At 38.3% G+C, this 500,490-nt stretch overlaps 3 protein-coding genes across 11 annotated transcripts; 1 reads left to right on the forward strand and 2 right to left on the reverse strand.

Moving 5' to 3' along the window:
• Window positions 1-44,066: 44,066 nt before the first annotated feature.
• On the reverse strand, window positions 44,067-120,313 carry RPGRIP1L (RPGRIP1 like). 5 transcript variants are annotated; one of them, XM_074583146.1, is made up of 26 exons: window positions 120,225-120,313; window positions 115,822-115,913; window positions 114,900-115,044; window positions 112,199-112,497; window positions 109,193-109,301; window positions 106,883-107,026; window positions 100,549-100,654; window positions 96,679-96,825; window positions 95,405-95,478; window positions 91,243-91,382; window positions 86,047-86,153; window positions 85,765-85,815; window positions 84,406-84,579; window positions 83,638-83,755; window positions 82,223-82,675; window positions 81,058-81,209; window positions 78,361-78,724; window positions 76,490-76,704; window positions 75,246-75,329; window positions 74,388-74,459; window positions 72,638-72,815; window positions 71,396-71,493; window positions 61,661-61,844; window positions 55,805-55,889; window positions 48,711-48,844; window positions 44,067-45,374 (listed from the first exon to the last, which is right to left on the reverse strand). In XM_074583146.1, the coding sequence occupies exons 2-26, from the start codon at window positions 115,904-115,906 to the stop codon at window positions 45,271-45,273; spliced, it is 3,822 nt and encodes a 1,273-aa protein (XP_074439247.1). In that variant the 5' UTR covers window positions 115,907-115,913; window positions 120,225-120,313; the 3' UTR covers window positions 44,067-45,270. The 5 variants fall into 5 exon arrangements, 4 of the variants coding, with proteins under 4 accessions (XP_074439247.1, XP_074439245.1, XP_074439246.1 ...); XM_074583144.1 differs by having other exon boundaries at window positions 78,361-78,727; XM_074583145.1 differs by lacking the exon at window positions 120,225-120,313 and adding an exon at window positions 117,173-117,219 and having other exon boundaries at window positions 78,361-78,727.
• On the forward strand, window positions 119,921-371,519 carry FTO (FTO alpha-ketoglutarate dependent dioxygenase). Of its 5 annotated transcripts, none has more exons than XM_074583149.1 (10): window positions 120,383-120,563; window positions 166,578-166,655; window positions 172,046-172,706; window positions 181,062-181,205; window positions 191,256-191,335; window positions 193,168-193,311; window positions 200,603-200,722; window positions 235,229-235,353; window positions 276,847-276,928; window positions 278,459-278,587. In XM_074583149.1, exons 1-10 carry the CDS (start codon window positions 120,525-120,527, stop codon window positions 278,573-278,575), a joined length of 1,590 nt encoding a protein of 529 aa, XP_074439250.1. In that variant the 5' UTR covers window positions 120,383-120,524; the 3' UTR covers window positions 278,576-278,587. The 5 variants fall into 5 exon arrangements, with proteins under 5 accessions (XP_074439254.1, XP_074439250.1, XP_074439251.1 ...); XM_074583151.1 differs by lacking the exons at window positions 276,847-276,928; window positions 278,459-278,587 and adding exons at window positions 162,502-162,530; window positions 370,450-371,519 and having other exon boundaries at window positions 120,423-120,563; XM_074583153.1 differs by lacking the exons at window positions 120,383-120,563; window positions 276,847-276,928; window positions 278,459-278,587 and adding exons at window positions 119,921-119,996; window positions 370,450-371,519.
• A 117,274-nt stretch (window positions 371,520-488,793) lies between these two features.
• On the reverse strand, window positions 488,794-492,507 carry IRX3 (iroquois homeobox 3). The gene is made up of 4 exons (XM_074583154.1): window positions 491,984-492,507; window positions 490,458-491,574; window positions 489,834-489,900; window positions 488,794-489,154 (listed from the first exon to the last, which is right to left on the reverse strand). The coding sequence occupies exons 1-4, from the start codon at window positions 492,203-492,205 to the stop codon at window positions 489,100-489,102; spliced, it is 1,461 nt and encodes a 486-aa protein (XP_074439255.1). The 5' UTR covers window positions 492,206-492,507; the 3' UTR covers window positions 488,794-489,099.
• Window positions 492,508-500,490: the final 7,983 nt, after the last annotated feature.

Raw genomic sequence — 500,490 nt, forward strand, 5'->3', positions numbered from 1 at the left:
TCATCGCCTTCCTCCTATACATATATTCCTTTCTTCTGCTCTAAGTCTTTCCCCCACCATCTCTCCTTTGAAGGTTACGTTTCCAGAAATCTTTTTTTTTTTTTTAGGTGGTTACCTTCCTCAGGCCTGACCATTCCTCACAGTGTATCGCCTGTACTACGTCCTGATCTTGCTAAAGATTAGAGAACGCTCATTAAATGCTCATTTACATGTTACGCAGATGTTGGATACTATACTGCAAAATTCTGTGGCTTGAACAATGTTTTAGTGTTAATTCAGTGAACATGTTCAGGATGTTGCGAAACTGTATCACAATCATAACATGAATAACAATTTCGCTTTGGTACCAGGGATTGAGAGGACTACTTTGTCAAGCCATCGAACACTACACTGTTAATCCTCCAAACCCCGCTATAGTCCAAAGTTTCCTGTTTTGCCAACCACAGAAATAATACTCTGACAAGACAGAAATTAATTTTTGTCTAATAGATTTTTCTTAAATACTTTTTCCAGAACCATTGGTAAGGAAAACACTTTTTCTGGAACCATTGGTAAGGAAAACACTTTTCCTATCATTTTTTACTAGAATCGCCTGTAATTCACATACAGATCTACAACATCATCATTTGTGTGAATCCAGAAACAGTATCTGTTTGCAATCTGGATGCAAGGTCACCACTAAAAATAGTGTCTCTGCGCTCAAATGATGACAAATTTATTCCTAAAATTCCAGAGCACTCTGGTTTAGGTCCCTGGATTTGTGGCATCCTTTTTTCCTGTGTATGATCAAATGAGGAAATCTGAAAACGTGGCTTTCACTAAAGTGCGATAGTGAATCTTTGGTGTATGCCTAACCCTCCCTTAGCAGTGCTGATTGTACAACTGCAGCGTAATAAAGTGTATTCCCTCTTTTGCTTCTGAAACCCAAAGCCCATCCAAATAGACGTCCTCAGGTGAGCTTTACACATCAGGAAAGTTAAATGAATACATAGCTTACGGGCTGGTAAATCAATAATACCAGAATAGCTAAACTTAAATATAACTACTTTGAAGAGGAATGCAGAAAGTTGACCTGCAAGATAAACTAAAATACAGAAGCATCAAAAAATTACATGGCAGACTAGATCATCTTCTCAGTCATACCAGATCTGAGTGAATGCTATTTAAAAAAATTTTTGTATTTTAACCAATATAAGAGAATAATCTGGCCTACAATGTTTTTTGTATATTGCTTACCTTATGAAAGGTTTCTTTCCGTATGGCTTGGTACCTGTAGAAAGGTAAGGTTAGTACAAGTCTAAACAACTTTTAGATACTTTTTTTCCTGCCTTTAGGTACTTTGCATCTGCTTCACCCAGAAGTCTAAACCATAGACTCACAGAATTATTTAGGTTGGAAAAGACCCTTAGGATCATTGAGTCCAGCCATTAACCTAACACTGCCAAGTTACCACTGAACCATGTCCCTCAGCACCATGTCTACCTGTTTTTTAAATACCTCCAGGCATGGTGACCCAGCCACTTCCCTGAGCAGCCTGTTCCAATGCTTGACAACCCTTTCGGGGAAGAAATTTTCCATAATACCCATCCTAAACCTCCCCTGGGGCAACTTGAGGCCATTTCTTCTTGTCCTATAGCCTATAGTTACTTGAGAGAACAGACCGACCCCCACCTCGCTACACCCTCCTTTCAGGTAGCTGTAGAGAGCGAGGTCTCCCCTCAGCCTCCTTTTCTCCAGGCTGAACACCCCCAGCTCCCTCAGCCGCTCCTCACAAGACTTGTGCTCCAGACCCCTCACCAGCTCCGTTGCCCTTCTCTGGGCCCACTCCAGCCCCTCAGTGTCTGTTTTGGAGTGAAGGGCCCAAAACTGGACACAGCACTCGAGGTGGGGCCTCACCAGTGCCGAGTATGGGGGTACAGTACTGCCCTAGTCCTGCTGGCCACACTATTTCTCATACAGGCCAGGATGCTGTTGGCCGCCTTGGCTACCTGGCATTTCACTTAAAACAATGTTTTTAGGTTAGCATAGGAAAAAAGCGTTGGCCAAGATTTTTCACAACATGTACATTCACACCCCAAAACCACAAATACTCATAATCCAAAACCTAAAATTGCCAAAGACCTACCTGTATCTCTGTGGAAGAAGGAAGAGTGCGATGGCTGTATCGTTTAAGGCATATTCAATATTACGTTTAATTGCTTAGCTTGCAAAGAGGCTGGACAGTTCTGACTGACTTAATCTGGGCCAGAATTCCACTTTGTGGTGGCAGCAGTTTTGAGAAGTAATCTGAACTAAAAAGACAGGAGGAAAGTTGAACTGTTTTTGAAGTGTTTGAGGGAATGCTTGGCACCACTAGGTGGTGTTCTGCAGCTGTTCTATGCGCATATTGGCATCCAGATGACAAACCCACTTTATTGACTCAAACATGATGTATGCTGTATGACAAAAAGAAATGATCAGGCCTAGTGCTCCTAGCTGCAAACAAATATGTATGATTATCTCCCGCTGAAGTCTCCAGTAGTTCTATAGGGAGACTAATAAAAGGATTTTGAAAAATAACCTACATAACTACACGAAACATTACCTTACTTGATAACTACTGATATTAACATGACTTTTTCTCTCTAAAAATGCAAAGGTGGAAGATGATATTTTCTCTTTTTTAAGGCTGAAAAGCAAAATTACAAACGTGGTTAAGAACCTGAGGCCTTGAACATCTTGTTTATACTTTCAAGTGCAATTCCTTTGTGATTTGTATACTAGAAGAACATACTATCAACACCTTATAGAACAATCTAAGTAAAAATAAAAGCAGTCAAGTAGTCAACTTAGATTCATTTAGGGATTGTTTTTTTACCTTTGTGTAAATGGTGTACTCTCTGAGGCAGGGATTATTTTAAATTTCTCCATGCTGGTGCCCATTTGCATAATTACCGAATGGTGAATGTGGAATTGCTGATAACAGGACATACCCTTTCAGTAAACCAAGGGAGAGAAATTATCAAATCCCTAAAATACATTGATAAACATATCAGAATATTTTAAAATGGGTGTTTTCATTTTAAATACATCTACGAAGCAGTGAATGGAAGGAGGTTATTTCACAGTGCACGACAATAGAAGTTGTCTGTAAGGAGGAATACATCATGTCACAGTTCTCTCATCGTTCTGAAGGACAGTCGTACAAACGATACCTGAGTAAGCTGCTTGGAATGGTTATTTTCTGCTAAGGCTAGAGCTATTGAATGTCTCTGGCCCTTCTTGCTTGCTAATGCCAGGTATGTGCCAGAAAGGTATTTCATTTGGGAAGGTCTCCCCGAAACTGCTCACCCAAAATGCCAGTTCCCATAGAGGTCCTCACAGCTTGACAGAGAGCACTGCCTGGACCTGTGGTTCCCGTAACACGTGCTGGGGTGTGGGTCTCTTGAGCTGCCTTGGCACCCTGCTCCCACTGGGTTTGAAAGCCAGCACCGTTTTTCTCAGTTTCACACAGATTTACCTTAGCACACGACAAGCCTGTTAACAAAGTACAAGAAAGATAAGATAAAAATTAGTAATGATTAATTAGAAGTTCAGTTTTTTTAGAAACAACATTGGAAACAAGTAGCAAATCAAATAAAACACCCACCCACCCCCCACCCTTCTATTTTCCATAAACTTGAAAGCATAAGCGGGAAACTTTTTTCTATAGTACTGTCAGTTAAAGAGGTTGTACTTATTTTTCCTAATATTTTTATTACAATGAAATTGCTAGAGTGGATGTAGCTATAGATGCACCAGCACAAAAATGCTTTTGAATGCGTTATTTCTTTTCACCTCAGAAAAGATAAAATGAAACAGGGCTAACTGCATCACCAGAATTTGTTATTTGGTTCTTCGGGTAGAATCGCAGGGTTTACTGTTGTTCTGCTCAGTCAGCAGCAAAAGGATGAATCTTCAACTGCAAATGCACTATTATAACAGAGGGTCAGAAATATTAAATTTATTTATTCCCCGTAGAAAGCCTCCTATCTTTCTAGACTCACCTATAAGAAAGAATACATATGTATATAATATTTGGACACTTTTATATTAGCACGGCTGTCAATGTATTTAACAACATGAGGGCTTGGCTGCATTAATGGTTCCTGAATAGCAGAAGCTATCAATGACTAATTAAAGATCACATCATAGCCTCCGAACTGTGCTTTCTTCAATATGTCTCACATTGTGGAAAAACTACATTGACCATTTAAATCTGAATGTATTTTCAGATTCTTTAATTTATAAGCTAGAAGCCTTAATTTTTGTGAGTCCAACTGTGCAGAATTCAAAACCATGAAACTTCTACAACTGATTTAAACTAAATTTTTTTTATTCCTTTCTTATTTGCTTACCTAGTAGCTCTTATTTGAATAGTGAGAATTACTGGTCTAAGATGAATTTTAATTCTGCACAGTATGATTTTGGAAGTAATTCCCCATTTTGAGGAGAAGGAGGACTATTTTATCAATAAGTCTTTTTTAAAAAGTTGGATACTTTGACTAGAAGCTTATACTGTCATAAGAAATCCTATGAAAGAAGCCTTAGATCCCAGCGGTACCGTTTTTCAACCTGTGGGCATACTTGCTTAAAGGGTAAAATATCCCAGAAAAGGTAAGTGGTTGAGAGGCACTCAATTTGTTTGTCACACGTTTTGGAAATATGTTCCGTGGGTATTGAAAGCATATGAATCCTCTGCCTTGTAAATGCTAACACATAAAATTAATCTAAAAACTACAAATCCATACAACATTTATATAGAGACATTTTCAGGATACAAGCTTATATTTAATTCTTATCTATGTATGTCTACTGATTAATTAAAATTCCCCAATTTAGGTTTTTTTACAGCCATTCTTTGATGATTTTTCATAAGGTGTTAATTAGACTTACATCTGTAATTACTATTTCCTTATGAATAAGATTTTTTTTCCGCCAATGCCTTCTTTTCAGGGAACATTTTTGAATCATAATCATGTAAAACATACTTTCAAACAAATATGTATGTAATCTCACATTCTCTAAGAATAACTAAGAATACAGAGTAATCAGATTAAAGAATCTTTTTGAAAAATCAGTTTTGCAGAGAATAGTCATTAAAGTGCATCAGTATGAGACAACTTTGGCAAATCAGTGAACACAGTCCGTGTAAACAACCTTTGATCAGCAGTTTCCACAATATCATTATGAACTCCAGTTTTTGCTGTAAAGGTACAATATGATGAGTGAAAGACAGACCAAAACCAATTCATAAGTGTGATTTTCCATCTGAAAATTAATTTGTTGACTGAAAAATACCTACATAATTTCAGAGATGATAAGACATAATAAAGTAGGACTATTTTTTTTTCCACTCACGCCTTGAGCCAGATTTCTACACAAAAGTCACTTTCCTCCTTTCATCATCTTATTACTTTCCTGGTAAAGTGACATATTAAGCAGGTATGTAAGTGGTTGGTAATTTTAAAAAGCTGCATATTTAAAAAACTTAGTGTGTGACTGATCAAAGAACGGAATATGAAGAGTAAAGACTGCAGAGAGCGGGTGAATATGCAAAGGAAGCTATCACATTCAATGGGAAACAGCTCCGAAAAGCTACCAAAGATTCTGTCTGCCTTGCTCAACTAATGCAGTTCCAAACAGAGGTGATTTAGGGCTCTCTACTCCAGAACACATCAGTAAGAATTAGCAAGATCTGATACTTAGAGAAATAATGCAGAGTCCCCTATCTATGTGAGAAAGAGTATCACATCAGACCAGTTAAACCTCACAGCTCAAATACGAGACTGTAAAAGTTTATGCCCTCTATCTCTCTTCAGCTAAAAACCCCAAATCTCAACCATATGCAACAGTGCCAGGCTCCTTGCTTCAAAGGCAGAAAGAAAAAGCAACACATCATCTAGTAAACCCCCATGCAGAAAGAAACGTTCTTAAATAAATGGCGTGCCACTGAGCAGCACCTTATAGCCCATGCTTCCAATCCGTGCCATAAAGTCCTGTCTTCTTCAGGGCTCATCCCACCCCTGGGTGAGCCAGTCTCCGTTACTGGCTGCCCTGTCATGCAGTCTAACATGCCAGGTTGGTGACCTCAGTATTCCAATAAATGAAAAGTTTGTGAGAAAGATTGTTTCTCTTCCCTCCAAAGATAAACTATAGCCAGTGCTACCTACTCGGAGTTTATAACTCGGGACAGACAAGCTACTTTTGCTACTCAGAAACACCCCTCTCACCTCCCCAGTTGTTTTTTTTTCTGTTCTATATTCTGTCTATATATTTCTAGCTTAAACTAAACAGAAATACTATAGACAGTATATAAAGAAAACAATTACTACATTTAGCTCTTTCTAAAGCTAGACTGAACACAAAGAGAAATAGAAGACTAACGGCCCAGCACCTTCCCACAGCCTGCGCATCCTGGCACTTGGGGTAGAAGTAGATGTGGCCCAGTAAATCTTCCACTGGAAGCAGGCGTGTAGGAGCTGGTTACGTCTCAGATTTGTTCTCAAATTTTTAGCCAACACGAGCCGAGCTGATGGGTGATTGGGAAAATAGATTAACATTTCAGTTCCACTGCAGATGGATCCCTTGCAATGAGCAAGAGAGAAGCAAGGAGAACACTGACTCAGATGATCGTCTATTTTGGGAGTGCAGTTGGATTCAGGATCTGGCTATCTTCAGCTACAGCTGAAGAGCTCACAAAAACGTAGATGGAAAATCAAATATCTGCTCAGCAGGAAGCGATTTAAAGTCAAATAAGGTTATTGTTAGCTTTTACTGCATTGTGACTAGGATACAGAAGCTTCAGTCTGCCTCCCAGTTCTGACTATTCACAACCAATTTGATCAGTCACAAATTAATGTTTTAGGGACAGTACCGACCAATTAAAAGTACTGACAAAAATCCTGATAACTTCAACAAGATTTCAGTTGAGATACTTCACCTATGAATAAGGACTTCTGTTGGCAAAAAAAAAAAATTAAAAAAAAATCAATAGAACATCTCTGTCTACATCTGTTTCAAATGTTTTATTTTTTAGCTGAATTTTGGTAGCTTTTCTATGCTACCTGCAACCTTTTCTCTGTAGGTTAGTGTAAGCTTGTACCTCCCATTCAGTTCTTTCTGTTTCCTCAAGGTACTGTGATTCTCATTTCATTCAGTCCTATCTTCTATCCATTTGACAGTTACCAAAACCACAAGATGTTGGGAAGTTTAATTTTTCTTCTTTTTTTAAGGGACACAAGTACTGCCTCTGCAGTTTCAAAAGGTGGCTTGGCTGTTTGTGGGTTCCCGTTATTACACAGCATTTCATTCTTAAAAGCAAGAGTGTGAATTGAGATTAGATTTAAACTGAGTATTTCCAAACATCATAAGAAATCCCCTATCAAATAAAACTTTCATCTTAATTATCCTTAATAATTTCCACTTTGCAAATATAAGGTCCCTTAATGCCATTGGAAAATGAAGATTATGAGCAAGAGACTGTACAAAGATAATCATGTCTCATTTTGCAGAATTTTAAACACCTTCTTTCAGATAGTAAATCTAATGTTAATTAATAGCAGGGTATAATATTAGATTTCTCTCTCTTATGAAAATCCTGGATAGAATGTTCCCCAATGCAGTATTTTCTGTGTTATTTTATATATTGGTTCCAATTTATAGCAGAGCATGTTGCTGAAAAATGTCAAATAACTTATTCAATAGCCAAGCAAAGAGCTACTGTCACAATTGAATTACTTTTCATTATTTCAGTACAGACTATGTAATTATAAATTAATTTTTATTTTCAGTACCTCTGAAAATCCTGCCCCCCCAAAGTTTTGAACAGAGGCAGGTGCTTTGGGTGTTTGGGCTGGAGGGAAATTCCATGTTGTCTTTAATTTATGACAGCCTCAGTCTGTGTGTATGTGTATGTTTATGCACAAGTCTGTATACAAATGCACAGGGAGCTAATCCAAATAACTTATTTAAGTAATTGTGGCAACCGCACACCAAACTAAGCACTATTTTTAGAAAAACTCATACTATTTTCATTTTCTGTAATACACCATTCAATAATGTATCAACTTCTAAGAGCAATTTGTCTGAAAATAAGACATCTCTACAAAAATATATAGGCAACAATTTCTTTTTCAGACTGTTGCTAGTTCCCACTGTACATTGCATAAGCATGCTCCTAAAAAGGAACATGCAATGGATTTTATACAGAAAGGAGAAAGTGAGCCAACAAGAAAATGATAGTAACACAACAGCTGCACTTCCATGTGAGAAAACCATTAAGCGTACAATAGTTAACATTTCTTTCAAACACTCATTACGTTTCATAAAGCCAAATCAGCCACCATGACAAAATAAGCGTATTTAGAATTAAGATCTTTTTAATATTAGAGATTAGAAAGGATCAACAACCACCATAAGGACAAGAAAATGAAACTCTCCTTCCTTCCTCTCTGAGTGTTTTTGTGATTAATCTGAAGTAAAGATTTTGTTTCAAAACAATCTTTAGGGCTTGGGTGTTGATGTTTTCTGTGGCTGCTGTCTTCAGAAATCTGATTTAAAACCTACCTACCATTTAATTAGCAGAAAATACTTTGAATCTGCTCCTGTTGACTAAAATGGCATGGAATTGGACAGGCCCAGAATTAGTTAAGTAGATCTGTATTTTTTTTAAACACACACACCCCCCTCAAAAAAAAACCAATAAAAACAACAAAAAAAAGCACAACAACACAAAACAAAGACCCTCAAACCCAGAAAAAAAACAACCAAACAAAAAACCAAGCAATCAGGCAAAATAAAGTTCTGTGCAACTGGTAATGCAGATTAATAGTTTCATCTCACTATAAAATTATTCCTTACCAAACTATGACAATAAATAATACTATATCTTTATGTCCTTTATGCCAAGAGCTTTTACAAGTCATATGGCACTTCTGCATCCTTGAATTACAGCAAGGATGAGGTGGGAAGAGTCCCTCTGGAGATTGTCTGGTCCAACACCCCTGCTCAGAGCCGGGTCAGCTGGAGCAGATTGCTCAGGACCACATCCAGCTGGGTTTTGAATATCTCCAAAGACGGAGAGACACCGCAACCTCTCTGACCAACTGGTTCCACTACTTGATCACCCTCACAAGATCTTCAGTTTCAGGATCTATATAGGCTACTGTGTAGTAGTAGCAACAGCTGGTCTGTAGCGAACAGCTCTTTGGGTCAGAACACAATATGAAAGCAAATGTACATTATGGAAGAGGACAGGATGAGGAACTGTATTCTACAGGAAAAAGAAATGCCATGTAAACTGCAACAGCCATGCAGACTGGCAAAAAGATCTTTAGTAGTCTCAAGAAAAAAACCTCTCATCTCCCTTTCCTACTCACTGTATCTCCAATTGTGGGTGTTTAATTACCTGAAGGAAGCATTACCAGTTTCCTTTGATGAACGTTTTATTATTCAGGAAGGATAATGAGAGTTCTGGGTTAGAATAAATCTGCACTGCTACGTGGAGAAGAGGAGTACCCGTGATCATTCATAAAGTAGAAGCAGCCTAAGGCAAGTAACGTTGTGGCATCTAGCTAGAGTGTGCTTCTGAGGCCTACGCCCCACGTTTCATGGTTGGGTATCTCTATCCCACACTGCAGCATATAGTTCAGTTGAACACCATTGCAGAGACGATCAGATTGAGAACGCTTTATATCATAGGTATCTTAGTACAAGAGATTCCAGTGCTGGGTTGATAGCAGACCTAATGCATTTTTCCCTAGGAAATAAAAGTTCCAGGCATACTCGGATAATACAAATGTTCAATCTGTTCCACAGTGATAAATAATGATCAAGATACAACTGCTTCATAGGTGTGCTCATTCAAACAAAAATGCGAACTAAATACTAAATGATACAGAGAAAAAAAAACAACCAAAAAGCAGTCCTTTCTTACATTTCCCAAACAATATGGAACTGAAAAAGCTCAATATTAGCAACCTATTACAACTGCTATGCAACCCTGCCCCCCCCCCCAATAAATATTAATGTTATACAAACACTGCTTAGCTACCTGATGTCATTACTTACTTGTGATAAAAACAAAGAGCCGTGTACGCATAAAAAGCTGGTGAAATGCCATGTTAAGGGATATGTTAATTTTGCTAAAAACTACTGAGAAAGAACTCAATTACAAGACAAAAGAAAACAGGGAGAAAAAGCTGAGAGATAAATATCTTTTTAATCTAGTGTGGAGAGCCATAACAAGAACCAATTTCAAACAAGACATTCAGTAAATATTTTAATAGTGAGAATGATTAACCACTTAATCTAACTACTGAAAGGAGTTATTTTATCTCTCTTGATTTCTTCAAAGTGAGCTTGAAAATCTCACGGTATAAATTTGTTTTATCTAGCCACTGGGTTCAATATCACATTGACTGGATTAAACATAATGGCCTACCACAAAAGCTGGAGGTGACAACCTAGTCCTTTTTTGGACTTCTGTGAGTTCATGGGCTCTTCTATTTAAATGCAGACTTTCTGAATTCAGGCAGCTAAAGAAGCTATCCCCATCTTAATATTATGACTAATCACTCTCTCTTTCTATACCTGAATACTATTAGATCGAGTTTATACCAATGGAAGAGATGTCCTCAAGTTCAACTGTCTTAAAATACTAGTACTGCCTCTGACCTACCAATAGAGTCCTAGTTAAGCCCAACGCAGGACTTTGACTGAAAAGAGGGAAGCTGAACATCGACGTATTCTCTCATAGGCAATTTTAGTCTGGTTTTTCATTTTCTTTAAAATAAACTCTAAGTACTGACTGTTTGGAATACATTTAAAAATGTAAGTATTTTAGGCCACCATTGAGATGGAATCACCCCCAAAATACAGGATCATGATTGTTATCACATGGCAGTTACTGCTATACTAACTGTGCAGTGAAGGAACTAAGGTTTGTGTTTCACAGATAGATTCCTCATTTTTACTTCCACCGTCCGTCATAGTAGAATCTACTGGAAAACGGAGTACAAATCATTCAGGAATTTACAACAGTAAGTTGAGCTAGTTCTGTGCTATATCATTTCTGGAAGTGGATGCCTTTGTTTTGTGCCCTAAGGGCTGCTCATATGCATAAATAGCCTCCTTTTTTCTTTTTCTGAATCACAGTGTCCAGCCAATACAAAAAAGATTATGAGGTATGAAAACTGCACGTATCTCCACCGCAGAACAATAACAAGATCTATACTTTGATTTCCTGGGAAATAAAAATTGTAGCTATACTTCCTGTCAGCCCATTCCTTTGAACATGTTCGCTTCATAATTTGGATTTTGAATCGAGTTTAAATGGCAGTTAAAAATCGTATGTGGCAGTACACAATGAAATTTAGCTTGACAGCTTGGACATCAAAACTAAAAATAAATGACTTCACATCCAAATAATAAGTAATAACAATGTTAGCCTGCATAAGAATAGCAGGACTGGATTCAAATACAATATTAATTTTAGGGATATGAGTGACTAGGGAGAGACAGAGGCAAAGAAACAAATCCTTCATATAGCAATAGTCTCTTCTTATCCCCCAGGCAACTGGCTGCCTTTCACCTCAGCGGCAGAGCAATTATGTGGCATAATGACTGCAGTGCAAATAAGCAGAGAGATTTTATTAAACCAAATGAGCAAATCATCTGCGTATTATTGCGATTTGATTGACAGTGACAAGTGTCGAGCAGACACGGATGTGAATATGATAAAGAAGCTTGCAGGAAAGCTCTTGATAATGTTACTCTTGATAAAGTTGCTCGGCAAACCTCTCTAAGTAAATAAAGGGGAAAGAATATGATGCATATTAATTCGCATAGTTTGCAACCTGCCACAGGACTAGAGGAAAAGTTGCAATAGGTTCAGCACATGGCATTTCATATGAATTCTGAAATTGCATTTATGAGTCTCATAGACTTTACAATAATATATTAATATTAAAAGTAAAGGTCATTCCACATAACAGTTAAGCTGCCTGAGCTTCAGCCTTTATATCAATAACAGACTCGGGCTGGGGGCACGAGGAGGAGGAAAACAAACGGAGTGATCTGAATAATGTAAAATGTTACTTTGAAAGATTGCTGCCTTTTGCTGGGATGTCCGTTTACACATTTGTACTCCCAGTACATTTCTGACAGGCCTGCCATCAGAATGATTAAGCCGATGCCTTTCATACGGGAACGTGATTAATTGGCACGGGCCTTCAAGCCTCCACAGAAGCCACTCTTACATTAATGACTCCCTTATGACATCATAGCTGCACGGATTCCAAAGTTTCACATTGTTGCAGTCAGCATGGAACTTAGGATAATTACTTGTGGCACATGGAACGAATTAGACAAGGTGACTGGGAAGCTTTGACAGCAATGCCCATGGAAGAAAAGCAGCGGGGATAAGATCACCTGTGCTGTAATGGCACTAACATCATGAATAAATTTGGGCTTACAGGTTGAAATTGTTTTAGTGGATGAAACATGTGATAATAGCTCTCTTTCCTCCGGTCCTTCTTTTTTTTTTTTTATTATTTTAAATTTGAATGTGAACAAGCGGCAGCATTATGCCACACTTCAGTTAACATTCTTTTGCTATCAAGTACCATCAAGTTGAAGATTTTCACCCTTTGAAAAAGAATTCTATCTGAGAGGAAATATTCTTGTCATATGAAGTACACTGTAAAATGCGGAAAGCATTTCGGATTTGTGTTGTAATACTGATTTGAATATCTATTTGGACATATTTCAGAGACCAGCTTTGCAAGGTTGTGCATACTCTGAGCTGATTCCTACAAATTTTGTGTTTAACTTTAACTACTCAAGTAAACTTCAGCAGAGGCATTTGAGAGCTGACATGCTCAGAGTAACCGAGGCTTGATTAAAAAATACTTAATCCCTTTATAACTTACTTACATGAAAGATATCACGGATAGATTTTCTACAACATGAGTCCTCTAAACCCTAATGAGCACTTCGAGGCTAAGAACTAAATAAAAAAAAAGGATAGAGTATTTAGTACAAAATCCATTTGTAATTTGTTTTTTAATTAATTTGTTACAATAAAAATTGTACTTACACAAATATCATAATTTATAATTTAAAAGTATGAGACGACATTAAGTCCAAAAAAAGGAAATAGATTATTCAGTAAAATAACTTACTGTAGTAACCTAGTCCAGTTGTCAGAAATTAATTAGTAATTTGTTGTTTATATGAAAATCAGAATGAAATTTCATACAAATGCAGGTTTTTCACTGTTTTGGAGTAAAATGTAGCAAAAATGTAGACAACACTAGCTACACATCAGGAAAAAACTGTCCGCATAAGAATTTCCTGTGCTTTAAAATTTGCTGTTTGTGGGTTTTTAATACTTTGAATAAAATTTTTAACTTTTTTTTCCTTTTTGGTAAACAGGTTTAAGAAATAGTACAACCTAGACAATTTTAGAGTGCCTAATGTTCTCCAAGGTGTATCCAAATCAACACCCTTGTTAAATAATCATTAAATATAAAAGTAAATACTCTCATTACCAGATTTTGATCATCTTCAAAACCTAATTACTGATATGCAGCATTTTTTACCACAAATCAGCTACACAAATATCTAAATAAGTCAATTGAAGTCCAAACCATCTTATTCTAAAAAAAAAATTAATTTTCCTCTAGGAGAAAGTCTGAAATTTTACAATGAAATAAATTTTTAGATTTCAAGATTTAAATATGAAGTAAACTATTTGATATTTAAACTAAATATTAACTACTTTAAACAGTTTTACGAGTTTTCTTAAAGTCCTTGTGAGCCTTCTGGTGTGAATTATAATCACATAATTACTGTCACTTCAAAAATAGTGCATATTGTAATCTAAAATAGATGTGTGTGTATTCTGTGCAAAATGAGTATGGATAAGCAAGTGTGTAAGTTGAGCAAAACCAGACGTTAACCTAGTTGTGATTACTGGGCAAATTAAAAGGTTGACTCACTTTGTAACCCTGCTTTTCAGGGTGTGCAAATATTAGTTAGTCCTTTAGGAATAGTGTTTTCATTCCTTGCTTTTGTGGAATCTGAACTGATTCTAACGCATAGTAAGGCTGGCCTTCCTGGAAGGAAAGAAAAAGAAATTCAATCAAACAAACAACCAGAAGACAGATTTTAGACCCTAATCCAAGAAACTCAAGTTCTTGAAATGAAGCGTGCAGCAAGTAGCATTCACTACCCCTGGTTTTTTTGCATCGTTATAATCTTACCTATTTTACTATTTTAACACAATATTTACGTGGAACAAAAATTTGCTAGTATTTTGAAATGTATATGAAAATATTTCCAGAGCTAAAGGAATAAGGAAAACATTTTACATTTATTTTCTAAAATATGACTTCGTAATTATTTTCAGGGATCCTTTGAGGGACATAACCAGATGTTATGATAACCACTATCATAAGTTTCTCTAAAATAATACTTTGAAGTGGAATTGCAACTGCTTGAAAAGCAATGTTTAAACAATCATGCTAAGCTTAATTAATATTTTATTAAATGTCAAACAGCATCTTCAGATGCTCCATTTCTTTTCTGAGAATTTAAACTGATTTGCTTAAGTAGTAGTAACAGTTAGGGACTTACCTTAAGAAAACACTAACATTGGTGTTAATTTTCACATTCAGTATTCCCACATTCATTCAGTGAAACATTTAAGCACATATTGAAGAGTAAGCAGATGCTGAGTGTTATTTCAAACTTTTCTAGGAAATACTGTTCTAGGAAACCTGGAGCAGATGAGCTATTGAAGGCTAAATGAAAATATGTTACGGGCTATATATTTCTATAAACTAATTGATGATTATAGAAATAAAAAGCAAGTATCACTGCACATCTCTGTAAACATGCAGCAAAAAACAGCCACAACTTGCCAAGGCATCTAGCCCTAGATTCTTAATCGTTTAATTAGGCAAAAGCTTTCATTGTTCTGGCATTCTTACAAAGCTTCTTGAGAATCCCTAGCAATTGATGCACTATTATCGGCCTTTGTTATTGCAGTGACTATAACTGACTAGGCTAGATATGGGTCTCACCACACTTCTCTATTCCCATGTTATCTTTCAAAAATGGAAAATGATAATTGGACATGAACTAAAGTCAACAAGTTTACTCTTAAAACCAAAAATATGAAAGATAACTGTCAAGAGGGTTTTGGTATACCACAAAATTTATATTGATGTTAGCTATTCAACTTAGGATGAACATGTTATGAGAAGCAGTCTACCTTTAAGATTAAACAATACCTCTTCTTCCAGCCTAAACATATCACTGCATCAGATAACTTATTTTGCTACAACACGCCAGATTTTCTTTCATAGCATTTGTTAAGCGAGGCAACATTTTAGAATTAAGAAAAAAAACAACAAACCAAAACAGTTAAATTACAGGACACCTTAGGCAAATATTGTTCATCTATTCTGTGGACTGTATCTCCGCCTTCGCTCCAGATAGTCCAATAACATATCTAATGTTGAGAAGTCGGGATTAGTTTCTGTTTTACATGAAAAACTGAAAATCTAAAAGCAAAGCGCTAGGCCAGGGGTTCCCTGCTAGCTCAGAGGGTGAAGTGATGCCACCTTACGGGTATCCCGTTCATAACTCATCTTGTGTGACCTCTGATCAGACCTTCTCGCTGATGAACTCTGACAAGATCACTGCCCGAGGTAAGGTGGTATGGCTGGAGGCCATAACAAAGTGTGCGAGCAGTACAGGCATTCCAGCCTGCAAAATTCTCAGTCATGTCCGTAAGAAAGAGCACCTTTCTGAAACAGCTCATGCAGAGATCACAGACAATTTGTAAAGTTAATCAAATTGGAATACATCCTGCACAACACAGAACGGTTTGTAAACACTAAAGGCAATCATAAAACATACCATCACATTTTGTCTCAAACCTTTCATCCTTTCCAATTAAAAGCACCTTTAATGTAGGAATCAACATATTAAAAAAAAATGCGAACCATACCCAAATACATTAGTCGCTCTACTAGAACCTACCAGTTATTTTGGTACTTTCTGTGCTGTTGACACTAACGAACTTTAATAGACATAAGAATTGTTATTTCTTTATTTATTAATTTTAGAAAAGAAAATACAAAGTCATTACACAGAACTTTACAGAAAGTAAGAAAGCTAAGAACTTATACTGCACAAAATATAACACACAACTGCCTCGTTTTTTTAAATTAAGTTTTAAACATTTGGGGAAAAGCTGGAGAAGCAAAGGAATGAATATGTCACTCAAAGTGGCATAAAAAAAGTACATAGCGTCATAGAATGGACATTCATTATCAATATTGTACCTCCAACAAAAAACGGGTGAATATTCTGAGATAGGAAAGCAAAATAGGTAAAATGATTGTGTCTAAATCTCAGCATTGCCCTTGTATCCAACTGGGACAAGGCAGGGTCCACGCTACATCTCTCAGTCCCCGTCATACTCCCTGCCGCCCCTGATACGCTCCTTCCTATCCAGATTGTGGGATGACGACTTAAACAGGTTAATCCTATTTAGATAATTTCATGTCAACACGTTAAACTTGTGTTCTATACCCAAACCCCTAACTATTACCAGTAAATCTCAAAAGAACTGAAGTAGGTGGTTGACAATAACAGAAAAAGGGATTTTTTTTTTTCTTCCTTTAATTCCAACGCTCAGAGGGAGAAAAACATGCCTCCAAACCAATGAACATGCAATTCTACTACAGCCAGCATATGCTTAGCCAGTGGATGCATTTCTGCTGCTCAGGGTGGCATCGGAAGTTACATGTTATATTTTTCATTCTCTCCAGTGGTAATTTCTTGGTCATTTACCTCCTCAATAATAATCTTTAGCTGAGTAAAATAATGCTTTAGGCTTTAAGTCTTAAAGGTTCTTCCCCCTTTGCCCCCCTCAGTAGGATGACTGATTTCAGCCCTTTAGAAAAATAAGCTTACTTATGAGACATTAGTGGCATTATTGCCTCCTTTAATATTCGTGACAGTCTCCAGCAAATGTATCACAAGTTGGCATTTATTAGTGCTAGGCACAAGTAAGGGGCATGTTATTTGATTTGAATAACAGCTTGGAGCTACAGTTTGAGTCCAGAAATATATTAGTCAGAAACAATCTCATTTAATAACACAGAAACTAATAAAAGAAAAGTATTCCAACTGATTCAAAATTGAATTTATGAATATTGCTTAGCAGGATTAATGATCAAAAACTGAACCTGTTTGTCATGTTATAACAGACTTTTCGATTTAAATGCAAAACTAGAAGTCAATGAGTCCAATGGATTGTATATTGCTTAGAAGAAAACCAGTTCATTTTACACATAAGCTTTGAAATTGGCAATAAACTTTAATTACAGGGTCAGATAATCAAATTATAATCAAATAGCCTCACATAAAATCTATGTTTGAAATTAATGAGATACAATTCTACTAGTCTGTAATATTGTACCTCTGAAACTTACTAAAAGACATTTCATTTTCATTTAAAAGTCACCTTAAGGACTTTTCCCTCAATTTCTTCCACATAGCTCAATTTTATTTGGAAATGTCTCATTTTTAGACCACACAGTTCTAAAGATTTTTGCATGTGGAAAAATCATTTGTTATTCCACAGATATTTTTTTTTTATTGATAATAAGAATTTTAATAGAGCAATATTAGAAATCTTTCAAGTAGATGCATATTTATGCATTTTTAGAGAAAGCCACAGTTCAGATAATAAAGCTGTATAGTTGTTCAAATGCACATACTTATTAAAATTTTCATTTAAGATGAAATTTTTGATGACTGATCTAAACTTGCAAGTGCAAACATATATGCTAATGTACACTACTGCATAATCTATTTCTTTTCTGGGGTATACAACTATGATAATTTCTCCCTACGTGTCTTACCTTATTTGGAAGAAGAAATATATCTTATATTTAAAACAAAAGATAGAAAGAATAAATTCAAACCCGCTCTGGCTTTCTGAAAGATTTGCTGTGTGGCTTCAGGCAAGTCACATTACATTTTATAGCTAAGCTTTCTCAAGTCAAATGGCAGTTATAGCTTAGTACAACTTCACTACAACTTCATTGGCTTTATCATGGGACCTCATTTATTGTACTACGATTATCAAAATGAAGATGCAACATTTTTGGATAGATAATATCAGACCTCATTAAACATGCAACTGTAAAAGTACAGAAAAAGTCAAATACTTATAAAACTATCCTTCTACTTAATGGCAATATAGGTGCTTGATAGCACACTATGTAATTTTCAAAAACCTGTGCCAAAACTAACAAACCTTACACCAGAAGTACAATTGGAAGATTTTACTACTAAGCAAAATATTTGTACTTTTAAAAAATCAAGTTATTCCAAGTTAAAAAATAACAATTGACAAAAATAACTATTTAACACAACTAATCATCTACTTAGATGGACTACAAGAAGGAAAATTAGATCTGTTGCACAAGAAAATCACTACTCGGTAAACTTGGGTGTGAACTTACAAAAGAGTAACTTACCACTTGGGCACTGCAGTCTCCCTAAGCTAGAAAATCCATGGAGAGAGTGGCTTCTCCAGATCTCCGGTAAACTAGGTCTGGACCTGGCTCCCTATGCAAAGACTTGTACTACACACCAAAGACAACACACTGAGTGTCGTTAATGTTAATCAGCAACTGCGATGCACATGTTTGTGAAGGACTCCTCTGAACAGGCACCTTGCTGAGTGATGCTCTGGTAGCCCAGGGCCTCACGACGAGAGCTCTCCCTTATTAGAGGAGGGCAAATGGCCTTTTACATCTCGCACACGGAGTTTAAGCAGAAATTTTAAGCGCTGCTGCTATGAAATAACGTGAGCTGCAAAGGAACCTGACTGACAGATCTATAGGTGTGGGGTAGCTTAAATGTCCTTTGATAAGTAGTAAATCCCTTCCATTTCCCAAGAACTAAGACCATACGTGTAGTGTAGAGCAGCACCTATTCACATGGCCACAACCTAAAGCAACTCTCTCAATACTGACATTTTTTCAGAGAACACAACTGAACCTTCAGAAAGTTAAGGGAATATTACAACAATTCCTGTTGATTCTTCCAGTGTAAGAAGCAAAAAAGTCGTATCGTTTGAATCACAACAGAGACTTTTGAGAAGTAATTGTCCCTGGTATAATTGCTCAGAATTGTTAATATCCCTGATTATTATTGTGAAGTGTTAAGTACTGAGATGAGGTAGGGGCCTTTGTCATTCATAGCTCAGCCTTTTTGTTTGTCCCAGATTATGCTTAAGAGCGTGCATCACATTTGGGATAGTTTTAAAAACTCTCAAGCAGTGGGGATTCACTAATCTCATTTATGAAATCAATTTATAACTTTACACATCTCACCATTTTAAAGTTTCTTGTCTTTTATAAGCATGATCTACTTTCTGTCAGTCTCATCACTTCTTTGATGTTTCCGTGATTCAAATATTAGCTCCTTTCTACAGCTATCATTTCGGCAATTTATGCTGGCTAATATGCTCAACCTAAAACCAACCACAAAACAAACCAGATAGATAGAATACGTATTGTTAAAAGCAGAACTTTTTTCTTGTCCTGGTTTGAGGACACGGCACCTGTTTGCTGATAAGCGGGGTTGAAAACGTTCACATTTTACATAGAATTTCTGCCTGCCACGGATACAAATGTCTCATGGTTTCGGTCCTAATAAACCTGTGTTTTGTCCTCTGTAGTTTCTGTATACATATTTAACCAGAAAATATAAATTACAATTAAACTTCTGTCTGTAATACACTTGACTGGGAAAGAGCGATAAGCACATACACATGCTAAAATTATACTTCCACTATGGTATCAATATAAATTCAAAGTAAAAATATCAAGCCCAAACGTGCAACTGCTTTCATTCTGATTGAAGTCTGTACATCATAACGCTTTCCCCCCGGCCCTCTCCCCTGTAATATTTTAAAGCTACATATGTTCCCCCCATCTCTGTCAGTTTCTGAGTGTTTTATATCCTTGCAGAGGACAAAAGCGAATAAGGGCAAATACGGCTCACCTAGTAAACATCTAGAAAGCTGCAAACAACTGTAATTGAGCTTGACATGTTAGCACTTCAAGGCAGTGGGTCATGAGAACAGATGAAAGAAGAGACAAAGTGAAGGACTGACCTTGCTCATGAGACTTGTATGAATCCATTTGCACAGCAGCAGTTGGCTGGATGCTTTGTAGAGTGAAGGTCCAGTCAAACACCTTACATCTCAAGGCCATAAGCATTCTCTTCAGATGGATGCTTTGTGCTCTGATGGTGACAAGGTAGATTGATTTGAATTATGGTAGTTAAAAATGTGACTTTTGATGGTGATTAAAATCAGCGGGATACCTCAAGGAACAGAAGTTTTCCTACTTTTTCAGCTCCTACCTCTCAGTTTTCAGTGAGCATTAAAAGTCAACTTATGCGGCAGTATAGTTTAGCATGAAAATCAGAGTTACCACAAGCAGAATATTAACAACAGTTTAGGGCATGTAGAATTTTCACAGAAACGAAGCCGGAGGAGGAGGGAATTGTGAAGATCTCATCTGTATCATAGTGGTCAGGTGAAATCGCAGCTCTATGCAGTGCTTGTCACGCAGCGTAAGAACAGCCTGGAGGTTACAGGCAGCTCACTGTTTACCAGGGGAAGCATACTGACATGTTCATTTTGTACAAAATTTCTTTAGCTTCAAAGTTTTGAGGGTTTTTTTTTTTCACCCTTTCTGACTTTTACAGAAAAACATATGTTTTCAATAGGAATCCAAATTCTTTCTCTATGAATGTAACACCACGTTGTTACTATTGGGTGGATTATTACCCCATTTTTTTACCTGTGTTTTGAAGAAACAAACAAGCAAAAAAATCCACCAAAACCACTCCCAACAGCCAAAAGCTTATAACCTTCATTTGTTTCCATTTGAAAAGAAACAGATGCTGAAATCAGGTGGGTTTTTTTTTTTCCTTTAATCCTGCGTATTTATAAAGAATGCACAACATTTTTGAACAGATGGAAATTGTTTCTTTGCTTCTTGCTTCAAAGTCTTTGTTAGTCAGCACATCGTACAATCATTATATTGAGGAAATTTTACTGAAATCCTTGTTATCACATCATCTATTCCTTATTAACAACTCTGAATAAAGTCTTGGGACCCAATGTATCCCATTCATTAGTTCTTATATATGTATCAGTATTTTATTGGGTCCCTCAAAGGAGTCCTGCTTTTCTTTCTCCTAGGATTGTAAAATTGCTTGGAGACATTATAAAAAGTACAGCTAAGTGTCCTTACCTGCTAGAGTGTTTTAACTTTTGTAGAAATAAACATGACTTATCTACAGGTTTTCTACATCACCCAAATTAATTTTTTTTTCCTTTTTAGGAACTTCATCCATGAGAATAGTATTTTCTTCAGTTCACTACCAAACACTGTACAAAATCCTTTGACGGTCTTTATGAAGGTTATGCTTAACCTTCTCTTGATTTCTTCTCTCTGGCAAGAAATAATTCCACCCAAAATGTGGTCCATCAAGGTTCGGTTAAATTCCTGGTCTGAGTCACTCTGCAAACACCTTGTCTTTCTATACCAACTAGAGAACTTGACAAACTTCCTAAAAAAATTTAATTCTTTAACCTCAACCCAAGTGCAACCAGCTTCTCCTTGGTTTCTTACCCTTTGTGAAAATGTCTATTGAGTTGCTAGACTGTGAGAACCTCACTCAGGTCTAAGGACAATGTTCAAAATGCCAAGGTTCCTGCAGTCCAGCAGTTTAAAAATAATGATGTTATCTCTCCCTTTTCCCAAAAAATTAAGTACAGTCTGATGTTACAGGTACTCATCACTGCAGAGGCCCAACCAGCATAATTAAAATGAGCCCACAGAGGGGCCAGATTCCGTTCATCTTTCCATATGTCCTGTGATCTGACATACCAACCACATTTACCAGTGCACCATCAATGCCCCATCCTTGCCATCATCAACTGTTTTTCATCTCCTGTAGCATTCTCCTTATTGTGAACAAGCTTTTATTATGATAGCTGAAAAATATACTTTCTCAAGTAAGCAGTTTATCAGCTGCTTGTTCATATATAGCACAAATTTCAGGATTCTGCTTTCAGTGTCAGCAGCTCACGGGTGTAGAATAGAAAAGGCTTTTTGTTTTTTTATGAAGTTCACTCAATTCTTGTTTATGGAAGTACTTGCAAGTAGCAATCAAAGCGCCATATGAATGCAACAGTAGCATTGCCATGATTGTGTTCAAGCCTGCAGCACAGTGTGGTAGATCTGTAACCGCTTGGTAGGTTTCCCTCAGAATACCTGAACGTACAGCATCATTGAATGAGATGCATGGTCTATCCTGATCATAAATTTCCAACCAAGAAAACAGTTTTTAACCATAGTCATGAGTTACTTTTGCAATAATTTGTCTTTGGAAAACCCCTACCCTCACATGTCCTCCCACTGACCTCCCACCCTGGTAATAAGCTAGCAATATCTCAAACCCTTTGTGTTCCTGTGTCAACACTATCCCCAAACTGTAAGTGTTAGCAGCTGTGCACAATATGAAAGGGTTTTTGAAACACAGGGAGACTAAAACAGGAGCAATCACAAGAGCCTCTTTGACTCTCAAAATGCTAAATCACACACTGCTGATCACTGAAATGGTTTCCTTTCTTTACCCAACTTATGTAGTGGTTTCACTGTTCTGGCCAACCTACAAATGAACTTTTTGTAATAAGAGGCCTAAAAACTCTGAACATATGTAAGCATCCAAAACGTTGGCAAGTTTTGGACAGCCTCAGCTTTCTTTTCATTGTGAAAATTTCTCCTCACTGATTGTATACTCAAAATAATTTACTTGTTTTAAAAACTATTCACATTTCTTTGGATTAAATTTTAAATTCATACTGTAAGGTTACTGTGTTTATAATGTATCGGTTCCTGCTCATCAAAATTTTGCATGAATCAAAATATAAATTATGTAGGCTGAAAAAAAAGTGCAACAATGTTCTAGAAGCCTGTAGAACATGGTGACACTTACAACAACACAAGACAAAAAGCCTTCGCTTTAAATGACCACAGACCTCATCCCTCTCTGTAAGCAGGCTCTTTCCTGTCTTCCACATTTTCGAATACTTGCTGACGTCTTTTTTACAATCTACTATAGAAGAACAGCAGAAACCTGCCACAGTGTTAAGGGTATTATCTACTCATGATTTAAAACCAAACCAAAACACAATGCACAATCCCTTCAAAAATTATTTTAGTGAATTTCCTACAGTTCACAAAATATCTAGTATGGCAAGCTTTTTCTTTAGTTGAGTTGCAAGCACTTTTTATGCCTAAGAACTGTGAAGAAATTTCCCTTCCCCCTTCTGGCAAATGGTGAGATAACCGCACTAAACCCCATTTCTCCCACCTTTTCAAACTTGCATTAGCTCAGTCTCAGGATTTGGAGCAGTACTGCTGATTTTGAACTGGATAGTTTCTTTAATAATTTTGCTGTTTCTCATTTAAGTGGCGAACACTGAAACAAAATTAGTCGAGAGAGGTACTTCTTGCGCCCACATGCACCTCCCTTTTCTTTACAATATTTTCCTATAGCAGCCTCTGCTAGAGCTGCTCATTCTCATTTTGCAGGTCTTGTTTTCTTCCTTAATATTTCTTACTCATCACAAACATTCAGGAAACAGACACACATCCATTCCAGTTTCAGATTCACAAGAACTTTAGCAAATAATAGTTTTGACACACAGGTTACCAGAGGGCACCGCCAGCTGCTCAGCAGGAATCACGTGTGCATTCTCTTACTGTCCCCTGTAAGTAGGAAGGCAGCATACCTCGCTGCTCCTGACGTACTGGCAGGGAGCAACTTTAATTCAGCCTCAGTGGACAGCTGTTGCTAACACTTTTGCATCTGCATGAGGGACTGCTGCAAATGAACACAGAGAAAGCATTCACTTGGTGTGAGCTTTATTTTAGAAGAAAACTTATCAAAAAGTTGTTAACTACTAACCCCCCCAAATAATTAATTGTTTATCCATTATTTCAATTACTCATTCTTCTTTTTCTAATTCAAAAGTCCAATGCTCAACCTTAGTTACTAGACAGTTGTCACATTCTTTAGCATCACTTTTTTCAGATTCTTGCAACTTTTTAACATGCTTGGTCATGCTTAAGCAAATGCCCGCTATTCCATGCATTTCTTGGCTACTATTACGCAGTGGGTAGGTAAACTCTCATCAGTACAGATTAATTGTTCATATATAAAACCGTGAGACTGATCTTTGTACCTCTAAGCTTTGTCCTATCAACTTCCTGTGTCCATTTGCTTAAGCGTGAGATTTTCAGTAAACCACGTCAATGCTTTGTATCATCCAATGTTTAGCACTTTTTATTGCCATTTTTGATATTTAAATATTTCCCCTAATTTGCTACCTACTTCTACTTGTTATATAAGCGAAGGACAAGACTTGGGGATTTGTTGTTTGCTTGTTTTTCCTTACATAAGATTAATTATTCAATAGATTAACATACAGAGAGTAGCAGAGAAATAAAACATACTCACACTCGCATATTGCACAGCTTCCCTTTTCCTCACACGCAGCTGTTTTCTCTTCTGGTTGACTGTTTCAAAGAAATGGAAGACCTAAGTCAAATTCCAATTCATATGTGGATGGCCAAAAGTACTGAACAAAAGAGCACTATTTCAGTTAATTTAGTTACATTAAGTACTATAACTGTTTCTAAATGTTATCTTAAATTGAGGGTTAGGATTACATCGAATCTATTTTAACTCCAGTTCAATAGTGGCTTAAAATGCAGAGGATACAAGAAGCCCATCAATACATTTAGATTTAGAAAGTACTGGAATGGTGCTCATCATCTGAGGAACAATGTTCTTGAAGAGCCTCTCAAACTGAAATAGTGAGGGGGCACAAATCCTAACAATTTTAAAAATGGAACTTGATCAGTGTGTGAGTGAGATTATATGAAAAATTTTCTGTGCCTGTTAGCATTTTGATAATAAAACTACTTGAAATGTAAGCCAACCCTACCAGAATACTGGCATATAAAGGAACACTCAATTTAGCCTTATTTTTTACTTTACTGGAAATAATTAGAGATCAGATACTTTAACTGTGGCTGCAGATCAGCTTGAAGTATGCTGACCCAAATAAAAGGAAAGAGTTCATTATCTTAAACATGGTGAATCCTTGAAGCCCCAGAAGCAGAGATAGCTGCCATCAATGGTAAGATTTTCTTCCTCATGACTGTAGATGGAGCCCTAACATAAGTAAATACCCTCTTGGCAATACAAGTTTGGAATTTTGTAGAATGTATTTAGAGGCTTTTCAGCGTTTTTACATTATTGAGGTTTTAATTTTCAGGACAAACAATGTGAGAAGCCCACTGTTTTCCTGGAAGAACTGATTCAGTTCTCCTCAAAAATTCAAAAGGACATAAAAACAGTCGTTCAACTTTTATTCTGTCCTGCAATTATCACCTAATCTAACCTACTCTAACAATTTCTGTGTTTAAGGGCACCTCTAGGGCTGTCAGTCCAGCTGAATTCATTTAGAAAATGAAATCCAAACCTGACTATTCTTATTCATCCCCTACACCCATTATTCCTTTCATAATTTTATGCTACTGTACTAAAAGGCAAGGCAACAGCACTTTTTGTGGATTTTATTGTTATTACTTATAAAACATACTGCTGAAATATGGATTGTAGGAATCTTAGTGAGGAAGGGGAGACCTTAGCACCATCTGACTGAAAGATGTTAGATAAAAGAGGAGCTATTTATAGGAGTAAAATATGTCTACAGTTACCACTGTGGCTAACAATACAGGGTTCACGAATATAATTAATCCTTTCCTTCCTATAACTCACTTGTTCAAAAAGCAAAGTATTTCTTGATTCCTTGCAGCAAAACGAACAGAAGCCTCCACAAAACAAATAAGCAGAAATAGCAAAATAGTACATTCTTTCGTATTTTTTAAGTTATTCTGTCTGTTTCAAACTCTAAGAAACAACTGGTATCACTAACGTTCTGGAAGTCAAAATACATATGCAGGGACTATTGGTATCAGATTGGTATTTGGAATCAGCGCTTGAATATGGAGAGCTGTAACAACCAGAAACGCTTTTAGAATACTACTACTTATTATTATTATTATTTTACAAAGTTAATGAAAACCCTAATTCTATATTATGGTTGGCAAATCTCCGGTTCTAAAGGCTGCAAACCAAGAAGACCACATGGCCAAAGGTCACTTGAGAGAGACAGAGAGATAAAAGGGAAGGAACAGCAGGGCTTACAGGTAGAGAGTAGAAATAGAGACCTGTACTGCACTGTGGGATGGGATTGGGTCACTTCACTCCCTCGTAAAGTCCACAGTTTAAGGTAATTACAAGCCCACGTATTGCCTTCTATATTCACATGAGACAGACTCTTGATCAACACTCAAATACATATGAGCCACAGGTGATTTAAAAGATAGCAATCGACCGCAAATGCTTTACATCCCTTAATTTATGTGAAACGAACAGGTAACATGAGTTTATTTTGAGATCGAGGTTAACTTCTGGTAAACATCTGTGAAGCTCAGTTTTACATGCACTAATTGTCCAAAAATACTAATTCTTAGTACATGTTCATAAAGGTAAATTTCTGATTGTACAGTGAAGCTGTACCATTATCAGTTCATGTCACATTACTTAATGATGGGACAGGTATCTCCGTTTCAACTAGCCAGTACCTCCAGGTTCAATATGCTTCCATTGAATATAGACACAGAAGTTGAAAATAAAACAGAATTCAAATTGCTGTTTAGTTGGGTCAATTACACGCCGTATGCATTTCATATAAATTGTATATTTAATATCAGTAATTACCATGAAGATGATTTTCAGACTGAAAATTGTTTGCTGATTCAATTAACATGTTACGTTAATAATAACAGCACTTGAGAATATCTAGGTTTATTGCATGGTAATGGATTCTTAGAAGAGAAATATGTTTATCATAAATTGATTCTTTCGGTTGGACTTGGACTATAAAGGTACTTCAGGTTAAGAATATACTATACTGATTTACAGCTTGATTTTGTTAATTTACCTCATTTTGGAATAAATTATTTTGTAGTCATTAATAAAATACAAAATTGTCTATAGGGAGATAATTTTTTTAAACCAATGAAATAATAGTTATCTTCTCATCACTCAGAAAATTTCCCTAAACGACTGATAATAACCGTCTTCAGCTACTTTAATTTATTTCTTCAGGCATAAGACAGAGATATCTGGTAGTTTTTACCTATGATTTTTTTTTAACTCAAGGAAAAGCAGTCTGTACAGATGAATGACATTAAATGTAGTCTATCCAGATGCTGAAATGTGCTCCAAGTTATACTGTATGAAATATCATAGATGTCTGTGTGTTCTATTTAAATACAATTTTTCAGATTCTACCTAATTAAAATAAAATTAAGTTGCTTTTAAAAGCTAACCTGTCAAAAGATGCCTGATAAATTCCTATGTAAGCTATTTATTGTTTAAATTTGTAATCACTTATACAGTACTGTCGAATAGATGTAGATATTGTATAACATCAAGAGATCTATTTAACTCTCTCTCTTTATAAAGATAAATAAAGAAATGAGCAGAGAGAAAAAGAAGAAAATAGGTCAGTTCTGTCCTGTGGTAATAGAATCAACGTGTTCAAGCCAGCACAATGTAGTTCCGAGAACCCCTCTTAGAGCTCCAGTGTTTGCAAGCACTTATTTGAGCTTCTGCTGCATGACTTGGATCACATCTGAAGAGTAAGGAAACTGGATTTACCTGCAGCATCTTTAGGTACCTGTTGATCCACAGACTGAATCACGTATCTGCAGCTTCTCAATCCTGGGGCAAGCACATTAAATAATTAGGTGTAACAAGATAATCTGACGTTTCAAGAAATTCTGTAGCCAAATAAAAGAATCCTTTAGCTAAAACAGTTATAGCAATTCGTATTATTAAGATCAATGTGTTACATTATTTATTTCATAACTCTGTTAAGGTCTTTTTAAATATATGACAGTAGAATTTGTTTTCTGATGTTCTGGCTTACATTAGATAACCATTTTTGGATTTTCTGCCAGACATATGGAAAAAATCATCACTGATTTACTGCACATTTCCACACACAGTCAAACTAATATCTGATCACTATTGAAGAAGCAAAACCCTGCTTGGCAGTGAATACATAAGCAAATTTCCAAACACATGGGTGTGTGCTGCCCTGTGCAAGAAAGCCTCTGGCAGTCAAAATACAAACCAATACACTGCTGCATTTCCTGGGAAAAGGTAATGGAGAATTTAAATCGGGATTTATTTCCACTTCAGAAATTACTGCAACTGAAACAATTGCAATAAAATTAAATAAAAATATTGCAATATTTCTTTCCAATACTTTGCATAATAGGTTTTGAGTTCTATAATTTGTCTATATCATAACAAATGGGAATTTCTTCTTATTTTTAATAACTCTAGAAGATGTCAGTTTTGAATGTTAGTCATGAAGATGAATCTTTGGTTATCAACTAAATGCTTTTAATTCCATTCATTCGTTTGGGTGACAATTTGCAGTTATCCGTCATGCTGCTTTGGTGAATACTCTACCTCAGTATTGTTTTCAACTTTCTGTCCTAAACTACTTTTTTGTGAATTTCAGTTAGGCCAACAAGGCTAGTTTTAGTATTGCTGCAGCAGGTGGAATGACTTCTACCCCCTTCCTATTTTATCATGTGTTTCGTGAGACTCTCGTCAAGTTATTTTAGAACCTATTAGGAACAACACAACGCAGAAGTTACCGTCTTCTAAAAGTAAGATTTAGTTATTTTCACATTTTATTACAGACAAAACTAATGATTAGAAGGTGTCATTTCAGTTAATCAGAAATCCATCCTCTGTTTAAGGACTCATGCATTTTGTTTCCTTGGGAAAAAAGCCCAACAAAACAAAACAGTGACCGCTAATCCTGATTTGGGAAGTATTTAACTGCAGGGCATGGTTCACAGATGTTTTTGCATCCTCAATAGCTTTATGGGCAAGATAGTTAACTTTGATGATATGAAAACGTCAAGAAGAATTATCAGGGAGAAAAAACGCAAAGTTTTATGAGGTTAAATGGCAACAAGGAGCCATCTCTCTTCAAGAAGTAGAAGCAAGTATAACCCATTTTTGATCAGCAGATGGTTCCCTTGAACAACAGGAGAAGGAGTCCACTGGAAGAAAACAGAGTATTTGAAAAGCAAAATCATGCCTCTTGCTAGATACTCTGTCACAAGTACATAGTAGTTAATCCATTTTTTAGCAAGATTAGCTGTCAGATTGACACGTTATCCATGTGAGTCACAGTTAGTCTAAACCAAGGATGTGCCTGAAGAATGATGTGCATCCACATGACGGAAGGTTTACAGAGGCTGACTTACACCACCACTGTGGAATGCAAGCCCTGCATTTTTTTTTTTTTTTTTTTTGGCTAATGCTGGCCAGAGCTCTACAGACAGCCATTCTCAATTGCTGTATCATGCTGAGTTGATACAAGCGCCTTGATGTGGATTTGAACATCCATATGCAGGCCTTGCATCTGCCACACACATCCATGTATTAACTCCAGGGCATATATGCCTCTGTTGTTCTGGACAATATATATTAAGACATTAAAGAATTTACGTACTCAAAATACTTTTGAAATACAGTGGTTTTATCCATTCAAGGGCATTTGTCATCTTCCGGAAAGCCAAGTTTAAGTAAATTCAATTTCATAATAGAACAACAGGATACGATCTGTGAACAGCATATTTTCTTATCAACCAAGGGAGCACAGATGGAAGTTTTCACAAGCAGCCGATAGGTGTCAATATCCCATTTAAAAAACACACCCTGAGTATACGTAGCTATTGTTATATCTCTCAAACACCAGGTAAAGAAATATAACGGGAGTAACTTCATCTCAGTTCATTTCCCATTTGGAATAATTCGCTTCTGGAGACGTCATCTTATCAAAGATTATCACTCTAACACGTGACCGCAACTCAGATTTAAAGACCTTTCCCCCACCAACATTTAATTTCACAGCATTATTTTACTCTCCACTCTTATTCAATCCGTGGCTTTATTTTTTCACCCTTCAGCAGGCCAACAAAGACCCTTTTTTGCACAGCCTGTATCTTTTTATAATCTTCCAAAGTTAATAACCAAGCTAAATGAAGGCAAAGCCTACTCTGAAACAAGCTTTGTTCCAATACACGAAGATTTGGCAAGAAAGGGAAGCCTTCCTATGGAAGCTTCTTAGAAGACAAGTCACAGTCAAACATTCCAAGTGGTGTCTGAAGGATCTGAGGCTTTTGTGCATAGTCAATGTTTGCCAGCTATAGGAGCAGCTAAAAGTAAAGAAATAACCTTTCATTTTCTTGCCTTTGGCTCTCTGTATTTGGTCATGAACTATCTAAACAGTCCTGGCTTATCTTGCAGGCATATGGGCCAGCTGGTCTCTACGGGCCACCCCACATATGCAACAGAGCACAGATCAGAATATGAACATTATATGTTTATAATCTAAGGACACTCAACTGCCATTTGAGTATAGTTCACAGCTACTTGAAAGCATAAAATCTGTAAAAGTCATCAGATTTAACTCTAAAAAAACAAACACACAAACCCAAACCAAAACAACCCAAAACTTCATATGTACAACTGTGTTAAGGAACTGAATTCACGCAGAAATGAGCAAGCATCAGATTTTAGACCAAAGACATTAGACACAGAACAGAACAGATGATTTTGTGCAGTCTTTTGTATCAAAACGAGCTTGTTTAAGACAATTTACCAGTTCAGGTCAGAAAACGTTCTAAATTAGATTTTAAAAATTTTCTGGCAAAGACCATCTTGAATAGCGATTTCGAGAAGACAAAAGGTATTTTCAAGTGGTGCATCTAGTCTTGCTTTTAAAGCCAAGTACACAATATGAACGCAACATGAAATATTCTTTGTCAAAGCAATGCAATTTCTGATTGCATGAGAGTCAGCTTCAAGTCTTAGGTCTCTTCAAGGTCATTAAAAAACATTATAGGAAGAAGCATGGGAAATTCCAATCAAGTATTATTCCAATTATCCACATCCAGTGCACTGTAATAAGCAAACAGTGAGGTAACTGCCAGAGGCTGAGTACTTACAATCTTACTAATAAACAGGTCATTCAACATATTCAGCTAATTAATACTAATGTCCCACCTATTTCACATTCTCTACAGCTCTAAGTAACAACATCCCAGAGTCAATAAATTCAAAAGTAATAACAGAAGCAGCAAACAGGGACAGAACTGATGTTTGAAAATTTCCTGAATTCACCAGGAAACTAGAATCCATGTTAAGATCAAGCTGAGATTCAGTATTGCCCTGGAACTTAAGATGTTCAACTGACTAGTAGCTTCTGCGTCAAGCATTTATCTCCACAGAGAGAAACAATAACTACTAATTCTTTTCATTCTTTGTTCAAAAAATGAATTATTGACATAAATGCTATGCCAGTACAAATGCTGATGTTATTTCATGTTGATAAATTAAGGTAGTTCCTGTGCCTTTATTTTATCTCCAAATCACCAGTGTAGAGGGGGGGAATCATCTGATTTAATGTAGATGATAATGCAATAGTAGAACAACAGATGAGTAATGAAAACCGACAGGCTTTGTATGTGTCTGAGGTAAGGGATTATTTTTTTTGTGTGTCCAGTAGAAACGTTGTTTGAATTGTTTCCCCTTATTTCATTTCACATTTCAAAACAACATTCTTTTCTAAGTAGACAATAGGAACCAAGGCAAGAAACTGCATTAAATAAATCTCTAAAAATCTTTCTAACAGGCTTCAGGCTATGCTGTACTTTTTCTTTCAAATATTTCCATGTAAAATCAGATGTTAACTCCCTGAGTGAACCCATGTGCAAACTCTTTATTCATCAGATTAATGGCTGTGGTGCAACAGGCAACTGAACACATTTCCCCTCACATAAGGTATTCATGACTTTCCAGAAAACTTCACATTATTGCAACTACTTTTCAGTCAAATATGTTGCATCTAGTGAAGAAGGAAATAAATTGCAAAAAGGTTTAATGGGAAACTACAGTAAATGTATTGACACAAGTAGGAATTTGTTTCTTTAAATGGCACCTTGCTATTAATTTGACAGATGGATTTTGCCTTGCTACACATCTGAAAACAAAACAAAAACCAGCTTTTGCCCTGGGATACTTTAGATTGCCCAGTGCAATATCTCTCTTTGGTGCTGCTTTTATGCTGATCCAAGGCACAATCAATAGAAGAATTTAGTCAGCTGCTGTGCTATATCAGCTAAGGAATATGTTAAGATTGATAATCTACAGGGTGAAAATATAGAGGAAAATACAAAAAGTCAATATTCTGTATCATGTTTGCATTTATACTGCATATTAGTACATGCTTTTAAATTTAGACAACATATAGTCTCAAATATACACAGCTGTATACATGACTAATGGTAGGGTTTCACTTCTGGTCACTTTGATCATCAGAAACACTGTAGGTGTAGAAAGATAAAACACGCTGGTAATGATGCTTGTGCCGCAAGAGCAGCAATGAACTCAATAACATTTGATGTAAAGGTGACAATATAAAAGTGAAATTAAGGAGTGACTCAACATTCATACATATGATAAAATCTGAACTACAATTGTAAATGTCAAAAAGCAAACCCCTGGAACTTTGGAAAAATCTCCTCTTCAAATATCTGGTCAATGTTTCTCTAAGTTTCTAGGATTAAAATACTACTCTTTTTTTTTTTTTTCCCTTCTTTTTCTGTGAAAGACATCTATAATATAACCAGATGACTGCTTTTTAGGTTGATCATTCTACATCCTTTCAGAAATACTGAATCAGATCTGTTACTTGGTCTGACCCTGTTTGTGAATGCTTACAAATATAACTGTTATGTAGTTCTTTTAATTTAATGCAGATAAATTTACAGTGTACGTTTGGGTTACAGTGAAACCTTGTTAAACTGAACATTTCAGGACCACATCACAGTTCAGAGGAGAGGAAGTTCAAACTTGTGCAACACAGTGGTTGCTTGTTCAAGTATGTATTTTCACATATACTAATGACTTCAAAGCATATGCACTAAACCCTAAATTCTTGAAATGATAACAGTGGCTGGAAGAACAGAGATAGTGGCAAGTCAGCAAACCGCAGAGTGATAATTTGATTACTGGGTTACAGAATAGTTAAGTTCCACTGTGACCCCAAATTTAAAACTCTGTACAGTTTAGGACCTCTGGCATGCAAGGAATTCAAGAAAAAAGAACCTAAGCAATTAGAATAACATGACCTATACTGTGCTTCAGCTTTCATAACGTCAGTTCCCGATTGCTTTTTGTTCTTTTTCCAGTTTAAAAGCATCTGCTATTCTGTTGTCCCAAGCGGGACTATGCTGAATGCAGTACACTGTTGAAGAGCTCTTTTGAGCAACAAAGTAGAAAGCCTAACAACCAAGGAGCTAACATATAAGGCTTAATTTCATGTTCCGAGATAAATGACATAGAGTTTATGTTGTGGAGTGAGACCAAAGGTCCATCTAGCAGATTATCCTGATTGTTGCAATGTCTAAGAGTGCCTAAATAACAATAACAACAGGAAAAGACTACATACGGCATCCTCCTAACATTCTCTCTCTTTCTACCTATTTTCAGTACAGGCGATTTCTGAGCCACAAGAGCTTTCTACATATTTAGTAAACCTCCATGGATTTCTGATCCTTAAATTTGTCCTGTTGTCCCCTGTAGGCATGCAAAGCTTAACAGTTAGAGCAACATCCGAGGAGAAGCTGCCACTCCTGGTTGGTATCTCCCCACTATGCCAATGAATCCTCAAAAAGGGAAACGGATCCTCTACAGAAATGATGTAGTACAGACAGGAGCAACAGGTACTAGGACTGAGAGGAAAAGAATGTGTGTTGCCCTTAAAAACACACCATTATTCCTGCAATCTCAGTCCTTGTACAGTTATGTGCCATTGACATATCCTCAACTCTCACCAACTGCCTCCAGGCACTTTTTTCCTACTTTTTCTCTTTTCAAAATAATTTGTGTGCCCCACAGTTATTAAAATGCTTTAAGGATTGCTTGTTGGAAACTGAAAATCAAAGATTGGATTTGAAAATACTGTTATTTCATAAAAATATCCAACAAAAATGGTACCTAAATCTTAATATCAACATGTAATAAATCTTAATAACATCAATGTGATAGCAGTTGTCATCTGCTACAATGTTGTTTGGCATTTATTACTGAATCATTTAAGATCTTTACATGCAAATTGTTCTGACAGACATAATTTGAAAGCATAAACATTGGCAATTGTTTTGTTACCACTGTAGCTGTTTTCAAGTACCATTTGTGCAGTATAAATAAGAACACATACTCACATTGTGAGTAGGACAATGCTTTACAAGCTTCCCAGAGGTTTGGCATTTGTGATTAATTTCTCCTCAGTCTTTAAATTATTTATGCATGTAATGATTTTGAACTGCTAACTCGCGTTGCTGACAAATTGTCAGTAAGCATCCATAGGTAGTTAAGCTGAACTAACGACTACTATTTAAGGGATAAACAGGGTTAATTTACAGTATTCTGAAAAGGTGTGTTTTAAAAAGTTAACAGCTTGTATATTTGTTTCTATCTTAATGTCAACAATGATTTGAACAAACAAACAAAGATTCAGATTAACCATATGGGGTTGGTATATCATAGGAGAGTTCTCTATGATTATTGTATAATTGAAATAAGAGGTCAGAAAGGTGTAATCCACAGCAACTAACTAGACACTGAAAATTAATATTTTAAACTAATATCTTTAAAGGTTCGTACCACTCAGCACAGATACAGATTCCCTCAAAATTACATTTTTTGTAACTCCAAGTCTTATGTATAGGGAGTGAAATACCAATCAGTATCTTAACAATATTTTTGTTAGTTACATATTTATTTCCTTGTGTAATCTCTGTTTTCCCTGGCATTTCACCTTTTATCTAACATTGTATGCATTGAATGGTAGAGTCACACTGTGTAGAAACCCAAGAACTGTCCATTGCAATAAACAAGTAGGAAAAACAATAAGGTAATTTCAATTTAAATAAAATACATATATATATATATAAAAAATTATATATATATAAAAAATAAAAAAATATTATTTTTTATATATGTATGTGTGTGTGTATATATATATATGTAGCTTCACACTCATGTATGGGCCTAAATAAAACTAAACAGATCACTTAATTTTAGTATTTCGTCTGTTCAGCACTACCTGTTAACTTTCACTGGTGCACTCTTCGAGCTCATTTTCTTCCTGTAACATCTGATCTTGTATGTAAGGTATGTCCATATGAAATTCTAAAATTTAGAATTAAATATGTTCTTTAAAGAAACAGCAGACAAATTAATCTCAAATTTTGTGAATTACTATTCTGTATGCAAATGTCTCATCAGACAGCAGGGGGCAACTTTCATCCACAAGTCGTACTTCATGCGTTTTGATATGTAATATAATGACATGAAGTGGGTGCTTTCAGTACTTACCTAAGTTTATTGTGTGGTCTATATCAATTTTGTAAAATGGAAGGTTTCATTTTTAAACTCCCATTTTGTTCTTCAGGCAGTGTGCTGAGGAAATATCTGGTTCATATACTAGAAAAATGCTGCAAGATAAAATAACAAACTACAATCTCAAAACTGTTGAGAGATGAGAGAAGGACAATTATATTCCTCTAGTTTGCTGTCATACAATTTGTGAGAAACCAATCTCAAAAAGATTATTTTTCTATACTTATGTTTTGATAAACAATTTTTCCTTGAATAAGCAATTCATAAAAGCAGTAATTTATCACCTTAAAAACCAGAGCAGGGACTGATATAAAAGTTAACATTAATAGCAAAATATTCACTAATGATATTAACATCCATAATTACCTTATGTTTAACAATAAGTCCATATTTAAGAATAAACTGATGTTCTGTAATGTGTGTCAAATTTTGTATCACTTGAAAAATGAAAGTTTTGCCATGAATTTTCCCGGACAGCAAATGCTAAAAACAGGCGTGGCATCAAAGGATAAAGACTCAGACACAAAGTAGCATTTTTTCCAAGTGTACTTAACTATATTATACAACTGTAATTTGTGGATTAAAAGATTATATAATTTATGGAATTTAATAGGCAACTGATTTCCCTTTAAAATTTATATGTCATTTTTTAAATGAACAGATTGCTGTAAGTAAAGTAGTAGGGTAGCCCTGAAAGTATTTTCACACCAAACCTAGTCAAGTAGAACAATAATACTTGTAATAAACCCACAAAACTAGGGCTAGTCTTGCTCTAGGGCTCACAGAATGAAGTGGTTAGGCTTAGGGTGAGTTTTTAGCAAATTTAGGCAGAACCATGATTTCATGTGAAGGATGTCAAATACTGGGAACCAAATCATATAAAAAATTCATGCTCCATTTCAGCTTCAAACTTGAGAGTGAAATACACTGGATGTCAAACTGCAGTAAAGTGAGAAACTGACTGCAGACCTTTCTTCTAAAGTGTCCTGAGATCCTTCAATAATTCAAGTAGGTAAACGCAACAGCCTTTGGTAGGAGGTCTGAATAGCTTGTTATTAATGTCTCATCTGGCTTTAAACCCAAAGAAAATTCACTATGTTTTTGTTTTTCTTGGTGATGAAGCTAATAACTATTTCTCTCAGGATAACCCCACCTTAAAACATAAATCTCCCATTTCAGATAGTGCACTTAAGCTGTATTTTACTTAGTAGAAAGAGCATAACATAAACAAGGGTTACAAGATGTGAAAAACATCCACCCTCCAGCAGTTCCTGAAACGAACTTGTATTTTCGTGTTAATACTCAAAGAGCATGTGTGTAACTGGTATCAACCGTACTACTTTACAAGCAAAACTAATCATAAAAAGCATAGTAAAAAAGGCAGAGCAGACATTTTACCACAAGACATTACTTGAGATTACCTCATGATCCCATAATTTGTGCTGGTTTAAAAATTACTGGGTGGGGGTTTTTTTGTTGTTTGGTTGTTCTTTCAACCTATGTCCGAGGAGCATCATGCTGTTTTATTACTGTGTTTTGACAGGACTGAACTCCAGGTGAAACCAAACAGTTGATTTCCACTCCGTTTTTCTGCCTCCGATGATTTTCTCCCAGTGCCCTTTCATGAGTTGGCGTGCCAGGACTCAACTTCCAGTTCATTTGCCTCCTCACTTGCATCTGGCATTCAATTTCAAATGGACAGTAAATGTGGTTCCTCAGGCTGAGGAAGGTCATCCTGGAGGAATGGCCAAATGGACTGTGAAGTTTAGTTGTGTCCTTTCTCTTCCCTTGGTACAAAATAACCTATATGTGACAGACTTTTTTCTGTTAAAACCCTGTTAAGTGTGCCCCAAAGTCAAAAAAGCCGCAGAGTTTTATGGAAACCTGCTTTTTCCTCATGTAAGATTCAAGAAAACAGGCTCAATACCAAAGCAGGCAAATGAACAAAGACAGAAGCAGCCCTGCTGCCCCTCCAGTGTAAGCACCTGCGGCCTCCCCTCTCCTGGCATCTGAGACCAGCCCTGATTACATGTCCTGAGGAGAAGCTCAGTATGAAATCTCGCTTTGTACAGGACAATGACTTCTTTACAATGTTTACTTCTCTCTCCATTTTCTCTTTAATCTCCTCATCCTACTTTTTCTCCTTCCTTGTCTCCCAGGATATCCCCTGTGTGACTTGCCCTCCCTCAGACCCACTTTTTCCCTCCATTTCCTCACTGACATACAGCAAGCCCAAGAAGGAGCCCACGTTCCTCAGGCATTCAAAAATTACCACATCCTTTGCAGCCACTTCACTTACTCTAAGTAGACATAACTTAAATCTCACAGGCCCTACCTCTGCTTCCTTCTTGTCCACCTGCCACCGCAGCAGCTGGGCTGCTGTCTCCTGGCCCGGGCAGGGCAGGAATGGGAGACCGCGGCAGCTCCTCTGCTCGAGGAGGACCACGCTTACAGGCCTTCTCCCCAAACAGCCCGAGCAGAACCTGGAAAGATTACGAAAGATCACTAGTCCTTTCTGTTCCCTCACAGATGATGGGCACCGATATGTAGAATTAGCTTAAATACAACAGAACAGTCACAAGTAGTTATGTTTCTTCTCTCACTAATTGTAAAGCCTCGTTTCTTCACATGGTAAGCATAAAGATAGCAAGGGAAGCTTCCAGAAAATGGCTAATTGATTTCATCTTTCTTTTGAGTAAAAGCAATAAATTGTTTCACCAATATCCTAAATGCTGTTGTTTGGCACCTTTTCAAGGATTGTTTCTGTTGGGAGGAAAGGAAACTTTAGGGGAAATAGTGGGGTTGCACAAGGTAACCTCCAGAGGTCCTCTCCAGCCTCAACCTTTCTGTCATCCTGTGATTTTTGAGGCAGTGCTCTCTGGTTACAAAACAAGATACCTGAAGTCTGCTGAGAGTGCAGCAGGAAAGAAATTCTAACATTAGACAATATCCACAGTTACAATATGGAAGTCTCCAAATCTGTTGCCCTCTTAACCATAAACTAATTCTACACCCCAAAGAGCCTAATCTCTTTGCTCTACACCTTTCTGTGCTCTATTTCTTTTTTTTTTTTTTTTTTTACATCACCATTGCAACTTCCTGAAAGTTCATCAAAATTTACAACCAACCAAGTGCAGCATTAAAGTTATGGGCCTGATAGGATGTGGATTTTCCACTTACTGAAGCACAAGTCAACAGAAAAAGTATTTTAATTTATAGTGTGTAAGGAGTTCTTGTCAATTTTCCCCAAAGCCTTTCTATACATTGATTTAAAAAAACAAAACAAACCTCACCTTTAGTAGAAAAGTTATCCTGCTGGCTTACCTGCTGTAGGGAGACTGGCCCCCAGAGAATTATGAAGATGGAGAAAAACAGCATGTCTCACACCCTACAGACTTCACAACAATCAATTTCTGTGCTCTCCCTAAACAGGCCAACTCAAGAAGAGAAGATACTGAAGAGATTTAACAAAGCTACAGTAATCAGTGCTTTTAGGATCCAGCTGTACAGGGGCTGCTACAGACCCTTATCCTATTTGTCTCACGTTGTGGGTGGAAATGGAATCCCTCATTACTCTCACAAACTCCTGTGAAAAGCTCTGTTACCAAAGACTTTGGGTAGATAACTATAAATTCCATTCTGAAATGAATTACAAGTTACACTGACTTGTTTGACTTAAATATACATAGACTACAAGAAACCCACATATACTCTTGCTCAGGTTATATTTACTGTATGCTGATACACAGCTGATACTCCTTTATAAATAGTTTTGTTTTTGTGTATTTCATCTAAGATGTAAATAATACCATTGACATAACCAACCTATTGGAAAGTTTTCAAATGGGTGTGGTTTTGGTATACTGCAATAACCGCTTGTTACAGAGGAAAGAAGGTTAAAGTATGTTTTCAAAATGTAGAAAAATTTTCTGTATGTTCTCTTCTTAAGTTTGCTGTGTTTTATTTACTATTCATGCACTGCGTGTTTGGAGTCAGATGCTGATTGGTGTTTCCTCCTTTCATTTCTCTGGGAAAACTGAACTATATATGGCAACCTATACAGGGTTTTCATTATCATTGAAGTCAAAGGCTATCAGCTATCGTAGCTATTTTTACTTATGAGTAGGTAATCAGAGTAATCACTGGTTGCATGATAGTTCTTTAAGCAAAAGAAACTTCACTATTGATTTTTTTTTAGTTTCTTTTTTTATTATTTTGGTAGTAGTAGGACCACATTTTTCCAATTTTTTTTTTTCAAGGAAAGTTCAGTTCTTGCAGCTTTAATACATAAGGAAATAATTTTGCATTCAACAAGAATGACAGTCTGTCTAAATAGAAAATAGATTATTTTCCAAATCCACAAAAATGTTAAACAAATCATTGCTAGATCATGCGCAAGACCTGTCTTGCACTGTTGCAGCTATTGATGTTGGACTACAGAAGTAAGATATATGTTGATACGGAGAACGGGTGTGGAGAGAGATTCCGGGTTTATACCCCTGTTTCTCAAAGCTCAGGGAGCTGTTTATTTGTAAATCTAAAATGTGTTAAGAATTCATGAATGAAGGTCACTAAGAGTATAACTTCAATGTGAGCCTGGTCTTGCTTGATTTATCTGTTTGTTTTCTTACTCTTACAATAATCTAAGCCTAATATAACAAAACCAGGAATAAACCACAGTAAATTGGAAAACACTTTACTACTGAAATCTACAGAAAAATTATCTGAGCAAACCACGTTGTTAACAATAACATACCTATTTTTTGTCAATTGCTTCACAAAACTGGATGGAAATTTGATGGCATACTGCAAGGCAGTAGGCATGAAAGTCAATACTAAAATACCTAGTTATTTGTATTTCTGTGTAAAACGTTAAATGGCTGAAACAAATGACAAACCAGGTCATGCGTATGCCATCCGTATAATTAAAAAAGATAAAAATTAGGTATCAGATGGTATATTAAGTGCAAAAACTGTTTTTGCATGCTTAGATCTAGATTTGGCTTCAATTTGGATTGAAGTAATGTTTAGAAATGTATCTCCTTTGTCACCATGAGGTCAGTCAGACATTTGAACAGGTTGCTCAGAGAAGTTATGCAGTCTCCATCCTTGGAGGTTTTGAAGACCAGACCGGATACAGCCCTGAGTAACGTGGTCCAACATTATAGCTATTCCTGCAGTAGGTTGGACTAGAGGTCCCTTCTAACCTGAAGGATCCTATCCTGATATAGTGTCATAGTAGAGCTACTACTATTAATAACCTATAAGCATTTCTGTTTGAAGGTTTGTAGGTGCTTATTTTCTTAGGCAAAATGTCCTCAACTGGTATCTGATAATTTACAAGCAGCTTTTGTTTGAAATGAAACTTTGCTACGACTAAATTAGACCTTGATCCCATGAAGTGTTGAGAGCCTGAAGACGGATTCAGCAAGGACCTTGGAAATAAGAAAAGCTTTTAAATACCTCTAAAGCCCACAGATGCACGATACAGCAGGAGTTTGGTGCTTACGAATTAAGAACAAAGTCTCTATGTTATACGTGACTTGCAAGGTCATGTCCTGCGGGTGCCAAGATTATACTATAATAAGAAATGAAACATAGGTCAAATTCTTCCCTTGAGAAATTATTCTGATGAAATCACGTTCTTCAAAAGTTACCTCGCCCCACTCATTTTAAAAGATGCAATGAGAATTAAAATTTGTCAGCAATACCAAAAAGGAACTAAAAAAAAAGCAGAGCGCTGTATACCTGTAGCATACTGTGCCAAAAGCAAATTTTTATCACATGCATACAAAAGTATCAACTTGAACTTATATTCTGCAATCAGTTTCATCCAGGCAACATAATGCATTCAATTCAGTATCAGTTGCAGGATTGGGATCTACTCCAATTACTAAGTCCTATTATCATAAACAGCAATGTTAAGGAAGTCTTATAAAAAAAATATTTATTCACCTGTGGAATATCTGGAAAAACTGATGGATAAATCATTATAATCACCTGCAAAAATACCTATCTAACTGCAATACAAAATATTTGCTTGGCTCTGACACGTGCAAAGTTCGTTGTACAATTTTAAGTCTATATTTGAATTTATTTCTCAGTTCTAATACAAAACAAGAAAATGTAATTTAATCGCTAATATTTAGTCTTGATACCTTTGGTGACTTCTTGAGTTATGATAATGCCTTACTATGCCTTGAAATAATAAAAAGCATTTAAAAATAATGTTACTATTAAGATAAATACTGATCTTCAGTTGAAGTTCTATGAGGCAAGTTATTATAATTTTTTGTCATGTTGTATCTACTCTTACAAGCGTATAACGAGATAAGCTGAGACCTACTGCACAAGCAAAAGTGATCAAGTTCACACAGATATTACCTTGGTTCATGATATATTTGCTCTTATAACTTCCATCCCTAGGTTAGGGTTATAACAGGTTAAAAGCAACATTAAAAAAAAAAAAAAAAAGTATTTTGAGCTAAACTTAAGTTTCCATCTTGATAAACATACCTGGGACACTTGGAGAATAGGAGCTCTTATATCACATAAGATATCACAACAAAGCTATAAGCTGTAAAAATTAATGGGAAAAGGTATAAAATAACAAAACTGATCATTTGACCCTGCACAATTCATCTCACACAGGACCACTGTGGCATCCAAGTTACACCACAGAAAAAAGATTACCTATTCCACAAAAATAAACTTCAATTAAGTAACATTTCAAAGTACGGTAGTTTCCAGCATTAATAAGGCTCCTTTTTTAAAATGCAAAAAGGAATGTGCTCACCAACATATTGCACACAAAAAAAAGGATACTTTTTTGCCTTAGGCTAGAGAGTACATAGATGTAAGTTTTCAAGCCATTCATAGCTAAAATCTGGACAAAAATAGTACTAGATTACATTTTCCACTTTCCCTGCACAGTGCAGTATTTAGACTTAAGATTTAAGAGCATGTTGGAAATACAGACTACTTAATGCAAGAACAAAACTTTCTAGTATGTTCATATGTTTATGTTGCATAAGATAATACAATCCATCTGTTGGAAAAATCCTCACTGAATATTTTATCTGTCCTAGTAATAAACATGAATAGAAATCAAGATGATTTTTTTTTTTAAATCCAAAACTGAGTAATAGCAAGCCTTCCAAAGAAATCTGTTTAGGGACTTGAGGCAAATTATACATGTTAATGACGGAGTCACTGAGGACAGTTAACACAATGTAACCAAATGTCAACTGGAGTATTTTGCAGTAACTTACTGAACAGGTCTGTGTTTAATTAATATATGAATGTTGGTTTCTAAGTTTTCAACTTCAGATGGCGAAGATTAAGTGCTAAGGGTGTTACTGTAAATGTTTAAGTGAGATGAACATCACTGATTTTCTAATTTTACCACATGGTTTATTTCAGAAGAAAACAAGCCCCAGTTAGATAGCTCTCCTGCAAGTCAGTAAACAGTCACACACGAAAACTCAATACAATTTGCTTCTTTGTTTATATGCAGGATATTTAGTTTGGTTTGCAAAGTATTAGAAGAATAATAAGAACCTCCTGACAGAATACCGCAACTCAATTTCTAAAAAGCCACTCAGTTAATCTCACTGTTGAATCTAGCTGTTTCAAATTATTGTAATGTATAATAACAGTCTTATTGACAATATAGACGCAGAGAGCCAAAAAAAGCAAGAAAGAGGGGCCAAAATGATGAACTAAGCACCAGCCCAAATGACAACAAACATATGGCCATTAACTGAAGAATGGAGGAGTTTAGGAATGCAGCTGTCTGTGGTCTCCTAAAAGTTCCAGTGGAATGAAATGCTGTGAGGATTGGCAAAGGCTGGATGAGAAGTACTACTGAAGATGGTAGGACCTAAAATGGAGTCAGCCATCGGTTCATGTTGGAATTCAGAGATTTCTGTGGTCAGAATATATTCATTCCATTGGCCTCATAATGTACATCAACAAATTAATATTGTATGGATGTCATTTCAAAGCCTACTGAAGACGAAGAGCCATTATTGAAGCCATTAGAGCACAGATGGTTCAAACTATATGCAGATATTCATACTTGCATTTCTGCATTATAGCTGGGGTTTTTTTCCTGTTGAACTGTAATGAATTGTCTCATAATCTATTCCATCTTCTTGCCATTAGCAGGCTTTGAATGTTCACAAATAGGAGCAAAGAACTCATTTTCCAGAGCTTTAATCACACAAAGAGGGAATGCCTAATTCTCTAAATGAAATGGTCTGTGATCACTGAAGCAGAGATTTAATATATCACGGCAAATTAGGTAGATTTTAATAAATTACTTATCTCTCTGAATACTTTACATATGCTTATGAAGAAACATAGCCTGTTTGCAAACAGTGGAAACCCACAGCCTATAAAATGCTTTGAAGAAAATGACAAATAAAAAAGTAAATTAAAAAATGAAATGTATTATATCCCCGTTCTCAAGAGACAATCCTTTTGCAGCATTGATTCACAGCTCCATTAAAAATATCAATTAAATCCTTCACTGAGATTGGTTAAAAGCTGGAAAATTAACTTTCCAAGCTCGACACTGGTTATTCAGATACGACCATTCATTGTGTATGTTTGATGCAAGTTCTAAAAGTGACAAAAAACAAATGAAAACACAGTTGCCTGTCCCTACGGCTCAAACTAGGTGAAGAAAAATCTGATACTGGATGGCTTCTTCTTGTGCTTTGACAGATGTTGGCTGAAAGTAAATCTTTTACTGTACAGAAAAATGATTGTGCCTGCCCTCCCCCCTACTTCCAATCATGATAATCATAAACAGCTGATTATAATGTTAGTAGAAGGGTAAAAGTTATTTAAAAAAAGGTTGCAGTAATTTAATAAGTCCTGCAACTAGCCTCATTTTTTATATTTAATTGATAGGAACTGCATGCATCAAAGAAAACACATACTGAGATTTAATGTGCATAAAATGGATATTAGCATTTTAAAGAGGCAGATTAACACATTAATCCAAGTAATTTTCATATATTGCTTTTAATAAAATCTTCACAGTATAAAATTCTTAATGAGGCTAATCACAGGCATTCCATTTAGTGGGGTGATTAGGGATAACATAAAAGTATTTTTAATCAGTTTTCTAAGGCTTATGGTTTTTTTATTAAAAATTAAAAATTTTACTTGCATTTTTATTACTGTTTTATATAGGAAGAAATCTTGAAAATGCAAATAAAGCACATCATTCAATCATGTAGGTATTAATTATTTACAAGACGTTGTCCATTGTGGGGAGATTCTTAGCCTTAGGGGGGAAATATAAAAACAAACAGACTGAAAAGTATACAAAACTTTACAACTACAAATCAAGCGTCCTTTTCATATAAATTATACATTAAATATACTGTAAGAATTACAAAGATCTCATCTTTGAAGCACTATCAAGCATGTATTTACACTGGGAGAAGGAACTTCTGTAGGCAAACTTCCCTTTCATGCCTCCTAGTCATCTTTGCATTCCTCATAGACTGAACGCAGCGCATTGAGGGCTTCCACTGATACTTTGAGCTTTCCAATTACTGCGCTATCATCTTGCGAATCGAAAACTAGAAAGGAAACATCAGAAAACAGCATTAGCAGTTTCATTTAAGGTTTGGCTTTTGTTCTGATAATTTTCCTTAACATTTGGACAGATTAAAAGGCACCTAGCATATGCTTAAAAACAAAGAGAGAAAATGGAAAAAAAAAGAAAAAAGAAAGAAATCTTCCAGTTCAGGCACACAGCCTACTGGAAAATGAGCACTCCAAGAACTAGAATGTACATCAATAAAACTATTAGTGTTGGAATTAACTTTGAAATAAAGAAGACTACCTGTGTGACAATTGCCTATATACATTATTTTTCACAATATGTAAATGTAGATGTTCCAAACTCTATTAAAGACGTATATGCATACTTATAAAGAGTTTTAAGTAAAAAATATACTGAATAAAGCATTTTCTACACTGTTTGTATTACTGCTCCAAATCAGCCCGGACAGTTATTCATATTTAAATAGTAAATTGGTTTTTTACAGTTGGTGCAATGCAAAATTCTTTGTATATGAGAAATAATTCCAAGCTTCTATGTGTTGTAAAGTAATGTAGTGTAGACAAAGATGGTCTTTCCCCTAGACTAAACTATTTAATTACCTTCATGTTTCTGTATGTGGGTTTTAAAGTAGTATTTAAAATCTCTATTTTACAGAAATTACCTAACATGATTTAAAATTGCACTCTTTACCAGTACCTAAGTAAGCCCAGAGGGCCACAGTCTCTGCTGCTGTGATTAAAAACATGCTGCTAACAGTCAAAAATGAGGCTCCTTCCCAGTCCTGAATAAAAAGCAATGAGGTTGCCTAACATGACTCCAGAAGGAATCTGAATAAAAACAAATAATCTTGACAGCACATCTTTTCCAAGCAAATTATAGAGCAGACAAATGGCAAGGTTTTGTATTTACTATATAAACTGGGATAAGTAATCTGGGACATGCAATGATGCTGCACGCTACAACTTCTAGGCTGCTGGGACAGCTCAGAAGAGGTTTGGAGAAGGAAAAGCACGGGATAAACCTTCCATCATTTACTTTGTTGATAGAGCTATTATAGGACACATTGGATGCTATTCTTAGAGTTCCAAACCATTTTGTATATCCTTGAACAAATCACTCGGTGAGCTGTCAACTTAAAGAGGAAACTTCAGGGGACGTTATTCTTTCTACTTAGAAAAGCGATAGATAACTGTAACTAATGTTAGCAGAAGCTAACATTAATTCTATTTTCTCACAGTTTTAACGTTGTCATATTATCTCTGAGACACATTATGTGTCTTGTCTGTACTCTTTTTCCATCCAGCCTCTTGCTTAGCCATTCACTTAATTGCTTCAAATTTCACATAGGCCACTTTCACACATCACCGATGAAAGGAATAAGATATGAAAGAGATATACACTTGCAGTCCTCAAAAAGAATGAAGTTTATGGTATCTAACTTAAGAATTATTATATCTTAATGTGGCAGCATCCTATGAACTTCCCTGTGTCTAGTTTTATGCCTTTTCCGCTCAAACCAATATCCATCTCGGAGAAGGTGTACAATATTATTTAGGAATTCTCTTTATTGTGCCATTGTATTTAATTGAAGTCTGTGTCCAGATCTTAAGAACAGATCCTTTTACAATGACTTAATCCAAGAAAATATACTGATGTATTCTACTTTTGCCATGATCTGGCATGTATTAACATAAAATTCATTTCAATTCTCTGAAAGTTCTAAATTTTCAGAAAACATGGTTATGGATGCAATAAAAAAATAAATCTAAACTGTACAGCATCTGCAGGGAAGGGGAGAAGTGTGGATAGGAATAAAAGTATTTCTATCTATTACTACAACTTTCATAAATTTAATGTACATAAAGTAAAAAACAGCTCAAATGCCTTATGGTCAGGGAAAGAAATGCTCCTCAAAATATTGAAGTAGTTGTCGTTACATAGAAATGATTACAGTTGACAGAACAACAACTAGTAACAAAAACCAGTCCTTCCTGTCATAATTATTATCTCAGATGACGGTTAGGAGTTTTAAGAGTTTTGTGAAAGGTAACTTTCAAGGGTACAAAATTATAGTCATATCACTAATCAATCTTATCAAATGGGAATTATGACAATAGGAATTATGGCCATAAAATCCAGAACAAAAAAATTTTCCAGTGAGAGACTATGAAATACCTTTTTGGATATGTGCTTTCATACAACTACTTGGAAAAAAAAAAAATCATTGGTGGAGAAAAGAAGAAGTGGTTCAGCTACAATACAAAGTGCATCAAATCTGTGTATTATTTTTCCAGGCTATGGAAATTTGATTCTTAGAATTCTCCTTATCGTTTTCCTGGAACTTTGATGCATACTTTGAGTATTTTAGCTACAGCATGGATGCAAATCATGCATGATAATGGAAATGGGTAAGAAAGCCTTTTTCTTTCCCTTACTACTCAGCTCCCCATCACTCGAGGTATGAAAATTAGACACAGCAGTAGAAGTAGCAAAGTCCCATCAGCCTGGCATTCTACTAGAGCTAACTGGAATTCTTGCTATTGCAGAGAGTACCTTGTGAACACGGGGGCACTGTGGCTAGTAATCAAGCTGCTTCACTTACCATTACAGGAGAGAAACACAACACTGATAACCATGTCCCTGCTACACTGGGGAACAGGAAAGTCTAAGCAAGGAGAATATTTTCCTTCACTGTCTGAAAGGATCGAGTATCCTTCTCGAGTCTTATCAGCTTTATAAAAATGCTGTCGTAAGACCCAGGAAACAGAAGATTCCACACCTCCTACTCAGCCCACCTTGCTTTAATGGGCCACAGTGAAAATGTGGTCACAGTCTGTTACAGGAGGATGCTTACTCTAAACTGATACCTAACTAAAGACACCAGTATTTCATATTGTCTCAGATACAGGTCTCATATGGAGGACACAAGCTTGAGGTACTCTGGGGGTTATAACGTAACTTCAAATAAGATCTAGACGTTAGCAATCCAGAATTATTTTAGACATGAATTTTAATAACAAAATATATATTTATAGTCTTACTAGCATGAAGTATGCTGAATAAACACAGTAAGTGGAGAGTTCTTAGGTTTTGTAAATTCATTACTATGAGCTGGGAATGCTATTTGGTTTGGGGTTTTTTAAAATAGATTTTAAGGAATAACAACAGTACACAGCTTTTGCAGACTTTTGCAAACAAATGTGGAAGCCGTGAGTTAATATTCAAGAATTTCTTATTAAAACAATGTCAAACAATTACTTGCACAGTAAAGCTTGCATAGAAAAGCAGAAATTCAACAAATAATTTTTAGGTTACAACAGGTTACAAGAAAGTAATCTCTAGAACTTACCATCAATATCTTGCTCAATGATATCTCTTTGCTTCTGGAATATCTCTCTCAAACTGACATAAGCGAAACCGATGTCTTCACATTCAAGATCCTGTTCATCTTCTGGGGGATCACTGACCACTGTAAATCGTAGGCTAAGCATAAAAAAAAAAAAAAGAAAAGAAAAGATATTTTACCTTCAAAAAGGGTTGAAAATTAACTTGAACCCCCTCCCCCCTCTCTATTTTACAAGTTAAGCATAAAACAGGGCACTTTATCAATTATATTCAACATTTTCCATGACAAGAATAGTCCAAGACCTCTTTCTTTGAAGTCCTCCCTCCTTCTTCAGCATTATCTAGCAGTACTGGAAGGACAGAGAGGTTGTAACCACAGATCTGCAGGCTTATAGAATTGTTCCATTTTTCTCCCCCCTCACCACCACCCTGTGGCACAATTCTTGTTAATACGGCAGTGACAGACAGAATAGTCTAGAGGATTAAAGAATTTTTCACATTTGAAACTTGCAAGTTTGTTTAGCTCAGCTGCTGAATCAACTGTTCAAGTCACTACATTTCTTTATATTTACCCTCCATAAGTAAAAATCAAGATTGTATTTATGTACTTTGAGGCTTTTATAGCAAAAGTCTTTTATATAAAATATCTAAAAACACAGTTGGGGGTTTATGGTAGGCTTTTTGTTTGTTGTTTTTATTAATTTATTTAAATTTTTACTGTGTTGACCATACCATGCAAACTCTTTGCACTCCATTGCAACAGCCATTCAGTCAGTAGGATCAACTAGTATTCTGAACTCTCAAAATCATCCTAAAAATCTATGTACTGTGAAAACCAAATGATTAGCAACAACTGCATTGTACTAGAGATTCTCTGATCTGCACCACTTGATAATGTAGATGTAGCTTAGTAGATTTTAAGCCAATGCATTTTCTTGGCTTTACACTGAGTGGTGTCAGAGACATGAGAGAAATAATTGAGAAAGAAAAACCATATCAAACGTTTTCCTGATATCAGAAATACCAGCCATATTCAATGAATCAAGTATTTCCAAACACCAAGTGTAAAATATTTAGCTGAAAGTTATTGAGAATTTTCACACCTCATTTAGATACTTGGAGAGCACATTCTAGCCAAGAACACATTCCACAAAAATAACAGGAACCTAAAGGCAGTTCTCTCAAAATAGTATCTTTCTAATGTTGTCTTGTGTATTCATTATTTAAAGTTGGACCTTACACAGCCATTTGTCCTGTTCTTGTTCCCTCTGACCAATTCCTCTCATATTTTATCTTCATTATTCCATTCCTGTTTTACACATAAAAAGCTACCCGTGAGTAGAGCCTGGATACAAAGGCCTTTGGGAATTTACCGTGCTTTCTAAACACAGCCTGCTTGTCCATCCCAAACATCTAAGCCCAACAACTATACCAAATATTTGCATTTCTTCTGTGAACTTAAATTACACTCATTGCATCCAAGTATGGCTTTTCTTTTAAACACATAATTCCAGTATTGTGCTGGAGCTGACTTGAGTTAGTGGCTTGTGTTGGGGCCAAAAACACCGAGACTGACAAAATGACAGGAATTCAGAGCTAACTACTTTTTTGGTATGTCTTGGCAATGTTGTTTAAACTGTGAATGCTTGCGAGCTTTACAGCCTAAAAATGTTACAATAAGCACAATTCCAAGTGAGTAACAATCAAGTTGGGTAAAAGCCAAGTCTACACGAAAGGATATCCTAGACAAAATATAATCAAATCTTCCTAAAAGACTTTAAACATAACAACAACTGCAATATGCTTTTATACTATTTTATTTTTGTGCCTGGCTCTTCCTAACAAATATTAATTATAGAAAACATATACATAAATATTTGTTTGTCACTAGAACCAGACAGGCATTGAGAATACATGTTCTTAAAAAAAGTTTCTGGAGGCAAAACCAGGAAAGATATCACAGCTATTAGAAACAGCAGGTGGCTCGATTGAGTATAATGGATCTAACTTAAGATTTTGGCACAGAGCTAAGCAGCAGCAAAACTGCCAAAACTCAATCAAAAAGAAAGAAATAATTAGATGTGTAAGATAAAGATTAAATGAAATGAAAACAAATTAAAAATTGTAAGAATAACTAATAAAACTGTTGGGTATCGGGGACAGATCTGTTTTGTTATGATTCAGTGTCAACGTTAAATCAAATCAATTGCAGAGTCCAGCTTAGCAGTTAAGACAGTGACAGAAGAGGAGGCGATTAGTACTGGATTAATTTTTATCCCTTAAGGGTACCAACTACTACTAACATTTTCACTAAAGCACAACCTAAAAGCAGACCTAGGAACATCTGGGACAGTACTTTAAAGCCAAAGTGGAGACTTGTTCATACTGGTCCACTTTCTGGTTCAGATCATACTCAAGTATTTTTTATGAATAGAGCAAGCTTCAACACAACAGATCAAAAGAACTGCACCTCTAACACCTTATAGTTCCAATATGCTCAAAAGATCATAATATTGGATCAAATCTTTGCTGCCAATCAGGAAGGAGGACATTTGAACTCTGGATCGCATGGGAATACTCCAACTAGTAGGCTGCAAGAACTGTACCACGATCGCTTTGACATCTGTACTTTTAAAACATATTAGATGCTTTGATTTTAGAGAATATTTAAATATGATATTCAGTATGCTTTAACTCATGTTCTTCATTTACCAAAAATTGCAAGACTTGTTTTCAGGTTGAACTGGCTACAAACCCACTGTTTACATTGCCTCGGAACATAGACATGAACAGACTCCTCACTCCGCTTCCGCATAGAATGCACAAACGTGCAGCCAGTGTCCCATCTTACCTTAACGCTGCCTCACTTACGTAAGGAACTTTGACGGCAGTTGGAATATCAAATTCATACTAGGATTTCTTACATAAATAAAGCTACATATAGCGTCCCTCTCCAGTACTTCTCTCTAGGATCTTAGACTTCCTCTCTAGCTCATTTCCACATTTCTCTATCAGTACTCACTTCCTTGCAGGAATCCCATGCCTACTGACAGAATAAGAAGAAATCTTGACATCCTGTTAAAAATACTGTGTGGGGAGATATTTGCTAGCTACTGTAAGAACCACTAGAGAACTAAATGCAACTTGACTGCTAATAAAGGGCTAAAAGAAAAGTAAAAATTAATAATTACCTTAAGGTTAAAACATGCTTTACAATGAAGCAGAAAAATCTGGACAAATATTTACTGTTGTTTTATGATAACACGTAAAGGTTTTATCACCAACAGGGAATTTAGAGTGCGTGTACAAGAGCTATGATGTAGGCAAATTTGATTCTAATTCTTTATTCCAGAGATCAGTCATTTTTAAGCAGCGTGGGGAAAATCTTGTGTGTTAATATAATTAACGTGGAGCTAACACTGTACACATGCTCTATATTCCTATAACATGGATGCACAGATTTTGTTCCTTTGGAGAACAATGACTTCATATAGTCAGTTTCTCGGAGTAACAATCATTTCCTACCAAGAACTGATGCACTTGTCAGGATCAGGCTGGAAACCTCTTGCATAAACCTGTTCACTCTTGTTATCACAGCAGGGTGACTGGTAGAAGAATGGATTCCTCCATTCCTCACATATGTCTCTCTTGACACTTGTCAGACGAGCACAGACTCTGCCGCCAGGTCTGCAAGTACAATCTGGCATGAGGAATCCGCTAAGTTTCTCTATATGAGCCAAATTTCTACACTCTTAAAATGCTGCAAGGCAACAGTGGAATACAAACAGGATGAAGAATAAAAGAACTATGACAGAGTTACAGTAAGGTAAATGGGCTGCCGGAAATGCCTCCTGTTATTAACAGATTTAAAGACTTGAACATGTAAGTAAATAGATCTGTGGTTCAAATGATAAAATAAAATAATAATTACTTTTTTTTTTTTTCAAGTTTTACAAATATTAGTAAGAATAGCTTCCTCACATAAATAAGGAATGTAATTTGAATCCCTATTATACAGAAGAAACAAAACAAAAAGGCTACCCATGTCACACAATACAGCTATAAGAAAAAGCGAGTGTTTTGACAAAACTTACATATTAATGATAGAGACATTGTCTGTCTGAAAACGTAAAGACAAAAGATGCTTGTCAAAAGAGAACCACCACCTTTGTGGTATGCAACAATTACTAACCTAAATAGGATTTCAAACAGTCTTCCTAGTCTCCTACTACTTCATGCTCATGTATTTTAGAATTTATATCATTCTATTTAGCTGCATATTTTCTTGATTTTCTTGAATACTGAATGTTCTTTCATTTTCTGCAACTAAAGCCATTTCAAATGTGGAACCAAAATCAACATTTCTAATAAATACTTACAATGATTTTTTTATCAAGAAATGAAATTGAAAGAAGAGAAAAATCAACTTTGTTTTGAAATCTTATCCTTTCATGAACAGTAAACCCCACTCCTTACAAATTTTAGATTGGATATTAGGAAAAAGTTATTCACCAAAAGGTTTGTCAAGCATTGGAACAGGCTGCCCAGGGAGGCAGCTGGGTCACCACTGCTGAAGGTATTTAAAAGATGGGTAGACATGGTGCTGAGGGACATGGTTAGTGGTGGACTTCCCAGTGTTATGTTTACAGTTGGACTCGATGATCTTAAGGGTCTTTTCCAACCTAAATGATTCCATGATTCTATGAAATAAACATACTTTCCCCTATAAATGCCATGTCAATCTACATTTACTTAATTGTAAATATAAACTAAAAGAGTATAAAGCTGTGAAATGCATTATTTTCAGGGCCAAGTTGGCTCCTGTTTCAACTATAGGATTAGGCTATAGTTGCAACTTTGGCTTATCAGTAATTTTATATATTATATTAGTATCTCTTTTAACATCTGAGAATATTTATTTTTTTCAATGGACATTCATTAAAGTGACTCTCCTTTTGGAAGACAAAAATAGCATGTGATGTATCTATTTATGTTCTAATATGGATCCAATCATTATGAGTATCATTCCTAACAACATTTGTTGTAACAAGGAGAAAGTTCACCTGAAAACTAAAAACGCCACTTAATATACATAATATACTATCAACGTTCCTATAATCTGGCATAGCACAAACACCAATACAGTGTCAGGCTAAACCATGTGCAGGCAATTTTCAATGATATTTATATCCTTGATAATTTGGTTTCCTGAGCTTTAAAGCATTAGTTTAGTTCAGTTCCTGTTTCAGCTGAAAAAGCTCTGATATTAGTTTGTAAGGCTTGTGATAGAAAACACGTGTTGAAGATATAACTAGGCCAGGTTTAAAATGCATAGAGTTGAAAACATTTGGTGTATAGGCAGAATCTTTTCATAAATTTTGTTTCCCGGTGGTCCTCTTGCTGGGATAAAGTGGGGAACTGGACTACTGATGAACTTTTCCTGCTTTGCTATTTAGTCAGCACAGAACTGAAATTTCACCACAGACCAAACTAGATGCACCGATAAATGCAGAAAACAACTGACCTAGTAACCCAGAGGACAGTACCATGATTGCACACATAGAAGATGAATGCTCCTGTTGGGGGGGAAAAAGCTCACTGCTGTTATTTTACCTTATTTTTACTTTAGCTTTGTTAAATATTTAGTATACATTTCTAAGTATTTATAGGTGAAATTGCAGCCCACAAACTAGCTATTTTCCTTTGCTGAATTATCACTCAGGAAAGAAAGAAATTTTTGTCCTCAGTATTAAATTCTTAGTAGAACATGTTACCCACTTCCCTAATCTATATGGAAAAAGAAGTCTTCTCTTCTTTAAATGAAGGCTTTTAATTATTTTTTTTTTCTCCAAAATCTCCAAACCTAAGAACGCTTTGCTATAACATTTCCATCCCAAAAAGTAATTGTTTCATGGTGTTCCCCACTCCATTCCAGTAAAACCTGTTTTCTGGCCAAGACATGAAACTTAGCTTTAGAAGGGAAATAAAATGGAGATCAATGTCTCTTACTGGAGAGTGAATCTGTGATTTGTGAATAAATACGTATTTAAAATATTTACTAGTAACTCCTACACTTCAAATACAATCATCAGGTATTCAACACCTGTGCAAATTAAACAAATCTTTAAATTAATAATTGTTCCATTTTAATGAAGATGGACCTTCAGGAGGAAACAGAATCAAAGGATGTATAGCAGCCTCCCAGTACCTAAAGGGGCCCTACAGGAAAGCTGGAGAGGGTGATAGGACAAGGTGCAATGGAAGAGGGGCGATTTAGATTAGATATTAGGAAGAAGTTCTTTCCTGTGAGGGTGGTGAGCCCCTGGCCCAGGTTGCCCATAGAAGTTGTGGTTGCCCCATCCCTGGAGGTGTTCCAGGCCAGGTTGGACGGGGCTTGGAGCAACCTGGTCTGGTGGGAGGTGGCCCTGCCCAGGGCAGGGGGGTTGGAACTAGATGGTCTCTAAGGTTCCTTACAACCCAAACCATTCTGTGATTCTATGATGTCATTCATTCTCTCAAAGTAACGTGCATGCTATCTCAAGCAAAAAAATTGGAATAAGAACAAATTTATTATTATGGGCTTGGACAAGACTATTTATACTCTTTCTCATATGTATACCCATAATAGCTGCCTGCTACATATATATACACATATATATGTTTTGGGAAATTCTAGCGCCAAGGAACACATTCTGAAGATTTTACACTCCTTTTAGTACTCTGGATTCAGAAGCAACAGATGTATTACTCTACCATCAGGCAGATATGTGCTTTTCAAATTCATTATTGATAGAATGGTGATGATAGATTCTATCTTTTGCAAAACAAGGTTGTTACCAAAACCAAAGGACAGCACTAAAACAACATTAAGAGAGGCTGCAATATTCCATGCCACATGAATGTACTCAGGAAAGAAATGTAGATCAATCACTACATCAGAACGTAGGTATCATTCCTAGCTGAAACAAAATTATCTCTACTTAGTTAGTTATGTATTAACTTCTCAGGGATACCTCCTCAATAAAGTCAAACAACAAGCCAAACCACAAGCATTATTTACAAAGACCCTTCATAGACTTTTTCAGCACTAAAGCGTACCTGTCAGTATGTAGATCTGGCTTTAGAAGCATCAACTTGAGATACTCTCTCCTTGCACGATTATTTGCTTTATCCACATATATCACTGCAAAGCAAATCGGAATTAATATAATTAGTTATCAATTGTTTTTCGTCTTTTAGAAGAAAGGGCATGACATAAAGAACAAAGAAAAAGAAACATTTCTTTCCCTTGTCTTTCCTAAGGAAAAGCAACAATGTTAGAATCAAATTTGAAAGGTCATGTGATCTGATGGCGTGTCACTGGCAGGTTTATGTGCACACTGTCAAAAAAGATACAAGCAGCATCTAAGCATGCCACATAGCTGTCATTTTCTGTTAATGGCAATAGCAGTCATGATTTTAAAAGCCAGCAGTCTTTATTGCTTTGTATTTGAAGTGATTTACTGCATTTTCTTCCACTGAGGAAGCTAGTGATAATGATAATGTATGGCAGAGTGCTTGTCCTTTTTGACAGCCTCAGTAATTTAATCCTCCTTTCCTGCCACAATATTTCAATAAGAGAAACATCTAGACCAATGGACTGGAGAAAATCCACAGCCTGGGGAGTGTGTGTGAGTGCTCGGAAAGCCTTTTATTGTTTTAATTTAAAATACAAACACAAGGACCAGCTTTTAATTTTTCTACCATTAATATGACCTACAGTGAAAAATAGCCTTGGTTTGGAAAAAACAATAAAAGAATGAGAAACAGGGTTTTCGGAAATTCTTTAAGAAGTTTTTGGGCATCTTATATTAAGAAAGTAGCTTCTTTCTTGCAAATGGTATCAGTAAATCACTGTGAAAGATTATAAAAATTCAGGATGCAAAAACTGAGAAACAGTGTTAAAGGAATTGCCTTTTTTTTTTTTTAAAGAAATGCATCTGAAAAAATTTTGCTAGGACAGAACTGGAATGAATATAACCCTCTGAGAAACAAACATAGCTCTAAGAAACATTTTTCATTTGTTTTTGAGGGCAGGAGGAGGAGCTAGAAACTCGTCTGTCTTAAAACTCCAACACCTTCAATATTCACATGCCTCACTCCCTTCTAGTTACTCTGCCACTTTACTTAAAAACACTGTTTTTCACTCTCCACATCACATTAAGGTTTCCTTTTCCTATGTGCTGACAGAAATCTTGAATATATTTCATACTCTCGTCTACTATCCAAAATAAACTTATTTGTATAAACAGAAATTACCATTTCTACCAAGGAGCAGAGAGTATTGGAATACAGGAGTATGAAAGAGGGGTAAGAAGGCTCCAATTAATTCCTTGCAGAGGAATTTATTGATATATCTCTATAAAAGTTCTTCTAGGAAGCACACTTTCCAGAACTACTAGTTCTTTCGCTTTCTCCAAAGCTGCTCTTCAGCTCTTACCTGGCTAGCAGAATCGCTCTTAGAAATTAGTTACTTTCAGAAAACAGCCAGTACAATTGGTATCTGAATCATTCAATCAAAGGAAACTGCAATTTAACAACTTTTTTCTCTATTAGCAGAAATCAAAGCATTGATGCTCTATCTTGGAATCCTTGGTTTCCATCCACAATATTCTTACTTTCTTAGACAGGTTAAAAGAAGCTGATACTGCCATCTGCTATTCTTTTGGGCATGTGGATGACTTTCCACATGTGCTACTCTCATGGCCAAGTGCTCCTGGGGCCACCACAGGAAGTGATGGGGAGGCAGCAGGGAGACAGATGGACAGCCAGACAACTTCAAAGGAGCTGCCACATCAACAGATTCTTCCCTTCCCCATAAGCATCCCAAATGGAATTTCCTAAGTTTACTAATTCTGTATCTAAACCAATTTTAAATGGAAATTATTTACAAATCTAAAGAGTTTGAATTCATTGCGCTCAACGGAAAAATTCAGGCTAGCAAAACAGTCATCACAAGAACTCCATTCAAGTCTGGGGAAAATTATTAACCATAGTGAAAATATATTTTTAGTTCCTGATGAATAACATGCTTTCATATCACCCCTTAGTACTGCTTGAACTTAGAATTACAACACTGCTCCGACTCAGCACGGAACATGTCATACTTCTATCCAATTAATTGGAAAAATAATTCAAAAATAACTTGTGACAGGTTGCATTTAAAATTATAATTTTAAAGCTTGTCCTAAAGAAGCATTAAAACCTGAAGATTACAATGACCCTGATCATTTTACCAAAAATCACTGCAATTCCAAATATTAACATAGCTGATTCTGTTACAGAATATTTTTTTCATAGTTCACTTTCTAACAAAACTAAGTGACTATGTGATGAAGCAGAGTTTCATCACAAGGATGAAGAAAAAGTGTCTCATACAGCGTTGAGCCTTAATGAAGAAAAGGAATAAACATGAAGAAGTATAACAATGTTTTCTGATGCCTTAACCGAGGAATCCACCTTTTAGCATATGGATTTTCAGAAGTTTATTTTCAATAAAAGAAATAAACCCTATCATCTTTTCCCCACCTCCACTTTCTTTGGTCTACTTATATTTGTACTTCAAGTTGTTCAAGTAACTACCTGTTCACTCAAGAGAGAAAGCTTTCCGATGAAATGTCATATAAAATCTTTACAGAATTTCATAAATCTTTCTTCCTCTGCTGCCTATTCTCTAGAATCATTGTATACAGTGATAAGGACACATTTCAAACCTTCTATCAATCTTATTTTCTAGTAACCCTCTTTCCATCTCAGCATTTTCACAGTTAAGTCTTCATATTTAATAAAATACGAATGCTTTTTGTTGACAACATTTATGAACTAACCTTACCTTTGTATTTTAAGTAATTGTGGCCTTGACAAGAAAAATGTTTATTTTACTGAAATTAAGAGCCAAGGATCAATAGATTTAATTTAAAATTGGCACACGATTTTAAACTGCATTAAGAAGATAAAATATGAATTCATTGCTTACTATGATTTGTAACACACCCTAACATCAAAGCCAAACCACACCATCAAAAAAATCAGAATCCTTCCTTTTTACCAAATTACAGGACAGAGTCATGGTGTAAGCACAATTTGGCAAGTTCCACTTTTCTTTGAATTTATGGGACTGTAGTGTTTGGCAACATTCTTGCATATTCTAATAACTCTTTCCACCACTAATGAACACAACAGCTCCTCTCCTCAGTCAGTATGGCCATCAGCAGATACAGCAGTTAATGTCATGGGAATTATACATTATAACCCTAGAGTATATACAAGTTTCTGTTCCAAGAACTCAGAAGAAAGAAAATGATCTTCTAACCATTCCTAGTCAAAAAGTCATAGTCAAAATAAACAACTAGTGTCGCATTACATGCTCTAACCACTTGTGAAAAGGGAAATTCGTAGGATCTTGTATGTCCAGACCAACGGAGTTCTACTATATTGTTTTTCAACAAGATTCCATTAATCTTCTGGTATCTTACGTGTCAAGCAATGTCAGCAAAGGATGTGCAAAAGGTATGGAAAAACTTCAAATGTTTTTTAAGCAGCGAATCTCATGGAGCCTTCTGTATCAGTTAAGACGATTTTAAAATAGTCAAGCTGTTGCCATTATAAATGTTATAAAATGTTTTATTTATAAGAATTAATGATTTTTAGATTACTTAAGGACTTACCCTGATTTTCTCCATGCAAAAATCTAGAAGACTATTAGTTTCCTTCTAAGCTCAAAGTAATTTTCTTTCTACCCATGCAAATCTCATTTTTATTAAAGAAAATATTCAATTAACCTCAAATATTCAACATACTCAAATCTAATTAGACACGAATAAGAGATGCAGTAAAGCTACAGCAAACACACATGCAGATTTCATTACTATTATCTCACTGGCTTTCCAACTGACATTATCACAGCAGACTCATCAGGTTTTCCCCCCCCCATATGCAAAGCTAATCTTGAGTAGAAATTAGATGACCAATTATCTAAGCAAAACTCTGCAAATAAAAATGACTATTATGCTGCAGAATACAATCCTGAAGCAATTAAGACCACCTTTTGATATTGATTCATTAGTTTAAACAGTTCTATATTTGATACTTAAGCAGCAAATAGAAAAATCAAAGTTACGAAGCCAGGTTTTGACTAGCAGAAATAATATGATACAGCACTACCAGAGTGGTAACCTTATGAATTACAGTCTTTACAAAGCATGACAATATTTTCAAATATCACAGCTTGAAATATATTTAAGTTTCATAATTGTCTTAAGAGCCTGAAATTTCACTCTGTATTCAACATAACTTTGCTGTCTTTTGCTAGTTTAATTTTGCAGACTAATACTTAAAAAAACACTAGTATTATGCTTAGACCATACCCAATATACACAGGAATCAGAACATTGTGTAAGAATTTTTATAACTTCTGAATGCTTCTTATATTCAAAGCAATGAGAATTCAAGAAGCATGAGAAATTAAAAGTGTTAAATAGCTGTTATTGGCTTATGGTGTTATTTCAAAGAGGTTTTAAAAAATTTATTTCAATTATGTCTGCTGCCTATCTAGAACACGTGGAAAAGTGATTACAGCAGCTAGCAAGACGAATACTGTTCGGCTCATAAAAAGAGTTCTTATCTGACGCCTCATTTAGTACACGTTGCCAGAATTCCCATTTGGTTGAATGGAAGTAAGCCTCAGTGAATGAGAGTTTGCAGTACTATTAGTTTTTGTGGGTTTGTTTTTTATTTTCCTAAAGCCTTACAAAGATTACTGTCTTTCTCAGAGTCACAGAAGTTAACACATTGTGCCCTGCCCTCTATATTTTCTGTCAAATGGGCAGTCCCACTATAGTGATGGTTGATGTGACATCTACAAGGGATTTCAGTCTTCAACTATGGGGTAATCCAATAGTTTATGAGTATTAGGAGGATATAAATGAATAAAATCTTTGGCAAGTGTCCCAAAATCAGGCTTCTAGATGGTAGCAATTTTAAAGATATGACTGTGACACTGCTTTTGCAGACACTTTTACAAAATTATTTTTAAAAGAATGCTAACTTGAATGTCTGTATTAGTGGTGCGTCACAAAGAGCAAACTGATTCACCTGCTTCAGGATACTCTCAGCTAAAAATGCAATACTTGAAGTCCAAGACAACATGAAGCACTCAGACTGAATCTTAAATGAAGTAGACTTTAACAGGAAAAAAAAAGTTAATGAATAATTGAAATACTATGAAAAGCTGGAAAAATAATTAACATGTGAATTATCAATTATTACAATAGCTCTGTGTATGCTATTAGTGTAAATTACATTGTGTATTGACATAAAGTATTTTCAAATGTTCATTTATTAGAGAACAGCATATGGAACATGCAGGATTAAGCATTCTGAAGTAAAGAGCAATGTATTAGTATTAAACACAGCCGAACAATTTCCTATTTCAAAAAGTTCTTACTAAAGGAACACCAAGTATTCCCAAGTGATGATCAAGTCCAATTACAGATTTCCTCTTTTCAACTGTATTTTAGTTGTACAAGGTTACATGGAATGTTTTTCTTTTGCTATATCATCATGTACCAATAGAGAAATCAGTTCATCATGTTCTTTTAAAAAGAATACATAAATTTCAGTCATGTATAACCTAATTTTAAAATTTATGCGCTAGCAGCTTATTTAAATATATTGCAATGTTACCTTTTTATACAGAAGCCTACCTCAACAAGTACTTGCTAATTGCATCCTTACCTCATTTCTTAAAAATCACCTTTAATATTTCCCAACATATTTGGGAAATAGACAAATACAGTTGGTACACGAATAAATGGAACTATAATATATAGAGAAAGTAGGCTTTCTTGGCAGGCATTTTCATTAGACAAAATTTAAGAGAAGAAACAAGCCTGCGCAGGAATACATCATATTTACCATTGCTGTAGTTATAGTGAATCCTCTGCCCACTTGTTGGTTTTGGAAGTGACAGTGGGGTCTCCTCTGCAAGGAAATTGTATAATCTGCATTCTACAAACAGCTGCTGTATTGTTGCATCTGATGCAATTCGTGACTCAGTAAGACCGAATGATATAATTTCAATCCGGATTTTTTCAGTTGCCTATTGAAAAACAAAGCAGAAACATAATACAAATTATGTTATGTTTTTTGAAGCGTTAACAAAAATATCCCAAACATACATGTAAATCGTTGGCTATTTTGTATGATTAACACTGATTGATTGATTTTCACATAGACACAATGAGATTCTAAAGCCCCAGGGTTTGTAGTTAAGAATATTGTTGCAACAGATACTGATTTACATTCAGTGTTGAAAATATTTTTACAATAGTCATACTCTGCTGGAGAAGATTAGGTTAAGGTTATCTTCATGTACAAATGATATCTGAACCACAAAATTTCATTTGTATCTTGATCCTGTAACTGCTTGAAATAGTCTCAGCAATAATTAGGTACCAAAGTTTTCCAAATGAAAGAGAATCGTTAGACTGAGTGTCTACTGCAGACTGTACTACAAATAGTTCACTAAAAATCCATCAAGTCACAAAGTAGTTAGGCATGTAAAGTAATGCTGTATTTATATGCAATTCAATACTGAACTTTTCTAGTTAAATCAAATATACATTTAAAAGTCAAAATTAACAATATGATCATAAAAGTAAACTCCCAATTGTTCTTCACCATAAGCCTTTTCTTATTATCTTTAATGAAAATGACATTTTTTTGTTGCTTATATGAAATTGTTTCATACTGCTCAGCAAAGTCTGCATTATTTGTGTACGGATAAATTTTAATAAGTTTTATATATTTAACTGTGAATGTCAGACTTGAGAGAAAGAGTCACAAATATTTCCCCAGGTAACTCTGTAATTCAAAGAAAGAAAAGCCACTATGGTTTAAAATTGGAGTACACAGGTGAGCATTCAAAGATGAGATTCTTCAAAGAGCAAACAGAACACACTGGAGTTCAGAAACATAAAACAAATAATATCTTTTTTTCTTCTTTCTTTTCAAGTTCGCAACTTCATTAAAAATATTTCCCCTATATGGAAATATTTTGACAATTTTTGATTGTAAACATAAATCACTTGAAGTAATAAATTTTATTCAAAATATTAGCTTTCTAGATTCAATGTTAGAACTGCAATTCTAATTTATTATGGAGATAGTTTATATTTTTCCAAGCAAATTATATAATTAATCAAACTGAAAAGCAGGTGTATCCTATTGTAAAAATATCCATCATATAGAACAATTTCCATTGCTGTCAAGCCCTTTCAATATTTGATGAAGCAATTTTACCCCCTCCCTTCAAAAGACATTTCCTTTTATTATGTATCCTAAGACACTTTAACTAAAAACCCAAATCTGAATATTTCAATAAGGCTGTTTTATTATTCAGTAGATTCATGGAAATTTTACTAGGATGACAGAGAAAATTCCACACCATTCTGTCTCCGCTAATACAGGTACATGGCTTCAGCTGGCAATATTACTGGGATTAGCATAGAATGATGAAATATTTAAAGGAAAATTTTTTTTTCTAAAATCTAATAAATCAAATGACTGCCAAATGTCATTAAAGTGATGGTCTTTGACTTGAATATGCTTTTCATATTCAAATTTGAAAAGAAAGAGATGAAAGCCTGGAAAGGTTACTCAGTTTCAACTAATAACCTCAAGCACTCTACATTCACATGCATAAAAAATGAAATTGGCTCTATTGTCTAATTTTACTTCAGAAACAACTCTTTTCTTCTTGCACTGAACAGATGTATTAGCATCCGTATTTCAAGTGATATGCTGAGTGGTTTTGTTCGCCCCAAAGTATTTAGCAGCTATGTCAAACTAGTTTGTACACAGACAGTAGTTTATGAATCAAGTCCAAATACAATATCCCGTATTAGAAAGTGTTTCTTTTACATAACTTAAAATTTGTTTGACATATTTAGCACTTGTAATGGCATACTGTAGGCAAGGAATATTACAGTTTTTCAAGGATAGCAGGGTAAATCCAGGTATTCTGCTTTCTAACCTATAAGGAAGCATGTAACTGCGTCATACTATTAGAAAATTGTAAGAAAAAAAAAAGAAATTACTTAAGGGCTTAACAGTCTAGAATATCTTAAGGCCTGGTTTTAATACCATTAAAAATGAACATAGCATATGCAAAAGAGAACACAAACTGATTAAAAAGAGATATTTAAAAATTAAAAAAAAAATATAGAACTACTTAAGAACAGCATAGCTAGCATGACATATTTCACTGCTAATACAAAACCACTCCTATTGTGTAGCCGTGCTGAAAACATACGTAGCATCCCATCTATGATAGGAATTAATTCTTAAAGAAACATCTTCATTTCTGTGATGCAGAGCAAGGTACGTTATTTAAATCTTTTCCTAAGTTGGCGGGGTTTTTTTAAGCCTTGGTCTCAATTTTTAGGTACCATTCAAGTGAAAAACTGATAGTTTCTCATGACCAATACTTCCCAGAAATCATTCTGCTTTGATGGGAATAAAATTAGTCTTTAAATTTAGTATTTAAAACAAAATATAATATGAAATTTTCTCTAATAGAGACTAGAGACACATATTAAAATAAAGAATAATAAATGCTTTCAAAGACTGTCTCTGAGAAACTGGCTCAGTGCTTTAATTTCAAGTGAGGAAAAAAAAACGTGGGCAAGATACTTAGTCTCTGGCAATATTCCTTCTTTACCATTTAATATTGACTCTTTTTAATTAATACTACCCAGAGATTTGGAAGAATCACTGAACTTCTTCAACAAGCTTTAGGATTAGGTTAAGTACTAAAAGCATTGGATACTACATCAGAATTTGAAGTCCCAGTATAACTTTTCTCATCTTTCTGACGTCTGAGATTAAAAGAAGCTTTTTAAAATTCCATAAAATGTCTTGACCGCCATCTTCGAGAAGCTGTATATTCCACATTCCGATTTCCTTTTTGTCACAATAAAATGCTGACTGTGATGTGAATAATAAAATTCCAGTTGACTCAAATGGTCCACAGTTGTATCCCACAGAATTAAGTTGTTTTTTTTTAAAAAAAGTTTGTTCTTTCTGCACAAAACAGTGGCATTGAAAACATCTTGCTTATAGGAACAATGTAAACAACGTTCCTATTTTTTGCATCCACAGTTTTAACTAACACATTGCCCTTTAAAAACTCAAAATAAGAAACTTCTTAACTGTAAGATCAACTTCATTCCTATCTTTACCGATGATCAAAAATATTTATGCTTTACTCCTTAATATTTTATGCATTAATTTCCACAGTCCACTTATTCACTTGTTCCCTTCTATTTCAAGCAGAGAGCGTATCAGAGGAACTATAAGCTATTGTCCAATAATCACAAGTAATCATCCATTTGCTACCAATGCTTCAATCACTATCAATATTACTTGATTGACAAATATATTTATTGAATGAGAAATTATCCTCTTGCTCTATCAAGTGCCAAATTCCTGTGATCATCCTATAACAATGTCAGAGCAGAGCTGCAAAGGAATGCTATCACAGCAACGTCAATCTGATTGAACTGTTCAGACACACAAACATTACTCGCTAAGGAATTATGATTAACAGGTCAACATGGTACATATATACTTAAAAATACATATTAGAAAAAATGATTCTAGTCCTTAGCTGTATGCAGTGACTTCTCATGTTAGGAACAACATCTTCTATTTTTAGATTTTCCCCATAACGGTGTAGATGTGAGAACAGAAAGAGCAAATCAGAAATGCTCCCTGTTCCTTCTCCAATAGATGGGACTTACAAAAGTGCATGCACGTTAGCCTCTCCTTAAGACCTGGAGCAAAGAGATCTCTCCTTGTTCAATAGCGCTTTTGGGGTCAGATTTACTGTGAAGGAGGGAAAGGCACAATCTTCCCTGAGCATCCCTGATTTTTTGCCACGTGCTAGGAGGAGAATGCAATGGTACAATATTAACACCGTAATAAGCTTTGATGCAATCCCTTCAGCTCTGTCTAGAATTACTAACACATTAAACAAAAAAATCTCTTTGTGACAATAAGTACGTCCCTGGTTGCTGCCATTTTCTCTAGTGCAGAGTCCAAATTCATATTTTCAGAGCGTGCATTCATCTTTAATACCTTCAAAGGCATGAATGACTTGCTACAGCTTGAGACAATTCAATGATTAGATACCGCCTCTTCTATGCAAATCTGTAATGCACCCATCAACACATTGATTTTTTCAGAAAAGACAATTTCTAATTCAATTTCAGTATAAAACACCAAACGTTTTAGAAAATACCAAGTCCCTGAGGGATCTGAAGCTTTCCCACCATGACCATGACAACTATACATCTGAACTTAAAGTCGCATATGCAGTTTACTAACAATAACACTTCTGATCACCTGAATAATATACTTTCTTCCCTTCAAATGGCTTGCCTGCCCATAAACATAAAATTGTTCCATGTTTCTCCTGAAGTTGAATTGGTTTTTTTAAGATTTAGTTTTGCAACTTGCCTGTGGCTTTGCCTCAACTAACAGCTTTTAAAGATAAACCTTTTCTATGCGTGAATAAATAGAAAAAAGCATATATACCTGGAGCTCTTTGACTGGAGAAGTACAAACTTCCTTAACTCTGAGTTTTATTTTCTCCCCCAAAAGTGGGGAAGACAGCATAAGCAGTCCTGAACCAAGCTACACCCCTCTCTACTGGAGACTATCTCAAAGAGGAGACTTCATTTTTTAGTGCGTAAACCCCCACCATTGATTATACCACCAGATAAAATAAAAAACAATTACCAACTTTATCAAACCTCAAAGGTAGTTAGCTAAATCAGTACCAAGTAAAGTGTTCTGCAAACTTATAATTACCTTTAATTTCAAAAGGAAGCAGGCAAATAAACATGAAAGACAGAAAATTTCTGGATAAAAAGAGGTCTTACTCTGTACATTTTTGCTATGCTAATACATATCAACATTTAAGTTACAGAAATAAGACGAAATAAGTAGCAGTATTACATAAAAAACTAAACAAAGACTACTATAATAGAATTTCTGCTTTTTTTTGTGTATCTACGCATGTATTTTTCTATATGTAGATCACAGACCTCTGGTTTGATTTCAAAAATACATTAAAACTTAAAAATCCATAGTTGAAATTTAATCCATTCAGAAAAAAAGCCCCTTAGTATGGGATGAAAGCAGAAGTACCAGTATAGCATTTCTATTTGTTAAGAATACATCTGTGGTGAAAAAAAAAAATAAATCAAATTGCACATTTTTAATACAGCTGTTCTTTTTATTTAGAGCTTTACTACTTAAGATTTGATACTGTTCCCCCCACCATTATAGTACTGTATGGGGACAATATAGACATGCAAAAATGAATGCAATTTGATTCTCTTTCATATTACCCACAGTGTGAAAAGAGTTCTGCTTGGTGATATATCTTGCAGCTAATCAAAATTCAAATCTAGTTTCAAATCTTCAAATCAATTTTAGACCTTCAGTTAGAAAAATACTCCTTTCTGCTTGTAAAGTCACCATAACTTACATCTATGCCAATAAGCCCTGATAAATATAGACTCTAAAGTAAGCAACTGAGGAGCATTCATATTCATAAGCACAAAAAAAAATATTACCAGCTAAGTTATAAGTGGCTCCTGTTGACGCTTCTCCTGTGGGCTTGTGCACTAAGCCTTAAATCTGACTTTCTACTGAATATTCTGACTAATTGGTAATGGGTTACACCTAATGAGTGAAGATTCTGTTGGTTTGAATCATTTTGAAAGCTGGTGTTTGGGTTTTTTTTGGTATTATTTCTCCCTCTTCTTTCAGTTCTTCCATCAAGAAGAATAACTTGTAGTAGATGCTTCTAATTATTACTTCAAAGTATATTTGACAAGTGCTGGAAGTTGTAAATCCATCATTTCAGTGTACTGCCTATTCAAACTACTGTCATCTCAAAATTTATCAGTTGCAAAAGACAACTTAAATTCTTCCTGGATTCTTCAAACTTTCTCTTTTACTTTAGTTACTGTCTAATAGTGACCAGAACAGCAAATAATCACCTTAAAGATGGAGAATGGCAAATGCCTTCTTAATCTTAGACCCATCAGTAGTCTTTGAAAATACTGACTATAAAGCTTTAATAAATTACTTTTATCTTACTCTGATAAGATAGTTCTGTTTCATGAATTTTATTTCTTGTTTTATTAAATATGCTGGTGCAGCACTTTTACTTCACCAGTTTCTTATGGAAGAACGTACAGAAGAATGTACAAAGTGAGTAAGGTGAGATCTAGACAACACCAAGAGAACACAAAGGATTAGTATTTCTGGCACAGTAGAATCAAGCCAACTCAGCAACACAGAGTAATACTAAAACCCTAAAATTTTAGTTCTCGAAATTCAGATTAGATATTCACAGAACAAGCCAGTTTAAGAAAAACATTGAGCACTTCAGAGTCTCCCTGAAGTATACCAAAGGTACTAGAGTCCCACAGAAAATAAATGTAAAGAGAAGTCAAGACAGCCACAATTTAAAAGGGCAATACAATGTCCAAATTGTTTTCTTTTTTTCAATGAATGCAGATGTCTCATAGGAGGAAATGCACTATTCAAGTAATTGTACTAAAATGGCATAATAAAGGGAAAAGTATTTATTGCTTTGCTATACATAACCTGTATGGTTTGCATCTTCCCACCTTTGCACAAAACATATTTCATTGACCAGCAGAACCACAAGCAATTGGTATTGCTTTTTAATGGTGTTCAAGACAGATTTTCATGTCAAAATGAATTAGACCTCAAGATCTTAATTTAAAGGAACTGATAATGTCAGTTTTCAAGAAACCGCTATTAGTACAAGATAATATACTCACAGTATCCGCAACAAAAGAGAGACACCTACACACACCTACAGAAAAAAACAGGACGATCACCAAATAAAATGGTTTTGCCAGTAGTTGCCTTATGGGCAAATTTTAAGACAACTCGGAAGCTGAGAGCAGTAAATTTTATTGTGATAATTGAATGTTATATTATCTTCTGTAAAGATAAAGTGTAGACACAGGGGTGAAAGGGAGGAGGGGACGGAAGAGAAAAGATTATTTTTTTTTTAAATATAAAGACCATGCCAAAGAAAATGCAAATTTCCAGTTTTGATGTCTATTTTGAGGATATGAAACAAGGCTTTTAATCAATGTATTATACATCAAATTGATAATGTTAACTTCTGATTATTCCAATGTATGAAATATTCATAGAGAACTGTCCAAACTTTTACATTTCTCAGACTTCTTTTCTCTATTAATTATCATGCCTGGAAGCTTTTTAGTAAAAGCAGCAGCCATCAGCCTGACTGAACCTGACAAGCTAGCAAGGCCCAATTACACTGGCACTCTGTGGCACTTTGATGTACTGGAAACGAAAAGAGATAGGGGCAAATTGTATAGCACATTATGTTAATGACTTGATTTAATCCAGCCACTAAACTTTATGTAGCCTGTTAAAAAAGATGCTAACACTAATTACGCCACTTTGGAAAGGAAAGAAGGGGACAAGCATTTCATACCGACAAAGTGAAGCTCATAAATGTTGTAAATGAAATGAAACAAAATGAAGTAATCTATGATTAATTATACATCATAGACAAGAAGAAAAGAGAAAGAAGCAAGTGGTACAGCTAAGTACTGGAAAATCTGTTAGATACCCTTTATGATCAACATATCTAAGAAATAACCATGAACTGTCTAATTTGCAACATGCAAAAAAGAAACAGTATGATCTTAAATGGCTTAAACAGTTTGGCATACAATTCAGATTTCTAGGATAATTAGCATAACGATCTCTAAAAATCACAAGACTTATTTACAGTGTTTGATTACCAGCAGGATATTTATCTCAAAAGATAAAAGGCAGTGACTTTTAATGTTAAAAAAAAAAAATACAAATTCAATCACAATTTTCACATGCTGTATTCTGTAATTAAACCAAGATTTCAAATATACCAATGCCTATTTTTAAAATCCAATATTTATCAAACACGTTGCCTTAATAGTTTATATAGCTTTTGTTGCCTTATCTACCCTTCTTGAACATGCACTTTTTTACCAGAGGAACAGATCAATGGGCAGAGGTAGAAATTAACGAACCTGAAATGAATCCACACTCAAAATCGTCTCAGATGTGTTCTTAAATAATTTTGATAAAATAAAACACAGAAATGTATAGATAAACCATATTATAGTTTGACTTAACAGTGATGAGTAGCAGTCATTTTAGTTCTCAAAATTACAGGTGAAACAATTTTTTGACATCTTACATATAAACAATGCAATTCTGTCTTCAAAAGTACCTTCTGTATCTTTCTGCAGCATATATAATTGATAGCATTTCTAAATCCCTTCTACGACTTAGAAAAAAAAAAAAAAGGAGCAATACTTCTCATATGAAGCATTGCTTCTTGTTGCTAGTTACTTTGTAAGATGTCACACACGGCCTTGAAAAAAGGATTTAAAAAAAATAAAATCATCAAACTACCTCTACGTTATCACATTGCAGAACATTAAAGAAGTTAAGACTGATAGGATATAACAGTACACAACTGGTACTTTAAAAGAAGGCTAACACAGACCAGAGAAGTATTAACTGTTGGAAGTATTATAATCAGTTTTAAGTGCTAGTTTTATATTTTTAAAGATTGTTCAGTCAATGTTAGATCTAAAAGTATGAAATATTCTTTTTTTTTTTAAGAGAACTACAGAATTTAAATACTGTTCAAAGTAAACATTCCAAATTTCTGTTATGCTCTATTATTTTATATATATTTTTATATATACTTCATGTTAATGAATTCCTAGTTTTAAGAACAAGTCAAGAGAGTATGTGCATGCCCAAAACTAATAATAGAAAATGTAACACACTGAAGTTATTGGATACTGTACATGTACAAACTTTATTAAAAACTGATGTTCAGTTCTAAAACTGTTGGGAAGTCAGGAACAAAAAGAAATCTATGTGGATGAACTAGAAAAATACATGCAAGGTTTGCGTTATTATTATTAACAACCTCAAGCTTATGCAATTGCCATTTCAGCAACATTTGATCAAGTCAACATACTGGGATGAAACACAGTGGGTAGCTAAGCATTGTAGATTTACTACAGGCCTTGACAAGAGAAATATCCTCCCCTTCCTCAGAAAGTACTAGAAGAAGCAGAAAAGCACATTTTCCCCACATAAAGGCAACAGGTAGGAGTGAAGAACAAGACTAAGTTCTTTGGTCATTCAAATTACAACAGTTATCTTTCATTAGGGAGATTGTGTGCAGGACTAAAATCTGAATTCAGATTGAAACTAATTAGAAATGTCTACTTCTAAGTGTGTATGACAATGATGGAAAAGATGACAACAAATTTCCCCATTAAAAACACACCTATAAATCACATGTACAATATGGTCAGGTTAACTTTGCTTTTTTTCTGTGAAAAAGTGTCTATTTGAACTGGAAACAGGAAAATATACATTCTTTGAAAATGGCTTAAAATCTGACCTTAGATACAGCAAAGCTACTCTTAGAGGACATTAGGCTTAAAATATTTTTCTTACTTACCAAATAATTTCCATAAATACTCTGAGACTCACCTGTTTAATATTCTTGGATACTGGACTTGAAACAATACAGTCATCGCTGTCAGTTATTATTGATTCAATGGCATCATTTTCTTGTCTATAATCTTGATCTGCAAAAAACAAAATCAGTGTAGTTAAACCCGCCTGTATTTGTAGTCCATCTGAGACTTGCTGAGAAACCTGATAGCAATATATGTGCTTTGCTAATAAATAACATATAAGTGCTAGGTAAATCTTCTGTTCCTTGCAGAAGATTAACACTGGCAAATCAATGACCTTTAAAGATGACTAAACTGTATTTTTTTCTGATTTGAAAAAAAAAAAAAAAAGTAATGTTTCCCAGATGAAAGTTGATGAGTGGAATGATATAAGTCCTGTGATGAACTGAACTATGAACAGAAGTTAGCTTCATATAAGAATATGGCCTGAATTTGTGGATTTCCTCTGACTACGTTTAAAACCATGCACATGTAAAGAAGAACGTGTTGGTTTTTTTTAAAAAAACAAAAAACAAAAAAACAAAAAACAAGAGTTCTGTATGCAGGTGGATTGTTTTCTAAAGCATTCAGGTCTTTCTTCGCTGGAGAAATTACTTATAAGCACAACAGGGATTCGACATCATGTTTTTCCAATTTTTCTAATGAATTCTTATACAGAAGCTGCAAACAACTAAACATAAAATTTAACATCCTGCTTGTACTTTTACTTTTACTTTAAACTTGGTATCGTGGACTTGGTTTATTTCAATGATAAACAGTTTAAGCTCAGAGGTGGAACAGGATGACCCGGCTTTTATAATCTTTAAATAAATCTGCCTCTAACAACTTTATGTCACAGATGTGATAAGACAGACTACCCCTTTCACTGTCTGAAAGGATTTCCGATATCAGCATTGGCTGTTATCTGCAGACAAAAGGAGCATATTCATTAAAATAGTCTTTAGAACAGCATAGTTCTAAGGGAGAATATAAAGACATTTAAATAGAAGCCAGGTTTCCTTTAATATTTTATGAATCTAGGTCAGATACCAGATTTTTGCATTCAATTACAATACAGTTTCCATTTGGGAAGAAAATAACACCACCGTATCCACCGCCCAGCTTCAGCTATAAAGTACACCAGAATATCATTTCTGTCATGAAGCTTCTCATAATGAGGCAGCTCCCACTGCTAGTAAGAAATGCTTAAGAAAATGGAACGAGACACAGATTTATTAAGAAAATACAGTTACTTATTCATAAAAATAAGTTCTACCTTCTGGTTCCAATTCTTCAGCTACTTCTGTCTCGTCTCCAGAGGTAAGTGAGCTTTGGTCAGCCAACTGGCCCTCTGACAGATGTGAGAGGTCTTCTTTTTCTGGTTGAATTTCTTCAGCCATCTCCTCCACCTTACCATCTGCTAGCCTTTCTTGTTTAACCTCATATGCCACATGCTATATAAAAATAGATAAACTTACAGTCTTTATAACACTCCTTGAATAGTAAAAGTTACTAAAGTTCAAAACTCAAAGAGTTATGGCTCATTCATTATACATAGCCTTTAAACAATTATATTGCTTCTGCAGCGCAGGAAACAATGAGAAGTTGTCAACTGCAGTAACAAATAATTGATACAGTAGAAAGACAATTCTCTAACAACGTATATTTGTGAAAACATAACTATTATAATCATTTGGTACCTGTCAAGATATATACAGCCTGTTAGATTTTCAGATTCATTTATATTTCAGCTCTTTCAGTTCTAACAAGACTCAGTTAAAAAAACAAAACCAAAACCAAACACCATCACCACACTGACTCAGTTGGCAATTTTATAACTTAAATTATACAACATCTTCAGTCTCAAAAGCAAACTAAAATCATATAAAAAAGAATTGGCTTTGCTACAAAATACAAACATGTTATCTAAGGTAAAACATCTTTAGTGCGTAACTTACTCTGAAGTATTCTTATTCCCTTCTTTCTCTTTGAGTACAATTACCTAGAATAATACCTCATCAATGAATATAACATTACAGAAATGGCATCTTCCAGGGAAATTTGCTGGAGATGTATACATTATTTATTATCCAGCAGTTCTCTCCTCTAGGACTGAATTTTACACAGAAACATCGATGCCTCACCTCCCACCCTCAGAATCCATGAGATAACTTTCAGCTGTCCACAGAACAACCAGGTTTTCCAAAAGTGGACCTGAAGAGTTATTTCTGTTCTAACACATTCGGAGCCACACAAAGCAAAGCAACGCTATGAAACGCTGAAAAGCCTTATTCTATAAATAAAGGTTATCCTTGAAGTTTTCAAGTTGTAGAAAACTGACTTTATATCTCTTATGCTCCTCTTTGGCATAGATGATATGTCATAACCACTGTGTTTTACAATGTTTGGCCATTCTTTTTAATTCCTTCAGTGACAGAGTTGCATTTTGTGGATAAACTTTTCAGAGAGAGAATACTTTTTGATTATTCTAGTTGACCAATACCGCCTGAAGTGGGGGGAGACTTAACTTCTCAATCAAAGCCCCAGATGAGCTTTAAAGCAGAAAAGCGAAAGCAAGGTAAGACCTAGTAATTCAATGTTGTTACACCACTAGAAACTACAGTTTGCCAATCTGCCACAACTTACTTTCACAATCAATTAGACTGTTACAAATTACAATATTTAATACTTTTCTCCTTGGAATGCTACATATTTAGCAATATTCCAGAGTTATTCCATTTCATCTTCATTTCCTTCAGCTATATAATGGTAATTTTTAGAGGGAAGACAAAATAAACTTCATCCAAACGGAAGAAAGTAAGTAGAGATATTCCTTCCTTTTTAATGGCCAAAAACCAGAAGACTGTCATCACAAGGAGTAACTTTTTTCATATTTCAAGTGAAGTTTTCGAGATCTTACTTTACGCTAGTTTGAATTCCGTTGCATGACTCTGAAGAAATAACATATACGTGAAATTCAAATGCAATATATTATACAAAACAGCAAAACTTGAATAACCTCATACCTCTGAAACACTTGGAACTCTTGAAACCTTCATGTTCTGTGCAAGTTCCATGTTATTTTCAACAACAGAGCCCTAAGTTATGGGTAAAATAAGAGGAAGACTTTAATATATAGTAGACAAATAACACATAGTAATAATAATGCTCATAACTTTCTATAATTAGCTGTTAAAGAACCTACTTTAACTTACTAGATTTAATTAAAAGAGTAAATACAGCCTATTCTCAGGTCTCTGAAAGCAGATTATTTAAAATCAAATGAAAATTTACACCATACACCAGATGTGTTTGAGTTAGTTCCATGCAGACTCTCCCAGAGTCTGGCAGGCTGTACACATGATAGTGCGTTCTAAGTTCACAAGTGTAATTGTTTTTACAGTATGTGGAATCTCAGCTGATAAACCTTGTTTAAGAGGTGACTCAATTGTGTCAAATTGTGTATCTCATTAGCACAACACTTAGGACCTGTTTGGATCAAGCTGGTTTCTGTAGAGCCATTTGTACGTCTGTGCAAGTGGTACACTGTACAAAGACATTTTCATTAATAAACCAGAAAGCTGAGAAACACAATGTGGAGACAGCTGATTGCACCTGTTAGAATCTGCCCTAAGTCTATGAAAGTTGGAACTTGCAAACTGTGGAGGACAGCAAGCAATTCTGAGGGAGTCACACAAATACCCCTGTATTGTGTCCCCCACCTATATGTGGCACTGTGCTATCATTCACTGTCTGGGACATTGCAGTCATCTCTTACTAAAACAATTGAGTGTTCTCGATTATTAGTTCTACAAATTGTCCATACTGAGACATAAATAGTCTTTCTTACTTCAACATGCACAAGTTAAATACTTAAAACTTACTGCCATCTGTATTGTACTAAGATCTGGAAAAGATACTTTCTTCTCTGCTTGAGCTACATGCTTCCTTGGTTTGGGTGTTGGTTTCTGTAATATAACAAATACAGTTGAAGACAATTTACTGCCATATTCTAACCATCTTATTTTACAGTAAATTTTGAGGGACTCTGATTTTCCTCGAAGACAAATCCAACTGCACTAAATTAAACAGGCAAGACTATGTAGATGTTGCTTGAATAAGCCCCCCCAATTGGAGACACCTTTCAGAATTCAGCCACAAATGGGTACAAAACTCTACAGAACATCTACAGAATGCAATGTGAATTCCAGGTGAGAAATAATTGTAGGACTGAAGTCAGTGGTATCATATATGTGGCAGAAAGATTTATTATTATCATTTATGGAGTGCTTGATTCCTTTTCTTGTTCTGTAGGCTTAATGTATCTTTGACACCTTTCCTCATCCCACTCCCTTTGAAGAATTTTAATGCAGAAACAGAAAACAGACTGGTAATAGTTGCAAAATTAACAAAACTATACAGAAATATTTCTGTTACGTTGTTATAATAGAAAAGACAAAAAATAATAGAGAAAAAGTGGTTTATTATTCTTCATGTTTTACTATTTTGATGGAGGTAGAAATTATCCTCCATTTCCAGTGATTTTTATATAGAAAAAAAATCCTTACAATACTTTTAATTTATGAGTGATTTTTAAGAAGCAATTGGGTATCTTAGCACCATGCTCCAGGCACCAGAATAAGGAAGAGTGCGCCGCAGATACACCTACATATCTGTACGTATGGCTTGGGTCTGGCTGCTTGAGAATTCTGACAGCTGACTGAGTTCTAAGAGACCACAGAAAAAACAGGTGATTTCATAAGTGTCATAAATTTCAACCATAGCCCTGAAATCGCAGAAGCATGTGACTACATTTTATGTAGGACATCTACATTGGAAAGAGAATTAATAAGCACCAAATTTATAGGGAAGACATTTAATATTTGTCATTTCTCCTCCCTTTTCTCCCCACCCTTTTGCTAACCAGTTATCTACCATTATAAATATTTTGGACACAAGAAAAATTTCACATCCCAAAAGAAGTCAGAGATGGTGGTTATATGAAGTATTTGCACTACGCATTATTTTACAGCAAGGACAAATCCTGGTCATGAGGGAAGAACTAAACAACCTACTGTAATAGGTCTTTTATATCTCTTAACTTCTGGGAGTTTGTTAAATTACTTACTGTCACTGATGAAGTAAAAGAAGGAGACAGGGCTGAAGTCTGCGTTTTTTCCTCTGCTAGTAATTTAGTTGCCATTGATTTCTCATTTTGAATGTAATTTCCTAAGTCTTCAGCCACCGTTGCTCCACTTAGTGGCAGGTAGACAAACTTCCATTTTAATTCAACTGTGATGGTACCAGTAGCACGTCTTTCAGGATCTGTCAGTTCAAAAGTACCTGAAAGCAAAATGCAAATCTTGTCTCATTTATCTTATTCTATACACATACATGAAAACGCAATGCAAAACTGAATGGGATTAAGGAATTATATAACTTAATAGTCTTCATTTTAGAAGCTAAATAGCGTCAAAATATTGCATTTCATAGATCCAAATATATCCAATATAACGCTATGTACATTTAAAAATACACGATTTAGAAGGGACTGGATTACTGCGTTCATTCAACATCTCTTGTGGGTTTCTCAGATAATCCAATAACAGATAACTCATTCTTACTGACATCTTTCAAAAGATCCAACTGAAACATTTCCGTGTTTTACTAATACTTACTTTTATTAAAGAAAATAAAAGTTTTAAAAACCCGCGAGTTGCTAAATCTTTATCACAGAAGAAACACCCTAAATTCACTTGCAAATTTTCTCCTATTATCCATTTATATGGGATAATTACAGAATCATAGTTTAAAATTGTCATGATAGTCTTCTAGTTGACAATGTTCTAGCAAACAAAAGAGATATTTGAAACTTTTTTTCACCTTTGGCTTTTTCTTTCTTTAATGTTTGAAGTTTAATGTTTATATCAAAAATCATTCATCAGTTTCAAAGCTCTGACACTAGACTTATCACTAGCCATGACTTAAGTGACATTGAGATGAAAAATTTTTTTTCAGGACTTTCACTGGAGTTTAAACTTCTGTCAGACAAGACCAGCAGATTAATGAGATGGGTTTTTAGAATCATAGAACCATTTAGGTTTGAAAAGACCTTTAAGATCACCAAGTCCAACCGTAACCTAGCCACTGCCAAGCCCATCACTAAACCATGTCCCTAAGTGCCACATCTACATGTCTTTTAAATACCTCCAGGATGGTGACCCAGCCACTTCCCTGAGCAGCCTGTTCCAATGCTTGACAACCCTTTTGGGGAAGAAATTTTTCCTAATATCCATCCCAAACCTCCCCTGGGGCAACTTGAGACCATTTCTTCTTGTCCTATAGCCTATAGTTACTTGAGAGAACAGACCGACCCCCACCTCGCTACACCCTCCTTTCAGGTAGCTGTAGAGAGCGAGAAGGTCTCTCCTCCTTTTCTCCAGGCTGAACACCTCCAGCTCCCTCAGCCGCTCCTCCTAAAACTTGTGCTCCAGACCCCTCACCAGCTCCGTTGCCCTTCCCTGGACCCGCTCCAGCACCTCAATGTCTTTCCTGTAGTGAGGGGCCCAAAACTGAACACAGTACTCGAGGTGGGGCCTCACCAGTGCCGAGTACAGGGGGACGATCACTTCCCTAGTCCTGCTGGCCACACTATTCCTGATACAGGCCAGGATACTGTTGGCCTTCTTCACCACCTGGGCACACTGCTGGCTCATATTTAGCCAGCTGTCGACCAACACACCCAGGTCCTTTTCCGCTGGGCAGCTCACCAGCCACTCTGCCCCAAGCCTGTAGCGTTGCATGGGGTTGTTGTGACCCAAGTGCAGGATCCGGCACTTGGCCTTGTTGAATCTCATACCATCAGGCTTGGCCCATCAACCCAGCCTGTCCAGATATCTCTCTGAAAGGCTTTTCTTTAGTTAGGTTCTTAGAGAGATTTAAAGATACACAAAACAGGAAGTGAAGATTTTGTTAAGTTTAAAGAGTTCTAATTCTTACCTGAGATAGATCTGTCATGTGCTAGAGAAATAAGAGGCACATTGGCTTTCCCTACGTAAGCACCTTCTTCTGTTTCACCATCATCAAATACATAAAAGGTTAAGGATTCTGATTTTAGGTATCGGTCTAAATCTGCATTCATTGGCACTTGGAAACACATATGGTCATCTACTTGTGGGTTGTTGCTGCTAGGAATGATGGGAGTATCATGGTCTGCAAAATCAAAGAACTTGTAGACAACATAAGGATTTGGCTGAAGATGTTTTTTTCGGGATTGTAGATTGTTACAACATTTTATTGTAATGTGGAGCTCATTTAAATTACCATCTGTTGAAGTGCTGACTTGGGCAGTTCTGAGTATCTGCTGCTTGAAATGAAAAAGAAGTTAAATTAAAAACATTAGAATTCTTAAGTTGACGAACTCTAAGAACTATATAAATAGAACAAATAACTGAGTATTCCAGTGACACTGCAACTACTGTTTAATTTTATATGTCAAAATATTACTTGTTCTATAAATTCAACAACATCTCTCTTGGGTTGTTGATATAAGGAAATAAGAGGTTAATCCTTTCAGGCCTGTGATTGTTTGCTTTATTCTTCTAAAGTTTTATGATCTACTTGTAATTTGATTATCTACAAAGCAGTGAAGATCACGGTTTTAAGAGTGATTCGTATCTAATGCCACTTTAAAGTTAAGGATTCTGATTCTTGACAGCTATTCTGTGTCAAGAAATTTTTACAGCTGTAGTCCTTTTAAAATATATGTACTTTTCAATAATTAAAATTGCACTGCAGATTCCTCTGTTTTTTTCTTCATCCAAACCCTTTACCTACATAAACAATTTACAAAATATTAGAAATCAGCATCTGAAGAGTAATAATAGATTTGTAAAGTAAATTAAAAAAACTCAATGCTATCACAAATTTTTTGAATTGACTGATTGAACACCTATCAGCATGGCTTGTACATGCTGTGGAATGCATAGTTGGCAAACTGGGAAATTCATTTCAGTAAAAATTAAAGAGTAAGAGAAAAAAGTAACATTACTCATCTTAAATGTGTAATCCCCATCTATACTGATCTCAAAACGCTCCCCTTCTTTACTGTAATGTCACAGCTCTTTTCATTAATTGTACATAATTATCTTGCTTGCAGAAGCCAGAGTTCTGTCTTCTGGTTCATGGGGGAACGAGTATGAATTTGATTTTGTGTGACAAAATGTTAAATATTTTGATTACATAATTCACACTGAAATAATTAATGAGAAAACCAAGCATGACAGTTTAAGTCCTTAACATGCAACCTTAAGACTACTATTTCTGGCTACATACACAACTGGAAAAAAAAAAAAATTATAGCAGTTTATGTACAGTTCAAGTTTCCATGATTTCTGCCGGCTATACAGGACAGAAAACTTTATATATATGTTTAACTAGTGAAAGCTTAAATTTTGGAATGCACAACTGAAGCTACCTAACAAAATGTAACCGTCTGCTATAGCTGTATGACTTTTAGTTTCTGCCATGAAACACTTCTGAAAACTACAGTGTTTCAAACAGCTCTGTAGAAGCTGTTCTGAATTTCTGCCATTTTTCCTATTTTATTTGCTCCCATGTAATCAGTGTATTTCAGTTGCCATGTTTGAATTTGTAATTTTACAATAATTACAACAAAACGTTCTGTTCCACAGGCCTTACCTTTCAGCTGTGTTTGGATTGGTAACACAACTAGAAATAACATTATCAAAAATAGAGAAAACTAAATAACAGATTTTGGCATTTAACAATGGCCAGATTTTGTGAGTTAGTTAAAAAAACCCTTTGATTCTTTTAAAAATCAGATTTAAAGCAAATGTTACAATGTTATCAGATACAAAGTTATTCTAAAGCCTACATGGACTTTTAATAGAATTCATACACTAAACATACTTCTCAGATTACATCATGGAATCCATTGATATTCTCGTACAATCTAAATTTACATTATGGAAAAATACAAAACATTAAAGTTACTCCAGACTTACAGTAATTTAAACAGCAATAGACAAAAGAAATTGGCCGTTAGAAACTCTAAAGTGGTTTAATTTATACATTTCAACCTGATCATTTTTATTTCTTAAAAAAAACTGTTAAAGATGCCTGAAAGTCCTTTTTCTGTCTTTCTGTTCTGTGACCCTTAAACATGATTATACGGTGCATTATATTATCAAAATTCTCTCCATTACCCATCTTAAAAAAAAGAAAAAAGAAAACATGAAATAATTTCAATCTCATAATACTGAAACATTAAGAACTTGGAGACTTTTTAAACAACTGCTTCACCTGTTACACTGATCTGACACTCAGTTGGTTTAACATTCCTGAATATTGTACTAGAACAAAACGTTAACAAAATCTGGCACTTACAGGTTAATAAAATTAAATATAATAATTTCAAATAATCTAGTGATAATTTTAGTAAATAACTGATATTCAAGACTTTGTCTGTTCAGGAAAGCTATAATTCAACTGGTTCTTTATCTCTTTATATGAAAAACATTTTCATTTCATTCAACTGCTAAAGATATTTTCCAGTTCAAGAGCCTTTACCTTTGTTAACCTTGAACATATCAAGACTTGAAATAAACTATTTGAAGTGAAAAAAGTTAATTTTGAACAGTTTATCAAGACTATGAAGTACAAACCCAAACATACCTGGGATGATTGTTCACGTTCCCTAAAATTGGATGTTAGGTACCCCAGAGCCTTTGACCTCTCTTTGTAGAGATTAATAGCTTGATCCATAGGAACTCGTAACCTGATCCAGTATTCTACTGTACCATAATTTTGAATGTTTTCTTTGATTCCTAAAGGAATAAAATGTACAGGACTGCATTCATTTTCTTTTCAAAATTGAAGTACTTATGTCAAAAGCTAGGAAACACCACAAATTATAGTTATCTTGTGCCTATGCATTATGACAGTGTTTGTGACATAAGATGTGCATTTCATGTTAGAAACAGAAACAACAACTCCTCTGGCTTTATATGTTGATCCAAAACCAAATCATGACCATTTCTTCATATTGTAATCTGCAATATTTACTGTTCAAGCTATATAGTCAAGTTCATTATTTTAACCCCTGTAAGGTAAATGAAGCTTAGGACAGTTTTGTATGTCAACAACTGGAAAAGTCCCATGAAGTGGTATGCAGTTTAAATTACTGGCAAAAATATCAGTTTATAATGGCTTATTAAACCTGATTTTTGACAAAAGCAGGCAGTTAGAGGTCTCTGAATGTACTGATCTGACAAAATACTTCTACAATATAATAAAGCAAAAGGAAAAAGAATATCAATCTTATTTTAAAATATCTTCTCTACAGTATTCATAAAGAAATTCTAACGTATGAATAGCACCACAATGCAATCAAGTACGCTGCTCTACTAACTACTTTCTCCACGGGTTTTTTTGTATAATTCTGTTGAGTAAGGTGATACTATCTTTTGTTAAATTCTTTGCATATGTTGTAGTAACACTTTGCAAGTAACCTTTATACAGGGTAAAGAATCACTTGCTATTTTCAGACAAGGTTTTCTAATGCCATTTCCATCACGTCACATACTTCAAGATCACTACACTAATACCATCTTTGTCCTCAGTCATTATGGGCAAAATTACACCTGTCAGATTTCCTACAACTGTTGGTAGAATCACCAGAACATGCTGCACAGCCAACAGGAAACATCATGTTGTTTAAAACGTTTTTTTTTTTCTTTTGAAATAGTAATACATTAATTCATTGTTGGCCAAATACGCATTACTTAATTGTCACTTACAATACCGCATCAAACAGAATACTTTTTGATATGTTAATTACCAACTAAATTTGCTGTGCTGTGGATCTTCCCATTGTTTTCCAGGATTTCATGGAACTTCAGTTGACACGCAGCAACTGTTTCATAATCTGTGCCATACGCATGATGAACCTCAAGTGTGATACTGTTTTGCTGTATATAGTGCAAGAAGCAGTCATCAGCCTGCACAAGATACTGGGAAGTGAAGTCGTATGATGCGGTACGCCCATAAACTACTGGGGTTATCTGTAGTTCAAAGTCATAGAATGCATAAGTACAAAAAGTTGCAGGTTCATGGTCACCAAAGGCATGCATAGCTCCAGAAGAGAAGATCACTCTGCTGATATGAATTTCAAAAAGGTTCTCTCCTCTTTCTAAATGTAATGTTTCATCAAATTCATCCCCTGGATCACCTGGCAGTATTTCCGGTCTGGTTTTATGTGGTTTTGTACCATAGACAATATCTCTTAGTTGTGCTGCAACAAATAAAATAGAATAGAGCTGCAGTATGACCATCTTGTTTAAAAATCAAATATAGTTAACAGCTGAGTAGAGAGGGAAAAAACATAATCCAATTATATTAACAATGTTACTTTCTTAAAGGCATTATCAAAAAAGAAATCACACATTTAAAATCATATATCTACCGCTCATTTAGCACACTGACAACAATCAAGAATCAACACACCTCCACAATGGAGCTGCTTCAATATACATAAAAATAGACACAGGTCCCTAACAATTAATAACAGATTACAAGGGAGTTAACAAGCAAAAATTCAGAAGTCTTATGCAATGATCAAAATAAGTATCACTATGCAAATGCAGCAGAGACTTAAGATACATATATCAGCAAAGACCTTTACGTGTTGCCTGGCCTCACAGGTGGTAAACAGTGAACAAATCACAACACATGCTTATAGAATTAGAACATAAATCATGATGCAGTTCTTCAGTACAGGGGATACAACTTGGACACAAAACATGAAAATTGTTAAGACACTGGGTTTATAAGGTATCCTATTTCGGGCTTCCTATGCACCTTTTCTACACTGAAGCCATTAAAACAGCCTTTTAAATTCATCATACTGAAATATTCTGCAAGTATATTACACCATGACTGTGGGATTTTTAGCAACAGATAAAATGATTACGTAATTATAGGACAGCAAAATAAAAGGTTGACCGTAAATGTACGATTTATTTTTAAAACAATAAAAAACTAAGTTTGGTAGTTTTATTCAACAATAGCTGCAGCATAAACTGCTTTGTTGAATTTTGTTTGATTAATAACTTCATCATTTAAGTCAATGAAACAGATAATTTTCCGTGAAAGAACTGACCTTCGCACCAGTTTTAGTTTCGACTAAAGAACAAATTTACAACAATTTGCAAGAGATAGAACATTAAAAAAAATTAACAAAGAATATAAAGATACCTTCTAGTTTTCTGATGCGTGCAGCTCTAATATCAAGAAGATGGACATACTGTTCCAGTTTTAACTCATAGTCTTTCTGTAGATGCTCCATCTTTTGGGTCACTGCTTCTACTTCAGTCTGAAAAAAAATATGTATGTAAAAAGGACTTTTGAGGCTTGTCTGCACTGAAGCTGCACATGCTTTTGGCTACAAATTAAAATACAGTTAGATTTGAGGAAAGAACACTTAGAGTACACAAAAAGAGCAGCAATTTTTAACTCTGCAATACAGCAATCAGCTCAAATTTCAGCAAAAAAATCTAAAATACATTATTAAGAAAAACAGACTAGCTATTCTTTCAAGACAATGTTCTTAATTTTTCTTTAATTATTTTCTTATTTTAAACTTATATTAATTGAATGAAAATTCAAAATATGATCTGCAATAATCCATCACATGAGCGTAAAAGTAGGGTGTTGTGGAAAAGGAAGCTTATTTGATAAGTACACTTACTATTTTTCCTGTAAGGACCTGATAAGAGCTCAGAGAGAATCCCAAGAAGGCATGGTTTGAGTGCTCTGATCAAGGTGAGTTAAAAGGCTGAAGTTATAGTCATTTGGATCTCACGTTTTTTAAACAATACTTTCAACAACAGCAAATCTTAGGTTAGGTTACCTATAAGCAGACTGTCTTTGTTGATAAGTTTGCAAATCTTAATTATTTCAGGTTCTGGTGCTTGTTAATATGTTATTATCAGGTTATTTTCCACTATAAGTAGAGTTTAGTACCTGGTAATCTTTGTTAATTTTGTGCTGCACAATTAACATATTCCTTGTCTTTTCAAGTTCTTGCACTGTTTCTGCATGTGTTAATTGCAGCTCCCACATGGAGTGTTCTAAGTCTTTATGGATATCATCTTCTACTTTTTCCAAAAACATAAGGTTCTTCTTCTGCTTTTGAACCTGGAACGCATTTGAAAAAATTACTAGAACAAACTTCTGCAAAATATTTGGATGTCTTTGTGCCTGGTTAAATGTAACACTGGGATATAATTTTGGACCAATAAGACAGGAAGCACAACTTTGTAAGTTTTGAGCATGTGGTAACACAAAAAATAGGAATGAGGTAGACTGGTAAGTGTCAGGATTGTATTCAGGAATATAATCTTGTAATTATCAGGAACCAATTAAAATGTATGAGATACTCAGAAGCAATCACTCCTGTCTATCCAATGAAAACACAAACCCCTTAATATATTTGCCTTTTATACAATTAATAATCCTCCTTCAGTGAATGTACAAAACCTGAATTGCTATTCTCAAGTCTACATTGCTTCTGTTATTAATACCGGGGTTTTAATTTTCATCTAGGGGTTTGTTGGTTGATTTTTTTTGCTTTCTTTTTTTCATTATCATTATAGAATTATCATTTGCATTTCAGTGGCAGAAAAAGATTCTGTTGACAGTAAACACTTCCTCAAGAAAATAAAACAAAGGCACCAGAACAGTGGAAACTGAATTCAAACTTATTTTTTCACTGATTTCTTCCCCCCATCCCCACTTCATTTTCAGTTTTGCTGTAAACAATAAAATTACAACTTATGTGTGAGAGAAAAAAATAGAACATTGTCTGGTATAACCAAAGAGAGGTTGCTAAGCATCGCTATATCACATTTTAGAACTTCCATGCTTATAGTATACTACCACAAATTACAGACTTAATAAACAAAAATTATTTTAAAATTAACATTATAGGAAGAACAAGATATCGTGATAAGTCATTTAACTGAGAATAAGTTTTTTTAAGAAAATGCTCGTGAATCTGGTTTAATTCACTTTTGATGTTACAATGAATTATCTACATAAGTCTAGATTTCATCTTGGGAATTTTTTCATTTTCCCTTCTGCTTCACTGTAACTGACAAAAGCACACATATGAGCTTGAAGCACTAACTACTAAAAGATGCACAAATAAATCAGCCCTTGAAAATCCCTGGCATTATGTATAAAACTTGTAACGGTCAACCAAGGGTTTAAGAAAAAAAAGAATAAATGCAAAATATATAGAATCATACAATGGTTTTGGTTGGAAGGGACCTTGAAGACCATCTAGCTCCAATCCCTATATGATCATTCTTTGCGAGTTACCTTTATATGCAAGAGGGCTTCACTGAGTTCTGCCACATCAGTATCATTTTCCTGAAACAGAAATACTTAATGAAAAGGTGTTATCAGATGTGAATGAATATCGAAGAAATGCATTCAGAATAACAAGATGCATTCTCACTAGACATGACATTTTGCTTGATATCATGAATAAATAAACACTGTTACATTTCTGTATTCCTTTACTTTCAAGAAGTATTTGCACTATACATAAAACATAGAATGGTTTTTTTTGCTCATATTCAAAACAGAAATAGAGTTCACCTTGGTCAAAAACTTCATGTGATTTTTCAGTTCATCTAGTTGTTGCTTATTTTCCAGGTAGCATAACTGCAGGTCTTTGTTCTCTTGCATCAGCTTTTCCTTTTCGTCTAACATAGAAAAAGAACAAAATATTCTACTTAATATAATAATAAAAATTATAAACTTGCTTTTCATATTAACTTATGCATGACAATTTCATTTTAAAATGCAGAAACTAATTTATTTTGTACAGTGAAATCTCTGGTATTAACAAAACAGAAAACTACTCCTCTTTGATCTGGTATAGGTGTGTGGATTGAAAAAAAGTGAAATATTCTTACTTTCATTAAAAGAGAACCTACAGCATCAAAAAATCTACACTTTGTGTGTTTCTAAATAGAAAGATATGCCCAGCTAAGTACAGCTTTCTGTTTTCAGAGAGGGAGAGAAAAGGGGAGTAGAGAGGATATAAAACTCTCTGTCAACCTGAATGACTAAACACCATTAAACTTATCAGTAGAAGGTTACACAGATTTCACATAAATATCCATTAATGCATAGCTATATCCACAATGATTTTTCAGTAAGATGCGAGAAAAAACTTAAGGATTAGGTGAAATGCTGTAGTTATAACAACATGCCTTCTTTTACATGGAAAAGTTTTAAAAGCAAGCTTTTCTCAAAATCATTGAGGTTTCTAAGGAACAAAAATACTCTCTCTCTCTCTCTGCTCCCCGGCCAAACTCCTCATTCTCTTGATAATAGTGTTTTTTCTCCTTCCATTTTTTTGTGTGTTTTTTGAAAGTCCCAAAGTTATATTCTCATACCATGTACTTAAATATTATGAATTCATATTTTAGATCAGAATGATATAAATGTTAACTGTCAACCTGATGTGCAAGTATTAGCCTTTGTAATTCCCACCTGCACTCGTGGGAGTTGGTTGGTAAAACATTACATACTTAATAGAGAATATATTCTACTGCTTTCAACAAAACAGTTCACAATATCTTTTTAATGCTGGAATCTTTTCTGTTGACCCTCAGGGCATGATGCACAGCTTAGCTATTTCTACAGAATAGCTTTTCAGCTTAGAGGCTCGAACTCAGCAGGAAACAGGTGGCTGAGATGCTAGTCTCAAAGGTTTAGAAATGTTTCAAAAATTGACATCCGGTTAGTTTTAATTTTACAGGGTTTACATATCAAATGACATCTTCACTAAAAATGAATCATCTGATGCCATCGTTCCTATACACAGTAGCCTGACTCATACATGTGTTGGGACTCCACAAGAGTCGCTTTCAATTCAAACACATAATCACCAGTAAGGTTTTAATTCTCTTCAGTTATGAGAAAAGTGTAATGCGTGTGTGCAATTGAGAAGAAAATATAGTTAGAAACACTAAGGGCTAAAAATTAAAAAGTAAATAAGAAAACAATTAAAATATGTCTTGTGAATGGGCAGGGAAGGCAGGCCTTCACAAAAGATGGTGAAACGCTTATCAGCAATTGGTTCTTCTGGACTCTCCCAAATAATCGACGTGAAAGACCCGTATCTGTTGGGAGCTCTCTCACAGAGAAAAAGGGCCCCTCATTCTGATGTTGTTTCTTTTCCCTATAATATAAACTGAGATCTGAACTGGTGTTTTTTCCAGGGATCAGGAGGCAAGATATCCCTTCTCAAGCACTCCTATTTCATTGCCATGATTTTCTGGCAAGAGCAGCAAGCTCAGTCCAGTCTTTTTCTAACATGAACCCCAGTGAAGTTTTTGTGCACATTGTTAATATTCATTCACACTTGCTGCTTAGAAAGTTAACTTCAAAATTGTAAATGCTATGTAGAAAGAAAACCAGATTTTGTTCAAATTGAGGCAATTTCAACAGCTTGTTGAACTAAAATGGGCCAATCTGTCAATAGCACAGCTCAGTCTACCTTAGCACTATCCATGTTGCCTGTCCAGATTCTCAACAGGCTGTTTCTCCGCGATCCCAACCAAAGAGAAAAATGCAAGGCATGCAGGGAAAGAGGCAGGAGGAAAGGGAATACTTCCGCAACAGCCTTTAGGGAACAGAAGTGACAGGAGGGTCCTGCCAGTCAGTTTTCCCATATAACTACACTGTTTTTCATCAGGAACCACTCAAACTCTCTGTTGTTTGTTTCCACTTATAATACTATCAGCACTGACTGGAGCGCACTTGGATCAGGGTTGGTGCTGCTGCTTAGCTTGCTTCCCCTAATTTAACCCAAACCCTGCAACTGAAGGGGAAGGAGAGGGGGGAGAGAAGAGGCGATTCTCACACCATTGGTGACCAGATCCCACAAGAACACATCATCACAATAACATCAGGGTTTTCAGTGGCAAGGCTATGACAGTAACAGCACAAGAAAGAGAGAAAAAAGCTTCCCCAAAGGACTGGGAAAACACTGCCACAGCAGCTCGTGTGAAAGACTACAGAGCCACGAGTGGAAGCAGATGACAGATTTGCAGATGGCTCTCTGTGTTTGTAAGGGCTTTATAAAACACCTAAGGGACTGTACAATAATTCCCTCTCTTGGCTGTAACCAAGATACATATTGTGCCAATATATGCCATATTCAAAATCAGAATTTAAATAAACTTACACAGGTGTCTTCCACATTATTCACAAAACACGAAAATAATTAGACTCTTAATCAGCAAAAGCCTCCACATTTGTTCACCTCCTACATAAATTCACAGAAAGTTCTTACAGACCAACTAGTACTAGCCAGGTACAACTGCAGGGGAGAAGAAAAGAAAACCATCACTATCTTTCCCTGTAAAGAAAAAGTACATACTTCGAAGCCAACTGAGACCTATTTTGCTTACTATCCCATAATCTACCCACCATCGTGTACAAGAGCATCTATCCTCCCCCTCGTCCTTGCCAAACGCTCTATTTGCCTAGGTCCAATCTAGGGCAACAGCATTGCCTTCTTTGTTAGCTCATGGGATAAAACTGGACTGTATTTATGCTGATGTTTTGGGGTAGTTTTATAGACAGAAAAACTATTTAGGGAGGAAAATATAACTTTTACTTGTATATTTCACATGTCAATTTTTACTGACATGGAATATTTGTCCATTAAGACAACTGTAAAAAAACTTCAGTTAGTAAACAGTGTACCTGTGGAAACAGTACTATAACTATGAGCAACAAATGCTGCAAGGCATGAGACTGAGATTATATTAATGAAAAATGAAATTATTTAGGCATAAGTATCACCAAGTAAAGACATACACTATGAATTTATGAGATAAATCACACCAATCCTTGCTACAGTAATTGTTTCAAGTTAGATTTTGTATTAGTTAATCTCAGCCTTCTGAGACTCGCATGAAACAACACTGTCAGGAAGATAAAATCAACATGAACCAAACTGCTATTGTAATTTATGACTGAGAATCTGGGAGATATCAAAGACAGAAGAGACACAAGAATAAACTATATTCTTAAAAAAAGGAGGGGGGACGACAAACATAGTCAAAATGTGAAACAAGTTACTCTGTTTTCTGCCTAAATGTGTTTATTCGAAGTATTACAGAACACACTATGAAGTTACGGACAGAAAAATAATACTAAAAAATTCAAATCCAAATTATGTGATCACTCTAAAAGAGAAATACTGAAGAAGGACATGGAAAAAGGCAAGATGATGTTAGTCTTATGTAGCATCAAGAATTTTCAAGACTTCATTTATTTTAACATCTTTCTTAGCCCTGGAAAAGAAGTTTTGAAAAGAGATTCATACGCCAGTCTACAAAGGGTAGACAAGACACTTTTCCTACACCAGTTCCAGGCAGTAGGTTAAGACAAACCGTACTTCAGTTCTTCTGCTGAACTTAAAAAAGGGATGTGCAGCAAAGGCATGTACTCTGAAGCATGTGATTGAAAAAACGTATACTGCCTAAGTTTTATCAAAGACAAGAAGCTGTCATCAAATCCTAGATACACAGACAGGCCTTGAAGGGTATTACAACATCTACTCAAGCTGCAGAAAGTTCAATTCAGTAGAAACAAAGTGTAGTAACCCGTTGATCCAGGTTACTTTTAAGTAAGTTACTTTAAGGACAACAAGCTTTTAAGTGCCAATCTGGGGAAGGGGTGGTAAAGAATTGCCACTTAAACATAATGCCCAGAGGAAGGATAGATGACGGAAGGTGTTGCCTGATTTTCCACATTCAACTTAACCAAGTAATAGTATGGCCTATAACATTTTCATGCTCTTAATATCACTTGAAATTTTGCATTGCATAATCAAATTGTCATTAACTGTCTCTGACTGTCAATATGTCATAACTTCATATTATTGTAGCTTAAGGTATCTTATTTATTTTAGTATCACTTAAGGCTGATTTTGCAAGCGCTGTGGTCAAATAAAGTGTTTCATCTGGTATTTGAAGTAAGCAGAGCTACTCAGCATCTTAATGGTAAGCATATGCTGAACTCGAGCCATAGTCATAAGAAGAATTAATCACAAGTTGGCCCTCTTCATTCCATTATATTGTTCACAGAAATACACCTTTTAAAAATACAGACTTGAGGAATCAATTCTAAAAATATTTAGTTTACTTCCTCCCAGTGCTCTTGCTTTGTAAACTTTATGTTGCCACAGTATACTACAGTATTGAGATAAAAAAATAAAAGGTTGCAAGGTCTTAAAGATTCACTGAGAAGTTGTCCTACAGCATGAGAGAAACACGTATGAAAGAATCTGTTCAGCAGATTGGAAGAAAACTGTATTATTGTAAATTATTTGTACTGTAAATAAAAATTAGAGTATAATGAAAATATTAAAAAAATCTGAATTCATAAAGTCGAAAGACAATCAACCATCTTCAAAGGCCTACGTAGCTTCAGGTAACTTCGTACAGTAAATAAAATTAGAATAGCAGTTTATAATTCCAGAGAGTGTCTGACGGTCCTCTTTTCCATCAGAATTTTCAATGTAAAGGAGAAGAGACATACAGAATAAACAGTAAATACTAATGCAACAGATGAAGAATGAATGCAGCTGGAGTTATGGGATCTTCATTCAGCACATAACCTGTATTGGGTCAATTTTTGTACTTAATAGCTAGTCCTAACTTAAGCGTATTGTTCAAACGTACGTTTAAAAGTCTGGGCAATATACCTGAACTCCAACACAAGAGAATCTCACATCAGAAGAAAATGATAGTTATTTCAGAAATATACCTCTTTCTGCTTTGATCTTCTCAAGGATTTCATTTTTGTCTGCTAAATCAGACTTGATAGCAGTCTCTAGTTCAGCAATTTGCAGTTTCAGTTGCTGTTCCTTTAACATCCATTGCTGTTCATGGGTCACACTGAAGACACTGCAATAAAACATGTGGCATGTGAAAAACTTTTAGAAATCAGCTTGAACAGAAAATAATAAAGAAAAAAGCTTTTAGTGGCACAGAGACCACTGTCATCATGTCTTAGGAATTAAGTAAACATATGCTGGTCTGCTGCTGTTGAAACCGAGGCGCCTTTCTCAGGCTGCGGTTAAAAAACATGAAAGAGTTTGTGGGATGAGCAAAGGAACTGGCCTTAATTTAGAGCTCCAAAGTCAGAAAAGTTGGCAGCATGCAACATTTGTGGGAGTAGAAAAGGAATTCAGATGCATATCCCAGAGTAATCCACAACTCCAAACCTCAGTAACTGACAACTGACAAAACCATTCTTTCCGCATACAAAACCTCTCAATGTAGAGAGCTGGGATCACCCACCTGATTTCTTTTAAATCTGTGAAACACGCAGAGCCTAAAGTCAGTTGCCCATTCAAAGAAATGTTGACCGCAAAGTGACAACAGTTTTGTCATACTGTAAAACAACAATTCTGATACTGATTAAGAAGCACATATAATATAATATAATCTTTCTCCTACTTTAAGAAATCAAAAACAGAGGTGGGCAAAGAAATTAGAATAACTATTTTGCCTGTAACAGATTATTTACTTGTAAACTACCAATCTACGTGCAATAAGGATTGCATGGACACAGAACCAGAACTGCTGAAACCACAAGAAAATGTGTAACTCAGATTGAAACAAAATCAAGTACGTTATATAATTTACAGTATAATTCCTAGTAGGCAAAAAGACAAAGCAATGCAATGTGCTTTCATCTCATTTAGACTTGAGTACTACGGTCTTCATATTATTATTATTATTCAATACTTGCATTCTCATTGACTGGAAAAAACATCCTTCATCTTAACCAATCATAAACCAGTTTATTCACTTTTGTATTCTGTGAAAAATCAGAAATAGTAGGTGTGGTGGTTTTTTTAAACAAAAGAGTCAGTTCCTGAACTCTTCACCTTAGCGAAGCTCACCAGTTAAAAAAGTTATTTTTTACATCTATAAACGTATTTAAAAATCTTCTGATATCTATTCATCAATCTGTCTCTCCCAGATATGTATGTAACAAAAGCCTCAACCAAAGAAACATAGTGGAGAAGTATCACAGAAGGGACAGCCCTCATAGCTTTGAAGACTGTATATGCCAACTGAAAGAGAACTGCCTGTTTTGATGGCTACGACTAAACAAAGTGGTTCTGAGTACATATCTATATCTAATATATTTGAAGAACGACCTTAAGATTAAAGACAAAAAAATATAGCAAGAAGCGTAGACTCTGAAGTACACGGCAAGAGTTTATATTCTTGATTTCTGACCTTGATAGAAACAGTTCTCTCTCTCTCGTCTTTTTTTATACTATATCTATCTCACCTATTTATACAGTTCTCTAGGCATATACCATCTTACAGTGTGATAGAGGGTCTTTTATAGCATGCATGAACTTAAGCAATGTTTCTAAATCCTACAGCAACATATACTTAACTCTGCTGTAATTTTGAAGATAATATGCAGGAATCTAATGCATGGAACCCACAATAATTTCCATAATACTGCATAGGTACAGAAGAGACACAATGTGTTCTATAACTGCTTAGATTTACCACTCTTCAAAGTTTGATTGGCTCCCATAAGGAAAGAATACATCTTAGCAAGAGAAGACATCAAATACTCTTAGTTTTCACCTTTCTGAAAACATTTTCAAGTTTAAATGAGCATGATATCTAGTTATATGTGCATTCGTTATTTTTAGGTACAATTACTTCACATAAAGATTGTAGCTACACATTATTTCCGTTTCTCAAAAGACTGTGCTGGTAGAAAAATCATTAACAGTTACTATGATAGTAATTCAGAATTTAGATGTTCAAACAAAGAACAATTTAGAAGACAGGTTTTATCCAAGCCTATATAATGCTAATGTTTATGTCAGTTTGAATTGAGTCCACTTCTGTCAGTTCCTTCCTTTGAATTTTAAGATTACTTTTACTTGAATTCATGTGGACTTTCTTTCACATTTACTGTACTTCACTGGAGTTGGAGCCATCTGGGTAACTATAAATGGTCAACCACATCTGGCACCGTTTCCTTTGGAGGGAGTTTAAGCATTGCTAGATTTGCATTACAAGGTCATATGAAAACAATTCCTCCAAACCTTTTTTCCAAACGAATTGTTTTCTTGGCTACTGACTAAATAATAAGAGTCAACTGACAAATTCATACTTGTTCTTTATAAACTTTTCAGATCCAGTTCTGCAGTCTTGGCTTTGGCAAAATTCCCATCAACTTCAAATGAATTCATAAAAAAATAACATTAGCAAAGAATGTGTTTTTGTTTCTCATCCTCATTAAAAAAAGAAAAAATATTTATTAATTACCTAGCACTTGTGGGCACTGGCCTACCCACTCCTAGCAAGAGATAAACTGTAGTAAGCTTGCATTGTTCAAGTGAGCAACAAGAGAAGTTTGCCATTAAACAGTAGTTAAAACGAAATGATCCATTTATCTTTCTAATTTCTTGTTACTTATATAGTAACATGGAATGAATGAAATATTAATCAAAGTTTAAATGGGAGCGTATGGAAAGAAAGTTCATTTTAGGGAAAAGCATATTGCAGATTCCTGGGATATGAGAGAACCATATTTACATTTATATTGTTAAACATCTTTTTAAGTTAACCCACTATGATTTAAATAGAACAGAAAACTTCAAGCCAAGGTTGTAAGTTGATTTGTTAGTAAGAGCTATTTCTCTCCATAGAGTAGAAAAAATAATCATACTCAGAAATATTTATAACATGATCAGGCTTTGGAGGAATCTCCAATGAACTTAAGTAAGAGACAACTGACCAACTACCCCTGTACAAACTCTAAATATTGTGATTATAAAACTGTTAAATCTCATACATAAAAAAAATAACGTTTTAAGCTATTGGTACTCACAGTTTTTTTGCTACTATATTTTTTAATTTCACCGTAGAAAGTACAAAAAGTATAACACATTTTGTACTAATACTATAAACAACATTTGACATCACTTACATTGTGTTTACTCAGTGGTATTTTTTTTGACAGACATCACACTGACAAACCAAACAAAATTTAAAAGGATAAATAATTTTGATATGAGAAAAAACTTCATGCATTTTACCTACTTTCTGAGGCAACTATTAGCTCTGGGAAATTTATTTTCTAACCCTCTTCAGTGTAAAAGACCACATGGTTTCACAGTAAAAAGAAAAGTTCATTTGAAGGTAATTTTTTCCTTTAATATGCTTGTGTTGATTGACTATAATTATTTCTTTCCTGTACCAGAGAATTTCTGAATCATATCTGGCGATGTATTTTCATTTCCATTCTAAGCACTGCTGATACAATTTATACAACTTATTATGCATAGGAACCTTTGTAAAAACTTACATGAGCATATACAAAAACTTCAAGCAGAATCAGTACAAGTGAAATGGTAGCTGTTACCAAAATAAACAAACCACCCCTCAAAAATAAACACTGGAGAAGCTGTCAAATACGAGGTGTTATATAGGTCCACTAAGAAGTATAAAAAGTACAAATGCCATTTTTCCACAAATAAAATAAAATAAACCCAAAGGAATATAAGTCTACCTAGGTGTATTCTTCTTTCAACGAACCCCCTAAAAAATTATTAAAAATTCAAATAAGAACTTTTTGTGTTGATGTTCAAAATAAAGTGACTTCTACTTATTTTTTAATTAGATTTTTTAAAAAAGTAATCTACTATTTCATGAGTATTAGAACAAGTATGGAAGCTACTCTGTTTCAACAGAACAGATGAAATACCAGTAGGAGACAATAAATGTTTCCATACACACTTACTGATATGATGAACAGTAGCCCAAATATATTTACATGTGTGCACCCACAATATGTATATGCACATTCAAGCACACAGTATATGAACACCTATTAAACGGGACAGGACTCAAGTTTTATATATATGGAAACCATAACTTACCTGTTATACAGTTTATCATAGTTTTCCTTCAAGAGTTCCTTCTCTTTTTCTAGATCATTTATTCTTTCCTGTAACTAAAATGAAGAAGGAAGTTTCAAGCAATGCACAGCACAAAAGGAAATTACAATGAATGCATAAAGACAATTAGATAACGATTTGTAGGCGCTGTCAGGCTTTTCTTTGTTCTTTTTATGCAACGGTCCATTAGAAGTTTCAAAATAACACTTTTTTTCACCACATGGATTTACGTTTGGCCCAGAGAGTCTTTTTCATGTTGTTTATATGAAGCTGAGACTAGCATGTCACAGTTGAACTACAGTATCTAATCACATTCTGCCTTATGCAAAAAAACCCAAACAAAACAAACCAAAACCCACCTAACCAAAAAAATCTATAGCATTAAAAGTTTTTATTTCCATTTTTGTGAGTATTAGTATTAGCTAGTTAATGGCTCCTGTAAATATTTTTTTAATTGACCTTAAAGAAACAACAAGTCCTTGCTTTCAAAATACTCCTTAAAGCAGGATATGGTTTCAAAGATAAGAAATGCTTTAACCCAGAAGATATATCCTACATGCATTATAATAGTTCAAAGGTTTGGGAGAAATATCAGTGAGGTAATCTTGATAAACTTGGTTCACACAAAATACTTTCAAAACAGGTAAGCCAGGCAGTAAAACTAAAGTTGCTACAAAATGAAAGAAAAAACAAGTAAGTTTGTAGACTCTTACTCATATATTGAAGAGAATGAGGGATAAAACACTTGATTTTTAACCCTATATGTGGGTGACTGTTGTGATGAGACTTGTCTTTAAGAGTCACTAGAAAAAGATATAGACGCAACTGATTTGAACGGCTGAGTAAGATGTAATACTGCACTGTACTGTAATCAAATCAGGTTGAAATAATACTGAAAAACTAGCAATACGTGATCAATAAATCAAATAGTATGATTTTTTTCTGGTTAACAAACTACTTGTTTAGTATCAGACTTGACGTGAAATCCTATGCTTTAACCTTAAATATTATCCAAACACTGATGCAGTGACTCCGTGGCACGGAGACCAGGTATGGTTTATGATTCTATGAAATACAAGCTGCAGCCACAGGATTTTCTTTTTAATGGGATAAAAGTATATATTATCAGGTCAGTCTTCTAAATGTGTTTGAAAGGTCTATTAACATCTCCACAATTAAAAGGTATATCATTAACTTTTCCCTTATCTATGTGTACTACCTAAAGCAGATTCTAGCTTTCTTCAACACAATCTCACCTCCTCTGTCCTTTGGTTTGAAATAGTCACTGATTGCAATTCTTTTTCAAGATGGAGGCACTTTAACCGCTCCTCTTTAAGCTGTAGGTTCAGTTCGTCACCTTTTGCTATTAAAGCATCATGGCTCATCTTCAAGTTCTTTTGGTTCTATGAAAAGGAAGGTAGGAAGGAAGAAAAAATCCAGAAAAAAATTTTAAATAAATCACACTTAGTAGAATGTTATGGCTCTCTGCATTTTCAACCAGTGGTCTCTTATGGCAGTATTGAATGTATATTCTCAATGTGGTCAACAGGAGACACTCTTGAACTAAGTAACTGAAAGCAACTTTCATTACAGACGGCCAGGAAAAGGTGGCATTCTTCTTGCTCTCATGAACATCAAACCCTCAGTTCAGTCATGAAAACAACCAAGAAATACATCTGTTAAGCAATTAAAAGATTTTGCTGTGGTTACAGTGGTTAGACATGCTGACCAAAAACACTGCAGTAGCAAGCAAAAATGGATGTTGACCACAGTTATGTTAATCACAGAATTTGCCACAGATCTGTTAACCCTTAATTGTAGATATATAATTGTTTCATAATCCTAATGCATTCAGTTCTATTTCCCCGCTAGCAGTAATTTAACGAGGGACTTATGATTTCTTTTACATTTTAATTTACTTCAATGGATTATATTAAGGCACATTTAACCAATTTTAATATTAAATGGATGATGCTGATAGAACCTCTATTTCCAGAATATTAGTTAATATTACACTCTCTAAATTCCACAATGCTTTAATAAAGCCTCAATCATTAAGAATTTCCATGTACATCACATTCAAAGTATGACTTGAAACAAAACAGCCCAAAAGCCAGTCTCCTGTTTAATAAAATGAGTATATGAAAATTTATGTCAAATACAAGTATGAGTATAGATAATGTTTAATGATTGTAGACAAAGAAAAGTTAGCTTCATGTATTCCATATAATAATCCTACAAAGTAGTTAAATGGAGAAGCTGAACATGAACCCTCTACAATTTGTTTAGGTTCACATGCAGTCTGAATATCCGAGAAAAACAAAAAACCCACAGAAAACTCAATCACCAACCTGATTTTCAGTCTCTTATATCTCATTTCTCCATAAGGAAAAATAACACAGAGAATAAACAATATTAGGAGTCAGTCTTATTTCAAAGAGATAATGAAGTATATTGCTCATCAATTTTTAACAATCTTTCTTCAGTGCTCCTCTTCCTCTGTCCTATATCTGTGAACTGTATTTCAATAACTTCAAAAAATGACACCTTACAAATAACTTTTACAGTTTTCATTTCTCTCCAAATTTCGTTCCTTTCTCCTCAAAATCAGAATCCTTACAGTCTCTAACCTTTCCAACTGTCCAGGTGAACTCATCTTCTCTTCTCCATCTCCCAGCCTCGGTTTCTTCCTGCAGTTCTTTTCCATTTCAGTAACTTATGTCACTTCAACCCACTACACATGAAGAAACCCCGACAACCACCTTGGCAAAGCTGCCATTCATAGACCATTTCGTCCTTATCTTTCCTTAATTTCCAAAACCATTGAAAACAAATTCAACAATCATTTATTCTACTGAACCATCTCATTAAAAGCACTAAAAATATCCTCTTCAAAAATCTGCTTGCTTCAACTTCATTCTAATCCTTCAGTGTCTCTGCTACTCTCCTGACCATTTGGGATAAACTTTCGTCATTAACTTTAAGGGGACTGTGACTTCACCCTCATTATTATTATTTTTTTTCTCCAAAATGCTACCTTTAACTGGATTTTCTTCTACATCTGGGTGTTCTGTCAGCACTTTTTTTCCCATTATGCCCAAACTGTTTTCTATCCTGCTCTCCCTGGAGCATCCCAAGACTCAGGTGATGGCAACAATTGGGATGATGATTTTATAGTTTAACATTTTGAGTCGGGAATTTTCTTTCTTTGGGAAACATGCGTTGATATTGTTGTCAATTAGAAATAACTCACTTAAAGAAAAGGGATCTATACCTCCCAGAAATATTGTACAAATGAACATATACAGCTCTCAATTATAGATGTGAAATTGTTGTACCGATTGTTCAAGAGAAGAACTCTCTACAGTATTTTAAATTGTAGTTGCACAGGTTAGCACATTTCATGTTACTAATCATGAACTCCTGAATGTTAAGTCTGTAACTGAAGGCAATAAATATACCAATGGGATCAAATACATAATCCAAACAGTTTCAGGGTCCTTTGTTCTCCTAAGCAGATTACACAATTCCTTCATTTAACTGGCTACATTAAAATTCTTTATCAACAAAACTGTCCTGCAAATGTTTGCTAGCAAACTTCAATATCATTAGATGGAGCAGGATTATAGGCTTTTATCATTCTGTGGTTTCACATTTTGGGCTGACTCAAGTTCAAAAATTAAGATGGAGGAATTATATGGGTTTCAATTGGTAGAAGCTGAAAGTAAGTGATAATGAACTCAATAGTCATAAAAATCATCAAGGTAAACAAAAAAATATTAAAAACTGCTCTGTTGATAAGTACTTTATGTGCCATCTAAACTAGAAATTTTGGATTTTACAGTTATTCACATTTAGTAGACATGTTTCAAACATTCAAATGACTGGAAATGGGAAAAACGTTGTATCCATTAACTTGTCCAAAAAAAAAAAAAAGAATGAGACAGAAAACACACTCATCCTTTTCAAAAATACAGCTTTCACTGTGAATATCAGAAACAATGTCTTCAAATACCAGTTTGAATCCTAGGCATGTGTTTCCATTCAGCTGCTGCCAAGACACAGGCATAAGCACTTGACGTTTGCTGTAAATTACCAAAAAGTCTCATATGATTTAAAATGGAACAGTTTACTTATCGCCATGTGAAACCTGTCTCCCCGGGAATTTACATTCTACATAGTTCACCCTATGAAAAATTAGATTTGAGCTACTAACACAAGACCTGCTTTGGTAGAGGAGATATAGGTAATACAGCAAGGCGGGCGGAGGAAAGCAAAGCAAAGCAAAACGTAGAAGCAGAAAAACACAGGAAAAAAGGAATGGAACATAAATCTAATGGCACAAGTGTTATTTAGCATGCTCATGTAACAAGAAGCAGGCAGCAGTAAGAGTTTACCAGGATATCTAGTGCTTCCACCTCATAAAGCTAGGCTACTTCATAAAGCTCTATTGCAGGTAGAATTCCTACTCACAGGAACTCTCCCACTTCTAAGCTGTTCTCATGCTACCACTGTCTGTATACACATACAGTTCTCCAAATAGATGTGGGAAGAAGCAGAAAACCGTATAACTAAAACCTATGCAGAATCTGCCATACAGTTCCATGTTCTGGACATATTTTCATAAAACTGCTCTTTTTATAAAGAAAATCTATTACTTACAGTAGCCCTCTAAAATAAATTTCCATGAATTTATGAACAGAAGTTAAGTCCTAATGTCAGAACTCTGAACAGACAAACCTCCCCAGCTTTATCAAAGACTGATGAAGTGAGGGGGATCTGGTACCTCTTCTTTAGTAAGTCAGCACATTTAAGTCAAAGCCCTCTTTTTAAATGATCAGAAATCTCTTTAGACAGCCAGACAACTCAGTTCATTCTCCACAATCTGTCTGGGATGGCTTTGCAGACAAAAATCTTTAAGACCTGCTAGACCCATCTGAAAAAAAAATTAATTTTAAGACTAAAAAACCCTACAAATTTGGAGTACCTTGGGTGGAACCTATTATGCGGTTCATTTTCACGTACTCAGCATTGACTCAGAATCAAGAACTGTGTATATTTATTTTCCATTTATGCATGCTTATGTGACGAGAGTAAAGGAACGTTACTGACCAAATTGCAATTACCTCTTGAAGGTGGAGAAGTTTTCCTTCCATTGCCGAAAGAGCATTGCTTTTTTCAACTAGCTGTTTCCGGACCTTGATCATTTCCACGTTGTCTCGAATGTTTAGCCTTCAAAATTTTAATAAAAAGAAATGCATCAGGAGCTTAAATATACAAAATGAATTATTATTTTTATCTTGAAAAGTTGAAATCCTTTGCAAATCAGCTTTCTACAACACGTTTGGGAGAGATTTAGTGTGACATACCCAAAATAATTTCTTCTTCTATAATCCACATTACACCATTTCGGTAAATAAACATTCTACCGCATGATGACATAGCAGCTTCAATCAATACATAGATATCTTTGTTTATTGTACCAAACCATATATGACAGGAAGAGAAAACAATCCCATACCTAAAGAGATGATTTGTTTCCCATTTATTCATTTTCCACCCTCCAAAGTATTTGGTGCCAGCAGATTACCATTTTATGCAATTTCCTCTTAGAGTTTAAACGTATGCAGCACTGCTAAGAAACACCTTAAGCACTGCTTAAGTAACACCTTAAGTCTGGCTGGTGTTCAAACAAGCTGGGGGTGTGTCTTAACTACATGAAAATCACTTAATATCCATCTAGCTTTTCTATATTGTTATAATTCTAAGATTAATTTGAGAACGTATTGTTTAACAGAAAGGATGTTTAAAATAATTCAAAATTTAAATAAATATTTATTTCTGATGCTTTCCCTTACTTCAAGCAGTGAAACTAAACCCCTTGATTTTCGTAGCTTCTTTAAGTACAGAAAAAGAAACCAATTCTGATTTTTATTAATATAAAATATGATAAAATCAAAATAAACCTTTAGCATTTGAAAAGGTAATTTTTCTTCCAATATTTATCTATTTTAGACATATTGGAGGAATTGTCACAATGCCATACTGGAGCAAGAAAATGGACTACAAAGCTTACACATCTGTAAACCAGCTGAGTACGTGAAATACTTTCCTTTTATTCTGTAAAATATCAAAGCCTATTGTGTTTTGGCATTGCCCAGTTAATTGTCCTTACACAGAAGATAAACACACTCACAAACCTGAGATCTTCTGCAAGAAACAGCCGTAACGCAATGCTAAAACTATCATGTGTCTAAAACATGTTATCTACATAAATTAAAGTTGTGGTGAGTATAGACAGCAGCACTGTCTGGTGCTAGCTATTTAAAAGCTAATGTAGTGGCACGTTTTTATTAATCTTGTTCCACACATCAAACAAAAGGCTCTGATGCCTTCAAAGGCTTTTTCTTTTTTTTCCCCTTCTTTTTTAAGCAGGGGGCTTTTTTTTTTTAAGCAGGGGGCTTTTTTTTTTTTTTTTTTAAGCAGGGGGCTTTTTCTTTTTCCCCTTTTTTTCTTTTTAAGTAGAAAAAGGAGCAGATGATAGTGAAATTTATGATGTACAGATGTAAACCCCATGGCTCCTGACAATCAACATTAACTATTTTTTCAACAGCAAATGAAACAGCATTTGATTTAAACAGGTTTGGGGTACTGATATCATGAAGTAAATTATTCAAGTTCGCAAGTGAAAATTACTTTTTATTGGGATCATTTCAATTCTTACAATTTTAAGAGTATTTATCTCATGAAGTTACTAGCTACAGAAAGCATGTGTCATTAATTTCGTATTAGTGCATTACATTGATCACTATCTCAGCTCTCATCATAGGCTACAACAACAACAAAACTATTTCTCTACAGTACTTCTGCAATATTTTATTTATTTATTTAAATAAAATATGTCTAAGAAACATCCAATACACAACAAGAAGCTTGCTGTTGAAGAACAAAATTATTTCAGATTTTGTGGGTAAGGCAAAGTTAATTGAGGATGATTCTGTTGGGAAGATTCATTTTTCTATAAATGAAGTCACAAAACAGTAGAATAGAAATTAATTATCTACACAGCTTTCTCCCTCCCACGTAGTTGATGTATTCTGCTCCCAGAACATCTGCTCAGGTATTCTGATATAATAGGGGTTATATACAGACTTGATATAAAAGTCAATGCTACCTTTCACTTATATAGATAATATTTTGCTCAAAGAATAACAAAATAATGTATAAGAATAAAGCTGTACTAAGACAGCTCATTCAATATTTCTCTATTGCCAAAAAAGCCCAAAATTCTGCCACAGAAACTGAAGACAAGGAGGTAAGCCTGGAGCAGAAGTTAGAAAAAGAAAAGGAACTGATATCCCTTTAGAGGCAGTAACATGAATTAACGGGCATACTGATTTAGCTCTAGCACGCCTTCTGCCACAAGTGCAAAAATAAGGAACATGAACTCTTATTCTTCCACTCTAAACCTCATCTTAAAGCTGGATTAAAAAGTCTGAAATTGGAAATGAAGTTAGGAGAAAGTGACTCTTTAAAAAACTAAGAATTATGTTTGGGGTTAATGTCTGAAGTACACCAAAGAGACAATCTCTTCTCCAGACCTCTTATCATTTGGATTAAAAGCATATAGAATGGGGTCCCAATAACAGGCTGGGGACCATCTGTGTGGGAATGGGGGACTGATAGCAACCTACACCAGAAGGAAATGATTAAAGAAAGGATCTTGACCTGCACTGTACAAATTTATGCCAGTAAATCCCAGATGGCTAAGCTAATAAAATTGAGGTCTAATTAAACCACATCCCTTGCATCTTGTCTTTACTTCCATATGAGCAGGACATGAACACAATATTGAGACTACTCTTAGAGAGTCCTGACTATTCTATCAACTGAACCCGTGGCTCACAAACTTTCCCTATTCACATTCAGAACAAGAAAAACAAGCAAGTAAAAAAAATATCACCATATTTCTCAGGATCACTTACACTCTGTGTGGCAAAAGAAACAAGAGGTTTCTAGGCTAAGGGTTTTCAATCCCAAATGCATCAATGGCCAAGATATATGCACAGACTCCCAAGCAGGGAAGTACAGAATAAAATATCAATATGCAGTACTCCTCTCATTTTACAATGCTTAGTAACTAACAGGATTATATGTTGATATACATTATGTTGTTTCCTTTACCTCTTATTCCTTATAGGTAGTCAAATATAAAGGCAGAAAAAAACCCCTCAACTATGTTTGCCTTCTAGTAGCACCTTTATGTTGTAATCGATAGTATATCAGCAATAAGCAAAACATTAACATTGCATCAATAGCTCTAGCATCTAAGTTATTAAGGTTATTTAAATATGAATATAAAATTCTAAATTTGTTTGCCTGGCTAAAAACCTATCTATAAATGAAAAAAGTCATGATCTTTAAGGAAACTGGTTAAAAATGAAAATTCTTTTTATACTAGAGATGGTGTATATATATATATGATAGACATGATTTAGCGCATTCTTATATATGCTGTAGTCTATCAAAATCCTTTAGATAATGCATTGTGACTAACATGTTCCACATTTTAATCTAGGTCTGCAATGCTACAACGCAAACACAGAGGTTATATGTGCATCAGATATGATACTCCTGTTCAAAAATTCACACATTTAATAGGTCTAATTCCAAAGTCAAGTTGCAGCAAAAAATGCTGAAGGAATTAAAAACTAACTAGCAAATAAGCTTTTGCATTAAAAGACCAACCAACCAAAACACAAAAAAACCCACAAACGTGCAAAACCCAGGTACCTGTTTCACAAATGCATTTTGGGGTGGCTTTAAAAATGTTTTTGGAAAGTATGATGAGCAATTAAGTTATTTGAAGCTAGCTGCTTGCAAAATGTGATTGTTTAGACTTACTGTTTTAACGTGAGTACTGTGTATCATAGACACCAAACCACACGTTGTTATGGTTTTGGCCATCTTTAAATTAAAAACAGCGAAGCTAAATGCAGTCAAATTAAGTACATAAGAAAATGTGTTTAGTCTAAAAACCCGCAGGCCAAGTTTCTCCCTTAAATTAAAATTAGGTCAGACATATATTCCTGAAACAATCCCCAAAAAACTTCTAATGAAATATTGAAAAAAAAAACATTGATTGCAGCAATGTTACAATAGTCATGTCACAGAGTACACTGCATATGACATCAGCTCTGTTACGTATCTTGTGTTGCTATATAGAACCTGTATTGAAGCTGCAAAAGCAGCTTTAAAATATAACAGGATGTCTTGTGGGTATAGGACTCAGGATAACTAGAATCTCCCTCCCTTAGCGCTGATGGATCAATGATTAGTAACTGTGGCTACACCACTACTTGGAAACTACAGTTATTTCAATCACGAGAATTTCTTAATCATGTAGCAGAATGTTTTCCTTAAGGTTGAAAGTAACCTAATGTTGTTAACACCAGGCTGAGATCAAATGGTACTACAACACAAACATTGGTGGAAGCACATTTATTATGTCCTTTTGGCACCATACAGTTTTTAAATTATTTCAACAGATTAACTGTCTTTGGGTAGTATCATAACTAGATGACAGCCACGTGTATTCTTACAAAACACAATAAAAAGCTGCCAATTGTACCAAAATTCAAAACACACAAGCTTCAAAGATGAAATAAGATGACCTTATCAGTCACCCAAATTCCCAATTTTTCCTCCAGTATTCCAGTATTGACAGTTTTTTCCATGCAAAGAATATTAAAAATAAGAATTATATAGAACCTATAACTCTATTTATGTAATTAAACAACTAATAGAGACTGTTCTAGATAGCAGTTTTAAGACTTCCAAGAAGGAAAGCTAATGAAAAACTCCTAGAGATAATAGGTATAGGTACCTATGGTTACAGTTAAAACTGGAGAGAACAGTATCCCTCTAAGTTCTGGCTCTGGTTCATTCAGCATTAAAAAAAAATATATATATAAAATGGGGATTAACAGCCTTCCACAAAGTAGTGGCAAAATTATAGAACTCGCACTGTTCTGGATATGCACTAGTGGACATTTTTCAATTTCTTTCCCTTGTGTCTTCAGCCAAACACAGTAACTCTTAAACGCTTCATGTATCTTTTATCCAGTTTCAAACAAGAAATAAAGGAAATAATTCCAGAACTTCAAACATGAATTCATAGATTGTAATTTAGGTCAAGTATCATGGATTCTATACAAGTAATTTGATAAACATGAATTAATATCGATCTGCACTACTTTTTATACCCTGATTTTATTTAAGGATTTTTAGCTGAATTTGAAGTGTATCTTTACTTTAAAGCTCCTGAAAATTTCACAGAAACATGGTAGCTGACATGAAATTCAGAAATTACGTTCAGTTTCTGACTGCTGTACTTAAAGAATAGTGTTTATCTATAGAAAAATGAAGCAGAGGAGTTCTTTGAGATTTCTGTCAGATTATTTTCAAATAATGAAAGAATATTTTAAATATTTTCTGAATTCACTGTAGGCACAGACTGAGAAATTATTTATTATAACAACTTCTTTAACCTATTTAAACTATATAAAGGAGCTTCTGAATAGGGGAGACTTACGACTTTGTGAATAATTTAATAGCAAACATTATGATGTATTATTTACGTAGCGACACTGATGCACAAAAGAATGCTCACACATAATAACGGGATCCCTCTCTTGAAAGGCAGTTAAAGAACTGACCACTTATTTCTCATTCAAGTAGAACTTGCATTGAAATCAAATGAGTAAGAAATGCAGGATCATGCCGTCTTAGATTCTTAATACAATACAGGCTGAAAGTGCAACAGTCAAAAGAGGGAAAATATATGCAAAGTTATATAATTTTGCACATATTTTTGCAAAAGTGAAAAAGAAAGAGAAAGAAAGAAAAGATATTAAACTAATAGAGGCTTTACTGTGAAACCGTTCCACGAGCATGTTTGTCTGGCTTTGTTTCACTACACAGATATACCCCATTCCTTTAAAAATTTCCTAATCTACCCTTACAGGGCCATTATTTTTATACTGTTTGTAGACTCCAAAATATCAATGAGTATTAATGAACATTAAATTATCCACTTTGGACCTGTATCTAACATTTTCCAAGAATTATATTGAAGAAATAATAGATGATTAAAATTTAATGAGTTGAACTTCAATTGAATCTGAATCAGCTGGAAATGAATTCTCTAAAATAGTAATTATGAACCTCTTTGTTTATTTGTGTAAAAAACATAATAACCTATTATCGTAACAATCTCCTTCGTTAGAATTATCCATGGCTAATCGGTAAAACATTTTATGACTTAGTTTCACCAAAGGGAAAACAATGAATAAAGCAAATATTTCTTACCAGAACAAGTAATTTTCACAGCCATATATAAATATTATGAAATAGCTCTTCTAATGCTTCTACCATGGAGATTTCTGTTTTTCACAATACCTTTGGCTTGTTGTTTCTTGCTTTTTCAGCCGTAGGGCAGATTCTTCAATTTCCTTTCCTTTCTTTCTCAGCCGACTCACAAGTATCTCTTTGGCGTGTTCTAGTTCCTCAATGTGTTCCCTTTGGGACTCAATCACAGTCTCCCTGTAAGTACAAGCATTTTACGCTACAAAACCAGGTAAGTATTTAATAAAAGAAAAAAATCAAAGGAATACTCCAGAGAGCAAAAATTTTAAAAGTGTTGAGCAAAATTTGTGCTTCTTAATGACATATATCACAACAGAGGTTTAAGAGTTCAACTTACTATGACAATAATTAGAGGTCACCGCATGAAAAGATGTGAATGGTACAATAAATAGATACATAATTCACACACATTATCAAACATAACACAAACAACGTAATACTCTTAAAAATAAATGTTTATGTGGACTGAATAATATTTAGCAGAACCTAGCTGAAAATACTGTTTATGGTTTCTTACACTCTATATTAAATGTACCCTTCTCCTAATCCATTAGTACCAAGTGTTTTCTGAAAAGGAAACAACCATTACTAGCTATCAAAAGAATATGAGATCTTCAACGGATAAAGCAGTGAGAGCACATTTTAAGCTTTTATCCTGAGTTAGGTAACTTTATGCAAAAAAATCAGATGTGTCTTTAGCAGTGGAATTTATCCAGTAAATACAATAAAAAAAGAAAGGCAGAAAGCAATAGAGATCAGAGTATGAATGTTTTTAGTGGCCACAACTTTGTGATTTTTATTTTCTTGACAAGTTAATCTCAGATATCATTTCCAATGACATTTTTTCTAATAAGAATAAGCAACAATTTATCTATGATGTTTTCCACTCTAAAGCTTTTGATGCACAACCTACAGTTCCTCATTACTTCAAACACCTACTGTAGACCTGAAAGTACCTTGAGTTTTTTGGCCATGTGTTTGCTTTTGTGCTTGAGTGCACCACTTTGAGCAACTGTGCTTATTTTTTCCACCTTTGTGAGGACTGAAATCTCTCAAAAAAAAAATGCTATTTGAATGTTATCTGCATTATAATACAATGTTTTTGACCAGAGTTAGGAGAAAAACTATTGTGATCACCAAGATTCATGGCAGTCTTAATGGATAGCTCTTATTTCCCTAGTCTTCAAAAGTGATAGTTATAGAACAAATAGCCCTTTCTAGGCCAATTGCTATAAAATTACTAAAGATTTTTTTTTCAGTAACAACATTCTATTATGATGCAAATTTTTTTTTTTTTTAAATTTCAACTGTTTAGCAAGGGTTAAACTCAGACAGGATGCTAGCAGGAGTGCAATTTAAACGTTGTTAAATAACTGAAATATCTTTATTAAGATAATTTATAAGAATATTTTTGTAAAATTATTTCCTATAATCCCACTATATCTTTGTGTTTACAAAACTTCAAGCACAAAATACGTAATTACACATTAATTCATATATTTGTACACTAAGCTTGCCCATTTATTGAAAATTTAGCATTTATGGATATTGCAGCAAATCTGATTTAGGTAAATCATTATGGAAACAAACACTTTTAAATACCTTTTAAAGAACCAGGTGTCTAAAAAGTATAATAGGTTCCTATATACTTTGGAGAAGAAAAATGTTCTAATCAGACCTCAATATCTTTAAATTAGATGTTACCTACCTTTTTTTCTAGAGCCTATATAACACATCTCTCTTCTCAGGCAGTCTCTACATTAAGGATGTTATTAAGAGTTTCCTGAGCTTCAATTTCAGTTAAAACCTGCAACTGGACTACAACCAACTTTCAAAATGCATAAGTGATCAAAATCATTTAACATTAGTATTCTACACTGCATTTTTTGCAACTTATCCATAAAATCTGACCACCTTTAGAAATGAGGCTTAAATGCACCAGCATAACACATTCAATACAGTCACAGCCTGCATGGGTTATCCTACACATTTCAGGAGTTATGTTGGCAATAATTTTGCAAAGATTCTGGTTTTGTCAGTTTTGTCGAATAGTAAGCGAGGGAGCATTGCATCCTAGCAAAACGAGAGCCTCACAACTGAATATCAATTTTAACTTCCAGCCACATTCTTATGTAGCTATATTTTGCATTCTAAATTCCTGATCCTATCTTTTCCTTATCATAAAACACTTCTGCATTGTTACCAGTGTTAACGTTGTCAGATCCAACAACTTCAATTTATTTTCTGAAGTAAAAACTTCTGAAAAATGTATTTTTTTCCTTCAAGAAAACCACAAGTTTTAACAATTACAATAACAAAAATTAAGGAATATGAAAATCATACAAATTTCTTATTTCAGCTCGTGGATCCTCAAGCAGAATCTGTCCATATCTTGGGAGCGCAAGGTTAGGTGATCTCACTTCTAAATCCTGAAATTCATGAATTCTAATTCCTGAAAACAAAGAAAAGATACATTTTTGTCATACTAAATGAAAAAGCATTTCGCAAAACAAAAATCTCTATACAGTACAAACCCTTACAACTCCTATGTAGGTGCCATAAAAAGTATTTTTACATCAAATTCACATGGAAAGAGATAATCAGAGTATCTACAATATATCTGCCATAAAATTTGAACTATTGGCAATACAGCACGTGCTGTTAAAGAGAAGTACTAAAAACATGTCTTGAAATGTTTTCCTTAGAAGATTTTACTTTTAAGACAGAGAACAGAGATGGCGTCTTCAAAGAAGAACAATATCAATCTTATTAAACAGGAAAATGGACTTGTAGTCACTTTTTCTCTGATAGCACTTTCTTCACAAAATCACAAGTGTCGTTTACCTAGACAAGCAACTACAGGACCATTTTTAGCAGCAGTGCAAATAATTTCCTTATGTTCTTTAGAAGCACGCTAAGTCCCTGGTGAAGAAGAAAAGTGAGAAATTACTTAAGGACGAATTGTAAGTTCAGGAGTAAAAGTAATGGTTTCTACAAATCTTTCTCCTTCTCTTTCTTCAGCAAGAAGAAATTCATGAAGTTTTGAGGTGGGACCAAACTATGCCTTAAATTTCAACTACAGCATTACAGAAAATTTCAACTACAGTAATACAGCTGCTATCCCTTACTCCCCAAAATTGAGTCATTTAGGTTCAAGGTACAACGATACCAGCAGGTTCACAAAATGACTGAAAAAAATTATACCTACTTTGCATTTGTGCTGTCTTAACTTGATTCATTTATATATTTTGAATTTTGATCTTTAAGTATTATTTTAAGGTATTGGTAATTGCGCTATATACGTATGTTTATATATATGCCTATTTTTTATTTATCTTTGTTCAAATCATTATATATCTTAGATGGTTGTACTTAATACAGAAAGTAAGGAGAGAAACCAGTGAGTATTTAGTGAACATTCATATTTGACCACATCTTTTGGATCGTCTTGCTATGGTATTTGTAAACCAGCCAAACAAAAAGCAAATACAATAAGGTGTATTTATTATTTGTGAATTCTTCTTGCTTCTTCATACCCTGGAGACAGCTAAGCTGTCCTGAATTTTTCTAGGCACTCATTTTATTTTTGGAGATTGCTCTGAATATTTTCTGATCTGACTAAAAATGTTTTGAGATTCAGCCTCATGGTTGTACAGAGCAATTTAAGAGCCTAGCAGTCTTTAAAGATAAGAGGTACGTAGCCAACACCAGACTGCTAGGTTTATCATCATTAATCAAAAGGGCAGGATGAGGAAACATGCAAGAGAAAAACATGAAACATCCTGTGCTAATGAATACTGTAGAAAATATTCTCTGACCTTCTGGAAGACAACTCTACTGAGTTCTGAGTATTGGTTACTAGATTCTTAATAAAAGTCTTCACCTTAGAAATTTGTGTTCAAGAAACTGCATATTCATAGCACTCAAATTATCAGAACGCTCCTAGTTTGCATAAGGTCTCAGAAGTGAGATAAGCACACTAGAACTTCTGTGAAATTTCTGAACTTTATTACCTGAACCAGATGTTCTGTGGACAGCTTGTCTTTTTTTTTTTTTTTTCCTTCCTCATGTTCTCTTCAGTATAACAACCACTGCCTCAATCAACATGGCCCCAATCCTAGTTCTGCACAGAACATCTTTGATCTGGATCTGTTCTTATGCCAAGAGAAGTCCTCACAGCGTGCCATATCAACATTTGATCTTGAATGCTCGAACCAAGTTGCCCTTTGCTCTCTGCTACCACTGGGCCTGAAAAAATTTCTTATATTTCTACCCTATTTTTGCATTACTAAAATGAACAAACAAAAAAATGATTTGGGGAATAAAATTGCCTAATGCGTGACATAAAGTGTGAAAATGTAGGTGTATTTAAAATGTCAAAACTTGCGCTATATTCAAATTAAAGAGGCAGAGTGGTACAGCCAATTGCTTTTTATTGCCTGTCTAAAACCATGAGAATTGTTTCTGTTTTCATGCACCTGAATAGTTAACGTAACCAAAAAAATAAAAAAGATCGGTAGGAAGGCGAGATGGAGAAAAAACTCAACATAACTGGCCATCAGCCTGATCCATAGCTCAAAGAAGTTAAGGAGAAAGTTCTGCTGACTCAGTTTTGTATCAGGGCCAACATAGCTGCATTTATTTTTTTAAAAAACATTATCTGTACTGTGTATGTTAACAGAGTACAAATACTTCTACAAATGTTGATATGAAAATAGAAAGGTTTTAAAGTGTAATTTCCAAATGTAGCTACCATAAATAAAGGACTGAGAGTAAGACTGCCTTAAGCAGTAAGTCTTGACAGTAAAAAGCATCATTAAAGATGGCTGCATTGTGGTATTTGCTTTCGAAAGTCCACACATGTAACAGATTTTTCAAGTCTGCAGTGTTGTGCACACATGTATCAAGAGACTAGAACAAACCTTGAAATTAAAAAAGGAAAAACATGTGCAAACAAACTACAGATGTAAAACTTTGTTATAACATGACAACACTAAATTTTTTCATATACTTTTTTTATAACCCTTTAACATGTAGGGAAGTTAATACTAGGAAAGTCCCATGATTTGAACTATTAGAAAACCTGCTTAATAACTACTTTATTTTCAAATCTGTACTTTTGTTTTACCCCTACCACTGTGGATTCTCAAAATAAGGACTTCAAAGGCAAACAAGTTATCATCACTTGTTATAAGCAAATACAAAAAAAAAAAAAGGGGAAGAATTATCTTTCTGCCTACAGGTACTATTGCCCACTGATGAACAGAAAAAGAGTACGTACTTGCTACAGTGAAGCAATAATTAGTGGTACCTGTATAAATGACTGGTTTTAATAAAGGTGAACTATACCTTTCTTTGCGTGCTCCGGCATGCCAGCAGCCTCACTCACTTTTTTGAGACCAGTGTCAATACGAGATTGAACATAGCTGTACGGACAAGGCCTATGGCCTTGAATCTGGAGCTGCTGTTTAGTTGAAATGAGTTTGCTGCGGAGGCTCTCGTTTTGTTTCTCAAGCTCACGAACTCTCTCTTGCAAATGCTCAATCATTTCTTCCAGCTCCACAGCCTGACCCAGCCGCTTGGGGCCGCCACCAACCTGTTCAGACCTTTTTTTATCATTAACAAGCCGTATTAACTTGGTGGCCATTCTGGGGAAAATAATAAAAAAAGATGAAAAAGAATGTGAAAAGTCAGCATAAAAAGCATTCTGTTGAAAGGAACATAATCACTGTGAAGACTTCAGCGTAGAACCTGAATAATAAATTTCAGGTTTTGATATAACTATTACTGCCTGTGAAGAACTCTTTGAAGATAATTGAAACCACTGTGCAGCAATCTGCTTTATAGCACTGACAAATAACAGTTTCCTAAGGCTTATCATTTAAGGTTAGTAAAGGGAGGACACATATTTACTCCATATGCTGCTTAAATGTAATTTTTAACGCATGACCTTATATAGGAACCTCTGCACGCTGTTAAGTAAAGTTACAGATTTGGGATGTGGTGGGGCAAACTATAAAAGCTACAGTTCCACAAAACATTCAACTATTGAAAGAATGCTAATAATATGCAACATTCCAATGATATATAATTTCCAGTATTTTAGGATTTAAATGTATATTTCAGTTCTAAAGTGGCTAAAATATGTAGGTGGAGATATTTAAGAAGGTACTCTGAAAAAAGAGACTTAATAGTTCTCATTACCATACTCAATTTTTATACTTCGTAAATATTACCAGTACGCTTCAGAGAAGGAACGGTTAGCTGAAGAATATAATTAGATACAGAGGGTATGGTTTTCATCTATCTTTAAAAGGATACAAATTTTGCTTTTGGCATCTCAAGAGTTGTACCTTTGATTTCCTTTAGTTTTGATAAACATTGGTAAGCTAGAACAAAAGGCAGAGAGGGCACATGGAGGTGATGTAATATACAAGAACAGAAAACATACCCAGCAGTGAATGGAAAAAACTTGGCATATAAAGAAAGAAAAGGTGGCTTTGATGAGAGAGACAAGTTCAAGACTTTACAAAATTAGTCGCACATCTTCAAGACCTGTATCTAGTTTACAGGGAATCTATTTTTGCAGGCCCAGAAAGCAAACTGAAAATAAGGACACACTTCATTTGTTTAAAGGGGCTTGTTTTATTTTTGTATACTTGTGGACAGAAGCTTCTACTTAAAAGAACAAAAGTGAAACAAAAGAAATCTGTAATAACTTTAGGATGTCACAGAATGTTACTTGCCTGTAAGCAGGTTTTTTGTTTATTTGGTGTTTGGTTTTGTTTTTTTTTTTTTCTTTTTTTTCCCCAATGTACTTCTACTGCAAATTCATTCCAAACTTTTAGTTGCAGGGGGTTTGGCATGAGGGATGCTGGGAAAGAAATTTAGCTTGGGGAGTTGATTTTTCTCTTACAATCTAGACAAACACTGTATTTTATTGTTTCTGTGCCTCAAAATATTAATTCCAGTATTCCAATTTGGGCATTCTGCGTAATTTTACCTAAGTGGACGATGAGTGCATTTGATAAGTCATCTAACAGAAACACAGGAAATGCCATTTGGAATAAGCAAACAATTCATTTGTTCCACCATCTTGTATTTTGACGGTAACCTGATAGAAAATATGGAAGTTATGTCATGCTGGTCAATTTGATCCTGGCTCACTGAATACTGAGTCAAAGGAAAGAATGTTTGGGACTTAGAAAGGTATGAAATAGTCCCATCTACATAGACAGTAACTTCATATGCCCTTTCATGAGGCGGTTAGCCTCTGACCAGAAGCTAGCTTAAGATGCAGCAAGATTTTATTAGCTTAAGTAAAGGGCAATGGGAACACAGAGTCACAGTGCTTTTGGATTAATTAGTCCTCCTGGAATATAGTAATACCATGAACTGCTGAATCCAGATTGGCTTGCCAAGCACAGCACTAAGTTTAATAAAAAGCCTGAAGTTCCTTCCATATGTTTGGGTACACTGGGAACTGTGCTCCCCATGCTACTTGGGACTTCTTCAATGAACTTATCTATTACCCTGAATAAAAAAGAACTGATCATAATTATAAAGGTGTTTTGGGGTTAACTAGATGATAAAAGGCTAGATGCTAGTCAGCTTCCTGGAAGACAGAGAAGGACAAAAAAAGGGACAGAATCTCTCTGCATAAGCCATTCTGATGCTATGATGAAATTCCTGATGAATAATTAGGCTTCTATAACCTCTTATTCAGTTCCCAGAACTGAATGTATACATGTTTGTTATATATATATGCTATATTTGTACAGAGACAGCATAGCTATGAACCCAAGGTACCACCTCTGTAGTGGTGGATAGCGATGTACACGGAGATCTAATACTGCACGCTGCAAAAAAATATCCCACATGCCACAGACACAACCATAAATCAATCCAAAAATGAATTCCAATGAGTGATTTTTGATACTGCTTTAAAAAGTGCTGTGAGAGAAATCAGCACAATTCTTAATTTGCTGATAATGCTCTAAAGGGCAAAAAATGTTATTGTGAAATAAAACAAAAACATTGAAACCCATACCTTTTAATTTTCTCCTCTTGCTTATTTGCATGCTGTTTGAGTAAGATGTTCTCATCACGTAAACGAAGAAATCTGTCTTCCAGTTCCCCTCGACTGATTCGTGATACAGATTGTCGAGCTCTAACATTCTGTGGAGTTGATGATTCTACCCAAACCAAGACAATTTTAAATTACCTTCAGTACATCCAACATGTAATCCAAAGTCTAATAATTTTGAAATACTGAAAAAAAATATGAAAGTCAAGTAATTTGATATTTTACACTTGTATGAGACTGTTGATTAATTTTTTCAGATTTAGTGACATATTAATCTCTTTTTTCCTCCCTCTTAGAGATAAAAAAAGTAATTCAAATGGTACTGCAAACTGATTATTCACTAGACAACACAAAGGAAATAGTTTAGCAAGTAACAAGGTACTGTCAAACATCCTACTTAAACAAATAAGGTGATCATTACTACAGAGGGCTTTCTAATCTGCTTCAAAGTTAACATACTCTCTTGAAGCTTGAATAGACTAACTCATAATTCTGTAAATTTACTCAGATACAAGACTAAGACCAGTAGTTCCATTCTAATAGCAGCTGAGTAACATATCTGAATTGCACAGTACTTTTGGTTCCCATTTTGTTAAATGGGTCTGGCCTTGTCCCCAATTCAGGAAAAAGGCCTCTTTTCTTCTGAAAGGACAAACGTTGCAGCTCAATGAGATTTCCAGTTTTTAGCATCTCACATCAAGTCCCCTCTTATAACAAGCAACACAAACACAGAATGGGTCATAGTATCTTTCAGAATTTAACCCAGATTTTGAATGGTATTTGAACTTAATTTTGTGAGTGGGAATGTCAGAAACATTTTTAGAAAGAAACTAAAGAAGCCACTGATCAAAGTCTGTAACTGTAATAAATAGCAGCTGGTACAAACCTTGCAATCCTCCAGTTCCAGCTAGAGTTAGACCTACATCTCTCACAGGCAGGTCCCCCACAGTTTCATCAGCTGGGACAGACATGGCTTATCTACGGATAACAAAATTCAAATGAAATTCTTCTCCATCTGTAACTTAAACTGCGAGACAAGAACGAACTACAATATATCATATAAAATGAAAGAAAAAGTAATGACAGATTCAGTGAAATGACACACTTTGTCATTTTGTTTGTCATTTCATGACAGACAGCATTACCATAATTGCTCCTTTCTCAATTGTATCGCTCAGAGGACAATCTAAACTTTCAAGTTTAATGTTATGCCAGTTTTAATCTGTGCACAAAATATGGCTTCTTCGCTATGCAATAGCTATGATTTTATTGAATGCATGCAGAATTAGCTTTTTAAAGTTCTAGTTCTGTTGTCTTCAGCAATCTTTGGACTAAGGCCATATTTCTAAGTGCACGTGGGAGGGGGATCTACGCAGTGTTTTTTGTTGTTTTTTTTAATTGTTTGTTCGTTCATTTTAAGACAGGTCAAAGCTTAAGGCCCCAACTGGTAGATGAGTAAATGTCATCTTCCACATTTTGAATGGGACTTTCTGAAACAGAGGTGCTGGGGGTTATGAAGTCATTTCAGTACTGCCTACCATTCTCTTAGTCTTCTTTCAATCACTGTCATCAGAGAAATGACTTTCTAAGACAGAGACTCTTCTATGAATGATTCTCATAAATCTGAACACATTTCTTTCTTGAGGCAACAGAAAGCTTAGCTACATGACAAACTGAGATCAGGAAAGGATTAATGTGAGAAAGTAGTACATTTGTTTCAGTGTAATATATGAAGATACTTGTTAACAACTACTGTTTCTTTCTTCTCTTCCAGTGCAAAAAATTAGATGTTGGCCATAGAGGCAAGTAAGGCTGAAACAGCATGAAGAGAGACATTAAGTGCTTTGGACAGTATTTTTTTGCCCCCTGTTGTTACACTCTTCAGGTGATATAAATCCTTAGTGAATCCAAAAACATTTAGCAAAGCACTGGGAAATTAACAATGATGTTACTGAAGACCTGTATCAGAGGACAAAAGCGACACAGTATAACCCACAGGCATTCCATGAAGTATCTGTTAATTCTCTCATAACCAAAACTGCTGCTAAAGATAGGCCTTTCTTCTACCAGTAAAGTCTTCTTTCATTCGTTCTTTCAAAAGGAATGAAAAGGATTAATGGAAGTTTAGTTTCCAAAAAGTCAATCTTGCTTTCAGTCTCTTGTTTTTTCATCATTAAAATTTAGGATAAAGTATTATTTCCAGTTTTCACTGTTTGTAACAACCTGAACGCATTTACCTTTTTCTTGGAACAAAAGTTTCCTTGTCGTGACTGTTGAAATTCCCAAACTGATCGACAGTTGTACATTTGCAATAACATTGCGGTTTCAATGCTGTCAGTCACAAAAATGGAGAATAATACTTCGTGATGTTGAGGCCCACAGCATGCAGCTGTTGTCATCAATGGCACAATTCTAATGACAGATACATATCAACTGGAATCCAGCTCCTCAGTGTTCTCATCTCTTTTTGTGTTATTCACACAAATGCCTCAAAACTTTTTTTGTAATTTGTTAAATTAGCGCTACCTGCAGTCATTGACTTCACTCAGGTCTAGGTTCATTACTGCAATTATTATTATATGTCACTGTATCAATATCACTACAGCAACTGAGATTAAAGGTAAACAGAAACCTTTACCTCTAGATGATCGACCCAAATTTGGTTCATGATAGTAGCAGGAAGAAGATGCTGCCATTATGTGTCTTTCTAGAACACAGTTGTCTTAGTCTTCACAAATCAAAAAAGAGAGATTTTTTTGGCAAATTTCAAGAGCTAAACAAATATTTTATCAGCAAAACTCTGCAATGTTTGTGATCTAGCAAAATCAAGCTTCAAAAACTCTAGCACAATAACAGGCACGGGAAAATGTTACTGTTTTTCACTATTTGCCACTTGCTAAAGAAACTTTGCTATGGATATCTACCTGTTATTTTCAGCGTGAAAGAAATCCATTCATTTAAAAAACAAAGACAAAACAACATATGCTTGTCCCTCAAATAAACAAACAACCCCCCCCTTGCCAGTAGTAATCCATTACTGGCTGCAGCAAAACCACAGAAATATTTAAGTTGTAAGCAAACAAACATAGCAGGGCTGTACATGAAAGCCAGCTTTAACTGGCAACAAGACATGACTTGAAGACAAGTGACAAAATAAAGCTGCTATAAATCTAAAGTCCCAAAAACTTAGAAAGGTGAAATTTTCAAAAGTAAAAGGAAGAATCGGTTGTTTCATTTTCATTACAAAGTGATGGAAATTAAGTATTCAGCTTTTTTGTTCTGGGCCACAGGAAAAGAAAAAAAAAATAACTGTTTTTATGAAAAAGAATGTTTTTAAATAGAAATAGTACAAACCTGCCTCTGTGTTTTAAGGAGACAAAATATAATTACAGATTTAGAATTTGGCCTGGCAATTTATTTGCCTCATTAGTAACAGAAGAGCCACCTAAGTCTTTAATAAACACTAACAACCATTATTTATGCTTCTTCTCCAAGAAAGGACACTTCAAACAGCAAATCATGTGCTCCATGTGTTACAGTTACTTTTTGAACATTACCTGAGTGTCAATCACAAACACTTAAACAAAATTACTTTCCTTGCAGTCAACAGTTCCAGCATTATTTCTAAAAAGCATATGAGATTTCTCCACACAGTTCCATATTACTTCTTTGGAAAGTATTTCCGAAGCAATTAAATCTGACAAAATTGTACAGCAACACTGCTACAAAAGTGATTGTAGTTAAAGAGTCCAGCATTTCCTATAATAAGCATAATAGAACAAAAGAGATATAAATTTGTATTCGCATCTAGACAGATCCACATGCCATGCTGAAGGCCAACAACTTAAAACTGATTTTATTTCCAAGGAAAGTAACATTACAGTCACTTCAGCACTTCTTGCTCCTAAAAAATAAGAAAAAAGAACTTACAAAGAGAGAAAAAAGTTTTCCTTATCTCTGGGACTAACCTATACGAATTTCAAGTTTAGTATAAGCAAGAATTTTAGATATAGTTACTGAAGTTAAAGAAAATGTAACTTCCTTATACACTGAACTACTTACAAAACTGTTGCTATCGCCACCTGTATCTGACAAGTTACTACAAAAAAACAGCATAGAAGTTTGCAGCATTATGTGAGACCAGTCAGTAATGAGCATGAATACTTAAGTATCAAAGCTCATGCTTTAGGTCCAAATTCTTATATAACTCACAGAAGTGTACTGTTATCCCAACATCATACAAACGTAACGAAACCAAGGAGGGAATACTTAAATTTCCAAAAAGTTCTCAGTCAGTGGGGCTAGAAGGGACAGTTTCTAGTGAAATCTTAAAAACTACAACACTACTTAATTCTTTCAACATGGAATTAGAATTTCATGAGTCTTGGCTGTGGCCAAGATGATCTTTTCTTACAAAATACTACCCCATTCTCTGGTAGAGAGAAGAAGAAAAAAAAAAAAAAAGGGAGGGGGGAGAAAAAAGAAAGGAGGGGAAACAGACAACCCACATATCTTAGCCTGTCACAAAGTATTTCCAGCCTACGTTCTTCCTCTATTGATTCCTTAAAGATAAACGTTTGCACTCTATTGGGCTTGTCATCTAAAATAATCTCGTTCATTATTTGGTAGGAGTATACACACATATAATCTTTCAAACATCATCTATTGCAATGTTGTGCGTTTTAGGAGGTAGAAAGGAAAAAAAGGAGAGAAGATATGGAAGATACTAGAAAACGATATCACCGCATCCTGCTGTAGTCTGAGGGGAAAAAAAGTCTCTCAGACCCGTAAGTCCTACTACAACACAGGAAAAAAAAAAATCAAGACAACCGCGTCTTGCCTTCAAAATATTTTAGAAGTGCTTTCCAAGTTTTTTCTCCAGCTCCGTCAGTGCTGACGACAATTGTCGCGGCTGAGGGGGCCGGGGGAAAGGCAGCGTTCGCCTCAGGAGGGAACGCCCACACCCCCCGCTTCTTCCCGCCCTCAGGCACAGGAACAGCCGCTTCAGCCCAGCCAACTTTTTGCGTTCACAGCTGAGGAGGGCTGCTTTTATAACAAACGGTGAGCACCCTGCCTCTTCCCAGGAGCTGCTAGGGAGAGAGGGAAGGAGGGAACCTCACAGATGTGAAGCAACCGCTTCTAGGTGGGAGAGCACCAAACCCCGCCAGCCCTGCTCCTCAGCGATACCCCCACTGCGGGACACGGCACCGCGTCCCCCTGAGCGGCTCCGGTACGGCCGCCCTCCCCGCACCGTACCCCCAGAGGGGGAAAAGCTCTCCCCATACTCACAGCTCCCCGCCAGCCCTATGGCTCCTCTCAGCGCTCGGGTAGCAACTGCCCCCGTTGCTAACAGAGCCCTTCCACTTCCGGTGGCCGCCGGGCCCCGCTGCCTGCTGGGAGATGTAGTTCGAGGAGGAGCTGAACACCCGCCTCCGCCTCGTCCCGGCGCCTGCGCCGCGGTGCATGCCGGGAGTTGTAGTCGCCCCGCGAGCGGCGTTACGGGCCAGTGTGGTCGGCGGGAGCTGCGCGCGGAGGAGGGCGCCTTTCGCCGCGTGCCGCTTAAGGCGGGTGCGCGGCTGAGGCGGCGCCATGAAGAGGAGAGCGGGGGAGCGGGAGAAAGAACGGAAGGTACCGGCGCTTTTCTTCCTGCTCCTCCGCCCGCCTTCAGCAGCGCTCGCCCGTGGCTAGCATTCCTTCCCGTGGCTGCTCTGCGAGGGGCAGAGCGAGCCCACCTGGGCTGGGGCGGGAGTCCCGTATGAGGGGGGGCTCCGAGGGTGCCATGAAGGTTACGGTGGGGGGGAGGCAGCCCCGGCACTGAGGTACCTGCTGCCGGGGGCTGCTGCCCTGCGCCGCCGGGCAGGACCGCGGCCGCCTCGCCCGCCGGTCCCTGCAGCGGCTTCGAGAGGCCAGCGGTAGCAGCTCCCCGGGCCGGAGCCCCCGCAGGGTACGGCTCTTCCCTCCCGGCTCGGAAGGGGCTGCGGTGCAGCGTGCCCCGTGTGTGCAGTGATCCCGGGGCCGCAGGGAGGGAGGGGGGAGCTGCGGGGCGGGCGCCGAGCAGAGCCCCTCTCCTTAAGTTGGGAATCTTGGGGTTCCCCTCTCCATTTAAAGACAGCAACCTAGTACAGCTTTAGCAGTGGCTAATAATAAAGGTTTTTTTACCATCTGGGCTTGCATATTTTAATTTAAAAGAGAGTTCTGCGGAGTTATATGAGAAAATCGTAGGATTAAACATCTTTGGTTTTGTCAGTACGTTCTCAGTGAGATGATGCGTAACTGCACTTTTATCTTCAAAGTACTCTTGCTCTACTCCAAGCCTAATCTAAAGAAACATTTTTAATAATGTTTTTTCTTGATAATGTGTTTAGATGCAGCCCTGTTACTCGCTTCCATTGAAGATGTAATTACATTGCTTGTATAAGCAGGCAGCATTGCTGAATGTTTTGCTGTTCCAGGTGCCTTTGAAGGGCTTGTTTCTACCACGTTGTGCAACATTTGACTGCAACTCTTGGTGGCTGTTGTACCTCGGATGATTTTGTTTACAAAATAGTGGTACAGAGAAGCAGTAACTTATTTGTTTGAAACCATAATGCTGATTTTAGTGATATTGATGAAGGGAAGGCTAATTCCATTATAAACTTCGAAAAAGCTTTCTAAAATGGTAATCTGGTTCACCTATCTTTGCATATAGTACGTACTGGGTTTGGTGTTGCTATTAATTTACTATTTAACATTAAAAGTTATTTTGCTGCAGGGGCAGGGAAAAGGTCTGATCTAAGTTTGCAACTAAATATTTTAATAGAAAAGTAACTTTAAGTCTGATGACAGTAGTAAGACTTAAAAACTCTTCAAGGCCAACCTGGTCACTTTGTAATTACTCTTTCTGCCATTTCTTGTCGCTGAAGGACAGTAACTTCAGTGTCGCATTTGTGTTCTGTTCTTTCTGTTTATGTGAAAACACATGCAGGTGTAAGCCGTCACATCTAATCCAGTGTAATTATGTTGCAGGAAAAAACCCAAAACAACCTGTGCTTCTTTCAGCCTGTACATTTATACTATCCATCCAAGGCTGGGTTAAGCTTTTGTCTTTGCAGTATGTCCCAAACATACTTGGGAATCATTTGCATTAGGAGAATAATTGCTATTGATAAGATGATCATTCAGGGATACACATGAGGGAGTAAGAGGTGTAACTGTGAACTACACTGACAAAGGTTGTAGGAGGACAAGGCACTTGTGAAGAGGTATCAGAGGAGCACTGTGTAAGAAAAAAAACCCTCAAGGAAGCTCGTGTGAAAGAGTACAGCCTTAGACACACCTCTATGTTATAAGAAGAGATCATTATAGAGGATTTAAAGGTGTGAATACTTACAGGATGCCTTAGGGGCATGTTGTAAGTTGGGTACTACTTGAGAGAAGCTTTCAGTATATTGAAAGTGAAACAAAAGCAGCCTGTAGAAGGTCTAAAAATAAAGGATACCAAAGGGCAAGGCAGCAATGGGAAGAGAAGGGGTTATACAAGAAGAACTGTATGCACCCTCATAGTGGCATTATTTTATAAAACTTAATTAAAAGTGTAATCTTTGGGCTTTTGATGCTATGCCAGTTCACCCTTCAGAACTAAGTTTAAATATCGGTTGATTATGTTGCTCGCCTAAGAAATGATGAGGCAAAGGAAGTGTGTACTTACTGTAGTAGTTCTGCCAAGACTTCCATTTAGGTTCTGATCAAAATATTTCGTAGTAAACCAAATACTAGTGAGGTTAACCCGACCTCTTCTGGAGAGTAAGATTTATGGGGCCTACTAATGAGAGGGAAGTGGTTGGATAGAGAAGCTGGTTTGGATTATGTATCTTCTGACAATGTTCTGGAGAATTAAATCCTGAATAAAAGTTCTTATTTTGCTATAATTGTGTGCACTTAAATGCTGTCTATCAGAAGCCCAGTGATTGGCTTTTGCTTTGTAATTATGCAGTATGTTTCTTATATGTGATAAGCTCTCAAATTTTCATGTGTGTAGCAAGTTTTGATTTATGCTGTTATAGAAGAACATTTCTGTTCCAAGTACATGTGGTAGAAATTCTTCAGAGTACAGTGCTGTCATCCAGCAATTTCCACTTTGCAGATCACTCAAATGGATTGAGTAAGATTGAGTGTGTAGCAGAAATGAAATTGTTTATGCTAGTATTTGGTGTTCCAAGCCCTAGAAGAGGTGGATGCAAGTTCATTCCTGGGAAGAGGGTCTGAAAAAAGTTGAGAAACAGTAGCCAGATGTTAATAAGTTAGCTGTCTTAAACCCCATGTTGGGGATGCTAGTTTCCTGTGGAATATTTCTGAGTCTTAAGTGGACAGCAAAACATGATTATTCTTAAGTTTCATCTTAAAGATATCTTTGGATAAGTTGCATGCCATCAGCTTCTCTGGTCATCCCTATAGCAAATATTACTTCTGTGCATAAAACCAGAGCTGTTAGAGTAGATGTTGCTCATTAGTTGGGGAGGCATTTTAATGAAACAGTCCAGTGGGGGCGTGTTTTGTTTATTTGTGTTTGTTAGTTTTATCTTAGAATTCAGTTTTAACTAGTACAGTTTCTAGTTATTTTGATTCTTCTTTACACTGTTGGTCAGAGTTTTGGTCAGCTTGCAGTAAAGTTTCTTTTGCTGTGTGAAGAAAAAGTGCTACATAAAGTAAAACCAAACATAAACTTCTTATTTGGTAGTCTACTTAGACTATTTTCTCCTTTTAAATTTGTGAAGAAAGCTGTTTTGCCTTTGGAATGTTTATTATCTTGATTAATATGCACAGGTTACTTAAAAAAGTTCATCTTTAATATAACACTGTTCTCAAGAGTTACTCAGTCAAAGTTTATTTTAAGTAAGTTTCAGTGTGACAGATGCCAGGTTCTAGTAACTACCTTTATATGCTTCCTCTTGCCACTCTTTGCATATTAAGACCCTATGTCATTACTGTGTGAAAGATAAGATGCTCAGCTAGTCTGGAGTATTATTTTCTTTTACTTTAAAAGGATTACATTGACGGGTCTTTGGAATAGACAGCTAAGCCCAGTTCACAATTACCTTATGTAGCTGTTTATGCTAATTCACATTATTGTGAAACCAGAACTGACTACAGAGAATGTATTCCACAGACATTACTGTTATGTTTGTACAGCTCCCAGTACAGCTGGGACCTCAATCCAATAAAGTTATTGCTATACAAATAATAAATGCATCAATATGCACATATCTGAATATTCACAAGGGCTTTTACAAAGATATTCATGTGCAATTTCACATTTGTGAGACATGTTAGACAAAGTGGCAAGGAAATATAAAGCTTTAAATAACACAAAGCTTTGCATGTATTTTATTTACAAGGAAGAAAAGGGAATATACAGTGTTTTGCCTGAGACTTCAATGAGAAGTCTTATTTCCTGCATCTTCCTTATTTTTGCTGGCTGGAAAATAATATATATATGAGGTAAAATAGGTTGCTTCAACATACTAATACTCAGGGAAAAATAGGCCAGTATTCTCAGAGCACTTAAGAGCAGGGAAATAATTTTAAGATTAATGCTGAAAAATGTAACCCATACAATGCAATGAAGTATATAAACTTTAACATTGTCTTATTGTAGTTTGTTCAAATATTACATTAATTTCTTGCTTCCTGTTATTGTTCTGCCTCCTAAGATATAAAACCATAAAATTTTCTAATTGACACATTAAATAGATTCTTTTAGAAGTTGTGTTTAGGAAAATTAAAGTTACTGAAACAGCTTAGATGCAGTTAAATAAGCTTCTTGTCATGTCATATTTCTGCTTAGGTAAATGGTGTGCAGGTTTTAGCAGAATCAGCAGCCAATATGCCAGTAGCAATTTTTGTGGTAATCACATTATTGGCCCTTCCCATTATTAATGAGACAATAATTAAGAAATAGTGTTGACAGTCACATAACACATGATTTGTATATTGGAAATGGTCAGGTAGAAGCCTTGCATATGCAGAATAAAATACAAGAAAGAATGAGTGGCAAATGTTCCTTGCTTTTAAATTCATCACATTCTTTCTGCTTAAATTGCCTCAGCTGCTAATGCTGGAACCATTACAGTAATGGACTCAGCAAATGAAGGAGAACCAAGACATACACACTTTATTACTGGAGGGGTAATTTTCTCTTCATCTGTAATAGCAGCAGTGCCTAGTATTGATCAGACCATCAAGATACTAATCCTCTGTAAAATTACTTGTTATAACTGAAAATGTGTTAATCCAAATCAGTCTGTGTCCTGACTTTCTACTTACTATTGAATACAGACTATTAGATGGTTTATTTTTTGTGATTTAAAGCCTTTATATTGATAATTGTAGGAGCTTCCTTTGCAAGAGTGCGTGCTTAATCTTAGCTATGGCCCTGGGTTGTCTTTTTGTTTTAACTAGAACATCACCCACTTAATTAAGAAGTGCGTGTCTATCTTGCTGCTCTGAATTATATTGGTACTTTAGGCTCTGCAGATTTATTAAACATGTTGTTTTACATTCAGTCTCTTGTTTTTGCTGTAAATAAGAACAGATCTGTGATTCGCATGTTAGAATCTTCTAAGATCTTGGAGCTAAGAATGTGAGGAGCATGGATACTGAAAACAGTAATTCATGTTTTGTTGATTGTTGCCTGTAAAGGGTACTGTGTGTGAGAGTAACATAAAAGAAGTTAAATGACAGGGGTCTAAAGGTCTTCAGGTTACTTTGATCCTAGCAATCCACTACGTGAGACAGTGGTATGGAGCTGTGTATATTCCATATCCGAATGCGCACTCTTGGGAAGGCTTCTCCTTTTCCCACCTCCCCCCGCCCTTTGCCCCATCTATTTTTTTATATTCTTGTATGTTAAGATTGTAAGCTTGTGTCTGTTACTTGTATAGCCTCTAGCCAACTGAAATTCTGGCTTGGTTGCATGCCACAAGTATAATAGCTGTTACAGGTACAATACCTCGTAGGACATGGGTGCATGAAATGGTTCCATTAACCCTGACCTTTCATTAGACTTATTAATACAGGCTTCTACCACATGACAGCCATTGGTATTTTGCCAGTTTATGGGGGGCAAGAAGTGTCCTAGAAGTGGGTCAAGATGCGGAACTGGTTGCTTATTTTAAAGAATCTGGTAGTGTTCCATGCATTTCAGGAAATTTTTGTTGTTATTGTTGCAGTGTCAATTAGATTTTTTGCTCTGGCAGAATGAACAGCATGTTTATTTACCTAATTACCCCTCTGCTTTCTTTTTTGCCATAATTTAATGGATTCAGCTTGTGTCACTTGGAGAGACTTTGCATTTCCTAAAATGTATTGGAATACCAATACCTTTACAGGGATTTTGATTCCTTGTCTGCCTCAGAATACTAAATTTTTTTTCCCTTTCCAATAAAGAGTAAGAACAGAGTATATGTTGCTTGCTTAATTCCAGTCTCCCTATTGAGCAGCCTCTTTACTATAATTTTGAAGACAGCACACTAGAAATGCATACAGCGAAGCATCTTGTGTGATGATGATGTGATTTAAAGGAGTTCACTTACTCAATTGAAAGCTACTCTGCCAAATTTAAGATGAACTCAAGTGTGTTCTGTTGTCTCAGTAAATTTGCAACTAGACTGTTATTAAACATAAGTATGTTCTCAAACAGGAACACTGAGCCAAAGAAAACGATTGTATACAAATCCAGTGTTAGACCTACCGTGGCTAAAAACATGATGATAGTTGTTTATATTCTTTTTCAAATATTTCTATAAATTGTCTCATTCAGGAAAATTAAATTTACCCAAAAAAACAAGGGAAAGCATGTTGTGGGCATTATTCCTGTTTTCTGTAGAAAATAAAACTTTGTATGGATTGAATTTTTGGTGGATTGAATCATTTGGACGTTGTTAGCAGATGATTCTATTTCAGAAAGCTAGATAGTCTCAGATGTAGGTCACCCAGACCCTCTTGTCTTCTGATTCTGAATTTAGTTTATAATCTCAAAAGTTTCGGATGGAAATTGGCGTTTTTGAGATGAAGCTGTAGTGAAATGTCCTTGCTGGAGCTGCAGTACTGGCTGTTTTTTCACTTTTATTTGTAGATTTGGAAAACATTTAGTGAATAATTATTATACTTCTCCCTTTTACAGCAGGTAGGATTCAGTTCCTTCTGTCCCAGGTTAGTGAGAGCTAGACAGGCCAAATAGTGAATGCCTAAAACTTGTTTCTGTTACCAGTGCAATTGGTGATGAAACTTGTGTGGCCTCATGCTTTTAATAGTTCATTCATTTCTTAAATTATTTGATTAACCTGTAATGACCAAGAGCATTCAAAATATCAGATGATCCTCATCTCTTCAGTTGAGACTAAAAAGCACTATAGTGTATTACTGTATTCTATTAGGTTCACTAGTGAACTGCAAAACGTGGTTATGAATATTTATCAGCATTTAAAGTACGGGACAGATTAAACATATCTTTGAAGACTTCTGGATAGAAAATGATCATGCTGAAATTTCAAAACACTTTTTTTTTAGTTAATTGACTTTTACTATGTGAGGAAACTCTGCTCTACCATATTTAGCTTAGCATTTTTTTTGACTTTATCTCCTAGAACTTGTTCCGTTTCATTTTGCCCTTTTATCTGCTGCTTATCCCACCATTTTTACTTAAGACTGTAAAGTTACTTTAGTGTAACTGCTGTTGTCACCTTTGCCCTCAGCTAATCAAATAGTTTACCTTGAGGGAAGCATTTATCTCCCACTTTCATTATTATTATTTTCGTAGCTGTAAAGATATATATTTTATGTCTCCAGAAGGCTGTAACAGTGAAACGAGGTATTGATCTGCTGTATTTGGCAATTTCTTTCCACCTTGCCATCGATATCATGTCAGCCTCTGTCTGTACTGTGGTTGACCTCACAAATAGCTCTTTATGTTCCCATTGGATTCAAATGATATACTATGCTCAAAACTAAATCAATGAATGATTATAAAGTTTTTAGTATTATTTCATAACCCCCAGGCAATTGGTACTTCATGCAGTGAATACTTGAAAAGGTAGCTCATTAAAATATGTTGCTGATTCTGTTCTAAGGTTTAAAATTGTATTGAAATCAAACATCCTATAATATTAAAATTGGGGTCTGATTTGCATGTTTCTGTACAGATACTAAAATTACTGAAACTTCTGCCGGTAATTCACCAGAGAAAGTCCAGTCTATAATGGCAAAAGATTTTACTTAAAGCAAAACCTCCAACTTCTGATGCATGCTGTGTCCTCTGTTTTGAGTGCAAAAATTTCATGCACTGGACCTTGCTAGTGAAAAATCATGAATGCTACATTACATGTGCTTTTAGGGTTAAAGAATAGAGGTAAAGATTAGATAATGTTTTCATCTCCAAAAAGTGAACAGTAAGTTTAAGCAACATTGGGATTAGAATACATTGCTACTACTGCTCTGTAGAATCATATACCTTATGTATACTTCTAACACTTTAATCGGTAAAATTCATGTTCAAATATACATCTAATAGATTTTTCTATTTTTTTTAACTCTGAATGGAAATAGGTAGGATTTTCACAAGCATTTAAAGGGCTTTAGAAGCCCAATATTGAATTTGCGCTTGAGTTGGGCAAGAAGCTTTTAAAAATCTGACTGTTGTCACAAAGAAGTAGGCCTCTTGAAATGTACATCTGTATTTGGAAAGGACTGACTGGAGATTGCGTACAAAAGGATAGGTTTATGCAAATTAATTAAACAGCAGCTTGTAAATGTGGAAACAATTTGTATTTGACTGTATTCTCTTCTGATTTTCTTCTACGTTTACTTCTAACGTAAATTATGTCATTGCAGAAGGTAATGATGCTCTTGTGTTCAAAGGAAATACTTCATTGTCTGGTATCTAAATCCTATGATGGCAAACAACTGCAGATGGTAAAATATTGAACAGTATGCTGTGGTGCATATGTTTGTACCTAATCACAGGATGAAAACAGAACAAATCATTTCATCCAGAGAAACTACGTAGGAGAAAGTTATTTGAGGCCTTCTTCATGAACAGTGCATATAAACAACAGTGACATGACCCTCTCTCTGGGTTGGAAAGCTTGTTTAGAGTCAGTTTAGATAGAAATTTCTAATGAACTTTTTAAAAGAAAATGAGCATTTGTCAAATGTAACACTTCTGCAAGACCTTTAGGTAGAAAAAATATGTAAAGGTGTTCCAAAGAGATAGATTTAGAGTAGAATATTTAGATTTTTTATTCTGAGACGATGTAAGCGGCGTATTTTAGTATGCAATGTAAAAACAATCAAAATTATACCAAAGTTCTGATAAGTTTGAAGCTGTTTTTTTAAGCCTGGAGTTTTACTAAAATGTAGAAGAATTTTTTTTAATGTACTGCAGCTATTATGAAATTAAAAAAATCCACTTCTGTCTTCTCTCCAGGTAGAAACCAAAAGGTCATTTATTTCAGATTTTGTATTTGCTGAGTATAGTGGAACTGATCTGATAGGAGGTAAGATCAAAAGGCAATTCCACTCCTCACTTTCCAACCATTCCCTTGTAAATTCTTTAGAACAGGATGGGTTGAATCAGTTGTGTGGCTCCTTACATCTTTGGTAACAGGGAAGAGAAACTGGTTTGGTTTGGGTTTTTTACTGTGACTAGGTCAGTAGGCAGTTACTTTTTATAGGTGTTTGGTGCTCCGGTTTTTGCCTCTGGCATGTGAAATATAGTAAGTGTACCATATTGGTGGTTTTCTTTCTATTTGAACTTCATGATGATGGCAGTAGTAGGTGAACTTTTTAGGAGGAAAAGTACCAGGACAAATGTTAGTTTGCACAGACTTCTCCCGTTCCTTAAAACAGAAGCTACTAAGCTTCTGCATTGTCAAGTTTGGGAGCCTTCTGCTATGTGTTGTCTTTCATTTCTTGAACTTCTGTCACTGCTGTCTGAAAAATAGTCCTGTGATATAGTCGTATGGACACTTATCAATCTTGGTTCCGTAGAACATGTTTATGGAAAGCATTTGTACATAGACAAAAATGAGATAAAAGCAGATTATGCGTACTGCCTATGTTTTGATTTGCTAGCCTTGTATTTCACTTTAAAAGACTTCAAAAGTCTTTTACTTGTATTAGTAAAAACTTGTATTCCTGAGTACCTTCCTCTTTAACCAATTTTGCTTGAATGTGTTGTGAGGAACTTATGTATATTTGGGAATAGAGCTATTTTCTATTGTATATTATATCTATCTATATGATATATTGTGCACTGTTTATGTAACAGTAACCAACAGGTAATGTTGCAGGAGGTCTAACACACAGTTTGGTTCTCTCTCTTATTTTTGTTTTGTCTTTCCTCTGGCTGGTATTGTCTTCTCCCAGTGTTAAAAAAAAAAAAAATTGATTATTTTTTAAATAAAAGCTTTGTTGTTTTTTTTGTGTTTCTTCGCATTATTAGTATTCATATTTTCAAGTTACATTCCATGAGGTTTTCTCCAGTATTGTTGCAAATAAGAGTTGAAACTCATATGAAAATTTACTGACTCTAGGAACTGATACTTCAGAAAACTTCTCATAATCACTTGACTGTTGCAAGTTGTGGTGCTTGGTAACAGGGTATAACAGAGTTCTTGGTGATGTTCTAGCCTAAACTCTTAATAATAAACTGTAGATATTGGTCGGCCTTCTCTGAACTGTTTTAAAAATGTATTATGTTACTGAAGTATTTTTATTATACAGTGTACTTACCTGTAGCTCCTTAGTGTACCTTCTCTTCTCATATTACTTCATAAGTTTATCCTCACAAAACCTCTCTGTAGTAGGGGACCTATTTGTCCTTCTTCGCAAATGGAAATCAAAATGGAGAGAAACTTCAACTTTCTCATTATCACAAGTGAATTGGTAGTATATGATAGGCATCAGATACACTGCTTCTGTTCCTTGTGACTGAATGGTGTGTGTGTGCAGCAAGCCCGATTCATTTGGACAGGGTTTGAGTACCTGAAATAGCTTGTGTGTGTGCGTGCGCTCCGTGCAGCTCATGATGAAAGGGTCAGGAAGCACAGTATGTGCGCGGTAGTGTTATGCGCTTCAACAATGTAGAATGAAGTCAGGACATCCAGAACTTAAGACTTGGAAATCTCAGACAACTACAGAAGTGCTTCTGAATCGATTTGAACCTCATTATAAGACAGAAAGAGAAGGAGCAACTGGGGAAAACGGATGTGTAACCAAGCAAGTCCTCTAACAATTAATGTATGCTTTTTTTTTTCTTCCACCCTCACAGAGTGTAAAAGATGTTGATGAGCTTTCCCCAAATTTATAATTTCTGCTATAGATAGGACCGTCTTGGCTACATAGAAAAGCCTTGACATTTGTCCTTCATTCCAAAATAAGTTGAATTTTGATTTTATGCTTTTGGCTTCGTGAAAGCCATTTGTGGTGATCAAGACATAGATTGGTCATTATCTATGATTTTAAAAGTGTTGATATTATTTGACTTGTGCAATAGAACATATGAATATGGTTCCTGCCTTATAGAGCTTGTGCTCTGTGTGTGTTTCTGTGTACGTGACAGACAAGTGTTTTTATGCTTCATGATTCAAATGTATTCCTCATAACTAATGACAATTCATTTATTTTTCTCTTTAGTTTGCAAAGTGCAGTTTGTGAATAGTGTCTTTAATGTGTTGGTATCAGGACAGAAATCGGTACAAAGCAGTAATGTCATGAGCAGGATGATACCAGTGACCCAGCAAAACGAAACAAGCACTTTGCATGTCGATCTGTTCTGTTAAAGGGCAGTATTTGGCCCTGTAAGTGCAGGAGAGATGGTCTGTTCATGGAAAGGGCATAAAGAGCTAACTCATATGATCCTTTGTCAGCCTGATTAAATTTAGTGTCAAGCATTCATTCATATGAAAGATGAGCGGCATCACTGTTTATCTAATAAAAAAAAGTATTTCTATTTTTCCTGAAGTCTTTTATATGTTAATAGAGGCAAACGTGAATATGATCACATAATTTAAATGTGTAAGTAAAAAATATTCATCTTTACTGGCAATGGGTTAAAAGTAAGATGTATATGTTTTATGCAAAATAATGCAATTTTCTTGTTAATCATGCTGTTCAAGCCATAAGTCCACACAAAACAATGCTTTTAAACAAATAGAAAATACTGTTATTGTACCATTTATAACAGAAATGCTTAGGATATTTAGAGATTGATGCAAAGTATTTATTTGAATGCTCTAATGTATGTGCCTAATACAATATTAATATACAAACGCAGCATTAAGATTCCAGGTGATTGTATTATCCCTAATAATAAGGTGTTAGGCTCTGCTTTTTAATACTGAAAGAAACCCCAGTATTTAGAAAAAGTGGTAGAACAGATGTAATTTTGGAAATAAATGCATGCCATTACAAGAAAATGGAAGAATTTCTTGTGAAATAATTGAACTTTTAAATATTAAAAGAAAGAGAAAGGAAAAAGTTTAGATATCTTTCCCCTCACCCTTCCTACCCTGCGAAATGTGGCTTGCTTAGAACAGCTGCTGGGAGTTCTGTTTAACGTTGTACTTTGCATGCATTTGTGATTTGAAATAAAAAAAAAAAAGTCAAATTTGAGAGAGACAGTTTGAATGGCATGCTGTCAGTTTGGCTCTTCATGAATTGGCAGTGGTCTCATTTAGGACCTTCAAATATGTGTCTGCCTGGACAGAACGAGAACATTTTGCATGTTCTTCAGAAGACAACCACTCCTTGCTGCCTCACAGTATTCAGTGGTGCATGACAGTTGCCCTTCATTGCTGTCTTCTTCGAACTTAACCTTTGACCGTCCACTTAGTCGCTGCGCAACGGTTGGAGCAGGCCAAGATGTTCATGAATGACGGGCATCGGCCTGCAACGTGCTTGTCATTATTTGACTGTCAAAAGTAGCCTGCCATTGGGCTCCATCAAGGTTTGAAACCTATGTGCAGCAGTCCATATTACTTAACTTCCAAGACTGTCAACAGAACTATCAAATGTGCATAAAAAATGTGTGTTGAATATGTCTTTGATCATAATATAGGGAGATATTTTTTGTGTGTGCTAAATGTATTCATATGACTTTCACAGGGCCAAGAGGTTGAATCTGCTGCCATGGTAAAAAGTGAACTGTTGTCTCCTGTGGTCTAAGTTTCAAATACCACAATTTAGATTTGAACAGCTCTGCCAGTTAAACTCTCAGCTTGTCTTGCGTATCCTATCAGCTTTTCAGCCAGCAGTATAAGCAGCGAGATACTAGACCAGTGGTGCCTGAGGTTAGCTGTCAAACCGGAATGTTATTTTGGATCTTGCTGTAATGTAATATTATAGAAGGAGGTCAGGCTGTGTGATTTGTAAAGCAGTTGTGTGAACTTAAAATGACTGAAATGTTGTTTATTTCAGGTACTTTTTTTTTTTCCTCTTGAAAGAGTTGAAGAGAAGATAGAATTTATCATTAAAAAAGTAAGAAACCTAAGGCAATGTAAAATGGTCATTTTTCTGTCAAGTACAGAATACAATGCATAAAAGAGCATCAAAATTCAATATGAAGAGTCAGTAAGGCTGAAATTCACTAAGTAAGAAATGCTTGACATTGAAAATACTTAACAGGCAGATGTATCTTTTGATAACGAATGCTGAAGACCTTTGGGGCTTGAACCTCATGCTTAATTTAACGAATGGGAATTGTACCCCTGGGTTAATTAGGAACATAGGCTTGGTGTGTAGGTAAATCACTTATGCAAACTCCTATAGTAACAAATACTTTGAATTGCTTCGTGCTTGGAAGAGCCATATCCTGCTGTATGTAATATTTGCTATTCACTCAGGCAGAAACCATGTGTAACTGCAATTTTTTTTATTGAATTTCAAGCATGTCTGTTTTCTTTTCTCAAAATATCCCAGTTCCTTTGCATTTGAAATGGTATATCAAAATAACATCACAAAATATAAACATCAGCTTGAAAAAACAGAGATTCTCTAGAGCTTCTTCATAATGACTTCTTTCCAAAGCAAAAAAAATAGCATTATCTTGCTAACTGGCTGTAAAATTATTTTTTTCTTCGTATTTTAAAACATCTTCATGCTAATTGAGTAAAAATCAGAACGGTGGTAAAAACAATAAAATAGAAAGTGGTTAGTGGTTAGATAGCTTAGAAACAAAGATTATTATTTTCATAATATTTTGGCCCTCTGTATATTTTCTGAACCAGGTTTTAGTTATTTTCTGCTTACGATGTCATTTGCAAGAGGCCTCAGTTCAGCAGCACTGATCTAAAATATTAGATTGTGTCATGGAGATCTTCTAGTCTTTGGTCGTCTTTCTCTTAATTTTAAATGCCGTTGCTGTTTAATATTGGTCCAACTCTTTGATTTCAGTCTTTGCTAATGCATTAATATGTGCCTAGTCTGAAATGGAGTATAAAATGCATGCATTCCAATGTGTGTTTGTGTACATGTATATATGCCATATATGTGCATGCCATAAATGTGCAAAATTCTTTGTCAAATAAAGGGGTCTGTTATTAGATGTTAAAATCATGTTCTTCTAAACACTTCACTCTGGTCATGAAGTTCCTGTTACTAGTTTTTTGTTTGTTTCCATTTTTTTGGGTAATATATGCTTATGCACTATGTTTAGGTGAAGAAGGATGGAATTTTGAAAGTGCAAATATGCAAACAAAGTGCATTTAGGTATACAAATAGATAATGAGCACTTAAATAATGAGCCATTGTGTTTGTTGATATTGTCTCTGAACTCAGAACTACTTTCTTGGCCTCCACAGCTTAAAAAAAGTTATAAAAATTAACAGAAAAATTGAAGAGACTGTTTTCAGAATAGAGAAATGTTATTTTACATTTCAGAAAGAAGTTGCTCATTCTCTTACTGTACGAATGAAGGTTTAATTTCTAGTGGGAGTTAATGCTGTTTGTGCTTGTGTTCCTGGGGGGGAGGGGGGCGGGGAGAACTTAGACTCTTCAAACACAAATCTATTATTTTACTTAAAGTATGGAATTCCTGTTCTTCTAACCAGAGGCTGCTCTCTTGCCCATTTTGAAGTAACATTCACTTATGTGCAGAAGAATGAGCATCATTATGCAGTTTATTGTAAGTGTGTTCATATCTTATATTTTTCCAAGTTGAAAAAGTCCTTTTGTGAATGCTGTCCAGTCTGTGTAATAACTAAGCAGTTTGTGTTGTCTTGCTCTTGCCCTGCAGATCTTTTTCACTTACCAATATTTTAAAAAGATGTGGAGAAACCAGTTTATGAATATAAAATGCAAAAGGAAAAAATGTTCTCATGTACAAATGGTTACGTATTAGTAATTAGGAGGTGGTGTCTTTTCCCATTGTCTTAAGATAGAAGGAACATTGCCATAAAAGTGTTTTCCAACTTTCTTTAGACATCAGAATCAAAGTTTGAAAGTGAAAACACAGTGAGTAAAGACAACAGCAGTTAAGTGTCATTATTTTGTTTCATGTTCTGACTGAAAGCAAAATGTTTTAATTAAGCGAAGAAACTTCTGAAGTTGTTTTGAGGATGGCAGGAGGTGTACAGGTGCTTTTTATTTCAACTTAGAAAAGTGTTAAAAGATTGCATACATGTACTTGGGAGGTTAAACATCTGTGATCCTCTGTGGTATTATAGAAGAAAAATAAATCCTGTTACCCAAAGTAAGAGAGGCAGATACTTTAAGGGAAGTGGTTTTTTGTCACCTATACTCTCTGCAGTACAAATAGCAGGTTGTCACAAAGGTTGAGACCTTTGTAGTGCATTCTTTCCGGGTACAAATCTGTCTCTTCTGGTTTTAACGCAATAGCTGTGAAATATCTATATTGCGTAAAACAGAGGATAAGGCACCTTAAGGGCACTGAATTCTTATCTCTCTTTACTAGCAGTGGTGTCAACATGTACTAAAATGTGATGACCTACTCTCCTCTTTGATAAAAAGGAAAATGACCTGTCTACTGTGGATGGTGATAGAGTTGCCTGGGGCAGATTATATTGTCACCTTCTTTAGTATTGGAGTGTAGAAAAATAAAAAAGGCCAGGATATTTCTGTTTACCATGGAAGTATTTGACATTTCTAGCTACTGATAAAATATACTCATGGGTAAAAAGAAGGAACTGGTTTATGCTGCTAAACAAGGTTGTGAAGAAATGCAGAGATTCTTTATTGTGTGAGCCCTTGGTATCGTAGGACACACGATACGTATCAAGAGATTCCTTCTGATGACTTCAGGCACTCAAGGTTCAAGTTCTGTGTTTAACCCTGCTTTCTACTTGTCTGTGGCCTTTTGGTACACAAAAAGCTGACATCTGGAGTCATGTCTTGAAATTCTGGTGTACTGTGCAACTTAGAGTTTAATCATGCACTTAGGTAATACAAATAATATTTCTTATATTCTGAAAATAATTGGTGTCCTATTCAAGACTCTTTCTCTGTAGCATGCCAAAGCATTTATAGTTTTGGAACAATTAATTTAGCGGTCACTATGGTTTGTCATTTACTGTAACTGTGAGTGCTGAAATATGTAAATAACTTTGAGAGTTGATTTAAACTGTAGAGATGCAAAAACTTCTCAAACTGTGAAATGTACTTTAAGCTATCAGTAATATTTCTACGGCATTCCATAAACTAAATGAAGGTGCTCTTCATGCTAATCAGAAACTGGACTTAAGGATGAAGGAAATATTTCTGTTATGTTCTTTATTAATATTTAAGAATAGGGTGTATTTCAGCATTTGTTCACACTTTGCAAGATTGTGATGAAATGCAGAAGATGCTTCTTGTGTGAGTTGCTTGCATGATCATTTTGTCTTTGGTTTGAAAACTCAAAAGACTTCGTACTGAGATACGATGAAACATGCCCATAAATTAGGTTTGTTTACAGCATCCTCTTAGTAGATAAATGCAGTATCTTTTACCAGTGCTTTACTGGGAGTTTTATGGGCCCTATGCCTGAATCAGTCACTTCTATTATTTACTCTGTATCAGTTAAAAAAGCCTGAGAATGAATCTGTAGTTTGTCGAAGTAATAAAAATGCGTAAAGCTACCTTTATGTAGTGTAACTTTTGAAAATTGAAAAATAAATGATGAGTTTATAATCTGGTCCCTTCAATGGGCTAATTTGGAATTTGGTGCTTGCTGACTACTGTTCAAAAAAGAGTGGGGGGGGGGGAAAGTTGTGACAAGAATGAGTCTCTGGGGATAGGAAATTGACTTCCTATTGCCAAACTGATACTTTTTTTTTGTTACACTCAAAATGTGCATTTTATTTTTTGATGAGTGAAGTGAAGCTATGATACCCATAAGAGGAACTGAGAAAGTCTGTTTAAAAGGCATAAAGGCCTTTTAAAGAAAGCATAAAAATCATAAACTTTGGTCTAGTTTCTGCTGTTTGCAAATGAAACTCATTAAAGTATTTTTGTCCTAAAGCTCTAAGTATTCATAAAGAAGGTAGAAATCTTTTGGCATTTGGTTGAATTACAGTAGAATAAAATGAAACTTGAAAGTCAATTCTTACTCATCTAAATCAGATCAATGAAGAATGTCTAGTTACATACTGAAAATTCTGGCATTCTATTCTTCTGAAGCCTAAACAATTTAGATTTCATTTTCCGTAATTGTTTAGAAACTTTTTTTAAAGCATGGAAAAGAGGAGATAGCTGTCAGATCGTCCTGAAAAAGGACATCAAGCAGACAGTTCTTTTCTACTTATTTAAATGGTTTTTATGCTGGGACAATGTTGCCTCAAAAATACGTGGTTTCCTTAAAGTTGGTGCTATGCCATGGTATCAAGTACCATAAAGCTGACTTCTGGTTTGAAAGAATTTTGAGCGTGACGAGCTGATGAATTAAATCAAGTTTGTTTTAAACTATTTAAAGTATAGCAATATCTGTGGAAGTATCAACGTAATCCTTATAAATTTTGATATGGTTGTAAACTGATATATGGATTTAAAAAGTGAAAGAACAGTTAAGTCCCAAGAATTTGGATTTATCAACTGTTGTAGAATGTTTCTAATGATATCCTAGAAAGGTAGTAGCAAGATAAAGTAAAAGCTTATTGCTTTACAGAACGTTTCTCTTCCAGTTTCTAAGTGTATGTAGAATTCAATATTACATTGGCTTATACTTGACTGGTTCTCATTTTATATGAGATTACCATTTAAAGAGTGTTTAGAAATTTGCATTACCAAGCCCACTTATTTATCATCTTTTTTGTTTGTTTTATAATCTATGGGGGTTTTAATTTTTAATTCCAAATACTTTTATTCCAAGGAATTTATGTCAAGAACTGGAGATAATCCAGTTCTTAAGAAAAATAAATCAGAGAATGAAGTCAGTGGTGGAGGCAGGCAATGAGCAATGAAGGAACAAATTAAGAACTCAGCAAATAGGGACTTGTTGGAAGATGGTAAAATATTAAGGCAATGTGATATTTATTTTGTGGGGAAGATTAAATAAGCAGGAAAGTGACACAAAATTGAGTGATGGAGAATCAATAAAATGTGAATTAAAAAGCCAGACACCTAGTGGATTCCAATGTAATATCCTAGCATTTATTTGACTGGAATGTAATCAGTGACTGTTATGTAAACTATATATAAATGAATTTACATCTGTGTTTTGCTGTTTAAAAGATTTACTGTCATTTTCTGAAAAGGAGCTATTACTGTAAGGGCGTGTGAAGGGCTAACACTATCCAACCCTTGTACTGAAGTGACAGAAGAGAGTAGGTTGTGACTGCTGTGCCAAACAGGGTAGGAGGAACAAGTCTTTTGCAAACCAGCAGCCTGATCACTTTTGCTTCTCACCTCCTTGTTTCCCTCACCTTAGGTGATATTGGAGCTGAATTTTAGAAAAGGAAGGTTGTGGTTATGCTATTTTTTTTTATATTCAGATGAATTCAAGTGAAGCTGTTTGGCAATGTAAATGCATGAAATTTTGTTAAAAAGAAGTAATTTTATCACTTGGGCATTTGCTAATTCTTGTTTTGTGAAAAGCAGTAAGCAAAAGTGATTAATTGACACTGAGGAAAAAAATGGAAGGTTTTTTTAAGCATGGAATGTTAACATAGCTACACGAGTAGCTGGGGAGAAATGTGGCCTGCTCATGCCTAAGTACCTGCTGAGGCTTGGCCGTTGAGTTCTTTGAGAGGTACCTGACTGAAAAAGTCTGGACTACTCTGACAGAGGAGAGAATGTTTAGTCCCTCTTCACTTATTTTTAGAAAAATTTTGCATGTGGCATCTTCTCTACTCTCATGACCCTAGGCCTAATCTTCTCTCCTTTCTAATTTAGTTTTGGAATTCTTTGCTTGAGAATTCCAAATTTCATGTGCGTGTGCAAAATGGCAGAACTTTGCATGCATAATAAAAGCTCAGTGACTTCTTGACAGTGCCAGTGGCATGATTAATTCCCATGCATAATATATTCAATCATCCTGTGCATGTGCAGTGACAATATAAGCAAAAGGGAATGAAGGATCCCCATGGATGATGTCTGGGAGAGAGCTCTTGTCTTGCTGTCAAATGTGTTTGCCTCTTCCTAACTCCCCATAGATCTCTTTCTCCTTGGGCTCTATGCCAATTGCAGCATCTTCCCCATCTGGTCAGTATCGTGAAGCTGGACCACACCTCAGCCTCTTTCATCTCTAGCTGGCGAGTTTGTCTGAATCTTGGTAGAGAGAGAAAATGCAAGATAGATGGCATTTTCTGAAGGAGCCTTTATATAATAATCCCTGGTGTTTGCCACATTGAGTCTTTTCCTGTTAATAAATTAACATTGTTTACAGAAAATCATTCCTGGTGTTTTGACTGTGGCCGTTTTGTATCAGACGACTTAGTGCCTCATATCCAAAATATTAGGGCTTTTATTATGGTCGTTATTAGAAATAAGCCAGACTTTTCTTGGCTAACCTTACAGTGTTACCAAATTGTGTTTGCAGCATGCCATAGTGGTTTTTGTGCTTCTACAGATAATTTCTAGGCATTATTACATGTACAGTAGTAAAAATGTTAAGATATTGGAGGTAATTAAAAGATTTTTTAACTAAGACGACCAAAGCTCTCAAACTAGAAAATTACCTTAATCTCTCTTTTGACGTGAGCACTTGCTCTTGTAGGCTCCAAACTGGGATCACGTGGTGCCTGTAAATGTTAACAAGAAGCCTTAGAGAACTTCTACTGACAAGCCAGTATAGCTTTATGACATTATGCTGGCAAAACTGTGTATGTCATATTTGTAGCTACATATGTGGAAAGGTATAGTGCATTTTGCTAACTGTAGTTTTTAGGCAGGTATAGTGATTTGATGTCATGCTGCACATATTCCTGTATTGCAGTAAACAAAATATTTATTTTATCTATCTCGTTAAATTAATAAATCAAGTAGCTTTTGCAGCTGTGTTTTAGACAGTAACTGCATAAAGTATAATCTGAATTCTGGATGGTTACCAATGTTTATCAGTGATGAAAAATTACAGATTAATCTGCATTTCTATAATCATAACATTTACACAATGGATATATTGTTACAGTTGTCGTTTTAGTTCTGATTATTACTCAGTATGTCTATTCCAATTTTCTCATTTACAGCTATTATTGAGCTCCAAGTGTAATAGATGGAATTACTTTATCCACCATTTATTTTATGAATAGCCTACAGAAACATTAGTGTTAATAATATTATCCACTTAATGTACACAACAGTTTAAAATATGGATAGATGAATAATGTGTTGCACTAAAATTTTATTGGAGTGAGATAAGTAGATCTAGTGCATTTTTGTTGGTAAATGCAGTGTTAAAGTCACCTGGTGGATCTTAAAAAGTCACTTCTAAGCAAAGTGATTGCAACTACTCTGTTATCTAATATATGAGGAAAATAATTTAGACTTAGAACTGGTTTGGGTTTTGGTGGGTTTTGGTTTTTTTTTGAACCAAGAGGAAAATTTCCTTTTTAAAAGAAATGTCAGTGTATCAGCTGTTCAAGTTCTTTTTTAAAGGAGTGTATTCTGCTAATAAAGGGAACTAGGTGGGGAAACTTCAGCGGTTTGGTTTCTTTGCACATTAGCATGAAAGTGTACGTAAGATGCATCTCTTATATTAAACATAGCTAAACTAAATTTACTGATTTGGTAAATAGACAGCTCTGCTTAAATAGGAAAAATAACAGCTGGTATAGAAAGCAAAATTAAGGCCTTGTCCAATGTACTGTCCCATCTCAATTTAGGAATTTTGGCAGTTTCTTACTTTTGTCTCATTTTGCACTTCATATGCGTACAGATTTGAGAAGCTTGCACAGCAGTGCTGATTCTTTTTTGCAGTTGTTGTGTTAACATGGTATTGTGTTAATTCATGGTATTAGGATTGTGTATTTCAAGATGAGAGGGAGACTGGACTTCCCCACTAAAGCAGCAACTGAAGATTTCCATAGGGAAATACATCAGATGGTAAAATTCTGTTTTATGCTTGGATTGTCTAGTTGCCGTTATTACTAAAGGAAGGTGGTAAATAAGCAGCTTTGGGACTTCCCCTGTTTATGTATAGGATTTGTCCATTTGCCTCTAGCCTCTGATTCACCTTTTGTTTTGGTTTCTAAAAGTAAAAATATTTGTGTGTTATTGACGCACAGTTACTTGTGCTACTGATGAATCCCTTACATCAGAGGGTGGGCATTAATCAAATTTTGCCTAAGTGGAAATGACTTATAGGCAGTCAGCTTTCTAGCCGCTCTTGTTCTTTATCTGCTCTTGCAGCTTAGGTCAGAAAGGCTTGGAGGAAGATTATCCTTTTCTTTTTTCTTTTCTAGTTTTGGGTAATTCTGATTGTTTGAAGGAGAAACTTCTCTGCCTGTTTTGTCTGATTAAGTAGGGCTTCTCTAAGTTGATTCTTTAAGGTAGTGTTTTTGAAAATATCATTGTATTACAGGTAGTAAGGATATGCGTTGCTTTCATGAAAATACATCAGAAGATTAATTCAGTACATAGAGGAACCATAATAAATAACCACAATTGAGGTTTTTCCCCCCACTTATTTTTTCAGAATAGATAGGCACTTAAACAGAAAATCTCCAAGTAATGTTATATAGAAGTTACACTGTTTGAGTCAGAGGAAATGAAGTTCAAGTTTCTGACAGTGGTATTTAAGTATGTAATGTAAGAATAGCAGTTCTGATATTTTCCTTGCTGTGTTAAGACAAGTTTGATAGGCAGGGGTAATATGTATTAGACCAACTTGTAAGGGTATAAAAGTTAGACAAGGCTGAAGAAGGGCTTGTGTGCCCTAAAGCTGGTCTGACTTTGCCTAGTGATTCTGGGTGATCTTGTAAAAGACAGACCTACAGTTATTACCTTGCCTTCAACTACATGGGTATGGTAGCATGATATATTTTGGGTTATTTCCCCCCTTCCCCCAGCCGTGTTCTGTATAACAGACAAGCTGTGCTATGCAGACCAGTTAGTCTTTGTTGCTGAAGTTGCACAATTCATCTGTTGTTTAACTCCACAGATTTCAAAAGGACTCTGAGAGAAGTCTGGCATATTCAGTTGTGAATTTTTAATGAATTTTTAAACTATACTTTTAACTATGTGGTAGATGCTTTACCAACTGAGTATGTACAGGAAACTGGCTGTACACTTATGTACAAGTAGTGGATTCTTCTGCTAAAAAAAATACCCAGTCTTCCTTTCAAAAGAGGTATGTCTTCATAGTTGTGTATTCAAAAATTTCTTAACATTACGGATACCTTGTCATTTAAACTCTGTCCGTTCTGAGCCACATTGTAGTGCAGGGATTCATAATGAGCAGGGATCTAGTAGAATTTTAGGACCACCTGAAGACTGCAGAAAGCTGTCTGGTATTTTGCCTCTAGTCCTAAAAAGTATCTGGTGTTTCAATGAAAGGTGAAACGTACACACCACATATATATATGCTTTGCTTCCAGCCAGTTGTACAATATTGTCACTTTCTTGTGTAAGAGAACATGTTACCTGGTATCTGTGGCCATCTATAATTCTGTTGCAAGGTAACGTTAATTTACTGCCAGCTTTTACGTGATTGTTTTCTCAAAAATGTAGAGCTTTTTAGAAGTTATGTAACATGTAACACAGTGAATAGAGGAATAGCACAAAACTGGTATTTCAGCAGAATAATTTTGGTATCTTCAATGTTTTCTCTGGTTACTCTATCAATTCTTTTCACAGATTTTTTTAAAAAATTTTTTTGTGTGTGCTTACTACAGAAAAATTACATCAAATGCAGGATAACAGAACACTGTCAAACTAAGAAGGTTTTATATGGACAGCATTAGACAGGAGCAGAAAGATCCAGTGCACTAATAGGCACGCTCACATGAGCTACCTAGTCCATTGACAGTTTTTTCCTTTGTTCTCCCTCTCGACCCACTTTCTGCCAGTGATTTGTGACATATTTTGTAAGAGATCAAATAAGCCCTTGACACCTGATTGCAATGTAGTGCTTGTTTACAGTTGCATTTGTGAAGGACCTCTAGACAAGATGGAAGGTTTAACTTAAAGTAATTAAATTTGCATCTGCTTTGTGACAGGAATTTTCTTATGTGTGCATCCTGTTGAGCAACTTTTACCGTAATTGGCCATGAAGTACCAAAAGAAAGATGCAGGTAGACAAAACCATTGTTGCCTACTACTAAAATCTGTCATTGTATTTCGTAAGGACTGGCTTGTACCTGGGTTTGAGCCTGGTTCTTTGAAATATAGGAATGCCTACTTTTGTTTGGGAGGGGGAAGGGAGAGATTTCCAAAGCATTGGACCTTTCTCTGGGTCCTTTCACACTCCTTGAGAGAGGCTAGACATCTAAAATGCCTGTAGTTACATTAATGTCTTTCAGAATTACTTTTGTTTTCTTGAACATTAGGTACTATTTGTTTTGCGGTTATCTGCCTTTTTTTTTTTTTGGCATGTCTACCTGGGCAGATTCCTGAGCTGTTTGATAGTTGTATTGCTAGGCACTGAACCTGCTTTCTTTCATCATCGTGATTTTCTTGATCATTAAAGGTAGGTCTGATGTGGGGTGATGCAGCTGTGCTGAAGTCACTGGTGTTGTACTCCCTTCCGTGGATCCAAATTTAACCCGATGTTTGCGACAGACTTTTTGTTTATATGCTAGGTTAGGGAAAAAATGAATATTTGATTGAAATAGAGTTTCTTGAATTGTGAGAGTTTCTTGATGTTTTTTAGGTCTTGAAACAATCTTGGATGAAGATAAAGGACTTGGGAAATAAGCCTTAGGAAAACAGACTGATTTGGTCATATTCAAAGCAAAATGTAAACTAGCACTGGATATTGAATAAAGGGTTCTTCTGACTCCATGTCTGTTCTAACAGTGTATCCTACTGGTTAGTATTTTATAATACTAATAGCAATGACACCTCTTCCCAAAAAAAAGCTTTAGGAAGATATCACTACAGAAATACAATGGAAAGTGGTGTTGCTTTTGTGGTTTTGTTTGGTTTTTTTTTCCCCCTCCTCTTTCCAGCCATCTGTTACCAGTACATTAAATGTTTAGTTGTCTTTTCAGAGATGTCAGTAGAAGATTTGTAATGGGCTTTGATAAGAATTAGCTGTAACTTTTAAGTGTGTAATTGGCTTACGACTTGAGCAGTGGATTAAAAAAAAAAGCAGCACTAAGGTTTCAGTTAGTGTCCCACAGTATTCTTCATCTTACAGTAGCTCTTAGAGGCATGGCGTGGGATATGAATCTCTGTTGTTCTACATCGTATGCACGTGTAAAAAACCCAGTTACATGTAAAATGCTGATGTGATTAAATGTGGCATAGAATTTTTGTTCATGTTGCACAACCCAAAATTTCTGTGTTTTTTTTTCCCCTCCTTGTTATCACTTAGCTGTTTTGTTCAGATGAATGAGCACTAGGTTGCTGTTAGTTGGCAGAACTCGCAGGCAGTATTTAAATTCACTTTATTCTAGAACTGTCAGCATGTGACTTATGCTCAGCAGAATGTTTTTTTTAAGCAAACGTTAATTGGGGGAAATACTACTCTTTGTGTATCCAGTTCACCACAAATTTGTTAGTAGCCTGATCATTGTCAGCAAGCTTTTCTTAACATGTAATTTTGAAGTAACTATCTATTTTATAGACAGTACTTAAAACTATCCTATCATTGAGTTATCCAGTTTAATTTTTTTACTGAGCTGCTGTCTAGTAATGTGTGATTCCCAAGATCCTCATGTTCCCTGCCAACATGAGAATCTTTTTTTTCTTTTACTGGGATAAAGGTCAGTATTAATTCTTTTAAGTCAGAAGGCAACCAAGATACACTGAAGATAAGTAAGGTTCTTTTCTTCTGAGACTGTTTTAGATGTGGACCCTGATTTGAAAGACGAATTAAGTGGAACTTGATGAATAGCATTTTCTAGTAGCGTTTTAAAAGCTAAAGAACTATTTTATAGTTGCTTTGAATTTGTCATGATTAATTCTTATCCATTCTTTGTGGTATATTATGGCCCAATGTAGCTGATATGACATAGCATAATGTACAATTGATATTGTTGAGATTCCTCCTGTCAGTGAGATTTGAAGTAACATGCCATGATGTTCACCTAATACCGTTTGAAGTGGTTTTATGAGGACCAAGAATTATTTGCGTCTTGCATGACCTGTCCTTATTGCTACTTTTGAGTACAACATAGGTTAGAAGAAGTAATTATTTTCAGCCTACTGACTACAAGCGAGATTAATAGCTTTTGAAAGGGCTGTAATGAAAGGCTGACCCAACTGGCTTTTGTATTATACCTTGTTTATCCTACTGTCATCTCTATCACCTTTGGGCTACAACAAAATGTAATTTATGTTAGCAGTCCTTCATAGAAGGTGAAAGGTCATATTTTAATGAGGGTAGCCCTGATTGGAATTCAGGTTTTAAAATTTTGTTTGGTAGAGTACAGTCAAAAAAGTCCATGTAAACAAAGTGATTGCAGAAAGGGGCATGAAAACCTATTATTTGACAGGAAATAAGAACGCTTACTTTTACTAAGCATTAGTAAAGTTCAATTAGCAGAAGTTAAATAACTAGAAAAAGGCATTTAACAAAATACCAGCATTGTGATGGTCAAGTCTAATAAACCTTCATAGTTTCAGTGGAGTGTTTGGTTCTTTGTACCAAAAAAAAAATAAATATTTTGCAGATAATCAGTTTCCTCTTTCTTATTTTGATGTTGTTTGCTAAAAACAACTCTATCAAGCCATCCTGTCTTAACTTTGACTTGAGCAGGGCAGAAATGAAATGACTACCTGTGCTTGTTCCAGGGAGAAACATGTTGTACAGTGCAACTGAGTTTCTCCATGTTTGGAAATGTTAACCATAATACTTAACTGGTTTTGAATTTTCCTTTTGGAAGGAAAAGTAGCATTATGTTCAAGTACAGCTTCTGAGACTGAGCAATGGCATGTGTTAGTGGTGTGTTCACTTCAGTAAAGCAGAACTTTTGAGAGTGGTATGCTTCAGTCATAAACAATGCTGCTGGATTTATTTGTTGAATGATGGCAATATTGGAATTCACTACATTACATATAGTGAATTAGAATTCATTAGATGCTGCCTCCTCATAGAAGCCAAAATTTTTTGAAGTAGGTTATAACTTCAAGAGAATTCTAGTCAAAAGAAGTTTAGCAGGTGCAGGGGGAACTTTTAGGGTGTAAGATAAGAAGGTAAAGATTTCAACTCGGAGTAGTCAAAACCTGATTTGAAAGAAGATCCTGGATTTCCGTTTTCAGCATTCAAATGCATACCCTGTGGGACTGCTGTTTCCCATCAAAGCTCACTCTTGTCTTTCATTTATGTACGTTTTTTGCAAGTGACAAATTGCTTCAGTTACATACCAGAAAGGAACGGGAAAAACTTCAGATATGTTGAATTTCATTACTGTTTGTGGAAACAACTTCTTACCTGGGTTTAGTTCAAAGTTTCCATAGAGAAGAATGGTGGAATGAGCCCCTTCAGTTATTTACAGCCAAATTGCTGTGTGGAGGTACAAATTATCAAAATTTGAGCTTTTATATGGTGTTTTTTTACCATGTATAAAGTTCTGTGTTAGAATAGAGAATAGCTGTTAGCTTTCCCATATGACAGCATGGTGACTGCTGGTAAATGTAGAATGCCTAACAGTAACCGCTATGTGCCATAACACAAATAGGATTCATGTTGTGTGGTGTTTCATAACGTAAGTTTGGGAGGGCAGCAGTTTGGATTACAAAGGAGCCACAAGACTTTGGAGAAGTATTTTGTGCTGATGACAGATGCTTTTCTTTTTCCTAATTTTGCACTATTTTCTTTGTATCGTGCTGCATCATGATTAGATATTGGATGAACTATTTATTTCGTGGTGATGTGAGAAGCAATGTACTGAGACCCTGTTCTAGCAGTTTGAACACTGGGTTTCTTCTCCCCAACACTCGCCCCTCCTGCAGTCATACTTGGCTGCCTTTTTAACCTGGGTGAGCCTTGCTGTGCTGTCTTCCTGCAATGCCATTCCATCCTGCGCTCTCCCTTCCCTACCGCAGCACTCCCCTGTGTCTGTTGGCAAGGAATAGAATCACACGTTACTTTAAAGCAACATAATGTTGGGATTCCCCTTCTTTTCTTCAGTGTCAATAGGTCTTGAACTATTAATGCAAATCTTCAAAATGATTCTTTTAAATTTACACTTGTTTTACATTATTTTATAATTAAGTTTTAGTGTTTAAAGAGAAGAAAGGAATGGAAGTTTTTCAAGTGATTAAATATTAATTTTATTCACATTTAACCCTGATTTACATTAAGGATGTTAACTGAAAGGCAGATCTTTTGAATTCAACATTTTCATTTCTTTCTAATCTCATTGATGAATAGCTGGATCTTGTCATATGTTCATAAAGGGTGATGGTCCACTGGGATAGAAGGAATAATTGTGCTGTCTTGCACTTTCTAGGATGGTCTGTTTGTGATGCTTACTGTTTCCTAAAAATAAAAAAAAAAATCCCTTTTGTCTAAACTAAAACTGAGATTTGAAACAAAAATTTATTTCGGACCATTAGAGAGACCATCCTGCTTCTCATATAACTAATTATGTTTTTCTTTTATTTCAAGAACAACATTCTCCTTAAAAATTATGACAGTGTTACATTTCAAATATCTTCTTGTCAAAGGCTTTTCTTTTGAATGAGACTTTTATAAGCTCTCCCTGCTTAGGTGCTTAAGTCTTAAAAGATTGAACAGGCAGACCAGCCTTAAGCACCTTGAAAACCTAGTTGCTCCTGTGTTGTCCTCATTTGACGTTTTCTATGCAGGTGAAATTAAGGCTATAGATTATGAAATAATATGCTTCATTTTATATATTTCATATCCAGATTTCTGTGTTACATACGAACAGAGAGATTGATTTGAAGAGACCTTTTTAATCCTAGGCAAGCCTTTTGAGGACTCTGGCAATTTGTCTTGTCTGTCTTAACAGGACTTCAGTGTTTTGGAAATCTGATTTCTAAGGTATTTTATTGGAGGGTGCATCAAGTGATAATATTCATGATAAAATCTTGTGTTACACATATGATGTATCTGTTATATACAGAACTATGAATTTAGGTAAATAGAAAAATGTTGTTACGCATGCAACTACAACTAGGTGTAAAACCGACTGCTGATGTTTATTTTGATTTGTTTTCACAGAATTATGTTAACTAAAAATGCACTCAGTATGCTCCTGTTAAAATCCGTATTTCTTACCTGGGAGTTGGGGTAACATAAAATTTATTTCTGTAGTTTAAGTGACTTACAGAACCCTGAGTAAAAGTACGGTCTTGGTATTGTATAAACTGCTATGACCTATTCCATTCATTCGGTGCATACACTAGCACAAGTAAAATCCTTGCATACTCTACAGTTAGGCGTTTTTGCAAATGATACAGACCTTTGTGCGCAGTGTTTAATAAATTATTGAACTTTGAAGAATCTTTGAGAAATAGGGCCTGCATGTGACTGAGCAGTAGACATGAATAAATGTTATCCTCAAGTGTATCTAGCAGACAGTAATAGATGCTTGAACAGACAATATGAGCACTGAGTGAATGATGGTAATAACATTAAATATTTACATGCAGCAAAAGCATCTTGACAGCAGAAAAGAGACTGTCTCTGCAGTAAGGTGGATAAAACCCAGTGTAATACAGTATACCTTTCTACAGGACAACTTTCAGTTAATAACTAGCAGCATTTCTCTTTAAGACGCATGTTATAGAAGTAGTTGTTTGGGACTGACAACTACTGTGTTTGTCTACCTATTTTATATGACATTCTAAAATCTGCAAATCTTTACTGTCATACAAGAGAATTTTCAAGAATTCATCGGTATAATCTCCTGGCATTGATATCACTCCATAGCTACTATAATGTAAGAAAGATTACTAAATTCAGAAATTCAGGAATAAGAATCAGTAACTGGATAATAATCAAATGTGTAATATTAGCCAAAAGTACATTTTGACCTGTATGTTACTAGAAGCTCTGAATCACTCTGCTTTGCTTTACCTTAGTTTTACATTGGATTTTCTAACATAGAAGCTGTCTTGAGAATTGTGTCCAAAAGAAAGCTGCACCGTGGCTATACTCAACAGAATTCATGAAAGCAAGAAGCAATATCCTTCTCCCTCATGCCCTCTCCACTGCTGAGCAGTTTCATGGTAGCAAATCCATTTTGTTGATGTCCAGAGTCCTTGCAGTGCATGATGTTTATGTGCCCTTGTTTTGGTTTTTTTGGGGGAACCTGCACTTGTAGAACAGTTGATATTGCTTGCACTGCACTTTTTAAAATAGGTCATGCTTGACTTTCCACATAATTTTAAAAGGAAATTACTGTATCAGAAGCATAGGATAACAACTTAATTTTTACACTGAAGAGTAGATGAATTTTTTTAGAGGTTCTTATCCTTTTTAATGCATTCCAAGTAGCTTTCAGTTATAAGAAACAAATAAAAAAGGTGACAGTAAATGGAATTTTTTAAAAATACTTCATGATGCTTGTATTGCTATGATGAATCTGTTTGCATTTAACGATCTGTCATGTCATGTAATTAAAACAAATTAATATTGAAAATTATGTAAAACGGAGCCCTATCAAGCCACTTTTTCATATATTAATTTCCTTGTAATTGCAAAAGAAAACGTACACCACAATTTTAGATTTTGTTGCTTTAAGTCATCACTGAGGTGGTTTTTGTTTTAATATTTTGTGGCAAAGATAATTCTTGGAAGTGGGTACTGGGAACTTTGTTTTACTTTTGTGCTTAAAATTCTTCCCCTGCTTACTGCTTTTGTGGAAAGATGCTTAGCAATTGATTTCTTAGAGATGGCTTCAGCATGGCTAGCCATTCAGTGTAAGTAATTGGCATCCTTGAGAATATGAATGAATCTGAATGTGGAATATCAAAGGTATATGACCAGTTGAGCATTGGTCGGTCAAGCGTCTCTTGAGGTATAAGAGCAAATACATTTTTCCAGCTTTTAAGGAAAGAATCTTAATCCTGTGGAGGAAAGAGTTGATATACTGCAAGGGGGGAAAATGTTTTATTCCTGCAAATATGTGAATGATATGTTTTACAAAAGGAATGTAACAAAAATGTAGTGTGACACGTTCTCTTCTTGGATGACTTTTACTTTGAGGTAAGAAGTTTTTCAGGTGATAGCTGTTCTGAGAAGCATTCCTCTGTGGCTGTAAAATTGATGTGGGCTGCAGAGCTAGAATGTTGATAACTTGATGCTAGTGGATGTGTGCAGAGATGTTTTGAATGGAGACTGAACTGAAGAAAAGCCCAAGCGGGTTCATTCCACTGTCTAAAACTTGCCCCATATTCCTTGTTTGCTTCTTGGATGTCAAGAATTGGAAATTATGCACCATTTAACTTTCAGATTGCATCTGGAATCTAGTGCAGTAGCATACCCCTGGCTTTCAGAAAGCTGCACGTCTTGGGATTCTTAAGAAAAGATACCTGTTTTGGATTAGAAGATCTACATGTATTGGGATCTTTCTGGATAAAAACTGGCAACGTGCTGATCAGGAGTTGCTATAGTTTGAACCCTCTTTTTCTAACACACCTGCTGTCAGATAAAGTGAAGTGTTCTTGTAAAAGCAATAAAATATGACAAATTCTTAAAAGCTTGGACAATAATAATATAATTCAGTGATCATCAAACTTTGGACTTTTTTTTATCGCAATGGTAAACAGGGAGTTACAGTTAGTTTTTGCTGTTAATACTGTCTTTTGTGGACTCTACAGTTCTTTAACTGTTATACCATTGTTCATTGTTTTGTATCAGCGCATCTTTCTTCATCTCCTCATTGAAGCCTTCCAACATGTTATAGCAGTGAAAGTACTCCAGGAAGTACAAATACTTTATTTGAAGCTGGAAGTGTAATCTGAGAAGCCATGAGTAAAGTTCTATATGATGTAAAGAACAAGATTATCTTCCTTTTTTATTTTCTATTTAAAGTAAGAACAGTATCGGTTCTTGTGGCGGTTTAGGTTCTAAGGCAGGTTATAGATTAAAACATCTTAAGTATGTAAAGCAGTAGATGTTTCCAAACTTAGTTACAGTATGTTGCCCACTCACGGAGTGAAGCTTTTCCCAGTTGGATTTCTGAGGGCTTTTTAGTCCTGCAGTATCTACTTTACATCATAACTATTTGCCTAGTACAATAGAAGGTTTGATCCACAAGGTTGTGTTGTCTTAATCTAACCATCAAGGTGAGAATTTTAATTTGAGAATCTTCTTTCATTGCTCATCATTTCAGTGTTTTTTTTGATGCAGATACATAAAGGAATAAGATTCTTTGTTCATAATATAATCATGAAGGTCCAGACCATGTAATAGTCAGGATATGAGCACACGCAAAACCTTGCACAAATCTTATATTTTGATTTCACTGGTTTTAGGGTAGGGAAATTACTTTAGACAAACTCTTCCTGCAAGTGTAGTTCTGTTGCAGCCTGTATAATGTCTTCATGAGCAATGTTTTAAAAGCCATTATTCCTCCTCTTCGTTCTTCCCTTTCACACTTCTTGCTACTTCAGAATTTGGAGGAATTATTTTTAAAGCAGTTTCTTCTTTAAAATTTGTGATAGATGTTATATTTCAATCAGAAAAGGCAATTAGTGTCTTCTAGTAGTAGTAAACCTGCCTTGTGGGGATTTTAGATTTTTTTTTTTTCAGGTTTTGATTCCTTGTTCTGTAGTATGCGGTTCAAAAATATACCCCAAAAATATATTCCTTTCATTTAGCCTAATGAAGCTAAGGACATGAAATTTAGAATCATGAGACGCTGGAAGTGGCCAGCAATAGGAAGCAGCTTTGAGGGTGGTTTTTTTACTGAAATTAGTACTATAAAGTATTTATATGTTGCTATCCATTTCACGATGACAGATGTGGGGTTCAGATGCAGAATTTTTAATTTATTAAGCTATATGTAAAATGTCCGTAAATAAAATGGTGTCCACGTGCTAAGTGGCTAGTGAACATAAAGACTTCTACTTGCCTTTTCCTGTAAAAAAACCTTGTGAAATAAAAAGGCAGAGACTAATGTCAGGGATTATGTTAGCATCTTTTTTGCAATCCATGCTTTTAATTTACACTAAGCATGTAAATTTATATTATTTTTTTTTGCATTGTTAGACATTTGTGCTGGTATTCAATACCCACATTAACTTATGTTCAGCATAAAATATATTTCAGCCCTTTCACAGCTTTTCTTGGTCTAGGTTGCACTGCAAAGTTTAGTTAGTTTGCATCAACCTAAAAATTCAGCTACAATACTTACCAGCAGAAGTGCAACAGGATAACAGAGATGTGAAATGGCTGTAATCGCCATTAGAGTGATAATAAACATGGTGGCAGAAGTAAACAAAGTGTGAAAATGGAAACAAGGAATGAATGAGCAAAATTTACAGTCTCTAAAACACTTTAAGTTGTGAAAGCACTCCAGATAAAAATAATAATAATAAATAAAGTCCATTCAAACGAGGCAGGGAGGGGGGGATTTTGAAAATCCTTAAGTTGGTGGAAAATCAATTTCATAAAATATCCAAGTTACCTAAACCTTCTTGTGCATAGTATAGGCTTTAAAACGTACCGGGTTTTGTCATTTTCTGCAAGGCTTTTCTCTCTTTAAACCTTCTTGTGCATAGTATAGGCTTTAAAACGTACCGGGTTTTGTCATTTTCTGCAAGGCTTTTCTCTCTTTTTTTTTTTTTTTTTGCTTGACTGTAAGAGCAAGCTGTAATAAAAATGTATGTAATGCTTTATCAGCTATTTAAGGAAGCGTATGTTTTAGTTATAAAAAAAGAGGAGGAGTTTGTCTCATCGTGACCTCTCTTTGTCTTTTCTTGGCAAAGAGTGAGGCTTCTCTTTGGTACTGTGCGGACTCCACACTTGAGCTGAGTTAGCTTTTGAACTTTTCATGTACTATAAATCTTAAGAGACAATAAAGTTAAAGTGCACGTCACTAGGTGGCACTGGAACATCGTTGTATGCCAAGTACAGTCTTGAGCTCTTCATCTGCGCTACTAGAGCTGCCTGGATTTGTAAGTGTCAGGGAAATTGTTTTATTGTTAAAGGGCATAGTGTAATATATTCATCTCCATCCAAGGCAGCCATTTAATGCCCTGAAACATGCCCTCTCACAGCTCTGGCCTGTTGACTATGCTTATTTGGTGTAATAATTAGCAGAATTTCTCACTAACAGCAATACTTACTAACACCTCACATTTTCCTCTGTTTTTGTACGTGATGGATTGTGCATTCTATGAATAAAGTTAAGCGGGTCACAGCCTAAGCCCTGTACAACACAGCTATTTTCTGCACAATAGTTCTGAATAGATATATATTAACTCCTTTTTAATCCCTGTGGTGTGTAATGCAAACAAATTTGAGTCTTTTTGTAATAGGCTATTGAAAACTTGTAAGCGCAGAACAGTTAACCTGTCAACTTAAAGAACAAGAAATTGAACGAGGAGCTATAGAAATTAGAATACACTGTCCTTTAACAACGGCATGCTTTAGGAGCCTGTTGTAATGCTTGATGAAGTTTGGTACAGATCGCTGTACTTTGTTCTAGAGGAACAAGTCTCATATGCATGTTAAAGGTGATCTTTCTGCCGTCGTGATGTTCAAGCGGTTACTCTGCTTAGTATGAAAACAGAGATGGGAAGCCTGAGTTCAACATCTCTTGCCTTTCTTGCCTTTTTTTTTTTTTTTTTTGCACTTTACTAGCTGGAAATGAGTGAGTATGTTGAAAATTATTCTGATGGAAATAAAAAGAAAAGGTCCTTGAATAAGTGCTGTGGTAGGGTTCCCTGTCATGTTTCTTTCCAAATGCAGTGGCAAGTATAAATAGAGTTAAGGGTTCCCAAAATTATTAGGTAAAGGTATGCTTTTTTTTAGTTAAACTCCTAAGTAAAATCTAATGAAATTCCTATATAATGAATTAATTCAAATAACAGTGATTTGAAGCATTTGTCATATGGAGGCTCAGCTCTGCATGGAGACCATCAAACCTTTAAACCTTAAATCTTCTAGTTTAGATGGGAACTGAAGTACATGTAGTGTTAAATGTTGATCATAAGCTCTTGCAGTTGTGTGATATTATTTCATTTTAAAATCTTCCCTTAGAGTAATTTTTTCTTATCCTACATTGTTCATGCTTTTTTCACCCAGCCTTTGAATTCTAGTTACCGCTGCAGCAATTCCATTGTAGAAGGGGAAGTAATACAGCATGTTAAGCCAGCAAATAAGAACAAAGGTGGCTGTGGCAGCTTTCTCTTAATGTCAGTTCCTTGCCCTCAGCCTTCCTTATTAATGCATCTGAGCTGCTGTCACTCAGATGGTTTTAACACAGACATGCATGCTATGTGTCAAAAAAGGTGGCCTAGATTTTTGAATTTCACGTTGAGAGTACCCCAACATATAAAACCACTGTATCAAATTATCAAATGGTTGACTTGAGTCCTTGTAGACGTTCTGAAGGAAATTAAATTTATTTATTCTTGTCTTTGACATATGCTCTAAGGAAGCAAGAGAGTATGGAATTATAAGGTGTCTGCAATATTTTCATTTGGACAGAGACTTGCCTACGCATCTTTAATGTGATGGTAGTTTGGAACAATCCTTCTCTTTGTCAAGTGATACTTCCATATTAGGATTATTTTGTGTGTGTGTGTGCGTATATCTTTTTATAAAAGTGTTTTTATGTCTCCTTACCATCCCTGTTCCTTCCCTTCTACTAAGTTACCTGTGGGCTTTTTGATGATGTTCTTATATATCATATACAAATATTTACTTAAAAATATGGTCAGAGACTACTTGGTGCTGCTTCTTTATAGAGTCATTTAATGGATTCAATTTTGAGTGTTACCACACAGGAAAATACAACATATTTAACCAACTATCAGCCTGTTACAGCCTTAGTTTCTGTTACGGATCAGTATGGCTGCCTCTCTCTTCCTTTGTTTAGACAACAAATCCAAGCCATTCTAGAATGAGTTAGTACTCTTTGTAGGAATTGTTTGTTTATTAAACTTGGCAATAGGAATATATAATAGTATAAGTCTAGGATTTATTTTTTTTTTTAGCAGAAGGGAGCAAGTAGAGTTATGTTGAAATCTGGAATGGTCCTCTCTCTGCCAACCTCTTTCATCTTCAGAAGTCCAGCCTGTATTTGAGAATAGTGTGGAGAAGGGAAGAGATGATTTTTAAATAGGCTTGTCACTACTGTACTATTTCACATTCACAAAGTGCAGACAGTGATAGCAGCAGGACTATTTAGACTCTTAGACCAGTTAAAAGTATATGGGGAGAAAGGACAGACAAAAGGTTCCCTGAACAAATGTACGCAGAAGACTTAAGAAATATTTTTTGCGCGTGTCCGTTTTAGTTGAGTAGTGCTGCTCTGGAAAATTATACCTGATCATTGCAAGTGAGGGAAAAAGTTAACAAGAAATAAGGTCTGTGTATGCAAGTAATAAAAATGAAAACTGGAAAAATAAGTATTAGCCTTTGCAAGAGTCAGGATTGCTTTAAAACAGCATTATTTGAAAAAGCAACAGTTCTTAACTTTGCTCAACAAACGTGTTCTTAAGCAAAATGTTGATTTGTATTATGAAATTTGCCTTGGTGTGGTAGAAAGGAAATGGCTTAACAGATATATTTCTTTCATAGCAGATCAGTGCTCTCTTGTATTTTACCTCTTAGTATACCCTAAGCTTATTCTTTGAATTTTGCAAAGTCAGTTTAAGAATAAAATGTGGGTGAAAGAAAATTGAATAGTCCTTTAGCTGTTGTTCTTTAACTGTATGATAGTACTGTAAATGTTCAAGTACTATGAAATACAGATCCTGACAAACTCTTGTCTTAAGTTTGTATGAGTTGTGAGGCTGAAGAGAATTTCTAACACCAGCTTTAGGAGGTCACTAAAATATGTTCTTACAGAAGTAGACCAGGGTCTCCTGATTCACTGACCGCTGGTGACTGGCAAAATGATGAATCAAAACCAAACTGAGGAATAAGATGCATCTGCTGCCTCCAGTTTATTTGGTTAGGCTGTATGTGCAGAACTTCTTAAGGAAATATGGATGATTCACTCTAGTCTGCTGGTCTAAACAGTTTGGGAACCGCTGAACTAAAGTGTATCATTTAGAAAAACATACAAACTTTATGTGAAAAAGAATTCCCATGATGAAGAATTCATCTGCTGCAGTGGTTAATTATCCCTTCTTTTAAATTGTGCTCCCTGTTTCTGGTCTGAACTTGCCTAACCTTCTTTCAGACCCTAAATTTTTCTAATCAACATTTTAGTTGTCTGCCAACTAAAATGTCAAATGTTACTTTCTTTTCTCCACGTGGCTTATTCCAGAGGCTGTGAACAAAACAAAACCTTCAAACTAAACAAAATTAATTGTTTGAATCGTTCACTTTGTTTACATTGTTCGCTATAAGCTTTTTTCTTTAAATAATTTTTGTTACAAAAGAACCCCTCTCCTTTCAGCAGATCCGATATAGCAATATCCTTCTTGAACTTAGATGCCAAAATTCAACAGTGGTTCATTAATAGCTTTCTTATTATGCAGTTGAGGCAACTACTGCAGTTTATTGGTTTTGTAAGTGAGTGTTATCATTTGGCCAATGGTGTAGTTTATGCAAAATTAGGAAATTATTATGTTATAAATACAAAAAATGTCAGTGCATTTATTACACAGGTTACTCTTATAAATGTGTAAAATGTTACAAATTGCACTTTTTGCCGCTGAAGTCTTGTACAAATGTTGATACATATGTTAAATTTATGTACATACTGTGATCTGTAATTTTTATGTCCTTGGAAATAATTTGTAAAAAATGATGCAACTGTATCAACATTGTTCTCCTGTGTAGCTTCAAAAATAACATCTCAATGGTTGTGCTGTTTTGGAAATAGGTTGACAATTTATATGACAGCAAATTTGTTGTAACCATGATAACAAATCAGTGATAGTTGCCTTTAAATTGTTTTGGGGAGAGGAAATTGCACAAAGCTTCTGCTCAGAGGCTCCTCTAGTGTGAGAAATGTTTGAAGGAAAATCTGTGTTTATCAAGTCCTTGAAAAGGACCCATCACAAAGATTGAAGCGCAGAGGCAGGAAGCAAGGTGCTGCTTCTACAGCTGAACCTCAGGGGACCTAGCCTACCCCTTCCTTCTGTGTGTTCTCTCTGCAGTATTGTTGTTAATTGTGGCATATACTCTCAAGAATTATCTTGTAAATACCTCCTTTAAAATCCATCAGCTCTGTATCTGGTGAAATGTGACTAACAAAAGAGTGTTCCTGGAATACATTTCCTTTTATCTGTAAGGCTTTCAGCCATCTTCCTGTCTTTTCATTCTGGAGTGAAGAATACAGTTAAATAATCAAATATGATGTCGTGGAAGGCTGCAGAGGTGTTCAGATTTCACCAAGTGTTCCAAACTTGGAAGTGCTTTTATACTTTCATAGTGTTTATTCTGCTAATAAAATCTCTGGAAAATAATTTAATTCTGTTTAAAAAAAATATCCAGAGTCAACAATTTTGTAATGGCATACGAAGATGTTCAAAGACTATGTAATGGGCATGACAGTTACAGTATGTGAAATTTAATGCTCTAGCTCTGTATTGATCTTCCTTGTAGCCGATTGCATGGCACAAGCATTTGCACTTAGCACCTGCTCTTTCTACATTAACACTATCTTCAAGAGTGTTATCAAGGGGGCTCTGGAAACCACACTTGATGCTAAGCTTAAGTATTTTAGGAAATATCTATATTTTTTTCAAGTGTCCGTTTTATTTTCACTTTACTTCTGATGGTTGTTTCTTCTGGGTGATGTTTTAACACCTAAAATCACCTCCCCCCCTGCCCCCGCATTGTGTTTGTTTTTTTTTTTTAAATATCCTTATTACACATCGGATACATTACCTATCAAAATAGATGTAGACCAGAAATCCTGCAAGGCTCAGTATTTTCTGGAAATGATGAAAAGCTGCAAGAAAATTAATTGCATCTTTGATCTTGCTGGTGAGTCTGGAAAACTGTATTAGCGTGACCTGCTTATGTGTGTGTGTTTGAAAATTCTTTGTCTGTCTACATCTACAGAAGTTATAAGCCTGTCGCAAAGGTTCTGAATATGCATCTCAAGCTGTGTCAGCCCTTGGTTTTCATTCTGGAGGTCCTGGATTCAGTCTCTGTTTGTTGGTCAGCGTGTGTGCTCATACTTTGCTACACTGATTAGATATTACACCCAAGTGAAGGTTGTACTATTCCTGATGGCAGATATATGATGCTTTCCAAAATGTTGTAGTGGTTCGTAATGGTTTTTTCAGTTTCCTTGGGCCATTCAAGGACAAGCAGCACCATGTCGGTGTATTTCCCATTCATAAGCGTGGTGTGCAGCTCCTAAGGCTGTACAGCTCTTGTGCCTTACACTTGGTTATGGACTTCAGGAGGAGTCAGGCAACATCAGTAACTTCTTAGTGTCATTAGAATGTGAGAAGTCTACAGACAGCAATGCCAAACATACCCTTGTTTCAACACTAACCCTTATTATAATCTATGGTTTTGTTTTATTTTTTTAAATCTTTATTGAATCTTTTCTGTGTTACAGGATTGGTTCTTAGTATTTCACAACTGATAAACCCACTTGGTTTTTTGTGACTGAGCATATAGGGGTATTTTTGCTACTTCATGCAGAATCAACTATTGATGACAGTCGCTAAGGTTTCTATTTGCTGGGTCTTTGAAGGTGACCTGGTTAAGAACTACTGGGTTAAGAACTATTAGGTTAAGAAATCTGGTTTCAGGCAACTATTGGCTATTTCTCAGTGAAACTGTGCAAAGAAGGGCATGCAGAAACGCCCCAGTGTCTGTCTCTATTCCTTGTGATTCACAAACATGTTGACCTAAAAGTATTCACTGTTTTAAATGTTTTCTTATGTGCATGTATGCTTGTGTCCATATGTGTAAGAAGGAAACTGAAGAACTGGAGATCTGACTGCAACTCAGTCACTATTTTCAAACAAAGTTTGAATGTATTTACTTCTCGCCTGACACAGGTGAGAAGTGATCCATTTACCATCTGGTACCTGTTGGAAGAGGGTGCACAAGTGATAGAGGGAACAAGAAATGGATGATGGTGTCAAGATGCTTGCAGTGATGGTAGAAGTTTATTGACAGGTATACTAAGGAGGCTTGGGGGCATTTTGTCAGCAAAAAGCGGCTGTGTGTGAACAACTTATCATTTCAAATTTTTATTATGGTTACTTAAAGTGCTAATCCACGTGTGACAAATCTACACTCAGCTGGGTGAGAAAATTGCCAGTTCTGTTCCATTAACAGCCACTGGCCGAAGGAACAATGTTTCTGTAGGTTAAAACAACAATTAAGGGGCCCTTAACATGTCAAGGTGGGGAGAGAGGGGATACTGGTAGCAGAGACATTTCTCACACATTGCTAAGCTGCTTCGATGCATAAATTAACTCTCAGTTCAGTTAAGTATATTGTGCATATGCATGACTGCCTGCGTGTGTATGTGAACCAAATCTGGGCCTGCTGATTTATGAGAAAGGGTAAGAGAGGTTGAAATTAGTAAGCAAAGGCAAACAGGACCTTTGCAGGAAGGAATATCAAACAGTCTTTTAGACAGCTGCTCAGTTACAAATGCAGGTGTTAGACCCGAGGTCTTTGCATTACAGTAAATGGGTTTTTTATTTTTGGTTGTTTTTTTTTTTAATGACCAGATCACTTGAACTGCATCCTACTGCTTCTGTAACTGGACTGATTTGTTCAGTGGGAGAGCAAGATGCAGAATGGTTACAGTAAATAACCAGCATACTTTATTGAAGTATTGTTAGGTAATTGATTTATCAGCTATTAAATATTGTTAGAGATTCATAGATAACTTTAATATGAATTTTATATAATAAAAATGCAAGATTTTTTCCTTAATATGAAAATTATTCTGGCATATAGTATTGGGGAGATGGGGGGGAAGCTGTAGTATGCGAAGTGTGGTACAGTATGATCATATGTATGCCAGTATTTTTGACATGCTGGATTATAGAAAGAATGTAGCGGACACATGGCTTTTGGTAAGACTTGAGTGTAATGAAGGGTAACCTGGAAATATAACTTTTTCATGTGAGTAAATGGTGCTGTAAAATTGGCCAGTCCCTTAAGATCTTTTCATGAATGGAGTTTACAGAAATAATTTGAAGAAAAAAATTTCTGAAATCTAATATTTGTGATAATGGCGAAATAAAAGCTGTAATAGTGCATTTAGAATGTATTTTTATTACTCTATGTTCATTTCTGACATAACAGGTTTTAGTGAGCCACTTGAATGATCTTGGTTGTTATGAAGTTTTAATAGCTAACACTTGGAAAGCCTTCTAGTTTAAACAAATGTCAACTTCAAAATCCCATTCCTGCCTTAAGAAACAATCACAAATTCTGTGTGAATTTTTTTAAATTTTATTTTTAAAAACGTGTGAAAGAAAGTTAGGAGGCAAGGTTATGGAAGTTCCTGTAAAGTGATGGCTTTCTTCTAGATGGGGTCCTAGTATTGTGTCACAAAATTTTTACTATATAAAGTATTTAATCTTCCTCCTTTATAAAGCCATTGAACTCTCACTTCAGAGCACTAGCCCTCTTCATGCATGACTTGAAAGAAATCCACTTTTTATTATAGTTGATTAAAAAAAAAATGACGAAAGAGAAACACAGGCCGTAATACACATTCTTATGTGAGGAAGGAGGTAATATAAAGGAGTGATTTTTGGAAAACCAAAGGTTTGCATCTGAATCTGTGATTCAGATCTTTCTTTCATGACAATGTGCATTTTCAGAGTGCCTTGCTAAGCCTGATAACCTTTTGGAAAACAAAAGACTATTGGGAAAAACAGCATTGTAGATGGAAATGATACTTTCTTATGCTTTGAATAGAGGCCCTTTTTTTGGGAGCTGCCCCAGAAATTTCTGCGAACACACTGAAAACAAAAACACTTGAGCCTGTGTCTTACTGGTTCTGGTCCCGAGTCAGTATTTTCAAAATAGTAAAAACTGCAGCAGGCAGTTAGCCTCCTTTTTAGGACAAAAAAAGGGCCAATGTTTTAAGAACTTGTAATAAAAGGAGTTAAGGCAGAAGGGCTTTTGAAAGCTGTGAGTGGAGATGCTGTTTCAAAGCTGGTAGGCCTTCCTTTTGCACTCTCGCATCCAGCAGTATGTTGTTGCCTCCTTTAGTCCCAATAAGATGATTTGTCAGATCTAAACATGAGATAATTAAAGATCAGCCTAGATAAAATGTTCGGCTTTCTCTTACCTCTCTTTGCTGTAAGATTGCTGGCGTTAAAAATGAGGTGTGTTTTCAGTCTTTGCTTTATTAAAAAAAAATTTAAAATCATTGACCTGATGAAATTAAGGTAACATTAGATGGGACTTTAGGTCACTGTAACATAAGTCAAGTAGTGAATCAGAAAATTCAGTTATTTTGCAGGGAAGGGTGTATACGAGTACGTAGAACTGTTTTACTTGTTGTGGTGTCTTCTCTGCATCAGGCAACCATCAGCTTGCCTGAAAGGTGGATTGAAGAGTCCAGCCCGTTCCCAGCCATCTGCAGAATATTAAAAATGGTTGTTCCTTAGCGTGATGTGTATATGAAGTATTTGTAAATAATAAATATCTAAGAATTGTTTAAAAAGGAAGTTAAATGCACTAGTGAGGTATTCAGGTTTTGTTTGAATTGTTTTCTTTTATGTATCTTTTCCATAGCATGATTCATTTTTTGCTTCATTCTGCATAATGCTGATTGTAAGTGAAAGTAAGTAATTGGTGGCTGAAAAACAGGTTGCTTGCATTGCCTCAGAGGTTAGAAATGTGCATGTTAGACGTTTCAAAATACCCTCTTTTCTGAAAAAAATCTTTTTTTAGGGAATAACGAGATGGGCTTGTCCAGAATAGTGAGTAACAGTCATGGTTTTTGGCAGTGTACTATTTTGAATGAAGTATATATTTTAACTGCTCATTAGAGTGAGTTCTTGTTGTTTAACTAAAAGCTAACATCCTTAAATGTTTCATAGGCACTGTTTGTATCTGGCCATGTCTTGGACTTTCGTGACTGACTTTTTACACCTGTATGGGATGCTGCTCCAGGTCCAGAGAGATTACTTAGTGTAGTGAAGCTGACATTTTCCCTGAATTCAGGAGAAATGCATGGCAGCAAACAGGGTTATCTTTTTAGAGGTGAATACTACTTGCATTGACTTAAGTCTCCTTGCGTGAACAAATGCAATTTCTTCAATACATTCTTCAGTGCATTTTATGATAAGTGCTGGGGGAAACCCCCAAACTTTTGCTTCTTAATGTTCTCAGTATTTTTAGGTGTTAGAAATTGTTGTGACATTGCAGCCTTAAATTTGTTGTCAGAACTAATTTCAAAAATATTTCAATATGATTTCGATAAAATTAATTTTTGTAATACATTGTTTCAGCCAAGACAATGATCTGTAAATTGGAAAATGACTACTGTCTTCTGACTTGTGTGATGAAACTAAGTGGGAATTCTATGTTTGAGACTCTAAGGTCTTCACAAGCCTTTATAGCCTAGATACTGAACTGTTGTCTTACGATCAAGAAAGAAATGAAAGCTTTTGAGAATGGTGTTGACACCCTGCAGGGAAATATGTCAGCTGCAAAAATTTTTACACTGTCATGCTCCTTGGCCAGAAAATGTCATTAAGTCCCATCTTTCCCTTACACCATTTAATTTGAAAATAACAAACCATGTGTGTGTAACGTAACTGCATTTTGGCCTGTGACTTTGATGTGCATCAGCTGTGTTTCTATTACCTCTGCTCAGTAACATACAACGCATTACTTTTATCGCCATGAAGAAACATAGAAAAAATAAAAACTGTATGTATAGTGATTGAGAGATTCCAATTATTACTATTCCACTTGCTGAATTTTACAACCAACCATCTCATTAATAAACCTGTTTATTACTAATAAATGAGCAGAGATTGTTAAAGTCTGCTGGAAGTTCATCGGAGAGTCTAAAATTGGGCATTAGTGCTTCTGGTATTAATTCCAGTTATCAGAGTTAGATATAATAGATGCGTTAACACTCACAGGAGCCTACAAAATAAGGTATTTTCATATATCTTCTCCTTTCTGAAGGCCCAAGTACAACACTTAACAAGGTTTCTTGAGCAGTGCACAGTACATGATGACATTATAGGGATGGCGCACATAAGATTGTCTTTCACATACTGGCATCGCTAATGTATACATAAAAATCACATTGGTTTTTAAAGTGCAAAAACCATCTTACTAGTACCTGAATTGACTGTTACGCTCCTAATAATTTTTAAAATGTAAAAAACAGATTTAGAAAAATGCTTTTTAAGATGCCTGATACCTTCAAGTAAAGCCAATTTGTTTTTTTTAATTTAGGGGTTTACATGTTGGAAGAGCCTATAAGCAATGCTTTTGTAACAGTGCTTAGACTTACACATCAGCCAGCTGGTATAGGCAGATCTTCAGTTTTTCTCTTTTTTTACTTTTTGGAGGTATTTGTGAGTAGCTTGATGTTTTTGACATCTGTGTGACAGCTTCTTGCATAAGAGATGAGCAGCCTGTTATACCACCCAGCTGTGTGTATTAGTCTGTACATCAAGCTGAAGAGCGGCACTTAGCCAGATCTGACAATCAAATGTGAACTAGTACTACCTATACACAAGAGTGCATTTTAATGTTGTGTGCTTTTTGCCAAGAGGCTGGTACTTGACAAAGAAATTGTCAGAATCTCTCTTCTTCCCACCTCTTTTTTTCTTTCCGCAGATATGTGTCCATATTGAAATATATGATATTTTTTCTGCAGTTTAATATGGCTTCTCTTACAGATAACAAAGCCAATCTAATGTTTTCAGTGATTTCATGTAATAAAATTGTAGCAAACTTTTTGTAATAGAGAAGTGTTACTCTTTTAGAATATGCAGCAAATTAGCATGTCATTTTTTGTGAACTTAATCTGAAGTTACATTATGCTCCATTTCACCAATGGCTTCACGTCAACATACCAACAACCTGTCCCCAAAGAAAACTAGAGGCCTAGAGAAATGACGTTGCTAGTTCATAAATTTCGGTGCTGCTCTTCTCAGTCTAGTTAGGAGTCAGTGATCAGCAGAGTGTGAGTGTGGAGATGAGTAAGTGAGAGCTGCCTGCTCTTTTTTAGTTTGACTGATCTGTTAGCTATTAACCTTAAATTCTTCTACACTTCCTCATGATTTTAAGCCTCTGTCATCTTCTTTGATGCTTAAATTTGAATAAATGAAATTCACTGTCACAGAATAAAATACACAGTAACACTCTTCATAGTTCCTTGTTTATGTGTTTGCTGTAAGCCAGGAGTTAGTTACTACATGTACTATTTCTTCCCTCGTTTTTTAAATAGGATTGCCAGAATAGGGATTGTCTGTTTTGACCTGTATATGCAACCCAAAAAGATTATGAAAAGAGGAATTTTCAGGGAAAAAAAAAATGCTTTTTTAAACAATGAATTCTCTTGTTTGTGGAATAATCAATTTGCAGTGACATCTACATGATGAAATATGTAGTTGTTACATATAACTTGGTTTTATGAAAGTGCTTGTGATACCCTTTTTAAACTTATTCTGTGTTTTCCTTTGTAGTACGCCCTTATTCTTTTAAAAACTGTATCCTATTTCCATCTGATCTTGCTCTTACAACATAAAAGTATTGAGTGAGCTGCAGCTGCAATTATTTCTTGTCATAGTGCTTATGTAATTGAAAATATTGCGATAAAAATGAGAATTTGAATCCTATTACCTGAAATATTCAAGCATTGAGGCAGAAGTAGTTTTATGATCTTTGAGTTGCTTTTTTTATTACTAAATATTTATTAGTGCACTAAGTTTGTAAAGAAACCATCCTTGCAAGCTAAAACAAGGATGAAATAAAGGAAGCAGTGTATTAATTTTCTAGGCCAATACTTCCACCGTATCAATTTTTACACTGTTGTTAATCTGTACTTATGTTGAGCTAGTGTTGAATAAGACTGTGGGTAGATGAATGCGGATGCACTTGTCATGGATTGGGATTGTTTGATTCCAAAAATCTGAAAGCATGTTTCAAGCTTCTCTTGCACTTGATAAATCTTTAGCTGCACAATTAATTGTATAATGCATACAGAAACTCTGGTTTTCTTAATAAAAACCTGGAAAATGCAATTTGGGGAAAATCAGGCTTTTATCTTAGCAAATTCTTAGTGGTCATGTTGACTGAGCATTAGTGGAGATACTCTCAGTCTAAAACAGAAGTGAAAAAGGAGTTAACAAGGGAGACAGAGAAAACCAATTCTTCAGTCAGCTGGTTCTTAGTGCGCTCCCAACCTGAAACCAGATTTGTGGCTGTCTGCTGGAATGGCAGGTCTTGAGTATGGCATTTTAAATATTGCCAGGTTGTAGAGGCTTTGGTGTGCAGTAGGCGATGTTTTCGTTTTCATTCATACACCTATTTCATGAACCATTTTAGATTATGCCTAATGTTGAGGCTCATTGTTTTAATAAATGATATTATTGAGCCATTTAATGGAATATGAGCTTTGTACCCATTGGGTCCAGAAATCGAAGTAGAACGTAAAATGATAAAGAAACAAGAAATTAGTATTGAGGAACAAAGTAGGCATAGTTCTGAAGAACATTAGACAAAGATGGATTTTTATCAAGAATGATTATCTAAAAAAGAATTGAGAAGGAAAAATACATGTGCTGAAGCTGCCTAACCTGAATTACTGCTTTGTAAGTGGAAAAACTCCACTGATTTTTTTTGCATCCCTCTATCCTTATTTCATTTTTCAGAATTGAAGGTAGTAAGGGAAATGATTGCACGTTTGTGCCTTTTTAATACAACTAGTTTTATACTTGTCTATTTTTATCTTGGTTTTTAGTCTAATTTTCTGTTTCAATTTTGCCCCTCCACAACAGAAAAAAAAGCTTCTTGAAGAACTTGGAGAGAATAGACTTCCATATGTGACACCAGCCGATGCTGATTTCCATCAGTTGGTAATGTATTTCTTTTAACTGTACTTGATTTAAACTGAAATGGCAGTTTGCACTGAACAACAAATAAATCTTTCTTCAAAGAGACACTGTGAAATCTGACATGAAAAAGGTATCCTGGTGGCTGATAATGTGCTTTCAGGTGATGCTAAATAAGACCTCTAGAATTCAGATACTCAAAATGAAGACTTTGTGAACTTCCGTTTATTTGTAGGATTTTGCTCTGAGTATCAGTACCTGAATACTAGGTAACACATGTAACAATGAATCACAGTTTCTTGTGCTTTGTTAAAATAAAGTACACGTCACCGTTCTTTTAAAGTTTTTTGGTTTTTGCTTATTTTTTTTTTCCTGAGTTGTGAAGAGAACTATTCTTTATAGCTCAGGTTTGGCAAAATAGGGAAAGTATTAACATAGAATTTTGAAATTTTTTGGCTTAATTCTACTTTCAAACAATAAGTAACCCTTAAGACTTTGCTTGCAAAACAAACTGTGGAAACTGGAATGCATGCCTCAAATGAGACAAAGTAAAAGTAAAAAGCAGGCCCAGTAGCCACATGAGTAGTAAAGCAAATGAATGTATGGAAGAGTATGAGTAGAGTATTCTGTGTCTATCTTGGATCTTTCTAGGTCAGCTACAAAACAGATGGCAAGAATTGTAGGTTCAATCAGATCAAATCGGAACACAATAAGATGAAAAACATAAGAAAGAATCTCGTAGTTTGAACAGCTACAGCAAACATGCTTACACTACAGGCATGTCACCTTTCTTGTATTGACATATGGCTCAAAGATGTATATGGTAGCATAAAAATAGGTCTGACTCTTTCTTTGCAAGGATGAATTTCTCTTTTGCAGGATTCTAAGGCCAAGAAAAGTTCAGCATACACCACACTATAGAAAAGGAAAGATTTATTTATAGGTCAGGTACTGCACTGCGACTCAGAAGCATGAAGTCAAACTCCAGTTTGCCACGGGATTCCAATTGTGATACTGAGCAAGCTATATACTTCCCTCACCTTTCTCGTTCATTTGGGTTATAGGATGCTTAGGGAAGGTAGGGTTTTCTCTGTATTCTTGCAGTGCTGAACATAGCATAGTACGCTCTTGATTGGCATCTTTAACAGCTGTAAGGATAATAACATGACAACACATAAGTTGCTGTTAACCGTAAAAGCACTTCTGTGCATAAGGGCAAGGAGAAGTGTAGAAGAGCTTAACAGAATGATATTTATTTTTTCTTTACAAAAAAACCCAACCACGAACACATTCTTTTCAGTCTTAAACTAATGTTCAAGAAGAAGCTCCTTCCCCTTTTTGAGGCTTCCCTCCTGTTTGTTCTCTTCTTTTATATCTGTGGCTGCCAAGAGCTGCTATGCCCAGCATCTCTTTCTTTTTTCCATCTTTGTAAATCCACAGTCTCGTGAAGCTGCTATGAAAAGAGAAGATGGAGCCGGGGTTGCCCAAGTGGCATCTCATTTGCTCAGTATCAGTAACCCATAAATATAGAAGACAATGGGAACAAGATAAGGAGTGAAATCAGACCTGTTCAGGCCTTAATAGAGTTTAGATACGTTCTTTTTGCATCATATAGAATTACACTTTTTGTGTAGTGTTTGTGTAATCGTAAGCATCACAAGCACCTTCTAAATTCTTATGGTGGTTGTGAAATGTTACTTTAATCACAGATGTAGATGTTACAAGTTCCGTGATGCTTAAATGTACTACAGATGGAGAGGAGAAGAAGGGTGAGAGCTTGAAGACAACAAATTGGCAAAATAAAATATCACGTACAGTTTAGTTTTATAGTCTGCCTTTCCTGGAGAGAGCTGCCTTACTTCTTTAAGGATACACCCCTTGTAAAGTAGTGTTCTTTGCATGTGTTGGAAAGGATAGGTAGGATTCAAGTAAAAAACTACAGTATCCTGTCAGGTATGAAAATGTACAGTCTGAACAAAACTACGAAATTCCATCTCAAACAAAGCTTCACTAACATCCTCTTTCAATGTGTCTTGCCTGATGAAGGATTTTAGAAATGGGCCCCAAACCATTGGCTGAAAAAATGTAGTGTTTAAAGCCACTAATGAAAACAAAAAAGTCTGTTAAGGCAATTCACAAATCTCTTGAAGTATAAACTATCATTTCATGATGTAAGTGGCAGTTTCCTTATCAAGGGTCTTTATTGCTGATTTCTAACTTTATTCTATCACTTGAGGCATCCTGTAGGGTGATTCTCTGTGTTGAGTACCACCATTAGAAAGGAAAGCACGAATATTACACACGTGATTTTAAATACACACATATGAAGAGTTGAGCATCAAATGTGCTTTTCTTTTATGTCCTGTAGTTGCCAGTAACGTACCTGCTTCTTTCAGAGTGAACAGTGAATTGACCTTTAAATACTTGCTGTCAGAGGTACAACACAGAGTACATGATTATTCCCCTTCCCCATCCCCCCAAAACAACAAGGTGTCCAGTGTGAACAGCATTCACCCTGTGTTCTGATGCCTTAATGCTTTCCTTATGTGGGACTCAGCACAATGACTGGTGGGAGATTTAAAGAAGACCAAACTGTTTTCATGTGATGTGTTGGAAATATGTTTCTACTTCCTGATTTCTTCTGAGATGTGTGTGTGGGTTTTTTTTTTTTTAAGGTAGGATCCTAAGCATACTGTATAAAACTTAATGATAAAATAGTTCTTAAGCATGTAATCTTAAAGCACAACCTCTGACTTTGCTGGCAATCAAATGTGGAAGACATTACTTCTGCAGTTCAGGAGGGAAATACAATGTTGTTACCTTTGTAAAAATCTGTGCGCTTCCTTTCTAGTGTGTGTTTTCAGGCATTTAGTTGCTTTACATCGTATTGTTATTTCCTTCCGTTTGTAATAATTGTTTGGAGTTTCGTGTGTGTGATTCATGTCAGAAATTCAATATACTAAATGGTTTAAAAATATGTACTAAGAACGACTCTTCAAATATGCCATAATAGCATATGTAATGTGGTGATTGTTTAATCTGACCTGAGTATGTCCAATATAGAGACTTAAAGAAATACCGTGATACTGCTATAGAACTGTTAGAGCTTGTTCTTTTATACGTATAATTTGCATAATGGAACAAATCATGCAGTAGTAATCTTTATATGTTCTGTCACGATTAAGTAGTTTGTGAAAGAATACTTATGATTCCCATCAACCTATACCCGCACATCTGACTGTAGCCTATAGCTGTAAATCCTTAAAATTTGCAATTACTTACTTCAGTAGTTATTATTTATAAGGTTTTTTCACTGTATTATTCAAAGGCTACAGGTAGACAGGACTGATTGAAACAAAGGGACATTTCAGGGCCTCTAAACGAATCGTTTCAGGCTTTTGGCAAGCTCAGGCAAATTGCATTTATCAAATTTATATTCGGTTCTTTTAATGAAAGCTGGAATCCAGTGGTCTGATGGGGATTGTAGAGGGACCTTCAGATAGATATCTGGGACTATTTTCAAGTTTTGGTATTTAAAGTTAAGCATGTAAATACTGTTGCCGGAAACTGTTATTATCTGTAGATACTGTTACGGAGTTTTTTCCCTCTCTAGGAAGCTAGTTTTTGGAAGCCATAAGAAGGTGTGAAGAAAGGGAGTTAGCTTCACTGTAAAAATCCACAAGAAATAATGGCAAGGTTTATAGGTAAACTAAGATTTATTATGTGTAATCATTGTCTTTAAAATAGACTTCCTTTTATATTCCCCTTTTTAGTAGAAACAAATGATCCTGTATGGCTACCTTTTCAGTGTTGTAGGATAACAACGTGTTATGATGCAAAAGTCTAACTGTTTTCATGCAGTAGAAAATGTGCATACTGCCTGGTTTATATTTTTAAAGGCACCTTTTCTGAATTTCAAAGTTAATTTCCTGGAAAGCAGGTTCAAATCTGACTTGGAAGTAGCTAGTACTAGTAAAGTGGTTTTGAGTTGTGCCAGAAGGAGCCCACAGATGGGATTGTAGGTCAGTGTGATGCTTTTGTGCTGGTGGCTTTTATTTGTTTTTTAAAAGCACTTTGAACATAAATCATCATGTTAGTAAAAGTTTTGATAGATCAGGTTTGGGCATCCGTGTGCTCTTGCCCCCTTGCCTAATGCCTTCTGACTTCAGTTTACCTTAACTTTTTTCCCCACAACACCATCAGTATTTACCTTTTTCCCCAGGCTAGTGACTAACTTCTGGATGAAGGAAATAGGTGTTGTGAGTCGTTCGGAGCTTCACACATGCTAATTGACACCCGATAAGCTCACTTACTAAGGGCACTAGTTTGCATCCGTTTCTTTTATTTATTTATTAATTTTAATGAAATACATAGGAACTTGGTCTATTTAAGAACTTATTCTCTAGCCTTTGTCCAGCGTGCCAAACAGTCTCGGCAGTAGTTAAAGCAGATTTATGGGCAGCCGATAAAAGGTGTGATTATACGATACTGATTTCCTTAGAAAACCAGATTAACAAAATGAAGTTATCCAAGCCTTCCTGGAGTGGGAAGCAGTATTTTGGATGCAAAGCAAGATACTGCTGTTTAGCAGCATCGTACCTTGCTGGAAGTTGTTGCCTCAACAGACAGCTGGACTCTGGACTCCAGCTGATACCAGAGCTGGTGTGGTCAGAAGATGATACAAGGAAAAAGGGTAAAAGGGTATTACGGGTGGGGAGATGGTGGGGGAAATTGGTTTGGATATTTATTCATATTTTTTCTTAATCTAAAAGGCGAACTTTTATATAGAATTGGAGAGCTAATTGGCATGCGTTGAGGAATATGAAAATAGAAAGGACCAACATGTCAAGGGCTATTTTGAAAATAAAGGTACAGTGCAGCAGAATGTTAGCCTTTTTTGAAAATTTACATTTTCATTCTGTTATTTTTACCCTAAAAATTGTTGTTATATATAACTATTTCGATTTGTCATGTAGCCCTCTAGAATTCTGTACATCAGAATGAGACAGAATGGTCTTTGCAATGCCATGGCATTGCCAAAAGAGGAGTCAGTTTGTTACTGCTTGATATTCCATTGTTTGTATACTTAAAGGTAGCATTATCTACAGATTTATCAGGAAAGTTTGTATGTTCTATTGATTTCTGCCAGAATCCTCAGATCTATTTATTTAGAGATTTGACCCGGTTATAGTCTCTGGCTACAGGCCACTGCTACATATCCACAGTTGGTGCAATATATTGAAATATGAAAATAAACTAACAAATACTGGCATCTATTTCTTCACCGTATTCTAGACTCATGCTTGGTAGCTTATCAACACAGCCTTGTCTGTTCTTGAATATATGGAATACTTTTGTTCATGTAAAAAGAATAATTCTTTTGCTGTTTTTGTTTGTTTGTTTTTTTCCTTTAGTGGAAGACCAAATATTCCAAGCTGATTTTTGGAAAATCTGATACTGTACCTGAAGAGCTACATCAAATGGTACAAGAAGGCTTTCTGACCTTGCGAAAACATGATTGTTTCTTTCAAGATCTTGTAAGGATCAAAGGAAAAGATTTTGTTACCCCAGTGTCTCGTATATTAATTGGAAACCCAGGATGCACTTACAAGTACTTGAACACAAGATTATTTACAGTTCCTTGGCCTACTGAAGGTTATGATATAAATTATTGCAGTCCTCAAATACAGGATGCTTGTAAAGCATTAATCAGACTTAATGACTACTTGCATATTGAAGCAGTCAAGGCATTGCAAGGACAAAATTCGTTTGAGACCAAAGAAACTAAAGATACTACTGTAATAGATAGGGAGCAAAATTTTGCTACTTCTCTTACGGAGAAGGGGTCCGTTTCAAAAGATCAAAGCAGTTGTTGTGTACCAGAGGATGACTACATAAGTCTAAAGAACAGAACATCTTATAACTTGACTTTATTAAATTATATGGATCCCCTACAAATGCTGTACTTGAAACAAGAACCTTATTTTGGAATGGGGAGCATGGCAGTGAGCTGGCACCATGACGAGAATCTGGTTGAAAGGTCAACGGTTGCTGTGTACAGTTACAGCTGTGAAGGTGAGTGATGGGAGGCAGGAGTTGACTAGTGATATAAATATCTTAAATCCCTGAAGCTCTTTTATGTTTCCTTGTGGTACGTACATAAGCACACCTGCATGCTAGTCTAGATTTGTCATGTGTTTCTGAATACATTGTGGTACTTGTTGTGTTTAAGCCCTATCTTTATATCTACTAAAACCTGTACAAAATATACCTGTGTTTACTGTAGCTGGCTCATCAGTCATTCTGTAAGTAGATTTAAAAATTGGTACAATTAACTTCCTGACTAAGAGCCAGGAAATCAAAATCTGTCGAATACCTATTTCAGGTTAATGCGTGTGCATATTTTCTGTCCTGTAACATGTCTCACTGTAGTAGAGATCACTGTCTTTATCGTGTAATTTATCATATACAGACTTGCTTCTGCTTTATGCTGATATTACTACTCTTCTTTCTTTGGGAAGATCGTTTTAGGTTGGTTTTGTATAAAAGTATTACTGTATTTACTTGGAAGTGTGTATATATATTTCGTCTAGGTATGCTGTAGTGGTGTTTTGCAGAGGACTTGCCAACATCTCTGTACTTGGGAAGGGTGGAAGTTTTCCATTAAAAGACCTGTTGTCTGACAGGCTTTGCAAACTCTTAGTTATTTAGTGCAGTATTAGGGGGAAAAATGTGTTGTTGAAGAGTCATTAAATAATTTCATTTTTAGTTTAAAGTACCTTTCCCATCTTTATTTATAAACAGACATGAAGGCTTTTGTTTATTTTTTCCTAACAATTTTTGAACAAAGCCTTGGATTTTTTTTTAATGGCTTCCAGTTTTGCAAACATAAGATTAGAATTTAGACACTTGATTTGAATTTTCAAATGCTCCCTTATGTTTCTTAATTCAGAACTGATTTTTGGTCCTTCCAAAAATCCTTTGATGTTTGCTTCAAAACGTGGGAAGAATTCACGTTGACTTCGGTAGGTTTTGGCTAAAGACTGTGATGTAAAAATTATAGCTTATACTTAAATGTGCATTCTTTTCTTAGTTTTGTTATTAGTTTTGAAACTATGGGACGCTTTGTTATTTAATGTTCAGTGAAAATTATCGTATTTACATTTTCCTGGACATAAAACATCAGCTGGCTTATCAAACTGAATAGAATAGATTCCATGACCAGCAGAAATGTCATTTCGTCCATGAACTTTTTCCTGTCTTATTTGCCAATGATGTTGATATTTTATGTCCAGTAAATGTGTCTTTTCAGTAGTATTGTAGATAACTTAAAATGTTATTGAAAAAATATTTAAAGAAACGTAAGCATGAACTTGCAGTAATAATGGTGTGTGTGAAGATTTATTGTAATATGCTTAAAAACTTTTTACTTTAACATAAAACTTGCTGATGGAGGGCAAAAAAATGAGTCCCTTTAAGTTCAGAGAGCTATAAATTAACAAAAAAGAAAGCTGCTATGTTTATTTATAACTTGTCACTTGGTTTTGTTTCTTCAAGTTCAGCAAGTTAGGTAAAAATTATGCTGTTTTAAAACCACTGCAAATTCTATGCAAGATTTGATCGATGAGGATAGAAATATTTGATATATTTAGACCAAAAATTATTTTGGTATCTCTATATAATTAATGTTTTTGTCACATACAAGGATTTTTCAAATACACTTATACTTAAAAGTTTATATTTTTTCTAAAGGATTTAAAAATAGACATGAAAATTTAAAAAACCTAGGAGCTTTCCAGTGAATAAATTAATTGTACTATCACTTACATTTACAAAATAATTAAAAAGTTACTACTTCAAATTCTTCTATTTTTGCAATGATTCCAAAAGTTTTTAATCAAATTGAAGTTTCGTTATATATTGAGGGAGGGAAAAAAATCTCTTGGCAGGAGACAGTGATACTAAAACCTCAGTGTAGCTGGAGACAGTGTAAAAGACACTTTCTGGGCAGAAAATGATTTATGAAGTCAGATCTGAACTTGAACAAGGTTGAATTCCATTTGATCGCTCTTGACCATGGCTCAAGTTGGTTTAATGAACTTTAGAGAGAATTTGAGGCGTCTAGCGTGGCTCCTGAGCATCATAAGGAAATGTCCTGTCGTATACCTTTATGTGAAAACAGTTCATTCGCATCTGTGTGTATTCAGGTTCTGGTTGTCGTTGTATGACCCTGAAGTGAAGCTGTATTTTTAGTTGGCCTACTTATTCAAAAATTGAAGGAAATGGAACCTGTTTATAGTTTATGAATATGGCATTGTAATTAAATACTCGTGTGTGCTGAAGTTTTCTTCCCAGTGTATACGAGAGGAGTAATTAGACTACTTGGTTTTCTAGAAATAGTCTTTTTTGCTCTTCTGATTTCCTGTTTATAGCTTTCAAATGGTGGTGGTTATACACTTATCAGTGCCTATAATATTCTTTCCAGTTCCATATCACTTCAATGTGTTGGTCATTTCTGCAGTTCACAAAGACTGTCAGTATTTACTATATCTCTTACCAAGCTCTGCATAACTGTGAAGCATGAAGAAGCTCCACATTTTTTTTTAAGATTGTTGTTAAATCTTTGTAGAATCGTACCTTGACTCCTTTTCCCATTTTCCATAATTATATTTGCATTTTATGCCAGTATTTTTTACTAGTACTTATTCCATAAATTCATTTAGTACTGAGTTAGCATTGAATTCTCACTGCAGTGTATGAAGACTGTCACAGAATCGTAATAGATTACATAGTAAAAAGAGTAGAGGTAATCAGAAATATTTTGATGGAACAATTTTTCCTTAGATGATGTTGATTAGATGCATTAGTAATTTTCTCAGAGCAAACACTGATTATGTGGGAAATTCAAACGTAAATTAAGTGTGTTGATTTTTGTTAGAACTAGCTTGATTCTCTTTTCTGTTAGGTCTTGTGCATTTTTTTTGTCAAGTCTCGCTTCCTCAAATTCCTACTGGTGTCTCTGGTACTTCAAACACCGAGGAACTGTGGCAGCCCCTTAGCATGGGGAAGCATGGGCTTCTGGAGCTTCATGGCTGGTACCAATCTATCCTGCCACAAATGCAGAACTCCCAGTTTTCAGGTTTTGAACAGCAGGAGCCCTAGGAGTCAAGCACTCTTACTCTGTTATGGCAGCTCTTTGTCAGACTGCTTAGAGATGCACAACTCAGGTTATATGGCTTTCTTTTTACTTTAATTTGTATTTTTATATCGTTTGGTATCCACGTATTTGATTAAATAGCATTAAAACAGATAACTACTGTAATTGAAACAACTTTATTTTCTTGTTCGCTTGTTCAGCATTTGATGTCATAATGAAAATTTAATGCTTGAAACTTTGATCAGTATTAATTGGAGTAGAAGCAGTTTTTAATATGCCAGAAAAGAAACTTGAGAGTCAACATAAAGGTATTGGAAGAAGCTGGTATTCTAATTAGCATCGCTGTTTTCTTGTTTCCAGTGTCAAACTGTTTCAAAGCAACTTCAAGTGAAGTACGTTTCTAAGAACAGAATAAGATAGATGCTTTGTTTAATGTTCATCTAAATAGTATTTGTTTTTATTTACATTAAAATAAAATGCATTACAGTAGGTTAAAAGTAGTTATCAAGTGATAAGAATCGGCCCTCAAAAAAATTTGGGAAGCTTTCTTTTAATGTGTGTACTGCATGAAAGTGCATGAGTGGTAGTCATGGTGCATGTGCAGAACTGAATACGTAACAGAATGTGTGTTCAATTATACTGTCACTAACACTATTCAGAATTAATTTACTTTTCAGAATTTACCATGGAACAGGAATTCCAAATTTTGAGCAATTCAGGATTTTTAATAACACATTAGCTTACAAATATCCTATCACATGAGACCATTAAGGTAAAAACTTGTTCAGGATTTTACTATAGTAAGCTAATAACCCATTTTTATTTCCTGCTCTATTTATAAAAGTGAGTTGCAATCCAAATACTCGTGGAATGAGGACGTTTTCAAAAATTGGATTTTATCCATGAAATTTTATTAATGAACAGTTTTCCCTCAGGTCTTTAAGTTTTGTAGGAATTTTTATTGCTTAGCAGAGCACTAGTTGGTTCTAAAGATGCTCTTTGAAGTAGAGACTTGTTTCAGTTACCAACTTAAAGGAGATGGAAGATAATCTAGTCACTGGAAGTGGCCATCTTTCTCTTGCCTGGATTCCCCACAGACTATGTTTGCAGTTAGATAAGTAGTTTTCTCTAGAATTCTTTACAGTATCTTGTTTGCCATCCTGCTGTTAGGCCTACTTGCTGTATAAATCTCCTGAAGTACTAAACAACTGGCTCTGTTCGCTAACAAGGTAATGTTGAAAGTTTAACAAACTTAAAGTTGCAGTAATGACTGATCTTGAAGGAGCTTTTATGCTTCTTTCTTTTGTAAAATGCTATTTGTATTTTTCACACTGTGATGTTAGAAGTGATATTCTAGCACTAAACCTAATGACTGCTATTTAATTTCTACAGTAATTGGAAATAAAAATAATTGAGATGCACTACAGATGTATGTTTCTTCACTAGGTTAAAAAAAAAAAATAATCATGAAGCTACAAAAGTTGTTCAGAATCGAAGTCAATCTAAATTTGTAATTGACCAATAATCCTCTTTATATACTGCTTGACAGATAAAAGTAGACATTTGTACAGGGTGAGAATAATTACATTAAATGGTTTGTAATGCCAGTAATGTAGTAGAAATATTGCTTGTTGAAAGAATAGAGATGTTATGTAGAAAAATATATATGACTACTTAAGAAATGAATATGTGAGTTAAATGGTCACATCTGCAACTTGTAGATTCTGCCCAGCTGGAATTATTTTCTGAGAGAATCATAAATTTTTAATGATCTGATTACTCTTATAATAATAGATCTGAATCCCTGTTTTCTAAAAAGAAATCATAATTTGAATTAAAACTGCTATGGTATTTTGTTTTTTTTCTTTTGTGTTTTTTTTTTTTAGCCATGCTCTCACTGATTTGATCAAATAAAGTCTCCCCTTCAAGAATGAAGGGATGACAGAATATTCTCTGTTCTTATTTTGTTGCTTTTGTTCTTGATATATTTGGACATGGTATTCCAAATGTGAATTGATAAGAGCAATGTTGGCAAATCTTCCATTTATTGTTTTTATGAATGCCAGTTGCAAGCAAAAGTTGAAGTGTTAGTACAGTTTAATTAACCTCTTATGCTATGGCTTTTCAGAAATAAGTCAGAAGAATATCTCTGGGTAGATACTTATTCTTTCCCACCAGCAGCTGAAAAGCAAAGCATGGCCTGCTTCTTTCACTTTTTGCGTATAACATATATAAATTGCTATTGAAGCCAATAATGTGTATATTTAATTAACCACTGAACACGTACTCAAATTCTTTTAAACTTGAAAAATCAATCTGTAAAAAAAAAAAGGAATTCTTTTTTAGTATCTGTAGAACAGCGGTCAGTTGGATTTAATGACGAAGTAGATGTTTACAGTTCTGGTAGTTTTTAGCAATGTGTTGGCAGTGATTCCATTGTCTAAGAAATCACATTTGATTTAAGAGTAGTACATTTAGGATATAGTTTGGCATTATAATTTGACTTGAGAACATTTAGGGTTTCAGAGTGCCAAAAAACTCTCAGACTCTTCAAGATTTTGGTGCTGATAGCAAAGAAATCTTTCAAGGCTACTTCTACTTTCTGTACTGTGGATCAGTAACCAAACTAGATCCAGGAAAACAAGTTTCATGTTGTTCTGAACCTAATCTGATAAGATCGGGTCTTAGAGCTGGAACATCTCTGAAATTTGAGCTGTTTAGTTGGAAGCATAATGTTATGGCCAATTTTCTGCAGCTACATTCTCTCTTTCATGGTTCTACCTTAATTACAGGTTTGATGAGGTGGTGTTGTTATGCTGTGGTAAGCTTGTTACCTGGTTGCACCATTTCATTTGGGATGCAAGTGTAAAGGGTTCTTGCAGGTCAAATTCTATAAATCTTTAATGAAGAGAATTCATATTTGCAGGTAGTTTTATTATATTTCCATTAAGTATTATACATCTGACGATTTCTGTATGGTCTACTTCAAAATAAATACATGTTCTTAAGGTGCGGTGTATGTGCATGGTCCACGTGATTTACTCTCAAATACCTATGGTTTAGATGCATCCAAATGTTTTCACTTAAATGGGAACTGTAATTATATCAATGAATATAGAGCATTCAGTCATGCTTGAGGTGTGATATACAGAATTTAATAACATCTTCTTATGTAAAAGTTTGTCAGTGCTACCTAGAGATATACCACAAATGACAAGGTGTCTTTTTTTTTTCTTTCGCTCACTTTCAGAATAGCTTGCATTTAAAAGCTAGTAGCAGCTTGCTTCCATTTGTTACCAAAATAACATGGTAGGAGCAATCAGTTTCAATTGCTGCTGATAATTATAAGGTGCAATAATTGAGACTGTAGAGAAAAGGAGACTGTGAGCTACATTTGAACTCTGTACTTAAGCAATAAAAAATTTATCAAACTGCAAAAAATAAGTCATTTTAACGAGCACATTCCAAAGGTGCTGGATTTATGAGGAGACCCCGGGAAACTTTGATTGAAATTGCTGTCTCTGATTGTAGTTCTATATTTTATTGGTGCCATATTGTGAACAGTGCTGCTGCCAAAGTGAATGGGAAAGCAGCATAACAGAGAGAGTTAACCCAGAAAGGTTACCTCTTTTTATAATATCCATGATGTATTGCATTAAAAATGCCTTGAAAGCCATCCTATTTGCAGTTTTCAGAAAACATTTTTCTTAAATTAAGTTACGATTTATCTGAACAGGGCAGAAAATATGAAAGCCCCTTGAAGACTTTAGTATTGATTTTTCTGAGTATTTGCTAGCTCTTGTTTTCTCATTTGTGTGCTCCTTGATAGAAAGGCCTAGAGCTGCTCCTGAGCCAAAGCTTCAGCTGGATGGCAACTGCAGCAGGGGAGGGAGGGAATATGGGGACTGAATTTACAGTAGGAGTTTTAACTAAGAACTTTAGATTGGCTTTTTAAAAGATTTTGGCTCTCTTGCTTTCTGAATTTAGGCAATATTTAATTGACATAGGAAATTAAGTCAATTTATTAATCCTTAAAGGCTGCTCCCAACTAAACAAACATTGCAGTAACCATGTCAGATGGATGACTTGAATATTTTTGAAAATGTGAGTTCAAGGTCACTTTTTATGTGTGCATATTATAATAAGAGTTATAAGTTTACTTTAGTATTTTCATTCTGGAATTAAATGAAGACAAAAGTTTTAAAAATTATTAGATGAAAGCACACTTGAAATGGACAGTGAAGCGGACACACGCATTTACTGATGTTATAAGCAGTAATGAGGCGTGCTACGTAGTTGGTGATTTCTAACCGTTCACTGCTGTTCTGTGCCAACTGCTTATTAAAACTTCATCCTCCCTCTGTCAAAATGCTCTGTTACTTTAGCCATAAAACTGTTATACCATAGCTCCCAAATACCTTGTTATAAATGCTGACTGTATCTTTCAATTTATACTGCAGTGAAGTAAGCTTATGAAAATAGTTCTGAGGGATTAAGCTCTAAATACTATTTCTATGCAGTGGATTATTTTTTCCCCGAGCTCAACACATTCATGTTGCTTAATGATAAGAAAAATGTTGTGACAAATGTATTGAAGCTTTGTTGGCTCTTGCGCATGTTATCTAGCATGTTTGACTAATAATTTTGAGAAAAGAGTGACAGATACGATTCCAAGATTCAGTCAACTTTGTTTGTCTAGATTGTGTTTCGTGCCTGTTATTTTACCTTACTTTGCCTTGGTTTATGATTTGGTGAAATTGCAAGTATGTAAAAAAGTGAAATTGTTCATAAAATGCTTTGGCAGTTTATGACTTGAAATTCTTTCGGAAGTTATCTATTTTTATATCAGTGTTGCTGCATATTTTTCTTTTTATCTTCTATGCTTATAGTTTTAGTAGTGTAAAAAAAAAAAAAAAATAAAATGAGTGAAGATTAACAAAAATTCCCATACGTTTACTTGAGAACTTCAGAAAAACTTGAGTCCGTTACAGGTTTTGCCTTAATTCGCCTTTACTTTGTACTTAACGTGAAGTTTTCATCTTGGTAAAGCTGGTTGCAAAAAATTCTTGATCTCATATGGCTTTTTTTACCTATTATGTACTGAATTTGGAGATGGGGATTATACCAAATGTAGATTATAGAAAACTTAAGCCTATTAAGGTTGTACCAATGTGGGTTATCATTAAGTCTCTATTGTTAGACCAGATTTTGTATTTTATGGTTCTCACCTTGTCTGTCATCTTTGTGGTGTTTTTTCCTCCCTCTCTTTAAAGGTTCAGCTGTGGAAGAAAGTAATGAACAAAAACTGAAGGGACGAGACCCAGCTGTTTGGCATGTAGGCTTGAAGGTTGCATGGGACATAGAGACCCCTGGATTAGCAATACCACTTCACCAAGGAGACTTCTACTTGATGCTTGGTAATTTCCAAGGGCTAAGATGATGAACTTTCTGTTGAAAAGAGAGAAAATGACACTTATTTTAATATACATTACCATAACTTTCTTTCAGTTAGGACTTTACTTATTTAGAAAGACCTAAGATCTGGCTAGAGTATATAATAAATTCCTCCTACCTTGCCCGCTTCCAGTGTATTATGGGGGACTTTTTTCCCTAATGTTGCTTTCACCTCACAGCTAAAAGAGGAAAATATTCTTTTTGAGCCTTTTCTGTCTGTTGTGCAGTCATAATTGCTAGTCCCAGTCAGGCTTCGGGCCATAAGCAGAATTTCCCCAGATCTTGTGAGAAGTTGAGCTGTGTCTGTCCCGTCATTGTATTTGTAGATGCGTATCCCTCTTTCTATTCTTAATGCAGTTTTACTGAGTAACTGTGAGCACCTGTGTCTGTTACGTTCAACCAAAATAATTCCTCTTCTTGGGTCTGACTTATAGACTGGTCACATATTATGTAAACTGTGACTGTAGCAGTCTTAAAGTTTTTTTGGTACCATGGTTCTTGAAGTGTCAACTGCTGTACCAATCTGTAGATTTGTTTTATTTGTCACCAATTTTAGGCATGACATCTGTCTTCCTGCTACGCTTTTCCATGTGTATATTCAAATGTACTATATTCTAGTAGTGGCATTATACTAAGATCGTAATGAACAAAGCTGTCATACTCCAAGAGTGAGTCTCAATGTCTCAAGTATAGAGGATTAAAAAAAGAAAATTAAATTGAGTTCATTTACTTGAGCAGCTGAGCTCACACACTAAGGTTTTCCCATTGAAAGAAAGAAGCAAGAACTGTGGCTAAGGTTTGTTGACACAAAATCTGTTGCTTTCTCTTTTGGCTTGTGTTTCTCTTAGTTATCATTTTTGTTTAAACATATTTAGTTATAAATCACACAACTCGAAACACCAACAACATTTCTGACATGACCATGTTTGCCTGTTCAGTGACCTTGACAGACATCGTCTTTGAAGAGTGGGAGCGCTTGCTGTGTTCCCTGTTTATGTGTTTGTGACTTGGACGGTAGACACCATGGAACACCCCTAGAATGACCTGTCGCGCTGCCAACTTATTGGACTGAACAGTCTTTTCACTGTTACCTTTCACTTTCGTCTTCCAACAAATATGAAAACAGTTTACTTACTACAAACAATACATTTGTGGGCAATCTTAAAAAAAAAAAACATATACCAGTCCCTGTTCTTATTTACCTCATCAAATACTGCATGCTGTCATCAGTGAGGTATCATGTGTAAACGAGCTGGACTGCCTGGGCTCTTAAGCGTGTTCAGATATGAACAGATAAAGTGTTAAGATTTGAGATCCTTTGGCACAGAGGTGTGGATGTGCCTCCCTTTTCTGTATTTGTGAAGATATAGAGTAGCAGCCTGGAGGGAACCTGAGACTTTTTTTTTTTATATGAAAAGGAAGTTTAAGTGGCAGCTAAACATTCCTAGAAAGGGAATTACTAATCCATTTTTGTGCAATAGCAGCTTGTGTATGAAGTAAGCTTCTTATCTAATCCTTCCTGACTGGAAAGTTTGTGCATACACAGCTTTGCTGGGCAACAGATTCAGAAGGGAAGTAATAAAAGAAGGGGTCTAACTTCAGTATTCTTATTGTAAAATACTGTAGAGTGTAGTTGACTGAGTTACAAAATCAGAAGGACAATTTTTATTCCCCAATGGAATTTATAAACAGTAACTAAAATATTATCAGGGATGCTATATGAAGGGTGGGTCAGAAAGTTAGTTTATTTAACACATAACATCATGATCATGTTTAGATGGAAACAAAGGATATATTAAACATTCTTTTGAAGACAATGTGTAAATCACTTTCTTATTAATACTTTGTGAAGAGCAACAGATTTGAGCTCTGTAGGCCAGGTGTTTGATAATCTTTTCTGCATTTCCATAGCCTTTATATTTTTTCTCAATTACTTAAAAAAAAATTTATAATGTTATACAGCGTGAGAGAGTATTTTCAAACTGGCCCTTTTATTGGGTTTTTATGTACAGCAGAGCTGCCTTTATCACTTTCACTTGAAGTAAAAGTCAATTAAGTGGATGTGTGCAGTTTCCTGTATTTTTTTTTTTACTGTTCAGATTTTTGAAACTGAATTTTAAGAGGAGGCATCTTGAGGATGCCATCTAGAAGATAAAATATGAAAATGTTGTATAAAAAGTAACTTGGTAATAAAGAGGCCAATTTTACATTCATTTATCTTGTGTCTTTATGCATCGTACGTTCCAGAGCTTCATGTCAGTAAGCAGAATCTTCTTCCTGGCATCATTTTAAAAGCAGTGGCAGCAGTATGCAAGGCATCTAGGAAAAAAAAAAAGGCATTAGAGTACTGCAGCTAGTAGGAGCTATTGATGTACAGGGACCTATTGGTAGGACTTTGTACTCTTTCTGACTACCATTGACTTGTCGAGCTCTAGCAAAAAACTGAACAACTCTGCAAGTCTGTTCTTCCAGTTGTGGAAATGGAGTAGTGCTTACTGCTTTATATGAACGTTGTGAAATACTGAAATGTCAAATTCAGGATGTTGCTTACAATTAAAAAGTCCGGTTCTATCAGTTCCTTTACATGTAACACCCCAACTATTTCCTAGTATTATCCACACAAATTTTAGACAAGAAATTGTGGTGATTTGATATTTCTAATAGTAATGTGCAATTATAGTAACTTGTAAATCCTGACCAATGGATATATCAAAGTAACAAAAAGATTGGGGGTGTTTTTTAGCGTTTGTAGTAGACATTTAGTAATGTTTATATTCCTCCCTTCATCAGCTCTACAAAATGGTTTTGTTATTCTGGTAGAACTTTGTTAAAATGCAGTCTTAAAATATAAATGTACTCCTGCATTCTCAGCAGTCCTCTTCAGATGAAATCATAAGCCATAATTTAAATGTATGTTAGTACTAAAAATGCAGTGATCAAATCCATCCTTCAAGTAAGCTATTACAATAATATAAATGTATTTTGTTTAAAGAAAACCCAACAAAATCCAAAATTACTTTCAGAAAGACAGATTTTTATTTTTTTTTCTTAAGGCTTACTTTTCCTACTATGAAGGAAAAAAGATCTGGTGAATGACTGCAAATCTGCTGCCTAAAAACTCAAATTTGAACTTTATATCACTCATGAAACGGAAACACTTTAGCTCAATTTAGAATAATATATTGGTCTGCAGAGGAAGTGCATACTGAACCCTGCTGTCTCAAGTACACAGTCAAGGAGTGTCTAATATGAAACGTGTTGGGTGCGTGCAATAAATCCAAAACGCGTGGAGGTGAGCAAAGGGCCCCATCTGCTCTGTCCTAGAGCATGCTTAACTAGGCTTGTCATGGTCTTACTATTAAATTGGAATCTTTCCCCTAATCTTTGAGTTAGACACGACCAGATTTGCAAGCAGATTTACAATTTTCTCTAATTTTCCTACCATGACTTCAAAACATACTTAACAAAAATACATTCTGGACTTTTTCAAAGGGAGATTTACTTTTCTGCAGCTGTTTCCCATAGATCAAGCTCTTGCTTGAAGGTTAGGGTTTTAAAACAGCATGAAGATGAACTTGGAATCTTATACCCCTCCCCACCCCCAGCAAATTATAGTTCAAGAAGCATCAAAAAATTATTTTCCTAACCAACCAGAAGTAGGGTGCACACATTGCAGAGGTTGGCTTGTGGTTAAAGATAACTATTTAATAGAAACACTTCCACATGTATATAGTGGCTCATTAAACTATTTCTAGATATTTAATCTGCTTCTATTTCCACAAACTAACTTGAACCCTCTTTGCTCTCTAGCATCTTGAATGTGTTGGAGCTTTTTAACCCTTTTGTTTTTTCTTGAGTCCACATTTAATCTAAATGCTATATTCCTTGATTATCAAGACTTCAAACCCCAGAAACGTGTTTGTTGTTACCAAACTTTGATACTTTGATCATGAAGTCTGGCAAATCCCAGACATCTTTTTTTTTTTTTTTTTTAGTTTGGTCTTTTAATTTATTCTGTGTTTTGTTTGTGCACACTTTTCTTGTTTAAAAACTAAAAGTATTTCTCAATTAGGGACAGATCATCCCTCTAGCTTTCTGTTATGAAGGTAATTTTCCGTTGACCCATAATTTCTTGGGGAAGGAGGCATATCTTCCTGGTGCATTTTGTTGACATACCTCCAGTAAGATTAGTTTGGTTAGGTTTTCTCCTGTTGAAGCATTGTGTGCAGTTGGATACAAGTAGAATTGTAAATGGTGGAAAAGCATTTTAGTGCTTTTGAAAATTGCACTGTAATATGGTTAAAAAGAAAATTCTTTATTTGTTTATGGTAGTTAGGAAAACTAATGGCCCATGTCCGTTTCACTTTTGTTTGTAGACACTTGTGGTGTTTAGAATATCAAAGCTTTTTGCCAGTGCTTTAAACCCCACTGTACCTTCTATTTGCTTGACGAAATAGATGACAAAAAGACAACTCTCTAAAAAGTTCAGGAAGATAGAAAATGTGATATAAAACCCTGTTGCTAATTCCAAGAGCATTTTCCATTGTGGTTTGTGTTTTCCTGGGAAGTACTTTACCTAGAAGTAATAAATTTGGGGCCTTTAGTCCCTATTCCTTTCAGTGAGGACTGGCTAGTTAATTTCCTTCCTTTCTACCTTGCATTTGTTATGTCTTAATAGTCTATAGTGACATGGCTGTACAGTCATTGTTTCTCTCTGGGTGCTTCTGCTCCTCACCTCACTGGTGCTCTGATAATTAGGTAAGTAGTGGAATTACTTATGTATACATCCGTCAGTTAAGTGTGTATAATATACATATCCTTTAGACTCTTCTTTTGACAAAGGCTATATATACAAGCACGGGGCTTTCAGTGTTTCTCCTGTTGGTGCCCAGGTAATTCAGCTGTCTAGAAGAAAGCATGCAGTGAGGCAGGGACAGAGCAGGAACAGGGACTGAGAAGAACAGCATCAGAGAGAAGACAGAGGAACTGGCAGTAGTTTCAAGCAGCGGAGAGGACCGTGCTGAGATTCTGTGCTGAGAGGGTTGTATCTGAGAAAAGAACGGGGTGGCAGAAGTCTTGGTCAGGGGAGGGACAGAGAGATCTATGACATGAACTTGCTCCCACAATTTAAAATAGGATATGCAGCATATGAATTCCAAAATGTATCTGCTGTCTTTAAATAGCAGGAAAATCACCGAGAAGCTTGTCTGATAAGGGGATCCACATAGTGAATAATACTCTGCATCTGATAATAGAAGGGTGCTCAGGAGTTAAAACAATAGCATTGGTTTTAGGAGCTGTTAAGCCTGCTTCTCTCACAGAATTTCCACTCAAACTTTGGCAAGTCCCTTGACCTTTCCTTACCCTTAGGTTTTTCTCTGTCAGTTAGCAACTTTACAGAGGCCTTGCATGGATAAATGTATTAAAGCACCAAGTACCTTAGACGGTTTTGTATTGTTTAGGTTTTGTAGTTTTTTTAATTTTCTTTTTCCTGCAGGTGTGAGGAATAGGGATTTGTATTAAATAAAAACTCCATTTTGTAACTGTGTTTTACACAAGGTGTGTTATCTGAAGTTTCTGTAGCTGGAGATTCTGTGTCAAATAGTTGTGTGCATTTGCAACTAATCAGATCATCTGCTAAACATTCTTACGACTTCTTAGTACTTCATCTGTAAAGTCAAAATTTGACCTCCAAATTGTTCAAACAGACTTCACATTGATACCTTTGTTTTCAAAGGTGCTTTGGCCACCTGTACACAATCATACATGTGATTAATTTCTTTTAATAAATCTTGCCTCAGCTATAGTAGCCCTATAATAGGATCTGTCCGTAAGGTGGCAGACGATTCATTGAGAAGTGGCAGGCACAAAGTAGTAGGAATACAAGAATAAAACAATCCATTTAAAAGAAATACAGGTTTTGCCATATACGCGTATGCAGGAAGTAGTCTTATTGTTTCTTAGGTGCTCCACCTCATGCAGAAAAATGAAGTTATTTTTTCGAGTTATTTTTTCAAACACCAAGTGTCCGTTACCAACCAAGTTGTGTTCCTTTGAATGCAAACAAGCCCTTTACAATATTCGGTAGTTTGGGGGAACTGATTTAGGCATTATGCTGCCTGAAGTGCAGGTCATCATCCACATTTGTGCAGTGTCTGGTGGCACCATGGTATCGTGTTAATACAGGTAAATACAGCTTTAATATGTGTGATTAGGCTTTGGTTGAGAAGATTCTCTTTGGTCAGGACAACCCTCTGGCATGTATTGCATTTCAGTTGTTTTTCTTGATTGTTTTCTACAATTACTGTTTTAAATTTGCGTTACTGGTAGTGGTTTAAAATTTACAAACAAGCAAAAAGCCTGACCAGACTTCAGAAAAATAGTCTGTGCAACTGACAGCATTTTTCATAGACGTGGGAAAGCTTTGGGAGAAGAACAGTCATGTAAGCAGAAAATTGTAGTCCAATTCTCAAAGCTTCTTTCTTAACTAGCAGTTAGTTAATTGGCATATGCATCTTGTAAGCATCCATATGGAAGGCAAGACTGTTTGAAGAAGGAGGAAGGGATTGTGTGACAGTTCTTCAAACTGTACTAAATACATGACTAAGTTGGTGTTGATAGTGATTTAAAATAAAAAGTGACTTCTCATATGCATTGTACAGTTCACATAAGTTTTGCGGGGTTTTGGTTTTGTAATAGATACTGAAATGAGATGTCCCTGCCACGGCTGTCCTGAATTTATGGCAAGATAAGGCCCAACTGTTTCATGCAGAAGAGGCACGATGTTGGCTCTTACTTACCTCACTACAAATTCAGAACTGTCTGACAAATAACCTGCCTGCATGCGGTTTGCCAAAGCAGGACTGATAGGTATATTCCTGCTTTTATGTTGTCATGGTTCAACTCCAGCTGGCAGCTAGAACCATGCAGCCGCTTGCTCACTGCCCCTGGTTGGGATGTGGGAGAGAATCAGAAGAGTAAAAGTGAGGAAAAACTCGTGGGTTGAGATAAAGACAATTTAATAGGTAGACTGAAAGCTGCAAATGCAAGCAAAGCAAAACAAGGAATTCATTCACTACTTCCCATTGGCAGGCAGGTGTTCAGCCACCTTCAGGAAAGCCAGGCTCCATCATGTGTAACAGTTACTTGGGAAGACAAACACATTAACTCCGAACTTTCCCCCTTTCCTCCTTCTTCCCCAGCTTCATGTCCTGAGCATGATAGCACAAGGCATGGAAGAGCCCTTTGGTCAGCTGGGGTCAGCTTTCCTGGCTGTGTCTCCTCCAAGATCTCGTGCCCGCCAGCCTACTCACTGGTGGGACAGTGCGAGGAGCAGAAAAGGCCTTGAGAGCTTAGCACCAACCAAAACCACTGGTGCGCTATCAACACCATTCTCATCCCCAATCATAGCACTGTACCAGCTGCTAGCAAGAAAGATAACTTTATCCTAGCTGAAACCATAACATATGTCCATGCGTTTTATGTGATGCATAATACTGGAGAGGCTGTGTTTTGGTTTTCCAAGCCTTATTGATCAGTGTTGTATCACATGAAACTGATGTTAGCTCTGTATGTATTGTATTTTACCTAAACCCACCAGAGTGCTATGGTAGTTTTGACATGGGTGCCTAAGGAAGGTAACAGTTTTGGTTTCACTCTAAAACCAAAATAGTAATCTGGATGTAGTATTCTGTATGTGAATAAAAGCTTTTGCTGCCAAATGGACAATGGCCAATTTAAGAGTGCTTTTTCTTTTCAATTAATATATTTTTAGAAGAAAAAGAAAAGCAGATCTTTACTGTAATCTTTTAAGACCTAAAATGTATTTTTTAAATATCCTTTGAGACATGCAATCCATGAAGCTTCAACTATTTTTGTACAATTACAGTTTTAGATGAATTATAAACTCTTAAATTAAAATTACAGGCTTTTTTCTAAGAGTCGTAAAGGATTAGAGACAGTTGGCAGCAATTTCAAGGGGGAGCTCTACAATGAAAGATTTGACAAGGGTTTGAATAAAGGTGCAAATCAAAATGTAATACTTTTAATGCTATGTTTGCTACATAAAGCACACCACAATGAATGGGCACTGAATGGGGTCGTGGAAGTGTTTAGGTTTGTTTTCTGTTGCAGTTCTTCTCAAAAGTGATTATGATATTAAAATGTTGCAATGTCCAGAGGTAATATTGTTCCGTGGCCCTTGCAAGGCTTGGCTCTATGCAAGGTGAAACAGATAGTATTTTATTTTCAATAATTTTACTTTTCAGAAAGTTAGCTAGTTAGAAGAGGCTTAACCGAAAAGTAAAATGACTGAAAATAAATTTCGTTTTGTTTTACCTCAAACCAGGACATTAACACTCATATCTTAATGTAGGAAATTGCTTTTTCGCTTGTTCTTTTTGTTTGTTTTGGAGTGTTCTTTCAAACTTTTCAACTTCACCTATCTGCAAACCTTATGCAAATAGAAAATAAGCCTCCCATCAAAACTTCTCAGTGGGAATTCAGTTGTGTTTCATAACACTTGTCTGCCTATTCCTCATATAAATTGGGATTTTTATTGTTATTTTTTTCAAGTTTGTGATGCTATCTGCTTTCTTGTGTATGATTTTGTTAATAGTTGCTCATAAAATCCATAAAAAGAAGACACTGCTCTTACGGTTAGGATAAATTCAGTCATTTTTCTGAATTCTTATTCATTAGACTTTTCGCATTAGACTTTAAAGTGTCAGACTTGTTGCAGGGCAAAGTAAAAGTTGTAGAGCATCTCTTTTTTTCAGTAATAAAGAGAATACCGCTAAACCTCACACTCTTCAGTCTGCTAGTCTGTCATTATGATCAAAAGAGCATTTTCAAAAATTAGTAGGGAATTTGGGGTTTCAGGTGTTCAAATACTGATCTCCTAAAGAAGTTATATTTATGTGATGGAAGGATGAAGCTTGATAATTTCTCATCATGCTGTATGAAGATGACAGAATTTAAATTCCCTGAAAGAACAGATATTGTTGAAAACACAGACTCCAAGTTAACTCGCATCTTGTTAGGTGTCTATTCCTGTTCTCTTCTAATTTTGTTTGTGACAGGTTTTTATTTGGTGATGCTTCAGGTCACCTAGTTTTGTCTTTCTACTAACTTACAAGACTATAACCCAGGAGTGATTTTACAGGATTTTTTAATAGATTTTCCTGAGTGTTCTCAACCTGAATGAAGGTTGAGAGGGCAGCATAACTTTAACACCAAAACTGTTTGAATTGAAAGCACTTGATGAATGGTTTTCAACATAACAGTGAGTGATGCTACTAAATTTAGTCAGAACTTTTCCAGAGAAATAAGTTTCCTCTAAAAAGTGCTAATTTGTCAAAATTCAGGCGTTCTTCAGTTATGATAATTTTGACAAAACTCTGATGGCCACCAAGTGGTTCCATCTACAAAGGTTTTTGGAATTGTTTGCCAATTTGTGAACTCAAATCCATGACAGCCCTCTGAAGACAGGTCTTTGAGCAGATTGTTTCTGCTTTCTGGGTTCCCATTTTCTTGGCTCTGAGCTGAAGGGAGAACTTCAGAGAAGTTTCAGATAAAAAGATGAAATAATATGCCTTTGACTTGTTTCTTTCTCTTTCTTTGTTTATTTTTTCAGGAAATGTCAGTACTGTTTAGTGATTTTTGAGAAAAGAGGTGGTAGTTTGAGTAGTTTGTTGTTTGTAGTGATCCTCAACTTTGAAATAATTAATTTGTTTAGTTGAGCTTTTCCCATTAGAGGTGGGAAAAATGCCATTTCCAAACTGTGTAAACTGGGAAGAAACTAAGATGAATAAAGATCTTTAACGCTACAACAGTGAATAGTTACGCTCTGCTAAACATTAGAGCACAATGAAGATAGTAATATGTGACTGAATTCTGTTTTTTTTTCTTTAAATGTTCAATGTAGTGTCTTTAATTCATATCCAGCCAGAATAATTTTTTTTTTAAGTATAATTTTTTTCCCCTGTACTTAAGGTTTTCTAATCTGTCCCTAGATGATCTCAATATGACACATCAGCACTGTGTTCTGGCTGGTTTTTCTCCTCGATTCAGCTCAACTCACAGAGTGGCAGATGTAAGTATCAAAAATAGTTTACTGTTTGGTCGTTCATAAAACTAATATTCCGGTACCCTATATTGTAGCATCATGTTGCCTTATCCAGATCTGTGGTTCACAGTTACACTTATGACTCAGACTGTTCTCTTGAACAAGTGCTATTTGTCTATTTTTGGATTGAGGTACGCTTGTTTCTGCATTGGTAGATATGAATTAAGAATGGGCTTACTGATGAAATGTAGAAACAACTGTATTTTTACTTGAAATGTTTTAAAACCTTTTTGCTGTGCTCATATCCTGGTCCTAGTTGAAAGGCAGTATTCATCATGAGATAGGAAAAACTCAAAACGTGTATGTCAGCAGTGTCCACTGACAAAAAATGGCCTTTAGGAGGTGAGAACAGCTAAGAGGAGTCAGGAGTATGGATTAAATTGGATCCTTCCATGCATCTGAGGATTGAAGAAGCAGAAAAGTGATACAGAGTCCCTTGTCTCAGAGTAATTCTGAGATAACAAGCCTTCAGCCTCGTATTCTCAAGTGCTAAGATACGTTTTCTAACTTTTTTTTACTAGATCTTTCATCCCTATCGCTTTCCATGGTGTTATCACTAGTTTTGTTTATGTAGCATTCTAATGGGAAAGCATACAGAAAAATAAAAATAGTCTGTATTGTACAAAGATATTTAAAAAAAATACAGTTACCACTTTCTTCTTTCAGCAAGACAAAATATACCACTATTGAAGCAAGAGAGATACATGTATCCATATGCTCTTTTTTTCCCATTACTCTCCCTAATTTGTGCAGGAATGGAAATGAAGCAATAGCGCCAAACATGGGCGTATACATATATATAGTTTGTAATGTGAAAACAGTGCCTTTATTTCCCAAACCAGTATAAACTCTGCTTCCTTGAACCGGGATTTGACATACAGTAAAAGTACACCGTACCTTTTAAAACAAATAATTCTGTATTTTTCATCTCTCATTTTAAGAATGCTCTGACCTACTGCTTCTGTCTCTGTGTTACTTTTGCAGGAAAATGCATACGTATTTTCATAGTATGAAATGTTCCCCTATTAAGTGATTATGCTTTGTTTATGTAAACTGTTGTGACTTCAAGTTGTATAGTATGGAATTATTTTTTTTTTTTGCAAAGAATATGAGACCATGGGGTCCTTATTCAAGATTATTCCTGGAAATTTAACTGAAGATACAGGTATTTAATTGAAAAATAATTAAAAGGTGTAGGTCTTTCTTTTGTTCCAAGAGGATTTTTACAGGCTTCCTTCTCATTTTGAAGGAAACTTAATGAAAATAAATAAAAGGAGCAGAAGCACAAATTTGTTTTCTTCATATTCTCTACACTCTGCAAGCAAACAGCTCGCTCGGACTGCATATGGAACTCCATTTTAGTGTCACTGGGAGCCCGTACAACTGGGCAAATACAGCTGATTCTGAAATACTGTTAAAAAAAAAAAAAAAAAAAAAAACAAACCAAAAAAACCTGGCCAGGAAGCAATAGAAAGTATGGACATGTTTTTGTATGCCATATTTTTAAAGTAAGTTTAAAAGGAATTCCTTTTTTTCTCCTTTCAATCTATACTGTACTGGTTGCCTTAGATGTTTGATGGTTTAGACTTTTGCATAATTTATATCAATAACTATACAGACAGTCCAGGATGCATTACACTTTTGTTTAAAAAAAAAAATCATGAAGTAAAGTTACAGAAATACATTCCTTCTGCTCCTTCACTTTTATTATTTCAGAAGCAAATAATTCAGTATATTTGAGAAATACATATGTTATGAAGTGGCTGTATATGATTTTTTTTTTTACTGTATCTTTATAGTGTTCGAGAGGAACATTGGAATACATATTTGGACAATGTGAACTGGCACTCCAGAATTTACAGACTGATTCTGATTCAAAGGCTTTATCTTTGAAATCACTGGAAACTGCAGTTGTAAAGCAAGTAGAAGAAATACATAATGAGGTGAGATAGTCTACACTGAAAATACTTCAGTCAGATTCTGAGAGGTGCAGTCTGCTCATGGAATTAATGGCAACTAAGAGTGTTTGGCTGCTCACAAAGCATTGCCCTGTATAAGTTTGAAATTTGTTTTTTATGACTTTTTTCCTTGGGTGCAGTAATTGGGATTAGCTTGGATTGATACTTTCATTCCCAGGAAGTTTTCATTTTTCCTTTTTGAATCCCTCTGCTGGTAGAGTAAAAAAGTAGTAGATCAGTAGTAAAAGATCAGTAAGATCATGCCAAATCTGATAGTGCGGTGGACAAACCAAACTAGTACTCTCTAACAAAAAGGGAGAAAAAAAATTGCAGGGAAAGAGCAGGTAAAATTTTTCAGTTGTTTGTCAGGTGTTTAACCAGGTTTTTATAGAATGCCATGTGTGACACAGTTGTGGGTATGTGCTTTAAAGTATATTCTGAAGAAAATACCATGGAAGTAGTTCTGAGGAATATGTTTAAATAGGTCATTTTGTGCTACAAAATATGCAAGTGTAACAGTGCACTTTCACAGGATTCCACTGAATCTGGCAGTGCCTTCTTGTTTGAAGTACAGACCTGCAGTCTTAAGAAATACATTAATTTGACAAATGAATTGAAAATATCAGACAGTATTTTGGGAAACTGCAGAAACAGGTTTTCCTGTGGTATAAAAGGTAGGCAGTATCACAAAACATGTAATTTTTCTTATTCTCTGTTAGTGAATAGAGTTAATGTGACACAATGGACTGGGTCTTCTTACAAGGGTCTTGTTTCTGAATACGGTAGATTTAAGACTTCTTTTTTTCTTTTTTTTTTTTAAAATAATCTAGTCAAAGCTATGTATTGGGTGATTAAAATGTCGGATTGTTTAGCTGCTGTGGAAAAGCCGTCCTTTTACCTGAAACAAATCTTTTGCTGTTCCTAACTATAAAGCACTGATCTCTTTAAAAGAGCATCTCTCTTTAAAAATGGCTATAGCAACCAGTTAATACAAACTTCTTAACCACTTTTTGCATAAATATCAGGTTTTCTTACAGCACTCCTATATTCAGACGTTTTGAAAGAGCTGTTCTGTATTTCTGCTGAGATAAGTATGATCACTATTAGGAGCAATAGAGTACACAGGTAATTTTCACTTGAATTAGAGTTTGTGTAAAATGTTTAAATTGCTATCTGCTGAGGAGTGTAATATTGCGTATTGTTACTAAAACTTGGTAGAACACTTTATCTGTATTGTGTGTTTACAGATGGTAAAATTGAATATAGTGATGGCAAAAGATTTCCAGCCTTGGCTTTTAGCAAAACAGCTCCTAGAGCAATTTAAAGAAGTCTGATGCATGCAGGGTTTTACAAAACATTAATCAGGCTCAGTCCATAAAACTATACGCATATGTGGTTTGCACAGCTAGGGCCACATGCACAGCTGGTGTAAATTTGCACGGGTCCTTTCACATCAAAGGCATGTGCTGGTTACATCAGGTGAGAGACTAGCCCCTGGTGTTCGCAGTCACCTGAATAATTTTGCTATGTGACATACAGGGATGTTTCCTGTTATGCATATGGGATATACTGTAGCAGAAATCATTGTTTAACTTGTACATATTGCACACTTAGACTTTGTAGACACATTGGATCTATAATTCATTTGAAAAGAGAATACAAACACCTTTTTTTAATAATTCTTTTATAATTTATAATCAATCTTTTATAATTCCCAAGGTCACCTCTTCACTTGAAGGATAAATTCTGTATGTTGAAGTGGTATTTAAATTTCATTTATTTGCTACACAAGTAGACAAAATTACTAGTGGCTTATCGCTGTGGTAAATGCATGTTTCTTTTTTGACCATCACTGAAGTGAAACATGCATCTGTGAGGCTAATGCAACTTTTTTTGGATGTAAAAGCTTCTTTTACTCACTTGTGTGATAAATCTTTATATTTTCAGGCACTAATACAGGTTTTAGGTCCAAATTTTTTCAGGCAGGTGAAGAACAAGAATGTGTTTTGTTTCTTTAAAGAATCAAAATGTTTACTAATGCAAATGAGTCTTCCATTTGATTGGCGTAGTCAGGATTTGGTCCCTGGTTTATTTTTTGTTTGGTTTTATTCTTAGTCTGTTCATATTTTTCAATACAAAAGACAGAATTGTACAAAAATCCAATCATGGAATTAATGAAGAACTGCCAGCCAATATTGCCTGTGTATTTCTGTTCTGATATACAGCTTTCTGTGTTAGTTCTAAACCTCCTTGTGATTTTTTTTTTCTATTCTTCTGGACAAAGATTATGAGCTTGAAATTAGGTAGTATTTCCATCTGGAGAGGAGGTGGTATGGTTGTAGTTCACCTTCAAATATTACCATAACTGAAGTTCTTCACAGGGTTTAACTCGGATAATTAGATGCAGCCATTGCTCTAGATTGTTTACCTTCCTGCGATGCTATGGGTTTGGGATTTTTACCCCTCTTGCTGGCACATCTGAAGTCATTAGTCCTCATAGGTCATTAACCGGAACAGAACCATCACAATACCATCAGGCTCTGTGTAACTAAGCTCAAATACAGTAGGTTAGTACAGATTCACATTCTGTGCTGAAACTGCTCTGCCGAATGAGGTCTGGATGAATTACCTGCGTCTGCTGGAGGGGAAAAAGCCTAAGAGTAAGTCTGAAAGAATGAGGTATGATTTCTGTGCCTTCGCTTTTGTATTCCTGGGCAGGAAAATTGATTTGCTGTGCTGATAAAGTGGGTTTGAACTGAAGATCTGAGGCATAGGTGGAGACCTAGTTTTTTCCATTTTCGTGGTGGGCAGAGAAACCTCTAGAAGAGGTATGGGAGAGTGTCTGGGGGATGTCTTTACTGATGTTAGATTTCCCAGAGTTCATTTGTCACAGCCCTGTCTTCGATGTCTTGACAGAGGTATTCCTGTTGAAAAGGTAAGATGCTAACCTGGGGAGGTTTTTAGCATCTCTAGCGGGCAGCCAGGTAGTTTAATATTTCTTTAGGCTTAGCTTTGTTGTCATGGCCTCCCTTACTAAAACAGCCTTCAAAGGAATATCTGAGTAATTGCGAGGTATGTGCTGTTTGTTAGATGTGTGAGTCACTTCACTCCCAGTATGTACTTTGTAGTTGTAAGTAAAGATAACCTTAATTAAGGGTATTCATGTGCTGCTTGTCAGAGTAGCTTATGGGCTTGAAGTCTGAACAAGTACTTTGATAGCAGGGTATCTGGTGAGCAGGGTGAACAGAAGTAATTACCTGGTCAGCTGTCAAGTACAGTAGTCTAACAATGCACACGTAGTGGTCAAGATGGAATGAAGTTGCCCCTTTAAGCAAGCAGATTGCTGTTTGGCTAGTAATAATTTATCCTGAAATAAATGATCTTGCAGAGTTCACTGAATGTGAACCTCTTGCCCCTACTGAATCACGCTTGGCTTTCCAAATTATATATAGCTACTGGGTATGCCCCAAACAGAGCTAGAGGGGACCTGGGGAAACCTGGCAAGCCAGTGCTTTTTAAAGTAATAAAACACTACTGGGCAGATGATGTAAGTGCCCATACATATAAAAATAAATCTGCAGAAAAGATCATCACCAGCCTGTTCTTCACATTTCAAAGAAAATTTGTTTTCCTTGCTCTGAGTAATGCAAAATCTGATAATATTACATGTTGTGTGAGATAGTTTCAAAGCTTCTTTATTTGCCAACACCAAAATAATAATTGCATGTTCTCTATGAAGTAAAACACCAGAGGAGGGTTTTTTAGCATCTGGGGATTGTGTCGAAAATGTAGCAGGTTTCAAGGTCAGTAATGAAGTTTGAAAAGATAGGGTTTTGTCTTCATCAGGGTTTTTGCTTAGCCTGATTACCATGATTAAAACTTGTGACTGAATTGGTTGCTCTGTTGCTTGTGAGGTACAGTCGCTTTTGCCTACAGCAGATCCATTTTTATGGCACCAGTAGACAAATTTAGGTGTGGTGAATGCACAGGCATGTAGAAAAGCCTGGGCTAGCTAAGTTGAAGGTATCCAGCGTTAGAGACCAAGGGCACTGCTGAGAAAGGGTAGTGGTGTACGCAGCCAAAGGAAGGTTAATATGTTTTAGCACATCACAGTGAGCTGACAGCATGGTTGGTGGCTGGCTAGTACAGAAGAGAGAAAATATAGATCACCTGCACGTGTGGCATTTAATAACCAATACTTTTAAATAATTGACTGAGGAGCAGTGCCTCACAAAATGTCAAATGCTACCGTTGGCCTTTTACTACCCAGTATTGACTATAACCTAAAATTGGCCTTTAATCATTGTTTAAAGGACAACTTGAAAATATGTTGAGGTTAGAGATATGAGGCCTGATTCTGAGCTTACTTGCACACTTGTAAGTCGAAATTGAAAATTAATTAGGAGATGAAAATTATTCCCAAAACACTCAGCATATATATTTTTTATATGTTTAGGCTCTGTCCTGTTCAGTCATGTAAAATGCTTTCTACTGCTAACTAAAGTTAGCTCTGATATGTGGGAGTCTCCGAATTAAAACCCTTTGACGAAATCCTTGGCAAGAGCTGTGAACCTGAGAGCTTTGACAGGGAAGATGAATGTTCTGTAAGTTCAGTTCCACTAAGGCTAAAATTGAGTTTTTGTGTCTCCAGTATTTTCTATTGTGGCTTTTTTCCTGGTACAGCTCCTCCTGTTTAGGGAAGGAGGCAAGGCAATAGGAGTGCCTTCCTGCTCCAGGAAAAGATATTCCTGAGTAGCATTCGATGAAAGCAAGAGGACATACAGCTTTTAGGAAAGCTTGCAAAGCAGATAGCACATGTTCTTGTTAGAACGTGTACTTAGTAATGGATGTGGTGTGAAAAGCGTTCATGTGTTCATTAAAAATACCCAACAAACTTAGCATAACTGGAATCTCTGGAGATTTTTAGCAAAATTAAGTATTTATGCTGGCCTATGACTGAAACACGGATAAAGCTATGGGCAAATCATGTCACTGTTGCCTCATTGACATTACTTTTTTTTTTTTTCAGAGAATCAACAGTTATCTGTTCAGAGGTGATAGTTCAGAGCAGTCAGTTGTCAAGCAGCTTCATGGCTAAGTTGGTGGTTGAAACACTGTTTTTCTCCCCAGCCCCCATTTTTTTAACTCAGTTTAGAGCGAAACGGAGATATCATGAGTTGAGTATGGACCCGAATTTGAGAGCTCTGGTAAATGGTAGTCCGCGTCATTAAACAACCACACATTGCAGTTTGGTACCCTGACCTCTGACGAGACCAGCTAATCCTGCAGAAAATGAAGTAGCCTGTTGCTAAACTTTATCTCTTACATGTAAAAAGCAGCTCTTCTGTGGGAAGCTGTATATTCTGTAGAGGATTGAGATCCATTTAAAATTTGGCCAAGATGCCAGACGTGAATTGGACTGAAATTACATAGATTAATGTAACAAATCAATATGACTAGTCAAAAATCAGATTGACTGAAATACATTCTTGTCTTGATGAGCCATGTTGTTACATTGATTTTAATTTAAAAAAAAAATAATTTTTTTTCATTCATTAATGGCCTCATGTGATTCACTTCCTGAAAGGTGTTTGCCAGCCATCATGTGTTATAGCCCTTTCACTGGCAGAGGCCAGCAAAACCAAAAAGAAATGAGGGGAGGACAAAAAAGTATTTAAGTGCTTAAAACTCTAGTTGTACTGTCGATAACGCTTAGCCTTCCCAAAACTGTGTATACGGATTTTTAACAAACCATAACTTGATCCTTCATACCTCCTTAATACTGTAGAGGAAGCAAACTTCAGCTTTTTTTTAGGAAGGATGTCATCAAACTTCTGTGCTGAAAAGTCACTAGACTTGCAGTCAGTTTCTTTGAAAATGTTTTAAGATCGATGTTTGCCAACTAATCATGTTATATTTTACCAACAAAGTTGCTTTAATATTCTTTTTATTCACTTCAAATTTAACACATATGTCTTTAACATATATTGACCAAGCATTTAGTTAACGTTAACTGGAACGCCTTCAGATTTCTGTAGCCGTTCTGTTCACCCTTGCAGGAAAGAAAACGTTAGGTGACAGCTTTGGGCAGTTTTCTTTATTCTTTCACCTTGGCAGGTTGTTGTTGTTTGCATCATCAGAGCGGAGCAGGGATAAACAAAAACTTCTTTGTGGTACAAATAATGATTAAAGCAGCTTTGAACTCGGTGTGAAACATAACTACCACAACAAAGATAAATACAGAATGCTAAAGACCAGAACTATGGATTACTATTAAAGGAAAAAAGGCTCAGTGAAAGTGAGGAAAAATGGAATTACTTTGCTTAAAGAATATTTGATGAGTTGTATATTTATATTATAGTTTTAGTAAGCTAACATTTCTCTTGTCTTAAAGTTGATGGGCCATCCATATGATTTTTTAAAAAAAAAATCCCACAATTAGTAAAGCGTTATATCATTTGTTGTGTTTCATATTCTAAATAAAAGTATTAGCTTGCTCCTGATGGAAGTTTCATTGCTTCAGTGTGGGATTTGTTTTCTTTGTAAAGCACAGTTTCCACACAAGCTTTGTCCTAGAAAAACCTGTTACTTCAGGTGCCCCAAGAAGTGTTTTGGCTCCTGGTAGGTGAATGTTGTTGTGGGTTGGTGGGTTTTTGGGTAACGGCAGATCCAGCGGAGGCAGCGCAAGCGGCTTCAGGGCCCCCCACTTCTTCCCGGCAGGTCTGCCCAAGTGGGGCTATCGTGTCTCCTGTTGAGATCCAGTTAATCCTGAAGTTATTGGTATCCTATCTGGTAACCAGATCGTCTGGTAAAATATGAAGAACTGTGATTCATTGTAATGCTTTGCTCTCATTCTGTAGCAATTGACTCGGCTGCATTCTAGCAATTTTATTACTGCAAGTTTTTTCAATCTTTTATATGACTGAAATATTTTGAAACCCACAATGTTAATGAAAATAAGCCAGAGCTGGTACATATTTGACTGAATTAGGAGTAGACCTGAACTTCTAATGTTCTTTGTACATGTACCACATGTAAAGAAAAGAGTTGGGGTTTGCACCTCTCTAGATTTGAAGGGAGTAGCTCAGGTCACAAATTCATGTGCAATAGAAATAAAATAAACAGCTGGGTGTAAAGGGTGCATTTAGAAATGAGTACTTTGGTTACCTTCTGTTCTATGGGGTTGTTTGGTTATAGCTGGATTCATGCATTACCCCATTCCTGCCCCAAATAACGAACACAGATGTTTATGCTACTGTATGTTTTTATCTTGCAGGTTGAATTTGAGTGGCTTAGGCAATTTTGGTTTCAAGGCAAGCGGTATTTGAAGTGCACTGATTGGTGGCTTAAGCCTATGGCTAAATTGGAAGAATTTTGGAGAAAAATGGAGATTATGGTAAGTACTAGTTTTATAGTCTAAAGCCTCTAGAGCTTAATTCTGAGAGCACTCACAATTATGTTTTTAATTGTACTGTAGTAACGGGTATTAAACTTTATTCAGAACATATGAAAAGTAGAATCAGTCAGCCTTCTGCTGCCACCTCTTATTTTTCTCCCCAGTAGCCAGAAGAAATGTGAGCAAAATAACATTGAAACAACCCAAGATTTTAGTTATTTCCTGACTTTGCTTGGTTTAAAAGTTTGGCATCCTTATAGGATGACAGTAATATATCACATGAATTGGTACATGAAACTGTGCACTGTCAACTTTTTTGTGCAATCCCAAGATAGGCAAATCTGCCAGTGAGAGCAACGGTGAATTGCATCTGAGGAAAGTTGAGAATAAAATCTGATGATCTGGAGGTACAACTATCTCCCCGTAGTCCACCTGCACACTTACACCGTAGCTAGAACCACCAAGAGGAGATTATTTCTTGAATAATTGTAGTGATATTGGCTCCTTTATGCTTGAAAGTATACCCCTGCTTTCCTTGGAAACACTCAGTGACGAGCACTGTTAGCCTGCGTGCTGTTGCTGTCCCAGTTGGGAGACTTTGCTAGTGAAAGAGTTCGCTACAAGTACCAGCATGCCTGCCTCTAGATTTGTATGCTGAAGGAACTATATTGACAAACTTAGCTTGCTCATATCCATACGTATGCATTAGGAGCTGCTTCTCAGTCATTTCTGCCGGTCACAGAGTAAGTCTCAATTTGCCCGTAGTTTGGAAAAGTTTGTAATGTAGCTGAGGATGCTGAATATGCTTTGTAGTAGAGACGTTTTTCAGTCTCTGGAGGCATGGTGCAACAGGAATATGCTCTTGGGTTTCGAGGGAAGTGTTGTGACTCAGTAACCCGCTCAAACATATTGTAAGCTTTTCCAGCAACTGGTTTCAGACTTGGAAAATACGTGTGGAAAAGTACAATGTTAATTTGTGAAATCAGTTGCTGCAAGGAATCAGTGACCATTAAACTTTCCTACCAAAGGAGAGAAATTATTTATAACTTGTTTATGTGGGTTTTTTCCTCATTTTTGTGTTCTTATGTGCTCACATTCTTGAATGACCTTTATAATTTAAAAAAAATCTTTTGGTTTGTTTTTCTTTCAAATGACAACTTACTCTCTTGTAACACAGGCTTAGATGAGGTAGAGACAAGAATGTTTGATTGTTATTTTATATCCATTGTGTGTTGAGAACATGGAAAAACAGCAAACTCAGGAATTCTCAAGGGTTAGGTTTTCTGCAATTGGTGTGACATTACCATGTGTCTCTAATTAGAAACATGGTGGCGTCAGTGTATCTCCTTTCAACAGGCCTCAGGATGATATTTATCAGCAAAGTAAAGGTTGGGCCAAGACAGAAGCTGCTTCTAATTTAAATTTTAAAAATCGCTTTAATGTTTTATGACTTATAACATATTAATCACAATTAATTTCAACTATTGAAGGAGACAGAAGAGAATGTTAATTGAGAATGTCTGTTTTGTTGAGTCTCTAAGTAAATTTGATGCTTACTGTATTTGGGACTTGGAGGTAGGGTGGGTTTTGTTTTGGTTTTTTTTGGATTTAACCTGCATTTTTGTCCCTTAGTGTTTCAGAAGATGACAGTAGGGGGCAATGTTGAGCTGCAGTTTCAATGCACCAACAGGCATTGACTTAATAAAAATACATAGAAATGCAGCATTAACATCAAGAATTATCCCTGTTGCTTCAAGTTAGCTGTAATCTCTAAGATTCCATAACACAGGAAATCAATTGTGGGTTAACAAATTCAACAGCAATTTAACATAAAAAGTGCAGTGTTTTGGTGCATGCTTAGCTTCCACAGCATTAAGTTAAATCAAAAAGGTATTTCTGAAGGTACCCAGTAGTCTAGAGTCGATGTTTTTTCTCCAAATTTATACTTTTAGCTGGATGATTCTTTAAAAAGAAAAATAGTGTCAAAATGTTAAAAGTAAAAATGTCTTAGAATGTTGATCTTGTCTTAGAATAATATTGTTGCTTAAAAGGAATTCTTTCTTAGAAGAAAATACTCAAGCAATGTATTTTTCTTACTTTTGTGTGTGAACTGAACAACTCTTGACTTATGTTTTTTTTTATACACGTCTGGAGTGATAGAAAAGTCAGTCTTGGAGTCCCTGTGTGCCTTTTTTTTTTCCTTTTCCTTTGTTTAGTAAAGCAGTTATAAAGAAGAAAAGAAAGTTTCCAAAACAATTTCTGATTCTGCTAATTGTAATTATTCCAGTGTCACAGCCGAGTATGATACTGCAGGAAGTTTAAGCCAGTGTCTTCAAACCTTTGGGCTTTATTTAATATTTTTGTACGTTATAGCAACCACAGAATTTTATCATAATGTTTATTCCTGGCATTTCTTTCCCTGAGGATAGTTTTACTTAGAGCTCGCTCTTGTGATGTAAATGTTAAACCTTTCATTTGAATGACATTCTGATAAAACATCACATTTCCCACAATATTACCTCATGAATTTATGAACCACTAAATCCAAAGCAGTTTAACCAATCTTCTTCTCTTTTTCCCCCTCCCTTGGAAATATGAAGGCTATTCAAATGTTTGAGGCTTTTTTTTTTTTAAAAGTCATCCAAGATTAACACGTTATCGTCTGCAACATCAGGATAAATGCTTGCGGAATTCAAAGGGAGAGTTACCATTTGAAAAAAGACTGTACAAGCTTTGCTTTCTGGGTAAAGAGAAGTCTGAAAAGCTGAAATCTCATGTGATGTGAGGAAGTCTTGCTGTAGCTGTTTTGAGATTCAGTGGAGAGACAATTTGTCTCTCAGGGTCTGATATCATGCAAACCTTGCAATCTGACATTTATTTTAGCTATGAAAATCTTTTAACACCATGCCAAATCGGTAAGAACTCCGGAAGTCCTACAGTCTTTTTTTCTTTATTTTGTTTTAGGCTGATTCACATTTGAAGAAGGAAAATGTAAATCAATGAAATGGGTTTTGTTTGTGGGGTGAAAACTAGACACGTATGATTATACTTAAATATTGAATCATTAAAGACTTTTTTGACATATCTAGTGTTCATTTAGAAAACAAAAAATAAAATAAATGAAGACCCTAGTAGTGCTATATAGTGTGAATTGTATTTCCTGCTTTGACAGTCCATTTAGCAATGTAGCAATGTATTTATATGGCAGTTGGCCTTAATAACCTTTATTGACTTTAGTGGGTAAGAGCCAAGGCTGGGATTATTAAAATGTATCAGTTTCATTGCACTATAAAATCACAACATATATAATTATGTTAGGTAGGCTAGGCTGCATTTAATCCTACCTATTTATGCAGGAATTTGGCAAGATGAAAAAAATTGTAGAACTAAAACACGGAGAAAAGTATGACTGAACTGGAGTTATATCTAACAGCATAACCGTTTGCCTGCAATAAGGATTTACTTAAAAGGAATGAAACATAGATCTTAAAGGACTCATTTTTAACGGTATAACTGAAACACAAGTAATTGTGACACCATTTGTTTCATTTTTGGCATCCTAGAATCCAGCTAACGATAATGAAATGAAGCACACCTTTTAATTTATAAATGTAGTGTAAAAGCAGAAGTGGGCACACTCTGTGTCGTTAAAATGAGCAAAGTGGCACTTCATGCAAACTGATATCTTTCTGCTCAACTTTCATCTTGATTTGTAAAACTTTTGAAAAACTGTATGGTATTACTGCTCTTCTCAGTAGCAGGCTTTTATCATTTTATACAACTAAATTGAAATCAGAAAGCAAGGCTATTTTCTCGTAAAATTATTTTTCTTTCCTATTTGAGGTCTATTTCATTATTTACTACTATTGCTACATATGAAGTATGTCATAGTTTCAGCTATAAGCCACTATTGTCAGGGGCTTACAGCCTGACAGAATTGAGTCTAGGCTGAAACTTGAGCTACAAAATCTCAGCCCAGGGCCATAATATATTTCTATTTCTTTTTCTTCCTTTCTTTATTCTCCCCCCCCCAAATTAAAACAAGGGTTTAAATATGTATTTAAATCAGAGTATTTCAGTTCCAGAATAACCATAAAAAGCTGTAAGACAAAATATGCTTTTAAAAGCAATCCTCCTAGCTTTTGTAGACTTTGGCAATTTAAACAGCTAACCAATTATATTTAAAAAAAAAAAAAAAAAAAATAACGGGATCACAAGCAGGCTGGCTGGTTCTTCAGCATTTTTCAGAAAATGCCGAGCAACTTAACTGATATTTGAATTGGTTTGACCTTGTCAGCCAAAATTCAAGAAATTCTGAGGTATTATTTTAATTTCGTTTTTTAGCTTTCCCGTTGTGCTTGGATATCGCAGTGTCACACTCCTTTAGTGGAGGGCCATGCGGTGATGGGTGATCGTATTTGCCTAATGAGCTGTGAAATGTAGGCACAACATGGCAGCTCAAACACCCAAATTTTAGCCATATTTCTTGTCTTTTGGGGCTCTTCTTATCTGTTTAGGCCAGACCCTTTAAATAAATGTATTTTTAGCAGGTTATATTTTATGTATGCTAGGAGTCAGATGTTTCTGGAAATGTACCTTTTATCTTAAACAACAACAACAAAAGCTGATCCTGAAGACTTTTTTTTGGCACTAATTTCCTTGACCCCAGTATTTTTTGCTGTCAGAAATGGGAGAAACAATTCAGCATAGTGTGCAGTAGAATCACTACCAATCTTTTTTTTTTTTAAAAGTAAAGTTGTATTGCACATCTTTCAGAAAAAAGTATTTAGAATTCTGAGGGAATTCAGACTTAAGCTTACAAAACAAAGTGTGTGCTGAAAGCACAAAGGACTGTGTTTATGATTCTCTTTGAAGTGTTTTTGCAACAGGATAAGGAAAATTTTAGAAACTGTCTGATAGTGTTCAGGGTAAATACTTAAACCCCTTTAGAGAATTTCACACACAGATACTGTGCAGCAGAAAAAAGGATACTTATGTTTCCTAAAGCTGCTACAGCCTACAGCTTTGTACTTAAAGACAGAGGTGTTGAATAGAATTCTACTGAGGATACATCCAGTGACAATATCTACAGGAACATCAGAGCAAACCAGTGGATAGCACTTTCTATTTTTAACCCTTATGTGAGCAGGTTGAGATCTGAGCTGTGTTGATATGAACCACTATAGCGTTTCTGTTATAAACTGGAATTGTTAAAAGGGCAGTCTTCCAACTCATACTGCGTACTGTGAGAATTAAGCTGAAAACGTGAAGGTTATAATGTGAACTGGCATAAGCCAGGAAAAGTTTAGGACGATTTGTGTCCTGTGGGAAAGTGAGATGCGTTTGTGACAGCCCAAAGGGGAGGACGGTGGGTGGCTCGTGCAGCTGTGCATCACGTCGGGTGGCTGGTAGCGTGTGCCGCACCAGATGGTGCGAAGGCGGTGGGCATCTCTCCTACTGCTCCCCTCCCTTCCAGGGGCACGTGCACCTCAGCTACACACTTGACGGTGGTAGGTGTTCTTGTGCACACAACTTCATCTTGGTGAGCTTTGGTTTCAGATGACTAGAATTCTGTTATCTTGTGCTTAACTCTTGCTGTAATAGGGCTTCTTTCTGTCATCTTCACTATATTTTTATACTATCGGATGTATATGATAGTGTGTAGTAGACATGTTTACTTGCATGTAAAATGTGATGAGCTCTGTGTTAGTATTGAAAACATAAATATGTATAACACACAATCAGCAGAAATCAAAACTGTGTGTATAGGTGCCCCAGTCTTGCATTTGAATCGTGCAAATGGATCTCTGTGTCTGAGCTGAGCACTGGGGCTTAAGCAGGATTCTCCATCACAGTTTTCTCATAGTGGATAGGCTGCCAGAGCTGGTCCGCAGTGGGACAGTATGTGTATGTACGTGCTTCTACACACAAATACATACACAGCTATTTTGGGGCTTTTAACTGTGATGATCTTCTAATTAACTTATTTATGTAACTTCCGAATCATATAAAGTTATATTTAGAGAAAAAACATTTATAGGGAATGAGCACTGGGGGCGACTACTTGCACTTCTCAGCAGCAGAACAGCATAGGAAAAGAATCTAGAGAGCGCTAGGCTACATTGGTAGTACTGCGGGTCACCCAGTGTGTGGCAGAGGGGGAAGAGCTCAGATCGTAGCTCCTGCTGCATCCCTGCAAATCCAGTGCCAGTCCTGGAAGCGGGTATTTTAGAACCTGGTGTTGCCCTTTTATTGTTAATAGGAACTATGTGATTGATTTCAGTGAAAGCAAAATATGATGGGGCTACTGTAGATGGTATAAAATTGTGCGCTGTTTCCATTATTTTTCCCCAGAACCTTGGATGGACATATATTGGAATAACAAAAGATCTTTTTATCAACAGTATGTTTATCAAGGCTTATTATTTGCTGTGGAAATAGCGAAGTAGTAGTACTGTGCTATGGTCTTACTAGTCCAATTATTCTTTGCAAAGCCTTTTATGTTCTTTAGAAATCTATTTCCTAGTAGAAAAACAGAATAGAAGACCATATTAGAACACTAAGAATAACATTTCTTGAAAAGAAATGCTTCTGTATCTTTGAAATTGTGTATCTATATGTTATATAAAACCTGATTAATTATTAATTAATAGTTAAAGCAATTTCTAGTTCTCATTTATGTAATCACAGGAGTGATCAGATACAGAGCTTATGGATTTTTACATGTGTGTATGTATGTTTGTGGACATGCTACATAGATACGAAAAAAAGATTTGGTGTTGAAACTGTGAATTACAGTGGTTTGGCAGGAATAATTTTTACTGTGATTGCTACAAACTAGGGGAGACATGATTTTGAATAAAAGTGAAAGCAAATGGCAGTATGACTAAAATGTCACCATCTACACTGCTGTAATTTTTAAGGTTTTTTTCTAGAGTACAACTAATATTGCTAAACATGGTTTCATTGCTGTTGTATTTTAGTGGCTATGTAACCACTATAAAATAGAATGCAGCTGTTTTACTTTCCAAATGGCTTTTGTAAGCAAAGGAGGCGACATCTTCCGAAAAGCTGCCATTGTTGCATTGACACTTTTTCTTTCCTATCTGGTCATCAGTTCTTCTAATTCCTAACAAGATCATGAGTGAATAGTGTCTTTGCAATGTATTTTTTAAGTTACTTCTTCATTGATCAAAATTACCGCTTTCATTTTATGTATAAAGAAATAAAACTTGGCTTCAGTACTTGCCATGGAAAGCATTATGCTCTGATGGATTAGGTGCTAATTCTTTCACTGACCCTCTGTTTGACTTGTGTGAGTAACTTAAGTGTGGTTTTCAAAATTAGTGTGGAGATCAAAATGTTGAGGTTTTACTTTGGTTTTAGATTGCAGACTATTTCTGATCTTAAATTCCTCATCAATAAAGGGAGGCTATGATTTTTACTGTAACTGAAAAAGAGTTACTTATGGGCTATGTCCTAGGGAGAGAACATTCTGCAGTTGAAGGAGCCCAACAAATTTCTGCCTCCCCCCTACCATGAGTGGAAATTGTAGAATTTGGGCCACATCTAAGATTTTTTTTTTTTTTTCAGATGGGCAAGTTCTATCCATTTAAGTATGACAGAAGGAACTTACTGTGTTTTGGCTGACCCTGTTTGTCTCCTGGCAGTTCCCAGTTCTAGTTCTCGGGAGCTTTTCAGTGAATCTTTTTTGCACTTTTCATTTCTTACTAGACATGCTTCTGTTCCTGAAGCTGTAGACATAGTATAATGTTTACTATTCTGCAGTGAGAAGATAATTACTGGCTTTTCTGGAATGTCTCAAGTTAACATCAGGTTTTGGCAGTTCTCCTTGGACTGCTAGTGAGTCGGAACTCTAACTCTCACAGCAGAGGTTCTAATATAAGGTTAGTGTAGCAAGTCTTGTAAATTATCCCTGTAAAATAATGTGATTATTTATCACAGTCAGACTAATGGCATCTCTTTTCATAGGACTCATTTTGAATTTCTGTAATGTAATTGAATGATGAAGGGAATGGTGAGAACAGGCCAGATTCTTCCTTGTGAATAGGAATGACATCAGCGGAGCTAAGCTCAAGATGAATCTGACTTCATGCTTAGCATGCGCTGTTCTGCAAAGTGCACCATGAATAGCTGGGAATAGCGCATCGGGTCATGTTGCCTAGCTGCGTAGGGATCAGCATGACTGTGTAATAAACTGAAGTGATTATTTTACTTTTTTGTGCATGTGTGCATATGTATGCATATATACACTGCTAATAATTATATTTTAGCTCAATCTTCAAGCTGCGTGCGACATGCTAATGGATTAAAGCTTCTCTAGCTAGCTGTAGAAGGTCAATTGTTTTGTCAGTGTTGCGGTGGAACTCAGCTCGGATACGTGAAGTATAAGACTTTTCTTGTAATTTGGACACATGGCAGAGTAAGTTTACTCATTGTCATCCTTTACTGATTGTTTTCATTATTCTGTCCAATGTCATGCTTCCATGTCATGAAATAGGAGTTTCTGTGCTGAAAAAACCCCACATTTGCAGTAGTAGGGCCACAGAATTCACTCCTTTGCTCAAAACTAATGATTTGCTATGTTGCCGAGGGAAGATTTGGGTAAAAATGATTTTAAGATTAGCCTGTACAAACAGCTGATGCTATGTAGTACCAAAGTACACAAAGGTTGTAGTTCCCAGAATTCCTTGAGGCGATAGAGTATCTGAAAATCTTTCAGCAGCTAAGCTTTATGTGTCTGTCTTCTCTTATAGGGAAGAGGAAAGAGCACCATGGGATTACATGTACCATGGTAATACATCTATCCCCAAGGAAGCAGGGATGAAGTAACATGAAATTAATTCTGTGTTGTGTTTATGTAGATGCTTAATGCAAAGGCCAATACAAGTCCTGGCTGTATCTTAGTCTGAAATGTTATGATGCTTTTAAAAGGATTAAAAATATACATAATTAGGATTATTAATGTTTCTCACATTTAAAAGTCTTCTCCTGTGGGTGGTATCTTCATTAATGCAATGTTACAGTGACTGACTCTCTCAGAGGAATGACAGTAGAGAAAGGAGAGGTTACTGTGCAATTGCAGTTTTACAGTCAAGGCTTTTCAGACTATTATTCTGTTACCGATCTTTTGTTGGCTTTCATGTAAGACATACTTGATACACATGATTATAAAATACCTATACGTTCATGGGTCAATTTCACTGGTGGTCATTATGCTAAAGGAATTGTGAATTTGCAGTATCAAAACTTAAGAACCTACTGGGGGAGGGGAAAGGATGGGTAAGACAACAGATGAATCAGTCTTGAAATATTGAACAAAACGAAAAAGTCCCGCTGGTTTTTTTAAGAAGTCCTACTGTTAAAATCCAGGATACAGGACTGGTTTCTTAACTTTTTTCTTTGCTTTTCGTCTTCTGCGTTTTTGTTGTTAAATGTAAAATACTGTAATTGAATCACAGCATTAACTGGCTTTTTCCAACAAAACAGCAGATTTAGGCTCTTTGTTGCTAGTTTCAAAAGTAATATATATAGGGAGAGAGCGCGAAGACAAAAATTGAGCACATAGATGTATAATCCCAAAGGAATAAACTGACTTCTACTAGACAAGCTGAAAGCTGATTAAAATATTTCTCATCCTTTGGGTATGCAACAGCTTTGATGATGGAGAGTGTATTAATATTCAGCTTAGCTGCTTGTCGACACTTCAGACAGGTCCCAGGAAAGACTCTGATACTGACCAGGTTTTCTCACTCTGCCAGAAATCTTTATGAGACACAGAGCAGCACCCTTGTACCGGCAAAAGTCAAGATAAGAATAATGCTATTTAGCTATGTCTTTATTTTGGAAATTGCTTTTAGACATTTTGAAAGCATTGAAAATTTTAAAGAATTCCTTTAATGATATACACTAGTTTGGATACGACAAAGGAGAAAGGTTAATCTTACTTCTTTTAAAATAAGGCTGCTGTAATCTATTCAATTTCAAATGTGTTTGTCTGCGTTGTTTGTAAATATACAGAGATCCCAGTAATAATATCAGTGACCGAGATTTTTGGAGTGTTCTTAACTGCAATTGTTTTATAACGGTCAGATCTGAGGTGTTGGGGCAATGTTCTCTTAACTTCATCTATTCCCTTGTAATGTAATACCTACCTTCCAGACAAGAATGGGATGTAAACAGCTGCTTTATCAGCTGGTACTTCTTCTGTTCTTTTGTTGGCATGCTGACATATGGGGTGTTTGCTTTTTCCCTTTCTGCAGTGACTAAATATATACGATATCTCTGGAAAACATGTCATATGCTGTGTGAGGTGCCTTTAGGATGGCTCCAGGGCTAAATACTTCCTGTAATAGGTGAAAGTGCATGGTTTAATCAGCTTAGTTAACTTAATTAAGCTGTGCTTTTCCTCATGGTACAGCCTTAAAGTGTATTTAATTTAGAAACTCTATTTCATAGCTGTGGAATGACACAAGGTTGAAGAAATCCTGTGGGGTTTTCAAGTGGACTTGAAAAAAGGTGAAATTTGCTAGTTATTCTGCAATGTGAAGAAGTGAATTAAAGGAGTGTGTCCTTTTACTGAAGGCTTAAAGGAGAAATTCTAATGCAGTTTAGGTTGTGAAGGCTTCTCAAACTGAGAAAGTCTACTTTGTTTTTTTTTTTCCCCATCTGATTTTAACGTTTTTATACATGGGAAGAGCTGTCCATGTTCATCCCAGCCTTGCCTGCTTGCCAATGTGCCACCAGATTCTGTGACACTGCCTTCTCTTATTATTCTTTGGAAGAAGGTCAAATGCTGTAGCGTGATTGTGAGGATGCGGATCTTCTCTCCCCTGATCTCTGTGTCTCAGCAGAAAACATGATTACACATTAAAGTAATTTGAACTGAATTGTTGTTCCTTGAGAGGTTCCTCTTTATGTTCTTCATGAGGTACTCCACATCAAAGAAAAGGTCTGATTTTCCTTGTGGTGAAACATTGGGATCCTGGTCGTAGTGGAACCCTCCTGTCTGGGAGGTTAGAGAAGGTTGATTAGCAAGGCACAAGCACAGCTGGAGACAGTAAGTGCTGAGAGAGTTCCACTTCCCATCTCATTTGGTTCATCATAATAAACATATTAATGTTTACATCTTTACTTACCTGTAGGGTTTTTGAAAAAGTAAGATGTGGGGGTAAAAAAAAGCAAGCAGGACAGCAGACTGCAGGTTGTGGTTGGCCAAGGAGAGAGTGGCAGCAGGTGCCAGTAGCCAGTGAAAACATGGGGAAAAGAGGGGTTATAAGCTTTTCTGTTGACAGAATAACAGGACCAAAGGCAATAGGAGTCCCCTGGGACTGGAGTTTTGAAGAGCTGTAGTGGTTGTAAGACTTGAAACTGGATGTGTAGGTGGAATGGACCTTTGGGTACAGTGGGAATAGCAAACAAGCTTGGCAGGAAAAGCTTTGGAGATTGAGAAAGAGTAGGAAGGATGGCAAAGGCTCTCAGGCAAAAAGGAGTGGTGTGGTTTGAGAGAAAATAGGATGGGGGAAGCTTTGCAATGGGGGAAGTGGTCATGGAGAAGATGGCAAAAGATAAGGTAGCTCTGTGTCTCCTTAAAAGCAGAATATTGTGGGTAGCAATTTCTTTGATATTTTTTTTGATCCCCTTAAAAAGAGTTTGTGTTATTATAGAAATTTCTTATTCGATGTTTTTGTGCAGTAATAGTACTACATATAATATGCCAATGGGTTATACTACAGAACCAAATAAGGGAGAAATAGTGCTTGTTTAAGCAAAAAATAATTACATTGAATGCAGAAAGTTACTTTAAGTATGTTAAAAACTATTTGATTTTAATGCAAAAATCATATGAAATTACCCAGAAAAATAATTCAGGGAGATTATATATGCATATATTTTAATTTAAAAAATGCATATAACATTTAAAAAGTGTGAGTTATTTATTTGTGTGTTTATATACATAAACACGTGGGCACATACACGTATATGTACACAAGCGTACACATCAAGGGAAAGAGGTTTATTTAAGTACTGAGCTGTTCTCCATAATGCTTGAGGTTGCAGAATTTACTGAACTGATGCAATATGTTAGTTTCTCATCTTAGTACCTCCCACTGCTTAGGCATAATTCTATGGTAGGGCTTCAGTGTTTCTTGATTATATGGGGTGTTATAATTTCCTGATGACTGGTTATGTTATTTATAATGCAGAGGGTGTTAATCCTTTGGTGATTAACACTCTATTTGAATTACCAGAGGTCAAAGGTACATTCTTTTATTTGGTTTTTTTTGCAGTGTTTCTTTCTTTGATATTTTTTTTTTACTAAAGGTTTTGTGTTCTCTGTTTTTTCTGAAAATTACTTTGAGGCAATTTGGGGTGGGAGGATGAGAGGAGCATACTTCTTCCTTAGGGGCCTAAGTCTGTTGAAGCTTTGGTCATTAGAGCATAAATTCTCTTTGCAGTGAAATCCTCCATTTAAAAATAGTGGAAAACTGAAAGAAGCCTAGTCAACAGCACGTGGAAGAAGGCATTCCCTACTTAGCCTCTAAAAGAGCAGATACCCACCTGTATCTCGTTTGAAGCCGTATTTGAGAGAGTATATATGTGTGTGTATATATAAAATTGTGTGTGTGTATACGTATACACACGCACTTTACAATGTATAAATATATATGGCTGTCATTTCAGGTGATTTGGAGATAGAGATTCTTGTCCAGCTGTCTCCCAATCACTGTTTTCAGACCTGAGGAGCTATTTTTTAAAGCCTTCAATTCTTTCAAAGGTTGTGGCTGCGCAGAAGTTACCCTGACCCTAATATTTCAAACCTTTCTCTAAATAACATGTTATTTTTTTGTGTTTTGCTGAGCTGTGTTCCTTACAGGGCTGGAGCTGGTGCGAGGGAAGCAGTGAAGGCTTTTTGCTGTTTTGTTTTTCACGCAGTCCTGGGATTGTGTAACTGTTCATACATTTTCGGGAGAATTCAGTTGTCTGTCCAGGTTTTTGGAGTTGCTGCATCCAACTGCAAAGACTTGCCAGTGGTCTACAGCAATTGTCAGGGTTTACCGAAGTGTGCTGTGATGCTGGCTTTACTCCCTGCTATAAAGATGACCATAACACATTCCTTGACTGCAAATGCTGAAGTAGATGTTCCACCTGGAGGTTTCTTCATGCTGTGGGCGTTCCACCTACTCCAAATCTGGAAATGTATGGAGGTGGCGGAAGACCTGCAAGGGTTCACTCGCTGGCATTTTTCCACTCTAAAACCCCTCTGGTAGTACCTGAAACTGCTAGAAGCCAGATACAGGAGAACTGTGTTGATGCACGGTACCCTGCAATGTTTAGGACATGCATATTGCATGTAAACAAAGACAGTGGTCAAAGAGCCAGGAAGGAAACATTAATGTTAGGAAGCCACAAATGAAAGGAGAGCAGCTCATCTGGCGGGGTCAGTATTTCAAGCTTCAGATTGTAGTATGTTCTCAGCTCAAATGATGCCAATCTTGGAAACTATAAAGGGATATGATAGCCTGCCTCTGCGTGTTCCAAGGGAGGCATAACTGATCTTGACTTGGTGCTTTAAGAAAACTCCTCATCAGATGAGGCTGATCAAGCGTTAACGATGTATATTTTGCAGAGCTGGAATGTGAGTTCGCTGGTACATAAAAGCTCTCTTTTAACTTTGTTACCAGCTATGGGCTTAATGCCTGAACTGCTGGATCAAGTCATTGAATCTGTCAGAAAACTGAAATGTATTATGATAATCTATGTTTAATCTACGTCCCAAATCTGTGGGTGTTTTAATGTTGCTCTGCGGCAGATAGGATGGCTATTAAGGGGAAGAGGCAAGATGATCCCGTCCAGCTACTCATTTGATGATTTTGTTTCACTGTCTGTTGTGTGCTAGCTTTCTCTCTGCTTTTCTCTCTGGTGTTTTGCTCAGAGCTCTGTGAGGTGCTAAGATTAGTGCTGGTTTGCTTTTGTCGTAATCTTTCATGTTTGCTGTGACAGATAGGTGAAAAAGTAGTATTTGTTCTGCTCCAGCATGCAAGGAATCCAGCTCAGACACTGAGGACAATTAGCCCTATGTTGTGGGATAAAAAGCAGACATGCTAAAATTTTAGGGGGACTTTTTTTCCTGTACATGCTCCAGGGGGAACTCTGCATATAGCACTGTGGCTTCCTACACCACTTCTCTCTTTAAGATTGTTTAACTGCTGTCTGCCATCCAATGGCTGGCCTGTGGTTAGCTTTATTTCTCTTGTACAAACACTAAGCACTACACTGGCTTCATTCCTTCTTTTTTTTGTTCCTGTAGTGTTTCACTTATATTTTAATAGTTTCATTTATGCTTAGAAATGTTTTTTCCTACATCTGTGCAGAGAGGTTGTGAGCAGTCTGGCACCACAAAATGTATGGCAAGCATAAGAGCTTGAAGGAGGGTTCATAGGAGGCAGAATTAAAGGCCAAGGAGCTTTTGTGAGTGGAGCAGAGAGAGAAGTTGGGAGGAAATATGTTGCAGGAAAGAGGGAGGAACAGGGAAAGGAAACAATTGTAAGACGGAAGCGTGTATAACAATGTGAGAGAAGGGTTAAAAAAATAGAAATAAAGGTAACGGCAGTATAAAGAATCTTGGAAGCACAAGAGATAGTGTAACATGAAAGAAAACAGTAATATGTTAGAAAGTGTCTGTACTTTTTAAACTTTATTTATAGTCAGCATAAGGAAGCTAATGTGAAAATTGATGCCTCATCTTTCAAAATTATTTTTCCTTTCCTTCTTGTTATTCCTTGAAGTTAAAAAGCCACAGTAAGTGGTAGAACGCGAAAAAGAAACTAGGCAGATACATGTTTTCGTGGATTAAAAGAACTGCAAGGTATTAATACAAAGATCTGAATTTCATTTATTAAACTTCATCTTGTTGGCTGCAGCATTTAATAGGGTCTCGCTTTGGGAAAATTAAATACGGAAACTACTAATAACAAATGATGCAACTAGTTAAAAATCTGACTTTTGTTTGAATGTATTATTTCATTTTATATGTCAAAAATAGGAGTTTTTTTGTCTGTTGACCTATTTCTGAATCAACTTTCTTGAAGGGGTTGTTGTATTATGGCCTTACAGTAGCAGAACATTCAGCCTGAAAGTCTGCAGATAGAAAATTTGCAATAGTGTGTATGTGTGAAATTTTAAGTGATGAACTGCCTGATTAAAACCAGAATATATATTTTTAGTAAAACTTGTTATTGGTTTTGTGTAAATCCATTTTTACTACTAGAAGGAGAGGGGAAGAAAAAAAAAGAAAGCGGAGAGGAAAAGGAATTAGAGGGTAGCAAGAAAAGACTGAAAGAACATATAACTGAAGGCATAACTTAAACTTATATAAATATCAACACGTTAGATGTGAAGAATAAGATCCAGCTTGGTAACTAAGATTTGCTTCAGGAAAGATGGAGCAAGTTGTTTTCTGATTTGGCAGGTAGAACAATGTACTTAGCAGTTTTTATATTGAAGATTGTTGTGTACAAATATGTATTATATTACAATTTTGCTAGTCCTGTTTCAAAGTCTGCTGAAATCTGCTTGACTCCTTTTTACATCTGTCACGAACAGCTATTTATTCTCTTGAGTTGAACCATAAATATTTGCAGAAGTGCTGTAATCTATTTTTCAAAACAACCATTTGAAAAGTTTGCATAATAGACTTAAGTAAATAACATGACTGTGTCACTAGGGCTATGAATCTGTTACTTGTGATGCTCTTTTTTTGGTAACTCTCCGTAAGCGGAATTTATATAATTAAATTCGTTACTAGACATTCAAAGTATGCTACTTGAAATTAAGCTTAGAGATGTACCTCAGAAATATTAAGTGTTTGTATCCTGGTTTCATTTTACTGTTGTATCTCCTTTTGTCTTACATTTGTCAATAAGCATTTATGAACCATGTCAGCTTTTGCTGTTTCAAGAACTAATTGCACTTTTCAAATATATTTTAATCAACAAACATTTTACTGCTTATTTGCATAGTACAACTTCTAAATCTAAGACACTGCTGGGGTCAGGAGATAGTAGGTAGCCTATACCGTGTTTGAGCTGCTACTCCAGTTCCTGGTTTCCTGAGGATAAATGTGATTGCTGCAATATAAATGTTTTAGATCACAGTGACAGCTGTGGAAATTAAACATAGCCAGCAAAATCTATTTTCTGTCTAGCTAAGTAAAGGAGAGGACAGATGAAAAAAATCCCTAGGCGAATGAATTCTTATGAACAGTGATGAATCTTTTCCTTTTGCTATATTAATTTTATTGTATTCTAAAAAAGAAAAAAAAAAGGAAAGAAGTCCAACGTGGGTTTCTTTATATGTTCTTCATATGCAAGTTTATCATTTAAAGGTGAAAAATTTAGAATATCATTCCTAGGCCATGTTGTAGAACACATTGCAAACACTTCTCTAAACACAGGGGAAAATTACCCTTTGGGATAGTTTCCAGAGAGTTGCAGTGGTCTGTGAATTGAATAGGCTTTAAAATTCTATGAAAATCTGGGGATTTGGGGAGAGAAGTATTTCCAATTTCCCAGGAACTTTTGTTTCTCCTAATTTATTATGAACAGTGTTCTGTTTTCAGAGGCTTCAGCCATATTAAGCATTACCTTATCCTGCTTTACAGTATCTTAAAATGTTGAGTCTTCTGTAGAGAATTCTCTTTTTTAAACATAAGTTTTGATACCTGCTTCAGTGGCTACTTCAATGTAGAGAAATGGAGAATTTTCTCTTATAGACTATGTAGCAGTTTTGTACTGAGAAAGACTAAGCAGAGAGAGAGACTACCCTGCCAAAAGGTAAATCTTTGAGTCGTGTTCATAATGACTTTTTTTTTTTCTTCTCCTGAGGTAGGTTCCTGGCTTCTGTAGTTCTGGAGGATTCATTTTCCCTTCCAGCATCTCCTCAGGCTCTACCTGCATCTTCAGCGAACCTGCTCAGTCTTGACAACTGGTTGGAGCCCACTAGTTGCAGTCCTCAAAGGAGACTAAAGGACTCTGCCTTTTCAGGTGGTTCTTCCAGTTGAGGCTTGGAGCACTTGAGCATGCTGCTGTTAATAAGCTTACACTACTCCTTTCTGGGCCAATTCTTTCTTGTTTCCATGGCAACTTCTTAAGTGACTCCATCTAGCAAAGTATGCTTTGTAGCAATTCGCTGTTAGAAGTAATTTGATAGTCTTTTTCGTGAACTATACCGGTCACTGGGTATTTCTGTTTGGGCTGAAGACTCAGCTGAAGACTCAAAATGAGCTATGGAGTGCTCAGTAGTTGTCTATTGTGATTTTTTTTTTTTCCTGAGGTGGGGAAATTAATGTAAGTTGTATCTCAAAAATGAAGCCAGAGGATATTATTTGTATATTTTAAAAAATCAGTATATAGTGGTCCTTAAGATATATAGCCTTTTTTTTTGGGGGGAAAAAAAGCTCTCTTAAAAAGGTTTATTGCAAAGTAAGTAGTTAAAACGGAGCTGCAGTTACTTGAAAGAGACAAATATACATTCATTATTTCCTGAGTATGTTGTTTTTATGAGAAAGCAAGGGAAGCAATGGCTGGGTGTCATTAAGGAGTAGCTAGTGGAAAGCGGTGAAATGAGCAATGAGACTTGTAAAGTGTCATGAAAACTGAAACACCAGGGTACAAAGTACCGCTTATCCTCACAGATATGGATACCATATGGCAACATGAAGGGAAATGGAGAGTTAGGAGACAAGAATCCTATTATTCCTCACACTTTCATTTGCTTGCTATTTGCTTTGGGCAAATGACTTAAGAAGTTGTGCTTGAACCTTCTTCTGGCACAATGTTTATTGACAAGACACCTGTCTTCCCTGTCAGGCTCCTGGAAGGTTTTTTGGTGTCATTCCAGCTTTGGAACTTCTGATTATAATTTTATTGTTGTTTTTCTAATAGTTCTAGAATAATCTTTCCTTGACTCTTCCTAGATTGAAATCTATATTCATTTTCTGATACTATAACCCTTTTGTCTCTTACAGCATTTCACTTATTTTCCTTAAGAAAGGCAATCTGCTATGACTGTACTGCCTTCTCTTTTTTCCTTTGTCTGCAAGTTACCATCTCTGGACAACTTTATGCATCTCTCTTTTATATATCTTTGGAATTGAATGGACTGATTGAGAGTACTTTAATACCAGACGTTGAAAGGATTTGGCTTCTGGAAAGACAGCTATGCGGTCCATGTGCCTTTGAAATCCTACATAGGAGAAGAGCCTTTATCGGCTCTAAAGGGGCTGCTACAGCTGTGAAAAGATTTTTGTCACCTCCTCAGCTGCTTCTTCCTTCCCACCTCCTAAACTACACACCTATCTACTGGACAGAGTTTTCTTCACTTATAACTGTTTTGTATTAGTTACATATTTCCCTGAAATTAGCAGATCTTCCTTAAAAATGGTTAAACTAAGTCTACCAATATTCAATACATTTATCTTCACTGTAACAGTTGTTTAATGTGTCAATTCTAGCATCTTCCACCTTTGCTCTTCGGACTTCAGTGTTTGTGAAACTACACTTGAAAATTTCCTCTTCTGATGATGTCTCCCAAAGTTAATGGTTGGTTGTTAAGACCAAAGCAGCAGTGTTGTAGAACATGCAAAACCAGAGAGAGAGCGTGCTTACCTGCTCTCTTTCATTGTTACTTAGATGGAAACTTTCAGCTAGTTTCCCTCACACCGTCTGAGGGAGCTTTTGCCTGCGCCTAAGGTTGTGGAAATGAGCAGCTGTTTGACTGTGTTACAGCAAGATAAAGTGATTTTAAGTGCAAGTCCTTTTGTCATAGCAATGGGTGCTATATCAAGAGAGAATGAGAAAAGTTGCAGAGCAAGGTTGTATGGAAGGGCAAGAAAATCATGCAGAATTTAACAGGAGATGATATAAAAGGAGCTCCTGATGTGTAAGTATTATGCTTTGTGTGTTGTAATTCTGAAAATTAATGCTTCGTATGTGATATCAGGCTGTTGTGGGCATGTAGTGGCAAAATTACAGATAATAAATTAGTAATTTTCCTACTGAAGCTATATAACTGTCTCCTAATTCTAGCACCACAAAGAAATGCAATTTAGTGGTTCTTTGTGCTATGGAGTTTAATGCAAATATTTGAACTTTCCTGTGGTCTAGGAAAGCTGGCATTTGACGAAGTATTTCATAGCTACAAAGATTACCATTACACCACTATAATGATTTTGCAGTGCTTTGCTAAGTGGAACACTAGCCTGTTTGTGGGGAGGAAAAGTCCAAAGGACTTCCTAACTTCTGTTCTCTAAAGAAGTGCTCAATATGACACAGCATTAAGGGATAGAATCACCCCAATATATTCTCAATTTCAGAAACAGGGCAAAAGCTGAAATACGAAGCTATTCCCACTAGAAATCTTGTAAATCTTACAAAATATATAACCTTTCCTCTTTGACATACATCAAAGGCAAAAAACTTGGGAGATTAAAATATGTTTTTAATCTTGGTTTGATGAGCAAAACTTTCACTGTAATATTTATTATGAGAGGCTCTACTTGTGTTGCCTCTTCCCTTTGTTCTGTTTATATATGACTTCCTTTCTTCCAAAAAAGTAGGAAGTATCGCTTTCACAAAGCCGAAGGATATTGCAATGGTTTGTTCATTTAAGCTGAATCGTAGGCCCACGTGGCAGACACAAACTTTTCTTTTATTGTCCCGGGTCCCAGAGGAAGAGCAATGCTTTCTGATGGCTTCCCATGAATGCCTTTCATTTGTGGAGGAGTTTCAGTGGCTTATGCTGACTGTACAAAGATCAAACAGGCAGGAAAACTGTGGTTTTGAGAAACTTAGCCAAGATCTTTGTTATTTTCTCAGAAGTTTTTCTTCTATAACCCTATTTTTTAAGGACAATATTAGGACAATTAGTCGTAGTGGCTGATGGAAAAAAAGCTTGTTCTATCATTTTCTCTTTAAAATGTAAGTATTTTCTTAGTTATTAGAAAATTTGTAGGCATGTATAAAGAAAATACTAACCATAATTGCAGTCTGTCTTTATTGCATTTGGAATCAATGGTATCCAAAATTAAGCTTAAAAAATGTTGTGGCTGCTTGGTCCTGCAATTTGATCTATATTGGGACACTGCGCCTGCAGAGTTTTGCTGAAAGCACCCAGGCTTTTTTGCCTGGGCACAAAGGTCTGTCAGACGGATTTGACCTGTTGAAGGCTGCTTTTTTTTTTTTCTTCAACAACAGTTTTTTTTTTTCCTAAACAGGTTTTCTTAGTGTTCTTCATAAAGATTTCCCTTTTGCTTAGCTGTTAGTAAACTTCAGTATTGGAAAGAGATGTGTAGACCACAAAATCTTTTAACTGCAATGGTGGCGTGTTTTGCCAGCAATACACAATTTTCATTGTGTTACTCATATAAAACCTCATGTTTGTCATAAAAATTCAGTTTTTGTTGAAGGATTATTTTAATAAAACTAAAATGGCTTAAGTTTCTGAAGTAAAACACGTAGCATCTTTAGAGGTCAGATGTAGCTGAAGCTGGAACAGCTGTACAACATGCATCCTAGATTGTTTTTAATTGTCTTCCCTTTCTCTAACAGCAGTAATTCTTGTTTATATTGTCAAGAACCTTTCCACTGAGCACAAGCGCACCATACTTTAAGGTCACATGCTTAACCCCACTGCACGGTTACAATATAAATGGGCCCCCTTTGTTTTCATTAATGTGTGAAGGGTGGGTGCAAGGCAAGGCTGTTCACAAGGCTTAAATAACTTATTGTAAAAGTGTCTTAAAGCATATTTCGTCTCCATACCACAGTTGTTTAGCCTTACTCTTGTGCATCCAACCGACAGCCAGTTTGGCAATGGATTTTTGTGTGTCGTTTTGTTCTTTTGACCTGTGATACTTTTTTTCTTTCTTTTATTTTTTATTTTGTAACTGAGCTAATGAATTCACCTCAAATAATACAAAAGAAGCTTTCCCTCTTTCCTTTCCTGATATCCTAAAAGTAGTAAACAAAGCTGGAACTGCTCTTTTCCATCTAAAACCCTTTATGTAACAATTTACCAGTTGATGTTTGTGTGTTGATATAGAGGTTTAAAATTAAGACTTTCTAAAAATGTCAAATTACATTAATAGGCTCAGTGCTTTTAATCAGCTTAAAAATGAAACAAGTGTAGCCTTTTAAAATGGTTTCATGAGTTTTAAGTAAGTCTTGTGCTTTTCTACCTGTAGTCATTGACGCATGGAGGAAAAATACTGTTGAAATCTTACGAGTTATTTATTTTCGATTATCTAGAATTGTCTCTGAGTCCCAAGATTTTCAGTGATTTCAAACCCAGTGCTGATTGTAATCTGTGGCTGGCATCTGTAGTTGTTTTTGTAGGCCGAAAAAGTTGAAGTCATGCTCTTAAGGAAGTGCTGCACTGTGTCAAAAATCGAGCCCTTTCTTTGGGATATTTCCATTCCAGGTTGTTTGCTTTTTTCAATATTTGGTTATAATTTTGGACCATGAATACAATCTGATTCGTATCTGGTCTTGAGCCACATAGATTTATACCAGCACATGAAAAGAGTATGTACAGGTGGCTGGGATCCATCCAGCGTGAGGCACTTGATCCAAGAAGTCTGTATGCAGCAGTTTCTGTGTGTGTACTGAATACGGAAGCACTGACTGAACAAGGCAAGTGGAAACTATCTTCTCTAGAAGATGAAGCAATAATACATACTTATCAAAGCAGAACACTGTTCTGAATACGGCAAGTTGTAATGTAGTAGGAATAGTACTTTGTTGGTTTTCAAACTGTGTTAATCAAGGTAGAAGATCGGGGTTTGTTTGCCAACTTGCAGTTGAGACAAAAATAGGGACTTTCCTGAGGTGGAAACTCTTCAGTGTGAACTTAAGTTCATAGTGTTTGGTTGCTGTACTGTAAAACCAAAATGTTGTGACATGTTTTCACAAATGATTATCAAAATATTATTTTTCTTAATTATAACTGTTATGCTCTTGGACTTTAGACAGAGAAATTTTGTCTTGGGTTTTCATTTTCTTACAGTTCATCTAAACTTTCCATATTCTTTTTCCCAGGTACTATATATAGAGTAACTTACTCTATCTAGTGACTTCTCCAGGATGAGAATAGCTGATTTGACTGGTCATAGAAATTTAAACAGGATGATATCTGCCAATCTTGAAAGAAGATTATTTAACACTCAAGAACATAATGATAGTTTGATATTGAAGTAGTTTTGTCAATAAAATTTAAGAAACATTTCTGTGAAACAAAAAATAAATGTATAGTATTTAAGACTAGTAGTAGTACAGCAAATATAAGTCTTCCAGCATGCAATTTTCTTGACAACAGAGTTGTTGCTGAATGTGAAAAAATAATCAAATATTGTTAAAAGGCAGTCCTTATCTTAATGTTTTAGCTTATTTTTTTCCTAAATGAATGTGATGTTATCCCTGAAAACTGATTTGGTATATATGAAAAGATTGCGTAATAACATCTTAAATAAAAATTTAAAAGTTAAAAAAACCAAACAACCAAACCACAAACTCCAGAATCCAAATACTGAAGAGAGACACCATTTTTTTATCCTCTTCTTTTTTCCTCTTTAGGAAGAGAAATATTTATATATACCACATTAATAGTTTGGATAATTGTTCGCATAGACTGTATCTCTTATGTGTGGACTCTGCTGTGAAGTGTGACTTGCCCTATAGTGTCGTGAAGCAGATAAACAGTAACATTAACTGGAGATTTAGAGCTCTAGTATAGCTCATCGTGATGTATCTTTAAGGGTAGAAGTTTTTGTATGAGAGAACACAGGTCAAAACTTCCTCCACAAACTGCTATTTTTCACTTCTGCGGCAACCCAGAAGATGTGAAATCTTTTTTAGGTTAGTGGAGAACATCTCCATTGTGGCATGCACTCACTACGTGTCTGTTAAGGATGCTTGGCCACTTCATGTTCATACATGCTTGACATTGCTTTAACTTTTACTTGTGGATTAACCGGTGCTTCTGGAAGAGTGCAGAGGTGATTAGCCAGCCACCTTTGACCTCTCTCCTAAGTTGGACTTTGCAGCTGAACTTGAGAACCCGTATCTTATTTCCTGCGCCTATAGGAGATGGTAGTGAATGGTGAGGCAGGAGCTGTGAATGTCACAGTGCAGTCTCTCAGAATGTATTGTTACGGCGTGTCACAGAGTAGCAGTCTTTTCTGTTTTCCAAATTATTTTGTCATAATTTGTGAGCACATTGTGCAAATATCATATTTGTTGAATTGCCAGAATCTTCAGTACGTGACTGTTGTTTCAGAGAGGAATGGACATGCATATGATGAAACAGTCATCTGTTGATCATCCTGGTTTTTTCCTTTGTTAAACACATGAATCATATGGTGAAAGTTTATTTTCCCTGATGGAATGCTGTGTCATTAATGAAAATTGTCTATATAATGGTGTTTTATATAGTTGGACATTCAAGCTTTAAATTCTTTCTCAAGTTTTCACCTATAAATACTTGAATGTTCATGGAAAATGAATATGACAAATTGACACATTTAAAACTTGATTAGACTCTAAATAAAAATATTTCCAGAAGTGTTTTAATGCACAAGTAGTTGATAGGAAGTAAATTTTAAAATTTTCTTAACTGATTTATTTTGCCCCTGAGCTACTTCCTTGATCTTTCCTTGTGTGTACTTTTAATTGTTGGGTTAATTAGTTGATAATCTTCCTTTTAAGGATGAAAAATGAACCTTTTATTTTCTTTCTCCTGAGGAGATAAATTAATTACTGAGTGCTTTATTGCTCCCTTCCTAAGAGTGTGAAACAGAGCAAAAAATCCTTCCCCAAAATCAAAATAAGGTGAAAACAAACCCATGTGGGATATCAGGGAATATTAATGGAAGAAAAGTGGTACTTTGATAGCATGGACTATTAACATGTTGATATTTTTCTTATCCATATAGCAATGACGTTAGATCTCTCTGATGAAAAGAAAACACGGGCAGAATCCAGACCTAAAGTCCAGGAAGCGTGGTGTTGTCTTTTACTGGAACACAACTCTATCAAAATAGAATAATCAATACCTGGCTATAGTGTGCATTAACAGGTTTATGAAGTGTAGGTTTTACAGATCTATTGCGTTCAGAAGAACAGCAAATAGCAAGAAATGTTACTGAGGTCCTGGTACGATGAAGGTAGGCAACCGAGTGTATCAAGATGATGAAGCGTATATGGGCATACACGTATAAGACAGAGTTTGGGTTTGATTTTCTTTAATTTAGGAGGAGGGTTTGTTTGGTTTTTTTTTTATTCTGGGGAAAAAAAAGTGTAGGTTTCTTTTGAGCCCACAGGTTGGTAAGTTTGATCAGACGTATTATTTATAATGAAGCATTGCCTTATTTAGCATTGTAGGTGTATCTGGACTACTGAATTCATTTTGCAATTATCTCTTTTTCTTGTAAGATTTGTGTTGCCTATATATACTTGTAAGATATATTCCCCTTTATCACTCGTAATGGGAAGTTAGTGTCCATATATAGGTGGCGCATATATATATTACAGGATTATGTAGCTTTATGGTCTAATAAGTCAGGATGACACGTGCAAAACTTTCTTCCTAACCATGCTCTGAATGCAAGGGAATTAAAAATGAGTAGTTGCCTGCCCTCGCAGGAGGTATCTATATTTACTGTAAGTAATTCATCCGAAACAATGACTGTACATATTTAGGGCAACTGATGAGAGTTCAATTGGTAAACGTCTCTGTATCTTCTCCTCTCTGTCCCCTATTTTCTTAATTTGCTAGTAAATTGCATTTGTTTGTGCACTTTACACTGCACATGTTCAACAGCAAGTCATCATCATTTGCTTGGCCTATATGTGAAGTGCCTAGCACACATTTTACATAAAAATGTAGTTATTTACTGTAACAAAACAGGAGGAGGATAAGGCACTGAAATCTGATTGCCTAGTTTTCAATTAAAGAACAAGAGTCATAGGTTGCAAAGAAGTATATTTCCAAATGCCGTTGTCATGATCAACCTCTAGCAATGGGTGGTGGTGTCCTCCTTGCTGCTTGACAATGGCATGTTCCCCGTATATTAAATACATATAGTATATCAGGTTCTGTTTTGGTTTTATTTCCTGTGCTCTTCCCAGGAGCGTGCTCTAAATTCTTTTTCTGTTCCTTTTGCCATGCCAGTTAGTATTACTACTGCACTTACATGATTATGAATTTTAAATCTTCATAACGGTGTGCTGTGGTGTCACTGGCGGTAATGAAGCTGTTACTTGAGCCAAATGTGACAAAACTTCATTTTTGAAACAACATGATGAGAGTCCCATTCTCACAGGGATATCCACCGACCCGGTGCATGTGGTGCTGTGCGGATGATAAAGGCATTGAAACCCTTATGTCATTTGAAGATACGATTCAGCTGTATGTGGTTATCTTGCATATGTACTAAATTGCTATTCTGCTGTGGCATGCTCTTAGACAAAGCATGCCCACAGGCACTTCTGGACATGTGGCTTGCTATTTCATTTCATTGTGGCTTGCAGCTTCTTCGTTCTGCAGTGTTTAACCCATTCTGTAACTTCGCTTGCTGTGTTTTAAATTATTTCAGTGGAACTAATGACATTGAGAATGCATTCCAAATTTTTGTGCAACTATATTTTTATTGGACATTGTGCTAGAAAGTGTTGTGGCCAAGGCAGTAAGTGGCTTGATGGCAACAGGTAGTGGCTTCAGAGGTCGGAGGGAAATGTTGGTGTTCTAGGCTTTTCCATATTAAATAGATGCTAAGATGCGCTGTTCAAGGAAATCAGTAATATGTAACTAAAGACTAAAAAATAGTCACAAATAAAAATGCAATAATGAGTTCAGAATCTATCACTCGTTGTTTTCCATCTTTCTTCGTAGTTTGGGGATGTTTAAAAATAATTTTTCATGTGACCAGTAATGTTAAGTTTAGTGATTCCAGTTTGTATTTTGAGCGCTACAAGGACCGAGTGTCTAGTTTGGAGATCTTGATACAAGTTTGCATCTGTAAATATGTTAAGAGAAGCTTGTGTGTAGCTTACTGTATTAGGGCTTCAGTATAAATTAGATGAATCAAAGCAAAGCCTTCCTTACATGTAGAGTTATTTCATTAGAATTAGTAAAATTGTATGAGTATTTAATTCAAACTAGAGTTCATCTCAGTCTTTGTAAGATGGCATTACCTACTTCTGTCTGAGGCCCATCGTTTTTTTCCTCTCCTCCCTCCCCTCCCTAAATTATTCATAATAACTGATGATGTTAATTTTGATATGCTAAGAAAATTACAGCATACTCTTTTGAGTTCTTTTGAACACATAAGATCATTTGTTGTATGATTCTTCAGTGCTTATTAGAACTGCATGTAACTGTTGATGCTGAAAATTCTGTCTGCTGGTGAAGTGAACGTGTGCAGGTCGTACTCGGCGCCATTCAGTATGGCAAAATGTAAGCTGTCCAGAGTGCGCGTTGGTGAAGTGAGTCTTGTATTGCATCTTAGCTCCTGATTTCAGCAATAGTCAATAACCACTGAAGCATACGCTGCTGTGCAGTCCTTCAGAACTTGTGTTCAGCGTAACTACTGTTTGCATGTGACCAAAATGCGGAAAGAGAGGTGTATACAAAGGAGTGAATTATAACAAAGAACACTTTCTGCTTCAGTTCTTGTTCAGAAAACATATGTTCAGCCATGCAGGCAACAGTTGGGGTAAAGACACACTGTAGGTTTGGAAACAAAAGGCGTGTTCTTTTCTTGCATTCACAATGTTTTCAAACATATTCACTTGTTAGGGACTAGCCTGTCAGCTGGATCTTCTTGCAAGCGTGATTTCTTTTTCCTGACTTCTTTCAAAAGCTTTTTCCCCACAATGTTTTACACTTCATATAATCCACTATGCATGGTAGGCCTGCTTTGGTCTTTGTGCTATTGATGATTGAGAGGTGGAGGGGCCAAGCTCTGGGAGAATGTGGCTAAGGGGTAACCTTTCACTCACCCATACATCTGAAGATGCTAAGCCACTCTTATTCCAAATAACTTGAGTGATTCCGTTGCTCTTTTGTCATGAGATAGGTTATACTTTTGCCTTTAGAACATTGCCAAACTGATTAGTGCAGCAACAATATTTTGAAAGTGTTGATCATTATACTTTTTTTTTCCTTTGTAACTAAGGATTGAAAAATCTTTCAGAGACCTATCATAACTGCATTGAATCATCCAATGAGAAAGATATTTATTTTTTTTCCCCCCACTGGAAATTCATTCAGTTTTGGCCTGCCAGAGTAACCAAAAATTACTCGGTCGTTACTTCTGTTTGGATTCCTTTTCCTAAATATATGATTCAAGACCCTAATACAAATACGCTTATATAGGCATGAAGGTAATGGTTATTTCCAAATAAACTCTGCCTAGCTTAATTTATGGCCTTTAAACTTATATAGCTAGAAAATGTACTGCTTTAGCTCCACAGGTGTAGTTAAATGGTATGACTTTCTAGTGTAGACAAGACCTAAAGTTGTTTTGGAAATGTCTAAGTGATCTACTCTCTGTAGGTTTTTCTAGGTCGAACTACTCATCGATCAAGTCAGGTATTCATCCTTTGTTGTCAGCAGTGAATACCTCAAAGAGAGGCAGGGCTCCCTACATTTTAATGCATATAGACTTGTATATAGAGCTTAAGCATATGTCTAACTTTAAGCATTCCACCCTCTAATTGGGTTATGTACTTGCTTAGCGCACCATTGAATCTAATGGTAGGGGAGAACACATAATCTTCGTGGCAACGGTTTCACACCAGCAACTTGAGCCTCCATTTCTTTTACCCTACAAAAATAGAAAGATCACGTGTCTCATAAAATACTCTCTTCCTTTATATTTTATTTAAATACAAACATAATATTTGACTCAAAGACAGACTGGTTTAATGTTGGAAGTGCTCTATCAATAACCAGAATAGTTACGGAGTTTTATGTTGGCTTATGGATTATTTATGTATTCAGTTGGAGTATTAATAGTATTAGCTCTAATTCAGTAGCCTGGGAAATTGCCACTGATGAATGTCCAATGATTAGGATTTCCCACATAAGGCCCTTCAGACCGTGGGGATCATTTAGACAACTAGAAAATCCACAGACAAGAAAACTCCATGTAAATATTTTCTAATGGAAGGTGCCAGCAAGTACATCCTTGCCAAGATATGTCAAAACTGCCAGGAGATCTGTGAGGATGGGGATTAGCTTTTTAGCACTGTCATCTTAAGAGCCTTGACAGGGAAACATTATTTAAACGTTTTTCTTTGACTGCGTATGACTGAAAAGTTGTTAACGGTAGATAAAACTAATATAAAGGAGTTAATGATACTGACATATATTCTAAGTCTGCACCTTTTTCTTTTCATTGAGCTCAGTGTCGGACATCCTTGAGAATACTACAGCTTTGAAATAAATTGTCCTTCCTTCTCAAATGAAATTTGATGATTTGTCTCCAGTCTGATAAAAGAAAGCACACTAGTATATTGAGTCTTTTCAGGAATTTTTTGTTTTGTTTTATAGGCTCTTTAAAAGTAAATTATGTTTTTAGATGTTGCAGTGACTTCCCTGACTCTCAGGAAGAAAACAGTTAATAATAATTTCTTTCCTTTCAGCTCCCATGAGCCTACCTTCATTGTACAGTTTGCATATAACAGCTAGTAAGAGTAGAATGTACCGAACCTTAAACAAATCTATTAGGATCACCATGGCAAGAAACTGGGAAAATGGCAGGAAAAACGAACAATGATTTTGTAAACCCTCCAAAGGTCAGAAAAAGGCTTTCAGTAAGTATGCAGAGGCTAGAAATCAAATCCCATTTCCTATCATAAGAAACCAGTTGTTTTAGCAGCAGTGGTTAATGTACTGTATGTGAAAGATTTAAGACTAGTTGGAAAGCTTTGCTTCTGTTTTATTAGGCTGCTATTGAAAAGCCAACAGCATAACTTCAACTAGGTGCTTTGAGATTTCTTAATGGGCTGTCAAGGGCAAGACACCAGGTCTGTGCTATACTAGCTCTTTCCTGTACATTAAAACAACAGGGGCCAAATGATCATATACAGAAGTATGAATTACTTGATGCTTTCTCTGTTCCATATGGTCAGCCATGTCTTTGGCAATTAATCATGTACAGAATCAGTTGAGTGCTCTCTGAAGCATTGAAGTCAACATTTAGTTGTACCTGTGCCAGTGGGGGCAGTGGGGGTTGCGAGCGTAAAATAGCAGGATGAAGAGCTGCTGGCGCCGAAGCCAGAGCAGCTGGCTTCTATAAACAACACTTTTTTCCTCTTTACCTTTTTTCTTTTCTTTTTTTTTTTAACTTTCTTTGACAAACATGAGCCATTTTTCAATATCATCCAAAACATGAGGGTTGCTGAGTGAAACTGTGATATCTGGCATAGTGGATTAATAAACAAAAGGCAGAGAATTGGGTTTAATGTGCCCAAATTACTGGGTGATAACTTAAACCATACTGTCTGCTTCCATTGTATCCATGAAAATCGGTGCATTTGCTCATATTTTAAATAAAAAATTTTAAAGGTAAAGAAGAAATGAGCAGTGGTTTGTAAGCAATTACTAGCTTTTTTATCACATAGAAGTTATGACATGTTAAATTAACATGGCTTAATAGATTTCAGGTTCTTTTTTTTTATTATTTTTCCCCCTCTAAAAGACATGGTGTTCTAGTTTTACAGGCTTTGATCAGGGTACCTTTTGCACTAAGAGCAAAATAAAGTCACAAAAATAACAAGATACAGAATGACTTTTAAAATTTTAGCCCTGCTTACACATTCTGCACTTTGTTTTTTCTTTCTGTATTAGTTATTGATTATTGAGAGAAGACTGCTATATTAAAGTAGAAGTGGTTAGTAAAGATTCAGAAGCTTATCCTATTTAAACTGGTGGTGAGTAAATTAAATCTTAACTCAGAGTGAAAAATCTGATTTGTTGACCCAATAAAGTGGGACCAAGAGACAAACTGTCCCAAGTGCCACTTTAGTTCAGACTGAAGGCTAATTTGTTTGACAGAACACCAGGCTTCATGTCTCCAGCTATACAATGTTTCTAACCTTAAGCCTGGCTCCTCCAGAGGTCTGTGTTGAAGGAAAGAAAATCCGGCTTTAAAAAACTAATGATGTACCAGTGTGGGTTTTTGAGTGTTTACTGTGTGCTTTTTTGTTGTTTGGTTTTGGGTGGTGGTTTTGTTTTTTGCTTGTTTGTAAGCATGTCAGCGTATCACTCAGGATACCTACAGGTAAGCAGGGTAGTGTCCTATTCATGTCGAAATATAGTTTCTTCTGCTGTGTATCTAAGAAAATAAAATATCCTTGTAATCTTGTTACAATACCTAGTTTAACTCTGTTAAGACTAATAAAAGGTACCTAATTTTGAGTGGGTATCCTGAGTGAATAGTAAGACTTGATTATAACAGTTTCCATTCGGTCCCACGTCACTAATATATTTTGTCAGTGGATATGAGAGGAATGAGATACTGTTTTCTTAAAATCTTATCTTAGTACCTTGCTTCCTTAGTGATAAGAGAAGATGCTCTGATGGCTGTTGCCTGGTATGTCAGTAGATTTAGTTCTGCCGCTGTAACATGAAGGAAGGTAAAGGGTATCATTTCCTAAATACTATCTTTAACATAGTTAAAAAAAAGCTGGATTGGCAACTGCTATATATTTATATATGTGTGTATATAGCGTTGGGATTTTTTGAGAGGTGGGTTGTGTGTTTGTTTTTAAGACCGTGCTATTTGGGATTTAAAAGGAAATATCCTAAATGCATTGATAGATCTGTAAGGAGAATTGGGGAAGATTTGCTGAAAATATTGACAGTACTGCTTATTAAGGAGAGGTGCTGGCCAATGAGACAAGAAGTTGCTTCCCTCAAGTGATAAGCAATTTGCGTAATCTCGTTGCTTAGGTTGTCCAGGATGTGTTTTTGTCAGCTCAGGAAGCAGAAGAAAGAAAGTTTCAACAATTTGTAAACATTACCACCCTCCAGAATCTCTGTGAACACAAGGATGAGATAAGACAGGCTGGAGGGCTGGTGACGTTGTTTATTTATTCTCCTGTCCTGCGGTCCCAAGTGTGCTGAAAAACATGGAGTCGGTGTTGAGCCCAGTTCAGAAAAGTGAAGGCTTCACTCAGCGTTGGGCAAAGGGGGCCTCTGCAGACAATTATCTGTCATTAAAGAACATTAAAAGAATTGAGACACAAGGTCAGATTTTCTTTGATGGGATGTGCAACTATAGTGATGTTCAAAAGAAGGTCATTCCTGCCCTTTAGAGCAGGGGTGGTATCGGCTGGGTTTCTGATGGATTTTTATCAGTGTTGATGTGAGGAAATGGCTTTCCCAGCTGATAACATCTTTGACCGAGTTTCTTGAACCCTTGACCTTTATCAGTCAAGGTATATATTGAATCCCCTTGTTAAAAATAAATCCCCAAACAAGTTACATGGTAAAGAAAACTTCCAAAGGAACATGTTTTATAATATTATTTTACCCAGAATGCTGCTTTATTTGTTACGATTTGGGATTTTTATTGAGATGATAAGAATAGCAAGTTATTAAGAAATGCCTCTATAAAAGCTACATATCAAGCCCTACACTCGCGTTTCGGGTAACCTTACTGCCCTCAGCACTCAGAAAACAAGTAAATCAGTTCAATTGCTACGTATTGTTGTTGTACGTTGCTTAATAGTACTATTTCACCCTCCAGGTAGCTACAACCGTACTCACGGGGCTCAGTAAAGAAGCGTTTATGATGTCGGTGTCAAACTCTGAGTTTGACTTGAAATGTGTACCTCACCACATTGATGAAAAGTTTTAACATAAGGCTGGAGCAATATAATTGTTCTCTCACTAAAAATTAAATTATGTTCAATTTCCTGAATTATTATGTTCCTGTAGATGGAGGGGACTTTAGGTAGTGGAACTCAGTACCAAAGTTGCGGTTTGGACAGGCCATCAGAATTCATACAAAAGCATTATGTCACTGTGAATACTTGGAGAACTGGTCACCTATTTTCTCTCACTGATAAGACTCTAATCACATCATTTTTTCATCAGATTTTAACTGAAAATTCTTTAGAACGATCAGTTCTTCATGCCCTACGCTTTGGGAATCACTTATTTGTGGGATCTTGATGTTTGTTGCCTGCAAATAACTACACTTTCAGCTCTTTGAGATGTAGCATCGTTAAACTTGGGGCTTTTCCACAGTCTTCTACGCTGTCACCAGTGGATTTCCCTGTCCCATTAGGATTAATAAAGCCATCCAAGGATTTTGAAAGGGAGTGGTGTACTGTGACCTAGCTGTATGGCTACGGTCTGATATTCCTGTAATACAGAGATAAGCTTTAGTTATAGTGCTGTGTCAAGTCTTGCACATGGTAAATATAAAAGTTAAAGCCTTAATAAGTATATTTATTCTGAATGACAAGGTGTGTTAATTTACATCAGTTAAAGAATCTTCCTCTTGTGTGTATGTTCTCATATGCTGAAGTCCTCTATCAAATCCTGCTGTAAACTGTGCAGCTGCTGGCAGCGAGGTTTAAGATCAGGAATGTTGAAGTTGGCAGATATTAGAGCAAGTGGAAAAGACATTGTAGGTCAGTGCAAGGGAAGCCCTTGTCAGGGAATCCTTATCTGAAAATACTCTCTGGCTTTTTGTTTGCTTTGTAATGTCAAAGCAGGGTCAAGAATGTGATCTGTATAGACAGTTTTGAACGTTTTGGTTTTTTACAAGAAAATGTTCTTTTTGATGTGTAAGTCCCGTATGATGGGGTAATGCCTTTTGGTAGGCCAACTGATAGAGCTGGGAGGCGGGCGGGAAGATACTTTTTTGCTCTTCGTCATCTGATGTCAGTGTAATAGAATTATTTTATGTCATGCTTGTCTCTTGGAACCACCATACTGGTAGCGACGTTACCGCTCCTTTACATAGCTTAAGTGTATAATCTGCATATTATTCTTTCTTGTTGAAAAACACTCTGTCAGACCAAGGATAGATCTTCCTGTTTTCACAAACTGAAGATAATAACAACCATTTATCTCACAGAATCCCCAGAGAAATTTTAATGGGTGTACATTTGGTCAGGGCAGAATATAATTTGTATGTGAAGTTGAGGAGGAGGTAATATGCCATGTCTTTTTGTCACGTTGTTCCTATAAGAGAGGCCATCCTGGGAGCAGCAATTGCAGCTCTTCGTGGTACTTAAAATGTGTTTTCAAACTCAATTCGATAGCTGCTCATGTTAGAAATACATTTTTGGCCTCCTTTTCTGTGAAAAACCCTAGGTTTTTGCAAGCATCCTGTCCATTCAGTCAGCCTTCCCAAAAGCGTTTAGATACTTGATACGTTTGCAGAACATGTGACTGAAGGTTAGAATAGCAAAAATAACTAAGTGAATATCAGTGGCTGGTTAAGGTGAGAAAGGCATATATAATATCTTCACTGAAGGAAAAGACTTGCAGCATCGACTCTAGATCTCTGTTGTGGTTGGACTGCTGCACACCGAGGCAGCACGTGTGCACTGATGTACGTATGTGTTAGTAGCATGAGCATCAGCGCGTGCTGTTTCTTTCCCAAGTCGGCAGGCAGAGGGAAGTGTAGGCGAAAGAAGACGAGAAAATGGTGGGTGAGTTAGTAGTTGAAGGCAAAGACGTAGTGAGGGAGTTGGAGTTAGCTTGCTGCGTGGAAGAAGGACAACAAGATCATCTGCAGTTCAGTTACATCAACGTTAACTGTTGACACCACATTTGGGAAGGCCAGTAGCATTTGGTCTGCAGAGACCGGGTGTGATCCTACTCCACGATGACTTAAATACAATTGTGTGCGTGTATGTATATTTATATGTGTGTATATATATATTAGCCATTTTTAATTTATTACATAAGTTCCATAATTTAAAGCTTGTTTACTTGAAATGTATCATGATAAAGTTAACATGGGAACATCATCAGAAACTCCTTTCAGAAGATACAATATGAACAGGTATTGTCTACTTTAGCTTCACCAAGGATCGAAGGGGAAATCCCCCAAAAGAATGCTGAATTGAGGGAAACATTTCTGATGTGATTTGATACAAGAAAATGTTTAGAAAAGAATTATGTCTCAAGAAAATCAGAGCTAGAATGCACGATGTCTTGTTGTGTTACTTAAAGCAATGAGATTTTAAGGTTTACCTTATGTGCCATGTACATTGATTAAATACCAAATATATGGTGGCCATTTCTAACCATCATTTACTGTATTGATTTGTCAGCAGTGGAACTGTAATAAAAAAAGCTATTGATTTACTGTCCTTATTTGCTTATGGGCTTTTTATTAATTTTACACATTGTTTCCTATTTCTAGATTCTGATTTTTATGTGTTTTTTCCCTTTAAGACAAGCCTGGTCCTCTCTGAAGTTGGAAAAGAGGAACAAGTTGAGGAACAAAGGAATGAAACCATCAGCTGCTTCTTGCTAGTTCTTACTGAGCGACAAAGGCTGCGTAAAGAATGGACAGCAAGGTGAGAAATTTGAGAAAAATAGTGAGATAATAAAATCAGAAACAAGTATATCAAATATACTCCTATAAATCCACTTGGACGGTGGGGACAGGGGGGCAAGTTGACATGTAAAAAAAAAAAAAAAAATCACAATTTTTACTGTTCAAATAGTATTTTTCCTGGAATGGAATAGTCAATGTTTCTGCTTCTGATTTCGAGTTCCTTTGAGGGGTAGAATGCTGCCTTCTTGTGCTTATATAGTGCGATCTATTGATAATGGCTTGGTAGCCAGCGTACGTGTTGAAGGATTGGTATCAACTGAAGTGCCCTGACGTTTTCCTTACATTGCTAATAGTACGAGCCATACTGCTTGCTGCTATGCCGTGCTAATAGATACCCTTCTTGTCTGCTCTCGTGATGATCCTCACATTTTCTCGTAGTGTCCTGCTGGTGTTAGCTGGGTCGTGTTGGGTGAGATTGGCATAAATGTACATTTTGCTAGAGTTCGTATCATGTGACCAGTTTATTACACTTGAGTTCTTAAAATGAACTCATTGCCATGGTAATAAATCAGGTGATGTTGTTAACAATTTTAAAAAGTTGTTTATGGTTTTGTTTGAAAAAGTTTGTTACTAGAATGTAATCAAATGAATGCATTTCAGAAACTACAGTTACATCATACTTCTGGTTCTTTCAGAAATGTGTGAATGTAAAAAGGAGAATTTCCAGCATGTACCGCCTTGTGTCGTTCTCTTTAGCTGCTAAATGAGTTGATGCCACCTTTTTTCACATCTATTTCTAAAAGTTAGAGATTTATACTCATTTAATAATCTCTTGGGTTTTTTCTTTGATATTTACATAAAATGTCTAACAGTCTATGAAATTTTTCTACCAAATGTACAGTTTTCCTTTAAAACCAGATGATGTCCTGTGCTTAGAATTAAATACAGTTTTTAGTCAAAAGTATTTTTAATGAGATTTTGTTATTAGTGCTTAATTGGCATGATTTTTTTACCTGCATTATATGTTCCAGTTAAGGCATTCTTCTGTGGTTGTTAGTATATGATTTTGGAAAGTTCCTGAAAATTCTGTGAGCTTGACTTAAAAGTTAATTGTAGATATTGGATCTGACACTTGAGTGGCTTTGCTGTTTCCAGTAATTAGCAGTGAGTGGACTTGAAACATTTTAGCAGCTTTAGATAAAAATTCAATGTTATTACATAGTAGCAATTATTATACAAATTAGAGGATACGTTTTATAATTTTGCATTCTTAGGAGTATGGGATGTTTATTTGTGTACTAATCAGTTAAGATCTCAGAGTGGAAAAGAGCTTAGTAAGGTGGGTCTACAATATTGTTTGTATTATCATGTGTTTTCTTGTTTCTGCCTTTTTGAGGAATTTAAGGGATTTTTGGGGTGTTTTTTATTTTTTGCCTTCCATCACCATGTCTACTAAATAATGCAAACAGTTTTGCTACATTGGAAACAGGAAATCACTTGAGGCTTTTCTGTGGGATACATGCATCTTTGTTGTGAACCTGAATAGAAAGCTTCGTAGAGATAGGAAAAGGCTAAACAATTCTAATGAGTGGAATATCTTCTTAGAGTTCATTTACTTTAACAATGATTTCCTGATATACGAAGTCATCAGGAATCATGGCAATCAGGACTTATTTAAAAGTAATGTGGTTACAGCATTTCTGGCCCCTGCCCACACTGTAGTGGGAGGCTGGAGCTGGTGTTGCTGTTGTAGCCATAGTCTGCTCTCTGAGACAAACCCTGATGTTCTGGGGCTGGGCGGGGGGGGAAGGCACAAGCAGACAAAGTGCAGGCCTCCTTAAAACTAAACACCTGAAAGAAAATTTCAAGAGCATTGTGCCTTGAAAGTTCCGAAAGAAAGTGTCCTTTGAGTATTAAATATCCATAATCCTTTTTCTTTCCATTTGATGTTTCCCATCCCAGTGACCTATCTGAGAGTCTCATCCATATGATCTGCATAAACAGACTGTTACCGTACACCTCACTTTGCTTCATCAAAGCTTCAGCTAGATGTCTGGAATGAAGCACTGACTGTGGTAGCCATCAAGCATACGGTGGTGAAAGTTATAAAACGTCCGCCGTGGTACTAGCAGGGCTGCCCATGTTTTAGAGATCAGTCTATTGTGTACTTTGGAATTACATGAGAAAAATGTGCTTGGACAGGAAATAATTAGCACTTGTCAAAGGGCAGGCAATAGGTTACAGTATTTTACTTTCAACAGGCTATCAGGGGATCAGCTAGATTAGATAATAGAATTTTTTTTTTTCCTCTGGAAGTTAAATACAGATGACTCTAATTACCTTACATTGTGCATTAGAGAGCACATTATGAACAGTACAACTTCAAGAAATTTAGGTCAATGAAGGGTGGGCAGCTGGCAAAAACTTTACTCTGCACTTGGTCTTTCTAGCGTTATGTGGGCATTCTGTTCTTTCTTGGGTTTTATTTGTGTCATTGGCACCTTAAATAAAAAAAAAAATACATGCTGGGAACTGTTAGTACAAATTGATTCAACTCTTAGAAATTTAGCCTTTCTCAGGGAAAGGAATATGAACTGTTTTGATATGTATCTACTTGCTTAAAGCATGTCCTTGCATTTTCGCTTTAAGTTGTACTCTTGTTTCTGCATACTAACGAACTGAAATTACTCTCTAAGTTTTTATTTCAGGTCCAAACACAGTCCAAAACACATTGTAGTGCACTTAGTGTTATGGCTTGTCATTTCATAGACTTTGGACTCAAAGATGTCATCAGTATCTTAGCAGGCCTTCTAGGGATTCAAGTTGTTCTCTGTTTCGTGGTAGTGATCCAAAATACTTCAGGTAGGACTCAGTGAATGTCCTCTAAGTGTTAACAGAAATGGTCCAGAGTTTCTAAAGCCCCAGATTTGTTTATTCTGCATGATAGTGCCTGATGGACAGGTTGTTATAGCTGTTAAAGAGCTGCTCCAGCCCTTTGAACTGACCCCTTCTTGACCTCTGCTTATAGAAGGTCACTCTTCAGCTTATAAAGTAGGGGGAACCTTAGATTCTACTGTAACAATTAGAGGGTAAAGGGAACAGCTGTGAATTTTGGACTAACCATGCAAACCTGTATAGACTTTTTAGGGTCACTGTATGATAATGAAAATTGTTACCAAATTATATGGAAATTTAACAGCAATAGTGGGAAAGAGAGGGTGGAGTCTGATGCATTGGGTTTGATAAATGAAGTGTGAAGTTACCCATCTGGCTCTAGACAGCCCTCTTTTTCTCTACGAAAGGGAAACATTTAAAAATAACCATGGTACATCTAGAATCAATGACCCATACAGAGAGCTGGAATAGATCAAGATTTAATGGTGGCTGTGGAAGAAATTATCATTTGAAAAGTGAGACAAAGGATGAAAAAGTACAGTTCAATATCTGCACCTGATTCATTTCCAAAAAAGGCCTTAATATTTTTACCCTGTTGATGGTGCTATTGACAATTTTTATTTTACTTTTTGAACGGAAGCAGAAAAGTTGTTGTATCTTAAAGAAACAGTTTGGCCAAAAAAAAAAAAGGTACTTGAATTTCAAGAGAGAATATTGTACTTTACCTGATCAGTAAATGCCCAAGAGAACCGGATTATAGTTCAATAAAAATATTATCTCTTATTTCTCCCAATGGAACTTATATCATGTTATAATAATATTGTCTTTAATGCTTGCATGACGTACTGCACTTAATTGCTACTAGTTTCTTGCTATGTTTTTATTATAGATACCAATAGATACTACCAATCTAATTTGTCATCAATAAATCAACAATAGATTAATCTAAAGGATAATTTTTATCTGCATTGAAATTATTAACTGCGAGGAAAAAACATGGTTAGTTAAACCATTACTAAAACAGTCTTTTTCATGCAAAAAGTTGATTAGTCTGAAATGGTTTTATTATGACATAGACTCTGATGTCCATTTTGCTATTTCCCTGAGTGAAATTGCACCTCTTCTACTAGGGAAAATTCAACCAGGTAATGTAAAATGTAAAGTTTTGGAGGAAGACATAATGAAGTGAAAAGTCGGATAAGAAAAATTAAATTATTTATGATGCTTGTATTTTCTTAGTTGTCTTACTTAGCCAGATTCTGAAATCTTAATTTCTCTCTAAGTAATCATGTAATGACAAATTGACATAGTGAAAACAGAATAAACATTCAATAAATAATTTGGACCAAAGTAAACACAAAATTCTTCTGGTTCATGAGATAAACAGCAGAAAAGTGTTAATTGAGTATATCTTGTAAGAATCAATAGCTTAAAACCTTGGCTCATTGAAATAACACAATGAAAAACATCTATTTTTATGAGGTCATTCTACAACCCGTAACATTTTGTAGATCAGATCACTGTGTATTTTTCGAATTGCTGTATTCCTCCATCTTTGTACAACACTTCAAGAAAGAACCTCTTACAGCAAATCATCTGAGTTTGAGGTTTCAAGTCAAACTCAAGCTATAATTCCATAGTGGTTTTTGCCTTTGTCAAACCCTTTCTTAGATCTCACAGGTTTGACATAACAATGTAAAGGTATGGCTGGGTTTTTTTCCTAGCTACAGCGAACGCTTATCAAACTACTGAGACAGTCTTATCTCTCAGCAGTGAAATCTGGATTATTATGTGGATATTTATATAGGAATTGAAATTATAAGTACCTAGTGTGACAATTGAGTCCTAATCTGTGATAATGCTGTTCGGTTCTATAATAAGAACAATGAAGAATATGAGTGTGGAATCCTAAAATAGTATGCATGTTAAATGAGGTACAAACAGGAACACTTTTATATATTTTATTTTCTGTTTTGAAGAAAAAGTTAATTTTTTTTCTTATGCCTTACCTCTTTATACCTTGGCATTTTACATCATATCTAAGAAGGTAATTGAGGTAGATTTTACTCTTTTTAGCTCCAGTAGGAGAAAGTGGTATTAACATAAAGAAGGAACATACCTCCTTCTGTAGCAGAAAAGTCAGGAAGTTAGGATGGGCTTTGGCAAAATTGGAGCAGGTTTTTTTCCTTCTGTCATGGACTTTCTGTATTTTCCAGGAACTCACTAAATGCTAGTATTTTAATGAAATGTGGTAATACCTGTTGAAAGACTGGTTCACAAATACCTGAGTTTTTTTTATGCTGACACAATTGTGCCATGATGATAAATATATGGAAAACTGTGAGCTCTTCAGAAATTATTGCAATGAGAGCTACGCTAGTTCCATAGATTTAACAGACAAATTGCAATGGTATCAGTCTGCCAGAGAGTAGGGTTTGGATATTTGGGTTGTTTAAAACTTTTGTGGTGGTTTTGTGTAACATTAGAATGACAGATTATTTTTTTTCCATGTTGAGGAATCCAGCATCCATGTTTCTGAAATGCGTAAGGATCTCAGTACACGCAGCTGCATGATCTCCAGTGCAGTTTTTGTAACACTTGTCCTCCCTGGACAATATGTCAGCTGGAATGGGTATTCAGTGAGTTGGCAACAAACATGGACAAAAATTTTGATTCATCATTTTGGAAATCACGGGGGGGGGGGGGGGGGGGAGGTGATTCTATTTGGATTCTTTGATATGAATATTCTGTGTGTGTGTGTGTATGCTCTTTAAAAGAAGACAAGTAAAGTGTTCGGCACCCAGTATGTAACCTAAACCAGTTTTCCTGAAAGTAAATGTGCATTGTGAGTTCAATGGTAACGCTGACTACTGTCTGTTAATCAGGAAGATGCTTTGAGGCAGACTGAAAACCAACCTTGCAGCTTTCAAATGAATGGAGAAACCCCTGCGACTTCAATGAAGTTGTCAGCTCTCCTGCTGTAGTTGTGCTTAGACATCAGCTGCCTTGATTGACCTTTGACTTTTCTCCAGTTGCCTATTACCAGGCTTCTTTTGCTTCTCGTGACCCTTCCTGTTTTCCGCCTCTGTCTTTCACCTGTGTTTCTCGCATTGAGGAGTCTTTGAAGCAGCCAAGCTTGGGATCAATAGGTACAAGTACTCTACAGAACAATGGAAATACTGCTTGATTAAATGCTGCTGTTTAACCACCGCTATTATTTCCTTTGAAACTGTCTTGACCCTTTAGCCTTGAAAAGACTTTATGTTTACAAGCTGTGGCTACTTACAGAAAATGCTGCTTCTTACCTTGTGATGTCACTATATACATGGCAAATATGGTGCAAAAAATGTTATTTGGTGCGGGGACTTAAAACAAGTGGTAGTACAAGGCAGTCTAGTAAAAGTCGCAGAACTTCAGCTCTGTGTGTGGCTTTTATGTGTCAGACTTTTTCATTAAGGTACTTCGTAGGGATTGCTTACTCTGAGGGTTTACCTTCTCATTTTAGTTTAGTTTTAATGCTCCATTTCTGAAAACTTTAAAGAGATGCATCATCCCATACCCGAGTAACTACTGAATCAAAATTCTTTGTCACTTCCCTTTTTTGATTTCATGCTTCTCTTCTTGTTATGTTAGGTTTTTCAAAAGATGATTCAGTGACACTTCCAAATTTAGTCCTTATTTATAGTGCAATTAAAGTTTCCAAAACAAAAAGTGATACAGAATTTTTGCACTCTATCAGACTACATTTGATGATTTTTTTTTTTTTTACTTCATTTCTCCTGGACAGGCTTTTAAAGTCAGCGTGGGTGACATTTCCTTATTTATGTAAGCTTTCATGATTGCAGTACTAGAAAGATAGTTAGTGTTGTTTTTCCAGTGATTTGACAATGATTTGCTTACTACCACTGGGAGATCTGAATGCTGGAAATGGAGATTATTGCATTTACAGACTGCGGGATACTGGAGATTGAATAGATCACAGAGGTGACAAATTTATAATCTGTGGAGACAAAGTGTTAGCCACATTGTCAGACAGTTGAACCACAAAGTAGCATTAGCATCAGCTGTCATCATTTCTGTAAGAGAGAATGGTGTCTGCCAGAGGCAGGGGAAAAGGAGAAAAGACGGGAGAATTCAGTGTGTTGTGCAGTGCTCTGTAGCTGCCCATATTAGCTAAAGAGCTGGTGTTATAACCTAGGTTATAAAGTGTGACTGGTCCAGAGAATGAAAAATTATCATAGATTTATTTAGCTTTATCCACTGAGGTTGGTTTCTTCTGCAATATAAATCCATACTTTCCTTTGCCTTCAGCAAAATGTGCTAATGTCACAGTATGTAACATGTCCATAAAACTACTTGCAAACTTAGTATGAACTAAAACTTTGCCTAAAACTAGACATTTAAAATTAAACAAGTCTAAAGATAGAATTCTTTCTTCTGTAAAATAATAGAAGCCTTATCCAAGCAGGACTTTATTGTTAATATTGTTAGTAGCATTATTGTCACAGCTTTATCTGTCATAAATCTGAATTAAATAGATTTAATTTGGAGGATCTGGGTTAAATAATCTGTATACATTACCAACACAGAAAAAACAGAGGGTAACATAAAGGGTTTACCTAGCCAAATGGTGTGCTTATCATGTCGTAGCGTGAGGCATGAGTGAGCAGATGCTTACGTAAGTTCATGACTTAAGTCTTAAATGCTGTCAGCCTTATGTTATTAAAGTTTTTCCACATATATAGAACTTGATGGCTCCAGGGATTGGTAATGAAATACAAAGCCTTTTGTTTTCAGGTCAGCGGTTCAACTATGGTTCAGGTAGATAGTGCCAAAGAGTATTCCCATTGGGTATCTGTGTTTGATGGCCTATGTAAAATGCATTGGTTCTCCAACCCTAGTAGGCAGGTGTGTATATCACGTAAAGCAACTGTTACAGCTGACACTAATTGGTACCCTTGCTGGCATTTTCGGAGCAGCCAAAAATTAAATGGATGTAGAAACTGAGCAAGATGCTGTCAATGCTCTAAGCAGTCTAGACCACGGTTGTGAGTTAATGGAAAGCCAAAGAATATCGTGGCTGGCTGTGGGCAAAAAGAGGATGTCAGTCCGTTGCATTGCTCTGCAGTTTGCACTAAAAGTTATGGTGAGAGCACCGTGGTAAATCGCTAGACAATGTCTATAGCATTGGACGAGGGGAAAGCACAATGCACTGGGAGGTCAGAGAATGGTTGGAGATGTATCAATTCATCAGAGAAACTAAGATGAACTGGAGAATAGAACTAGATTTACTTGCTTATTTTTACTACTAATGAGATATTTTGGGCACTTAAACAGTTTAATTTGGCTACATTATTTGTTCTGTTTATTTTGTCTGCATTTTCAGTTCCTAATGTATCATTGCTATGGAATTATGAAATTGTAAACTATGATGATGTTTAACTAAAAAAGGAAGCTGGCATGTCTTATGCTTAAGATGATCTGTAAAAACAGAGAACTTGGGAACCTGTTACATAGCATGCATTGTTTTCACATTCTTTGTCTTATTTTGATTAATAACAGCAGCCCCAAATGGGACCAGTGCTTAAAGCATACGTAGTGCTAGCAGAGGAAAATCCTACTATAACTTGAGTAGCTTAGCCGACTGAGAACACTTCTAGAGGTACGCAACACCCCAATTTACTGGTAATTCACAGTACTCGTAATTCCATATTGCTGTATTCTAGAGATTATCTAGCCTGGGTTAGTGGTGAAGCAGACAGGACTCTGGGATGAGAAGGGTGTTAAAGTAACATCAGTGAACATCAGTGATATAATTAGAAATTGAGAGAAACAATTGAAACAAAAAGGTATATTGAGTTGTATCAAAAAGATTAACTGAGAAACAGTTAACAGCTCTCAAAACGCTATCGAGTATTAAAGTGAAAGCAGCAATACTAGGAGAAAAGAGTATTCTTTTGAAAAAGGAGAGTTGTGAGAATTTTAAGAGCTTCTAATAAGAGGGTGTTTTGCTCTTTCTACAAGGGTAAACTGAATGGATCCATCCATTCCATCTGTGGATGTGCTGGAATTAGATTTAGCTGTAAATTATGCTGGAGGGCATTTTTTGTACAAGTTTAGACAATAGTCTTAAAATTTTTGCCAGTTGTTTTTGGGCAAGTCAACATTTTCTCATTTTTATTTTCTCATATTTAGTAGTGTCAACATTTGGTCTTCCTGAGTTCTGAAAAATATTCTTATCAGAATTATTTTTGACCACCTAGTAAAGGTGGATTTGAGCAAGTGCTCAGGAAATGTGAGGTAATCAATGTATCCACTCCAGCGTAGATGACTGCTAGCTGTACGGCATGTTTATTTTAAGGCATAGTTTACTAAATATAAGGTCTCATTATTTTATATTGGGCCATTCTGAAAGCATTTTAGATGTTTGCCCATCTTTTTATATTTGGAGATATGGATAACCCCAAAATCCAGATATGTGTGTTAGGGATTGAGGGGGAGGTTGGAGGAGAGGAAAAGAGGGGAGGAAGGGGATTGGAGAGGTAAGAGGGTGCAATGTTAGAGAACGTTTTAAACTGTTTTGCTTGCCTGTAGGTGACACTGTTGCATCATTTATCTGTACATTTTCACATATCTTGTCCAGGGACAAAAACAAAAAAAGTTTCATTAAAATGAGAAAGATTCAAATAAATACATTACAGTAATGATTCCTTAAGCCTTGGCTAGAGAACAGAGTCTTAAATACAGGTAGATGAATTGCGTGTTCTCCTTCCCAAAGATGGTAGCAGTTTATAATATTATTTCTGATTAACTAGCTCACTAGCATTGCATCGTCAGTTTGGTATTCCCTTGACAGGCAAGACGCTAAAAGGATTGCTCTGCATGTTTCTAAGGCTAATGTAATAAACCAAGATGATAATACACCGACGGGAAAAAAAAAATCTTAATTTGCTGCTTAGTTATGGCAATATAAAGTTAAAATGTTTTTCTTTGCTCAAGTCATTTAAATTAATAATGTGTGCCATTAAGTGAAATCTCACAGAGGATTTTTCCTTCTTTGCCATTAAGTATGCTGGCTACAGAGAAAATGAAATATTCTATGAGGCTTGAGCAATCATCTATCTCTAAGCTGCAGTGTGCCTGCTGCCAGATGTTCAGGTGCTGGTGCTGCTGCTTTGACATGTATATCTCTTCCAGGCAAAAAAAAACAATATATACATCAGTCCAGGTGCAAGGTGGCCTTGCCAGCAAACCTGCCTCCTCCTAGCTGTGACACTCATCCACTCCCTGTCAGAATGTGTACGTTAGGAGGGGATTGTCATTAACCCCTGGAAAGCGTAGGTTTCGCTGAAGTGATGTGCACAGTAATGATATTGTTAGCTTCCTTAATTTCTAGTTTCACCATCAATTATGCCATGTGTTTCATCCAGTTGGTGCTACCCTCCCAGTGTTAATTATAACCTACAAGACTGTTACAGTTAATTTTATGGCAAGCATATTGTCTCTTCAAGGCTCCACAGCAGCTCATAAATTATCTTGAAGGTAAAATGTAACTTGGGGAACTAGTTATGAAAATTCCATCCATCTCGCTTAGGAGGTGCAGCTGCTACTGTCAGCTGCCTCGCTGCTGCATTGTGAAGGAATGATGGTGGGTCAGGTTTAGGAGGCTGGGCCCGGGCTGTCACCGAGGAGAAAGGCTGTCCTGGCCCTGTCAGACAAGTCCCTGCCGCCGGTCCCTCGTGGGTTCACTTTGCAGGCAGTAAAAGGCAGGCAGCGCAGGTGGATGGTCCCCAAGCTGTCTCTATTCATTACCTTACAGAAACTTGTTTTAGGTAGGCAGGTACGGAGACCTTTTCACTGTTGTCATAATGTTAGGCATCATCTGCAAAGTGCAAGATAGATAACTCTATAAATAACTGGCCGTTCTGCTGGGCAGGGGTAGGGGAGAAAAGACGATTAGCGCCACAGACGCATGTGAAATAGCTCGCTGGTTTGTAAAATGACTGTTGGTTTAATTGTAGCAATAGCGTGGTTTGGAAGAGCACATCTGTTCGCTTTTATTTTGCATACACAGTATGAGGAGGCGCAACTTCACTGCTAAGTAATTTGTGTTGGAGTTTCACATTAAATAAATCTGCATGAGTTTATATTGGAATTATTTATGACATCTGTGTGTGAGTGTCCTGGGTTTTTTTTGCTGAAGGAATTGCAAACACTTGTTTTCTTTAAAAAAAGAAAGTAACCCGCTACTCAGAACAATGAGCTTGGCATTCAGTGCTGTTTATATTTTTGGAGTACACTTGTATTATTACTGTAATGCCTTATTCTGCTCTTCATAGCAAAAATACAAGACTACCATAAAAATATAATGCCTTATTCTGATGTTCCTTCCTTTAATATTTTGTATTTCAATAGTTTTAAATGCTGTCAAGCTTTGCGAGCTCCTTTAAGAATGAAACCTAAGCAGAAATCAAATGTCCTGAGAGGCTTTTCTTTTTTCCACTATTTTACCTTTTGAAAGGACTTCTGTGTTTACAGTGTTGTTTCCTAACCTCATTTACAGCTGGGAGGGCATCTGAGAAGGAGCACTGAAAGCTGATACTTAACGCATTTCCATAGGCAACCGCTGTGCAGATGTGAATGTACAGACCCATTGTGAATGAGGAAATGTTGTGAATTCAATTGAGGAGAAAATGAACAAACACAATAATGAAAACCAGCAAGGATAATGCATCTAAATGTATATTGTTAGTTTGTTTTCACAGTCTTCATTCAGCTTCAATTATTTTTGATCACTCATTATACAGGGAAGAAAAATTTTTCAAAATAATGCTGACTTTATAAATTGGGCCTTCTATATGTTTGTAAAGTGGGGGGGAAAAAGGCTGATTGGAGAGTGCAAATTAGTACACTTCTAATGTATGTTCATTATTGCTTTTCCCTTGCAATTTACAGTAAATGGACCTTGTGGTATCTTTCAGAGGTCCATTCTTTTCCCAAAGTCAAAATGGCTTCATCCTTTCCTCTCGCCTCTCACAGAAGAGATGGGGGGAAATGGTAACTGTTGCTAGCACGTACTATTTAATGAGGGGTTGCTTCACCTGGCCATCTATGTCATTATCTCCTCCACTGTAGGATGTCAATTACTATCCAAAGATTATCCATCAGTATTGCCAAAGCACTCCCTCCATTGTGGGGTACTTCCCCGTTATGGTTCTGCATCATAACTGGGAGGTGTCTGTGGGTGCTGTAGTACAGTTCTCACTAAGGCTTGAGTGAATTTGTGTAGGTAGAGAAGGCTGGGGACAGGGAAAAAGAAGTCTTGAGAATTTTAATATCCTATACTGGTTTCTAAAGGGATAAGACTACTGCTGAGTATCCAAAAATGTAACGTTTATTTTGCTTAAAATCATGTGAAAGTATCTGGATTATCATTGTCGTAATCATCTCTTCTCAGATTGATTTTACACCCTTGCAATATCACTGGGAGTTTCTCTTGATTCGAGTTAGTATAAAGGAGAAGAGAATCAGGGCACAGGTCCTGGTAAATATCCTTCACATTTTCTTACAATAGAATCGCAGATTTTTATTGTGACACTGCTGCAGAAAGACGCATCCGATTGGAAAAGTCTTTATGGTTTGTAATTTGGCACATAAAATGGTCATTACCAAAGTAATTCTCTTTTAAATATAAGAAATCCTTTTTGTGCAATTGAATAAGAAAACCTTTTTCAGAATAAAGTGCCCTTGTTTCTTGGCTCTTGGCCAACTTCAATAGGGAAAAACTGCATTTGGAAAGCGATTGAACTATGTAGTATTGCAAACTTATTTGTTAGGAAGATGGATTAAAGTAGCTGGAAAATAACGGGAGAGAGGACAGCTTGAGTTGGATCCAGACCACTCACTTGTCACAGGCAGACACACTTTAAAAAATGTTGCTCTTTCTTGCATAACATGACTCAATATGTTCTTTTATATCCTCAACCCAAGAAGAAAATTAATTTTCAAAATAGCCTCAGTATTAGATAGTCATTAGATTCAAAAAAAAACATTTGAAAAAAAAAGGGGGGGTTATGGCTGTAGAGTCTTATTTATGACACACAGAACTTAGACTTTTTTTGTTGTAACAGCAGTAATTTAAAAGAACACAAACTCAAATGAAATATGTTTCCCAATTAAGTGCACTATTAGCCAGATGATTTTCTAAGAATAAAAATAATTTTGTACCTCAAATATAGGTAAATATCAAAGGGATTTAAACCAGTGGTAGCTTGTGTAGATCAATGTTGATGCTTGGTCCTTCAAAATGTATAAAGAAATAATAATTTTTAATGATTTTTTGAGTTTTCTGCTTGTCAACAATTAATTATAAGTTCCAGTAACATGGGAAGACCTCTGTGCGTGTTGAACCTCGTGAAATCAATGGAGCACTGCATGCAGTTGGGCATTTGCTCACTCAGTTCACCCAAGAAAGCAAGTTATCAGTACAGCTTACCTCTCCTCTTGTACTCTAATAGAGTACCTTTTGATGGGAAATAATTTCTTTCTTTTATTTCACAAAATTCCCATACTTTGCTCTTTTGTTACTCTGAGATGGAAAATCACTGCTGTTTTGGGGACTTCTGATCTATTTGCTGTCAGTGTGTAAGATAGCCATTTTATAATTTGGTTTGTGTGGGGAGTTTAAAACTTTGAGTAGCATTGCTAGACTACTACAATACTATGCAAATTCAATTGTGTGATTAAAATTACATGATTAAAAAGCAAAATGTTGGTATGTGTTCGGTTCCTGGCTCAACAAAAGCATTTAGCAAGGTAATGTCAAGAATTTATGTAGTCTCTTTGAAGGAATATAGCTTGCAACAAAGTAAATAGAATCACTTACGTGTTTAAATTTGCAGTGTTCAGAGCAAGCTACTTTTAAGTCTATGCCTGACTTCTAGCATGAATTTTAAAACAAACCAACCAACCAAAAGAAACGACAAAAAAATCCCCTCAAACAAACAAAAACACACAAAACCCTTGAATGTTATAAGTATCTACATTAATGAAATACGTAACTTTTCTTTTTTACTCAGTAGGACCCATAAGCATATGCGTTAGCATGCTAACATCGTTGCTGATCTTGAAAAGTGCCGACTGACCTCTTCTGCGTACTCTTAATTGCCAACTGATATGGAAAATACCAATCCTTCAATTTTTACTAATTTTTATTTTTATCCTACAAAAGAAATTAAGAAAAGAGCATACTGTGAAATATCAAAACAAAAGCGGTATCATTTTTATGTTTAAGTGTACAACTTTTTAAAATGTATCCATTATTATAAGGCGCAATCGATGATGAATACAGAAAAATAATTTTGTTTGCCTGCTCATTTTTTTTTTGCTCAAAGCCTGACCTTTATTTAAGCATATTATTTTTCTGTGTCACGTACCAAAAAAAAACCCTACAAGATTTATTGGCATTTCTATGGAAAAAATGAAAGGATTTTCATGTTTTGTAAGAAACTTAATACACTCTCACAGATGGCCCAGCTCAGGTGTGATTTTAATTATGAGATAAAACAAAGCCCAACACAGTAGGAAGTAGTATTAATAAACGGCCTGAAGCTTTTGTCTTCGTGTGTCAAAAAGCCTTTTTATTGCGTGATGAAAAAATTTTTTTTTACTAGCTGTTTCTAAAAATGCTTGGAAAAAAAATGCAAGGGCTTCCAAAGTTCAAGTGAATTATTTTGGTCAAGTAAAAAACAAGAATTTTTTTTCCATTTCTTTTTTTCTTCCCTATAAGTTTAGATTTCTGCTGGCAGATGGTAGGAAAAGTGCATTAATAATAATTAAACCTGCAAGGGCACAAATGCTTTATTTACAAATAAAACCATTTCCTAATTAGGTGTTGTCCTGTTTGTTGGCATATCACATTGCTTAGTAGTAACAAAACCTGAGAATTTGTTAAGCTGGGCTTAAACCGCACCATCAGAAACTACTAATAATGTAAACCCTGCGATGGTATTCAGCCTTCATTATTAAAACACAAATAGTATGATCCTGTTATTAAATATTACTAATATGTTATAATAATGTTGTACTGTCTTTCCCTTAGTGGGGAATTATGAGGACCTCATGTTAGGACCTCAGTGTCCTGACATAGTTAATTATCCATAGATAATGGTTTTCGGCAGTAGCTGTTCTGAACATCACAACCTCGCTGTTAAGGGCTTAATAAATATTTGCAGACTCAGGTGCAGAGCACCTACGTACTTCTCTGCAGAAGCAAACAGCTGTGGTTTCTTTCCTGTGCTATACATCACACACAACGTCTCATTTATTGTGGCAAACCTAATGGTGCAAATGGCAAGTTTTATGTCCTATGTTATTCTGTGGTAATGTGTTTGTTGCAGATATGCTCACTTATCTTTCGTGAGTCATCTGTCTTTTCTAATACAAAAATATCTTAGCTGAAACTGCTGGGGTTCATTACTCGAATGCTGTGTCTATTGATAAAATTATTTAAAACTTTTAGAGTGTATAACTACTGTCACCACCGATGCGGGAAGGTAGAAAACTGAAACCAGATGGTTCACAATTGAATTCTGCATCTCTGAGCTTACTTTTAGGGGACAGTTGTTTGTAATAATTATTTCGATTGTAGGACAGTGAAGAACGTGAACGTAATGAGCTTTTACAAGTAATATAGGTTAGGGATTTTTTTTTTCCTGTGTGGTCGAATACATCTCATGGGAGGAAGTACCCATAAATTTCAGGTAGCTGTGCATCACCTTAAATTGTGCCTCGTAATATTGGGTGATTCTTATATAACATCCCATTTTTAATTGCTGATAAATAATGGGGTGAAAGGAGGTGATGCTAGGGTTATGTACGTGGAACTAAGCCACATTGGGAATGAGGTATTCTAGCAGTGGTGTAACTTGTATGGTCCTTGATGATTAGTAGTCAGTAAGTCTCTCTCTCTCTCTCTCTCTCTCGGCAGAGAGGGATAACAGTTTCATGTACTTAAGGACAGAGTTCCCAACAGGAGCTCAGGCTTGTGATATTTGAAGGAAGTCAACAGTGGTGGGGACACTGTCGGTGTTATTAACAGTTTTATCTCGAGTCTGTTAATATTTTGTATTTTCCTCTTAAGGACCTGTGTTTATGTGTCTCAGCTTTCATTTATTACAGAGCTGCTAAGAAAGGCTTGATAGCCTTCCTTATAAAAGCATATATAATAAAAACGTATGAAAATATATAAATATAAAAATCTATAAAAGCATGTATAAGACCAGGCTGGATGGGGCTTTGAGCAGCCTGGTCTCATGGGAGGTGTCCCTGCCCATGGCAGGGGGGCTTGGAACTAGATGATCTTTAAGATCCCCTCCAACCCGAACCATTCTATGGTTCTATATTAATATATGTACATGCTTTGTGTATGTTTTGTAAACATACACATATATGCTTGTGGCTTCTGGAACCTGACTGACAGACAGCTTTTCTAATAGTAATAATGGGGTTTTTTTTATTAATAAGTTTATAAACTAGGCAGATTGTGTGTTACAGTACTGTGTTTTCAGTATAGAAACCTCCTTTTTTTTTTTTTCCCCTCATGGAAAAACTATGTATGCTAATAGTATGCCTGACGTGTCACAATAGTAGTAATATATGAAATGTTACTTAACAAAATTATTTAATATTCAGTTAAAAAAGTAATCACTTCTTCATATTTTGCCCACAGATTTCAATGCTTTCAACAAAGGCCCGAAGGGGCAGTTTTGTGGGTTTTTTTCAGAAATTTTCCATTGTCAGCTTCCCCCTCACCCTGCCATCCCTGCATCCATGGTACTAATCCTTTTCCATTTTTGAATTTGAAGGATTGTATTATATTAATGTATCTCTCTTCTAGTCATATTCTTTGTGTATTATTAGAAGGTGTAATAGAAACAGTAGTTATAACAAACTAATAATGATGTATTTTAAGCTCTTGATCATGTGCTGATTGTGGGAGCATTTGGGAGAATAGTGTATGGTCCATGTCCTGTGGAATTTGTACTCTGGTTTAGGCAGGAAAATGATCCTCGTCTGTCTTGTCCTGTGTGCATCCTCTGTTGTGATTCTCACTCTATGTAATGCCGAATGCTCCATCAATATTTATATTTCTGTGCTTTCTAGGAAATCAGTTATTGATGAGTAAGGACGGCCATCCTAGTTGCCTTGATGGGCAGGTGCCTTGCCTTGCATGGATTGTCGTGAAGCAGGCAGTCTCAGCACGGGCTGGCCTGGTCTCTGAGAGACTGCCGACTGCTTTCTGGTTGTCAGACACACAAATTTTATTATACTCACCATCCAGCAAACTGTGTAGCGACTCTAGGAAGCTTTCTATATCAGTATTAATATTTCTGTGAGCATTATGTTTCAGCTGAAGTTATGATGATGATGTTGCTTATTCAGATACCGGTTATGGCTTTGGTACAAACCTTGAGGAAGGACTTTTCATTCTGGTGTTCATCCGATGTGCAGTAGATTATGTCCTCCTACGTGTTAATCTGATTCTGCTGGTTGACTCAAAGTGAACCAAAAGCTGGCGATACTGGTCTGTTTTACTCCCACAGACGCTGCATTCTCCTTCCACACTGGGCGCGAGCAGTGCTGATGGCTAATGTGTCACTAACAATGCCTGGTTCTCTAGTCAAGAAGTCATTAATGTCAGATAAAAAACTAAAGTAACCAAAGGGTGCTGGTTTTAAGTGGTGATAGACTGTCACTTTTAAGTGTTATGTCTCCCTGTCAAACAGAAGATGCAAAGGCGAAGCTTGCTGCCTTTTATTTTTGATGGTCCAAACCTAAACATTACTTGAAAAACACACACATGACTCGGATTAAAATGCAGCATTAGATTAATTTAACTGCAGTTATATACCTTTTTAATTGAGTGTGCTTTAAAATTCTGCTGGTGACCATTCTATTGGTAACCCACGCCCCTTTGAGTCATTAACAAAGTGTAACTGATCCTGATCTAGAAGGTTTTTTTGGGAGGGGTGGGGGGATGTTAATCTTCAATATAATCAAGGCAAGAAACTTTTGGCTCATGAAAGTAAATGTTTTCGATCTTTTGTTGTCGGATCCCACAATTTTCTCTACAGCAGACTTAGATGAAACAGAAAACTGATATTCTGAGCCACTGGAATTGCAGTCTTGTAATTTAGAAATATCCATTTTATCCTTTATAATTTCTTCACTAAGATTCCTCAGTCTGAATCTGATATAGGTAGGAGCCAAGACAAACAGTAACCACTTATAGTCGTTCAGACCAGTTTGGATTTCACTAGAATGTAAAGCCAAAGAGTTCTTGGCTTTGTTTCATGTGTCTTACAAGGATAGAAAGTGCATTTAAATTGTTGTACGTAGCGTAGCTGCATGTTTCTTTAACATCTGCAAGCTTTTATTTTCAACATTATAAAGATGTGAAAATACTTGTGCAGTAAACTCTCTTAATTCACCAGCTGAAGAGCCTGATGGAAGGCCCTCTAACTTTCTAGAAGTAGTGTATATGAAAAGTTACCTCCAGTCCTTCAAGCAGGAGCTAGAAGGCAGTGATGCCAGCAGTGCCACACGTGTTCATGCAAAGGCAAGGGCAGGTGCGCATCTGGTCTGTGTGGGGCATTGCCCTGACAGTGCTGGCATCTACTTAGAGTTGTGATCCTTCAAAATGCTTCTGAATGCAGGGCTAACTCGCTGTGGTTTTAAAGAGCAAGTGCTGCAGTGGATAGTATTTGCAGGACCAAGGCATAAAATCGCTTTTGTAGTTTATTTGGGGACTTGTTGTAGAGATATTTGCCAAATAGTTAGGACAGCTTACAGTGAGTGTTCCAGTTGCGTAGCATAAAAACATAGAATATATATTTATTTTGTTCCAGGAGTCTTACTCATAGAGGTTCTTCCCCTCAGTTTAGTATGTTATTTCCCTACCACCCAACATGCATGTGCATACCTGATTTCCTGGTGCATGCGCTGAATCGATACATAATGAGTCCCTCTAGCAAGCCCAGTTTGCCAGAATATCATTCAGAATTTGTTTTGTCCTGCCCTGTCCTCCTGCATTTTAAATAACTTGAGAAACAGAGCAATGGTTTCATTGCTCTGTACCTCCAAAAGGTCTCTTTAGTATAGCTTAAACTATTTATTCTACCTTACATAACACTTAGAAATTCCTGGATGAAATTGCTATGTAATATATATATAACAATGAAAAAGAGAGAAGTCTTGTGGTTGCAAAAGCCATGCTGAGAAAGCAGTATGGCAAAACCATCACAGTACCGAGTTCTTCACAGTTGAAAGTTGTGAAAGAGTTTTAAAATGTTGTTGTTACATGTTGCTGAATACCTTGGAAATAGATGTATGTAATCCCCAGAAAAATGCCGTGACAAGCTATGTGTAGAGAATGTGTCCCCCAGCAGAGTGTATATATGAGGATGGGACCATTCCTGTGTGTAATTATTTCTGAATCAAAATAGATGGTATAACAATCAGTAACATCTAGTTTAAATGCATGTCAGAAAAATACGTATTGCATATTTTTCTCTCTGTCAAAGACTGTAGTACCTATTTCTTTGTGCAGTAGGTCATTATCTAGTTTTCTGTCTCTCATACAGAAGATGTTTGCTATGAATTTCAACTCCCAATTGCTGACTGGAGTTCAAAGACCAAAATACTACTGGCTTTCAGTACTTTAAAAATCCACAGCAGTCCTTTGAATGACACAGGGGACGGAAGTATTTGCCTCGGTAGAAAGATACCTTGTGTGGAGAAATTTGTAAACCAGATATCCCATGAAATAGCTGAAAAATGTATTTTTTTTGCGAAGGCTATTAATACCAGTTATTAAAGCAGCCAGCCTAAAATGCACATTTCTAGAGTCAGGATGATGACATTTTTAGTCCATCAGAACCTGAAGTTTTCACAATGTCGCTGCCTAATGACTCTTAACTTTTAAAATGTTCATTGGCATGCCTGCTCCACTCCCATATTTAAAGGTAATATTGCTGATAAAAGTATATTTTGGGTTAGAACTTAGTTCTTTGTTCTCGGTTACCTCTGAGGAATGCAGCTGATCAATAAATAAACAGTTTAATGGGTTAGAGCCACTAACTGCATCCTGGATAACTAAATTTGGAAATGGTTTCACAAAAATCTCTCCAAATGCCAGAAAAAAAACCCTAATGAAAGAGTTTCAAAAGAATATAGAAATTGTCTTGTATTGTCGTCTTGTCTTAGAGCACTCGAATTCTACATAGAAGTAATCAATTGGATTAAAAACTAAAGAATTAATAAAGAATCTTTTAGTTACTGTCCCTGTTTCGCTCTGGGGAGAGATAACCTTAAGATGCCCTTTCCACATCTGGGGTCAACTGCTAGCAAAAGTTGTCTTATTCTTAGACTTCATCTGGGCTGGCATTTCTGACAGACGTGGAAACAGATGCAGGCATTGTTGCTAATGACAGGTGATTATAAGTGGCGTGGGTGCCAAGGTAATTAAACCATGCCTTGACAGGAACATTTGGTGAAATGGTATTTCAGCATTAGAAAAATCGTTGCAACACATTTTTCCCTGCTAGGCGATAGACCTGAATATCATTCATTTTGATTCTTTGGCCGTAGTATTCCAAAATCTTACACTTAAAGCAGTGAGCAGAAGTATTCAGTGTAGGCCAAGGGGCAAAAATAGCTAGTTGAATAGAGCAGGTACATACGAGTGGGGGTTTGGAGCTTTGATTTGAAGCATCTGCTTCTAAGAAGGCTTTTAGTGTATAAATACAGTATAAAAATCCAGCACGGAAGGATTGGAGACGTATCTTACTTTATGACAAGATAACGGTTATTGTGCCAGATTTATTAATGGCTGAATTATTGTGCTTTTATTTGTCATATATTTCTTATTGGACATCTTAACTGCTTTTACTGCTGCAAGTTGTAGTTTCTAAATCTATTTAAGATTTTTTTGTGTGTGTGAATGTCCTTTACAATGAAATACAGATTATTCTCAAAGTGAAAATAATGGTTGCTTTAGAAATAATGTACTTTACTTAATATTAGAGCTTTTATGAACTTCAGGCAATATGTTCTCAGATCGTCATGGAGTAATCTCATAGTTTAAAATGACTTTGCCATTCAGATTTCTTTTGCTGATAGTGAATAGTACTAAACTTCCTTATTGATCTTGGAATTCCTAGCAACTCCTTATTTAAAATTAATGACTCACATATTGCATGAGAGCTGTGGAAAAATTTGGTTTAATCCTATAAATTAATCAAATTTGATTTCATAAAATGTAAGCTATCTAGTTTAAGGATTTTTTTTTCCATTATTCTGTGTGAAATTCATTATAATCCTAGGATGGAAGCTAACTGTTCACACTATGATGTTCCTTTGGTATTTGCCTCAGCCTTGAAACTTGAGTGTTTAATATAATAATCTCAACTAAAATTCTGGACTTCCACCAAATCTGGGAGAACAACTTAATCCTGTTTATTTTTCATTCAGGATGGAAAGGAATCCTTTCTCTCTAGTTGGTCCGGATATCACTAAAGCAATACAAGAAACTGCTACAAATAGTAGATTGTAACTAATCCCGTCTTAATATTTGGAGTGGGTACCTAGCAAAGGGTCTTGGGAATCTAGTAACTCGTTCAGTTTAAAGCTGGTCATTAGAAAGGAAGTTTTAGATATGGTGAAATCAGTTTTCAGTTACTTGAAGAGATTCAGTTAAATGACTTGTTAGATACCTTGCTTCCACATTCTTATAAGAAGGTAAAATTGAGTTAAAGCCATTAAGATCACAATGAAATTTCCAATGTTTTTTCGTTGTTCCCCCTCCCTCTCCCATCTCCCAGTTCAAGTCTCCCAGCTTTCCATCCACTGTTTCTTCTAATGAATGTGCTAATAGAATGTTAACGTGCAGTTAATACACTTGTAGAATGTTACATCCCTAGACTGAGACAGATTCTGGCAAAAATTGGTATGGTCCAAGGGAGCTGGCTTTGAATATATCTGATGGAGACAAATGTGGTGGTGGTGAGTGGTGCGCCTCAAACACAGCAGAGGTGACTTAACGAAGTGTACTCATGCCTCTATGGAAAAAATAAATTAGGGCATCACTTGTAAGATTATAAAGCTGAAAAGTGGGAGGATAATTCTGGCATTTTTGCATTTAGAATTTCTGCGTACAGGAGGATTTCAGACGTTTTAAAGAGCTAGGGTGTTTTCCCTTGTCTTCAGCATATCAGAGGGAATGCAAATTATGCTTACTGGTACTGTTTGCAGCTCATAAGTAAACTGTAGAAGAAAGAAAAGGATTTGGATGTCCTGTAGTTAAGGGAGGCGTAATATTTGTAAAGCCTATAAGAAATAAAGTCAGTATCATATTTAGGTCCAGTATTAACGTGTGTGTGTTTATACACCTAGTATAGTGTGTAACTTTTTCTAAGGGTTTTAATGTTATGTGCAAGTAACCTTGGAGCTGCCAGTTTGTTTTATTTCTGATGTTGCCTGCTAGTCCCTGAAGCAGATAAACTATGGATTTTTATTTTTTTTGATCTTCCATTTGCTAGACTTTCGTTATATTGTGGTTACAGTCACAATGTCAGCACATAAAATGTTAAACATCACTGGGCTGAAAGAAGCTTCCATTGTCTTCTACTTCTGGTGCCTGGGGATTCTTTCTAGTCTTGCAGTGGTGGTTCTGTCAGTGTAATGTGTCATGAAGCATTTCTCAGTAATGACAGACATTGAATATGAGTGACAGGAACTCTGACCGAGTGAAATGGGTTCAATTACCAGAGATGTAGGGTTACCTGAGATAAAACCAAATGGTCCAATTGTGCTCGTTCTTGACCCTTTGACTCCCAACTACCCAGCAGCAAAGACAAATGGCTGATTAACCATCCCCTAACCCTCCTTTTCTGTGATAAACTTGTTTGGATTTCCTTGTCTGAATAAAAATCTAAGTGTGGCATGTTTCTAAAAGGAAATATGATAGGAAAACAATGGGTCCTGGTGCTAGTCATTTTCTTCTCTTACCGACACAAAACAGAAAGCTGTCATTCTATCTTGGAATGTATCTAGGACATAGTGTCCAGAAATCAATACAAGATAAATGATTGCTCTCTTAACCTCACCTTTCTTCTGCTGCAGCGGTTATGTTGCTCCTGTTCACCTGTAGCCAACCTGACGCCAGAATAAATGAGAGAACCTGCCATGAAAAGTATCTTCTTGGCTTTTTTTTTTTTTCGTGTTGGAGGGGTTTTGTTGGGTGGGGGGGCAGGGGTTGCTAGTCAGTACTGAGTGCCATTTTACACTTGTTCTAGTCCAGTGCCTGCAGCTCCCAGATAGAGTTATAGCAAGCTCCCTAATTAAACTGTCGCTGTCTGCCCTCACTTGACTGCCTTTACAAAGTCATTTAACTAACAGACATTCCTGACTATTAAAGCTAGGAGCAGCATGTCTCCAGTACTGGAGGTAAAATGAATGAAATTTGTTAATCTCCACTGACACTTGATCCTAGATGTTGAACTAATGCTGTTGCACCTGAACTTTTTCTTTATTGTAATTACTTCTCATGTTATTATTTCATATAATAAATTGGAGGGAAATTTCAACAGGTATTAAATTATTCAAGTTGATTTATGGATGCTGAGTGAATATGACATTCATCTTGTGCATTCTTCAAAAGCACATTTCAGTGGATGTTCAGAGCTGGAGTCCAGGATTGTGCTATTAGAATACTAGAGTAAGAGGATGTGTTTCCTTCATCTGAAAGGAATGCCATTTTTAAGTCTATACCCTTTAGAAATGAAGGTAAATTTTGTCTTTGTGAGTTTATCCACTCTTAATCAAAACAAATACTTTGAATGAAAATTTAATGAATTTTCGAATAGCACATCAGAAGAATTGCATGCCATTGGTAAAATTAAGAGGGCTGAACTTAAAGAGTAGAATTCGCTTCTGTTTGAAGGAACAAACATTTTAAAAGAAGGCTTGTAGTTTATTTTCCATCTCATGCATCTGTTCTGTGTTCTTTTTCTGTGATTCATAGATTCATAGAGTTTAAGGCCAGAAGGGACCATTTGATCAGCTAGTTTGACCTCCTATATATCATAAGGCATTACATTTCACTTGGCTGTCCCTGCATTGAGTCCAGTGATTTGTCTTTGGGTTTAAATGCTTCTTTCAGAATGGCGTCCGTTGGTCTGAGGACAGTGGGAAGTGGAGAATCTACCACTTCTCCGGAATTTAATTCAATTGTTAATCAACCTCTCAATTTAAAAGTTCTGTCTTCTATTTGAATGCTTGGCTTCAGCAATCTTTCCGTGTTTAGTCTTTACTATAATTTTCTCTATAGACCAGAAAAAACCCTTTAGTACCCAGAACTTTCCGTCTACACAAGTACATATAAACAGCAGTCATTTCACTTCTCTTGTTTCTGAACAGCTTGGCAGACAGATTTATAAGGGTATTTGTGTCACATAGTAAGGTTAAATGCAGAGCTTCTGTCTTGGGTTCAAGCAGCTCTATACACTAAATGGGATGGTAGCTCAAGGCTCTGCACCACCTTCTGTTGCGTACTTTTAGGCAATACTGTACTTCCAGTATTGTGAAGTTTCTATGGGATGTTTGTTAGTGTTTATCATCTAAAAATGAACAGCAAGCCAAAGATGTTGGATCATCTTAAAAGCTTATACTTAACAGGTGATGATTTATAATGCTTTTGATTCCTAGTGAACTTTGACAAGTTCATCACCACCTTCATCACTGGGTTGTGCTCCTTATTTCCAGGTCTGAGAGAAGTGTGTTTTGAACATTTTTATCTTTTCTGTGTGGTGTACTAATAAGGGTATAAATAATAGGAGGCCAAATTGAGCCTAGGAGCTATACATCAGTGTAATTTTTCTTGCAGGGTTGGAAGGAAGATGTTTTCTTGAAATCCCTAAACGCACTCTCTCTTCCACTTTAGAGATGCTTTCTTTAACAACTTCTGCTAAAAGCCAACGATAATGCCACTAGAGCCAGATACTGCAATTTGTTGAGCTAAATCAATGGATGTGATTTCCAAATTCAGGACATTTGGGTAATGGTACAACTGCTTAATCATAGCTGGTTAAAGATCATCTATTTTCTGTGAAAAGGGGTTTTTAAAAAAAAGTTGAAGCTGGCTTCCTTTCCAGATAGATCAGTAGTAGAAGTATTATTACGTTGTTTCTAAGTGATACCTGAAAGCTGTCCTTATGTAAAAGTATTTTTAAGCTTGCCTTTAATTGCTTCTTGCAGTTGCTGGCTGAAACAGTATTAATTTTTAATCCTGGAGGTAGTGGATAAACATGACCTACCTGGTTGACATCTTTGCTATATGACTGGTAGAGTATCTCATGCAGTTCATTTTGCTTTTAAAAATTCTTCATTGTTTTTCTGTTCGCAAATACTATTCCTACCACACATAAATAGAGTTCTAGAGAACTTCTGCTGATTGCGAGGTGTTATCTGCTCTCTGTTTTTAGGGTTTGTCCTTTACAGCTAACAGCAGCCAACAAAAATACTGTCTGTGTTCTTTTTGAAATAGGATTTTGGTCATACAGGATTGGATTTCTTGAAATAGATGGGTCGTGACCAATTTTAATTCTATTTGTGCCAGGAAAAGCTTGCATATGGCTCTTGTTTTCTGTTACATTTTTGCAAGAGATATTAATACTGAACTTGAGTGGCTTTCAGAGTGGCTCAGTAAAAAGCTATGTGCCCATCTATACAATATGCAGCAGAAGAGACCTATATCTCCAGAAAGGGCTCAAAATCTTTCACCTTGTCATTATAGTTTCTTAATTTCCCACATCTTTCAATGCCTATGAATTTGCACCCCCAGTGCAACTGTTGTGCCCTTGTTGTGCTCACCGAAGCAGCTGTCTTCCAGTTGAATGATGTGGGCCGTAAAAGTTAAGTGCAGTAAGTTTAGTGGAGCATATTCAGGAATTCATGCTGTTTATTATACAAAGCAAAAAACTATCAGTTTGTTTTGTCTAGTGGCTGCAAGATCTGTCTTCTGTTGTGTAGAATTTACTGTCTTAAGCAGGCATTGTAGCCAGATTTTTAGGGCTAGTCGCAGAAATGGTATATTCTACAAATTAGTGTTGGCAGCACCAAGCTGTTGGACACCAGTGACAACAGCCAGAGCCAGGCTAAGGAGAACAATACATGCATCCCTTTTTACAAATCTAAAGAAAACTTGTATCTGCATAACTAACAGTCCAAACTTCTATACAGTAAGCAATCTTTTGTAAAAACGAGAAATATTTGACTAGCATTTGAGTATAAAAGAAAGTAGACAGTTATCTGCCAGTCATAAATTTACATTTATTTCCTTAATGTTCTTGCTATGTTGTGATAATATTCCTACTATGTCCTTCCTCTGCCTTCCCTTTTGTATTTTGACTTTTTACTCATATCATTATAATCTATCTTTGGAATCTTTCAAAATTCTTTGAAAACTAGTCCTTTGGTTCACATACATGCATTTTTACCCTCAAATTCCAAAGCATCCAACATGTTTTACAGAATCTGTATTGATGTATAGTGGACTCCAGCCCCATGCTATTCTTATCAGTGCAGCTATCCAATAAAAACGCCTTCTACAGCTGCTGGGATGAAACTTTGCAGTAAAGCAGCCGTCGCATCCCACTTGGAGCTCTGGTTCTATGCTGGCCCCCTCAGCCTGGCAGGCCAAAGTTACCAGTGGGAGTGGCTGATTGATGGATAATACACAGTTTCATGTTTGGGTAGCACTTTTTTCTATGTCATGAGAAATTTGGAAAATAAACCCTGATATTTTAGTATTCAGAAGATTTAAGAAGATCATGTGGGTTGAATTTTTTTACTCTGTTGTGTAAAGAGCAGTGGGTATGGAGACAAAAGTATGTAGTATGTTTTAGGGAAAAAAAAAGTGGATGTTTCCAATGGTATATTCTCAAGACATAAATGTGGGCTATCAAAGTCATCCTCACTTGCTTTCTTCTCAATGCTACTTTTCGAAGGGTAGTTTGCATATTGTGGTGTATTCACTATTTTGGTTTTTGGTTGTTTTTTTTTTTACCTTGGTCTTTGCTTGGTATTCACTTTAGTATTTAGTTGGTCTTCGCTTTAGTATTTGCAACAACTCTTGTGTTAAGTTCAGTATTCTAAGGTAGTTGGAATGTATTTCATGAGTATAAAAGTATGTATAGGGCAGGTTTTTCTCTCAGCTTTTAGGGGTATGTATTTAAAATCAAACCAGCCAACCAAAAGAAGCAAAAAAAAAAAAAAGCCACCTGCTGTTATTTCTCGAACTACATTTAAAAGAGAATCATGCCACAAGATCTGCAAAAGAAAGCATTGCTTAATGCACGTGTCGGGAACACAGGGGATTTATTGCATTACTGTAAAAGGTAGAGTCTATAATCCCTTGTGTGTCTGCCTAAGTCTGCTAGTCTTTGTGTGTGTCTCGGGAGAAAGGGGTGGAACTGTGGAGTCGAAATTTTTTTGTAGATATTTATTGCGTTGAAAAGCTGAATTTTTTTGTGGTCCTGTAAATGGTCATCTGCCTGCAAAGTCAGATGACCTCTTGGCTTTCTTCCACTCCATCTTCCTCTAGAGAGGCTGCCACAGTCAGGTCCATAGGTTTGAAAACACAATTCACAAAAATATCATGTTCATATATTTTCTGGTTCAAATAATAAAATAAAAGAACCCAAACATCTGTGATATGGAGAAGCAAACTTCTATCAAGCATGGTCTTCTGAATTCAGCTAACTTTTTCTGCCTTTGAGGTATTGATGAAAATTGTCCTGTGTTTTAAAGAATTTTCCTTAACGTGCTTATTATAAAAGGTAGTAACTGTAACCCTTAGCTTAAATGTAGAGTACTCTGACTATGGCAATTGATTTTTAGAATTCTTTTATATGAAGTGCTGGAAGGGGAAAAAAATCTTTGTTATATTTGTGTTCTGTCCTGTAAACTTACATCAATAAGGTTGACTAATCTGTAACTATTTTCAAGAGCTACCTGTAGCCTCATTCATCGAGCATTAAGATTTCTTGTTTGTGGCATGTCCTTCTTGGTTTATGCAGCCGATTTTTGCAGGCTTAGTTTTGTTCCCAGTAGAGTCAATGGCAAAAATTCTTTGACTCTTGTGGAAGTAGGTGGTCCATCATGTACAAGTTTAAACATGGAGATAACGTTGAAGGAGTATTAAACTGACGAGGTTGATATCTTTTTATATAAATATCATATTATGCTAGTTCATCTGTATGTATTTGGGAGGGATGCAAATTTAAAAATGAAGTGTAACTCTTAGGTAGAATTACCTAGCTTTATCAACGGATAACCTTGATACTTGGAGTAACCCAAAATATTTTTTAACTCTTTACTTTTTTACTTATTTTACTTTTTTTACTTTTGTTTTACTTATTTTTACTTTATTTACTTATATTAAGTGTTTACTATCTTACTTATTTAACTATTTATTTTAACTTTTCTGGAAATACGTTAATTAAAATTTACTGAATGTCAGTGCATATGTCATATTTCTAGAATGCAGTGATAAATTTGCAATTTTTTTGTGAAAAACAGTATGAAGTCCATCTTTTGGAGGCTAATTGGCATAATTTTGGTATTAATATTCTTTGAATTAGTAGAAAATAGTCTCTACATTTCCTTAGTACTTCACTACTTCCTAGTTTAGTAAGAGTGAAATTTCATTTCCCCGATTCTAAAAAAAAAAAAAAGTCATGCAGTCTTAGTAAAAGTGTGTGTGTTATTAGCACTTCTGTAAAGTTGATTTCATTTAATTAAGAGAACAGAACTCTTTCAATGTTGTAAGTATTTTCTGTATAGCCATCCGGCTGGGATAGGACAGGTGAGTATTTTCCCTCACGGAGACTTTGATCTTCATAGGTCTGCAAGCTGAAACAGATCTCAGTGTAACTTTGTTCTGTGGGTGTCCATAAGCACTCGTAATTCTGTTAATTTTAAAATTCTGTGGCTTTAAATCTGCAGCTCTCGTATTTTATCTGTGTAAATAAAGCTCCTCCTGCAAGCCAGCCAGGAAAACATATGATACCATTTGCGATTGCAGAATGCGGCATGCTGTTCTTCTGTAATTATAATGGCCTGAGCAGTGAGGGGTTGGTTAGCCTTCCTTAACAATCATTAATCTACCCGCTCTTAGTTACAGTGGCCCATCTTGGAGAACAGCAGTCCTTGGCGTGAGGCACCTTGGGCCGCGGGTTTGTTTTGAGCAAGGGATGGCCTTGTTTGTTACATGCTGCTGCTCCCCAGTCCCTCAGGAGGCTGGGAAGAGGCTTTTTCCTCGCCTTGATTGCCGCTTGCCATCTCCCTCGTTCTCTAGCTTGTCCCTTTATTTCTCCTCGTTGTGAAAGTTTCTTTCTGTGTGACTGGGAGTCTGTTTAGCAGACCATATTGCAAGTGAAGGTGCATCGTTTGTTGCCTGATTTTGGCAACGCCGGGCAGTCAGCTGGGATGTAATTAAGACTCTGAGAACAGGCTGTCTTCTCCACAGGAAGGGCATGTTAGATGTTGCTGGGATTTGGGGCTGTCAGTTTGGCCAAGGCTGGAAACTGAGAGCTAGGGACAGTGATCTTTTCTTTCATTTATAATCCCTTTATGTACAGTGTATGCACTTGGCAAAGTTTACATATAACCTAGTGGCTGGAGCTTACAAGCCAGTGCGGCTAAATTAGCATATGTTACATGTATATTTTAGTAATATTTTAAAGCAAGTGCAAATTTCCAAAGTGAATTATGCATGTATGACAGAAATAGGGTTGTGTTGCAATGGGTGTCAAATCCCACAACTTTTTGTCAAGACCGTGGATTTTACATTAAAAAGGCAGAGAGACTAAACGAGGTAAAACAGTTTTAATTTTTAACAGTTTGGTCCAGCCCAAGGAACTGCTCTCTGACAGTTATAACTGACATTTGAATAATTGGATTAATTCAGAGAGGGGCAAATCCTGTATTGATGGCTGTGCTCGTTCTATATATTTTTTAACTTAGGGATGGAACCGAATGGTTTAATTATTTAAAGGGCACTTCGTGCAATATAAAATACTGCTGTTTTGACGCTTTGGTCTAAATGGAAGGAGGAAAAATATTTGCATTATTTTATTCTTTACATTTAAAGGCTTAAGGAAAAAAAATATGAAACTTATTGTTTTGTGTTTATTAAGACAAAGTAAAGAAAACTGGGAGAGATGGAAATTATCATTTGTGGCCCAAAGCACCAGCAATGGAGATGAGCATGCTTTAGTCAACTAGATTCCAATCTTTTTTACAGAAGTGTAAACCCTCAGTAATAATCATGTTACTCTGCAATTGCAGAATCTTCAATTAATGCTATTGCAAGAAGTATCTCTTCCAGTTTTCTTAAACCAATATTAAACTGTTATTCAGGGTCTTTTTTCTCCCCAGGAGAAATTTAATATTTACAAAAGTAAATGGTTTTACTGTGCTGAAAACCACGGGTAGGAAGGCTAACTATTGTCAGAGGCAGTTTAGAGCACTGGTTTTGTTCTGGCTGTTTACCCAGCAGGACATTAATAGTATCAACACTCAAGGAGAAAGAAGTGTTGGTTCACAGCTTATGATATTAACACCCTGGAAGTGAGGTATGAAACATGCTTCTGAAATGCCACATGCATCTATGGATGCATGTATGATTTTAGACAAGTGCTTTTTTTAAAGGATTATGAAGTCTGCTTTGGTTTTAGTAGTTTACTGCATTTTTTTGATGTTGCAAAACAAGCCAATAACATCTTTCTTCAACATTCCTACCTGCCATATAGCATTTATATATTACATCATCATAAATTCTGCTAACATAATTTTGTTTCAACAGATTTATATCTAAAGAGCCAAGTGAAATTTTAAAGTGTGTGAATGAAATCTAAATTTGTATGATTAGATGACAAGGAAACATATTCTTTAAGTTGATTTTATACATTGTCATCCTAAGGAGATTCTGTACATTCCTGAAATACTTTCATTTGCTTTGCAAACAAGGCAGTTCAGCTTTCCTGTGTCCAGACTAGCATTCCTTTGGGAATTCTCAAAGCCTTTTAAAATTAGGGGGGGTTTGGTGTTGGTTTTGTTTTGTTTTGGGTTGTTGGTTTTTTGTCTGGGGCAGTCTAAGGAAGTCCCAGGAGTGAAGTTGCCATCTGTCCTCTATATTAAAAGAATCTTCTATATTATATACCTGATGTTCTTGTCCCAGAGATAAATGTTGATAATTAAAAGGACAGCATTTGTCCTTTAATCTGAATAAAAATCCTTTCTTATAAACACTTATAAAACTTATGAACAATTTTTAGGTTCTTTAAGCTCCTATTTTCTTGTCTGTGTCCCCTTTTTTTTTTCATTCCAGAGTTTTGATAAGTATTGTCAAGTAAATCGAATGGTTTATTAATCTGAGCATGTGCATGTATGATGTAAGAAAGGCTTCAGCAAGGCTAATACGGTAGAGTTTAGATAAATTATTGTTATAGATAAGTCTGTCTTGTGGTAGAGAGGAGGGAAGGCAATGAGTTGAGAATGAGAGATTTACTTGAGCCAGACACCTATTTTGGGATTGTTTCCTCCATAAAAATTGCAAGTTGGAGCCTCCACCTTCCCCCTTCAGGAAAGCAACCTGCTTCATTGTATGAACTTTGTTCCCCAACACACATTTGCCCAGGAACAATTCTGCATCTGTACACTTCCGCTGTAGCTCATTAGTGTCCATAGTTGCTCCCAGCGGTCCCTCTGTTCAGTGAGTATCACAGTGCATGCATGGTCTGAATACCAAGTACCCATATTCTGAATATCATATTTATGCAAGTCAAGATGAATAAGTTGTAAGTAGTGTCCTTGTTTGTTGTTTTAAAACTATCTCCATTTGTGGTTTTAATACAATAATGTAGAGAAAAATGTGTCTATCAATAAGAAGAGTGGAAAAAGAGTGCTGAGGTGTTGCTATAATAATCTGTTTTGCTGCTCTCCTTCCCCCATGGTGAACAGCACCACGCCAGGTCAGACCAAAGATCTTTCTAGCTCAATGTCATACAATGCTGGACAATAGCAGATAGCAAAAACAAAAAGTGAGAATAAGGGAAATATATAGTGATTGTCTTTCTGGATATTGATCTGGCCCCAATAATTTGTGCCTAACAGAATTTCAGATGCAAAGGTGATATCTGTGCATTTCATGGTCCTGCATAGATACATCTTTTCAGTGAATTTATGCAATAATTTTTGATTTATGTAGGCTTTTATTAACCTCAGTATTCTGTTCTGAGCAGTTGTGCTACCTACTAAGGACTATGACCACACCCCACATACTCCCCAAAAACCCCTAAACTAAACACCCAAACAAAAAATCCTATCTGCTTTTGCTCATTTGTTTCTTTTATTAGCAAATAGTGAAAAGTAATTCCCTAGGTAAGTTTGGGTGGGGTTTTTTGTTCATTCATGATTTTATCAAGTTCCATTGCATCTCCCTCTTGTCATCACTTTTCTTGGCTGAACGGTCTTTATTTAATCATTCTTCATACAGAGTCCTTTCCATATCACTCTTGTTTATGTCTTGCTCAAATGTACTGTATGTACTTTGAGGAGGGGAACCAAAACTGTTTAGTTCTTCATGCTTCGGCGTCTAATCATAAACAAGTATCACCATATTCATATAAATGAGTTCATTTTTTTTCTGAGTTTGAATGGTTTTTTTCCAATTTGTCTAAAAGAACCTATGTATTTTTTGTGAAGTGAAATGTAGGAATTGACATACACATGATTAATAATTATTATTGTCACAACACAGATGATGTCTAGCATCTACTATTCAGATATAAAATTGTAACTTCATTTAATTGTATGTATCATTAAATATACAATGTGGAACTGAAGTCAGATCACAGTTAATTTACCTGCCTTGGGTAAAAGAATGAAGACATTTATGATCTCTTTGCTAGGCAGAATACTGGGGTTGAGATACCAGTGTACGTGTAAAGGAACTTCACAAGTATTTGTTCTAAACTGAGGTTGTATTCTCTCTGGAATACATTGGATATAGAAAACTTAGGCAGAAGTTACATTCAGGAGCTTTGTAAAGAGTCCCCTTTGTAAATAGGCAATTGAAGTAGTACATATTTTCATACTAATACGTAGTTCAGAAGCCTTGCATGCACACAGTGACTATCACGTCATTTTAGTGCCAGACTATCAGTAATCAGAAGTTTCCTAATGACTCTCAAAAGCTTATCTCCTGTGCAGCAGTTCTGTGTATTTCTGTCACGTTCCAGCCTTTTGGTAAAACAGCAACTATTATTAGGTTTTAGCAACTAAAGATTTGCTTTCAGTAAATTTATTTTTTTTTAAATTAAAAGTGTTAGTGATTTGTAAGGCATGGAAATGTATTAACATTCATTGGTGCTTTCTCATTTCCCCTGATTGATATGTAGTAGGTTACTAAATTTTCAGTTAATCCCTTTGTTTTATATGAAGATAAAATATTTTGCATGATCCTTAATGGCATAATAATAGTCAAATGTATGCTATATGTAGATCCAGGTATTCAAAAGGAAAGTGATTGACAGACAATATGTTTAAAATCCCATAGCCCTGTGCCGCCTGACAGAGAATGTGCCGTATCACATGTGCCAGCCTGCACCTTTTTTATACAGGTGGGGCAAGAAATAAGAAAACTAACTTACTCAAATTACGGGGGACGCTGCATATGCTGTGCAGCATACTTCAAGCTGGATGTTGGACAGGAAATGGGGTTTGTAAAAAGTTCCATGGGATTTTTGAAGACCTTGGAACATGAGTTTTTTATTAGGCCAAATCTTTGGTCGTTTGGGGAACCATAAGTGAAAGCTGGTCTGGTATGCGCCATTGAGTAGAAATGCCTTAAAGTGACTCTGCATGATCACTGTGACTTTTAAACCTGGATACTCTTCTCAGAAAATTTGATTGTTTGCATTATTCCTTACCTGGGTTAAGGAGAAACAAAGAACCTAGGTACCTAGTTCTAAAATGGGGTTATGTTTCATTCCAGTTAGGTATCTTCATTTATGTGTGTGTGTGCCCTCTGGTGGTACAGCACAGCTATAAATCCAGGGAAATGGATGGCTCAATGGTAGGTATCCTGTCGCTACCGAGATCATGTTTAAGCAGCTTGATGGAACGCTGTAGGAGAAAAGGCAAGCATCTGTATGCTGAGTTACTTTAGGGTTATTTGTAGATCCATCTCCACCACCTGTCCTTCAAGTCAATAATGTCTAAATTAATCTTAGAAGCTCTTTTAGACACCCAAGTTAAGATTGATTTTGAATATCCTACAATGGTTTTGCAGTTCACATCCTGGTGCCCAGGATGCAAAAAGTATCAGTAATAGTCTTTGCCTGAATTTAGTCTCATCCGTACCCACCTTCTCCCCCTCTACTACTAGAGAGAGGAGTCAGGTCTTGAAAAAAGAACTAGTAATACATGAACTGATTCTTAGAAAGTCTCAGGTTGAAGAGAACTTCATGATTAAGGCTTAATGCTTGCGTGGATTTACCTGCAACTAAAAATTTTGAGGTTACTTCCCTCCTGAGATATGAAAATTGTAGGAGGGAAATAAGACACTTGTGCACAGAAAGTACAAGCAGCTTAGATGTTAAATTTAAAAGCTACTGTAAAAAAAAAAAAAAGTATTTCTACGAAAAAATATATATAGCAGTTAGTTTGTGGATGAAGACAAATAACAAACAGAAAAGCTATCATTTAATAGAAAGATGTGTCTGACAGGTAGGATGTGCGTTTTAGAAGGTATTGCTAACAATTATATAAAACCATGATGAATTCAAATATGGGACACAGTTATAGGATGCAGCATAACACACCTGATAATTGCTTCATTTCCATCACTGATTGCTGACTAGTGATTTAGAGTGCAGTGAGTTTGCTGCTGACATGCGTACAAGAGGCATGTATTAGCTAGTGAGAAGTGGATTATTTCAAATGTCATCTTCAGCCTCCTAAGAGTTGCTTGTTCCGTGTCTGATATCAAGTTGTTGGTTAGTGTATGTAAGGTGACAATCCCCAACGCTGAATGACCTTCCAGAGTGTGTACAGAATTGTTAGTCTCTTTCTTCATAAAATCACCTTTGCAGATTTTTTTTATACGATATGCATCTATCTGTTGTGATTATAGAAAACTTAATAAAAAAAAAAAAATCCTGTTCCCCAATAGCTACTAATGCACTAGATTTTGTTACCTTAACATTTTCCTTTCATTAATATTGATTAAACTGTAGAGGGTTTTGTTGCTGTTAATAGGGGGCACATTTTAAATTTTAGATCATTAACTTTTAAATAGATTTTAATTGTTAAATGTAACAAATTTATGCAGGTAAAGATTCAACTTCTTCAATTAATTTACATTTACACATTCAGAGATCTTTCGCTAAGGCTATTCTCATAAAACTTTAAGGGTCCCAGAAGGATCTCTCTAGACTTTTATTCTTTTCATTTTATCCCTGCTACTCTCTCCATATTATGTCTTTCAAATTGCTAGGCTTTTTTCCATGTGCTGTTTAATAAAATAACATTTCTCTTAGCCTTTTAGGCAGAGGTTTGTTTCAACTGATTTATATATAAAGAACCAAGTGAAATTAAGTGTGTGACTGAATTCTAAATTTGTTTTACAAGTTTGAGAATTGATCGTCTTCTCCATTATGCACACATGGGAAAAATAAGTATCTGCTTGTTTGATGTAACATGCAAATCAGTCAAAGAAACAATTCCTGGGAGTACTTTTGCATTCCCGCAGGTTTTGGAAGCCCAAATGTAAATAGGTAAAGTTAGTTTGGTATTTTATCTCATGCTCTAGAGGAAAACTCAGAAAGATGGTATTCTTATGTATTGCGTGATCTGTGTCTGGCATTTCTCATGGAAGTGTATTGTCTTGGATGTAGCCACTTTATATTTACACGGCATATGCATACATAGCATAAGTTTCTAACAGCTCAATAAAAAGTTACATGTTTTACTTTATCAAACTAATAAGTTAAGTTTGACTTGCATGATGTCAAGAGAAAACACAGCATAGAGCACGGACAAGAAAGACGGAGGTGAGGAACATCTCTGGCTCCTATGAACAAGTACAAGGATATGTCTTGCAATATTTAATTTCACAAAGAAAGGAGACATATTTCTTCATTTCTTTTGACACAGGCTGATCGGCTCATAATTGCATATGCACGCTCCCAAATAAATTATTAGTGAAGATTAAATGTAACACATTTTATGTTACCATACATTCATTGTGTGCCATGACGTACTTTTCTGAATTCCTTAACCCAACATGCAAAAGCAAGGACTCAAGGGATTGTGGAAGATGGATCAGTCATTTAGAGTTTTTTAAGTTGATAAGAAATTCACAAAGAGATGTCAAGGACACGATGCGAGTTTGACAGTGGGGTCAAATCAATAGACAGCAAAGGGTTTAATATGTTGGAAAGGAAAGTTAATAAACTCCCTGTGAAGGAACTGGTCATTTGAAGAGGTGAGTGAAGCAAGAACGGCTTGTGGGAGGAGAAGGACCTGCTGGAAGACATGTGGAAGGGAATATCAAATTAATCTTAAATGCTCAGACACAAACAGATTTCCAGGATTGCGAGCACAGCAAGATTAAGGGCAGTAAAGATGTAAAGAAAAATGGAAAAGGGAAAGGCTCTAAAAATTTTCAAGGACGGTATTAGTGTTTAGTAAAGTGATTTCTGTGGACAAAAGGTGGTCGAAGCTGAGATGATCAGAAAGGAAGGTGAGAGGAACTTGACACAATGGTAGTAAACTGACATTCAATGCTTACAGGAGGAATAAAAATAGAAGGAAAGATTGAAGAGGAAGTTGAGACCTAAAACACTGTTGGGTTTTTTTTCTCATCATAATAAGCATCAGTGTTTTGGGAGGGCTTTGCCAATAAGGAGTGAAAAGATGAGTGAGAGAAAAGAGAAGGGAAGATTTTGGGAAAAAGGGCTTGAACATGAAGGGGAAAGTTTAGTAGTTAGTTGACAGAAAATACAATCAAAAAGACACACTGCTGGAGTATACTGACCACTAAGGAACAAAAATGTATACATATCTTGAGGGTAGCTTGACTTGTTCTTGTGTTATGAAAGGCAGCTTGTGTCAGGAGGTGGAGTGCTTTTCTTGGTAGTGATTTATTCTTTCAGACAGTATTGATTTTAATTGTGTAGAAGGTATTACAAGAAAAAATGGTAGCTGCACTATGCTGGTGCTTACCCATTCATGGTTAACAGATTTCTGTCAGAACTGGTGGCTTCAGTTCTGGCAGCGTTCAGTAGCATACTTAGTGTTTGTGTGGGAGAGAAACTTGAAAGTGTGGTGAGTTGGTAACTGGAGAGAAAAAAAAAAATAGTTCTTCACCAGCTCCATTTCTTGACTTCCTGATAATTGTAGTCTTCTATATCCCCCCCTCAAATAAAAAGTTACGGAGCTATATAGAGGAAATAGAGCTGAGTTGGTAAGTGAAGTAAGTTGTCTCAAAGCATAAAAACAACAATTCAAAACAGAGACAAGAATGTAAAAATGTTTTCCTTCAGCATTTCAGTGAAGAATTTGCATTTCCATGTTTATGATCCTAAATCCATCCATCACCAAATGCACACATGATTTTAAGCCTTTGATTCTAAGACAGGAAAAGACAATCTGATTTCCAAGAAGGGAAAACTTGCGCATTAGAGAATTGTGTTAGTCTTGGGCTTCTGCTAATGTGAAAATAAGAATATTTACTGCTGAGGGATTGAGATCTACGCATAAAATATCTATGAAGGAAATAAATATTTTAAAGTGCAAACACTAAAGTTGTATTGGCACTTCAACATAGGGTCAGAGGCTGGTTCCTCCTTTAGAAGTGTCAGTTTTCTAATGTGTATTGCTGCGTACGCTGAACCTCTCATGATGAGGAAAATGGAAAAACCACACAGAATTCATTCTTTATTTCAAAAGATCACAAGATTTCTATAAACAGTAATATAGGTCTTCAGTATTATGTGAAAATGTAAGTTTTCAGAAAGATGATTTATTCTACCCAGACCGCACAGAACAGACCACCAGAATAACATCTGCCGGGCAAGTTAATTCATGTTTCTTTCAATGAAGATAATTTCTTTAAAAGAAAAAGCTGTGCTTCTGCAAGATAAACTTATCTTTTTTTCCAGTTGATCCATGTCTAATACCAAAACATGTAGAAATGTACTTCAGCCTGTACGTACTTAGACTTAGTGTACAGAGGAGAGGTGTGTGACGTGATGTATTTGGAAGCCGGGAGTTCCTGCACTCACTTGTCACCAGCTGGTTCTCCTCTTGGTTCTAGGTAGCATAAAGGGCGCAGAAGGAGTCCAAACCTTTGCTTCAAAACCTTCTTGCACCTAATGTTGGTGGTGTTGTTTGATATCTTTTTAAGATAGGCTACTACTAGGAGGACTTTCCAGTAGTCCTCTTTCCTTCTGATGTACAGTGGCAACAGGGAGTACGTGGATCAACTTCCCGGCTTTGCATATTCCCTCAAATTGGTTTGTGCCATAACAGTGGAATATGTTTTGGTTTCAGGGTCAGATTTTTGTACAGAATCAAAGTGTATATTATGTAATTGTCTGTAAATACAAAATCTTTTGTAGTGATATCCGAATAGATAAATGCAAGAGAAGACTATTACTAACATAGAGATGCAGGAATATAGATTTTAAGGACTCTAAATTTGAGTCCTGAGCTGAACACATCCTGAGTACCTGTAATTAAATGCTGAGCAAGCTGAACTTCTGTTGACCTGGCTGGGAACTCAAGTTGTTTCAAATGTATCTCCTATCACTTTAACAACCCTCGAGTTTCTGTTGCAAATTACATATGGTTTTGTGTAAGTGGGAAGGTTAAATAGCTTGTGCTCTTTACTTAGCTTGTTCTCCTGCCTTCAAACTGCTGGTGGATGAAACACATGTTCAGCTGTGCTACTCCTTAGAATTTGCTATAATTCAAGATTAAAATTCCAAGACAAATAATAAGAGGACAAGAGCTGTGGTTTATCAGGGAGTGGCCACCTCAAGTCAAACTGGAATCTGGTTAGATTGCTGCTGCTTGCGGTGTCAACAAAACAATCTCATAGAAAAAAAGTAATTCCTAGATGGAATTTGGATGTTTGTTGATATTCTTTTTAAGGAAATAATAACTTCAGACAGCATATACAAAACAAACTGTGTGAGTTGCGAAAACTGGTGCAACCAAATAAAATGAATATCTCAGGACAAGTGAAAATAACAGGAATTTGAGCACTTCAGTAAGTTCCTTGGTGCTAAAGAGCTGCTAGCTCTATCACTTTGTTGTGCCGAAGAGTCGTGTGTGTGTGATTGTCTTGTCTCTTTTTTTTTTTTTTTTTTTTTTTTTTTACAAAGCAGCAAGGGCACATCGTTCTTGCCCCATTGTGTTTGTAAAGAGGACAAAGTTGAATTCAAGTCAACCAGTAATAAGTGGTCTACTGGTACTGAAGGCATCAGTTTAACTTGAGTGTTTACATTGGCATTATTCTGAAAAAATATTCAATAATATCCTTAACTGTTTATTTAATATAAAAAATAGTTTGATAGAAAAAATTGAGATGCTTTTGCATGTTCATACAAAGCTCTGCTTATCAGCTTGATGAACCTTCATCAGTCATACGCAACGTAACAAGTAAACAGAAATGTAATAGCACACAAAGAACGGTCTCTAGCAAAGTGTAGATGTACACACAAGACCTACATAGTAGCTGCTTCATGACAATAGATATAAATTTTGCTATCAAAAGTCTGTACAATTAGCTTGGAAAGAGAAGCACTCAGAAGGTGAACTCTATAAAAACAAATACAAAGTATGAACAGACAAGGTAATTAAGAGAGAATTTATTGCCGATAAAAGTGTATGATTGCTTTTTGCCTAAAGTGGTACTTTAATAGAAGTCACAGCTATTTGCATGTAACGGAAATATATTAATACAAAATGTTACCACTGTCTTAAGTTCCTGAGAGTGTCAGTAGGAATATGGAATCCTGCATTTGCACTTCCTTTTCCTGACTATCTCACACTTAAATATGCCTTACCAGTGCAAGTCATCCTTTTGTATTTGTGTCCGGGCTTTGAAATTTTCACCCTTTCTGGTAAATATGTTTGAATGAAAATGAGATTTATTTTCCCTTCTTTATTGGCCTGGGAGGGTTGATTCTAGTCTTTCCACTGTACTCAACTATATTTTCATTAGCCCCCCAAATTTAGCTCTAGTGAACATGTGTTTGCACAGAAAGAAACAGAAATAAATATAGTATGTCTTCTGAAGACTGCAGTTCTCTGCTAAAAATGAAAAAAGCACACTCTGATTGCACTGTGAGGACATGATTTCTGAGTCCAGCTAGTTCAGACAGGTCTGCCTAAAACTATAATCAAGTTGATTGTATTGCATTGGTATTCTGATTTCCAATTTGGGATTTTGCTACATAATCTCCAGTAGAGTATGTCTAATCTTCATGAGACCCAAAGTCTTTGTATAAACTCCCTGAATTTTCCTGCATGTGTCTCTGCTAAACTGAGATGTGTCTTCTGGCTGAGTTGTAGAGACATTAAATTACTGAGTAAATCAATACAGCGCTGTTATGTCACTGTATCTTTTTCAAAGACCAGCTCAAATTTTGTATGCTGTAGCTTTGATCCCTTTCATTTAATTCTAAGTACACTTGTTATTATAGTAACTGTTGTTTGTATGTTATTTTAGCTTTTTACTTAAGTAGCTATTTAGCAATTTAAATGAAAATGTAATTAGGTTACATCTGTTTTACATGCATGTAATACCACGCAGATGTAAACTTATATTAAAGCCATATTTTCTTTTTGGCAAAAAGACATAGGAATAAAATTGTAGCAATCATGCACTACATCTTTTTTTTTCTTTTTTTTTTTCTTTAATAGCATACACAAGATGTATTCCAGTGTTTATGTTGTGATGGTAACAGCCCTTTCTATTTTTATGAGAGACAGCACAGGGAGCTAACTGGTATAGGCTTTTATTTTAGTTGTACAAGGTCAAGTACACTGTTACACTGGTGTAAATCCAAAGGAACTCCGTTGAAGTTAGTTAAAATTCCTTCCCAAACTCATCAGTTTCAATAACTGACTCTTTCCGGAGCAAAATTCCATTCTAAAGATCTCCACTGAAATAAAGAATCTTTCTGGGTTTACACCATTATGAATGACAGTGACATTTGGCTTTCAATAGCTTTATTTTAAAGAAAGACGAACTTCTTGCTGGACTGATCTTACAAAGCGCTGAGTGCCCTCAGCTATTGTTGACTTTGATAGGGGTTTTTTCTGTGCTCTGGAAAGAGAGATAAGAGGTATGGATTCAATTCCAGCTTTCCTTCTGTCTTTGTATAGGTACTTAGGGAAGGTACTCGATGTCTGTACTACTGGAATCGTAACACAGGATTTCTCCTGCCTTATTTGTCCTTTTCTTTTTTTTTGACTGTAGGCTCTCCATGGGTGATCACTACTCCTTGTTTATATGGTGTCTAGCACAGTATCAGGATTGTGAGCAGTGCCCATTGATACAGGTATAAGCAAGTCCTAAGTGAAATATATAAATGAATTGAGGTACCTGGCAGTTCCCTAAAGATGACTAGTATCTTCTAAGACTTTGGAATTTCTTTGGAGTAGCTAATTTGTCTATCAGTGGGCTAAAAATATTAAGGGTTAATATGTTTATTTGGTAGTGTAGCACACAACTCTGATAACGTAATGCCTTACAGCCTGCATTAATAAGGTAAGACTTCTTACTCATTTAGTTTTACTTGTATAAGCATAAGTTCAAAATAAACTATGGGTGTATTTTAGTAGATTTTTATTGTTTCAATATATATTTCTGTTCCATAACTCTACTTTTTTAAAGACATTTAAAAAAACTGTTGCATGTTTTTCTTCTTACTTTTTTCCTATGAACATTTAAGGCCCTGATTCTACAACTGTGAACATAAGCATATGAGACTATATGGAGACAATCAGAATATAAATTTAAATTTATTCCAGTTCCTTGTTATTAAATACTTTAGGGCTAAATCTTGCTTTTCTTAAGTGTGAATTTGGCCCAAATAAGGACTTTAAGATTGTCTCTGAGAAGTATCTATACAGGTAATTTAATGCAAAGATGATGGGAAGGCACAGAGAGTCAGTGTTATGGTATTGTTTCTCAGTTGTGTCCAACAGCTCTGCTACAGTTTACATTTGTTACAAGGTTTGTATTTCAGGAGTGTGTAACTTAATTATTCTGAATGATCCGTAATGACCCACTCAAAGCAATTTTCTCCGAATCCATAATTTATTTTTTTCCCCTCATTTGTTTAAATTAACTAAGACAGAGACTTATCCATGAAAAATCCACAATCCAAGTCTTGGTTACTAATTATTACTAAGCAGATTTGTAAATATTGAGAAATCTTAATATTTTTGTAAGCATCTAAAGTGTTTTAAACATCTGTTTTGTTATATTCACATATACTGTGAAACTCCAAGCTCTGTCATTTGATAGAATTTGTCTTTTGTTTTTGTGTTATCCTGGTCCGGTTAACTTTGCTGTATAAGGTACTCCAAATTGTCTTGGTTACTTTGCCAGAGAAATTGATGTATGCAGAAGTCTACTTCCCACACACTGAATTCAGTTGATTGGTTGGCTGTTAAGCAGGGTTATACATATGATGTGTACGTAGGATGGTGATATTAACAACATGGAAAGAAGAAACACAAAGGTTTTTTTTCTAAATATTATCAGGCAAGACTGAAAGCTGGGGTGCTGAACATATTTCCCCCTCCTCTTCCTTTCTGCGTGGAAATAATTTTTTTTCACTTTTGGGAAATCAGTGCCATTCTCCTTTCATGTGCACTGGGCTGTGAAGTACTCGCCCTCAAGTTGAGAAATGATTTATAGAGATACAGAGAAATATAAATATATAGAGAGATGTATATATACACATGTATAAAGATATATATAGAGATGCATATATACATATTTAAAACCTCTTGAGTTTTAAGGATTTTTGTGTGGCCCAAAGCCATATACTCGGTGCTTTAAGAACTGTCTTGGTTTCCAGGCTGCTTGTGCCAAGTTTACCTCAGCTGCCGCTGCCGAGTATAAGTCAGCTTTCTGCACCTCTCTCGGTATTCATGGATTGTGCGGGGAAGCTTTGCAGAGAATGATTCAGCGTTAACTTACGTGCCGACTGGCTGGCTGATTTATGATGGCTTTAGGTAGGAACATGCAATATACAGTGGATTCTTTCCATTTCTGTCTCCTGGACAGAGGTATCTCCATTTATTGCATGTAAAATGTAGCTGCCTGTGGCTGGCAAAGAAAGCTACCTCAGAGATGTGCTGCTGAGGCTTATATCTCCAAAGTACTTTGTCCTGGATCCACAGCTGGCCCGGCCCCGCTGCTCAAGTGTTCCTTCCTCTCCTGGCAGTGCGGTGGAACATGCTGTTCATTGTCCCTAACCTGCCCTTTTGTGCCAGTGTGATGTAATGCTCGTGGTAAATAAAGTCACTGTAGTTGAGTTATCATTCAACGTTATTGACGCCTCTAATTGACTAAGACAGATCTCTGATTATAAGTATTTTAATAGTTTAAAAATAGTATTACAAACTGAAGATACTGAATATATTTTAAATTCAAAATATTGTGTGGAGGGGGAGAACATAGCTACAAGATTAATAACAACTATTAAAGCACTTGATGTATCATGTAACATCTCTGCCTTTATGTTGTGGCAGCTTTCTTCACTGAAGAGGTAGATGAGTGTGTGTTATGACTGCCGGAGTGAGGAAAGAGCACTGAAACCTGGGCTCGGTATCAGATCATGTTTTGCTAACAGAACAAGATTGATTTATTGTGTTACATCAGGGTTAGATGGACCTAGTACTGCTTCACCACATGCTATTTCATTCCCTTGTCTACTAAGTATGCAAGTACAAACAGCTTTAACACAATTCTTTACCTAGAAACAAGCCTGAGGCTTCATCCAAATACTTTTAACATATGAAAATTGAGCTGCTTTGAACTTGTATGTTTTTGATAACTGCTTGGTATGCTTCCTGGAGGATCACCTGTAGGCTTTTCTTTCCAAATCCTAATCCCTTTGATTAAGTGCCAGGACAGATAGCTCTCATTGAATAACTCCAGTCTCATAATTCTTCCTTCATTCAGAGTTGAAAGGGAGCTGCTCAAGCTTCAATAGGTAAATCCTCAGATTTAGTTAAAGTAATTCAGACACTTAGAAACTGAAATTGTTTTGTTCTGAAACAGGGTTCAGATGGGCTACTGAACATTTACATACCACTTGCTGCCAGAAGCTGTAGGATGAAAAAACAAAACAAATTTTTTAGCAAGAAGGATTAAGAGTAGGAAAACTTTGAGAACCAGACATTAAAAGACAACCTGGCATGGAAATTTAGACCCAGAAATAGGAACATAGTTACTTTGCTCTTGTTTTCTTTTTCTGCAAGATCAGACTGTGGTGCTGGGCTAAACATTCCATTCCTTCCTTAGCCCTTCTTCTGGTTAATAACTACGAAAATAGGGAGTAAGCGGGGGGCAGGGGAGAAACTTATTCTTTTTATCTTTACAAGTATGCCTGCTGGGAACAAACCTGAGCCACTTCAGGATTCTTCTATTTAAAAGTCTTTGTGGCAGGAGAGTATGACGGGGAATTAGAAATAAACCTGTTAGCTGCTGATGTCTTGGGGTAATAGAGATATCTATTTCATATACATTTTTGCGCACGTCATATCGCATATGAGCATAATGAAGCAGTTTTCTCTGTGGAGGACTTATTCTTATTTCCTAAGTGAACAGTATTTCCACATGAATAATTTGTCTGGGCTAATTCTCGTGCAACCAGAAATAGAGCAGAACAGTTAGAGAAACTACACTCAGTTCATGTGACACAGATTTTCATAGCTCCTTCAGCCTGAAAATTTGTTCTCTTTAGTAAAATGCAACCTGCTGAAATAGTACATCAAACTGAGTATTGTAGCACAGTACTAAAGAACTGGCCCGTTCTGTGAACAAGAAGTGGTGCTTCCATGGCCATACCCACAGGTTCTAGTTAGACTTGGGCAAAAACCATTGGGTGACTGTCCACCTTGCCAGCAGCAGACTTTCCTTCAAGTCTCTTTACATTTTTGCTACCTGATTGTTCCAAAATATTCACGTATGCTTAATCTTGTAGAAAAACTTCTTTTCTGTTACCCTTCCTGTCTCCCTTATTTGTTCTTGCCGTGGTAGGCAATCGTGTTGTTTCCGCAGCTCTTTGGCTGGTAAACCATGCTAGCCATTTGAAGACGTGGCTTTACCGTTAAAACAAACCACTTTTGGAATTAATTATAAACCTCAACAACTACAAGAGCAGATTAAAAATTAGGAAATATAGAAAGAAAGCCAGCCCCTTGAGTCTGTACAAGTGAGAACAGTAGTTCTGACTGTTCAGATTACTTTCTACTGTGACAATAAAGTTTAAGTTGATTATTTTTTTTTTCTTTTAAGACAACTGTTTTTTCAAACCACATTCTCTATGTCAAGAAACTTGTAATTGTGTTGTAGCTCAGGTACATCAATACAATTAAATTTGGAAATAAAATGGAATGGTATCCGCCTGCAACTAATAAGCAAAACCAAGTAGGCATCATGGCATTAATGAGCTAGAATTTTTAAGGATACAAGTGCTAATTTCTTTGATCTATAAAATATTGATATATGTTAAATGATTAGGATTTCAGTCTTGAAAACTTGCTGCAAAGAGCGTAGCAACACCTACTGTCTTGAAGCAGCACTAACCCAGCATTACATACAGACGAGGTCATCTCTGTCTAATATCGTGAGGTCTTATAAGTTCTTAGCTCTAACTTAATATTTAATTCCTTAACTATTTGATAAATGAATCCAGTAGGTCTTTGAATTATTATTAGGGCAATCACAACTTGAGGGTTCTGGTTAATAAGATAATAGCAAAAGTAGTTTGGTTAAATAAACTTTGAAGCAGAAAGCCTGAAGGCCTCTTGTTATTACCTCATTAACAAGAAATGCCATTGAGTTATTATTATTATTATCCCGTAATGGTTCTCCTTCTTATCACTCTTGCATTCTGATCAGTGAGGATATTTAATGAAATAGCAATAAATTTTAAGAAATTACACGTACCCAAGCAAGACTATAAACTAAAAATGAAAACAGAGAGATTTAAAATTTGAACATACCCTTTTGAAATGGAGAAAGATTCTGCGTGTTCTTACGACAAAGCTTTGGAATGAAAGCAAAAGTTTATGACACGTTTTATTACACCTGTAAATCTGAAAGCTTAGCTATAGTTTTTAATTTTTATTTTGCCTCTATAACTATTTTTATACCCTTTTTATAGTTGAATGGTCCAAGGTTTAAAATAAGTTCTGCTGGGAGTCCATGCCCCATTAGTCTTCTATAATAAAATGTGAACCTGGCTAAAATAAAACATGATGCCTTAAGAGCAATTAAGAATGGTCTTTTGTAGATAACTGTAACATGAAATACAATCACTGTTTTTATTAATGGATTTGGAAAAAGGAGCTCAATGATTTATAGCAGAAGAGTGGGTTATTTTACATTTTTATTTCTTTTATTTTATATCTCACTCTTCAAAAAACCTTTTAAGACCCCTGAAATAATCAAATTCTATGTTCCAAATGTTTATCATGTTAACGTGAACCTTGGTATCTGTTTTATTTAGGTAGTGCTATGATGTCAGCTAAGAAGGTGTCCTTTTTTTGCCGTTACTCCAATCCAAAACCAGTGTTATTTTTGAAAGAAAATCTTGTTGAATGTTTTATAAGAGTGATAAAATGTAAAAGCTGTGCTTTGTACTTTATAATGGCAGGATTTGTAGGACACCGACATAATCTACTGGGCGTTGTCTGATCGCAAAGCATAGGTTCTCATTAACACATAGTTTCCTAAAAACTATAAACACAGTCGACAGATGTTTCTCTAATAGTATAATAATAGTTTCTTTGTGATTATTAGATAAAGCTTCTAATAACTCGAAGTCTTGAAGATCGGTGTTTAATATGGCTGGAAACGAAATCTACGCTGTTAAACTTGGAGAGGATATAGTTCTTATGTTTGAAACATTTAGAAAGACTTCCACGACAGCTCTCTCCTATTTGGATTTTAATTGCACTTAATATGCTGCTTGCAAGCAAAAAGTGTAAATTTGGTGTCATTGTGAATGAGGGGAGTTCGGGGAAGTGAATGGAAAGGCTAAAATGGCCAATATCTTTTCTCATCTCCTTGAGACTGTAAACGCTGTGAGTACTATGTGGGGTCTGGCCTCCTTTGGAGGCCCTGCTTTTCCAAAAGCCCTGGAACCACCTTCCGGGTTTCTGTGAACAAGTCGATTGGCTGGAGGGGTATTATACCCGTGCCATTTACATCTCCGTATCTGTCTGGGGGGGCTTGGAAAATCTCAAGGCAGCACAATCTTGATTACACAAATCGAGAAGCACATTTTCTAGACTTTGTACTAGTATACTTAAATCTCAAATAAGAAATTGATTAGTGTGTGTTGGTAAGTGTGAGAAAATGTTTGAATAAAGGTAGCTCACTGTTTTTCCACAGCAGAGCTGTGTATAGCTTGAAAAGCCATATACAGAGAAGGGCCACAGCAATATTCCACGCTAGGTAATTGCTGGCATTTAGCACCTGCAGGGTCAAGGTAGACAGAACGGTGCCTGGTAAATGACAAGAGTTTACATTCCTCTAGACTAGGTAGGTGGGGAAGCTTGAACTCTAACTGATAAAACTGAACATTTTTATCATTAAATGAACTGAACATTTGGAAAAGCAATCAAAATAATTGGTTACGTTTGTCTTAAACTATATTTATATAGTGTTTATCCACATATATGTGTGGGTGTGTATGTATTTCTATGTATCTAAGGGGGAAGGGATATTTCCGTGTAGAAGAGGCTCTTTATGCTTCTGAAGGGTGGTGTGGGTACTGTCACTGGCCTCATTTTGCTTTTTGTTTCACCTGCCATGAGAAATAGCAAGTTCTAAAAGAAGTTTCTTCTACAGGAAATACTGTTTCCACAACTGTGTGCAAATAATAAAAATCAGTAGCCTAATGTTTCTGCACTTCCAATAAAGTGTAGTTGCAAATGAAACAATTGATTTGATTTGTAAGCACATTTGCAATTGTTTTGACAGCCTTCTAGTTTACACCACAAATTTTGCGGTAGCAATGAATTCTGGGGTTAAACTTTCTGGCCCAAAACCCAGGGGTGGTCTTAGCTATCTTTGAGCACTTGGCCCTAAGTAGTATTTGGTAGAGAGAAATAATAGCTGACACATACTGTGCTAGTAATATCCTCTGCCTGCTGTAACCCAATCCTTCCCTAGCCATCGCAGTGTCCTGTGCTGGAATGTGCTGGCTGGCAGGCCACAGCAGGCAGTTAGCCACCTTGGATTCCATCCCTGTGACTTTTGGTCCCCGGGGACTGGGCTCCGTGTTCAGTCCTTGCTGCTGTTGGCATAGGCCCTCGAGTCCGTCGTAGTTCTGGTCGTTCTTCAAGATAAGATCTAAAATCTTCCTTTTGGAAATGTGTATGGTTGCCGTAGGCATAAGAATTCAGCCTTCCTTTAAAATCAGTAGCATATCAGAATCGCTACCTGTGTCTTTCAGAAAACATTACATGGATTTATCCGGAGATTCATAGCCTAGAGAATGAGAAGCTAGGACATGGATTTCCTTAACTTAGCCTGCTTCAGAAAGGTAGCAAAGTCAAGAAGTTTCAAAGCTCTGTGGGGGAATCTAGTTTGTAGATTCTCTTTATCAATGGTAGGATTTGTGCTCTGAACTCATCTAGTACAGCTCCAAAGTGTACCTAACAGGGCTGAAGGGTAAAGTAGCCTGAGGAAAATAGACTGTATTGAGAGACCCAGCAATTCACCTGCACAAATCCATATACCCTAAATCCACCACCAGAAGAGACAAATGAAAATCAGAATGGCTAAAAGGTATTCTCCAAACCTCCAGAACTGACTTCCTGCTGTCTGGAATAGTTCTGTAGAACAAAGGGGTTGTCATATAGGGCTGCATGATCTGGTGTGTTTGGCGATCAAGAACTCAGTTCTGTCTCTAGCAAACCTAGATATAATGGCATTAGTCTAGATGCTATACACAGAATGATCCCTACCGAATACACACAATGACAGAAAATTTAAAGAAAAACGTTCATTTTGGCATCATACTACAGGAGTATGAATTTACTATGTTATTGGTTTACAGAAGTTGTTTGTTAGATATTTTTCTTCTCTCTGTATGGTTCTGAAAATAGTCATTAAAATGGATTATAATTGTCACTTTGCTACAGCACTTGATCTTGTATGAAGTTAATATTTTTACTCAGCTTTCACTGCTGGTATCAACATGGCCAGTTTCCAAGGGTTTGCTCATGGTTTACTCTATGCTGTGAAAGTGTACTTTAATGTGATGTTTCTCTTACTGAAACTGTCAACACAGTTGGGAGATCTGCATGATAATTTAATTATCACTGTTTTTTTCACATTAAGGCAATTAAAAGCAACTTGCAGAACAAGTTGAACAGTTAACTGTGCTCATACAGGCTAAAAAGAACTCTCAGAGACAAATAGCTCATGTCAGAGACGGGAGTGGCGGTGGTTGAAGGAGTGTGTGATTACTGGTCATCACAGAAAAATTGTTCTTTTTCTGTTTTTTCCTTTTTGCTAGTATAGTTATTAAGTAGTTTTATAAATGCAATAATTAGTCTTTTTTAGCTTTTGGAACTTTAAAACACTTCGTGCTTTCTTGAAGGACAGTATGCGGTGGAAACATGGTGGGTTGTATTAAACAGAATGGATGCTCTGGTGTCGTCTTAGTCGTGTTGACTTGAGAGTGAATAATGATGAGATTTAAGATACACAAACCCATTCGGGGCCTTTGCTGGAGAATTTGTGATGCTGCACTTCCCCGTGTAGTTTGTTCCCTCTCCCTGGCTCCTGCTCAGCCTTTTATCTTAAAAACAGGCAATATGTCAGTAGCCCTATATTTTAGTCTTTATTGGAGCTTGCCATTTTTATTCATATTTTGCATCATTTCAGTTTCCTACTATGAAGAAATATGAGGCCACATTGATGGCTGTGAGAACTTTGCTATTAACTACAGCAGACCCAGGAATTTGATAGAGATTTTGCTTATTTCAGGTGCAGAGCCACAAATAGTGTCTAGGATTGTAGAAAGCGTATATGTCACAATTCTGAGGAAGTGGCCTAATAATCTTATGGAAAATTGGATGCAGGCTAGGGATTAATTCTGTAGAAATAGATAATGGTACTGCTATGGTTTAGACTTGAATTCTAGACGCTTGGTGTCATTGACAAATTGTCAACAAAATCTGTAATCACTGCCATGCATTCTTGGCATTTCTGTTGGCATTTATATTCTTTGTATATATTTTATCTGTGATGTGTAAGCACTTATAGTATCCTAGAATTATTTTTTTAGGGCAACAAAACAAAATGGATGAGCATAGGAAGAAATAATGGTACTATCCGGAAGGAATTAATATATTTGTGTACTCATTGGTTATAGTTATTATGAGATGTTAGAAGACATTTCTGTACTGAAAAGTAATTTTTTTATCGTCCTTATAAACAGACAATAGGTAAGTAAAGCTTAGTTTGACTATGATTTATAGGGCTCATCATTGATGCTCATCACTCATGCACAGTAACTCATGCTTTCAGCTCCCTCTTTATGTGCAATAGATGTTCAATTAATACCATGCTAATTTGCACATCTTCAGCAGCTTTATCTTCAGCCTACTGTATTACAGCCCTCAACTCTATATACAACTGTTGGTGGGATGCATAGGATGCATACTGTTTTAAATATTTGCAAGTATAGAGTATTAGGGAGCAAAGCTGAATAATTAAAATTCTTATGTTAAAATGGTTCATAAGGGAACTATAGTTTCATATAGAAAACCGAAAATACACATTTTTGTATCCAGTTAGTTGTTGAGTGTAAGTAGCACCAAAATAATTTTTAATCAGCTTGTTTCAAGTGTTTGTGTTTTCTGCGAAAATCTACGAAATCCTGGAGCCTCTTTGTAATTCGTAGAATTTACCTTTCTGCTTGTATGTGCCAATGTTTGTGACATTCAGTTCTGTGCCAATTGTACTGATACATCTAATGTTGTTGATGTTTTGCTCTTAAAGACCGTGATACGAAATACACACAAAGGACTTCCATGGAGAGAGAAATACTTCTTTAAACTTTAGTTTCCACAGTGTTGGGACGATCAACCCACAGAGCAGTTGCTGAGATGGCGTAGTCAATTATGCTTTCCATAATTTTTAATTGCTTCCTTTTTAATTTATTTTAAATTATGGACTATAAGCTGTTTGATGCATTGAAGAAGGCCCAGTCTTTATATGGTTCGTGCTTTGGTTTGGGGGCTCTGGCTGAAAACTTGTAGTCCTTTCAGGAATTCCTTCCGTGAGTCGGGAGGAGTCTCTTCGTGAAATGTGAGAAAGTGTTCATTAGCTGGCTGCAAAGAGCAGCTTGTAGAGGCAGGAGAATAGGTCTCCCCAGCCTCCATGCATAAGGTATATTTAAAATCACATTTACTCACAAGCTAAATGATATGTTTCCACTACCCTCACGTATTATAAGTACGCCTGGAACATCACCAGTAATGGAGGCACTTAGCGAAATACCTTCGTGCATTGAGGCTGGGTTAAGATACTCTATTATGAATGTTATGAATGTCCTTTCATCAGGAGGGGGTAAACTTGCTCGTGTTCTTCATTTAAGGACAAATGTCAGATCGTCTTTCAGTAACGCTAGATCTTTTTTTTGCTAGAGCAGATAATGTTGTGACATGTATTGGTTTCAATGCTGTTGTTTTTTTTTCTGTAAATTACAAAATGAATGAAAACATTCCAAAGGCATAAATGGTTTACTATAGAAGTGTATTTACTCCTGTGTACCCGAATCCTCGTATTTCCCCTGCAAAATTTCTTTGAAAGTCTGTAACATCATTTTGTGTGTCATCTGTAGACTGTGAGGAAAAGAAGTACCATGTTCACACAGAAGAGGAAGGGGAAAAAAAGCATTTCAATTATGTAATAAATAGAAATGCTTATGTCCTCTTTGTCAAAAAAAAATCAGCTCTGTATATTGTAGAGCATAACAAGTGTGGCACATCTGACTACGGTTTTCAGAGCTTTTCTGCAGAAGAATTCATTTAATCTTTGTGGTTTTGTTGGACACTGCCTGCACTGGTTTTGAAAACTGCTTTTTTGGGAATATAGTTGCTTAAAGTCAGATGAAAAGGGTACTAAGAATGCAGTAATGTTGGGAATATGCAGTACTTGGGAACGCTGCATTGTGCCTCCTTGTGAACTTTTAGTATTTTGATTTTCTATCAGAATAAACAAGGGTTGAAAGATGACTAATTCCTACTGATTATGTGCAAACTTTATCACTCGGCTATTCCCATCTGACGCCTTGTGTAAACAATTGTACCACAGGGGACGTTCTCTAAATGGCGAGGTCTTCCTGGCTGGCTACCGCAGAAGACTGCCTGCAAGTCCATCTGTGTCAGCTGGGGTTCAAACAGACCCAGTCCCTATGTTAGGTCATGTATTAGAGATACATCTCTCTTCTAAATCAAATTAAGCTTTTTTTTTCTGGGCATCTGCTTTTTATCACCAAGATTTCTAAACAGCTAACGCTCGCTACCGTGAGCAGAGAAAGTCGTCTTACTGGAGCACTAAGTAACTGCATATGGGTTTTACAGGCTTAGGGACATGTTTCTTCCATGCTGCATCAACACATCTTTGAGGGAGGAGGCATTTTGTTGCTCATGTTTGTATAATTACTGAAGATGCTTTTAAGAAGTAAAATTTGCTTCTCATTTTCCCTTCAATTTGGAAGTTCTTTGCCCCAGTTGCAAAATTGACTGTGAGAACTACCTACCCGCTAAAAGTGCTGAGCGGGGCTGGCAGAGAGAGCTAAAAGAAACCGTAGTTTTGTCTGTTTTCCTTAGGCCCTGTGGAAAAGCTATTGGAGAAGAATTTATGTAGCGAAGTAAAGATCCATGTTGTTCTTAAGAAATATAAAGGCAAATTTAAATATCTTATTTAGAAGTTAGAGTAGGTAAAAAAAAATCAATGTAAGGAAATGAATAAAAACTGGGGTTTATATTTGAGTCATTCTGGTTTAAAATAAATATGTAAAAATAAACATGACAGACAGTGTTGACGTACAGACTTCTTAAGATGGATGAAACCTGTTTGTACTACAGCAGTAATCAAGCAGCACGCTTGTTTACCAGCTGAAGTTTTAAAGAAAGTCAAATGCCTGAAAGAGTTAAAGACCTGGAGCCGGTCTGCTGAACTGCTAGGCTGGCTGTTGGCAGCGGCAGCAGCACGCAGAGAGTGTTCCCTCGGTTGTGGCTCAGTTCACTGGCTAATTCATTCAAAGCTGAGAAACCAATTGAGAGTTGAAAACACAGGAAAGCTTATTTTCCTCTTCTAACCTTTAAATAAATTGATACGTAAGAGGACTTGAGCTACAAGGTTTAAGTGCTTGCTGGACAATAAAAACAAAAATAAAACAACTTCTTTTTTTGGTAATATATCCAATGCACTAACTTTGGTTTTATTTCAATTAAAAAACTATTCAAAAAATTATCATCTTGTACATTTTCAGTTCTTATCCAAATGCAGACCTAAATCTCACTTGTTGTCTTTTTTACTAAATATTTAAATAACTAGTAATTATTTCCAAAGTACTGAAATGGCTAAACAGATAAGTATAACATAGAACTGACAAAAATATATGTCTAACAAGTGCTGTAGTTATTGTTCTGACTTGTAAAACAACTTTTTTTTTAATAGTTACTGGTCAATTAGCAATATTTTTGTAAGAAAACAACTGCAGGTTGTAATTAGTATTTCTCAGGTTCTTACAAAGAATCCCTTCCTTTGGTGGTTCCACTCCTATTTTCTTGGTTCATGTTGTTCTTCGGAGCTAAAACTGTTCTTCCCTGACAAAATGTAAGGTTCTGGTGTCAGATCTTGGACATTTACAGATAGCAATAACTGATCTATAAAAGTATCTCGGGTTTACCTCTATGAAAACAAATACTTCTTTATAAAGGCTAGAGGTCATATATGTTTTCATAAATTGTATTCCTTACTCAGATCTTTTGTATTTTTCCTATACTTGTAAAAGCAAGTTTAGACAAGGAAGAAGTCCCGTGTATGTTCTCAAAATAAACATAACGTAAGCCCACTTCCTAATTTGTTGGATATGTTTGGGAAGTTTGGAATCAAGGTTTAGATAAACAGATGGACTTACAGAGAATTGAATTACAGGAAATACTCAGTTTGAAGTTTTAAATTTAGTTTTTCCTCACCTTTTGATTCTGGAAGGCCGACATAAGTTAGAATATTTTTAATCTATTATCTATTGTTGGCCGTGATCTTATAGTTACCTCAACAAAGTCTTAAAGCAGTGTTCACAAGAATACATCAAGTACTGGTTGAATAAGATTTCAAGGGATTTTTGATATTTTTTTGAGAATTGCAATTATAGATAAATACTCTCTTCTAGTTTGTTAAGCTGTGTTTCATCCCTGTATAATTTCAAGTTTCATAACCTTTTCTCTCGTATTTCAGGAGATATTTTGAATATGAAACTATCATGTCAAAACTTAGCTCAACCCTTCATCAGGCTTTTTAAAACCTAAGTTAGAATTCTGTTTCTAAGATAAACAGATTTGGATCAGAAAGATTTTCAACTAGCTAGTATTCATTCTGGCTCAGAGTTCAAGCAATGTCTTTAATCATATTTTTGTTGATTATTTATTAGTTTCTGTGGGAAATCAAAGGACAGACAACCTAAAATATGTCTTCCATAAAATACATCATGAATCAGAAGCTGTAGCAAGGAATTTCTAGGAAGTGTCTTTCATGTACAGATATGAACTGATTGAGAGATAAAATATACATCTTTAGTGTGTGCATAACATGCAAATGAAGGCTGACCCAAAAATGGAAGACTCTTCTATGTGGCTGGAGTAGAATTAGAGTTGCGCTACTATAGTAAGAAAATCTGTTGTGAGAGGGGAGTATTTCTGTTTGGTTCTGTGTCATCTGAAGGACGGTGGTTAAAACTAATGCAAAACATAAAAGAAAATTTGCATAAAAGTGCACATTAGGAATACGTTGACTACCTTTGGAAACTGCAGAATATCTTTTTCCATAATTGACACGTACTTGTACGGCATAGCAAATAAAATTTGCAACCATCCGAGTATAGCTATGAAACTCCAATCAGCTTCTAACACTCACTATATATACTTTTGGATGGAGATAGCCAAAGACTGGCTTTAGTACTAACTGGGAGAAAATAGTATCTTAGTGCAGGAATGTAAAATATGCATTTTATTGCAGAAATCAGCAGTAGAAAAAAGCATGAGTTATCTGAAAATTCCTATCTGCTTCTCCCCTCCTAGTCCTTCTGCATGAACATTATCTAGGTTTCCTCCTTCTGTAGGAAGAGGGTTACCTGTCATCAGCGATGTAAATTTTTGCTGCAATAATTTGTTGATACCAACTGAGCGGACAGAATGTCCATCATCAAATGCTATGGCAGGATGCTGCTGGCCGCCTAGAGAAGGATGAAAATACGGAGAAAGTGATACATGCCCCTTGCCATGAATACAAATGAAAAAAATAAAATGGCAAGCAGAATGATGCCAAATTTGTAGTGGAATTTGAATTTTCTTCTACAATGTACTGGCAGTTTAATAGAAATAATCTAAGTACTGAATTTAATCATTAAACCAAATTATTTTTATCATCTTTGTTTCCAGTTTGAGTGGCAAATACATTTTTCTTTATGTATATCCATGTGGCAGTAGAAATCATTCTGTTCTTTTCTTCCCACATCACAGGACAACAGAAACCAAAAGGCAAATATAAATTTTTTATAAATTAAATAAAATAACATTTTCTTCATTTTTGGTTGCAAAGCAATCAAATATCTGGTAAGAAGAATATCATTCTTCTGAAAAATATATTGAGCTTTTTTTCAAAAAGCCATTATTTATAGGGGAAAAAGTAATGATTCATTTAATTCTTCAGCATTTCCTTTTGAAGATTTCTGAAGGGCAGAGTCTGCTCAAGTATTAAAACAGAGGTTTAGGCCCGCATTTGGAATTGGGTGGTATTTGGCAGTCTAAATATCAGTGCTGCCAAATATAATATGATTCACACACCACTAATAGTTTCTACTTAGCCATATGTGAGATTTTGTAAATGTCTGTGGAAATTGTGCAATACTCAATTTTTTTGAGTGATCTAAATATGCAAACACAAACCGTGTCCTCATTCTGTATCCTAAGGCAAGATCTCTGAATAAGAGAAAGTACAGGCCACTAGCCAAAATATAGCATAGTTTTTATTTTGAGAACCAGTATCATCTTCAGTGTAGAAGTTCTGTCTATCCAAACGGTGAACTACATTACCTTGTGCTCCATTTTCATCCAACGAGCCAAATGCTTGAGGAAAGCATCATCTATTTATTATTGTCTTTACTAGAAATAAATTAGATGCAGACTTTCAAATTAGTTTGTCCCTGCAGCCCTAGGTTTGCATGCCTTTGTCAGGAAGGCCAGAGACGTTACTGCAGTTTATTTCACTTGTATCTCAAAGCCTGTTGTTGTGTTTTCCCCTAGCCTTTTCATAAATACTTCTTTTTCTCTTTTTTCTTTATTGAAGTGATTTAAGGACACTTGGGAGCAAGGATTTTTATTTTATTTTTTTTAATAGCCATTATTTAGCTTCTGGATGTATTGGTGAGGAAACAAAGATTACCTTGTTCATAAGGGAATTGGTGCCCCAGGTTAATGTCCAGGTGTTCTTTCAACTGATGTCTGAGACTAATTTCTTCCTGGCCCTTTGGTAACCAGCTGAAGCAGGAGACCGGCTGGTAGATCTACACTCTTGCATACCAACAGCTTTCTCTGATTCACAGATTTCCTTATATCCTCAGTACTTCCTCTTCTGCTTAACAATCTTCGAACAGTAGTTTGAAGATAACTGCTGTTGTGCTTTGCTCTGTCTGAGTCAAGGAATTAATGATTTTAAAAAAATAAAATCATCTTATAATGTTCCTCATAAGCTCCATTTGTCAAAAGGTCATAAATCTGAGAACCCATCAAAGGTTTGCTAAAGAAATGCTTAACACTGAATATTATCTGCTTTGAATCTTATGAGCTCGGATGGCATTTCAGGAGGTAATGCTACAAAGAAGAGTTCCTAATATATTTAATCAAACGGTTCACTTTCTTATATTCACAAACACACACACTTACTCCCAGTTTCAGTTGGTTTTTTTTTTGCCTACTACATACAGACATCAAGTATATCAATCTAAAAATACACTGAGCAGTAGGGGCATCTGGTGTTTCTTTGCTGCATTCTGAACTTTGATGCATATATTGTGTGTTTATTTTTTAAACTTCCATGCAAAGTTTACAGACCTCTTGTATTCAGCTTTTGGTATAAGACCCATTTGAATAAGGGAGGTAGTAAACATAAGATGGAAGCAGGGGCAGCCATCAATTTCATCTGCATCTTAGTAAAGAATTTACTTACCCTGAGGGTAGATGGAAAGTTGGAAGCTCGAGAGTTGGAGTTTCTTGTGTGAAAAGATGGCAAATAAAGTGATCTTTGCAGGTGGTGTTGACCTGAGAAGTACGAAAAAAGCAGGTTCACTATATATGTGGTGGAAAATGTTAGGTGGGAGTACAAAGAAATTTAACCTCATGTAGTAAACACCAGTTTGAGAAAATAGACTCTGAAGACTATTATCAGGGAAAAACGGTGGAGTCGTCACGGATTCATTGAAACACTTAAGTCTGAATTCAAATAGCTTCAGACTTTTCATGTAAGCCAGGATAAAACTTTGCAGTTCAAAGTGCTTCTCGTTACTACTGTAGATGTATTGCTGTGGTGTTACTTGTTTGTCTGTAACTGAATCATACTGGGAGAAAACAGATTATGGACATTTAAACCAAATAATTGAATTCAGAGCAAATAACACGTAAGTGCATCAGTTATGAGGGAGTGGTAATTAAGATGTGGAAAGAGAAGAAGTCCTTATTGAGCAGAATGTCCATATAACTCCATCTCTGCTTTCATTGTAGTCGCTCAGACTTTTCCGTCCCCCTCTTAGCACTACAAACATTTAAATCACTGTCAGCAACTGTGGAAGAGGGAAGGTGGCAGCTGCTTACAGTGGTTTGTTTAAAGGATCGTTGTTTGTACAGCTTTTCTTAAGAAAGCCTCTGAAACGATTCCCTTGGTGTTGTCTGTAAGAACTGAAGTGGAGGTTGCTGCGTTATGTTAATTATAGCATGTCTGTGTTGAGTATCTTCTGGGGTTTCTTCGGTTCCACGTGGACCTTCACAGCAGAACTGCATGTTCTAATTATATAATCACACATTTACGCCACTTATGTCATTAAGTATAATTGCACTTGCTATGTGAATGTGCCATGATAGAGCAAAACTTACTTTGAGAAAAATGGAACAACAGAATCTTAATTAAAAGACCATTAAGTATATAAGACATGCGTACCAAAATATACTATATACTAGAGGCTAAAAACTCCCCAGATGCACAAGTGTTTGCAAAGTCTCAGTGTTTTCTTATGCGCACACTTATGAGACCTTTGCCTTAATTTCCATTTGGGTGCAATTATTATTGGGTATGTTAAGCTCATCTAATGTCTGTGCTACATAAAAACAGCACTAGTAGTTGAGAGCCGTAGCTCTGCATGCAGTCAGATAAACCTTTGTGTATGAATTCCACCGGGATATTTAGCTAAGGCAACGTGAACAAGCCGCTGTGGTGGCTTTACAAGAACGCATTGCAGAAACACTTGGTGCTGAGCTAGTGTGTGGTGTAAGTCTACAGGTGGCACTCTTCTTTCTGTTCCTGGCGTGGTATTATACGTGGAGAGGTATTTGCGTGAATCCAGGGACGTTGGTGGAACAATATTTTGGATGAGAGAAAGTTCTGTCCTCCAAGGTATTGTGAGAATTCCCGGTGGGGATTCTACAAGCACTCTAGTGAAGAGCAAACGGCCATGCAGGTAGCCATGTTCTGACTCAGTTCCCCGGGCTGTTTCACTTGGACTCTGATTTATCTGTGATCTGTGTTAAAAAGCTGATGCCTTTTATTCACACCTGGCTGGAGTTCAGTGGTTTATCTTAAGTTGTGAAGCTAGTCTAAGACAGCTCATCAAAGGCTCAACACAAACAGTTTCTTAATGGGAAGTAGTTTTCCAATCAGCATATAACAGAACTGTAGTAATACATTGGAGTAGCCTTTCGTGTAGCTTAAGACATCTGGCTGCCTAATAAGAATGCTTAATTGTATAGGTTTCATTGTACCTAGCTGAGGAATGATTTTGACTAGCTTCTAAGGTGTTCGGAGATACTTTTGACCGAAATTTAAATTCCAGATGCTATCATATAATGAAAATGGAGACATGCTGCATTAGCATAATTATATCTCTCTATTTGTAAATATTTATATAACAATACTCCAAAGACCAAGTATAGTTATGTGCTTTTATTCCAGTTGGTCCAAACATTCAAGAAAAACAAGTTCTTCAGCAGTTCTAGGAATAGTTTATTTGTCGAGTTATAAATAAGCTTTTAGATGATTTAAGCTCACCTTTCTAATGTAGATTTTTTTATTATTATTTATTTATTTCCGATATTTCACTCTTGGGGTTTTTTTTTTTTGATTTTTTTTTATGGTATCCCATGAAATTTCTCATGCTTCTAAAAAGAAAAAAAGAAAAAAGCCACTTTTACGTGAAAGTTACTGTTGGAAACGTGCTTTTAAAACTCACCTGTACCTTTCTTGTAAACGAAAGGCCTGGGGAAGGGCCATTGTCTGCTAGGTATTTCTCTTAACATCTGGGCTGAATTACTTCGCAAAGAATTGACCCACACTGGTTCAGATTGGTTACGGTGGTAAAAACTGCCTTGCGCTACTCAGCAGAAGAAGGATGGATAAAATGCTCTTTGAACAGTCAAGATTTTTTAAAAATGTCAGTGCAGAGGGCTTGCATTTGTATTTGGCTTTCTAGACCTGCCTCTTGACCTTCTAATTACTTTATTTGAAACAGCACTGAGGGTATAATAAAACTGGAGGTTGTCTCTCGTTTGCTTTATCATAAATTAAAGCTGTTAGTTTGGTGAGGTGAAAGTAGAGGCAGAGTGTTCATTACTGCTCAAGTGACGGCTTGTCAATAGCACTGCCTTTTAGTTTGTTCTAGTCAGCACTTGCTGTGCATTTTGTTGGACCACTGGGAAATAAATACAACAAGATTATACATTTGGAATACCACAAGAGTTCATGAAGGGAAAAAAAACCCAACCAAATGATAAATTATACACTTGGTAGAAAGTGACACGCTATCTTGTGCTATTAACAACCAGAGATAATTGCAGCGAATTGTAATTGCAGTTTGCAACTTACAGTACAGTGTGTCCAACATCAATCTTAATAGCGAACAAAGCAATTTATATTAAAAGTTAATTCACTTGGTAAGTTTCAGCTGTATACAAGGGAGCTAACAGATGTAGCTTTTCAGAAAGTTCAAAGGCATTTGAACATGGGGAGAAAAGCTAATGCAGTAAGCCTTAGAGAAATATTGCATTACTACTTGTAATGAAAACAAATGTATGCCATTATATCCCAGTTTGTGTTTATTTAATAAACTATACAGTTTTGTACATTGAAAAAATTGTGTTTCTGAATGTAACAAAACCAGATTTTTACTCATAGATTACACAGGAATAGCAATTATATATGTATAGAGTAAATGGGGTCTAGATTTCCATGTATTTGGGTCTATACTCAGTTTTAACTTAATCCTTTTATGAGACAGCACTTGAGTGTGTGTGTGTATGTGTATATACACATACATATTATTGGAATTTTTAAATCTAGGGCTTTATTCTGGAATTGTTTACTAGTGCCCAGGGTACTTTTCAAGATTGCCTGGTCATAATTACTCTAGGTTTTGAGCAATATCTTTAATCTGGTTTAATTAAAATGAAACTTTATTTTATGAAAGCTTAACATCCCTTCTAATGGAGATGATAATCTTACTTTTACTGACCACCTCGTGGTGCCCTAATGTCTGGAAGAGATTCTGCATACCACCGACTTCTGTTATGTGGGCTACATCACTTCGCATTTACTTTAACAGCTATTACCATTTTCTCAGTGTTGTGGTCACCCCTTGGTGTTCATCAAATGACAGAGAATTCCCTGAACTGCAGAGTCATGATCTAAACACTCACTCTTCTGCTATGGGATTGACTGCGCGTTTGTGGGTGACCAGTTTGAAAATGCAGGGCGAAGGTGCCGCCTTTCTGGATAGCTATTCGTCAGAGTATGAAAATCTCCAAATTAAAACGTACTTAGTTTTTCCTAATTGAATAATTGCTACCTTTTTTAGAATGGGGAAAAGGTTGGAGGGGAAGGGGATTGAGGAGAAGGTCTGACATGCTGTATCACCTCACATATCCAGACCTCCTCATTCAGAGGATTCATCCAACACAGAAAGGAGTATCGTTCTTCATTTTAGTACCAGCATGCTTTTTCATAAGCATCTTACCCTCATGAGAGGGCAGCATTAGTCGTTCCTATATAAATCTTGGGCAGACTCTCACCTAGGATGAACTACTATAATTCTACTGAATTCATTGGAACAAAGACATTTACCACTAGCTAATGATTGATTCTTACAGGACTTTTGGGAGTAGCTGAAAAGCTGGGCTGAGGCTATTGTTCTTTATGACGTTATTTTCATTAGGTAGGTAAGAATGCACGTTTCAGAACCAACAAACTTGCTTAGATGTATGGGGTGGATCGTTACTCGTCTTTGCTGAAGGAGATCCAGACTTGTACTGAACTTTGTATCTCTTACACTACATACCCATCTACTTCAGCCAGGGTTTTGGTCCAGGCTTCAGTAAAGATTTATCCTATTAAAAAGTATGGTCAAATTATTTGATCGTTAGTGTTATAATGCGGAGGTAAACTAGCAATATTTAGTAGCAGGCTTTTAAATTTGGTGGTAAATACTTTGCTGCAATTTTTAGAATGGGATATAGAAGAAAAAAACTTCACTTCTTGCTAGTAGTGAATTTTCTCCTGTTATTTGAGAAACTCAGTTTAGAAATGTTACGTATAGTTTTCCATTTGTTTTAGCAAAAGCCGTCTATAAATCTACGGGGTGTTTTGATAGCCAGTCGTTCTGGCTGTATTCAGCCAGTACTCAATTCAAATTATATTTATTTTGTTTACTTTTCCATAGGTAAAAGCAGAATTATTAAAAATATATAAAGTTATCTTATATTTGACTTGTTTTTATCAGGAAAAAGCTTCTCTGCATATGTGAATTCCTTTTACAGAGAAGGGCATGAGGTGCTTCCTGTATATATTTATTTTATGTGTCCTAATAGGAATTGAATTCTTTCCCTGTTTTCTCCTTAGCTTTGTGACTCTTAGTGCACGTTCTATGCATTACTCTCTTAAGAGAACACCTATCCAAAAAAACCCAAGCCAGTTTCATCCTAAAAGGTATGACTAGTCTGTAACCCATTTTACACTCCTGCAGAAGAGTAGAGGGCAGTTGGACACGGCCATGTGTAGTGTCACTGCTTCTGCCGGTGAGGAGCATCCGCCTTTCTGAGGTGGGTAGGGTGACATGGAGAGAAACACAGGAGTTAGTGCAGACCAAGGTTCCATCAAACTCTACCTGTTCTGTCTGCAAGAATGGCCACGTGCAGATACCTAGGGAATAAGAAAAGGGCTGGTATAAATGGTACTTTACTCCTCCTCTAAGTATGAATGATGGGGATTGTTACCTGTTATGCCCCGGTGTATGCGGTGCAGGGTCTGTGCTGGTGGCTCAGATGGGTGTGCTGCAGGAGCCCTGTAACTGTTAACTCTTGCCCTGGGGCAGAGTGGAGATGTGGCGGGAGGGTGGCTTGCTGTCGCCCTCTTTCAGAAAACACGGGTGATACAGCCGTGGAACGTGAGCCTGGGTACCAGTGTCACAATCCGGTATGGAGTGAGATTGTCTTGCAGGAGAAAGGATGGGAAAATACACAGGTTCAAAATTTTTAAAAGCTCAGCAACTAGCACCTTCCATTTAACAATCTCATTAAAGACGACAGGTTTTCACAGGAGTTCAAGTACCATGTATATTTTTATTCTGCTTATATACACATTCCATAAAAAGGTGTGCCTATCTCTTTCTCCAGGCACTCTTTGAGAAATGTCAGAAGTGCAATTATACAAATAATTATTATACAAAAATACTTGGGACCCTCTATTCACCCAGTAATTAACATAAATCATAATCTGGCAACAAACCTTATTCCTAGTCTTTATCATCTCCCACCAGAACAGTTAAATGGCCAGACATCCGAATTATTGAGCTGTTAGTAACTCTCCACCTGAAACAGAATTACTATTTTTTTCTACACATGTATATCTAGACAAGAAAAATATCTGAATATTAGTCTCATGAATTGGATTGGATTTAGTATTACCCGTTCTTTACATAAATGATGTCACTTTGTCGGTTAATGAGTATGTTTAGCACCTACTGCAGAGAAAAAGTTGCAAAGAATTAACAAAAGAAACCTAGCGTCAGGAATTTATTAACAATGAAAATGAGCAATATGAGAAAAGCCTGAAGAATTCTACCAGACGCTGCGATGGACCATGCCATGAGATACCTTTTAATGTAATTGAAACTGAAATAATTTACAGTGTTTCTGAAATGGAAAAATGCGAGTGACAGAAGGAGCCAGTATGATCTCCTCAGGACTTCTTCAAAACCGAAATATATTATGCATAAGGAGAGGAACAGAAAGCAGAAGACGTAACAAAGGTTAAATTGAAGACTTACAGAAAAAGGACAAAGGTCATAAAACACACACGCAGGATGATCTACATCTAGGAAAGAGGACTAGAGAAAGAAAGGATTGTAAAAGATCTTCGTACAAAAGAAATGTTAATAAAACTGTAAAGCCACTGGTGTACAAAACTGGAGAAAAGAGTAAGGATCTAAGAAACTTCACATTCATCAACACAGTTTGAAAAAAAAAAATCCTATTATCTTTGCCACATTCAAAGAATTTGTGTGCATTCAGGGAAATACTTGGACATTTTGATACAACTTCAGTACCTTTTAAAATAGAGGTTCATATTTGTATTTTGTGTTCACTAATACAAACCTCATTATGTTAGTCCTTCCATGGGATGGTAGGTGGTAGATCTCTGAATAATTTACAAAGAGGTTAACAGTACTATCCTTCGGGAAACTGATGAACAGAGAAATGCAGTAGCTTATCCAAACTCACTTAGAACTATCATGATGTGTTACTTTATTTAACGTTTTTAAATTATTCTTTCAAGCAGTAAAAGCAATGGTCTGATATTTGGATAGCATGCCATGTAATGTAAATAAAACATAGGTGATACAAGAAACCAGTTTACAGAAACCATTGTCTGAAAATAATTTGCCAAAAACATTTAGGCTATTCTTGCAAAATAAGGATGCATTTTAAGAAATTGAGATTCCTGTAAAGAATTTTAATAAGATCCTCTTCAAACTTGAACCTAATTCTTGGGGGAGAATAGAGTGGGAATCTGTTTCTGGTGGAGAATTTATTTTATTTTGGTGCAATGATTGGTGAAGCTATATTTCCAGTTCTTAGGACTTTCAAGAGGGAGAACAAGTCTAGCTCCGGTTACATCAGGACAAATGAAACCAGGCCAGGAAATCCAGTTTCTCCACCGCTATAGTCTGAAAACAAGATCCAGCCTGAATGTTTGGTGTGGTATCTGTGCTAGGAAGAAGCATGAACAATTCTGGTAAAGTAATGAAAATAAGAATGGGGTGTGTGTGTGTGTGTGTGTGTGTGAAATGTGTGAAAGTGGAGAAGTTATCGAGAGATATTTATTAGATAATTACTGCAGTGCATTTGTTTTTCAAGATCTCTAGTAGCTCTCTGATTTCAGACATCATAAAAGAGATGTCTGTGGGGAGTTTTTTTCGAAGTAAACACACAAGTAGCAGGATTAAACGAAGAAAAGTTTAGGTTATTAAATAAAGTTCCAACAGTTCTTACTTGCTCCAAATATTTGCAGCAAGTTCCATGAAGTAGAAAATGAAGGGAATGTGCTGTGCAATTTTTCTTTAGCCTTTTTGCAATGCAACAGGGCAATCGATACAAATCTTTGCAGTAATCATATATTGATTTTCCTAGAATATAACTCCATTTAAAGCATTTTTATCCCCAGGAGTGAAAGCATTGGAGGCTATCAAAGGAGGAAGTAGCTTTCCTTGACCCCATCTGCAGTTCACATTGATTAACAGAGGCTAGGTAAAATAAATAAATATGTGTGAGAGAGAGAAGAAAGAAAAAAGAGTCACAGAAAGGTTAATACTGGCTGGGGAGAAACATAATTATAGTGCATTAGGGTTTTTGTAAAATTATTAGGTCAGGGTAAAGCTAACAAGTGACTTGGAGAAGGTGGATTCTTCATTAAGTCGGAGCCAAATATTACAATACCTATTTTTCACTGACTGTGCCGCAAATTCAAGTAGTGGGGAGCTTTCTAATGATCTGCTCATGTCCACATGCAGCTATCAGGATAGCAAAATTGAGCTGAAACCGGGAGGTTTTCACTTTACCCTGTAAAGGAAGGTCTGTTATGATGTACTGAGTCTGGGACAAATTCATAGTGAGTGGGCAGAGGTGGCATTGAAAGAAGTTTGATGCTTCCATAGCGCTGCATTTTCATTAGTTGTAAAAATGCTGGTGTTGTCGATAGCTTTAAAAGCTGCAGAAACACAATAATTTTTATTTATTATTGAATTTTATGGCAAATTATAAAGAATGCAAGATATTCTTTTGATATCATTTTAGTAACACTGAAGCAAGTCTCTCCTCCTAGTGTAATGTATTCAAGACAGGCTTTTTTTGGTTTTAACCACTTGTTCCATTCACTGGAAGCGCTAAGTAGATGGCGTCACATCTCACACAAGTGTTTCGTTCTGCAGTGTATTACTCCTACACAAGACAGTAAAACCAAGACAATGCAATAGGTGGAGGCCATATGCCATAATTTTGGAATCAGATTCTTCCTCAAAGCCAGGGATATTTGGATTTCTTGATTGATTCTAGATACCCTAAAAGCCCCTACAGCCCATCCAATGCAGCTTTCAGCTCTGTACTTTCAGTCTGGCAGTTTTACCTCCTCTCCCGCCATTTACTTCTATGATTCCCTGGCCCTTATCCTCCATTTCCTATGGTTTTGTGGCTGACGCTAGGTTCTCACAGATCAGCCTTTATTAAATTAAAAGGCGCATATAGCCTCATTATCCTTCTCAGTGTGGCGTAGTTGATACTGTTTTATTTTACCAGCAACTTCAGAGCTTTTTTTGCTTCAAACAAAGCAACTGCTAGACATTGTCAGATAAAGTGCCTTATCTGTCAGCAGCACTCTTGTGAATTAATCATAATTCAATAGGTTTACTAATCAAGATTTGAGATGAATGTTTTGATAGAGCGATCAGATTTGTCTAATCTATCATGACTTGACAGTTGCTTTAGGCAGAGTGCTAACTTGGCATTGGTACCTGGTTTTGATCGGTTTGGCACAGCCCTACCAGTCGGTAGCACCAGTTATTGCAGCAATGGACTTCTGCATAGATACAGGTTATAGCTGTCTTTCAGTTTCGACAGAGACTGGAGTGAAGCTGAGATCAAGCAGTTCCCACCTACCCTGTAACTCATTATCAAAATTTTTTTGAACCAGGAGTTCACTTTGTAATTTTCACACATAATGAAAGTACTCAAAGCTTGTTGACAAATCTGAGATGTGATTTATGGTAGCAGATGCAAACATTGCTTAGAACTAAAGGGTCACTGGAATAGAAAGGAGATAAACTTAATATATTGTTAAGTGCTGCTAATTATGAATCTAGTCACGTCTGATGTCACTAAAATTTGTTCTCTATTTTGCCCAGTTAAACATTCTTGGGGGTAATTTACAACATAGCTTGCAGCAGTTTGCTCAATTTGAAAGCATAAATGAAAGCTTTCATTGTATATTGACATATTTTTCTTGTTAAGCAATGTTTAAAGTACTGATACAAGGTGCTGTAATAGTGGGTTAGACTGCAAGTGCAAGTTTGGTACATTGAAGTCAATAATGCATTAGTGTGGGAAAATGAAGGAGAGAATTGATGTTTGGGTTGTTGGTGGTGGATTTTTTTTTTTTTTAAACATGGGTGGAGTCTTGTTTCCATGTAGAAGAAGAAAAAAACCTTCAAGCATCAATGGTAAATATAGACCTTTATTCCCATTTAATTTAATTTTAGGGTATGTGTGAGCAGTATGAACACGGTATGTGTGTGGACCTCTAGTTTCATCAACTCAACATATATTCTTTCTGTCATGCTAATCTTACGGTACTTGTCATTTTGGGAATCAGATAGCATTTACACGCTAATGTGAAGAGAAGTCCGCTGTACAGACGTTGGTTATAGGTGATGCTTGTTCTTGTGCTGCAGGCTACCACGAGAATTATGTGCCATTTAAATTCTGTTGAAGCCCTTAACGCAGAGCTAAAACTAATCGCTTACCAGCGGGATGTAAACTCTTCTGCCTATATACAGTTTCTCTCTTAATCATTTGATATTTGAAATACATTAGGTAAAAGGAGCCAAAAAGTACCAGTTCTCATATAGATATTCACCCTTAAGCCCAGAGAACAAAAATGTGCAGGTGTAACATTTTATATAGCAGAAATTAAGTGTCCAAATGCCTTTTACTGTACTGCTTATGAAGGAGTTTAGTACAGGGTAGTGGCAACTTGCAGTGCTAATATTTTGGTAACAACAAGATGGGATAGGAAATAGAGTACCGTTTGGTGATGAGCTCAGCAGACCGTGGTATAAATGTTTGTATTCACTTGAGGTTAAATAAGCAATCCTAATTGTAGATCTTTGTGGCTGCGCTTTACTTGCTTTCTGTAGTTATCTATGAGCTCAACAGCTCACTAACTTCCAGTGTGCCTGCACAGACGCTTTCTGAAGTCCTAGAGCAAACGCTTCTTGAAAGCTGCTGTTGGAGTAAGGGTGGTGGTAGCACTAACTGCTCAAGAGTATCAGCAGGCAAACTGAGTCAGTCTAACGCTCAGATGATTGGTGTTGAATCTGTTGTAGACAGTAGGGACAGTAACTCCTCTCCGTAATGATCAATCAGGTACTTTCCCGGTTAACTTCAACATGAGTGAAATGCCTTCAGTGTCTGCTGGACGTCAGAGAGATCTTTTGTGTGCCATCCTGTAATGCAACACTGATCAATCAAAGAAAAACAGTGATACTCAAGTGCAAAGAAAAATGTTCTTCTAATTTTACCTTTTTTGGTTTTTTAGCATAGTTTGGCAAAGAAAAAAAAAAAAAACACAAAAAAAAACCCCACAAAAAACCAAAACAACAACACAACCCAAACCCACCAACTTTTAATGACTTCTGTTTTAAAAAGAATTTTTGTATTATACCAGTCATTACTCTGCTAAAAGCCAAAGTGAATATTATTTGTACTCACTGCTCATAAAATACCGTAGGCCTGTTTCTATGGAGCGATGAGAATTACATTGACTTTGCCACCACAGGATTCCTTCTAATATCCTGTCAACAGTCTCATGCCCTGCATTTACCGCTGTGCTCAAATCCCATCTCTACATAGCATTTAAAAGGAATAATGAAAGGGCGTCCTTTCCAGTATCAAACTCCTCTATTGTTTCATTTGTGCACTGAACTGCTGTTGATTACTTTGCAAGTTCCCTCAACCTGGTAAACTGGGCGAGATTTTTCTGTACAAATTTAGATGAGGAAAGCTTTTTGATGATCAGTGAAGTACCGTGTATGTGAAGTGGTTGATTAAATTTCCTTGCTTCCTCCGTCAAATTCTGCAAGTCAAAAATGCCGTTCTGAGGTTCTCTACTCACTCAAAACCCTGCTGCCTTGACAGCCACCTTTGACTTCATTTTCTTCTTGACAAAAATCTATCATGACGCGCAAGAGTGCCTTGCTCATATGTGAGATGAATGATGGTCCTGCATGCTTCCTACAATAACATGAGATTAACATAGATCAAAGATTTGCTAGAGATATTAAGAGTAGGCAGCCTCCACGTACTTAATTCATCTGGATTTTTTCCCTTTTGCTAGTTAACATATCAAACTAATAAATAGCAATAAGTCATTTTGGTTTTTTTCTTTAGGGTGCTAATAAATGTATTTGAGTTGACAGTTTTATAATGGTGAGGAGATAAAAAAATGTTCTGGGTAAAAAGATGCTCCGTGTGCATACTTGTATGCGCTTCTGTTCACGTGGTCATATATATAACACCTGTGTGATCCCTCAGGCAATTCACTCACTCGTTTTTCCTGCCAATTCGCTTGCTTCATTTTGATCTATGTTTGCTATCATTTGTCAACTGACACCTTTAGCATGTTCTCACATCAGTTGTTTTGAGAACACGAACGCTGATAATTACATCAGTACTGCCCCATTGCAGGAGGACAGACCAGACAGTCCCCTGGGACTGGTTTTTAACAGTTTATTTAACAGTTACTAATTTCTGATTTTCATGTGTTGCAGAATTGCTGGTTGCTTCTCCAGTTTTCTCACGGCAGATTTGTACGCAGTAACTGCAGCTCCTTCATTAAGTGCATGTCCACATAGCTTCAGTATTGAAGCTGAGTGGTTGGGTGCTTTCCCCAGTTGAACATGTCTTGCCTCCCCCTGTACAGACGTCCAAGACAGTTCAGGTTTCCTGTGCCTCAGTTATTCTCAACTTCTGTAGCTTAGAACAGAATTCCCCAGAGTTTGTGCATGCACACGACCAACATCTCTGCATTACCAAGTTTCCATGAAAGACCAGTCATCTTTATCATGACTTACTGAGATTCCTTAAGGGCTTCATGCAGATATTCTTTATAGTGTGAGGCGTTCCTTCTCATTTCTGCCTCTTTTCATTACCATGATAGTTCCATCATCTGCATCCAGCTGCTGGTAGTTCTTGCTTTCTGTGAAGGCAGTCTTCTCTCTAGCAATCGCTTTTATAAAGGAGCATAGGTGAGATCTAGACGGTAATTGTGGTTCCCGTTCATATATGGCTTTGCACAAACAGGGTATCTCAGGAGACCCTTCGCCAAAGTTAATTTTCATTTTAGTCCACTGATTCACCTAGTTTTCTTCCCCAAACCTCATGCTTTGAGAATGGAAGCATTCGATGCAAGGAGTAACTTGCCTTTCTGCGTACGTGGGTCTAAACATTTCACCCAGCGGTTACCTTTTTATTTCGACAAAGATCTAAAGACATGATGAAAAAAGCCGGAAACTCATTGAAACAGAATCATGTCATCCTAACAGGGACACACTTCATATCTGTAACCAGTAGGTGAAGCTCCATAGCACAAGTCTTGACTAAAACTAGAATTGGTCCAGTAGCATTAAACAGTGCTACTGCTTTAAAAGAGACTTACCCCAAAGGGCTTATTACCACAATTTTCCAGGTCTTTAATTTATTACGTGCTCCATGTTTTACTACCTTTCCCAGATTTTAGTTGTCTCAGCCCCACTGCTGAGTGCTGAAAGGTCAAAAGGTGCACTGCAAAGGCTGTGAGCGTAAAGGCACATCAAATGCTAAAATGTTTAGACTATTTGAAATCAAGGAATAAAATATAAAGCTGTTTATTTCTGAAGTGCTAGCGCATATTTTACACTCCAGCATAAAACCTCTTTAAACATTACAGTGCATAATTAACATTTACCTTTCTATCTATGCATTTTTTCATAAATGTCTAGAACAGGATTTACTGGGAGTTCAATATGGGTGTTAGAGCAAAAGGTCTGTCAGGTTTTCAGCCTGAAATCTAAATGCGGGGAGATGGAGGGTGTTTTTATTTTTTGTTTGATTTTTTTTTTACTAAAATTTATTTTTTTAGTGTGTCACCCACAAGGAGACAGAGTGATAAGGTATTCACAACAACAAAAATGCAGTTTCTTGTGCAGTCTGCAAACATCTAGATGTACATGTGTTATAAGGGAGACACAATTTTGTTATTTAAAAATATACATCTTACATTTATGTAGCACCTCTTATCCCCAAGGATCCCAAAGTACTTTAGAAAACTCTTAACATATGTTGGATCATCTGGAGTATTGGCACCTGTGGTACAGTGGCCTTTTAAAGAATTAAAATTCTTTTAAAAAATAAAGATACAAAAGACAGTAAGCATCCAGGTCAACTGCCACTGAAGTCTTACCATTGATTTTGATGGGAGGTACACAAGAAAAAGTCAGGAAATGTCACCGTTTTGTTTGGCAGATTAAAAAAGAAAAGCACTTTCCATTTTTTCCAAAAAAATAAATAATCTGTAGCTTTACAGAATCACTTGCATACTGCTCATGACTTCAGATCCTTAAGAGACTTTTTAAGCCATTTCAGTTTAACTCAGGTGCACGTACCTAAACTCAAGAATAGTTTCTCATGTAAAGGAATAGGACTTTAGTTAATGAAGAAACTGGAGTTTGACTAGGAGTGGGATGGATGCTGTTATTTTGAAGTATGACTGTAATATTAAGACCCAACCTTGCTTGCATTGGCAGTGAATAGAAATCGTGGTGGTGACTTTAATGGGCTTTGAATAAATATGAAAAAAATTTAACATATGTTAAAATGCATTATCTGTCTACCTGTCTTTCTCTGTATAGATGTAGTTCATGGTGATATGCATAAGAAATGCTTCCAAGACTTTTAGAGGGAAAGTAAGTCAAAATAGTTTTCCTCTTCCATATTAACCGAGGCAGTTTCCTTATTTCACTTCTGTGTGCTAAGGGTTCTGGACAGGTCCTAGGTAGATATTTTTTTTTTTTCCCCTTCTGTTGCTATTTTTGGATTGTTCTAACTTTCAAAAAGACAGATGCCCAAGGCTATACCCCTGAATGCACATGAAAACAACTGTAGCAAGGTGTATGCATCTAAAATTCACCTGTACAACTTAACGGCTGCTGGCTTTCATCTGAAAGGGGAGATGCCTGACGTTGTTAGTGCAGCCAGGGAAAACTGACAGTCCCAGTTGCAAGTCCTGCCATTACATGTGGAAATTACTCTGAAACCAAAATCATGGTCTTTTTAGAAAAATCTGCCCCTGGAAGTTTCTATTTCGACTGTCCAGCTCCTACATCTGGGTGGGCTCCTGCAGCTGGGCGCTCCCAGGGTGGCGCTGGAGGGGCTGTTGGCACTGGGGCATAAAGCGGGGGGCTGCTGGAGCTGGTGATGGCCGCCATCAAGACTGTAACTGGGATGGCAGCACTAAGCTCGTCCAGCCACAGAAGTGGTTAGCCATGGCTTAAAGCCACCGGGAGCAATTTTACAGTGCCAGTGCTGGCTGTGCTTGGTTAGGAGCCTGAGTCAGACCAACGTGGGTTTGTCTTTCTTACGGGTCTTCTGTGCCCCCTTAGCAGCTTGGGTAGCCCGACAGGCCCTGCTAAAGAGACCTGTGGTACAGACACCACTGAATGGGTTTGGGTTTTTTTGTTCAGTATATGAGTATTTGCAATCATGGTTGCAGTGTGTAAAATATTTCATAATTCTGAGTCACAATAAGTACTGGAATGTGTTGTGGTAGATCAAAAAAAATCATCTTTAGCATTATCACTCACTGGTAATGCAAGCGGCGTTAACTCTTCTAGAAAAACTGTGCTTTTATCCTTTATCAAGAACGTATGATCCTGATGAAGACCTCTGATAATACACAGTACATTATCATTCTTAAAAACATATTTCACTTTAATTATTTGTCTTAATAACCATTCGTTGGAAGAGATCTGAAAAATAGTCCTCTGAAAGTCCAGAGGATTTATCTTAGCTTTGAGAAACTTGGTACACACAGCAACAGTAGCCAGCCCATGCACGTTTTTAGCTCCTGGGAAGCATCTCGGTGAAAGAGATTTTTAATTTCTGGTGTAAAGTTTTTGATTAAGAAGCATCACTTTTTTTGGCAGTAGTGTGATTGAGTTTAATTTTTATAATTAAAAAAACTTTGGTTAATTTGTTTCATTTGAATAAAAATGTCGACAACGTTGATCACATTTAGACCTTTTTCAGTCTAAAGTAAGGGGTAGATATTTTTGTAAATGAATTCATCTGTTGTTAAGTGAACGTACAAATGTAAAAGAAAGCAGAGTTAACTTGTTTCTCACCCCACTGTCCGTCTTGCTAATATTCACCATCGCTTTGTAGTACGAGTCACGAAGCATCTAGAGACTTTCAGTCTGGAAAACCACATTGCTATTCTAGTATGACCTTTTCAAGTAAGTGTTTGGCTTGGGAATGTTCCTCAGCTTTTGCGCCCAACATCCCTTCCTCAAAATCCGCACCCCACCCCCCCCCACCCCCCCCGAAGAGAAGTTCTAAATCACAATTAGTCTTCATGGGTTAATGTCTTTTAGTTGCCTTCACAGCCCCTGGATGTGTTAGCAGGGTGGGGTGGAAGTGGAATAATTACTTAATGTTATTATATAGAATGTAAAGAGCCAGACTAGGAAAAGTTGTGATTCTTTTTTTCTAAATCCTACTCTTTACAAAAGCCCGGGGCGGGGGGGGGCAGCCATTGCTATGGTAAATAATTTGAGAAATATCCATAATTATGCTTTATCCATTTCATTGATTTCATGCAAACTAATAGCTTCTGTATGTATGTTTTTAGTAAGGCTGCATGTGTCTCATAAAAAATTAATATGCTTTGGAAGATGTCCAAAATTTAGATAATGGTCCTTTTTTTTTTTTTTTTTAATTCTAGTTAATAAATATACTATAGTTAAAATAGGTAGTAGCTCAGCGCTGATCAGTTTAGGCTAGATCAGAACAAATATTAATAACTTGTTTGTGTTCTGCATGGGCAAAATTTCAAGTCGATAATAAAATATTGTTAATCAGTGGATTGATTTGAGCATAAAGCAGTTGTATATTGATGCAACTGAAGCATTAAATTTGAACATTGTCATCTCTGGGTGCGTCAGATCGGAAGGCTACATTGCAAGCTATGAATTCTCCAGTATTGATGGTAATCAGAGAAGGAGATTTTTAAAGGAGATATCCACCCTCTACAGAACGGAAAGGGTAAAAAGTTCTCTAATGAATATGATGCAAGATGATCAAAGCAGATCATCAAAGTATGTGGTAGCTACTGTACCAGCCATATCTCTGCTAATGGCTCTTGCTGTCTGCCTGTCACTGAACTGGAGAAAGAGGGAGGGGAAAAGTAGTTCAGAGGACAAAGTAACACGGTGGGGAGATTATTTTCCCAGACACATTCATGATATTTGAGTCCCTGGGTCATAACTGATACCGTAGGTTGGAGTATTATGCTGTAACTTTAGCTGTATGGCTTTTACTGAGCTAGAAGCTGTCGTTGAGGAGGTACACCGAAGCCCAGCTTTAATTCTCCAGGAGGTACGACTTGACAAGCTGTTTGGTGCATTGATGTTAGCCGTACATTGATTCACAACCAAAAGCTTTGTCAGTCATGGGGAACAGCTGATCTTTGCCTCTTAGCAGTGGGTTTTCACCAAGTGATGTTCAAGTGATCTCTTATGATGAAGAAATTGAACTGAGATTAGAGGACTAATTTTTAATTTCAAAATAAAAGGACATTTGAGTTTGGGCACAAGGGAGCATGTCTTCCCTTTGCCTCTTTAGCGCCTCTTAAATTCATTGGAATATGTTTATTAGTTCTCTGAAGGCTGAAAACGCTTTGAATTGTCAGTGGCACATGTACTCGCACACAGGAATCTGAGAGAAGCTGAAACTTATTTTTGTTTTGACTGGCACTTGTGAGACATCAGCTAAGTCAAATGCAGTATGTACTGCAGTACGTAGCTGTGAACAATTCCCTCCTCCTTTTTTTGTGTTCATATTTTATTTACTCTGTCTTGCTCTCAGTGCTCCAAATAATCTTAAAATAAATCTGATCCTATTTGATAAGAAGACCAACAGTTTCTTCCCTTCTCTCTTCCAATCAAATCAAATACCTTATCAACCTAAAAATAATCAGAGCATGTCTCTTGAGAGTTCCCCACAGCCATTACCTGACTTTGCCCACAATGCTTCCTCAACCCTTAAGGAGAAGGGAATGCCGGGGAAGAAAAAAAAATAACCTGGCTTCAAAGAAAGAGATCTCACTCGCTTACCGGTGCTGCTTCTCTTAGACATTTCTTCTGTGTACAGTTGCAGCAGTTGCTACCGTGGGCAGATGAAAAAGAGAGAAAGGGCATTTAGACAGGTAATTTCCCTCAAGTTTTAGAAATTTACAGGACAACCTGCATTTAAAAATGTGCTTAGAAGACAGCGGTAAATATAAATTCCATTGCAAAGCTTTGCAATGTTTAGAGAACTGTCACTTAGCAAACAAATGGTGCACCAGCTATGATTTCCAAATAGACTTATTCTAGATACAAAACATTATGGAACTGTCATTGCCATGTTTTCTATGGTAAATGAAGTAATCACTCAGCAGAAAACAAAACCAAACAAAAGCAGGTGGTGTGGTATCCGTTGCTAGCGGAATAACAATTATGAAGCATGCCAGAGCAGCTTCAATAACCAGAAAAGTTCTGTGATATCTTAACCCAGTGATGTTGCATCGCATGGTTACACATCTCAAATGAAGTCAAAACAACTAAAGACTGAAAGACTGTTTTTTAAATTTTGTTTAAATCTATGCGCGTTATAATAACATATAGAACGCCATCTCTAATTGGGGTAACACTGTGTATGGTGATGAACAGATGCCTAAGCGCCTGAAATTAAATGAAATGAATGGCCCCTTCTGTAGTCGCAAACCGTAAAGAAAAGAGGCAGAGACTTACTCAAGGCCGTACAGTGAGTTCCCGGCAGTGCCAAGGGGAAGCGATACCAGCGTCGGAATCTCAGTGCGGAGCTCCCTGCCTTACCTCCTGTGGAGAGATGCTCCAGCTTCTACAGACTTTGATTTTATGAACGCTGAACATATTTGGATGGTACTGTAGATGTAGGGTGTAAATTCTTACGTTTTTACTCTTACAAAATATAACTCACCGAGAGACGTGAAGTGAATGTGAAAGCTAGCCGTTTTATTCCTGAGTGCTTTTTTCCTGTTTTGGCCTCAGTAAAAACAACCGTGAGGGCCAAGTGATTTGATCACCATTAAGTGCAGTAATTTGTCTGAAATTATTTTCTCATTGTGATTCTGCAAACATGACAGAATGGGAAGAGGGGACAATTTACACCTGCTTTTAATAATTCATTTTAGCACTGACACATGAAAGAAAATCTCCATTTGAGCTCAGAGGTTGGAAGCTAATTCATAGCAAAAGGAAGTGACTTGTTTGCACTGGTTTCTTACTAAAAAATGTTTAAAGCGGCAGAAACTAAATTAATAAGACTGCATGGAATAAATATAAATGTGTTGAACGGGTTTAGGAGATGCAATTTGTGAATGAGTCTATATGAGGACAGAAATGAGACCTGCAGTATTTGGGTAGAAAATTGTTCCTTAGGCTGCAAGCTGCCTTTAGGTCCATACGCTTCGCTCATCCACACGTACGAAGTCGTCTGTGCACAGGGGGGAGAGAGCTGTGCCCCCTTGTGATTAGTGAATTGAGAGCTCGAGGACACACAAACACTGGACTATTAGCACAGCCCAAGACCAAAGGTATTGCAAATTAATTGAGCAAAAAAATTTGTGTACAGTTGGCATGTCTGTTCTTACACGAATCAGAAGGAAGAGCTGGGCAGAGATCCTTTTAGGAAGAAAAGGAAAACATATGTTAGTTATTGTATTGAGAGGATGTTTTTATGAGAAAAGGGGATGCTGCTTCATTAATAACACTGACATGTCACACCAATTCTGGTAGGTCTGATAGATTAAACATGAACCTCTCATTATTCAAGCAGCTGAAATGTATTGGCTGCTTTACCCACCTAATATTTATTCCTTGCACAGTATAACTACAAAATTGACATCTTCTTTTAAAATTGTTTGGCTGTAATAAATATAAAACTTTCACCACTGATGTAAAGTATTGCTAGCTGGCATCATTTCCTATCCCTTTTTAATTATTCTTGACACTGTGGAGAAACATCTAATATAAATCTGTAATGTGCTCTGATGACAAACTACACGGTTGGAAGACCATGTAATCTCTCCACAATTAATTAAAGTGCACAGAGCTCTATTTTTTTTTCCCCTCTTTTTTTTTTTCCCCTTTTTTTTCTTTTTCCTTTTTTCCTACACCCCCCCCCCCCCAGCAACCAGATGCCACTGACTGGCTCAAATAACATTGCTGTCAACTGTAAAAAATTAAGATCCAAACCCTAAGAAAGGTACTTAAATAAAGAAACCAGATGCCAGGTTATTTTTCTGATATTATGGCATACATCTTGGTGGAAGGCACTATTGTTCAACATCTGTAGCTTTCCATACTTAATTACTCACATAACTTGGCAAATCTGTCGGCATTTTATTTCCACAAGTATCTGTCACTTCAGCAAGTCCTTTATTAAAAATTGAACGATGCCAATCAGTGTGAAGAGTTCACCAGCACTCCTAGAGCAACTAGATTCGGGAGGATTTGGCTGCTCTTTGTTCCATGGGCATATCCTTTTGTTTTTCAAAGGTTGTGAACCTGCTTCAGAAGAGCTTCGGCTCAGTGTTAGAAACAGCGAGCAGTGCCGTCGGGCTCGTAGGACACATGGAGTTGATCAAATGCAAATTAATAACAATTTTTAGGCAACATAAGAATGTCACTGTAACATTTAGTGACTGTAATAACACAGTGGATGGACGACAGGTTAATAAAAGGTGTTTATTAAATGTTACTGTACCACCATATGACTTTTGGTGGTGAAGTCTATAGCCACAGGAAACGGCAGGTGCAGGTTAATTTGTAAGATAGCAGCAAAAGTTCAGAGACTATTAATTAAAGTTAACAAGAAAAAATAGCATAAGCAAACTCTAATTTTTCATTGACGTTACAGTGTGGAAAAAAAAGTCACCTCAATATTATTATTTAACGTGGATATTTTTATAGAAATGTTTGGAATATGTTCATGTGTTTTCTGCTGTGCCTGTAAAAATGGAATAAAACTGATGTTATGCTGGTGTCAGGGATTTTCCTACCAGCCTGGATCAAGAAAGTAAAATGTTTTGGGCTTACAGTTATTTGGAAAAACTCCACTATGCTTCATCACTTATCAGTTAATATTGTTTTATTTACTTAAAAAGAGTTTTTCAGGAATCATAAAATAAATTTCTGTTCTTGTTCATGGAGTCTTTTTTGGGTGGAACATGCAATTGTTGTGACCAGCAGAAAGCGAGTTTCCATCCCCTACGCATCTGCAGTGCAGCTTTGCTCTGGGTGCTGCCCTATGTGCCGTGCCAGCCGTAGGACACGTGTCATGGCAACTGGTCTCTTTGGGATTAGGAGCACCGTAGAATAGGTATTTAGTCATGGAAATAACAATAAAAAATATAACTTGAGTGTCTTAGTTGATGATGTAGTGGTGATTTGGGATGCAGTGGAAGGTCTGTGGTTCCGTTGCGTCTTGGAGAGGTTTCTTTTATGAAATAGCATTGGTGTTTGTAAACTGCTCTCTAACTCACTAACTTCCCAGTTCACATTTCACTTTCTGACGCCATTCACTCGCTTCTCATAGATAATATAAATCAATAGGTTTATAGTACATTTCCTTGCTGCATGACATATTTCTTAAAAGAATTTTACTACTGTTGCTAGCAACGGTGTGGGGATTTTTTCCTCCTGCTACTAGACAGTTGACACAACTAGAACCTAAACTACGCTGTACTTGTTAACGCTCTCGGAGAGAAACCTCCTTTTTAGCAAAAAGTCCTGACTCATCAGCTTTGTAAGCATTCTGATTGAGCGCAGTGTTTCCACTGAAACATTTTAAAAATAGAACAGTCCAAACTACAGAGCAGTTCATAAATGGGGAATGTGGATGCAATGTGGTGGTTTAAATCCATATAAAACTGATACAAACAACGTATAAGTTTTTCTGTGGTGATTATTTTTGCTGTGTTTTTTTAACGTACTTTGTGTTCTATCAAGAGGTTTAGTGTATTCTCAATGATTACATTTTTTGAATCATTTTATTTGGGGTTATATACAACATAATCATGTTATTTATACTTGCATTATAGTTGAGGGATTTGAAACGGTGTTACAAACTATGGATCAAATTTCACTATCAAGTACCTCCAAGAAATCCCATTAGCTTCAGCCATTTTAATGGGCTGTAACAGAGAGAGCACGTGGAGATCCCTATGAATAGAGCATGTTGAGGTCCCTATGAAGGCATACACATGCAAGACACTTCTTGAAACCATCTGAACAGCAGCCTCTCCTATGGCAGAGCGTAGCGAGGTTGCAGCATGCTGGCTCAGCACCGAAGAGCATAGGGCTGGGGGAAGTTCTCTCCAAATAAATAAGGAATAAAGCTAGGTGGCATAAAACTTGTGTATTAAAAACATTCCAGTTTGGGCAAAATCAACATTCTAAGGGTACAGTAAGCGCCAGGGGATTTTAGTGACCACAAATGGTTAGGAACTCGGTTTTACATCTCGTCTGACCAATAGTTTATGACGCGTTGTGGTTTTTGCTTTTCTGTAACAACATGTTTCTTGGATCGTTTAAAGTATTTGGCTTGCAACACCTCTGAGGCATGGGTTAGCTCGCAGTAATGCATACTTTGATGTGTCTTATTGTTAAATTATATAGTGCATACAATATTTCATTTTATTTAATACAAATCATTTTTATTTACTTAAAAGGAGCAAGCTGTCTTATTATATGTGTTTGGCTTTGAAACAAAGGAATTATATTCTTTTAAGAGGTGTTTTATGTTTTATGGTTACTGAGAGAATACATGGCCTTTTAATAGGCATTTATATAAGTGGGATCCGTGTCTCCACTCTATTATATATTTTCAAATAATTAAAAGTGCTATACAAATGCCATATGATAGCCGTACAAAAAAGAGGGAAAACCCATGTGGTTTAAGATGTCAGGGGGAAAAAAAAATCCTGTTTCTTGGGGAGGGAAGGAGGCAGAAAGGTTTATTAGGGTAATTTAATTTCTACTGATGCTACAAACATGCATGGGATGAGGATGTGGGAGTTCAAATGTAGACGGCGCTTGTACTGTTCCCTATACTGACCTGTTCTTCATTGAGACAGTCAATTGACACAGACGCCAGTGCATTTATTACTGAGTCTACTGTAAATGAGACTTTCAGTCTTGCCAGGGATAGATATTTTCCCTGTGTTCACCACTATCACACATCACATTCGAGGGAGGGGGAAAAGGAACTTTTAAAACAATAATATCAAACAACTTGGAAAAAAATGTTAAATATTACCATATGAAGAACTGATTAAATTTGTATGGTTTTCTTTCAGTAAAAATTGATATGTGATGAAACACAGTGCAGCTGGATAACTTGTTTTGGCTAACGTTCCAGTGTTCTCTGATCTCTTTACCCAGCTATATATAAAAAAGAAACCGTATCAGCGTTCTTGTTCCTATTGTACAAGCTCTGACATAAATGCCCTCTTTTCATTTACCCCTTTCCATCTGGACTGTAAAAAACTTCACATGAGTTTGTCAGTCAGGTAGTTTATCTACATATCTTCTTCATATGCAGACCTACTCTCAAATATCATTTTTGTAAGACCGCTCATCACAATTTTCATGCATTTAATTTGAAAAACTACTGTATTTGGGTATTTCCAATTCAGCAATGCGAGGGAAACGATGAGCAGATGCTGCTCATGTTTCCTTTTCAGTGTAGCCCAGAAGCAAATACGTTCTGATAGCTGGGAACTGAAGACTGGGTCTCATATTTACAAGTCGTCTTGTTCTGTCCTTCACACTCCATGGGCTCTTATACACGGTGATTAATTAGTGATTATGGCACAATGTTTAGGTACCTCTTCCTGTTTTGTTGCAATACTATTTTTTGTTGTTAGTGTATCTAGTGGATTTGTGATCACGGTATTTGTAGTGCATTGAAGAAACTCAAGGGCAGTTTCTCCATGATGATAAGACCTTCAAACAATGAACTAATTTTTTAAAACCCTTAAAGCTCTGTTAAAGTTACAGTCTTACACTTCTCAATATCAGAGGTGATTTTAAAATTCGTATTCCTTATGAATATTCCTCAGTACCTGAAATGCGGGAGTGTGAATTTAGGCTAGTTTGCTTATTTTAAATTCCTTTCTTCAGCCAAATGTCCTTATATTGCAGGCTTTTTGGCTGGCACAGGAAGATCAGACTTCCTGCCCATTGATGTAGATAGAATTTTTCTTTTATTTTGGGAGTGGCAGGGGGTTGCTACAAAGTTTAATTTTCCATTTTGTTAACTAAGAACATATGCCAAGGGTCTTGGACTCTCTGAAGTACTGACTGACATAAAATATAATGGCAATCCAGCATGGGCTGGGACTGGAGAATCTTGGATATTGTCCCACTAGATACTGGAAGACTGCAGATTTTTTTAACTGGGATAGATAGCATGGGTAATTTGCTCTTCACTTTGGCACACTCTGTTTAATTGCAACCACAGCAGAGCAAAACCATCTGCTAAAGCGATCAAGGTCGGAGTTTTTGAGTTATGAACGTTAGAGAAAGTCATAGATACAGTTCTTCTTGTCATTTCTTGTGGTGGAGCCCCACTGAGATATACCCCATTCTTGGTATATAGTGGTTGTCTCTGTTGTTTGATAAGTGCCAACCATGTGTTCCGTCCTACTGCCAGTCCTGTACTACTGCAGCTGCTAGCACACTGTGCTGCTTCTGCTTGCTCTGTTTGTCAGTGTTTTTCCTAACTCTTCCAGATTTTTCAAGGGTGTTTGATGCAACACTGTGTTGGAAGGTAGGAAAAAACTAAGAAAAGTTTCACGACTGTTGTGACCATCTAGATGAGGTTTTCCGTACTCTGTAAGAACAAAGCTCTATTTTAGTCTTTTTAGTCAGCTTTTCCTGCTAATCAGGTAGAACGGTTATTTTCTTATGAAAAGTTTGCGTCTGTGGAATCCTTGGAGCGTCCATGAGGACTGCAGAAGGAGTGATTCCTCTGTTCTTGTGTTTGCCACTGTGCATCACTCTGTGATGACTTCTGAACCATTCTTCATTCTAAAACATAAGCTTGCTCTGCAAACGTCTCCACAGACTTTATTTTTTTTCTCCTATTTATTTAGAATACTACACTTTTATGGAAAAGAACACATCTTTCCTAAAAAAAAATAAAAATCTATAAGTCCCCCCAGTAGAGAATTAAAGAAGAATAGGGATTTATATCCCAGCAAGAACTACCTAGATTAAAAAGAAAATAAAATACCTGCAGTTAATATACTATTAATACTCTAATTCTACAGCAGCCTTTCCATTCCTATTAATTTAATTCTCAGTAAATTCTAATGAATTTTTATATTAAAATAGGTAATTTTTCTGCTTCAAGTGCAGAGAGGTGGTTATTGTTTATTGAATGACAGGACAGAAAAGATTTCAATGTACATTTTATCCCCAAAATACTAGTGGCAGAATTCAGATGTTCTGATGACATTCCCGTGTTTAACCTTCCTGAAAGTGAGTGTTAAATAAGGATATTACACCTCCTTTTTGTCACTGCTAGCACTGCACAAGTATACACGTATGGATTTTTTACGCTTGCAGTTCATACTGTAGAACTCAGAAGTATTACAGAACCTACCTTTCTTGTCCAAACCCTTAACCATGGAAAATGAAGGCTGATATTCTAAAAGGAAGAGTCCGTAACTTCTTCTACTCTTTGAACAAAATTCTGATCCAATTGTAGGCATTTTCTGTACACATAAAGAAAAATCATGGCCTTTTATACCCTTTAAAACTTGCTTGTTTCATTTTTCTATCTTATCGTTGCTACCATAGCTCTCTTTCTGGTCATAGCAGTTAATGTCACGTTTGTGTTGCCAACTTAACTTTCTAGGGTAAAGTGTATCTTAGTCGTAAGAATATAAAAACTGCAATGAAAGTTCAGGTGAAAGGTCCACCTAATTCCGTAATCCAACGTGAACTGTGCCCAGTTTTGAAAGCTTAAGAGAAAAAGCGGAGAGAGACAATGCTGGAAGACAAGAACTGTTTTTTCACATCTCAACCTTCTGGACACTTATGTGAAGACGATCTGGTATAACTATAACAAAGTGGGAGTTAAATTTGTTGAAATACATTAAAACACTGTAAAAAACACTTAAAAATTTGTGTACAATTCTGTGCCCATAATTTAATTCATATGTGTGTATATTAATTCTCATTTCAGCATGGCATTGGGTATATGCTAAGTTGGCCTAAAATTAGAATTTCAGTTTGTACAAATAAAAACAAATGATTTAATAGATGTACAGAACTGAGTAAGCAATGATATATCTTGTGTGAAACTTCTGTTCACACAAGAGGAATGCTATGTTGTGTCCTCTATAGTGAGGTTCACTCTTCAGATTTATAGGATAAGTAATTGACTTCATAAAGCCAGTAATTTTCTCAAGGCTCAGTAGCTTCTTTCTGTAAGAGCATTGTCTGTAAACAGTAGATCATAAAAGAACAAAAAGTCCTCAGAATTATTGCCACCCCCAAAAATAAGCTCTGTTGCCCTAAAACCCAGCCAAGCAAAGTATGGTATATTTTTATTGGAAAAGAAAAAGTGTTCAATTTTTAGACTATTTTAGAGTACCTTTTACATCTTTTTCCTTTAAATAACATCAATACATAAGTACAACTCACTGGAACGACTGTTTTTGAAAATGGTATCTATGTGGTGCTTAGATTCTGAGCAGTGGGAACTGGCTGAGCTTTGTGGCTATTACCTTTTTTAATTCTAAAATACTGATTCTGACATGATACAGAGACAGCAGAAATGACCTGGAGAAGGTATGAATCAGCTAAAATGAAGGAAAACAAGTGCAAGGAAATAGTAAAAGAAGTATTCTTCTATCAGTACAAAGTCTTGTCCATCTGCTCTTAATTTATCATCATGCAGAGGTTGGATCTATCACTGCTGTTAGGCCACGTAATGAATCAAATCCTGTTTCCTAATTTCCACCGTTCTAAGTTATGGTCCTAGGAAATGGAGTTCTGCGGTTTCTTGCCTCACTTCATGACAGCTGGAGGAAAGGGATGAAGTGAAGAGAGGAAGATGGCAGTGTAGACCTTTCACTTGGAACATACCTAGGTCCCTAGCTTGGGCTGGCAAAAGCATGGGCTTCTTGTATGTCTTTGTCGGCCTTTAGGTAAGGGCTTTCTGGGGCCATTGTGTACTGTTTTTATTTGAATATAACTGAATTTGTCTTATTTTTCCTAGATGCTATCCAATATTTTAATGGCATTTCATAGAAATTAAGATGCAAATGTTCTATGGCTGAATAAAAAAGAAAACCCAGATGGCTTGCTTCATGCATTACTTAGCTGCTCTCTTCCAACAAAGTCAAAATTATATGAAAACCTCAGAGTATCCCTTCTCAGATTTTATTTGATTATTTTAATAGGCCTGATTTCTTTATTTAGATGTTGTTGAATTAAAAATATGTACAGTTGGGTAGGAATTTAAAATATAGTTTGGGTTCAAAAAGTCTCCACGCCAAGTTCACAGAGCTGCTTGCAGATGGACTGCTGCTCATGAGATGCGGGAGGAGTTTGGTATGAAGTGACAAAAGTCTGGGTATCAGGCCTGTTCGAAAGGTCGGGAGCCCAGTTCGCTGCTCCATTGAGTTCTTCAGCTGTCAGTGTATCAGGATATCAATTGCTGCAAAATTAGAATGCTCACACGTCACCTGTGCTGACACGGCAATGTGCAAATAAAAATCACGCAGAATTTAAGGTATTTCTGGGAGAGCAGAGCAAGGGAGGTTTTGGCAGACAGTGCTCAGGTCTGGTTGGAGTGCCTGTGTGTGGTGTGTGATTCCACAAAGAGGATCTAATGCTTATGTTTGGTTTCAGCCTCTAATTACTCAATGAGGGCCATATCGGATACCTTTAGTTTCAACAACTGTGTTTTAAAATATAAATGGGCCAAATTGGCATGATGGGCCAAATTATGGACCACGTCACTCCACAACCCAATCCCATTTGAAGGAAAATAAAGGCTGCACAGCACGGAAAGGCTTTGAGCCCTTGTGTTATGTATTGCAGTAAAGTATCAGCTATTGTGAAATTACCTTTATTTATTGTGTTGAATGTCTGTAGGAAACTTCCTTTCCCCAAACAGCATGTTGAGAAAATGCAATTGTCTCAACTCTCAGAAGAGCTTTCCAAATTAATTTTTAAAGTTTAAGTAATTAATTTACTTATTACATTAAATTTATGTAAGCTGTTAAATGTAAAAGCTTCACTTTCAAGGGGAACCTAAATCATTGGTACGTTGTGGTGCAATCTTTTCTACCGGAAGAGTTTACAGGGAGGCATGGCTTTCTCCCACACGGAGTCAGTATGCAGCCCTTTTTCTTACGCATCCTGGTGTGGGTTTTTCCATGAACACTTTTTGCTCTTTAGTTATTTGTTGTAATTATCAAGTTCATTTTTCTCTAATAGATGTGATTAAGTATATTTAGCACTGTGTAATGAGTTTTCTGCCTGGTTGCATTCTGGCTAATAAGGAATTCCTCAGAGTCTCTCCTGACAGCTGCTGTGGATCCCAGGTTTGTGCTGCCACAAGAGACCTCTTCCATGAATTGCTAACATTAGAGAAATTAACTCGGTTAGACTAACCGTAAAATCTGGGCTGAAATTTGATTACTAATAGATCTCAGGTTAGCTTTCAGCAGCACATATATTGTGTTGTTCTCTTGCGCAGAGAGACCCACAAAAAATCATCAGAATTCAAAAATACTTTTGCAGTCACACATAGTGAATACGTAAAGTTCTTTGTGGAGCCTGTACTGATAAAAATACCTGATTGAAAATAATACTAGCAATAATTGTTCAGTGTTATCGTTGTAGTAGTCCCTTTTTTAGTTCTGAAGATCCATCTGCTAACTTACCAGTCTATGGATAATACTTTTGTTATCTGTACTACTTCCTATTATTATACCAGCTCCCAGGTTTGTGAGGCTGAAAACGATGGGAAAAAATCTGTAATTGGTGATGCAGTGCTGTGGTATAGTTGCTTAGCAACAGTCACTGCAGCCTCTTCGCCGAGTCTCCGGAAGGGGGATACAGAGACAGGAAGATGAAATAAATACAGTTTCGGCGTGGTTGACTTTGTAAGAGAATGATAAAGGTTGTAAGTTATTTTTCTAAGTGCTAGTGACTGTGGGAAAAGTCTTCTGTAAACAGATCCTGTGAAAAAGGAAAAAAATGGAAACTGGTCACTTGACTTTCTGAATTTCTACAACAGAATGAAAATATAGCAGTAAAAGTGTTTTCTTGCTAACTGTGAGCCTGCGTTACATTATGATGTATTTTCTGCCGTGGTGCATAATCGTTACAGCAAACGCGTAATCATAACCATGTGTCTTCTATTTATCACTACAATTGAGTACCAAATTCATGGAGAATAGGGATTGAAAATTAATGCCGAGTACCTCTTAAATTCCCCGCTGGTATGTTAATTACAGAAAGACTGTTCATAATAGGGTTAGTGGTAATGTAATAATTATGGATGGGTCTACAATTTTAAATTCTTTTGAGATTGGACCAACTCTACTTTTAGGATCACACAGTATTAATTGCTAGGAACTATATTTCAATCCTGTTCCATTTTATCCGGTGAGATATTTTACAAAGGTTGGTGTGATTACCAAAGTATCACAGTGTTATTTTCAGTACCATCTATCCCACACCCCGAAGCCTTTGGAAATCTGCTGTGCTTGAGGCCTCTCTGTAGAGCGAGGTATCGCACTTCGTTACGTTGTGTACTACAAAATCTCAGCCTTTAGAAAGCGTAAAATGTAAAAGGGAGTGGGAAGTAAGTTGATGCAGATATATCCAACTTTAAGGGGCTCTTATCTACAGTCACCAGCAACACGCAGGGTTTTTCCAAGTGCTGGTTATTACTGCTAGTCAGTGCTGCTTTGCAATTAGTGTTGGAGCACCTAGATAAGGTGGATATATAGGAACTAAGAACAGATAACATAAATGCAAGCAAAGAAATTTAAACCTTTTGACCTCCTTTGCACTTGTTTATTTCTGAACTGATTCCTAAGTAAAAGAGCAGGGAAAAGGTTGGATTTCAATATGGTTCCTTTATGGGAAAAATATGTTTAGAAATTTAGAAAGAAACACCTAATTATTTAAGAGTTTGTATTGCTTCACTTTTACATTGATGTATTTTGCAAATGATGCTGCACTCGTCATAAACCTGGTCCTGAAATTCATCGTAAAGAGGACGCTGCGTATCATAAAAGCAAAGGGGTTTTGATCTAAGTGGGAGTCTGCTGGTTCATTTTTAGAAGGTCAGATTGATAGACAATATCTCACAGTCTAGATAGTGACTCTATCAAACTAATTCTTAAACACATAGTAGTACAATGAATTATTCCTGTCTTGGAAGTATGGTTTATGACCTTTCTGCCCCAGGTATTATTGCTGATTATTATCTGAGAATGGGTAGTAGCATGCTTTTTGTTTCACTAGGGTTTGTGCGATTTTTTTTTATTATTATTATTATTTTAACTCAAGATGGGTTTTTTAAGCAAATATGTTTTATGAACCATTTAATACAGCAGATTCCTGATAAAATAAATTTCTCTTATAGGATGGTAATAAAGAAGCCCTCTTCACCTTTTTTTTTTCTCCGAGGGGTTATTGTTTAAACTAATATCTCAGGTTGTCTAGGTAAATATTTCTGTGACCTTTTGTTTTCTGCTTTTTTCACATTTATTTGGAGAAAAATGTGAGCATTTTAGGATATTTTAATTTATTTTGCAAAATCTGCACTTTCTAATTGCCAGCTTTTCAAAAACAAAACGGTAGAATTCTTCATCTGAGGCTGCATAAAAGATGGACCTATTTTGTATATAGAATATTGCCTGTCCTTTAGATCTATGTGTTTTGCTTATGGAATAAACCAAAGTAGGAGAGATAAACTAATATTTTGTATAAGCTCAGCCAGACAATACACATGATAAAGATGTTTCATCTTCTTATGTATGCAGAAAATATGAAAAATTGTAGTTTACACATATTTCCTCAATTCAAGTGTAAAATTGGGCCCCCAGATTGCCCTGGGCCACGGTGGTTGTGTTAAAGAAGCACTATTTACCTAGCAGCTGAGTGAAAAATGATCAGAATATTAGACTCATCTAGGCCACATTAAGGAGCCATTGCATTTCCCGACAATTTTATGCTATCTCAATATGAAAACAGAGCAATTTCAGCTCATATCAGGTTATGATCGGCAATTACAGTTGCATAATTCACCTAGTCGTCTCTTTTCAGGGCCTTTATTTTCCCTCTTGGTGACATTCCTGAGAAAGTGCCTGATAAAAATGTCATATATCATCCTGGCTTTAAAACTCGTAAGGGGGTAATCTGCTATGCCTTGCTGAGCCTATATTCATCACTAGATTTTTGACTCGGAGGGGTCATGACACTCATAATTTCCTTTTTGATATTGTCCTCACTAGATATGACAAGGGGCTGTAAAAGCTCGGTTGTATGCTGTGGTTAAGAGCCGTTCCAGTGGGGCTCATCACTAGCAATAACAGTGCATTACTGTGGATTGTGCAGTAGTTGGCCGTTTCGAAGATAATTAGATTTGATGTCAACATTTCTTTATCACCTGCATTCTTTTGTGCATCTGCGTGTCAAGTTGTTATTTCCGGATTTATTAGCACCCTCAGAGCTACTATCTATCTGTCAGCCTGTGTGGTGTTTGTGTTGACAGTTGTAAAGTTAATTACTAGTACTAATGAGCATCGGGCTTTTGGTGGACATGGCATTTTGGGCATTTAAAACTGTAATTAGATTTTTTTTTTCCTTTGTGTACAGCCACAGGAAAACAGCATAAAAAGAAAAAGAAACCCAAACCAAGCGCCCTGACCTCAAATCTCTATCTCCAGTTTGACGTTGTTTACGGTGTCTCTAATTCAAAAAACTCCAAAAGGCAGCTTTTTTGGCTTTTTACTATTTTTTCTTCTCATCATTGACTGCATTGAATATTTGTTCTATCATGTCATCCAAACTAAGATCTTAAAAAAAAAAAAAGGTTTTATTTTCAGATGACTTTATAAAAAGCATGTCCAGATAGCGTATGTGTCAGTCATTCCCTTTTCTGTAGAAGTATTTGTATTTTAGCACACAGTCAGTGTAAGTATTGTGTTTAAAAATAAATTTGTAAGGAGAGCAAAATTAGCCCATCTCCTGAGCCCTCTTATTTTAATATAATAATGTATTAAACGCAGTGAACACAGAGACGCTTCTTGTTTATTATACAATTGTAGATCCAGAGTAATTTGGGTGAAGTGGGACTAACACAGGTGTAACAGAAAGAAGAATTTTGATACTTATTTGCCTTGCATACGTGCTAAATTCCCTATCCTGTAAATCATATTACCGGATCTTTTATGTGATGTTCCAAGTAACATATAACTCATAGGATTTAGAATAATGGCACTTATATGTGACATATACTTTATGTAAGTATATTGTTTATTCTACTGCTGCAACTAGGAACCACTCCCTTGCTGCTGTTTCTATTTACTTTCTATTTATCATTATCTGCCATTTTGTTAAACAACTACCCTTCCCAGACATAAATCATCTGTAAAAATACTCTGGCTCAGAGAAAATTTCACCCTGGCACTGAAATGATGAGATAACCATTTTCATCTCTTGTTGAAGCATTGAGATTTATTGGGCTTTGATGGGCTACAGACCAGACATCATTCTCTGCTAAACAGACTCCCACTTGCATTTATTCTTATTGCATTTAGCAACTCAAAATGGAGCTCCCCAAGTCCCTGCAGAGCCCCTTCCCAGCTTAGGTGGGGCACGGGACGTCAGCGTTATTGCTTTTTATTAGATAAGGAAGGGACACACACTGAAGCATGTGGTGATTCCGATGATTTTTTATTTCCGTTTAGCAGTGATGACAGAATGTCATAGTGAAATGACTTCAAAAGTCATTTTTCCCTCTGCCCTGGTTCTGCAGCCTTGTCCCTCGAGGGCACTTCCATTGTACAGTTATATTAATTCTGCTAACTTTCAGACTTCATTGCTGACAATAGGCCTTTTGGCTTTCTCAGACTATTACATTAAATTTCCCATCAAACCATGTCAGCCTCTGAGGTCAGAGATTCCAGGAGAAGCTTTAGATATTTTGCCTTTTGACTTCGTGGGCAGGTATTTCTAAATTGCTTTTAGGTTTGTTTTTCCAGTGTCAGAAAACGCATTGAACCTATCTGAAAACTCAGACAACGGACGCTCATCAGGTGAAGGACAAATGGTCCGAGGGGTGGGGAGGGTGTGCACGGGCGCCCGAACACCTTTGCTGGGACACTTCTGTCCTCAGCCATGCCAGCGTTAACGAGGATCAGCCACCCTTAATCCAGCCGCGTTCCTTAAGGCACCAGAGTCTGACCATCCATTTCACGCAAGTCCTTCTTTAAAGGTTCATCTTCTGAACAGAAGGCTTTTATCTCAATGTACATTTAACGTTAACTAGTTTTACCACTCTGCGGTTTGTTTGGCATCTTTATTAAAAATTAGCTACAATGTTCCTCAGTTCACAGTGAGGGAAACTGAGGCACAGAGAGGTGAGGGGTTTGAGCAAGGTGGTGGAAGCACAGGAGCGCAGGGGATTTTCCTTCATGGGGTCCCGTCAGCTGGCATTGTCTGGAAACGGGCCCCTTGAAGGCATTTCGAAGAATTGAAGTCCAGTAGACTTAACCAAAGCAAAACTTATTTACATAAAACATGGTTCATGTAAGAATCATTGAAATCCTAGATTGTACTGTGTGACCATGAAATAGTTTTTAGAGTATTGAGCAAGCTTTGCTGCTGAAGCATTCTTTTTTTATGTATTCATCAAGATTCTCAGCCTTCTCCAAATAACATATAAATTGTTTTAACTTGATGGATTCTTTTCTCCTTGGAATGATTTTACATCGGCGAGGAGGTGAAGGGAAGTATTAAACCAGCCCTTTTCGAGTAAGATTTTTAATTTATCACAGATTCACACCCAGCATTGAACTGGAGAAAATGTTATTTTAAAAAAGGTGTTACTGTATGCAGAGTGCAATTAAGTAAGAAAAACACATCAAAATTATAGGAAGAAAAAACAGGCTTCGCATGATAGAAACACATCAAGAAATTAAGGGCTTGGGTGGCTTATAGAATTCCACAAACTTCAGTACGTACTGCATCTCAGCTACCGTTTTGCAGTTGTAATCAGGGTTTCTGTGTTTAGAAAACAGGAATTCTGCAGCGTTTTCTTCCCCCCAAAACTGTATTCTATAAAAATCAGGCAGAGGACCAGACTTTGCAAAGAAAAAGATTTCACCCTGAAAACAATCTCTGCTCATTTTTCATGGTAATTTTAAAGGACCAAAATTAGAACTGTCTTAACTGGGAGTTACATATGTATAGGGGAACCTGTGCCTGTGCGTACAGAGTAACGGGCGGGTGGCAGGGCTGGAGAAAGATGAGCTTAGAAAGGCAGCGTCGATGTGTTACTACCTGCTTGCAGCCATAAGGCTGGGGAATCATTTGTGACACTCTAGGGACAATTTTGTCACCCTGACAGTAATGCTGTTATGCACCAACTTGACACAGGGGAAGAATCCATAAAGACAGATAAGTAACTGTGAAAGTGGCTGGGGATCAGCCTGAGTGCTACCGCTCACCTGCAGTGACAAATAGATAGTCATGAAGGATTGAAAATCCTGCCCAACACAGAGATATGTCAGTCCAAAGCTACAACACCGCATGGTTACACCAAGGTTATAGTAAAAATACACATAAGGCACAGGCAAAGAAGAGCCCCCAGGCATAAGTATGAGAAGGTTAACTTCAAAGTGTATTAGTTCTTCTTAGCATTTTTTTTTTTTTAGAAGAATACTTGACGTCTTTCACAATTGGGCCAAATTCTTATATTAATTACATTTGATGGGCTGATTCCAGCGATTTTAGTTGAAATCATCAAGTATAGGTTGACATAATGAAAATGAGAATTTGGCCAATGTGATTTTCGTGGGAGCCAATCGGTCGGTTTCTAGGTGTCATTTTTTTAGTAATTATTTTATACCAATAGAGGTCCCCATCTGCAAATCAAATGAAGAAACTTGTGACATATGAAATATGTTCTGCTTTTAAAAATAATGTACTTTAGCTGTTGCAGTCAACCAGACGTGCTAAAAATCAGCACCAAACCCTTTGCTGTTTATTATGTTCAAGAATGTGTTAATTCCTACTGCAAATGCATTTCTTCTTGTGAAAAAAATAATAGTGACTTGCAGTTTTAAAAATATTCTTTAGAAACTTAATGATCGATTTAGTGCTTTGTTTGTTTGTTTGTTTAAGACATAGGGGTGTAATCTAACTCTGAGGGCCACTTCAGAATTCAGTCACTCTTCATGACCTCCTTTTTATTATTCATATTTCATAGTTTGAAGTTTATTGCTCAGGAAAGAAATGAATTACAACCAAAGGCAGATGATGTGCGTGCTTGGGTTTTTATTTTGTTTAGTTTATAATCTCTGCTTTCCCCCTTTCTTCTCAGTCTGGCCACTGGCTTTCACTTTTCACAAAATGTCCTTTGGAGGCAACCTCCAAAGTCATTTTGATCCCTGGAATAGAGAGCAAAAAGAACCGCCCCCCTTACATTTCCTCACATCTCACCCGCTCGGGATTATTTTTTCCATTATTTTTTTTTCTTTTTTCTTCCAAACTGGAAGTTCACTGTTGCATCCTCAGTTCCCTTCCACACCATCAGCTTCTGAGGAACATCTGCAGTGTGCTGAAGCCGTACAGATTCCCTTGACCCAGCTGGAAGGCAGTGGGGTGCGACGGCTCTGGTGCTCAGCCTGAAGTGCCAGCCCCAACTTGCTTGCTGAGCACTTATGTACATTGCATACAAACCCTAATTAGGTATTAATTTCATACACTGCTATTTTCTTTTTTATTCTTCGCATCTTTGGTGTAGTGTTGGGCACAGGTTTTCTGGATGATTTGTGCAAGGTGGGTCGTGGTGGTACGTTTGGCCTCCTCCCAGTGTGATCTGCACTGACCTTCCTCCGCTCACCCTCTCCCTGAGCTGCTGTGGCACCAACGTTTTCTTTTCCTGAAGATGCCCTCCTCTGGAGGTCCTGAAGAATATGGGTTTGGGTTACCTGAGGAACCCGTCCCAGTAATGACAAGCCACATAAAGAGCTTTTGTGCAGTAAAATACACTGATCGTCATTACCAGCACTTTCAAACGGTTTAGCAAATGTCTAACTTGCTTCTCCGTTGTCGTATCTTATTCAAAGCACAAAGCAAACCCTAAGAAAAGAGGGTTTGAAACCTGTTTTCTCTCTTGCCTCTCCCTGTCTCAGGTTTCCTCACCGTGGAATGGCTTACATCAAAATATCTCTAGCCCCGAGGATCTTCCCCCTGCATTCCTGCACTGCTTCAGCCTTTTCTGTTGGTTTTCTTCTTCTGTTTTCTCCTTTTGCCTATCCTTTGCGCTACAGTCCCCGTTCAGACAAGCCTTGCATTGCTCACAGGTCTTCTGTTGCTACCTGCCAGCCCATATGAGGGGTTCTTTTTCTTGATCTGCTTGCTTCTCCTTGTCCAAGGCTATAACAAGTTTTGCCTTTGACGAGAATAATTTGTAGCCATTCGTAGTCTAGGATAAGGGCTTTTTTCTGATTCTTTCCACTTGTTACAGCACTTCATGGAGTACTTAGAGAACAGTTTTACAGTAAAAAAATATCTCAGGAGAAAAGTGAAGATAGATATTTATAAATTTATGTTAAATATACATCAGTTTTTGCCGCAAGTGTTAAAGATGGCGCCTCTCACCAGTCATTATTAACATACATTTTTAGATTCTAAAAGACCATTTCTAATGTGTTTTCAGCTTCTATTTTCGACCAGATAGGGTGTGCATTTCCGTTACAATCTTGAACAGTAAAGCTTTTTAAAGAAGTTAAGATTTATGTGTAATTCAAGTCCAAGAATTTCTTGTTTGATAAAGATACAGCGAATACTGTGAAATTTTTATAAGCAGTAAGAATTAGCAAAGCAGTGTCTAACTCTTTTCCAGTTTTACCATATTTTTGCTGAGATACAATTATTTGAGCTAATCAAAATTTAGGTCAAATCCTGTTTCACCAAAAAATGCAATTTTTACAAAGATAAAGCTTTCCATGGAAAATATCTCCATTTTATTAAAACAAAATCTGTTTAATTTTGTATGAGTTTGACCTGAAGTATAATAGTTCAGGTTTCTGATTATTCAAAAACATTTCATTTTGTGGGATTTGAAATTGTCTTCTGGAGGTGTGGATTAAACTCCCATTTTGTTCTGTTTGTTCAGCTTCTTGGCAAAAATAGTGTACCTTTAATGTATTTTGGACTTTGTATGATAAAGCCATGTAATGGCCTGTAGGAGTTAAATTGCTGCTGAATAAATTATAGATGTACTCTCCCGTAAGAGATGTCGACTATAGTGTGAATGTGAACGCCAGGCTCACCTGCCACAACTCCTATCAAGCGATATGTCACCGTGAAGAACACAGTTCAATATTTTACTGACTAAAAACCAAGTGTTTCAGCTCAGTTCTACAAATCAGAGTGAACATTGCAATTTGGAATTATTTGGGCATTATTTGATAAAAAAAAAAAAGCAATATACAAAAAAAGCAATGGGAATTTCAAAATTTCCTCTGGCACAGAGATTTGCGTTTTCACTCAGCTTATGTGCAATATGCCATTGGCAAAGCAATTCTATTCTATAGTCAATTGCTCTTGTTGGTTGAACTGAATGCTAATGGAGGCGCTTTTATCTCATTCAAAACATATTAGTCAGAACCCAGAGAGCAAGAGGATACTGCCAAAAGGTGTCTTGCTTTGACAGCAAAACTTCTAGCTCTAGAGCTCATCTCTCCCATTTCCATTCTAATCTTGGCTGTGAGTTGGGGAAGGAAAATACAGTTATTTCCTGTCACAGCTTAGAAATATTTAAAAAAAAAAAGTTTGATTCCCATTTTGCTTCTCTTTTTGTAGTGCCTTTACCCAAGAGGTACATAATGACTGCAATTCTTGCACTTTGAATGGTGCTAAAGCAGTAGTTGTGCTTTACTGCCTCATGGATTTGCAAAGGGAATTGGAAGACATTTTTTATACTTTTATACTCCCTCCTATGCACTCATGAGAAAATTGAATGTCATGATTCAACATATCAAAAACATATTATAATATACTTTAGAAAACCGATAATGGGATATCTGTGTTACTAATGCTCACATTTCTTTAGATAATGTTCATTTTGCCTAGGTGTTCTGAATGTTTTCAGTTTATATGTCCATATCTTTCCCATGAAAGGAATTTTGAAGCGATGTTGGCTGTCCCTGCTTGATGTATAATCTATGCATATATAAAATATGTGCATGATAGGCAATATAAACATTGCTTAGCATGAATGGCATATGTTTTTAAACGTATGTCGTCTTTGTGCACACTCACGTAATAGAAACTTTTTAAAGACTTTAGGAGTTGTGTTCTTGAATTGATCTTAGTTAACCCTACAGATCTTACTAGTAAATACATTTTGCATTCGAGACTTACATTTTTAGCCTGAGCGTTTGATGATGCAAAGCTAAAGGCGTAGTCTGACCGAACTTGTGTCTGCAATCTGATGTCCAGCACTATTTTGTAGCCTACAGAATTAATATTTTGTTTAGTCAAGCTCTTTTTATTCTTCTTTTTAGAGAAGAGTCATGCTAAACTCATAGATCCAGTGCTTTGGCTGGTACCCATACTTTGGGCAAAATATAAGTTGGGCTGATGAGTACAGTCCAGGAAAAGAACTTCATCTTTAACTGACTTGATCCCAGCTAGCGAATGTTTATTGTGTTCCACTGACTTCTGTGCCACTCTGTGAATTTATGTCATTTTACTGTCCCTTTTGAGGTTGCTACAAAATCTAAATGGAAAAAATTGTAGATTCCCCCCTCCCCTGCTGAAAAGGCAATGTATAAGTAATTTTGTGGTAGGAGACTTACAAGGCTAGATAGTTTTCCATAACACTCCAGCTTTTTGTCTTTATACATAAGGAAATAATACCTTGGGCTGTTATACTTAGTCATCTCCCATGAAGCTCAGTATCCAAATTTTTTACTGGACATTCCAATCTAGGGTTCTCCCAAAGAAAGGCAAGCAGCATAATTTGGAATCAGGAAAATCTGGATTATATTTACTTCTAAACTTGTGATCATTTGATAGTTCAATCTGTTACATCATCAACCGTCTTATTAAGCATTTTTTGATAGACACCTCAAATCATAATCTGTTAGTTGGGTATGTCCATAGTCATTGTCTACAGAAAGTACTAGTGGGGCCACAAGTGGCAAATATAGCAGAGTTTTTATAAAAACAGCTAATTTGATATGTCAGTTATTATTGTAGGCCTTTGTGGTAATAGTTCATGATTAGTAAAGTAGTTATCTGCAGAAGGTTTCTACTAAGAATGCCCGTGGAGAGCCAGCACTTTTAATTGTGTTATGTCTAGGTATGACACTTCAGTAAGTCAAGCGTTTCTGCATCAGGATGATAGCAAGTTAAAATACCTTTTCATTGCACAAAAGAAAACATACTTGCAGAGGAAGTATAAGGATCCATCTGGCTGAGTATCCCTCTCCAGCAGCGACCACAAGACGATGTATTGGGAAGAGTAATATTGGACAGTTACTTATTATATTTATTATATTGTTTATGATATTTATTCCTTCAAATATCCTCCCTATTAATTGTGCAGTTATGTTCTTTCCTTTCCTTCAACTCTTCAGGCTGGTACATTACATACTGCTATTACTCCAACTGAGGTCTCTTTTTAGAATCCTGTAGGTATACGGGGAGGAGGGTGCACGCAGACGTGGCCCTTACCATGAGATGGAGATGGGGACATTCTCTGAGAGGCATTGGGCAACAATGGGTAACTTGGGTAAGGGGCAGAATGGGGACTTCTGGAGTAGGGCCACCTAGCTGAAAGCCCTGGTTACATTTACAATAGAGCGATCTTTTAGTAAATCAGTTGCTAGAAATAAATAAGCAGTTCCTTTAAAAACCTGTAACAAGGTCCTCATATATGGTACCAACAAAACCCCCAGGAATGGCTGCTGTGACACATCTGTGCTCCTTTCAGCTGAGCTTTGACCTGTGTAAGAACTTAGGCGTGTTGTAATCTCTCTGTTTGCCTTATGTAGGTACTAGGAGGGCCAAAATCCCTCTTTGATCTTTAGGAATGATGATACTGAGTGTCTGTATAATACCTACGCTGAGACTATATAATTTGGTCCAAGGGGAGGGAATGGAAAGAAAACTTTCTTTGTGGGTGTGTGGTTGGAGAGAGCCGTGGTGTTTCCAACCAGCTAGAACATGGGGTGGCTGAAAATTCCGGAAAAGTGCTTTCCACTGCATAAGCAGTGTGGACACAAGGAATTGTTTCACAGGAATTATTAATAGGAATTGAAGTAATGAGACACTGTACGTATTCTTCTGCAGAGAAGCCTTGGGTTGTGCACAAAAGGAGGAGAGTCACAGTGTTACTAGAAGGGCTCACGAAGGTCAAACCCTCAATTACGAACTGAATAGATTGTAAATAATACACGCAGGTCACAGACATATCTCTTTTTCCTATGATTAATTATGCAAATCTGGTATTCTATCTCAGGTCAGATCTATGACCATATAGTATGTTCCTTTTTTGTGGAAAATTTGTGTGTTCTACTCCCTCCTCCAAAAAGGAGCTACTAGTAGAGTTTCAGAACTTCCAAACCACATTTCTTGGTAATTTATTTTGAGCAAAGTGCATTTTATGGGCTTATCTACTAATTCTTTTGATTAAAACACAAGCAAAACTCAACCAACTTGAACAGGTTGAATGCCACATCTGTGCAGAAGATATCAGCACACTTATTTATGGCTCAAAGAAACAGAGTCTAAATTAAAGCAGCTATTGCTATAGAGTGGATAAGCGGCCATTATGAATTATCCTTAATTATAGCGATTTCCTAAACTAATAAACCTGCTAAATCTTTATTGCAAAGGTTAGTTTACACAGCGCATATAAAATCCGCATGTGCTACGCATCAACCACCAGCTGTCTGACAGTGTGTTGCTATTGCAATGAGTGTTCACATAAATTTTATGTTGGTTATATTAACAGTCAGTCCATATCACTACCCACAGATGCCAGTAGACATAAAAATTGCTCTCCAGTGAGCCTAAATATCCCTAGAAGCTAGTTGTGTCTAATGTTCCATGTAGTATTTGTACGTGAAAGCAGCAGATTGAAAAGTTATTTGCAGATGAATATTTCAATCCAGTTAGTTCATATTGGCCTACTTAGGCTTCTTTGCTGCTTTATTTGTATGCTAAATAATTCACTAAAGGTTCTTGTTTACTTTCGAAAGTAGTTTCTATGAAATGCAGACAACAGAACCAACTTTAGGTGCTCAAAAGGCTAAACAGCCCTGTTCTAAATGCAGGTCAGAGCTACAGACAGCGTCTTGCAGATGGGCTGTCACTCACCGTTCTCCCCTTTCAGTTGTTGGGGTTTTAAAGAATTTACTGAGATTTGATGTTTTCATAGAAATTTTTGTCAAGAATGGGTTATTTTTTCTTAATCTAGCCTTTTTCATGGACAGACATGAAGTCCTTCAGGGTCTTCCCATTAAGCAGGCAGTGCTGGCAGCACGCAGCATGATGTGGGCTGTTAGATGGATTCTTCACAGTGCGCAGGACCAGCAGGTGCAGTAGATATGTGATTCCTCCTGCTGTAAGACATAAATATGAGTTTTGCATTAATTTCTATGGTACAACGTTTGCGTGCCATTTGTTGTATACTTTGGTTTCTTGATTAATCAGAGCACCGGACAAATTCAGCCACTGTCTAGTCCTTTACTGAGACCCAGGAACTTAGGAACACCCTTAACGCAGCACTGTTTCAATCACAGAGTTCATCCATGTGCTAACTTTTTATTTTATAATATTGATTTTATCATTTTTACTGTTTGTAGCAGGAGTCGCTTTATTGATATTTACTCAACCCCTCTTTGTGCAAGCACTGTAGAATAGTTTGTTGCAAGTATTGACATACATCTGCCGGTTGCTTCACCACCAGCAGCTTATTTCACCCAAATGGTATTCAGATGCTGTAATTGTTTCTTGCTATTGATTTTAGATTGCGTTTATAACATGCTTCCGAAGACCATAGCACACATGCTGTGTCTGGCTAGAGTTTCAATTCAACCTTTTCGACGAGAATATGAATCACACATATTAAAATTGCAACAGCATAACATTTTAAGTCTAGATTTGCTTTGCGATGATCTCTCAAGAAAGACCGAGACCAGACAGTTCTTGAGAGATTGTGAAGGGGTACCTTAAGGCTTCCTAAGGAACAGTGGTTATTTTTGCAGGCATTCTGAGCTATTAATGAATATTCTAGCATAATACTAGGGATGCTGTCCTGTTAATGGTGACCTGTTTTCGTACAAGATTATGTAGTTGCTCAGGCTTACGTTCACAAAGACATTTAAGAGCCTGTTATTTTGTTGCCTGCATGTCCCTATTGTTTGTAAAATGAGGACTTCTGGACAAATTTCATCTTGAACAATTGTTAGAGGTGGCTGAATAGTGCAAAATACCTTCTGCAAGTGTTTCTTTAAAGAATGAGATTTCCCTTTGTTTATGCTCGAGTCCCATTCAGTCTTTCCACAGAGGGTTTTATTAATAAGTGAACCTACCAAAGTGCCATGGAGGCACGTGCCTTTAGTGGCCTCCCCGAAAGAATGAAAACTCCGAGTGTGATATTAAAATACTTGTGCTAGGAAATACCTGGGATGAAGTGGAAGTCTATGGTATCAGATAATAAAATTAACCAGTTAGATTTTTATTTATTAATTTTTTTTAGCCAACAGCAGTAGACCGTAACCTTTATTGGGAAACCTGACATAACCTTCCGAAAAATCAGAGTAAAGTAGGTGCTATGAAGTATAGGAAAATTTCTTCTCTTGTGCCACTAAAATGTGAGCTAACTGCTGAATTATTACTTATTTGACTGGTGGTGTGTTTTGCACAGCAAACGCTGTCTTACCATGCTGGTTATAGAATTAGTTATCTATAGAAGATATCTCTTTGAAGAGCTGAATAGTAGTTCTTAAAATTAATTTGCATGCTGATTTTTAAAAACTGAGTTGCGTTCTCTTTAATAAAAGAAGGGTGGTAAATTAAATACAATTAAATATAACCTTACAACCTTAGGAAGGTTAATGGGGGTTTGCACTAAAAGTGTTTGGGCAGTTTTGAAAATTTCACTTGCATTAAGAAAAATCAAAAAAGAATATTTCATAAACATGCAAGAGTGTATGTTTATGCTGAGGCGCAACTTCATTCCGCAGGGAATTTGTTTTCCCAAAAGGAGCCAAGTTGAGCATTGTTAGTATTAAAATACAAAACCCAGCTACATTTGCCAAAATATTGGCAATCAAATTCAGTCCTCATGTGATTGCATCAAATAGAAAACTTGGCCCCACAGCGCTAGCTGTGAGTAAAGACAAATCAGCGGTACTTCTGCAACAGACAGGCAAAGAAAAAAAAGCCATTATGAAATATTAGTGTACGTGTTGAGAGACATCAGTATTCTGCAGAAGCTGTCCTGCTTGTCAGTGCTGCCCTAGTTGCCGTAGAATACAAATATTTAAGGAAATTTTCCAGTGTAATTTTTATGTGTAAAAAAAAAAAAAGACCGATTTCATTCCAATGCCTCTGTAGCACTGAGAAACACGTAGTTTATGAAAGGAGTTAAATTACATGCTTTTTATTTTGATAAAAGAGTGTAAACATTTCGCAAGTCTACTAAATATTTGGAATGCAACATTTTACAGTGGAGAAATCGTGGCATCTTCAGGCTGATTCACAGCTTCCTGAGGACTTTTCCGGATTTTGGGGGAGGTTTCCTCCGTGCGAGGAGCTCAGGACTGGGCTCCGTCGTCATCAGTTAATTGGGCAGAAATCTGGCAATGGGAGCATTTGAAAGAGGCATATGAATGAAGGCAGACAGGCATCCTGCAGCAACTAATTCATCCACATAACACATCTTTGAACTGTCTAAGGCATACCTAACTGTTTACATGCAACCAACAAGAGTAAATACTCTGAACAGAAGGAAGAGACAGAGTTGCTGTGAATAAAGAAAAAGATTACAAGACAGCCCATCTGCTAGAGAGTACCTGTCACCTCTAGTTACAAGCCGGAGGCAGCCCTACCTCGTAGCAACTAGAGAGACCAGTTTATTATTCAAACAGTAGAGAGGAAGAAGCTAACTTAGACCTCCGCTTTCTGCCTGATATGGTGTCAAAACATCAGTTTCGGGGAGTCTTGTGGACAGAATAGTGAGGATAACTCGAGTCTAAGCACTAACAAGACAATAGCTAAAAGAACCCACAGCTTCAGCGAAGCTAAATGGCTCTGCTTGCTAATAGCTGTGAGAGGGATTGAACACGCTGGCTGTCGGGTGTAGACAAGAATTCTGCCAAGGAAAGAACTACTGGCAACGGAGAGGAGAATTATATTAATAGCGAAGGTAATCTTGTTATCCTTAAGAATCCTGATTATAGCCATTTAAAAAACAACAACCTGTTTGTCATTGTACTGTAAAGCTGACAAAGGCACTTTTACAGGGCCTTAAATTAAGCCACCTCATTTTCTTTTCTCTTTGGAATACCTGCTGTTTATACATATGTATTATATAGTAGGTATTGGAATACCTATTGTCTTTGGAAACCTATTATTTATGCCTACAGCCAGGTCAGGTTTCACTCCGTTCGTTAACGTCTTCAAGGTCAGGTAGACTGGTCACAGTCAGTTTTCACTGCTCTTATAATGTTTTTGTTTTATCTAGTATCCCTTGGAGAACAGACAAATTGGGTGCATACATGTAGCAGGCCATCTTGACATTGATTTTTGAAGGTTCATTAGATAAATGCTGACATCATAGATTGATGTCTCTTTAAAACAGTGCCTAGCGCAGAACCATTGGGGGAATCAAAAATATCGACTTACCATGTTTGTGCAGAAGGCCCACTGGAGATCTCCTGCATTAATGGGTCCATCAATTTAGATGTTCTTTAATTATTCTAATTGCACACCTTGCAGCTGACTTTATTAGAACTTCTGACTACGTAGTGACACCTTTTGCAGAGAAGAAATAGCAGTGGATAATAGTGACTTTTATCTACTATGTGATCACATCTTGAATTGTTCAGGGTATGGTTTGGTTTTGTTTTTTTTTTTTTCTTTTTTTTGATTTTCTTTATTACGGGCTAGTTTGCCTGTGTAACATGGTGGTGAAAATGAATAGGAATGCAGTGATGGGCCAATGCAGAGGCCAAGAAGCTATATAGTACTTTAGAGAAATACATGCTGGTAAAATAAAGTTGATGGTTTTGTTCGTGTTTAACCCCTCACCCTGGTACCATCAATAGATTGAAGACATCATTTGTATCTGCAAGTGTTTGTTTAATTAAGACCTCCTAAAAATCTTTGCTATTGATTCATTCCATTATCTTATTGATTAACTGCGCTGGATCATGTACTTGCTCTTTAGTGGAAGGCAACAGTTTCAGCCTGCTGTCATTTACCCACAGATGTGAACAGTAAGCAATGTTCAGCATCCATGTCTGCCAAAGTGTCTTGTGTTTTAATGAAGTACTGGCTGCAATTCCCTGTATTACATGAGAAAAGCCAGTTGTCTCCTGCTGGTGGTGTGACCAAGCATAAAGGTTTTCTTCCAGTTATTCATAAAGCAGCTGCTTACCAGGGAATGTAAGAAAGTTGTGCTTTGCATTTCTATGTTGAAATTTAGAGGTTTGAGTCAGAGCAGCAAATTAACACAGATGACCTGCATATTTTATTTCCATGCTTTTGTATTTTGTTTTTTTCGGTCCTGGAGAAATAATGAAAACCAGGATTTTTTTATAATACGATGTCATATTTGTACCATGCAGCTTCACCTTGTGGAGTTTGCTGCGTGACCTAGTATTAATATATGTGTATATCTGATAAAAGCATCCCACCGCTGCCTCTCTGAAGATTTTTCTCGGGAAAATAATTCAGGAACAACATTCTGACTGCTCAAGAATTGGACTGTCTGGCTACATTTGTGCAGCCGCATGTGCCCTTGTTTGTCAGCTCTTTGTCATCTTTTTTTGTAGAGAAACATCCCTTCCTTATACCAGTGTGTTGTCAACGTGGCACGTAGTACCTTATTTTACAATTCCAGAAATGAGTTTCTGTGTTGGAAGTGGGAATCTGACAACTCCAACCTGTGGGGACCTGCTGCCACAAGGTCACACGAGTGTAATGTACCCGTCTGCTCGCCCGCCCCTGGGTAGGCTGAGTGCTGGTTTTAGAAATGCTCCTGCTGCCTCTCAGATTTTTAGGGGCTACCATTGGCAGCAAGAAAGAGGTGGTGACTGGCAGTAAAATTATGGGCAAGTTTAAAGAAAAGGAAAAACCCTTAGCCCGGCATTTTCTCCTTCTGTCCTGACATTTGAGTGACAATCCAGATTGGTCTGGAGTAACTGCCAATACTTCAGTGGAAAATTTTAAAACATTATGCATGCCATATTGAAGTGTTTCATAGGAAATAGGGCATAGGTTCTATATTTTCTCATGCAGCCCTTTCCTGACATTTCCAATATACTATATGTACTCTGGGTGGTCTAGTGAATGCCAGCGGGTTCTTTGTTGCCGTTGTGAAGGGAGGGCTGAGAAACTCCCTCCCATGACAAAATCACTACATTTTTCCTCGCTTTTTTTTATATAAAAGGAAAACTTCTCCACTTGGGCTGTTTTAAAATTTTAGCTCAATTGAGACTTTTGTGTTTAGTTAAGTTTATATATCTGCTGGCATGCTTTGTTAATTTGAGCCAAACCCTCAACTTTACCTTGGCAGAGACACTGATTTTGTTGGGTTCCCTGCACCCTGTTAAATGAGCTAGGACCAAAACAACATCCAAAGGACAAATGGCTGTGTTCTGACTACTTTTCAGGGTCTTTGATGGCAGTAGGAAGTCCTGACTCAGCCTTTATGATACTTTAGCATGGCAATTCTGAATGCCTCGGGTTATTCGTAACTGCATAAATGCTAAAATTAAATCACAAAGGAAAAGTTCTTTAAGTTCTTGTTGTTTAAGCCACATCTGAGAGCATAATATACAGCTTTTTTTTTTTCCTCCAGAATCTATTTAGGTGCAAATAGAAAGTTCTCCTGTTTGCTATCCTGAGTAATTGTAATATGTAATATGTATCATGTATGAAAAGTTGCTAGCCAAACTGTGGAATTGTGCAGGACAGGGTAGAAAGGACTACCTTGTTGCAGGAATCCCCTTTTCTTCCCTTCTGAATTTCTTCTGTTTATTTGACCCCAGCGACTTCATCACTTTGGGGCTGCTGTTGTGAGAGATCGGGGAGTCTCCCCAGTGGCTGGAAGGGTTTGTCTCAGAACTGCCCTAGAACTGAATTTTTTTATTTGATGGGCAATCAGAGCAGGAACCCAAATACTTGCCTGACAGGTCCATGGAAGACTGGATGACTAAGGTGGCAGGCTGGGGGGTGACAGGACGGGACTTGTTCCCTAGTTTGATAGGGCTTTCAATTACACAGTCTTGGCATCTATGTGATATACTTCCTGTTCCGTGTCTGGCCTGGATTTTTTGCTTAGCTTCAGTCTGCTCCTTTTCTTAGGTTCTGAGCACTTACTGTGATTAGAGAACAGAGCAAATCCTCAGCCAGAGTGGGTTTTGTCCAGTTCCTTACCAGTAATTGAAATGATGGGAGAAAAGCTCCGTGTGTTCCTTCTTATTATTTCATCTACAGATGGGCTGATTGGACCCACTGTTTGTAAATTGCAGTGCAGCGCTGTAAATTCGCTTTACGTAGTCATGTCCTGGATGGCTTTAAATTAATTGCAATTGGGTACTGGTGAAGCATAGCTATAAAGTGTTGGTCACCTTGTTGAGATCCCAGTTTACTTTGTAAGACTAAATACATATACTGTATATTGATCACTGTTACCTAAACTAACTCTGTGTATCCTGGCTAGCTCAGGGATGCTTAGAGGAACGGGATCACACCTTTGGATTATGGTTTAGGCTTTATTAGTTTATATTCACAAGAAGTATGTTACAATACAGTTTCAGCATGTTACTGGAAAACAGACCAGGTTTGTTTCTCACTGTTCTAAAATCCAATTACTTTGTAATCTTCAGTAATTCACCTATATCTGTACAGGAAAACGTAGATAGTAGTAATCAATATTGATATAAAGGGTAGATGTGAGTCTCAGAGAAAGTGTCAACATTTTAGGTATTTTGTATAAGGACAAAAAGTAAAATTCATCAAAATTTACTGTAACCTTCAACTTAAAAGACACTTTAGCACAAGCTACTGACATTACTTTATGTTCCCAAAACATATATGAGTTTTGAGAGGTCTTTTGCATATATTTAGCTGAAACTTCCAAATGGAAGTTATTTGTTTTGAATATGTTAAAATGAGATATTTTTTTAAAAATTTGGAAATGCCTTTCCAGAACATCTTTGAAACGTTTAATAAATTGAAACTGACCTTTTCCACTAACTTTTATGGTTTCCAGAAACTAGGATTTTCTGGGGAAAACATGTTTCATTGAAAAGATCCCAGCTAAATCTATTGAAGATTTATTATTTATCATGGACCAAATCTTGCTTTCTGTACCTACATAAATAGTTAATGAAAGTGCTTCCAAGCATAAAGCATGAAGTATTTGGACCAATGTTATAAAGTGCTTTGAGCTGGGAGAAATAGAAGCTGGAACATGGAAGTTACATTATAAGCAGAGTTATTTTTGTTCTGTAGAAAAACTTTTAATTGTCAAGGACTTTAAAAAGAAAGTCTCTTTCTTTCCCTTTAGAATCCTACAAGAGTTAACTTCAACACACGTTGCTAATATTTTATTGCAGTTCAAACGGCAGAGATCAGTTGAACAATTAAAACATCCAAATAAGATTTCATGAATTGTCAAACTGAGCATGAGCTCCCAGTGGAAGGGACTTATAATTAAAGTTGAAATGTTGGTGCATGATGTCTTTACCAGTTTACAGCCTTGCTGACTGGAGGTATACAAAAGTATTTCACAAAGCATGACATCTTGGTCTTTTATGGATGGTGAAGTTACTGCAGTCATGTAATAGATATCCGAACTCATGTATCGTTATGTAGCATCAATTAAAATCAGTTCTTTTAGAAGAAAATAACAGTTGTAATTGCTGAAACTGGCACAATTGTTTGGAGTACTTTGAAATCTGAATAGAAAGAAAACTCTTTGAAGTCAGGTCTAGGTTAAAAAGCAATGGTATTCCAATATTTTTTTGGGAAAAAAAGTATAGGGTTCATCTTGCAGGCATATTAATATAATTCCTCCAAAAATTTGCTGATTACACTTTGAGATTGATATAGTGTCCAGTATGCTATAGGAAGCATGTTCGGAATTAATCAAAGTGAATGGGAGTCTTGTCCAAATAAGTACAACAGAGTAAGACTGTACGCGTTAATATGATGCATTGCAAACTGAAGTAGTGTGTCTGGAAAAAGTAAACTAAAGCTTCATGAAACTTTCTTGTTAAGTAGATCTAGTAGAAACATATACAAGACAGCTTTCTCAATAGATGGGGACCACCAGTAGCAAATATAATTAAGCAAAATGTACCTAAGAACTCAAGTAAGTACTTGGGAAGTAATCCTATGCTGAGCCCTTGGCTGCTGTCAGTATATTAGCAATTTCCAGGTTAATTTTAATGTGAAATACTGCAGAATAAAACTATCCTAAAATAAATACTTCATATCCATCTGCTTGGTGACTTCCTACATAACCTGTAAAGTTCAAATACAAACTATGACTATCCTTGTATCTAGCGTGTTAGCCAAAAAATGACATAGAAAACGTTTTTGCAAATAAGATTAAGTCAGAATTTTCACTGATGTGAGTAGGTTTTTGTTACTTGTTTGTATTTGCTTATATTATTGGTGATCTTGGTCTTCCAGCAGAGGGTTTGGTAGATCATTCTACACCAATGAGGGAAAAAGGGCACAATAGCACAATCTAGAAGTAAATGAACAAAAACCTCTGTGGAATTTCTGCTCCATAAAACATAATCTTGTGAAGATTTCTTTTTCACTTCCATTTTTTGTGCCCTCCATCTGAGCCCAGATATATGCCTGGTAGGACTTCTTAGAAGCAGTAGCAGGATAAAACAATCCCTGCTGTGACTCCTGGTACCCACATGTTGGGTCTGTCCCTTCTGTCCTACAGACAGTAGGGTAGATTTTTCTGAGTCTTTGGCCAGGGCTACCCCAGCAGCTTTATGTATGTGGGAGATATTTACTCTGGAAGAAGGATACAACGGCGTGGAAATGCATGTTGATTTTCATTCACCCCAAAAGACTGGACTATCTGGTTTTTTCCCCTTGCAATACTCCCATCTCTCTGTAGGTAGGCAGATACCGTTTCACCTGGAAATGAAACAACGAGCAAACTTGTATGAATTGCTTTTGTTTCCTGACCACTTATTGCTAAAACACTGAAGTTTACTTTTCATCTTGTCTATACTTTTACAAAATCCCTAGGGAAAAGGAGCTGATTTATGTACAGCTTAGCCTGAAGCACTTGCGTCACTGTACAATTTTGTATTGCTTGCTTAATAGACCACAAAAGTCAACATCTCTCTGGAAGAACAATTTGTGCTTAAAGTAGTCACAAATTCCAAGAGATCCTGTTAAGGCAGGATGTTGTGAGAAACCCAGAGTTGGAACAAAAACTCTTGTTTCCTAATTATAATGTTAATACTTGGGAAACCTTAAGCCACTCTGTCTTGGTTTATGTCAATAAAGATTTGGTTTTTCATCTTTCTTGCCCATCCTGCTTTGGGAAGTTGGAATTAAGTCAACATTTTTTGCTGCAACATAAGAGGGTTTTTGTTGTCTATTATTATGGAAGCAGATGCAAAATTACATCTCTGAAAAGAGACAGACAATCTGCATTTAAATCATCTTTAATGAAACGAGGTCAAAAACTTTAGTTCACAGGTTTATAAACTAAGTGAGGTTAGAAAGGGACTTCAGGAGTTCTCTAGGCCAATCTCCTGCTCGAAGCAGTGTAATTGGTGTGGTCAGATCAGATTGCTCAGGGCTTTAACCAGTCAGAGCTTGAAAACCTCCAAGGATGGAGTCTGCGCAACTTCTATGGGCAACCTGTTCCATTACTTGGCTGTCCTCATGGGAACAAAGTTTTTTCTTGTTATCTGGCCAGAATCTCTCTTGTTTCACTTTATGTTGGTTCCCTCTTGTCCTCCTCCTGTGCAGCGCTCTGAAGAGCCTGGCTCCAACATTTTCTTGCGAACCTCCTCATAGATACTAGGAAGCTGCTATCAAGTCCCCTTAAAGCTGCTACTTCTCCAGGCTGAACAAACCCCAGGCCCTCAGCCTTTTCTCACAGGGCAGGTGCTCCAGCCTCCAACCGTCTTAGCAGTCCTCTGCTGAAGTTGCTTCAGTTGATCAACATCTGTCTTGCATTGGAAGATCTCAAACTGGACACAGTATCTAGATGTGATATAAAATTGTTGTGTAGAGGGGGAAGATTACTTCCCTTGATCTGCTGGCCATGCTTCCCTTGATACTGTACTGTAGGTCATCTTTGCTGCCAGGAGAGACTACTGGCACGTGTGCAGCTTGTTGTCTACCAAGACATTCAGGTCTTTTTCAGCAGAGCTATGTCCCAAACAGTCCTATGTGATTGCTTCCCACATGCAGGACTTTGCATTTTTCTGTGTTGAATTTCATAAAGTTCCTGTTGACTCATTCCTCCAATCCATATGGGAGCCCCGCTCATGAGCACATTGACTAGTAGTCATGCCCCCCCTCAGTTTGATGTCATCTACCAACTTGATGAGCATGCAGTCCTTTACCTGCTCAAGATGACTGATGAAGCCATTAAACAAGAGGCCCTGCTATAAACCTCAGTGGTACTTGGCTTGCTTGCTGACATCCAGGTGGAGTGCAAAACATTAACCACTATGCTCTGAGCTACCAATCATCGAAGCAATTGTGTTTTTTTTTATCTTTCTAGATGTCCATTCAACCTGGGATGATCTTTTTTTCCTGCAGTGGTTGTTTGTAGGTGCCTGTATCAGACAAATCCTGCATTTGGTCACATGCACAAAACATTTGGTTGTTCAGTGTCTTAATTAGGTTCTATGTAGGTGAAATGCAATTAAATCATTAGTCTTACAGGAGCATAAAAGTGATGTATAGCCATATTCATGCCAAGTTTTAACTAGCAATTTAAACTTTTCATATTTGAAAGATTAAAATAATAGCAATTCTACATTGCATCCGTGTAGTTTGCAGCACCAGCTCACTTAAAATAATGACTATCAAGAGCCTGCCAATGTGTATTTTGCATCAGTCTAGATTCAGTGTTCCACAAACCGGGAGTAGGAGTTTTGTTAGGTTCAGTTCTGAGTAGTTTTATTTAATGTGAGGCATGAAACTTTTTTTTTCCTTAAAATAGATATCAGTTATACAAAAGAGGTACAGTATAACATTGCTCATCTTTGTCACTTTATTCATTTTAACTTCACTAATTTCCATGGGATGTGGCATGTAGTATATGCTCTTACAGAAGTGCGCAGTATACATTTACAGAGGAAATTAAGCACTGAAGCCAATATAAGATTGATGAGAAAAAGCTCATTGTCGGCATGTCATAGTATTACAAGCTGTATCAGATTCATGTGTCCAGCATCAGGTTTAGAGGAAGTGCATGAAAACCAATGTATGGTTGCCTGGTTTCTTCTTGAACTATCAGATACAAAGCCACACATGAGCAATTTTGAGAGATGAATTTAACCCCCCTGATAATATCAAACTCTTGAGTTCTTCTGACAGCCACTGATTACGCCAGCTGATTTGTAGAATAACACATTGTTCGTTCCTTCAGGCTATTGAAATTACTGTCCTTACCTGGTCATATTGAAATCATTTCCTTTTATTTCAGGAAAATCCATTCCTAATAACATACAAATTTTTAGCGGTTTCTGTTGCGATGGATAATTTTACTGATTTCAGACATCAACTAGAGCTTCTAAGTTCCTCTTATAGAAGTCATGAATTTTTCTATGTGTACATTCATGTCAATATTACATATATGTTTCATTCCACAGATAACTAACCATTCCAGGCCAACTTAGCAGGCTACATGGAGCTCTGTGTAAAAGAATCAGTAATTCTGTTGAGACCCATGTCTGAAGATGAATGCACGTTGAATGACTTTGTTGAGTCAGAACCAGACTATACAAAATTTTGTGGGATTGAGTTAACAGTTTATTGAGGTGCAGGGTCGATAAGATACTTAAGTATGTCTAAGCAAAATGTCTTGATTTTGTCTAAATCTTGACTTTTCCATTAAAAAAAATCTTTCTGTAATTGTGCTTTGCCTATTTTTGAAGATGAAAAGAAATGTCAGCTTTCAAAACATGGCACAACCAAGTGTCTTCATGTACAGGCATAAAAGGCCTAGGCAGCTTGTCTGTTCAGCTGTTGTGGAAAATCTACACGTTGCCATCTTCCTAGAAGATAGCTATCTGAACTGCAGTTAATCTCCTAGATTTTTGCTGTAATCAATATTACTATCGTGTCTTGAAATGATAAGTGTATGGTTAACCTGATTGACATTAACCTCCTTCTGCACATACATAATACCTTCTGATTACTCTGTATGTGAATATATAATATTCTCCACAAGCATACCATATATTTGATGAAAATATTTTTTTAAAGCCTGGCTTGTTTCTGTAGGTTTTGCATTGCTTCTTTTCTGTATTAGTATTACCATTGTGCAGGTTAGTTTGAACATCCTACTTTGGAAGACTTATCATGTATCAATTTACCGTCTTCATTGAATTTATACAGTACTTCATTTGCTTGTTCTTTAGCAGAATGTGTATTTTGATGAATTTAGTGCTCTGATGTTTTCCTTTTATTCCTAAATAGCAGATTTGTTCACTTACGATTATAAACCTAGTAATTGCTGAGTATATAGTGTCACTTACCATTTCCTACCTTGGAGTCTCTCCTCCAGTGTAAGAGAGAGTAGATTTGCTAATGCAATGACCTGTTTCCCAGCCATTTTCTGTCTTGCAAGACTGCGATGTTTGCATGTACTGTTTCTCCCGTCATTCCCTCAGTTTAGCAAGGATGTCTGACCAGCACAAACTCAATGGATGTAAGAGTTTCCAGTCCTCCTTTCTTGGTGAAAGCAAAGTACTGAATGAAATGGACACAAAATAAACTCTTTGATAGATATAAAGAACAGGCAAGAACACTGGCTAGCAATTAAGAACTGGTTTGGGGGTCTGAAACATGATTGAGAGAAGGTTAAGAAGTGTGAGTGGTAGATAATCAGAGATAAAAACAGGTAACAACTGCAACAAAACATGGCAGTTTGTATTCCATATGAAAAGGGGGAAGGCAAAAACCTTAATTGTGGAAGTTATAGTTAAAGTTTAGTTATAGAAAGACCAAAATGGTGCTTTAATGAGCTGCCTGATGCTGAGATTATTGTAGGTGACCAAACCCCACCATTTTATAGACAACTGAGCATATCATGAAGAAATCCCAAGGGCTAGTGAAAGAGCTGAGGAACAACAAAGCACCAAGTGTTGAAAACATTTCCGCAGTTATTAAAAGTAGCAAAGGGCAAGTTTTGATTGAAGACTTTCAGCGGAGGTATAATTTGCAGATCTAAAGTAAATTTAAACAGATGAAAATTGGGTTATAACTGAAAAAAGAAGGGCATGTAGAGTACAGCCGCAGATATAGTAAGAAAATATCAGCAAGCCTATCAAAAAAACCCATGTCCACTATGATAAAGTCTTTTTGTTATTTCATATCAGTGTGGGGCTTGTAAAAAGCGTATGCAAATGACCTCCGCCAGCTTTTGGGCAGCTTATAATGTTATTAGTTTAAACAAATATAGGCAGGTGAAAATGGCAAGAAAAATGTCATCCAGATGGGTGAAAGTGAAACTAGTTTTATCATGTAAAGCAACATAAGCACCCAGACAAGCTTATGAGCAGTTTGTAATGATAATTGTGCTATATAGTTGTCCTGGTTCCAGTGGGGATAGGGTTAACTTTTCCTGCTATTCCATGCCATGTGAGCCACGCCCACCCTGAGCTGCCGGGGGAGGGGGCAGGAAGTTGCTGCTTAAAAGCGGGCTGGGGGGTCCCGGGTCCGGCCGGTCGGCGAGCGGCGGGGAGCGGCGGTTCCGTAATCGCGTTTGTATATTCCCCTATCCGTGGTGGTGGTGGTGGTGTTGTTGTTGTTGTTTGCCTGTTCCCTTTGCTGTTCTGTTAAACTGCCTTTGTCCCAACCCAAGAGTCTTGCCTTTTCTTACGATCCTTCCTGTATTAGGAAGGCACGTGCGAGCGGCACGTGGTTCTTTGTTGCCATCTGAGGCTAAACCACGACAATAGTTTATGTACTAGAAGCATTAATTACTAATAACAACGTAAGGAGAAGAAAATAAGGCACAATCCAAGCAACAATGTGTGTTTGCCTCTCACTTTTATATTTTGAGAAGTTTTAGTTTCAATTACCAAGGTAAAACAAGCTGAAGAGATGCAAAGCAAATTAAAAAGACAACAAAAACCCTGTCGTTTTACATCTGTTTGAGGCCTCAGCACTTACAGTAAAGGAAATTGAGCAATCCTGTGGAATAAAATATTAAGGCACATTTTTTGGGTGGACCAGAGAATGATTGATGTACTAAAATGTAATAAGGAACTGTAGGAGCTTGGTAAAGAAGCAAGTGTACGAATGTGAAACCAAGCACGTTTGAGGCCAGAAGAGGTAGCAAAAAAGTCAAAGAGACCAGCTAAGCATCTTTTGGAAGCTCATTCTTTTGGGGGCTTGATCTTATGCCAACCAAAGAGAAGAGGGAGCAACAGTAATTGAATGAGTCCTAAGATACTTAATATGAAATACAGCAGTAGACAAAAGATACTGTTGACACAAAATGGAGCAAATTATGAGGACAGCTGAGGACCTTTAGGGTTCATAGGGCCTAGCAGATTTTTTTTATTCCTTGTAATTATTATAACAACAAGCAAATTTTTTATTATGGGTTGTATGTATTAACTGTTTTTTCACCACCAATCAATTAAATCCATTATCTGTATTATTATAGGATACATGGCAGGGGGGAATTTATCGAGGACTTTGTAGCAGATGTGACTTATTTGGTTATTCCAAGAATCTGGGATCAAATTTGCAAGCAGTATCCTGCTCAAATTTCTCTTCTAAGCTGCCATGCTCTAGCCCCTTGAAAGCTGCCTGTTATTTCCTACCTATTTGTTATAGCATCCTGTTCTTGGCAATATGCCTACTATTTAAGGTTACTTTCATTAATCAGCCATAAGTTAATTTCTTTGCAGGCAGAATCTCTGATCTCATTATGTTGTCTTTAAAGCTGAAGGCCCAGGGTTGTTTTTTTTAAACTTTGATGTCACTGTAAAAAGATATTCTAAGTTAAAGGACTGTGTCTCTGGGGACTCATTTGCTAGTCTTTGAAAAAGTGACAGTTTGGGCAATAACAAAGCAATATTCACATTTCCGTTTAGAAGTTACCAAATTCAGTGAGTGATGCAGCTGCGGAATGTGGAGCATGTCCTTAAAGTAACCTGTGCTCCATGGATTGCCTTGCAATGGTACATAGAAGAACTATTCTCAAAGGCTGCCTGGTCTCAGGGCTAAACACACAATCAAGTCAGTGATAACATGACAAAAGTAATTTTTCCTGCTCTGGGACATGCAATTCTATTTCTAAGGGTTATGTGCGTATTTTAGCTAATAGCTATGACTCTCCTTGTTGTACTGCTTTCTGATTTAATTTTTTTTGTAGTAGCCAACATGTTCAAAAGTTTATATAGTGATGCGTGACTCCTGTGTAACACATTTGTGCTTTGAGATGTTTCTTTTCAGAACAGGCTGATCACTTTTTTCATTTCTTTTTTCTTTTTTTTTTTCCCTTTTTTAAGGTAGATGGCCATTACCAGTACATGGGAACAACAGTCGAACTTGATACGTTGCATATACTATGAGTTTAATGTTTTTTTCCATTGCACTTCATTTCCCTAATGCTACCTGAGGTATTTCGAGACATATGCATCCCTGTCTTCTGTCTTTTAGAGTTAACTTCAACTTGAGCAATAAAATCCGGGTGCTTTTTAGAGCATTAAATCTGGCGAGTGGAAATTTGTCATGATGTCTTTCAGGACCACCAGGTGTATGTCAGAGAGTGGGAAAGTTGCTCCACAGGTAACTCAAATCTCTGTGAGCAAGCCTAGTACATGAAGAAGCCATTTGTATCCCACTGAGTCCCATAATGTTGAGCACATTGCTGAGATTTACACAAGTCCAATCTCTGCAACTGATAAGATGGCTGCAGCGGGGTAGCAACCGTATGACCTGAATCGCTGTTTCTCATGCCTCAGAGGCTGTGGCACTAGTGGGGATTTTGGGTTTTTATTTGTTTTGGTTTTAGCTGGGTCAAAGCTACCGTGAAGGGTGCATTTTATTAAACTAGGCAGCTGGAAAGCGGTTAGGTGGAAGAGCTCGGGAAGGGAAGCCACGTTGCCTCTTGGGTATGGAGTGGAAACACTGGGTCAAAGGTAATATCTTGGCAATGGTCCTGAATGTCTGTGTCCGTATCTTACTTAGGGTTGCCCCAATGCTTTTAGACAGAATTGTTGTCAATGCTATTGATTAGGTGTTCTGATAATCTAGCAAGCTTCCTGATGTGTTAAATTTTCTTCTTTCACGTGGCATTGAGTGTGGAAGAAGTATATGTAACTGCAGAAGTAACTCTCAGTGGACACTACCAAAGTATGACTGCTTGCCATCAAATGTGCTGCACCTGCCAATTCCAATTAGTCATTTGCCAGCCACTTTTAACACTTGCTAGCAATTCTGGGTACCCCTACTAATGTACTGTGTACTTCTAGAGGTTTAACTTATGTTTTTATCAGAAGAGATTACACAAAATGTTTTATTTTCATCAGACATAAAAAAAAGTCTGAATTAAATTTCTGCTTCAACACTTACAACATGTACTCTTAAAAGCGTATAATCAAACTCAAAAGTGGGCAAAGAAAATATGGACTTCAGGGTAGCAAAATTTTATATTTAAAGCAATTTGTCAGAACAGGAACAAATGTAACATTTGAATTTAGAAGATAAAATTTAAAATGTGTCTTGGAAGAAAACCTAATTTCACTTAAGCTTCTGATTTCTTTTGCATAGTTGTTTGATGGTTGTTTTATGAACAAGTTCTTAATGTGGAAAATATTATCAAGTTTTCAGTGTACTTCAGCTTGTGCTTTGAATCAGTTACAATGTGAGAGGAAGGGTGTGATTTTTCGAGACCTCTTCCTTTTTCTTGGTGTGCCTGCATGTACAGTAACAACTTCCACATTTCCTATTTTCCATCGCCACGAGCATGGAAAAGCTGTTACTGCAGACGAGATCAGGCGGCATGGCTAGTTTTGTCTAAAGGGCCTTGTGTGATGTCCCGCCTAACCACGAGCTCCTCCCACGCTGCCATCACAGAGGGCGGTGGGAGGGCAGCCCAGGAGACGGCACCCCAAATTCCCATCGGTCAAAATAAAACCTATTGCAGCAAGAAATGGGTTAATGATCGTATCTCTACTTCGGCAAATGCACAATAAAGAGGTAGATTAGTGGAGATGAAAAATTTATTGCAAAACTGCCACAGTATTATGAAAAACAAAATGATTTCATTGAGCAGTAGTTCTGTTACCATAATCCTAACGATAAACTCCGTTACAATAATAATAGGAGAAAAACTAATTGCAGTGAGGACAGGACAAATCTTTTTTAATCCTCGTTGTCATCTCAACTAAATCCAAACCTATTTGTATTAACCTTTGCTGACAGAGTCACATGATGGACATAATTTCTTGTAATTTACCAGCAGTAGATCTAACCTTTCTTCATCAAATATTCATAAAGGCATGATTCTCAATGATTTTCTGTCTCTTTTCATATTTACAGCTTGTTGTCTTCTTCCTTTTTACTATAATTTGAACACAATTGAAGTCAGATGGAATTAAATTGCTTTAGTGGCTACAGTACCTGAAAGCAAAGAATAACTAATTGAAATTTCTTACAAGTAGAGATCATGCTGTACTCTGATGTGAATGCATTAAACAATCCAAATGTCCTTGCCTTTTGAGGGGGGAAAAAACCAACCCGGATTAAATGGCACCGGTTCTTGTCACTTGCATAACTGTTTAAAGTGTCTGCGTGTCATGTATCTGCATAACAACACGCATGGAATTGAAAGCATGTAGTTTTACTGGATCCTTGGACAATGTATTTGTCATGAAAAGAAACGCTGCGGCCTTGATTCCTTACTTAGGTGGAAATAGGAATAACCGTTGAACTCAGTTCAATTATGCTAGTGTAAAACTGATATAAAAGGCTGAAGATAAATCAGTTTGATTAAGGCAGCGTAGAACTGGTATGAGACTTGGACTGTGCATCTTTTCCCATCTAAGATGTTTAAATCTGAAATATAACTATATGCTAGCTGTAGAGTGACCGTACTTCCAGTGGATTTTTTTTTAATGAGGAAATAAGACTCAATACAAATATAAGGTGTCATCGAAAATATTAAACAGAAATTCATATACTTAAAGTATTATAATGTGAGAAATTCTCAGAAATACTTTAGACTGGTATATTTGAATTTTAGATGACTAGGTAATTGTTGTAAACATTCTTTGCATCGTGCTATGAACAGGAACTGTGCCTGTAAGTAGCTCTAATAGACAATTTGGTATCACCGTGCTCATTCTCTCAGAATAGATAGTTGATAAGTGGAAACAATATAAATGATTTAAAATAAGCATAGCTTTAAAATGCAATGCTTTTTGAGTAAGCATAAAATGTATAGGCTTTTTCTTTTTTTAAAGGTAACACTTTTTAAGAAAGCATAAAATGGGATGCTTACTTTGTCTTCATCACTTTGTTGTCCAATTCTGGGCGCGTGCCAGCCAGTAACCGAGCTGTTTGGACCTTGCTTAACATTTTTCAGGTATGGCTGTCATTCTTTTTGTGAGCAATCCCTACTGTCTAATGCGATGAGCTGCTGAGAGCCGTCAGCTCCCATTTTCATCACTGAGAACTGAATGTTCAGCACCTTCTAGCATTAAATCTCTAGGGAACAGAGGGTTCTAGCAACTCCTAAGTAGTGAGATATTGCTGCAAATTAATGAAGAAAATGTCTTAAAGATACATTTGTCATAACTTTTATTTTTGTGAAAAGTAGAGAGGGTTCTGTTGTTTGTGCCAGGTTTCTGTATGGCGATGATCAGATGAGGAGTACTGATGAAAAACACTTGTTTCTTTCCTCAAGCCAGTTGTCATCTATGAAAAAGTGGATGAAGAGGCATTAACTGGTAGAGCAATTAGTGAACTCTAGAAGGAAGTGTCTTAAATTCGTTTCATCACAGCATTACATTTCTGGAAGTTTTGCAGTTATGCTAAGCACACCTGTAATCTGTATTTCCTGTAGCTTTTCAGCATGCTTTTTTCTTTGCCTATGGCATCCTTTGTAGGGTTGGATTCTGATTTGAAAGTGCATGGCCTGTTAGTGCCAAGGTGAGTGAGATAATGGAATGGTGAGAAGAAGGAAGCAGCAGTAGTAGTCTGATGGGAAGGAAGCTTGTCCAGTGGATTAGGCACCATATAAAGAGCAGTGAAGTTCTTGACTAGTTCACGCACTGATTTCTCATGCATTGAGAGCACATTGTTGTGACACCAGAAGGGAGGTGGGAGGTATTCGGATGGAGCAGCGATGAGGGCGCAGAAAGTAGTTAAATATGCACTAGAAGCAGATAAGCTTACAGGTAAATACCGTATACTGAAGCAGTTGATATGTTTTTATCACAACATGAAGTCTTCATTTTACATTTCATATCTTTAAAGTTAGGTGTGGAGGTTTTAAAGAATTTCTTAACTGAAACCCAGTGAAATGCTATGGGGAAAAATGCAAGAAAGCTGTCTTAGAAATAGAACAAGTTATTAAAAAGGCATAGAGAATTAAAGGAAGTTGTTACCTCATTTCAAATTTGCAGAGAATTAGAGCATATTGTCGTTACAGGTTATTTCCAAGAAAATTTATTTCCTGGCAATGTTCCTATCACCTGATTTATGGCAGTCAGAAGGAACAAGACAATTAAAAGTTACTATGCCAAAATTACACTCTTCTTCAGCAGACATGAGTTTTGACATAAAATTTGAGCTTAGACTGTCTTTGTATGTAGAGAATTTGTGACTATCAGCAAAATTATAATGCTCATGGTAATTCCAATGGACAGTAGTGAATACTGCCGTGAACACTGTACAGCAATTGAAACTAAGTGCTTCAGATGAATCTCAGACACTTCAGTTTGTATAACTGTTCAGCTAAAGAGCATGAATACCAAGTTAAGCAGTCTGCTGAAAAACTTGACCTCCCATCAGTCCCTTGGCAAGGGCAGGAGGTTATTGGGACTAATCGAGCTGGTCTTGTGGGTAGCCAGTGAGCCCTTATGGTTTCCCAGGTGACCTTGGTCCTGTAATGCACTGTAAAGGACTGACTTTCTCCATTAATAGTTTGTTTGTGAGAGCTGGAAAGGTGACTTGTAATACAGCTGCTTTTTCCTCATTCTTCCATAATGACATTTTGAACAAGCAGATATTGTCCTTTGATTCAGTGTGACCTTGTACGTTTTGGTGATTCCAGGGTGCTCTAAGAGAAATGAAGGAAATGAAAGAATAAATATGCTGTTTACTTACATTTTCATATCTTGAATATTTTTCATAAATTACATGACAAACTGTAGTATTAATGAAATATGTGTGTATACGTACCAGTTCTCATTTCAGTTAAACCTATATATATTTATATATTTATATTATATTTATATAAGTTATACCTGTCTATGACAAGTGCAAGAGAATGGAGAATATGGATGCTTCAAAAGGTTTTTATACCCCACATCAGGGTTTTTCTCTCCATAGTGATATTGGGTTCAAAGGCTAAGATGATATTTTTGGGACTTTGACAATAGAAGTCTTCGCTCATCTTTCATTCTTCTGGAGTATCCATTCCAACTAGAATGTATAATTTTACAGCACAATGTAGGTTTTGAAGTCCTACTCAGAGTAAGCTCATTAAAGGATGGTTGTGTAAAAGTTTGAGCATCACTATATTTAGGATTTTTGTGTCAGCTGTTTTGACTTCTATCACAAGTTACTAAATTTTATCCTTTTATTCCTTGTGCTAGCTGTGTAACTGCATGGTTTCCAGGCAGGAATCTTTTCTTGATTTGAAGATGTCAGAAATGAAGAATATTCTGTTCCGTTAATAGTTTGTCCCAGTGTGTGATTGACTTCATTGTAAAAAAAACAGGCATATTTGAATTTCTCTGAGTTCTTTTTCAAATTCCAGCTTCCTCTGCTAGACAAGAGAGCTTTTTCATAAAAGATGTTTTCCTTCAATCTATCAGTTTTAAATCTGATAAGTGAAGCAAATGGAGTTAATCATTATCTCATATTTTCCACCTGTCTCCACAGTCTGTTTTCTCTGCTCTCTTCAATGTACTTCTAAAAAGCTGGAAACAAGGTTATTCCATGTTACTCATATTAGTCTACCTTGTGAAATACAGAAGGATTAGGTACTATATTGGGAATTCATTTTGAGTTATCTGGGATAATATCTACATTGTTTTCAGATGCAGTGGTTTTGAGCACAAACTCATCCACTTTCCAGTCATCTTTCTCCCTGTCATTGCATATAGTTCTAAAACACATTTGGTCCTGATCACTGAGTGGCCTGGCAGGACTCACTCCTGTCCTCATATTTTTTAGCCGTATCAGTCTCTGTGCTGTCTGCAAAAATTGTCAAGTAGCTGATCGTTGCCATTTCCTTTCAGAATACTGATGAAAATGTGACTAATGCTGGCCACTGTATTGGTCTCTGGAGGAATCCCTTATGGGGGTCACCATTCAGTAGCGATTCCCCATTGATGTTTATCATTTTGTTACTTGATAGCCATTACTTACTGGTGGTGTATGTTCTGTTGACATTCAGTGCTACTTGGGAAAAAAAATCATTCACTAGCTAGCATAAATCAACTCATACTATTCTTCCATAGTTTCTTCTAGTAACTGAACTTGTCGTCTTGAAGGGTTTGTCCAACAAGATTTGTTTTCCAGAAAAAACATACTGATTGGCGTGCTTTATGTATTCATTTTATCTGTCAAATGAATGCTATACCAGCTTTCCTGTTGCCTAACGATATGCTACAGGGCCTGTAGATACCTGGATCACTCCATTTCCCTTGTCATGATAGTCGCAGTCTAACAGTCTTTATAATTTCCTGGATTCAAATCAACATTACTGGGCCACAGGGCTCTTCATTCTGTTATAAGTTAATAACACGGCATAGTGCCAGACATTACTATGTCTAAGAGGGCTGGCTGTATGCAAAGATGGGTTCTGTTTTTTTTTTTGTGTGTTCTGGAGCAGATTGAGAAAAAAATGGGTCTGAACACTGCTAAAAGCTTCCTGGCACAACCCTAGCTGTCTTCTACCAAGTGGGTTTTTTACACTGGTAGAAGATTATTTGATTGCTAAAATACAGAGATGCAGAGGATAACATCCATCCTTGTTTCTGAGTGAAAAATACAAAAGGTAGACTGTCAAACAAGATTTTTTAGGCCCCAAAAGTTTTTATGATGTAAAGTTGCTCTCTTGGAGGTATTCTAAACCTTCCAATTAGAAAGGTCACAAATATCGCTATAAGATTGGTACCTGGTTTAAATTATGAGGCAAATGTAAATGAACAGTATTTTCCTAATGTCTTGTCGGGGAGGGAAAAAAAGGAAGAAGTGTATGGAGCAGTCCTCAAGGACTTGAGAAGAACCTGCAGTTACAGTGTGATTTCACCAGTGTTTCACTCTGGCTAGAGAGACAAGCCAACAGCAAGTAAACCGAGCCTGGTAAAGTCATTAAGGAACACTTGGAAAATGGAGATCAAATTGGTATCTGCTAACAGAAAGTAGCTAATGCGGGCCTGTGTCATGGTTTAGGCAGGCTACATATGAAAGGATTATGTTTAGATGTTTCCAAGGGAAAACTAAAAGAAAGCAACAGTGTTCTACGTGCTCAATAGGGGTGAAATGCTGGAAAAGCTAAAGTGAAAGTGGAAAGGACAAACTCTGTAGGAGAAGGTCTAAGAAAATGGGCTTTTCGCCTTGCTGAGGAATGTCATTAACTTCCCTAGATGCTCTCACTGGCACTTCAGTAAGTAGGAGAGTGTGTGAAATTTCCCTGTAGAACTGCACATATCTGAGAAATAAAAACTACAAATTAATAACTCCTCAGGAGTACTTAAGAAAGGAAAAACGAAGAAAGGATGCAGTGAAGCTTTTAAGCTTGTGCCGAACTTGAAATATATTTGAAAGTTCTACGGAGCTAAATGAGATTTAAATATGTGACTATGCATTTTTCTCAGTCCTGATAGAAGATTGAATCAGGTCCTTAATTAACTAATGTAAGAGGTCTTTGGAATTCTGATGTGTTTTAAGAGGAATTATATGACTGAGTAACGTGAGAGTAGCATTGCAGGTCAATCAGCAGATTGCAGCATCTCTCATTAACAAACTTCAGGTTTTGTAGCCATTTTATGATAAAGAATTAGTCAAGAGAAAGCACGTAAGTGTTTGAGAAAGGAATTTGAAATGTGCTTTGCAAATACTAACAAAATAACCCATCTGAACTGATCTTAAGGCATTGGCACCATATGCTTTATTATCGTTAGAGTGTTCCCTATGGCAATAACTTCATCCAAGAAGAATTTCAAGAGTAGTTGCATTATCTATTGAAAAGCAATTTTTCAGTTTCTATTCAGGCAAGGTAGTTTTACGAATAACTCTGAAGTTTACTCCGAAGGCCATTTCAATCGTCCGTAGATCTTATGATATTATGTTACCTCCTTTCGTTTCAAATTCACGGCATAAGAAAGAGAAAGAATGACATAAATTGGATGTTAGAAGAGTTCTGAAGATAGACATCAGAAGAATTCAAGAGTAAGAAGAGAACTCAGCATTATTTGTTATTTTCCATCCTAAAGTGAAAAGAGAACAAAGCATCAAAAGCATCAGCCGTGAGAGATAGCTCAAAGCCAGGACTATATATCAGAGCATATAAAACAAGTGAGTTGGCACCACCGAAAGGTCTAAAGTCTTAGCCTGTGGTTTAAAGTCATTGATATTGCAGTCAGAGTCTTTACACCACGGAAAATAATATGAAGAGCTATATGCGTTTTCTGCAATAAACGTTTTAGGTTTTACCTACTAGTAGCATTCACTTGGGTGAACGAGGCTTCATGGTGCTGAGAGAATCCAAGTCCACTGATAGAATGTTGTAGATCAGAATGTTGCACTTCCTTAAGCACTCGTGGAAATGATGTCTGTGAAAGTGGGACAGGATCAGATGCATGTAGTTTATCACATGTTTAAATTGGTTGAGTGCGATCATGTTCCATAAAGGAAAGTGTTTTCCTGTCTAATAACTTTAAATCATCCTTCAGTGTATACTGGAATTTTAGTTGGTATTAAAAATACTGCAGAATTACATTAATTGCAAAATTTTGAGGTATAGTGATGCTGAACTTTCACACAGAATTTCTTCCCTTAATGCAGTCGGGAGTAAGTAAAGAAATACATTTATTCGCATTGTATTTGGGCGAGTCAAAGTAGGAAAGGATATTTAACGTCTCTATAGAATGTTTTCAGTTATTTGAAATGCAAAGGGTAAATAGAAAAAATTCTGAGGTCTTGTTTGACAATCAGAAAGATTTACTCCACTTACAGAAGTAGAGAAAAACCATATTGAGCATACTGTTGCCATATGATTTTTATTTGTTGCCTGAATGTACCGTAGCATTTCCTGGGACACCAAGTCTGTTTCTCTGCCAGCAATGGTATTTTTTTGGTGGTATATTTTTATCCACAAAATGCCACTGAATAAAGTAGCAGCCGTGGAGAAATTCTGCAGTGACTGAAATGTGATTAGTTAACATGAGGCTTTCTTTTTTATTCCTAAACTAGTTTTTCCTTTTTTTGAGCCTCTCTGCCTTTCTTGGATCTGCTTTCTTATTTCCCTATTATTTGTTCCCTCCTGCTTCTGTTTGACCTCACGTTGACCTAAAGGAGACTGTGTTTTAGTCCATAGGATTGCATTGCTCTTATAGTATTAGTTCCAATATGTGTTATAAACATTCTGGTTGCAGGCTACAGCCGAGGTGCACAACACAGGGAAGACAATGTAGTTTTGCAGCACAATAAACCTTTTTTTTTTTTTTCCTCTTCCCTAAGCCACATAGGAGTTCAAGGCCACATCTCTTGATAGAAAACGTGGTGTTAGCTCCTTTTATATGTTTGTGAGTATATATGTATCTACGTATAGAGAGAGGTATATATGTACACATATGTATTCCTAGCACAAGTTATGGTGATAAGCAAGATCTTAATTTCAGTCTGCAAATAGAGAGTTAGCCTTGTGATTGTTTGGCTTTCCCGTATGGTGCTTGCTGTCAGCCCATCGTAGTTCCCCTTTGGCTAATGAAGCATGCAGAGTCACTGGAATGGACCAGAGCTCAGGAGAGCTGCGTTTAATAAGAGTCTGAGAGCACCAAGACAACACGGTTCCTGGGGCAGGATCTCCGTTTGGTGTTGCTCTCCCTAATAAACTTACATCAGCGAAGGACTGCTGCGTGTAAAATCGTAGGTGGAGACCTTCTTGCAGAGGAGTTACTACAAATATCAAAGGTCTGTGGTTCCATTCTGCTCCCAAGTGCCACCCTTGCTTTGGTCCTGATGGAGGTTGTGGGATTTTGAGGATGGGTTGTGTTCACAGCTTCGGGAGTGACACAGGAAACCTTTTGGGTTCCATAGCTTTGATGTTGGAAAGATATAGCCCGTTTCTGTCCAGTCTGGTTTAAGGATTGAGTAATGTGGTCACTGTTACTTGCATTCAGTCATGCTTCTTTTGATTTTACTTTCCACATATAACAAATAGGCATTTGTCATACAGCAGTTGATTTTTATTAACGTGAAAGGTTGTCTTACGGAAAAATGCACACTCAACAAGTTAAATGTTTTAGCTTTCTTGCAGAAGGGCAGAGCCTGCAAACCCCAAAGTTCTGTGGAAAATGTGATTGCTTGCTTTAAATGAGGGGGCATTAAACAGAAGGGCCATCCTCCCACAGCGTCACCTAAAGCCATCCTGCATTTACATTCTTCCTTAGCTATATGACATCCACATAAAAGGAGAACAAAAGATAAAGTGGGACAGTAAATGATGCCGGAAGCGTCATTAACTTTTCCTGTGACGTTCTTTTGGAAGATGTACTGTCTTTCGAAAGACGTGCCATATGCATGGCTCAGTCCCAAATCTTCCAGCGGTCTAATACCGGCAAGGGAGGGCATCTGTAGCCCCTTGGGAAGCAGGCTGGGGAGATTTCCTTTTCTCCTCTTTGCTGGTTTTTATTTCCATTTCCTTTTCCTCTCTTTTTCTCAGTCATTTAATGCCGTTCTGCACAACAGAGGGGAGCATCAGGCCCCAAGTAAACACCCAATAAAAGAAGTGGGGGAAGTTCACAGCTCCCTCGGTGCTGTTGCGTCCGTCTGTCTGGTTATGGACTCAACAAGATAACCATGCATCAATTTACATTGTCCAGGCTATCTTCACCACCAGAAGTGCTTGAAACCTTATTTTAATAGAAGCTTAGATTCTGGAGAATACTGTAAAATCTCTCCAAAGGCTCCAAATCAGCAATTCCATCTGTGTTTCTGCAAATGTAGAGGAACAATGCCCCAGCTGATTATGCAAACAGAATGAAAATAGTTATTTTAAAAGTGCATAAAATCAATACTGTGGGGAAAACAAGTCAGCTGTGTTTATACTCGGTGTACAGCAGACATTTTGTTTCTTTGTCTGAAAAAATCATAGGAAAGCAAGGATTGCAAGTGAAATAAAACAGCCGATCATACAGTGCAACAGAGGGGACTGGAACATCAGATGCCTCGGCAAAGGCTTAGAGCATTTTAGGTTCCTTTTGAGAGAATATAAATTATAATGAGGTTGATATATTTCTACCTTGTTTGAAGTCAAAGCCAAATATTTTCAGCACAGGGGGAATAACTCACATCCCATTTCTGATCATGAAAAGTATGTAACTAAACCCATGTCTGTGGTGCTGAAAATTTCCTCCTAAATGCTGTTCTCTTTTGGACTGATGGGATTTTTTTGCAAGTATTGGAATGAAGGGGTGTGTATATAAATATGTATAAATGTGCTTCTCATGCAGTCAGGACACATTGCTTGTATACATATTATTCTAAAAACAGGGAACAAAAGCATCTGAGGAACGGGGCTGAAAGGGAACAATCCGTAGACCTATAGGTTAAATTGGATTTAACTTCATCTTTCAGCAAATGCTGTGCTATTTATTCAGTGTTTCTCTGGGGGATTTCCCTACCCCCTGCACTTTATATAGAGAGTAGTGATGTTTCTTAATTAAAAAATCAAACAAACACGGAATGGAAGCTGCCCCACACAGCCGTTCTCTTGTGGGAATAGGAGGCGCACTGATTTGCTCGTGGACTGTTTCTGGGTCTGTTGGGCAGAGGCCACAAAAGAGAGGAAAGTCTCCCTCTGGGGAAGTCAAGTTTACACCATGCATCCGATGCCAGCGCTGTTCCCAGCAGCTTTACAGTTGCTGCAGTGCCATCCACTAGGAACTCCCCTTCGGTTGGGTGGAGTTGGTGAGGTAGATCATTGACCGTCTCGTCAGAAGTGTCTTTTGGGTAGAATCCTCTTTATTAATTCACCCACAGTAGAGATGAATAGATTAGATAAAGTAGCTTCTTGTGCCCTCTTTTCTTCCCTTCTTTCCACCTAGAGCTGGAATGTTTCTGAGGCTTTGTAACTGAAGATACCTTGCAGCAAATCTTTATCCATTCCCACAGTTTGTCAGCTAAATAGTTGAGAAAGGCCAAGATATGTTTTTACAGATTTCAATTAGTATTGTAGTCAAAAAATTTGAAAATTTATTTAAATTTCTCTCCAGTTAAGGTAAAGCAAAACATTCTTTAAAAGTAGTTTTGTGAAGTTTTCCCATATTTCTACAAATACACGTGAAACGCGATGGTGCACCACTTGAAAACTCCTCACAGTTGGACTCCACCAGTGCTTTGGTTGCTGTTATTTCAACATTTGGAGGGTATTAACAATTTATATTTGTCTCATACTTACCTGATTTATGATTTGGGTAATACTAAAAACTCTGTTATTTTCAAGTTCAAGCAACTGTCGCTTAAACCTCTTTAGTGTCAGGTTCATTGATCTCTCTCCTACCTCTCTGTGGAACAGCAAAATGCACTCTGCAGGCCACTGTTACAAGATATATTCTGCTCTAGATTCACTTTGTAGAAGTACACACAAGGACAATGCTGGCTGCTGTCAGGCTATCCTAATATGTCACCCGTGATGCCTCAGGATATTTTAGCAGCATCCTCATTTCTGATGGAATTGAGACTTTGGAGGCATAAAGCTCTTGGGTCAGTGACCATAATCTTTGGTTCTGTAGCAAGGGCCAAATGCATCAGTGACAAAATTCATTGCCAACTTTGGAAAGAAGCCGACAGGAGAGGTCTTCTGACACGCCATTGTGTGTGTTTGTACTTGCATATTTGTGCAGCTGATACTAGGTTTTTTCTTGGATTAAAATTTAACTGATATTGCCTCCATCCCTTCCTAAACCTGGCATTCTCTTTTCAAGTTTCTTATCTGGAAACAAACTCATTTTGTCCCTTCTATAAATGCAGTTCCTGGCCTCAGCCATTACTTATGGCTGGGCACACTCTAGTTACAGCACATGAAAGAACATCAGCGGTGACTTAATGGAAATGGGACAGACTCCTTGGGAATACACTGGGGATTAGATGTTCAAAAGAAGGAAGCACTGCTCTCTTCCCATCTGGCCACTTCATTTCACCGCCTATTTGGGACCAGTACTTCTGAAATCTGGTTTGCAAAGTCAATTATTGATATAATTTGTTTTGTTCTTAAAAGGCAGAGTAAACCCGGGAAGGTTTTAGTTGTGCAGAGTCACGGCAGGGAACAACTGAAAGAAATACTCTCTGCCAAGGTTGACAACTTTCTGATTCGTTAATTCAAAAAAGCTAAGAAAATCTTTGGTATAAGGTTTAGATTGAACTCAATAACTTCCAAAATTCTAGTTTTGGCATGAAAAAATAGAATTTTGTTGGTGATAAAGACAAAGTATTTACAGCCATACGACGAAAACACCTTCATATTGTTATATTTCAATATATTTATATTTTCTCCATCCTGTGTTTTTTCAGGAAACAGTTGTTAGGGTACAAATTATGAAAGCTAATCATAATACCAAGTGAAGGACTTGTAAATTATTGGCTTGGTTATGTTTTACAGAGTTGAAACAAAGAGATGAGAAAACATTCCACCCTAACCCTGTGTCATAATGGGGCATTAACTAACCCCCATTTTCCAAACACCGTTCTATTTTGGTGAAGTTCCAGCTGAAATACTGATTTTGTATATGTTATGTGTTATTTCGTCTAAAATAAGCCAAACCAGAAGTCAAGATTTCAACATTTTTTAACTATAAAGAAGTTTAGCTCTAGCTCCTGTAAATCTTGTATCTTGGAGTAGGTCTCCAGAAAGAGTACTCCTGGGAAAGCATAGAATGGTTTCCCTCTCTAGAGCTGATCCAGGCTGGAGCTCTGTCCGTGCAGGACGAGGGCACCAGTGACGTAGTGGCTGTTGTACGTTTTTCTCTGAAGGGGAGACTTGCTGTTTCTTCAACTGTGTTTATTTTCATTGTTCTTTGAGAACAACGTGTCCCTTTTCCCGCATGGCAAGGTTGGCTACCTTATACCTCTGTGAAACCACACACCTTTTGTTTTGTGCCTTTCTACAGTTGTCTCAGCTTTGTGCTGAGCTCTGGAATTCGACGCTGGGTACGCTAAAGCTCTAGCGGGGTTGCCTCAGGTATGACATATATAGTCACCCTGGCCATTTGACCCCCGTATTGTTCCTTGTGGTCAGGAAGGACCAATGCAGGCTTCAGGTGTCCACCTCCAGCGACTGATGTCAGAGGTCAGCAGCTCCTAACTAGTCAGCTGGCAAAACGCCCCATTCATCATCACTGGTATCTCATGGACATGCCAACAAATACATCTAGCTGTAAAATTGTTCTCAACAGTCTACCTGGTGGCCTTAATCCTTAATCAGTGGTCGGCAATTTTCATTTGTTACCAGGTACTGTGACCAAACAGGTGTCTGGAGCAGAAGAAAACTTAAAATTAGGCATATTGTAATTTCTGAAACTGCTGGGGCTGGAATGGGCACCCAACTGGAAAGCAGCTGCTTTTCAGATTTCTCACCCCCGTTCCATTTTGTCATGAATTATATTTATCCCTTCCATTTTTCAACTTTTCATGAAGATAAATTAAAGTTTAGTTCCTCAAATAAGTGGGGTGACTTTTTCAGTCCTTTTTAGGGACTTTATCCCAGTATCCTGTCCATGTCCAAAGGGGAAGAAGAATGTGTATTTACGGCATCAGTTTGCGTTTTTACTTTAGAGTTTTTCTGTTCTTTACTGAGCAATTTGGTTTGATAAAACAGATTATTTTTTTTGTTTCTGTGGCAACTTTGAAGTTACAGAACATCACATCTTGTTACTCCACAATATGTTAGCTGACTTCCAATGCCAATAATTTAACCACCATTGTAAATGGATAAAAACATCTAAATTGAGTATCCCTTGCTAAATTTCACTTTGAGAAACAATATTCAGCCTATTTCATTCCTTCCATAGTTTCTTTCGGGTGTTTTTTATTATTATGCTTACTAGCTCATGTCTATTGTGAATGGTTTCTGGAAAAGCATTTGGATTGAAATCTTGGCCTTGTTGAAGTCACTGGAAGTTTCAGCTCTGACTTAAGAGGTACCAGGTTTTAATTGTGACGCATTCATCAGCAGAAGTAAATTTGTCAAACCTGTCAATGAGATACGCAATTTATAAAAAAAGAAAAATCAAGGTTAACTTATTCGGGTGATTGTTCTCAAGTATGTAATGTCATATTTTCTCTGTGCTTTGCATAACAATTCAGATATCTGAGCACACACCGTATTCTTTTACACGTGCTTTGGCAAGTAAGAATGTGAGCTTGAAATGACACAGGGTGATCCTAACACTGAGATTAGAGTCACTACACGTAGTTTGCACAAAAATTTCCAGGTGGAGGAAAGGTTTGAAGGATGAGGATGAAAATATCCAAGCCTTCAAGCAAAACTCTATGTACCAGGTGCCTCTGCTGTTAGGATTGGTGTTCACCCAGCAGAGCTCTGTGTTGGAACAGTGATAAGCCATGTTTGATCACAACCAAATTTGCAAAGTCATTGTGAATCTCAAGAATGGAAGATGCTGTCTAAAGAAGCTGCTACTGTTACTCAGAACTGCATCCATGTTAGCAGCGTTGTATCATTAACCACGTTGTATCATTAACATCATTAACCGATGTTAGTGTGGATTCATGCATGCATTTGTCTTAGTAGGGTGAGCCAAGCCCTGTTTTTACCTGGGCCATTGTTTTAAAAGGTACTCTGAAGTTCTGAATAACAGCTCAGTAACACCTTTATTCTAGTATGAATGGAGGGAGGAAATAACTCCCACGTAAAAGGCAGTAATTTCAGGAATGCTGGAGGAAGCAGGTATGGGTGAGTGTGTACTTCGGTACATGCAGCGCCAATATCCCATCCTCCCTTTCTGACCGTATCAGTAGCTGGGGAAGATGACCAGACCCACGTTCCTTGACCAACCTTATGAAGTTCCACGTGATCTCCATTGGTCTTTGGGCTGCCAGGCGTAGGCAGATAAATTAGTACCATCTAGGAAACTGGACTATTCTCATCATCTCCTCACTCTTAACACACCTTGCAGTCTGAGCCACAAATTGACCCCTATTGATCTGATTTGACTGCGCCTCTGTGGAGTAGACAAACAGTGCAGTAGAATCCAATCCAGGGACTCTAATTCATAGCACCTTATTTAGCTTCCTAGGTGATAATTCTTATTTGCATTAATCACATTCATCAGCAGAACCCGAGGCCGCCTCCTGGCTCATATGCATTCCTGTTCCTGACAACGGAACAAAAAGGTATCTGCTCTGAAAAAAGAGTGTTTTAAGTATATTGATACATGATACTAAATAGTTGCAAAACTTAACCGTTAGAAAGAAGACTGTTTTTCAAATCAATGGCTCACGCATTACTGTAAAATATATCGATTAAAAACAAAGCATAATGTTGGTCATTTAGTCAGTAGAGTGATGCAATACTGAAATAAATTTATCCTTTGACTTTTGCATTAACCTTTTATTGACTGCTTGCATACTCATAATTAACACATACTTTAGCGAGCTTGGTTAATTTTAGCATCGTGGTCGGTGTCCTCTAATGTAGCTGACACCCTGATCATCAAAATGTCAGTGCAGCCCAGGGGCCCACCACCAGGCAACTGTCTGTCGCAGCGGATGTGCACCTGCCCGGGGTGGAATTAGCCACTGTCCAAGGGAAAGAGTCCTGTGTTGTCATGCAGTTTATAAATCTTTGTCATGATTTAGTTGAACTTATATTAATATTCAGCTATTGGTAGATATTAATGAACAAAGTCCATTTGGCAAAAATGGAGATAAAGGGGATCAAAAGTCTGTGAAGTTTACAGAAGAGATGTGAGAATGTGCACCGCAACGGTAACTAAATGTTCCTTAAAAATGGGCTTTTTTAATTGAAACTGGCACAGGTCTTGATTGTTTTAGCAAGAAGGGAGGGACCATGGGGATTGGTGCGTTCTGCACGTTTTTAGAGAAATCATCCTTTGTTTAATGTGTTGGTGAACACAGATTATCAAGGTGTTGGAACTAAATTGCTCTGAAATGTATCATGGCAGTTTTTCTGTTCTCCTGCAAATAAGGTATGAAAGACGCCTCTTGATCTGGCATCTGTTCTGTATCTCAGAGCATGTGTTATTTCCACTCCTGACATATTTTGTGCTTACAATATACACAGATTAGATCTGCTCTCCTTTGGAGATTTGACTTTATTAACTCAAATAACAGTTTTTAATTAATATATAATATTTTAATTAACTTATGACAGTATAAATCTTGGTACTTTCCCCCTACCACCATACTTTGATGTTTGCAGTGTTTCCCACATGGAGCCTCATAAATTCTTTTGTATCTGGGAAAAGAGAGAATTTCTGTTTATTCTGAGTAATCATTGCTAACTTAGGTTAGCTATCTTTTCCCAGATACAAAGGAATTCGAAATAATTCTGTGCAATTATTTAACTGCCTCTGATTGTCCTGCTTCAGATAAAAACGTTGCTATCCTCTTGCAGGATCTTCAGGTCTGTTACTCTCCTACAAATTAAAGACCATTGTAGGAACCATTTTTCCCACAGAAATTTATTAAGATCAATAGTAATACACTTCTCTGGAAAGGACCGGTTTTGCTTTCTGAGTCAGAAAGCATGTATTTGAATGCCTGTGTTCAAGCTAGTGGTTGCCATTCCGGTGAATTGCTTAATGAACTGCCAGGTGCGGAGATGACTGCTTAGGACCCGGCCCCATATCTTTAAATATGAGCATCTTGAGTTGACTTTGACTGTCAACTTGAGTTGACTGTCATTTTGGTCAAAATTGGTGACTCACAAAATGTAAAAATGTAACATTCACCGCTGTTCTTGCTAGTGATATGAAGCCAAGCCATAGAAATCCCAGACAGAAAGACAAAAGGACCTATGGGGTTGCAGAACTTGGAATATTAAGGCACTGGTTTACCCTTTTTTTTTTTATACTTTTGCAACATACCGATGCATTTCTATCATCGGATTTGCATAGGAAGTCCAAGGACCTGACACACTTCCATTCCTCTAATCCCTCACATGGAATGTGATATGGCTAAAACTTCCCACGTGCGCGACTGCCTGGAAGTTAAGGCACATGCTTAGTTGTGGGGTGACCTTCCAGAGACGGCTCTGCTGGTATGAAAAATAGAGAAGGGAAAGTAGCAACTAGAATAGTTGCTCATGGGCTGTTCTGTCACAGCATCACTGTGACTTCCGACACACCTACAGCGACACAAGTGCCCAAAACCCAAATGTGATGGCAAAGTTGGGTCAATCCGTTTGTGTGAGAGAGCAAGTGGGGGAAAAAAGAGACATTAAAGGTAAAAAAGGGGCTCTGAAATCATGAAGAAGCTAGAAGCTGGTATTTTTTTCGTCTCAGTGAAAATTCTGTTGTTAATAGCAGATGTGTGAGAAAGAGAGAATGTTCATTATTATAAGTTGAGTTTTGCAGGCCACATACTATGCCTGCAGTATTTACCGGCTGAGCTTCTTGATTTGTCATCTGCAATAATCTCTACATGGTTAATTTATCCACTTTTAGATTGAAATGCTTAAACTGGAATATCTTATACTACCCAGCAAATTGAGCGTATTATTTTGTGCCAAGACAGAAAATAAAGCAAGATTTTAAAAGCCTTATGGAGTTACGCTGTAATTAGTTTCAGCTTCCCCTGCATATTAATTTTCTCCTGTTCCTTTATATAATTTGGAAAATGTCTTCAGAACATGATGGCACAATCAGTTAAGTACCTCTCAGAACTCATACACTAAACTGCATTTGCTCTAACAACTATTATAAAGCAGCCGGCAAAACAAATCCTCTGTTATTCTGTACAGTGCAGCTTATCAATGCAAACAGTTTAATATTTATGCTAAGAGGATTGTCACAAGTAGCTTCTGTTCCTTTAATTCTTGTTTTAAATAAATAATGAGAACATTTAAACACATTACTCTTCCCAGGGCCCTGAGGTCGGCTAATCTTATTATTTATGAAGTGATGTGCTACATAATAGTACTTAGTGCATGTTAACAGATGCTATTATCAGGGGCTGATGTGGAGAGCTGAAGATATATTGGAATGTTATGTGTTAATACTGTCCTTGTAGTGTAATGTACGATGGATTGAGTGCCCAGGATGCTGGTGCGGCAATTAACCACACACCAACATGGGTGTAAAGCTGAAGTATGTTTTCTCATGGGGATTACGCTGCCATTAATAATTCCCAAGAGAAGAAGACATCTTTCATTTGGAAGCAGTCTCTTCCAGAAGGCCGACGGTGTAGACAAGGAAGTTGCATGTGTAGACATTTTTAGAGTTCATTTTACAGAGATGAGGGAGACATACGTGTTTAAAACAACTTCAAAATTGTTACAACAATTACGTGCTCTATAGAACATGAATTTTAAAAAATGTCTTACAAGAGAGAAAAGTGTATTTCTACTATTTGCTTTGTATGTCTTTGAAGAACTACATAGACCTGCAGTATCTACCAAAATGGCAGTAATGCGTAGCATTCTTCTTTGTTGTGTCCCATTGCAAACGTTAACTAATTAATCAGCAGCATGCAAATTGTTTGAGGGGAGGGGAAGAGGGAGGGGGAGAAATCCTCCTTGAACTGTGACAATTTTTTTGATGCAGCATGTTGTATTACAGCCTAATCTTAAGAGATGTGATGGTTACCACTTATAAAACTTTCCTCTGCAGGCTGCAGTTCAGCTGAATATTATAATTAGACTTCATGAGTATTGATGAATAATCCATTTAATAAAAAACACTGTAATTTAAACATTTTCTCTGGGGACTAACATACACTAACCTCTTAATTTAATTTTATTGAAGTTTTGCCCACCTATTCATCATTGGAAGTTGTTATTAACCTCTATTTCCATTTATCTTTATAGAATTTTCTCTTTTTATATTGCCTTTTTCAGAGCTAAGCAGGTTGATACACTTGTAAATCTCCAGAACCTACAAAGCTAGTCCGGCTTCTTTAATATTGTTTAATCTATCCCCTCTGACCTTAATGCAGTAAATTCAGTTTAATCTTTCTCAATAATCTAGTAATACATTGGAAACCAGCAAACATTTAAATCTGATAATGGTTTAATCACATGCTTTAAATAACAGCTGAGATAATGAAAAAATAATTCACCGTATAAAGGTACACTAACTGAGTTTTCTCTGTGATTGGCTTTTTGAGAAATCCCTACAGAAAATACAAAGCCTACAACAGAAATCAACTTCACTGTAAATGAACAATCCATTTGGTCAGAAGATGTCGTATTTCTTTTTTATTATCATCTTTCCCTTCCAATTAATGCACAAATGTATCCTCGCTGAGTATTCAGTTTCTTGATACAGTTTTACTGAAGTAGTTCCTCTGCTTACCCTTCCTTTCAGATGCCAGTCAGAAGCGGCAGAGAGCTTGCCAGAAGACCAGAGACCAGAATGCCATCCCTTCTGGACAGATGATGAACGTAATATGCCTCTACCATATGATCTTGAAGAAGTAATTGCTAATCTACAAAATCTTGTTCAGTGGGTAGAGTAACAGGTGACCTTCCAGCCTAGAATTATTGATGATAATCATTTTGATAGAAGCCTTTTAGTTTCAAATAAATCTTTTCGGCTTTATGATGCCTTTATCGTGTGTTATTTTATGTGTCAATGCAGATTTCATCAGTCTTCACACAGTACCTTAGTTACGGTCTCATAATAAAAAAGACCAGGCCCTAAATCTACAGAAATAGGTAGCTTTTAAGACCTGAAGTCCAGAACACCAGCCTCAGTTATTTCCTCCTCCACTCTTAATTCCCATCGACCCTTCAGCTCATGGATATCCGTTTCTCCACAAGTTCCCTTGACATCTAAATTTCAGCTTCCACGAGTGCCTAGAACTGCCTCTGGCCTGGCAGGTTTGAGCAACACAAGGTGCAGCTCACACCTGTGACAAAGCAGAATCCACGATCTAGGCATCCTAATGAGATGGCAGTTTGGGGTGAGCCTGCTGGATAACTCCGGGATAGGCCTGTGCACACAGTACGGTGACTTCTTCATCCACTAAAATAGACAGAGGTACAGGAGACGGTAGAAAAAGTCCTTTATGCAATGGCTCCTTGTTAGAGCATTTTTTTTCCAGGTGAGGAACTCTGGAGGAACATCCTGACATAGATCCCAAGACTTGTTTGCTGTTTTCAATCATGGAAATTGAGTAGTACTGGGAGAGATTTCCGATGTGAATCTACACCTCCTGGGCTCCCTGGAAGTCAGAATTTGGTTCCTAACCATTGCTTTGTTTCTGCATGTTGTGAATCCTATTCTGGGGCCAGGTTTCCCAGTGCATTCCCTGAAAAGCTGATGGACCTGAGGAAGGGTTTTCATTTTGGGTGTCAGGTCCCCTGACGGATTAGGTTTAGGTTGGGTGATACTGGGCATTGCAGCATCTGTGTTGATCTAGTGAGATCTATGAGAAAAAAAAAACAGAAGACTATGAGAAATGAAGCTGTTTGTGATCTGGTAATAACATGCTATAAAAAGAACAATTCTGTGTTGGACGATACAACGCACTCCTAAATAAGGGAGAGATTTTTCATTTAGTTCTGTTGCTATTTTAATTTGAACTAGTCTACGCTTTTGCCATAAAAAGCAGAAGAAAATCATATTATGGTGAAACAGTACTCAGTCTGTATTACCACTACAAAAGAAACCAGTAAGACTCAGAGCTTGATGTTGCCACCAAGAAATGAATAGGCCTCCTGTGTTAATCTTCTGTTTAAAATCACTGCTGAGGCCAGGCTTACCCAGAGCATACCAGTATACTGTATTGGCAAAGCGCTCTGCGTGTGGATGAGGCTTGTACTGCCGAAGACTGTGCTTTTTGACAGTATAACATATGCCAGACCTCCCTGGAGCTAAAGAAGCTATGCCAGCAAAAATTCAGTTTTAGCCGTCTAAAACTGTGTCCGCACCTACCAGCTTTTGCCAGGACAATTATATCAAGTAGGGATTGTACCTCTTAACCTTTGACGTAGCTATGCCAGCAAAAGTATAAAGACCTGCATCAAGCATTTTCATTGTGGTCCTGGCCTTTTGCTAAAACTGTTAGCCACCCTGTAGAATGTAAAGACTCTCTGAAGAATAAATTATTATTTAAAGTAGGTTTGATTATATTATAACCTTGATCCACACATTTATCTCTTATCTCTTGTGCCACAGATTTCTTAACATTTTGAAATACTCTGTTATGGGCATAGCTTTTTCTTTCCTGCACTAGCTAAAGCTGGCTTTACCAGTGGGCAAATGGCATATATTTGGATTAATGCCACACTAAATACTGTTTACTTTGGAGATCACTTAGAGAAAAGCTAGCTGAAGATGTGGGAATTCTGCTTTTGAAAAGGCATTTCTCACAGAAACAGCTATTACTTTGGAAATGAGCGAGATGAATTCAAACAAGCTAATGATGTAACACTGTTAACACAGCGTTTGAGGGGATTGTTTGTTTGTTTAGGCTGTTACTTTATGATTATTTTGTGTTTAATTAGGCGCTGCTAGAAACCATGGGGATCGCAGTATTGAAATGAATCTGACAGCCATAAAAGGTAGAGAAGGCACATCAATGTTGTAGTTTGTAGCTGAAGTGGAGGCATAGCTATTAAAAAATGATTGGCAAATAATTATTTCCAGCAGTAGTGAAAAAACCACTGGGTTTTTCTTGTATTAGGAGACTGCTGGCAGCAATAGAAATTTTTAAAATGCATGATTCTAGGTCTTGTCTACGGTGAAGATTTAAGCTGGTGAATTAGCTGAACTAGTACTAGCCTCAGTACAGTCAGATAGCACTCATTTAAGCCATGGATAGCACTCATTTAAGCCATGGATAGCAATGTCAATGACAAATGAACACCTCTGGAATGGATAAGACCTAAGATTCACTGGCAAAGTGCCAATAATGAAGTGGTTAAAAAGGATTAATGCTCTGTGTTGCATTCCAGTCTCACATCATCTAAATCAGTGCAACTTGATGGATTTTCGCTGAAATACAGAAGCATAAGAGATTTCATATCTCCAAAGCCCACAGGAGTTGACAGCAGAGACATGAGTAAGGTTGATGGAACTGTTTGAAGTATGTAGTAAAGCCAAAGGGTACCCCAGGAGGAGAACATGGTTGAAGGTAAATATCTATTAAAAAACTGAGAGATCCAGTGTAAATTATTGCTGTGTTTGGATTACGTACTAGAAGCAGACAGATACTTCAAAGTTTTCATTATTTTATTCAAATAGTTATAATTTAGCTCATGTTGCGATGATACTTTAGCAATCCCTTTATATCCCAGCATTAGATAACCCATTACCATTTCGGATGAGCTGAAAAAGACAGCCTCTAATGGATGTTCTCTGTATAGCAACTGTTTGCCAAGTCTGGATGCTCTAGAGGCATGAGGACCAAGGTCAGTTTTTTTCAGGGAAGAGGTGAGAGTATAAATTAGCTTCTAACATTAGATTCAGTGATTCTTTTTAAATGGTGACGTTCACGACTTTGCTTACATTTACTTTTCATCAGCCGTGAAAGAATTAAGGTAAAATAGTTCACTTGCACGTGTGTGTCAGGCTAAATGGATTACAGAAGATACAGATCTGTTTGCCTGTCTGCACTTGCCTTTAGACAATATTCATCACTTTTACAAAAGCTACTGACTAAACATGGAACCAATACAAATGAAATGCTTGAGGCAAGGGCTTTCTTTAAAAAATCTGATGCAGAGTTGGTTTTACACTGATAGAAAGGAAACGTTGGCAGAAAATGAAAAACTTTTATTGTTTCTCCAATTTCGGGGATGAAAGGTAAAGGCCGTTTTTAAGTATTTGATAGAAAACTGCTGTGTTGTGCCATGTAATTAGAAATGCTTTTATAATGCTTTATTTGTATATCCGTATGTAAAAATATTTTATCCTGTGGGTTCTTTCTTCTTGTTAAAAGGTTATGTAAATAAAAAATATTAATCTCAATACAGTAGATTTTAAAGGCATCGTGCTTATGCTCTGAGCTTTACAGCAGATTCTGATTATCTAAAGCGTAATTAAGAAAGCCGTGAGTAATTGTTGACTGGAAATTGTCCAGGATGGCTAACATGCAACATAATAAATACCCAAATTGGTTGTCTTATTATCAGCCAGATATAGTTTTAGTGTCACAGGTAATGATGCAAGATGCACTTTAAAATCATGCTGGACTTCCTGATGCTGTGGGACAGATTCAAGGATTCCAGTGCCATAACAGCAGGGAAAAAAAGAAAAGAATTCCCAAGATCCATCACAAAAGATGACTAAAATATTGTAGTGTGTTAAGAGTGGGCATTGCTCCTTTCTCCCTTCTTGTAGGGCAGTTCCGTTAGTCCTGTGTCATGCAGTGGAATTTGGGCTAATGCAACAGAGATTAAACTAGCCCAGGAGCTGGTCTCTAAACTGGGATGAGAGGAGGGTAAGAGACATGAGATGGGACGCTCGTGAGATGCAAGGGATGTGCTTTCTCAAGGCCACAACTTTATTAACTTAACTCATATGGGAGTCATTGAGCAGTAACTGGTACAGTGCAGGTCAGGATCTCTCCCTTAATTGTTACCAGCTGGTGCAAAGTTCATGTTGGCTCTTTAACCCCCCTCATGCCCCCGACAGCTGGTCCTCAGCTTTTTGCTAGGAGCTCACCACTGTCGTCTTGCACCAAGGTTACAGGGTTGGGAAGAGTGGTTGTTCCACTGTAGCAACAGGCATGAGAAACCCTGATCCCCAGCGTCAACCTCCACCTCTGTCCTGCAACACCACCATGGACTGAGTACCTCCACTCAACATCTGTTTCCCGTTTGAGATTCAAGTTGCTGCAGATCACCTTGTGAACTATCCCGCCGGGACGGTGAGCTGCCACGGGGAAGGGTCAAACAAACAAGCAGAACACTGTTCACAGTGAGGTTCCTTGTCCGAAAAAAGACAACCTCTGCGCTCCCCACAGCAGAGTGAAAAGCTCAGCCCTACACTGATCTAGCGCTAGAGGGTGGGAGCTGTTAGGTTATGAAGAAAGACTCGGAAAACCACCGACCTTCAATGTTCCTGAGGACTGCCAACCTGCCCAATTCTGGTTCTCCCAACCTCACCCCACCTCTAAGGGCAGAGGAGATCCTAAATAGAACCACTGTTCTCTTTCCAGTCCAAACTGAGACTCATCACCTTCAATGTGGCTGGGCTTGCATCTTAATTTGCATCTGTCCTCTTCACCTTAGCCTGGGGGCATTCGTTGAACAAGAGAAGCTAATTTATACAATTGCAAAAAGACTGTACTTAGCAAGGCTGCAGAATTGGCTGAATAACATGTCAAATAAAAGCCGACAAAGAACTGATAAAATTATCACATTAAAATGCTGATGTTTGGGCGTGAGCACTTCACACGTGACATGAAAACTGTGTGTTATCTTCTTGCTGCTTTGGAGATAGCATTCACGAATCACACGATAGAAAAGGACGCACTGTGCTATGGTTTACATCCTCTAATACTCCACTGTTTTACAGTGCTTGTCCATGATGAATCAGAATTTGGTCACAACAGTTGTTCGCCTCCCCCTCTGTATCATCAAATACTTGTTTTCATGCCAGCACATCTTGGTCTGATTAGTCCCCTTGATTAGAGGCTAAAGTAAAAAGTCAGGTGTATAGGATTCCCATTATCCTTTATTTCACTGCTTCTAAGAACAGGTCAGATAGAGTTATTTCAGTGAAAATGTGAACAATCAACTTCTGTTTACCATTAACCTTCAGTTTTCTTTTCTTAAAATCAAATCAGGGCTTGGTAGGCAGTTATTTTCATACATGTCCCTTGATCAGTGGAACAATCTGTCAAAAGCCATTAAAGCCTCTATTAGGTTGAATTGCACTCAAAGCTAAACTATCCAATCATTTAAAGGGCTGCGATGATTGTTTTTAATATAGTATACATTTATTTCTCTCTCTGAGTAGTAACATAACTTTGAAACTAAGCATGTATGACTAGGGCTTTTTGCTATCCAGCGTGTCCGGAGAAGCTTGGTTTCTCATGGAAGATGAATGTCTACATGAAAAAGGAAGAAACAAACGCAATGTAATCACCTGTATGTTCTCAGAAGCTTTTCCTCCATTTTTCCCATTTCATTGTATCCATGAAGGTGTAACATATACAGAATGGGAAGAAATTTTCCAAGGTCCTTGGCTTAAAAGCGTCCCTGAAAAATTTAACACAGAATTGTAGTAATATTGTAAAGTGGCTTTTTATCTTAAGATCTCAGGATGCTTTACACAGAGAAACTGAGGCAGAGGTCAAAAGCGCAGCGTGTTCTGACTGCAAACACTGGAACCGAGCATCCGTAACCCTCCATCGCTGGCATGTCTCAATTACTTTCAGTTAATCAGCTCAGTTTACAGATTAAAGATGCTTTCATGGAACATTTTTTCTCCAAAGATATATCTGAAAGTGGAGCTGGAATTTGTCCTCCTCGTGTCATATTTAACATACTATTTAATTGCATAACATACAATAATACGTCTCATGTAATAAGAGATTTTTCAGGCCCCCTAATGTTTGATTAAACTTTGCAGTGAATCTTTTAGTTACATTCCAAGTCTCTGAGCTCTCAATGGGAAAGGTAAATTTTATTGGCATTATTAAATTATTCCATGGAGAATAAGCAGATATGCAGTCTATAATGCAGTCTACGCTCTTTTCGCTGTATTTTAAGCGTGTCCACTGCACACCCCACAAGGTGGTATAGCTGCTGTACTAAGGAACTCCTAAGGAGATACCCTGTGGGTATGTATTTGGGTGCCATTTATCAGGGTGAAGATGCATTGCTGGAACAAGCTGGAATGAATGCTGGGTGTGCACCTGTTAGCACTTTTCTCTGGTACCTATTTGGTAGTCTGGTAGTACTTTGCTGAGAACGCTACTTTTCTAGTTATTTTGATGAACATCCTAATAATTTATTGCCCAAACATTATCAAAGCATTCCACAATTCTTTCATTGCTGTTCTTTCTCTTCTACCCACCAATGCCCTTTCTGTCCCTTTTGTCTCAGTGTTAACCGTAATGTTATTAGCAAGTTGTGTTCTTTGTTAAGCTGACATGACTTTAAAGTGAGAAAACTTAAAAGCCATGTATCAGATAGCATTCTCTCAAGAACATTTCTTTTCAAACCAATTTATTAGGATATTTTTGTTCCTTGCTTATTTGCTACTGCTACACGTAATTTTTATTAATGACTATTTATATAACACTGCAAGATATATGGTGATATTTAAATATGCGTTATGTATTTGTTAATTTACTGACATTTGTAAAATAAACCACTTAAAGAATCTGTTTGTCTATCGTTTGTCCTCCAGAAGGTGTTGGGTCTTGTCTTCAATACCTCGGTGTTGCAGTGCATGGAGGAAGAGGAGTATATTTTTCACACCATTTAACTTCAGGTGCCTACATGAGGAAATTACTTTCTGTAAGCTCCTTATATGCCGAATAGGGAGAGGTGAGCTTCTTCAAAGGAGCAAACTCAGAGGTGCTCTGAAGCTGCTTTTCAGTGGGGCATCTCTCTCCACCTGAACTGTGTTGCAAGTCCCAGTTAGGTTGCATAGTTATCCTCATCTGCTTATGCTGACAATTTAATAATGGTGAATAGGTAAAAGAGATAATGGGGAATTTGTTGTTATTCTTGAAATTAATGGAATTAAATTCTGATTATATTGCAAATCTTCTAGTAAAGAAGGCAGATGAATTTATGTTACTTTGGTAAGACTCATACCATAAATGCTCATGACTGGCTTATACTCCCTGTAATACTGTTTCCTTCAGCAAAAATTTATGCTCTACTGCTAGGTTTAGAAGAAATTCTTCTGGCTGTGCAACCCCACATTTCCCATATTTGACACAAACTCTTATATTATGTGAGTATTAGGAACTCAGTGCCTACCAGCACTGCATCAACCTGTTTGTGTGTATACTCTGTTTGTTCTGTGTTTTTTGCAGTAGAGTTTGCAATTTAAAACATATGTAGTCATGTTAAACAAGGCAATATCAAAGAAGTGTGTCTTGCACATAGAGTAAAAGGTGATAAGGTTTGTGGCGTTTGTTGTTTGTAGGGAACCTCGTTTCACATTTTTATCTCCTACTTACAGCAGATTTTGTGGAGGGCTCTACTGTGTCTAAAGGACACTGATGCTACAGGAATAGTTATCATCAGTTGCCTCCGTCTCAGGGCTGTGGATGGCCTAGAGTCCAACCTAGCCCAGATTCAGGTCACAGAGCAAGGCAAGGACCATTACTGCGAATTTCCTTTGATACTCTGAAGAGTGCCGTTGTCAAGTACAGCAGAACGATTTGATGTGCACGTGCCCGTGTGGCTGAGATGCACCGCAGTGTTCTGTATTACCTGGAGTTCCCTTAATGCCAAAGGCTGCGTGCCCAAGTTATTCTGCATTACTAGATTCCAGCCAAGAGGTGACGAAAGCGTGAATAACAGAGGCCAGGTCATTCCCTGCCAGGATGGAATGGAGTCTCCAAGCCAAAAGGAGCTGACAGAGAGCATTATGCACAGACACTCCAGCTTAGAGTCAGCAAGGCATTCAAGAGGTAAGAAATTTGATTTCTTGGCCTAGAACATTCTTTCCTTGGCTTTAGAAAAAGTTTAATGAATTTAACCAAAAGTCAGCATACAGGCAACTGGATGGAGACACGTTGGCAAAACTGGTTTTATTCTGAAACATTCTGGCAATTTGTTGTAACATACATTACATGTATCTAGAAAGACCAAGATGAGCATCCCTGGGATCTAGAGTCCCTTGAGCTCTTCCTTTTCTTCAGGTTCTCTCTGAGTTAAAGATTCCCTAGATTTTCCTGTTCGTTAACTTTACATAAAAATGGTAAAATACATGGCAGTAGTGACCTTTCAAAAAAAGATGCAACCATCAGGGGGCCTTTTCTGGAGGGATACAAGCACAAGGAGACTTCACTGCTCTTCACGCAAGGGTCGGCATCTTCTGGGGGGAGCTAAGGCACTCTTTTCAGTCTCTGCACTCAAGAGCAGCTTGTCTTAAATGAGGCAGAGACTGGTCAGGATGCATTTCTTGTTGAATTTTGAATTTTACCCTAATTCCATCCTTTCTATAGAAAATCTGTCATAAGAACCTAAATATGCTATTTGAGGAGAGAGACTTGTAGTTGTCCTTTCATCATAAAGTCTCTAGCACCCTGTTACATACAGTTGTCACCCCGCAAATAAGGGTTTCACAAAGGTTATAGACCCTGCTATAGCTAAAAGATATTCTCCTTTCCCTTCGGTGACAAGACTTCGTTTCTGAACTAAAAGGTCTCAAGTTATATTGCTGAAGTTGCAGGTGTGCAATTTATCTGTCAGTCAGGGTCTTTATTTTGCAGTAATAAAGTCATATCTAGAAGGGTTTTTTGCTAAAAAATTTCTGAAGTGTTGATTTTTTTTTATTCCAAGCTTATTTAAATTTTAGAACCATCATCTCAAAATCGAAAAACCCCATTGAGTTTGTAAATACGTAAAAAGAAGTAGGGAAAATTTGTATCACTCGGATAGTTGCCTTTTCTGTGAGTGAAGGGTATGATTTTAGAGATTGTAACTGAATTATCGTATTTTCTACTAAAGATAGCATAAGAGCAAGTTTTTGTCTAATCCTCTTTACACAATTACATTTCATTTCAACAGGTGTGTGTGAAATTTGTTGCATAACTATCACTTAGATTTTGGAACTGATGGTACTTCATGAATTAGGCTTCTATTATCCTGTTCCTAGTTGCATCTTAATTATGAGGGTGAAAATAAAGAGCACTCTCTTATAAGCCTTCATATTTTTTGTTTACAAGGATTTTACTATCTAATAAACTTAATGACCTCTAATAACAGGAGGAAGTAAAATTCTACTTAGCAGATTCATAGCTTTTCAATGCATCTTGTGGCTTTATGGCATTTCAAACCGTAGGAATGTAAAAGCTGTTTAAGGAGCTGCTGCTGGGTTCAACTAGCTGCCGAAACTGTTAAGTTATTTTTGTTTCTCTTTTATTGCTTAACCTCTGGGGCCTAACTCTGGGCTACCTGATAAAGCAGTCGTTCAGGAACTTTTAAACCGTACAAGCTTTGACTTGATAGACATAGAACAAGGTCTTGTATTAAACATACATTTTAAAAACATAATTTCAAATCTGGAAATTGATTGTGGCCTGACCTTATTTTGAAGAGCTCACTGTTCCTTACTTTCTTTGCTTTGCTGATATTATTAGATCTATTGTTCTTTTACCAGAACTCCCAGCCGATAGAAGAAAAATCAATGTAGTGCAAAGCTCATTGGGCAACAGCACTTTCATTAGAGTCAGGGCTCCACAATTAACTAACTAAGACTAAGTTATGACATTTCCACTTTTAAAGGTTACAAGCACTTGTATTACGCAGGTTCCAGTATTCTCAGAGGGCCAGAATCAAACATGCTTGAAGAAAGCTGGGAACAGAGCAGTCTTTCTAAAAAAATTCCGTATTACACACTGATTTTTAGTACATGCCAGTATTAAAAATTATAAATCATGCAGAATTTCTTTCCAGTGCTGATCTTTAAACAAAATGCATGCCCGAAGTAACATTTCTCAGCATTTTTTATTTATCTGCATACCCTTGCATTCACTCATTTCAGCCATCTTTTGGGCACACTGATCTCTCAGCCGCCTGTTGCAATGTGCATTTGGCGCTTGTCTGTATGGTAGAGAGCGGCATGCAGAGGGATCTTGGAGGATGCATCTAGACAGGGTAGCCTGAGCTAGCTCATCTTGGATTGAGGATGCTCAGAGGTCTGTAGTTCAAACACACATCTGCCCAGCTAATGGGGTCAGAACATCTTCTTCCAGTAATGGATTGGTTCTCTCTCGGGTAAAGTGCCTCTAAGAGAAATTGAGAGGAGATCCATCCTTAAATAAGATTTGACGCAGCCCAGGAGAATGACAATTACAGCTTTTACGAACACTAAGGCAAAGTCATGCTTTGTAGGAAGCAGGATGATGGAGTACTCAGGGAGCTTTTTTAGTGGAGTGACGAGTAGATAGGTCCATGCTAAAGTTTTGTGAGAGGAAATGAAGCTCACATAAGTGACTCTTCAGTTGGAGACAGTGAGGGGCATCCCTGTGTGGGTCACCTTGGTAAGGTCTGGATTATTTTCTCCTTGTGCTAAATGCAGTTGGTGATGGCAACAGGTATTTTTATCTGGTAGGTGACAAACAAGAGCCATGCCTGGGGTTAAATTTCAGGAGGCAGCCAAGATGTAGCAGCAAACCTGCCTCACTCACCAGCACAGGGAGAGCACCATCCCTGGCAGTAGCTTCGGTGGTAGGGAAGGGAGATCCCACCAGCTAGAGAGCATTGGAGCCACCACTGAGCTCACATCTTTCTGAACAAAAGCAGGGTTGCTCTGCTTGCCCCTCCGAGGTTACTGATTCCCAGAAAGTCCAAGGCATCCAGGAATTCTCCTCACCCATTATTCTTGAATACAAATCCTGATTTCCGTGGCAGCTCCGTGGCTGAAATATAAATTGGAGATGTGGGCAGTAGCTGAGACCTTGCATGTCTCTGACCACTTATTTCTCAATTTTGTGATTCCACAGCCTTCTGCACATGCCAGTTTTCCATGCAAGATATAACAGCGGGCTCTCCACTTGTTGCTGCTAGCTTAACTGACATCAGTTATCCCTTCTGGGTACCCAGGACACCTGCATAGTGCTCCTGGCCCAGACTCCTGCATTAGCACTGGTTTGTCAGAAGATCAAGTTGCGTGGTGGCTCCACAGCCCCTTCCGACACGCGGCTGCAGCCCTGTGGCTCTCGCTTTCCTGCTGTCATCCAGCGCAGGCTACGGTACAGGCTCCCTTTTATCCGTGCAGTCTGTCTGCCTTGCACTCGCTGCTGGCCACGGCTGCAGGCTGAGGGTCCCTTCCCTTGAGGAAACACAACTCTTGGCGTGCCCTTTGTGCTCACCACACCACCAGGGAGGGGGCGGGCAGGCAGCCGCACTCGGGGCTTGTTGCTGGCACCTTCCCTTTACCTGGGGAGTAGGTGTGAGAAGACATCTTGACATCAGGGCTGTCTTTGTGAAATGATTTCACGCAATGTGGCACGATGAACCGTAGGTGATGTTTTAGGGCTTTTTCTTTCCTCTTTGAGAGCAAACTTGTAGCTCCTTATTAATGGCTAACGAACAGGAAGAGACGAATCTCTCCAATTATACATGTGAAAGTTTGCATTCTGTGGCCAAGGAAGGAGTTAAAAGTACAGTGATGTAACGTGGGCATAAAATGGTTTCAGAGAGCTGCATAAGATGTATGTGGCTCTTTACCCCCTCAGAACCCCAAAACAGGAGAAAAAGGGGCTGAGCTGAAAGCAGTGACAGGTTGGCATTTTGATGTACCTGTGGAGGACCTGCCCCACTGCAGCCACTGGTGGTTACTAGGTCTGCAGCGTAAACCCTCGGTTCCCTTCAGTGTTGCTGGGGTCGAGGGTGCTGAAGGAGCCGTGTTTGCTCACCTCCACTTTCCCCCGTACCCACCTGAGCAGTGCGAGGTAATTACCGAAACGGCTGTGTCATTCCTGCTTAATTCTTATTTACCGTACATGCCTTTCAGAGCCTCACGGGGTAAAAGATAAAAGAACACAAGCTCCTGTAGTGTAAATATATCCTGGTGTTAAGGAGCAATGAAAATACATTTCCTGAAATGTACTGCAGTATTTTCTATTATTTAGAAACACTGTACATCATTATTTTACGGAGAAGCAAAATATGTAAAAACATTTCTGTACAGTTCTTTTCTAAAGCTAACACAGAAGCTTTTTTCCCCTTCTTTTTAAAGCAACCATTTAATAAAGTCTGACACTTAGCAATGTTTTGAAATAATTTTTGCTGCTCTGCCAGCAGTTGGCTTTGCTGTGAATCTCTAAAGACAAATCCATCTACAGTGAATCTAGCAAAATTCAGCTCCGTGTTGTATGTCAGGGTTGAGGACTACTTGTCAGCTCTGGCACTGTCAGATTTTATCTTTAAATATGACAGGCAATTTGTTCAGGGAGCACTTCTGAATGACAAGATATAGTGGTGTTGTAAAACATGGCACCTGTGTGGTATGCCCTGCCTTTGTGGACATCAGAGGCTATTGTTTCCTTTGCTATTAGACAGCCACAGTCACACAATAAGGTGTGTAAAATGTTCAGAGAAACCTTTTAAATAGAGTAGCAGGAAAGTAGATACCCTCCGGTCATTTAAGTCAGGCCATTTATCATTTTATCTTATAAAACACAACATTCGCTAAAATACGGTGTGAAGAGAAAACCAAATGCTGTGCTGAGCAATGCTGGTGCAAGCCAAGGGTTTGAACCAAGCTGCAATAAAAGGGTTTTATCTTTAAAGTGCCACGCAATAGAAAAATTGGGATTTTAACCCCTTCGCAAGGGGACAGGTAGCAAGAGCCATTCAGACAGCTGTTGTTGACGTACGGGATGAACAAGGTCCCACTGAAATATCCACTGTTTGCTGCAGTGGAGCTTCCTGGAATGGGGCAGTGAGAGCAGATGATGAAACATTAATACATGTAATACGTTTAGTTTAAAAATAAATAAATAGAGGGTCCAAGTGGATAATGTTATTATGATACAAACCGGATGAAACTAGCAGAGTTACACTGGAGACATACCGTGGCTATGCCACTGCCAAAGTCAACGGAGCGTTTTTCCACACCGCAAGAGCCATGTTGTCATGGGAGTGGTAAGTAGTCTTCTTCAGAATGTGAGCATAGAACTGAGTAAATCCAGAAGAATCTGGTCCTACAAAGAGACTGTATGCAAGCATGTTGCAGTCTGTCTGTTCTTGAGCAGTGCTAATGCTCTTGCCCTGCTGACAGCGAGTGGTGGCCGTCTTCTGGAGAATGTGGGAGGGAGCCAACCGATACTTTTAAAAAAAAAAAGAAAAGATGTTGTGTTTCTGTTACCTAAGCAGTGGCCAAGGCATTGTTGACCGAATGCCTCCTGCTCCTGCAAGTGCATGTCAGCAAGGACCGTGCCATGCCTCTCCAGCGAGCTGCCGGCCCGCATGAACCAACCCACCCCGTCACGACCTGTACTGCTGCCAGTGCCCCTTGCTGGCCTTGGCTGCCTACAGACATCTGAAACTGCTGGAAAGGCCATGGAAAAACATACAGATCTGCTTTTACAGTTGAAAGTATGTATTTAATCTGTGGTGTGCCTTGCAGTTGCCCTGAGTGGCCCAGGCAGGGACTAAGGCTCTGGTAGATCTGTGACATGGGAGGTCTGGGTGAAGGCCATTCTGTGTAGATTTTCTAAATTCAAGAACAAGGAAAGTATCAAAAGATACTTTGGATTTGGTTTGCAGTAACGCCGTCATCAAATCAGATTAGTGTCCTGTTGTCAGTGGAAGGCATGCAATATTTTACGTAAAGTCTCAGGTCCTGAAAACTAGCGTTTCTGTAAGAATGTTGTTTTCATTTTCGTATAAGAAGCAAGTATCTATAATTTCTGTGTACGGCTGAATGGAATATAAGTGAACTCTGCACACTCAAACACTAGGTGGCAAATACAGAGATCCCAATTAAAAATATATATTAGTAACAAAACTACAATCTCCGTTGTTGCAGGCTGCCCCATTAACAGCATTTAGCGGTGGTAGTACTGAGCGTGCGTGTAGCTTCTGCGTGGCATCTTGAGCAAAAATAAATGTAATACAAGCTGATGGGTGATAGGATGGGATCAGTGATTAAAAAGATGCAGCGTAAGTGCAATTGGACCCCTCAATGGAAGGATTTGGCACAGTTTAAATGTACTTTTGTGTTTCTTATTCTGAATAGAAATTAAGTACTGTTCTCTCACCTAGGTGTAACTACTATTTTAAAGGAAATTCTGCAGATGAAGAGAAGTAGCCCGTGCTATTTCCTTTGTGAGACAAAACTATTAGTCAGTAGAAGAATATGATACATGTGTTTTTAAAATAACGTAATTGTGTTCAGATATTTACGAATTGTGTTCAGAATTTACGAATTCCCCTCAGGTGTTTCTTTTTTACGTGCAAGGTTGTCATAATTTTAGAACCACTGGGAAAACTGTACATTCACCTTATCTAAGCAAAGATCTTTTGACAATTAGGTCCGTATTCTGAGGTGGTTTCCATAACCAATGAATAGCAAGAACCAGCTACAAAGGGTTAATCATTTCACCTGGTTTTGGTATTTATTTCAGGTTAGGATGAACTGTCTCTGAAGAAGCCTATCTCTTCCCATTGACTCTAGGAAGAGCTAAGGTAACTTGCTTTGCTAACTTTCAGGTAGCTAAATTTGGGTGAGGAAAGTCATCTTTAGTCATCTAAGTCCCTTGACTTTCTCCCAGCTGTAGAAGCCTAGATAGATCACAATGGTGTTTTTGAAGAGTGTTTGCCTTCTCTGTGTTCACAAGCACTTGACCATCTGTGGTATGTTAACTCATAATGGAATCTAATTCGAAGGGCTTTTAAAAACAAGGAGAAAGATTTTATTGTAACTAATAGTGATGGATGATTGGTATGGTTACACAGAGCAACGTAAATCTTTGTGCCATGCCCAACGCTAAAAAGCAGACAAACCAAATAGCTGAAGGAACTCGTGTACTTAAGCATAGGAAAGTCATACAGGGAAAGGTTTGCAGACCTTACGTCCATTAGGAGGGCAGATAAACACCCAGTGAAGTAATTTTGCCTGCCCATCACCAAATAACATACTCTGCGGTGAGGTGCTGCACTGCAGTTCCACCTTCCTCAAGCAAGCGGCCTTGCCAGCACTGTTAGAGAGAGTGTAATTGGAGAGAAGAAAACCCCTCAAACATAATGAGGAAACCACACGCATCAAAATTAACTGCCCCAAATAATATAAGCAGCTGTGTGCAATTGTCAGTTATCTACCTGCTGATTTTGATTAGGAATTAGATATAAAATACTTACTATATCTTTCCAAGGTTGTGTATTTGCTGGTGTTCATATTGTGAAGTTGTATAAAAAGTATTGGCATTAAGGAGCAGGAAGGACTTTTTTTAAAGGTGAAAATTGAAAATCTGGGATAGAAGTGAACTGATCAGCAGTGTGAGAAGACATAGGCCCATCTCACGAACTGTGCACCAATGGTCAGTGTGTAATCTTTTGCTGTTATAGTGGTTTCTCCTCTAAAATACTGTAATTTGAGTATTTCTATTACAGGGAAACTGAGATGTGCCAACTGGGAAGGAGTAGTTCATCGTATTATGCATTCTACAAATGTGATGCACTGGTGAGCATACTCTAGTAGTTCCTTCTATAGAGAGCCCACAGATATCATTTAATGCTGCAGTAGAAGTATTTCAAGTGTTTTAGTGGAAATAGTAGTTTTTTGCTTTAGTGCACTCCTTGTGTCCTTTGCCTTGTGTAAGCCATGAAGGTGGCTATCATATAAGTATGGGCTTATATAGGAATCAAAATAATGTCCTCAAATACATGGGAAAGGTTTCCTTTGACAGGGGAAAATTGCAGTTCATTGATGTACAACATGCCACCCCGCTCTGGGCCTGAAACACGAAGGACATGGTTATCCACAGCTATAGTAAGTCTGAGATGACAGGAAATGGAAGCAAATATGCACAAGCTCCATTTACTTTCGCAGCTGCCCAGGAGGAAGCCTTGAGTCTGTGGCAATGGAGCGAGCTAGAAACATGATGGGAAAGAACTCAAAGAGGCTGGAAGAAGCTGGTAGACATGCTTGAAGGCAGAAAGGTAGGTGGGAGTGTTCCGCCACAGTTCTGAGTTTACTATGGTGTTTTGCAGAAAGTAGTGCTAGAGTAAATAAGCTAACGCTTTCTGTGAATAATAGAAAAATCAAATTCAGGCATGGAAATTTTCCAGCATGACTGAAACTTTCCAGCATGACTGTTCCATCTGTAGGAACAAGGCTTTGGTACCCCTGTGGGCCAAGTTGGCTTGAGAAGACTGGCTCTGTTGGTTGCTCTGCTGCTTTTTAACTTTTTCTCCTAAATGGGGAGAAGCCTCTAAGAATGCGTTTTCATCATGTGTTCCTCTCTGAGTTGTCCTAAACACTTTTGAATTTATGGCCATCTCTAATCCAAAATGAATTGGAAATTCAAGTCTCAAAAAATGAAAATTCAGAAATTTTTGCGAAGTTTTTTAACATGGCAAAAGAAGAGAGACATATAGCAGTGTCTCTTTCGAGGAGGAACCAGCAGAACATGACCATCACTGTCCCTTTGCAGCAGCCAGCTGGTCAGTCAATCACAGCCGGGTCTGTGTCCTGGGTAGCGGAAACACTAAACAACATGGAGAGAGCAGGGCTATTGTGGTGAGGGGATAGGGGCAGGATTTTGGTGACAAAGAATTTGAATCCATGGGAAATTAGGCTTCATTAGTTCTGCTGCTCACAAAACAACTTCTTTCTGGTAACCCTGGGAAAACCACAACTCTCTCTGTTTTACACTTATAAATCAAGGGTGATGTTATTTAAAGTACTCTGGCTATATAAAAGCTAACATTTTTCAAGCTTCCAAGAATTATCCACACGCATTCTTAACTCGTGTTTGCTTGTAATAGTCAGTGTGAGACTCTGAGGAGAACTGGGGTAGATATTGAGCTTTTCAGCCCCAAACCAGCAAAGCACTTGGGCCTGTGTTTAGATTTAAGTTGCCTGAGTTTCCCAGTTGAGAAAATGTGTAAGTGCTTTGCCGGATCGGGGCTGGTGCTTTGCACCTCAATTTTCTAACTTTCTGAGCAGAGGTTATTTCAGAAGAGTAAACCATTTAACCTGGCTTCCTGAAGGAGTATGATGTTTGCAGTTGTGCTCTGTGCTCATACATACGTATCTGTTAGTTCTGTACCTTATCAGCCAAGGGCCTATTTAAACCAAATTTAATTGAAGGTGAGGGTAAGTTTCTGCAGGTTTCACAAAACTAGAAAAGAAGCATTATTAATAGCAGTAAGGAAAAGGCTGTTTTGAGAACTCAGTCTTACTAGAAATCAGCCAACCTACGCGGGTGTTAAATTATGAGACAGAGCTCCATAGCAAGTAAGAATTCATGGGTCGTATGGCTCAGGGAACTACCTGTGGTTTTTACTGTGATAAAGCTTTAAAAGCAAACCCCATATTCAAAACAATTGTTCAACATTTTTAACCCAAAGCGGGGATCTTTTTCTTGCTAAGGGACACATCTGGCAGGCTGCCCATTAACGCAGACCGAAGCGTTATCCAGAAGCAAGGCAAGCGATCTCTGTGGCTGTGTGGATCTTAGGAAGTTCGGTTGCCGGCTGGCCACGGGCTCCCTCCCTTTTTCCCCATCCTAAACTCGCAGAAGGGCAACAACGAAAAGAACATTGGCCCAGACATACTAATCGGAGTCCTAGGATGAAGAACAAATAGCTTGTCAAATCACAGTATTATGTGAGATAATGTTTCCGTTATTCCTACAAAGAGCTGGCAATTACATTGCGGCTTTATTTTGTTTTGCTTTTCTTTAAAATCAACTGAATATCAATCTACAATCAATAAAGAAAGTTGCCTATAGGCAGTTCTACCTTCAAATCTACTTCATGGATCAGCTGCTGGTAATTTATACGCAGTCAATAAGACACATTTCAAAAGTGAGGTTTTTCTCCCAAAAGGCAAAGCTGCTCTAATTTACGGCTGGATATGAACTGGGCAAACAACATACACCTGGAGTAAATGTAATTTCTAATTTACAAGAAACTCCAGTGAAAGATTAGATCTGATCTACTCTCTATGCAAGTAATCTATGGATATTTATATTATGATAACTGGAGAGCATAAATTGCTTTTGTTTTTTCCTATTGGGTATATTTTTCATTTGTTTGTTTCGCAAAACCTGCAGGGGAAACTAGAACAACTATAATTACAGTCACAGTTACAAGTTGTGGGGTCTGTAGATAATAAGCTACAAGGCATTTTTATTGTGCTTTTTTATTATTATTTAGTTAAAGAATGCTTTTTTCCCAAGACGATCCATCTGTATTTTGTAAGAAGGAGAATCAAAGCAATAGCTGTCAAATATCAGTGAGATAGCAGATTTACAAATTAATCCCATTGCTTGGTATTTCCACAAAGGTTGAAATCTATAATTGGTGCTAGAAACTATAATTAACTTATTAGAAGCACGCAGGCAGCTAGGTGTGCAAAATGGCAGCAGGTGTGTAATATCATTAGAAATGCTCTGTATAAAAAGCACCTCTGAGTTTTATCCCTTTAGTTTCATGCTACCAGCTGCCAATTTGATTGGTTAAGTAGTTTTGGGCCATGCAATACTCTTTCTTTCAGATTGATGTGTTTATTACTTTTTATGACAGGGGGTCCCAAGGCAGATGTTCAATAAAGAAACAAGCTGCTACAGACCAGAGTAAAGAGATAGGTGGTGTAGATGCAGGAAATTGGGAAAGTTATCATATGCGCTAAGTTGTTATTGAAGATTTTGCTCCCAGCATTTGTAGCAGTTGTGTTATATACTCTTCCACAGACAGTAATCTAACAGGGAATTATTGAAAGCCAAGTGCCAAGATTTCAAATTGCACTCTATGATCTGGAGCTGCTACCCAAACAGGGAGCTGGAGCTTTGAAATTATAAAGACGTGGCCTTGCCATTTTTAGGAGAACGGTGTGTGAACCATTAGAGCTGCTTTGCTTGTGCAGAGCCTTTCCTCACCGAGGCGCGCAGCTGAAGATCTGCTTTTCCTTTGCCCCTTATGCTATCTTTTACATTGGTACAAAGTGAGTGAAAATCGTTACTGGGAAGGAATACAGTTCAGAATTTGGATAAAGGGTGAACAAATTATAGCTGCATAGAGACCTGACTTATGGATCAGCCAAAGCCAAATTCTTCTCTGTCTTTACCAGTAAAAACGCAGGATCGTCATGTTTAAGTGAATGGGAATGTACAGATGGGTATGTGGGAAAAACAAGGAGAGACGGGTCTTTTAATTCCTGTGACTGTTCACAGCTTGGTTTGTGTTTTGCTTAGTCTTAAACGGGAGAGAAAATCCAAGTTTCTTTCATTGCTTTCAGAAACTTTTGAACACTTCTGTGCGGAAAAAGCAAATATTTTCTAGACAGACTCCTTGGCATAAACCACCTTTTCATTTTAAGTGGTTTAGAAGGAAGCGATAGAATGCGATTGACATAAAAATCTCCTTTTTAATTGATTTAGTATACTTTGCTGGGTAAGTGACTCTAATTTAATGTATTACAACCAGATATGAGGAGAGCTCATAATTCATGAGAGAGATGTTATTTTCTTATGAGATTTTTGTTAATGGCCCTAAAGCTTGTGCCCAGAGGCAGAAGCTGCCCAACAAATTTGAATGATATTGGGAGCAAACTGTTCTGCTCCATCCACCTTCTTTGATCCACTGCTTTCCCTTAGTTTCTTGTCGGCAAGTATTAGTGTCATCCCTGAAACAGTACCCTTCCACCTGTGTTCCGAAGGGATGAGTATCTCATTCTGCCTTTCACCACCTCTGAAACGCTTCCTGTCTTACCCCTGTAATCTCTCCTGACCTTTCTGAGGCTCAGCTGTTCAAACTCCATGGGGCACAGAATGCTGCCCTGCCTTCTCATGCAAACAAGAAGGTGTGACTATGCCATCCCAAAGCTTCCCACTCCCCTCTGTGTTGACAAGTCACTTGAAACCTCCTTTCTTTGGCTATAAGACTGCGGTGGACTTGTTCCAGCCTGCCACAGGGCCAGTGCCTTTCTATGCATGCTGCCTTTTCCTCCTTATTTATAAATCATGGCATGGGCTACAGGAGAGAAAAAGGAAATGTGTAATGGTCTCTTGCTGTCTGGGGGTGGAATACTGTTCGAATTTAAACAGTTCTGAGGGCTGCAGGACTTCCCATGGCCTGAAATGGCAGATTTCATGAGCTGGGACAAGTATTCACAAGAAGGACATGGACCTGTTGGAGTGGGTCCAGCGGAGGGCCACAAAGATGATCAGAGGGTTGGAGCCCCTCTGCTATAAGGACAGGCTGAGAGAGTTGGGGCTGTTCAGCCTGGAGAAGAGAAGGCTCCGGGGAGACCTTAGAGCCCCTTCCAGTACCTAAAGGGCCTACAGGAAAGATGGGGAGGGACTCTTTATCAAGGGCATGTAGTGATAGGACAAGGGGTAATGGAGATTTAGATGAGATCTCAGGCAGAAATTCTTGCCTGTGAGGGTGGTGAGACCCTGGCCCAGGTTGCCCAGGGAAGTTGTGGCTGCCCCATCCCTGGAGGTGTTCAAGGACAGGCTGGATGGAGCTTTGAGCAACCTGATCTGGTGGGAGGTGTCCCTGCCCACGGCAGGGGGTTGGAACTAGATGATCTTTAAGGTCCCTTCCAACCTAAACCATTCTATGATTCCAGGTCGCTTCCCAGCTCTTAATGCTCCTCTGAGTGGAAAGCTACTGAAGCCTTGAGAGGGGAAGAAAAAGCTCAAGATGTTACCAGATTTAGGCTAATTATTAGACTATTTATCACACCGGGCTAACCAACAAATTATATATGCTACTTAGAATTTCTGTTGATTGCAGTTCAATTAGCAGTAGACACTGAGATGGGTCAGCAAAGGCTGAGGCTGTGTGGAAACAATCAAGAGAAATGCCAAGGATGCGTTAAACATGTAAGGCGGAAAAGAAAGAGTCGTGATGACGAAGTTGTGTTGAGGGAAGGGGTGAATATAAAACTCAAGGCTACTTTCTGTAATGGGATGTGTTTTCATCGGTGCGTCTCAAAGCACAAACAAAGACAGTTGGAAGAGACAATACAGACCTCGGGAGCTGAGAAGCAGAGGAACAGGGGAGAGGAGAATCATGCTAAAAAGCAATATAAGCAGTTGTGGGAAGTGACGTTTTTAAAACAAACCACTGTGGTTGCTGCATTGTACAAACCTAATAAGACATAGTGAAAAATATTGGATTTATTTTTACAAGTTAAAAGTGACCTTGTTGGCCTTATGAATGGATTCACTTCTCACAGTACCTCTTAAGGGCATTAGGGTTATGACTAACTCATAAAAATAAATCCAATATTTTCCCCTTGGCCATGTCATATCCAGTGTTGGAATTCAGCTGTGAGAACTGGTGGGGCTCCGACTTTCATTTAGTTTGACCTCGCATTATGAGAAGTACCTAGCTCTCAATCCTGGTGGGCTGCAGCATAATTCCAACAGCGGTCACATCACATAGTGAGTGCAAAAAGAGAAAAAATCCAAGAGGGCTTAGAAAATAGAGGGTCATGCAACACAGTGTGTAACTGAAAGCAGCATATGAAAGGAATAAGTGTTTCCAATACTGATAGGGGTCTTTTTCCTTCCCTGTTTTTCATTTGACCTGCATAACAGAGCAAGGCAGGACTGAGAGTTTAGTCATACACTGTATACGGGGGGAAAAAAAATCTAAGCTAATGACTTAGCTCATACAGTTGTTCATTTCTGTTGGAGCCAAAGGAACTTAAAAAAATCCAGTCAAGAAAATAACCAGAGAACAAGTGGTTTAAAAATGTAGTTGAGGCCTTTAAGGGTAATAGACACGCCTACTTAGTGTTTGTGATAGCACAAGGCCTCTGCTGAGCAACAATCCAGGCCAAGGCAGTAGGAAAAAATAGTAAAAACTGTTTTCAGCACCCAGCTACGAATCTGAAGCTTTGTTTCTGCACCTTATGGGGCTCTGTTGATCACTGAGGGCCTATATTGGGTCCACAGATACAGGTGACTCCGGTGTAAGGGTAGACACGCTGCAGTCACTGTCATGTGTGGATGAGGAAAGGTTCATTATAAGTGTATACCAGATGTGCTCTTTTTATAACCCATGTATTCTGCATATCTGTGCTGCCTGATAACCATTCCCTTTCTATCAGGCTCACATGAGTTCATCCTCCTTTTGCCTGAATAACTTTTAAAGGTCCAGGATGTGCATCTGGGCATGGTCCTGGGCCACTGGCTCCAGGTGGCCCTGCTTGAGAATGGGGTTGGATCAGATGGTCTCCAGAGGTCCCTTCCCACCTCAACCATTCACTGATGGTATTATCCTAAATCCAAGCTGTAACAGCACAGACCTCTGTATGGGCTAATTTACCCTGTCAAGAAATGTAAAGTGGGCAGAAAGCCAGTCAATGACGTAGGAGCTATGGGGTTAATGAGAAGGTTTACCAGTTAACATTAATTAGGCCAAGTTAAAATAGAAGCAGCATGAGATTAAAGATTTTCTGCATTGCTACTGTCTGTGCAGGGGTAAACCCTTAACTAGTGTCGTTTGGGTCAAACACAAACTCCAGTGCAAAGAATATATAAATCCATTTGTCTGTGTTTATCTGAAGCCAAGATGGATTCCAGCCTTGCTTACTGCAAGGTTAATTTTGCCATTGTTCAGTGTTGTCCTTTGTCCCCACAAATTTTCTCCCAACAATTTGAGCAGCATGCTGAATTAGAACTGTAGAAAATCATGAATGACATGCATATGCTGTAGGCATTTTTGAGGTTGCAGGGCTAACAGTAAATATTCACACTTAAAATATTGAATTTAGGTTTATATGCCATGGAAATGTTGAGTACCTTCTTTGCTTTGTTTCCTCTGCCTCTGCTTTTCCCATGATTCTTTTATTACACTGAACAAGTTCCATATCTGTAACATCCAGAAGTTGATGAGTTCTCATATTGCATTTCCTTATTTTTTTCTGAAAAGTTTCAATGAGTATTATTTTACCTGCATCATTTTGGTGTCCAGAGTATTCCCAGCGTCAGATCAATCATGGGAAAATTTTCGTTCCCCGGAAACGTATGGGATCCAGAGGTACGGGGTTCCCTGAGCCAGTGAGGTTTCAGCCCCGCTCCGCACTGCCCTGCTGTGCTCTGTACTGCAGAGGAACCGCTGGCTCTCCTACGGAACGGCCCATCCACCTTAGCACTCACTTCACACCCCGGCCAGGCAAATGCCCTGCTCGGAGCATCATGGTGACTTCTGCAATAGCTGCCGCACGCAAAAAAGGTGCGTTGGCAAGTAAGCCATAACCACAGATTTATCTTTCCTTTATCAGACAGCTTTGTCAGGATTTAAAGGTGATTTTTCCTAAATGTGACAAATAAGCCTGCTGAACCAGCTAAGAACTCTTATTTATATAAACTGGCTCTGATGTTACCATGTGTAAAATATGTTTAATTTTAACCAGTGCATATTTGAGTTATAGTTTCCATAAATATTTGTGAATACATTATGATAAAAATCTAAAACCTTGGCAACAGTTAAGAGAAGAGAGTTTGCAGATAAAAATCAATATTGCCTGCAGTATCCCAAGAGATCATACTGCTAGTGAAGTTTAAATTAGCTTTGCCCTAAAATCTAAGACATTCCTGCAGCACACTTTAAAGCATCTTAAAGTGTGAAGGAGTTAAGCTAATTACTGTAGCAGTTGAAGACAAGACATTTGTAAAATTAATGGGCTAGAGTCTGCAGCCTTTCATTCAGCAAAAATTCCTACTGCAATTGTTTATTTATTATGGAAGAGCTGCAAAACTTCGTCCCCTGCTTTTAAACAGTGGCATTTATCAAAAAATAGCCCAAATACTGGGTTTTATTTGTGATTTCTGGTTACACAGAGGGGGAAGTTGGACCACTTAGCTTCAAGCATCACTTGATGTTATCTGTCCGTGATGGCAGGACCTCATCCCAATCCCCCGCAGAGATGTGTCCCTGCACCTCTCCCACTGGGCAGATGCGGTCTCCTGGTGTCTCTGGGTCCACAAGGTCAAGCCTACATGAGGAGGTCATGCAACCCCATCGGAGCAGCTCTGTAAAGCAAGACATGTGGTGCCAGAGACCCGAAGTCCACACAATGGGTGTTTCAGGGAGCTCTATTTCACATCAGCCCTGGCCTGCTCCCACACGCTGAGTGCTTGCCCACGGCTGGAGAACATTAGGTTTAGTTTCACCTGAGAGGATCCCAGTTCATGCAGTGGCTTTCTGCTCTGCTGTGTAAACCAAAGCACGGGAAGCGGTGGTGATCAGGAGATTCACCTCAAAGGCATGCCCCTCATCAGTACCAACACACCAACATGGTGCGTCCTGATAAACTAAGGGTCCTGCAGCGGCTGTGACTCCTGCTGGCACCGGGTAGCGTGGCTGCTCTGCAGGGATGCTCCTGGGGGTACAGTATCGCCCACTTAAGAGTCCAGTGAAAGTAACAGGATCCCAGGCTGTGCTACGTTACCTGTCCGTGGGAATCTGCTGAGGTGTGATGTCCGTATCCTGCAGGGAAATGAGACCGGTAGAGCCCTTTGGAAGGCACGTTGCTGCAAAGTTGCTCTGTCTGCCTGTGCACAGGAGAGATGAGCAGAACCAGCTGGTGTGAGAACAGGAATGGCGTCTATCTGGGAGACGCAAAGCCCTGTGTTTGGTTTAGGCATGAGCTCTGTTCAGCAGTGTTGTTCTTTCTCAGTGTTCGGGTTCTCACACAGGGACACGACTATAGAATGCAGATACGCAGGCAGGGATTCACTTAACAGTTTCCTTTGTGAAGTGTTACCCTCTGTTAAAGTATTTATAGGGCAAAGCACTGGTCCTCTGCAATTCCTTGGCACTCTTCACTGTCAGAAGCAGTGACCTCTGAGCTCAGGCTTAGGAAGGCAAGTTGTTTGCTATTCAGGTTGATCCCAGTCTGTTTCTCCTCTAAACCATTCCAAATTAGTAGTGCAATTACAGAGAAGACCGAAAAAAAACTCGTGTTGCCCCCTTAACGACAAGTAGCCTTGTTCCTTCCAGGCTGCTGAGACATTTCTTACACATCTGGTTTTTAACTGAAGATTTTTTACAAGGCATTCACAAATGTGAAAAAAAAAAAAAAAAAAAAATTAGCATATTATGTGAACATTTGCCCAGCTGCATCTCGCCAGGCTTTATTTTGGCTTTGGAAGCTGCTGGCTGAAAAAGAGTCAGTATAACAGTAACAGACTTCTTGGTTCTCCTTGTTTGACTGAGAGACTCCAGGCCTCGCTCACCTTGAAAAAAGCCTTTGGTTTCCTGACGGAGGTAGGACTCAATTAGCAGTCATTAGCGGTTGGTTTGAGATTGAGGGTGAGGGGCTGGGGGGGAGAACATTGCTGCTTGAGAATTTACAGCACGGACTCCCTGTTGGAAAATGCTAAGGCATGTTTCACATTTTTATCTAAATATAATTGCATTACCGAGTGTTGGCCAGATGAAAAGAAACAGGGCACCAGATGCAATTTATACACGCACACACATATATACGTGTATTTCTCTGCCTTTGATCTTTATAGAGAAATACTGTCCTTCCCATAGATTCCTTTTCAGATGAGTTTTCTTGTCTTTTTCCAATTCAAAGATGTAGTCAATAACTGAAGTTAGGCTGGCGGAGATGGTACAGAAAATTGTTCAGACTCACAGGAGAAGAGCGATATCTGCACTTTTTCTAGCTATCATCCAGTGCAATTCAGTTTCACTGGATCAGCGGCTGTTAGTATTTCATTTCTTCCCAACTGCCATTTGAGGAATTTTTTTTAAATTAAGTTTTCTAAATACTTCCTTATAGGAACTAATAGGCCTTCCTAATAGGCTAAGTTCCTTAGCCTTCTGCCATGTTCTTATCATTCACTGCGATTTCCCAAGTAACAAGCCTTTATTATTGCAAAACCTGCTTTAGAAATGTTTATGTAGCAGCTATACAGCTCATCAGCTTTTTGCAGGGCATCTTCTGTGCCTGCGCATTTAAAAGTTTATCGATTTAAACCGTATTCCTAATCTGTCCCCTGCCTTTAAGTTCTTTCAGCATTTCTCGATGCATCATTGACCTGCGAGTCTTTCACCTTTTTTATTGCAGCTGCTCAGTGTCTCAAGCACCTTTTTGGCGTGTAGTAGGAGCCTTCAAACCTCTTATTCTGGATGCTTGTGTGTGAGCTGGTGATAGCAAAGACTCGTGAGCCCCAAGCCGCGCAGGCAGGACGTTCCTGTCGGTCCCCAGAAGTCACCCTTTCCGAGCGGGCCAGGGAGCTCGCAGGCTCCTTGACAGACTCCAGAATGTCCTTTCTGAATTGTTTCTTCCCTAGGGCAATCTGAAGGAATATGCCTCAGATGACTGCATTCAAGCAAATCTCACCCTTGCATATCACTTTAGTCAATTTAAGTCTCACGCTTTATGCTGTAGCCAAAGCCATTAGCCCATGGCATCCTTCGCTGTAAGACAGATCTGCTCCTATCTCATTACAACGTGCTTAGCTCCCCCACAGGCTCTGATACACACATACAGAGCTATACTGAATTATTAAGGGTTTCACTTAAACCAGCAAGACTTGGGAAGTTTTGAATCTCGTCTTTAATGTGACCTGTGAGGTTTAAGTACTGGAGATGTCTCTCAACAGTTGATTTTTTTAATACGCTCTGTGCAGCACTTGGGATCTGCGTAATTACAAGGATTTTGAGATAGATATATGTATTCAGACTTGGACAACTCTGGCTCTATTGTAGCTTGGCTGCAACAAAAAACTAAAAGCCTTTTCCTCTTATGTACATAAACAATAAAATCCTTAAATCTTCCTTGTCCGATGAAAGCCTAGGCATTCCATAATAATATTTTTCATGTGCCTTACTGTAGGAATTATTTTGAGTGTTCAACTTTGCCTTAGTAGGTCAGAGATGATATTCTTTTTATACAGATCTTTAATATAAGCAATATTCTCTCTCACCCCTGACTCATAATACAGCAGTTTTCCTTCAAAGCGTAAATTAAAGTGAAGCCACAAAAGGGTCATTAATGGACTTAGTAGAGTCAATACTGAGGGTATCATGTACTGCCTGTTTAATATTAAAAGCAAAGTCAATGGAAGCATGGCCTTAATATATGTGGGCTTTGTGAATACCAACGAGACAGAGCAGAAAGTTTAAACGTAGGAGAGTGTGCAGAGAGATGAAACCACTTGCTATGAAGCACAGCATTGGGGTTCATTCCTGAAAACCCAGGAAAATATATGCCCGCAGCTAAAGGTCATAAACTGTTAGTGAGGATTAGGTCGGTGTCGTCCACTGTATTTCATACGTGGAATTTCTAAAAATTCTAATGGGAGGAAAAGATTTGTAATTACAGACACACCATTTAGACAGTAATATCCAAATCATTGGCTAATCTTTTCCTTCAAAGTAACGAAAGGAAAGGCCAGAACGCCATACAAAATCCTCTACAGAACGTACTTTGCGAGAGAACTAATAAGACACACAGTATAACTTTATTCTGCTTACAGTATGCGAGACTTTTAGAGGTCCAATTAAAAGCGACTTAAAATGCAATTAAAGTAGAAATCACTTGGCAACAAGGCATTAGCTATCTCTCCCATCAGCACCGCATTAGCAAGCCTTTAGCAAGAGATTTGCTGGTGGATAAAATCTTTGCAAAGCGTAACAGTGGGGCTGAGCTAAAGCCACTGATGGGAGGTTAGAGCCAAGCTGGCCTCCAGGGAAGGGCCTGGGACCGCCTGCTCTTGCTCTGCTGAGATGTAAATGGTGGCGAGTGACGGGAGAGAAAAGCAGCTTCTGAGAGATGGCTGCACTGGAGAGCAGAGGGCACAACCTGCGGGAGCTCTCTCACCCTCCTGATAAGTGGTACCGCAGCAGGGAGCCCATCTGTTTCCACCACTGACAGTGCCGATTTCGTGTCCATGCCGGTCTCGCTTTCCCTGGGAGGGGGCCGGCAGCCTTGCCGTGGGTCGTGGGTCGGTTCTCTCCCGGGGGGGTTCCTGGCCAGGGGTGCGGGGGAAGAGCCAGGCCAGCACGCGGATGGCTCATAGCCTCGAGGCACACCTTTGTATAGGGGCAGGGTCCTATTTCTGACATTACTTGAAGTTTCTCTATATTGGAATCTGTGCCTGGGAGCCATAAAATAGAAAATGCTGCAGAAGGGAAGAAAAGCTGCTCGTACTAAGAAAATGCCAATGGGAGAAGGAAGTTTTTTATTTTTTTAAGGAACTAATCAGTAAGTAGCAGGTCTGTGTGTGTAAATCCAGAAAAAAAAAAAAAAAAGAACTTTCTGTGAAGTTAAGAACTGCAGCCGCAGAGCTGAGTTTCAAGACCTGGAGGCCTGACCCAGGCGATGCCCCTTGCCTGTGGGAGGGACTGCCTGGCCGGGCCTTCCCCTAAATTATGGCTAACGTCCTCATTAATATTAGGTGATAAATGCCACAAATGCAGCCATATCAATAGATGAGAAGTGTAATTTTAAATATGTACGTGATGCTTGGGTATTTAAAGAGGAAATGCCTGGGTGCTTTCGGCTACTCTCTCTGCATCCCAAAGCTGGTAGCCCGCCCTGGGTCAGCGGTGCTGCTCCGCGTGCTGCTCCCGGTGTCCTACCTGCCTCTGCACGGTGCAAAACCAGCTTTAATTGTCTATAACGTACGGCGATGAGCCATGACAACAAACTGCTTCCAACTGTCTCATGCCAGAGCTGATCCCCATACGGTTAGGGCCTGCCACGCTTCCCCCAGCGCTGGTGGTGGAATGACGGACCCCGACTCGGCCGCTGCTGGTGAGCGGTAGCTGTGCCCCCGATGGATTCCTGTAACAGCCATTGAGCCATGGACTGAAGGGCTGAGTTACTGCTCTGTGTTACTTGCAAAAAGAAATCTTAGGCAGGCAGCCCCAGGACCCGCGCACCTCCCCTCTCACTGCTAGGGAGCTGTTGGCCACGTGCTACTACTAATGATTTGCAGAAATGAACATGAATTAATTTATTTTTCCTTTTCCACTGCTGATTACATTTCAGACACAACTTGGGCATTTCTTAGCAAAATGGCTTCAGATTTGCATAATTACAACCGTGGTGCTTTTTCAAAGTTTAATAGAGGATAATTGGATGATTATTTTTTTTTTAATGCAGGGAAATACCTTAAGAGAAAGCAAAGCAGAAGCTTGGCCATTTTATTTTAAGCCACATTGCGTGGACAATAAAGAATAATTAAATCATCCGCATGTTACCTAAAATGAAAGAAAGGATGGTTACTACTGCCTGCCCCTCAATGCAGCAGAGTCTGGAAAGGCCACTGGTTTAACCACAGCTCTGCGGCCCCCGAGCCGCGAGGCCTCGCCATGGAGCGTGGGGCTGACATTCCGATTTAGAAGCATCACATAAAATCTTAATCAGTGCAACCAAATTAGCAGAGGGAAGCTTTTACACCATGTTCATTGTTTACGCTTATCATTTTTAATAAATTTTAAATGCTTTTACAGGTGTGGAAATAGGCCTATTACCAAGATAATTTTCTTAATCATAGACATCTTAGATTGAGATGTGACATTCACCATAGCTCCCTTGCTCCATCTCATAGCTTTCTGAAAGCTATCTACGTTTCCAGCACCATCTCTGTGGTAGAAGTGGTCTCTTGACTGACGTACCTCCAAATAAGCCTTTGAATAGCTTTCCATATTGGCCTTGAAATAATTCAGATGTCAAATTACCTCTCGCCAGACATCCTGACTCCACCAGGCCCCTAGAATACGTTTTTTAAAGTATTTAGGGGGAAAATATTAAATTTTTCTAAGCTGGGTCAGGGTTCATAGCATTTGCTAATAAAGAGGCAGGCAAGGAAGATATTTACGTGGGGAAGGCTTTGAGCGTATTTTCTGCAACAGCTGCAGGTTGAGACAGCCTTTAGTTTGTGTTTCTGAGTTTGCATGCCTCCAAACTTTTAGTGTATTTTTTTTCTCCTATTTTCCTTTCAAGGCAAATAAGGAAACAATTTTACTCTTTTCACACCAAGCCTTTTAGCAAGGTCCATATATTCAAACTTCAGGTTGAACCTTTGACAAGGAACATGCTCCAGCTTCTCATTTTGTTCTCTTTAAAATGCCCTTCCAGCTGCAATGCATGGAGAAGCCTAGAGCACCTCCTGTCCCTGTGAACGCTGGTAGGTGTCCATCAGCCATGGTGTGCCACACGCTGTACTGCAGTTCTTTAGCAGTTGTTCCTCATAACGTTTGTGCGATGGAGCTAACCAGGAGAAACAATTCTCGCTCTTGCTTTGGTGTGCAGAGGCAGCTCTGTCTCCTAAAGCTGCTGGATAAGTGTTTGTTTAAAGATTATCCTAATTACTGGTTTGTCTCTCTCGCTGGACGTTGTTATAAATTCCTTATTAAGTGCCCAAGGGCCAAACTGTAATATTGTACTGCCCAAGGGCCAAATTTTGACCTTCAGCAATAAATCTGTATGTGCTTTTCGAGCACTTTGCAATGGTGGTGGAAAATGGCCTCTGCCCTTTTCTTTGGAGGATCCATGCGGTAGCTCCTCAGTGACTCCTGCTGCTTGTACCCTGCTCCAAGGGCTCTTTGTGGAGTGGCTCTGTGCATCCCCATCAGTTGAGTAACATGAGGTTAGTAGGAAACAGGGGCTAAGTGGCCTCCTTCCGTTGTATTAAAAACTACCTCCAGAGAAAGGTGCATCAAAACAAAAACCTTTCCATGCTGGTCCTTCCTGATGGCCTTGCTGTGGTCGGTTCCCTTCCGAATCCAGCACAGGCATGGGGGTGTTCTGCTGAAGGGCTTGGTGGAAAGCAGGGCTTTCCCGCGTAATTGCTTAGGAAGTTGTCTCAAAATGCTCCATCCTTTCGGGTTTTGTTGTTCTTATGTGAGAATACGGTGATGAAACAAATTAGTTTTACAAGGGTGTTGTTCTCCAGCTCAGTGGTGTTGCTGCTGAAGCCTTGCAAGCGGGCATGCAAGCCAGGTGCAGGAAATGCAAATAAAATCCAACCCTGGTTTCATCTTTACTGTATGAAGTTCATGACATTACAGATAGTAGCAAATAGAACTTGATCAAAAGCTTTATTATCTAGAATGAACCTTTTCCAGGAAGATGTCAACAAGGTTGCTAGTTGATTCACAGAATCACAGAATGGCAGGGGTTGGAAGGGACCTTTGGAGATCATCTAGTCCAAGCCCCTGCCAGAGCAGGTTCACCTAGAGCAGGTAATATTTCGAATCTGGAAAGAAGCTTAAAGCTCCAAATTTTTTATCCCCATGACATGGGACTGAGCTATGCTATACTCAGACGGAAGCTGCTGCCTATATTTTTAATAAAATGAAACTTAAAAAGTACCTGCAGTGCATTTTCTACAAATAATGCCCTAAGAATGTGAAAGTGAAACAAAGGTAACATTGAATTAGTTGTGTGAAGTAGAGTTAAAAAACAACAGTTTTTTAAAAATTGCCCTGATTTTAATAATCTGGAGTGTAGTTATACACGTGGAAGGGAATGTGCTTATTTGCTGTCCACATTATTAAGTTGGGTATCCCCTTAATCAGCCCCTCTATCTAGTTTGCCCCGTGTGTTTCACGTCTGCTGGTTGTTTCCTATGCCAGAACCACTTGAAAAAGCGGCGAGTTGCAGCTTATCGCTATTAAGAACGTGTTTGCTGGAAGCATGTGATATTTGTCAGGTGGTACAGAATTTGTTGCAGAACCATCGACCTAAAATGCCCGCAAGTATTGTTTCCTTTAAAATAATTTCTTAGCTTCAGCCTTATCTTACGATGTAGACTCAAGTAATCTGAAAGGTAAATAATCAAAGAAAAGTTATTACCCAAGACTGTACTTCCAGTGCTTTGAAATGAAAGTCTCTATGCAGTGTTAAAGATGCTGTTGTTAATTTTAGAAACAAGCAGGTGACAACAGTTACACACTATCAAAAATGTTTAAATTCAATGATTATAATAAAAAAGTAATTATACACTGCACTCAAAAGGGACAGTTCAATGCGTCTCAGAGATCAGTTACAACCAAAAGGTGTGAACAGAAGCAGGGAGCTTGTATGACTGTCACGCAAAGCCCTACCAAATTACTATTCACTTCGATTAACTTTCAGTGACCGTGTCTATAGGCTGCTTGGTTAATGGTTTTCTGTCAATACTGTAAAAATGCTAACCTGTCTTTACATCTAATCAATTTTGAAATGGCTCTTTACATAAATGGTGTATTCCTTTTCTTCATTAAAAAAAGCAATCAAATAGGATTGAACTGAACAAGCAGTTGTAAAAAAATACAATAATTAATTTTGAGGCTGTGTATTTTGGAGTAGTTGTCCTTGAGTATTTTCTTCATCACCATTTTTTAAAGGGCATTGAAAATCAATATTTCACTTTACTATCATCCATCTTTATATAGTAATAAATTAAGTGGAAAGTATTGATATTTTTGACTGAGCTTTTAAAATTTACATACTAATGACAATTGTACCCTTGTGACTTTTGATTTCTGTTGCTGTTTACTGACACTGACTAGAAGGAAATTTCAGTCATCTGGGGACCATTTTTCCTCTGAAGGAATAAGTCAGTGTCATATCTCTGGTAATATTATGCTTGAGATCTTAGCCGTAGTATCTCTTGCTGGACTTCTTTTCAAAAAATGACTTAGGCAGTGAAAACGGTTGAAACGCATATCGTGTAGCTCTGTCTTTGTGTGTTCATCCACATTGAAAACACAGGTGATGGACCTGCAGGAAAATCAGCGACTGCGGTGGGTAACCGCAAATAAAAACGCTGTTGAGAAAGCAGCGATGCCTTCGTGTGCCCTCCGTACTGCAGCTGGCCGTGGGAGGAACAGGATCGCAGCCTGGCATGGGTTTGGAAGGGGGAAGGATGAATACGCAGCTAGGACCGTCAAGTCAATCTTATCCTTTCTGGCTGTATTCCCTATGTCTGCTAGTCTGATAAGCAATGTCCGGGTTGTACGACAGCTAAAAAAACCCTAAATCCAGTGCATAAAGGAGGGGAGCCTTCACGGATTGTATGATCCTTTTAAAATGTATTATTTAGAATGTAGCCTGCTATTACAGCAGGAAGTTAAGAGAGGTTATTTTTAGCGGTGTGTGAATACCTGAAAAAATTCTTTGTGAGTGTTATTTCAAATGAAAGCTGCAAGTGAGTTTGACAGCACTTGCTCCATCTTTGTTGGCTTCCTGGGAACGTTATGAGCTATTTTCTGGGCATGAAAACATTTGCAGAAAGAGCTCGTGTGATTATGAATTACTGGTGCTAAAAGTCGATGGCCGTCGTGTGCGTTCTCTGCTGGCCTGGGAATGGGCTAAGCCAATACGGCAGGGAGAGAGGGAAGACGCCACGGGACTTGGGTGAGGAAGTGCTGAGCACAAATCCTTGCTTGCACAAAGAACATATATCCAAAGTAATAGTTGTGGTAAAAACCCTGCCAGTAAAGCACTGGTGGCAGTTTGCTGACGTGACCCATTTGCTGAGTAATTCTAAATAGCAAATAGATACACAAGCTCACTCTCTGTTTGCAGATAATTTGCAAACAAGAAAAAGGAGTTAGATTTGTTGAATAACTTGCTCATTGCACATACCTCAGTAATAGTTATTTCCTATTGTTTATCCTCTAAAAAAAAAATAATCTTGTAACATTTCTTCTGCTTACTGTGTGATTTGTTTAGGCAGGCAATATTTATTTTCACTTTTGAACACCTTCTTATTAACATGATGAGTATCAATGCTTATTTTATTGACTGCTAATGTCCATTACTGTGTCAGCTCTCCCCTTTAATAACATACAGGTGGAAAACAAACTACTTTGCACTGAGCGATAAAACCAAATATTGACAGTGCAGCCGTGTTGGATTTCTGCATGCAGCAATAGGTGGGTAGGTGTGTTCATGTAAGAGTGTGTAAACACTGCACTGGAATATGTTAAGTGAGTACAAAAGTTAATGACAAATAGTATGCCAAAGGCCAGATTCTGAAATGTTTTACCATTCCGAAAATCTGTCTTAGTGAAGTAAAAGGCTTTCCCATGAGTAACTCGTCAAGGGTTAGTAATTTGGGTTGGAAGGAGTCTCAGGAGGTCTCTTGTCCAACCTCCTGCTGAAAGCAGAGTCAGCTGCGGGCTTTGAAGTGGTTGTTCAGGGCTTTCTTCTTGTCGGGTCTTGAAAACCTCCAAGGATGGAGACTGCACAGCCTCTCTGGGCAACCCGGGCCCCTGGTTGGCTGGCCTCAGGGAGAAGTTTCTCTTGTTCTCCAGTCTGTACTGCTCTGGTGTCACCTTTTGCCCGTTGCATGTCATCCTCCCACCACGTACCCATGTGAAGAGCCTGGCTCCGTCCCCTCGCGAGCCCCCTCGCAGGTTCTGGGGGCTGCTATCAGGTCCCCTGAAGCCTTCTCTCCTCCAGGCTGGACAAGTGTGGCTCCCTGAGCCTGTCCTCGCAGAGCAAGTGCTCCAGCTCCAGCCACCTTGCGGGTCCTCCGCTCTAGTCTTGGGCAGTCTGATGGGGCAGAAGAAGGGACCTGCTGCGCCTGCTCCTTTGGCGATGTGTCCAGCACTGAAAGGGCCCACCGAGCCCTTCTGACGGCGCCAGCACCCCTGCCACAGCCACGGAGGAGGGCTTCTCGGCTTTTCTGGCTGCGAGCAAGCTCCTCTAGCCCGGAGGGTAGGAGCAGGCTCCAGGGCAAAAACCTAAAAAATTAATTCTGTGGGGAGAATTAATTAACCTAAAAAATTAATTCATAGTGGGGAGTAGCTCTTCGACACTGGTGGCACTCCTCCCTCGGGTAGATGTTAAACCCTCTGGAAAAGAACCCCAGGACGCGAATTAAGTTGCAGTGGGCTCACAGCAGCAATTTGTTAGGTGCACTGTACTCACGCCAGCTATTCTTTTATTTTTTTTTCCTGTGAACAAACAGTGGTTCAGTCATAAAGGCTAATTTGCACAGTAATATTGATTGCCTGCAACACGCTCAATTCTGGTTTAGATTCCGCAGGATAAAGACACAGCAGCACTGATGTGTTTTTCCCTCTGGAGCTTGAAGGGTGCTGGAAAAGACAAATACAAAAGAAATTGTGCACCAAGGTACAGACAAACCATATGTTAGCTGCAGCTCTCCCCAGGGCAAGGTGCTAAGTTTTGTTTACATTTTGCCAAGACAGCAATAAATTGCTTGTTTACAGATGACAGGAAGAAATGGGATGTCTTTAAAACCAAGCTATGCACAGGGATGCAAACAGCGCGCAGGCAGATGCTCATCTTTGAGCGAAGTACAATTAATGCCCCCTTCCTGGAGAGCCCTCCCCTCCACCTATTTTTTTGGTGGGAGGGGGAGAGGGGAGGGTTAGCCAATCCTGGGGGTCATTATGCAGGATTATAAAAATATTAAGGCTGATGAAAGTTTGCCTTCTCCAATTTCCAGCCCAACGGTGTATTAGGCTATTAGATCCAACTGACCAGGATGTGCCTCGCAGCCCTGTCTGTGCGCGGAGGACAGAAAATATGAGAGGTGTGGAGAAGGACTCACTTTCATCAAAGTATCAGTTTCCAGGATAGTTTGGAAGCCCACAGCATTATTGTATTACACATTGCACAGAAGCGTGCCTTGTTCATTTTTTTTAGTGTTTTAGAAATAAAAGACTTTTCTTCCAAATTGCGCTGGGAGGCAAATTCTTCAACAGTGTAATAGAAAATGTTAGACAATATTCCTTACTGGAGCTATTGACATTTTTGGTAGTCGTGACACTTTGATTTTTCTCAAAACATATGGATCAAGCCTGAGTGTGTTATTGGACAGGAAGACCTGATGAAAGGCCTTCCTTTATCTTTCTTTGTATTTTTTTCCCCTCTGTTTGTTCATGGCTTTCTCTCTGAATATAATCGCGGTTTTCTTATGCTGCCCAGGGAGTCGTTATTGCCTTACTAAATATTTTATAGCGCACAGTGCACCATACCTGCCAACTGGTTATTATTTGTTATATAAAAAAATAAAGGGGTAGCATGTGAAAAGGCGTGTGTGTTAAAATTTCAAAACTACACACAGAATAATTTTAAACCCTTAAATTAGATGTCAGGCTGGTTTTGGTTTGGGGATTATTTTTTTTTATTTGCTTGAAAAAGGTCTGTTTATAGTTTGGGGTTGGTTTTTTTTTTTCCCCTCTCTTTTTGGTATGTGTTCCTCTCTATGATTCCAAGCACTTGTTTCCTCACAGTTTCGTTTCCTATTTGTTCAAAAGGGAAAAGTTCAAAGCCACTCTGGCAGCTGAGGGAAAAGCTTGCTGAATACTAACCCTCAAGTGTCTGTCTTGTCCTGACCTTGAGAAAGTAGCAGTAAACTGTTCTCTTGCAAACACCACATGTGTGTTTTGTTAGACCAGGTTAGGAGGGGTCAGAGCTCACCTGAGGCTTGGACTGCAGATTTAGACTGCTTTTCAGAAGCATAATGTATTTTTAAAAAGGGACATTCTCGCCTTTGTATGGGCCTAATATAGGCTCTGTTTAAAAACCTGTCAAAATCCCAAGCACACACTCCATAAAATATAAATAAGTACTTACTGTTTGCAGATGTTGCTTGTTTTTCATAATGTTTGTATTTGAAGTCCCGAATCCCCGCTTCCTGTCAGAGCCAGCCCTGTTGCTTTAGTCCATTTATTTCTGAAGGAACGGGAAGAACTTCAAAATGCAATTTCTCAATGAAGACACTTTCTGTCAAACCTGTCAGCGTTTGCAGCACAATTACCTTTTTTCAGACTAAGGCTTGCGTTTATGGCTTTGACTGCATGCACAACCTCTCTTCCCCCCAGCTCAGCTAAAGCAGTTGCTGTTTTTTAAAAGACTCCCGCTTGCCATAAATTGTGGCTTTAGGTTCTTTCAAAGCAACAGGATAACTTAGCAGACCTTTCTCCTATTTGCATGTTTTAATTCATTTGATAACGGATACGGAGGAGATTGTAGGGAACAATTCTGTCCTGGGAAAAGGGATAGATCGGATTTTTTTGAAGTGCAATCTATCAAGCATCTCCCCCGGTAAGGTGAGCTCTGCCGAGCCATTTCTCAAAAGAGGAGAGAAAAGACAGGGAGAAAGAATTGTTTCAGAAACGCGGCTACCAGCTCGCCTCAAAAGAACAGCAGCTTTTTCTGACCTACTGTCTGGCTGAAGAGTAGATATAGATCATTTTTAGGGGACCATTGGAATTCCACTTAATCCAAAGAGAATTTTCTCCAATTTGGATTGAGCTTCTGTTCTGCCCACATTATAAGAAATACCGCTTTTGATGGATAGCTTATCTGAGATTATTTAAGGTATTACTTGGGTTAGTTCTCATCGCGAAAACTGAAATCATCTGGACGGAGGACCTCACAAGTACTTCTTATGCTTCCCCTTGTTCGTGCAGGGGAAGGTGTTTTCTGCGTGGGATGGCGTGCTCGGGCTGACGGGAGCAGCGCTGCGGGTCATTCCGGGGCTCTCGCTGCAGGCGGAGACCACGCGCTGCTCAGCCTCCCTCCGTAACCCCCGGGCGCTGGAAGTGCGTCTGATCTGTAATACGCGTTTCCCCGTTAGGTGAGGGAGCCTTGCCTCCGTGTGCCTGCTTTAGCCGCCATCCTTTTAGATTAAGTTTCTTTTCGGTAGCTGCCTCCTCTAGCAGTGTCACCTCTCCGCGAACGCCGGGCTCTTTAGTGTGCGATGCCACCGCACCGCCGGCAAGGAGAGGGGGAGAAGAAAAGCCGCTCCTTTGTATTACAAATTCAAAGGGTCATTATTCCACCGCTCCCTATGGGCGAATGTGTGAAGATTATTGTGGGAAGTTAGTATTTATTCTGAAGCCCTAATATGATCCTCTTGAACATTTTAATAATGCATTCTCTGGGGTCCGTGCTGCAAGTGTTTAAAAGGAAGCAATAGGCGTTAGCGCTGAATGGCTGCCGCTTTACTGAAATAGCCTAAGTTATGGGGTTGCTTTTGATCAGTCCCCGCTTTAAAAAAAAAAAGCAAAAGTCCCTTTGCCCCCTTCCTCACCATCCCAGAGTTCTTTTATCAGTTACATTCATCTAGAAGCAAGGACAAGGCCACAGTATTATATGTCCACATTTGTTACACTGATTTACGAGTTTCTTAATTCTAAACCCCTTACTTTATCAATGGCCTCAGGAAGTCCTAAATCCCTGATATTAAGCAGAGAAAGAAAACATTTAGAATCGAAATAGGTGGGGGTTTTTTTGTTGTTGGAGACAAATACAGGATAAACAGCGTTCACTTGCAATTTGCTGCTTTCCCTGTAATTTTAAAGCTTCCCTAAGCATGCGTTGTTTCTGTAGGGTCTGATTATAAACATATGCGTTGGACAATGCGCGTACATGCTTGGATCAGGTCAGTGGCATTTTCTTCATCTTGAAAGCTCAAAAACCGTAAATCAAGATGAAAATACTCCAGCCAAGAGCTTTACCAATTGATACAATTTTAAAATAGGCCGCTGCTGAGGCTTGGGGGAAAGCTGACATGATGACTTTTATAATAGCAGAACGTTTAAGGTTATAGAAATAAAAGGAAGAGGATGAAATCAGTCGCGTTGATCTTAGCCTGCAGGCTCTCTCAGCTAACTCGAAGCTCCAGCAATTATTTCTGCTCTGGCTTTTCCCCCTTTTTTCCAGCAGTCTGTTTGAAATGAAGCAGAACCAGGCATGGCAAGCTTATCAGTGTCGTTAGCTGACAGGGAGCACATCACACCTGCTTTTACTTGCTAGTTTTTCAGGCACTTTATGCCACAGAAGAATGTTGATTTTGTTCTTATAATGTGTAAAGATTCATTTATTTCACCTTTTGAACTTGGCAGAGCCACTCAATTTTGACGGGAGCTTGTTTTCATCCTGGCACTTGGAAAACCCTGGCAATTACTGGACTGTGGCCCAAGGCTACCTTGATGAAAAGTAGAGATGATCAAACCCAACAGACTATGGATCTGGCCCAGCTGAAAAATCCCAGCCTGCCGAAGCGCAGTGGGACGAAGGAGGGCTTGGGGGTGGCTGAGGCGCAGATGCGCCGGTGTCACCTTGGTCATTGTACAGCTGTTCTCGGAGAGAAGTGTCCCACGGATATTCACCAGAGCATCGGGCAACGGTTGGGGTTTGCAACCCTGCAGGACTACTGCAAGAGTCCTGGGTGGAAATGGTAGCAAGGATAGGTCCAGAAAGCTTCTCTTTGTACTTACTTGCCACCTTCAGGGCTTTTAGTCATACCTGAGTTTTCTAATTTCTCCTTGGAGAAGGCCACGAGCATTACAGTTATTGCCTGATGCGTGGTTATTTCAGCAGCTCCTGCCCGTCTTGCTGTGTAATTGAATAGATTGGGAGGATCAGAATCCATATCCAAAAACCTGTTCCCCTCTGTGGTACAGATGGGGTCATTCCTCCCGTGCCTTCCAGCCATGCCCATCTAATCACATCGCTCAGGAGCAAAGGAATTCTTTCACCCAAAGGGTCCCATTACGAGATGTTCTGTCGTCTCCATTTTAAAGCCATGAAAGCCTTATTTTGAGTACCACTGCCAAATGTGATAACAGGAGTCCTGCACAGCTGAAGAGAGCTCAAGTATCTGGGATCTGTGCTGTGTAATTGTTCTTACACAGACCTACTTTCGGCTGCACAATGATGCTTGCAGGATTTGAGCTTGCAGCATGGAAAGCAGTAGGATCCTCTCTGCTGACTTTTAATGAGAACAGCTCAGACCTTCACCAAAGCAGGCACTCGGGCAAAAGATTTCAAATGTTTCTTGCAGCTATTGTTCTTTTCTAGCCAAACAACCTACCAGTGACAATTTTGTAGCTCTCAGATACTCGCAGACCACTGGCTAATAGACAGACATGTCAAGTCTAAATTCCAGGTGCTCTCACAAAGCCAGTACCGTATCAGAGCTCTGCTTTCCAGGCGCAGGCGATCAGGTTTTGAGTATTTCCTCACCGATGCGTTCCTTTTACACTTGGTCTTTGGGCGAGATTCTCATAGAAGAAATTCAGAATAAATCTAGACCGTGAGCCTAGAGTAAGAACACACCCAATTGCACACTCTAACTTGTGAAAAACAAAAGCCAGCAAAAGTGCCAGACGAAGCATTTCTGGTGGTTGTTTACAGAGAGAACAGCTAAATATTAATATATGTATTAATTAATTTGGTGCACCAGAGATGGAATCCTTGGCACCATGTATGCTATTTTAGTGAATTCCTGCAGTCTAATCTCAATTCCAACCCAAAGCACTCGCGTTATCCCTAGAAGCGAAGGGAGCTGATCGAGGGCTGGGCTGTGCCGTTACCTGCCAGCCTTATGGAAGCAGACAAGGGGGAGACTGGCTCCCTAAATCTTCCTCTTCTTTCCTCCGCTTTCCTGGAGGTGTAGGCTGGGATAGACCCTATTGCGAGGTATATTCATCCCCAGGCCCTGTAGGGCGATAGAGGGAAGAGGGAGCAGGCTGCAGCTGCAGGTACCCCTCGCACACCATCGGGCTTTGCTACGTCCCACGCGGTCCCTGCCCTCCCGGGCAAGGACGGAGAGAAGAGGAAGGCTTAGATCTTTTATTTTGAGCTAGGTTTTTGGAATCATAGAAAACAGGGCTGGGAATGACCGCAGAGAGGTGTCTGTTAGAAATCCTCAGCTCCGGGGTGGGATGCTGGAAAGGGCTGGAGTCTGTGCAGGCAGGATTCATCCCTCTGTCTTAATTTGAGGAGCGCCTGAGACTCCACCTAATGCTTATTTTCCTGAATCCAGTGATAAATATCTCAAAGAACTGTATGATAGACACGCAGCAGAAGCAATTGAAGTGCTGCTTATAGTGTCGTGAAAAAAAACCCAGATTCTCTGGAAGCTGTTTCCTTTATCAGCTGTTCTGGGAGGATTTTCCCATGTTTTCAAACACATTCCTGTTTGTTAAAGTGCCGTACAAACATTTTTAATGAACCTGGATGATTTACTGTTTGATTTGGTTAATTGTCAGGATCAGGGTCATTATTTAAAAAAAAAAAAAAATAAAAGACTTATTTTAGCGGCTGATCATTCAGCAGTATTACTGAATTATTATTATTCAGCAGTATTACAGAATGAATTATTTTTCTGTTTGTGAGGTATTTTAAAGTGATTCGATCTGAAACAGTTAATCCAAGAGTATTTGAAATTGCACCACTAAGAATGTGATTATGGATGAAACATGAAGTTTGAAAACGGGAACTCCAAGGTTGCTTGTTTTCTGGGGCTTTGCCCGTCCCTTTTAAAGAATGCCTTGCGAAAAGGACGGGGTTGAAAAGTGCACAATATTTACCCACTTTTCCCCCCACAATTTATAAGGGTTCCGATTTTCTAGACTACGTGTAAGGGATAAAGAAATGGCAAACGTGTAAGAAAGCTTTATAAGACTGCTACTATTCCACCATCAGCTGCAACTGTCCAGCATAATGCGTTACACACAGGCATAAAATATGCTCCTATGCACCCTTATGGATTATGTGTTGATGAATATTTATTATATCTCATTATTGCAAAATGTTCATGCAAAATGTTCATGCGACAGTTATTTTATTGCTGTTTATTTGTTATCATTTTTGCTTTGGCAGGAGGTGAAAACCTGAGATGCATTTTCCTATCTATATTTGGCTTCGGAAGGCTTCTGAAAATTGGTTGAAAATGTATAAATTAAAAAAAAAAATTACCCAAAGCAAAGTAATCTGTGTTTGACCTTAGGTTATGTTTTGAGGTATCCTAATACCACCTCCATTATTCTCTTTGGTCTTTAGTTTATACTAATGGGCTGATATTATGCTGGGCAACTTTAATTAGGGTGTCTATTGCTTAGTAGGCAGCATTTTTGCTTTCAGGCAAGTATGACATGCTGTACAGTAGAGACTTAATTCCTGTTTAGGGAAAAACCATAATACATCTCAGTTGCCAAGTGCATAGTGAGCAACCACTCTTAGGGAAAAAAAAAAAAAAAACAAAACAAAACAAAAAGGAAAAAAAGGTATTTTCTCCTAGATAAAAACCACATAATCCCATTAATGTAAATGAGTGATTACACATGTGCATATCACTGGGAGAATACATTGTCAGGAGATGCCAGAATTTTAGATGAGATAGAAATGGCACATAGTATATCATTTATTGAAGACCCCAAATAGTCTTGTGAAGGAAGTTCTGTGTTACCGTCAACTCTGAACCTCTGGATTTTTATTTTTATTGTCTCATTAGAATTATAGGAAAAGTAATCTCTAAGGCTCTATTGCTATATTAATAATTTTTTTACCTTCAGCGTTCGTTTCATAGCTTTTTAGATTTGCCTTGCAAATGCAAGCTCAGATTTACTGTAGATGACTTTAATGAAAGGTGAGTTTGTTAGATGACATTGTGGGTGCACATATATTTCTGGAGATATTTTGTTGAAATGTTACAGTCCCTAGGACACATCATAAAATTCAATATCAGTGTTACTGACGTATCTGTGAAAACAATCACAAAGATAAAGAAGGTGCTCCATCATGTGTTCATTTCCATCAAATTAATAATACATGAAGTTCATATAGTACAAAATGTCAATTATTTATTTTTTGTATATGCAAAAAAACAAGAACAACTGTGCAGGAAGAATTCTTGGCAGAAAATGTGAATGTGAATTTAAAAGATCCCTGGTAATTGTTCCGTTTTAAAATAATAATTGTTATTTCTACAACACAGTAGAAAATACTATAAAAATATTTGTTTATACTACACTCAGTTGGACATTTTGTGAGAGCAGACTGAGATTTATACTTTAGTCCTTTCAGAATATACATTATAAAAAATTAAGGTATACATTACCATATTCCTAACCTTTATATGAAAGGAATAAAGATGGAATATTTCAGTAAAACCAACCAGTGATTTTTTAAGTTATAGTAAGACATTAAGATTGGGAAAACTCAGGTGGAAAGAAAAACACTGTAAACATAATGAAGTTATTGATTTTAATTTTCTGGCTTGCTCATTGAAGAATGAAGCATCTGTACAGGATAGCTGATACAGAAAAGTGAAGGAATTGGAAATCTAGAGCAGGTCCGGCAGAGGAAGGGTTTTTTTCAATAGCTTTAAGATAAATAAATTCCATTTTTTCATATGCTTGACTGGAAACAAAAAAACCAACACACAGATAGCATTAACTTTGTTGTATTCCCGCAAGTGTGTATGTTTGGACATATTTCTCACTGGTATTCAAGCATATACGTCGGTCAGTTTAGCCCATTAACCACTGAAAATGAGTTATTCTGGAAATCCGGACTCCCTTCCCCGGTCACAAATGAGAGCAATCATGCAAAAGCTCACACCTACGGGGAGTTGGGGGTTTGGGGGTAATTCAGTCACCGTGCCCTAGATTCCGATCTGATCCTAATCTCGCAAGTTATTTACTATCTTTATGCCAGTAAAATAACAAATAATTTCTCGCCTGTAAGTAATTAGACTTGTTGTAATGCTGGCTTTACTGAAGAAGCCATTCTTTTTTACAAAAAAGACTTCAGCAAAATCATGTTTTACTTTGGTAGCCGTGTTGTCAAAACCAAAACTGGTCAAAATGGTTATATGGAAAATGCTGACCGAAACAGTTTCTTTTGGACTGTAATAGGATTTTCTGTGGAAGTTTAGTATTCTGTGCAATTGAAAATATAAATGTTTTTATAACATTGAAAATTTTCAGTTCTGGTATATTTAAAAAAGCAACGAGAAAAACTCAGAAGGTGTATTAAAACAAAAAGCCGAAGCTGCAATGCAGACACAGGAACATAGAGGAACTGGAAATTCTGGGGTGGTTTTTTCCCTTTTTTGCTGTGTCTCTGACTTAAACAGCGATTTGCTTTATCTCTGTGCTTTCGTCTTCTATCTCTACAATAGTGCTGTGAAGATTAATCCATTAATGATTGTAAAGTGCTCATATTAGTAGTGGTGGTGTAGTCGTGATAGTCTTAGAATAAAAGTGAGGCAAGATATTTAAGAAGATTCAGTATCTCTTATTAGTTATAGGCTTTATAGACGTTGTAGTTACATGAGACATAATTATGGAGAAACAGATAATTATTTGGGCACACAAGCCCCTTTTCAGGTCTGATATACAAGGAGCAACCGTGATGCATTCAGATAAATTGTTCTGAAATACATCAAGCTCCCACCCATCCATCCAGCTTCTAACGCCGCTTTCAGCCACGTAGGGCCAGGGCCGCTGCGAACAGCCGTGGGAATACACAGCATCGCCACTGCCTGAAAGCCCACAGGCCTTGGTGTAGCCATTCCAGTAGCATACAAGCAAGAAAAAACAGCGGGCAGCACATTAGGGCTCTTGTGCTACAGATTCCCGTTGGAGGGAGATGTTGGAGACCCACTCGCCAGGGACAGTCAGTGGGAAATACAGCTGGGGGTACTTCCTATTGCTCTCTGCAGGAGGTATTGCTGCCGGCGCTGACAAATATTTAAAACGATGCATTGCCAGCAAAAAAATGATGACTGTGTTAAGTCAAAATGTAGGTACATTTGCATTTGTGGGGGAATCTTCACTGTCGTACTTAATGTTTTGAGAAATATTCTGAATTGGGATACTCATTAGGAAAAGAATGAAGATCACTTCTCTTAAAATAAAGGAATGATATTTAGTGACTCTCTGGCAAAAGGGATTAAGGCAAGTCACCATGTCTTTTTTACGTTATTCTAGTGTCAAGGAGCTGGAGCTATGGACTGAAATGCTTCGCTGGACTCAAGCACACCGTTGTGCTTGGCGCTGAACAAACACGTGGCGCTGAGGCAGGTTGGTCCTGTGCGCCAAGAGCACAGAGAGGGGCAGGTGGTGCCAAGCGTGGGAACGCAGGTGGGGGGCTTAGCACAGCCAAGCCACCGAGGAGCTGTCACATTCTGTATGGGTGCGACGGCAAAGGACAGCTTGGGGAAGGAATTTGAGGGAGACCTGTGCTGTCTCGTCCTTCTGAAGGCCAGCTGGGTGCTGCATGGGTGAGGGATTTCTCCTGAGTGCCTAGCACTGCCTGATTCATGAGGTGTGTTGGGGGCAGGGGGGGTTGCACATCGGGGTCTGGTGACAAAGGCACAGCATCTGCAGTGACAGAAAGGGAGGACATGCTGCAGCAGGACAGCTGGCAAACCTAGGGCAGGGAGAAAGCCACCTACGGACCCTGCCTCCAGCTTCTCTGCCAGGTTCAGTTCTGCCTCGGGAGCTTTAAGGAGCTGCTCCCAGAGAAAAGTGATGGCCCCTTAGGTACTGAAGACCCTAAAATAACTCCTCGTTATTTGTAGTTTATTCTAAGTACAGCCATGGGATCCAGTCCTGCGGTCTTTCCTCGCACAGCTGATCAGGGCTCCTTCCAATGGGTCTGCAGCTGTGAACAGGACCGTGGACCGGCCGCTCACTCGTTGGTCGAACGCTTGGTGTTTTTCATCAAGTTTTTTGTGTGAAGGAGCATGGCACAGTAACTTCAGGGATTTGTAATGCAGAAAGAGGGAGATAGCACAGGGTCACTGAGCCTGCCCAGCTCCTTTAAGGCTAGACATCTCGGGAAGCTGTGAGTCACTCCGAAAATAGGATTCATAAAGTCGTGATGGCATTTGAGAGGGTTGAAAAGCTTTCGGTGGCCAGTTCTTGTGTACAGACACCGAGCATAATATATTAGTGATGTGGAACTGCTTTTTCTTAAAAAAGCAGCTTCTTGGCAGGACGCGGCAATGCGGTTTGGGGTAGGTATTGCAAAGGGCGGAGTTGCTGGGCAAGGCAGAGCCCTCGTGCAGCATCCACATGGACTGTCATTAGTGAAATAGTATTTCGGTAAGATATACAACTTCCCTTGGGACTTCTTTATTACACAGTGAGTCTCATTTACCTTCTTAAGTACTTTAACTTGGCTGGAGCTGTATAATAGCGCTGCGGTTGAGGGAGGACCCGGCTTAATTCCTTACTCCAGTCATGATGGATTTTCCACCTACTCATACCGTTCGTATACTGACGTGTCGTCACTGATTTCAGGGAGCTGCTTCTGATTTGTACCATTGGCAAAAGAGAAACAAATCTATAAACTGATACATCTGGAATAATTTTAAGGAACACCTCTTCTATAAAGATTTTCTGTATATATTCAGAAAATTTGTATTCCTAAATTTTCAGATTAACCTAAATTAGGACATGTAAAATTGTTAGACTTCTAGTAATTTCACTTTTAAAAAAAAACACTTTCACAAACATTCCTATTAAGAACCAAACTGAAAATACAGTTATCGCCTCTGACAAATGTTTGCATGAAACTATAGGACTGAGCAAAATACCATTATTCTGAATAACTTACAATTTTTGTATGTCAGATTTCCTTTTTTTTTTTTTTCCTGCTCTCTCTCCTTGACACTTGACACAAATTATCGGGGCCCGTGATCTCTGGCCGTGCTGATTCAACCCAAACCACCCACCATGTGAAGGAGTGTAGTAGGCTGGCGTAGAGATGACCCGACAGCCGGCTGGAACGGACCTTCCGGCCCTTTGGGAGTGGAGCTCAGGCACTCGCTGTGACAAATACCTCCAGCACAAGGTATTTGTGAGCGTTTGCTACAGCCTCCATCTAGGAAAGAAATTTTTGCACAGCAATTACTATTAGCACTTCAACCCCAGGGGAAAAAAAAAGAAACCAACAAATTTTAAATCTAATTTTTAAATCAAACTTTCATCCACACAGAATTGCCCGGTTTATCAGCAGGATATGGACTTTCAAAGCTATTGGTAGTTTTGAGTTATGAGTGGCATAAAAATTATTACTAAGGAACAAAATGTTATGGATTCTTTTTACGTACCTGTGCTTTTCAAGTCTCTAAGGGCACATTTGCAAGCTCTTTATTCTACATGTTTGGACAAGCTATAGTCTGGAGTTGGATCACCAGATAATTTACATTTTCTCAGCTGCAGAGTTCTAATCCGAAAAACTTTTTTCTTAAATGAAAAGTTCCGATTCTTACACAATCCCCTGACTCGGGAAATTCAACTACAGGAACAACGAACATTGCAAGACCCTTGATAAAATGGTACGATTTGCAATATCAGCTTAATCTCTTTGTTTGAAGCCGTAACCTGGCCTGGTTGTTCAGAGCAGTGGATGTGCGCTGGATCCTGAGCGCTGCTGAAGGCGATGGCAAAGCAGCCACCGTGGCCCAGCAAGACCTGGTGAAGCTGGGGCACTGGGGGGAAGGCAGCTGTAATGTGGAGCATGCCTGCTGGTGGACAGGGAGGGCAGCAGAGCTCAGTTAGTCCTATTTCTGTCCGGGATTTCCTGGGCTGAAATATATGCTCACGTGTAGCACAGATGGTCTATGCATTTGCAGCAAATCTATGGTACACGAGACCTACAGCACGTGTCCTCTACGGTTGATGGGTGCTCGTGCTGTACAGTTGATCTGAGCCATTTGTTTGGCATTTCTGGATGTCCATCAGCTTGGCAGTAGTTACTGCTCTGACTGGCTTGCCAGAAATCCTGGAACGATGTCCAGAATCTTTAAATTCAGCCCAGGCAAAATTTCCAGGTGGAAAAAAAAGGACAAGTCCATGGCAACACCATCGTAGCCTGACATAAAATCTTCTAACACCTGGTAAATCTGTTCATACTTTTAATATATTATTAGTTTTATGAAGGAAAAAAAAAACACCAAACACATTGAATTTTGCAAAGATAACCTCCTATGCAAAAGAAAAACAATTTTTTAATCTGAAGTGACCATGTAGAGTGATTGTGGGGACAGTGTGCCTGGCTCTGGTGCACGCTTCATTCTAAACATTGCTCTAGCAGTGATTTGGGGCTTCTTACTGGAGAAACTGTTCTTTCTTCCTCCCCCCCACCCAAAAAAAAAAAAAAGTTTTCCTGTAATTTTGAGAGGATCTTTTCAATCCAGAATGAATGGGTCTTTCTGTAATACCACTAAATTGCCTCTGAGTGTCTCTATAGTTCATCTCCTCCTAGAAAGCAGCCAAGCAGGAATAATGCAAGAGAAATGAGTCACTGAAATTTATTGGTGTCAGCTTTGGTTTTGTATTCATAACATCTTTTACTGTTATTTTTAAGGATATTGCAGATTGAAACAAGGGAGGATCAAGTGTCCTAGTTGTGTTTAAAGGAAGTAAATCTTTAAGAAATTATTGTGGAACAGATGTTAAATGAATGATTTTGAGTTAAGATCTGTGACAGAGCAGTGTACCTAGGGAAACTCTTTAGTAGCAAAAATCTTACTGTGACTTAGACCTATGGCTTATAAGGGGAAATTGGACTGTTTTTATTGTTATAACTACATAATGCAGTAATTTAACACAAAAGTAGAAAAAGGGATTGATGAGTCTCCAACATGAATATGATTTTAAGCCGGTGATCACTTATTTTAAGAGAGCATACTAATATTTATCAGGCCTGTCAGGTGAAGAGGTGCATTAAGGGTTTCAGTGGCTTTTGGTGATACACAGCACCGAGATGGTGCATTGGTGAGAGTGGGCAGAACCGGGAATTGTGTGTACGTTTGTCAGAGTGGAAAACAGACTTTGAGGACAAGTATTCTATTTGCTATCTGGCTGTTGATGAGGCTTTAATACACACAATATCTATACAAAAAAGAAAATATTGTGCACGTGTAGTTTTTAGGAGTGACCTATACATATGATGGCACAGAGTAGCATATAATTGAAATAAATGGCCTAATGAATAATTAAACTCCTTTTTACAGAGAAAAAACCAAGGCCATTAAGTAGTCGAGGCATACTAGTGTTTGTCTCAGAGTTGCACTAGTTCTTGTTGATCTAGTCCATAATACATATATCTAGATACATGTAAGTTCTCACAGTGTCGAAACTGAAGTCTTGTTGGTTTTCAGTCTTATATAAATAAGTTTATCAGGAAGACATTTCATGACCCTCCTGCTTCAGGGCAGTTCCGTACAAGGCAACACTTATGTTGTGAGCCTCACACATACCTTACACCTTAGAACTGAGCCGGCCATTCACAGGCATAGCAGCAAATCTTTTGTTTGTAGAGGCAACTGAAATATTAACAAAATGGAATTTGTTTTTATTGAAATGTTTTGTTGCTGCTGTATTACATATTGACTCACTTTTGTGTCATAAGTTGTATGCAAAGATCACTATGGAGAAAAATGAAAGCTGAATTTGTGCTGCTTGGTCCAATGTTTACAGTAGAAATATTTCCCAATCTCAAAAGCGAAGCCTCTCGTGAACGCACAGAACAATTAACGCATTCATTCAAACCTGGAGATTGTAAATATTTTTGTTGTTAAAGCTGAATGAATAGTGTTATGGCATAAAGGGAAATACAAATCCAAAATAGTTTACCTTTTGCATGGTAGTAACGTTGGCTACGGTATAAACAAAAAGAGAGGGGAAAAGATGTAGCTGGTTTCACTCTGATGATGAAGGTTCAGGACTTTCACATTATATGCTAGGATAGCAAATCATTTTAAAATAAAAAACTATATATTCTTTCCTCCCAAGGAGACTTATGTACTCTTCAGTGAGGGAAGTTAATTTGGCTTGAAGTATATAAAAAGATACCTTGTTCTGCTCTCTTTGAAAGAGCACTTGTGTTCATTACTGAGGCAGGGATGTGTTCCTTTCGTTGATAATAAATATTATGCATTGATGATAAATATAATGAGATTAGACTGGTGCTAACAGTTTTACGTACTGGTCATAATGAGAACAACAATGTGGCTGAAGAAAATGGGATTTTAGAGTCCTAGGCCTTAGGAAATGATTTTGGTTTGCCCCTGTCCTGCACCCAGTGCATCCCTGCATGTATAACTTTGTGGAGTTCTCAATGATCACAGAGTTTTGCCTGTGAAGATCAAAATACAAGATTTTCTTGTATTAGAGCTGTCTCCCATCATACTGGGCAACTGTTTACTCCACCAGATCTCTTCTCTCGGGGAACTCACCCAAGGCAGTAGGCATGGTCAGCATATCCACCTTCCTCTGATGTCCCACAAAGAGACTGCTGCAGATCATCGGTGCTAGGGGATGAGATATCCTGAGGGGCTGAACTTGTTAGTTTTGTTTGTATAAACACATTTGTCTCGGCAATGGTCTTTGTTTCTGTCCCCAGTGTAAATTGATTGTGCCTGGAGGAGAGGAGCCTGAGACCAGAAAGGCCACTCTGCACCAGGCTTCTTGCAAGTGCAATTTGCGTAAATGTCTGCCTCATTGCTGAGGTGTTTCTGTGTATTTTCTGTGGGTGGCCAAGTCCTTCATCCTGGTCAGAACTGGGCTGGCTGGCTGACCATGAGTGATACCTCTCCACCACGCTACTGAAGTATAGCTAGGAAAAACGTTCCTTGCCATGGGAAGAGTGCTCTGCTGGCTTTAGACTGCAGAAACACTCGGGGCCATGCCGCAGCCTGGCAGATGTACATGGTGACTTGCAGAACAGGGGGAAACTTCAGCATGGATCCATTGGAAGTATCATATGACAGCACAGCAAAAATCAGCGTTCTAATATTGTGTGCATTTGAACTTTTCCAAATGTACTTGGGTTTGTTGAAACAATAGCCCGCACGCATCCTTTTCAGTGTGATTTGGCTAATGGAAACCTGTAGTTTGCAGATGAGCAATCCCTTAGTCACCTGCGCTGTGAAAAGAGTGGTGTGTGTACTTTTAGGTTGTGTAATGCAGGTACAAAACATCGTGACTCAGGCATGGGCTTGAAAAGGAGAAAAGTGAATGAAGAGTATCTGCCACATGATAACCCTGCCTACGTGCCTATTTGAAAAGTCTTCCCTGTGTTTTCAGAAGCCACCAGCTGTTGGTCAACTCTGCTTAAAATCTATGCTAAGCATTTCTGAGACAAATTTGTAGAAGTCCCAAGCACTAGGCTCTCCCACTGCAGCTGAAAATCATTCTTCAATTTTTTCTTTAGTGGGAAATGTTCATATGTGCAAATACGGTAACTTCACAAGCCGTACTGGTGGGAACCAAGTGGCAGGTTAGATGTCCAACTCTTTGATACGCACACGTGACCCGATGACCATGTCTTGCACAGTGCAGAGGGCCTTTATAGCCTACCTTGAATGGTTGTTGAAAGCAATGGGAAATGTAATGGATAAGGAGCTTGGCACTTCAAAACAGGCGGCCTCATTTGTGCACGCAATGGCAGCCATCCAAAAATTAAGCAAACATGTCAGAGATAAAATTTGCAAGACGCAAATTGTAAAATTGGAGAAAGAATTTCCAAGAGCACTTATGTATTCTACAAAGTAAAAAATAAAAAAATCAGACGCAGACTAAAAAAAAAATCATGCCGTAATAATATAATTTATATTCTACTACATTATGATGCAATCTATCTTTTTATAAAAATGCAAAAAATACATACAAAATAGATATGCAGAAGGAATTAATTACTTGCCAAATTTCAGGTTTGAAACATAAATCATTTGATTACAAAAGAGCACTTGAAGCCACTGATGTATCTTATTTGCTTTGCCTTTGCGTAATTTAAGAACACAATTGACATTTCTTAATTTGGTATTTTATGAAATTCGCTCCAGGGCCAAGCACTTTCATTCCAGATTTCCTCCAAGTACAAATTTTTCTATGGCCAAGTTCTAAGCTCTTGACACAAGTTTAACAATAGCAATACAAATATGTTACTATAAGAATCCCATTCCCTTTAATTTTTCCCTTTCATCACGTTGCAAGCACAGACAGAAAACATGAGCCTCTCCATATGGAATTTTACAGAGGCAAAGACGGAGCCACGTCAGAAGAGATGCTGTCGAGGCACTGGGAAATCTCAGGGCGAGAGTGTGCCACAGCTGTTTCGAGAAGGCACTTTAGGCCTATAAATACGAAGTTTTGACTTTGTTCCCCAGATTTCCCCTTTAGCAAAGGGGGAAAGATGAGCAAAGATGACTAGATAGAAGAGCAGATAGTAATAGTGTGATTGTGTGAAAAAAAAAATAGTGTGAATCTCTGTGTTTGTGGCAATACTGCAAATATCATTGGGATATTCTTATTTATTTGGGCCTCGAAGAATTACTTGTGGAGCGAGACCTCTTGTCAGGCGTCTGCCTGGACACAGAAGAAAAAGGAAGTTCCTAAAACTGAGATTTAGGAATGAGTGAGATCCTTTTTGCAAGATTACCTGCAGCTGGCTCTGCTACTGCCTTTTTTCATCATTTAATGTTTGCTTGCCGTCTTACTTAGCTGAAATTGGTATGCAAGAAAAGATGCATCAAAGTCAGCAATTAAAGTGACTTCATCTAACTTGTTCAGACAGCTGAAGTAGCCGTGTTTGATTTTGCTTAGGAAATCATTAGCACCTTAGCAGAAGGCAGGAAACTTTGATCCAGATGTGATAGATGCAGATCAATATAATGTGTAAAGATTTTATTTAGCTGTGGTATTGACATCTGGTAAAAGAACTGGTTTATGGCCAGTTCTCTGGAAAAGTTTGGGTAGTTGTTCAATACTGGCCTAGTGTTTTACATGGGAAATAACACAAGCAGCTTTCAGGTTATGTTTTATATTACTTTTTCTCTTTTTTTTTCCTGCAGACACTGTTTATCTGTATTTCAAGGGTTTATTTATGAGTAGGTACATAACCCGATCCAGCCAGTGGGGTATCCCAGCGAGCACAGAGCTGACCAGGGACATCTGGCTGAGGAAGATGAGAACAGCCAAGTCGTGCCATTGAAGGGACAGAGCTGGGCAGAGCCAGCTGCGCCGTCCTGCCTGCGCGCAGCGGGGTTAGGAGCTCCAGGAGCATCCGCCACACACACACATACACTCGCCCCACTAAAGGTCACTGTCTGTCATATCTCCTGGCACAACAGCGCAACTTTCTCTCTTGTCAGGATTGTCTGGTTTAATTGAAATGCTTTTTATTTTCCTAAATTGCTGGCTTTGACAGGGCAGATGAGGGAGCAGCCAGGGGGCTCTGTGGAGGTGATCGGCACGGGGGAGAACCCATCACCTCCTAAGCTGCCTCAGCTGCAGCCAGGGACCAGACACTGAAAGTGCTTTTCTTCTAGCTGAGCTTAGTTCGGTTGCTTTGCAGTGTCGTAGCAAATTAAATTCACATCCTATCTTAATCCAGACTTAATTCCTTAGTTATCTTCTCAAGTTATTTTCAGGTTTGAACAGCAGAGCATGGGTTGCATTGCCTGGCTAAAAGGTGCTCACTGTGCGTTCAAAGTGTCCGTCCCTGGCTATAGATGGGGACAGACCGGAGGTTGTGTGTAGCTGTTTCCTTTCCCCTGGTCTGCAGCGGGAAAGCCTTGGGTGTATTACAGCTGGGATAAAAGGGCTGGAGCTGTCATGGCCTGAGGGCACTCGGAGGTCTCCATGGCCCTGACCATCCCCACCTGGGTCCTCTCCACGCCCCTGGCTCTGGGTCAGCAGAGCCCTGGGCAGTCCATCCTGCTGGAGCTTTGCTGCAGGAGAGCTGGGCTCCAGCTCAGCCCTGCCCCTGCCTGGCCATGGACTGCTGATCCAGACCTCAACCGCTCAAATGGTTTTCCTGCCTGGTCTCAACTCCACTTTGTCATCTTGTCCCTCAGGGGGTGGCTGGCCCCCACCCTCCATGACAGGCCTCTTGAGATGGCCCCTGCTTTTGGCCAGGATGACAGGCAGCCGTACCACAAGGGGACCGTTGGTGAGGGAGCTTCCTCTTCGAGATGATCTGTGAGTAGCCTGTGGGGGATAAGCTGTGATTTCCTTTGTTTCAGAGAATGTCTCTGTGTCGATTTGGGGCGCAGAGGGTGGCCTGGATGGATACCTGACCAGTGGGTCTGCACTCGGTGTTGGTGAGCCCAGCCATCTCTGGTGGACGTGCATTTTTAGCTCTGCACACCTAACTTTGCTTTTACCCTTCTGACAGAGCAGCTAATACAAGTGTACTGGTGGATATAAAGGGATTCAGCTCTCTCTAGCATGGTAGTAGCAGTCTCCATTGCGAAAATGTTGTAGGCTACATTCATAACTTCCTTGTCTTTTGGTGACTTTAGCTTTATCTCTTCTACTGCCTGAAGCTGTGAGCAGTTTTGAAAGGGCCTACAGCGCTACCTTATTCCTCAAATCCTTGGCTGGAGACCTTACTTATACGGTTCCTCCATACCAAAATGCTGAAAGGATTAGTTCATCTTGAGGGTAATAAAGAGAATTTGCTTTTTTAAAATACACTTTAGAATTCTTTAGAATGTTCGAGGAGGGACAAGGGACTCTTGAGTACCTCTTGTTGTGTCCTATCTGTACTGCTTTAAGCTGTTCTCTTTTGTCAGGATGCTGTTAATGCAGTTCCCCCACTGCACCAGATCTGTAAGGCATTTCCTTTGGAGGACAGGCATTTGCAATTCTTTATTTAACTTAAAGATACGGTCACATAAGTGTGTTTAGTGTTCTCAAGAGAAAGAAAGCTTAAAAGGAGGGTAGGTTTCAGTGAATAAGCAGGTTGGCATGAATAACTATGGTATTTAGTAGAAGAAAAATGTTAAACACCTTAGCAAATGTGTCAGTGTTTGAAGTTATTCCACAGTTTGATGACTTGTTCGGGTTTGAATTTACATTGGGCTCTGCTCTGCAGAGCATCTCAAGGGAGTGAAATTCTGGGCTGGCCGCAGCCAGCAGGAGTCAGAGACAGCACTGCTCAGCTCAGGAGTACACGCATCCCCTTCTGGGTTTAGCCCATTCCCACTACATGCAGATAATATTATTTACTGAGGTGGATATTGCAGTGATTGCTTAACATTTACAATGCACTTCTAGAATGAAGATTCCAGCTTTATCAACCTCTGTGATTTTTCTCTATGTCATATGATAACTGATACTTTTTTTGGATTTCAGCTTTAAGATTTCATTTAAAATACACACAGAGAAGTTTCTAGCCTACCTGGCTGTGGAGAAAAATGTAAAATAATTTTAAGTGCAACAAAGTTAGCATCAGAGAAAAAGGAACAAGATCCAGAATGTATTTAGTCTTTCAGAAAGTTTGTGATTTTTTTTATGGCAATGATTAAAGGGAGGGTAGCGGTGTTGCAATCAACAGAACCCAGATACTGCAATGAGTATTGCTTAATATAGAGAATCCATATATTTAAAGACTAGTGAGTACCTATTTTGAAAGCATGCTCAAAGGAGCAGAAAAGCTCAATAATTCAGTAAGCCTGACACCTCAAAGAGGCTAGGATCCCTCTTCCGAATCCCCCTTCTGTAGTAACTAAAGGAGGGCTTATATGCATATATACTGCATCTTTTCAAAGCACGTTACAGCTCAGCTGTGATGTGAGCAGCCTGACCCCTGAAGAGGGGATAAGGATACATCCACACCTCCTGCTGCCCAAAAGAGGGAGGCTTTCAAAGCTGGAGAAGAGAGCCCGGAGTTACTCCAAATCCAGAGCCTAATAATGAGAATTAACCATCGCTGGGCGTGAGAATAGTCCCATCGCTTCCAAATCTGTGTGCATTGGCGTTTCAACCAGACTAAGATTCAAGGCTCGGATGGAATGAGTCAGAGAATGAAAGACCAGAAATACATGAATTAACACACCACACCCCCCCCAGTTTTTCTCCTGTTCCTGATTCACGTCCTTTGAAGTATTCCACTTTTTCTCCCTTCCCATAAAAAGCATTGGGGATTGAGGAAGAGCTATAAAGTATTCCCAAATAACCCCTCACAGCTACAAATAATAAATATTTAATATTTTGAGTTATTTATGTTTTGTGTGTTCCCAAATAGCATTTAATTTCTTCCTCCCTTCCCCGCCCCCCCCAGCTTTAAGTCTCATCCTTTGCCTCTCAGACTTTGGTGCCCCCTTTGTAACAGCTTGCTTCCAGGTGAGTTTTGCTGGGCTAATTCAGCCCTTGTTCTGTGTTTTAAGAGATTCGTGGTAAGACTCTCTCTGTAGTCCCGCTCTGACCAAGTGATTAACAAGGAATTTCCCCTTAGTGCTTCTCTCTGACTCGCAAAATTGAGTGGGTACAGAACAAAGTAAAACAAATAAGAAGCAAGCCAAATGATTCAGAAGAGGGATCTCAGTTTGTCTTAAGTTGTATCTGCTATGAAAATGGTAGGTGTAAATTCCAGCTTTAATGTGCAGGCTTCCCACACGCTGATTTTTATCTCTCTGTCACACATCTGTCATTTGGCAAGAGGTTCCTCTCGAGCGGTGAGCCTGTTCCTCGAGCTGGAGCTGTGTGTGATCAGCGTCGCCCCAGGTGGTCCGAGCTGTCGTGGCTCAGGGTCCTCCCAGTTCCTTCGCCATCTCTGCAAACCTCCCACCCTCCACTATAAAGGGAGTTTGGATTGGCAGTGCTTTGAATGATGGTACAAGTCAATAATTTGTACTCGTCTTGCAATATTAAATCAATTGTATATCAGAAGGCATTGAATGAAATGACAACTGAATTTTTGCCAAAACTTTTCTTATGCAGTAGCTAATCCCATTAACTTGATATCTCCATGGAATGCCTTCGGGGTCAGGTCCTTGATGGTGTCACTGTATTCTCAGTGGTAGGACCAGTGTAACTGTACATATGAAATATCAGGCTTTGAACTAGAGTGAGCCAGATACTTCCACAAGGAAAAATTGCTATATATAAAAATACGCAACTTATACTGTAATTGTACTCTGATTCAAAGTCTTTCTTTAGTCCTAGGTGGACAGTCCTGTTTGAGATTGCTTCCACCCAGCCTGCTGTCTGTGCTGCAGCACACTGATGCTGTGCAGCCTCTTCCTTGCTATGTTTTACAAGCTTTTTTTAATATATATCAGCCAATTCAGACCTGTTAAAGGAAGATCCCAGTTTGTGATCCCACAGGTGTGTGAAGGGAGTGGGAGCAGGAGGAGAACACAGCAGGGATGGGCATTGTTGGCTAAAATTCCTTTTTTTTCTTTCATCTCCACATGTTTGAACCAGCTGGGGTCTAGTAGTCCCCCTTGTTCGGAGCCAGTGTTGGGCATAGTCTCCTCTTAACAAATTTGTGTCACAAGTGGCTCTTGGAGGTAAAAGCTGATAAGAACAGGCTGACTTGCGTCTTCTCCATGCTCTGTTTCTTCATTCCTCCTTGAGTGTTGCCACAAGTAAGTCGAGTGAAGTGAACGTGCCTTTCACTCCAATATATTTTTCTCAAATATAAATGAAAGACTCAGTTTTACAACTCGAGTGTTTTGAACAGACCTGTCCGGGGTGAAAAAGCATGTAGGATTTGGTCAAAAAAGGAGCAATCCATGGTGGGCTAGACTGTAGATTTGTCAGTAGGTAGTATTATTTATATGACTTGCTGTTCTATACTGTGCATTACGTGCTATATTACGCGTTCAGACTTCTCGGCATCGTTTTGTGGAAAACTCCCCCAGTATTTTTTCCTGATTAAGAGCTGCTGCTCTTCACCGCAAGCTCTTTGTACCTCTAATAAAGCCTGCTTTCTCCCAGGCAATCTCGAGGCATGCCGGGACCAGGCAGACGGCCGTGTCCTCTCACTCCAGCGCTGGCCTATGACCTTACAAGTAGGGTCAGTCAACACGCTACAAAGCTTTCCTTGCCGTTTATCAAATAACAAAGCAAACCAAATTACATAGTTTCTATAGCAGGCCACTACAGTATGTAAACTGCGGAGAGGGCTTACACTGCTTGCTCATTCTGCGGTGCCGACGACATGAAAGGCCCTTTCGTTCCAGTGCCGGAGCCCGTATTTGCCTGTCTCACCTATTACCAGGCAACAAAGGGGCTGCAGAGGTTGAGCAAGCAAATGGAAAATGAAAATGGAAGAAAAAACAATTGCCCGACTTCGAAGAAATGTTTGCCTGAAATGTATGCAGACAAGTCTCAGGCAGTTTATAGGTGCTGAGGGCCCCTTTCTCTGTGCTCTCTCTGCTGTAATAGAGTCAAAGAAAGGTTGAGGCAATGTCTCTTTTTACCGCATAATGTATTTATCCTCCTAACTGGTGAAATGCTCGATAGCTGTCATGATTAATCAATTATATTAGTATTTTATCTCGGGCAGTCCCAGCCACGCGTGTCACTAAAGATGTATTTTCAGAGGTGTGCAGCTGTATTGCCAGTGCTGCCAAAATCGGCTTCCCTGGGTTTGGAACAATGGGAACGTATCATCAAGTGAAGTTTGTCATTGTGCAGAAAGTTTGCTCAAAACTGCTAACGAGTTAAGCTGTGGCAAGACCTCTCTTCAAAATCTAGCTGCTTCACTGAAAGAACCTACTGCTCCTGGGCATGGATTTCCATTCCCTGGCCATTCCCAGGCCTTTGGTGGTCTTCCAGGGTGAGCACAGCTGGATTGGCATAGACCAGTTGTGTACACTGTGTAAACAAGGCCTGTTCATTTTGCCTGAGCTCTATGGAGTGTCTGTACCCTCGGCTAGGGAAGTGGTCACAGGCGTTTCAATTTAGTCGTCAGCCTGCTAATGGAGCTGGCCTTGGAAGGAAACATGTGCCCACAGCCTAGGCTTAGGTGGTGTGCTGGCTTTTGTGAAGGATAAATTGTTTCGCAAATGGTGGTAAGGACTTTTGTTCCCCCCCTGCTTGGCAGTGGTGAGAGCAGATCTGGAGTGCTGCGTCCAGTTCTGGGCACAGAAGCAGTAGTACTACAAGAGATGTGGACATGTGGGAGTGAGTCCAGCAAAAGGCTACAGGGATGATGAAGGGTTTGGAGCATTTGTTATGTGAGGAGAGGCAGAGAGAGCTGGGATTTCTTCAGCCTTGAGAAGAGAAGGCTCAGGGGGGACCTCATCAGTGTGAATAAACGCCTGATGGCATGGGGAGTAAAGCTGATGGAGGGCCAGGCTCTTCACAGTGGTACCCAGTGAAAAGACAAGAGACAACGGGCATAGACTAAAATACAGGACGTTCTGTTTAATCATAAGAAAACCTTTTTTACCATAAGGGTGATCGAACACTGGTTCACACACAAAACAACTGGGGAGGTTGTGGAGTCTCACCCCTTGGAGATATTCAAAAGCCGAGTGGACACGGTCCTGGGCACCCTGCTCCACCTGACCGTGCTTCGACAGGGGCTTGGACTAGGTGATTTCCAGAGGTCTCTTCCCACCTCATCTGTTCTGGGTGATCCTGTGATTCAGCAGTTGCAAAGGGGCACATGGTGAGCACAGAATCTCCTCTGAATCTGAATTTCAGTGCTGTTGAAGAGCTTCCATGGATGGAAGAGATGGAACGTACGTATGGAGGGCAAACATCCTCGCCTTGAAAAGGAGCTAGTATGTAGTGGTATGAGGATATCTGCACCCATCCACAGAGAAACTTTTCTGACTTCTTTTTTTTGAATCAGCAAAAGGGTTGTTTTAATGGAAGGAGCTTATCTAGGCAGAAAGTCGAGAATCCTTCCCAAGGAAACAGAAGCCAGGGGTGAGTGCGGCGGGATGGATGGTGGTTGCACAAGAGTTGGCAAATGCAACTATTTCCAAATATAATGGCATTAAGTGTTCATTGTGAAATTAGATCGGCTTTTTTAAGAGCTGCAGGGTGAAAAAACACAGTATTCAGCTAATTAGACAAAGTTAAAAGATAATGTTAAACACTTTCCCTTCAAAAAGTATTTGTCTGCACTACCATGCATTTTAAAATAGAACTGCTTGAGATGGCAGTGTTATCAAGTGATCTGCCATTAAAGGAATTATAATTCAGGTCTTTTTAATTCCCTATTGTGGAAATCTTTAAATTAGAACATATCTAAACTGTACGAATCTGTAGTTCTCCTAGAACAATGCTGACACAGTTCTCTGATGTTCATTAAAAAATTTTATGCCTTGATTTCTATATAATGGAACGTGAGGAAACTTAACTATCCGTACTGGGTTTAGTGCCTGACCCAGCTAATTACTAAAGCATCTGCCCAACTTTAAACATGTAAGTAGTTTAATCAAAGTTGGTAAGACTACTGACGTGCTTAGATGAACTGCAAGTCTCGTTACCATTCTTCATGTTGAGTGTCATGAGTCAAAGGCTATCGCTTCTAAGAATACAAGTCAAGTAGTTAGTCATCAAAAGTATATCGAGTTGAGAATATTAAAACTGACATCAAATGAACGGTTACTTTTGATAACTTACATCTGTGCATTTAAAACCAGGCCTTACTCTTGCATATGCTTATCGGCTGTTAAAAGTGCATTGCTCAGCAACTTTGAGGTTCTTTAATAGACTCTAGCAACAAGAAAGCTTGGTGATGAACCTCCTTTGTAATTAAAAAACCTCCTATTAATGGGAGGCAAAAATGTTCTGCATTTTCAACAGATATTTTGTAATCTTTCCCTAAGAAAGCAAATTGAATATAATTTTTTTTTTCTTGAGCCAAAGGAATGTAACAGTAACTACTGTAAGACAAATAATGTTACTGAGTATATATTTCCATTGTGTTTGGCTTTTAACTTTTTTTCTTTCTTTTTATGCTAAAGCTCTTTGAGATTGAAAGAATTGGTGTAGGAGTGGGTCATAATTTGAAACAGGCATTTGGTTAGTATTGGAAGTTTAATATCTAGGGTTTTTTAGTTTGGATGAGATTTGCTGTCCTCCTCCTAAAGATATCACACACCCAAATTATTTATTTTGCTCTTCTTAGCCCAGATCCTGGTTATACAAAAAAAAAAATCTAGTGATGTGCTTATCCTTAAGCATGTGTTTCCGTATACCCTTATGTAAGGATGAAAGTGTGTACTGGTGTAGCTTGTTGAATTATGGGCCAGAAGCGTACAGTAATTTGATTATAAAATGTACTTGTCTGTCCCTGGGGGCCATGGGCATGCTTTCAGTATTTAGTATAATATTTTCAGTATTTGCTGCAAACATAGCCACCACAAAACAAATCTGAAAATAATTCCGCAACTCATGCCACATGTCTGCGATTCCACACGTAATCTGCGCATGGGGAAGCAATGAGCTGCTCCTCGCAGACTTTCCAGCACGGTAGTGCTCAGCCGTGGGGACAAATCTCCCTGTGATCAGGGTCAGCCCATGTTCAGGGCTTTGAAGAAGGTGCCTAACTGTCTCGCAATCTGTGTGCCATAAGGAGCTACTAAGATGCATTTGTTCGGATAATTAAAAGTGCATTTTCAAGCAGTAATTGTGAGGTCATGTGCTGCCATGCAAATATTTGATTTCATATAATTAAACAGTGCGTTACTGTTCCTTGCAAATACATTCTAGCTTAAGAATTTTATCTTATTGCTTTTATTTGGGACGTATCTGGAGAATATGGTGCCTGGCATGGAAGTTAGTTAGTTACTAGCCTACCGAAACTTTTTTTTTTCCAGAGTTGTAAGGGGATTTTCTTAGCCTGTCTCAAATTAACAGCATGCACTTGAAAGAAACTCGCAGTTCTGTCTTTGTCTGCTGATGGAAAGACTCCCACAGGCTTCTGTAGAAGCCAGTCTGGGTATAGAGATGAAAAAGATGTTGTTAATGCTGTGGGAAACCTTGCATATATGGAAAAAATTGAAGAACTGTCTTTGTAAAGGATCTGCCCAATGCACTCGTGACTTAAATTGGTCCAAATATAAGTAATATTACAAGTCAACAACCTCCCAAACCAATTGTTTGTCAATATTTTTGTATTATTTTCTATCTCAGAATGACTACACGATAATTTTCTAATCTGTTTACGTATCAGAAAAAAAGGGATGGAAGATAAATCTTTCTTTATGATTTTTTTTTATCAGATATAATCTTTAAGGGACTTATACAGTATTTTCTGAACAAAAAAAAATGTCCTAGACAAATGGTACTTGCTTTGGGACTGTTTTTGTTGTTATTAAAGTAACAAGTAAATAGAATCAGTGCTCCATGAAGTTTCAGTTGGAAGCAAAAGAAATTATAGGAATTTGCCTTTTTACTAAGGCTAGATTCTATCAAACTGGAAATGGTTTCTGATAATGTGAAAACAGCATAATGCAAACTTGCACAGTGTGTAAATAATGCTTTTTTCCTTTTTAAAGTATCTTGTCTTGGACAGAAGGGCAAATTCTGCCAAGTGGAACTACTTTCACCTTTGCATGATATGGATGTAATTTAAAGTAGCCTTAGGTGTTGTTCTTGTGCTATTTATTTAAAGTATTTATACGAGAATAAAAGCCATTGAGATGAAACATCACATATCTAGAGTAGCCTGTCTGCAGTAAGAATAATATTGATTGCTGTGGAGAGAAAACTGTGAAGCCAGGTCACCTTCCAGCCATTGATTGTTGATTGTCTTCTTCCAACCTGCCAATGATGACTGCATTAATTGTGCTGCTGAACTTAGCAATTTCTTAGGGGTTTTTTTCTATTTTACCTCCATCCATTTTCCTAAAATGATTGAAATGTAATAGCCATACAAAAAGACTTGAAATAGGAGCTAGAGGAGTTTAAAAGAAAAATGTTTTTTAAATGCTGATCGACAACATTAAATAAAATTAGTGTCATTACATTTCCCTTGGCAAGACTTAGCCAAATTTGAGAACATGGATAGAAAAAAAAAAAAAAGAAAAAAAAAAAACAGGAAGAAATGTAATGGGCTGCTAGGGAAAGATTTCTGGAACGTGGCAAAAAAAGAGGAGTTGGTCTGCAGCCCTATGTTAAATGTTTGATTTTGGCTGTTTATTTCAGTTAAGGTAGGGCTTGCTGACATTTATCTGTCTTTATTGCATATGTACTTACATGCTTATGTACCTGCTCTATTTAATCTGTTTTTCTTTACATGTATACATGTGTGTAGTTGTACACGTACCTAAATAGATAACAGCATCACAGTCTGTGGCTGAAAGATGATGTTTTTTCAGTTCCTGAAATAATAATGATAAACGAGTATATTTTTTCACAGTTTGCAACAAAACAGTTTTACAGCAGGGAGATATGGCTGGGGTTCTTAGAATCTGATTGTGGCCAAAGTTTTGCTAGTGTTTCTTTAAAACGCATATTAAAGAATAAGGCTTTTCATATTCCCAAATCTTAGATCCTGCTATGGGTTTTAAGTTTGGATTTTAACAGTTGAGCATGAGTGTCAGTGTGTGGAATGGTTTTCCAAAGAATTATGATGAAGATCTCCCAGACAGAGCTTTCTCAAGGTTTGCTTAAACCCACTGCCCACCTATCGGAGTGCTTGTGTCCTCTCCTCAAACCCCTCTCACCACATGGAATTGCAGTATGCTGCTTCAGGGCTGGGAGTGATGTTCTTAGTCACACATGCCATAGTCCACACTTGGCAGTATCTATTTTCTAATGAAACATAAATGTTCTGTAAGGTGACATCTATTCCTCTGATGTCAAAGCATGCATTGGTGAAATTGTGATGAAAAGCATTATTCATAGGATATGTCCATTTATGTCATTTTCCTGCTTCTGAAGATCTGTACAATAAATGAAGGAGAATCCTTTCTTGAAAATATTTGTTGTACCACTGGCCTTCAGGTAGCACAACACAGATCCTGCACCTGGGTTGGGGCAACTCCTGATATCAATCCGGGCTGGGGAATGAAGGGATTGAGAGCAGTCCTGCTGAGAAGGACTGGGGAGTACTGGTGGGTGAAAAGCTGGACATGAGCTGGCAATGTGCACCGGCAGCCCAGAAGGCCAACCGCATCCTGGCCTGCATCAAAAGCCGTGTGGCCAGCAGGTCAGAAGAGGTGATTCTGCCCCTCTTCTCTGCTCTGGTGAGACCCCACCTGCAGTGCTGCCTCCAGCTCTGGAGCCCTCAGCACAGGAAAGACATGGACCTGTTGGAGCGGTTCCAGAGGAGGCCACAAAGATGATCGGAGGGCTGGAGCCCCTTTGCTATGAGGACAGGCTGAGAGAGCTGGGGTTGTTCGCTTGTTCAGTCTGGAGAAGAGAAGGCTCTGGGAGATCTTATTGTGGCCTTTCAGTACTTAAGGGGGGCTTATAAGAAAGATGGGGACAAACTTTTAGCAGGGCCTGGTGCGACAGGGCAAGGGAGTAATGGTTTTAAACTAAAAGAGGGGAGATTTAGACTAGATATAAGGAAGAAGTATTTTACACTGAAGGTGGTGAGACACTGGCACAGGTTGCCTGGAGAGGGGGTTGATGCCCCATCCCTGAAAACATTCAAGGTCAGGTTGGATGGGGCTCTGAGCAACCTGATCTAATTAAAGATGTCCCTGCTCATTGCAGGGGTGTTGGACTAGGTGACCTTTAAAGGTCCCTTTTAACCCAAACTATTCTATGATTCTATGAACGTGGCAGATATATGGGATCTTGTAACTCCTCCTCTATATTTGCTCAGAGCTGCAGGGATGGAGGACGTGCATGTTATGCTTCTTTCCTGGTGATGGAAACTCCCATTCTTATGCAAGTGATGTGACGTAACCTGTCTTGTCCAAAAAACTCTCCACATTGGACTGTGTAGAAACTGACCTGGTATGTCTGGGGTGGATAAAAAGGAAGAAAAGAACACCGAGTCATATTTTTAAATAGTGGGCAACAATGGTCCTAGGAGAGAGAGGAAATGCAATAATTTATGTCACTTGTATCCAAGCATTTCCTTCTGAGCTCTGTATCCCTAGTTCTGTTTAGAATTGATTTACCTCAATATGCATGGGGACAGAGAAGACGGATTTCATGGCGTGATTAGATGGAAACACTTAAACGCACAACATGGCTGCACAGAGCTCTGTTACTGAAAGATTTGTTTCTACCTCCTTGTATTAATTGCAGCAATTCATGCTTAATAGAAGTGCTGATGAAATGGATGCTAAACAAAAACTTTGCAGGCATTTTTCTTAGAGAGGCAGAAGACTTTCAGGCTGAGATCCTCAGCGAGCTCCTCCTCAGCAAGCAGAAAGGATGTTGTGTTCCCTGGCCTGGCGACTCCTGGGTGCTTTAACATCACCTGCCTGGTTCATGTGCATCCACAGTTGGTGTGGTCGCGGTTCTCTTGCTTCTAATGCCTAACTGCAGAGTCCCTGAAATTTGATCTGAGTGATCAGATCCTTCACAAGAGTTAATTTTAACCGGGTGGGTTGCGATGGTAAGCGTAGCAATTTCCAGAAGATGTGAGTTGAGCTTTCTGTACATGTTTGTCTGGGTTTTTTGAGCATCTGGTCAATGATTTAGAGCAACCTTCCCATTTCCAAGCTTAAGAATTGAATAACAGAGTTGTTATGATACTCTCTAGATAATTGTCAAGGTTCCTGTCACTGTTCTTTTATTTTATCTATTTATTCTTTACTTTTAACCATACACGAACAATCCCTGCAAGTGTTCAAGGCCAGGCTGGATGAGGCTTTGAGCAGCCTGATCTGGTGGGAGGTGTCGCTGCCCAGGGCAGGGGTGTTGGAACTAGATGATCTTTAAGGTCCCTTCCAACCTAAACCATTCTATGAGTCTATAACATGTACAAAGACTAATACGTGACTCCATTTGTGGTCCTTTTGTGACTATATAGTGAGCATTCACATTCTACTAAACGTAAGTAATGTACTCAGCCTGTGATAACACCTGCGTATCCCAGCTGCAATAACAGTCCTGTTGCACTAAGTTGCATGCATATATTCAGAGGTGCTTAAATTCTAGCTTAAGATACAATGAGCAATTGTAATTATGGGCAAGAGGAAAGGAAAAGGTTGCTTGACTGCTCTCGCCGATACGGCCCATGCCTACAAATACGTGTATGGATTGTATACATGGGCAGCACTGCACAGCAGAAACCTCTCACTTGCCGTCCTTAGTCCTAACATTGGCAGTTTATATGCTCAAATCAAGGCTTTTGTCTGGGTCTCTGCTTTTAAAGTCTGAATCATTAAGTGCTGAGCAAGCCACCGATAGCTGGTTTATAGACATTTTCTGGTCACCTGCAGCTCTGTGCTTATGCCACTGTCCTCAAATGAACAGGATGTCCTCAGACGGATCAGGAAACTAGACCTTTGTCTTTATTCTTCTTTCAAATTCACAGCTTATTTCAGCTGCGATTAAAGCTGGTTCCCAAACCAAACAGGTGCTATTAGAGAGCAGCAACATTGACAAAGTGTCTCATTTGAAAACACTGAGGCATTCATGATTCCATGAAGCAAAAGAAAATCCTGAATTTCTTTAGCTATTGGTTTTATTGAATTATGTACAATATAATATTGATGTTGCTTGTCACCCAGTTTCTTAATGTAGGAGCATTCAACATTTTGTAATACTCAATATAGTTATACGTTCATTTGATTCTCAATGTATTTCATGGTTTGAAAGTAAGGACAGAAAGTATTAATTTTTCTTTTTAAACGTGCTCTTACGTAGAGGCCAGGCAAGACTTCAAGCAGAGCTTGCTGTGCTAATAGCAGAAGTGCAGGCACCTTACACATGCCAGAAACAGAGCATCTGTAAATGTTGTTACAGGGAGATAGATGTACCATGAAGTTTCAAAGGCCTGGAGAGGCATGTGGAAACTGCTTCTGATAATACAGCTGACAAATTAATAGTTTGTGGTATGAGGCTCTTTTAGAAGGCTTTCTGTTTTTCTTTTTTATCATAAGTCTGGACACATGGATTTTGGACGTGTGGAAAAAGTGGAGTTAAAGAGCTGATAATTCAGGTTGTTGCAGTAACGATTCCAAGACCCAGTTTGAAAGTCCACCTCCCCCTTAAACGGCTAGAAATGTGATGCCTTTCATAGATATAGTGGGGAAAGAAGCAACTCTCTTCATCCCTGCCTTTGATGACTAGGTGGAACATTCCTTAGGGAAATTTGTCGAGTGAGGCTGGTTTCCAGGTTGGTGCTATAGGCCAGATACATCTGGCATATTGACATCTTTCTCATTGTCGTTTCTACATTGATCATAAACCAAATGTTAGTACCTTGTACCCACCCTTCCTACAGACTGCTGCAGCTCTGCTGTGGTGTCTTGTTTTAGGTATGGTAACAGCTGCCTAAATGTCACGATTTGCCTATTCCTTCAAATTATACACACTCAGAGACCATTCTCTTCTCTCTTTTTTTTTTTTTTTTTTTGACAGAGGATTTATTAAATAAAAATGAAGACAGTCGTATTGTTATCTGAGAAGATCGGATGTGTCACGGAAACTGTTGAGTCGGGCACCTGCATCCATCAAATATTTAGGACAACATCTTAGGATAAAATGTAGCACAATTTTTTAATTTTATAATCCCTTCCTACAGTACAAAAAACATCCTCACAGATATTTAGTTTCTAAAGAATAGAAGACTTAAAATTACATTTGATAATCAAATTTCTCCACCTATGTCCTTGCTTTTCAAATGTATATTTAAAAATAGGCAATAGTACTTTTCCCAAAATTTCAGTAGATTTCTTACCTTTTATAAATTTTTTTTTTTTCCAACACTACTCAACCACTCTCTATATTCCTTGAATTTTTTTACAGCCAACAGTTTTGTACATGGATAAAGTACTAAACAAGTGTCATTATGGCGTTATTCATAATGCTCTATGGAAGCATAAATTCAGAATTAACATCATACTAAAGAGAAGCTGAACACATTTTAATAGATGTCCCCAATGACTTCAGTGTCTAGTAGCTGGGCAGAAACAAAAAGCATACGCATTACAAGATGTTATGAACCTTTCTATCAAAAGATAATAATAGGAGTTGTTTGCTGAGGTGGTTGGTTTACATTTTTACTCAGAAAACTGCAGAACAGATTAGGCTGGGGAGAAGATTATTCAGTAGTCCTGTTCAATAATGTCTATCTGCTAATTGCAGCCAGTTAGGAAGAAGTAAAAGATCCAGCTCTGTTTCATCTGATTTTGTAAAAAGAAGCAAAAGCGGTGCATGATTTTGATATAGAAGGACATCTGTAAATGACGAGAGGTTTACTGAAGTATTTAATTTCAGTAGCAGTAAAAAGAGCCTACTGCTCAAATCATTAGCTGGCTAAAAATCTAGCATTCTTTTCGAAGACTTTACAAGTTTACATTAAGCATGCTTTCGGTTGTCAGGCTCCTGTTGTGACATATTGTTTGAGTCAGACTTCATCAATCTACAAAGCATTACTTGAGGTCTGGTGGCATGTGTGTACACTCAATATACTATGTACAAATGGAAGTGATACAGGATTCTGTAATTACTACATTTCTTTTTAACCCATAAATATTTGGTGCATTAAATTTCTGCCCTGCATTTCTCAGAAAGCAATTAGTTGGTTGCTTTATCTGCACAAAGTAGATAAAGTGTCATGGTATTGATGATTTTTCATCTGCAGATGTTTTGCTTTTAGCACATCTGTGTGCAATAAATCTATTTTCTGTGTAGGAATGGTATTTTATTATATGATTTAATATGGAATCTTGAATAAATAATTGAAATTGAAATTCTTTCTTTGGGAGCACACCAGAATTATTTTCAATAGCCGCGCATACCACATATATCCTTTTCTGCACATAAATACATTAGCCAATTGCTTTAAAAAAGCAACAGTTTTACTAATATTACTTTACGCATAAATGGATAGATGTTAAAAAATGATTTTATGTGTAGTCTGCCTGGATTTCAGTTGTTTCTTATGTTTCTCCTGTTACAGATGTGCTAGCCGGGCAGATTGGGTTTGTGGCTAGATTGTGGCCTTGGCTGTAAGGAACAGAAATGAGGTGCACGGCGGGAAGAATGGGAAAGTTGGCTTCCTTTTGTCTTCTGTCAGTCATCTGTGAGCTGGGGCAGCAGTGGAGCAAGGCAAATGCAAAGCAAAGCCTCCTATACCATAAAACCTATGTAAATTGGTGTCTAAGGACAAAAGTTATACATTTGCCTAGATGTGGATTTGTGTAGAGAGTGGAGCGAGCAGCGTATGCTCCCCAGGCAGAACATTAGATTAGTGAGGAACATCATTAATCCACAACCAGCGGTTCACCCATGAGTCACCAAGAATGGGTTTTGATTAGTTCTTCACTGTAATTGTAAGTACCAAATGCAGTGAGGGGGGGTGGGAATTATTATGCCAATGCAAGAGGTGAAGGGTGTGGGTGCAGTGCGGTCCCTGGGGCGGCGCGGGAAGACACCGCGTCCCATTCTCCTGTAGGGTCTCACTTTGCAGAAGGTCTGGCAGAACATAACTCCTGCAACCTTTTTGGTTTGGCTCCCAGAGCCATTACCCAAGCGATGCTAAAGCAGCCGTGCTGGGGCCTTCCTCAGCAGCAAAACCACAGGGTCGTTATCTAATTCTCCACACTGAAAGGAGAGCCACTCTTTCTAGCGAGGGAATCTGGCTGTAGATGGATACACGTGAAAGAAGATACCTCTCCTCTGCCAGTCCTTGCAGTTCTTTCAACAAGAAAGCAGGATAGGCGAATGGCAAGTATTTTCCTTTCTTCAGTGATTTTTGTTTTCCGTTTTAAATAGCTAAACAGACAATGTGACTTTTTTCTTAATGTCTATGGCCAGTAGACAACAAATTGTTTCCTCACCATATGACTATCCAGCAGGTAGCCCCATGACTGTTGTGTGGGGTTTTGTTGTTTTTTCTGTAGTCAGCTGCCAAATCTCAGCAGCCAGCTGGTTAACTTTATTACCAAACAGAGCACTTTTGTATGAATACAGATAGTTCAGAGGCTTTGGCACTTGTTTCTCCCACTGGTCCATCTGAATTTGAGGATTATTGGGCAATAATCCGAAGGCTTTCCATCTTCTGTCTGCCTGCCTGTGAGGGGGCATTGTTGGTTGTCTACCTATATAAACATATATATTTATATAAACAAGTGTATTCAGAGCTGAAACAAATATATTCAGAGCTGCTTGTTTGGGAGTTTATTTCTGATGATACCAGGAGTCAGGTTTTCTAAAATATTTTATACGTAGTGTATGTGTCCTGGTGCAGCCATATTGAGCGTATATTATATATTGCAAACATCTATTTCTAGACACTATTCCAATTTTTTAAGTAATGCCCTAAATCCTCGTAAACTGATCTCTGGTAATGTATTCAGTAGTAACCCTAGGCATCAAAAGTTTGGGGTTGTTTTTTTTAAAAAATTGCTGGTTTAAAGCAGAAACATGTGCTGCTTTCCAAGCATATGGGGTTACCTAGTGCTATCGACACTGACCATTCTGGCTTTTATTCTGCATGGTGCGAGTCTGTGTATCCGTGTGTATATTCCACCTAGCCTGGAAAGCACTGTCTGACCGCTTCCTCAGCTGAGCCACAATAAAAAGCAAGTGATATTTTTGGTCATGGATGAGTAATTCTATGCTACAATCACAGAAACTATCCGTACCGGTTTTGCTTCCACGCTTGAAGGCTGGGGGTTTTGTGGGGTTTGATTGTTTTGGAGTGTTTGGGTTTTTTTCCATTCTACCTCCAATCTTTGCTCCCATGACCAGTCTGGGACTGGGCGATAGAAGCCAGTCTGGGCAATAGAACCTGGGAACCAAGAGGTTGAGAACCTTCATGGGTTACACAGCGGGAGTGATGGGAGCGATGTGTGGCCTGGCACCGGTGAGGTCTTCTGGGATCACAAGTCAGATGTAGAAGGAAACTTGACTGGGTTTGCAGGACATAGCATTTGCTAACATGAAGCACAAGAGAAGCTTTAAACTGTTTTGAGAGAGATATAATGGCCTAGTAGGTAAGGAGCAAGGTAAGTCAGCATTCTTGGTTTCTATCCCTGTCTCTGCCAGCTGCTTGCTGTGTGACCTTGGGTGAAAGACTTATTCTCTCAGTGTCTCAGTTTACACATTAGTGAAATGAGAGTAATGATACTTACCTATCTCGCTGGGGCTTTTTGAGGCTTAATTAATTGATGTTTGTAAATCACTTCGCGATCCTCTAGTGAAAGTTGTTAGAGAACTGCCAAGTATTTATCCTCTCTGGTTGTTTTTTTTTTTTTTCCTCCTGCTAGTCTGCACTTATCCATCTAATATCTAAAAGCGTGCTCACAGCTAGCAACAGATACTAGCCAAATTGCTCTTAACAGGAGATGTATGGAAGCTTTTACAAAATTACTTTTGCAAATTACCATGCTTTTTGAAGTACCATGTGCAGCGATGCAATGAAGCACAGTGCAGACAAGTGTCTGTGCTACTCGCTGAACTGACTGTGGTTGTGATTTCTCATGTAATATCTTTCAACGGATCCAAATGTGTAGGACTGTTTTGAATTTCAAATGTGCCTTTCTTTTAATTGATTTGCCTTTGGAAAATACTTTGGGCTCCTAAAATCTTTTCCTGTGTTTTTGACTTCACGAAGACTTGTCAGTAACTGGAACGTATGTCTTTTGGATTGGGACGGCAGATGAGCATACGGATTTATTACTATTACTTATTTTGCAGTTTTGTCTCAAATCTGGGAAGAGCTTCCAGACCGTGTCCTGTAAGAGGTTTAAGGTGGGCAGACCCTTCAAGTGTTATAAGGCCTTGTGGAAGTACAAGACTGCATCCTTATAGGTGCAGCATCACCATAAATTCAAATCCTCATTTGCTTTGCCAGTGTAAAGGAACTACATTCTGTCCTGTGTAACACAACTGAAAATGCAAATGTGAGGAAATATAATCCCTCCCCACTCAAGATGTGCCCAGAGACCTGGCAGAGAGCAGGTCTGAGCGCGAGGGCGGGAGGTTATTGCTGGCTGTAAGAAAAAGCGCTACAAAAGTGCTCAAAGTGGTGGAACTGGACATCAGAAAGTGCATCTGAGGAGCCTTCAAGGAATTTGAATACTGGCTGTTGCAATAAGATGGGAAGTGATCCATTTTAAACATAAACTAAACTTCTCAGCCCTTGTATTTCTTGTAGACATCAGTGCCAGTGTTAAGGAAGGATATAGGTTTTGCCTGTAGAAATAGCGTGCCTGTTTAGCAAGAGAAAGTGTGCGTGTTGCTGCGTTATGTTGATAACGTATGTTCCCATAGGGAAGTATAAGGACAGGCTCCAACAGGAGCGCGGAGGAAAAACCCCACTCTGCCCTTGCGCTGGCTGGCCTGGGGCAGCCCGCAAGCCAGGCTTCCGCTCCTCCTTCTGCCCTGGCCCACTTCATGCTGCTGGCATGGCTCTCCATCCCTGCTTTAGCTCGTGAGGTCTTGCTGTGGAGCTGGGCCTTGGAGCGGACTTGGATCGCCGTACGTGGGCTGTGAGCAGTGCCAGCATCCATCAAGGAAGGGCACGGAGCTCCCAATACGCCAATTGTACCAGTACAAACATGCGCCTACCACTGAGTGTAAAGCAGAAAGGAGTGCAGGCCAGACCTTTAGAGCCTGCTGAGCCTCTGAAACCTTCCTTTCCCAAGTGGTACAGCTCCTCTGGTGGTTTTCTTTTTCAGCAGCTACAGCTGGAGGAAAAAAGAACGTGCTAAGGTTTTTCTTTCTCACTGGAATTAAATGTAGAGATATTGATATTTCCTGTTAGAAATAAGTTTAGAGAAATAAGATCAATGTAATATTCCCCCCAAAAATGGGACTGTTCAGCCACTCCGCCTTCAAGTTTCTTCTTGGCTTTCCTGTGGCTAGAGGAAGCCCCGGGCTCATGGCAGCCTTTGAGGCGTGTTTCTCCTGAATCTGAAGCAGCTGAGGGCTCAACACACTGACAGATATGCTTGAGACCTGGGTATTGCACATGGCATTGAGCAATATCCCAAAATTTCATTGTCCCTGCTCTGGCATGAGCCCGCAGTGCTGTCTCCAAGGCCTCCCCATCTCCCATGCCATATGGGTGGTAGAGTTGTCCCGAAACAGGGATGTCCTTGGTGCCAGGCCCCATAGCACACCACATGGCCTGTGGTGGACCTGGAAAGTTTGGGCTCCTCCTACTTTAAAATCTATATGCTTCCACAGAACATTTTTTCTTTCTACCAGTTTTCTCATAAAAGACATCTCCCTGGAAAAATCTCAGCCAGCAGTAGCACAGGGCCCATCGCCCCACTCTTTCCTTTCCTGTGTTTCGGGAGCATCTCTGCACTTATCAGCTGAAAATCAGCCCTAATTTCTAGCAGTAGTGAAGGTGCTCATTGCAGCCAACGTGTAGGAAGGAATGCAGAGAAGCCTAGTAGGGGATTACTGCTGTTTGTGTTTGTTATTTAGCACTAAGTAAAACAGCAGTTCTGATTACAATATAGAAGTACAGATTGTCTTTGTTACCATTACCGGTGAATACGGTGAGTGTGAGAATCAAAACAATCTGATTTTACTCAAAGCTGCATCAAATTCAAGGGTCAGCAGAGTTCTTGTATATGACATCTGTTATCTAATACCGTATATGCTGTCCTGTCCTTTCCTCCATGCTCATCTTTCCTTTCTGCTTGTTTGATTTCCTTCTGTTTTGTTCTTTGAAGCTTTCTCCCCTTCCTGCTTTGGATTCCCTTTATGCAGGAATGTGTTCATAGATCTGCCTCTTGCAGCATGGATCCCTTTCAGATGGATCCCTTCAGAAAACCTGATCATCACTGATCCCCAGCTGGTGCCATCACCACCCAAGGCACATCGGATGTCAGTATGTCTCATGTTTAGGTCCCAGTATGTTTCCTGTGGTGGCAAAATACTTTGGTGGTGTTTTGTTTTTTGGTTTTTTTTTGGCTTGAATCGTTTCGGTGAGGCAGCTCTGGCCTCAGCACCATGTATGGATGAGTTTTGCAAATGGGCTGTTTTCTGGGGTGGGAGTGATCAGCTTGGGGATGATGGGAGCTCCTTAAGTTGGCTTTGCTGCTGCTGGAAATCCATTTTGCAATTACCGTCTCAGAAAACTCTACATAGAATTAAGTGCTGCTATGGACAACTGAGCTGTAGGAAGCTTTTTTTCTTTTCTTGTGTTTTTTAACCACTGCTGGTATTGTGCTGGATAGACTGGAGACTGGAACATCCAAGGAAGGCCTAGTTTTGCCCAGTGGATGGATTAATTTGGAATAGAGTTCTAGAGTCTGGGGAATATCTTCTGGCAACTGTTAACAGCAATGGGAAGAGCACAAAAACCAACCAGGTAATACAGCATAGTACGAATGCTATTTTCTGTTGTGTATTAATATTCCTACCAGTGTTGGTTGCACCAAAATAGAGTGCAAGTTGGAAGAGTTCCCAGGCAAGCCTAGAGCAGGTAAATCATGTGCAAGATTTTAATTTTCCAATGTTAAGCAAATGGCCTTCAGATGAGCAAATAGAAATGTAAATAGCAATCTGGTAACAATTTGGTGATTGATTTTTAACTTTGACTCTAAGCATACACTTTTGGAAATTTATACTTTATTTTTATGAAAGCCTTTTATGTTAGGTGCAGTTTATTGGCTGCCGTAATGATAGCTGGTTTCACCGCAAAGAAACAAAAGAAAAACAGGCTTGAACTGCTCTGGAAAATAACTGGAAGGTAGGAATGGACAAGAGAAATAAAAAGTCCTCAGACCCTAAATAAATAATAATGTATGCATTACTGGACTATTACTTGCATTTAAAAAGGGACAGAATGCAAAATGTTCAGCACAAGCCCTCCAAAGCCGAGCACACTGAAATGTAGTCAAAGCTCAGCCTGTGCGAAGTGATGGGGGAAACATACCTGTGTTTCCTACCCTGTTTTATGGGTGGTTCTGCTGGTCTCAATTGCTTCAGTTGTCTGGTTTATAGTAACTCCTTGTCACATGGTCCAATGCGCAGAGTATACCTTAAGTGTGTTTTTCCTCTGTATCATTTCTTCAGTAATAGCCTTGTTACGTTACTGCTCGTGTCACCATTAGTCATATTTTGTAGGTGATGTCTCACTGGGTTTTTTTAGTTCGTGGATAGTGAAGAATGCTTGGGATAGGACTTTAGACTGAAAGTAAGAGTTCACTTCATGGTCCATCTGTGTTGGTGGAGAACTCCCAACCAACGATTAGCCATTTCCTGGTGGAAAGATAAGGGATTGACTCTCCTCGGGAGATGCTCGTTTCCTGCATTGGACCTGGACCTTTGTGCATCCAAGTGAAACTTCCATACTTCACAAAGGGAAATGCTTTGTGAGCGCACGTGCATTTGCACACGCAATGGTATTAAACACTATACAAAACTTTTCCCAAAGAGATCTCAAATGGCATTCTAAAGCATCCCATGTTATGGCAATGTCTTGCATCAGATTTGGTAGTCAGAAGAAGCCTGTGAGAGAAAGGCGAGGATAAGAGTGTTCAGTGAATTAGGCTTAGACGTAGATAGACCATGGACAATGATACAAGGAGCCCCTCTCCTGGGGCTTCTTTCTTGTCCTCAAGTATTTCTGCATCTCGATACTCTTTGCTCACAGAAAAGTTGTGGGGGGGGACGGAACCTGAGCTTATGGACCCGACTGCAGGGCTGAAGCCCAGCCTTGTCTGTGGCCCCTCAGGTACTTGGCAAATACCTGTTGTTATTGTCATATCTGGCCCAGTATCTAGTTATAATGTATTAAAAATAAGCACTCTGTGAGAAATGGAACAGGATTTTTATCTGTTGAAGTTTATGAAGCAAACAGCGCGCGTGTGTGTATGCACACGCGCGCTTCCCCAGAGAGTGCTGCTCAAATGACTGTTTACAAAGTTCGATAGCTATTGGGAATTCATTTGGAAGTAGGCTTAAAATACAATTAGCTTGCAGTGCAAAACCCATCATAATAGCTTTGATGCTCCCTTATTGACAGAGATTGCAGGGGTATCAGTGAAATTATAAAGTAAATCTACAAACCAACTATGAGTGTTTATTTAAAAGAAGACATGCAGCTACAGTTCTTAAATCAGTTGCGGTATATACCGCTAAAGTACTTGGGCTATAATTAGTGGGGTCCTAAATGAGATAAGCGTAGCAATTTAATTATCAGATAACTTTAACATATGCTTAAAAGGAATCCAACTTGATAAGAATTGTGATAATGTTTTCTACTCAGTGAAAATATCAACATCTAAATATTTAATACAGTCACAGGAAATTTAAATTAAGTCAATTTTCAGCGAAAAATGAGGCGAAGCACTTCCCACAGCAATATGGTTGAGACAGGGCTTCCTTTTAATTTTTGATGAGTATTTGTTCTTCTGAGGGTTACATAAGCGATATCACAAAATTCTAACCCCTCTTTTTCCCCTTCCTCCATGGCACAACTAAAGGCACATTTAGCTTGCATGTTAATTCAGAAACGCGCCTATCCGATAGCTCCGCTTAACAAAAGTGCACTGCAACTTTATGATGTGAACTAATCTGAGAGCTGAGAATCCTCTCTTCGTTTTGCTCATGAAATCCAGCCGTACTTTATATAAGAATGCAGAGAAGAAAGACAAATGGTTTATCCTCTAAGCCACCCAGCATCCTGTTCTTGATATTTCAGTAACATATGCTAACATATGCTTTCCTCAAGAACTTCAAAAACATGCTTTTAGCAGCAATGAAAATAGTACCATACATAGAATTCAACTTTAAACCTCATAGTTTACCTCTAATACCATTACCTCATGTATAGAAGAAAATGTAAATCTAAAATATGCTGGTGATTATAACCTTTCTTCCTGACAGACACTGCAATATAAATGCACATAAATTGAATTTCTTCTTTAAAGAAATTTGAATACCTTTGGAGCATTTTAGCAAATCATCTCCAGCCCTTATGGCACAACTTCAATGGACTGTGGAAAAGTGCTCTCCCTATGGCATGACTCCTGCAATAGAGGGACAGAGCAAGGCAGAGACATGCCAAGAAAAATAGAATGTACTCCATTGATATTCAAAATTTATTTTATTAAACTTGCACAAAAGACTGAAAAACTGGAAGCGGGCTTTATTAGAAAAGGCATTCAAATATTAACTCTACGAGTGCTGTTTGCATTGCTTGTCTGGAAAAAATAGCAATCGAAGATATACAGTTTGACTTTGCTCCCTAGGAGAGTTGTCTGATTCCCTGTGTTAACCATTAAATCAGAAACTGTGAGAGTGGGTAAGTGGTGAGTAGGAGATCCCGATGCATCAGATGAGAATTCTTCAGAGGGGCTCTCCCTTGAGGGAGAAATGAATGTATTTGAGCAATCTTGTGCTAATTAGTAAATATGCCAATTGGTGGATAACAGCCGTGTTTCAGAATTCCATTTCTAAGGGAACATATGGCAATGTTCCTGAATACCATCAGCTGTCAGTGTTTATCTTAGAATAGGGATGGGAAATGAAGATGCCAAAAAAAGTATTTTTCAGAGCAGCAAATACTAATATTTCCATAATATGTTGGAAGGATAAACTAACCGAAGTTTCGTAAGTGTTGAGTTGGGTGGAGAATGGCCAAGTTTGCTCTAAGTTGGTTGGATTGCTTTCCTCTTAATCAAAACAAGGCAGGTGTTTACTTTTAGCAAGGTGAGATGCTTCAGCGTATTAAAGATTTTTACCTCTGTCTGCATAGTGCAACGTATATAAATTACGGTAATCTTGGGGATTGAAAGAGCTGCTTATTGATTTAGACTTGCCACATGATATATTTTAAGATGATCTACTGCCAGGTAAATTCATGGGTTAAGAAAGTTACCTCAGTGGTGAAATATTGCCCATAGCCTTTGGCTCAACATATGGTACAGACTTTCCAACTTCAGAACTCTAGAAATTGGTAAACGCTGTAACTTGTCAATAAATATGATATGTGTATGTATGTGTCAACACTGCCCCAGTCTGCCACTACAATTAATGGCCTGGATGCATTTCTATTCCTACTATAATCACCTATTTTCAGAACATTATAATTTATGCATAAGTATTTCCTCATGACAAAGATCTGGGATGTGACATAAGCCAAAAATTCTTTTTTAAACAAAACCTGTTGTGACACGAAGTTTACAAGTAGAAATTTATATTCTGGAGAAATAACTTTTCATAGAAAAGTTATGAATAAGGACTTCATTTATTCATTTTTCTGAGTGACAATGCGTAGACATCCGAGATGTATGTGAAGCCGGGTCATGGCGGTGGACAGCCCCTGTCTTCCTCTGTTCCATTTAAGCAGAATCTAATTTTTTGTTATAAAATACGGCACCATCCTCTCCATTTCTCCATTCTAGTTAGAAGAGGGAGTGGGTAAAAGTTACAGAGCTTCTCAGTGGCTTATAGCCAGATGAGAGTCAAGGCACTAAACGGTTTTTAAAATCTGGCCTTTAGACTAGTTCTCACTAAAACAATGAAGGCACTTGAGAGCATGAGTCTTGTTGAGAGTCATTGGGATTTAGAATCCTATACACAAAAATTAAAGTGTCTAAAGATTCAAATAGTCAATTTAATTTTATTTTTTTTTTTTTGGAATGCACATAGATATTTTCCTGCTCTTTCAAACACCTGACTGTATTTAGGAATCTGGCCCCGAGATGTGACCAAATGTCCTGTGCTCAAAATGTGAGCCAAGTCAGCTGGAGCAACGCATTTGTTGAAGATAGCAATTGAAAGTAAAACTTGTTTGAGTTTTTGATGTGGCTGTTTAAATCTAAATTAATTTCCCATCCCAACTATAGCAAAGATGGGGGGAGGTCAAGTGCAAATGCTCTGCTTCAGTTGCTGCAAAGAAGTTGCTGGTGGAGATGGAGCAGCAATGATGCTGTAATCGTGGGCCTTTGCAGGCAGGGAAATCCACAGCAACAGATGAAACTGTGGAATCGCTGTATCATCCTGCACTGGTCAGGAGATCGTGGATGCTTAGGGCTGTGTATGGCCCACGATGCCAGGACTGTGGGAGAAGCTAGCACAGAACTCGGCTGGGCAGACCCCGCCTGGAAGACTTGCTTGGTTTCCCAACCCCGATGCATCACTCCGTGGTTGAAGCCAAATGCAGCGAACTGATGATAATCCATAGTCTATGGCCCAGTGGTTGTTCTAATCTGATAGTGCAGCAGCCGTTGCAGGCCCAGGGGGAGCACAAGCTATGCAGAGCTCCAGGGCAGTGCTGAGTTGTATCGGCCCAGAAGAAAGCCCAGAACAGCCAGGAGCGTTCGTGAAAAGAAAATCATAGTATTTGGAAATACAGACCAGAGACTGTTTGATGAAATGGCTACTTTTGTTCTTCTGTCAGGTACTGGAAACATCAAATAACCTAGAATATAGGATAATACAGGACTGGCCGCTTTCTCGACTTTATCATGACTTTCATTTATGTAGGTCTCTCTCCTGGATTCAAAGGATGGCGTATTCTTTAGTTAGTAAGCGTATAGCCCGTACAGTGGCCAAGAAAAGCCTGATAATGTTGAAGTTGATAGCTTCAAAAAATGGAAGGAGCATAAAATGATCTCTAAATTTGTAGTCTTTAGGTCCCATGATTTTTAAGGCAAACTCCTAATTTTGGGGCTCAGGTCACAATGCATGAATGTTTGGGGTCGGTGGTAATGTAAAGAATGATAAAGTCATTTGAGCCTCAGCCTGTCAGTTCTCACGTTTGAAGGATCAATTCTTCCTGGAAGAATACTTGTTCCCTTCCAGTATTGATGTATTGATTAGACTGCTGTGTCTTTGGCAGCTTATTGTTTCTTTTGGAAATCTGAAATATGTTTTAAAAATAAATACATAATCTCCCTTTTCCCCGACCCCTATAAAGGTGGTCATCTGGAGATAATCTTTAATCACAACTCTAGGCTCTGGAAGTGGGGTTTACAATAGAAATACCAGCAAAATTTTAACTGTGCCATAATACAATAGTTATGTAAATACAGCACATAATGTACTTAATATGCTAATCTCTGAACATCAGGAAGCAGAATCTCACTGGAGCAGAACTCTGCTATGGCCTAACAGCCTTTGCCTTGCAGAAAAGAAGGGAATGAATTGCAAAGCCTGTAAGTGTGAGCTGCTTCTTCTGGTTAGCCCTGGCATTTCTGGGAGAATGAACAGCACTTCTTAATTTTCACTTCAACCACTAGCTGCTTTTTTTTATGGTATGTCCTGCCAGTTCGGCTTGATTCTGCCATGTTTTTGATGATTTATTTTTGTTTGACAATAATGTAAAATACAAACCATCTGATGCTAGGTTTTAGCTCCATTAGCTGGGAACCACAAACCTATGCCATGTCACTTTTTCTTTTTATAGTGCTGTTTCAAACTTACTGGCATAATTGATCGATCTTTTTCCTTGTCTGGATTAAATGATGTTTTTGGCCAGAGTTTCATACCAGCATGCCAAATTTTCTTACTCTTATGACTCCCATCTCAGTGTTGCACAGGACTAACTATATAATATTCAAATGCCTCATTTGTAAACACACAATTATGTACACAAAACGTGCTTCTTAATGTTCCCCCAATTTGGCTCTGCTGTTACACTAGTGATGGCTGCTGGCACAGAGATCAACTAATTTGTGCCATGCCAGCACTCTGAAAGCTGAATTAAATTGAGCCTGGATAATGTACAAATACTGCAATTTAATGTTTTTAAAAAGTCAGTGCCTGAAGAGCAGACATACGGATGGGTTTCTCTTAAATACGTGTGTCTATGCACACACCTCTCATGCCAATGTATGGATTTTAGCAAAGATACAGTTAAAAGAGAGATGTTGGCACATCATTCCTGAAGTGGTTCTTCCATGATGTAATGGAGCTCCCTAGACCTAAACAAAACAGCCCTCCCCAAACTTTTTGGACAACGGGATGGCAGCCAGCCCTCAATCTCTCCTGTAGGCTGCTGCGTAGAGGCAGAAGGAAGAAGAGCCTGCTCTATGCAGGGGAACCATGTCCTGCCCATGGAGTCGCACTGTGAGATGGAGCTGCAGAAAGATGCTTTGCAGGAGCCGAGAGGCCACGCACGGGACCGGAGCCGCTGTGTAAATGCAGGTTTGCAAACCCGCACCTTTGGTTTGGCTGCGATAGTCAATTCGTTTATCATTGAAGGTAAAGAGGCAATTTCAGCAGCTGTGACAATGGTGTTTCTTACCTTGACACAGGTGGTTTCTCATATCTGGCTTAGTGTGATAGATCCCTTTTTTTGAAAGACAGTAACACGTTTTACCCTATGTCTTGTCAGCCACGTGCGATAGCTGCTTCACGCTCCGGAGTGTGAAGCATTAACAAGTCGCGGCGGGTCAGGAAGAGTTTCTTGCGTTAGCAAAGTGTCCTCAACCCACCAAAATATGTCATGCAACAGAAAACACATTTAATCTTTTTTGGAAATAATTTTGTCACTAAGTTTGTGTTGTTGTTTAACACACCTGGGTGTTTCAGTCTGGCTCCCTTCAAAACACAGTGGAAATATCAGAGGGGGGCTCTGGCTTTCCAACTGTCTTAGCCCAGGTAGCGCTTATTCACATTTTTTGGATCTATGCAGTCAACTACTTTCTGTATCAATCAAAGAGAGTGGGAAAATAAAGATCTTAGTGCACAGTAGAAAGAAACAGAATAAAATCGGACTGTGAAAAATCGTTTTCACGTTTTAAACCTTCTCTTTGCATCTGTGGGCTGTTCAGATGAGTTAGTCACAAGCCAACTAATATTTGCTGCTGTGGAAACTAATAGGATGGATAAAAGATCTGGAGGGGATGTGGAATGAAGTAGACCTTAGTATTTTAAGCTTGCCAGGTTTCTGAAGAGAGTTTTTAGCCGGGGAGGTGTTGGAGGGGGCTGCTGTTGCTGCGTGCTGGGGGAGAGGAGGGCCACGGCTGTTTCTTTGTGGAGAACCTGGTGAGCTGGTTCAGTTTATGCAGGGCTGCAGGTTTTGGCTAATTCACAAAGCAAAAAGTAAAATCAAAAGGAAATATCATTTCCTCAACTACAAGGTATTAATATCCTGTTCGATTTAATTTCTGCCTTCTGTTATTGTGAACCCTTTAATATGTAGTGTCAGCTTGGCAAGGATTTTCCAACGGTATCAAAGGAGAATTTACCCCTGAAATGTTGTCACAGGAATTGCTGCGGCTCTCAATAACGTAGTCTCCCAAGAAGCAGCAACGGCGATGGCTGCCGCAAGGAGAACAAATCCCCCTTGGGCGAGGTCCTGCCCCACAGTCCCCGGCAGCCTGATGATAATTTCTAAGGAGGCCAATGAATACAAGCTGGGTGCTGCAAGCTCCTAGTCACGAGGGTATGGATAGCCCAAGTATGAGGCTGAGCAACAGGAGCGCAGTGAGGGGTAAGAGCTGAGCTGGACACTGGTTTCGGGCTGCGTAACCCTCCTGCACACCAACGTGCGGAGATAACCCGGCGGCAGACAGGGAGGCACAAGGGTTGTGCAAGGAGGCTGCTCGTCCAATGCATAAATAGGTTTCTTTGTGTTGGGAGGTGAAGCAGCAATGTACTAGTAAGCCAGAAATGCTCTGCAAGAATCTCTCACGCTATTATTTAAAAGAGAAATATTCTCCCTCTTCAACTCTATATTGATTTTTCTGATTAAGGAAAAAGGGCATTTTCACAAAGATACTTCCTGCCTTTAAAAGATCATAGATCTCATGTTAAATTGCCCAGTGGTCTTTTCATGAAACGATATTGTTACTGCGCGTTTGCTCCTGCTCAGATGAACCACAGATGGAATTTGCCTACTTTCAGTTTTACATTAGTCATAAAACCACCAAAAAGATTTATTAAGCTGAGATTTGGAAACAGAGCTGAATTCCACTTTTCTGCAGTTTTTGGATTCCGAGTTTTGGGTTGTTGCTGGTTTATTTGCAGGACGCTAGAGGCTGCAGAAGTTACCTTCTTCTCAGGAATTACCCATCAGGACAAACGATAAAACAATTCAGTGCTTATTAGTGTAAATTTCATGAACAATTTCTAAATTGTTCTCCCAGTGTTGAAAAGTGGGATAAAAATAGAAGAAATTGAGAGTAGATGTTGATAACTCTTATTTCTTTCATGCATCCATTTGGCTCAGGTATGAGATTTATCTTTCCATTTGAATCCTGGAGAACCAATGTTCCATGAAGGCCCTTTCCCCGCCCCCCACCCCCCCCCCAGCTTTATTAAGATACTTCCTCACAGTGGCCCTTTTTCCTTATATCGTTAGACTCTTTCCTTTGGAATTGTCTCAATTTCGGAGGTGACCTGTGGCTTCAAGTCACCAATTATATGACTTCAGCAGTACCTTATTTCCACTAAATAGCAGCTGGGATATGATCTACCTTTTTTCTTTACCAAGGTGCATGACTTGGGTATTTAGTGTTGAATGAACAGCATGACTGACTTCCCCTCCATTCAACATTTGCCCCTTTTTTAAAAAAAGATAAAATAAAATCAGAGTAATTAGAGGGTCTCTGTTATTGCAGTGGCCAAACCACTTTTAGTGTCCGTATTGTTTCCCTGCAATGAGTTTACAGGATGTTGCAAAATATTATGAAGATGCAGCTCACTGAGCTCCGGTTTCATGCTGTACGTGAACAGTGTTATACAAGTCATGTGGCAGCTCAGACATGTGTTTTGAGGTTTTTGGTGTGTCACTCAAGCCCCTTGGCCCTGTGTCCTTTGTATGGCTGGATGATGAATTTTATACTGGCAGAATATGCTGTTTGTGGAAAATAGATTTTTGTGTGGAGGAGCTGCCAACATATTTCCTTAGACTGACATCAAAATACAACAACTGCTGTCAGGGAAGCCTTGTTCTAAAATGCGCGCTTTTGTGCACGAGTGTTTGTGTGTATCTGTGTACGTATTCAGGGATTTTTCTAAAATTTAATAATAATAAACTCCTAGACATATGTATCTGTAACTTCATGCTCTCTCTGTGCCCCATCTACAGTCATCACCTTGAGATCTTCTATCTCAAGTTAATGACAGTCGTGCCTTCAGCAGTCAACAGTCCCTGACAAATTCCTGGAGCTGGCCAAGAAGACACAAACCAGAACTCCTAGAAATATCCAATATTGTTCTGACTTTTGGCATTATTGTAACAAAAATTGTTCAGTTTAAATTCTCTTTGGCATCTCTGAGAGCTTATGATCATATGACAGGATCAGGTTCAGTATGAGCGTTCTCTTAATTTCAAAACCACCCAGTTTTCAGCCAGTTTCACACTTTAAACCTCAAAACAGATATATAAGCTCACTGATTCTCACTTGCCATATGACTGCGCAGCAGCCTGCTTAATTGCTTTGTGCCTAAACTTACTGTAGATAAAAAAGACACAGTAAAACTTGCATGTAATGGAAGTGCTTCGTTTTTAAGTACTTTGAGCTGAAAAAATGTTTAACTACTTCACTCTGCTTCAATATTTTATCGTTTGAAAATATAAGTTGTAGGGGCATTCTTATACGAGTGACTTTAGAAAGTAAAAAATCAATGTCTTCTCTATTTTCTGACTTTTATTAGCCTAAGATTGGGAAAGCATAACATTTAAAAATACATACAACCTATTTTTGTCTTTGGGCGGTTGAGAAAGCTTTGGTTTGCTTTTGCCCAGAGACATGGGAAACAGTGATGGATAGTCAGAGGGGATAACCCATCTCTTTTATTCCCACTGTGCTCTATAATTTGTAATCCTTATTGTGTCTGAAGCTGAATCTGAGGCATTCCAGAGCCTAGATGCTGCGTGCAGCGAGGTCCGGTTGACAGTGCTGTGGGCTGGGAGGCAAAAGACCTGGCGCCAGAGGTCAGGAACTGAAGGGGGAGAAGGAGCCCAGGGATCGATCCTCTGTGGTCCTGGAGCTTGTGCAGCGCTCTGCACCAAAAGAAATAGAGTACAAAGTGCTGCCAAGGCAAAGCAAAAGCCTCTCGCTTTCCCTTTGCGCTGGTAAGAATTGCTGCGAGAGGCAGCAATCAAACCCTTCTCGTTGCGACCATGCGGCCGTTCCCCTGCACTGTTCCCCCACCAGCCAGGTACGGATAATGATGCTTTTCCATGCTCAAGATCTGTGGCTGAAAATTTAAGTGACTTGTTAGTGATGTTTCCCAGCTTTTGTATCCTGCATAAATAATATATTGATAATGGTTTGTTATTTTGCTTTGGTTTCTTTTCAAGCGTTGTCAACTGTTGTTCTAAAGTACATTAAAATGCAGAAGGAATATTTTGCAGTCAGGTACGGCTCTGTTAGAGAGAGGTAATGGGGAGAAACAAGCTTCAACAGATAGGCAGGCAGTCGTCTTGATCGTACATATGTTTTAACTTGTGGAAAGACAAAAATAGTCTTCATGCCAGAGATGTCTAAAAACTCACTGAGTTGTCATCTCAATAAACTATCAGTCGGGACCTTTGTCATTTTGTTGCTGTCTCTTGTGTGGCTTTATTCACCTCTCCCTGCACTTTATTGTAGGGGAAGTCAAAAAAGTCCTAGGTGTCTTTTTTTTTTTATTATTTTATTTTATTTATTTTATTTCCACAGAGCCTTAATCTGTTTTACATCTGTGTGTGACTGCAGAAAGGCAAGAAAGGGTGAAAATGGATCAATCCACAGTAAAGCAGTGGGAGAGCTATTTAGTACTGTTGAAATAACTCCTGTCCTATCCTGACAGATCTCAGCATTAGAGCTTCAAACCCACTAGCAATCCTACAGAGGTTTTTTTAAATGAAGTACTAATATTCCCTCTTGGTACTTTTCTGAAACTGTACATATGTAGGTTTGCTAGAAATATTTAGGAGAAGCAGCTGGACATTACAAGAAAGCTGTCTTTCATACTTAATCTTTTTATATGACCCAGTTCATATTTATAGCATATTTTCCTTCAGCTTTCCTCCTCCTAGCCCCCGCCTCCTCAATCTTCTGTATTTTGCATTTGTGCCTAAACTTAGTTTCAAAGGAGGGGTCAGAAAAGATTGAGTGCAGAGTTTTGTCGGTGCGAAGGGCCTGATTCTGCACTGCTAACTAATAGTCAGGAGTCTGATAATCAAAACTGTTCAGAGACACACCCCCACCGTTGCCTGGATGAAGAATCAGTCTAGCGTTCCCGCTCTGGGAGAAACCCTCAGGACTCCTACCCTGCTATTTTATACTCGCATTTACATCGATAAAATATGAAGACCTGTGGTTGCCTCATTTGTATCCACAAATGTATTTGCAACCGTCTTCGAATTACTGCTTTTGCAGCGTTACTGAATGCCTGCTATGAATAGCCTCCTTTAGGATAAAGTTACTAGTACAACATGGCTTGGTCCAACAGAACATCGGTGAAACGCTGTGTTACCTCTGAGTCACTTAACTGGGCTCAGAGTAGATAAACAAATATCCCCAAAGTCACTGCTGTTATTAGATCATTATCTGGCCAATGCGTAGAGAATACGGAGAGCCCTAGGAGGATTTTCTTTTTCCCCTTATTCTGTGTTTCAATCTATGGGCCTGAACAGTTGATTCTAGTCTTGGACTGAACTGAGCATTTCAATAGCTTGTATTTTAATCAAAATCAGACGTGTATGTGTGTGTATTTTCCTGCAACCAACCCAGAAGACTTTTCTTTAGGGTATTTTCAAGTCATTACACTTAACGGGTGATGTGGTGCCTTCTGACATTCTGAGACAGTATTTATCTTCATTACAACAAAATTATGTCATCATTGTTGTGCTCTAAACAGTATAAACTAATCAAGTAATAGATTGCTACAGAAAAGCTGTTAGGAGTATCAAGATTGTAAGGATAATAAATGTCCATATTTTGTTGAAGAAAATGCGTACAATAAAAACCAATCTCCTGTCTCACCTTTCTTTGTAAGAATCCACATTTTCCCTCAGTCCCTGAAGTTACTGTTTTCTTCTGCAGAACAGGCTGCTGAAAGATGTTCATCCAAACCTAAGCACTCACATTTGGTATATGCTTGAGTATGAAAATTGTGTCACTGGCTTCTGTGGTACAAGTGATACATAGCCATACACGGGTGACGTGATGAGACAAAACAAAATGCCTTTTGCTAAGCAAATGGGGCTGAGCTAACCCCATTAAGTCAAGGGACCAGCATCTGGGGTTATCATTCCCCTTTCACTACGATGCAGAAGGTCTTGGGCTTTCTGATGGGGAAGGACCAGCTGGTTGGGACTCACAAGGCCGCAGCTTAATTAACAAGTCTCTAGTCCAGAGCAGCCTGAAGAGCACATCAGTACGATACGCTCTCTTTTGCTTCTCTGCGCTAGAAGAGGAAAGGGGTGAATGTGTTACATAGCCCAGGTTATGATAATACAACCTGAAAATACTGAAGACATGAATGTGGGTTTGTTATCCCGGCAGGAGAATCGCGAGTGTGGGGATTGCTTCTGCTCCAGTGCTCAGTATCAAAGATGGATCCAGTAAGACCCAAAAGCAGGATAATATTTTTAACTGTCATGGAGAAAGAGCCCTGCAAATGAAGGTAAGCCTGTGTACTGCTTCATTCTTCCAGTGCTTTCTCCTTTCAGCCAGTATTGGCTTGTCAGGGTCTGTTTTAAGCCAGCTGTTCTTCATCCAGATTCCAGCCTCCCTCATGCACTAAGAGGTCTGGAAGACAGTGCTGGCTGTGCGGGATGAAAAGGATATGTCTTGGCATATTGCTGGGCTATTAGTCCGTATCACTGCACAGTGATCCCTAGAGATGGCAAATGATAAATAGACTGGACAGTAGTTAGTGAGTTAGAGCAAACTGGGACTAGCCAGTAGCTAGGGACGTCCTTGGCACGGAACGCAGATTTCCTGAGGATGAACTGGGCTACCTTGGTCACAGAGCCTGCGTACTCGCCTTCCCGACCTGCTGTTCCAAATCAAATAGATTTTCCCCCCCCTTCTTTTCTGGGATAAATAAATCATAGAATTAGAAGAAAAATCAAGCTGCATATAAATTCCATGAGCCAACCAAGTGGAAATTCTGACGGAGAAAACATATCTATTTGCTTTTTGTTTTTAAGAGTAGCAGGACTTTTCCTCTCAAAGTTAATCCCCTGGTCTTCAGCTTTTCAAAACAGAAGACCTGTGGTATGTCTGTCTTAAGATGACACGGTAAAAAGATTTCTTTAAGCACCTTGGCCTGCTGATGTTGAAGCACAGCACGGCCGGCTTTGCATGGCTGTGCAGAAGCCACTTGAGGATCTCCCTCTGCCACCAACCCACCCTGTGGCTGTACAGAATACCTCCCAGGAGTGGGATGGAGACACGTGTTCCTGCTTTTTCTACAAGGAAGAAGTCTCTACATTACAGGTTGTGAATGCAAAGGTGAGATTTGGAAGGATTAGTGCTAGAACAGACTGTTCATTGACATCTCTAACTGGCCCGGGACAGGAGAAGGCCAGACTGGCCTCTTTGAAGCTCCCCTTCCCAGCTATGCCTTCTGGAGCTCTCTGCTTGACACTTATCCCCCTAGCCGGGGTGGTGGCACAAATGCCACAGGTTAGCTCTTGGATAACATATAGCTTGTGTCTAAGCCACTATTAGATTTAGAAAACAGAATCATTTCCCAAAGCCCAGAGGGAGCAGAAGGGGAAGCAAAGGAGAATGGTTCTTAAAAAGTCTTATGTTTCTCTTTGGAAGAAAATTACCATCATCTATCTTTCCTTTCTTGCAAGCTCCTGGAACCTACTACTAGTGCCCTGCTGCTGGATTTTCAAACTTCTATTTTGCTGAAGAATATCTCTCTGATGCAGGTGCCAGTGTCATTTATCAGAAGATGATGTCAACATTCCTGTGTCATACATGACAAATGACAGCAGAAAGGAGTGCCCCTTGAATTCTCTCACTTTCACAAGGCTCCTTCCTCTCTCCAGTTAAATGACATTTTATTTCCTACAGTGTTTCAGTTTAGACTTCTGTTGCCTCTAGAGAGAGGTACGTTCAAATTGACTCAGAATGAGTGATTAGTACCAGGCATTGAGCTCCAAATTCAGTATTAGTGTAAATACAGCCGCACAGCAATGGACATAAACTTTGCTTTCATGCTTTTGGGGCAAATTCTGCCTCATCTCACACCTCGGAAAAATGCCAGAGAGCTTTTCTGATGTATTCCCAATGGCAGAGCTGGACGGATGCGAGAGCATCTCCCTCATCCTCTGTTTCTAATGCTTTCAAAGAGATGACAGATTTTGAGTTGATGACAACCGCCGTATTCAAAGTGTTTGTTTTGCAAAACATTTACCTGTTACCTGTGGGCGCTGGGCAGCAGAAATCCATGCTTTGACCCTGTTCTGTATGTGGGCCTGGTTTGAAAGGTAATACAGAAATTAATTGGGTTGGCATCCAGTGGCACACTCAGGAAGTGGAGCAAAGCAAAATAACAGCTTGGGAAGAAAACGGGGAGGACAGAGCACATATGCTGCTTCTAATCCTCTTTTTCTTCTGCTTCTTGCTATTCTTCTTGCTGGAAGAAGGGATTTGGACTCTTTTCTCTTAAGCCATGCATGTACAAAAAGGACTTTATTTTTAACTCATGTTAAAATCCTTTCTTGAGCTAGGCAGCTACTGTTTTAACATGTTAGCTGACTGTGATAACCCAGGGAGGGGGGGAGGGCTTAGGGTTTATCTTGACCAGTAAATGCCTGTTAAAACTGCTACTGCTTTGACTAACGCTTGTTAAAATATCAGTATGGACAACATGTGTTTTTTAAAGCCACACACCTGTACTCCTAATGACGGCAAGGCCTTGGGGGAGGAAGTGATTCACAGAACCGCTGCTCCTTGCTCTTTCTACCCGCTCAGCATTTGATTACAGTGTATTTTCCTCTGCTCAAACATGTATGGGGCTGCCAACCCTGCTGTGATTTTTTTTTTTTTTTTTTTTTGGGTACCAGGCTTGTAAGCTAACCAGGAGCATGGCTTGTCTTTGTTCAGCACCCAGTGAAAGGGTTGGATTTTCCGAAGAGCTCAGGATTCAGCAGCAGCCAGGGCACCGTTTGACATGTGCTTAAATAGCATCCCCAAAAAAGCAGGTTTTTCCCATCCTGCTCTTGCCTTGCACTGCACTAGTCCAAACAGTAATGCAGGTAAACAAGGAATTATTTAGAGAAACTGATCCAACTGAAGAGAACCATAAATAACTTGATTTTTCAGTGGCACTGCCATTTAGTTGTTGTATTTCACACCTCCCATCTAAAATCAATAGAAACAACAAAGCTGCTTGTGGACTTTAGGAGTTTCTGGATCTCTTCTTGAAACAGAACTGATATATATATTTTTATTTTTTTTTTAATTCAGTTACATTACAGATGTTCCAAACAACCTCCCTGAAAGAACGGGCTTGTTCCCAAGATCTGAGGGAGATTCAGGGTTAGGATAGCAACAGAAGTATTTTAGTCGAACTCCATTCATTATATGCTCAATTTATAATTTACACACAAGTTTGCATTTAAAAAAAAAAAAAAAACAACCCCAAACTAAAGTGTCTTCAACAGGAGAATGGTGTTCGCACAGTGACTTGTACTGAAAAAACTGACGGAACTAACTGAACGTGGTGTAGTTCCTGGGGCAAACTGGGAGTAGGGCAGCCCTGGCTGGCATTTCTGGTGAGGGCAGAGGGGATCGCTCACTCCTGGATGCAGCAAGTGACTCAGATGTTTTCATACACTTATATTTTCAAAGGTTTCTTCAGAGGAATAGATTTAGCAACATACCTCTCCTCTCTTTTTAATATGAGAACTGAACTTTTTTTTTTGTGTGTGCACTTCTAGTTTTTCCCCAAAGCAGGGGTCCGTTAGCTCCAGGCTCCTCCAGTCCCAAGGGCTGTGATCTTATCTTAGGCTGCCAGAGATCATTAGACACATCACTGTCATGTTGCTATGTTGTTGGTGGGGTTTTTTTCCCTTCTGTTTTGTTTTATTTGGTTTTTTTACGGGGGGGGGGGGGGGGGGGGGGGGGGAGAAGAGGTAGTGGGGTTTTTCTAGCCCTTAGACATGTAATCTGAGACAAAAAGCCTCAATTTCTCTCACTCTTCCACCTCTACCGGCTGAAGTACTATTTTTCACAGGATAAATTGCTGATATTCCTACTTACACAAACTAAGAGCAGCAACCGAGTCTTCCAGTCTGTAACTGTCTTAACTCAGACAGGACTGATATTAATATTCCTAATGGTAAAGCTTTCATTTTGGTTTCTTTTCCATGGCCTCAGATATATTCCTCATTCTCTAGTTACTGATATATTTCTGATGTGCCCAGCAGGTAACTTCTAGGAGTCACACTAGGTCAAGCTTACTTTAAAAAGGGGAGGAAGGGTAAAGAGAGGAAAGGAAGAAGATTGTTAGTTTCTTATATCTTTTCTTACCGTCTTAGCTTTATTCTGTATTTCTGAGTGGGTTTTTTGGGCCCACAATACTTTCTTTAGTAAAGCCTGTTTAACAGAACTGCCACCAGTTTCCTTTGCTTTTTACGTGGCTCAGCTCAGAAGTGACACAGAATCTTTATAATTAATCTGTCCTAGTAATTTAGTGTAAACATTCATTTATCTAGATTCCTTAGGGCAGCTTTCACAGGTCGTCTGATGTTCCCAGGGAACTGAAACCCTTGCTTTGAAGGAGGCATATGGTATTGCTGGCGAGGACAGAGGTGATAGTGAGAAAGTCGTCAATTCTCCTCCAATTTACGGGCTGCACACCAAAATTTTCCAATGGCTGCGAAAGGCACAGGGCAGGTACGTACCTCAGAGACACAGGCTGAAGTTTGCAGGTGTAAGGTGATGGAAACTGCCCAGGGGAATCTCAGTTTTGTGATACCTAATGGGGTTCAAGTGAGCATGCAACTGTGTCCCAGTGTAGTCCTGGAATACCATTTTTGGCAGTTCTTGCTGCCTTACAGCATCCCACAGCTGAAGATCTGAATCACCCAGAAGGTTTTCCACCAGCACGGTCCTAGTGCCAGGCGTGTGGTGTGGTTTTAGCATGGGGGCTGTACTTGATCTGCTTATCAACATCATGAAGCTCAAGCGTCACAGGTTGGCCCATTCCCATGCTGGACAGTAGGATTGGCTTTCTTACATTGTTCCTTATGTATCACTACTGCTAAGGCTGTGCCTGAGCATGTCTTCCCGGTAAGATGAGGATGTAGAGGGATTCAGCCCAGTCAGCTGATTTGAGGCAACTTGTAGCAGGAGTCACAGCAGCCAGGACACTAAGGAAAATTTAGGAGGTGCAAAAGACAGCCCTTCTGGAGTTGTGCCCTTCTTGGGAGCCTATGTATCTAGCGGAGATCCTAAGTCATATCAGGATTTAAATCTCCCAGGCTTGAGGCCCAAAGTGCCAGAGTATGGTCAATCATCCATGAAACATAGGCTCAAGAGGAGGCAGAAGTATGTCCAGACTTTCATAAAATAGGCCGATCAATCGAGTGATCTCCTGAGGTGGGTAAGATGTGACACCTACTTGTCTGGGGGGGTTAAAATTCATATCTTGGAACCGTCCTACCTAGCAGCTATGCCTTGATCTAGTGCGAGTAGCACTTTGTTCTTTATCTTGAAAAATCCTTGTGTTCAGCAGAGTGCGAGGGGGGGGAGTCAAAGACAAGGAATGGCACACCTCAGTTCAACCTGGATTGGTGATACAATTTCCTTTAGCTCTTCACTCTGAGTTTGTGGTCTTAGTCTGATGTTTGCAATATGGCAAAATAATTCCATTATTTAACATAAATTAAGACTTTCAACAGTGAGCAGCAATGACTACAGAGGTGTATTTTCTCACCTGTACCCTACTAAGTCACGGACAAAATCCATGACGAAGTATTGTAGGTGTAATTGTGCTGATGCTGTCTTTCTTGGGTTGGAATGAGGGTTGTGAATGTCAGTACCATCTGTTCCTCCCCATCATTTTTATTATTTTCAGGAGTACCTAGAGGCTTCATCTGAGATCAGGGCCTCGACATGTTGGGGGGAAAAAAATGTGACTATATGTTGGCTCCTCATATGAAGAACTTGTGCTCTGAAGAAGTAAGACAGGCAAAAGTCAGAAGAGAAACAGAACAGTGGAATGATTTATCCAGGGTCACGGGGCAGGTCAGCGGTGAAGCTAAGATCACAGTCTGTATCTCTTGGTTTCTGCTAAGACATCACGTAGAACATGTCCACAAAAAAGGAATGTTTTAGATATACACGTGGAAATTGCAGTTCACTAGTATTGGAAATATTTAAAGCAGGAGTGTTAAAGATTAACCTTAATAGCCCTCCTTTTCTGCTGTCATTCAGTTCCTTAGTATGTCCCAAAACCTTGTACAATCCCCCAGCTCTTCATACCGGGGCTTTCTTCTGCCTGTTAACAATACAGGGGCTTCCACGGGAGAGCAACCTGTTATGATAGCAACCTTTTATTTGCCCACATCTTCAGTGAGATGACGGATAATGGGAGGAAGTCAGATACGTTTAAAATATACTTAGTTTTAACAGCACTGAGACACTTAACTTGTCAGCAATCCAATTATTAATCAGATTAATGGACTTTTATAAATCCACTGCATCCTTAGGACAATTGCCTGGTTTATGTTTCATGCATACAGAATAAGGTTTCTCATGAGCTATGAGAACTTCAATATGAAAACTAAAACGGAGAAGTAATCCTGGGCTTACTCTGCTACCACACCTTGCATGCAAGAATGCTGATCATTGCCTGCGTAGGAGCATCATTTAATTATGTTTTTTTCACTTCGGAGCTTAATGCTATTGAAGGAAATCCATCAGCATTTAATTAAAGACTAAATACAGTCAGTCTTTCTAGTTGGTTCAGTACCCACTTAAAAATATATTTGATACCTAGACAGCCAAAAAGGATACTGGTGGTAACAACATTAAAAAAGGTTTTGTGAGATAGTGGAAATCTAATTTGTATCTGGAAATTAAATTTATATCTGAGATTTTTAAAAACCATTTAAGAGATATTGAGCCCCCATCTGTATTAGGAACTAATAGGAATAAGTCATCCAGTTAGGTCTTCAGCTTTCTAGGGGAAAGAATTTTTTCAAAATCACTTTTAAAGTTTTGTGATTTTAGTCCGGGGGTGCTCCAAGCCCCTGGAACATCGCAATGAAACAACAGCAGCTCATGCTGCAGCATTTCCCTATTGGCTTCATTCACAACTCGCCCATTTCTGATTGAGCAATGCTGCGTTTTGTGTACAAGATTTAATTCTAATATTCTACTTTATAAACTAGGACTTTTAAAATTAACTTCGTTAAATTCAAGTTTTCAAAAGGAAGTTGAGAAACAAATAACATGGGAGTTGTGACTCCCACAAAGAAGGCAGGTCCAATGCAAATCATATGAAGGTAAGTAAAGAATTAATTCGTTTCAGTTAATTTTAGATCAGGTCTGAAGATCGTTGTGTTCAGAATAGAACACCTAGAAGACACTAATGTCAATGTCAGGATAGCGTTTTCCCCTTGAGTGGGGATCATGAATAAATGAAATTAACAGAGGCTTTAATATTGATTTAAGAAGGTGCAGGCAGGGGCTCTAAGGACTGCTTAACGTTAAGCATATGCATAAGTGCTCTCCAGAAGAATTTTCTTTTTTTTTTTCTTTTAATAGCAGATGTTATGTAAGTAAAAAGGAAAAGCATATCTGTATCAGTGTGGGAATGAACTTTTTAGGTCATAAAAGCAAAAAACTAGGAAATACCCGGTGGGTGAGAGACCCCTGAAGGGAAGCAAATAATAGAGGTTGTGTTTGTAACCTTTTCTGATTACCAATTTCAACTTAATTATAACTCGGTTTTTACTTTAGCATTGTACTACTGAAACCTGCTTACACACTCTTCTGCGTTTGTCTCGTTGTGTATTTCATATAGTGGGGTTTGTCACCTGAAGTGTCGGCTTGCTTTCCTGCTGAAGGAAAGCTCATGGGAGCTTTGAGAGCAGAAATAATAAACTGACTTCTCTTAAAAAAGCTGTTAAACTTTTTCCTTGTTAGGTGAAGTAAACAGGTATTGTACCCAGAAATGAGAAGTCTTTGTCAAGTGTGTGTGTGTGTGTGTGTCTTTAATCACGATATATATTTCCTCTGGCATGATTTATTATTTTGCTTTGTAGTTTTGTCACAAAGTTTACTTGCCATTTCAATCTGAAATAGCCATTAATTTTTTTTTTGTTTTTCCTTCTCTTGGCAAGAAGTAAATCTGTACTATTTGCTGATTTGTTTATTACTGTCTGGAAACTTAATCCTGCTCCAAGTCAGAGATTTTAAATATGTCAGATCATCTTAAAGCTACACACTAGTTATATGGGTGACATTATATGTGTTCAGAGAAATTCATTTCAAGTACTACAAATGAGTCCTTTAGTAATACCCAGGAGTCATAATGTCTGTGACATAATGAACCCTCCTAAATTACAGCCTACACTAATTAGATCAGTTATTGCTACATTCCAATCCCTGAAACAATTTGCTTAAAGTGGTGGTTACCTGTAATGAAAAGACACATAGCTGACTGTCAGCAGCCTTTTTCCTTCTCCATGGCTTATCATAGGGACTGTCTGCGCTCAAGTGCCAACAGTCTCCTTGCCTCTGTGTCTGCAGTGAGGCCAACTACCATCAGGGAGGTAGTTTATGGCATGTAGAAAGTACAGTGATCCCCTTGGGAAGGGACAGTGGCCCCGTGGAATGAAACATTTAGAAGGTTTTGATCATCTCTTCCTGTTTTCAGTGTCACTTACATGCTTGTTCTTCAGCTACTTCTCCATGTAGTCTCTTCTATCTCTTCATTATTTTAATTTCCTTTAGGTGTTCAGTGATTTGTTTAAAATTAAGGGAAGATATTTGCTCTGGCTCCCTAGTCTCTGTGTTCTCTCCTGCTCATGCAGCAAAAAAAATAGCAAGCGGGGATGATGTTCGTGACCAAAAGGCACATGAATCTTGGTGGGGAAAAGCTGTTCTGGACTCTGTGCCTGAGCAAACTACTACCAGTAACTTTGCTGAGAACAGATATCAACAGGAGACTGCTTATTTATTTAGATGTGGGTCAGGTAACTTGCTTTTTTCACTGTGGTGATTGGTACAAATCTATAAACACTACAAAGTGCTTGCTAATTAGTCTATTGCAGAATTGGAAAGAGAAGCAGAGGAATGTAAATATTTTTTTTTTCTGCAAATAGATTCTACCAAGGAAAGATTTTTTTTTATTTTTTTTTTAAATAAAAAATTCACAATAGCAAATTGTGAAAGATGCTATGTGCATGTTCCGGAATACAGCTAAAATGCCAACAAGGAAAAGAGTGGCCACATGTGTTACACTCAGTTCCTTTCTTTGCTTGTTTTGTACTGGACAGTTTTCTACGTTTCAGGCCCTGTGTTCTGTGCTGAACCTGTTCGATTTTGGCTTCTCTCTCGCTGCGGGTGCAGAGGATATACTTCAGGGAGAACCAGCGTGGCTTCAGTGCTTGGATAAGGAGAATGGTGTCAGCAATGCCAGTCCATGAATCCAGCTGCTCTGGAGACGTCCCAGGGACTGGCTGCTGTGGGACACCACAGTACCCTCCTGAACTCAACTGTATTGGAAATTGCCTTTTTTTTTTTTTTGTTTCAAAACCCCCCTCTGCCTTCTACCAAGCCGTGTTCCCGCTGGCACTACTCTGCCAGGTAGCTGGGTCTTCAACCAGCTATACTGGGAGCAAAAAAATCCACAAGAAACATCTGACAGTGGAGGAGCTTGACCGCTTACCTGCTATATTGCTCCCCATGCTGAAGAGACCCACGCAGAAATCCTCAGCCACGGTTATGGTTGTGGCTGGTGCTTTCGGATCCACTTCATTCAAAATTGGAAATGTTCTTCAGAAATGGTCCCGCTTTCTGGAAATTGCAAAACAGGCTTGATTCTTGATTTGGGCTCTTCTGCTCTTGCCTCATGTACGTGTATCTGTGCAATGAGTGTGTTGTAATTCAAACTACGTATGGCATTGTTGCAATACAGGAACCCCATGAGCTTGGCTGCAAGCTGTTTAAATCCTGCCCTGCGTAATTGCTCAGGCTGCACCGGCTGGGCTCCCAAAACCTGCACCACAAACTTACCTGAAATTCATCTCCATGCTCACCTACCTCCTAATTGCTGACCTGTGCGTCTTACTTCTTCCCTGCAGCTGGGAATATGGGGTGCTCATTTTGTTTAAGGAATGTTTTTTGCAGGGTGGACACATCCTCTTTTCCTCTGTCTTGTCATGAGATACTTTTCACTTGGTTTTAGGTGTTTCTTTTTTTTTTTTTTTTTTTTTTTTTTTACTTAATGACACTTCTTTCTCAGTGTTTGCTCAGCACATTCAGTGCATCAGGAGGGGAAGGGGTAGAAGGCACATCAAAAGAAAATAGCTTTCTTTTTTTTTTTTTTCTTTATTTAATTTCTGAAACTTCCAACTGCTAATTTTTGCAGGCCATTCCATGGCCAACTGATCATTGAATAGAAAGTTCCTTGCTTTTAAAGGTTTACTAATGGGAGGTCTGTTCTTTTTGCTAGAAGAGGCCACAAATCCTCCTGGATAATTTAGTCATGATCTTATGATTTTGTTCAAAATTTACTCTGCAAGCAATCAAGGTTTCACTTCTGTCTTCTTGATTTGTAGGGCAAAGTTTTCCTGCGAGTGAAAGAAAAAAAAAAAAAAAAAAGAAAAAAAAAAAAAACCCTCTACCTGTTACTACTTGGCACACGAACTGTTTTGCTGGGCAAACGCTGCCGAGTGTTACCTCGTCCAAGCAGCCAAAGCACCGCTGTTGCACAGTTTTGCTCCAGTTTTTCCAATAGCTTTTGTAAAATAACTAGCAAAGAACCTGCAATACTTAATGAGGCTGACAGGAGGGAAAGGTCAAAAACAAGCAGGAGACCTGTTCTGACTCATTCCTCCTGGACTTATAACTTGTTTCTTACAGACCAAACAGTACTTTTCTTTTATTTAAAAAAAAAAAAAAAAAAAAAGAGGGGGGAAAAAAAAAGAATTAAGAGATGACAGGCTGAAACTGCCTACTTTCCTTTCAGTGTCAGAAGACATAAATAGTTTTAGTCTGCAGTGGTTTTTGATTGAATATCCTTTTGAAGTAATGATAGCTATAATTTAAAGCAACAGTTACCATATTTTCTTCTCTCTGTGACATTCTTTGATGCCCTAAGTATAAATCTGCTTAAAATAGCTATAGCCATGCCTGGGTATACTACCAGGATTTTCGGAGGTTCTGCCTCTAATTGCCATCATATGTACCTAATATCACAAACATAACTGCCTAATGACAATGTTGCCGCAAATACTTTCTTGACATAAGAAGAAAGGTAAATTCAGAGGTGCACATTAAATTTAAATTGTTTGCTAAGACTAAAACTTTTGCAAAGAAATTCTTTTTAATTAACGTAAATACTGTTCAGGGCTGCTTGGCCCTGGCCATATATTCGGCTGTTAAGGGGTATTATATCATGATCTAATACAGCATCACAAAATCGCTGACCTTTAGGGACAATTACAAAAGTATTTTGGTATAATATAATTCCAGACCTTGTTGTTGCCTCACACAAATGTGTATATACTCAATCAAGTAGACTTTTTTTCTTTTTCTCTTTTTTTTTTTTTTTCAAAAGAGTTGATACCACTTGAAAAAAATATATACAATTTGAGGGTAACTGGAGGTTCATGGGCATCTTTCTCTATCCGTTAATTCTGTTAAACCTTTCTCTATCTGCAGTTCTGTTAAACAGTTCCTAGTTTCCTTTCTGTACTTATTGCAGTTAGAACAGAAGTTGAGTCTCTGAGTATATTCGCTTCAAGAGCGTGTCAGTATTATGCTGGTGCACTATGTAAAATAGTGGAAAGACACAATGCATTAAATATTAAATATTTTAATTAACTTATTCAGTATTTTCTGTTTTAATAATAAGCCTTTAATTATTTGAATGAGTTGTCATGTTTCTCTTTTGGCATAAGGGAATAGAAATGATTATATTTTCTAAAAAAAATTAAAAAAAGGACTATAGGCACCTCCCTCGGGACAAAGTAAGGAGTACCAGCTCAGCGAAGAGTATTTGCATGGATGGGAAAGAAGCTGGACAGATGGTAAAAGGAAACAAGACAGATGAAATTAATCAGGATAGTGTTGTAAAGCCCGTCAAGATGGGTGTCACAGCCAACCGCGATTTTTGCAGTTTATTGTTGAGTATGCTTTCTGTGGTTCTGTGCTGTTCCTCCCAGGCAAGACCACCAAATCCTGCCTGCCTCGCTTGGTGGGACACGCTCTGCATTTTTATGACCTGATGCTTTCTCCTAATTACATGAAGTTCAAATCTGTGATAGCTCCGCTGACTTCAAAAGTAAATGTATAACTTTATAAACAAGGTAGGTCAGCAACGAGAAGCAATCTTGCTGCAGCAGCGTGCGTCCCAGCAAGGGCCAGTTTCTCTTCCTTCCTGGATAGCTAAAATACAAGGCGATTCGCGGTGGTGTCACTGCCACTCTCAGAAGTGCTCCAGATCTCTGGTGCCTCTCACCCTCGTTTATAACAGAGCAACAGCAGAATAACACTCCTGGTTCTAGATTTGGTAGTGTAATGAGTAATTCTCATGCACAGCAGTGGAGAAGTCAGGCTTGTACTTCTAGAGTATAAAATTACTGATAAGCAATTCTGCCTTTCCCCAGCTCTCAGATGTAACTGAGATACGGAGGGATGAGGTTTCAACTTCATGGCTCTGTTCCTGGACTCCAGCCTTTCACAGTATGCAAACTCATGGTCTTACTGCTCAGGGAGCTGATTTCTTCAGAAATTCTTCAGAGATTCAAAGTGCAGATAGGACAGCACGCCGAGTCCTGTGCCTGAGCTGATTGCAGACAGATTCAAATGAGTGGATGGGAAAGTCTTTGACCGCTTTGTTTGCTTCCAAAAGGCATTTTGCTCAGTCTGGAGTGATGAGTCAAGAACTGCTTTTACTGTTTGGACAAGAAATCATTCATCCAGCTCTTAAAACCCTACTTGAAGAGACTTAATCATCAGTCCTGCCCAACAGCAAGGTAAGGGAAGCATCAGCTTCAAGATTACGGGCAACAATGGACAGGTTTGGTGTCTCCTGGCACCTGCTGGGTCTATCTGGAGGAGGCAGTGGAGAGAAGTGTGATGGCCCGGACCTCAGGTTAAAGACAATCTGGTAATCTAACAGTAACCTGAGGTTCTCCTGCCCCTCTGGCAGATGAGAGGCTTGTTGAGCCACGGTACCAGTTCAATAATTGAGACCGCACATCACTGCGGCATGGGGAATGTTTCTCTGCAGGGGAAGGAACTGAGCAGGACTTAAACTAAGGTCTAAGGTGGGCAATGCAGATTCTTATGCTAACGAGGAAGCCTTTCTGCATGGGAAAACAGAGGAGTTCAAGTCAGCAAGGAAAGGTAAAGGATAGTCTGCGATAGCAAATTCAAGCTGCTTAAGTTTTATTTATTTTAAGGATAGTTTGTGTAACAAACACAGACCTTCAGGAAAATCAACATGTAAAGGTTGCTGACCTCTAAATGAGGTATTGCAGATGGCTGAGTAAAGTCAGCCAGTGAAACCACATCAGAAGTGAGACAATCAGAAAACAGATAGGTACAAAAAAGATAATTGTTGGATGCATTTTTGAGGGGGAAGTTCCAGCTGTTAAAGCATCTGCTTATGAAGGATAACCACCTGCTTGAGGCCAAACTTGCAGAGGGCAGCAGAGCGGAGGCTGCTTGTGCAGGAAGCGGGCAGATGATCCACCAAATGTGCAGCAGAGACCTGGGGATGCTGCAGGTCAAGGGACGCACCAGACCATGGGAGGACATTAGAGCCAACGCGCAGCCGCCTCCTGTGGCCATTTGTCCTGTGAGACAAAGAAAGGCTGTGGGTTTTCCAAAATGCAAGTCTTTTCTGGGAAGGTGTTCTGCTTCGCTTTTTAAGAACTGATTTCACTCCAAAATCCAACTGTTTCTTAACAATAGCACGCACCATCAAGAAGGCCATTTTATTAACCTGTTGTATATATTATATCTTACAACTTGACATTTCTAATATCTGCGAATGCGATTCTGAAATGGCAAAATTACAGTGATAAATTTACAAAAAGTTACCAGCATCGATCCGCATCCGATACAGTTTGTCTTAAAGGAGTAGACTGAAAACCACTTACATGGCCGCAATAAAACTGAGTGTTTTGACACCAGAAAATGGAGAGGATGTGAAATCGCTGTGAATCACTGGTGGCTGTGTGTACCCTCTCCCTCCAAACAGTGACATATTTAATTCTTTTTGAGTAAGTAGATAGAACAGTCTGGGAAGCTTTGGAGGTTTTTGGGGAGCCAGCGGTCGTGCCCGCGCAGGTGCCGATGGGATGCTCTGTGCCCTGTTGGCTGCTGTGGCCCTTCCCTGAAGTCACACGCTGCACCTCATGCCGGCAGAAGTTTGTTGACCTGTTTATGATCACAGCTGTATTCAAACGTTCCAAAATCCTAGCATATTTAAGAAAACGCTTGTGCTTTTCATGGTAAAAATTGTGGGCCATCACAGTTGCAGAGGAGCAGAAAGTCAATCAGAAGCCCATGCCCGGGGTTAACTGCTAACCCGTGTCCAGGAGCCCGGGGCCTGTGAGCCATGGCCCTGCCTTTTTTTTTTTTGTTCAGGAAACATGTTTCTCAGCTGTTATTGCAGAGGCTGGATGATGATTTTGTTGAAGGCAATGGGAAGAGTATCTTCAATGGATCAGAATCCAGCCGTACTTCTGCTCCAGGCTAAATGGGAAATTATCCTTTCTTTTTTTTTGGTTTTTTTTTTCATATTCCTGAAAGTTCTCAAGCCAGCATTGTATGGTTTTCCTCCTTATTTCCTTTTGTTCCTATTTGAACATCTGTCTGAAGTAGTGTATTACATACTAATTTGTTCGGAGCTTTTTTTTTTTTGCATGGTTGGGTGTGATTACAGCCTTCCACTTCATTTTCATTAATTTGCTTCATTTATTTGCTTTTGATCTTTTATTGGTCCTTATAGTACCTGCATGTGTGAGAGAGCGAGCACGCGTGTGTGCATGCAAACAGGAAAAAAATTCCACATTTATTTCTTTTTCAGGCTGACAGCAGTCTCTAGACACGCTGCGCAGAGGTGACAACGGGGATCTTGGGTCACATCTAATGCTTGTAGGTGGCCCCCAATTCTCTGCACCGTGTGGCATGAGCCAGCGGCATGGACAGGGTGCTCCCGCCGCTCCCGTCCGGCCACCCACCCACCGGGGCGAAGGACCGGTCGGTGTGTGAGCAGTAGGGTGGGACAAAAATCCATGGAGCACAACCTTGAGCAAACTCTGAGTTTACAGGACGGCGTGTGTCCCCAGCGTTTATTATTTTCATAAGGTGCTATTTAGAAGGAAGTACTGTCCTACAGCCCTGGCTGGTTCCCTACGTGCTAAGAGGCTGTAAACAAAAAGTCTTGCTGTTTTGACAGGAGCTTCACGTAAGCAATTATTCTTGACAAGATATAAAGAAATTTTAATAATTATAGCCAAATGAACTAGAAATATTTTAATGGAAAATAATATCATATAGTTTAGCAGTGGGTTCGTTGCTGTCAGTTGGACTTGATTTGAGATATAGTTAAAATTATGACTTTGAATATTATCTAATAACCTAATTGCTCATTCCTTTGATGAAAAGAGTGCAGTTCTTGGAAACATGCTGCTATTCACTGAAACTACTTTTTTTTTTCTTTTTTTTTTTTTTAAACTAGTACTTCTCTGGTGCCTTATTGAAAATGAAATGTGGAATCTCTTTGTTTTGCTTTGCTTCTACTTTGAGCCAAATGAAAACAAACCCCCTCAGCCTGTGCGGGGGCAGTAAAAGAGGGCTAAGCCATGGATGGTGCTTTGATCCCAACAAGCCTGGCCCTGTGGCAGCAGCCTGGGCTAAGGCACCGCAGCCGTATGGTCTGGAACAGCCTCTTGACTTCGTCATTCTCACACCCAGCCATCCTCTAGTCTCTCTTCAGAATAAAAATATGCCTGATCACAAGCCTCAGCACTGGGACGCTCGGGATGAGACAGCCTGCTGTCCTCATGGTGTTGGGAGGGCGATGGGGAGGGAGCGTGGTCAAGCACAAGGCCTTTCAGCGTGGGAGGAGAGCCATCAGCGAGCCGCTCACTGTGCACCGCCCACGTGGTCCAGGTGGGACTCCAAAAATCCCTGCTTGAAGCAGGACTTGTGCGTGCTACTTTTCTCCTACTCTGCCTTTTTGGCTGGTCGCTGTGGTAAGGGGCTTTCAACGTCGGCAGTCGTTCAGTGCTTCCGTAGGAGAGCCTGTAGTTCAGACGTTTCCTGCAACACTCGCATTGGTTTGTGATATCTTCAGCCTACAGGAAGCACTGTAAATATACATATCGCGAATGGAAATAAATACATAAAAGCTACTTCTCGGGATCGTTGCTGTCAGCATCCAGCACTGATCTGCAATTCAGGACACGGTGGCTGCTCTGCTGCCCCGCTGGTCTTCTGCAGAGGGACACACCTGTCTGCCTCCCTTGCGTTAGGTTCTCCTCACTCCTGATATCATAAGCATGGTGATATGGCTGTGGCAGAGGATGTGTTTCACCTTTCCTTTCACTCCCTATCCCTCCTATCTTGGGATGTGTTGATACACGTGTTCTGCCTAGATCCTTTCCTGTAAAGTTGGAGGGTGAAACTCTCCATCACATGTCATCGTTGTCTATAATTACTGTTCTGTCATTGTCCTGGAGAGGAGCTGCTTCTGTCACCCCATCGTCAGCTTTCTTCTCATCTTTTTGAAGCTTCACTTTCTCTTGTAGGTACCCAGGAACAGACTGATGATAGACTCTGTGATGTTTTTTCATCTTTCCCCTCATACCCTTGGATCTTACTCACCAATCTTCCTTGCCTTTCTGTCATTGCTAATAAATTTTCTTCCTGTTAATGTTATCTGTATGTTAATATCTCTACAGGAAAAGATATTGTAGTAGCAAATACTACTTCCAGAGTCAAGAAACATCACCTTGTTTTGGCTGGTGTGTGTATTTTTAGCAATGGCAGTCCAAGCAAGTCTTCCAGGTATGAGTCTTCCCACGAAAGACACGTTTAATGGGCAGTTAAATTGAATGGCAAATGAGATGATGTTCTAAATTAGAAGGTTTGTGTTTCTAAAATCATTTTTTTTTGTCCTGTGCTACAGACAGATTCATATATTTTTAGCTCCATATAGCTATGGTCAGTAAGATGCATTCTGGCCCTGCTATTGTTCTTGTTTCTCAGGCAATGGTTTTTAATAGTCCTTGTTATTCCTTTTTCTTGACATTTTTTATATAAATATTATAAGAATATGTTTGATTTGTACCATCTCATCTACAACCTTTTAAAATTCCTTCTCAAACTAAAAGCATACCACTGCTTGAAGAAAAATAAGCACAGTACCCTTATCACTCTGGTACTGTTTTCTTCTAAAATATCTCCCATTTGGAAGTCTTTACTGTAATAACTGGGATATGAGCACAAAGGCTGGAATTTTCCCAAATAAGAAAGCTTTAAGCCATAATTTCTTAGTACAAAAGCTTCTTTTTTGTTAAATTATATATAAGTATTTTCAGCAGGACCTCCTATGCACAACTATGCGGTGAGCATTCACTTTTGCAATATCAGCTGAAAAGTATACCTTCAACATCATTTATATTAATGTCATTGTTACAAACTAATCTTCTGCTTTTTTTTTTTTTTTAGAGAGTGAGATGGATGTATATAGTCAGAGATATATGCACAAAATGTGTATCTGCTTTTTATTTTCAGGATCATCACTCTCTGGTCTCACTTACCTCTTTTAAGACCTTTGAAGATGGCTGTGCAGGGACGCAAGCCCTGGATTACGGTTTGGACAAAAGCACAGGTGGGATGCAAACGCAGATTCCCCGCACAAGTGGGGACACGCTCGTCCTTTCAGTCCATGAGACTGACAACTCTGCGGACTCGGGGTCTTTCCTTTCTCACCTCCTCCTGCACCTTTACATCCATATTAAGAAGAATGAAATCCATCCCATTCTTCAAAAGAAAAAGCTGCTGCTATGACACGTCACTAACAGCTACAGCTGAGATTTTTCAGAGGAGATTTCGGTGGGATTTGGGTGCTTAATTGCCCTGAATTCTTTTGGAAATCCTAGTCCTCTGGGGGAGTGTAGAAAGTGCCTTCCATGAGGGAATTTTCCTTTTCATTTTGCACCTCTCTCCCAGGCCAGCCAGGACACAGCATCTTGGGCAAACAAGAACTGGCATTTCCAGCCTCCCCTGCTCGCAAAGGGACCCGTTTCGCTCCCCCCCAGCAGCATTGGTGCCCGCTGGCTCTGGAAGAACTCTCAGGACCACACTGCTGCTCGGGTCAGTAGCATGTTACACCGCCTGCGTTTTCTTTTGAGCTCTCTCTGAAATATTTGGGTTTGCCTTGCCATTGGCAGGGTTCCTAAAGCACTGGTGAGACTGCAATTACTAAGCACTTTATAGCTCTAGTCTGTGTAAGTTAGGTGGGTTTTTCTGTGAGTTTCCCATGAAATTTTTGTAAAGGGTGTGTAAGAAATGCCTGATCCAATGAAGAAAATACCAACTGATACTTTTGCTTTTCAGCATGTATATATACGGAGCTTAATTTAGCATACAGAAGCAACTAAGAATCAACTATTGTTATGGTAAAACACTTCCTTTCATCTGGAGTTATATGTGATCCCATAATAAATCCAAATGTGCGTGATTTTTTGTTAGAAAGTGAAAATTTTAATTAAGTATGGCTAGTACCGAGTTTCACTCTCTGCCATTATCTCACTATATTGGTTTTTGCATAACGTGAGCATTCAGAAGCAAAACCTGCATGAAATCTTCCAACTGTGAATGCCTTTTCCTTGTAAGAATTTGGTGTGAATCTCTGGAAACTTGCTAAGTCCCCAGGGGGATAAGAATTCACAGATCTAACTAACCCTGAGGGTCATGTTATCACACAGATTAACTATTCTCAACCAATTTCTGAAATTCATTAGGCAGTTAAGGCTTTCTATCAACATTAGTAATGTGGGCTTTCTTTTTCTACCTATTTGTCCTTAAATATATTTATTAGGTGCCTGACACACAGTGGCCCTCCTTCCTCTTATTAATCAGCTTTTCACATGTCCCTGAAGAAGCATCTCAATTTCACGTGTTCAGCTAATTATTCTTCTAATTATTCCTTTTTGAAAGGAGTCGGTACACAGTACCACAAGTTCTAATACATAGTACTATTCCACAACATCGTATTTGGAGAAATAGTATCAAAAGGTATATTTTTTTCAATGCAAAGTTTTATGTAGACTAAAACAAGAAGTTTAACGTTTCCCAGAAGCCAGCGATGCCAGTGGTTGTGTTGCAGACTTGACTTAACAAATAAAGCTTGGATTCTGTAGGAAGTCACCAACAGGCGAGTTCATCAGAACAAGGATTTTTATAATATCTAAGTCTCGGATAAGCTCTTTGCTGGTTAAACTGAGATATGCCACGGACAGTGGTTGCATATGAAGGTGGGCAGCACATTTGGCGCGAATCCCCTAAGCTACAAGGGTTGCCTACGAACAAAAGACTAGAGGAGGCTTCCTGTGTCATCGGGTCCTGTCTCTGGTTAATAGAGGCACCATATCATGTAATGCCCAGAACTAATTTATCAAGCTGATCTGAAAGCAAACAGGGGCTTGTTTGGGGGGTTAGGGTTTTTTTGGTTGCTTGCGTGGGGTTGCTTTTTTTTTTTTCTTTTTTTGCTGTCACAGAACCTCCCTATTCTGATGGTTTGGGACCTTATATTAGTTTCCAGGTGTTCATGGTTCATTTACATCTGCTGCTTCTTATGCCAGTGTTATCCTATAATTTCTAGTCCGTGAACTGAAATACCAGCCATGGGAAAAACTGAGCTTAGTCACTGGCCCTGTAGTAAGGAACAGGTTGAAATGCCTCCAAGTACGAAGGGTCTGAAGGTGCCTGGGAAGATGGCCCAGGTGACCCTCACTCTTACACCTGCAGAAACATCTCTGAACGAAAGTTTTATTCCCTTCCCAAGGAGCTAGGGCATAAATATTTTTCTCTTCCAGAAAGCTTCAGCAAAACGATAGTCTGCTCTTACACCAAACCACTTAATAAGTTTAATTAAATGGAAGCTTATGATAATTAAACCAAAAGCCTAAGGGCCCTGTTCTGTGAGGACTTACTCTTTGCATAACACCAATTTCCATATAATTTAGACAACAAAATAGCGGAACAGTGCTCTGCCATCTAATTTATATGAAATTGGTATTCTCCAACCCAGATTTATATTACACTGTAAACAGACTTCTTGTATCTTAGCAGAACTGATATAGCTCCAGTACAAGTATTGGAGCAGAAAAGAAAGAACAGATTTTTAAAAAGGGAAACCCCCCATTTTAAAAAAAAAAAAAAAAAACAACCCTGAATGCGCAAATTAAAACTGTAATCTGATAAACTCTTCATGAGGATCAAATATCCTTAAACAAATTCTCTAACATAGCAGGTACTTGTACGTTCTTCTTTCATTACAAATTTGCATATTTACTACTTCTGGGTGTTTTCCTGAACCAATGTTTGTGATCAATGCTAGAAAAAAAACCTCCATGCTCCATATTTTGGAATTCCGTACCGTCTCCCCAAGTGTCCCAAAGGAACGGTACCGTGCATTATCTCCTCCACCACCTGTATTTTTATTGCACTTCAAAACAAAGCTCCAGCACTACAAAGAATCGATGGGGCCTGATTCTTCACTACTTTACTCCAACTTTGCAGAGCCTGCTGCAGACAAAGCCCTTCCTCTTGCTTACAGCCAAAACGGTGGGGAAAGTCCCCAGCCATCCCCAACAGCATGAAAGAACAGCAGTTTTGGGTCCTCTCCCAGCCCACTCCTGGGATACAGGCGCTAGAAATGCAGGTAACCCCCATGGCGGGGGAATGGGGACCTTTTCTGTTCCCCTTTGCTCCCGTGAGCAGCATGGCTGATAACTGAGACCTTGGTATTCGGTGGTTTTCCTGCACAAGCTGCTCTGTTTGGGGGCTTTTTTTATTTTTAAAAGAGACTAGAATTGCTCGGTTCCCGTTAGAGGGGAAGGTTAATTTTGTGCCAGTTCTTCTTCCAAAGGAAAGCAGTGATCCCATGTTGAGAGAAGCTGTAGGTCCGATCATTGTAGAAAAGGTGAGAGTGATGTTTTGAACAGGCCAGACACCAAATGCTCCCGTGCACTGCTATCCCCTATTAGATGCTGATGATTAATTGCTCAGGGTTAGAAGATAACCAGGTCAGAGCCTTATGAGATATACACTTCCCATTGATAGTCAAATAGTAGACACCTATAGCTGAAGTCTATTTGTAGAAGTAGTAAGGAGACATCATCTCATGTACCGTAAATGAGTTTATCATTATAAGTTATAATGCCCATGCCTCTATTTCTAAACCTTCAAGACACTGACTGTCGCAACTCTGACCTGCACAGAGTAAAAGCAAGGCCCAGGGGTTAAAACTCAAGCCAGATGAGCCAGAATTATTCCCAGTAAGACAAGACATCTGGAAGATTTCACCCTGCTGATGACTGCCCTACCTATTGGTGGGCTTTGACCCAAGCATGCAGAGAAGCGTTGCGTCCTGAGGGTCATTTTTGACAGCACCAAACACGGAAACCTGTTTTCTTTACAATCTTCAGAAGTGGCTTACAAAATATCTAAAGTATTCAAAATCTGTGACCTTTACCTCCAGGCAGAAACTTCGTCATGGTGATCTTTGTGTCTGTGGCCTTAAGGCCAGATTACTGCAACGCACCCCTCTAAAAACCACCTGCAGGCTGGAGCTGCCGGAGAGGAGAAGCATGACTGCTCAAGGGCCCTCACCTGGGGAAGCTGGCCATCCCTGCGCTTGGCAAACCACATCAGCAAGTATGATCCAAAGTCTTTTTAATTATTGGTGATCAAAGCCTACAAGAGTAGAAAGACTGACTCTGAGGAACACATGCATAGTGTCACACCATGGTGTTTCTCAGGGGAGATGCATGTGGCAATTACTCACAGCTACAAGCTATAACAAAGCCGTGTGAAACTGTCCTCTCCTGTGGAACAGGAGTCCAACTCACTTGGAGGTACCTGAAGGTAGTCTGCAGACACGTCTCCTCCCACAGGGCCTGTGCAGACTTGGGGATCCGGGTGCCAGGCTGTCCGGGGCAGCAAGGATAGAGAGCTGGAAAGGCAGGTTGTGCTGCCCAGGCAGCTCTTCTCCCTCTCCCCCAGGAAAAAGGCCATGAGCTAGGCAAGCTCGTGGAGGGTGATACCTGACAGCTGACCCTTTGCAGCACCTGTGACAAGCCTGAGGCTCAAAACATAAGTATGCTGTTTGGGTTTTATGTAGATTTTTCAATTATCAAAGGCAGAAATGGAAGGATTGCATTAATTTTCCTAAATGGTTTCCCTAGCAAGGCATGGTCGTTTGCCATTGCATGATTCCTAGGGTTACGTCAGAAGGTACCAACAGTACAAATACTACCGTCTTTCAGAGTCGTCAACTCCCCACCCTGTTAAGTTTACAATTGGGATAGCTTGCTAATATTATTAGCAAGTTTGTCTTTTCTTGACTTTTAAGTTTTTAAGATTAAAACTGTTCTTGGAGTAGACTAGCATATTACAGCCTAAATCCATTTGAAGTTTTTGTACCCAAACATGAACCTAGATCTGTATCCCACAAGTCCTCCTCTTTATTACAAATGAGATGAGAGCACACCATACCCAGCTGCATCTTGAAATGAATCAGACATCCTAAAGCTCCTGGAGGGCTTTTAAACAATGGATCTGGTTTGGGCAGATTTGGAATTCATCCCACTATTGGGATGCGTTCCAGAAAAAAATTAAGATGATTCCAGACTGGGGGAAGGTGCAGAGGAATAGGAAGGAATCCTCAGCACTTGTGTGAGACTGGGGAAGAAATTTCGATGTGTGAAAGGGAACTAGGGGGGAGGAGGATGGGGAGAAGATTGGAGAGGTGGCGGTCCTCCCATGGTACCTACTGAAACTCCACTGAGCCCAACTCACATGAAACCTGTTTGCTGAGACCTCTGTATGCAGTGCTGAATGCTACAGATGCAGCATTCGACCTTCCGCACCCATCATGAGAAATATTAGTGTCAGTTTATTGTCAGCGCACTTCTGCAGAGGTCTGAGCTGGGTTTTCATGCTTTTGAATAGGTTCATGATTAGGAGGAACCTTCTGCTGCAAAATTTGTAAGCCCTAACATCCAGAAAACACAAATCTCTTATGCTCCATGCTGCTGTAGATGTGGTCCTAGGATCCCTCACAAACTCCATAAAAAGCAATAAAAGATATCTGCAGCTCAGTTACAAAACTCAGACGAGAAACTTTAATGTTCCCACCCTGTTTTGCTGATGACAGAAGGTCCACATTTCAGGCCAGGCTCAGGCGCTGTGTAAGTGTATATAACTTTCAGGGGCACCAATAGTATCTCCTCCCTCTTACTTCAAGTCTGAATTTGGCCCAGAGCATTATTCTTACAGAGCAATTTATCTTACAGGAGCAAAGTAGTCCGATACAAGTAAGGAAACAGAGTAGAGAGTGGAGAGAGATGTACAGAACTGAGTTTCTGGGTAAAAAGCAGTCCTGGTCACAGCCCGCCTAGCTCCAGCGCTCACCATCTGGTTTCAGACAATGTTTCCTTAACATTAGTATAGTAAGTAAAGTAAAAACTACGTCGTCTTAGTTCACACGCAGCACCGAGATTCCAAATTCCCATGATAAATAATGTGCAAAGGTGCGAAAGTACAATTCTGTTTGTCCTGGGCCTCTCGTTAGGGAGATGTGAAGGAGGAGGAGCAAAGCACTTCTGCAGAGCTGCTGGCGTGGCGAGGCCCCCGACACCCGGCCAGACACCCCCTGCCACCGCTCCCGCCACACTGAGCCTCTTTTCATGGGCGGCATTTCATGTTCCAGCACCTCGCGCACACAGAGCCTTTTCTAGGACGTCGTTACCTTGCTGTTATTTTACACTTCCTTCCCAAAAAGCTTCAAAGTCTATTTTTTTTAACATATATATTTTGAAAAAACTTTCTCGCACTATTCAAAAGAATATTTGAATGGCCACTCGAAACCCCGCTGCCTAATGACTGCTGACTTGCTGAAGAAAGGAGGCGAGGGAGGCTTTGCTTTGGGGAGGGCGGGGGGTGGGGGGGGAAGAGAAAATAAAGAGAAATCGGCCCAGCTTCAAAGGGCGCATTTCCATAATTGCCCTGTAACTTTGGCAAAATAAATCTGAAGGGCTGAGAAAAGCGCAATCTCTCAGATGAGTGCACTACAAAAGCCCCAGAGATCCCCAGTCCCACTTGTTACCATTCTAATTCAGTGAGAGAATTCGGTCCCTAACCTCAGTAACAAAAGCCATGAAATCACCGTCCTCCCATTCCGATAGCCCCGTTCCCAAAGAATAAGACCTTACCCAGCCTTTGTCTCCGTCCTGCCCCCAGACACTGGGTACAAGTTAGGATAGCGTCAGGGGGAAGAACAACTGGTAGAGGTTTTCCAGACCGACAATTTAAACCCTCGGTCTCAGGTTCTCGGTTGCAAATATGTGTGCTCCTACGTAGCGGGGGACAGATGGGGGTCTGTTTCTGGCTTATTTAACTACCACAACAAGGCCTTTCTGTTGCTGAATTTCCATACAATCTGTTTGTCTACACTTCCCAGATGAAACGCACGCATGAGAGTTACGCGCTCTTTTTCCTTTGGAAAGGCGAAAATACCCTCCACAACTGCTTCTAGGATTTAATGTTTGTCCTCAGTAGTATGTGATCTTTAAAAAAAACAAAACAAAACAAAAATAGTGATTATAAATAAAATTTAAGAAGAAAGTGTCTAAAATGGCTTTGCTGGGGTGGCCACCATCCCAACTTTGTGATTCCTTGGTGAAAAAATGAATGCTGAACGTGAATAGTAGGTCTTTTACAGCAAAGGCCCAATCTCCCGTCATTTGGCCCCTCTCTGACTTTTTTATTTTCTCAATAAGACAAGCTTTTGTGGCAATGTTCAGTATGGACAATCAGGACAGCCTTATAAAGGGATTGAGAAGGGCACACAAAGGGCTGCGGCGGCATCAAAGCCAGCCCAGCAGCACAATAGAGATGACATTTTTACATCCCAGGGCTGGGGCGGGCAGGGACTGAATACTGTGTCCATAGCAGTGTCAGTAAACAATGAGCAAAGTGGGAAAGGGGTGAAAACACAAGTCAAAATCTTTTTATTGAAGCCCCCTACACATTCATTGGGCATTTGCAGCCCCGCATTTGAAAGCTCTTCCATTTACTTACTCTCCGGATTCTCCTATTTAACTAACTGACTGATGATGGCTCCATTTTGATATCCGAAGAAAAGAATGAGAATTCTTCCCGAAGTGAATATATTAATTCATGAGATTTAATTGCATTTTATTGGCAGTAAAGAAAATATTAGCGGCATGGTGCTGTTCTTAAAGGGACACTGCCATCTGTAACACCACGTCTCAGATGCCCCAGCCTTACCTGCGGTACTAGTCCTGCCTCTGTCCTTGGAAGCAACGTTTGTCTTTTAGTTTGCCGGTTTCCTGCATTTAGGTTTGTTGGGGATTTTTTCATAAAGAAAACAGGCTGGAGCGTTGTGCTGGTTTTAGCTGGTTTCTCATTCCGTTTCTCATGCCCAAGCCCAAGGTCTCGGTGTGGTTCAAAGGACCAGCACGAAAAGTGTAAAACTGGAGGATTTAACCCTCGTCACTTAGCCGATTCAGTGACTCCACCAGATACCAGGAGGGCAGCCACGAGTGCTAAAACTTGCGTTTCCTGGCATTTTTCTCCTGGAATTACATGGAAACGTTTCTGTTGGTATCAGGCCGTGATTTAGTACACGAGAGGAAACCTGTCTATCAGGCATAAATGTCTGACGTTGTCTTCTGTAGGAATCGCTTACAGAGGTCTCCATGTGAGAACACCGGCACTGGCGCCGCTCTTCAATAGCCATCTCGAATGTCCTTTTTCATTAAATTGTTTTGGAAAGGGGCTGGTCTAATCTCCTAGTGAAGCTTGCGCTTCGCCTCTCTTGGAAGCAGTTAGGCTGTAACAGAGCAAATTGATGTTTTACTCCTTGTCTCTAATTTCACATTATATTTATGTTTTTAGGCACTTAAATTTTACTGCTAAGGTATCTTGAGTCTTGCACAGTCCGGTGTGAATTACACTAATGACGGCTGGGAAATTCAATAGAGTGACTCATATATTTGAGACAGACGGAGAGAGAGACATATTTTCCTTTCGCTGTTTTGCTTGAAAATAAGTATAATACTAATGTATTAAAACCTCAGTTTTGTGCATACTCGGTAAGTAATTTTATTCTAGCCTGGCTAGCTGGCCTACTGACATGTATTTTCACCACTGCTAAAAATAATGAGGAATCCAAGTGACACACGTTTATGGCTAGGAGTGCCATCAGATCCCCTGACCTAATTGAGCATGCCTACACACCTTAGAGCGTTTTGCATAACCAACTCAGACAGCAGGAACATTTCCAACCAGATTGATTGACATATTTTATTTCTAACTTAAGCTTAATCATGACTGAGAATGATTCATTTCTACCTTTCAAACTTTAGGAATTGACACAGGAGACAACCAAGCAGCAGACTCCAGTGTAAGCAAATCACGCAAAGGAAAAAATATATATTCGTATAGTTTATTAGCTTACTTAGCTGCTGACGTTGATGTAATAAAATGGATTAATTAGCTGGTAGGAGAGTTAGTTTATTTTATAAAATAAATGTCAAACTGTTTATTTTTTTTTTTGCAGGAAAGGTTTTGTCCTAAGTCGCTCCTCCACTAAACATTTCTCTGAGAAGGTACCGTAAGGTGTGGTTTGATTATTTATTTCCTTTTTTTTTTTATAAACCAGCTGGACGAGAGCTCATCTCCCAGCAAATTGACTCGCAAACTGAGAGAGTTCTCGGCTTTTAAGGCATAAACTACCTTCAAATAAATATCAGCGTTTTCCACGTGCTGTGCCTTAAACAGGAACAAAGCCTAATAGAATAGACTGTAATAAAAGTGCAATTTCCAGCACGCGCGTGTGCGGCTGCTCTGCGCTGAAAATGTCCTTTAGCACTTTTTAACCATATTCTCTAGTGTGTCAGCAAAGAGACTCCATCAGAGTATTTAACATTGCTGGGAGCAAAGGAATAAAGTGGAGTCACTGTTGATTATTACTCATTAGCCACAAGGACATCCACTTAACATGTGAATAAATGAATGACACCGTGTCCTAATGGAAATGGCCTCGGTGTACCTTTAAGCAAAATGTTGTTTAATATCTTCCATTTGCTGAATAGTAAAGAGGCCTGTTGGACATGCATAGTTAGCAAGCAGCCATTGTTGCTTTGTTCCAATTTCAGCATTTAATAAAAAAAGATGTCTTGACTGCGGCAAAAACGGGCCTCAAAACCCCGGGTGGCAGCACCGGCTCGTCCTCGTTCTGCAGATTCAGAACGTCACCGGCATCCTAAAGGGTTAATACCCATAAAGCAAATGAAGCCTTAGAAGGTACGTGTTCTTCATTACTCTGCTTTACATTCAAACATATAAAACAAAGAACATCTGATATCTTTATTGGTTTTCTTAGATAAAACGCAAGCAAGCTATAAGCCTTAATTTTCTTATTACCATTTGTTAACAAGGAAGATAACACTCTCAAAAGTACTTGATTAGGACTCCCTTTGATTTGTATCTTGTTATGATTTCCAGGGCATATATTTTTGTATTATTACTTTAGTACACTGATTGTTCTGATCAAAGTGATAAAAAGAGGTATTTTAAAAGTGTAAATATTAACCATACAGGTAAGCCACATAATCTGAACAGCATCTCGACCGCTGCCATGCTGAAGCACGCTTTGGGAAACGAATCACAGCTGAGAGACACGTTCCCAGCTGGGAGGCTGGGCTGGAGGAGCCCTCCTGCCCTCAGACCCTCCCAGCAGTAACTTGCGTCGGGCACAACTTTTCCCTTTTATTTTTTTTACAATATAGCTACTGAGAACAGATATTTGCTCTATCGCATAGCGAAACCCTCATGATCAGAATGCATACATCTGCTCTCATGGGGATAAACCAGCTTTAACTTTCTAAGGAAAATAAAAGCAGGCGCGTTTGCTAACGCGAAAGAGTTGGGGAGGGCTATTTTAATGCATGGTATAATACCTGATTGTGAAAACCGTGCTGGATCTTTTCCTTACTTGTGCAATTTTGCCTGCGTAACAGTGAGCTGTGCTGGAGGCGGCTGGCTGGTGTTTCTCCTCTCACGGGGCTTTCTCCTGTCTTATCCCCGGGCTGTGATGGGCACTTTGGCGGCGGTGAATGGGAAGCCCGACACGGCCCGCTACGCCCGCCGAGCCGCTCCCGGCAGAAGGGGGGCTGACAAGTTGGAAGTCTCTTTCTCCTGCCTGCTCCTCGTCGTCCTCCTCCTCCTCGCCAGCGCTTCCTCCGGCCGGCCCCGCGCAGACAGGGAGCGAGCGGGAGATGATTACATCAATCAGTGTCAGGTCTGGGAGCTGTGATTTATGAATATGCATAATGAGCTCTCACCTTTGAGAAGGACTAGCTAGGGAGATAATTGATTAGACAGGAAAAGAGCAGCCAACAGAGAGGGAGAGGAGGGAGGCCTCTCTCTGCGCCATCTCAGGCAGGCCTGGCCAGGGCTCCAGTGAGGCTGTCAAACTGCAAGAGTGATTTCTAAAACAGCAAAAAAAAATATAAAAATACGAGTAGGATTTTTTTTAATGTTTTGTTGAAACACGCACACTGAAATGTTTCCTCACAAAATTAATGGGAATTTTCTCCACGTTAGGGAAGCCAGGCCGGGCACAAAGGCTGCTTTCCCCCCACAGGGAAACCAAGTTCTCACTTCCAGAAGCCAAAGGGGCGGCTTTCCCATGGCTGCCGCGGGAGCATCCCTGCTGCCGGGGCAAAGGGAGAGGGCTCCGCGGGGACGGGGAGCTGAGGGGCTGCGCTGCAAAGGCAAAGGAGCCTTTAATGGAGGTGGAAAGCTGGGGATGCAATTGTTTTCCCATCGTGGTCTCATTATTTTCTTCCATCGCCTTTAAGCATCTGTCGGGCCACTGTGTGAAAGTTTCTATGGAAAACCCACCAGGATGTCCAGAGGAAGGGGATGTGGAAATTTGCCTCTAGCTTTCTCTTCCCCCCACCCCTCCCATTTTACATGCCATTAATCTTTTTTTTTTTTTTTTCCCCTCAGCAAGAATTGGCTAAGGGATACAAAGTGCAGAGAGACTGGGTAAAATTTACATGAGAAACAATCCGTTTTCTAACCACCCACCCACCCACCGAGTTTCCCCTCGTTTCAGGAGCCGGTTGGAGTGAAAGAAGGGGAACGGTTCCTGGCAGAAAGACAGCTGCGAGGAGGCCAACGCCATTTCCAGGGTGAGCTGTGGTCGGAGAGGACGTACGGGGAAAGGAAGGGGACGTGGGGGGAAGAAAGCAGAGATCGCAACGCTGCCACAAACTCAATGGGTCCTTTCCCCGGCCTCCCTGGAGGGCCGAGGCCGGCTCCATCACCGCAGCCGCGGCTCCCACAGCCCACGGAGGCTGCAGGCGTGCACCAGGCGAGGGCTCTCCCCACCCCAATGCACCGCCTGCCAGGAAGAATATTAATCGTGAAACATTAAAACACGTATGTAAAATGTGTGTATACACACACACATATATAGTGTAAACATATATATAAATCTTATCACTTATAAACGCCTAGGATTTAAAATGTAGTTTATCGGCCTAGTGCAACCCAATCCTATAAATAATACATTCCTATCACTATGACCTCAAAATGTCAATACTGCGCAGCCCTGCACATTTGCATATCTTGTACTGTCTAAACTTGAAGCATGTCAGCTATGTGCTTCTGTTTGTACTTTAACTTCATTTTAACTCTTGCTTCCTAGCTCCGCGCACCCTCCCCCTCCGCGGGGTCTGTCACCAAAACGAGAAAAGCTGTTTAATCACCACTTCGGTAATTATGCCGTTTCCAGGACTGTAAGGAGAAGAGGGTGGGGGGCACACTCCCCCCAGACAGAGATGTTAAGGAAGAGCCTGGGAACAAAAGCAGGAGGGACCGGCCCGTGAGCGCTACCTGCCCGAGCAGCCCCCTCCAGCCGGGGGGGTGAGCCCCGCCGTCCGCGGGCACCGATTCCCGGCGGTAAATTGGGACGAGAGGAGGGGAGAGGAAGGGGGAGCGCACACACACACACCCCCCCGACAACCACCACCTTGGGATGGTTTCCATCTGACTGCCAGGCGGGAGGGGACCGGGGCTGACCCCCCGCCCCGCCGGCGGCCAGCGCCGCTCGGAGCGGCCGGGCCCCTCCCGGCATCGGGGCCGATTTTCAGCGCTTTGCCGAGGAAACGAGGCGACAAGTTCTGGCGGCCGCGGGGAAGCGGCGGCTCCCGGGGCATCTCCGGCGGGGCGGGCGCGGAGGGGCGCGGATCTCCCCGCCGGTTCTGCGCCTCTCGCTCGGTAACTCCCGTCCGGCGCAAACCCCCGGGAGCGGGGAGGGTGGGGAGGGGGGATGCCCCCGGCCCCGTCGCCGCCCGCTCCGCGTAGCCCCGCGGTGGCGGACAGCCCTTGGCCCGCTCGGCGGCACGGCGGCCCCCCAAAACCGACCCTCGGGATGCGCACAGCAGCGCGGAGTGGGGGGAGAGGCGGGGGAGGTAACGCCGCTCCGGTGCGCGACCCCCGAAGTTTCCTTTCAATGAACAACCCCCCGCCCCCGCCGCGCCGCCGCCGCGCTCCGAGGGGGATCAATAGCCGGCCCCCGGCAATCGGGTCCTGGGGGGGGCGACGGATCACCGCACCGGCCCCCCCGCAGTACACACACACACACCTCCCTCGCCGCCACCGGCCGGCGGGCACCGGGACGGGGCGGCGGCGCCTGCAGGGGGCGCTGCGGCTCCAGACATCGTCGCCATCGCCGCCGCCGCCACCGGCCCCGGCCCCGGCCCCGCTCCGCCGGCGGGAAAAGCCCCGCTCCCGCCGAGGATGCGCCGCTCCCGCCGCCGCCCCAGCGCGGAAAACCAGCGACCGGCGAGGGCCGGGGAGAAAAATAACTCCGGAGGTGGGAGGAGAGAGTGTAGTCAAAGTGGCAACAGTTTTATTTATTAGCCAAAAATATATACTTTCTTGTACAATTTGGTTCACACATATGTACATTTTTTTTTACCGTATGTACAAAAAACCAAACAACAACCAAAAAAAAAATCGAAACACCTAATTCTCACTGGACTTCCAAAAAACCTCACAAACTCAGCTAATCCAGATGATAGTACAGAAGCGGGTATTTTTTTTCCTTTTTAGTTTTAATATACGGACATGCTTACAAGTTGTAACTATACAGAGATTTTTTTTTTTACAATCATTACAACAACAATAAAAAAAATTAACTATGATGATGACAACGCCGATAGAACCATAGCGGCATCAAGTTGGTTCTGGGGCCTGGAAAAAAATGACACAGAAAAAAAAAATATTTAATAGGATTTCTAGTCAGATTGGGCTGGCACAATATTTTTAACTGTAGGTAGCACTGTTTTTGTTGTTGTTATTTAAAAAAAAAAATAAATTAAAAGAAAAAGTTTTCAGAGTGGCTTATAGCAAATTTATTTAGCTACGAAAATATCACGGGCCCGATCCCCATGGTTTCGGTCAATCAAAAGAGTAATTTATTTCAGTGCCGACTACGCCAAACTCGAGACAGCAAGGTTCATCCCCTTCAGCTTTCGTATTAGCTGGGGGATTTTTATTATTATTATTTATCCTTTCCCTACTGCCGCTGTATTTCCCCCTCGGGCCAGGCGGCACCGGCGGGTCCCGGGCGGGCCGGGGGTGCTCGAGGTCCCCGGTTCGCTCCCGCCCGGCCCGTCCCGACCCCGGGCTCGGTCCCCGCACGGCTCCGCAACCCCGACCGCAGCTCGGCCTGCCCGCGGGAAGCGCTCGCCACCTCCAGAAGAGAGAACGGCAAAAAATATATCTATAGATAATCAGAATAACCCACCGCGCACGCAGAGGAAGAACAAGAAACCGCCCTGGAAAGGGGACTAAAGCAGCGGAGAAAATAAGCTAACCATTTACAACTCCCTCTATATATCCTTAGGAGACTGAGGAAGCAATCTCTTACCGCCTCTGCACTGGCTGGAAAGCTGTCTTTATTAACTTTTTCTCTACTTCCAAGGCACTAGATCGATCTAAAAAGAGAAGAAAAAAAAAAAAAGCGTTCCTTTATAGTCCCTGTTTTACTCCCCCCCCCATCCCTGAAATAAGCCTCTAGACTCGAGATCTCTTCTCAGCAAGTTGCAAATACGACCAAGCGACCGCTTTGCTGCAGGAGTGACCGTCAGAAGGACAATAACCCAGCGCCGGAGCGAGCCTTCCGGCCGGGTCCTTCCCACAAAGACGACTTGAGCAGCAACAACAGCAACAGAAATTATCTCCGTCGGAGGAAGGTAAATCTCGGGGGCTGAGACTAACCCGGCGAGGAGCACCCCCCCGCCGCCGCCGCCGCTGCCCCCGGGAGCCCCGCGGCCGCCCGCCCGCCGCCACCTGCGCCCCGACGGCGGGGCCGGGCCGGGCCGGGCCGGGGGCAGCCTGAGAAACCCGCGGGGCCGGCGTCCCCCCCTCCCCCCCCCGCCCCCGGCCTCGACCCCACGCACAAGGTGCCGCGGGGCCTCCCGCGCCGCTCCGCGCAGCACCGCGCAGCGCAGCGCCGTCCCGTCCCGTCCCCGCCGCGTCCCTCAGCGGTCACCTGCTCCGGCGGGCTCCGCGCTCTGCGCCTGGTCCGCGGGCCGCGGGAAGGCGGCGGAGGTGGCGGGGGGGGCGGCGGGGGCGGCCCCCAGCCCCAGCAGGTGGGGAGTGTTCAGTAAGGCCAGCGGGTGCGGGGGCGGGTGGTGGTGGTGGGCCGGGAAGGCGCGGTTGGTCCAGTTGGGGAACTTGCCCAGGGGGCAGGAGGAGACGAGTCTGTGGGGCGGCGGGGGGGGCAGCGGCAGCGGCTGGGGGGCGGCCGCCGGCGGGGAGCCGCCGCCGGGAGACTTGCGGGGGTTGTCCGGGCTGGTGGCCGTCTCGGCCAGCGACCAGATCTTGGGCTTCGGCAGGGTGCCGGCCAAAGCGCCGTCCGTCGGGGAGGAGGCGGCGGAGGAGGAGGCTGAGGAGGGGGGCGAGAGGTGGTGCGGAGGAGGCTGGAGGGGCGGCTTAAGGGGCTCCAGGCCGGCGGGGGGGGCGGCGGCGGCGGGGAGCTCGCACTTGTGGTGGTGGTGGTGGTGATGGTGGTGGTGGAGGTGGTGGTGGCGGAGGTGGTGCGGTTCCCCCTCGGCGGCCTTGAGGTAGCGCTCCTCGGAGCCGGGCAGGTCCTCGAAGCCCTCGGAGCCCTCCGAGTCCGTCTTGGAGTCGGAGTGCAGCAGGTCGGCGTCCTGCAGCTCGTCCTCCAGCTCGTCCTTGTTGCTCTCGATGTTCTCGGTGTCGATGTTCTCCAGGTCGATCTCCTCCTCGTCCTCCCTCTTGTCCTCTTCCCCCTCGTGGTCGCTCCCGTAGGAGTTGCCCTCCTCGTCCGTCCGGCTGCGGGGGGCCCAGGTCATTTTATTCTCCTTTTTGAGCCGCCGCCGCGCGTTGGCGAACCAGGTGGAGACCTGGGTGAGGGTCATTTTGGTGATGATGGCCAGCATGATCTTCTCGCCCTTGGTCGGGTAGGGGTTTTTCCGGTGCTCGTTGAGCCAGGCCTTGAGGGTGCTGGTGCTCTCCCGGGTGGCGTTCTTGGGCCGCGACGGGTCCCCGAACTGGTATTGCCCGTAGGGGTAGAAGGCGGGGTGGTGGTGGGGGAAGGCGGCGTGCTGCACCCCCGGGCTCTCCTTCAGCTCGTACTGGGCGCCCTGCAGCGAGAGGGAAGGGGCGGCCCGGCTGAGACGGCGCGCCGGGGCCCGGCCCGGGGCCCCTCCATCCCGCACCGGCAGCCGAGCCCGCTCCGCACCGGGCCGAGCCGCCTCCCCGCTCCGCCGCGCTGCCCTCGGGGTGCCCGGGTGAAAGGGCCGGCTCCCCGGGCGGCCGCCCGTCCCCGCAGCCGTCAAACCTTGCGGGCGGACCGGGGCGGGAGGGGGGGGCAAAGCCGCGGGGTGGCCGCTCCATCCCTGCCTCTCTCCGGCCGCTCTCCCGGCGCAGGGCGGCGATAACGCCCCGTCCCCCCTTGACAGCCCACCCCCCCCCGCCGGCTGTTCCCCGATGGATCCCCAGCGCGAACCCGGTCCCGGCGAGCCCCGAAGGGGAGCTGGGGGGGTCTCTTACCAGCTGGGGGAAGATGGGCAGCTCGGCGGCGTAGGGCAGGAAGGCTCCGTAGCCCTGGGCGGCGGCGGCGGCGGCGTAGGGAGCGCCGTACATGGAGGAGAGGACGTTGGAGAGGGTCCCGGACGGGGCCAGCTCGGCGCCGCCGCGGGAGCCGCCGCTCCCCGGGCGCTCCGCCGGGTAAATCGGCCTGATGTACTGGTAGCCCAGCTGGGGGAAAGACATGGTGGGGGAGCGGGGGCAGGGGAGGAGGGGGGGAGGAGGAGGAGGAGGAGGAGGGGAGGGGGGGAGAAGAGAGGAAGAAGGGAGAGAGAAAGGGGAGAAAGTAGCAGGGCCGGGAGCGGAGGAGGCAGCCGGGTCGCTCGCCCTCGCCGGCCGCCCGCACTTTCAGCGCCTCCCGCAAACTCCGGCGGACATTGGGGAGTGGGGGGGGGGGAGCCGGGGGTGCGCGGAGGCCGCGGGCTCCCTCCTGTCCTCGGCCGCTGCGGTAAACGATCCGATCGCTTCTTTCTTCTCTCACTTTTCCTATTGATCTGAGTGGACCCAGGTCAGGTCCTAACAGATTGCCTGAGATTATTGGGACTCTGGGCTCTGATTGACATTTCTAGTCTCTCACAAGCCCCTCCTATTTCTTTTAAGTCTCTCTCTCTCCCTCTGCCTCCCTCTCTCTCTCATGCCCAGAGCTCGCTCTCGCCGGGTTTGTCACTAGCTGCTTTTCTTTTTTTTTCTCCTTCCTTTTTTTTTTTTTTCCCTAAATCTGTTTACTGACGTCGCGATCTTTTATTTGAGTTGCTTTCAAATCTCGTTTTAGCGATCGCCAATCAGTTGTGTGTTTTACAAAGGTTTAACCCTGCCTCATGGTATTCTAATTATATAGAGATAGATTTAGATATAATTTCTTTCATAGGCCCCCCCCTTCCCCCGGAGCATAGGAAGCCAGGGTGTCAGCTGTGAGCGGCACACGAGAGGGACAGGAAAAAGTTGTGACATTTAAAAATAAAGGCTCTCCCCCCCCTCCCGTCTCTCTTTTCAGGTTTTCAAATTTACAGCCTTTCCTTGACCGGGTTCATTTTGTTTTCTTTATTAAGATATTCCCTCCTTCCCTTCCCGCTCTCCGGCCCTGGCGAGGGTTACATCTCCTAATATAGATTTAAAAGTCTATTAGATTTTTTTTTAAAAAATTTGCATTTCCAGAGCTACCTTGAAAATTTTCCTACTGTACTGAATCTTTAAGGAGTTCTCTACATTTTGTCTGGGCTAACAGTGGGCAGATACAGTGGAAAAGCTAAGTTAATTTTCCTCCTAATAAGGGACTTCAAAGAGTTGTAGGTCACAATTTTACATCAAAGGCAGAAAAGAAGGCAAATTAAAATCTTAACAAAGGAGAGACGGGAGCAGCCCTCTGGGCCATTAGTAAATAAGTGGTGTGAAAAAAGGGACAATGACAGGCACTGGAATTAAACTCATTAACACCTTTTTGTCTTGGTGCGAAATCTCTAATTAGGAAATTTATGATCATTTTGCTTATTCCCTCTGTTCTGAATCACTACAAGGCTTAGAAGGAAGTACCTGGTACGTGCAACATTTGCAAAGGGAGCAGTGGCACGGGCTTGTAAGGAGCTATTGGGAAGGAGTCAAGATACGTTTTAATTACCGAATAAGATTTTTTTTTTTTTTTACGATCAACACATTTTAAATTACGGTTTGCTCTTTCTTTTTTTTTTTTTTTTTTTTTTGCCGCCTCCCCCCCTCCTTCTCCGAAGCCAGCGTGAGAGTTGCAATTTAGCCTTTTAAGAGTAGTTAAAATACAGTTCAATCACGGCGCGTCTCTGGCGAGCGCCAGTGCGCCCAGCTCCGCTCCTGCCGGGCGCTGGGGGCGGCTGGAGGGAGACGGGAAAAGTTCGTACAACCTGTGGGGCTGCCATTGCGGGCCGGGCAGAGGGGACCCGAACCTGCCACCGTTACCTGCTCTTTTAAATACTCGCTGTTTAAATTTAGAAAAATAAAATAAATAAAATAAAATAAAAGTTTGAAGGGTCTTTTGAGGGGTTGAGCCTGGAGGAGAGAAGTTTAACCATATTCCCCTCTCCTCCTAAATACTCTCTGGATTTACTGCCTTTAAAATATGATTTAGGTACAGTATAACCACTGTGCCCACAGTATGGATTTTTATAACTACATTTCTTTAAAAATGAAATTCATGTCAGATTATGCAGTTAAAGGAATCGACCTTGATAGCTTGCTATAATAAAACTATATCAGCTTGTAATAAATGCGGATTATAGCAAAGCAAGCTCCAGAATTAAAATTCCCTGAATCAATATATGAAAATCTGTAGGAAACATCTCTAATCGTATTAAGTTCATCTTTATAGCATTTCCTATCTGCTAATCTAGTGCAAAAACAACTCTGGGTTGGAGGAATTTATTTTCTTCTATTCAACGCTGCTCCTGTAATAGCTTTTGATAGTATAATGCAAGGGAGATAACAATATTAAATTCAGTTATAAGTTTATTTCTTTTTAATTCAAAAGGAAAACAGGCAGCGAACCTGGCGTCCTGATTTTCTTTAAACTTTTCTGCGGGAAGCGCTCGGCTGGGGCGACGGGATGTTGAGGGGGTCGACGGGGAGGTGGGATGCAGACCGCAACTTTTAAAAATATCTGCCTCGGAGAGAGAAGGGACGACTACGAAAAACCGGACAAATCAGTCGCCGTTTGGTGCAGTCGCGCTCGCCACGTTGGTCTTACAGACGGGCTGTGCCCCATGCGCGGGGGACACGCGTGTCCCACACAGCCGGATCCGGCTTTTTGTGGCTGACACGAGGTGTCGGAGCTGGCGGGGTTATTTGGTGATTTTTAATCAACACGGCGATCAATCTGAGTTCGTGCCCCGCGGGAGCCGCCGGCAGGGCTGGGGTGGGAGCGGCCGGGGCGACGGGGGAGCGGGGGGGTCCCCGGGGGGCTGCCGCGGGGAAGTGGCGGCGGACGGGAGGCGAGAAATTTATGGGTGCGAATGGATCCAGGTCAGGGTGAGGGATGGTTTATTAATGGGAAAGAAACGGAGAGGAAACGAAGCTGGACCAAATGGACGGGAGGAGAAATCCGCAGGGAAGCGGCTCTCGGCTGAGGGGGGAGGGAGAAAAGAAAAAAAAGCGGAGAAGACACCAACCGGGGGGGTGGGGGAGGAGGGGGAGGAGAAGAGACATCTTCCCGGGGGTGGGGCGGGGGTGTGGGAGCGATGGCCACGGCGAGAAGCGCCGCACGCCTTTGGCGGCGGGAAGGTCGCGGCGGGAGGGTCGCGGCGGGGACCGGGACAGGGACAGGCCCCGGGCCGGGCTGCGGCGGGGGCCGGGGCGAGGAGCGGAGCCTGGCGGGGCGAGCGGAGCGAGCGGGGGGGGAAGCGAAGCCGAACGGGAGGAGCTTTGCCGGTCCGGGGCCGGAGGGAGATGCGAAGCGGGAGGCTGGAGCCGGCTCGTCCTCCGGGGGGGAGCGGCGGGGCCCGACGGCCGCCGCCGCCGCCGCCCCCGGGGGGAGCCGCGGCGGCGGAGCGCTCCTCGGCCGGACAGACACGTGTCTTCTGGCCGGGACCTGTCAAAGCCGGGAGAGCGGCTCCTGATTTATTACCCCAAACACACACACCCCCCCACCGCCCGCCCTCCCCCCGGCCTCGCCTCCCTCCTCTCCCGGCTGGCTCACACGGTCGCAGAGCTAAAACCAAACCTGCCTCCGGCTGCCGCGGGGCTTCCCCGAGCCCGCAGCCGGCTCCGGGAGGAGGTGCCGGGCCGGGGCAGCATAGCGCCCGCACCGATTCCCCCGGGACACCCGTCCCGCTTCCCATCGCTGACGCCCTGCCGCCAGGTCACCGCGGGCGGCGGAGGGGACCGGGGGACACGGTGGCCCGGGGCCGGGGGTGTCTCTCTGCCGCAGGGCCCGGCTGCCTGCTGGAAGTTGCGGGAGAGCTGCCGGCGGGGCTGCGGGGCTCAGGCGGGCTCCCGGGGGGTGCCCGGGGTCCGGGCCGGGGGCGGCCGCGGCACATGCGGGGACGGGGCGCAGCCACCCAGGGAAGGGGGGGTTCAACAAACAAGTGGGATTAGGAGAAGGGCCCGCAGTTAAAAAAGAGTTAAAAAAAATAGAGGGAAAGATCAAAGCGCTGGGTAAAAGACTCTTCAAATTACACGTTTGAAGCTTTTCCATAATTCCAAGGCGACAGATAGATAACAAGCTGCACATTCCTTATCACATATGGAATCAATCTGAAAGGAGTCTCTTGATCAGAATCTGTTAATTGCAGTGACATATGATTTGGAAAGAAAACACAATTAATGACCCTTCATGTTGAGACTTTGGGACGAGGCCACTGACAATCTGCGCTCTGCAGCCAACGTCAACTTTTTTTAAAAATTATTATTAGTATTAGTAAACTATTAAAGGGAGACATTCCTCGAGCCTCGGCGACTGTTTTGTCTCCGTTCCCGTTGCAGGTTTCTTCGGAAGGGGGAGGAGAAGAGAAGGGGACGGGAGTGCGTGCACGCCTTTCCTTCAAGGTTTGGGGAGCTAAAATGATTTAGTACCTTGTCTGTAAATCTAATGACCTAAGGTGAGAAAAAATACTTCATCTTTTATTATTACCATTTGTGGTGAGCGTTACCAGGAAACAGCAGAACCCGTTTGAAATGGTAAATATATGTATCCATTTAAAACCCATTATTGCAGAGATTTTCCCAAAGCGAAATAAAGCCAATCTCCCCAATCCTATTTTCTAGCGCCCTCTGCCCACGGCTCCCCTTGGCTCTGCCGCTCCTTCCCGGGCGCTGGGACCCCTGAGCCTAGGCCAAGCCCCCCCTGGGTGCTGGGGGGGCAGCAGCAGTAGGTGCTCTATGCGTCCTGCGATGTTAGGAAAGGAGGGAGCAACATTTTTAAAAGCTTTGCTCTGTCATTAAAAGGTAATGGCTTTGTTTTAGAAGGGAGAGGGAGAGGAGGGAGAGAGGTTCATTTGAAGGTTATAAAGCATACACTTTAATAGGATCGAAGTGAAATTAGTTAATAAGAAAATGCTGGCCAGAAGCTCTCCGGGCTTTTAAGTGCTCTCCAGGCCATTTAGGGAAATTGAATAAGAACAGACTCTGTTACCTGCAGCCCCAACTATTATCTCCAGTTCTGCACAGAGGCGAGAAGGGAAAAATAGTGCCTGAGAGACCTGAAGTCCCGTACGCCTCCTGCCAGCCTATTTCCTCGAGAAATAATGTCCCCTTTCTGCTCGCAATCGTGTTCTCCTTCTTCTGCTGCTTTTAAGCACACCAGACTACACTGTGTACCACAAGGGGGTAAAGCAAAGGTAAGGGGCTATCAGCAGATGCTGAAGGCACCGGGGGCAGCTCTGAACAGCAGCCTCAGCCCTGCCTGGGCAAAGCTGGCCTCTTGGTGTTATTTTTTCCCCTCTCATTTCTCGGAGTTGGTTTTTTTGTGTGTTTTTTTTTTTTTTTTTTTCCCCACCATTGTGGTGCGTTGCTGATTTGCGTTCGGACGGTTGCCAATAGGTCAGTATATTGTGTTACCTAACTTCCTATCTGCTCCCTTTCTCCCTCCCTTTAAACTTTATAGTTTTTAGAGGTGTTAATAAAACCTTTCCTTTGGTAAATCGTTCATTAGAAACCCCACGGAAACCTGGAAAGACTTCAGAAAAAAAGCAGCGCTCAGGAATGAGAGGTTGGGAGAAGGCTTTTGTCCAAAAAATGCATAATTGCTGTGAATCTTAGGAAACATTAATCTTTATAGGAATTTGTGATTCATATCTGTGGTTTGACCGTTTAGGTGATTTACAATCTGTTAGTGCAATTCACTAATTTTATGCCAATATATTTTATGCACCCGCTTAGACTTTCCATCGGAATGAGTGGCTTTTGTGTCTTGCTGATGTCCGTGTGGCTCTTTGACTCCGACCCCCGGCGGGGAACGTTCCCGCCGCCCCTCGGCAGCGGACAAGTGGGCAGAAAGTGCACACAACTGTGGGAAACTTCCCCTCACCATTTTCCATCCCATCTTTCCTCGCCCGGTTCTTACCGGCCCGGGCAAGGGCCGCCCCCGCCGCGGCTGGAGGGCTGTACCGGCGGGCTGCAGCCTTTGTAAACCGGAGCTGGGGGTATCCCGGGTTCCCCGGGTTTCCCGAGCTTTACCAGCGGGTTTAAACCCAGATTATTTCCCTCCTGCGGCTCCGTCCCCCGGTGCGCCCTCGGCGGAGCCTCCGGCAGGGGTGCAGCGGCAGCCGCTCCCCGGCACCGCGGGGGGCTCAGGCCGCCCCGGGCACCGACCGCCCCCCCGGGGCCGCCGCGCTGGGACGGTCCCGAGGGAACGGTGCCCCTTCGGCTTCCCCGGCCGGGTAACCAAGTCCCTCTTCCCTTGTCCCCAGCCCGCCGGGAAGTGACTCCCTCCGGAATGGGGACACCTGGACGTGGCGGCGCGTCGTGCGAGGGACATGCGACTCGAACGACGCGCCTGGACGCTGTTAGTGTGTGGGTGGAAGCAGAGCGGGGCATGCCCCGGGTGGGATGTTTGAGCACTGTCCGGGAGAGCCGGGGATGCGGTCAGCCTCCCGTAATTTGTAAGCGGGTTTATTAGCTGGAGGGGAAAACGCAAGCAAGGAAAAGGAGCAGCAGCTGCGCTGAAGATAACACTGCGCGGAGACTAATCTTGTGACACAATCATTAATTACTATTGTATTAATTACTATTTTTTCCAAAACAGTCCCTGCCCGGAAGAGCTTACAGCCCACATCTGCTGTGTAATGATACACTGGTTTACAAACGATTCCCCCATTAGGTCCCAGGTAGCGTTTACAAATGGCAACACCTACAGTATCAAAGCCCGTCATCTCCCAGCCTGAGATTTTCTGTCCCATCGGCCTGGGTAGGATGATTTGATGCCGATAAAATACATTTAAATATCAAAGTCTTTATTCACGTACATATTCCATCCAAACTTTTAGATCGCGATGGCGTAACTGTTTTATTTGCTCTTCATCCCACGGATGCTGCCTTATATCAGTAACAAACAAGCATTGATTTTATGGTAAAGTCACTTTGGGATGGGAATGAGTAACTCCAGGCAGTGCTATCACTGTATTACATGGAAATGGCCCAGGTAACAAGATGAACATTGATTCAGCATTATGTTTGATCAATAATGAAATAAGTAACTTCAGGGCCAAATTAAAATGCAAGCTGGCTTAACGCTGCCAGCTTCTGGGCTAAGTGACAAGGCTAATTCAGCAGGGAAATGGCAATATTTGCATTAGAGGCTGCATCTGTTGTTTGGTGGAAGAGGCTGGATCTGCAATAACGCCGGATAAAACCGCGGGGAGCGGGTTTGAGGGGAGCCCTGCCGCTGCCCAGGCCGGGGGGTGCCTGCCCCACCGGGGGCAGCGCCGCTTCGCCCTGGGCTCCCCTCGGCTTTCGGCCACGACGGAGCCGAGCTGCAAAAAAACACTTGAGGGCGGGTAACAGAACCTCCCCGGCGCGGATAACCAGATGGTGTTAGCACTTAGCGAAGGAAATACGCTCTTAGAAACTCCTCGGCGCACGGGACCCTGGGCCCGCCCGGCCCCCGGGAAGGGTCCACGGTGTATTTTGGAAATAAAAGGGGATGGGGAAGTGATTTAGGAGATGAGTGGGAGCATGACCAGGGCTCCCTGTATCGGCGGCCTTTGGCCCGGTTTATCTGCTGTTTTCTCCGTGGCCGGCTTTTACAGCTCTGCCGTCATTACCGGGCCGGTGACACGCATTGATTTCCAATAGCGCTGCTCGCCCGCAGCCGGCCGGCACCGGGGCACGGGCCGAGGGTACAACCTCGGTGAGGGGCGGGAGCGGTGTAAAGTGTCACCCCGTACCCAAAATCGGAGCTGAGGGCGTAGGGAGAGCGAAGGCCGACGCGGTTGGCGGCCGCCGCGCGGTGCCGTGCCGGGGAGGAGACGATCCCACCGGGAGAGCAACGAGCACCGGCGAGGGGCGGGGGGGACGAGGCGGCGGGAGCTGCCGGTCTGTGCGGGAGAGGCGGCTGTGGGCAGGCACGGGCAGACATAACAGACATAACAGATATAAACTAGGGACACAGAGTCTTGTGACATTTTTCTAAATCTGGTTGTTTGGGGTTTTTTAGGCAATTCTTAAACATTTCCTTGAATGTGAGGCGTGAAAAAAAAAGAAAGAAAAGGAAGGATTCTCCCCAAAAGAACAGGAAACACCCTCAGGGCAGCCCGGTGTGTGCCAGGGGCGTTTGTGCCTCTGCCCCACGGCTGGAAACACTCCCCAGGCTGAAAGCGCGGCGGCCTTTCACCGGGGAGGGGACACCAGACCGGCGGGGGCAGGGGGGGGACCCAGACGGCCGCCCCGGCAGTGGGTGGGTTCCTGCCCCACCGGTGCAGCCCTGAAACCGGAGCGGTAACTAGGGCCCGGTGTGGCGGAGGTGCGGCTGGAAATGGATGATGTGGTGGGTGAGGGATGGCCCTGGGGGGGGC

Source organism: Larus michahellis, chromosome 4, assembly GCF_964199755.1.
Source record: "Larus michahellis chromosome 4, bLarMic1.1, whole genome shotgun sequence".
NCBI classification, from domain to species: domain Eukaryota; kingdom Metazoa; phylum Chordata; class Aves; order Charadriiformes; family Laridae; genus Larus; species Larus michahellis.

Excerpts from the sequence above, each read along its gene's own strand:
- IRX3 (XM_074583154.1), bottom strand. The coding sequence starts at position 492,205 with ATGTCTTTCCCCCAGCTGGGCTACCAGTACATCAGGCCGATTTACCCG. Across the intron at positions 491,575-491,983 it reads TGCCCATCTTCCCCCAGCTG|GGCGCCCAGTACGAGCTGAA; the intron begins GTAAGAGACCCC and ends CTCTCGCTGCAG. Across the intron at positions 489,155-489,833 it reads TTCCAGCCAGTGCAGAGGCG|GCCCCAGAACCAACTTGATG; the intron begins GTAAGAGATTGC and ends ATTTTTTTCCAG.
- FTO (XM_074583149.1), top strand. The coding sequence starts at position 120,525 with ATGAAGAGGAGAGCGGGGGAGCGGGAGAAAGAACGGAAG. Across the intron at positions 120,564-166,577 it reads AGCGGGAGAAAGAACGGAAG|AAAAAAAAGCTTCTTGAAGA; the intron begins GTACCGGCGCTT and ends CCTCCACAACAG. Across the intron at positions 200,723-235,228 it reads GGAGAAAAATGGAGATTATG|ACAAGCCTGGTCCTCTCTGA; the intron begins GTAAGTACTAGT and ends TTTCCCTTTAAG.
- RPGRIP1L (XM_074583144.1), bottom strand. The coding sequence starts at position 115,906 with ATGTCTGTCCCAGCTGATGAAACTGTGGGGGACCTGCCTGTGAGAGAT. Across the intron at positions 84,580-85,764 it reads AAGCCCTCTTGCATATAAAG|GTTCAAAAGCAGAAGAAGAA; the intron begins GTAACTCGCAAA and ends AATGCGTTCCAG. Across the intron at positions 78,728-81,057 it reads AACGTGAACAATCATCCCAG|CAGCAGATACTCAGAACTGC; the intron begins GTATGTTTGGGT and ends TTTCATTTCAAG.